Consider the following 576,716-nt stretch of genomic DNA (forward strand, 5'->3'; position numbering starts at 1 on the left):
TATGATGTTGCTTGTTTTTTTCCTATAAAATATAAAGGGTGTAATCCTAGCCTATTGAAGTCATTGGGAGATTTGTAATTTACTTTGAAGGGCCAAGATTTCACCCTTAAGAAACACGGCTAAATTTTCCAAAAGCAGTCTCTGATTTGCAGTTACTCGTATGTGCCCTGTTTGGCTGTGCTGAGCTTTAAAGCTCTAGAACTCAGAGTTGCTGATGCTCAGCACCTCTAAAATAGGCTCTCACTTGTCTTAATTTGGATGCCTCAGTCATCACTGCACCAGGAATTAAAAGCTGCCTTTCAAAATTTTTAGCCTACTTCTTTAAAAAGTGTTTAAAAAAAACCCAACACACCCACCACGTATATCAAAACCTCTGTCGTTGTGAATAAAATAAGCTGTGTGGAGTAAAGTAATAGCAGAAGTGAAAACTGGCAAGAGATCTGATCATGAAAACAGCAGATTTTCAGCATTGCCCTGTTTTCTATAACCTTACTTTATTGGACATGTTGAAAAGGGGGGAAAGAGCTAGTGGGATAGTTCCATCAGACTCTACTAAGAGATAAGAAGAGTCTGAAACTACAGAAAACAGAAGTGACACATTTACAGCACTTGCAGAGGAAACAGAGAGATAATGGATTTTTTTAAAGGGCACATTTAAATTTAGGTTGGCAGTTTCATATTAGTTAAACAATATCCTCATCACAAACTGTAGTTATTTATTCCTGAACTCATGTGCTTATCATGTTGCTATCAATCATTAACAATGAAAACCTGTAAAAATTATATGCAATTAGAAATAAAAAATCTTTAGACAATATGAGTCGAGTTCTTGTAGGCGTTACAAGAAAGGTACAAAATTATCTCTGCTTTACTTTCTCCAGCAGGTGTTATGAGTTTTTTCTCATCCTTCTTCCTTTGTTGCAACCACAGCACAGCAGGCTATAAAAGAGTAGATATTTTTAAGTGGGAACAAAAGAGAAAGGAAGTACACAGTCCAAATCTCTTCTTGAGGAATTGGTTCAAATCAAGAAATTCAGCATTTCTCTATATTAGTGGAAGCAGAAGAAGTGCGGCACTGTCCAAGTATGTTTTTCTTCCTCTAGAAGTCTGGAATATTTGGGAAAGCAAGAAGTACTCAATGTGGCTCCTCGTTATATTGCACTGTATCAAATACCTACAAAGAAATCTGAAACATCCATGAGGGCTCATTTTACCCAAAGTCCAAATCCTTCCCTTTTACTACATCAAAAAGAAGGCAAAGGCCATACTAGGATAGGTTGCCTACCAGGCCAGAATAATTATAGGGCACCAGCTCCTGCATCCACGGTAAAACAAAGATTGATGTGGTTAGCATCACCTTTGACTCCTTTCCAATAACTTTGTGCAGCTGAGGTGTAAGTGCAAGTCCAGATCAAAGCTTAAATTCAAATCTTCAATCCCTTAACAGATGGAACTGCTAACTCTGCCACCAGAGCTTTATCCTGGTGACTGTTCTACACACTAAATACAAAGAAAATGTGTTTCTGGCAAACAAAAGGAGGTGAGCTGAAAGCATGTCAGAGACTGAACACTTCTAAGAGGCAAAGCTATACTTGTTAGGAACAGCGTGACTTGATGAGTGACTATTCTTCTTATGTACTAGGTATGTAGACCAGAAGTATCGTCTGGGAAAAAGAAACCAAATACATCCAGCTGATATCCCCTTTCTTTTCTTAAATACACTGTAACAAGTAATTAATTTCAAAATTCTGTCAGTTATGATGTTTCCTGTTCAGATTGTCTTAGCTTAGCAGAACATCCTTCTCTTGGATATAATTTTCTGCCTTTTATATTATAATGTTGCTGAGCTCCAAAATGCAAGATATTATAGCCAGTAAAAGTGAGGTCTGGATTAGAATGAAAATGCATATACCTACAATTTTTTCCCCTGTATTAAAAAAGTTCCACATCTTGTGCCTTTTTTTGAAAAGGTCAGCCCAAGAAATAGCTGAGGTTTAAAAGTTTCAACATGACATGGAAATAGTTGACACTGTACTGCAATGTACAGTCTTGTTCCAGACAAAACTAGATACATGATTTGAAAATTGCCTGGTGAACACTCTTAGGACTGAGGTTCTCTTTTTTTATTGACTTGTTTAGGACTTTATTCTGTTTCTAGTGTGCTTTACACAGTCTTAGATACACTCTGTAGAATGAAATTAAGCTGGGAGATAATAAACCAGTCTGTTTTCAATAAACTTTATAAGCAAAGGAACCAAATAATAATACTGTGTCAAAATTAATTTATCACTAAGACTTATTTTTCAGTAATATATAAACTATGAATATTCTTACTATTAAAACTTTTTAGTGGGAAAGCCCATTTTTACACAATAAAATTAGAGGAAAAATAGTTTGAAATGTCCTTATCTTAAAAATATTTCATATATACTGTGTACAATTGCAGTTTCTAAAAGTAAATCCTGACCTATTTCCTCCTGAATATATATAGATTTTCTTGAAAAATAATATTATTTCAGAAAAAGAACATTCCAACAAAAACTACTAATAATGAATATTCAAAAATATTTTCCAGTGTGTAGTACAGGAAGATGTAGATCTTGTATACAATCTGAAAATCTGTAAATACCATAATCTACACAATAAAATACATGCATGTATGTGATCTTGTGCTTAAGAAAGATGTTATATAGGATCATTAATGGATCATTAAATGTATGAAATAGAAACTCAACGAAATCAGACCTGACCATATTACATAATCTGATATACTGATGTCAGAAAGACCAAAATTTCTGCAATAAGTGCTCCATATTACTGGAACCCCATGATGAAAATGAGATTAGAGTAAGAATACAAAAATAAACAAGCAACCTAATACTATGCATATATAACAGAAGCATTAAAGACAGAAATGTTCTACTACCATAGAGGAATCTTTAACAGCAAATAAAAACATAAGCTTGCAAGGCCAAAGAAATTATTTTATTCACTTACTTATCATTTATATTCCAATTGTTGTACGTGTATGTTTGTATCTCTAAATTTTATCGTGGAATTTTGAAAAGAGCAGAAGGAAAATAGGTAGTAGTAGTATTGAAATCACACTGACTTTCCCTTCTACTTGTTTGAAAATTCAAAAGAAAATGTGCAGACTGCTACCCTCACTAGCCTGCTAATTAGTCTTGTTGAAGACAGACAGGAATGCTAAGTTGTACTGGGTTTCCATAGAGGTATGGGAAGATGACATATTTGTGACTGCTTTCACATTACCAGAAAGTGTTTTTCCAACTCAGTTATCACAGTGATTTGCCAAACAAAAAAGTGTCAGCAGTTCCTGTCCCAAAAGAGAGATGTTATTAGGGGTGAATTTTTTTAACAGCTTTGTCCCAAAACCTGAACAACTGGATGGAATTCTGGCATCCTTCAAGCCATGGAATATTTAATCAAGGAAAACAGTTAATTCAGTAAGGAATTCTCAAGTAGATCATAGACCACACAAACATCTCTGCTTTACTAATTAATATATACTCACCTGTTGAATCTTAAGGACAAGTATGATGATTTTGAGGAAGAGTAACATTCCTAAATGAATAAAAATGTGGTACTAATATTTGTTTGAACATTGTGCAAGTATGGAAGAAATCACAATTAAAGTATTTTCCATAGTTGAAGTTGGACTGTGGACAGTATTTCACTGATATCTTAGTCTTTTATTTACAGAAACATAGGTAGGCAGATTTTCTCCTGAGTCAGCTACATATGCCATCAATCACATTTTTAATTGAATTATTAATAAACTAAAATAAAATACTTCACCATGTTGAGAATCATTGAATGTGAAGATACCATTTTTTTCTTTTATCTCCTTTTTCAACATCAGGGTTTCAATTCCTGTTTTCATACCACGAGATAAACAACACTAACAAAAACAACTCAGCAGAAAAATAAACAATACTTAAACCAAGATTGAAGTGGCACTAAGAAGAGATGTTCTTACTGTCGGCATGCTGTTTGCAAAACTGTTTACGTCTGTTAAAAAAAATGAAAATGCTAGGACTATATTCTCAGAGTTACGTAGAAACATTGGTGCCCCACAACTTTTAAGGACATGGTTTCACTACATTTAAGAAAACAGTTCTTTTTCTTTTTTTTTTTTTTCTGTACAATGGTGTCAAAAAGCTGTGGACAATTAAATAATATTAATTAGCAGAATTATTGGACAGATATTCTGAACAGCATAGGAGTTTATATTTGCTTTGAAAGCCAACTGTTCTAATTGGACATTGTATGCTAACTGTTCAGTAAATTTTCAGTCTAGGTAGACTTTCTTTCAGAACGTGAAATTTCTTCTTAGGGAAGACATTCGTTTAAACATATCTGTATATTCTATGGTTTGATCTAAATGTAACCACAGCAATGTCTTACAATAGCTGTGACAATGTGACAATGTGGCACATTAGCTCCTTGTGATTTTTTCATAGGTGAATACTTTTCGAGTTTGGCATCATTTTTCACTTTTCCATGAAAGATAAGGTTTTGATATTTCTGAGTGAAACTAAAGCAGTATCTTACATCTTCTGATTATTTTTCCCTTTTCAGTCATTGTGCCACTACTTTATTGTAAGAATTCAAAGACTAGGAGAAATAATAAAAACAGTGAACTAGTAAAAAGCCACCCATTTAAACAATTAAAAAAATCAATAGAGAAATAAAGTAATAGGATTCAGGATGCCCTTTTATCCTTTAGTTATCCCCATGATGTATCTCATGAGTCATCACTATAAGGGACACTGCTTATTTCAGATGAAAATGTTAAGTCACTTTTTTATTTTAAGGGGAAGAACAAAAAAAGGATCACACATTTAATTTTAAATTTGGAAAGTCCTGTAGACCAGACCCAAACAATGCAATGCAGGGGTACAACAAGCTGGCAATTCACAAACTTCATAGGGAAAAGGTATCAAAGGAAAAAGAGTGCCTCAGAGTTCTAATTTCCCTTTGCGGCATTTTTCTCTCAGTTTTCAATGCACACTATGCAAGTCCTATTCTAGTAATTGAGTTGTACAAGAACTCAATTTTATACGTTTTATACAGAACTGGTGGCTAAAAGAGAAAAAGTAAAACAGAGGCCTAAGTCAGATACTGTTAAAATATTTACCTAGTGTTTAAGCACGTGAACAGTTGCATCAAAATTTACTCAGGTACTTCTTTGAATAATGTGAATAACCAAGATTGAGAAGTCAGGCAATGAAATCTCAGGGAAAGATGGGAGGACTTCTATAACTGTCTGGTGGGAGCACTATTGTCAATGTTATAACGTCCTATACAGACTTCAGATAATGTCAGGCAGGACAGTCCTGGAGACAGTACAAATACAGCATCAATGACGGTATCTGTTTTATAAGGTTTGCACTCTGTATATTCACAAAGACAGGAGTAGAGATTGCACAGCTAGTAATATCTATAATACAACAAGAATATAAACCAGCTTTGTGAATGCCAGGTTAATGGCACGTTAACTGACTCCTAAATTTATGTTTTTCTCCCCTAGGTTCGTTCTTTGTGTGTATTTTGAAATTCTGTTTTCTGTTTCTGTTTGCTGGCATGATGCTCAGAGGGCATCAGTATTTTTAGACTGAGATGCCATTTCAAGGAATCCTTTCGAGGATTTTCAAGTCCAAAAGGAAGATGTATTTGAAATCTGTTAGGACTAGGAGAGAACTTCCACATAATTCATCATTAAATGTAGACTAATTCCGGAGATGCATCAAAACTGACAATAAAACTCAATTAGAGAGGATATAGTTTTTTTTATGAAAATAATTTTAATCCAAGATCTCCAGGTGCCCTTTACTTGTGCACAGAATTCTCTAGAGTCCTAGCATCATGGATGCAGATTACTTACCTGGTAATGAATGAGGGTCAGAGGCACAGAGCACCTAACTCTACACGTGCTAAAAATTTACTCAGATGAAGACTTCTACAGTTAAGTGAGCTCAAGCCTATGTTGTAGTCTTTGACTCTAAGACCAGCACATGAAAGAACAGAAAAAAAAAGATGACTTTTCATTCTGTTTCTTCATCCTGTTAAGGTTGACTGAACAACAGGTTTCTCTTCCGGGAAAGCTGTTAATTTCTTCCTCAGTAGCCATCTCTCCAGCCTTTCAAGTATGGTCCTTGCTTTCTCTCAAAGACTACAAAGAAAACAAGGTGTGACTTCCTGTGCATTAAACTTGCATCTTTTCATTCTCTCATTTTTCCTTTCCAAGAGTGTTGTCTTCACTTTAATGTCTTTTTAGGATCTTCACAGAATCACCGTAAGTGTGATGCTCTCTCTTTTCCATGTGCTGAAACAGCTGCCTTATTCTTCCTTCCTTCTCATTTTCTTGTTTCTTTGTCACTGTCCCTGAGTGACTATTCTTGTTTTGCCTCCTTACTGTACTCATTCTCTTTACTTTTCACTTATTTTCTAGATCATATGCATTTAGGTGACTTTGTAGAAGAAAATTATTGCATATTCAATTGGAGAGGAACATACAACTTTCTGAAAATCATCCAACAGGTAAATAGAAAATGTAAAGCCCATACGTAAACCAGTGTGGTAAATTTTCCTGAGATTTGGATTGTCTGTCTGTCTCCAAAGATGGAGAACCATAAGAAAGGACAGAGGCATTCTTATAGCTTTCGAACACTGACCTGTTGCCTTGCTGGTGGCATTCTGTAAAAAGATCCTGGTTCAGGGTCTGTTTATAAATTTGAAAATTGCTCTTCTCTAACTAATTTAGGAGTCTCAAGCTTATCATTACTTGTAAATTTACAGCTGTTCCATCCATCATCAACTTGCTAATAGGTAGTTGTACGACTCTCAGGAGCCTGCCATAAGAAATAAGAGCAGTAGGTAGCCGCTACAGCTGGAATCCCACTTCACCTCAGGAGCTTCTTAACAACATTCTCAGATGTGTAAATGATCCATTAGCAACCTAAGGGAATTGATCCAAGCATGAAAAGCTACCATCACGGAATGAGATGAACCTTTCACATTGTGATGAGAAACTGCTGGAACAGACAATCAATGTACACAAAATCAGTAGTGCACAGGTCAGGAGAAGAAAATTGTGAACAAACATAAAAGGTAGAGATGAAAAGCCACTGAAATCTAATGAGGGTCCGTTATCCTGTATGAGAAGTTTTATGGGATCTGTTTTATCTCTATCTTTTCTTCTAAATCTTAGAGTGCTTGTAACATCCCAGTTGCTGCTTTTACTGCAGAATAACTATTCAGTTCAGCACATGAGCCATGGTAGCTTCCCTATGACTTTTTTTCTGGTCTGGCTCAAAGCCTATTTGATCTTCCTGTTGTCCTTAATGCATTTAGTCATTTCCCTTCTTCTTGGCAGCCAGTTTCTCACTGGCCCCCATGGTTGTTCTTCACTGCTCATTTCTCTAGCTGCATTGTCAGCAGCTTCACTGACAGCTCTGTTTCCTCATTATCAGCCATTACATCAGGACTCCCCATTTTCTGTATTTACTTCCTTATTTATTTATATGGACTTTTGACTGCCATGCTTAGACTAATTACTTAGAGTTTACATTTCTATACTCCAGAACTTTTAATTATGATCTCACTACATACCGTGTTTCCCTAGAATATCCCATCTAACTTGTCTGTTAAGCCCAACATGACCAACGCAAGTTTATCTGCAGTGCTTCTTTTAATAATCACAGCTAACAATACTCTTGTATTGTTTGACCCCCACGTAACTGTAGCTTAAAGTCTTTTAACACCTTTTCCTAAATCCACTGTCATCCATGTCTGAGCAAATTCAGGCCTTTCTTTCTCTACAACATTTTAACCCATTCCCTTCCTATACACTATATGCTTTTTTAATACACATCTTTTAGGTTTAATAAGACCCTCAAGGTTTCTGTAATAACCATTTCCTCTCCTGGTGCATCCATCGTGTCATTCCAGCATCTCTTCATACTTCCCAGTGCATACATCACAGAGTCATTGATAACCTCTCTTCCAATGTGTATATTCCTTTTAATTTCTAACCAGAACCTATTTTTTCATTCTTATTCACTACCCCCACGCTTGTTCCTTGACTTCATAGACATGTTGTTGGCAAACCAGACTCACTGCCTGGTTTCATGCAATCACTTCTAAAATTATCACCTACAAAGTAAAAAAAATAAAATGAACAAAAAAAAACCCCAAAAATAAACCCCAAAAATAATGAAAGAAAAAAGAAGGCAAGAAATTGTGAAGAAAATAAATGAAAAAAACTAGGACTATTTTAGTAAGTTCTTCTGCTGGGTAATTCTATGATCTCATTGTCATGCTTTCCTCTCCCCTTGTGAGTTTCTGACTTATGACATATGGTGTGTAAATGATATATTATTTGACTAATTTTTTGTAGGAATTCTAGCAAATTCCTGGACACATAATATATGACAATAATAAAGGCAGATTTTTTCGTGTTTTTAAGATAAAAAGACAAACTTCTTTCTAGAGACTCAAGTGAAAATTCAGAACAAATTTGTAGAATCTTTGAGTGAGGTTGCACCACTGCTATGCAGTGGGGATCCTTTCACAGGTTCACCTTAAAGCAGTCGTACATTCTCAAATCAATTACTATAGGGAGAGGAGAAAAAAAAAGAAGAGAGGAGTAAAAAGGAGAAGGAGGAAAAAAACTCTCTTTTGAGAAGACACAGATATAGTTAGATCATATCACTTGATCTTGTCTGGTTGTTATTCTGGATGGCTGCAATACCCAAGACTGCGCTTTCACTTCCTAAACATTCTTCCAGTGGCAGAATGCTGTTGATGAGTCAACATCACCTTCAGAAACTACAGCTATAGTTCTTTGAGGAGTTTAGTTCCTGTTCTTATACTTTTGGATAAATAATTGTTATTAGTTTTTGTTTTCTATGTCTAACAGGCTCAACAGCACCATTAGCAAATATTGCTTTTGAAGCATGAGGGGTAAATACTGCTGATAAAATAAGATATTTCTACTATGCACAATGTTTAAAGTGCCATTGTTTTATGTGCATCCACTTATTTTTCTACTTGATGATATTAAAGGTCTTTTCAACCTAAATGAATTGCCACTGCACATGCTTAAATCCCTTATCTTTAAATCCCTAAAATATCTGTATGTTCTGATTTTCCTTCCATCCCTACATTCACCTTGACATCACATATACTGGTGATTTAATGTAAACTTAGTTTGAGTTGAAAATGCAGTAAATCATGGTGCTGCTCTGAATCTTGGTCAATAAAGCATGTCTGTTCCACAGACATGGGGGATTTTTAAAAGAATTTGAAAGGAACTTCTTCTTTGCCATGTTTTATTTCATTGAGCTTAGTAGAGTAGTGGGGTTAATGATGTCTCCCTGAAATGGAGAATGGATGGAGATCAACTAGCCATGACATGCCAGCTAGCCGATAAAAAAACCAAAACTGGGCTTCAGTTGTAATAATAAGCAGCCTAATCTGCTTCCTCTGGTTAAAGGAAGATACTGCGCATTATCCATCTGCAAAAAGAAGAGGTGAAAGAGGAATGTAAATCTTAAATACATAGTAGTACATTATGGCACAAGCAATCAGATGATTATGCTAAAAAGATAAAGATGACTGAACTTTGCTGAGAAACCAGTTCCTTTGAAAGGGAACTTTTGTTCAATATTTCCTAATTTATTTCCTGTAAACTTGAAGCATTTCTAACTCTATGTCTTATATATTCATGTTTTGTTTGATTGTCTCAGTTTCATTGGTATTTACTTGAATGGATCCCTCCTCCCTACATAGGTAAATTAATTGTGAATATGAATGAAAAAAAAAAATCTGGATTAGTTTAATAAAGGTTAATCAGCAATTGGGAAGAGAGAAAGGGAAACTTTTGGCCTCTTGTCTATCTGTACCAGGAACAACCAGATTCACAAATGATTCTGTCACGAAAGAAGTGTAAGAAAGACAAATAATACCATCAATGCAATGGAAAATAGAAGAGTATTTTGACTGAAAACTAATGAAGAATACCTTGGAACACAAAACTGAAGGGTTTATACTAAAACTAAGGAATTCTGCCTATGATGCTAAGCACCTTGCTATTCAGACTTCAGAGATCTAGGTACTACTGACAGCTCTTCTTTTTACCTTTTATGTACCAACTACTCCCACGTTACCAAACACCATCATTTAAAAAAAAAATGTGTGCAGTTTTTTACTGGAAAGTGACTCAAATAAGTGCCCAAATATGAATCTAGGAATCTAGTTCTAGCCATCTGGTTTTGAAAACATTGGTTCAAAAGTTTCACACTTGTTGATTGGTGTCTAACTCAGAGGGAGATTTATTTGTCAACACAACACACAATCTCTGAACTTCCTGTACAGTTTTCAAACAGCAAAAACATGTTTTCAAAATTATCTTTGTAATTGGGCATGTAATTCCCATTAAAATGAATAGGAGTGGCGTGTCCAAACCATCAGGCACAGAGCTGCAAGACCCTTACTTCCTTGATCATCAAGCCTAGAGCTTTTTTGTTACAAACAATATCATACAGTTCTTTCCATCATCGTAATAAAAATAGGCACGTTTCATGCCACCACAATGTGATTAAAGTCATTGTAAAATCTCACTGTGCCAGTAGTTGAAAACTTTCCTTTGATATTCTGGCCTAACCATTTCATATTCACCTATTTTATGTTCTGTCCAACTTTTTACAGCATATTTCTGCTCTCCTGATGTGCTTAAATAAGAACATACATTTAAATATCTTTAGACAAATTTTAGACAAATTCTAAAAAAAATGGATTTTTTTAAAAGACTGGTTTTAGGGAGCTAAATCCTTGGTTGGAATCACTGTGACTGTGGCAGCTAAAAGCTCCCCACATTTTCCAGGTGAAAAAAGAAAGTGTGAGTAACTATTTCCATTGTTTTGATCAAAAGCTGATTTGCTCTCCTCTCCAGCAGTACAGTATCATCAGGTAATAAAAAGAAAAGTCCTTCTTCAGTCGTCACTCATACTAGTAGTGATTCTGCACATTAGACAACCTCACTGTTACTGTTCACAGTCATTATCAGGTCTAGTTTTGCATTCCTAAAGACAACACAAAATCTTCATTCTTAAAAACGCCCATTTTACTCAAGTCGTGATCACTCAGTCACGCTTATGACCATCCCCAATGAAACACTTTATAGTCTGTGTGAGTATGCAAGAAGGAGAAGGGAAACTGGAGAATTTTAGAATTATGAAACATTTTGTATGGCTTTTGAAAAGCACTCGAAGTTATGGATTTATAACACCAAGCATTGTGATTGCTGTGAGATAGCTAATTTAGTAATTCTGATTACCTTAAGAAACAATGCTTTTGCAACCATGTAATCAATTAAATTGTCTATTTAGTACGTGCTGAACACCATCCAATTCCAACTACATTGCCTAATTTCAGTCTTGAATTCTTGAATTGAAGGTAAAATATTCAGAAATAGTCACACCTCTGGAAGTTTTGTGAAAATTTGGTGCACATTAGAAGACAGGCGAGACTTCTCATGAAGGAAAGGAGGAGAAGTTAGCTGTTACTCAAATCCTTTGGAAGCAGCTGCATAATCAGTCATGCAGAGTATCATCTTGTATGATTGTAGGTCAGGACTAAATGGAATCATCCTTATCTAGACACAGGAGGAAAATGCATAGGGAATTATCTTCCACCATGTAGGGAGCAACAAAAGGATCTCGCTGTCACATATAAAATACATTAATCAATCCCCCCAGAAAGCAAGACTAGATGACAAGATGGACTAGATGATCTAATGGTAGCAACAGAGTTATGATAAAGCAACTGTCCCAGACTGGGTTAGCCACTGTTGATATTATTAACTAGAGAGGACAAAACAAACGTCTCAAGGTTTCAGGACAGTCCTGACTTTGAATTACTAAGTATCATAGATGGATTCTTCAGGTTATTAGTGCAGCTGAGGAACTTAAATTACCTCCAGAATTTGTGGCATATAGACATTTAGAAATTAAGCTTAAATTTCAAGTGTTTTCACAGTGATTTTATATAGCTAAGTGAAGGATCCATTATATATAGACATTGATGGTCCTAGAATACTTGTTTCCTTATGGTCTTCTTAGAGGTTAACATCCTGTAATTAGCTAAGAAAAAGTAACCCTGATGTAAGAAAAAGTAACTTCCTGATGATTCCTTTTCAAATAAGAAATCCTGGAGGCATATTTTGCACATACAAAATCAAAGAAGAACAAATTTGCACATTAATGACAGTGGCAGTAACTGCTATGTTATTCTTTCAAGATATGTCTCGTACTATAACGAAAATCAAATAGCTACTGCTGCTGTTTTACCTTTTGAAAGACATAGGAACAATTGAAAACTTACCTCTACCTATTTACTCCCCAGCTTTTAAGTGATACCAGATTTTGAAGTTTCACCTTCTACAGTAAGGGGCAATTTCCCAGCAGTGCCTATCTCAGCTATGTGTGGTCCTAAAAAAAGATCCTCACGACATAAGAATAACTAAGCTGAGGTAGTTTGAATTTGGATCACATTATTATTATTGCACATTTGTTAAATTTATCCTTTCACACCATCGTGTAGCTTGAATAAAAAGAAAGCAAACTGCACAATATTGAGCTGAGTTATCATTTAGATAAAGACAATAAGGAATTTCACCGGAAGCATTTTTGTGTGTGGTTACAATATTGACGTCAATTCAGAAGTTCTGTGTATTTCAAGAACAGATGTCAGTTTTCAAATGTTTTGTATTATAAATAAATTGGCTTTTGACCTAAGTAATGAGATATCTGTACTTTGGCCGTAAATATAAGTACTTACGGCTAAACAACTGCAAGTTTCCAGCTCTGAGACATGCTGTATAACGGAAATGTATGACCAACACCCTCCCTCAATTAAAAAAAAGTTTTGAATAATCCATTTTAGTCACTATAGCAAGAAGTATGACTGAAGACATGCTGAGACATAATGAATGAAATCTTAGTGATTTTTTCATTTTAATGTACAGTTTTTAGTTCTTTGGAGTCTGATCAGTGGGCTAAGAAAAAAAAATAAAAAAAACCAAGTCAAAACAAAAAACCTCCAAAACTTCAAGCCTGAAATGAAGTCATTCAGTCAAGAAATATTGTTCTTTAACAAAACTCCCTCTTTGTCTTGAGAGCTGAGGCAATGCTGCTTTGTTGTCACTTTTTCAAGGGACTTTTCCTTTTTCAGAGATTTTAAGGGAATATATAGATGGCATAGAAAGTTGCAGTTACCACAATAGAAGGAGCTGTGATCATTTAAGTCAAGGACTCGGGATCAGGTCCACAAAATCTCACTAAAATGACTTGCAATGCAAAATTTGGATTAAAGTGAGGGACAAGTCCAAAATGACTCTAAAAAAAGCTACAACTTAGTGCCCAAACCTGAATGGGATCAAAACTGGCCTAGCTCCGCACCTGCCATCTCAAAGCCAAGATACTGAAAAACTGACTGTTTAGTCCATTCTTCTATTTCTGTATTGTAATCATACCCGGTAGATTATCTGCTCTTAGATTAATGAAGCTGATGACAAAACTGTCTCTTTAGTTAATTGTCTTACATAGACTGTACCAGTTATGAAGATTTCTATGGATGGAATCAAAACATGAGTGAATTTGAACCCTTCTGCTGAGTTATTGCTTCTCTACAGTAGGCTTGGCTTTAGAAAAAAGTTTAATCTGGAAGATGAGGAATCCATTGTCTTTGAGTGCTTTAATGTCTTCCCTTTTTCTTCCGTGAATTCACAAGGGTCTATCAGAGAAATTAATTAAATGTCTGTTGAGAAAAGAAGACATTCCGAAAACAGTTATCTATCTAGAGGAAATGCTTTAAATACGCTTAATAGAACTACTACAAATATTTCACTAAAAATGCTTTTCTTTGAAAATAGCTGTTTCAAGAACATATGTCCATGGACTTATTCTTCAGTATTGTTTTGTTTTGCTTTGTTTTTTTTTACTAGAAAACTGAAAACAGATAAATCACATGAAAAGTATTCCTTAAGAATAGGAAAATCATAGTGTATCTGCCTAAAATGTGGAGTTGGAGTTTTTCAGTTAAATATGAACTGGTTTTTAGGGAAAAAAAAAATGTATTTTCAGCATTGCTTCACCTCCCCCTTCCAAAACGCTTTTGAAGACTTTTTCCAAATATCTTTCTATTGTGGATTCAAGCCAAGGCTGCAGTGGTGCCCGTTCAGAAAAGTGAAAGCTGGCTCAGCAAATTTGTGTTGGCACAGGATTTGAGAGCTTTTCTGTCTCTTCCTTGTCTGGAAAACAATTAGTTTCTCTTTGCTTCCGTTCCACTTCTAGAAAAAAAAGTGGATCTGTAGAGATTCCAAAACTCAAGTAGTATTGTAAGGACTGATAGAGGATTGCAACAGGCCTACATAATACTATGATTTGCTAAGAATATCAATTCATAGTACTGGATATCTCAGTCCAAGCTCTAAAGCCAAAACTACCAACTGATTATTATTTAGTATTATTAATCCTCAAGGAGCTGAAACTCTTGAAGTGCTTGAGGACACAGTTTAATTCCAAAGTATCCTGAACATCTTGAACTACATCCTTGTTCCATTCAGTGCCCGAACCACTCAGTCACAGACTAACACTTGATGGAGGTATATGGGCTACACTATCCCATGTGTAGGCAGAAAGCAGTTAGAAATACATAGCAAATTCAGGCTCTATACATTGGAGAAGCGACCTTAGTATAAAACTGCTTGTGAAAGGTTCTAAAGAAATGTAGTGTAGGGTTTTGTTGCCTGAACAAATGTTACACAGTTTTAGCTTGCTGAGGTTTTGGTGTCTCTATATCATGATCCATCACAGTGTGAACTTCCCTCCACCCTGTATATGCTTAACCCATGACATCCCCCTCACATAGAGCAGAAAGATTTATAAACTATGAGGCATTTCTCAGCAGCTCCATTAGTGGTACCCTCCACGACTGAATTGATAGAAAATGATAAAGGGAATGTTCAGTGTTCTTTTGGGTTTTTTTGGAAGTTTTTGGATGCTTTTGGAAATTCTAAAGCCTAGTTTTCATAGTTTCTTATTAAAAGAAGTACTAGGAAAAACTTAAGGGGAAGATAGTTTTAAAGAGCTATAAACGTGGAGTGCCATCTGGACCTTACTTCGGTAGAAATGTAATCTCATTTATACAGAGAAGAAATTAATAATGACAATGCATAAAATATATTAACCCTTGGAAAATTCCTTTGCAGAGTTTATGGAACTGACATTGATTAAAACAGAAATCCCACATGTGTTTTTGTCCTGTTCTAAATTATTCAGATCCTGGCAAGACAGTGCTTCGTGCACAACCAAAAATAAATAAATCTTTGACAAACCGTTTTTTTTACAAAAGGAAAAGAAAAATTGTATGTCCATCTACAAAAATTAGGAAAATTAATTTATTGTTGGTTTGGAGAAGATTTGTACTTTTCTGGAAAACAGAAGGATTTACCTTGTTATCTTAATAAATTCCAAATCTTTGGAAATGTCGGTCAACAGAGGGGTGTGCACTTTTCTTTTTCTATTTTAGCTTTCCTGCCTACCTTTACAGAATTCAATAATTCATATTTTTAGAGACTCACTCATTTCTATTGAGGAAGGACAAAGATCCTTTGGAGACAGACATTAGGCAGACCTAAAGCTATTTACCACAAGATTGCACTTCTTTATTACAAAACTGCCCAACAAGCACTGACCTACACTTCCACAATCCTTTCTCTCACACTCTTCTGTACAATGCATGCCTTTGATTTTTCTTGTTATTTTAACTCTGAATGTTCTCAGCACTTCATTTCTTCAAAGTATTTTCAAAATTATAAATGAGCCAACAGTGTGCATTACAAATTACTGTCATCAGTGCAACTCTTCATAGCTTCAAATAGGTTTGTGATTCCACTTAATAGAAGATAATAATCTGTCCTGGCCAACCTCCAATCTAATAGAGAGATCATGCAGAGGGTAGCACTGCAAGTGTGAGATGAATAGATGGTTTATATGTGGGGAATGGATGTGAAATGATGAGGTGTTTTGCCAAAGATCACACAGGATCTATGTGGCTGAACCAGGAATACTACATGGATTTAGTCTCACCACACAGTGAAGCCCACAATGTGAAAGTGTGTACCTGTCTCTTATAATCAGTAGACAGAAATAGACATTGGTAAGGTGAATGTCATCTCATCCTGAAAGGGGACATCTAAACATAAGATAGAAAGTATCTGAACCCATCTATTTGATTCATCACGGGCAGAAAGCCAAGTATTGGGATCAGCTGCATATATCTGGAGTATAAACACAAAGTAGGCTGAGATGGGTCTCACCTCGTATTTTTGTGTCACAAGACTGCTTGGATTTTTTTGTGCTCCCTTGTAAGAAAAAGAAAATATTCCTAAATGAGAAGCTGAAGAGCCAAAGAAAAGAAAAAAAAAAAAAAAAGCCAAGAAAAAATATATGGATACTACCGTGACATCTTTGTACACTGCAAGCAATTTGAATGAGATCCAGAACCGCACCTGAGCAGTGAAAAGGCAGAATTAGACACCTTAGAAAGGATTCAAAACAGCTATATGACATTGGGACCTTTCCAGAATGTAGGCATCTCTTCTTTTTTTGTATAACCTTAGCAAGAACTATTTTGTTCTTGGAATATTTTGAAGGTTAGAAAGAGACAATTGCATTCCCAGTGCCTCAATCCTCTACACAAAATTCAGTCTCTCTCAGATGGCATTTCCTTGAACTTTCCCTGAAAAGTAAGTGTTATATCTGTAATGGTATAAGTCTTCATCAATGTTCCAAATATTTTGCAGGCATTCAGAGATCTCTTGCATAAAAGAGATTTCTTCCTCTCTTGTGAGACCTCATCCAGAATATTGCATCCAGTTCTGGAACCCTCAACATAAGAAAGATGTGGAGCTGTTGGAATGGGTCCAGAGGAGGGTATAAAGATGATCAGAGGGCTGGAGCACCTCCCATACAAGGACAGGCTGAGAGAGTCGGAGAAGGCTCCGAGAAGATCTTATAGTGACCTTCCAGTACCTGAAGGGGCTACAAGAAAGCTGGAGAGGGACTGCTTACAAAGGCTTGTAGTGATAGGACAAGGGGGAATAGGCATAAACTGGAGAGGGGCAGATTTAGACCTGGCATAAGGAAGAATTTCTTCACTATGAGAGTGATGAGACACTGGCACAGGTTGCCCAGGGAAGTTGTGGCTGCCCCATCCCTGAAGGTGTTCAAAGTCAGGTTGGATGGGGCCTTGGGCAGCCTGAACACCCCTTCATGGCTGTTTTCACAGCATAGAAGTATTATTACCTGTGGTGTCTTCATTTTCTTTTTTCAGACATGTGGGTACGATAGCAGCTGATAGCAAGAGAAAAGATGGTAAATCCCCATCACAGTTGTGTACTTCGCACACAGCTGGTGCCCTTCACTGCATAGGATTCTTCTCACATGTTGTAAGGTTGTTGTCAAGAAGGCTCTGTGAAACATCTCACAAGACTCCTAATCTGGGAGCGTGACACTGAGTGTTGGTTTTCTTTTGAGATGCTCATATTAATAGAGGATATGAATTCATTTTGAGAAAAGGGAATGGAAATTGGCCCTATGAGAGAGTGATTGAGCCTCCTGGACATGAGTTATTCTGATCCTGAGCGACCTTTTATCTTGTTCCCTGCCATGGACGCTTGTCCTTCCCAGTCTCTTGCTTTAAGAGACTGCTACAGGATTCCCATAATTTTACTGTTTCAAAGGGAGGTTATCTCCAAGAAATTGATCAGTGGGATTGGTACATACATTCTTCAAAGCTGTTATTTTTTCTGTGTGTTTAGAGGAGCAGAGAATCATAGAGCAAAAGGTAAAGGTGGCCTTTTTTTTTTCCTATTTTCTTTTGTATCTGTTTTTTTTTCTAAAACATACTCATGTTTTTATGCAATATATTATTTGAAAAGTATGAATCTCCTAATGCAGCAAAGTTCTCCATGCCTTACATTATCCTCTTTTACAGGTACGTAAGAAAAACTGCAGTTCTGTACTTAGATCAGTTTTGGACTGCGTATATCACTGGAATCTGGGCCTCTGAGTGAAAAAGCACCTGTAGGCAAGTTCCAGCCATGCAGATACACATGGAGTCCTAATGTCTGAATATTCAGGATTCTCAAAATTTTCCTTCACTTAAATTTTAATTAAGCAAATCATTTGAAGAATGCATGTGGAAAAGCACTTTTTACAATAGCTACTCAATTTTTGAAGACATTTTAGGGCAAATTTTTCATTAGAAAAACAAATGAATTAAAGTTCAATATGAACTTGCATGATTCCTGGCAGAGAAGTAAGATTCAAAGCTAGGCTTTATTCACAAATCAAATCAAATCAGCTATTCTAACATTAAGAAAACTTTGGCTAAGTTTCTGTTATGTGCCTCAATTTTGCCAAAGATGTAGATACCTGAATATATTTGAATAATGATATTTTTTCCAAGGTAACAGAAGCCAAAAGTTTGTTCACATATCACAGCTGAACATCACCCAACTCGCCTTTCTCAGCTTCATACTATTTACAGGATAAACAGTTAACATTAGTAGTGACTGTAAACTAGACTGTGTGTATTTAAGCACTGTTCTATTGAATTCACTTTTTAAAAGCCTTTAATCAATTAGAGTTCAAAATATTCAATAGAGATTTCAAATTATCCTTTCAGCTTTCTTTTTCTAGGTCAGAAATCCACATGCATATGAAAATTAAGGGCCTAACACTAGGAGTTCATAGGACATTTCAGTGTCTTTACAATCTGGTAATCTGAAATGAGAAAGCCAAAATAGTGCTTAGCTGTTGTTTCAAAATCAAATTGGTATATAAGTGTATTAAGTCCTGATGCAGCTAGCTAAGGACTTAACAAAGCTGTAAAGGTTTATACCAACAGAGGCTTTCTTCCTGGATCATTGTTTGATAAGCTGTCACTGTCACACCTTTTTTTTCTCTCCCTACCCATGCATGCTTCTTTCCTTTTATACTATCTGACCTAAACTCCCAATACTCAGAGTCGCTGGGGCACAGTTTTGCTATATGGGATATTTTCCGCTTTCAATGACTGACTGCCTCTGTTGATACAGGTACCATGCTGACACTGCTGGACAATTAAAGCAGAAACAGGGTGGATTTAATTTATTAACAGCTTTTTGGCTTTCACATCAACAGCAAAGTACTAACAACAAATGAGATCCCACTCACAAGTTTGTGACTTGCGTTCACTTCCAGGAGTACTGCCACTAGTGGCTAAGTTGCCGAGACACTGGTTTCCAAATCCTGCATAGTGGCAACCAATGTCAGTGATTTGCAACAACACAAAGCTGCTCGTGAGACTCATTGTCTCTCTAGGATGTCGCTGGTCTGCTCTTGTGGTGTCCCAACCTACAGGAGGTTCGCAGCAGCCTTGTTCTTGGTGTGGTCCTGCTTTCACCACTCACACAAATGTGTCTCCTGGACTCCTTTAACTTATTAAGCCCCTGTAGGCAGGAGAAGCCACATTTGCACACCTGCAGCCTGAAAGCAAGATAGTTGTTTCACCTCTGGACTACAGAATGAGTGTCAACACTTATCCACTTTGCCTGCTCTGGAACTTCCCAGGGCAGACAGTTTTGGTTGAAAGTGTGAAGGCTGTATAGCTTCTAATTAGGATTCTTAGCAGATGAAAACAACACAGCTCCAGACTTATTTAAGTGTGTCATTTTGTAAGTCGGGTGCATGGACTTGTCCGTTTATATTAAAGAAAATATTTAGTGTAGTCCTACATACACAGCTCTCGTAAACTCACACTAGAGTTTAAAGTCAACAACACATCAGTATGCATGTCACACCACAAGTATTTATTCCTACCATACACATCTGAAGTAACTTAGCTGAGCTTCTTGCTTAACCTTTTCCATCCAATAATACCTGAGGGAGGTGAATGGACTCAGTTTGTGCCACAACATTTAAATATCATCTCCTGGCTCTTGTTGTTAAGTCATTTAGGCAGACTTTCAGTTCAGCCTCAGGCCCAAACAGTTCTGTTACAAAGATTTCTGTGAGTGTAGTTCGCAATTGCTGTACATATTGTCAGCACATGGATAAAGGAGACACTCTGCATCCCATCAGTTAGATGAAAATAGGCAAGTGCTATAGGCAGGGACATCATTGTCTCAGCACTCAGTGTGAAACTGAAGCAAGAATAAATTCCTAAGCAAAATGTAAGAAAATAAAAAAAGGAATAATTAACCATTTGGAAGTGTCAACATATTCTCATGAAGATGCATTTTATCCCACGTGGGTTGTGAATCTGAACTGAGTGTGCCCCATACATTTTAAAGCTGAAGTGTTTTATGATCTTTTGGGCCAGTAACCTGCATTACTTGGGTTGCACTTGTGCAACGGGGTCATGTATATTCATATGGTTGGGTTTTGGCCTGTTTTTCTCAAGGTTTCTCTGTTTGCTTCCCTTAGGCTGATTGTAATTAGAGATGGAATCAAGGCTGCAAAGGACAGAGTTACATCTAACATACCCTGTATCCAAAGGTCTTTACAATTAGCATTTACAGCTGGATCCATCCAACCAGCCTCATATTTTGATTCATTCTAACTCCACAAAGTAAATAGAGAATTGTTCCACATTAGGAGTTTAGCTGGTGATACAAAACTGATGAAGTAGCTTTATGTACGCAGTCCCATTTTGGAGGTGTATCTTTACCCAAGTCCATAGCCTCGGGTGGGCCATCGCTAATGTCATGGGGAAATTTGTCACTAATCCAGGGTAGTTGGACCCTGGATAATTGAAAAAATTGTTTTTTTCAATTATTTAGTTAACTGTGTGAGCTTTTTGCCTGAGCTAGTGTCGCCGATGAATTCCTGCTTCCCATTAACCACAATTAAAAGAGAAAAATGTTTGTGGTTGTTAGCCCTCGACTAACTGCTTCTGACCTACTGCAGCCTTGCAGCGATTTGGGTCATATTAGGAGAATGCTAAAGTGACTGAGACCTCCACTGCTGCTCGACACAGATGGCATTTTGGTTACAGATGTGATGTGACCATCAGGTAGGAGAATTTTTATTATCTGCATAAAGCAGTCATCTTCTGATATACTCTACAGTAAGCATTGCAGTCAAAACTATAATTACAAAGGCTATTGTGACTGAAGAAGTTATTGATGTCATGGACATAAGCAGCATCTAACAAACATCAACTTGCTGTTGTTGGTAGCTGTCCATGAGAACTCAACTATGCACAAATCTCACAACGGTAATATTCCTACACCAGTACTTTTCCACTGCTAGGAATAGTTGGCTATACAGTTGTAGTTGGAAAAAACATAGTAGCAGTGTCATAAACCTGTCAGCATAGATATAAAGCAGGAAGGAGATAAAGACTTCAGCTAAAACTGAAAACATAATATTTCAATTTTGCATACTTCGTATCAAATAATTAGTATTATATTGAAAAAGCACTGAGCCAGTGCAAGCACTAAGCTAGTGCAACAATAGTAAGCACTTCTTGTTGCGTACATTTTTACCCTATCAACAGGAGAAACACTCAGGTCAGGACTTGAAAGGAAAGTGAAGGTCCACTCTATATAACACTTTACTAAGTAGTCTAACAGGAATAACTTCTAACAGGACTGCAGGCAGTACAGTCTGACCTGGGAAGACAAAAAAGAGAGGTGGAAATATCAACAGATCCCACAAGAGGTAGGTTGCTTCTATCAGGACCACCATCTAAAGGATTAGATGTAACTGTCCTGAAAATGTGCCCAGGAAATTTATAATCAACTCATAACTCTCTTACCACAGTCATTTCTGGCTTAAATTATGTATTATGTTGGGTTTTTCAATTTGTTCTTAGGGGGGCTTGAGTTTTCATTTTTTAATAGAGAGCAATCCTTCTCTAGTATATGGTAGAGACAGTGAGAAGCAAAGCTCATCCTGATCTTTAGTGAAGAAAGAAATAATAGTTTTGTTTATTATTATTGTTATTATTACTATTATTATTATCTCAGTGCATGAACTTTTAAGAAGGGGAAATGCTCTGACCTTAAATGCAAACTCAATTTCTTTTTTGCAAGAATATGCATTCCTCAAAGAGAAAGAAGTAAATGATGTACAGTAAAGTTACTCCCATGTCTAATGAAAGAAGTCTGTTTAGACAATTCAACAAGTCACATGGACTTTCCACTGAAGTCAGCAGGACAGCTCACATGAGATGCTCATGTGCCTTCAGTTTGCAGGATACTGATCTCATATATTCATTATTTATTTATATATTGTTATGACATTCTTGCTTCCATCTCATATTTGTATCTTCCTTGCACTTCAAACAAAGTCTCCATCCACTTTATGCCTGTGATTTTGCTTAGAAGGCAAAATGGATATTAAGTTTCAGCATGGACTAGAAAGAAGAAAAAAACTACTTTTAATCCATTTTCATAGGTCTCAGAGTACAAAAATAGTCACCAATAGAAAGTCACATATGTCTTACATTACCCCACATTCATCTTTCTAGCGCTGATTGTAAATGCTGCTCTGTGGTTATGAAATACATTAATCTATTTGCTAGAAAAGTGTTCTGAGAAACTTCATGAGTCACCGAATAGCTTACAGCTTCCTGTGATTGCTGGGGCATATGTTTTTGTGACAGGCAACACTGACACTACCAAACTCAATTGTTTGAAAAACAGTGTAAAATGTGCAGGTGCATGAAGGACAAAAAAAGAGAAAAACTAAAAGATGCTTCCTTTCCTGCCTGAAACAACTCTGCTAATTTTTGTCTTTTTCTTCTAAGAGTCTCTCAATATTCCTTGATTTCAAAAACCTGCACTTGGGGTATGAGAAGCTTAGCTTTCTGTTGTTTTCCAAAAAAAAAAAAAAAACAAACAAAAACTTCATAGAAAAAGAGAAAGAAATAAACCAAGTTACTGAACATAACACAATCTCCAACTCACCTGGTAATAATTATATAAACACTGTTTTGCTTTTATTGGCCTAAAGAACTGCAGCTATGACTCAGTGGGAGAATTAATTTAGCCTAGATAACTGGACCTACCAATTTGCGTAGACAATAAACAATAAGCGTTTTCAAGTTCAATGTGTGGGAATTTTTCAGCTCATTAACCATCATTAAAACCATCGCACTTTGTATTAGTCTACAATGTTTCTGTTACACAGTGGTTTAACACCATAAATTGTTTATTTCTGAAAGTTTATATTTCAGAAGTAGTCCTCTCTGGGATGGAGGTGGCGGTCAGAGCCACATTTTAGAGCATGACATATAATAACTCTCTGATACTATGATCAGTTACTAACTCCAAGAATATCCACCACTGAAGCTCTTAAACAATGTACTCCACACATCCTTTCAGGCTGCTCCTTCAGCTCCCAAGAAAGCTGAGAGACCAGAGCTCATTCTGGTTATTCTTTCACACCACCTGAATGTGTCCTAAGCTTTATGGACAATCGGATATAGGACATATTCTTTGCAATCGTGTTTCTGGCAGTTAAATAAAAAACTGGAGGATCTGAGAGCTCAAAGTGTTTCTTCTCCCCATGAGTACTGCTTACTGGTTTTGGGGAAGTCAACTCTTAACACTGAACAAGACGTTATCTAATGGAAATACTGACTTCTTTCTCCTCCCCCAAAATATAAATATATTAAAGATCAACTCACACAACAGGGAAATACCCGTAAGAAAAGACTTCAACCACTTTTGTAAGAACTGGAAACCAATTACGAGTTGTCCGTGTGGATGCAATATGCTGTAAAGCCCAGGCATCCCATCGGCTCCTTGTTCAGCACCCATAGCCATGGCTGAGGTGCAAAGGCCAAGAAGAGGGCTCACCAAGGGCTCCTCGTGGCAGCACAATGAGTTGGGCGAGCAGGCTCGAGTATGCACGCCGAGAAGCCATCAATGGGCTCACACACAGCAGGACGGACCTTTATCTGTGGGTTAACTTCACATGCTTAATTGTATCAAAACTATTAAGTATTGTAGTTATATGAGTCTGTTTTCTAAAACCAATCATCCAAACAAACAAACCAGAAGAGTTATTTCATAGTCTTTACCTAACAACTCAGAAACACAGCTGATCCCTTTGGAAAGAACCTGACTTCACAGTGAGTTGTAGATACATCATCAGCTTTCTTTACACTACACACTAATTTCACAAATTATTTATCGGCCTTCATTTGCGGATTATATCAAACCTCTGCCCTTCATATACACTGAAATACATTTATTTCCACAAGTTTTAAAGACAAATAATTTGTTTTGGAAAAAAACAACAGGAACATGACCCTTCACAAACACTGAAATACATATATTTCCCCAGATGTATTAAAGACAAATGATTTGTTTTGCAAAAAAAACCAGGAATATGGCTTTGCAATCTTTGTAATAGGGCCGTGGAATTTCTGCAAAGAACAAAGCCCACAACATTTCATCACACCTTTATTAGTTATTTCATTTCCTCATGAAGATTTGATGTGTCACTAAGTGTCACATAAGGCCTGAGATGGCATAGTGATTCAAATAGTTTACAGATAATTTTTTCATTTACTAAAATAACTTCAAAATTCCCATAGAGAAAACACTCTTTTTCTTGCCTTTTTTTTGTTATCAGGAAAAAATACAATAACTCATTTTAAGAGTTTAAGGTGTTATTCTTAAAAAAAGTATTTTTATGTTTGTTTTAAAAAGCCTGACTATAGGCAACCCCAAAATAGTAAAAGACTAAGTTAGCAGTATTATCATAAAGTAGCTTTGAAAAGGAGCATAATTGAACTTCCACTGTAGACATCAGTGTATTAGCTGTTAAATACTTTTATTCACTGACAGTATTTAAACACACACTTGGCTTTATACATGTGCAATGTTCCCCCCAGCAGTACAGTGAAACAAGTGCTAAATTTAAAGCAAGTGCTTCAGTTCTATGGTTTTCAGACAATTGACTGCAATGATTGTTTGGTGGAGCAACCAGATGGTACTATTAGAAAGCTCTTCCATAAATACCATTTCTAATTTCAGAACAAATGGTTCTTGAATTTCCACAGCCAGATATGAAGACAAGGCTTCTGTCCTTTCATTGTTATAACCTACTATTAGTAATACAAAAGAGGTAAAGCGAGAGCCTGTTACATATATTCTATGTCTATCAAACACAGTTGCTGATCAGTTGTTAATCCACTTGGCAGCATCCAAGTGGATTATCATCTAAGGCAGCATAATGAAAAGACAGAATTCTTCAGCTTTGCTCTATTGGTAGGAAAAAAAAAAAAAGAGAACACATAATAATTTTCTGCTAATATCCATAATTTATAACTGTACATACTTTAATTCATGTTTTGCTAATTAAAGTATATAAAAAGTATAATATTCAGTGAACATTCTTTCTTCTCAAATTCTGTAATGTTTTCTTATGGTTAGGTCAACAATAGTGGAATCCAAGACGAAAGATAAATCACCTTTAAAAATATTAATCATGAATTGTAAGAAAACATGAGACAAAATATCAATGAAGTCACTTAAAAAATATTCACATGATTTTATAGTCTGTTTCTCAGCAGCTGCATCTGTTTCTATTTCATATAAATGCAAGCTGGACATCTATAACCTCTGGGTTCTTAACAGATGCTGTCATGAAGTTGAACATTTTTACGTATGAGAAAGCTAAACAAATTAATTTCAGGCCACCCAATGTTTCCAAAAGGCAGTTGCCTGGCACTGCCAAATATTGTATTACTGCCTGCAAAATTATATCCAGACACACTAGACATATTTTTCACATTTTATTATTTGTGGCTTTAATTATGAATTTAATCTGTTAGGTTTCCCTCTGACCAGTGGTGAGTAAAGCCATCAAATAGAGAGACTGAGGCTAGTTCTGTTGTGTGTTTGTCTGTAGAAATGTTTGCAAGATGCCTGCAGTTCCTGCAAGCAGCTCTGCCACAGTTGTGCTGCTGAGCAGGAGTTGACGCCTGCTGGCATCCTGCATGGGCAAGGACAGAGGAGAAATGAGTGACTATGCGGGTGGCCTAGAACATTCATCACTATCATAAATGATGAGATGCGAACAGAGCGGATATCAGCCTCATTGCATATCAGCACAAACTTCAAAAGGTCCCTATTTGAGCATCGCACTCCGTCCATCTTCCATACAGAGCCTGGCATCTGATAGCTATATATTCTTATATGACTCACTGCCTTCAAGATTCTTGTTGCCATTAGCCTAGGGAAAGAGAAAGAACAACTATCTTTTCTGGGCTAGTTAAGTTTCCCCCAAGGAGTAGTTACTTTATGTAATAAAATACGTCTGCTTTTCAGAAGTGGCCAATGCTTCAGTCTCCTCTTCCAATTTCTGCTCTGAGAAGTAAATGCTTGGCAGTCTGGAAAATCCAGACTCTTCTTCAAGTACATTACAAAGTATAAGAGTGTCAGAAAAAAACCAGTACAGGACAATTTGAAGTCTTAAACTTTAGACAAACAGGCCTTTAAGTTTTAAGCAGAGAGTACATCTACCACTAGCAGCATTGTAGCAAAAACTAGAGTACCTATAATTTAAATACCTCATCGATATACCACTGATAGAAACATTTCAGATTTGTTCAGAATTGAAACTAGTCATTTAGTTCAGCAACTGTGCATTTAATTTTACCAATCATTAAAGTTATTAATTGGCCAATATGCTATAAAGCTATAGCTTTAAATTCCCAGATTCTGTACCTATTGGAGAAAGGCTATGTCCAGTAGAGTACTAATTCTGTGTTGAACTTAAAAATGAAAGAGCTTGGCTTTCTTTTTGATACTGGTTGACTACATGCATATTATAAACTTGGGAACCTTTGTGCAACACAGTGCAGAAAGGTATTAACATTATGAAGCAGTGAAAATCTTATATTACCTAATGGCAATCAACTAAACCACACATATTTTTTGCTACTTGTATAAGGCTTTATAATCAGGGGCTGTTGGTTGGTCAAGAGGTTGGTTAGTTGGTTGGTTGGTTAGTTGTGCTTAGTGGAAAAAAACTCCAAACCGTTCCAGTGTAAACATTGTCATCACAATCTGCACTGTTTGGAACTTAATTCTGGGATCCACTGGACTGTGTAAATCAGCTGAATTATAAATGGCAGGTAAAAACCTCAGCTATGGCTGAGGCAGTCCAGGGTCTTAGCTACAGCAGAGTGAATACAGCTGAGCTATAAAATGTAGCATTCCACACTGTTCCGTAATTTTTAAATGGCTATTTAAGCTATTAAAAAAAAACCAAAAAAACCCCAAAAAACCCACAAAGCCCTCTAGTGACAGAATATCCATTTACGTGAGACAGCTTCTTCTGGAAACAATAAAGGTGCCTATCTATGAAGTGCCCAGGATAGGTTTTCGTTCAGAACAAGACCAGTTTCTATTTAAGACATTTCACTCAACTATAGATTCTAAAAAATCAAGTATCACACTGTAGGTTCTCCTTCACACTCTGCAAAGGGGCCTCACATGCAGACTGCTATTAAGTATGGTTTTACTCATGTTCTCTGCCACAGTAACACACAGCAGGGCTGTTAGATCTTGTGAAAGCAAAACACACTACCTTAGCAGTACCTAAAGGCATAAAATATTTATGTCCACACGCATACTTCCCCTAAAAATCTTAATACCTCAAAATCTTAGTTAACACCTATATTCACCAACAAGTGTGGAAACAAGTGAAAGATATTCTCTCTGGCTTACTTAACCATTTTTCTCAGTGAAATTTTAGGCGTCTGAAAACCCACGTTAAGATGTAGTACATTGATTGCCCTGTTGTTAGCAGAGGGAGATACACCAGTTTGCTTTGTTTAGGCATATAGCTCTTTCCATCATTCCCAGAGAATCTCTAGGCAGTGCTGGCATTGCTTGGCAATTGCCTTAGCCTGACAGACGCACCTCACGGGGAGCAGCAGGCACTACTTTGGTACCAGATGAGCCCTCACTACAGGCTGTTGTAATTACATAATATTTCCCTATCTGATTCCCCTTCGGCTATGTTACCCTCACATTTCTGGCTGCACACCAACTCAGATTCAAGAAAAGAAAACTTTCTCAAGTGTATCATGAGCTGACAGTTAAAGCAGTGCCTGGGTAATCCTCAAAACAAGCAATCTGTCACCACTGTTCTTCCATGCTACTACCCCAGCTACAGGATTATGTAAAATTGGATACGATCTCAAGTGGATATAGAAGTTTTGGTTGAATCTATTAGTAACATATTTTCCAAGCAATAAAATAGTCTACTAAAACCAAATCTGGGGTTCAATCATACCTTGTGATTCTAAGTACTTAGGTTTAAGCACAACTGCTTTCCTTGCGGATAAGAAGTATTTTCATTCACTGAAAATTACAGATGTGTTTTAAGCATTGACATTCTGTGACTTGCTAGATTGGACTTGGACATAAATATGCAAAATTGATCAAAGAAAAACTGAAGTGATTAATGACATAAATAACTGACTCAGAAATGTCCCAGAAACACTGTTTATACTTCAGAATGCCAAATTGTAGCACCTAAGAACTATAGTGTGACTTGGTTAAAATTTGGGAAATTGCTGACAATACTGCATACAACTGCCATCTATACAGGCAGAAATATCTAATTTTTTCAGAACTTTCTAGATCTTCATGTTTTACCTCTTTCCATTTCTTCTCATGTCATAATGAAGTGATAACAATTTCTTAAAAGATAAAATGTTTAAAGCTTTTTGCTTTTCTACTTATCATAGAAAACTTCTTCAACACCCTGATGGCAAGACTATTCAAGTTAGTCATCTATCTTCCAGGTTAGGTTTCTTTGCTGTCTCTGCAGGTGTTCAGGTCACTTCTCCCATAGATATCTTCAGACGGAAGACAGATTAGAAACAGCTTTCACATTTTTAAGACAAGTAATTAAAGTCGAAGCACACAATGCAAAGGATGAGTAACACCTCTTTCACCATCAGCACTAACTCCCCTCCACTTTGGAAGGAATTCCCAGATTGTGCTCCAACCACAACCACCAAAACAAGCTTCTTTGAGGACCTGGGCTTTAGCATCTCTTCTGCTATGTCTACATAGCACTGGCTGTTGAAAGCAGACATAAGTCTGCATAATTCTCTGGTAGCTAAGAGCATACATCTCACATCTGTCTTTCCTTAGGTGAAATTTACTGAGCCCAGGCCTCGATCCCAGGGACTAGCTTGGTCCAGAAAAACAGAAGAATCAAGTTTTGAATTCATGTATCGCAACTGCTTGGTCTGTCTTTCTCCAGATCTAGCATCCTCATGCACCAATTTCAATAGATAGGTTGCATGTGGAATGGCAACTGAAATCAAACCTCCAGTGGCTGGTCATCTGAATAGTTCTCCCTCCTCCACTGACTATATCGAGTGGACCTCCAGTGATCAGCCTAGGAACATAGACTCAGTGGATAACCTCATGCTCAGCCAGTGAATCACATTGCATATGACTTAGACCTGGGTTGTCAAAGTTTTCATGCATGTTATAATATTTCCCATACTAGAATTCCAAAAATGTCAAAGGCAAATCCTGCTGTTATATGGAGTCTTTTATCCTTTATGCCGATTACAGGTAACCAGGAGAGGAGAATGTTCCCAAGTTCCAGGCCACTGAAATTAAGTATTACAGTACCTTTCCAGGCAGAGCTGAACTTCTGTTGACTGTAATTTTATCTTAGAGCTAATTGATTCCTGAAGATATAAGAGTTTATACTGCAAACTGACTAAACCTTACCATAGTAAGTGGTAATTTCTCTCAAAATAGCTTACAAGACATGCTAACCACACATACCAAAACATAGTACTATTAGTCAGTATTCCAAGCATGTTAATTACCTTTTCCACAGTGTATGAGTGTGTATTACAATGCTCCAAAAATTTATTTTTTAAATAACCAAGCCACAGAATGGAGCCTGCAATCACAAGAGTCTGGGTTACAAGTAAAGTCTGGGTTAAATCAACAAAAGTTAAAATGGAAATTCTGAGATAGCTCCCATCCTCGATTCCACATATTTTTTTTTTATTTATGAAGTAACTAATTCAGCATCTGAAAAAAATTTCTTGAAAAGGAAGAGTGAATACCAATGAAGTCCTATATTTCATATTTCTTTTCTCAAAACAGCTGTCAGAAACTAGCAGCACCCATAAAAAAAACCAAAAACCAAACATGAAAGTAATTAATAATGTAGCAGAGGCAGTTTTTATTTTATGTCATAATTTCTCTCTTTGGAAAGACATGCTACTAAAACAGCAGTAGAAAATTCTTTTTTTTAAGAATCCATCTTCACATCGCTAAAGGCAGATGGTCAAAGCCTGAGCAGGACCAGCAGCTTGCATAGCAAGCTCCTAGACTCTTCACTGCAGACTGATCTCATGACTAATTTTAGTCATCTATAGTCAGGAGAGACAAATCACAAACACGTTTACCATTTTCTAAAGAGAAATATATACTACCATGTTCAAATATTAGTTCTAAAAAGTGTGCGATGTACACTGGAGCTCTAGTCAAGAAAATGCTTGTGAGATCCAAAGAACAAGAAGTTCAAACCCCAAGAAAAAACAGAGATGTAGGCGTCCTATTGAAAAGGAAAATGTTTACCAAAAGGCTTCTAGGTTTCAGAACAAGGTTTCAAAAGGAACAGTCAGCTTCTAGGGATGCGACAGTCTCAATAAGGAAAAATTACAAATGCATAAATAAATCACTTAGAAATACAGTTAGAGCTGAGAGAAAATAATTATCCTGGAAAAGTCTCATTTTCCTTCCATCCTCCCCCGTATACACTCTGGGAACAATAACCTCTAACAGCCTATTGGAAAGAGAAATATTGTTTTCAATGTCTTTTGCAACAGGCGGAGAAGATGTATCATTTATGGTATGCTTTTTGTCCGGTTGTGCATAACAAGGATCATTGGGCTAACAGATGTGACAGCGAAGGGGTTTTATAACATCGGTGTTATGTAACTTTTTGATTTTCATAGCTTATTAGCAGCAATAGAATTGCATTGGACAATGTGAAGCCATCTCTCAAAATAATGTTATGTGACAGGCCAAGTGTATTCTGGCTTGATTTGCAGCAAGGACTAGTGTTGAATATCTCAGTGCAGTACAGCCATTCCCAAACTGAACTTACAAAGTCAAAGATACTTCTAAGTTGCAGAAGTGGAGAATAAACCCAGTGTTTTCTGAGAGTGCCAGCTCCTGGTACACAATGAATAGTGTATTTTAATACAGAATTTAAATTAAATGTGTACCAGGAAGATATTTTTGGGTTTTATTCATTTCTACACCTCAATGGCAGTCAGCATACCAAAAACACGATACAACGAGTTCAAGTATGTGGGGGTCATCTTGTAGCCAGGCAGTAATGTTTAATACAGTTGAGGAAAGTAATCTCTAGATGTTGATATGCAGTGTCATGTGCTGTATCTTAGTATATCCACAGGGGTGATCTGTTACTTTGCAACATTAGAATCTGCATCTGATTTCTTACTCTCTTATCTGACTCCTTAGGGATTTGGTACATCCAGCAGTAATTTACAACTCCCATTCTCTTTGGACTCTGACACATATGCAGTCAAGGATTAAAATCAGGCTTCTAAAGCAGTCACCACTCGCAGCCATCTGCCCTGCCCTTATGACAGAGACTGCTATTGCCACCACGGCAAGCCTGAAAACACAGCCAAGCAACTCCTGGGACCCCTCAAGCCTGTTTATTAAAGTATATAGATACGCTTCGAATTTAATGCTTAACTGAGAAGGGCTGATTCCTAAATCATGCAGCAAACTTTGCCAGAGCTCAGGCAACAACTTGGGCAGAGCCCATCTGATTTTGTTCTGCTTCTTCATGTGAATGAACGCTTGGACTTCAATGTTTACAAGCTAGTAAATTACAATCCTTCCAAAAGCAATTGTTCAGAACAACAGGGCTACTTCAGATGCTTTGCAGACTATTATTTTCCTGAGCGCTTGACAGACTCTTGGTTTTCGTTGTTAACAAATTTTTTCTAGACATTTTTTAAAATTTCCATAGCCACAAATGAGTCAGAAATTAGGGTTTACTGCATATCTTCTTCTGAACCCCAGTAAGAACTCTGTTGAGTCACTGTCTCCACATTGGAAGAACCTCTTCTTTTCAGATACTTGGGTGCAATTATACAGCAAACTTGGAAGTATTATATAGCAAATCATGTAGGCTCTTATTTATGGATTTTTATAATACAGAGTGAACAATCAAAGTAGTTGTTGATTTCAAATGATAAACTTTTATTCTGAATATACTGTTTTTGCACAAGAATTAACACAACAGTTCTAGGATTATAAACTTTTTATAACATTATTGTACAAATTTTTACAAAAAATTATTTTTCCAGGCTTGTCAAGTTCCACAAAAGTGTCAAGAGAACACAAGAAAAGGGAGAAAGACCTGATTGCCTTGTAAGAGCATTCAAGCCTTTTTTTGCAGAAATGCACACTGAGCATTTCAATAAAAATATCCCAGAAAGCATGATCCAGACATTCCATACAACAACAAGAGAAGACAGCTTTGTCAGATCACAATCACAATTTCATGGCATCTGAACAAGACAGTATCCCTTTAGCCTCAGTGAAATTATTTCTTCAAGATGATGTTTTTCTTTTAAACCATAAACAGGACAGATGCAAGTAGCTGGGAAGAGGGTGAGGCTAACTTTTCAAAACTCTTGAATTGTTTTCAGACACTTTGTTTTAATCTTTTTACAATCTTTGTACAATGAGTATTAACAATATTAACATTGTGGTTTGAAAAAAAAATAATAAATCTGGCCTTTGTTAAAGGCTTGGATGTCTGATGAAGCTAGAGCAAAATATTGTAAGCAAGGAGTTATTCAGATTTTACCCTCAGCTGACATTCTAAAAACACCCAAGTACATTGCAGTGCCTTGTAGGTATTGATATACCTATTAATAACTAGTGTGCTAGCATCTGAATTTTTCGGACCAGTGGGATTGAGGTTGTGTTTTGAAATTAAGACATACTAAGCATGTTCTCTGAGCTTAAGTGTTAATGGGAAAAAAACATCTTAACGACTTTTCAGTGATACTGAAAAAACTCTCAACCACAGCAAGTAACACTTGGGTCGCAAAGGTCACTTAAAAGGGATACTGCCTATTTGAACCCAGTAAGGCCAGTTTTTAAGTTAATAAAAGGAATATTATAGGAAAACTTACAAATGGCAGCAAAACTGTTTTTTGTCAAGTTAAGCAGTAAAGCCTCAAGCATTAGAAACATGAAAAAGATCATACTAAAGTCTTAAAGGTAAATGACCTAAAAATCTTGTCAATCAAACCTGCTATGTCATGTTAAAAACCTGTTATAAATATGGACCACGGTCAGTGTTTTGGCAGTAATGCTGGTTGTTTAAATGAAAAACTAGAAAGAAACCTTTCATGTTAAGTCCTCGGATCATGTTTTGCACAGTACCACGCTGTAACAGCTTTAATGGTGATTATTTTTCAGACATACAACAGACTGCATGACTTTTGAGTAAACTGAAACAGTCCCAACAGTTCCCTTAGTGCTATTTAAAGGATCTGAGCAAATATCAACACAGCTTTTTATCTGACTTGAAAAAAAATAAATTACAACATATTGTGATTTGAAAAATGTCTCAGTTTAAAGCCTAGGATCAGGTTTCTTCTCTCACAGATGAGAGATGACTGTCTTTTGTTTTGTGAGAGTAAGGGTACTCTTCTGCACGTGAATATGTATTTAGTCACAGCAGTTATTTCTAACAGACTGGTACACACATTTTGAGATACTTCAAGTTCAGGTTGTGTTTTCTATTTGTATTCTATAGTTTGCAGCTATCTAAGTAATGTCTTTTAAAAAATATTTTTGACCATGATTTGTATACAATCAAAATATACACTGCTTTCTGCAAAAATAAGCCAAAATTACACTTTTTTTCTGTTTAAATTATTGAGTTCTATGGGGACTAAGCCCTTCTGGAAGAGCTAGGTCCTGAGCTTTCTATCAGATAGGTATAATGACTGGTAGGCCAAGTGTTTACACAGAAACATATTTCTTCAGATCATACAGAGGGGCAAAGGAAAAGAACAAAGAATATTTCCATCTGGGTCACCCAAGAAGGCAAATGCATTTGCATGGCATGGGTTTCTTCCTAACTTTGTATTTGAGCACTCGAAGGGAAGTGGAATGAGAGCAAAAGCCACAGTTGTTTTCTGTGACAGCATGGCTTTGTGTCATCTTTCTTTCTGCCTACAGACTCTAAAGTGTTTATTAAGTTACTCAAAATACAGTTTTATCAGCCTAAGCAAATCATTCTGTAATGTTAAGTAATGTAACTTTTCCATGAAGGGTTTCTTCTGGGAAGCTATGTGAAAACGACAGAGAACATAATATGCTGACAATCTTCCAAGAAATTAAAAGAAGAAAATGCAAATATGTATTTTAAGCACTCTTAAGCGTAGAATCTATGAGTGGAGTAACTATTGGCCTAATCCTACACAACTTGTTCTCCCACGAAATTTCAATTGACCGTTTTAAAGAAAAATAGAGGATGCAGTCTCAACATTAGAAAGACTCCAACCAATTTTTAATAAGGTGATAACTGATGATAGGGTGAAGAGAAGTGCAGTAATATGACTGGAAGGACAAGCTCCAAGATTATCTTCACCCGTATTATCAAAATTAGCTCACCTTCCCTGAGGAGGACCTGAAGTCATCCAACACAGATAATTGTACTTTTAACCCCATGACTTTACAAGATATATTTTTTTAAAAAAGCTAAATCTGATTGCTGAGCAAAAGGTCAGGTTTTATTTTTTCACTCACTGTATTCCCAAAATAAGAAAAATACACAGCTGGAGCCAAGGTAAATGAGAAAAACAATGAACCAGCCATGGGCAGAGCTACAGCAGACATCTGATCTTTTAAGCCATGCCATGGCTTTGAGTAGCTTCTTCAGTTTTCACAGGATAGTAATGCATGCCCAATTCATTCTTTAAGCTTCTGGCATGATCCAAATTATATTAACTGATTGCCAGAATATGCATATCAATGCTTTGCATTTTCTTATTTTTTAAATAGCTAGTGTATTGTGCCATGTTCATAGTTGCATATTGCAGTTGTTAGCAGAATTATACAATAACAGCAGAGTTACACATTCATTGGTTTAGCTGTCTTGCAATACTGTTTAGTTCTCAAAACTAGAAATAAAAAGCGCAAATCATATTTTGTATCAACACTATGCTACACTGTCATATTGTAATTTACTGCACCAATCTGTATCACCAATGAGGTTGTATAAAAACAACTTCTAAAATTATTATTCACAATCAAGTATCAATGTGCATACAAGTAGATTCAAGGCTCCCCATTTGTTTAGATTTTTTCTATTCTTAGCAACCAGGACATTTTGCTGTTAAGTATGCTATTTCCAATATTAAATAGCAACAGCAGAAGTTTTAATAATATGGGTGTTTTTATATGAAGGAAACAAAGGGGAAACCTGATATGAACTTTAGAGGACATATACTTCCAAAAATAAATGTGTTAAATCTGTTTTTTATACACTTAAAATATCTGTACATAGGTTTTCATGTGAGACCACTAATCTGTAAAAAATCCAACTCAATCCTTTTGTTATAATAGCTAAATTTACTGTATTTTCTCAGCTTTTTCATTGCACAGTATATTCAGAGCTCTGTTTCGTAATATAATTTAATATGATTTGATTGCAACACATTGCAATGTTCAGTTTCTCACACAATAAAAGAATCACTCAATTACCTTTTCAATGGACTATACTCTACCATCAAAGAAAACAAACTGAAAGAGAATAACATATCAGCATCATGCAAAATACCCTTGGAAACCAACGTTCAAATATCACAAAGACATTTTTTTATTCACAAGCATTTTTGTTTGAGCCTTTGAAGGATTCAACTAGCTTAATATATAACTGCACTGTGAAAAGGAGGTGAATATTACATTGAAATTAACATTTTTCTGACAGATGACACCAAGCTTAAGATGAGAATAATTTTTTATTTAAACTCTCAAACACCTTTATGTTTTTAAAAACAGACGTATCTTTCCTAACTCCCTTCCTTCCTTCCTTTAAACTGACAATTTATCAACTTACCAAAACTTAGCTAACTACACGATTCATTTTGGAAGAATAAACTGCTCATCATAAAACATTTTGATCATGCTGACCTTCTGATAAAGACTAGACAATATTTTCATTTTAGTCAACTAGTTTGGACAAAATTGATGTTCAAAGCAGCCATTCACGGTGCCAGTAATGTATACTGGGAGGGGCATGTTTTCTTTTTTCTCTTTTTTTTTTTTTTTTTTAAATAACTGTTCATGTAAAAGAATATAAATCTTCAAGATATCCAAAGCTTAAAAGAAATGAAAATCATATACATAAGCTACTGTCAGGGGAGCCCTTTTACATGAAGTCATCAAGATTACAACAACAAAGAAATGGAAAAAAAAAATAATCTTAGATTCGCCAATGAAGCATGTACAGAATTCTGTTCGGATGGCACACACGATGCAGCATTCACACATTTTTAAGGATCCAACACTCCAACATGCAGCCACCGCGGGCGCCTTTATGAGTCTCACAGCGAGTGATAACCAGACACGAGCACTGTTGTTTTGCTGCTGTCTGAATAGCTGACCCTCTTAAAATGAAACTGAGGCTATCGTTTTGGCCAGGTCTTGATTAAGTTATGCGGGTTTTGGTTTAGCAAGGTCATAACTGGCAGTGTCTGCTGCCAGATAACAGCCAAAGCAGGACCAACTGAATTCCTACCATAGACCACAGTGATGGACTCAGACCAGAGACACCACCGCAGTCAGCCGAATCTTCCTGTTGACAAGAAAAGAAGAAATCTTTTAAAATCAATTACAATTAAGTTTCCCGAGAAGTAATCTGCATTTTAGACTTCCACATTTTTAACTATCCTTGAGGCATCCCTTTTTGTCTTATATACTTTATTTTGCCTAAAATAAAAGCAGTATAATTCTTGGAAATTTGTCTGATTTTTGTTACAAAGAGTAGCATTACTACATCAACTAGAAGCATGGGAGGATTAAAAATTTACAGTGCTTACTGCAGCTGCTTAGACAGTAGATGGGATACTCACACAATCACACCAGAAATGCTATGAGATATACCTGGGGGCCCCAGTAAACCACATCTATATTCCTTAAAATTATATCAGTTTGGGGACTTTGAGTAACATTTTATTGCATGGAAAAATGACAGAACAGGTAACTTTTCAAGATAAGAATACAAATACTAGACTATGTTCATGTTTATTTCATCTATATGATCACACCTTAAAATCAATATGATCTGCAGGTAGGTGAAGAAATTACCACAGACAATGAAAAAACATATCTCTGATGCTGTATTAAAGTATAAGAATTGAATTTTCTATTGGATTTTTGTATGTTTGATGCAGTATGTAGAGAAGACCCTCCAGTCTGGGGGGCTCAGTCTGAGCTGCACCGTTCTGTCATACATTAGTGGACCTAACCATACATTATACCACACAGCAATCACACCTCTTTTCCCCATTCGACTTTTATCATTAATCACTGTTATTTGGTCCTACTTCACCTATAACATACAAAATCTTTCACACCATGAGCTTATTTACTAGTCTGGCTACAATACATTTGATACCTATTCTGAGACCTATAACATCTTTACACCTTTTTGTTTCTCAGGACTGATACAATCTATGTTTAGCTGCCTAAAATACCAGGATAATGTTTCAGCCATCTCCTGCACTGCTCCATTCACTGAATCTGAGATCCATGAGTAGCTCTGAAGGCTGAAAATATTTTGTCTTCCTCTGTTCTGACTGTATTCTGCACCCACAGCATAAAAAGACACTTCCCATTTTCCAAGAGATCCCAAGCCTCCAAGGAGAAGACAACAGTGCAGGTGGGAAGGGACTTAGGTAAATCAGGAACAGGGGAAACTCCTTGAACAGGAGGAATACGTGCAGGGAAGGACAGACCTCACTTTAACTGCAACAAACACCAGCTGCTGGCACAGAAATTAAAAATTTTTTAGAACAGAAAGCTGAGGAAAGCCAACAAGCATGAAACATGTCCTGCTTCAGATTGACGCACCACTGAAGCAGACATAACTTGTATTCAATGTGCCTCAGAAAGGCAGGGGAAGGGAGATAAAAATGGCAATCAGGATAAAAAAGGAATTTATTGGCACATCCTTAAGCAAAACTTTCAAGTACTTTTACACTAATGTTAGGAATATAAAATTAAGTTGGGTCAATGAATATAAGTCATCAATGAACCATGTCAAGAAAACGCACATATCAGAAACACAGTGGAAGGAGAATAACCAGTAGGACAGAGCTTTGTCAGATAATCAATTTCATAAGAAAGTCAGCATAGGACATACAGCAGAAGGGTAGTATGTAAAGGATAAAACAAAGTGTAATAGCATAAAGGTATGACAGGAAAAGGAAAATGTGATGGAATCACTGTGGGTAGGAAATCTCAGAGCCTAATAATAAAATTTAATACTAGGACTGCACTGCTGATCACCTGATCAAAGTGACAATATCAGTCATAAAATGTCATGTGAGATTAGAGGCACCACATATAGACTGGACCAACGCTTCATCAAAAAGAGACGCAGAGATCATATTTTTGGATAAGATAAATAACTGTCTCTTGGAACAAAGTCTTTGAATCTTCAGTAGTGAATGGGGCCTACTTCAAAATTGTTAGTGAGAGCTGTTCTGTATAGCTCTAGTATAGCTTAGTAGCTCCATAAACTATAATGCAACAGGACTGAGCTCCACTATGTGAGAGACCAGGCCAAACAAATCCAAAACAAATGAAACCAATTTCAAGAAAGAGAACTATGTGAAAATTACCCCAAAATATTTTAACCTCCCCCCACTCTAAACCAAGAAAACCAAAAAACCCACTTAAACACATAAAAACAGAATGCAGGAAAAAAAATAGAAGCAGCAACTCAAAAAGCAAGTCCCTCACTAGAATCATAGAATGACAGAATCATTTGAGTTGGAAGAGACCTTAAAGATCATCCAATTCCAACCCCCCTGCCACGAGCAGGAACACCTCCCACTAGGTCAGGCTGCTCAAGGCCCCATCCAACCTGGCCTTGAACACTTTCAAGGATGGGGCATCCACCACTTCCCTGGGCAACACTTTCCAATTTATACCCTCTCCAATTTATAGCCATTGCCTCTCATCCTATCACTACGTGCCTACACTACATGTAAGAAATCCCTCCCCAGCTTTGTTGTAGGCTCCTTTCAGGTACTGGAAGGCTGTTACAAGGTCTTCCTGAAGCCTTCTCTTCTCAAGGCTGAACAACTCCAACTCTCTCAGCCTGTCCTCATAGCAGAGGTGCTCTAGCCTTCTGATCATCTTCACAGCCATCCCCTGGACCCATTCCAACAGTTCCATATCCATCTTATATTGGGGATTCCAGAATTGGACACAATACTCTAGGCGGGGTCTCACAAGAGTGGAGTAAAGGGTCAGGATGCCCTCCCTCGCCCTGCTGGCCACACTTTTGATGCAGCCCAGGATATGGTTGGCCTTCTGGGCTGTGAGTGCACATTGCTGGGTCATGTCGAGCTTCTCATCAGCAACTTCAAGTCCTTCTCAGCAAGGCAGCTCTCAATCACGCCATCCCCCAGTCTGTATTGAAACCAGGGATTGCCCCAACCCAGGTGTAGGACCTTGCACCTGCCCTTGTTGAACCTCATTAGGTTCGCACAAGCCCACTTCTCCAGTTTGCCTGGGTCTCTCTGGATTATATCCAGTCCTTCTAGGACGACAACTGTACCACTCAGCTTGGTGTCATCTGCAAACTTGCTAAAGGTGCACTTGGTCTCACTGTCTATATCACTGATGAAGATATTAAAAAGCACTGATCCCAGTATGGACCCCTGAGGGACACCACTTGTCATGAATCTCCATCTGGACTTTGAGCCATTGACCACTACTCTCTGAATACGACCATCCAAACAATTTCTTATCCACTGAACAGTCCACCCATCAAATCTGTATGTCTCAAATCTAGAGATATTGTGGGGATCCATGTCAAAGGCTTTACAGAAGTCCAGATAGATCACATCCCTTGCTTTTCCCATGTCCACTGCTGCAGTTACCCCATCATAGAAAGCCACTAAGTTGATCATACAGGACTTGCTCCTGGTGAAGCCATGCTGGCTGCTCTAAATCACCTGCCGGTCCGCCATGTGCTCTAGCATGGCTTCTAGGAGGATTTGTTTTCTAGGATCCAGAAAAATGATTAGAAACATTGCATTACATATCCAGGTACAATGAATGCCACAGTCAGAACAACCAAAACTATCTCCCTCAACCTTCTCCCAAAAAATCTCAACCCCAACCCAAACGACAAAACAAAGAAAATGCAAACCAAAAAAATAACCACAAAAATAAAACCCCCAAAGAAATGCTCTGCATTAATCAGCTAGGAAATTAGGCATACTGTCATAGGGCAAAGGTCAGTATGTAAGAAATCAAGTTTATCCAAATGGGCAAAACCAGGAAAGCACATAGTAAATGGCAGATTAGATATAAACAGCAAATTAGAAGAATGATAACAATATTAATGACCTTTCTGCAATATATGCAGAAAGTGATAGTAGACATTTTTTAAAAAATTAAAAACATGAAGTCAAATACGGTAACTGCTTGATGACAGAGGTGTGAAGAGGGAAGCTGGGGATTACAGGGCATAGCACTTCAGTGTGTTCTTCGCGTCAGTTTTAAGGGATAAAGACTTCAATGAGATTCCCAGTATGCACAATACATTCTTTAAAGCAGAGTACAATGAGCTAGATCAGTTTGGAATAAGTATATAGAAATCAGATAAAGCAGACAAATTAGACCCAGGAAGACACCAGGAAGAACAGCATTCACTGACAACCTCCTTTAGAAACCTGGATGCAAACCAAAAAAAAAAAAAAAAAACCAACCCCAAACCAGCATTCAAGTTCTTCAGGGAAAAAGAAAAAAAATATTTCATTCTGTCCCAAAGCAAACAAGTCACATTAGCTGCCATTCTTCTTCAATGGTAGCCATTTCCAGACATGTCTCAGCTATCTGCTAGTTTCATAATTTAGTTCTATAATTTTGACTCAGGCGGGGTTTTTTTTTAGGTGATTGCACTCTACAAGTTCAAAAATCCTAAGTTTTAGGGTCAAGAAGTAAATTATAAGCGAACTCTACTGCACCAGATCTGAAGATGCACTGAACTTTCTGGTTTATTTAGTTTGGCTCTGTCACTTTTTGCATCTGTATTGTGTCTTGTCATGTAGTTTTATTTATTTCTATTCAAAGCACCTAAAAACAACCCTTTCACTTCTTCACAGTAAGTGTCATCAGAAATAAAAATATCAGTAAAAGTCTCTTTTCTCATGAATTCAATTAACATCACTCAGTGATGGCTCTTGATTCAACATTCTTATCACTGAAATTATTTGAGTCATTTTTGAAGAAATAGTGTAAAGTAAAACATAAGGCTTAACATTTTCAGCAAAGGGAAGATGTTGGGAGAGAAAGTGAGAAGTAAACTGAAGGTCTTAAACAAATTGTGCATAATAGGATGGGGAAAATATCATTACAGTGAAAATGGCATCCTGTAGAGATACAGAGTAGATGGACCCTCACATATATGATTACACAGCTTTCATATTGCTTCTGCTTTAGACCAAATATTGATTAAATTATGTTTATGTGTTAATCCAACCACTATATGTACTTGTAAAAAACCCACATTTTTTTTCTCTTGCTTTTTGAGATTTTTTTTTTTTTTTAACTGCAACATAATTTATGGGCATTGCTTTTACATTCAGCAGTTATACTATGTAATATTCTTATTGAACTGAAAAGAAATATTTTAATATCTTTTGTCTCTCCCTGAGGCGATACAGAAAAGTTTTTAAAGGATTCACAACTTCACAATAGTGGAGAATGTCTTGGAAGCCTCACACAAGAAAGGCATCTTCTTATTTTGAATGACAGAGTTAAACCATAACAGACAAAAGCATACAATGATTTACACACATATTTCAAGGTTGGTGAGATTTTAACCTCATATTGACCACAATGAATTTCTGAAGTTTGTAGACCAATTTACAGTGGTAAACCAGCAGTTTGGCAAAAACATTTTCTAAATAGTCTCTCCTGAATCAGCTATTCCTTTGTGTCCTAAACCCAGGCAAAAATAGTACTGGCAAAGAAGGTACACTAAATCCTATCTAAATTACCTTTTCCTCCCCAGCATTGCACATTGTAATTTTCTTGTGTGCTTTAACTGTTGTGAAAATTACGAGAAATGTGAAAAAAAAAAAAAAGAGGAGAAAGTCTGATTACATGCTGATTTACATAAATTCAAAACATCAACAGTTTTATGGAAATGAGTGGGATATCATAATTAATTTGCAAGCAGATTGAGCAAAACGTCAGTTTTGAATGGTCTTCAAAATGTCTTTTTCAAAACACTTCCCCTATTCCTGAGCTTTAAGAAAACTTTTCAGCTGATTCCTCTAAATGTTAGAGATTACTTCTAATATTTCTTATAACAAATTATGTAGCATCATTTTAGCTTATATTTACCTTATATTTATCTCTGATACTGAATTATTTTTAAGCAGTTTCATGGAAATTTTCTAGCCTATTACATTAGTAAGTACTACACCAGTCACACAGAAAACCTGAGTAACCAAAAGATTAGTTGGGGATGTGCTCTCTTTGTTGTCTTCAAAACAATATTCTGTATATTGTACGTCTCTGAAGAGAGAAAAAATTGGAAAAGTCCTCTTCGGCTAGTTTCATTTCATCAGAAGTGTATCAAAAATTTCTTGCACTAGTATCAGGTCAAATTTACTTGCATGCTTGAGGCAGAGAAGCATCAGATCCAAATGTCATCTCCTTCATATCATGCCTTACTGTAACAACTCTAAAGAGGATTATTTTGCAGCATCACACACTGTGAAAATTATTCAGCACTTGCACAACGGGAATGAATGGTTTTATAAAACTCTTATTCATTGTTAAGTATCAAACCCACATACTCATTACTATATATATTCATTTCCTTGAAGGTAGCACAAGTCCAAAATTTTAAAGACAGACATGGAGATATAAATACGTACATATATACATGTCTAAGTTTATAAACACACTTGTTACTTCTTTCGAAGCACACTATAACTATCTAATGTACTAAAAATTTGTCTTGAAACCTTAATCATTTATCAGAACCCACTGTGCTACACTGACCATAAAAAGGATAAAGCAAATAACTGCCAAAGAGCTTCTGATCTGACCTTCAATATTAACTGCTTACCTCAAAGTTATACCTTTTAAAAGCCCATATTTTAAATGCTTCATATTGCATGGAGAACATCTTTGCTTTTACTCGAGTAATTTCAAGTTCCAATCCATGTTCTTTCACAAATTTTGTGTTACCCTTCTTTGTCTTGACTACCACACAAAGCTGTAAAAGCTGAACAGCTACCCATTCACAGATCAGGGGCACAGCCAATCCCATCACGACGTACAGTTGTACGGGCTGCTAATTACGCTCAAAGCTCCCACTGACATTCCTGTGATAGACATTTCTAGAAGGGGTGAAAAACTTGTAGAGTTCTTCCCTTTATTCTCAGCCATGGCAAACAAAACCAGAGTGCAGGTATGATGTAAGAGCAAAGTATTCAGGGGGTGAGAAAGAATATTTTACTATCCTTGATTATTTAAAAAAAAAAAAAAAAAAAAAACCATAATTGAAACTGATCCATTTCCAAAACCACAAAGTTATTAAAAACAACATAGATGAACAAAATTACCTTTATAAATTTCTGCTGCCAAAAGTCTATCAGCTAAATTACATTTCGGGGTTTCCCAATATTTTCCTTTGACTTCTTGATCAGAAAGATCATTTTAGATATAAAGAATTCAGCTCAAGGTGAGTCTCTGCTGCTTTACGTACATTGGACAGTAGCTTTTTAATTAAAATAAGGTTACTTGCAGAGCAAATTGCATGTGTAAGGACATGAGATGTCAGTCTTCTAGACTTTATTGTGAAATACCACTGGCTTGGGGGAAGGGACTCCTGACCTTCCTTATAATGTTCAGCCATGGCTCTGTGAGTTCCTAGTTTTTTCTAGAAACTAGACTATTTAAAGACAGTATAGGAAACTTCTCAATTACTCATATATGCCTGTTAAACAGAACCTGAAGCTTTTTTTCACTGAAGTTTGGGTGATATTAATTGAATCTTCCCCAGATACAAAGAAAAAAATAAATTATTGAGAAAAAAGAGTGTTCTAAATGGCTAGAACTTTTAATATTTTAGTACAGTAATTCTGAAAAAAATAACTGTAAGGTTCCAATTCTGTTTTTCAATTGGCTTTTCTTTGATAGATATGTTAGTATCTCCCTCTACTGGTTTTCTGAGTAATAATATTTATCAGAAACTTCTTCAGTGTACAGGGTCATGGTTTAGATCAGCAGTTCTCCTGTGTACATGTCCCTAGCACAGCAATGCACACTCTCACATCATTAAATGCAACAGTCTAAAATACCAAGGTTTTGTTATGAATCCCAGTGTCCACACTAAGTCAACATGCAGGACTTCACGGATCCATGTATTTAATTACATGAAAAGAACTACCTTCTGCTATATTAAGGCAATTACTACATTTAGGTTGCAGAAAATATAAACGTGAAAATATTATTTTACTGAATCCATAGTTTAACCATATCGATGCGCATTATTGCCTTCCATCATTAACATTTCCATTAACTTGAATGCAGTGAGAACTCCATACTCTTCTCAATAGCAATGCTCCCATTATTCTTACACAGAGCACTCATCTTCTCGCTGTCCCTAAGTACAGCATTATTTTCACAGGTTTTATAGTCTTTTCTAATTACTTTTCACTTTTGCCTCTGTTCAGAAAACTTTCTTCTTCTGTTTAATTTTAAGAGGGATAAGGGAAAAATGGTTTGAAGGGAATGACATTGACTCTGTTGATACATATGCAATCTCAAAAAGCCAACCATACAAACCCAACAGGTTCCCGTGTCTTTGAATTTGCTGTGGGAGAGACCCTTGTGTTCTGTAATTGTGATTTATAAAGCTCCAGACAGGGTTTTTTTCATATTTAATTTCCCTTTATATTGTAATAGTAATTTGGTCCAGATTGTTGCTTCTGGGACTCACTTAATTCTGTTTTCTGTTGTACGCTTAGTAAGTAAAAAAATCTGCTAATTTTTTAAGCCAAGAACAAAACAAAAAATTAGAGAAAGTAACTGACCATCCACACCACATGAAAACTTGCAGAAAAATGAAGATAGGAGCGGACGTCATGGCAGAGGCACGACTCGTTGTGCATATAGGCTGATCCTATTAATAACGGGCAAAGTAGCAAGTAGAGGAAAGGAAAGAAAACACAGAAAAAAAGACATACAAGATGAGATATCATGCAGATTGCTGGCAGTTAGCAGAGTTAATGTGAAAGCATCCACCCAAGAGCAAGAGATTCACAGCAAATTTTGCAAATAAACTTAACCAAAACAATTCACTGTTACAAAACACATGACTTACACACTGATTAGCACAACAAGCTAGTAAGCAAGAGTTGTACTTTCACACAGGATCTTATCAGGAGAATTTAAAATATTTACAATTGCCAAATAGCTTTTGGATGTTTTTTTAACTGTTTAACCTTTGTTGCCCAGTAAGAAGACTTTTTTTTCAATAAAATTTGGTTGCTAGAAAAATGCACTGAATACCAACTTTTTTAACACTACTGACTTCTCCGTAATTGTGCCTCATTAAAGAAATGCAGAGAACATACTGGGAGACAACTTGGTATACAGCAGTCACAGCCAACTAACAGTACTAGTTTTGGACAATTTTTCCTTTTTTTTTTTTCTTCTTCATTTTATATAATGACAAGTACTTTCCCGTTCAGTACTTTATGTCTTGAAATCTATTCTAAACAACTTGAATCCAACATATTGTCTTTCATGCAGTATTTTGAAAGGTAAAAAAGAGAGTATATTCAAAATAATTTATAGATGTGGCACAGTTATAGTTTTCCTACTTTAAAACTGTGATATATACAATACATGGAGAACTAAACAGCACAGTTTTGCTATTTCAGTAAAGTAGTGCACTTTTATACCTGTTAAGAATGCCACCTAGGGTCAATACACATTTGCAGAATTTCCAAGAGGAACAACATCCTAAACCAGATATAATGTTTTTTAATAATTTAACAACAACTTAAATCATATTTGCCACATTAAATTCAAACACTACTTCTAAGTCAAGATTATCATATATTTGTGAAAGTCATAGAAGAACTGAATTTCACAGCACGGTACAGACTAAACAGTTTTATGCTAACTGATGGAGGGTTTTTTTAGTGGGAACCATGTGTGAAAGTACTATGATTATAGGAAAGGTAGATAAGAAAGCAGCCATTCATTTTATGTCAATAATGGGATACTTGAAATAGAGTGGCTATGGTCTAGAGCGAACAGTATGTTTAGTGGTAGAAAGGTTGCCAGGCATCAAGGGACATTAAAACAATAGTTTTCACTGCTCTTCTGAAACAACTCTACAATTGTTTTTAAAGATAGTGCTAAAGTCTTACAAGTTCAATTTTACCTGTTTGGCTTCATCAAAACAGACATCAGGACCCTTTCTGTATCTAGGTTGTTTGACCATTTCACAAGGATTTGGCCCTTCATCTGTTTCTGTGGTTAAGGATCATGACTCATTTTAGTGCATCAAACATTAGCAGGATTAACATTCTGGTTTTACACTTGCAGAAGAGAATTTTTATACTAATTCAGATAGTACATCAATAGTCACGGTTACGTGTTTAAATTAAAAAACCACCAACCTAACCCAATCTTCCATGTAAACTGAAACCAAATACCCACCTTTTTTCTTTTTACACCACTTTAATAAAGAAAATAAATATCCTGGATCAACTTTCAGAACCAATACTTCCAGCACCACACATGAAATAAAAAATTAAAGCTGAGGTTTTGTAATATTTTCTGTATTGCTTTTGTCACCATTTCATGAATAGTACAGAAAATATTTGATAAAATAGTAAGCTTCCAGTGGTGCTGTTTCCTCATAGAATATGTTACCGTTGAGTTATTCCACCAAAATGAAGATACAAGGTAAAAGCGAGGAAGCCTGTTTGGAAAAGTAATGCAATATATAGGCTGAGAATTGCAGTGAAGGCCTATAAGAACTACTAGTTTTATTATGGTACATCTTTTTAGTCCAAACACCACAGACAAGATCAACATTTTGTAGCATTTCATTGATTAAGGAGACAGAGAAAATGCTGTCCCAACTAACAGCAGAGCAGCAGGATAAAAATGGGAGCAGTGACAAGCTATTACTTAGCTAACTGTAAGTGAAAGGCAATGCTTTAGCATATGTCCCTGAAATATGTAGTTGCTGATATTTAGGTGTAAATACTACATTTCACATTTGACACAGGCAAAAAAAGAGGCACGAGTCATTGTAGCATACTTGAAATGCACTGATACGGTAAATTGCAAAACCATCTTCTGTTGAAACCTGCATTTATAACCACTCAGTATGTTAAGATTTTTTTATTCTGCTGCATTAAGTTAAGCTAGTGTTTAAAAGAAACTAAGCAACAAAACTTTACTTATCTTAGTAGCTCAAATTTACACTTGAAGCAATCCTATTGATGCACCACTGTGGAGTACTACTGCAGCTTTGTGGCAACAGGTAGAGATGAACAGTGAAGGCAAGAGGATGGGGAATTTAGTTCTACAGGTCTACATCTTTCTTCACTCAGATATTATCAAATTTCCCCCCTCCTCTGCCATGACCCAGTTTTCAGCTGGGAAGTTGAAATGTAGAAATATTCTAAAAGACCATGAGCACATGCAAAGCTGTACCAACCAGAAAGAAGCAGTGTCTAATAATAACCATCTGAACAGCACCCAAGGGTCACTCTGCTTGTGTGATGTTATGCTACATCTGCATTTCACATTGTACCTAGTTATAGAAAAGAGAGAATAGCTTAGAACTATATAGATAGAATAAAAATAAAACAGTTCATTTAGTCAATATTAAGTCCTCCCATTTGAGGTTGTTTACTGCTTTCTAGGTTTGGGTTCCCCAGGGAAATGCAAGTCATATAACCATTTCTCATCAAACGTGCCTCATATTTGGCAGAAAGTCCTTTCTATAAATTCAGTCAGTAGCAACAATTAATCAAACTGTCATGGCCTAGAGCCAATTAGAATAATAGGCTATGTTTACATACTTCTGTGATGATATGGATATTGCTTCCACGCTGATGTAACTTCCTTTTCAACCCAAGTGTAGATGCAATTACAGTTTTATTAATGTGGCAATGAATGCATTATTTGTGCCAAAGAAGCATAGTCATCTCTACCAACATCTGCTTCTCCTGCAGGAAAGGGAGAGACTGTCTCAACTAACTTCCTGACATGGACAAAGGTATTACTAATTGTTTTCCATATTCTGTTGTAATAACGTCAATTATGATTTCATTTACTATCTCTGCCATGCTATCCTCAAGCACATAGAGCAGAGAAGATTATAGGTGAATTTCTCTTGGCCTAGAATGTATGTATGTTGGTTTTATTGTATTGCCATCACCATCACCTACATGTATCTACTGGAGCGAACAGACTAGGGGTATCAAGAGTGGCATGAAGGCGGTTGTAAATTAGAACAATCTTTCACATGCTTTTCATTTTGATGTATGTGTTCCAAGGACTCTGCTTAGTGTGTATGCAACCCATGCCTTCAGCCAGCTCTAAAAAAATTCTATGACGGCAACTGGATAAATTCTAACCTTTGATGGTTAAATTTTCCACAGAAATTAAGCAGTTCTCACTGGCACTGAGCATACAGTAAAGTACCTCCACCCCTTGGCCAAAGGATCTAAACTTTTCATATCCAAACACTTGCTTCGGCATTACTCTTTTTTTTAATCACTCTAGACAGAACTCTTGCCTATTCTAAACGCTGAAAAAAACCAGGACTCTCAGGCTTCTCTTGCACGTCCTGTGCTCCAGATGCCAATCACCCTGCTAGCCCTTCATCGAACTTCCTCCAGTATTTCATAAAATGAATCATAGAATCACAGAATAGTTTGGCTTGGAAGGAACCTTAAAGATCATCTGGTTCCAAACCCTCTGCCATGGGCAGGGACACCTTCCACCAGAGAAGGCCTCTCAAGGTCCCATCCAACCTGGCCTTAAACACTTCCAGGGATGGGGCATCCACAAATTCCCTGGGGCAAACCGTGCCAGTGTCTCACCACCCTCATCGTGAAGAATTTCTTCCTAATGTCTAGTCCAAATCTTCCCCCCTCCAATTTACAGTCATTCCTCCTTCATGCCTTTGTAAAAAGTCCCTCCCCAGCTTTCCTGTAGGCCCCCTTCAGGTACTGGAAGGCAGCTACAAGGGGTCCTCGAAGCCTTCTGTTCTTTAGGCTGAACAAGCCCAATTCTCTCAGCCCGTTCTCAGAACAGAGGTGCTCCAACCCTCTCATCATCCTTGTAGCCATCTTCTGGACCCATTCCAACAGCTCCATACCCTTCTTATGTTAAGGATTACAGAAATGGACACAATACTTCAGGTGGGGTCTCACAAGAGAGACATAGAGGGGCAGAATCACCTTCCTTGACCTGTTGGCCACACTTCTTTTGATGCAGCCCAGGATACGGTTGGGCTTCTGGGCTGCGAGCATCCACTGCCAGCTATGTCAAGCTTCTCAGCAATGAGCACGCCCAAGTCCTTCTCCTCAGGGCTGCTCTCAATCATGTCAACCCCCATTGTGTACTAAAAACGGGGATTGCCCTGACCCAGGTGTAGGACTTTGCACTTGGCCTTGTTGAACCCCATGCGGTTTGCACAGGCCCACTTCTCCAGCTTGTCCAGGTCCCTCTGGATAGCATCCCATCCTTCTGTTGTGACAACTGCTCCACTCAGCTTGGTCTCATCTGCAAACATGCTAAAGGTGCACTTGATCTCGTTGCCTGTATCATTGATGAAGATATTAAACAGCACTGGTCCCAGTACCAATCCCTGAGGGACACCTCTTGTCACATAGTTCCATCTGGACACCAAGCTGTTGACCCCTACTCTCTGAATGTGACTATCCATCCAATTCCTTATCCACTGAACAGTCTACCCATCAAATCCATATGTCTCCAATTTAGAGAGAAGGATGTTGTGGTGATCTGTGTCAAAGGCTTTACAGAAGTCCATACAGATTACATCCCTTGCATTTCCCATGTCCACTGATGTGATCACACCATCACAGAAAGTCACTAGGTTGGTCCATGATCTTCCCAGGCACAGAAGTAAGCCTGACAGGTTGGTAATTCCCAGGGTCATCTTTTCCACCCTTTTTAAAAATGGGCACAATGTTGCCCTTCTTCCAGTCACCAGGGACTTTTCTGACTGCCATGACTTTTCAAATATCAGAGAGTACCTTGACCACCTCATCAGCCAATTCTCTCAGGACCCTGAGATGCATCTTGTCAGGTCCCATAGACTTACATATGCTCAGGTTCCTTAAGTGGTCACTAACCTGATCCTCCCCTACAGTGGGAGGAACTATACCTCTCTGGTCCCCTTCCTGTCGTCCACTGCCTCAGAAGGGGCCAGGAGAGTGGTTGTTGGTGAAGACTGAGGCAAAAAAGTTGAGTACCTCAACTTTCTCCTCATTTGTTGAATACAAGGTCACCATTTTCATTCATCAGTTGGGTGATGCTTTCTTTAACCTTCCTTTTCTGCTGACGTACCTGTAGAAACCCTTCTTGCTAGTCTTCACTTCCCTTGCTAAGTTCAGTTCCAGCTGCACCTTGGCCTTCCTGGTCCCATCCATACACAACCAGGCAGTGTCCCTATACCCTTCCCAGGTTCCTTGTCCCTGCTTGCACTGCCTGTGCAGTTCCCTCTTGGTCTTCAGTTTGACCAGCAGGTCTCGACTCAGCCACACAGATCTCTTCCCTTCCCTGCCTGATTTCCTGCATCTGGGGACAGAGCGCTCTTGCACTATATGGAAAGCATCCTTAAATATTTGCCGGCTCTGTCCTACTGTTTCTGTTTCAGTGTGCTACTGAGGAACCCCAACCTCTACACAGCACTTCAGATGTGATGTCACCACAGCTGAAGAGATGAGACAAACCAATTCTCCCAACCTAGCTCTTGCTAACATAGCCCAGGACATGACTGGCTCTTTACTGCAAGGCACAGCACCAACTGATGTTCAACCTCTCCATCATGAACTTCAAGTCCTTTCACGCAAAAATCTATCTAGTCATTCAGCCCCCACCCTGTCCAGCTACATGTCATTATTCTGTCCTGGATCCAAGACTTTGCATCTGCCTTTTGGAAACTTCATTAAATTCCTGTAAGCTTCTGTTCAGGTCTTCACAAATAACAGCTTTGCTCTCTGCCTCAATGACCGATAATTCAGATGATTTGTGGTATCATCCACAAATATCTGCTACTTCAAGTACTCCAAGGCCAGCATGCTACTAATATCTATATGTATAAATAGGCCGCGTTTTTTTCCAAAGATATTCCAGCATATCATAGCCAAAAATCAATCCACACCACTAAATAATGTCATTTTAAAGGATACCCGGCTTCTCTGCTTGCATCAGTGGCTTTGGGTCACAGGAGCGGCAAAGCAGTTGGCTATCACTAATAATGAACACTAGATTGGTGTTTGAAATCTTCTCTGCATGATAAAGCCTGGAATAAAAGCCAACAAAAACCTATGTTTAAATGAAGCAAGGGAATCCGTATTTGAGAAGGACAAACAGTAATGCAATAGAAGGTAATCCAACTTCACAGATTCAGTCTGCATGTTACTGTTTATCTTGTCCATCAATGAACAGCAAGAAACATTCATAGTAAATTCTGTAATATTTTTGACATTTCCATGGTTCCCTTTTTCAACTAGACTTATTAGTGGAAAAAAACAGAAAATAGCATAGAATGACTTTAATTGAGTTAACAGCTAGCTCTGTACTGCTGCAGCAGTAGTTTTACTGAGAAATAAGATCGGTTCAGCATCAACTCTTCCCCCAGAAACACTGAGAAAACCCCCAATCACAAAACCAAACAAGTAAAAATACCCCAACACATAAACTTGTCAATAATAAGGGAAAGAAAGAGATTTAGAGTATGTATACTGTGTCTTGGATGTGTATTTATATTTTTATGTACATATTATTTCACAAAAGTCTTTTAAGTTAGTAGAATCATTTACAATTTACAAATAATTGAACAGGCAGCATTATAACTTTAAGCTATAGGTACTACGTTTCATGCCTTAGGTACTAAAGACAAAATTATTTCTGGATAATATTCACGTACAGTTTAAATTTACTGGACAGGCAGACAGATGTCGAATAAGCAGAGAAAAAAATCTTATTATTTCTCAGACATTAATAAAATATATTCTACCTGTCAAAGAGAGGCAAATTCAGGACAATCTAACAGGTTAATTGTTGTTAGTGTGTTCTAAATATAGTTTCATACACATATGAAATAAGAAGCAAGTCTTTTCATACAGGTTGTTTGCACTCTGTATAAGCTGACCTTTTATTACTTTGGTCTGAATTCATTGGATTATTTCTGAAATTTCACAGATACTGAGTTTGTACCACTGACTGGGTACAATTAGAAGACAAAACACCTGTTAATTAATTAACTGGTGTTGTGATTACATATCTGGTTGTTTAAATCAGCTTAAATTGTCTTTTCATATTCATCCCCGCACCATGGCACTACTTTTGCAGTAGGAGCATAATAATTTCTATAGTCTTTCAGCAAACTGAACTGAAGAAGTCTTATGAAAACTATCTAAGAAACCTCACAACCAATTACCAAACAAAAAGTGCTACAAAACAAACAAAAAAAAAACCCAAACCCCAGCTTTATTGAGTTCTCTGAGCGAGGTACCACACAAACACATACCATCAAGATAGAGGAGGAACTACGGAAGTGGGAAAAAAATAGCTGGGTGTTTTAGCTATATTTATTTTTCTCCAATATCTTCTGGTTTTGATTTCCTTGCTTGAAATATTGTCCCCAAGGAGTTTGAAATCTGATGGTAAATTTTAATTTCTAAGACATTTTCTGGAATTCCTAATGGATGTAAACTTCCAAATTAGCAGACTTTTTTTATGAAACATAGAAGTAAGTCCAAGTTGCTATGTTTCTGAAGTATTCAAATATTTTAACATAACACTAAACACCACCTTGAATATGGACATGGAGCCTGAAGAGTAATTCTATTGATTACAAAACAAACCAACACAGTTGGCTTACTAAGATCTGCAGCTCTTAAATCATCAGAACTATTGACCAGAAGGTAAATTTGAGGATAAGTGGTATAATATTCTTGCTCATCAACAATTCCAATACATAATGAGATTAAGAAAAATCCTCTCCTGAATATTGCAGAACATCTTTAAGGTCATGTAAGAAATTAGAAGAAAATAAATTGTGTAAAAAAAATTAAAATATGATTTCTATAGAGCACACACAGACTATAAACCAAAAATTTGACCAAAATATTTCTATAATTCATTGTAAACAAATAGAAAGAAATCAGTTTATCATTTGCTGCTTATATACTTCTGTCTGATTATGTTGGTTAGTTGTAATTAAGCTAAAATGTACTTTCTGTTCTTATAACTGTCATTATCTTTTACAAAATAAATTAATATCCAGAAGTTATTATTTATATTGAAGAAAATGTACCTGGAACAGTTTATACAGTCTACAATCCCACCAAAAGATTTGTCATCATTTTCAAAGAAATACTGAGTTTGCTCAGTGATACAGCTCGTTTTAGGCAAGGCAGCACCAAAATCATCATCTTCCATATCAGCTGACAGAAAGAAGAAAATAAATAAATAAAAAATGACATTTTAAAGTCACAGATGCAATGGGGAGATCCAAATTTGGCCCCCAGCCTAGATTCTTACCTTCTACTTCACTCAAAGTTGACTCTTTAATATTCTCTTGACTTACCTGCCTCAAGGAAACGTGGAAAAGTCAAGCTCAAAAACAGCTGCTGTAAGATAGACCTGAACGTAGAAAGACAATATATATTTGTTAAAGGTTTTTGTCTTCTTTGTATTTCACTTGATCCTTGAAACATACTTAAATAAGAGTAATTAACAGCAGAATCATCAGGGATAAAAAAGCTTTTGACAATTATTAAAGCTGTGTCTCTTTCAACATTATAGTTTGGCTCTGATTTTCTTTCCACACTTTCTCCCAGGTCTTATTACATATTAGACTTTCATTCTACTGTTGAGATTTACTATCATTTGTACCCATAACTCACATAATGGAAATGTTATCATGCACTCCCCTTTTATCCCTCTGCGGGAGGTGGAAGAGGTGTGTTGGCATTCGTCTAACACTTCAACCAGCCAGAACTCCATTGAACACACTCAGGGAAAATGCTTCTGAATTAGATACTTTACACTGATTAAGGCTCATTAAAATGCTGATAAGGAGACAAACACTGGAATATTATATTCTAAAAATTATTACTGCAGTTGTTGACTTTTAAAATAATCTCTGTTCCTGCTCTTGAGGCATGGAATTATTTTTCCTCCTAGATGCTGTCAAAACACTTAGGGTTAAGGAGCTCCATTTATTTCAGATTATTTTCTTCACTCATGATCATATTTCTCCCATTTTATTTACTTGAAACTGGTACTGGCTTGCCACATACATGCCTCCCTTCTCCTCTACCAACCTGTCAGAACAGGACTCACAATAGTTAGCTTGCTTGACTCCCTGCTTCTGATAAAACCTTCTTAAGTTATATTCTCCTAACATCATGGGGTTTTTTTGCTTCTACCTATAAGTATGACCTGATCTCTCCTCACCTCTTTCTGCTTTAATGCCTGTATAACATTATTCAACCTCCAAGACTTCTTTTTCTCCTTATCCAGCATGATCCATGTGTAAAGAAATTAAATCTTCCTGACATCTCTTCGGTGGATACATTGCCTGAGGAGCTATTTTTCTCCACAGCTTTTTGCCTTGAATCATCAGATGAACAGATCATCAACTGTCATGGATGAGAAAAGACCTAATGCCATTCAACAGCGATGCAATTTGCTGGCAGGAAACAGTAATCCTTCATGAGGATTCAACAGAATTTAGAGGGAATTAAGTGAAAAAAAGAAGCCTGGGAAAACTCTGAAATCTTCTAAGTTAAAATAGCATGAAAGAGAAACAATATGCATTCTTTTAGCTAAATGTTGATGTATCCCATACATGTTTTGAAAATTATCACTCACACCTTTAACCCACATTGTTGCCTGAAACATTATAGTTTTATTTAATAACCTAGATTCTCTTATTTCTCTGCTTTTGCATTGCCAGGTGCCTCACTGAATCCATTTTTGGTCAGCTTTTTTCACTCCACTTGCTTAATGGCCTTTTCTGCCTGCTTCTGACCTAGATTCCATTAAAAACATGTCCATAGAAAGTACTTTCATGTGGTGCTTTCAAGTTAAACATCACACAAAATAAACCTCAGGTCTAAATTGAGTCCAGACCACTGAGTCTGATTTGAACACTGATAAACTAAAGTTTCTCTGTTTCAGAAGAGCTCAAGTTTCTCTTCTGGATTATTGCCCATCTCCAGTTTTGGAGTTTTGCTGTTGTCCAAGAACACTGATATTTTTGCTGTTGATGTTAACAAAATGTAACTAACAATAAAAAATACAATCTTCATAGTGTTACCCATGAGAAAATTATTACGTTTGTTCAGCTGCTCTATAGTCTAAAGACTATAAAGCAGGTAATTCATTCCAGCTTGATAATTATTTTAAAAAATAATAATCATCATGAAACTTCAGAAAAAGGAACAGACGATCTCCAAGAGTGCAATTCACACCAATGCAATAGCATCACATCAGTCCAAATTACTTATTCCAATTTGGTGTTGGGGTAAGTAGCTAATAGGGATGCATATCTACATGGCTCTGAAATATGTGAAATTATTTCTGTAGCTACTATTAATAATGTACTAACCAAAGTCAAAAGTAAAGAAAGCTTCTAAATGGATCTTCATTTTTTAAATTTATCCAGTATTTTAACTGTGAAAGACAAACCTAATTACTAGTGCAATCCTGCCCTGTCAATGTCAATTCTAAAACCCTACAACAGCTCAAATATAGCAGCTTTTCCCCTCAGCTGTAGAAAATGCTGGGACACGTGACTATAGAATTATCCAAAATTCTTTTTATGTATTTGCTTTCTTGAAATAGTTCAATAGTGCTTTTTACACTCCATTTCTAAGAATCAAATAATAATTATCATGGCCATCTTTAACTGAACTGCGCCATCAGATAACACTGAAGCAAGACTTCATTACATTTGGTAATAGAGAAGATTCATGTGTTTTTGTAAAATGATTTACTGAAAAACTATCATTAATTTCCTTAAGAGGTTGCTAGAAAAAGGGAGAGATAATATTCTGAAATAGGGAACCAAGTGATCAATAGTTCTAAATGTAATACTCTTGTTTCAACATTAACAGCTGCATCAGATTTAGAACATCAACCCAAACTCCACTTCAGAAAGCTGATTTTGTAGAGTCGGAATATACAATCACAAAACCTGGCAAGAATAGTTTTGAATTCAACTTTTGACAGAACACTGAATTTTCCAAGGAGTTTGGAGACATAGCTAAGAATTTTCACCAAGAGAAACTGCAGAAACAAGGGTTCAGAGCAGTTTTCAGAGGGGGGGAGAGATTACTAAAGTCTGAACCTTCTGCATAATTCTATTTGGAGACAGGAATTTCTAACACACTTGTACTTACCAGGCAGCTGCTGAAGCCCACCATCCGAGATGCAGAATATCTGTTATTGTAGGCTGGGAAAAAAAATGAGAGAAGTTATGCTATTTGCATAAACACCTGCACACTTTTAAGGCAATATCAGTCACCTCACAAGGGGCTACTGACCACATAAGCAGAACGAAGTCCAGCTCCTTGCTTTGGTTCTTCTTCAGGATCGCAGACTGATTGATAGTCATACGACTTGTTAAAGGCATATAGGGACATGTTAATCAGGTTTCGCATCAGGCCAGGATCAATTTCACCAAAGAATCTTCCAATCTGATGAGGGAGAATACGCAGTGGTAAGTTAAAGAATTTTCAAGTATTTTTCTTATAAAAATGTGAACAGTCCTGATTTCCGCCCCCTCGCCTCCCACTTTTTCTTCTACACAACTCATCTGGTTGTGCCACCTATGCATTTATTTATTTATTTGAGTATTACTCTCCCAGAAGCTTGGTTAGAAAACTCCAGTTAGACAGTAATTGTTAAATGCACTATCAATGAGACCACCCTGCTTGGGAAAAAGTAAGAGAAATATAAGAAAGAAGGCATGTGCGTGCCATACTACTTGTCCTCACATTCACAGGTCTATCGGCAGCCTACTAGCCTAAGGGCAGAGCACAAGGAATGCAACTTGCTAGAAGTATGGCATCTTCAAACATAAATAGGACTGAAAAATACTAACAAAATAACTGGAATTTCTGGTAGAGCAAAACGTTGGTGATTTGGAAATGTAATTCTTAGAGTAAGTTGAGAGTGAAATGATATTTCTTTCTTTTAAAATGTCTTCCTATTGTGTTTCATTACCTCTCCTTTAAAGTACACCTACCTGTTGTGTATATTCATCCCGATTTGACATCAAAAGAAATCCACCATCATCAAGGATAACACAGTCCACATGCTACGTAAGAAAGTAAAATGTTTTGCAGAAAGGGTTTGTCAAGAGAACTCTCTGTAAAAAACTATTTTTTATTCAACACTTCAGAAATATCTTCAAATCTATGTGGCCCAAGCTCAATCCTTAGCCCACAGCCAAGGGCAAATATCAAGCTATAATAAGTAGCATTATCAGTATTATAAAAGTTTGTACAGATCAAAGGCTTATTTGTGGCTTAATTTCATAAAAGTTGTTTTGCAAATTCTTATTTGCTCAATACTTTGTTAGCTCTAAGAGTGCTATATCTTTATTAAATCTGATTATAATTGAATCTCAACTCATAATAAGGGACTACAACTTCCCGTGTGCTTCAGCCATGCTTAAAGTCCTGTTCCATTTGCAGCTTTTAATTGCAGAAGTCTTAAGGGCAGACTTCCAACTTGCTAGTCATGCTTATTTTCATTTGGCAAGGGCTGTAGTAGGTTTCTTCCAGGTGTCAGGTGCAGGAGTGGGAATCGCACTGGTTCCCTATGCTTTGCACTTTGTAAAAGATACTTGCACTCAAAGACTGGAGAGGCCAAACAGATAACCTCCCAGAGTATGCTTTTTTTTGCTGTAACTCCTGCATTTAATGATCTTCACACTCCACAAAAGAACTCAGAGAAAACCTGAGCAGAGAAAGCTTTTAAGCACATGATGGAATCTGATACTGTGACAGCCCCTGAAGCCGTGCTCTCCTGAGTACTAGCAGAGTTATGGGATCCCCAGACCCTGAATGGGCTGGGAACAAAGGAGAGGAGGATGACTAATGATTGTTGAAGGGCACATCACGTACTCTAGTAATTTTCAGTTTGCAGTTACCCTTCTCTAAGTTACTTCTACTGCTCTTTTTTTTTTTTTTTTTTTTTAAATTACTCTCTTTCCTCAGGAGTCGCCTCTTGCTTTTAATATTATCATTATGTTTTTCTCACATTGTTCTTCAAATCATTCTGTATTGCTCCTACTCTATTTTTCACCTCTAGTACTCATAACTCATTGTAATGATTCTTGCAATGACCTCTTCTCATGAATTTTATATTCTCTCTCACTTCCTTCTCTTCTGATCTTCATCCTTCTCGTGACACAAATGACTGTCCTGTTTCTTGTAAAATTCAACCTCAAATAATAATGACAGAATCCTTGTCTTACATACATCTAGAGAGAGTGAGTGAATTTTCACAACCTGCCAGATATTCATAAACAGAATATATTCTTACCATACTGTTTCTCTCACAACCACAGATTTCACTGTTGCACTAAAAAACAGAAGTACAGTTATATTCACAAAAATATTTCAAAAGAAATTGTATTTTTCAGCAATATTAATCAATGAAGAAAGAACAACTGATCAGGTTAATTTAAATTAATTTTGAATGTGTATCATCTACCCCAAATACCTCTGTGAACAACCTGTACTTGGTACCAATCATGTACAGCACAATCTCTACTGTCTTTCATAAAAATCTTTGATACATCCCCCTTTTTATGAATGCTGGATATTTTAAAGATAAATACTTTGGAGGACTTGTCAGGATGTCTGTGTTATGTGTATAACGTAAAAGAGAAAGAACGTGTACATTTTTATGTGTTTTTTGTATGGAAAGAAAGCCTAGAAAATATGCTGTCAAGTAACTTTTGATGATGAAAAGCTTCACCAGTCTCAAAGCATGAGAAATCCATATGATAAAGGAAGCTCATAATCTTCAGTTAGTTTTTATGGCCTTGGTTACTAATATGCTTTTCTCTTTTTCTTGCAATATAAGTATACATATACATGTAACTGTCCCCTTGCATTATATACTGAGCAAAACAACTTGGAAATAATGTTGCAGTCAACTCAAATTAATTCTGAAACATTCCACTTTCTTTCTTTTCTCAGTTATGCATTTTTGTCCTTAACTGTTCTGACACTTAGTCAATGCATTTGCCTACCCATGAAACTTCAACTCTGAGACAAACAATGACCAGGCACTGTTATTGATTCCCTTAATATGTAAACAACCAAGTAACACAGTCTCATCCAATTGTTCCACAAATGTCTTCATTTTGTTCCTCTCCTTTCCCAGTGTACTGTTAATTCCTCAGTTTTTCCTTCAGTTTAGCCATCTTTCTATTTACACTTGAACATTAGATGTAAGGAACAGAAGGGCTAAGCACCTATTCATTAAGTTTTGCTAAAATCGTATGACGTTGGTTTGCTTACTCATCCTCAATACTAAAAGAAAAAAATAAATTAATCTTTTTTTTGTGGTAGTTTTTAGATTTTGTTTGTTGGTGTTTTTTTTTTTTTAAATCTTCAGATTTTATTCAGCATAACCTTTGTAGGGAGCCTACTGGCTGGAATATGTCATTTTTCTTTGCCTTTATCCATGTTCTATAATTATGAAAGCAAGACACATACAAAATACAGCCTGTTTCAACATCGATTTATTTTGTACATTTGGATGATTTAAACACCACAACTAATTGGTAACTAGTCATCAGTGTGACTCTGGCACAAAAAGCTATTAGACCTATTTGCATCTAAAGCTTTGAGAAATGCAAATAAAGTTCAAAAAAGACTTAGTCAATTGCTTACCAGGCTCTTGATTGTGGTTTTTGTGAAATTTTCCATCCAGCTGGTTGCATCAATTTTTATTCCAACAACTAACAAGAAATACATGAAAGTCTTTTTTAGTAAAATGAAAAATAAAAGGTAACTGTAGAATCCTTAAAAATAGGAAAAAAATATAATTAAGATCTAAATTATGTAACTGGAAAGGGATAAAATATGAGTTTTGCTCAGTTGTCTGACCAACATCCTTCATGAGACTAACAAATTAATCAGTATTACTCAAACACAGCCAGATCTTTGGCTTGATTTCCTCAGCAAGATTAAAACAGTGTCAGAGAAAAGAATGTTATGGAAAGTGAAGTTACTTTGAAATTTCAATTAAATTTCTAATTCACTGTTGAGCAACAACAAAATAACTAATATATTTAGAGTTTCAGCACTGCTCTATCTTACCTGCTGGTTTCAGAAGCTTCCCATCAACTGTTATTTCCACAGCCCTGCTTACCATAATGCCTGTTTCATAGCTATTGGCACCACTTTCTGAGAGTGCAGAAGGGAGGGAAAGAAAAAGATTAGGGTGATAGAAAAGCCTCTTTCTCAGAAACTGAAATTAATGATTATTTAAATACCCAGAATGACTAAAAAAAAAATCCTTGTACAAAAGCACTGGCCCAGCTGTACCATGATTTTATCACCTGTAATAGCACAGATCACCAACATCTGGATGACTAAGATAAATAATTCTGTTTACTTTTCTTCATTCACTTTTTGTACATGGTTTCACAGCTTCATAAAGTTATTGTGGCCTCTTTTTTCCTGCAGACGGAGTCATGAATAGCTTTACACATGTGAGTAGCATTGTTAAAACCAGGATGAGAGCCAAAGATTTTATCCTGCTGTCGTCTGTGTATTTTTCAGTGCAGGGTATAGTGACACTACTCACTAACCAACAATTACTCCTCTGACAGACTTCAGCCTCTTTTCAACACTGCTTAATATGAAAAAACAAGTTAAAGAATATTCCCTGGAACTCTTTCAGGAACAACAAAGGCTTCAGGGGATTTAGTTAATTACCTTGTTAATATTTTATTGAGAAAAGATGCAATAAATAAGTATGAAATAACAGCAATAAAAGATCCCATATGTTTAAGAGAGGAATATGTCATTTGTGGTAGCATCTGCATTTAGATGAGCTTGGCAAGTTTAATGCTTACATCAGTAACAAGCACTTACTATTGTGCATGTATAGGTTTTAAATATCATCGCATTTCAGACAAACTATGTTTTGGTGAATAACAGAAATTTGAAATAGAATTTGAAAGCAAAGTTAATTAAGCAGGGGTGCATCAGACACGAGTTGTGGACTTCTATACCTGCTCCCTGGAGTTAAGTCCAGTGCTGAGAAAGTGTACAGAACTTGGCTCAAATAAAGCTTTTTTAGATAGTGCTGTTTTCCCTGCATACCATTTGCTTTCACTCCCTTTTAAAACAATTCCTCCTGAGCATTTCTATAAAACAGTGTTTCAGTATAATAAATGAATATCAGTACTCTGCATGTTTTCAGCTTTGATAATTCTGAGCATTAGCTACGTTTTCCTTAATAATAGGGGGCATCCCAAGATTTTTTTCCTTATGAAATGTTGCACTTTGTTGGTGACGTCAACCAGTATAGGAAACTTTCACAAGTACGCTTATATTGGACTAGCAAGCTCTGACTTTTCAAAGCCGTGATGACTGATGACTTACTGTTGTAGTACGGAGCTGTGAAAATATAGTTGTCATTATCTAAACTCCGTTTATAGAAGCTGACTTCATAAGTTTCAGCATTTTCCAACCAAACTTCTCCTGCCCTAATAAAAAAAAAAAAAAATAGTGACGAAGAAACCAGAGTTAGAGTCTCATTAAATTTGTGTTGAAGGGCTTTGTTCTTATTTTTTGATATTCTACAGTTGGAAATAACGTGAGATTTATTTATATAGTAATCAGAATTTGTCAGCTTTCATTGGTTAACTGACAGGTGTAACAATTAAAAAACAATTTCATAGTAAAAAAAAAATAGCAATCTTGGAACCCAGACCATATCTCAGAATTTTTAGATATAAGGATATAAATATGTACAACAAAATATAAACAAATTTTTATAGCATATGCTACCTCTCATTTCAAAAGCTTTTATAACATTCACAGTACCAAAACAGAAAAGCAACTGCTTTGGGGAGTAAAATTCACTGCCATTTTCCCATTTTGGGAAAACAGAATAACCTAAGAAAATAGATGAACTTGCCATTTACCCTCTACTAGTGCCCTCACCATTCACAGTCACTGACGGGAGTGTCTAGTTTGTGATATGAGCACTTCACATTCCCTTTTTGCTCTCTGGCAATCATATATTTTTCTGCTCTTATGAGAAAAACAAACACCTACTGCTTTACAGTGTTTGCAGCCTGCCAGCCAAATAAGTGCTTAGGAGTAATTAGGGATTGGTATGGCCTCAATACTACTACTACAAGAGCATTGTTTTTACTGCTACTCTAAAGTGATTAGAAACTTTTATTGCAAGGACCTGCTATGGAAATAATGTCACAGATGAGTTTCAAGCAGTGACACAGTAATAATCAAAGAAAAACAATAAATGACACTCATTTCATAGTTATCAGTGCAGATTAGACTGCAAGAGAAGTTGGTTTTCATTCAGTAAATCCATTGTTTAACATGCCACGATTTCAGGTTTCATGCTATTTTATAATAATTGTTACCTTTTGGGGAACACTCTAGTAATTCCACCATCTGTAACAACAAAATGTGCAACAACTCCATCACTGTAAACAAAAATAAGATTTAAAATGAAAACTGAGTTAAATTCTCACAGGTTCCTATATCAAAGGTTGTAATTTAAGTGCATAACTCTGAATTAAATATCTATGTAAACATTAGCGTATCTGTATATACTCACACGTATATTATCCCATTATCAAACTTAAAATGCATTAATAAAAATCATAGTCAATAAAAAGAATACTTACAGAGACAGTTTACTCCAATAGTTTTGGGCAAGTTCATTTGTAAATCCTGCATCCAGCAAAACTCTAAGGACCATATCAGTATTACCTGTCAAAAGAGTTAAGACACTCACCTGAAAATATATGACGTGGAGTTTCACTAAATGGCTAAAACAAAATTCTCAGTTGTTAAGATGCTACGGCCACAAAAATTGAGCTATTTCTACTAGACATACTGTCTAACTTCAAACTGCATTAATTAATTACTTCTATATATATTGCTCTAACGCTGTTGACTTAAACTTTTCCTTCATTATATCTTAAGAAAGAACTTTGTCTCATAGGAATAAGCATAAGGATAAGGGTACAGGCCTCAGCTTTGCAAAGCCCCTATTTTAAATTTAGAGGTTAACCTATTTTTAAAGCATATTTTCATTGGGACACTTTTTATCTTGCGTGATGCAATGAAACAATTAATTCTTAGTTATATATACTCTTACATGCTACAAAAACACAGACCATTCAGCCACAATACAAATATATTCAAATCAGTTCCAGAACCTCAAAAAAACTATTTGCCATCTGAAAATGTGTGCAGGGGAATAAACTAATTTTGAATTAGTAGCTCAGATGGATATGCCATTTTTACATATCTTTGAAAAGACGTTTTGAAGTCAGTGCTTCTCCAGCATCTTTTTCAGTACCATTTTGCAAAAGAAAGTCCCAGGAATCATCAACAGAAGTAACTACACACTTTAATACAGATTTTATCAGTATGGAAAATAAAACATGGATACACTGGAGCTGAATAATATAAGGGGAAATATCTGTCTCTTGGTCTTCAATATTTTATGGTCAATCAGTGTTAGAACCACAACTGGAACCTACAGTTCTGAATTCCGGCAAACACCTGCTTCTTGGCCTTGCAGTGGAGACACAAAACTCCTTCCATGGAAAAAATAAAAATAAAAACCCACATACTTTTTTTAAGTTTTGCTCCACAGAAAGGCATGACATGCTATGTGCTTCACCCTAAGTCATATATCCCAGAAAACTGATACTGACCTTTTATTAAAAAGAAAAAAAGCTCTAAGTTCACAAAGCAGATAATAGGGACATGTATTTCAGTGTTGAAAAGCTTTGTAAGTCTTATAAAAAAGAAGTTTTAATCAAATTCACTGAAGCCTGCATGTGTGAGCATGCTATGCAAAGAGCCTGCAGCTCTGATTTATCATTAGGAAGGTCTCATCATCTTAATACATTACTTTAATTCTCATTAGCTACATTAACATGGCTTAACTAGGCATACCTGTTAAAACTGTATTGACTGCTACAGACCCACCTTTGCTATTCACATGCACAATGTTGTATTATAGTATGCAATATAAGGGTATTGTTTGAAAAATATTCCTTTAGCTGGAAGTAATGACAAAACTCCAGTAATTAATGTAAAGTTGAAATCTGGAGAGCCATTCTGCATCCATATTTTCCCAGAAATTAAATTGAAATTCTGCCTGACTATAAATGTCAAGATATGTCTCCTAGAGTGATATTTATCCCTGCTAATACAGACTCGTAATACTTCATTGGATGCATGTTCTGTTTAGGATTCCCTTGTACTGCATGCATCTCCAACAAGTGAGACTTGCATACTTACATAAAGCAGATGTCTAAGTAGGGTGATTTGCTCTTACTGTCCCCTTAACAGCAAAGGTAGTATTCTAACTTCCTGGGTAACTTCTAACTGGTTAAAGTTGGATTGGGTTGGATCAAAATATAACAGGCATTAAATTTATAGTATTGAGATTATTTCAGTTTGGGGACTTTATTTGCTTTTGAAAAGCATTTTTTTTTATGAGATAATTTCCATAGCCACTGTCTCCTTCAGTGAACATGGTTTCTTATTCAGGAGACTATTTTTAATGTAACTTAATTGTCATAAAAAAAAAAAAAAAGAAAGAAGAAAGAAAAAAAAAATGAACTCCGTTGTGGATTCCAAAATGAAATAAAACAATAATTTGATAATATTTTGGCATAATTACCTACTAAGCCCTTGTGTATACTCCAATATCACTAAATGCGTCCTCAATATTTGCTTACATAACTGGTGAATATTAAACTAGAATTCTCATTTATTAACGGGTTTAATCATTTGAGGTGAATGCTTTCATTTCCAAGACTGAGTCAAGGGACTCAAGTAAAATCTTTGTCAGTCAGCAATGTGTCAGATGGCTTTATTAAAAACAACAAACACCCACACATGCACAAAAAAAATAGTCGTTTGTGAGACAATCTCATATCGAACTGTAAATTCCTTCAGTTACACGGTCTAGCAGAGAGATTCTTAATGAATTGATTTGTGATCCCTGGCAACAGCATGATAAAAAGACTCAAGGAATGCAAGACAAAAATGATTATTCCAACTGTTTATGAATAATTAATGATGCTAAACTTGTATGCATAAACAAATAAATACAAACATTCAATTTTTCATGAAAACGAGACTTTAGTTCTTTAGTGATGTTTTTTTCAAAAGCATAACTCCTCATTTACTCTAACTGGAGTTTGAGGCCCAACATCAAAATGCGAATACCTTCCCAAAGCCCAGTGTTTACTACTGCAGCAGTTACACGAATCTGTGGTCTTAAACAAGTCAAGCCCAAGTGAGATCTCTTAACTGTTTTGTTAACCAGCAACATAACTTCTGTTTCTTTTATTTTGACTACTGTTTATTTTAGTTCTCAGTTCCTTGTCTTTATTTATTTGGGTTCTATAAGCTGATGAGAAAGCAGAGTGAAGATTTTGTCACAAAATTTTGAAGGCAATTTGGGACTTACTTTGGCTGATATGCTCAAGAGAAAAAAAAAAAATCAAAATATTTAGAGTGTTTATTGAAATGAACTGGTAGTTATTTGCTGCTAGGACAGACTACTAAGAGGAACTGTAGAAAACACGGGATGCAAACTTTCCTAAATAAACCCAGAAAAGAGGAAACTAATTTTATAGTCTCTACCGTGGGTAGGAAATCCCCACACTAGATGTATTTCTACTAAAAAAAAAAAATAAAAAAAAAAAAAATAAAAAAAAAATCAGTGAAGATAAAAAGCAAAACCACATAATTTCGGCATGAAAGCTGTCATTCTGACATTCTCTTTTGTGGGTAAACATTTTCCTAAGGAAGAATCTCAGTGAATTAAGAATACTTACATGAAGCACTGCTCGGAGTATATCTGTCAATAAATTCATTGAAATTTAACAGAAATTCAGTGTTGTTTTCTGATTTTTTTACATCACTGCAATATTCTCTGAAAAAAAACACAAAACATCAGTCTTCTCAGATTTGTTTCCTTTGCTACTAAAGCAGACAAATATAGCTCAGCAATTTCAAAGCAGGATTGTGCAACTACAATGAGGTGACTATTACATCAATTGACTACCATGGTCAACACCAAATGTTGACCATATTGAATAGTTCATACTTCTACAGCAAATGAAGTGTTCAAGTTCCTGCCTAAATATGAATTATAAGAAAACTCCATGTATGAGATAGGGCATAAATTCCCAGAAAAGCACTCAGGACTGTGAAATAGTAGGCCATTAAATTAGGAGATCACAGAGTCTGTAAACAAAACAAGAAAATGCCCAGTGAATTTAAACGGTACTGAAAAGTACAAGGACAGCTCTTTAAAGCATAATCACTTCATGTTCAACTAAAGTGGATTTATGGAGTGAGTTCCTACCTCTGAGAAGTCTTAAAAACAATTACAATAGCATACACAGCATGTAAGCATACAACACTGTTTATTTTGACATATGCAAAACAGATAAACAGTAAACTACTGCTACTACAGTAGTTAACATTACTACATAATGCTACTACATAATGTAATAAAACAAAGCATATATCATTGCTCAATTCACTGACTATAAGCAAGCACAGTAGAATTCACTAGCTATTTTGATGGCAAATTTTAGACAGTGACTGCCACTAAATAACTTTAATTAAAATATAGAGAGTATTCATCAGTAAAGCGCAGAGCTCTCTTTTTCAAGTGAGCTTTTTTGTAAACTAATGTTTTGAACAAAATAAGCCTGTCCCAGTATTTCATATTAATAAGCTCTTTTATTACCCTTTACTTACCTTTACCATAATCCCGAAGGACTATCGGCAGAATTTGCCTTGCTGTACCAACATTCATATTTAAACAGAACTCCATATCAAACAGGCTTTGTTCATATAGATTGGTCTAACAACTAGGGACTTGTTGGAAACTGTTAATTAGTACAACTGAGTATCAACAACTTCATTCCCTCAGAAAAAGTGAAATTAAAATGTTAAGCTGAGAATACATTAGAAGACAGAAGATTATGTTTTAAGTATGACTCAATCTAAAGTAGTCTAAATTTAAAAGGATACAGAAATATATAAAATAAATATGAAAGGCGACAATTCTTAACTGACTTTGATGGTACAGCATTTCCTTTATTTATCATAACTATCTTTTAAAGGAAAGTAAGTTTTAAAAAATATTTACCGCATCATGTTTCCTTTGCAAGCATACATTTACAATGGCAACAAGGGCTACACACAATTTCTCATAAAAAAACAGAGAACTATTGAACTTGATGGATTTTCAATGACAATCATTTTTATGTTCAGTGAATCAAAAAATAATTCATCCTTAAGTGACAAAGAGCTTTGAAACACTTTAACTTGAAGTTCGAAAACGTCTCAGGGTAAGTATTGTGGTAGTATTATAGTACCTATTTTACCAATGAGAAGCTAAGGTACAATGTTGTAAAATCTTACAGGTCACAGCCACAAGAAATTAACAGATGTATATAAGATTTGCATTACAATATCAATAAATGGTAACATTTCAGATTTTTCCAGATGTCTCTGATTAATACAGAAAGGAATCATAGCCTGACAATACTACTGAATTTCTCCTTTACCTAAAAATTTTTACCAAAATGAAACATCATTATTAAAGTCTGCATCTTGTAATGTCATTAATCTGATAGAATGTCTATTTACTGCTGAAATAATACTCATTACCGGGGAATCAACTAACCTGGGTGCTATGAATGTATAGCCAGCTTCATCAAAATGATCAATCTTCAGCGTTTCTGTAACTACAAAGATGAAGAGTAAACACCAAGTAACTAAAATGGGGTTTTACCATCATTTTTCTTCTCCAAAGTTTTTGCATGCATCCATACATTTAGAAAAAAATGTTTATTTTGAGACACTTTCCTACTAATAGACTGTCAACTTCTCAGTATCTCACAGCATAGGAAGAAATTATTTGATTATTATATGCAATATATACCTGGCAAAATAATGTATCTTAACAACTTACTTAGAGAAGACATTTCATCAGCATGACAACATTTATGTTTTTGTTAGAATTACAATCTGATACAAAGAAATATTTTTGACACCAAGTTATCAGAATGTGAAGGAAAATGCTTCTAATATTTTCTGCAACAAAGTTTAAAAACCTCATCCATATAAACATCACTTTAAATGCTGCTTAAAATAGTGGCTTTAAATCTGGTGTCACTGAACACTGGTAGGATCAGACAAAGAAGGATTAGAGATTAGCAACATATTGAAATGCGCATGAAAACAGAAAAACACTTCATTTTTTTCCCCCCCTTTTTATTGCTATGGTACCCAATGATCATGGGAAAAATCCTGACATGAAGAATACAGAGGAGAATGTCCAGTAGGAATAGAAATATAAGTGAAAAATATCAACTGCAGTAAACAGAAGGAAATCGAGCAACAAGAATATACTTGCCCTTATTGATTGCCACTATCCATCAGAAAGAGAAAGCAAGGAAACAGAAAAAAAAAACAGGGTAAAGCAAAAGGGTTCACAAACCAATATTTTATTCAAACAGCCCCTTGAATAAAAATATTGTGCATAGATAGATCAAAGGTTCAATTTACATACAGCTGTAGTCTGGAAAAAGACAAAGATCTTCGAAGACTGAAGAATATGTCCCTCTAAATTATTTCTCAACTACTTTCTATGTACTGTGGCTATTTCAAGGGTCAGTTTTGCAGACTGTATTGATGTAAGTGCAAAATCAGATTATCTAATCTATCAAAAGAACCATATTCAAGCACTAAAACTTTAAACTACTTACTATTTTAATTTACAAAATAATTTATTGATTATTAAAAGCTTGCCATACTCTGCTTCATACAGAGGAGGTGATGGGAGAGGACAGTGACTTAGTATTAAGCAAGTTTTCTCAAAACTAACAGTACCTATGCCCGTCAGAGACTCATAGCGCTTTTCTAACTCTCTACTTAACTGCACATTTGTTCAACTTCATCACAACACCTAAATAAAGTTAAAAGGATGTGATGGGTTCTATTTTATCTACTACCTAGTTTACAGCTAGGCTATGCCTAATAAACAATAAGCTTTTGAATACTCACAGATATCATATCCAGCTATTTCTCCAGAATCTGTAAATGACTAGAAGTTAGTCTAATCCAAAAAATACATTACAATCACCCACTAAAACTGTTTGTAAAATTCAAAATAAAATCCTCGCTGCAAGCCACATCAAACAGAGCTTTCATGTTAATCTATTCCTGTGGGCAGCAGAAGTAATTTGCCAAATATTATACTGTAACTACTGTAATGAATAAAAAAAAGCTTTACTATTACAGTCTATTCCACAATATCTAGCTAATAGAATGAAAAAAATAGTATCCAGACCCTTAAGATGACAGCAACAGAGGATACACAAAGCAATGATTCTACAGGCACAGAGAAAGGGGGAAGGGATTGTCAGTGGAACTGGGGTACCTGTACATATTCTATCTTTATAGAATATTTCTTGTACCTTGGATGTTACAATGGGTTAGAATCATTGCTGCAGATTTTTGGGTACATCATGAAAACATCAGTGGATCCCACAAAATTTATGACTTTTAAGTGAACCTGAGACTTCGTAACTTTGACCACAGAACCCTCATAGTACTTACATCTGGCTTGAGTTATTGGTTCTTCTATTTTGGCTTTAATATAATAAAAACTGTATGATGGTAACACCAATGCCAAACTGCAATTGAAAGGAGACAAGGAATTATGTTATTGACCACAGTGTTTCAGCTTCCATGTATTTTGAAAACAAGTAACAAGTTTGGAAGTTGGATCATCATGAGAGGAGATAGTATAGTTGTAGAGTCACATACCAGACACACTTTGTAAAAAGACACAAGGAAGTTCATGTCATTCTTTAAGTTCACTGTGTTTATTTTCTTTCTTATTTATGCATTTAAGCATAAATCCACTTTTTATTAGACATAATAAATTTATTGGACATAATTGCAAACAATAATATACACGATTTTTTCTATCTTCCTCTAACACATTTAGTATCCCAATGAAACACATCAATGTGACCAGTCACTGTAGAAAAAAGCCCCATGTAGTACTGCATTGACTTGCATGCATCGTATAATGACAAACTATCCTTTTACTAATGAAGCAACTACCAGTATTCATCAGGAAATGCATCTGGCAATACTTCAATTTTGTAACTTCTTTATTTAACTAATACAATAAATTCGTAGAAGAGTTCAGTTCTAAAAACGTCCATAAAGGACAAGAGACACATATAATCATTAAAGAAGTAGCATCATGTCCCATATCTTTTCCTTAATATTTGCACTTGGATTTCACAACAGTAGAACTGCAATAGTTTCTGAAGGGTAGCCGCAGAAATTAACATTAAAAGAGTCATACAATTGAGCCATAAATGAGATGACCTTTAACGATATATTTGCCACTTAAACAGAATGTAAGTGAGATTGCTAAATATTTAGTGATAGCCCTCTACCAATTCTCCTCTGAGGAAATCAGTAACGATTTACCTGACATTAACAGTTACTGATTGGAAAAATTGCTACTTAAAATCCATAATATTATGTTTAATAAGTTTGCTGCAGTACGACTCCATGTATTAACTGCTGTATCTCATATCAGAGAGCTCAGTAAGAATTAAGTAATATAAATCAACTGTATTTCTTTACTGATTGCTAGATGGCATAGTTCAATCAAAAGCTTTATTTTCTTACACAGTATAAATACAGAGGCAGTGCATCAGAAAAATGGGGAACTGAACAGAAGTCCTTCATTTGCATTCTTTTATTAAAATTGATTTTTTTGGTTTTACAAAGAAATTAAAATTTGCGTCCTCCTTGGCAGTATACCTATGCAGAAGGTAAGAGAAAATGGGAACCAGCTTCACTGAGGGCTACTCAAATTCACCAAAATAAAAACATTGCTTTGGTAAAAATTTGACTGAATATATGTACCATCTAGTCTTGAACTAGAGTAATTTAACTATCCTGGGAGTTGGTAAACCTTGACTTGTTTTGGATAATCTAATGCAAAGTTTCTACATTCCTTCTAATGTTACAAAACTGTGCTTAAATGAGTTTGAAGCAATCTTCACACCGATGTCGCACTAAGGGGGGATGTGCTTTTTCCCATTATGTTATCTGTTTCTGCTGCCATCCAACATACGATTTTTATATACTAAACAGTATCAGTGCTAAGACATTAAAACCAGTAGATATGAATTTCAGAGATAATCAGTAGAATGGATCCTGCCCCAAAACCTGACATGAGCTACCTGGTGATATAAGTAATGACTGTGATTGAAAATGATTTGCACAAACCATGTCACAATTTTTATTTAGACCAAAATACATCATCTTCCTTTTTAACGCACATATTCAAACAAGTATATGGAGACAACACAAATAAAAGATTAAACAAGAGGAGGAATCTAAGAGAAAGTGTGCAATTAAGAATCGAACTGTGGTGTGATACAGAAAGCAGTAGGAAAAGTAAGATTCTTAACATCATCATAGCGACCTTTCTCACATAATGAAATACCCTAGTGATAAAAGTTAGACAAAAGACTGCGGTTTTGGTCCTTGGACAGAACAATAATTCTGAGCTGCAAAGCTGAAAAGTGACCCAGAAAATCCCACAGGCCTGCTCACAAGATGATCTGATTCTGACTTAGCTAGCTTAGAAAATGTAATGCTAAAAATGTTAACCAAAGTAAACAAAAAGGACATTTAACTAGACAAAAGTCAGAGAACAGAAATTAGTTACCTGTAATCGGTGCCATTCACAGCAGTCCATGTATATGTTCTGTTTCCTTTATCAATGTATCTCTACAAAGACACATTGGTGAAAAAAAATTAACTTTGAATCCTCAGTAAGTGTGGCCTTTTCTTGAGAAAATGTAGAATCAGGCACGAATCTGTTGGAATTCTATTTATTATTGTGCTAAAAGTATGAGTTGAGCTGAGAATCCTTTTCCTAAAGATTTTCCCAATGTATATTATGCAAAATAAGTATATTTTAATTGAACATTAATGAAATATAAATTTAAATAAAACCAGACAAACGTGACTTACCATTTTTGCTTTGAAATTAATTAGCCAGACCTATGCAAACCTTTTTCTGTGATTTAAATTTGATAAAATATGTTATCCCCTTTGTAGACCATTTTGCAGTTTAACTACGAAAACTAAAAAGACTCTGTAGGTAAACTCTAACATCATCCCCACCAAATGCCTGTCCTTTCAGGTTACAACCAAATCTAGGAGCACAGCCAAGTAGTCCTGATTGTATAGGCACCCCATACTGAACTTCTACGTGTTTCTAACCTCATTAGGTGACTTTTGAATTTGTTAAAGATTTAACATGGGAGTAAATGTCTATTTTTAAATAATCCCACTACATTAGGATAAGCTTTACCATTAATTTTCTTTTGCTGTGAAAAATCATGTGATAGACACAGTCTCAGAGTTCCCTATAGATTTAATCATTAATGCACCTGACTGATATTGTTTAATGCAATTTTCCACATTGAAAACTACAGCTTGTGCCAGCTGCAACATTTCACTATTTTACAATCAGATATTTGTAAATATGCCAGCAATGAGGTCTGTGCAGGTGTTGCACTGCAACATTACAAACATTGATGAAAGGTACCACAGGTATGCTGTTACTTTCCCTGCAGTAAACTAAAAGTGTCAAAATTATTGTGGTTATGCAAAAAGAAGTATCTTTTTTTTACATTTATTATTTGAAACCTTCTCATTATCTGGCTGCTTGTCAGCACTGCTTGACACTGTAAATAATTTAATAGTTATTTTGGAAAGAAAGCAAAGGGGAAAAAATAGGAGGAAGAAAGGAGAAAAAGGAAAAAGAAGCAAGAAAAAAGAACAAAACAAAAAATGAGAAAGAAAAAGGAAGAAGAAAAAATAAAGGAGAGAAAAAAGGAGAGAGAAAAAAGGAGAAAAGGAAAAAATAAAAGAAAAAAGTAAAGAAGGAAAAGGGGGGGAAACAAAAAAAAAAAGGAAAAAAATGCTTGTCTAATGCCTTGATATAGTTTACATTTAAGTTTAAAAGATGGTTGAAGAGATTCCTAGCCAGGCTTATTTGTATTACGTAATGTGCCTTAACTATCACTTCAGGTCAAGATTAAGCAGACACTTGAACCTAGCACTAGCAGCTCCTCCAAACAGTAACATGGGTTGCACACGATGTACTTCGGCAAGAGAAAAGCAGTGACCAGGGTGAGAGGAGAGGAAAGGAGGACAAGAACCGGACTCTTATTAAATCTTGTTGCACCAGCACTGTGAACATGCATGAATGCAAATTTGCTGAAACCTCCTTTCAAAGATAACCCATAAGTCCTCATACGCCTGGTCCCATTTTCCTTGCCTACTTCATTATTGCATGGTCTGAGACCATCTCACACCCAGATGGTCACTGCCAAAAAACCTACATGCTATTGCAGTTTCTGTGACCCTTTGTTTTTTCTACCGCCCACCCCGACCGCCCGAATGTGGCAATGCTTTTGTTCCTATGGCATCTTCTCCATTATTTGGAAAGCCCCTGAGGCCTTGGGAGACTCCAATGCACCCCACCCACGCTTGCTCTGAGTCCAGTCTCTATGCTGTAGTATGAGCTCATCTCCCAAGACACTGCTGGGCCAGCTGCAATACAAAAGGAAAGCAGTGCAAACTTAAACCAAAAAGGACATCAATTTTTAAGCCTCAAGACTGGAGCTGTCAGTTCAGAGCAATTGACCACATCAGCCCTTTTTGTAAGAAAATATATGATGCTATCAAGTCCTAAGCGATGCTCCGCTCATGCACGACCTGTGGTCTGAAACAGCTTTAAACTGTCTCCCAGTAGCCTGGAGCTGGAGAGTGCAATGGCTTGAGCAGTCACTGCCTCCTTCTTCTGTCAGAGAGGTCCAAGCTGAGGAAGAAATCTTGGGCCATGATGTGAGGAAAGGTGAGGGAAATTAATTTCACTGGGCACTAGAAGCATCAGGGTTCAGAAAGCTTGGGATATTCTATTCAAACACAGATTATGGTTTGGGCTGTGCATAAGTGACACATTCTCGTGCATTCAAGGGCATCACATTCCCTGCCTCCACCTGCCCAATGCAGACTCCAGCATTTGCAAGTGTAAATACTTCCCGTCCCTCCTTCTTTGGACAATCAATTGCAGGACCAACAGTTTCAGGTCTTTATTTTACCATACTGCCCAAGATATGCATCCACAGCCTGAGATCTCTTCAACAACTTTGCCATGAATGCGGTTTCTCATATAATGCCAATTGTGTTATTTTATTTTTGTGACCTTCTAACCCTTCCATTTTTTAACCATCTACACAGAGCCCTTTTCACCCATAGGTTTGGAAAGGCACTCCCTTAAACAATACAACACCACAAGTCTGAAAACAGTGCCACAAGTCTTAGTGAGTCCCTTGGTACTCCCTTCAGAAGCAGCTTACCCCCCAAAGCAGATGCCAGCAGGACTTTGGACACTCTAACAGTGGATCAGGAATTATTCCATTTCCTTTCAGAACAAGGGGACAGGCTGATGATTTCCTAGACAGGATGGTTCTCCTGCCACAGGTGAAGTAGCATGGGTCTAAACATGCCTACCTCAGGGAGGTCATATTCATTCACCATCCTCCAACACTGGAACCATTCAGGCAAAGCCATATTTTTTTCATACAGCAGGACTTTCCCACAGATTGTAAATGGCATTGTAAAGCTTTACTCAGGAGGGCTGGAGTGGAGGCTTTATTATAAGAAAGGAGAGAAGAGAGTCCTGACAGAAGTCAAGGGGACTGTTGGTATAGGTCTCTGCTTTAGAAGAACAAGGGAAGCAATGAAAGGCAGAGTGAAGTCAGATAGAGAGAAGGAGCATCGGCACGTTTAGTGAGATCGTGGAATTCCACATGTTCAAGAACCATAACTTAAGGCCACGTTTTGCACCTGGACAATGCAAGTGTATACAGCCTGACTTAAGTTGACTTGCTCCATAAAGACTAAAGTAGGAAAGTGTGACTCTGCAGTCTATATGATTACATAATCATCATTATCATCATCTTTTAACTAAGATCACCTACAGTTACGTTTTGTCTGCCTTTACTGAGGCTGAGGTTCTGTACTCAAGAAGAGGGTTCTGCATGTTGATATTCAGGATATCAGAAGGAAGACAACACCCAACATTGAGTCAAATTCCCTAGACTGTGCAATATAACAAACTACCATGACAACATTTCTGCCACAAAATCAGTCTTCTTAGCAGGGGATTGAATGAATATACAGGTTTTAATCTGTTTCCTCACTGGTGGACACGTGCAAGTAAAGCTACTGATCTCTTTAATGACATAGATCAGGAAGAAAATACACTTCTGATGGATTTGCAGTCATGAAGATCTTGAGCATAGCACTCTTTCCTTATTTGCCCTCCTTTCGTTATACTTTATACTAGCAGAAGCACCCGACTTTGCCAAATCTGGTGCAGATACTGAGAGGCTAAGGTGTGGTCACGCCTTAGATGTCCAGTTCTGGAGTTCTCAGTGTAGAAAGACATTGACTCATTGGAATGAATACAGAGGATGGCCACAAAAATGATCAGAGGGATGGAACAGCTCTCCTGTGAGAAAAGGCAGAGAGAGTTGGGACTGTTCAGCCCAGAGAAGAGAAGGTTCTGGGGAGAATTCATTGCAGCCTTTCCCTACTTTTTAACAGTGTCAGACAAGGTGTAATAGTTTTAAACCAAAAGAGGGTAGATTCAGACTAGATAGAAGAAGAAAGTTTTTACAGTAAGAGTGATGAAATCTTTTACAGTGAGGGTTGCCTAGAGAGGTGGTAGAAGCCCCATCCCTTTAAATATTCAGGGCAGGATGTAGCTGTGAACAACCTGGTCTAGTTGAAGATGACCCTACTCATTGCACAGGAGTTGGACTAGATGATCACTAAAGGTCCCTTCTGACCAGAACTATTCTATGGCTCTATGATTCTAAGTATATTCTCAAAGATCTCTTGTGAAACCAAGTGACCATGAGCTTGATATTGTGGAATCACAGCACAGATGAACAATCAAGACATATTTCAGAAAATTCAGCTCCATTTTCAGCCTGGGCTAGCAAAGACAACATATACATTGTGACTGATTTTCACCCATGAAGACAAGTAAGTTTCTACCAATGCAAAAACAGACTAGGAACATGAAATATTTTTTTCCATATCAAAATAAGAATAAATATATAAGAATCTTCCCTCAATGTAGAATTGAATAAGATGACTGGCAATAGTAACTGTGTGGTATTGGGCAATCCGTGCACTTGGTGTAATCTGGCCAAAATGTAAAGCAAGGTTTACAAGCTTTTCCCATCTATTAGATAATGAATGGAATATAAGTAAGGAATGTGCTGTTTTTAATAGAATAAAAATCCTCTAAACTCTGAGGCCTGATTTCCTCTCAATTTAACTTGATTAGATTCTCTAGCATAGATTCTTGTAGGAAGGAGGCACTTTTCACTGGGACATTCTGCATTTAAGTAGTACAGCCATTGGAGATATCAAAGTCACAGAAGATCAACAGGAGAGGGTAAATAATACTATGCATGAAAAATTAACCGCATACTCCCAAGCAATTCTGCTGAGTATTGTTATGGCGTGCTTATATATATAAGGGTTGTGTTGTGTCTGCCTGATGCTGCATTTGCTTCATATCCTTCTGTTAATTCATTAAATAGTTATCTTCAAGCTATTTTACATTCAAGTAAAACAGTCTAAAAATGCTGTTGTAGAAGTGTAATTGTGGGGTGTACCCTGGACATAACTGCTCAGAACTGTTCTGCTCAGAACTGCACAACAGTCATGACTTCTTCTCATTAAGGTCCCCAAGAAGTAGACCATACATGTGAGAATCCATATCAAATTTGAGTATTTCCCATTGCTACAAAAAAGTAGCAATCTTCATCAGGAATGACTGGACAAGAAAATGAAGAACTAAACAAGCTGCTCAGAAATCACAAGTACAATGAATTTGCTTATGCCAAATAGTCTTCATTTATGACATATTTTTTTCCCATTCAACTATAATATAAACTACCAAACCCATCATCACACATTCTCTGCAAGCAAATTAAGTACTTTGTTTTGGGATTCATACACAGAAGTAGGCTGGGTTCATTTCCTGGTGAACAGAAGTGTAAGAACTCGTCAACAACTGCTTGATTAATGATGCACCAAAGAAACCAAGAAACAAAACAATTCTTCTGTCCATAAGTACGTAATTTCTTTTACTATAAGCCAGCAAAATTAGCAGCTCTAGAGGGAAAAAATTATACAACCTGACATTACAATATTAACATCTTTTCACCATTTCACAGTATTTTTCTAGCTTTGTTTGTTCCTGTAAATGTAATTGCCTGTATTCCTATCTTACCTCATCTTGGGACTTGACCAGGGTTTCAAATGTTTTTTCTCCACTTTCTCCATCTATCATTTTTTTCCGAATCTATTGTCAAGGAAGAAAAAAATAAGAAGTACTAGGTGTTCCATGTATGACGTATATAAAATATTTCATATAATATTTCTTATTATATATATAGTATATAATATGTATCATATGTATAAAATAACATTTCATAAACCCACATAAAATGGTAGTGCACATGAAAGTCATTGCCCAATGCCCCCCAACCCTTAAGTGTACAATTTTCAGATTTTTTTTTTATTAGAAGGTGCTTTATGCAAATATATACTGAATCAGTAGAGTTACAAAGCAACGATTCTGGTATACTTTGCATAGCAAGACCAACCCATAAAACCTCTTCTTGTTTGGCACTGGAAAGAGTATGATTTTTGTGAGCATGATGCTTTGGCAAGAATTCATATACTTTCCAGCACATGTGTAATTCTTGTAGCAGTAGTGAAGCACAAAACCACTTTTTACCAGTCTAAGAGTAATTCCTCTCAAAGCAGAATTTAACAGATACCAGTAGTGTTATTACGAAAGAACAATTTCAAACTAAATGAAAAAATGTTTAAAAAAAAAGTAAAATCTTTAAATACCCTCCATTTTATGCCAGAAAAAATTGGAAACTACTTTTAAAAATTCTGATTCCTCAACGTATTACAAAATTAGAGGAATTAATTTGTTCTCAACACTTCACTTTATTTCTCTGTTTTCTTTCTCATCACAGCAATACACTTGTGTTAGCAAGAGATACAGAAATACTTTTAAAATATTTCGGCAATATATCAATATGCTATTATAAAGTATTATTTTCTGAGAAAATTACCAGTCCCATCCCCAGGAATTGCCATTTAATGAAGAATTATTTAAACAGCAATCATGTTGTCCTTCAAAATGAGAGGAACATAATGCATTGCCCTTGGTTACAAATCCCATTTCTGAGTTTCTTTCATTATAAATTCATCTGCCTATAAATTCATCACCTTGACAAATTTAAAACTGAAATTCCTAATGAAAGATTCCCATTCAAAATCTGGAAAAAGTATGTCTTTCAATTTATTATAGAGTGAAACATATGCATCAACAGGTACTAGGAAATTAAGTATTCTTACCTCAACTTTAATATCATTTTCCAATTCAGCATCTAAAAAATCCAGTGTAACAGGCTCCTGCGATTTAGGATTCTGAAGCAGAACATATTCAATAATCAAATAATAAAGACAGAGCACTCTAATGTTACAAATCATTCTAATCATTTCTAAGTAAGCTGTTAAACTGAGCTTACTTACCAATCCATTTTAATCTTTTATAGTACGATGAATCACTAGTGGCCCTTTCTCATTTATTTCATTTCATTGGGTAGAGAGGTTAATTGGACAAGTGAAAATCAAATTAACGCTAATAGCTAGTGTCTGTCCACAATATGTCATGTATAGGGCTCATGCTGGGAATCTGCTTTCCCTACTGCTAGAGTGTCACAGACTGCAAGGATGGGAGAAGATGCATTAGAGGAAGAATCAGATACGAATCTTTCATTAGATGGTCTGTCTTCAAGAAGGGAGAGGGAAAATTGGGAGAGCTTTTCAGCTGACTGGAAAGATGGGATAATTGTACTCTTTTGCAATTTTGCCAAAAGCAGACAACAGACTTGCTATTATGAGTTGTGGAAGGACTGTGGCTCAAGATTCAAAGAGGCAGCAGTTACAACAAAGGATTTATTTATTATAAGAAAATAAATACTACTGTTATTGTTAGCATTACAGGACTTCTCTGAGCACCTTGCAGTTTTGAATTATTTTCTCTTGTCACCAGTACTGTTATGTCAGCTTAAGAGATGGAAACCTGTAGCACAGAAATACTGCGACCCAGGAGATTCTACACCGAATGAACGTACATGGTGTTGACCCTTGACTATGGAACGCAAAGGAGTTTGGTGGTGTGTATCTGTAGTAACCCTAGTCCCATAGAAGTATGGGAAGACCACTGTAGCTCTGCTGAGCTAGCTTAGATCACTCTCCAGCCTCTATTCCTTTCTTAGCTATGGTCTGCATTTACTTAGACAGAACCATCTTCTGTACGAATTGTTAGGAATCTGACTTGCTTTTTTTTTTTTTCAATAATTTTGGCTAGGCCCCATTGACTTTATATTACATGTATAAATCCCCAATCTACATCACTCAATAGTTACTTAATGCACCCACATAATGTAGGATCTTTAGAAAAAGAGTATAGGGATATATTACTTATTCATTTAAATCTGCAAACTTAGAATGGAAGATGAAAAAAAAAAAGTCCAGGTATAGTAATTTATTTTGATTTGTAATAATTTACCTTGTTTAATTAGCTCATATATGAAAGGATCTTAAGGCCTAGTTTTATGAGTAACTAAGCAGTTTCTCACATGATTAGCAATACAAAAAATCCTCGGTAGCTGATACTATTAACTCAACATAATATAAATTCTGAGGATTTCAGTAACTAGGCTTTACTAATTTATTTACGGGGCATACTAAAGTCCTTTCTTTCAAAATGATTATTATATTCCTTCTATCTATCATTCTCTCACAAAGGCACATGGCAAATGTACATGCGACTATTCTGTCAAAGAATGCAAGCACGTTTCATCAAAATTTACGTAAATATTTCCAGTTTGTACTGGCAGAAAATAACATCCTGAATAGCTTGTAAAACTTGTCTTCATTAAAAGCTTAACAGTAGTCCTTGTTTTCAAAAGCATAATATAGAATAATGTTAGAAGACAAAAGATTCTTCCTCCATAATCTCGAGGAACAAATGCATGTTTCTGGGTATATGGAATCATGCCTTTTCTTTGCAAGTGTGACTTACTGTCTGCTAAAAGAAAATCCAATAAATTTGTTCTCAGAAAGAGAATATGCACCAGAAGGACTTCAGATAAAGATTCCGGATATTCCTTTTAAATATCTACTGATAACTTCAAAGAAACTTTTATGTTCCTACTTATATAGGATAGAAAAAACTAGTAGTTTCAATATAACAATATTAACATATACTCTCCACTAATTCAAAACTGCTAATTATTGTTACACAGTTGTTTTCCCCCCAACAAATCCACTTTTGAAATAAATATCAAAAGGCAAAAATGTAACAATAAAAAAAAATACATTTTCTTACATGCAATGGATAATGAATAGCATGGTCAAACCCAAACAGCATGCATGAAGGCATTGGCATGGCAGAGAAGGCATTTGTGAAGTTCACATTCCATTCCAACACACAAAGGAACAGAGAAGAAAATAAATGGTGAAAAAAAAAGAAAAATAAAGCCATCATTTCAAATCAAGGTCAATACTCATTTCAAATGCTAACCGGGGCTAGCCATAGTTAAGGAGTCCAAAAACCAAAACAGTCAACTTTAACATTAGTCTGTCAAAATTCAAGTATATATTAACTGTTCGCTCTTATATTTTTTAAGACTTACGTCATATCACCACAAATTCTTTGTAAGGTACTTATTAGTGGCTTTTAATAGATGAAGAAACTAACCATGATTAGATACATTTTTTTTGAAATGCCTGAGGCACAACAAAATCCATTATAAATCAGAATAGAAAATTCCTAGCCCCGTAAACGGAAGGCTATTTTCCCTATTACATCTTTTTCCCCCAAGAATGTTTTTACCAGTATTTGGGCTCCATAATTTTTGTATTCCAAGGTTGCTATTTAGTGAAGTTTATTCTAAGCCATGAAGAATCAAACTTACTCTTCAGTTTGCTCTTCTCTTTATCCAGTCATGCACGCAACATGACCAGAGAAAGCACACCACCACCACATTCACCAGCACAACTTAATAAAACAAAACAGAAGTAAATCACTAGCAATGAAGCATGCAAATAAAGGGAGTACAATCCATTTTCAGCATGAAAAATTAAGGCAAAGATCTATTACTTCAATGACAAATCAAGACGGAAAAAAAAGAAAGAAAGAACTGGTGCAGCAACGTAAAATCCCCCATTCATTAATATGTTGTTGTCATGTGTTTCGGGAGGTCGGTATTCTCACAAATTCAATGGAAGTAGTCTTTGGTGTGAGTTGCAGGATCCTAGCTGCAGCAGTTCTAATGATGATGTAGGCTGTTGGGCTTTTAGTGTAAGCAATGGTATGAAGGCAGCAAAATCCTGAGTCCCAGGGGGACACCAGAGCTTTTCCAGGTCTGCATATCTCTGGGCAGCCAACATAGACAGGAAAACCTAGCAACATCTAAATCATATCAGAGCACGTTGCAAAATGCTCAGAAAATTGAGATTTTTTTTTTTTTAAAATGTTCCAGTGTCGCTTTCTCAAGTGCATAAACAAAATATCTAGCCCAGAGGGGGTCTACTACATGTGGTATGAACACAGCCATTCGAGGCTCAGTGAACTCACTGCATTGAATGAGATCAGAATTTTACACCATATTTTACTGGTGATGTTATGCAAGACACTTTTTTCATTATATGTTCTCATATGTGTAAGAAATTAACATTTTATACTATATTTACTTTTGTTATTTTGCTAATTGCATAGTTATTTTATTCCTTAAGTGATTTTTAAGTTTTTACTAAATGTTTTCTACTCAGGGACCTCACTACTTAAGTCTTACTAAGTTCTTTTTCCCTGCTCACTTAATCCTATGGAGCTGTGTTTGCTAAACCAAGAGATCTGATGTAAATAGCAGATAAGACATATGCCCTGCTCTGGCTTCCCCAGAAAAGAACCCGAACAATTCATTTGAATTCTGTAAAGTTGTACAGCATACACTGTACAGCAAAACTGACAGTAAAGTCTCAAGAATGATCTCTTGACTTTGGGTTAACACAAGCAAAGTCAGCACAACCAGTCTCTTTTTTTTTTCCAGTCTTCAAATTAATTTCAAAATCTGAAGAATAAATTTTACAGCACGGCTCTAATTAGCACCTATTAGTAAAGCACCATAATTTAATGGAATGCCCTTCACTACAGCCAGTAATATATTTTCTATTATTTAAACAAGGAAGGATGCAAGCTTCATGCTTTGGAAGCTGTTTGTCAAAGTAAACAGTTCTCTAGTTAGATTTTTCCTAGTAAGCAGGGCAAAAGCTTTCTAATTGTATTTCCAGGTCTATGCACTCTAATGCACTAATCACCTCCATCCAAAGTTACCTGTACATTTGGTCTCCTTTTTCTCAACTTAACTTTTGGTATGCCCACACCAATTTGCTGAAGTAACAAAAAAGCAGTAATTTATATTTTTCCACTATAAGTAAAAAGGCTACTTAATAGAATGAAGTCTTCCCTCAACATCTATACTGTCCAGTGCACATTTACTGGAATCAGAGACTAGCCCTCATCCCAACTGAGAGTTCTGAGCTTTCTGTCATTATTACACACAGGTTTTGTCTAGGGAAACAAAAATCAGATATATGTTAAACAATGTGAATTAAGTTAACAGAGAACATTCCCACCCACACACTCTGCCAGAACTAAAACACAGAATGAGAAGAGTTTCACTTTTTGTTTACTGTTCTCTCTGCTCTAAAAATAGTCTCCTCTTACTTTCCTTTCTAAAACATAAACCATTAAATGAAATTCTGGACACTTCTGAAGGCATCTGGACTTTTAGAACTACTATTAGACAGATTTTGATCAGTAGCATGATGAAAACAAAGAAAAGGATGCTAATCTTTAGAACAGATCCAGAAATTGAATTATTTACTGTTTTCAAATCTTATCTAATTAAGGCTGATCTTTTTAACACATGCTTAAATGCATTCACTTCAGTGACTATGTTTATTGGGTAGGGTATCCACCTGCCCTCTCCCAGGCCGACTGAAGAAATACATGCTCATATGTACAGATACACAAAGAAACTTAGCAGAAAAAAACATAAAACTAAGCTTTTTTTTTTTTTTAAAATGTAATATAACTAACACCATCAACTAAAAAAATGATATTTTAAGAAGTTTAAAATTAAACTGAAAGCTCAAAAAAAGCTTCCTTTTGTTATGCTGCAATGTAGTTTTCATGTGCAAATAAGATTATGATGGGATGTTCTTAATGATTTTAATCTGCTTCTGAACCTGCCTTTTGTTAAATTTTCTCAGTTGTACAAATGACTTTACGAGCTCTGAATGTCTAGGGGCTTTTTTTGCGAGACAATACTGCAAGACAATTTCTGAAAATATCGTGTTGAACCAGTTTCGATTTTCAGTAACAGATTTTCAGAAGGAAAGCAGAAGACACTCAGAAGAAGGGACCACTGGAAGTTTAATACACCCTCACCTCTTCAAAAGTAAAGACGTAGTTATGTTTTAGTTTGCATCTATTGAAAAATTGCTGGCAAAGAGGGTTAAGATGTTGTTTGTTAATGAGTTAATGGCTATCAGGAGTTTTAACTAAAATTAATATGACATGATAAAGAGAGTCTATGAGTTCTAAATACATCTGTCTTTGTAGTGTACCTTAGTTTTAAAACGTAGTTCTTGTATCAGTCTGAATAGCATGCACCACCCCAAACAAACAGGGAGTGAAAAATTCTAGTCTGTGTAACTGTCAATAACAATAACAATAATAATAATAATTCATATGCTTACTATTACATTTAGACATTATTCTGCAACATAAAATACATCATTTATAAAATAATCTTGTTTAAACATACTCTAAATCAAACATTTGAGCAGTATGTGAAAGCATTTCTGAACTTCCATACCCTTTTAAGTAGAAAAATACATGGAGAAACCATGACAACTAGTTTCCTAATAATACACCTCAGTTTGGCTAGATTTAGTTAGGATGAGCTGAGTTTTTCACTCTCTAACAAAGGTTCTTTATTCTCCAGTGTTCTGACTTTACACTGCAGTATAACAGCACATATGACATGAACAGAATCCTTATCCAACCAGTTTCTCACAAGATCCTGTCTAAAAAGAATAGTACATTGTTTCATTTTATATTCCTTCTGTTAATAAAAGGTTAGTTTCAGTTGCATATAAAGAAAAGGTAATAGACCACTTGCTGTCATCTAAGTTTCTATTAAGAAGAGAAAAAACTGGTCAGTAACAGCACATATATTTGCCTCAGAACAATACATCAAACAAAATATATGAGAAACAAAATTCCATCTGAATTTTGAAGACTATGTAAAAACTTTCTTTCCTTTTTTTTTCCCCTTTTCTTTTTAAAACGGACTTTACAAAATAAAGCAAAAGGGCTATTTCTAGTTAAGATCAAGTTTTTCTTTCTCTTCTTCAGAAGCACTTTTCTTTCTTCTTTTGTTAACACACTTGGCAAAAGATTTCAAACATATTGCTTTGTCGGGAAATTAATTCACATATTCACATTAAGAACTAAATTAATCACTAAAATATGTAGAAAAATTTTTCATTTCTTTCTCTGCCTTTGACAGTTAATGATGGTGATGTACTGAAAAGGGGCTTTGCTATCCCTTTTAAGCTATGATAGGGCTTCCTGGCTAAGAAACAAGTGAGGACAGTTGCACAGCCAAGACGTCAAGTCCTTCTGTCATAGGAACAGGGCTGGAAAAAATAAAGTGATGGATATGCATCCAAATTAAAAAAAAAAAAAAAAAAAAACAGCATTTCCAGGCCTAAAGGCACCAAAACCCAGGCTTCCATTAGTTAAGATGTTTCTGTAAAGTATACTAAGTGTAAAAAATAACTTAGGGGTAGTTTGCTTACTGAGGTTTAATAGCCTTACTAACCTTATTGTCTATGTATTTACAGTTTGCATTCGTCTTGGCCATATATTGCTCAAATGATCTTAATGAGAAATTCTAGTATTGACAACAGAACTATGTGAATATATTGTTTGGTCTTCAATACTTATAGTGATTCATTATGATTTCCAACTTTTTTACTCCAAATAATCCATACATTTCTCTCAGTCCAGAGTGATTTTTTGATTTGCTTTTAGTCACTTAAATTTTGACTTTTTCTCTTATTTAATTTGTTAAATTTGTTAATTCTAAAAAAAAGAAAACTTTTTTGTTAATTTTCTTTTATTTAATTTTATAATGTGCATTTGTGCACAATGAACTCATGAGAAAATGTTTCTATTATAATTATAATACCAACATTTTCAAATAGTCCACTAAACAGAAATTTGTTTGACATTGAGAAACCCTTTACTAAAACAAGAATTAAAGTTCTGATTTAAAAAAAAAAAAAACCAAACCATCCTTAAGTGTTGAAATGAGTAAAAAAACACAGGGAGGCAACCTATTTAAGAAGATACATGTCATGTAGGAGTCCCCACACAGTCAGACTACAGTTGAGGGATATAAAGTCAGATTGACTTATTTGGTTTAAATTTTCCTGGAACTTGAAGAAAGTTGTGTTCTAATCAGACTTAGATACAGATTTCATCTTTAAAGATGAAAAAAAATTCCTCAGCTTGAACTACTAAAAAAATTAGGAAACAGTGCTCAGCTAGATCCATCCCAACTCTGCAGCTCAGGTTTCAGCTCTGGTAAACAGAAAATAAGCACATAAATAAATACGAAAACACAAAAGAAAGGTCTGCTTTGAGAACATCTTGTAGTGTGCTACGGGTCGTTCACAATGATATTGCATCTACTGCTAGCCACTGTAGTCTTAATAGATACACTAAAACACTTATTTAATGTAAAAAAAAGGTGTTTGTAAAATATACACCACTTTTATGTTATTGATAACCAAAGGCAATATAAAGCAACATTGGTCTTTCTGCTACCTAAAGCAAATTTGGACAAAGCCATGCATGCACCATGGATCTTCCTGACACCCTCACAACTGAGAAAACTTCACCATCACTTTCTGGCTCTCTAGCACTTTCAGCACATCTAAGATGTTTTTGTTATTTCTGACAATGTCCCTTTATCACACACAAATAAATTAAAAGGTTTTTCATACCTTTGGTTGGAGATTTGGATGAAGTAGCACATACCCATTAGGATCAATTGCAAAATAGTATCCATTTGGACAAAGCTGAAAGAAAGAAATGAAGTTTAGTAGTGTAAGGTTTTAAGTAATAAAGAAAGATAAATTAATGATTTTCAAGCAATGGTCACATTAAGAAAAATATATTGCCTCAGGTATCATGAAATATGTGAGATATTAGCATACACATAATAATTTCTTACTATTTCTTTTTTACAATAAGAATGATAAACTTGGAGAATAACTTGGGCTGATGGGACCACTGGAGGTCACCTAGTACAACCCTGCAAAGAAAATGGAGCTAACTTCAAAAATCAGATCCAACTTCAATGTTGGATTAGGTTTCAACGAAACTTTGAACACCTCCAATGGCAATTCCACAACCCTTTGGGCAACCCCCTTAAGCCTTTAACCACCATCTCTGTAATTTTTTTTTCCCCCTTATCTCCAGCTGGAATTTCAATTGCCATGACTATGTCAATTGCTTCTTGTCTTTTTGCTATAAACCCTAAAGAAAAAAAAAAAAATCTATGTCCATCTTCTTCATAACTCCCATTAGATAACCGATTAGGTTCTTTCTTCAGTCTGAACAAATTAATCTCTCTCAGCTTTTCCTTGTATGCCATGTACTCCAGCCCTGTGGCCAACTCAGTAGTTCTGCTCTGGACTTTGTCCAGCATCTCAGTGTGTTTCCTATATTAAGGAGATCAAACTTGGACACTACTCCTGATGAAGCTGTTCACTGCCCAGCTGGCCTTCTTTATTGCAAGGGCACACTACCATTTGATGTTCATCTTCAACTCCACCATGACCTCCAGGCCCTTTCCTGCCTTCTGAGACATTCTGTCAAAGCCTGTACTGTGGCACGAGATTATTCCATTTTAGATGTGGGACTCTGCATTTGCCATTGGCCAAATTCGTGATGTTCCTTTGCTTCCTCAGCTGTTGCTTTCCACAGTACTACTCATTTTCTTAGAATTTTCCCAGCTAGATGTGTAAATATACAAAGGAGTCACACTATATAGAGTACAGACAGACGTGTATTAATGAACTCTTCTATAAAGAACTGTCCTATATAAATTCTAAGTTACATTATTAGCTGAAATAATTGTGTGCCCTACACTGTGAGAAGAATCAAACACTCAACTAAAGAGCAGTGCCTTAAGCCCCAGGAAAATAATTACTTGAAATATATCCCCCAATGTAAAAGCTGGGTTTTTTGGATGCATCCTGACGGACATTTCAGAGAAGCACATGTATGGCTGCAGAGAAAACCATCGGAAAATTTACAACAATGGAAAAGAATATATGAAAAGAAGCCTGCTGGTATTTTGACTTGCATCCAGTCATTGCTTGATGACTTATGAAAGAGCATGCAAAGAAATCATACATAAATCGTACATAAAGAGAAACCATCAATGCAAGCAACTTACCGTAAATCGAGGCGTTAATTTTTTTATGTCCTCCAAAGACACATCAACACCCATTACTCCGAGAATCAGCTGATTCTAGTAAAATTGCAAAATGTTATAATATGTTTGACATTTTTACTGTGTAGGATAACTGCAACAGTCAGTCAACTTTGATTTTGCTTTCATCTCTTGTTTGACAGATACTACTTGAAAAGTTGCCTACTTATGTGTTTATTCTAAATATTTTAAACAATATCTGAGTGATTCAAAATAACATTAAAATATTCAGAATTTAGTATAAAATATTAAAACTGTTTATTAGTATGAATGAATGATAAATGTAAGAACAAAACATGTGAAAGCAAGTGATGCATTAACATTGCTGGAGAGGTCGATATTGTTTGCCAAACTGGACCAAATGACTAGCAATGATATAGAACCACTATTGTACAATTAGATCTGGCAAAACAAATCAAAACCCAGTGACTATAACAATCATCAGCATTTGAAATCAGGGACTTCGGCAATAAATTTATTTCATTTGCAACTTATTTTCCTACTAAGAAGAGGGAGGCTGTTATTTACATAGTTATCACACAAATCCCTTTGTTATTTACATAGCTATCACTTGAATCCCTTTGTTATTTACACAGTTATCACCTGAAGCCCTTCTCCATATTAAATACATTTGGAATACGTATTGGAAGATGAATCTTTCAGCTTGTAACCTAAAATTGAGGTAGAGACTTAAGTCAAGGAGATTTAAGTTTTCCTCTTGTTCCATTCAGGTCCTCTGTACCAGACCATGACTGTTTTACTTCTCAGAAAGACATACTTTGATAATCAATAGTCTCTCACTTTGCAACCAGACTAAGTAAATTCCAGGCAGTATTTTGTTGATAAGGTTCTGAAACCTTCTTTTGTTCTGTTTTGGTTTGGTTTTAAGGGGAAACTATGAGAACTATTCTGAAAGTAAATAAAAGAAATAGTAGTGATCAAATTAATTCTGAGTTTATGTAATATTTGGGAAACTGAATAAAAGCATATCTAAATTTCTGTACATTTTGACCTGAATGAACATGAGTATCATGTCAAATGTTTTGGCATGTATTGTAAAGCGTGTTCTAGGTCTGATTTTAAAATAAACAGCATTTTTATTTTGTGAAGAAGACGTAAATTGTTTCCTTATCAGACTATATTAGGGATGGGTAATTGCATTTATTTAATGCTTAGACTTTAAACTTAGTACACAGTGCTACTTCCTATTATGACTACAATTAATTGCATATCATTGCTGTTACCCTGAAATGTCATAGCTTTACAGATTTGTGATAAATAAAGATGAGCTTTCTTTCTTGGCAAGTTCTGAAAAATATCATCATATACTTCCCATCTATCGATCCCTTAATGCATTCCCACTGCCACTACGTCACAACAATAGTTCAAGGAATGTCAGATCCTGAAATTCAGAACTACAAAAAGGGTGATGTACATTTTCATGTTCCCAGGAGGTTACCAGGCAACTAGAGACGACCTCTTTCTTTCTGATAACAAGACAATTAAACCATCAAAAGTTCTACAGAAATATTTTTTTCAAGGAATTGTGCATTACATTTAATTCAAAGTACTTTTTTTTCCTTTTCCTATTTTTTTTTTTTTGTTTTTTCTTTAAATAACTAGTAGCTTACTATTTTCCCATTTTGTTCCTTTGTTAGATTGAAGACAGGTAGAGTTCCTGTAATCACAAGGCCCAGCTCCTAGGAGATAATCACATACAGAGAGGAGAAAAAGGGTTTTTAGTTAATTATTTAACTGTAATATCTTAGAACAATCCAGGGACTACTGAGGCCAAACACTAAATTAGAGTACTGATTTTTTGTTTGTAAAAAATAAAATAAAAACTGACTTAATTAATTTTATACATAGGAAATTAAAATTAGATTTTTTTGTATCAATATGTTAGTGAAAATAACAAATATATTTATAAAAATAGATAATGTGCAAAAAATAGGATATAATATGTTAATAAAAACTCAGTGTCAGCTAACATCTTCACACCTACAGTTCCCTTATACTAAATACTTCACATCGTAGGGGTAGGGGAGGGAAAGGAAAGAAAAGAGAAAAAGGATAAGGCCAAACCAAACTTATAGTGAACAGATATGCAATAATACATGGGTGCAAAATAACAGAAAAACCCAACAAGTTACTTTTCAATGGCTTGTCATAATGTCCATCATCAGTTCTGCAAAATCACAGTCTCTTCTGGTACAGAAGCAAGGGATTTGTAGTTATTTACGAAGATAAAAGAAATTTGCTTTTTTTCCTTTATGAACAGTTGTAACACCTACTGAAAATAGGATCCAGAAAACCATACATTTTGATAGCCTGAAAAGGCTTCTTTTCCATCCCAAATTGTCCATGGGCTGATTTCTACCTTTCTTTGTCCTAACATTTGGTCTTAATTTCAGTTTTTCTGCCCTCACTGATGCTTACTCCTTCCATGTATTTTATTGAGGAACCATATCACTTCTCTGCCTTTGTTTCATTGGAAAAAAATAAACCAAATACTGTATTAAACCACTTTTATGAAATCAGCTCTCCATATGTCCAGCTTTGAATTTTAAACCATCTTTCATACACTTAAGTTTGTGCATCAAATGAAAGGTGATGAGGTCAGAGTTAGTAACATTACAACAAGCAAGGTGAAGAAAGGGAGAAGTGGAATTTTTAGGAGAATAAGAAGAAAGAAATGGAGATGAATTACAAGAAAATAGAGAGGAGGAAATTTTTTTGAAGTAGCATTGAAAAGCGACATAAAGCAACAGGAGTGGTATGTATGGGAGATAACACCCCCACCCCATTCCCCAAAAAAGTAGATTTAGAGAAGATCATAATCGTGAATAAACTATTACTAACTGGTAAACCTGAAAGTATCTGAGAATTCTGGGATTATCTTGCAGAAAATGAGTCCAGAGCAACACTATAACAGAGCTTGAAGGAACAGGGCAAGAAAAGAGGTGTGAATTGCTTCATACATGAAATTATTAAAGACTGCCTTGAAAGACAGCATCAAATGAAAGTACTTCTTCAGAATTTCATAACCTGAATTTAAGTTCAATTAAAATATGGCCTCATAATAACTTGGCACTATCTTAGCCTTAGCTTGAAGGACGAAGTCCAGTGAGGCACAAGTAGGAGAATGGCAAGTCCTATAGGAGGTAATTTTCTAGGAACTTAAAATAAAGAACCAGTGTGACAAGAAATTCTCATTCCCAGGTTAAGCCAATAATCAGGAAAAGGGTCCAGAGTGGACTAGATACACCTGTGCCTTTATGCTCTCATCTGTGACGAGAAATTTCAGCTTTTATCTCAACAGTTTAGCTTGAATTGGTCTTCACTTAATAAATATATTAGTAAAAAGAACATATACTAGCTTTTATAAATATATATGTATGCACACACGTAAATATATATGTATGCACACACAAATATACATGTGCACACATAATTACACACAAACACATACACATAGCATGTGAATGCAGAAAAGTTTGAGGGATAGACTGAATGAACCCACTGAAAATACAAAGCAACACAGCAGAAGTCTGCAGGTATCACTCACTTTACTTCATTAAACAGATCTCTTTCTATCCCCAGTAATAAATTTAAGCTTTGGCTTTACAACAGGATATGTACAGAACACGAGAACTTCCGTCACAACATCCTTTATGTTTCCAGTAAGTACCTCAACATAACCAAGAAACATGGTTAATGAACTTCTGGCCATTGAAATTCTAAAGAAAAACTGGTTCTTTTGTATCACGCTTAGTTCTATGATGAGTTGATAAAAATTTTTACAGTAATGCTGACTGATGGGAAGAAGCAGATTTTGACATGCCATTAGATGACCATGTGAACTCAGATAGATACATTTCCATTTTGTAGCAATTTTTGCATAGTTAGAGTTACTCCGAAAAATGTTATCTAGAGCAACAGATTGGACTGCTACTAATAATACTTTTTATTCAGTTTCCTGAATATGTTTGTTTTACAAGACAGTAGTGATAAATTCAGCAGTAAGGAAAGTATTTAATCTATCTTTTTGTTTATTTTCCCACTGTATACACTTTCTAATTAAAGAAACAATTACCTTGGGTAAGCAAGTAATTACAATAACCATGATAGTTTAGACATTCAAGTTAAAAAACTGTGCAAGTACTGAGAAACTTTGACAAGTGTCTTTCTGTATGGCATGCTTTGAAAAAAAAAAAAAAGAACTCCACATCAGTAACATTAACAGATGACCTCTACTGCAGCACAGGTACAACACTGGACAACTATTTGTTTCTTTTTTCAATTTGAGAACAACAATGACCTACACTTCAAGATCTGTGCATAGGATAAATTACTTTTCTCTGTTAAAGTTCAGGGCACTTAGGAGGACACTATGCGCAAGTAATGACCAACATGTTAGAAACAGCTGTTCAGAAAATTGCTCTATTGAAGTATAAAGATGCTGGAAATGCAAGAATATTATGTTTGGAACCACAGAAAATTGAGTCCTCAGGACTGTGGAATAGTGACCCCTATAGTTACTGATAATATTCTTACTTTACTAGAGATAAATACAGATCATACCAGAGCATCCAGATAGACATTAGTCCATTGGACTTGTTTGGCTTTCTCTCCAGCTAAAACCATTGGTCTTCCCAAAACATCCAGATATTCCTGCCAAAAAGTGTGATACGCTCATCAGAAGGCAGTTATTAGATCAAGTCCAAAAACAGCATAAAAAATAAACAATAAGAAATAAAAACAATGAAAAGACTAGTAAAAAAAATTTCACCAGTAATACAGGAATAGCACTTAGTTATTTCATTAAAATTATCCTACCCAACAGTTTAGTCATCAGCTTGCAGTATTTACTGCCAAGGCAATTTCTTTATTTCAGTCTCAGTCACATGGACCTTACACATACATAACCACTGCTATCTTTCCATGAAGTGAGAATTACAAGTATTTCCGTTCCAAAATTAATTGCTAATGACACAATGAAATTACAAGCAGATTGCAGATCCTTTAATCCAGAAGAGAGAGTGGGTGACGGACGGTGAGTGGTGTAGCAGCTGGGCATATTAAGCTCCTACAGCAAGAACTTTCATAACGTTTATTGAAACAAAAAAATCAGAGTTTTAAAACTTAATAGTCTCTTTCTTCAGTTATGGAGTATGGCTAAAGCTGGTGATCTTATGACATATCAGACTTCCAGTTTGGTTTGGGTGTGGATGCCATCAAACTTGTTTCAGTCTTGAACCTTTTCTATTTATTTGATTATACTAGGGATAATTCCTGCCAGACACTATCTGGAAGAGTCTAACTGCATCAAAGCACTCTTATTCAGGCCAAAGATAGGAAGTACTTACTGCCAAAAAATGTCATGCCTGGCTTTGGAACGACAGAGAACTGCTATGATATTTTTCGGCTTTTCTGGAGGTGTGAATACATGGACTTTCAGGTAGCTGAAAAGAATATCTGTTCATCTTCGATCATCAGTTTTGATCACACCATATAACTCCAGGGTCCTGTGCCCTTAATTATCTACATGCATGGCTGCTAAAACTCTCCTGCATCCTTTTTGAAACAAAAATACTATGCCTCTCCCAGATTGACTGGATCAATGCAAGAACCTCTTCTATAAGCAGGATTGTACCAGGTCACTCTATCTCCCCAGCTGAGATCAGATACTCGAGCAGAGCTACGCCCTCACACATATCCACAGCCTTCTCCACATAATACAAACCCTCAGGATCACGCTGTAAGTACGGCAGGAGCCAGACTATGGATGTCTAGACGTGTTATTAAAAATTACTGAGTTTATAGAACTTTATAAAAAAAAAAAATGTTGCCGTGTCTCAGGATCAATGGGGAACCATATAAAGCCAGGAAGAAAACTGAGCCCAAACCATAATCCTTGTGTAGAGAAGGTCTGCAGGATACAGCTCACTTCAAATGCTATGTTGTGGGCACAGGGTCAGCCTGCTTTAGAGGATGCTAGCATGACTATTATGCATTCAAGCTGCTGTCAGCCAGCTGGCCAAGGAAACAGGGATCAAACTGTAAACTGACTCACTGAAACTACAATAAATAAATGAATAAGAACACTGTAACAGAATAACACCTCGCATGTAAAAGAAAGCCTTAATTTTTTTCTCTGTTGTTAATGCAATGTATCTTAAAATGTAGGTGTTTCAAACAGAGGTGAAATGCAACATATTTAAGAACAGAATACTCCACTTGTTTGTATTACAACTGTATGTGCATTTGGCAAACATACTTACTTACCTGTGTGTTTATTCTTATGGCTCCAATGGATGGAATTTCATAATAATAACCTAAAGTTAGGAAGAGAAACAAAGCCATCTTATTTTAAGATATTGCTAATCTTTTAATGTTGAGGAATTTAATGTAGTTTGTAATTTCTAATATAACTTTTGTGGCCATATGATGGGTCACCATGTCAAAAGCCAAGCTAGTTACTTGTAAGCATTGAAAGTATACGATGGCTTTCTTTCGTTTCTTGTTTTTAAAGCTGAGATAATGTACTGAATTTGTACCTCTGAATTCCCAGTTACCCTGATGTGCAAGTATATGTAATGGTCATTTGAATACACTGTGACAGCAATGTAATTATATGCTCAATGCGTATAGGAACGTGAGCACAGCTACAGCCTGTCACAACAGTGAAGATCATAGCAGAAAAATATAAGGCACTCTGTGGAAAGGATGAAAAAATCAAACTGATATTTCTTCTAACTAAACATCAGAAATGTCTTTATTGATCATTGATTATATCATGCATTTTTTTGAATTAAAAATATTGCCCATATACACCAATAAGACCGAAAAGTTAGGCACTGAGATCCAGTTTCAGACTAAGTATGTTCCAAGTCAGATTGGAAGGAAGTGGGGACAACTAGAGAGGTAAGAGTATGGAAGGTAGGCATTTACTTTGCCATAAACAATGTGTGACTTTATAATAAATAAAAACTCTCAATTAAGGACAAATTAAAAGAAAACTTTGCTTCTTTGGCTATGCAAACAAATGATCACCTCAGTTTTAGACAGAAGTTTATGATCACTTTGCCTCAATAATAAGATGACATAGGTGGTTATGCTTTAAGCCAGCTGGTCCTCATTACGTCATATGTGCAACTCAGGTATATACAATCAAGACTTTATTTATGATGACCTCTGTGTAGGGACACCTCTTCTTCAGAATGTAGTATTTTTAGATACAAAGATGTTAGAAAAGTGATGTTTAAAAAAATTAATGTTGATTTTCTGTAATCATCCAACAAAATAATCTGCTCTTCATGAAGCTGTAGTATCTTCTGCATAACTTGCCAGCACACTGGGAGAGCCATAAGTTTGTGATATATGCTGTTCATACAGGCTATGAAATCTTCTATATCATTCTTTTTTTTTTTTTTTCCTGAATCTACATCTTTCTCTGTCTCTTATCTTTGCTTTAAGTTATTCTTACGTCAGCGAATCATATTCTTCTTCTCTGGCAATCTTAATTTTCAAGACCTTTCATAACCTATCACAGCTCCCACCTTTTACTTAGTGATTTCTAAAACATTGTCACATTTTCAGTCAAACTGGAAATCCCTTTATTTAAAATATGAAACAATATTGTATAAATTCTTTGTCTTCTATTTATCTGCATTTATCTTCTCTCTTTCCCCATAATTATACTGTAAAGAAACCTCTTTTTCACACTCCTTTCTAATTTTCTGACCCTATTTTTCATGTAGGAATCTTAGGAGTATTTGATTTCCTTACATTAGCCTTTTTTAACTTTTTTCCTACATAAAGAAATCGGGATAAAAATAAAAAAAAATGTTAAGATATTCTTAGAAGCTAAAAAAATCACAGCAAGAAAAATTTTTATATTTTGATGAAAACCAGGAAAAATAATGCAAGTCATCTGTTCCCTTATGAGCTTTGGAGAAAGACAGAAAGAAATCGAATCAGCCAACCAAACAAACAAAAAATCCCTTTGTCCAGACCCCTTAATATGAAGCAGCCTTGCTCAATTTCTTATCTGTCATCAATTCCACCATTTCATACATGGCTTTTACAATAAAAATTCTCAAAACTGAGCCATATCATATAAATATAATAAAAAATACCGTGATACTTTTTCTCACAATATGAAGTTTCAAAATAAAGTAATCAGAAATAAATGAAAGCTTATTGCTTATATATATATGCGTCTACATATTATTTAATCAAAGTTTTTGGAACTTTTAGTAAAAACTGTAGTAAGCTAAAAATCTGAAAAAAAAAATCTGTAATTTTTATAAAATATATATTGCCTATCCAAATGTTTATCAAATAGTGTCGCTGCCCTCTCCCCACCCAGTACCTTTATTTTCACAGGCCATCCACTGTATGGGTCCTTTGTCATAATTGTGTTGACCAACAGAAAACGTGAACACACGTACCTACGAAAGTTAAAAAACAATGCATATAATTTACTTACATGTCATCAATTAGCTGTGACTCGCAGGTTAATCATACCTTGATTTTTCATACGTCTGAACAGAAAAAGAGAACTATGAATTTTCCATATTTTAATCCCCATACTAGAGACCCTACTTGGTTTGGTCCTTGAAGTAAAACTCAGGAAAAATGTTATTTCATGTATCTTTCATACTTTAAAGCTCTTACTTTGGCCATCGTTCATGGACCATTTTAATTTCTTTATTTTTCCTTTTTCCTAGAGTGGTAATTATAACACTTCAAGTTTTGTTAAATGAATTGACCTAACCTTCCACCAACATCAGATGCTCACCAATAAATTAACACTTACAGAGTAGAATTTAAAAAAAAGAAAAAAACTATGCAAACAAGGATTTTTGAAGATATTAAATAATTTCAGAAAAATGGGATATGAAATTTTCAGTTACTACAGAAAACAAATTCTCCTTTTTCTCAGACTTTCAGGTTTTTTTCATGTAAACCCACTAAATTAGTTCAACAAAGTTCTGTGAAAGTTTTGAGTTTCTGTTACCTCACTTTAAGCTTTTGATAGTCATTAAATCTGTATGTTTTATAAGTATTATTATATTCCGTTTAGCCAATGCAACTCAAATCTATGTCAGGAACTGAGGGGAGTTATGACTTCAGAAGAATTCACCAAGTTCTATTAGGCTTCTCAACTGACATTATTTTCCACGCACAGTATCTCATTTGAAAGAGAAAAATTAAAACCAAAGATCGGTATGCTCTGTACAAAATCAAAATACTAGAAGACACACAGAAAAAAACCCAAATATTATGTTTCAGCTTCTGGGTGAATATTTTGATCAAAAGCCTTGCTTTTGTAATGTTTTCTTTAAATAATATTCACAATATAAAATTACAGAGAGTCCTTGAAAACTACTGATTACTGCTAAGCTTTAAAATTATTTATATAAATTTTCATCACATCTGTAATTACTATCTAAACCTTTATTTGTCAAATAAGCCACAAAAATTGTGTGACATATTCAGGGCTCATATAGTAATCAAAAGCTGTAGGAATAGCTCCAAATCATCAGTTAGCAGCTAGCAGCTGATGAAACTTTATTAATGTTGACCCTTGTATGCAAGAAGGGTGAACAAAACTTTGTGCAATGTTTCATTTTTAATTAACAATATATTTTGGTTTGCCTTACACATACCAACCTTATGTTTCTGCACTTAAAAGCAGACTTACAACAATCACTCTGCTGCACTGAATGCCAATTCAGGTGCTTGTTGTTTTTTGGGATTTTTTTAATACAGACAAGACTTTTTTTTTTTTTTTCCAATAAAACTATCGCATGCAGGGTCATTTCTCAGTAATGAGTCAAGCCAATCATAGTTCTAGTTACCCAGACAGGTACAAAAATGACTGTATATGTGTGATGGCAAGATTTAGTACTGGTAGTTCATATGGACAAAGACAGATGAAAAAATTGTTTCAATTACCTTGAAAATATCAGTATTGATAGCGCAAACATGATATGTCTACATCTCAGTTATTTTTTTAATACTTATTACTCTGTAAATTCAAGTTACATTTGCTATCTCTGATTTGTTCTTTACCTCTTTTACTAAATGTCAGATACAACTTTTGTAATGGATCTTTCTGTTCCTATATAATTACCATAGTTCTTTTCCAAGTGATAGAATATCACAGTGTTATTTTCTATCTGTATCTCTCAGCTCACACGGTCCCCGAGTCCACTAAATACTTGATTAAGATGACAGTCTTCACAAAAACTATGGTGTAATAAGAAAAAAGACCACTAAAGATCACCAATTATAAAGTTGAGAGACCTGATATCTTTTTTGGATTAAAAGTGACTGCTTAAGTAAGTTAAGACAGAGTCATGTGGGTTGGTTTGTGTGTGTATAAAACACGACTCAATTAGGCTGGACTGTCTAGCATTTGATCTGAAGTGCAAAAATGAAACACTGCATTGGATCCAAGTTGTGAAATGGTACGTAATTTAGAGAAAAGAAGCAGTATGTTAAATCTGCAACTAATCTATAAAGAATTTAGAATTTTAAATTATTGACAACAAGCAGAGGACAATATATCTGATTTACTGTTCCTTGGATAATTAACAGAGATAAAGAACTGCAATGAAAATTGGAGCTTTTAATTGTTACTTGGTTTGGCAAGAGGGTGGAACATTCAAAAGAGTTTTCTTTTTCCTATTGCCTCATCTGGAATTGAGTAGAGTGACAGACGAGCTGGAAAAATGAGTCAGCAAGTCAAATTAAACAAGCCAATTTTAACAAAAAACATGCTCTGTGCTAACATTTTCTGTGACAAGACGCAAAGTCAAAGGATTGAGATGTATCTGTCTATACCTTTTTCTTATAGACGTCTCTCTAAAGAAAGCTTTCAAACAACAACAACAAAAAAAAAACAAAAAAAAACAACAAAAAAAAGAGATTTAATTACTTTTAATAGGGAATTTATGACTGAGAACCTTGGAGCAACTAGATAAGACACAATGGATATAAGCACCTCTAGCTTTGCCTGCCCTTCCTTTCAAGTTTGGTTTCAAACACCTAAGTGGATTTTTGAGTTGAAGCAAACTGCCAAGTATTTTGTGGTCCAAAGAAGTTGTTTTTCCACCCTCACCAAGGCCTGGCTATTTCTTCTCTCTCTTTCTTTGAAGGCTTTTAGATTCTGCATACACTACAGGTTTCTGGGTCCTTTTGCTACGACTGTTGCTCTCCACCATTCACATCAGTAGATGGACACTTCTGTCCCTTAAACCATTTCCCTGGGACAGTGCAACCTTGCCTTCATCCATTTATTCTCTCAAGAAAGAAAAATAACTTTCAAATCAATAAAAAATAATGAAACAATCACAAAAACCGAATATGAGCAGTCACACTTACTTATTTTCAGTGGTACTATTCAAAATGAAGCATTTCTAGAAAAGCTGAATGGAGAAGAATTGAGGCACTAGCCTGCTCTGCCAGCCTAGGCAGAGCCAGTGTCAAAACCGTTCTGAAATATAACTGCCCTAATTTCTAAAAGTTCGGGTCTAGAGCTGTGTTAGTTCTGTCAGGAATATATCATATGCTGGTAATGTGTAGCTAACTTTTATAGGTTTTAAAGACCACACTAGATAAAGACCAGAGCAGCCTGGCTTGATCTTATTCCTTATACTGGACTAAAGACATCCTGAGGTTTCTTGAAACATGATGTATCCCAGGATTCTATGAAGGATATCAGAGGAAAAAATCCAACTCCTAATCGGAGAAAGCAGCAGAGAAAAAAAGTAAGCTCAGAAAATAGAGGAAGAAGTACTGAACTGAAGAAAATACAATCACTTAATTATATACTTAAATTGCTTTTTTATTTTGCATTCTCTCTAGCAGATAAAGCTCATAAAAAGGTGAATAGAAGGGTACTGACTGTTACGTATATTAGGGGATAATGTACTCCCTGCTGCATATATGTGTAGGCAATACGTGTAGGCCTATGAGAGTCTGAGAAACTGCAACCACTCTGCAAGCAATTCAAAGTGGATGAACACGTATATTTTTCGACAGATATATTACTTGTCTTGAATTCTGTGCTGCTGCTGCAACGAGAGCTCTCAATAGCTATTTATGTGCACGTCTTCATTATTCTGTTCAGGAGATTAACTGACCCTCTGAGATATAAATGTCTCTTTATCAAATATCAAGAGAGCTACATGATTAATTTACTCAACCAGGTGTAGGAAAAATGAATCTCATAATTTTAAGTCTATCATGTAAAAATAGCAAGAGTGCATCTTTTTCCATCACTATATAAACAAGCTAACTGAGACAAAAATTGATCATGTCAAAAACATGCAACTTCAGTTTTCAAGATGGCAGTATGATTTCATAATATTTTAATCTGGCCTTTATAACTGCAGGTAAAGATTCACAAACAATCTCTTTTACTACAGACCAAGGCAGGCTGTGATACAGAGGAATAACTCAGTAATTCCATCACCATTCAAGAAGTTATTTTTCCCACTAATGTGCTCATAGTTTATTAGATCTGATGAAATTTTTTTTCCACACACTTGGAAAAAAGAAGACAATATAACAAGGCTATTTTTTCTGAATAAAATCCTAAAACTGCTTTTCTAAATTCTATTATGAACTGCATCTTCTAAATCCCTTGTTAAGTAAGCCTTGAAACCACTTAATCATATTGGTACTCCTCTTCCATAGGTCAGGGCAATGTTATGTGGTTTGCAACCTGCCACAGTTAAAACTGCGGATGCATTTTTCTTCCTTACTGCCTCTACATCTGTGAGCAGAAACCTGAAGGTGATTTTGGACTCGGTTATGAACTAACTGAGGCCAGAAGGCATTTATCATAGAATGGTATGGATTGGAAGTTACCTTAAAGATCATCTAGTTCCAAGAACAAAACTTCGGAGAATGATCAGAAAATCCTACACACAAATTAGGCAACCACCTAAGACTAGCCAATAGGAAGCACCAAAAAGAGAGTTTCACCTATATTCTCATCTGTAATCTCCTATGCTAAACTGCTCAATTCAGGACTTCCAGTGATGTAGTCCTGAATCACTTGGGTGATATCTATAAAAGTAAAGTGGCTTTGTTCTCCGAGGAAGAACAGGGAGAAGAGAAATAGAAGTTCTGTATTTAACAGCAGGGGTAAAACTCAGAGTGATGCACTATGGGGAAGTTTTAGGGTCCCTTAGTCTATGTTTATATAGCAATAAAACGAGTCATAACCTTTATTCTTTTTCAGGTGATTAGGGCAAGTGGCACAGCTTGGCTCTGTTGTTGTTTGAGTTAAAGCAGAATCAGTTTCTGACTTTAGCTCAGTCTCATCTAAATAATTTCATTTTCTGAAAGTTAACTGCATGTTTTCCAGACAGTGTTCCTCTATAGACACGATAACACAGGGCACTGGCCATTGCTTATACTTATTCCTATAGAATAAGAAAGGCAATTGCTTATACTTATTCCTATAGTAACCAAAGCCATCCTTGAATTTGTGAAAAAAAGGCCACACCTGCAGGGAGAGGAGGACAGGACAGATGACCCCAAAGTGACCGAGAGTACTCCATTCCATATAGGTCATACTTGGTATAAAAATGAGAGATCACAGGGTCTTTCTCTCTCTCTCTCTTCTTCCATGGCTGATGTCCAGTGAGGACCTTGTCTGCCTGTATGCCTCGATCCCGGATCCATGCGTTTCTGAATCCAGCTTCTGAGCTCAGCTCCCTCCTATGCACAGACCCATTCCCTCATGTCTGCTCTACAGCATTTACGGTGACGTAAAGTCATCAAGGGGTGGGGGTGCAATCTCATCTATTTGTATATATTTTACTACTTTCTTCTTCCTCTTCTTCTTCCTCCTCCTCCTTCTTCTCCTTCTTCTTCCTCTTCTTCTTCTTCGTTTTCTTCTTCGTCTTCTTATTCTTCCTCTTATTCTTCTTCTTCTTGTTATTATTTCATTACAGCTGTACTTTTAGTTTCCAACACGTGAGTTTAGTCTTTTTCCCCCTCTCACTTTCCTTTGTCCCTTCCATGGGGAAGGGAATTGGGAGCCAGCTGCTTGGTTTTAGCTGCTAAAATCGGCCAGGCCAGGGCTAAACTGTGACGGGCTCACATCTCTACAGCTGAATGATGTTGCCTTCCTCCTTCTCTGTCCCACCCCCTATATTAGGCTGTCTCATTATAAAGTCTTTTGGAAACAGGCCCCGAGTCCTACTACACCTTGAACTGAACCCAGACATTGTTCAACATAGTGGATTACCACAGACCAAGAACCATGCCATTGGGTCAGCTAACAATTACACAGCAAGGACGACTGTGAACATTTCTCCAGCCTGCACCCTGGCCTTGGACTATCCATTAGGATGGACATAACTGGAATAAGCTCATATGAATAAAACTGATTTTCTCATGTTGGACTGAACAGGGCTCACTCTTTTCAAAACGGCTTTTAAATGAGTTCAGCACTCAGACAAAAGAGGTCTGAGTTCACGTTTCTCCATTTGAGCAAATTTGTAAATTCCACTGCTCTGAGTACCAGGCTCAAGAAAGTTCAAAAGCTGCAGGTTTAGGCTTTTGTATGTGTCTCTCAGACTGCCTACACATTTTGCTCTTAACAGCAACTGGGAAAAACACAGAGGTGTCTTAAGCAGTGGGGTATGAAACCTAGTCAGCTGCAAAGACTGTGAAGTTTTAAAGGCCTAGAACTCAAAACATCGTAGCTATGATTTTAAGTCAAGTTAGGAAATATTGACAATGTCAGCATAACTTTCAGAAATGTACCAAGTTATATTTTTTATATTTCTGACTACATTAGGATCTATCTCTTGCTTTGGGTGTTCCCAGAAAATATGTGTAGACTTGAGGAAACTGGGGAGAAAAATCCACATAAGAAACAATAAGAATTTAGCTCTCAAATAATTAAATGCAAAGATAATTGCAGGCTGGACAGCTTTAAATTTATAGATATGAGAAAAGCATGAATGCACTTGATAAAAATGTCTTTTCATAATTGACTCTCTATAGCCTGATTCAGCAAGGCATTTAACCATGCAAGTAGTCCCCTTGATATCAATGGAAAAAAACACTTTAACTGAGGCACATCTTTAAAGACTAATAGAGCAGGTGCTTGGAACTACATTTTTAGGCATTTATCTACAGTGAGTTATTTCTCCCAGACTGTCCATGTATATATGCAGTTTTCTCTACCATTAATATCTTTAATTCACTACAATTCAACCTCAAACTTCAAGCTGCAATGCTAACTTATAAATTCATAGTTTAATTATAGTCTGCATAATTATAGTCTAATAAAGAAAAAAAATAACGACACTAAAAATTAGCTCACATTACAATCTAACATTAATCCTTCTTTCTTACGAAGTTAAGTTGGTTACATTTTTAGAGATTAGTGGAGAATATCATGTGCTTTGAATATTGTTCTATACTGGCAACATGGGCCCCAAACCATTTAACGGTCTTAATACATTGGGAAAATAGATCCAAAAACACTGATACGTGGTGTAGTTATATGCAAGTGCTCTACACAAGAAACTAAAGGCTGAGAATTATTCCTTGAGTCTTCATAACATATGCGTGCAATGAAAGCTGCATGTTCACTGAAGAAGTCTTCAGAGTAAATGCCATAGATATCTGAAACGTGTTTTGAGAATTGCATTTAAAAATGAAAAAAAGGGGGTCTTCCCATATTGGCATGAAAATGGGCACATTTTCTAGTGCAGAGTTTATGGTTAACGTACTGAAAAATTTCAGAATTAACACTCCTACAAAACTAAGAAAAATGCTAACCCAGCTACACTGTTCTACATCTTTTCAGTGCCACCTTGTGGAACTATAGCAATTCATTCCTTACTCACTAAAGAGCCAGCACATGGTACTTCTTCCTCTTCTGCAGCACTGCTGAAAGTATGAAGGTATAAATACCCTGCTGATACCTACTAATCTACCTCTAGTAAACTGATTATAATTAGATAAATTAATCACATGGTCAGTGGTTCATCAAGTTTTTACCTGGTTTAGACATAATCTTTTATAAGCACAGAAATATGAGTGAAATTATTCAATTCTGTATGCTCAAAATTTAATGCAGGAACACTACATAACAAGGAGGAATCTACGTCCTCTGTACTATACTGTCTCCACAAATAAGGTGAAAATTTTAATCTCAATATTTTCTAGGTACAACTATAAATGAGCCATATTTTATTAGAGTTTTGCAACATTAGTATCACAAATGGTGGCCAGAAAGAGAAAAGCTGTGCTTTCAGAAATATCAGTAGGACTTCGCAATGATGTGCTTGAATTAAATCCGAGAGTCAATCTGTCTGAGTTTACCCCACCAGAAATTGAGCCTTGACCCACTCTCCGGCCTTGAGAGCAACTGTCACAGCAAAGTCTACCTACAAGCACAGAAGCTATCATTGTCCGTTCTCTCTTCTTCACCTTTACTTGTTGCAACAGGAGTAGTCCCAGCACCTAATCAGGGAGTGTGCTAGGTGGCTGAGCCTGAAAACCTCCCAGGTTTAACTAATAATTAAAACCTATACATGACTGCTGTATGGTATCTAAGCCCACGTCCCGGCCCCAAGTAATTTAGTAATATGAATGGTTCCTTAAGACATTTAGTTTGATAAGTCTCAAACAGAGTGTAATGCAATTTTTATATGCTTAAATCATCCCACTGAAAGGCAGACATGGATTTTGTTTAGAAAACCCCCAAATAGTCCTCAAATAACCTTCTGTGATGCAGATTTTTGGCTGTAGCTCTGGCTCAAAGGATGCCAATGCACTGCTTTCTTCTCCTGTGATTTGCACTAAAAGCACTATCCTCACTAGGCCACCCTGTATCACCTCAGAAATAAATGTAAACCACATAATCTGGATCAGGGGATTTTCCATCCACTCATCCTGTCTTCCAGTCTTCATATGAAAAAATGACTCCATCATCTTTTTAACAATTCAGCTGTAGAATGGTTTACTCTGACTACCTGGGTTCTATTTACTCAGTTGATCCCTTTCCCTTCTTGGTTATATGAATAACAATGTTTCTTTGTTGAAAAAAAAAAACAAAACCAAAAACCATTTAAATTCTTCCTTTTCCCTATGTGGTTTGTCCCTGACACACAGTATTTTGTGCTGAAGAACAAGTCTTTTTTTTTTTTTCTGCAACTTCTTTGTAAATTTGGTGGCCCATATCAAGAACCAGATGAAGAGATGAAGGAGTTGACAAAGTAATTCCCTCTGTACTCTGGATTAAAAGCATTTTAGGCATTTCTTTGATAGTCAAAATAACATTTGGAAGCATCTGAGCAGCTGGAAAGAACCCGATTAGTTGGAGAGATATTTCCTGTTCATATTGTGACACTAAGCCTTCTTTTTTGTTTCTTTTTCTTTTTTTTTGGCCTTAGAAACATCAATGGAGTATTTAAAGGAATATTTAAAAATTTCTTGAATATTTCAAACACAAATTCTAGGCAGATACTCTGGCTTTTTTTTTTTAGTGAAAACAGCATTTGAAAATAGTGTACTAACTATTCCCTTTCTATAGTTACTCTATTTTTCACTCCTATTACAGCATGGAATACACTGACTGAAACTAAACCATTGCAAATGTCAAACACTTGTATTAGGAAAGCGAAAAGGATGGGAGAAAGGAAAGGACCAGCGGAAATTCTCATTTCCAGCAAGAAGCGTTTAGAGGAAATTTTCCTTTCTGGAATTATCAGTTATATAAAGTTAACATCTAATTTCATAATGGCCTGATCTGCATAGGAACATGAAAATTTCAAATGAAAATGATTTAGTGAGTTTGAAAAGGGGTATGCCAGCTAAACAGCTGAAGTGACTTTTGCCCATGTTCATGTGCCATTTTCTGGAGACTGACCTGGGAACACTGTCTTCAAATCACCTTAGAAGAGAGAGATTAAGGGATGAAACTGCTTTGAGTTTGGTTCCCTTTCCTTTTCTAAGGGGAAAAAAGTATAAATAACTACTGTATAGCAATGGAAACTCAGCATTACCATACAGAACTGTGCTCAGGGCAACCTGACCTTGTCGCTGCTTGCAGGTAAGTCATTCCATTACTGGCACAAGCAGGCACTGCCAATGCCAGCTGTCAGCAACCGGCAAATGTCTTAGCATGGCTAAAAGACTGAATTTTATGTGCAGTCATATAATAGAGAATGTCCTTCACAGTTAGCAATTAATGCAATCACTGTGCATACTCACTCATTGTACTTCTTGCCAATCTGTACCTGAAATCTCACGATTGTCTATGAGAAACATTGCATATATGCAGATTTATAGATACCATCTATCATATTGATGGTTTAATAATAATAAAGTTAATCATTAAGACACAGTTCACTTCTATACTAAATGATATGCTTTTTAATTTCTTTTGTGATCAGCTAAATAAACTAAATATTCAGGAAAAAAAAAAAGAAATAGAATTAATCCTACAAACAATCCACAGGTAAAACAACCTTGGGGATTGTCTACACTCCTAGTGTATTTGACAGCTTGTAACAGAGTGCTCTTAGTAAATACAGATGTAAATTTGGCATTCAAAAAGACTGAAAGAGCAGAGACAACGTATTGTATTTTAATCATAAGCCATTTTTCAGTCTATGATGTGAGATAAGTGAATTTTAATTGTGTCTCACAAAGTTTGTTTTTTAATTAAAAAAAGAAGAAAAGTCCTTCAGCCTCATATATAAATATGCTTTTTATATTGTAATTTCTTATAGACAAAATATCACCTTAGAGGATTTTGGTTTCATCTTTGATTTTGCTTCGAAATAACATAGCATCGATGACTAAATCTGCAACAGAAAGCACTGAGGATATTGCTGTTCTTCCTGTCTGCACGTAGGATGAAGACCACAATGTGGCCAGTCTGCATTATACAACTCATCACCTGCAAAGAGCTGGCTTCATAAAATTATTTGTAATTAAACAAAATTCTTTACTGTTAAAAAGATACCTTTAAATAAAGTCAGAATTATTAAAAAAATACATTTACATCTTGCACTCCAGGTTCTTTGGCCAGTATGGATTAAAGGTCTTCTTTTGCAGGTCATTGATAATAAGACCATGAAGCACAGAATTCCCATCTAAGCCTCAGCAAACACTGAATACATCATTTTGAACTTGATACAAGGCTAACGTGAACATGACTTCAACTAAAATTACTGACTTCAAACAGAAGCTGAAAATAGAAACAGAGGAATGGACACACGTAATAAGCTAAGAATTCCAAGACTGCATTAGAGGGCTGATTTTGTTCTGAAAAAATAACTGATTTCTGCTTTCTCTAAATCTCTTTAAAAAAAAAAAAATCTTTTTTTTTTTCTTTACCTTTTAGCAATCAAAACTGGAAAAAATATTCAGGCAAATCAGAAGAGAAAACAAACAAAAGCTCATGCCTGACTGTCATAACCATGCAAGTACAAGATTGCAAAGTCAGTTTCTCATTCTTCTATTAAAGACAACCTCTTCAGCACAGCACATTCAGTTTTGTATATTAGATTCTATCCTGTTTAGTTCAAAAGATTAAATAATGTGACTGATTTCCTGGAGATTCAACAGAGCAGGTTTCAGCCTTTTCTTTGAGACTAATCAGAATTTTAAATCCAAGGCATTTTCTAAGAAGAGACTGAGGTATTTTCTGTTCATTTCTCACCAAAACATTCATACCTTACTTGAAAGATGATTTCTTTCTTGTTGTTTTCTGGGGTTTTTTTTGGTCAAAATATCGTTTGCAAAAATGCTATACAAAAAGGCCTTCTAAATTACATATAGTAATTTTCACTCATATAAGATTTCTCAAACAGTGCCCATCCATCTCAGGTACTGATGTTCTTTCCTAAAAAGCAACTCTTCCTTACAATGTCTGAAGTAATCTCTAATACTTTACACTGAAGTTGCACAGGGTTTCTACTTGCTTAAGTGTAGTTTACAATGCCCTCAAACTTAACGCTTTCTCATTTCACATTTCATATCCCTTTCCTCTCTTATGCTTCTTGAATATATAAACACATATTTCCTGTTTTCTGAATGGACTGTAACTTTGTTTCTTGAAATTTTAATTTCCTTCTTAACCTGGCATCTGTTTAGGCTGCTGCACACATACATCTTGTGCTACCATCTGTTTGTTTCAGCTGTTCCCTTATTCTCTTGCCTACTACAGAGATTCCCATTCTGTAACTCCTCCCTTTGAGCCCCAGTATAAATTCCCCTTACATATTTCTATGTGCTTTTTTTTTTCCACCAAAGAATCAGAGAATACTTCCATTTAGAGATGTCCAATCCAAAGCAATTCCATCTACTAATGGACTAAAGCTCAGCTAATGCTCAATACCCATCTACGAGGCATTTAGAAACTAAGATTTCTATCAATTTTTAAAGTCCCTTAATAATAGTTAAATATTTTAAAAATTATATCCAGTGGTGCTACCTTAGTTACATTAGATATTCTAGTAATAAACTACGCAGTTTCTTCACAGAAAGCTGCACTTTATATCAACGATGTAACACTAACCTTTGGAAAATTCTTGATTTAGTGAATATGTAAATGTCAGAACTGTGACTATGTAATAAGTATTTTTTATAGAAAAGCATTTCTTGGTCTTCACAATAATACAATTTTTTTTTCTGGTATCCAGTTTTTCTTCTTTATCTACAGAAACCAACTCTGGCAATTCATGAAGATTACATTAACCCTACAAGCAGAAATAGCCTAGTGCAAAACAAGATTAAAAATAATTAGAAAATCAAATGCAGAGATTGAAATTGAAGGTTACCTGTAAAAAAGCAGCAGTTTGGGGAAAAAAAGAAACAGGGCAAATCAAAAAACAAATATATTTCAATAATATAATGCAGTTCAAAAATGGCAAGTTATATTCTAATGCATATTAGAGCATGTTTTAAGAAAGGTATATATAACACACCATTATGCACAATAGGGTTAATAATAAAGAATAAAATTAGAAGACATTTAAAGAAACAAGTTTTTTAGTTGGAAAGAAAAGTTGGATGAATGCAATAACATAAAAATGGTTTCCTCAAATGTAAGAGGAAATTATGATGAGAATAAGTTTTTCTCTGTAATGAACATTAAATGAAAACAAAAAGTCCTGTAAGCTTGTTTTGCCTTAAGGAAATTTAGGAAAAGCTTTCTAAACAGGGAGGTGTTGAAACAGAATAATGTAGATACCTAAAGAAAAGGTTACATAAACATCATCAGGCATGACTTAGGTATTACATTGCTTATTGCAGAGTCCCAGTCCTCCAATTCTTGAATTACAGAGGAATACAATCAGCTTACACAATATTTCACTGCAATCCCAAATTCATAATAATAGATGCACAGTTAACACATGGGGAGACCAAGACAGGACGAACCTTCTCATGTCTGACTTTAACCAGTTATACCATATGTAGCATTTTGTTTGCATAAATAAGTAAAATGCAGTCTGACTCCCCTGCTTTCATCCCAAACCAAACATAATGTCCTTTCTATATTAAGTGATATTCTATCCTTGCCGCCCCGAATAATCATTTTATATCATCTGTAGCATCAACCTTTAGGAGATATCATAAATCAGTCACACTTGATGTAGTGGTTTGGAATTGAAGATCAACAAAAATAGAAGTATCAAATAGCCTCCTCCGTTCCAAATTTGAAGGAGGAAAGCTGCCACATGGGTTTTATGTAACACATATGTATGATTCTAATATATCTGATAAGGTTACTTTTCAACAAAGCTATATTAAAACTTTCATCAGCCTTCTGCAGTTTTTCCACAGGAGATAAAAATGCCACATGGTAATCCAGATGGGCTCACGCTGATAATTAAACAGCAGCCTAAAGAGAAACTCGGGATCAACCAACATATGTGTGTGTGGACACATGCATGAAAAGGCTCTTCTGTCAGCAGATCTAGCTAAAAAAACCTCTCTACTGCCCTGCTGCACTTTCTGTTGCATCTTGCCCAGCAAACTTGTGTACATTTATAGAAAAACATGGGGGATGTGTCCAGTTGAAGGGAAAAGCAGCTGAAAAAGGAAGAAGAAATATAATGTATATTACTTCCTTATTAAAGCCTTTAAGAAAAAAAAATAAAGCTGATATCATATAGTCTAAAGGTAAAGGGGTCAATGAAAGGCAGCGTGGGAAAGGCTGTGGCACACTGCTGTAATCCAACAGCTTTGTCAAGGTAGGGACACATGATAGCAGATTGTGCAGGAAAAGATTGCTAAAAGGACAACTTATAGACATTTTTGGAAAAAAAGTATTCTTAAAACCACTATACTCTGATTCCTAGTTGGAAGCAAAGCTTCACACACCATCAAGTAACTGTGGGTCAAAATTTAGATTTATGGGGGAAAATGTGAGCCCAATATCATACTGGAAACATGAAATACCTTAGCATCATGAAAATTGACTATTATTGAAGGATATTTGGATAATGAGCCTCACAGGAAGAAGACTGCTGATGTGGAATACTTAAATACATCCATTTAGTTACATTAGTCTATATTAGAAGCTGGGACAGTGGGTAGGTTGCAAGCTTTTCATTAATAAGGGGAGCTAAGAAAGCGATAATAAACAGATAACTTCCTCTAAGAATAAGATATTTCTTCAGTGAGCACTCTAGTAACATAATTACCACTTTTACTTTGGAAGAAAAAAGGAATAGATTGTCAAACTCATGAGTACTGACCTGTGTTTCACCCAGAATATTTTGGCTTTACCAGTTGTGCCTGTCATGGTAGCTACAATTAGTTAAAATTAACAGCCAAAAGATTACACAATCTTAAAACAGAATTGATTAGGGAAGGAGCCAGGGAGCCAGTTTAACCAGCTAGCTGGGGAATTCTTCTACATGGGACTTCCTGTACCATCACTCTAAGAAAATTAACAGCACAAGGGGAGTATCAGGAGGAATGAGAAATATCTTGGCGTCTAGTTGTCTAAAGATCACAGAAAGCTAATGTAGAGAAGGCCAGAGAACAACTAAAATCCAGAAACCTTAAAAACTGGCTTAAATTTTATCTATCAAACTATGCTACATGCCATTAAGATATAAACCAGAACTCTGCTCAGTTCAACCCTTAATTTCATTACTTTATGCTGTGTCCTATGTCACAAGTCACACACTCAGAAATGCAAGAAATGTAAGGGTATACTTTGACAGCTGTTAAGCTCTGTTCAAAGCTGATATTAGTGTTCAGAAAGATGCTGATTCTATTTTTGGCTGTATTAGTAACTCTAGAAAGCTACATTTTTTTCGTTCTGACGCCTGATAAGAATGCCATGGATGCCCCAAGTGGAAATGTCATGAGCTTTTTCAATGTTTTTTTGTAGTCAGGACTAATACTTCCAGCCTTGTTTAGAATGATTCATGCACCATTGCCTAGATGAATATAGTTTTCTTTTTAGTTTTACTGACTTGCAGGTGTGAGGTAATGGATTCGAACCAATGAAGAAAAATGGTTCTTTCCATTGGTAATGACAGTAGGAGGTATCTTTGTATCAATATATATATTGACACACTGAATGTGTCCCATTTGGAAGAAGTCACTGTTAGTCATAAGCTTCCCAGTGGAGTTACAGTAAGATGAAGCCTTCTCCCACGGCATCTCAATCACTGTAACAGTTCTGTGTCTGCTACATACAGATATTTTTTTAACAGAAGTGTTGGAAAACTTCTCCATATATAATTTTCTCTCAAATGATATTGTCAGAAAAATATACACAAAAATGAGGTGACAGATAATTCTGTGGGAATGCGACATGAGATCCACCTTGTAGTTCTGCTCTATAACTTCTGAAACTCAAAGTGCATGAAGTATACTTAAGGTCTTTTCCTGCTCACGTAAATTGAGCAGTCCTTCAAAACACAGATTTCAGAGTGCACAATCCACCCCAAAAGAGCTGTAGTTAGTTTTCTATTTTCAACCTCAATTAAAATTCTCAGGATGGAGAACGCCTACTGGGTCTCCATTTCAATTATATTTATATTGCTGTCTTCAGTAAAGCCATCTGCAGTATGAGTGCAAATAAAACGAAAATTTACCACCCCCATTCCTCAAATTTATTAAGTATGTGGCATTTCACACATTTAATGGGAGTACCCCAAATGTCACCATAAAGGTAAACGTGCCAGTTTTTAAATACCAGGCACAGCCTGTGGTTGCAATCTGTGACAATAAAATTTGGCTTCATAAAGAAAAAAAAAACAGCCAAAGGTGAAACACAACTGTGATTTTACACTTCAAACGGATGAAAGGTAAGAAAGTTACTTCACAGAATTCTGTTACATAAGTTTTATAATAACCGTCATATTCATACTGCAAATGACATGTAAAGACAGAAAATTGTTTTAAATATATCTGCATGCTATTTCAAACAAATTGAACACTATTTCAACAGGACAATCTTCCAGTCTCTAGATTCCAGGCTGTTCTTTTAGTAATTTCCAGTTGTTTATTGCATTCTTTCACTTTGTAACCTCTAGGCTGCATTAAGGGCACTGCAAACAAGCGTACTAAGTCATGTCATCTGATGGGCCAAAACTTATTGAAGCTTCTTTCATGCCAAAGAATTACAAAGTAACTGATATGAAGATGAAAATACTTTTAGAGCTGAAACAATTTTACATTAGGTAGATGAAAACAAAGATTAATATGCTTGAATGAATGATGCTTTGTTTGCATGAGAAAAAAAAAGTAGGTTTACAACACAGTCTGTCTGAGATAGGAGGTGACTGACTGTGATATAAGAGAACAAAGATTCAACTTTTATATAGCGTAAGCAAAACACAAATGAAAATGTTCAAACAAATGCAGAGCAGGCATGAAGAGGCATCAGCTGATACATATTTATACTGTGGAGTCCTACTACAGTAAAACTTGGAAAACTTTTTAACACCTTACATCAACTTGTCTCTTTACAAACAATAATTACAAATTTGGCCTCACATTGAATGGGTTATTTCTGAAATAAATTACAAATTAACTGAATAAAAGACAAAGAATCTAGATACACAATATCCCCTCATTCAAGAAATGAAAGCAGACTACTATGCAATCCGTAACTATTAACACCATATTTGTGACTATCACTTTATCAAATTAAAAGTATATGTGTATTTTTCATGTTATAATGTGTCTGTCAATTATGTTGTTATGCCGTAATATTTTAAGATTAAGATTAAATTACACAGACAGGGAACAAGATTGCTCATGTCATTATTCTGGAATCAAGTGTAGCCTTACTAAGAAGAGCATGACCACAAGTTTATCTTGTATTAGTCTTATCACAGAATCATAGAATGGTTTGGAAGGGACCTTAAAGACCATCTGGTTTCAACCCCCTTGCCATGGTCAGGGACACCTCCCACTAGATCAGGCTGCTCAAGACCCCATCCAACCCGGCCTTGAAAACTTTCAGGGATGGGGCATCTACAATGTCCCTGGGCAACTTGTGCCAGTGCCTCACAACCATCATACTGAAGAATTTCCTCCTTATGTCTAGTCTAAATCTGCCCCTCTCCATTTTATAGCCATTCTCCCTCATCCTATCACTACATGCCTTTGTAAAAGTCCCTCCCCAGCTTTCCTGTAGGCCCCTTCAAGTACTGGAAGGCCACTGTAAGATCTCCTCAGAGCCTTCTCCAGGTTGAACAGCCTCAACTCTCTCATCCTGTCCTCAGAACAGAGGTGCTCCAGCCTGCTGATCACCTTCGCAGCCCTCCTCTGGACCTGTTCCAACAGTTCCATATTGAGGATTCCACAACTGGACACAATACATCAGGTGGGGTCTGACAAGAGCAGAACAGAGGGGCAGAATCACCTCCCTTGACCTGCTGGCCACGCCGCTTTTGATGCAGCCCAGGATACAGTTTGCCTTCTGAGCTGCAAGCATGCCTTGGCAGCTCATGTCAAGCTTCTCATCAATCAGCACCTCCAAGTCCTTCTCCACTGGGCTGCTCTGAAGTCTTATTTTTAAAAGTATTAGAATGTTTTGAAAGATTATCATTACTATCAGTTCAATCTCACAAGATTTTTTTTAACCATAGATTTCCCTTCAACACAATCAAAATCTGTACTGATCAGAAACCATAAAGAGAAAACATATAGTTCCTCAACTTATTCCCGCAAAAACATTTCTAGCATTTCTTTTATTTCCAGTGCCACCTTGGAGAAAACCAGTAAGGGATGGCATCAACTAATCCATTACTTTATTAGACAAGTAACAAAATGCAAGTGCTTACTAAGATTTGAACATGCAGATATGAAGAATCTAACCAAGTGTAGGAAATTTGCTTTGCATTGCATTTGCACTGCATTTAATTATATAAGAAAAAATATATAATCAATCAAAAATCCAGACAGTGGCCATTACCAGTATTATGCATTTTTTGTATATAATAAAACCCCAAACCCTCTTTCACTAGAGAGAAAAAAGTGGATGTGCAGTAGTATATATACAGTAGTATATATAAAAGCAACCTAGTCCTTGGCAGTAAATCAGCCATTTTAAATTAGCAAATTCTACATTTGCTTTGTTATAGTTCACAGGATTATCGTCAGGCATGCTGAGAGTATGACCACAAATCTCAGCAATACAAATTTATTTTGTTCTTTGGACTGGATATTTGACTATACTTTCCTCCTAACATGGCAAATTAAATGGAAAATAATAAGAGGATAATCACACATCTTACCCCTTAAGCAAATATTTCCTTTAGCTGATGACTTTTGCTGCAACACAATAAAAGGTACCAAGTTCAAATTGAAAGAGGCACCTCTGCATGTATTTTCAGAACACAGCACTATTAAAAAGCACTATTAAAAACATTAAAATGATTATTCAAGATCACTAAATGAATCACTAACCAAGATAGGCATTGTGTCTTGCATTTCTAGTTCTCCTTTTGAAAGGGTTAATTCAAATACACAAGGAATTCCAACTAAATACTTCACTGCTTCATACATAACTATCTATGGCAGCTGTCAAACTGGCCTAGTGAATTAAGATCTAACTTCTAGCCTTTTTTTTTAAGAAAAAATAGAACAAAACAAACCACAAAATCCATGTATAGGCACACATTTAAAAACTAGAAAAAGTAAATTATTAGTTGTGGTGTGAATCCAGCTTATATTTATCTTTTACATAGAAAGTGATTAATCTTCTAAATATAATCCTTTACACTGAAATGTAGTAGGACAAAATTTACAAAGCAGATTTATATCACACACACACTCACACACATTCTCATGCATTCTTACATCTACAGGTATGCAAAAGCCAGACGAGAAGTTTCATTACAATCAAATATTTAAATCGAAACCAGCACAAGTAATAATTTAATTTAATCTGAACAACACAACTCATCCAGTGATTCTCGTGTCAAGCCCACAATTCTGGCTGAAGCACAGACCACATTTCTTCAATAGAAAGTCATTCCAATCCTAGCTAAGACATTCAAACATAGAATCAGTCTCACTCAGGAAAACGTGGGTTTCTTGCACTCCGAATCTATTGAGATTCAGATTCTAAACTTGAGATGTGGTTTTGCATTTGCCAGATGAACAACAGGAGATACACATATATTTTGTATTATTTAGCCACCTCTCTGCTTGATAATGCAAGGATTACACTAATAAAAGAAAAATGCCAATAAAAGTTTGGCTTATGGTATACTTCTGCACCACACCAATGAGTCACAAGGGGTAAAACACTAAATACATTTTAAGGTCTTGTCAAAGAAATGTTATAGCTTGAGCAAACTTGAAATGTCCTAAGTTTTAACACTACTATGTTTTTATAAAAGTACTTTATACACATACCAAAACTGCTTTCACTTCCATAGAAGTTCCTCTTTATGCTGTTGCATTTTATAAAGTTTTTAATGTATCACTTACTTTTTTGTCTTCATTGTATTTATGGAAAATTTCTTGTGCTCTTTCTTCACCACCGTCCGTAAACAACATAATAATCTTATTGCAGTTAGCTCTAGAGACGCTGTGCTATAGGAGATACAAACAGAAGTTTTCTTAAAATTTCAGCCAATAAGGAATAATAACTGTTATATTTGATGGATTTCATATCAATAGCTTGCTTCTTTAACACAGTAATGGCAAAACTTCCAAAGTCTTTTAAGATTTTATTTAATACCCCTTTCTGAATGAAAAATAAAATAAAATAAAATAAAATATTTTTTTTTTTCTGTTCCATGAGAGTTAAATATGAGTCATTTCAGATCTGGCTCAGCACAGAGGAATGGTGATCTGGTGGTTCCTCTTACCTCCACCAGCACAAGGAAAGCGCTTTAGCTCATACCCACTATATCAAGCCCACAGGTTCCACTACAGATGTTTGGTATGAGACTTACACAGTGAGGGCCTCTAGATATTTTTACTCTTCTTCTTTCTCATCCTTACCTTTTTTCTGTCTTTACCATCCTTGTAGAAATTTGGAAACAATTACACTCTAATGAACTGTTAAAGATTCCTTTTATTTATTTTTTCCGCTGGATTCCTACTCACAGAAAATATCACTAACGTCTTGAATGAAAACTGATGATGCAGGCATCTTAACGGTACATTTAAAAAGCCTCTACCTTATAAACTTAGAAACATTTGCTATATTTGTCGCATTTCCTTAAAATGTGCTTCATCTTCCACTTTTTTAATTCTTCCCTGTTTTTAATTATTCTTCTAATACACTAAAATGAATAGCTATCCTTTCTAAAACTATTTTAGAATTGTGTTTAAATAATATGTTGCACCTACGATGTTGTTGAGTAGATTGTTAATATCCCTCCACCACCTAGGTTTCTAATTAGATGGCAACTCAGAGGTGAAGAACTGAGCATATTCCGTTATTTCTGGAAAGCAAGACTGTAACAGAGAGAATTGAGAAAAAGTTCTTCTGACTCCTAATTCAGCAGTCAAAGTAACTGAGCAAAATGCAGCATGTTCTGCATAGGAATGAAAATATTGTCCTGTAGCCAGAATAAAAGCAAGATTAGTATGAATTTTAGCAACTGATGAAAGGAGCCAAAGGCTCCTCCTTTGGCATTCACCTTCTTTCCTTATTGAATAAAAGTTAAGACTTTAGTCTAAGGAAATTGTTCATAAATTTTACAGCCAAAGGTCCTTTTCCTCTGTGTTGCACACAAATGATCCCAGTCAGACACAACTCGGGACTTCTGAGTAGCTGGGTGTGACAAAGTAAAACCCTTACAGATTCAGTGAAATAAATTCAACTTGCCCTTCCACAAACCTGAATTTTGCTTTATGAATTTACTATACATTCAGGAAAAGAAATAGGAAGGTCATCCTTACAATTCTTTACCTACATCTTTCTTGCTTTACTTTTTCTGACTAGATAGTGACTCACTTTCATCTGGCTGCTCAGGCGAGACGATCCCACTCCCTTTCACTACTTTTCATCCTACTCTCTGATTTGCTTTCTTGGGTTTTTTGGTGATAAAGAGACTGAAACACCAATGCCAGTCCTCAAACATCAGCCAATAATCCTCAGTATTGCAGCACAACAGTTCTACAGTGCTCCAGAAAACTGACACACAAAACCTTTATTTGCAGTCTCTGTATTAACAGATGAATAGCTATTCCTCAGAGATATGCGTCTTGGTAGTTCAATATTCAGTGAATAACTACTTATTTAATAATTTGAAAAAAACAAGTCCAAAGATTTTTTTTTTTTTTTTACATGTAACAACAAATAAAATACCTTGAAATCAATGCATTCCCTCCAATATCATCAGCTCACTGTGTTTCATTTGGATTTCAATTATTCATGATCTTTTTTTTTCTTGTGAAATATAAGCTACGAGATACTGCTTCGGGCTACAATCTTTTTGATATTAAAAAAGTAATAAAAGTGGAGTTGGATACTTCATAAATAAAGAAACTCACCTACATTTACAGTGATTTAATATATTGGCAAAAATAAATCAGAGGGAAAACAAAGTGATGACAAGGATGGGGACAATAGCCTGCTCATATTATAAAGTTTCCCTATTGATTTTAAAATGAGCGCTATTATGAGCAATGTGAACTCGAGCTAGTCTTTTTTTTAACTGACTCAATCAGGATATTTCTAGTGGCTTCCTTAGCATACCCTTATACAATATCCGAAAACCACAATGTTTTCTCTTGATCTCCTAGAACTTGCAGAAGGGCACTGACTTACACTATACTGTTTAGACACAGAAGTGATGTCATGGGAAAAAGTCCCAAGTTTTTAGCCTCTGAACAATATCGAAAATCTCAACATGAATAAGGTCAAATCATATGATATTTTCCCACCATAAAAACTTTGCATCCTGACTAATGAACTTAACAAATCAGTCTCTTACAAGGGAACAGGAGGAAGGCAGAATTGTCTTTGCAGTACGTGTTTTTTCCTCCCATGTGCACAAATATGGAGAGATACTGGCTCGGGGAGTGAATATAAGGGATTTTGCAAATCTGATGCAGTAATTTCATCATTTTTCTGCATTGTTGGTCTCAGCAGTGCAATGGGTGGCTCTACCCTCCAATCACAGACCACAGCTGAAGAGAAATGTGTTGTCTATACAGCAGCTTCCTCAGGATAAAAACTGGCTTCTTTACTTAAACCACAGAAGAATACAAATTGGAACTGGATCTATGTAATCACTTTTATTTCTCTTGCACATGATAAAGGCCTTTTTTTTTTTTCCTTGTCAAACAAGCAAGCAAGACTTGGCCCATTTTATACTGTGCCTAAAACTGGTTTTGTTTTATACAAGTCCCACATCCCTAAAATTAACTCATTAAGTGGCAGGTTGGGATTATACCTTGTAATATGATACTTTAGGAATGCATTTTTCATTATGAGTTTCAAGCCAATGAGGAAGGAAAAGATAAACCAAACCAAAAATCAATTACGCAACAAGCAATGATTTAAAGGTGGGTTTTTTTTTTGAGAAATTGTAGTTAAGTAGGGGATAAAAAAAAGCTCCTGGATTGCTGAAGCTGAAGTATTATTATTTTTCAAAGAAATAGCAAGTAAACATAATTAATAACTGAAAAATACTGTGTAAACTGATGGAATATTATTGATTATTGATAATCACTTCAATTAGTATGTTGAAAAAAACCAGAAGTGTCTACTTCCACCTAGCAACACAACAGACAGTAAGTTTTTCATGGTACAAGTGAGATATTACTTTGGTATTCAGAAAAATCATCTGAAGTAACAGTCATCCAGAAACAGTGCCCACCAAATCATAAAAATTTGAGCTGTTAAAAAAATATTCCATTCCACGGACCTTAAGGAAATTGTTGTGTTTGAATCCACAAATATACAACTGGAAACTATCCCAAAGCATATTTATTATTATGTGTTTAAGTCTGTATTATATCATCCTGTTATTTTGTCTTGTCACCAGTCCAGCACTAACTCGATCAGCAGCCCTTTACTCTTCCTGCCAAATGGATTTGCCAATTTCTGGATATTTCTATAACTCAGTGCAATCTCTTAATTTCCCTTGATACACACATCCACAATGTCCAGCCGTAATTTGTAGGCTTCCACACTTTATGTGAAGCTAATCACACCTCTGCCTCCAGTTACGAGAGAGATGGTCCCACTATGAGACTAATCTCTAATTGTTTAATTAAACAGTTTTTTTAGCCCCATAAACAAGTCCACTTTGAGGCTTACCCTGTGTTCAGGTCTTCTTAATATTGCCTATACACAAAGTACACATCTGGTGCTGCACCAAATATATTACATAATGTTAATCAAATTCAAACACTATGAGGAGCATATCTGGCAAAATTTCTCGTGTATTCCTTGTTCCCTCTGCATGAGATGGCAACAGATGCAGAAAAAAGGGAAATGCCTTGCAGCCTGGTTAAAAAAAAAAAAAAAGCCCAGAACCTTTAAAATACTGTTTACAGTTTTATATAACCATCAGCAGAGGGCAGTCAATCATTTCCCCACCAAACGTCTCTGCTAATCTAACACTGATCTACTGAGAAAATACTGTTGAAAACACTGTATTTTCTTTTCTTCCATCAAAATTTAACAAAGTTAGAAATTTTCAGCCAGCTCTGTCCCTAAGCTACAAAAATTACAGAATGTCCATCAAACAGCTGGATAAACACATAATACAATGGGCGAGCAATTGGCTGATGGATCGGGCTCAAACGGTCATAGTAAATGGGGTTCCATCAGGCTGGTGACCAGTTACTAGTGGGGTTCCGCAGGGATCCATCATAGGGCCAGTACTTTTTATATCTTCATAAATGATCGTGATGCAGGACTTGGTTTACTAACCAAGTTTGCTGATGACAGAAAATTAGGACGAGCTGTTGACATTCCTGAGGGCAAAGATCTCAACAAATTGGAGAACTGGGCAATCACCAATCACATGAAGTTTAACAAGGGCAAGTGCCAGATTTTGCACCTGAGACAACAATCCTGGATATACACACAGACTGAGGAGCCAGAGGCTGGAGACCAGTCCTGCAGAAAGTCAGCTGGGGGTTCTGGTCATTGGCAAGTTGAACATGAGCCAGCAGTGTGCCCTGGCAGCCAAGAGGGCCAACCGTGTCCTGGGATGCACCAAGCACAGCGTTGCTAACCAGTTGAGGGAGGCGACTGTCTTACTGTAGTGCACATTGGTGTGGCCCCACCTCGAGTACTGTGTGTAGTTTCGGGTGCTACAGTATAAAAAGGATCTCAAGCTACTGAAGAGTGTCCAGAGGAGGGCCACAAAGTTGATGAAGGGGAAGTCATATGAGGAACGGCTAAAGTTAGTTGTTCTGTTCAGCTTGGAGGAGACTGACAGGAGACCTCATTGCAGTTTACTGCTTCCTCACAAGAGAAAGAGGAGCAGCAGGCCTGATAATAGACCTGAAAGACTGGCAGGAAGATGTGCCACAGTATGTTTAGTTTGAATTTAGGAGGAGGTTCTTCACATGGAGGATAGTGGAGAACAGGCTCCTCAGGGAAGTAGTCATTGAGCTAAGCCTGACAATATTCAAGAAGCATTTGAACAATGCAGTCAGATACATGGTGTGAATGTTACTGTTGTCCTACACAGGGATAGGAGTTGGACTGGATAATCCTTGTGGGTTCCTTCCAACTCAGGTCATTCTATGTTTCTAAGCTGCAAATGCAATGGCAGAGAAGTGCTCTGAGGCGCAAAATCTGGAAGATTAGGGGAAAATATCAAAGATTTGTACACTGAGATATATTACCAACATATTATGAAGAAAAAGAATACTCTTCATACTTGTTAAGCTAGATCTTTAACTGCGGCAGATTGGTGTAGCTTTAGTTACACTAAGGTGAAGATGCAATACACAGTCTTTATGAAGGTGAATAGTAGAACTTTTTTTTTTAAACAACTACATGAACTATTACAAAACATTACTAATAAAACTCCACCATGGGAAACATTACTACTCAGAAAGCTAGTGCTTGGTTGCAAATTAGAAGTTACAATGTAAGTAAAATACAGAAACAATTCATTTAACTTTTCATGAAATTGTTTTATACATGAGAAAAAGAAAGGAATACTCTCAAGTGCCTAATATTCCTCTTTATGTAAGCCAATTGCTCTCCTCTGTCCTGCTCAAATTATGGTCAACTATTTATGACTTGCAATCAGTATGAAACTGTACATCAAGCAAACATTGTTGGAGATACTGTGGTAAAACTGAAATAATAACACAGTAACACAGAGCCTTTCATTTTAAAATTACGTGCAAACCAACCACTACAATAGCTGTGTGCTAACGGAGCATTACATATTAAATGAAGAACTAGCTGAATGAATGAATTGAATACAAACAGTATAGCACATTGAAAACCAAATCTATTCACAAATCTTAGCAACTTGCTGGGGGATCTGCAAAATAAAAAACATATTGCTGGGATAAATGTTCTTGTCGAATAGAGATTTGCACTTCTACCACTTAGCTACATGTAGATGTGTGCACTCGCCATTTGATCATTCAAGTTCTCCTTCTTTACAGCAGAGAGAGATGACTTTCATACTTACATTTAGTAGCTGTTCAAAAGCATAGCTAAAGCCTTTTTTGTAGTCAGTAATTCCTTTAGCAGAGATTTTATACACAGCTTCTTTCAGCTTCTTCTTGTTCCTCACATTAGCTTGGACAAGGTGATTAAAGCAACTGACGTTCTGAGCATTATTGTTAAACTGTAAAATAAGTAGAAACAGTATTAAAGACAGTTAATTCTCTTCAGTTAATTTTATTTTCTGTGTACTTAGAAGTAAAGGCTAATGCTTTCTTGATCCATGAGACAGAGCATATCACACCTGAATTTTCATTTCCACTACATTGAGAATGTCCAACACTGTCTGGAGATTTCATAATTGGGCAATAAATATATTGGAAAAAAAGGTATTTGGTGCTTCACTGTGTTGCAATGAAAACCCTTCTTATTATAGTGGAAAAAAATCACACAAATTTTGTTTCAAGCTCATATAATGAAATCAAACTGAAAAATGCACAGTTGGAGAAAGGAAAAAACCATGAAGGAATATTTCTCTTAATTTTTAAACACTGAAGAATATTGGTTGGATTATCAGGTGACCTCCATATTGCATGTATTAATCTGCTGGTTTGCAGTGAAACTTGCAGTTCATAATCAATTAGCACATATGCCTCACAGAAAACAAAATACAGTCTTGGGAGAAAGGAAGCACATGGGAATATAGCTGTAAATAGGAGGATATTGTTCACATAATACAGAATTGTTTATTGAGAACACACGTATTTCTGCTGTCTTACCCACACACCCATAAAGACTAATACCTGAAAAAATAATTTCTATGATATTCGGATATGACTTAAAACACACATAGAAAACCTTTTATGTGTAAAACGTCGGCACAACTAGAGATTAGTTTGTGATCAATTTAAGATTTGTCTCTGTATAAAAATACACACATACCTGTATAAGTACAAATATATATATATCCCAGTACAGAGAGAGGGATGCAGTCTTGCTTTTTAGCTACCTCTGTATCTATCTGAAGTGAAGATGAAAATTCTTTTAAAAAATACCACAGTGTGTACGATTCTAAATGTAGTCTTGAATGAAAGTGCATGCTACTGCAGATAATCTGTGTTTAACTCTATTTGAATGAAAATCTCCTTTTAACTAAAACACAGTGATTTTTATCGAAAATATGCTTGACTAATGTTACTAAAACTCTTGTCTTGGCCAATTTTTAAGCTGTTTTATCTATCCAGCTTTCTTGAGTGTACTCTCTTTTTCTCACTGGCAAATAACATGTCCAAAAAACTCCATAAAACCCCATCTCAGTAAAGGCACTAAAATCCAGACCTCCTAATTTACATCTCAGCTGAAAACAGATTATTATGCTTCTTCCTGATTAAGGGTCTTCAGTGAGAGTAAATATAAATGTAATTTTATGCTGTCAACCTGGAGCAAAGACTTAAAATAATTAAAAAATCAGGCCTTGTAGGGTTGTCTCAATACTACAAATTAGTTTAATAGCACTATATAGAAGAACTGCTGTTTAGGAGGTAAATAAGGTCACAGATTTCAATAAGCACTCAGACTACTTACATGTCTAAAATAAAACACCAAGTACCAAACACAAAGTACTGAGAGCGAACTGCTATTATGCTGTAATTGTAGGACACTTAGAATGAACAGAACTTGAAAGGATGAAGGGAATGATAATATCAAACCATTTTGAATAAAGCATAATGATTCAGTTCAAGTTAATAGGATACTTAGGAGGTATGCCGACTTTTCCATGTCTGGGAATCAGATGTGTACAGATGAATGCTCCTTGCTCTCAGGACCAACCAAAATCTGAACAGTAAATTTTTTCAAACATGCACTTCAGTCAATGATGCTTCTATCGAATTAGTAGGAGCAAATGTATTACAGCAAACACAATACAGCAGAGATGACTGACATCATCCTCATCAGAAGGCTTAGCCTAATTTGTTCCAGAACCTCCCTGAAAATTGCTACAGAGCTGCAACTGTGATGTTTTGGGCTGTAAGTGAGCAAATCCAGGCACCATTATGAGAGCATTTGCTATGCTGGATTTTCATTATTCCACGTGCAATTTCTTATTCCTGCAAAAAGGACGTGTCAGAGTGCCCCATGAACTAAAGGCTTTAAAGTGAGTATTTTTCTGCCTTATCTTCTCACAATCATTATTGTACCACAAGCCATTACAGCGTATAAGTAGAACCTGAACAAGAAAACTCACTATTTTGATTTTGAGCATTAAGTAGTTCACAGCTGATCTAATACCTTGTCATCCTCATATGGTATTTATTTTTCTATGAATCTTATTTTTGTTCACTCCTCATAAGTTAATATTGTCTTTTGGAGAGTCACTGATATTTTTATGGTTGCTGTTTTCCTGAGGACTGTATCAGTTAGAGAATTACAGAATAACAGTATCATTTAAGTTGGAAAAGGCCTTTATGATGATCAAGTCAAACCATAAACTTAACACTGCCAAGTCTACCACTAAACCATGTCCACATCTACTCATCATTTAAAAACCTTCAGGGGCAGTGACTCAACCACCTCCCTAGTCAGCCTGTTCCAGTGCTTGACAACCCTTTCAGTGAAGTAATATTTCCTAAAATCCAGTTTAAACCTCTCCTGGCACAACTTAATGTCACTTCCTCTCATCCTATCACTGGTTACTTGGGAGGAGAGATCAACACCCATCTCTCTAAAACCCCCTCTCAGGTAGTTGTAATGAGCAATAAGGTCTCCTCTTAGCCTCAAAAATTCCAGTTGCATCATCGGTTTCTCATAACACGTGTTCTCTAGAACCTTCACCAGCTTCGTTGCTCTTTTGTGGACATGCTCTAGCACCTCAATGTCTTTCTTGTAGTGAGTGGGGCAAAACTGAACACAAGATTCGAAGTGTGGCCTCACTAGCACCGAGTACAAGGGACTTTGGTCCTGTACTTTGTTACACTGACCACGCTGTTTCTGTTACAGGCCAGGATGCTGTTGGCCTTCCTGGCCACCTGGATACTGCTGGCAGCTATGGACCAACATTCCCAGGTCCTTTTCTGCAACTTTACAGCCATTCATCCCCAAGCCTGTAGAGCTGCATGGGGTTGTTGTCACCCAGGTGTAGGACCTCATGCTTAGCTTTGCTGAACCCCATACAGCTGAGCTCAGCCCATTGATCTGGGCCATCCAAATCCCTCCATACATCCTTCCTTCTCTCAAACACCTCAACGCTCACACACAACTTGCTGTCATCTGTAAGCTAACTGAGGGTGCACTCAATCCCTTTGTCCAGATCATTGATAAAGGCATTAAACAGAACCAGCCTCAGCACTGAGTCCTGGTGAACAACACTTGCGACCAGCTGCCAGATGGATTTAAATCCATTCACCACAACTCTCTGGGCTTGGCTATACAACCTTTTTCTTCACCCAGTGAGGAGTACACCTGTCCAAGCCATGAGCAACTAGTTTTTTCCAGGAGAATGCTGTGGGAAATGGTGTCAAAAGTCTAGGTAGAAAACAACTATAGACTTTCACTCATCTACTAAGAGGGTCGCCTTGTCATAGAATAAGATCAAGTTAGTTAAGCAGGATCTTCCTTTCTTTAAGCCATGCTAACAGGCTCTTATCACCTGGATATCCTTCCTGCATGTGCTGCGTGATGGCATTCAAGATGATCTACTCTATATCTTTCTGCAGCACTGAGGTCAGGCTGACAGGTCTGGAGTTCCCTGTATTGTCCTTCCAGCCCTTCTTGTATTAATTTTATTGATTATATCAATGCCTGCTAGGCAGAATATGCTATGGGAATACTCATATAAGAAGCTTCATTTATCTTTCTACTTAATAAGAACAGTTATTAATATTTCCCAATTTTATAGCTCTGTTTCCCAAGTGATTAAAATCTGTGAGAGAACGTTATTCTCAAATGACTTTATGCAATGTTTTCTGTCTCCGTTTTATCAATATGCAGTTTCTAATGTGTCACAGGGGATAACTGTTTCCAGAATCATGCAACAGGATGAACTAATGGATTACATATAACCAAAATTTCAGCTGGAAAATTTCTTTAATGCAAGGCATATTTCCCAGACAATAATATTTTGGTGTGACCAACCCTCTGCTGTGATTAAAATGTAAAACTTCCAGCCGAAGCCTAACATTTCCATTGTGTGATTTTAAAGTTATTTTTCATAAAAAGATCTTTCCCCAGAATCAAACAAATTATGGTCATTCATTTGCTGTACTTAAGGAACATGTTCTTCTCAGTAAGCAAAACTCCAAGATGGTCACACAACTGTAATCAATTCACTTTGCAAAACATTGACACACTCTGTCGTGTTTCTTACAGAAGTTTCTCACAGAAGTAACCAAATAAATCACCCAATGATTACCAAGTATGTTAACCACGTCAGAGTGAAAACAGGATTGCGCTATGGAATTATTTCAGCTTGCTTTGATCTGATTTTGCAGCCACAATGGGAAAATTACTGATGTAAATTAATTTTTAAAAGACAAGGTCTGAAAATTAATTCTACTTGTGAGATGCGATGAAAGTATAGATCTTGTTCTTGGGGCGTAGAAGAAAAACACTATCTGGTAGGTAGCTCTGCTCTACAAAAGCCAATTTCATCTGAAAAAGTAAACTGAAAACACTGCTGTGCTTTATCAGTTACATTATATGCAAATTATTTAATGAGCTAACATTAAAGTAACCATAAGTTCAGTCTTATGGTCAGTGTATGCCTTGTCTTGGGCTACAGCAAAAAGAAGTTTAAGGTAATTATTTCTATGGGTAGGTATTTAGCATATGGATCAGTAATTTCAGATTAAAAAAATGACATTTTAAAATTTGACAGCAATTCTGTCTCAAACTATTTAAGCAGTTAACAAGTGTACTGTAATATCCTAACACATAACATAAACTGAACAAAGGGTAAAGGTCAAAACATCTGTATCTACAGACTGACAAAAGTTGACGTAAAATAGACATTTGTAGAATGGAGAGTATATTAACCAAAGTCTGCAAGTGCTGAAATTTAATTAAGAAATTTAATTAAATTAAGAAATTTAATTAAGAAAATATGAATCAGCTGTTTTCAAATGCATCAGTCAATGTTAATGTTAACATTAGTTAACAAAACTTATGAGAAGAGTTTTTGATTAGATAAAGCACTCAGTAAATGAAACAACAATCCTCCAAAATGAACATTCACCTGTTTGCTTGGAGGCGAAGGCAAGTCTGAAGGTTGAAACTGACTGACAAAAATGTCCAAAGGGAGGAATAAAATTCGGGGCTACATTTAATTCACTTGAACTCCAGTAAAAGACTGAAGTAACCGAATTAGCAAACCGAGCCAGCTTTCAGGTACGCTAATCTGAAATTTAATAGCAATGGTGGCATTATAATTTTTCACTGGTTATGGTTGGACTTGATGATCTTAGAGGTCTTTTCCAACCTAGTGATTCTGTGACCTCTATAAAGCTTCAAGAGTTAATCTGATGGACAAGAGAAGGGCCTGCCATGCTGAAACCCTCTTACAATTCCAGAATAGTTGCTTCTGCATTGCTAAAAGTCTCCTCTTTTCCAGAGTCTCAACCTGGAATTCCTTTTTTAAAAATATTAAAACTCCTACCCTAACACCACAACATGAGAGGATTCAAGCAAAGTGAAACAGAGATGCTGATTTATCTCCTGTATCTGCTCCCACTCTGAGCACTCTGTGGGTATGATGACAGATCAAAAACTGAACAAGAATCTACAGACAGATATTTTCCTTACAAGGAGAGTATAAGAAAAAAGAAGAGGAGGAAAAAGAATCCTTATGGGAAAAGGCTGCAAAATGAAGAAAGAAAGGATCAGTATTTATATTCAAGGTATACAGGGATCGAAAAACATTTGAGACAGTTAAGCAGAAAGATTAAAGTTATCAAGTAGCATGGGGAAAAAAAACAGCAAACAAAATAGATGAGAAGGAAAAACATGTATTATATATATTATTTCGAAAAAAAAAAAACTGCATTTGGTTCAATATATTACCTGCTGAACAAACCAGTTTGTCTACTAGGAATTTTTTTCATATATCTGCCTTTTGCAGATGCCAACCGACCTCTCCCCAGTTGACAAGCTTTAGCAAGTAACGCATAGCATATAACTCCCAGGGACATCCACACTTTAGCTTCACAGATATTTTCAAACATTACTGAGCGTTTCAGACTCTTTGTGAAATAGCTCAGAACTGTTCTCATTTTATTGGTGAGAAAAGTGAAGCAACAGGGAACAAAAGTAAATTCAAGGCAAAGACATGACCAGAAACTTTAATATCAATTCCCCACTACTAGAGCACCAGAATATGGAATAATACACTTTTTCCTTTGCGCAACCAACTTCAAGTTCTCGAATCTGCCTTTTAACTTGATATTAGTTATTTTGCTATATGCCATTTAACCCACAAGGTCAAATAGGGCACAAATACTTAAAGCATGAATTCTCATAAACATGTTATTACTTAAGCTTCTTCGAAATACACACACAGCTTATGCAGTTAATTCTGAAAAATACATCACTGAGAAACAACTCTGATTTCACCAGCAATGTGTAAATTAATGAATATTTCAATTCTCTTCAGTATATCTGTGTATTCCTCTCTATATGTCTAAACATATCTCCATCTCCTAAAAAGTATAGGTGATATAAATCTCAAATACAAAGTCAACCTGTCTTTTGGCAAACGTAGGAAGTTATTTAAATACAAATAAAACATTTAAATTGATTCTGATTCTTTTATGAAAGGAAACCTAAAGCATCTCCTTCATTGCACTGTCTTAGAAGTCACATTACATGCAATGCTAGCAAAACAAGCAGGCTTTGAAAACAGCATAGGAAGAAATGTTACAAAAAAATTAATAAGTATAATCTTGAGATATTAATTTATCTTGATCAGAAAGTGCTTATTACTGTTTCTGACAATCAACATTTTTTTTTTTGCGTGGTATCCAATGTCTTCATACATATGAGTGTATAGATATATAAAAATAACTTTACATATAGGTGTATGCTTAATTTTTTTATAACATGATCAAAAAAGCAGGCTTCAGTTAACACTTATTAGAGGTGATCTACACAAAGCACTAATTCACTAAGGAAAGCCAGAATTCTCAAAAAGGGTAGCATTAATTTAGATAAATCCTCAGGAAAAGAAATTGAGGAAAGGAGTGCTAGCTCTGTGATTCAATTTGAGAAACAAATCTTTTGTAAATCATCTAATCACTGTGCAACAACATACACAGATCAAAACAAATAAATTAACTTTTAATTTTTTTTTCAAGTTTTAGTCACTAGGTGGCACTAAAACAAAAAAGTTTAACTGGTCTTACAAATTTTACCTTGAAATGGGAATTTTGCACTTCTGGTGGAGGTTGTTAGCGCTTTCTGTGCCTGGCATAAATTTGTCATTTCACCTAAAATAATAAAATATTCCTATAGCAAATCAGTGAAGAAGCAGGAATAATAAAATCCAAGCTTCCTTCTTTAAGAAAAATTTCTACATGTTGAACATCACTGCTTCCAGCTCCAGATTGATTAAAAAAAATTCTGTACAAAGATTCCATATTACTAAAATAAGCACCTCAGTTTCCAACAGCATTACAGAACATGTTTATAATAACCATGATGGCAACGCTGTAAACCAATGTGCTGTCTAAATGTCTTTCTGCATCTCTGAAATCTGTAAAAGTGATAACGTTCTTATTGAATATAACAGCAAATCTATGCAAAAGTTCAGATTTTTCCAGCCGTCCTTACCTGCTGCCTCCCTATTCTTCACTCATCCCAGTTAATTTTCTAACATCTAATCATGCAACGCAGAATGTTTAATCTCTTGAAATTACACTTCTAAGGTAAAAAAAAACACCCCCCTTAAAAAACTATCCTTCCAAAACTTCTTACACTAAATGAGACCTGCCTAGAACTTTATGTAAATTGTGTACTGTTAAACATTCAGAAATATTTACCTTTTAGAGAAAATCTTATAAACTTGAATAAAGTGGTAATTTCTATACCAACTATCTTACAGGGACAAAATTTGTATATTTAAAACACCGAGATCATGACAGCTGAATAAATCAGAAATGTGATTCTGGTAATACTGAAAATTGAGAAAAATACAGTCATCTTCCTGAAGACCTACCCAGATACTACTGCTGCTGATTTTCAATCTGCTGAGGTTTGTTGCTATGCTACTTCTACCTCATGGCTAAATCAGCTTCGTGACCCAGTTGTATCTATATGTATTAAATGAGCAATAGTGAAATAGATCTGATTTCATCAGGCTCTCATCTTGTTGCTAAATCCAGCTTTGCTGTTTTGTTTTCCTTTTTTTTTTTTTTTTTCCTTTCTTTCTGCTTTAGGCTTGGTAATGGGATTTTAGGGTTAATCCCAAGAATAACTGAGTCTTGAATAAGGCCAGTTAGAATCTGTATTTTGGGAGAACATATTATAAATATTTATCAGAACTCACTTAAAGAATGGTAAGAATGCAAGCTGCAAAGTTTCATTCCCATGTAGATCTCAGTACACAGAAAATTTTAGGCAGTTTAAAGAATAAAGGTTTGTAATTTGACATGCCAAAAAATAATATCTGGTGTTCAGGTTCAGCATTTATATCTTGCCACAGAATAACTGTTTTCTCCTACCCTATGACTTGCATACAGATTGTGGTAAGGTATACAGTACAACCCTACATTTTCAATGCAGAGAAAATACAAAATCTTTGTTCCAGTACTCAGAAGGAGCACACCTACCGTTCTTAAATTGTATGGCAAGGATGAATCAAAATCATTATTACATGTCAATTTACACTATTGGCATTTTCTGAAATTTAAAATGTATCACATTTCTTTTCATTGTGATATGTATATATGCGTATTATTGACCAGAGGTATCTGCATTAGAAAAAAAATAAAACTGATCTCCAAATTTCTGGTAATTTTGGGAAAAAGAAAATATATCATTAGCATAATATGAGCTAAATGTTTGGAAAAAAGACCAAATATTGAGCCAAAATCTGCTCTCAGCTTCGTTAACCTTTCTAAGCAATATGATTCTCTGCACAGAAATCAATGAAAAGCTCCCCTGAGAACATAAGAACTGATGCTTACACCATAAAGCGTGATGCTTCACTGCAAATATCAGAGTTAAAACAGGGAACGTCAGCATAACCTGAAAGATGGATTAGCTTAGCGAGATGAACTCATTTATGCTCATTTCATGATGCTATGCAGACGTTAGCATGTATTATTTACTTAAAATCACGTTTCTGACTTCTACTAAAAATTTCAGTACTGTAAAGTTCAGCATCTCCCAGAGAAAGTCTGCTGATGTCAACTACATCACTGTAGTGCTGCAGTCCTGTAGCCTGCACTGCATGGCACTGCTTCCCAAATACAGCCTAACACTCTGCTCTAACAAGAAGAGACTTTCTAGAAAATTATTTTGTAGATTTTTTTTTTTTTTTTTTTAATATCACTTGACCAGGGAAATCATCATTCAAGTTGTTTAGAACACCAAACACTCTTGGCCAAAAAGATGAATCATAGAATCACAGAATACCTCAAATTCAAAGGGACCCATAAAGATCATAAAGTCCAACTCCTTACTCCTTGCAGAGCTACCTAAAACTAAACTACATGACAAAAAGCATCATCCACATGAACTCTTACAGACTTGGTGCTTTGATCACTTCCTTTAGAGAGCCTGTTCCAGAGACTGACCACCTTTTCAGTGAAGAACCTCTTCCTGATGTTCAAACTGAACTTCCCCTAAAGCAGCTTCATTCCATTTCCTTGTGTCCCGTTACTGGTCACCAGAGATAAAGGTTTAAGTATTAAACTGTTAACTATAAATTCAATGGATACACGAGGTTGCTAATCAGTACATCAGAAGCAAGACGAATGTTTAATCAGTGCGAAAAATTACGAGATAGACATTAAAATTCAGAGCCAGCCTACATGACTGGGGGAGGGGAGCTATAATGTCACCTCCATATTCGCAGGGCTTGACTTAAACCTATCTGTTGCCAGACAGGTCAGAGTAATGCGCCTGGCTACGCATGTGCCTGGGTTTCATGAGCAGTTAAAAAGGCCACAGAAGACAATGCTGATGTGTAAGATGCTGCCACTAAGGCAGGAAAGCCTGAGACAGAAGGGAATAGTGTGTCTTTAAAATCATGTGAATTTAGAAATCTATGAGTTTTTCATTAATGTTTTGCCTAAGATAAGAGATCCTTTAGACTCACACCTAAAACTAACATCTTGCCACGTCTTAAAATTTTCACCTACCAAATAGATGGCTTTTACAGAAAATATATTAAAAAAAGAGGGATTATAGGACAAATATCTGCCACCCTATCCCAAACTTGACAGACAGCCCAGACATTTTCTTCTTTTTTCATTAACTTGTTAAGTCACTCTTCCCCAGTAGAATCATCAAAGCCAGCCCAGCCTCTTCAGAACTTGTTAGGAATGAATTCATTGTTTGAGAAACTGTTCACTCACCACACAGTCTTAACTATACTATCACAACTCCGTCTAATAATTATCTCTTGGTTGGACAGCTGACTCAGAAATGCACTTTTGGTCCAGCATCACAAAAACTCACAGGACCAATGATACACCTGACACATAGAAAAGCTCTCCTTAGTACGACTTGTGCTTTATTAAAAAGAAAGAAACTGGAAATTGCCAACAGATTTACTGGCCAGTGGAACCATGAGGTAGAGCTAATCCCTCATTTTACATACTACTATATTACTGACTTAAAATGCTACTAATATATAAGAAAGTTAGGATTTTTTTCTGGAAACCATGGAAGCTCGTGCCATGTGCTGTTAGAAGTCTGACTTCCTGACATTTAACAACTAGAAGAGGAGACAATTATAATCTGAGTTGATGCCGAAAGCAGTCACTCAAAATGGGAATGGAGGTGACTTTTCTAGTCATCTGGAATTGTCAGCCATAGGGTACAGTAATAAACGTACAGTTTCCAGCAACATCCCTGCTCTTGACATCCTTCTTCATTCACTCCAGTTCTCTATTCCCTAGAATAAACATTTTGTGACATATATAAAATGAAACAGACCTTGTCTTAAGACTTGCCCTATCCCTTTTCTAACTCTTTCAGTTTCTCTCACATACCTTTTGAACATTGTCCTTCCAGTTCTAAGCACAACAGCAAAAACTTAGCTGATACGTTAAAGCAGTCACACAAGAAAAAAACATGTAAAAAAAAAAAAAAAGAAGTGCTTGTCATTTTTACTCCCACTGACTTCCTTTTCCATTCTCACCTGAGTAAAGAAATTATAATATAATTGAGTTAGTCTCATTTCAGTGATCGTTTAATTGGGAATCCAGTCCAAGAGTGGGACAGCCTCCCCTTGCTTCCACTGGACATAATCACCTCCTGGCTATAATTTGTCCTCAAAATAGTTAGGATGATGTGTTTTCAGAGATGTTTTTCACAATTAGGACCTAGGCAATCATTTACAACACGATAATCTCACTTTCAGTCTCAGGGACGTTGTATGAGAAATATTATGGGATGCAGCATTTCAGGACTGCACAGGACTTACTATGCAATATTTAAGGGAGGAACAATGGAGAGGATAGAGGTGGATTTAGGTAATTTGTGGATGAACAAATGTGGGAAAATAGAGGATTATGTGGAAAAATTGGTCACATGTAAATAGTTTGCTGTCCAGTACGCTTGTCCAGCCATGTCCTGCAACTCATCAGCACAGCCTGTCCTACCTTCCTATTAAACTTTATTTAAAAAAAAATATAAAATAATATATGTATAAACAAACAAATCTCTAAATTCAGTTAGCTTGATACTGAAACTATCTGTTGGTAGAAAGATATGGCTAAACTGTTAAGTATATACAGAAATACATATTATCTGTTTACAAGGTTGAAAGCTAAAGTATTTTTATCACACAAGGATGACAAAATACTTTCCAGTCTATTAGTAACTAAGGTAGATGATGAACAAGTACTTGGGATAAACATTAAAGGCACTAGGACAAAACAAAAAGAGAAACCAACCAACAAAAACCTTTATGTGTTCTTGATTTAAGTCTGAAAAGGGCAATGAGATAATCTAATCTGACCTCTTGCATGCTGTCTCACCATCCACGTACCATTGGTCCTTAAAATTCCCTTGGTGACTTCTGTAACAGACATAAACAATTACGTTTAGTGGTAGATGTTTGCCTAAAGTGCGACTTCCATGAAAGCATTAAATATTGATATGAAGACAAGAAGACTCTTTCCTTGCAATTTGTTGAGGAATATTAACTATTTATGTGCCACTCAAATTTCTAGGGCTTCCACTAGCAATTTTTCCAGTGCTTTTATCTGACAGTTTTGAGTGTATGGATGCAAAAATTTTACCCAGTGCAACACTTTTCAGCTGTGATTAAATCAATTACCAGACTATTAATTTGTGAAATCCAAAACAGCCAAAAAAAGATCAAATTCTGTGGGTTTGAGAGTGTGTCTGAAATCTAGCTTCTCAGATCGCTCACTCAGGAACCCAAGAAGACGCTTTCAGGAACCAAGCAACCGCTTACAGTCCCAAGAGAAGAAAACTACAATCTTTTCTTGTAAAATCTAATCCAATCCCTTTTGTGTAAAATTAGTGATGTGATCCACATTTATGTAGCCGTATACAGCTGCAGCAAAGGAGAGACATACACTCAAAATCTAAATTCAAATACTCTAATCTTTCAGGAGAGAAACCGAATCATCGGTCTATACACTATTTATAATAGATGGAAAGTTGTCTTTAGCCATGTCACTGAAGCTGTACAGACACTTCTATTTTGTCATGTTAGCTGAATGCTGCAAGAAGTTTGACTCCTGGTGGTCCTTCACGTTTTCTTTTCCTTGATACAAATTGTGTGACTTGCTTTCCTAAGGATCAAGGTCCCACTGAAATCAATTAACCTCATTTCATCAGACCAAAGTAATTTAACATCCTCCTACCTTAATCTTCCTCTCAACTCCAGCCCCACCTGAAACACTTTAATATTGCATTATTCCTTGTTTCTCACCTTTCTCTTTACAGGAGATGGAAAATGAAACTGCAATTCTGCGGGCAAACAAAAAAATCGTGATGCTGACTCATGATTACTGACTGCACTTCCTGATTCTATTTCCACTCTCGTTAATACATTCATTAATAATTAAGAAAATTCTTCCTAGCTTCTTAGCAATTGTTGGATTTCCATAGATCCCCGTTCTTCTCTAGGTCCCTAAATTGCCTCCATTGTTACTTGCATAATACTTATATTCATTACATTTGCTAAACTGGTCCTCCAAACATATTCCCCATAGATATATAGCCTAGCTCTATTTGCAATTATTAGCAGTGCACAATTTGAGTACTAAATTTTAACTTGTTCAAGCTTTGTTTGAGCTCAGCACCTGAAGTGCTAAGCAAACAGACCTGTATGAAAACACATACAACAATTCACTTGGTCCCTAAATAGGGAAGGTGCAAGATAATGGCCTTCCATTAAGGAATATTAATGATTTTCCATTAAGGAACACTCCTATAAAGATGTTTTTCCCTGCAGCTATCATTGTTCCCCCTTGTCTTGAAAATGAGCCACTCAATTTAGGAAAATCTGCAAGGGCATGATACAATTAGATGGATTGTGGTTAAGAAAATTGTAAAGCTCAACATTCAGCTCTAAACTTGCCTTTATATTGCTCTGAATTGACTAAAAAAAAAAAAAGAAAAAGAACAAAGGAATAATAAGTATCTGTTTACTGCCTCACACAAATATGAGGCAGAGGAGACTGTATACTTAATAGGATGAAATCAGTAAGCGAGATACTGATGCAGACCTACAGTGGGAATTTGATTCTCTGTCTTTTTTCAGTTTGCCAAATAATAAAAAAGATAGCAGGCATCTTTATATTTTCTCCTTAATATTGTCCATTATAGAGAACAGAAAAGCAAAGACTGAAGAACACTACCAGGTCTTGCTGGTGAGCCCCTTCATACAGATGTCCTTTTCATCTCCTCCTCTAGATACACCCATCCAAGTGCTTCAGTGCTAGTGTTTCACACCGTTACCACGTTTTATTTCTTTCTTGAACAGTGATGTTGTTTAGAAAAACTAACCAGCACTAGATTCTTCTGGGTCACAATTCAAAAACACAGGAAGAAAATAGGTCTTAGATTATTTGAGTATGTAATTTAATTTAAGGTTCACTAAAAATACTTTAAATGGAAATAATAAGGGAAATCAGATTAAAGTTATTTTTAAAGAAAGTTCTGGATTTTTTTTGCCAAATGAACAGAAGTACAATGACTCCAATATAAAACTTGTAGCTAAGAAAATATAAGAACCACAAGTTACCTGGTTACAAAATCTAGCACCCTCCTCCATTCAACAGGACTTCAGGCTAAGGCTCCACCCATGGCATGTTTTTTAAGATTTTAAACAAGCTTAATAAAGTATTTCCCTGAAAGAAGGAGTATTTCCTAGTATCTAAGAGAAAAGAGGTGCAGTCTGAGGTGCAGAATACAGGAAGAGCAAGGAGGCCTTTGATAAACTGAAAATCGCTTTATAAAACTTTTTTTCCTGTATCATCATATTTATCATATTTATATGATAATATAGATTTATTTTATATAATAGTATCATATCTAAATATTTTAATTAGGAAAGCATAAATATTGTATCAACATGGGATTAAGGGGGGCAATGTAAACAGGTCTGCAACCACTGAGCCGTTGGAATTACATGATAAACTGCTATTAAAAATCAGTGGGTAAGGGAGTGTATCTTCCACAGAGTGCTTTTATCCCCAACAATAATTTCAGAGGCTGGGAGCGTAGTTTTTACTCTGAAATCAACTCATCTACGAATCTCTTTCCCTCTAATTTTAGTTGATGTGCAGAACTGCACCAGAGTAGGAAATGACATTTAAATTTTCCCAGAGCATGATTCTGGTATTCCTAGTATGTTAATAACATTTAATTTGCAGTTCCTAAACATTAAATACTAGTTTGGATTTTTACAAAGCATAAGTGATTTTAAACAGTCCTATAGCTCCTGACCGTTAACGTCTGCTGCTCTAAGGTAGGATTCTCCTTTGTGTGGTTTTACCCGCTCTACAGATTTGAAGTTGAAATACACATTTCTCCTGCAAACTGCAGCCTACCCACAATCATAAACAAATTACATTCTCCGTGTCAATGCTGGAAACCAAGTCACTAAATCATAACATGCTGGGATGGAATTGCTGCCCCTATCATCTACTACTTACTGCTATCAAAGCATATAACCGGATTAGTGGGAAAACAGCTGTATTAGTCATATATTTAAGCTCTTTCAAACAGCAGGTTTTCTTTCTGCAACAAAGAACAGCACTTCAGATAAGAAAAATACAAATTCCAGAGGAAATAATGACATATTGACCCCTGGCAATCTTTACATGACTTAGTAGTTCGTTTAATATTTATTGCTGGAAACAGACGCAAGAACTACATTACATCAGTAGAACTAATGTATTTTAACATATCTACTTTCAAGCTTTTTGTTCCCCAGGATGTCGCCATATACCAGGCATGGTTGATTAAATCATCTTGTCACTTTCTGGAAGTGATTGGCATGAGCTTAAATCCGCGTCTCTCAGCTGTGGGCATGAATCATCATACATATGGGTTTTGTGGGACAACATCTTGGCATAGGTTAGGTGTAAAATAGCTTTCTAGTTAACTCAAAACCTCATTACTAAACATTCTATGGTTAATGAAGTTAACAAGCCATAAAACCACCATTGCTTTCTTGGCCAAATGATCCCAGAGGGAAAGAAATATTGCAGATAAATTCCAGTTATTACTAGTGTTCATATATCCACCCACTAGTATAGCATTAACTGAAAATTATCACCTCGCTTTTTGGACTTTTTAATGAGCCAATGATGTCTAATACCATGATACTCCAACAGAAAATGTCCTTAAGCAATAATATTAAACAAATTGAATAAATCTACATTTCTTTCACCTAGAAAAAATGTTCAAGTTGATATTTTGGAGTTCGGATTTATGAAAAAAAGAACTGGAGTTAGGTGTGATTTAAACACACCTTCCTTGTTGTCAAGCTCTCTGTGATGTGGTCATCTAGTCCAATCCCCTGCAATAAGAAGGGACATCTTCAACTAGATCAGGTTGCTCAGAGCACCGTCTAACCTGGCCTTAAATTTTTCCAGGGATGAGGCATCTACTACCTCTCTCAGCAACCTGTTCCAGAATTTCACCACCCTCATTTTAAAAACGTCTTCCTTATGTCCAGTCTGAATCTACCCTCTTTTTGTTTAAAACCATCACCCCTTGTCCTATCACAACAGGCTCTGTTACCAAGTTTGCCCCCATCTTTCTTATAAACCCCCTCTAAGCACTGAAAGGCCACAATAACGTCTCCTCCAAGCCTTATCTTCTCCAGGCTGAACAACCCCAACTCAGCCTTTCCTCACAGAAGAGGTGTTCCATTCCTCTGACCATTTTTGAGGCCCTCCTCTGGACCTGCTTCAACAGGTCTTTCCTGTGCTGAGGACTGCAGAGATGAATGCAGTAATCCAGGCGGGGTCTTATCAGAGTGGAGCAGAGGGGGAGAATCACCTCCCTCAGCCTTCATATAAGGATCTCTATATGATCCTCAGATCATTTAAAAGAAAAGGAAAAAAAAGATTTTAGAATTAGACATTTGCCCTTTAACACTGCACATAAACCTAACAAATTATCATGATCTGGCTCTTCACCAAAGGTATATAAGGAAGAATAAGTGGGGAAAAAAACAAGAAGTGAAGAATTTGATATTTTCATAAAGATGAGGTCTCAGACCCCCTAAGAAATCCTCTTAGATGAAACTAATACATGATTCTCAGTGATCTGATTGATCAGAATAAGGAGTGTTCTAATGTACTATTTCACTTCAAGTGTCATGATATTTAAGAAAAACATACAAATAAATCAGCATACAGGAAAACAGCCGAACAACTAATACCAGCTCTGCAGTGGACATATGCTTTAAAAAAGTTAGGCCCATGTATATGCTTTTTGTGAATAATCTTAAGAACAAACAAAATTGAGTGTGTTAAAATATCGCCTTCTTAGGCAATGCCACATCTGTGTTTAATTTGGTTTGAGGCTTTGGTTGCAGTATGGAAAACCTGAACAAATTAAAAAAAGGGGAAAATCCTGAAAAAAAGTGACTAAATTTAAGTATTCAGATCTCTCAGTTGAAGAACACCTTGTAGTAGTACAGCCATTGGCTTCCTACCTATAGCATATGATTTCCTTTCAGAGAAAGCACATGATTTTCTTTCAGAGAAAGAAAATGTCAGAATACAATGCCTTCCACACATTCACAGTCACCTAAGTGCATAAAAACATAGGTTACACAAAAGTAATTGGAAATTGAAAGGACCTCACATAGAAATTTAAATCAACACTAAACAGTACTTTATAAAATATTTAGAGATGCCACATTCTATTCCATGTACTTCTGTGAGTGTTGCCTTCCCCTGAGGTTGAACACAGCATGACCAAAAAGTCCTCTTCTGTGTTGCAATCAAATATCTGATACGTGCCTCTAAAGACAATTCAAAGAAGAAAGGGTCTTACATATTGTCAGTTACAAACTACTAGGAAAAATGTAGTGTAGAAAATATTTTAGTCCTTTTTGATTCAAACCCCAACCTTGGGGCCTTGATAGAAAAACACTGAATTTTAGCTAATAAAATACCCAAAGCCTAAGGAAATATTAGCTTCAAGATACTCTATTTCTGGTTAGCTGTCATTATGACAAGGAAAGAATTTGGAAAGCCGCATAAATCAGGAGGTACTGAGGTCCAGATCTTCCAACATCAAAATCTAGCACAACTCCAATGAATATAGTAATCCATTTCCAGAAGTCTAAGATTAAGATCTTCTTTTTTAAAAGTGGTGAATCTAAGAACAAGACTTCAGCTCTCTAATGCCATTACATAAAAGGTTATTTCCTTACGTAATAATGATAATAAAGTAGTTTCTTTTTTCCCCCCACTGCAATTTAGACTAAAGAAAACAGCCTAATCCACAATTAAAATCTTTAACAAAGGAAACGTCATTGCAAATAAAAGCTTCTCTCTGCTATTGGAGAAAGGCCTAGCTAGACTGACAGCAAACGACGTAACAATAAGCAGTGTTCAAAGAGATTTCAAATAGTGATATTCCAGGTCTTTCTCCCTGCAGGGTGGCTACAATACATCTGTAGAAGTTGAAAATTGCCTCCAAAATTATTCCAGAGTTACTCACCACACAAGCTGTCTCTTGTCATTAAGGGTATGTCTACGCTGCCATCCTAAATCCTTAGAATCAAAGGTCTACAATTCAACAGCTTAATAAAATACTAAAAAAGCCTCGCCCAAGGCTAGAGCATAACAGCCAAGGTATCAGCCTGAAAACCAAAGGCTGCCCATATGATCGTTCTGCTCCCCAAATCTGTTTAATTTTGGCTGCAGCTTTCCTGAAAACCTGGAATTTGCACTTAAATTCCAGGCAAGTATCAGAAAGACCAAAATGCCATTCACAAAAGCCCCCAAAACTGTTTTAGAGAACTATTTAAAACCTCTAAGATTTTATTTTGAAGCTAGTAGTTGAGTTTGAAGTATAGTGATTACATGTAGTACTAAAGATTCAGATCATATTCTGAAAGATCTCAGCCACTGAAAAGCCAGCCCTGAAAAATCCAACATCAACTTCATTTGGCAGTCTTTACAACCCTAATGTCCTAATAACCACCTGACCTGCACATCACATGTACTGTTTCTGTATGCATAAATTATGTGCACTTTTACATTCCTTCATGGATTCTTTCCTCTATTATGTTACTTATTACAGTAAAAATTACTTTGCTGCCTATCAAACTGTTCCTTGTAGAACTTCTCAGGAGCACCTCTTTGTCAGATCAGATATATGGCTGTACACCTTATGTCATCGTGGATTAATTAACACGAGCAACTCAAATGTCTGCAGTTGGAAGAAAGAACTTCCCTCTACCTTCTCTGTATCACTTCATCTCACACCACAATATAAAATCTGGGAAGCACCAATTATTTCAGAGACTTTCCATATGCCAAACAAATAGAACATGTGTTACATAGACCAGAATAATATATTGGAAAGGAGAACTTGTTTGAATGATCTTTACTTAACCTCCTTCATTCTTTACTGTAGCTAATTAGCCCTTCACTCAGATGAAGAGATAGCAACAAATCTAGGGCTTTCATGAGACTTACAAGTAAACAGTGAGCCAGTTGTAGTATTTTGCAAGATATTTTAAGTCTCTTAGCAGCTTAACATTCAAATATTTCACATCTGACCTTAAAAATAGTTTGCTTATGGCTTTGTTGACAATGCATGTTTTGTGGAAATAACAGATACTCACTGAAACTACATTCACAAAGTCATCGTCAGACAAAGTCTCTAGCATCTCAATGACCGAGGTGCGAATCAGCTTCAATGTCAATCCACTGACACTCCCGCTCCTAGCAGAAATCCACAAGATAAAAGAAAAGTTGAATTTAACACATTTTATTTAAAATGTACAAAGAAAATACAGAGTAGCCACCAGCATTCTCACCAACTTTCACACTTGAATTGTTAATAATTCTTCTGAATTCTCAACTCACCAATGTGTTATTACATTATTATGATAAAAAATGAAGTCCAAAACTGGCATTCAAAGTCCTAGTCTGTGGCTCAGATGAAGTCATAATGATCCATCATTTGCTCATTGTCATTTCAAGAAATCCAAGAGAGTTTATCACCTTCAATCAGTGCATTATCTAAACATTTTGTATTCCTACACATAGATTTACAACTTTAGAATTTCAGATACCGAAATGACAGCTTGTTCGATTTAAGGGAAAACCTAAGCTGAAGTGCAGAAATAACAAATGCTGATAAAACTCAAAAAAAAATTAAAAAATAAAAAAAGAGAACCTTTCAAAATGAACCCTTCAAATCCTTTTGACAGCTTAAACTCAAATGAAAAAGTGAAAAGTTACATGAAAAGAAATAATGTTCTGCAATTTGCTCTCTTGCTGAAAACAGCATTGGGGAGCTATTTCCTGATGTTTATAATTTTTCTATCTAGGAAATATAGATATAGGCAGCCTTAGGATTCTTCCTGAGAAAGCATTAATCTAAGTCAAAGGGGAAGAATGATGATGTCTATGTCCATTAATATAATACTATCCATCAGCGTAGAGCAGTTGCCTATTTTTGATTTTACTAAATGAACTTTTTCCTAAGTGGCATAAACTGAGTTGGCACATCAGTCACCAGAACATTAAATAGAGCATAACCCCCAGGAGATTTATCATTATGCAGTTAGCAGGCACAGAAAACACTGCATATTGTTGCACTCCAGACAAGCCACAACCAGTATTGTCTATCATCTCAGACTTGGGGGTTGTGTTTAACAACAAATCTTGGCCTGCACCTGAAAATTTTCAATTGATCACTCCAGTAATTAAGAAGCTGAAAGCAGAACAATACTGAAGTGACTAAAATCCACTTGTGCCCAGTTTAAATAACTTTCAGATTTGCTTTGGGCTTTTTGAAACTATTTTTTTCTCTGTATTTTTTTTTGTTCATAACAAGATTTTTGATCATTACGTATAAGGACTTCCTAATCTTCTATTTTTGAGCATACACATATTTGTTCAGTTTATCTAAGTACTTTTATTCCTCTAATGTCAACATCTAGACATTACATACTTACGCATCAACTAAAATAAGCATGTCTTTGGGAGATGCAGCTCCTTGGATGTACCTGAAATAGATAATAGCTATGAATGACACAAACTTGAAAACATATTTATCATGTGTGATCACAGAAACACTAGGTTGGAAAAGGCCTCTAAGAGTCCAACTATTCCTATCAACCACTAAACTATGTCCCTGAGCACCTCATCTACCTGTCTTTTAAATACCTCCAGGGACGGTGACTCAACCACCTCCGTGGGCAGCCTCTGCCAGTGCTCAATGACCCTTTCTGTGAAAATTTTTTTCCTAATGTCCAGCCTGAACCTCCCCTGGTGGAGCTTGAGGCCACTCCCCCTCATCCTGTCCCCTGTCACTTGGGAGGTCAGCTCCCTCCTCTCCACAACCTCCTTTCAGGTAGTTGTAGAGAGCAATAAGGTCTCCCCTCAGATTCCTCTTCTCCAGGCTAAACAACCCCAGTTCCTTCAGCCGCTCCTTGTAAGACTTGTTCTCCAGCTCCTTCACCAGCGTTGTTGCTCAATGATGATGAAAGACACCGTATAATCTCTAAACTAAATCTAGCTAAAACAACAAAATTGTCCTGTTGTAGCTAGCAGAAAACCATGTGGCATCATTTTCTCTCTTGCTGTGTCTTCTAACTAAACCAAAGTCAAAATCACTTTAGAAAAACCTGGAAGTCAGATATACTGATCAAAAATCACTGTTGATAATGGAAAAACATAAATACTATTTCAGAGCTGAAGATCATGATGACAGATTAATTATTACAACAGCCTAGTTCAGTAAAAAACACTCTGTCCTTTGAAAGAGTATATATTTAGCTAGTACAAATCCAAGCATCAGCATGTATAATGCCTTGAAAGGCTTACAAAAAAGAATCATGAGAATCAATCTCATTGTTCTCCATCTTTTACACATCTAGTGATTTTTTTGTATTCTACACCAATAAGACATACTTGAAAGCACTTGTAAAAGTCTGGAAGAATGGCTCAATCTAATAATCAGAGTTATATTCTATTTTTGCACAAAATCGAAGTTTTCAATTGCCTTATACCTATTTAATAGTTATCATACTATAAAAAACATCCATGTGAGGCAACCGTACAACACATGGTAATGAGTATTGCACAACAAATGGTGTCATTTGAATATTCTTCATTCAGAAGAATTAAATGATTTTATAAAAAGAAAATAGCAATATCTAAAAGTAGGGAATATTAGATAGAAATAATCAGAAAAAAAAAAAAGTCTTTAGAGTCATATCTAGAAAGAGAGTGATGTTAAGTCCTTTAAAGACAGCTTACCATGGCCTTCTGCGAACATCATAGAGATCTATTTTGTTTGGAGTTCGACTGTTATCTACCCACGGGGAGGCTAAAAAGAAAAAAAAAATGTACAAAATAAAAACTTTTACTTACTAATTTAAATATAACGATATAATGACTTATATCACAGTATTTGTACTACATAAATATCAGCATTTTGTATAGATAAAAAGTCTCTATTTGTGTAATCTGTTTTTGAAATATCTATCTACTCCTACATATATAAGCATTTTAAATAATGCAATAAAAGTATATATAGATAAAGACCTTAAAGAGCCACATTGTGTTGAAAATTTACCGTCTGTAACTGACCACTGACTTCAGTGGAACCAAAATTTCAAACAAAGTAATTTAGAATATGAAATAATGTTGTTTTTTTTCTAAAACCAGCTACAATTTAATGTTGTATGCAATAGTACAGTGCTGATCTAAAGCTCAGTTATGCAACTAAAATATATTCACTGACTCAAAAGAGCTTTACCTAAAAATGCAAATTAGAAAAGTAACATGAAAGTATCATATTTTCTGAAAATAATATGAGATGGAAGTATTCATGTCTCTGTAAAGAAAATGCTAAGATTAGTGACCTTTTCTAAGCATTTAGTCTAAGCTTTACTATAATTTTAAGGAAGACTGGATATCTTTTCCTTACTGAAAAACAAAATGAAACTTTCAAAATGCACCCTTCAAATCCTTTTGACAGCTTAAACAAACAAAAAAGTGAAAAGTTACATGAAAAGAAATAATGTTCTGCAATTTGCTCTCTTGCTGAAAACAGCATTGGGGAGCTATTTCCTGATGTTTATAATTTTTCTATCTAGGAAATAAAGATATAGGCAGTCTCAGGATTCTTCCTGAGAAAGCATTAATCTAAGTCAAAGGGGAAGAATGATAATGTCTTTATCCATTAATATAATACTAGCCATCAGTTTAGAGCAGTTGCCTATTTTTGATTTTACTAAATGAACTTTTTCCTAAGTGACATAAACTAAGTTGGCACATCAGTCACCAGAACATTAAATAGAGGATAACCCCCAGGAGATTTATCAGTATGCAGTTAGCAGGCACAGAAAACACTACAAATTGTTGCACTCCAGACAAGCCACAACCAGTATTGTCTATCATCTCAGACTAAAACACCTGAAAGGTCCTTTGTGATCTCATGGGATAAGGCTCTTGGAGATTCCCAGAAATGAGAAAACAGAATTTTTGAGACCGATGTATGTCAAATATACAACTTAAGTATCATTGCTCAGGTATGCACAGGTTAATTTCACCAGTATTTTATGAGCCTGAAATCATGGTTAGTACATGCTCAGTTGTGGACTTTTAGTGTCCATGAAGATCAAGTCATCTATTAGAATTCCATCTGAAAATCCTTCCTTGAAATGCATTCCCTGAGACTTGTAAAATCTGTATCCAATGTACTCATTTCAGTTTGCATTATGAATGGTTTAGTAAAATAGAAAATATATATTAAAATACTGACCGACACTGCTATATCTTTGCATAACTTTCAGTCTTTACACTAACATGCAATGAAAGGCTACGCCCTATCAAATCCATCCCTCTTAATCAACACATATTTGGACAGTCTTCATAAACAGATACTTACCTGAATGTATACACCTGGATTTATTTGAAAGCAACAGATAAAATGTAATTTACACTGTTAGTGTGACAAGAACTCTTAGCAACCTCCACTGAAAAGCAAAACTTTTTTTATGTTATTTTTTTCATATAAAAGAGAAATCCAACACCCTAACTGTATTTTCCAAAGTATACGGATGGTGATTCAGAGAGAATTCAAACACGGGGGCTGAAGAATACTGTTTCTAACATCAGCACATTCTCCTCTAACAGCAGACACTGACAAAGGTATTCATTTAAAATTAAGTCAATTTTCTAGAGGCTTAGAAAATAAGATTAGCTCCTTAGATAACAAAAACAACTGACTGAAAACCACCACACAAACATTTAGCTACAATTTGTCTGGTATCATAACCTTCAAGAAGATGACAGTGTGACTTACTTCCCATATTATTTTAAGTTATAATCTGAGTTTTCTAAATTCTAAACTAAAATTTACAGAAATATAGGTGAAAATTACATTTTGTCTGTGTAACAGAAGACAACACCAGAAATAATCCAGCTATATTCTTCTGCAAAATCTGAGAGCTACAAATGTATGTTAACATTCACACCACCTGACAACAAAGCACATAATTTCCTTAAGGTCAATACCAGTTGCCCAGAAGAACACACTTCAGAATCCTGTCTCTTACATCAGATACAGTGTGACAAATCTTTCAGAAACATAAAGTGGAAAAAAAAAATACTAACTTAAACTTGTGAGGAGACACAGAATACTAATGTCTTTCCCTAATATTTCAAAAAATACCAAAAGGCTCTGTATGATAAAATCTGGAGTTTTCTAAACTGAAATATAAACTGGAACAACACTTCTAATTTTTTTTTTTTCCCTTTCTCTCTTTCTTTCTCTCTTTCTTTCTCTCTTTCCTTCTCTCTTTTTATGGAGAGACTACTCAAAACTTCTGCTTGAAACAGAGTAAAAGAAAGATCTGAAGAAAAATCTTTCCAAACCACTCTTTGGAGGATGTTTTTTTGTTAAGACTTGAGGAACTAAGCCTTGCACTCAGGTCTACCACAGCTTTTATGTAGTTTTCTGGATTGCAACAAAGTTCACACTGTCCTTTTCTGGCTAAATCTATAAGAGTAAATTAAAAAGCACAATGGAAGAGAAGACATTCACCAGAACTAGAACGTGAACTACTACAATGGCCACAGAATCACAAAACCACAGAATTGTTTAGGTTGGAAAAGACCTTTAAGGTCACAGAGTGCAACCATAAACCTAACACTGCCAAGTTCGCCATTACACAATGTCCCAAAGCACTCCATCTACGTGCCTTTTAAATCCCTCCAGGGATGGTGACTCAACTACTACCCTGGCCAGCCTATTCCAGTGCTTGACAATCCTTTCAGTAAAGCAATTTTTTGTAATATCCAGTCTAAACCTCCCAGGGAACAACTTAAGTCTGTTTCTTCTCATTACTGTGGGAGAAGAAACTGACACCTCACTACAACCTCCTTTCAGGTAGTTGTAATGAGCAAATAGTCTCTCCTAAACCTTCTTTTCCCCAGACTGAACAACCCTAGTACCTTCAGCAGCTCCTCACAAGGCTTGTGCTGCAGACCCTTCCCCACTTTGTTGCCATTCTTTGCACAATAGCTCAATATCTTTCCTGTAGTGAGGGGCCCAAAACTGAACACAGTATTCAAAGTGCAGCCTCACCAGTGCTGAGTAAGGTGCACTCAGCCCACAAAAGAAACTGTCAATAAGCCACTCAGCACACTACTTACTGCCTACCTATTCCTTTTGAAGATTACTGTGAATTATAACACCAAGAGTTTTTCATTTTGGGAGACAGAGCCCTGTAAATACTGTCAGCATCTTCAGAGATACCTAGAGAAGGTCTTTAAAAACATTATTTTTTTACCATGCCTTTAAAGCAGCATTTTCTGTGCCACATGGCAATAAGTTTCTTTTTCCTAATTGATATCTATGTCCCATTGAGACAAAGAACCAGCATTCTTAAGTTTCCTTGTGAGGAAATTTTTACAGATTTATACTGCTAGTGCAATTTTTTTTCCATCAGATATCAGTGGATGTACAATCACACAAATGTTAATTAAGAAATATAATGTTTACTGGGAAAAATGGTTCTATTGATTTCTATGATGTTTTCTATAACAGTAAACATAATCTTATACTAAGTATGTGCGTAGGTAAACAAAAATAAGGACTCAACACTATGTATCTGAGACTTCATTCACACCAAAGAACTGCTGAATTCTCTCTTCTACCTCAAGAATTAACATGACTACATTACTCATTCATTCTAAGCTCTTTCTGGATTAATACTTTTAATTTTAGATGGCTCTGAATGGTCTCAAATCTGTTCACTGGTTTTGGTAATGTTCTAAATATTTAAGGATCCTGTTGGAATTGCTATTAGTAGGAAACTGAAATTCCTTAAGACAATTGATCTCCAATGTAATTCTAATTTACCTTGATTTCATGTTTCAAAAATCTGCAGGAATAAGTAATAATGCACTTCTAATTATACAGAAAATAATCAGAAGGGCTGGAGAACACTGAAAAAGACGTGTTACTTTGGTCAAAATATGCCATAAAGTCATTTGGTGAAACTGGCTTATGCCTTACTAAAAAAAAAAAATAAAAAAATTTGAAATAGACAAAAGGATGACTATACATTTTGCTATAAAACAAAAAAAACTGAGATAAAGGATTTTGAGATTTACAGTTTTTTGTATATAAACTTTTGTTCAAAACATCCATTTTAAACAGATGCCTTGGAACATGGCTCACTGAATGTCTTAAAGACATCAGTCTCACCATGTTTCATTGTTTCATACTAATGAATTTGAACTATGTCAACATGATAGCATTCTCTGATGCATACATTAGACTTAGTCATGTTGTCCTTTGATGATTTTCTTGTTTGGCATATGGTTAAATTTGATATTTTATAAATTACAGCCTGTCCAGGTCCCTCTGGATGACACCCCGTCCTTCCGGTGTGGCAACTACACCACTCAGCTTGGTATCATCTGCAAACTTGCTGAGGGTGCACTCAATGTCGCTGTCAATACCATTGATAAAGATATTAAACAGCACTAGTCCCAGTATAGACCCCTGAGGGACACCACTTGTCACGGACCTCCATCTGGACTTTGAGCCATTGACCATTACTCTTTGAACACAACCATCCAACCAGTTTCTTATCCACCTTACCGTCCATCTATCAATCTATCTCTCTCCAATATAGAGAGAAGGATGTTGTGTGGGACCATGTAAAAGTCTTTACAGAAGTCTAGAAAGATCACATCCGTAGGTTTGCCCATGTCCACTGCTGCGGTTACCCCATCACAGAAACCATTAAGTTGGTCAGACAGGACTTGTCCCTGGTGAAGCCATGCTCGCTGCCATTAATCACCTCCCTGCCCTCCATGTGCTTTAGAGTAGCTTCTAGGAGACTCTGTTCCATGATCTTCCCAGGCACAGAGGTGAGGCTCACAGGTTGGTAGTACTCAGGGTCGTCTTTTCTACCCTTTTTAAAAATGGGCACAATGTTACCCTTCTTCCAGTCACCAGGGACTTCTCCTGATTGCCATGATTTTTCAAGTATCATGGAGAGTGGCTTGGCAACCACATCTGTCAATTCCCTCAGGACTCTGAGATGCATCTCATCAGGTCCCATGGACTTATATATGTTTAGGTTCCTCGGGTGTTTGCAAAGCTGATCCTCCTCTGCTGTGGGAGGAGGTCCACCTCCCTGGTCACCATCTTGCTGTCCCATGATGCAGGAGGGGCAAGGAGAGCAGTTATTGGTGAAGACTGAGGCAAAAAAGTTGTTGAATACCTCAGTCTTTTCCTCATCTGTTGATACATTTCCAGTCATCAGTGGGGGTACGTCCTCTTTGGTCTTCCTCTTTTGATCGACATATTTGTAAAAGCCCTTCTTGTTGGTCTTTACTTCCCTTGCCAAGTTCAGCTCCAGCTGCGCCTTGGCCTTCCTGACTTCATCCGGGCAACGTCTCTATACACATCCCAGATTCCCTGTCCCTGCTTGCACTGCCTATGCATTTCCTTCTTCTTTTTTAAGTTTGACCAGCAGGTCTCGACTCAGCCACACCGGTCTCTTCCCTTTCCTGCCTGATTTTCTACCTATGGGGACTGAGCTCTATTGTGCACTGTGGAAAAGCTTCCTTAAATATTTCCCAGCTCTGCTCCGCTCCCTTGTCTTGGAAGACCAGGCCCCATGGGGTCCTACCAAGTAATTCCTTGAAGAGCTGGAAGTCTGCTTTCCTGAAATTTAGTGCCCTGACTATACTCCTCACCTGTCCCATATCCCTCTGGATCTTGAACTCCACCAGTGATCACTGCAGCCCAGGCTGCCTCCAATCCTAATGTCACTGGGTTCGTTTGTATTGATGACCATAAGGTCCAGTACTGCTTCTCCTCGGGTTGGAGTCTCTATCAGTTGGACTAAGAAATTATCTTTGATGTACTCCAGGAGTCTCCTGGATTGCCTACAGCTTGCTGTGCTACTTCTCCAGCATAAGTCTGGATGGTTGAAGTCCCCAAATAAGATGACAGCTTGCGAGTGTGAAGCCTCCTGTAGCTGGACGAAGAAGGCTTCATCAGTTGTCTTGCCTTGATCGGGTGGCCTGTAGTACACACCAACCACAAAGTTCCTGTTGGTTCTTCAATCTTTGATTTTTACCCACAAGCTTTCATGTTTACTCACAAGCTTTCTGCACACATAGGGTGGAAATCCTCAGTTCTGTTGATTACATGCAAAATCATTTCACGCCACACAGAGCTTGTCACTGGACAAATCCTAAATGAAATGTTCCTCAGGAAAAGGAATCCTTGGCTACATCAGCTCACTTTTAGGTCATGAGATGATTTCAGAGGAATAAGTGAGTGTCGTAGGGGAAGCCTTCCTGAAAGTCCTGCTGAATGAGACCCCAGTTACACCCGCCCGGCTCTGCTGGTTAGGTATGCATTTGCAAGGAGCAGAGAGGCACAGATGAATTATTAACAGATGTACATCCTTGCAGAACATTTGGTGAAAGAGACTAAAACTGATAGTAAGACAGGTAACAAATGCCAATTATCAAATCCCAGACAGCATCATCTTATTCTGAATCAAAGTTCATTATCTTTCCATCTCAGAGGTTTATTAGGTAGCCAGCCTCAGCATAGCATATATTGGGTTAGTAAAACAAATACTTGTCAAAGTTGATTTTTACCTTGCTATCTCTCAGGAAAACATTCATATGCATATTCAAAACATCCATAGATACAGAATACTCAATTCCCTGTGCCAGATTCAATGAGGTCTGAAGCCAAGTCTGAACTGCAACATACAGCTTAAATTTGGCCCTTAGATTAATTTCATATTTTCTCTCATCTGTTAGGGAACTTGTGTAAACAAACATGCATTCAGGTATACAGTAGCCAACACTAGTTGGGAAAAGTTATATTCCTCAGCTTCCTACTCAGAAAGAAGTCGTGAATTTTGGTGCAGCAACAGCACCTTTTCAGAATTACTTTGTTATTTTTTCAGTAAAAGGTGAAAAGTAGCAAGACATGGCAGCTAAAAAGAATAAACAGCCATAACTTTAAGAGCCCCTAATATTAATTATCATGAATAATTTTTCACTACTATACTTGGGACTCAGGATATCATAATGATGCCTAATAAATACTGTCCCCAACAAGAGAAACACTGTTTCTGACCAGCTCCATGCTACCACAGAAGACGTTCAGTGAAGACAGAACACAGCCATTTCTTAACTATTTTACTAAGATAATAATTTAAAATTTACAAGAGCTTAAATTATCTTCAGGTAAAATCTAATTAACCAGACAGCTCTGAGCAATGTCCTCTGTAACTTTTATAGCACCATCACCATACAGAAAGGAGAGGATAATCATCTCTCAGAGGTCTTTTCAGAATGTATTACCTGTGTGGTTATGGGCAATACTGGGCTCTGTTTCATCTCAAATCAGCTCAGCAATGAGTATTATGTGGGAACAGCTCATACACACATAAATCCACTGCTTTATTGGTCCCAATATGCCAAAAGAAATGAAACTTATTTGAACACATAACACATATTGCAGCCTGCAACTTAAAATTAACGTCTCAAATAGCCATGTTATCTCAGTTGAAAGGCAAATATTTCTGCTTTCTCAAATATAAACTGAATTTCATCATCAGTAAATGTGTTGCTCACAATGGTTTCACCTGGACTAGATACCGTCCCACCAAAGGGGGCTTAAAGATCAGAGCTAGAGGAAAAGCAGTAAAGAAGCAACAAAAAGTTTGGTGTTTTGGTTTTGTTTTTTTTTTCCTATAAGAGCGAATTCTGGAGATTTCAATTTGTATCATAAAAACACAGAAATGGTATGAACTTCAGCATGAAAGTATGGTGGCTTTCTGGCTGCAATTCCATCAACTCACTAGAAATAGCACATTATCCCATAACTGGGTGGATTTTCTTGCACAATTACAACATTCAGCACATCATTTTTGAAAAATGAGCCACAATTAAATATATTCTAATAATTTCCATATCATGAGTATGGTTAGATCCTAATCATTTCAGCACATATCCTTCCTTCATGGATTTCAATGAAAAAAAGAAAAACAACCCTTAAAGAGGCTTACTTCAATATAAAAGATAGAACAATCCAACTTACATATTAATTGCAGCAACTGATAATTTATAAGCTGCATTACTTGCAAACTGTTTTGGGTTTTGTTTTGTTTTTTACATTGAAAGCTCCTTTAAATGCTGAGTTTTTAGCAGGAGCTGACAGTTATAATACATGAAATATTTTGGAAAAAAAAATAAAAAAAGAAGTTCTCAGGTTTTCAAGGCTTTTGATCCATTTTGTATGGATTTTTTAGGCTTTCTAGTCTCTTAGTACCTGCTCCAGTAATGACTTTCTTTGGAGAATTCAATATCACAGCCGCAACACTATTGCTTGCCATTAATGGATAACACAAGAGCAGCTGTGCACAGCAAGTCCTTCATTTGGAGAGATACCATGTTATTTTATTAAAAATTGATTTTTAAAGCTCTTCCATTATTAATTTGTCTAAGCAGAGAATGCTCCAGTAGCTGAGTGAGATCTGCTTCGCTGACATCTGGAAATAGATTTGAGGGGTTTTATTATATTTTTTTTGTCTATGAAGGTGAATAGATAGTACCAGTACTACTCTATCCATACTTTTAATGTAAGAATTTTAAGACTTTAGGGAAAAGATTTTTTTTCTGGCTAGTGAGCACTACAGCATTATCTTTTCTTTGTCTGTGAATTTATCAATTTATCACCTTGTAAGCTCTAATTACACAGAAATATCCTAGTAAAATACTGGCACGAGTAATGTAAAGACGCTTTTCTATAATCAATTAAAGTTCCCATTATATTGTATTTATTTATTATATCAATAAACAAAGTAAGGATAAATACAAGGCAAATGTACAGTTAAAAAAAAGGGAAAGAACTCAACAGTTCTTATCATTGTACTCTTCAGCAGTGGTATTACAAAGATCCTGAGAAGATTAACCCACCTGCTGATGTTTAAACAATGCTATGAATTTAAGTATGAGTTAAAGAAGATAATAGCAAACGGAATCTTGAAAAAAGCCTTGGGGTTACACATATTCCCACTCTGAATCCCTAACCTTCAGGGGATCACCAAAAAATGTAATTTTATCTCTCTGTACCTGTTTCTTTTATCTGTAAAATGAGGAAAGCAATATTTTTATTACTTTGAAACCAGAAGGTGTTTGGGGGATGAAAATTAAGCTGTGTGTTATATGCCATACAGCGTATGTACACCCTGCGGTATAGCATAAAATAATCTGTGGGTGTTTGAGAACACGAGGCCTCCTGGAATAGGACTGGAGAACCTTTTAGTAAAGAAGAAACAAAATAAAGTTCACTGCTGTCCTTTTGGAAAGGCTGCCATCATGTTTTGTCCCTTCAGACACACCTATCTAAAGGATTCTCATAAAACTCTGACTTGTTCTTTTTACTAGTACAGGCACAACAATAAAACTGAAGGAGCAGATGAGCTTAAGAAACAACTGTATGCATGATTAAAACATGCTCAGATGGTCTTAAAGTAAGGATTAATATTATGTAGGCACTCAATTCCAACACTGTAATCTTGTCCACTATCTACTCAGTAGGATAAGAAGGACTTCAACTTCACACATACTTTGTGACTTCAATTTAATTTCCTATAGGCCATCATTAAATCTCTAGATGGAAGTGGGAAGATTTGGAACATCTAGGGACAGGACAGTATTTCTTTTTCAGTTTATTTTTGCAATGAATTGTCTGAACTCTCTGGATCTTTACCAAGTGTGGCACATTCCCACCTTCGGCACAGTACAGACCAAATACCGTCAAACTGAGTCTAGGCTCACTGTTTCTTCATAAAAGATGTTGAATCAATTCATGCATCACCATGCTACTACTACTGTTAAATAAAACCCACTAACTGGAGTCAGAGACTATCTGTATCTGCTCCCCTTTCTTGTATTATCATTGGCAAATATTTAGTTTACTTGCTCAAGAAAGCCGAGTTGGTGTTGCTGATCAAACAGGTTTTTTATTAAATAGTCATCTCGATCAAGAGTGTGTTTTCATTCGAGCAATCCTTTCCAGCCAAACTTTCTTAAATATATTTATTGCCACAACAAAAAAGACTTCGACATCATATTTAACTGCAAATAAAAGTCTGCTCTCTACAGTCCAAAACAAAAAGCATCCCTTACTAAGGATCCTAGCATTACCAAGAAAAATAATGAAAAGAGAGAGGCAGTACCTGGCAAAAGGCACATAAATACAAAGTTTTTTTTTTATATTTGTTAAATTAGTAATTGCTACAGTGAAAATAATATGCTTCCCATTGCAAAATTTTAATGAAATATTGATTAACAATTATAATTATAATCCTCATTACTTCTATAATTAAGAAAGATTTCAAGTTTAAAAGAGGAACTGGCTAGTTTATACCTACACTTACAAGTAGCTTGCCAAAAATTTGATATTAAATAGGCGCTTTCTAAAACCCAGATGTAAAATTAGCTGGACAGATGCCTCACAAAATGTAAGTACCTTAATATCGTATTAAACTACTTTAATTAAATTAATTTAGTTTTGTGTAACAGATTTGTCCACTGCTCTGTGGTTAATTACAAATTAATTCTGCAGTCTGATCCGTATTAAAGTACCTTTCTACATGGAGTAACAAAGCTTTAAAAAAAAGTTTAATTTTTCAGATTCCTGCCACCAAAGAAATATCTATTTGGAAACATTTTAAAAAATAAAATAAAACAAAACAAAACCTGACTTACATTATAGATTCTAGGTGGCCCTGATAGTGCAGGAGAGTTAATTGTGCTCTCTTGCCACCTCACAGAGAATCCAGATTTTAAACTTGTGGCCCACAACTTTCCAAATGAAACTCTTCTGATTTTATATAATGTTTCAAAATAAAATGCCTTTCTGAATTCCATAATATAAAATTTCAGGACAGTTTGCTTAACACTACCCCCCCCCCCCCCCAATATATTTCCGCTTTCTTTCATGGCAGTGGTGAAAACTGAATCTCACTCTTGAGTTATACATAAGTAATGGAAAACTATACTCTTGCAGGACAAAGACTGGAAACTTCTACAAATATTTTTAAACCTGGTGGATTTTGTAAAGAAACTACAGTTGAAAACACACATTCAAGACAAGAATGCCTAGACAAAAACAAAAGGAAAGAAGTTATTCACACGCCCAGTCCTATCTTGCCTTCTGCAGACGATTCAGCTAAATTTTTTTTTGCAAACTGAACACTGAGAAACAGGAAGGACTTTCTCATACAAGTTACATGTGGGAGATGTTCAGAAAAGCTGACTGTGTTCTCCTATTGGAAGGAAGAAAACAGGTTGTAAATAATTTCCCAAAATGCCACCATGTAAATCAAGATTGTTTGTTTCCCGAGATGACTCAAGATATCCTCTGAGCATGTACTGGACAGTAGTGCAGGATAATGACCTCAAGGTTCCTCTGGCTGCAAGTCAGACAGGACCACAAACAAAACAGTATAATTTCTAACAGAATGCAATACATATTCACTATGTACCTTTATGTCTGGGTCTGGCTTTTCAGGTCAAGCCTGTCAATGAACACAAAGTAACTGAAATTCTGATTTCAGTTACATTCTGGTACATTGAAATTTAAATCTATTCACATATTTAACTATTTTCTTTTTATTGCTTTTTTTTTTTTTTTACATTCTCAGATTTCAATGCAGCTTGAATTTAATTTTTCTCAACTTAATCTCATCCATCACATTGTACCTTCTTGGTATGTAAATTTAGTTACAAAAGCCTAACCAACCGAAATCCTTCCCCTACAGCTTCATAAGAATGTTTAATTCACCAGTCACAAAGTTTTCTGTATGTACTGCTCATAAGGATAAGTCTATGAGCAAAAATGCCTCTGATATTGATACGATTGTAGTGTGAAGACTGAGAGATTTCAGCTGGCTGTGGAAAAAAACAAACACTTAAAATGTCTGAGTCATTTCATTTCAATGACTTAACAATTTCACCAGTCAGTCTGTTAACTTGTTTTAAAACTTTTAATATATTTTAGTTACTGTTAAAAATTATTAAATGTCAAAAACTTAAACTAAATGCTCAGAAAATATACAAATTTTGAGCAATCGTGTATTACATATTAAACCTGTAACATTTCATATTTTTGATATGTTAGTAGTAGCTCTGACAGGTGAAATGGCCAATTGTAACTTGAATAGAAAATATTCATCATGCAGAACCCAAAGTACTTGCAAGCTAACTTCACTACATCCAGTGTAACAATTTTCAGATCATTGGCAAACAACCACTGCATAGCCTGTGCCTAGCTTCTGCACTGATCTATGTACACAGGCAGGAAACATATGGAATCTTCTTTTCATCCTCAATCAGTAAGCCAAAAAATGCAATTTAGTTTCTGAGCAGAAGGAAGATGTCTGGAGCTACTTTGTTTCAGCAAACATTATTTCCCTTCTGAGCAAGTGGGAAATTATTAAGGAAAAAACAGAAGAAATTATGGAATAAATTGTAGTCTCACACAAATACACTTATTTCTTCAGATAAAATCAGTTTGTTCTTTAAAAATCAAAGGCCCTACATGCACCAGCACGCTTGGCAGACTCCTTGGTGTTTTCTGCCTATGTTTAAGCCCACATTTACACAGTGCAGAGGTGTAACTTGAGACTGCCCATGTGGGAAGAGGGAAGGGACAAAAAGCTGCAAGAAATCATAGAATCATAGAATAGTTTGTGTTGGAAGGGACCTTAAAGCTCACCTAGTTCCAACACCCCTGCCATGGGCAGGGACATCCCACTAGATCAGGCTGCCCAAGGCCCCATCCAACCTGGCCTTGAACACCTCCAGGGATGGGGCAGCCACAACCTCCCTGAGCAACCTGTGTCAGTGCCTCACCACTCTCATGGTGAAGAAATTCTTCCTTATGTCTACTCTAAATCCGCCCCTCACCAGTTTATACCCATTGCCCCTTGTCCTATCACTAAAAGCCTTGGTAAACAAAATCTCCTGGGAGCTTCTGCTTCTTGGCTTGGGAGCTTCATTTAAGCTCAAGCCCTTGCTCCTTTTCCAAGCTGCACTGTGTGAATGTCTGTGCACCATGCTGCATTTTGCCAGGGCTTCCTGGCCTGACCTCACAGCTGCCTTGTCAATATGGACTTGTCGGGTATGTGAAGCGGACTCCAGGACAAGCACTGCAAGCCCCAAGAGGTCTCAATCTGTCCAATCGTTCTAACCTAGTCTTTCCCACACATTAATTTCTTTGTTGAAGAAACACTAAATAAACAAATAACACTCTACTTCCTAAAACAAGAACTGAGTACCTGTTACTTTCGAACTCACGGTAATTCTACAAAATAGAGTGAGATCATAAGTAAATCTAAAAGCTTTCTCCACACGGATGAGTACCTTTGCCCCGGCTAATCCATCACTTGTACACTTTCATACCAGCCCACCAGTGCTGGTACTCCTTGATACTCTCTATATGGACAGATACTGCAAACACAACTATACATCTTAAGAAAACAACCATACGTTAGTTGTTTCTGCTTTTCTGAATGACGATATTAAGATTTCTACATGAGTTTTTCCCAAATTTTCTGTTGGAAGTGGAGGAGAACACAGAGAAAAGAAAAATTCTACTGTGATGGAGACCACCAAGCTTCCTTGTCGCATCTAGGACAACCCTCTGTGGCTAATTCTCCACTGCCACCTCTCTGCAGTCAACTCTCCAAAAGACAACCCTACACAGCCAACTCTCTGCAGGGAAAACTATGCGAGGAGCTCCAAACCTTAAACTTAACCCTAATCCTAATCCTAACCCTAACACCAGTTCTGCCCCTAAATCTCCCTGCACAGAATTGCCCTCGCAGAAAGTCAGCGGTGTAGACTTCTCCCACAGAGAGTTGACCATGGAGAGTTGTCCCTCTCCGCTATCCATCAGCTATTTACACATTTTTGCAAGATCCCTCTGAGTCTTGCCTCCTCCAGGCTGAAAGACAGGTCTCTCACTCTCTCCTCCTATGAAAGATCCTCCAAGTCATTTAGTCCCTGTCTCTCATAGACTGGGGGGAAGCAGAATTGGATCTTTCACTTCAGATGCGTCTCACCAGTGCTAAGTCAAGGGGAATGATCACCTCCTTCAACCTGCTCTGCCTAATGCATCCCAGGCTGCTATTGACAAAGTCCAACTTGTCCATCATGGCCCCCAGGTCTTTTTCCTGTAAAGCTGCTGCTGTCAGCCCCCTGCAGATACTGGTGTCTACAATTATTCCAGATGCAGAACTTTGCACCTCCCTTTGTGGAACTCCATGAGATTCTTGTCAGTACAATTTTCCAGCCTTTTGAGGTCCCTTTGAATGGCAGTGTAATCATCTTCTGAATCAGCCACCCCCAGTTTTGTACTACCTACAGGCTTGCTGAGGGTGAACCCTGTCCCATCATTCAGGTCACTAATAAAGATATGGAATTACATTGGCACAGCATTGAATCCTGGGGTACACCACTTTTCATTGGTCTCTTGCTGGACTTCATGCCACTTCTCATAACCCTCAAGATCAGCAGTTCAGATAGCTTTTAGTCCCCATTACTGTCTATTTATCTAACCTACTTCATCAGTTTTGTCTATGAGGATGTTAAGGGAAACAGTGTCAAAACACTTACTCTTAAAGTCAAGATGAATAACATCACTGCTTTTCCCTCCTCCATCAAGTCTGTCATGTCATCACAGACAATTGTCAGGTTGATTAGGCATGATTTCTTTTTTAATTGATGCTGACCACTCCCAATAACCTATCTGTCCTCACCATTCCTCCAAAGTTTCCAAGAAGACTTGCTCCACCACTTCCCTAAGGACTAATGTTAGCCTGACAGTAGTTCCCCAGATCCTCCTTCTTACCCTTCAGGAAGACAGAAGTGACACTTGTTTCCTCAGGAAAAAAAGGAAACTCAGGAAGCTCTGTGAGCTTCCATGACCTTTCAATGATAATCAAGGATAGCCATATAATGACATCCACCAGTCCCCTCAATACTCATGGGTGCATCCCATCACATGTCAAGGACTTGTACATGTCCAGCTTGCTTAAATGTTCCCTAACTTCATTCTTTGTCACCGAGGGCAGGTCAGCCTTGCTTCATAACTTCCCTCTGATAACAGAGGTCTGCAATTAAAGAGGGCTCATCTTGGGAGGGAGGACTGAGGCAAAGAAAGTAATAAAAGTCGTGGCATTTTCCATGCCTTTTGTAAACAAGTCCCCTGTATTGATTCTGATACAACTCCATAAATCTATGTAAAAAGGACAATGCATTTTTACAATGCTTATATCATGTCTTCAAAGAAAGACCAATTTGTGGTATATAACTTTAAACGTAAGAATTATTATATATTGCATCCTTCCTAAAAGTTCCACTCACTTTATTTGTTTATTCTTCTGAGCTCTTTTATTAAATTACTGTTTACTTATTCTTGAGTTGTTCAGAGCTCACAGAATCACTAATGAAAATTGCAAAGTTGTTCTTGGCATCTTCATATCAAAATGGATAGTTGCCAGCACAGTAAGAGAGCTTAACATTTCACTTCACATTGAAACTAATGAAAATATTGATAAAAGTACCCTCACTAATCTTTAAAATTATTTTAGGCAAGAGACATTTACTTAAATAATTTAAAGAAGAAAAAGTTCAATATCAGGAAACTCATATTACCTCTTTAAATCAAGCTGATTTAAATTCTAACTGAAAAAAGTGAAAAAAACAGGTTTTAGGCCCAGGAAGGTATAATGCATCTTTGGCTCTTCTCTGCTAATTCTGTCTTGATGTTTGAGAATGAGAGCTGAACACTGTATCTTTTAGGGAAAAATTGTTAATAACCAAAATGAAGCAATGACCTCAACACAATCTCTAATGTTTCTGTTGAGACAGCTCATAAACATAGGAAGTTGCTATACCGTTCCCTTTTATTTCTGGCACTGGCTTTGTCACCACTGTAAATTTCAACATGTATTTGTGTTCATCTGTATATTTCTAATACTTAGCTTTCTTGCACATCTGTATCTACCCATCTACAGAAATATCTTCCTAAATCTGGCTTCCCTGGATTAAATATTTTTTTCTTCTTCGAATCAAAATCAAAAGTAAAACCACATAGAATGTAGTTTTCTCCTCAGTAAAAATGAAAGTGAATACTTTGGTACCATTCCTTCCTGTACCTGATGCTGTTAGTTATTTTTGTAAAACAGAGTTCCCCATTCTTATTCTACTGCATTTAATTACTATTGTATCTAAGCCAAATACCTTTTATTATAGTGTATAAAGAGTAAGATCTCAGGTAAGGAACTGCCATGTATCTCAACCTAGGTCAGAGTTAGAAGGAAGCTGTCTTTTCTCTTGATAGAGACAAAGGAAAATGAATGTGCCAAAGAGGCAGACAAAGTACAGATGAAAATTAAATGAAATCACACACGGGATGCTAGAGGAGTGTACAACAGTACTAAAAAAAAAAAAGAATATATGTAGGAAAAAATGCGATATATGCAATAGAAAAATAATCTTATATTTCACACATACTTCCCATCCATAGGGTGACCCATGGAAAGATACCTTCAAGCTGCTGGTTACTACGGTGACAAGGATAGCCCAAGAGCGTACTGATAACAGAAGTGATGTACGGTCTAGCCCATTACTCAAGGCAGTGGGATACTATAAGACAAAAACATTAGACCAAGAAACCTATGATTGAAGACCCCTCTACTGCTTAGAGGTGCCAAAGATTGATTCTTTCCAAAGGAGGGAAGACTAAGTGGATATATTTCGGATACTAAGGAGCAGACTCATTTATGCATTTTAATTTTCATTTTTCATACTTCCAAATTCTTTCACAAATATAATCACTATGGAGAAATTCATAATTTCAAATCAGACTTACCTAAGGCAAATATGATGAAGTGATGTTTTACAATTTATAATATCATTTTCAAAAGACAAATATGAAAAACATCCCTTCTATATAAGTATATGAGACTTGATTTCATTTTCAGAATATTTGTGTGTGTCAGCAAACTGAGACAAAGTTTACAGAAAGAGAAAGATGGACAACCTGGCACAAAGACCTTTCTAAAACTCTGAAACCCAAAGGGCTTACTGATTTGAGCTATAAATGGAAAGAAATGGTAAGAACAATGCACATACAATTTAAGGACTGTCAGACTGCTCCACAATATTGTGTGCGTACAAAATTAAAGAACTGGGGAGTTACCCAGGAATTTGTGAAGTTATGTTCTAACAGGATTAAGCAGCTAATAAGTCCTTAGGCAGTTAGCTATGGAAAAAGCAAGAGGTGTGAGAGGACCTGAGTTTTATACCAAATCTGAATTTATGTTTAGACGGAGTATATACAAGTAACATATCTGCCTGCAAAATTGGGAAAACAAGCTTCTCTTATTTTATAGGGGTGCTCTAGGGAAGCATACAGAGAGACTCTGAGGCTCCTGTGTTGTGTTAGTAGACAACTGGATTAGACAGGTTAGGTAGAATTCATTTTTCAACATTAGAGATAAACTTAAGTCTTACAAATGGATTTCCTAGAGAATAGCACAGAGATGAATTTAAGAAGCACTTCTTTTTCAGCGCTTGGAAAACATCCCTATATAGTAAGTGGTGAGAAATGTTTACCCCAAACACAGTACTAACATATCCTAAAAACATTGAAACAGAACACTTGACAAAAACAGAAACATGAAATTAGCTTTTTCACTACTATTTTTTCTGCAACATCTCACTGTATTTATTTCATAAGCATCTAGCATGACAAAACAAACAGATTCAAGTGCAATGAAATATTCTTCCTGTAAACTAGCCTAAGGCAGTTTCTCTGCCTGTGCTAGCAATTGTACTAATAATACAGTAACAGCTTTAGAATAAACCCCTTTGCCCTCAGAAACACAATCAATCTTATATAAGCAGAACAGAAAGGATGTCAAAGTTCTTCCTCAGCCAATTGTAGGGAAGAGACAAGACACTGCACACAATTGTCTTGTGTGTAGTGGACACATTATTCTGTCATTGATAACAGCATCACTTTACAAAAACAGCAGCAGCACAGGCAGTTTACACTGCCATAAAACAAGCCTTTCAATGAGTAAGAACACATCAAAACATCAAATTAAGCTATCGATAATCTAAATTCAGTAAAATATACATCTATTTGAATTAATATGATCCAGTAATGGGATTCCTTGACAGGTGGAACAGATGTTGGTTGAAATAACCAAATTTTATTCATTGACCTTAGCTCTAATAGGAGAGACAATTGTCAGATTGTGGATTCTGCAGGACATAAACATACCATGGTACAATTGTACTTCCACTGACTTTAGCCGTAACATTATCTGTTTAGTCAGAGTGTCACTATTTTCAAAAGTAGATAGATTAAAAAAACCTCACTGCCAAACATTCAAAATATTACTTACACAACATACAGAAAACAATACAAAAATAAAATTGAACTCTTCTGCTTTTCTGCCCCTTTTACTGTAGGAAATATTAGTTACATATTTCACCCCCAGTTTCTTCCCCCTCATACTATCTTTATGCCAGAATAATTTCACAGTCCTTGAGTTACTTCTGAGATACAGAAACTGCATCTATGCCAGACAGTAATTTGTAGTTAACTTTTATTGCTAGTAAATAATTCAGAATATTTTTAAGGCAATATGCGGCGCACGATAGTTCTTTAAAGAGACTTCAATTACCTGGGTAATACCTAGCGAGGCCAGTTGCACTACCGAAAACTTGCCATAATAAAGTGGGGTCTTCTTCTCTGTTCCGCTTGAATACATCATCCAGTGCTGCAGTCCAGTTGAGCTCATTTAACACTATTGTTGCTGTCAAAGACAAAACATATTTGATATTACAAAGTTACATCCAAATACAACAATAATGGCTATAAGAAGCAAACAATTATTGCAGAAAGTAATAACATTTCTTTAATCTAATCAACAAAGTAAATTTAAAGAAACCCACTTCCTTGGCATTTTCTTTAAGTTCCTCATGCTCTCTTCTGCCTATTGCACTATTTGTATGCAATGACTATTATTTTATTTGCATAATCAGTAACTCCTACAAATACAATGTTTCTGAGACTTCACTCTAATTGCAGTTCCCAGTAATAGAAAAATAAATGCAAGCATATAAATTTGACGTTTCTACTAATTACAATACACCACAACAAGAACAACTAGAATTCTGTTAACAAAAGTACTTGAGTCTCTTATAAATGTAACAGAGATGTCCCCTTCCAAATGGACGCTATATGAGGATTATATGGGAAAAAGACGTTATTTGAATTGTAACATTAATGTGGGACTGGATGCACAGTAGTACGTATTGTTGCACACTACAGATCTTAGTGTTATGATCTTATGATATCTTAAGATCACTTACAGAAAGATCAGCAATGTGAACGTTAAGTTTATGAGTTGGATCAGTTCCACGATGCACTTAAAATACAAAGAAATTCACATTTCAACTAATCACTATGTGCCAATTATACAGAAACTTGCATTCACAAAATTGTCCTGTACCAATACTTCTTTTAATCAAATATATATAACTGATTCAATTTATAATATAATAGTATGTTGTATGCCTTTTTAGAAAAGAAGACACTCTAAAATTGATGAACACTGCTACAGTAACAGTCAACTGACTACAGCCACTAGTCAACAAAATATTATTGTGATAAAGAATACTTCATGATATTACTTGTGATAAGTAATGTTTTTCACCTCATTTGATCAGCTGCAAATATTGCATTAATTTAAAAAAAAAGAATCTTGATAATGTTAAGCAATAACAGGTATTTTAAAGCTTTTTATGGGCTTGCTTGCTAATTTTTCCTTGTACGTTGACTAATGGCATTAAAAGTAATGTTTCTAAAATTGAAACATCGAGATTAGCAAGTCCGGAGTGGAAAGGGAACTAGAGAGGGAAAAAAAAAATAAACACCAGTTAAAATGTAGGCATAAATTCTATGAAAGTTAACACTGTAATATGGATCCTGCTTACACTGTAGAAATGCACACAAGAAAAAAAAATAAAGTTCTCTTGCAAATGGACAAATCAAGATGAAATAAAAACAGTTCACGCGTAAAGTACATCAGTGGTTTCACAGTAAAAAAAAAAATGATATGGACATCTACATTCTAGATCTCTGCTACTGTGAAATAAAACATTAAAATTAAAAACAGGAATAAAGTTAAGATTTGACAGCCTATTTCCAAAGAAATGTATACAGGTACTAAAGAAATGAGATCACAACATTAAATTTTATAGGCTTGTTTTAAAAGGTTAAGGAGAAAATTGCTACAGCATGTGTTTTGCAGAAAGGTTTATCTATTTTTTTAAAGAAATTTTAAGATAACATTACTCTCTCAAGATATAGCTTATTATAGAAATATCAAATTACATTTCGATTCTCTGTGAGCAATAAGCTTCTACCACATTCCTGTCTCTTCGACATGTAGCTAATGTTAAATATGTATATGCTTACTTAGAAGAGGAATAATTCCCTGAATCACTGTGAGAAGTTAACTATCATTTTAAAATGGTTACTGTTCAACTGTCTTTTTCAGATCCAGTTTGATCTTCCAGTGCTCATCAATGTAATTAAACATTAAGTACAGACTTTTTACAGGTTTTATTTCAGATCTTAGTACCAGAAGAGGCTCCATGAAGTCATTACAAGCTCTTTTATTACTCAGACAAGAATTTCCTTTCACACTGGATTTTTTTTTTATTTTTTGTAATTATTTATATTTTTTCCATGTTACTGTTTCCTCATCTGATGTACAGAGACAGTATTTGGCCCACTGGAAGCCTACGTTAGTGGTTCCTAGTGGCATTTAGGGCCCTGGAGCTTAGGACACTTACTTAAGGCACAGGGGAGACACTAATTTTTACCCTTTTGCCAGCTGACAAACCATGTAGGTTTCATGGTCCTCAGTGAAGTCCCACGCCCCATAACAATATAAATTAAGGCATTTCTTCAGGTTTGTGACCTGACTTAAAATTGCTACAGCCTCTACCCCCAAATCTGTCAGTGAATTTACCACCTTGGGCAGACCACTGACATCCCTATTCAGCAAAATATTTAATCAAGAAAAAAATAGTTTTAAGTTAGTCACACTCATTAATGCTTTTCTAAAATGATAAAGAACTCTTCATATATGAAACATGATACAATTCTAAAGAGAGGATTTCCTTCAAACATTAAGCTTCCTAACAAATTATATTCAGTAAAGATGCATTAAATACATTACTATACATCTACAAATACAATTGCAGTGTCTAAAATAATCCAAAAAAAAGTATTATCAAACTTATATGTTTACACTCACAACTGCACATCCACATTGATATATATATAATGATTTATTAAACATACATGCACATGGAGAAAAGGAGAAAATAAGGAGACTATATACAAATCGTGAAGTAATTAAGTACTGAAGTGTTGAACCGATGTATTAGAATTAACAATTTCAAAATTTTATTACACTTGTTGAGATTAGGCTATAAAACAGGAAATATCACTTACGGGGTCTTATTTGTAACATTTGTGGAGAAATGATGCTTTAGAGTCAGAGACAAGAGTTTTATGATCTTACTTATGTCCCACTTTCCCCTTCCTCCTTCTCTGCTACAACTTTCTTCCAGAGACAAATACAACACCCTAAAAAAATCCAAGAACTTGCAGCAAGGGGGGAAATAAACCCACAGGAATTTGGGATTAAAATAAAAACAATAATAATAATAGGGAATTCAAGATGAGCAACAAAAGCAGAGCATCCAAGCACATGTAAAATGAAATAAATCTGGGAAAAGACTAACAACAATATCACAGAATCACAGAATGGTCTGAGGTGGAAGGGCCCTTAAAGATCATCTAATTCCAACCCTAGATTCCAACACTAGATCAGCCTGGCCAAGGCCCCATCCAGACTTTCCTCCTTATGTCTAGTCTAAATCTTTCCTCCTCCAGTTTACAGCCATGCCCCCTAATCCTATCACTACATACCTTTGTAAAAAGTCCCTCCCCAGCTTTCTTGTAGGTCCCCTTCAGGTACTGGAAGGTTACTATAAGGTGTCCTTGGCTCATTCCCTTCTCCAGGCTGAACAATCCCAACTCTCAGCCTGTCCTCGTACGGGATATGCTCCAGCCCTCTGACCATCTTTGTAGCCCTCCTCTGTACCCATTCCAACAGCTCCATATCCTTCTTCTGTTGAGGATTCCAGAACTGGACACAGTATTCCAGATGAGGTCTCACAGGAGAGGAATAGAGGGCAGAACCCCCTCCCTCGCCCTGCTGGCCACACTTCCTTTGATGCAGCCCAGGATACGGTTGGCCTTCTGGGCTGTGAGCGCACATTGCCGCCTCATGTTGAGCTTCTCATCAAAAAGCACCCCAAGTCCTTCTCTGCAGGGCTGCTCTCGATCATGTCATCCCCCATCCTGTATTGAAACTGCGGATATGTAAAATATCTGTTCTTAAGTACTGAAAAATGTAACTTCCTGCACTACAGAAATTCATAGTTAAATACCCAACTCTCATTTCAGAAATAAATCTGAACAGCACACATGTAGCACGTATCGTCTTCCTCTTAAGTCACTTTTTCATAATTACACCAACAATTTGTCCTTGGAACAGACACAGCGTTTGTTTGGTGGGACTGATATGTAAATAGTTGATTGTACAATCATTACAACAGTTATTTCTGGAGCCATTTCCTATTTGTAATTCAAATTTGATCCCTTCATTCAAGGTCTGTTTAATTGATACAGACTGCACCTGCATTTGGGTTAACTAATCTAGTAATTAGTAAATAAGGAAAAGAGTTCCGAGTATTTTAACTTTAAACATTTATTTCTCTAAGTGTTTTTCAACTTATATTATTCTTTTATTTCTGCTTAAAAATACACCGTGGACTTCAAAAGGCAAGCTGTAAAACAAGTCCCCTACTTTTTTCTTTTTTTTTCCTAATGCAATACCCCTAGTAAAAGGCAATTTAAAACCAACACCGCTAAATTCTGTTTTAAAGCCTACAGCAATGTATTTGAAACTCGCCAACAACATAAAACCAAACAAGAATGCTTGTAAACAGCAACAAAACTATTCTTCAAATGGTTTCCACTAAAATATCATGAATGTCAATACATAAAATACAATGCAGCACTACTTTCACTAGCTCATAACAGCACCTGTCAGAAGATGCTAATTTGAGAGACATGGATTTATATTAACTTCATGAATACTGAGAATTTCATTTATTTTTGTGTTATCAAAATGATGCACTTTACTAGAATAAAACATTTATAGATATTACAGCCAAACTACTGAGATACTGTATACCCTCGAAACACTTACTTTTCTTCTTGAGTTAGCTTCCATACAGGAAAGAGGTTTTGACTGATAATTGGCAGAATATCTAGTTGGAGACAACTTTCCTATGAGCTTATTTCCAATTCTGTTAAAAGAAGTCTTTGAAGATTACTGCTTCAAAGCATTTCAGATGCTACCTTTCACTTGATACGTGGAAGAAGAAAAAAAAAATATCATCATACAATAGGAAACATCATTCTTTCTGGCTAATTCCACTGAACTCCATCCATCTTGTCCTTTTCCCCCTCTTCTTTATGGCATAAGGTTTAGGAACCTTGACAAGGAATGGATTCAATTTTCCTCTGCAAATGCAATCAATAAAAAATAGAGAACACCTCCATGCTCTCTTTAGAAGAATTGAAATACACTTCTGATGATTTATGCAATGTATAGGCCCTGGCCTGCATACGAGGCAGAGCACAACTTTATTTGAAGAAGAGCCCGAGAGCTATTTACGACATCTGAAAATTTGTCAGCTGCTGTTCCCTGATGTGGCAGCTACACATACGCTAGGGAGAACAGAAGGGTGCTCCTCAGCAGTTCATTAATCTTCTTCTAGTGCGTGAAAGGTATTACACTTCCATATCCTCTTTAACATAGTTGACTCATTGATTTCTTTTAAGGTAACATCAACTAGTTATTGTTACAAACAAAACATAAATTAGCAATCAAATATTACGGTATTTAAAAGAGGGCATAGAGGGACACTACATTTGCAAGTGCATATTTTATAGATATGTGTGCAGACACAGAGGCTTCCATCTGCAGCCATGCTAATCAGATATTATAGAAACTCTACCAAAGGCATAAACAAGTCTTCTTTATGATTTATGGATTTACTAATTTTTTCAAGATTACATTCCTTTTAGCTTATGTTAAATTACACAGAATGTTATACATTCTCAACTGTCATCGCAAAGTTGTACTCCCATCTCATTCTACATTGGACTAAGAAGGAATGGTCTTTTTTAATTAGATTTTTGCACCAGCTTATATATACTCATATGTGCATAAACACACACACGTGTATTTTCTACATTATTCCCAAATACAGTAATGTGAAGAACTACTCTGGTAGTAACTTGACCAATTAAGACACATATTTTAAGCCACCTACTCCTCTCTTGCAAAGTTGAGCAGAGCAAAAAGCCAGAGTAAATGAAAGATTATGGTAGCTCCAAGCTGAAAATGGTCTCCAAGGTACCTGATCCTTGATACGGAATCAGAAATCTGACTTTAGATACTTAGGTTTTCCACAGAAAACCACAGGAGACCGTCCAACTCAAAACTATCATCCAAAAACCCTTCACTGCTGATTAGAAACCAGTAATACAATGTAACAGAAAAATCTTGAGAGTTAGGGGAATTGGGGAATTTTTTATCCAACATCTCCATAGAGGTAAAGCATATAAATCACAGCACGCTGTGAGACATATATGTGGATCACAGGAATGCATATCTACAAACTGCATAACCAAAATATAATTTGCATACATACTCCAGAGCGCCAAACTTATCAGACTAGTTAGAAACATCAACTGCATTTAGTTGTACCCACCAGCTTATTCAAAAGCGGTTTGTTTATTTGTTTAACTGTGAAAAATATTACAAACTGAATAGACTTTGTTCATTTCTGTCAAAACAATTATTTACAACTGCAAGGGAAATGTATTCTTTCATTTAAAACATGGGAGATAAATTAAAAATAAGTCTTATAATTTAACGTACAATAACTATTATGTGGTGGTGTTTCCAATTAGATAGGTTATTGTTTTAAGTGATGTTTTGCTGGAACTTTTATATATAAATCAGTTCCAAATCTTGCTTTAAAAGTACATTTGTATCACCTATTATAACAGAATTTTAAATTACTTTGTAATGGAAACTGTTTGGGTAATATGCATTCAATGGTGCATAAAAAGTAAAGTATTAAAATGTAATTTTTAGCATATGGAACAATAATGAAATAAAATAATTTCTCCATCTAGGATTGCTGAAAAAAATACGCAGTAGATATTTTACACTCTTAAGCAAAAGCATAAATGATAAAATGTTATGTATTTCTCTACTCCCTGTTAGATATCTGATATTATGTTCCAGACATTTCTATAAATAATTCTCTGAAGAGTCACTGAAGTCTAGCATACTCTTGTGTCCGTATCAAACCAAGTCAATTATTTGGCAAAGCCACACACTGTCCACTGACTTCCTTAGTGTCCACATGTTGGAACCTAAAGAAGTCAAGTAAAAGCTCATAAAAAAAGGGAAATGCCTGGGAGAAGGAAATTAGAATAAAAATGTCAAGAAGAAAAGATGGAATGAAGCTTCTGTTTATAGAGTTGACGTGGAGTTACAGACTCTTCACCAAACACACATGCTTTTTCAACAAGTTATTTATGTATGTGAAAACACCCATATTATATACTACAACCCATTGCCAATAGCAGTACATGTGCATCTTACAAGTTGGGAAGGATAAATGTTGTTTTTTTGCCTGCTCCCACTTATACCTAAGTCCAGCAGCAAGCATTCTACAACAGAATGACATCAGTGTAAAAAATTACACAGTCCTCTAGGTCTTCCACCTGGGAAAATGGCAAGATGATGACATATATGAAAGATAATGTTGATTAGGGTGCACAGTGTAAGAACCTAAATAAAATGAAAAAAAGAATGAACTTAATAAAGCATTGCTAGCACTCCTGAATTTTTACTAGTTCTTATTGTTTATTATACATGACTTCAAAGTAGGCCTTCTACTTGGAAATAAATCCTTCTTTAAAAAAAAGATGAAGTGTTATTTTTAAATGAGTATGCTATATTTTTATGAAAATACCAGGGGTTACGTATCGACAAAAGACTAATTTGGAAAGAAATGATGACTATATCACACTTATTAACTCGTGTTGCTTCACTTTGTTTTATTTCTTTGTTATCATTTCAAAGTGTATCACAGTGACACTCAAATTAATCTAGCTATAGAGTTATACTTGATCTTTAACGAAGACTTATCTCAATATAAACGAAAAATAATTAGGTGTTAACAACAACAAAAAAAAAAAAACATAAAAAAACTGTCTAGAAATGCTGTCCTGGAAAAAATTATTAAGCTTTGTCTTCAGTCTGCCAGAGTATCACCACTTCAATAACTTTCCAGTCATTAGAGTTACAAGATAAGCAAGTCCCAAACAGGAGCTGGATTAAATGATAAAGAAAAGAGCTAGAAACAGGCTAACTCATGCAAAAACATTGTGTCTCCTACATCATGTTTTCTGCAATGTTTTCACTATTTTGCCAGTTCCTTTTATAATACATATTAGTTGTAGTCTGAAAAACCAGTCTGGAAATGAATGCTATCACGTTAGCTTTATGTAGATCACTTGTTAAAAAGTTCTTAAAATTTTCTTACAACATGTATATTGTCTGTCAACACAAATCCTTCTATCCTCTTCCCAGCCACAGGAAATTGGGAACTACAAGTATCTCTAGCAAAAATACAGGCAGATTACTACAATGATCTAAAGACTGCTAGATGCATTGTCTAGAATACGACGGTTGTTTTGTCCATAATGCCAAAATGATAAATTGGAAGTGGAAACAGTGCTGCAAATGGCCAGTAAGAAACCTGGTAAAGAACAGAAAACCTGTCTTCTGAAAAGAGACAAAGAGTTTGAGTAATGTAGTCCAGAAAAATATGGTCAGTCAGAAAACAAGCCCAATCCTGACAAGAGTAGGCAGGCGTAAGGATGGCACTGGTTCAGTAACAAACAAGTACAAACTAATTAAGAAGCAAGGAGCCCAGGTCTTTTAGGACAGAGCTTAATCAGTTTATCAAAGGAGCTAAAGAGTTGGATTTGTGAAGCAAAAAGCTTTTTTTGCCCTATTCTGATATACCACTCTTTGTTACAAATAAAGTTCTTTTAGAAGCTAAAATTCAGCAAGCACAAACAATGCAGTTTTATACAGTTAATGGCAGTATGACTCGGAAGTAAAACTACTTTTCTTACTAATGTTTACATAATTAATATCAAATGTTTGCAAAAACAGTATGCATAAGTTTTTTACATTAGCATATCTATATACAGTACATATATATGTTCTAGATATATTATAAAATCTATACTTTATATATACATTATTCATTATACATTATAATATTATTGTCTATATATATTGTATGGATCATATATGGAGAACATACATATATAGTGCACACAACTTTTTTCCCTGAGGTTTAGGGAATTTTAATAAATATTAATATTATACGGTGGATTTGGCTAATGGATTCTAATCTAACCCCCATATAAATGAAATATTAATGAATTAATCTATCTAAATGTAACTCTGGCAACAGAAATCCAAGGCACACTGAGTGTGAAGGGAATACAACATACAAGTGGGAAACGTGAGAAAAATTATGATGAGACAAGGTCTGTTTCATCACCTGAGGTGGTACAAATGTGACAGCCCCTGCTCCTTGTCAATATTCGAGACATCTCACGGATGAATCTTGCAGACTAAAAATAATGAAATTTCCACAACATTTCTTTTCATTGTTTTTGTTGTTCATTTTGGCTAAAGATTGTGTGCAAAAGGAAGAGGACATATATTTTCTAAAAGACAGTTACCCAAGGGAAAAAAAAACCCTCTCTCCAACATATGAAACATCTTTCCCAAGTGTAACTGTATTAAGCCCTTTCAGAAGAAGGATGCAAAAAATAAAATAGAAATTGTCATTCTATAGCCTGGCACCATCACAGGTATTGTACATTGACAGATAATTAAGCTTGATTTGGTGTTGTTTTCCAGGTTGTCTAGAGGCATTATGAATAAAACTCTTCTGTCTTAAAGATGAAGGAGCTATAGGGTACTAGAGAGGTGAAAGTTCGAAGCTTGCTCCCTCTACAGAGATTCTGCTCTAAAACATATTAGTTGTATTTAATCTAGAGCATTAAGTCTATGATGAAAAAAAAACAGTCTTCCAGCCCTGTGCTTCCAAGATGACAAGCTGAATTCCAATCCTGGGGTGAATCTTTGCCTTGATTAAGTTAATGACAGAAATCCTTTATAGCACAGAGAATTGATTTCATCCTTCATCTTCAGAACACTGTAACCCTGCAGTGTTCAGCTCCTCTGTCTAGTGTTTTATCAGTCTAACACAATAAGCAGTTCACAGAAGTAGGTACCAGGACTTAACACTTTAGATTTCTTAAGCAAGGGGGGGGGGGGGGGGGGAGGGGAAACCAAAACCCATCACCCTTACAAATAATTTCATAAGACTCAAAATACTTCTGAAATAATAAAAGACTCAAAATGTTCTTCAGGAACACAGTAAAATTATGCTTCTTTGTAGGGTTTTTGTTTTTTTTTTTTTTTTCTTATCTGCTTCCACATCACGAGTAACCTCTTAGGATTCATCAGAATTTTTTGTATTCATTGCTTTATTCACTTGATATAGCAGTTCTTTGTTCTACGAACAAAGTCCAAACACAAATACATTTTTATAATTCTGTGATTTCTAAAGATCTCCTTGTTTGTAATTCAGTATGAGATTATAAACAACTACGGGAAGAAGTAGCAAAATTGCAGAAAACAACTGGAATATGATGATCAAAGAAATCTCACTGCCTTGTATATACCTACCCTATGGTTTATGAAGAAACATTATTGCCTTACATATGCCTACCTCACTAATGGTTTAAACTGTACTTATACCTATACCTAACTAAGGGTCATAAACCTTCCTGAATGAGTAAATGCTGCATAAAGACAGCTTTTAAAATCAGAGAAGCTGCTGAGCTTGAGGTTTTTGAGGGCTACTGTATAGATCATACCCAAGACAGGAAGAAACCAATATATTAAGGAATTACAGACATAGACGGGACTACTGCTATGAAGTGAAAAAACGCATAGGGAGCTAAAATGGTTAAGAATACACTACAAAGACCTCTGAAGTTATATAGTATTTTGACAGCTAGTTTCAAGTAAAGTCAGGGAATGAGGATACAATGCAACACATTTCATAGGACAAGCAGGAGGATAAAAACATGAATCTGGATTTCAAATAAGGCTTTAGGAAGGAGTCATATCGCATACTGAAATACAACAGACTTCTGCCCCAGTCTTACAGAATTTCTACAGATATTTAACTTTCATATTTGATAAACAATGGAAGCAAACTGAATGCCAGAAGCTCAGTACCAGCTAAATTGCATTGTGCTCTTACAATCTGCACCAATTCAGGATGTATTTCAGGGAAATAGTGGTCCACATCTGCTAACAAACCATTTCAGAAACTGTTTCAAAACCTGTGAAAGGTAAGACCTAGTGGTTTGGATTTTTGGTTGTTTGGGTTTTTGTTTTTGTTTTCATTTTTTTTTTGAAAAATGACTGTATGAAGCAAGAGAAGACTTATCCTAAATGAGAAGCTCATTACTTTGCTTTTCTAACAGCATAGTGGTTTCAGTGCCTTCACCTATACCAGTCAACAGTGCAGAGCAATGGAATCAGGTCTGTATATTAAAAGAGCTGATGCTGGGGATGTGACATTCACATTATACACAATTTGGAGATTTTATTTTCTACTACCTCTAATCTGCCCTGTAGCCTGAATGTTCATTAACAGTTAATATGGGCCAGGTGCATTGTAAGTGTGCACCTTCTGGTTTAGGTAGAAGGAAGGGAAGGAAGGGAATCCTGCTACCACATTACGAGATGGCTGAGGAATAGTTCAGCAGCATGGGGCAAACAGTATTTTCTTCCAAAGGGCATTTCTGATTTGAACTAAGATACTAATGTAGACAGACCTAGCTCTCATGAAACAATAATGAAGCATAAAATCAATGACACAGCTGAACCCGAAAATTTGACTGTCAGTGATAAAGAATTTCACAGCCAACAGGCAATACTACAGCATCGTTCCATCTCAAGCATAACATCACCTCACCAATTTTCATCACTCTATTCATTTTTAGCAGCAAGTGTGTTTAGATTCAACTATGGCTATATTATTTTCTGTAACTGAAAGGAAAGGACACTCAATTTCAGCTGATGAGATGGGCTTGAGCACGATTAAAACAAAAACCCACATATTTTTATACACATACCAACAAACTGTATATAAGTAAGAGTCCAGTTTCTCATCTAAAAAGGAATTGCTTTCTTGATGCAAATATTCTGCAGACTAGTGGTCAGACTCCCATCTGTTGGAAGCAGACATACTTTCACTAAAGCCACTAGTAAAGGTATTCCGATGTATAACAGCTGAAAATCTGACAGTAATCTTATAAATATTTATTTCACCATTACAGTATCTGTGTCAAAAGGGAAGTTAAGAAATTTTGGCACTTAAAGGATCCAACAACACTATCCAAGAGTTGTATTTTACTTTAGTCAGTTCCTCTAAATGCTTTATGCATGTAACAATGGTTTTGAAAATGAGAGATCACCAGTAGTAAAGAAACTGGAGCTGTGACCCTGACTTACATAAACTGATGTAACAACATTGAAGGTGTTCGTGCTAATTTGATGTACATGCTTCAACTTTTAATCTAATCTTGACTTTCTGGAAAATCTTTGGTATATCATAATCTTACTAAGCATCTTCCTCAGGTATAGAACAGGAACAATTTATTTATTCGCAATGACATCATCAGATCTCATGAACAAACCTTAAGAGTCTTTAGTGCTTTGAAGGTCTTCTGAGTGATTTCTTGATATATCTGGCACTTCAGCACAAACCCCAGTTTTGTAATGTATGTAGTTTCTGAGCCAACATCTGGCCACCATTTATCAGTTGTAGAATCATGTCAGAAGAGTCTTATGTAAACAAATTACTTCATAGTTTCTGCTTTTTTCCAAGGGATCAATCCAACAATTAGAACATCAACCGATGCTTGCAGAAGTGTCAAGCAAAAATCATTTTATCATGTCAATATGCATAGTATGCTTTTTTATTTCAGATGTCAGGCTTTTGATTACTGGCAAAATTTTTAAAAGTTATTTTTAGAGTCAAGTAAGAAAAAATACTGACTTCAAAAAAATCTTATTTCAAGTAAGATATATCTATTTGTTCAGAAAGAAGAAAAAATATTTTATTCCTTCATTTATCTGGAAGATAGACTCAAAAAACTGACAAGGCACAATCGTTCTGGATGACAGATTCCTACAAACTTTTTTCAGGGTCAACATTTAAAGAAACATTGTAGGACCAGCCAAAACCATTCTTTTTCTCACAAAACGAGATTTCAAGTGTATGACCTATTGAATAATCATCAGGTATCTCTCTCCTGCCCCTATTCTTGACAGCTTACACCACAGCAAAGTATAAAACACTGTCAAGGACACCCAGTTCACACTCCATGACAGCATACAACAAAGGAAAAAGCAGGCAAGCTATCCATCATCTGCTTAGAAGACCATAACGCCTAAGGCAAGGGAAAGGAAAACAGAAATGCTGTAGCTATGTAATTTGTCATGATTAATTAGTTATTTATTAATGTATTATGATTTCATTTTGCTAAGTACAATCTAATCACATAGGCAGGAATCTTTCATGTATTGAAAATTTTAAAATGAGAATGAAGACCTGACATATTGAGACAAACATGAGCAGGGGATTGAGGGAAGAATCATTAGCAGCAGCTGTTGCAGAGCTCTGCCACACATTTCTGTTAGCTACTGTCCTCCATGGTTTCTGAGAAATAAAAACTGTTTAATGTCCCTCTGCCTCTGACCTCTCATTCCCTTTTACCTAAGACAGATCAAATCAAGGAATAATTTGAAAATGGAAGGAAATATTATTTTCTATAAAAGGAAGAACAAAATCATTAAGTCATTTAGTTGAAAAGGACATTTAAGATCGAGTCCAACCATAAACCTAACAGTGCCAACTCCATCACATAGCCATGTCCCTAAGTGCCACGTTTATACGTCTTTCAAATACCTCCTCAACCACTTCTAGTGCTTGAAAACCCTTTCAGTGAAGTAATGTTTCCTAATACCTAGTTTAAACCTTCCATGGTGCAACTTGAGGCCATTTCCTCTTGTCCTATTACTTGTTACTTGGGAGAAGAGACTGACACCTGTCTGGCTACAACCTCATTTCGGGTAGTTGTAGAGCACAATAAGGTCTACCCTCAGCCTCTTTTCTCCAAACTGAACATGAAACAATGAATGAGACATTTCAAGACAGTAAACCAAGAACAATGCCTGTGAGATATGCAGAAAGTACTTCATAACATTAGCTCAAAAACTACTACAGATGATTCAGAAAGGAAACAACATTAACCTCATATGACTAACCACAACACAGCTACTTGCAGAGATGTGCAAAGAAAGGCTTTTGACAGATTTTATATTTTGTACCATTTTCCATCCTCAACCATCAGTAAACACATACAACATTTATACAGAAGGCATATATACATCATGTGTAGCTAAATAAACTTTAAATATTCAGTGTCTTCTGGATTATAAAGAAATAATGGTAGATTAGGGTTAAAACAAAAACAAGAAAAACAACAACAAAAAGCCAAAATGAGATGCAAATTTCACTATTTCATGTGCATATACTGCTTAGGAAAAAAGGAAAATCAGCAGTTAATGTAGAGAGATAAATCCAAGCTTGCAGCAGACTATCAGAATGAGACATTGATTGGATCGCTATACGAAACTTTTAGCAATTGCACAATGCAAAGCACCGTTCCCCAAAAACTTACTAATTTACATACAGACAAGAAGACTTTATATCAAAGTAAATAATATAAGCTCATTTTTAATATTTAATCTATATTCAGAAAGAATATCCTCTTTCTTCTCTATTTTCCACATTTTATTCTTGTTTCTGCTCACTTTCGTAATGCAACTATCTATCATCTACCTACTTTTTTTAATTTTTACTTACATCAAGTGATGCTAAAGATTAAAATACAAGTAGCACACATCACTGAAATCAATATTGCATTCTGAGCTAAAAATCAGATTAGAAGTAAAGAGCCAACCAGGACAGATAAATAAAACATGTATTACTAATACTTCGAATAAAATTTACTCATTTTTATTCAGAGTTGAACTCTCAGAAGTAGTCCTTTACTCCAATGCACCTGGGAAGCTTTAATTGCTCAAGACAAAGATTAATTTTAGAATAAAGAACTATAGTTTAGTTCTAGAAAGTGTGGTTTCAAATAGAAAAAGAAGTTTAATATAATCGTGTCATCTTGTGTGTGTAAAATATATTTCAGTAATTTAAAAAAAATGCTTGAATTTTAAAAACTATACTAAGAAAAAAAATGCTGATCTGCACAAGAAAACTGATCACTTTAGTATCAGCCAAAGATTCACACAGCAGGCAAAAAAATTGAGCCAATGCAAACCACTTAATTTCCTCACTATAATTACTTAGATTCTATATATAATGATGTAAATATGCAGTTATAAATGTGTATGCATACATACATATATATAACATAGATATGTAAAAAATGTGAGTAACAGTTCAATCTGTGATTAAGACTAAAAAAAGTACAGTTCTCACACTGGAGTAGGAAGATGCTGAAATAAACAGTTATTAAATTATCCCTCAGGTTGCCTATTGCTTCAGTCCTACTCTAGGCTACCACTAGTCATTCCAGCAATTTCTATTTTGATCATGATCTTGCTTCAGAGCTGTCAGTGTTTGTATCCAGCAAGAGGCTGTTAGGTTAAAAAATACATAAATAAAATAACATAAAACAACTAGGATATTTGTTTGTTTTCTCTGAGAAAATGAAAAAAAAAAAAAAACAAAAAAACAAAACAAAACCAAAAAAAGCCAAGCATGGCTTACCATTACATTTTTTAGAATTCCCTCAGTCTGAATACAGAACATAATTCACCATTTCATGCAGTGACTGTATTCACCGATTTAATTAGCATTAGATTCTCTTCAATATGGTAAATGATGCCTCTTCTGTTGGATTCGCAAGTAAAACCTGAATCTGTAGATGCATCAGCAACATAGACATACAAATTTAGTGACGAGAGTGGTCTCACTGATATTAATACATATTTATGTGGTAGTTCGGAATTTTTTTCCCTTCAATATGACTAGTAAAATTTAATAGCGACGTTGTCAGCCACGTATTACACTGTCAGTGTTTTAATTATTATTTTTTAGGACTGCAGGATATATTTGAGAGAAACACAGAACAAAACTGTAATGCAGGGAGTCTGACAAGCTCTTCTTTAGGCCACTACGTGATGGCCATGGTCATCTGCCTCATCATTCAGTTCTGTGACTACAAGATGACGTCAAGCACTGAAATTAAACACACAAGTAATATTTCTGTCTTTGGAAAGTTTAACTACCAGGAAGCACAAAAAATGCTAATGGATCATTGATGAAAGATCTTAAATCAAACAACTTATCAGAGTAAGGAACAAAGAAATCTTAGTATTATTACAACTCTAATCTTAAGATATAAAAAGTGAAGTTAGCTCAGTGACAATCAGCCCCTCATTGAAAATTCAACACAACTTACTGCATTACCCCTTCTTCCCCATTCCCATATCTCTATCTGCACATCTTAATGATGCAAGCATTTTTCTTTAGTCAACTATTAAGAAGTGAAGACAGCCTTCAGAGGAGTGAGTTGGAGACATCTGTAGCAAACAAATTACATATCAGTGCCATAAAGTAAAATTGATACACATTTCCCGAAAAAAAGCTGTGTTATTACCAGTACTGCTCCAGAAACCACAGCCACCCATCCCTCTCCACACAGAGTCATCCTGTATCTGCTAATAGAAAATCTCTAGAGCATTCTTACATAAAACTCTGGAGGCGGAGGTAGGGAGGCAGAAGAAAGACAAACTTTCATTTAGTCAATATTGCCCTGTAACTTTAATAATTTGGAACATCTTCATTTTCTTCCATCTTATTGTAACCAGATCCTAAAAAGCTTTCTTGTGTGTTCCTTACTCTCTTTTCAGTACAAGCAAACAGCATATTCTTGCAAAACAAAGGACTCAATTATTTATAAAAGGAAAAGAACTTAACAGCCATTTAGGAGAGATTTTAACTATAAAGCTGTGCCTCCACCCTTGGAGATACTCGGAAGCAGTTGGACATGGCTCTGAGCAACCTGCTGTAGTTGACTGCTTAGAGGGAGGGACAAGACATTCTGTCTCCACAGGTCCCCGACAGTGTCATCCATACAGCGATTCTGCAATACTATCATTACACACGTGTACAGAAGACCTCATTTTTTAATGAAGGCTCTCCCAGAGCTGGTAAATTGCAAAGGTGTACTAAACATATGCTTATCTGAAAGACATAGATATTCACCTCTCCACACAAAAATATTTGCAGAAAAATTGCTATAAAAGGAAAATGGAATCTATTACCCACAGACACTGATATCAGACTTAAGAGTTTAGAGCAGAACTTCTTGAACCTGGTCACTAAGACCTGCAGTAACCACACAAAAAGGAAGTACAAGCCACTGAAAAGAGATGATGTAGAGGATACAAATTTAGATCTCCTCTTTCCAAAGACATAGACAATATTCTTTAAAGATCTGCACCAAAATACTTCCTCCACTTCCCTAGCATCTTTCTATGATGTGCAACCATTTGCAAAGCCACTAAAGAAAGTAAAAACAAAAAAGAGCTAAACATTTTTGCCATGGGGTGACCAAATAACAACATATCTCAATGAGTAGCTTAAAAGAATTGAAAGTATAATAATAAAAGCAATAAATACAATAGAATAACATTATTCTTTATATACTTTATCACACCCCCTGAACTTTCAGATGCAATGATCTTCATTTTCCTATTGTACATATTCTCATATAAATCTTATTCTTGCAAGAACCTTCTGGGTTTTTTGTCACTTTTCATGGCATTTGTTTTTATATTGATTGCATGCAAGTGGTGATCTTTCACTTACTTGTTAGATTCTGTCCTCCCTATTTTATATTCATTTTATTCAAGTGAAGAGCTTTGACTTCTCTTGTCAGCTTCTATTGAATTTTTTTGTATTGATCTTTTCAGAGTAACAGCTTTCCACTTCCTTATTATTTTGATACGTATCATGTACATTTGATACTGAAGTCATCATTTTTGTAGCCCATTGCCTTTCTCCCCATTACAGCATTTCTACTGCTAAAAAGCATTTTAAAAGTTGATTTCAGTATTATTAAGTGCTCAGAAGGACAACCCTAAAACCCAGTGATGACTGTGATCAGTATCTTTCACAGTTATAAATCCACAGCACTCTTGGATCTCATCTTTACACCAAACATTGTCCACTCTTCAAACTATCCCACTGATTTTGATGAGAGTAAATAAATAGATAACATAAAACAAATCATCATTGTTGTGTAACCTTGTCACACACACAAAGCCATGAATCTGTCTTTCGGTACAAGTATGTCAATTGACTTTTTTTACTTATTTATGAAACCCATGAAAATCTCCAAAAATAAATAGAGAACCAATACTTCTTGTCTATGATTTCATCTCCATGTGACTTTACTTCTATTAGGGTCAGTGAAACTTTCCCTTGTGGCCTGAAAATGCTGATTACTACTAGCTCATATAACCTACCCTTAAAATGGGCTGTTTACTCTCACACATTATCTCAGCTTCGCTTCAGTCTAAAACAGACAAAAGCGTCAAAACTTTCAATCTGCAAGCAATATAGTGCAAGAAAGATGGAGCAGGTGTCATCCTCTTCAGGATATGACAAATTATTTAGATCTTTTAAGTAACAGAATAGCAGATCATAACCATAAAATTATTAGAAGTGTACTAAAGGAAAGAAAAGACTTTGCCAAAACTGGAATATTAAAGGAATAATCTGACAACTTTCAGGTCACGTGAAATCTCACAACAGCAAAACATCAGGGAGGAATCCATTTTCAAGAATAGAACACATTTTAGAGTCTGTCCTGCAAGGCAGTCATTTCTTGCTGATGGTCAAAAATGCCTTCTAGAAGTTATCTATACAAATGAAATCAATCCCACAATTAATCTTAGCAATTACTGTAATCAATATTTTCCTTAGCTAATGTATTAAAAAAACCCACAGAAAGTAATTATTCACAGTGAAACAATTTCAATAATGGCTTGCTGAGCAACATTAGAAACGTATTTACCAGAAAAAAAATACAGAGTGCAACCTTGATTTAAGAGTCACAAAAAGTATATTTTTCATGGTGAACCCACAGTAGCTGCATGGATAACCTTAAAAGGATTCTCTATAAATCCAGTCATCACTGTTCGTGGCATATTTCCAAGTATTTTTATTCCATATTTAGCCGCTATGAAATTATATTCTAAAGGAAATGTCTTCATTTCACAGCAAGGTTAACATTGCTGGCAAGATGCTGGGAGAACTGGTCCCAGCCCTGTGAAGTGTCCATCTTTTCGTAGCTCTCAGGCTACACATAGCACCTTAAATTGAAGTTATACAGTTACGTAAGAGTTAAGGGAAAGTATACAGGTTCTAAATCCTTTACCTGCACAAATATATCAGGAGCAGAACTTTTCCAAAGTAAAATAACAATGAAGTCACTTCAATCGCCATTCTTTCAGAATAAAATCAGAAATTTATCAAAAAAAGAAACAAAAGACTGAAAAAAAAAAAAAAAAAGGGACCTGACAACAACATATTCAAATTATCAAGACTTGGCCTAATAGGATCTAAACAAGACAGTGTTTTTATATATTTTTCTTTTAAAGGTGATAAATTGACTGTTGTAAGAATATTCCATCGTTTTTATTCCAGATGGAACATTGCAATATTGTTTGAAGGTGCATTTCATTGATGTGACATATTAGTAAGCACTCTGTATGGTTCATCTGATCATCCCTAGCGGAAGCTGAAAAAAAAAAATTCTATACTGAAAATAGCACCAAAAGGCTATTTGGAACAATTTTCCAGTTGCTTACAGTGAACAAAGTATGTTATTTATTATAATGTGGCTGTAATCACTGTTACATATGCATTAAAGAAAAAAAAGTCATTTCTGTTCTTTGATAAAGTTAAATTGCTGTAGCTTCCAAGTCACTGCATTTCCAGTCACTGCAAGTGGAATTTTCTTTCTTCGTAAACAACCTGTGTACATCACTGTAGAGAAAATAAAACAAGACATCACCTCTTGAAGCAACTCCATACATTCACAGTGGGCAGCATCAAGAGAGTGTAACATAAATTATAAGAATTTCAACCACTGAAACTCAAAAGCATGCAGTTTTCTTCTGAAATTTGTATCTGATAAAAGCTATATATGTGTAATCTATAAGTTCCCACGTGTGTGGAAGGAAGAAAGGGAGAGAGGAAGGGAGGATAAAACTGCATATAAAACTGCACCAAAGCAGCTAAAGCAATTAGTGGAAGAAGGCAACTGTAAAAACAAGGCACAAAAAGGCCAGCTAGTGAAAAAGCTACACTATAATTTTGCTGTCTTTGAAGATACAAGGGAAAAACAAGCAGCGCTAAATAGTGTAAACCAGAGACAAATGGGCAGCTAATTCAAAAGGAATGGATGATACCATAATTCCTCAGAGACTGCCTAAGAATGTATTTCTTTCAATATTTGAGAGAGAGATGTCAGGATGATAAATATATTTAGTTGAAAGTATGGGAGAAAGAAGACCAGAAAAATCACACTAGCTCCACTAAAAGCATTTAAGAAAAAAAGGACTAAGGATAATAGGCTTAACACAAGTAAATACGTAGAAATCAGACACATATTCTATCTCCTGGGAACTAAAATACAAAAAGTCATAGAAGATCCCAATGACAGCAAGACAGAGGTTACTGAGTGTTTTCCATGCTGGAATAAATAATTCAGCTTGAACCTCCTTCATGCAGATCAGAAGCAAGTGTGTCAGGTGACAAAAGATGTTCAAAGAAGAGGAGATTTGAGTAATCCTCAGAAAGGAATCTTCTTGTCCACAGAGGGAAAAAAAACAATGGCTCAGAAATCAGTGTTATCACAGTTTGTTGGTTTATGACCACATTAAGCATGAAAAAGTATGTGTGAGAGTAAAGTTCTGAAGAGTTTCTCAAGAATCACCAAGGAAATTAGGGTCAAAGTTGGCAAGTTGATAAAATTTTACAGTGAAGAATGCGTATCTGAGACACTTGTATGACCTCCACACTTCATGCAAAGGAACACAGAAAAGGAAATGTGATAGATGCAGCAATGCTAAAAAGAAACACCTCAGAGTACCAAACAGAACAATATAGTCAACATAGTTATGCCTTAATTACGGGAGTTTTAATTTGGCTACAAGGGAAGAAAATGTTCAAGTATGCATCCTAATTACAGTATTTTGGACAAATCAAGAAGAAGCAGAGCTTGCAGTAGAGGATATGGAGTTGAATACAGAGAGGGTGAAAGAGAGGATGACTGGAAAAGAAGAATGTAAAACTACAATGAGTTACTGTTGTGTCTTCAGTGAAAAAAAAATGAGAATGTTTTATTTTTATCATGATATTTTACTTTTGCAATACGCTGGGTAAAAAAATTGTCAAATGATATGTAAAAAAAAACTGAAAAGGAAATTACTAGAGTCTGTTAAAGGCACTTAATGTCACATTAGTATATAAAGAGAGAAAAAAGAAACAGGAAACAGTGAAAATCAAGCTGTCATGTGACATACATATTCCCTACCCCACAAAAAAAACTAATAAAAATATTCAGATATTTTCAATTATAAGAAAGTTTCCTTTGCAAAATGGTTATTAAAAAGAAGAGATGTGATTTTAGGCTTATGTAACAGATTATTTGGTCACAGTTACTAAGTACCGTATTATCGGCTAAACATGGCACAGCTGGAAAGCAGAGAACAAAGTGTCTCCTCACTGCTGCACTTGAGCTCTAGACAAATTATCTGGAAGAAAGTAAAGATTGATCTTTTCCATTTTGCAATATTGGAACAGACTAGACTAGACTGTTTCAGTTAGAAGGGGTCGACAGTGATCATCTAGTCCAACTGCCTAACTCAGGGCTGACCAAAAGTTAAAGCATGTTGATAAGGGCATTTTCCAAATGCCTATTAAACACTGACAGCCTTGGTACATCAATCACCTCTCAAGGAAGCCTGTTCCAGTGTTTCAGCACCCTCTGGGCAAAGAAACACTTCCTGATGTCAAGTCTGAACCTCCCCTGAACTGTTTCCACATGTCCTGTCACTGGATACCACATAAAAGAGATCAGCACCTCACCCTCCACGTCTCCTCCTCAGGAAGCTGTACAGAGAAGATATTGATACTTGTAAGAATGACTTTGGGGAGAATGATCACAAAATAATTAATTTTGTGCTAAAATCTCAAGATGTTTCAGTATGGATTTATGCAGCCTGGGGAGAAGAAGTGTTAAAACCCCTGGGCAGTACATTGAATAAAGCTATAAAATGGCTGGTGTTCTGTAAAATGTAGAAATGGAACAAGCATCTACTGTCTGCTGTCTCTTTTAAAACAAGACTTTGGGGAAAATAGCAAATAAGAAGTAAAAAAGGAAGTTATACTTCTTTGCATAATATTAATCTTTTGCCATACTGTGCAGAAGAGACTGAGTTAACATAGATTCTGAAACTCAGATCTCCTGAGGAATATGAAATACAAAGACATTAACCCTGTTCAGGAAGTACTTGAGCCACAAATTTCAGCAGAATGGAAGTTTATTAAGGATATATGCTTGTCCTACTTTAAACTCTTTCCTGGAAGTCCTCCAGTAGCTACTGATACTAAAGAGATTTTTAAATAAATTGGCAGAATTTTCCATTTTGAGTTAGCAAAGGTACTGCTAGTGTGGGAATAAAATGCACTCAGTCTCTCTTGCGTTTTTTCCTCTGACACACTTGAACGTTGGCATTGATATTCTACTTAGGTCTTGAGTTTACTACAGGTGGAAGGAACTGGAAAGAACTTTGTGACCCATGTCTTGCAGTGTCAAAAGAGATTCGTAGCTTGTGGACTTGGAACTGGACATCTACTCCTCTTGGTGAGATCAGCAACAGTGACAGAGCTATGGCTGCAAGAAACTGAACATAATTGTGCATGTTGTCCGTTCCACTACTGGGCACATCAATCGTTTTACAGAAGCTTTAAATATTTGGGGTTTTGTAACAAGAAAATTAAGCTGTTAAACTATTAGCTGAGAAAGAGCTGTAATAACATATCACATTTTAAATATCAAAATCCCTTAGTCTTCAGAAATTACTGTGTACTTGCTTCTATTGTCCTAGAAAATATATTGAAATAAAAGGAATACCTCTTTATTATCAATTTGTACCTTTCTTCATAGTAGAACTAAACAACTATGCTGAATGACTAAGTCAATAATTATTGATCTCATAGCAATAAAAATACTAGATTGACTGTCATGTAGAAATAGTAGGAAGCAATTTATCAGTATAAAGAAGTAGACATGCAAAGCTATTTAAACAGTAGCTTGAGATGAGGCTCTTCTGCAATGTAGTTAAGTGTTTTATGAACCATCCCAGAAACAACTATTTTAAGTAGGCAGTGAATTACACTGCCATCAGGAAATTTCAAGCAGGTTTTCTCGTTTTTAAATTGTAGGAAAATGCACCTTATCCAAATGGAATATACAAAGTATTATATACATTCTTGCTAAAGAAGTCCTCATTTTAGTTACAGTATTTATACACTGTGGCGTTTGATACTGTGATACTTTGCCTGAGCAAAACTATATCCCAGAGAAAGAATTAGATGATTTCACAGTGGCCCCAGACATACATACTAACCCAACTCTAATATTAAAGACTCCTCCTCTGTTTACTGAAAAATAGAAATGTATTCTACCACTTAAAGAGAAACACAGTTTTACGTTAATGGTCATCAATCTTTTGATTAATATCTTCCAGAATGGAATTCAAAGCTCAGCATGAGGTATTATTTTCTTCTGTGAAGCTTACTATCAAACACGTCTGCCACCAGTGCCATCTAATATACAGTTGGCTTTCTGGGTGTTTGTTTAAAAAAAACAAACAAAAACCCAGCGAGGCAAGTAAACAAACAAATGAAAGGAAATAATAAAAACAAACAAACCCCAAAAAAATCCAAAACAACCAAAAAGCAGTGTTGCCGAATATGTAGTGCCCTACTGGTTATTAAAGCATAGGGAGAAGAAACAACAGAGCCATTAGTCGGTTAAGTACACATATAGCTTTTATAAGATATTAAATAACTTGCTGTTTGAGAAATGTAGAGTGATAAATTGCCTCTCTGTGGATAAATTCAGGCTTTAAGACGATGCTTAGTTAGCACATTGACAACGACATGCTATCAGAAAGTAAGTTGCAATACAATCCTAACTAAACATTCAGTAGCATGAATGTAATAGATGCATTTGATATTCTGACCACAGCTTGCTTGCTTTCTGATGTGTTTGCATGACGTATCCTGATTTTACAAGTACAGATGTAGCCCTCTCAAAAGAGAGGGCAAACAACGCGGTTGCTTGGCACAGAGAAAAAAAGACTTGCGTATGACCATTGTATCAAAGGCTATCAAACTGAAGTAAAAATAAAAGTTGACAAACACATTACAACTTCAAAACACGATTATCAGAGTAATATATTACCTCTAAATATTTATGTCTTTGACAATTGGGGGATGTGGAGGAAGAATGATGTTCAAATAATATATGGGCATGTCAAACATTTAAAGTTATGTACATAGAACAACCATTAGTTTAACTGAAGAGCGCAGAGGTGGATATGATAAACGTAGGCTGGATAATGACAGATCAGGAAGCTGCATTGCTAAAATAAATTTGAAAGCTTGTAAAAGATCACTTTTAAGTATCATTTCAGCACTTTAAGTGGTTTATAACAATGGCATAAAATCAAAAGGCCCTGTCAGTGAAGAACATAATCTGAAAGACCTATGGAAAGAAACAGATAACCTCAAGGATGTGGGTAACAGAGATGGGATTATAACTATGAAAATTCTCTTAGAAGCTGTATCTTCCAACAGTCTAAAAAAAAAAAATCAGAAGCAGGAATTTCCATATGTACTTCTGTATTAGTGCCATAGCACATGAGACAGGAGCTAACATGGCCACTGATATTGAAAAACGATGCTTATACCAGAAGTAGAACCAGTGGGTACACCTACAGGGATAAAAAAACAACCAAAGAAAGAAGGGGTTTAAAGCACTTTCTTCTGGTATAGTAAGGTGTAGAGGAAGAGGGGAGGGGACTGCTTGTCATATATGTCAGGGTAGGAGAAGTTGCTTATTGCATGACACTAACTTACATCCTGGACTTACTGTCCTTTGAAATATTTGTAGTAAAAATTAAATGTACTTCATTCAACTCTGTATGTTAATTATAGTTTAACTAGACTATTTATTAAAGCTTTTCTGCAACAGATGCTGTCACATCATACAGTTTACCAGCTGTGTTGACACTATAGTTTCAACAGTCCAATATGCAAATCCTTCCTTCTTCCCTTCAAAGCAGAAGAGAACAGTTTTCAACACAAAACCCAATACATCCTTGTGAGTTGGAAAACCAATCGTATTTCTAAAATTATTATTACATAGTAACCACACAGTCTAGGTATGACCCAAAGGAATCATTTACACTTTAAATTATATCTTAATCTTGACAAAACTTGTTATAAATACATGAAGCTGTCACAGTTGTGATGCACACTTTATGTGCAAGAAAATATCACGCTGTTTTAAAACAGACAAGAAAATGTATAAGTAAAGTTACTAAGGGAAAGGGGACTTGTTGGCTTCTCTGGGATTAATAAACACTCAAATAGTAAAATGGTATTTTGAATTTTGATTTTTTAGTTTTTCAAAGTCTTGTTTTCATTTTTGAAAGGATTGTTGAGAAAATATTTAACACTATAATTCACAAAGGGTTTTAGGGCTCTTCTCAAGTGTGGCATAGCTTTCTCCTTATATTAGTTGCACCATGAACACGTTTCAGATTTTCCTTGTTGTTCCTGGGCTTTTGGCATCATCACCCTGAGCATCATTACCAGAGACCCAAAAAATGAAGTCATTGAGACCAATCATCCTCTCAAAGGCATTTACATTCTCATTCAGTTTCTGGCAACGGGAATGTGATATCTGCTTTGATCAAAATTAGGCTTTTTTTTTTGGTTTTTTAATCTACTGAAATGGCATAATTTAAAAGCAATCTCTTCCTTTCTTTGGAGAAACTCCCAATTCCTAAGGAGCACTTATAAACTGTCTCTTTCAAAAACATGAAAATAATGACCAGTCACTGATAATAGACCTAAATGGAATTAACACGTACCCTGTAATCTTTAGACAGGAAACACTTATTCAACAGTACTGGAAAATTGAATTTTCTCCTGAATACATAAACACAGAGATATTTTAAATGTGGTGTTGCCACTCACTCCAAAATACCACTATAATTAATTTAAGGCATTTAGGGAAAGATATACCAGCATAAGCCTGAATGTTCTCTTCATGATGAACAATATCTCTTAATTGATATAAAAAAAGTATACATAGAGTATTTCCATACTAGGAAAGATACAGGTAAAACGACAGTCTTTTTAAATCACTGCTGCATGATGTCAGATCTAAAGCTACCCTGGATCATCAGGGTGTAACTTTTACAGAAATACGAATATTGCTGGAGGGAACTTCTAACTCTATGCTGCCTTAGAAAGATTGTTCGAGTTTTATTTCAATAATTAATGAGTTCTCTATGATATTTCAAAAGAACAACTAGAAAGAGACCATTATAGAAGTACTCTCTCTTTTATGGATGACATGAAAGGGATATGGATAGCTAAATTAACAGTTAATCAGGGCTTCTGAGAGAATTTGACTAATGCATTTATCATTAACTTTACAAACATGTTCTTGCAAATCAAGGAGGTGGGTTTTCTTTTTTTTTCTTTTTCTCTTTTAAAATAGGCTTTTAGTCCATTATTTCATTCATCAAAGCAAAAAAGTTTGTGATATTTGTCGAGAACCCTTATTTGCTGAAAAGAAAAGCCAGTACTTGATCCTTTTCTCTTTCTGTAAGGCATCTTGCTATTTCAGCCTATTTATTTTTATACAATTTAAACAATATTTTATGACAACTAAGTGGGGGGGGGGGGGGGGGGGGGGAGGGAAACATCTTCCTAGATACAATATAAGACTGATCAGATTTAGACTCTTGCCCAGTCTTGGGAAGCTTTATGAGACACTAACACCTCAGACAGATAACTACCTGAGATCAAAAGAGCTTTTGTCAGACCAGGTCTCAAAAAAAACTCACTAGAACAGAAATCCTTCAGAACCTGCCACATGATGAAAACAAACAGACTTCTGATACTTCAAATCCCATTACTAATTTACAAAGCAGAGACAAATCCATAAGCTGGAGTGCATTTGAAGAACGCTTCCTGATGCATTGCTAATTGACTGGGAGATTGATTGTGTGTGTTACTTTGAAGGATGCAACTTCTCCACTAATTTTTGTGGCTGCACAAAGTTTCTGTTTGTTAGTCACAACTGCTCCTTGAAAAACATAAAAAGTCTGCTTTGTTTTAAAATAAAAATCCTGAAATTGATTAAAAAAAAGCCAAGCTTATATTTGTCTCATTCATTGAAGGGCTAGAAAAAATATACATTTTTTAGATTAATTGATATATAAAAATGCAATACAAGAGCGTTTTCTGTAAAGCTGAATAAATCTATCTAAAGTAGATTTTTAGAAAGAGCACCAAAAAGTTTGACTTGTGTATTGTGTATAATTTAAATTTGATGATTATCATTAACTTATGTATTTCCACAGAATTTTATGGTGTTTCAGCAAAATGCATTACGAAAATATATTTAAGAAATGGTACCATAGAATCATTAGAATAGGAAATTCTAAAAGTGAAATGTTACTAAGCTGAGTAGACATGAAAAAAAATCCAACAATCCAGCATAGAATGTAAATGCCTCAAAAGTTTTTGTTTAGAAAATATTCTCTCTATAGAATATATATATAAGGGCGTATATATATTTAGGTAAAAAAACATTCATTGGACAATTCCTCATAAAACATTTTGCTCCACAGACAATAACTCTGCCATTTTTATAAAGATTAAGTGAACCTTTAGCCTTTCAGAGCTAAGTTTCAAGTTAGTTTAAAGGGATCTACAAGTACTTCAAGTAGGTAAAAAGTGTGTTCCCTTTTTTTCAAGATTAGATTAACAAGTTAATGAAAACATGTTATCTTGTATATCACGAAGCTACGCTGGATTGGGATTTTTTTTAAATAAACATTTTTTTCTTTTTATTTATTTATGTAAGAAATTTGTTCTTTCTTTGAGCTGAATCTGACAATGGGTGATTACTAGCACACAAAAGTTAAGCTTTATACAATGTACAACATGCCTTTATTTATTTTCATTCTGCTTCTGTTATGATCGTAATCCCATTACCAGGTATTTTGGCCTCCTGTTTGCCTGATGGTGATATTAAATTGCAGTATTCTGATACTGAAAAAAACAGGCAAAGAATCCATCAGAGGTCACAGAAAAGAAAAACTAGATGAACTAAAGAAATTACTTGCTGGATTCTATGCAAGCAATATATTTTATATTATTATATACAAGCAATATATGCTATATTTTTTTTATATTCCTTAGATTTAATTGATCCATTTACTACGTATTTAAATATATTTATGTACTGTATATTTTATCACACTTCAATATGGTTGTTTCAGATAATCCAAGATACTCTGGGAAGTTAGCAGTCACTGAGGAAGAGTGTTTAAGCTTGACACTGCTCTCTCCCTTTTTCAGCTTCTATAGAATAGGATCACTACATAGGAAAAGAATACCAGAAAATAAATATTATAAAATGAAGAAAAATAATTTCATCGTCTCTAGAAGTAAGCAACAGAGCTTTGGTATAACATACAACAAAACTCCTGTTAAAGCCACCAATAATAACTGTGGATGGGATGAATTGTACAGGAAAATCATAGGGGAACAGATCTGTTTTCTCACGATTTCTAGAGTGTCTATGTTCCTCACTTGTCAAAGAAAAGAAGAGAGAAAATACTAAAAAGAAAAAAAAGAAAAGAGGAAAATATAAAGGAAACAAGCACACCCCTCAACAATAATAATTGTGATTTTATATTTCCTCTAAATGTGGTCCATATTTCAGATAACGAGCCTGTTGTTGGAGCCGAACGGCTTTTGGCTATGTGCAGCTGCTGGAGCATGTAATTCATTCTGAACATGTCAGGCTGTTCCAAAGAGGGGAAAACACTAACTTCTATATCAGTAATTTGCAGTAATAGAAAGTTGTTACTAAATCAATGTCTCATCTGGAAAATAAATGTTTCCATTTCACCTTGCACTTAAGCTAGTGGCAAGAGACTATTATCCTGTGACTTTCTATTAGACCAGCACAGTTTCAGCCATCCATGTACAGGAAACACTGCCTAAAAGACTAAACATTTTTTCTAGGCTCATCCTCAAAAAAAAAAAAAAAAGAACAAAATACAAACACCAAAAACAGAGCAAAGAGATGTAGAGATGTTTTGTACATGATCAAGACTTCTATTGCAGTCCACCTAGTCAGCCTCCTAAACTACTGATAACTCAATATCCAATTTGTTTGAGAAAATCTGGACACCTTCTGTATTCCCAAAATTTTTAACCAATTAATTAATTACTGTATTACAATTATTTAACCTAAGAACAGACACTACCTAATTGTCAGATAACAGCAGGCTTTCACAAAGTAGGAGACAAACACTATAATTTTAAATATATATTAGGGATGGGTAGTGACTTCTCAACTTCCTACAGCTTGTTGAGGGCAGACATGTAATTGAAATTCACATTTCTCAAGGGCTGTTAGGAAGGGGTAAATTTAAAAAACAACTTAGCGAGAAAACATTAAAGTCAGAAAACCTTTCACACTTTTAAGATCAACAATTAAGTTTTTCAAGTTTTTTCTTTTTCAAAATCAGAACACAGAAAGCAAGCTAAAGCAAATATATTAAGGAGTACAGAATTGGAGTAATTTAATTGTGCAACACAATTAATTAGACTGAAAATACTGTTCATTTTTTCAAGTATGTTAGAATTCAAGAAAAAATTAATGACATTTTCCATGGATACCCTCTTCTAAGAATGAGTCCCAAAACGGCTGGAATTTGAGTTTTCAGGTTTCCATAACAGAACTACAAGGTAGGAAGATCCATATAGCTGAACTCTGGGCTCTACAAGGGAAAAAAAAAAATCAAGATACCAAGTTGGATGTAAGTTGTCAGAGGTTTCTGAACTCCCTAATTTTAAGCTTAAGTCAAATATCAGTATGGAGCTCTCTTCCATGCTTGAGCATGGTACTTAATTGGCAGTGGATTATCCAGGCCTCGGGCTGCTGCTACATTCAAATTCACAACACCACAGAACAGTCAAGACTGGAAGTGACCTCTGCGATCACCTAGTCCAAGCCTCTGCCAGAGAAAGGTCAGCTACGGCTGCTTGTCCAGGATCGTTTCCAGTTGGGTTTTGAATATCTCCAAGAATGGAGACTTCACAACCTCTCTGGATAACTTGTGCCAGCATTTGACCACACTCACAGTGAAGATGTTTTTTTCTCGTGTGGAGATATAATTTGATGAGTTTTAATGTATTTTCATTGCCTCTTGTTATGTCACTGCACACTACTGACTTCTTCAGTCCCTCCTACCCGGTGCTTCAACATTCAGAAAAGATCCCCTTGAGTCTTCTCATCTCCAGGCTATATTATCCCAGTTCTCTCAACCTCTCCTTATCTAAATATTTTTAATAATTTTGATGGGCCTCCTGCTCTTGACTTACTCCAATAAGTTCATATCTTTCTTGCACCGAGGACAAAGTACTCAAGGTGTGGCCTCACCAGCGCTGAAGACCCCAGATCCTCCTTAGCAAAGCTGCTAATTAATCAGTCAGCCATCAGCCTATAATGGTGCTTTGGTTATCCCTCCTCAGATGCAGAATTTTGCATTTCCCCCTGTTTAACTTTAGAAGGTTCCTGTCAGGCCATTTTGCCAGTCTATTAAGTTTCCTCTGAATGGTGGCACAAAATATTGTCCTCTCTTCCCAGCAAAATCCTTAACTTTTGGAGAAAGCAACCTGTTCACAACATTGCTAATTCAGTTCTGTTTGTGTAGTAACAGTCAACAAGTAATAGCCACCTCCCACTCGATAATTATTCCTGGGGCACTCTTCCCTGATTGTCCAAGGAAGACCAGTACACTGTAACTTTTGGACATATGAAGACTTTCCCTACATTGCCTTGTACCTCACTACCTATTCACTGTTGTAATGCTCTTCATACAGACACTTTTTTAATAATTTAAAGAGATAAGAATGATGATTAGGGCAAAGAGAAATAAAATTCTGGGGCTTACACAGATGCTTGCAACATTTGCCTTTTCTATACTCTTGGCTCTTAGTCTTCTTCCACAAGAATAACAAATTGCAATAATAGCTTTTGCAGAAAAACATGCTTGAAACTTTTGAAATCAAAACGTTCCATCAATTTCAAATAACTATTCTATATATAATCAAATCTCTTTTTATTAAAGTATAATGTCCAGGCAGATTTAGACTGGACATTAGGAAGAATTTCTTCACCATAAGAGTGGTGAGTCATTGGCTCAGGTTGCCCAGGGAAGTTGTGGCTGCGCCATCCCTGGAGGTGTTCAGGGACAGGTTGGATGGGGTCTTGAGCAGCCTGACTTAGTGGGACGTCCCTGCCCAGGGGGGTTGGAACTAGACTATCTTTAAGATCCCTTCCAACTCTAACTATACTATGATTCTATGGTTCTATAATCTGTACAATGTAACATCCCTACCAGAGAGAAAAAGGCTAGACAGCATCCAAAATAGTTTCACTCTCAGAGAATAGATTAACAACATGAAGACTTGTTTCTTCTTATATCCTACACACTGGTTTATGCAATAATTACCATAACAGAGTTTAAGATCCTAACTATAGTCATTTTTTAAATAGCATTGTCCCTTTTTTCCCCTTTCTTAAAATAGGATACCTAAGATAATTGAATGCTGCAGATTCTTCACACACGTCAATCAGCACCAACTCTGAGGTACATATGGAGAGTGGGTAAGAAGGAAAAATAATGATGGTTGATGAAATAATAAACATGAGTAGGCATTTCTACGTTGAACTTTATCAAATACCTCATCTTTAAGTTAAAAGATTTTTTTTTGTAAGTTATTATCTAAACACAGAAAAAAAACCCAAACCAAAACAACAAAAAAACCCCACAACAAAACAAGAGCTCCAATTCCTCAAAATTGACATTATACAAAGTGATGTTTACCATATATGAGTAATATATGGTACCAACACCAGCCAACACTTTTGCTCAAGTATGTGGGCTAACACCAATTCAGCATCAAGTATTACACCATTTGTTCTCTGTCTGTACAAAAATAATATATTTATCATTTCAGAAAAAAAAAATATTAAAATCAAGTCAACAACCATCTACATTTGTTGTCCTACGAAGAAATATTGTATCTATCTAGTCTTTACCTCAAAACATGGTTTTCACATTGCATTAAGGTTTTCAAAGCAGAAAGATTGTCCTAGTTAGCTAATGCAAATTTCTTATGCAGCTGAGAACTGCAGGAAATGAAATTTAACGTTAATAAAGAAATAATTTCAAGTGAGACTCGGTATCTCTCACCTGATCTCTTCTAAATATAGAGCAGGTATCTTTCAATGACATCTCATTTATTCACTGTCCATGCTATTACATTCAAGCTGGAACTAATGGAATTTTCAAGACACAATTCCTTTTCATTTATAAGTTGTCAACAGGAAATAATTTTATTTCTCTATTATTTGACTATCACAAAGTATCCAACAATTTAACTACAATGTGTTATTTTAACCACCATTTTAGGATTTTTTTTTTCTTCTTAACTACAAATGTGACTATCTTAAATTTCTCACTATCTTAAATTTCTCACTATACCAAATATTCATAAGAAAAGTAGATAATACGTTGGTATGAAAATATTAGCATTTTTTATTATTATTATTTGGATGCTTCAGGCGAAATCCTAGTCCAACTAAAAGCAGTACACAGACTTCAACAACAAAGAGAGTATGAGCTAATTAATAATCTCACTGTATCTGCATCTTTAGGTTTCCTTACAAAATCAGACTGTGTTATATGCAAGTTGAGAATACATTAAGATGAACTCTTCAAGCGACCTGCAGTTACTGCAGAGCAAAAAACTGTCAAAATATAAATTTATATCAAGCCACAAATATTGTATAAGAAGGCAAAGAAGCACATCACTTGATTAGAAAGTTGAAAACTCACTAACGATAAGTTAAAAGTCTTGCAAGATACGCAAAAATCTGAGAGATTTAGTGTGACATAGCGACAAAGTAAGGTGTGAGGACGTGCATGTAAGGAAGTTGCAGGACTGAAGTTTTACGCCGCTTATTTTAACTACGGTCTTTGTGTCTGTGGATGTAGTATTCTAAAATGTATAGTTAATCTATATAGCTAAATGATAATAAAATTTATTGTTTAAATACTAAGATTAATTGCAATTATTCGATAATAAAATACATTTTCAATAATTTGTGTAGACATCTAGTAGTACTTTATAACTATCAATGACAGATATAGCCTTCTAATGTGTTGATGATGTTATTTCACAACTCAGTCATCACATAGTAATGTGAGAAACTGTCACAGACAGCACCACAGACAATATTTCTCTGCACAATTATTAAGCATAAAAAAAACTTTGTCACAAAGAAATTCTGTTGAACGTCTCATTGGTATCAAGACTGCTGATGCCAGAATATTACACTGTTTACATCTGAAGAAGTGATCGGCTCTTTTTCTGAAAAATAGCAATACAACGTAACCTTCTTTTAGACTGTATCACAGTTTCATAGTATCAGAAATAACAGAGTCATAGGACCACTGCACTGTATTTCCAGGGTTTGAATCACCATTAAATTGTTTCTAGTTTACATGTGTCTCATTCAGACGCGGTAAATCTGGAGTACATTCACGTAGAAAAGCAGAAGGTAAAAACCTAGCCCTTCTGAACTTAGAATCAAATGTAGACATGTTCTTATGTGGAGTCCTGGTAAATTAGCATCAAAACTGACAGTATTTGACATTCAATACATTTTCCAAGGAACTGAGCACTCCTATTTGCATTCAACAAAATGACGCTGAACTAATGTATCAAATACATATCTGATATGTCGAGGCTGACTGTGTAGAAACTTCAATCAGATACATAGTAAAATGCTCATTCCTGAATTCTGTATTTCACATAAAGCATAACAACAGCCCAAACAACCAAGCATCCCCTCATCTCTATAAGAAAAACAACTAGGAAATAATAAATCAACATCTTCTGGCACCCCCCAGCTCAATAGCCCCTATGCTACTTCTTTCTTACATCATTTATTTTCTGTTGTCCCAAGAAAGGGTTTTAGCTGTGAACACGGTTCATATAATCCTATTTAGTAATTTATAATAAGGAATATCAGTAGAATTCTTCCATAGAGAACCACAGGAATATAAATAACTTGCAAACATCTGTCACTGGCATAGTGTTGCTACAAAAATCTGTTTTCATCCTGCTGGGTATATGAAAAACAGAAGATACCAACTGACACTAAAATCTCTTTGGATCTTCATGTAGCCAACCAGCACAAATTCATGCATTTCTGGAAACACATTCACATGGTAAAATATCAACGTTTAATTTGCAAGGCTCTAAAAATGTACTTGCTTTTGAATTCCAAATCTTTTTTCTTCTTCTTCTTCGCCAAACTCTATTTGCATTTTTTTTTTTAGTTTGTTTTGAGCTGTTCTGTCAGCCCACTGAAAAAAAATTCTAATTTAAGTTTTCATTATCTTCTTTCCTTCAGCTCTGAATGGTCTGTCACTTGTTATACCCATCATGCTGAGCTACACAAGTGCACTTCTGATTTTCAGCTGCCAACTGAAAAGGCCAAGGTCTCAATTTAACCACAAACCCCCTCCCTTCCTCCCTCTTTTCCCTGTGGTCAGCAACTATTCTTTTTCTACATCATAAAGTAAGGTGGTGACCTGAACGAGTCTGAGTGCTTTTAGATGCTACTTGAAATAAATGGATACCAAGGACATGCAGCCTTTCACAGGGATAAGCCAAAAGGTTAAAAATTATAAATAACATGACATGAAATACTCCTATAGAACGAACAGCAATATAGATGATTGTTTTAAAGAGTGGGTTGTCTAACTGTATAAAACAAACGTTTTAATAAACACCTTGTGAGCTGAAAGTTAACTTGCAATGTGATGTGTGACCTTGCTTATTAGAGACAACTAACATTATCACATTGATTAATGGAAAAGTCCCAGTTTCATTTTAAAACAGCTGCTTGGGTTGATTGTTTTTGTATGGATTGAGAAACTGTGCGTTTACTTGAAGGCAGTCTGCTAAGTAGGGGTTGACTCCAATAGAAATGACAGGCAATGGTCTCAATGAAATGTCATGTCTGAGCTTAGAAGTCCTGCTAAGAAACAGATACTTCAGGCTACTTTAACACATACACTGCTTATTCGATTTCATTCAACTTACACAGAATTCAGTGTAAATCAATGTATACTTATCCACTGGATATGTGGAATGTTCAGGGGGCTTTGCCAGTACATTTTTTCATTGAAAATTATCCTAAGCAGACAAAAGTGATGAATATTCCTATAGGAAAGGACCAAAAGGAATATTGCCTTAAAATTGTTGATGTTTCTTTTCAAAGGTTTATATCCTGTGAAATGACCAACAATTACAGAAATACAAAAGAGAAGCCAAGAAGAGGGGATTCTAGGGGAAAAGGGCATTCTAAAGATGACAAGATGCCAAGACTATAAGATGTCCATTATCTTAAGCAAAACTGTGACTAAAGCTACTTATTTACAAAATATTACCTAAAGATGATATGAAAAATGACTAGAGATGAGCTTAGAGAAAACAGGAAAAAACCTAAAGGTAATAAAGCAAGACAGAGGACAGACAACTGAAGATATGCAGACATTTGCTGAAAGAGAGGATCAGAAAACAGATATGTAAATAAGATGCCTAAAAGTTAAAAATATACTGTGAGGGAAAAGCAGAGAGGTAAATTGAAAGACAGGAATAATTTCAGATTTATAAGAAAAATAAAATAAAAAAAAATCAACAGATTATGTGTGCAGGCTTCTTTGTATGACAGAAAGCAAGAGCTAATCCAAAGAACTCAAGTTTGTGTCGTGTTCCAGTTATAAAATACCTGTATTTGTGGTGGTGTGACCCCACCTTGTTCCACTTGCCAATTCGGGCAAGTCAGGCATGTTGGGGAAAATAATTCCTATTGTGTCCTTTTTATAAAAATGCAGTGAGTCAGAGCGTTAAGAAACTCCTTTTCTCAGCCTTCCTGGATGAGGGATGGAAGGGCTCTGCAGATGGATCTGGACAGGCTGGCTTAATGGGCCAAGGTCTGTTATATGGAGTTCAACAAGGAAAAATGTTGGGTCCTGCACTTCGGTCACAACAACCCCATACAATGCTACGGGCTTGGAGAAGAATGACTGGAAACATGCCTGGCAGAAAAAGTCCTGGGGGTGTTGGTTGTCAGCTGGCTGAATTCTTGCCCACATTGCCAAGAAGGCCAACAGCATCTTGGCTTGTATCAGAAATAGTGTAGCCATTAGGAACATGGACATCATCGTCCCCCTATACTCAGTGCTGGTAAGGTGTACCTCAAATACTGTGTTCAGTTTTGGGCCCCTCACTACAAGAAGGGCTTTGAGGTGCTGGAGTACCAGGAAGCCAGTGAAGGGGCTGGAGAACAAGTCTTACGAGGAGCAGCTGAGGGAACTGGGGTTGTTTAGCCTGGAGAAAAGGAGGTTGAGGGGAGACCTTACCGCTGCCTACAACTACCTGAAAGGAGGTTGTATAAAGGTGAATGTTAATCCTTCTCCCAGTACCAAGTAGTGGAGTCACCATCCCTGGAGGTGTTTTAAAAAATGTGTAGATGTGTAGGGACATGGATCAGTATTGGGCTTGGCAGTGGTAGGTTAACTTGGACATGATGATTTTAAAGATTTTTTTTTTCTAACCTAAATGATGCTATGATTTATGAAGGTGTTACTCCTTTAAAAATAATAACAATTACAATACTGGATAACATGCTAATACAGTTGTTAAAATTATACTGTAGAAGATCATTCGTCCACTGCTGAATTTACAAGCAGTTTCTTGGTAAACAACCCAGCTAAATTTATCAATAGGGATGTGTCACACAGTGTCTGTCTTTATTGTCTTTTTTTTTAAATAATCATCTATCATGGTTAGTCTTTTTCAGAATAAAATACTCAATTTTTATCTCCTGCACATCTATAATCTAACAACATTAGTTCGTTTTGTTCCAAAAGAATCAATTGAATGAAATATAGTTAGAGTATAGAATTATAAGGATTTATTATGTAAATCTTCTAAAGTCTTGCAGACCTAGGATATAATTTTTTAACCACTATAGGATAAAAAATTCATAACTCATACCTAAGCTGCCAACAACAGAGCAGAATTTGCAGTTGTAGTATCACATCCTGGAAACACAAGACTTCTGAAATATGAGGACAAATTATTTAGCAATGGGGTTTACAAATTTCTATGGGTTTTTTTAATACTACAAAACAGAAAACTAGATTTCTTTCCAGGGGAAAATTATCTGTTGATTATATTAAACCATTAAAAGATTAAAACCAAGACAAACCATGAAGAAGTTTCTAAAAATCTTACTAAGCAAAAAGATGATTCTATAGGAAATATTTCACATTTTCAGAGTGAAAAAAATAACAATCTGAAGATACTATTTATATTTTCTTCCTCATGCTTTGTGTGGCTTAAGTAAAGAATAAACACAAACTCCTCTTATTCTAACGTGTTATTAGAACGTGTGTACAGAAGCTATCTATGCGAGCATCCAGGCTCTTCACAATACACATTTGTTATTTTATGCAATTTACAATATACTACTAAGTTTAAAACATCTTGTCTTCATCTTTGAACACTTGTATAGCTCTGTAATATGCACATGTACTTTCACTCCATCCAATAGCACTGGATGTCGCAGAAACTCGTGGCTGGAGGTAGAATTTGCCTGTACAGTCACATTAATGCTTCTACAGCTCTGCTTAGGGTCAAAAGGGGAGTGAACTTAAAAGCTCAGAGCATAGTTGGCAGACTGTGTGAGAACAGAGAAAGAGTAAAAAAAAAAAAAAAAAAGGAGGTAGGCCATAGTTCTCCTTCCCTTCTCATCTCCTTCCTCTTTCCTTACCCTACATCTCAACATACTGAAACTGAAAAGAACAAACAAGTATGAAGTAAGAAGGGAAATTTGTTTGAGGAGAGGGGCAAAAAAAATTGACAGGCTCTCAGGGTAACAAAGGAATATTCCAAAACCTCTCACACTTCCATTTAAAGTAGGTTTTAGGTCCTTTAGACAGAATACCTTTTACTGTTTTCCCATGAACTGTTTCACACAAATTGGTATTTTTTTCTTAGATATTAATTGCCTCAAGTAATTTAGCACATTGTTCCTAATAGTCAACTTAACTCAGAATATATACTTACTTAACATACCGAAACACACCTAAACAGTTTTCTTTTTTCTTTATCATTCTGAGCTTGCAAATGTAACAAATAATTCTTCTCACACTTCCTTATAGTTATATGGTAACAGTTTTGAAGACGTAATTACATAAAAATTCCTGTGAATCCTAGAAGATTTGTATGCATTTTGAATTTACACTTACAGAAAGCCTGAGCAACCTCCCGATGGTCATCCCTTACTGTAGAGCAGGTCTGAGAACACAACTGCCATCCCTCACATTGATAGAGGCTTTTAGGTGATACAGCTGAATAAAGGATGGAGATTACGTTTTCCGTTCTTTGAGGACCAATACCAAGCCTGGACCATGTATAGATCCCATATCTATCTGTTTTGCAAAGCTAAGCCAGAATCATAACATAAAGAAACCTTCCACCAGTTTCTTCATAGGGATAATTCCAGAATCAGTCTCTCAAGATCTTTGTTAAAATTGCTGGCTTTTTAAATCTCTCTAATAAAAAAGATCACTGATATTCACTGTTCTCCTTTGCAGACTGTCTTGCAAAAATACAAATGCCACCCTTAGCTATTTCCACCATAAGAACATGGTTAACCTTGATGCAGAGCCAACTGTCCTCTCTTGGTACAAGAGGACTCAATACTAATTGTAATTTCAAGCTGTGCATAAGATAGAAAATATTGGAGAAGGAATGGAAAGAGATCAGAGGAGCAGCAGTAATCATCTGGTCTCCAAAACAGATTTTGGCAGTATGCACAGCTTAAACATTCATTACTCAGTCAAGCAGCCTAACAGACACTGGGATTTCAGGACCTGATATAATGTCCAAAATAATTCTAGCTTAATTTGATGGTTAAGAAATACGCAGCGAAAAGCAACCAAACTAAATGATAATGACAGTTAGCATCCATAGGGTCGTAGGATCTTTAAGGTTGGAAAGGACTAAAGCACTAACTAAACCATGTCCTAAGTTGCAATGTCTACACCTTTTTTTGAACACTTCCAGAGATAGTGATTCCACCACCTCCCTGGGCAGCCTGCTCCAACGCTTGACCACTCTTCAGGTCTGTGCCAAGGCACAATGGCATAAAGCAACTCAGAAAGATTTACAATTCAAGTGAATAACCCCTCGCGTGACCGTTTCAAATAAGCCAGATTTACAGGGGAAAAAACAAACAAACAAACAAACAAAAAGAAGTAATGCCTGAAATATCAGTGTCAGAGGGTATCTAGAATAGTCAGGATATTCTCCAGGAAGGAGATGATTTTTAATTTTCGTCTCCTCAGTAATCAACTGATATAATATCATCACAACAGTTTACAGGACAGAAATGAGTACCAAAGTCTCTCACACAAACCAGTAAATTGGAGATATGTGTTAAAATAAATTAAGAGTTCTCACACGGCTGAGGTGTCAGCTTCAGCAGAAAAGTGAGTAGACACATACACTATGAGAGATATTGCAATTTGTACCCCCTATCTATCCAGAGGTGTTCTAACAAATGTACTGCCATCAATTTTTTTTTTTTTTGTTTCAGAAAAATAAAACCAAAGTAGTGATACAATATCACGATTTTTAACTTGCAAGAACTCAGGAATCTTCTAAAACAACCTAGAGCAATGGAAAAATATGCTTGGTATTTTGTATTGGCTTTTGCTATTTAAAACTGGTATATAGGATTAGTTTCTCTTGACAAAACTTAGTTTTTCAAGAAGGAATAGATTAAGCTCAGTTGCCATAGCATCTTTCTTTATTGTACCTTACTATCTTAAATTTTCATACCTTAAAACAGAACTCAATATAAACTTGATGCCAGGTAAATGTACTAAGACCATCCAATAAAACTAATATAATCCAAGTAGCAAAATGCAAGTACCTCCTCATGATGGAGGATTCTGTTCAAGTTTTTTGGCCTTATGAATGCTGACAGAAATAAGCTTTTTAATGAATTTAGAAGGGCTATTTCTTTTTGCTGCTTATTTAAAAAGATTTTCATTCAGATAGCTTTAGTAAGCCACTTGGTGGTGGTGGTGGGGAAATCATAATCGTCAGAACATGAAAAGCAATACTGACCCTGGAGTTCTTTGCTTAAGCTTCTGCATCAGTATTTTAATTAACCTTCCAGGTTTAATACTGAGCCAATCAGGCAGTATCACAGAATCACCAGGTTGGAAAGGACCCACTGGATCAGTACTTAGGGCCTGAGCTGCAACTAACATTTGCTTTATACCTACCCCAAGCCATAGTGTTTGGTATTTAAAACAGGCTGACACTGAAAACTCATTTAGAGGTCCACTTCCCTCATTACATGTTTTCGCAAATAACTCAGTGATAAAAATAATTGAAAAAATATTTATAAAAATTGGAACAAGCAGTAATCTTACATGCCAACTTAAAAATACATACGTAATGATCCAATACTATTTTTATTTTCAGATTAAAAGGTGTGAACATACACAAATAAACAAATATTTTTCAATCCCAGCTGTAGTAAAACAATGCTATACACTTATCTCTTAGAGGAAACCAGCGGAAAAACAGTTCTGAATAGCCTCTCAGCCATACCAAAATATATGGCCAGCATTAATCTTAACATACTTCAAACCAGGCAATTTAATCAATAAAACTGTCTTACTTGCCTGTTGTTGCTGTCTAAATTACATACAAAAAACATAAAAAAAGTTTTATCACTCCTTTAGTCATTTAAGGAATGCTGGTGTGGCAAGCCAAAATATTTACAACATACTTCGATATCTTCATTCCTGAATCAATCTTAACTACCATCCACACATAATACCTTCCATCAATAAGTGACAATGAACTTTTTCCTAGGTTTTTGGTTTTTTTTTTCGAGTTGTTCTGTTAGGGGTTTTTTTGAGAGGGAAATGGTTTCATTTCCCATCATTTCTAAGTTTCATTGGAAAGAATACTTCTTCCCTTCAGGCTTCCTTTCAATAGCCTGAGAAACTCAAGATATGCAGAAATTGTTCAATAGTACAAAAAATCCAGTCAGACATAATATTCCAGTCAAGATAAAAATGACTGTATCACCAAAACAGAATTTTTGAAGTTTTAATCTCTCCCACTATTAAACATTATTATGTCAAAAAACTTTATCGAGATCTGAATACTCACATATAGGATGCACTAGAACAAAGGTAAAGTTGATGTCCACCACCAAATAGCCTATAAAAAAACACTATACATCCTAGAAAATTTTAAGGTACAGCAACATTTTGACTATCACTCCAATAAAAGGAGGGTATGAACTAGCAGTACATATATTTTCTAACTACTACACTGTAAGGACCATCAATGAATTGTAACTCTATTTATGACTATTTTAATAGGTTCTGAGCAGGGGAAGCCTTGTTTACTTGCTGGTAGTTGTCCATGCATATTCAATGCGATGTCATCATGTTCAAGACACATTACTGCCAACCTGACACTTTAATCAATTCTTCACTGCTAATCAAGTAATGACCTGTGAAGCAATATTTCAATTTCTGCTTTAGTGGAAGTAAAGTAGGAGTAACGACACACACACAAAAAAAAAAGCAGTCCTTGTTTGTGTGCTTTGCCTAACACCTTTACTAAAACTGTAACACGAGTACAAACCTATATCTAGTGCGACCGTAGAAGCAGATGGTGCATTATGCATCACAGACCATCCCAGACAGTGAGGGCAACGTGTGGTGGTAACAGCTTAGGCAGATTACCCTCACTTGACTTGTGCTGAGGATTTCCTCTTACATCTGGCCTGCAGTTCCCATATTCCGCTTAGGGATAAGCAGAACACAGTTTTAATGGGGATTAAGAAACAAGTTTTCTGTTATTACTTAGGAGATGCATGACTAACTCCCAGTGTACGTGGTAGAAAGACAACCAGAAGGTCTGTTCTGTTTTCAGCAGCAGATTGACTTTATTTCAAAACCTATACGGGACTCCTGAAAAATACTAAATTAAAAACCTGATTTGGGTCTATTTTATTGAGACTGCACTTCCCTGCAGTGGGACTCTAAACACCAGTAAGAGGCAAATAAATTAACTCCCTAGACTCTTCCCTGACTCTACTAAGATTTCGGCACCAAATACAGAGGAGAGAAAACAAAAGTAACTTGGCTCCAATGTAGTCATCCTTCTCTAGACACAACAACCTGCTACTGTAAGAGGCAATAGAAGTTAAGGTAAGTCTCAAGGAAGAGTAGACAAACCAAATATCTAGTCACTGAAATCCGTTCCAAGACATCCAAAGGGCAATTCTCTTGGCATCCTACAAGACGTGTAAGATAGGCGTGAAAAGATGAAATCTGCTTTCAGGGTGTAATTCAGTCCAAAAAAAATGGCCTTAAGGCAATACAAAAATGTTGTAAACTGTCCCTCACCCATTGTTTCTCAGAAGCATTTGTAGTAATATCTGTTTTGTAAATGTCCGCTAGCAGACTGTGATGTAGACAAACTACAGATTCATTGGAAATTACTTTCAAAGTGTGTAACTGTTCCCTACTATAGCGGTCACTGAAACCTCAGTTAAGAAATGACAGTTTATCTCATGCGAACAGAAAGAAAAATGACAACAATGTTCAAAATACATTATCACTCTTTTTAGGATTATAAACATTGCTTGCAAATAATACTGCTTGTGAAAAGAAAATTAAACTCTAGTTCTGGAAACCTGGTGGTGAACAACTACATTCAAATTGCTCACCGTGTTCCAGATGAAATATGAAGTTTGTTACTGTAAAATAAACCTGATGATGACTTTTGTGCTTATTGATAGGAAATCTGTGATTTCTTGTTATTCTCAAGCTGTTATGTCTGAAAACACAACCTGTAAGCAGAAGTTACCCAGCTACCCAACAAGGCAATTTTGCTAACGCAGAATTAGTCCTATCTGTAATTTTCTAGGCTTCCCTATCTCTGTTAATTAACATGATAGCCAAACCCAAAGAATAATGAATTTCTCATGAATATATGTTGCATATGCAGTTACTCCTCTCAAAAAATGTACATTTTTGTTTGTTATTATTATTTTATTACATACTAAAATTTTACCTTTTTCTATAGAAGTCCTACTCAGTCTTCATTTTTAGGTTAACAGGCCGTACAGTAACATTACTTAAGCACATATTTTTAAGTGACATGTGTCCTTAGGAATAAAATGTTAATTCAACATAACAAAAAGACATTTTCCATATTGTTATGATGACAATCCTATATCAAAGTTCACATGGTGTTTACAAATATCCTAATGACTGAAGGCAAATTTTTATAACATTTTAACAGTGAAGTATCAATACTCTTCAAATAAAAGCAAAGGAAATGGAGTGTCTCTTTCCTGTAATCCTGCAATTAAGGTGCACTTTACCACTTATTAAAGCCAGAATCCCAGAATAATCCTCTAGGTCTGTCACTCAGGAACACCATATAAGAATACGAGCTACTACGATACTTTCCCCCATCATACTGACATTTCCATTTCAGTTTCCCTGTTTCATTTATACAAGTTGCATGTGACCATGGCCATGAATTTTAAAGAGCTCAGGTCACATCAGGGTCTCTTTCCTCTTGATGAGATTTTGAAAGAGGAGAAAGACTGCGTACTTGAAATTAGGACCCCAAATAAAAAAAAAAACAAAAACAAACCACACTTAAAAATATGGACTGTATTTCATTTTTCTTCTCCGTTTTTAAAAATACATAGACATTTTGAATGCTTGTGTCCTTTTACTGTATTTATTATTATTTATTATTATAAATATATAAATTATAAATAATAAATTATAAATTTATTATTTTTGACATAGTTTAGAAAGCCTGTTACTGCAATTCTGGAAACACACTGCATGCACTATAAGTACTATCATCTCCCACAACATGGTATTTGCTCAAATTCTATATGCTTTTGAGATACTCAAAAATGTTTTCAGTACTCATCACTCCCTGAGGCCAAAACAATGTAAAAAATCTCTGTCAATAATTGCTTCTATTAAACAAGAACACAGCATAAAGGATGGATAAGAAAATTAGAATATATGAGTTTTGTTTCATGCCCAGTTCCATTTCTGAAACTCAGATCCAATCCTAATGGATCTCTTCAACTGTGGCTCCTACTAATTCGTAAGATGAATCATAATACTGCATATCAAGTCGCATTGAAAAAAAGAAAAAAGACAATATGATCAAATCTGTACTAAAAATGGAGATGAAAATTGCATTTGGAGGTTATTTGTTTTTAAGAATGGGATGCAAATAATAAGCTTAATATTAAAATAAAATCACTTTGTTCACATACTACTTACAGCCTTCATAAATATCTGTTGGTATGTGGACTGCTGCATGTTGGTAAGACGTTTGTCGTCGGAAAACAGGATCTTCTTCAAATACTGGTCTGATTCTCTGGCTGCCAGATTCAGTGTCATTCTTTTCAGGCTTTTAAAAGAAAGACATGTAAAGGGTAAAATATTACAAAGTATGCTAAAAACGTTCCCATTCACATTTTCCTCTTTTCACCCAGCAGATTTATAACCTTTCTTTCACAGGTAACATTTTGCATTTGTATATAAACACACTTATTTGATCAGAGTCCAGAAATATTAGTATATATGTCATTTTGAATTATGAGTTAGTCAGTGCAACTCAGTGAAATGAAGAGCTGCAAAAGAAAAGTGAGAGCCTAACACCTTACACATCTAAATTCCATAAATGTGTGGAATGTTTACAGCCATACCTTTTATTATATGTAATAATTTGTACCAAATTTTAACTATAAATACTGTGTATCCCACTTTTTGCTTCTGTGGATTATATAGTAAATCACAAATCTTGATATCACTAATATACAATTGCATAGGTAGATTTTTGAGAAATGGTGCCGTACATGCAGACAAGGAAAGGAAATTAGACCTTCTTAGAACTTTTGATTGACACATTTTGTTCATTGGTTTATTTTAATAATAAGTCTCAGAGAAACCTGATGTCCTTTCCTGGCTACAGCTGCATGGATAGAAAGGTGCTCATCACCACTTGCCTGGTTTGGGCTCTCTCACATGTCTGCACTCTTCTTCGCTCCTTCCAGTTCACTCCATCATCTGGATTAGTTTTTAAAAATTTTGAATTTTGACTCAGCTACAAAATCGTACAAAGGAGGAAACCAAAGAGGCAGTGAAGACCAAAGGGGAGGTTGCAATGTCTTCACTTGGTACAGCTGCAGCTGAAAGAGGAGGCCTCATGGCACGAGTAGACTGCCACTTAAATCAATAATGAATCAGCTATAACACAAAATGATTACTCAGGCCAGAAATTGTAGGCAATTATAAGGATATTTTTAATACTATGGAGTCACCAAGTTATGAAAACATGCTGTTTATGAAAAAAAGAGCTGACAAAGAAGCACCTGCCTGGTCAATCAGGCATGTGTGTGCTGAGATTAAGCACTGCCGCTGTGGCTATTATCCCCTCTCAAAGTATAGACAGATTTTTAACTTACTCACAAAGTAATTTAATTAAACTGCATATAGACCTCATCTGTTTCATCACATGGTTATGGCTAAATATTACACTAACTATAGGTTCAAATTTGCCTGAAATTAGCAGCAGCAGGCTCAGATGGTTTTCATGGAGGTGGTTTTCAGTGGAAACACAAAGGGCAACACTCATCTAACCAGTGCCATTTACTCATTTCAACAACACGGCAGTGTTGACCTCATCACCCCAACCTGCCTTCACAGTCAATGAAGAGAAATGGGCAGTTGTAGAGTAAAATACATCTCATCTTAATTAGACATCTGGTTTTCCCATTACATAGGGACAAAGGACAAGGAAAAGGCTGGGGTAATTAATGCCTTCTTTGCCTCAATCTTTAATAGTAAGATAAGATGTTCTCTGGGTACTCAGCCTCCGGAGCCAGAAGACAGGAGGGAGAACAGAACAAAGCTCCAACCATTCAAGAGGAAATGGTTAGAGACCTGCTCGGACATTCACAAGTCTACGGGGCCAGATGGGATCCACTCGAGAGTATTAAGGAAGCAGGTGGAGGTGCTCACCAAACCCCTTTCCATCATCTACCAGCAGTCCAACAAGACTAATGTTGTGCCAGGCCTTACAAATCTAATGTTTATAGTAGATCCTTCTATATAAAGTTAAAACTATTTAGTTATTTGCCAAATTTATGAATTTCAAGTAACATACATTGAAATCAGGAAAAAAAAAAGATAAGGAAAGATTTAAAAGGTAAACCTCAATGTTATTGATTATTTTAGTCTGGTATTTCTGTCAAAAGCATGACAGGTTGTGGCATTGCTTGGTACAGTTTTAATAGCCAGTTAAACTTTGTTTTCAGGAAAGTAGCAAAACACATATTTTGAATGAAAGTGATCCAGCATGTGAATATAATTAAAATCCAACTCAAACCAATTGCTCTCTCAAGTCAGGAGCTGAAATGCAATCAATATTGGCACTGGAAAATCCCATAGGAGATAGTAGCTGAAGATTAATTTTCTACCTATCCAAACCTGGCCTTCACTTACTGAATTACATTGTTATCTACCACTGACAGTCAGCAAAATAACTCACTCCTTTCTCTGCAATGAATCTCCAGACCAATTCCTCCCTCTCTTATGAGACAGATAAAATCCATTTCTCTTTTCAGTTCACATTTGTGCCATTTTAAGGTTTATAAAAAAAAAAAAAAGAATAACTAAAGTATTTTTTGGTTTTGGCTACTGTCCACCAGAAAAATAAAGGGAAATTGATATAGGAGCTAAAATTTTGGTAAAATAAACTGGAAGTTATTTTCTGTTGTGTTGCTTTGTGTTTTTGTTTTTTATTTTTCTCAGGAGCGTTTTGAGCATAAATTAATGTATGTACATGAGTTAACTGGAAGATTTATAATAAGATGTATCACTGAATGGAGTGTATAGAAAAGCAGATAACCATTAAAACAAAATGAAACGAGGGCATTTCAAGAAAGTCCAACACAGTTTAGCCATTCCTTTCACTGCAGCCAAACATATCCCAGTTTCTTTCCACATCATTCAGTTACTTTTCATCATCACATCCATAGGAAGATGAGTGGATTTTGTATTTCTACTAGCAAAAAAACCTGTTCTTTGGTCCGGTCCTTGCAGCTGTTAAAAATTTATAAACTTAAAAAAAAAAAATAAACTGCCATTAATGAAACACGTAAAAATCCAGAACCAAACAGAAGCACTTGTTTCTGAAAGCAGAATCTTTTCAGATGTTGCTCAAAGCAGATGAGCAGATTTAGCATCAGGACAAAAGAATAAAGGGTAGATTTCTTTTTTTTTTTTTTTTTTTAATTCCTGAACTGATATCCAGCAAGAAACAATAGTGCCTGCCTCCTTTCATACTTATATAAAGTAAAAAGGAGTTGTTTGCTAGTATTTCCCATTGCCTTAGTATCTAAGGACGGTATTCTGCATAAGACCTCTCTGTTCCTATCAATACCATTTAGAGAATGAATGTGGAGATGGAATTAGAATTGGACATTAAAGTTCTTGCTTGCTCTATCATTCCTTTCTGTCTTTCCTTGCAGATTTCCAAAAGTTTTTTTATTTCCATCTCTAGTTTCTTCCCTTTTTTGATTTTGGAATATTTGGTGAAATTTCTAAAAGCAAAATTTTAAATATTTGAGTCTTCCTGTCTATGCTAGTCCCCTCTCAGACCTATTCTCTGAAAATGAATGAATGACATACAGAAAAATGCTAGACATAAGGAAGAATTTCTTCACCATGAGGGTGCCGAGGCACTGGCACAGGTTGCCCAGGGAAGTTGTGGGTTCCCTATTCCTGGAGGTGTTCAAGGCCAGGTTGGATGGGGCCTTGGGCAGCCTGATCCAGTGGCATGGATTGGAACTACATGATCTTTAAGGTCCCTTCCAACCCAAACTATTCTATGATTCTATATACAAAATAAGCACAGAATTTTTGCTACATTCAGTTCCTTACTCTAAATCAGTCTTTCAATTTTGTTGGAGGGTTTTTTTTTCCCCCTCAAGGAAAGCGATCCAGCAGAACTACATATGCAGCCCCTCCAACACTGCTCGTGGCCGCATTAAAAAGTTACAGCTGGACCTGACAGGCAGAGTAAAATGAAATGTCGCTTAAAGCACTCAACTCAGCAATATGCCTGCAGCAAGCGAAGGATGGGAACTGCTTTTTTAAGGACAAGACAGTGAAGTTAATTTTGACAAGGAAGCAAGAATGCATTTCTAACAGCCATTGCACCTTCATAGCATTTTAGATGAGTCACGAGTGCATCACTTTCTAAAATCTGAAGTTACCTATGGATATTAGCAATTAACGTAATTTGTTGTAAAGACCTATGCAAATAGCTTGTCTTTTCTTAAATCAACAATACATTTTAGTTAGCTGGACATAGTATGTGTTGAAATCTTGATTTCTTACTTAATAATCAGAAAATAATTAAAAGTTATGTTTTTTCCTCATAATAACAGATTACAGCTAACCTCTACAGCACAGCTGAATAAAGTCTTCTGTAGTTTGAAAAAAATCATTTGTCTTTTCCTATTTTCTCTTTAACTACAATATCAAGTAAAAGAAGCTGTGTATTTCAAATATCTAAGCGCATAAGAAATATAAGACATGTTTATGTTCTTAAATATGTGTGACACTGCCTCCCCACCCTCTAAGTCATCAGGAGCCTCTCGCAATCCCCATAGTGTTTCAAGAATAAAGTAGAGCTGCTTCATAATGACATTATCGCCCTTGGATCCATCTCATCTCATCTCATCCCATGGACTTCTGTATGTCTGACATGCTTATGTGGTTCCTAAATCTATCATCTTCTCTCGTAACAGCCTTTTACCCATAGTTGTGCTCCAAGGCTAAGACACTTAGCAAACTGAGGCAATGAATGCACCAAATACCTCATCTTCGCTATGTCTTTAGCCACAAGGTTTTCACACCACTGAGAACTTCCTTTAGCTTTCCTTTTGATATCAATGTACTAAAAGAAGCACTTGGTGTTCTTTACATCCCTCAGCAACACAAACCCCAGCTGAAATTTGACTTTGCTATTTCTAGCCCTTCTGTCTTTGGAGGTTTAGGCAACACCTCCATATGTCTCCTGGTCAGGAGCCACGGAATCATGACGTACAATCACATCTAAACCTCTCAACTTGACTCTCTTCTATATGGGGTGGTGGCCTGGGAAAACTCCGGAGTTTAGGACCAAGATGTTCACTGAGATTTACCTGCCTGCCCTTAAATTATCATATATCAAACAGAACAGCCTACTTCAGCACTGACTTTAATAGTGGCTTCACAGAATAAGATGATGTCATTACTCAACACTAGGAATATCTGGTCATATTAGAATAAAAGCACATCTTATTATAGCTGATTAAAATGTCATGAGCAGTTCAGAAAAGCCCAGTGAATTGTTTAAAAACCCCACAAAAAAAAACTTTAAAATCCATAGCCTCCCACAATTTTCTGTAGTCACATCCCACTAGAATACCCAAACATGTAAAGTAAAGTAAAGTAAAAAGTAAAGTAAAGTAAAAAGTAAAGTAAAGTAAAAAGTAAAGTAAAGTAAAAAGTAAAGTAAAGTAAAAAGTAAAGTAAAATATATATTGTTGACTAAAGTCCTGAATACTTGGTCATCTAAAATTTCAAGACTAAAATGCACTTTAGATAATTCAGATTTTCAATACATCATCCAATTAAATTTCAAAATGGACACTGTTCTACTCTTATTAGAATACATTACACTGCCTACCTTTTACCACCTCCACATCTAATTAAAGATTACATCCCTGGAGAATAATAACTGTTAAATCATCTTAATGCTTCATTGGGAACTACTTATAATACCTGCTGAATGTGAACATTTAATTAATTTGATTTTTTTCATCTGATGCCATTGTCTTTACCATGCTTTGCTAAGTCACCAACTGATTCAGTTTGACAGCATATTCTTATCTTCAGTCGCGCTGGTTAGGTCTAGATTCTGTACATCTTGCAGCATCCTAACTGATTACTGTTCTTTCTTCTTAATTTGTACCATCTTTTGTGTCAATAACAACATTAATAACAGTAAAGTCCTGCTTTGAGAAGGAGGCTGAACTCCATGACCTCCAGAAGCCTTCCTAATCTGATTTTTTTCTGTGATTCTGTGAGTTAACACTAATGGTTACTATCAGTTAACACTATCTAATGGTTAACACTATTCAAATATCACTCATTAATTCATGCTTACATAAATATAATACAGCTTTTCCCTAATTAAATGCCAGTCATATATAGGTAGATAAAAGTGGGTTTTTTTAACTTCTTAAAATTGGAAACACAACTGAAAAGTTTTGGTGATGTAGCTATCTTGAGTCTTAATAGCAAGTCTTATTAAAATACTGTAAGCAGTCCATTCCAGTTTTTTTGATCTGACTCACAATTTTCAAAGCCTACTTCTGCCTTCAGTCATATGACAAGATCAGATCCAATCATTTGTTTTGTTCTGTACCCACTTAAAAACATCAATGTGACCTGCGTGTTTTAAAAGTTCCATGTCAAAACACTTGGACAACATCTTTATCTATACTCAGGCAACAAAGTACTAACAGAAAATCACCCCTTCAAATAAATACTCTGTAACAAGCTCAGCTTTTGGAGTTGCTTTTATTTACTGATAAATAATTAGACTGCATTCACTACAACTGTTATCACTCATGCATTGATATGAGTAGAAAATATTCTGTAGGAAGAATTTTTCCATTGAATTGATGAATCACTAGCTTTAGGGCTGAATACTGATCTTCTGTGTGGCATAAACTTTGCCTCCATTGGGAGACTGCTCTTGCACTGCTCTTTTGTGCAAACTTGCCTTCAAGGTAGGACTCTCTACATTAAGAACATCCTCATCTTTTTTAGACCACTGACAACTACAGTTATCACTCTTGTCATTATTATTTCATAAGTCTGTTTCACAGGTAGGAGATAGCTTTGGGGCAGTCATATATTTCATTATCATGTATTTTTCATTGCAGCCTTGAATGTATATTCATTTGGGAGAAGAGAAGACTAGCACAAATTTGAATAAAATAATATATACCTGACACCCAGTTTTTTAACCAGAATACTTTAAAAAACCCAAACAAACAAATAAACAAAAAATAAAACAGCAAGAACCTCTGCTTCCTGTGGTGATAGAACATAATTTCAACAGGAAGCTCAAAGGAATGACTTTTCTCCCTATGGGTTGGACACAAGCTTACTATAATGCCTGGAAATGGAAAGACCTGATGTTTCCCAGTGATACTTGGAAAAACGCATACATTTCTCAGTGAACAAAGCAAAAAGCTGTGGTACGAAAACAGCCAGTGTCAATCACGAGCTAACGTGTGCCCACAGCCCCGAAGGCCAACCATATCTCGGGCTGCATCAAAAGCAGCGTGGCCAGCAGGGCGAGGGAGGGGATTCTACCCCTCTATTCCGGTCTGGTGAGACCTCATCTGGAATACTGTGTCCAGTTCTGGAATCCTCAATGTAAGAAGGATATGGAGCTGTTGGAACGGGTCCAGAGGAGGGCTACAAAGATGATCAGAGGGCTGGAGCACCTTCCATAGAAGGACAGGCTGAGAGAGTTGGGCTTGTTCAACCTGGAGAAGAGAAGGCTCAGAGGACATCTTATAGCGACCTTCCAGTAGCTGAAGGGGCTACAAAAGAAAGCTGGAGAGGGGCTATTAGTAAAGGCTTGTGGCGATAGGACCAGGGGGAATGGGTATATTCTGGAGAGGGGCAGATTTAGATTGGACATTAGGAAGAATTTCTTCACCATGAGAGTGATGAGACACTGGCACAGGTTGTCCAGGGAAGTTGTGGCTGCCCCATCCCTGGAGGTGTTCAAGGCCAGGTTGGATGGGGCGTTGGGCAGCCTGATCCAGTGGGATATCCCTGCCCATGGCAGGGGGTGTGGAATTGGATGATCTTTAAGTTTCCTTCCAACCCTGACTACACTATGATAATATGGTACTATGATTCTATGATACTACAATCATTTTGTATTAAGAATGGCCTCCAAACCACAATATTAGAAATTATAAGACTGGATTCCAGATGTGAAAGGGGAAAGTACACTGCAATAAAAAAGGAAAATATTTAAATAGATACACACAAGATAGAAGACCAAAGAACACAAAAATCTGTTTTTACTGCTTGCTACATCTTCCCATATATCATAGGATACTTTGTAGTAACTTATAACAGGATTTTTCCACATCTTCACTACAGCAAGATATTTATGTCTTGACCTAAACGTTATTTGTGTTATATACTGTACTGTATATTTGAGAAGCACAGGACAGAGGCTTGGGGTACTCTCAGGACTCAAACTGCAACAATTGGGAAGTATTTTCTGAAAATGGAAATAATTTAAGACATCTATGGGAAACCATCCAAATTTTCCCTCTTTATTTCATAAAATTTTATATGTATTATAGACGTAATAATTTATTCCAAGTACTACATGCCAGTACTAAAAAATATAGGTTAGTATTCACTATATATTTTAATAAAAATGAAAATTTAGTTGAAAAATATGACATTTACTACAGATTAGAAATTCCTGTTCTAATGAAAATGTTCACTATATAGATGTATCAACATTCCTACTCTGAGAGTCTTCGGAATGGAAGACATAATTACAATAGCACAAATGTTCTTTCACTCTTATGGCTTAGGTCAGTCTAAGAACAAACTTCCCTGGCAAAGTATCTCCTTCGTCTATACAAAAAAAAAAAAAAAAAAAAAAAGGCTAGAATAGGGTATTTATCGGTATAGCTAATACTAGTTACAGTCATAACAAAAAAAAACCCATTTTTTTACATTTTAGAATGAAAAAAATCATCTACAAAATCATCTAAAACAAGTGCTAAATGGAATTTTCACGTGCCTAATTCTACAACATACCATCAAAAGAGAAGAGAAACAGAAAATACGAGAACTAGGTGTGGGAATACATGTAAATATTATTTAATCAGTTATCTGAAGTATTTTGTCCTACTGAAAAACACTAGTAAGCTCAGAAGGATAAGGAAATTAATCTAAAAATAGTTGCAACATAGATATAAGAACACCAACAACCAAAATGATCCCTAATAAGATCTGCTATACCTTTACATACAAGGGCTACTTACTGGTGCGTTCATGAGGGCACAGACGTACAAATTACAGTTACTGTCACGTTAGTTAACTACGCTTTCCAGTCTGTATGAAATATACTTTGCCCACTTACTCATCAGAAATGATAACAACTGGGGTAAATCCATTATGGCTAATTTTAACACTCTTTTCTGGGGATCAAAGAAAGGATGTAAAGGACAAAGTGAGTAAAGGACAAAGAGAAGATAAAAAGAAACATGATGTATCATAATTGTGACTGTATTTATTTCACATAGTTAATTGTGATGTTATAATGTCAAAAAAACATTAGATGGCATACAGTGAAAGCAGAATAAGAGTTCCACACAACTTTAGATAAGGAAGTTGGCTGGCTACCGTCGCTAGGCTGCTCCGTTGTAAAGGAGATCAGGTTTTCCACAACCTAGCACTTAAATTCACCCTAAATTATTTCAGACTAATTTCCCACCAGAAGTGCCTGTTCTCCACTGTCTATAAAATATAGGGGAAAAAAAAAAAAAAAAGAGAAGCTTCATCTCAGGAAAAAAAAGGTGCTATAAAATCCACCTGTAGCTGAAACCAGATGGTAGGATATTCATTTTGTTATTTGTATGCTGACATTCAGAAACTCAAAGCACTGAGATAGAACTTGTCTTATATATGCAGATACAAGGGAGGATTCTAAAGGTATGTATTAACAGATAAGGTTAAAAATGCCTTCCAAAACTAGAAAGGGATTTGTATCTGCTGGATGACATGTAACAGGTAACACAATCCCTGCCCTGGATTTCTCTATACTGTCAGAGCAGGTCTTTAAATTCAGTCTCACATTTCCATCCAGCAACTGACAGCTGTTGGACTTGCAGAAGCTTGGTATCACCCTTGCAGTCTGCAGAAAAGTCTCTTTATAGCTGTTACCTTTGAGACTTGAACCCTCTCAGAGGAGGCCCCATCTGCCCTGCCCCAATCCAGAACCTCCTTTCAACCACCTGTATTCAGGTGCCATGTCTATCTGACCCAACACACAGCTCCTGGGACACTGGCTTACAGAGAAAAATCTTCTTTTCTCCTGCCCAGGTACAAAATGTAAAAAAAAACCAAAACAACAAAAAAAACCCTACCTTGTTTGTTCAATATATCAAGTCATTCTGCCATTTTTCAATGTATTTTATGAGGAGAAAAGCCAGAAAATTCCTGAGTTCTGCTGGCAGGAAAAAAACACAACAGCATTTCTTTGATCCCACCTTGAGCAGGCTCAGACCTGGTTTCAAGCAAACCTGGGCTAATTCATTATCAGACTTCATCTTACTAAGTTAATCATAGCTGCAAATCACAGCCAGTTTTGCAATACTTGATACCATCAAATAGTAGAAAAGAGAAGACTTGTGTAAGGGGATTTTCACATCTCTCAGTTCTCCATTTCAAAATATATAACTTTCCCATGTTTCTCAATGAAGATTAGGGAGTTTCAAAAAACACTTACAAGAGAACAGGTGAATCAATTACCTATTCTTCACCTGATGCACCTTAAACACCTGGAATTGTAGTATGTTAAAACCCACCAATTTTTTTTAAATTATGTTTACATTCACACCTAATCATCCTTCCTTAGTTCTACAACAGTTATCAATTTGATGTAGGTATGTATTTTCTTCATCATCATTATTTTTAAAAATAGTTGATAGCTGCATTTATGCTGCAGTTTTAAAAGCAGAGAGAGCTAATGTTTCTCATATTATTCAAAACAAAGCCAAGGCATCACTGAATTAGGAATACTATCTAAACGATGTGGCAAATATAACTCACCATTTTTAAGAGTTCTCCCTTGAAGTTCTACAAAGTAATAAAAAACTGGTTTTCATACTTAAAACAGCTATCAGCATCCATTAAATTCCTTCCCTGTAGTGGAACTCACACCCCGATGCTAGTCACAGAAATAATTTACATTTTGAGCAGCTACCTACACTCCACACTTAATCCATGATTACTAACGGCACAACTGCTCTGTTTGTCATGACTGCAATCCAGCATGGGACTTCATGAAGGAAATCGCTAAGAAGTCTCTTGTGCTAACTGGGGACACAGCTCTTGCCAGGAGATGCAAGTGGCTGCTCCAAATTAAAGCCAAGTGAGTGCAAGCTACAAGAGGAGCTGCAATGTTCCAATGAGGCATGGCTGGTTTCACCTTAAGGAAACATCTGTTTGCTTATTTGTAACACTTAGTCCTTTCAGTTATGTCACTGAAAAATTTCAGATCTTCTTTTCCTTATGCTGATGTAGCTTGTGCAGGAAGGAGTTTATAAAACCATTACAAGAAATTACAGTAAAAAAAAAAAAAAGAAAAAGAAAAAGAGCAAGATGTGAAGAGGAGATGAGGGAAACATCATTAAGGAAGGAATCAAAGAATAATAAAAATTAAGCAATCGAGCAACTCAGTGCATAGCAGAGTAGCAGATTACCTGAACATATGGAAACATAAAAATTAGATTTAGAAAGGATCTATAAAGAAGATGTGGAATCAGTAGAAATAAAGTGGAGACCAGTACAAAAACAAGAAGAAAGAACTGACCACTGAAGGAAAGATGACTATTAACAGGGCAGGCTACAATGGACAAGAAGAGGAAACAGGCAACGCAATATTAAAACTTATGGGAAAGGACATCTTAATGTGGCACCAAGCAGCTGTCCAATAAAAGCACTGCAGCATTTGTCCCAAGAGTCATACAACACAAGCAGTTGACACCTGCACATTAAAGTGCACCACACAGCCTGCAATATATCAAATTGAAAGGGCTCTAGGAAATAGGACAGTGAATGAAAACCTGACAGACCTGTATTAAATCACAAGCTTGGCCATTATCTTCCTATGAGATATGAAATATTGGAATATAATACCTCCTACCTTGTTGTGAGGATAAAACTCATTAATTATCATTAACTACTGAGACTTTATAGTGTTGTGGGGGTAATAAGCAAGTAGAATCTAATTGCTGTTGTAGAATAAAGAGAACAAAAGATATAATAATGATTGATCGACTAAGAGGTTACAAATTGATTGTTTTATCTGAGAGACTGAGAAATAGGAAGGCCAAAGAACAATTGGTCTTCATGCCTTTTTTTTTTTTTTGAAGTCCAAGCAAGCAAACACAGTCATTAGATTCAAAAAGGCCCATCCAGGCTGCAGATGAAAAATGAGAGAGAAGCATCTCCTGAATATGGTATATAAACAGGAAGAAAGAAAGCAAACTGTACTACAGTATATTAAAATATATCAGAAAAAAATACACAGAATTTAAGTCAATTATTATTCTGATCAAGCTATAATTTTAAAGGGATAATTGCAGACAAATAAAGACTGGCAGGCAGGATGTGTGTGATTAATTTCTTCTAATTCTTCAACATCTAGAAGTTAAGATCTAAAAGGGTCCATTACAGGAACTTGGTCAACAGAGAGAAATATACATTTGGAAGTGCTTCAGCTGACCTTAGACACCTATTTCAGAATAAACTGAACAGCTCTCCAGAAGCATCCCCAGTGACTAACTTAAATATCTAATTTTACTAAAGAAATTACTGCTGCTATTTTTTTTTCTACTTGTACTAAAGAAAAGCCTAGTACCATGTGCTCTGATTAAATGAAGGCCCACTTTTGCTAGAAAAGCAAAGAAGGTGTGGTAAAAGCAGTTTTACTAGTCAGTGCTTCTGAGACGATTCTAATAAAAATCTCTCTCTGTAACAGAAGTCACCACCTAAACTGTCTCATCCATTTCACAAATAGTGACGAAAGACGTGGAAGCAGAACTCCACCAGTTATTCAGGTAGGAACAGGAGAGAAGGATCTGTGAAGTTTGCATGGTAGTTTTGACTTGGATATATGTTTTCTCAACAAAAATCACATAGGGATCACCGACCATCTCATCCTTATTGCTTCTTCTTTCCAGTTGCATTCCTGATCATCATGGCAGTGCCAGTACAAATACATGTATTTTCACGCTCCAAAAATATTTTACCAAAAAGTATTTAACTGATTCTTACCATCCTAATGAGTTGCAAATCATCAGTGAGCATTCCCACAACTTTCTATTTAGAAGAAAGGGCTCAAATTAGAATAGAAATTTTGCTTGGGTTCATAATAAGCAGTTCTTTAATCATCTTCATCCTTACTGATGAAGGAAAAATATTTCTACAACTAAGAGTTTTTACAAATGTTTACATAAAAATTTTTCATAGTGAAAAACTCCAGACATATGGAAGAGACTTTTTAGGAAGTGCATGTTAGTGGTTCCTGAAATACTGGGCCTTTTAGAAGGAACCAAATCTGACTGTAAATTACATCTCTAAAATAAATGTTCTATTTCTATAATATAAATAAGACTTCTTTATTATTAACAATTAATTCTGACATTGCAGCTGAAGGAGGGTAATGTTTAGCATCATTATGTAATATTAATTTTTTCTAACCTGCAAGAATCAAAGAATCATAGAGTCATTTATGTTGGAAAAGACTTCTAAGTCCAACCACAAACCTAACAGTGCCAACTCCTCCTCTAAGGCACCACAAGCACCACGTCTACACATCTTTTAATGTCCCCAGGCACCACATCTACAGATCTTTTAAACACCCCCAGGGATGTTGACTCAACCACTTCCATGGCCAGCCTGTTCCAGTGCTTGACAACCCTTTCAGTGAAGTAATATTGCCTAAAATCTAGTTTAAACCTCGCTGGCACTATCACTGTTTATCTGGGAGAAGAGACCAACACCCATCTCCTTACGATCTCCTTTCAGGTAGCTGTAAAGAGCAATAAGGTCTCCCCTCAGCCTCCTTTTCTTCAGCCTAAACAATCCCAGTTCCTTCAGCTGCTTCTTACAGGACTTGTGCTCCAGACTCTTCACCAGTTTTGTTGCTCGTCTTTGGATGCGAAGAAACAGAATTTGAGTCTATTTCTCTAGGAACAACAAATCCCGCCCTTCAGCAGATATGTTTAATCAACAAGTTACCAGTGGCTGAGATATCTGAGACTGGTCTCTCTTTCACGCTGTAATTAGAACTCACAGAGAACTTTTTTATGGTATTGCTTTCAGTCAAAACATTTGTTCATATCAGGTAGCCAAAAAAGCTTAAATGACTGACAGAAAGCACAGCTGTCAAGTGACCACAACTTGTAAATGCTGAACTTTCTTGGTATCTCTCCCTTCACATTGTTTCCTAAACTTAGAATTAAATAAAAAGATTAAAAGCAAAACAAAATAAAAAACTCCTTTTTTTTTTTCCCCTTCTCCTTCTTTTAACTTTTTGATTTGAGGTTTGTTGTGAAGGAAAGAAAACTATGTATTTCAACATATATACATATATATATTAAAGCACGCAAATTTTAAAAATCAGGACAGCAGACTTGTTTGTTGTATCTGAGTTCCAGTACTTGTAAACTCTACATAAGCATATCAAATATTTCTGCTCAACATGATCTATATGCCTTCTTTAATTGCCCTACAGCAGAAGCATCAATTACAATAGCGATGCCATCAATCTCTGAAGATTACTTGATTAAAAAGTGCAAATGAAGCATGCTGGCAAATCTGATTAATACATTTACAATTTTTTTTCTATGGTTCTATAAATTAAATCTGTAATGAAGACAAGCAGTTATATTATCTCAAGTGAAGGTAAGGATAACTTGTTTTTTCCCCAGAAGGCACTAAGATTTTTACAGATAAAGACCAATAGGAAACTTCAAACCACTTGAAGTAAGTGTTTCAGTAAAACCAGGAACTGAAATAGCGTACATTTTCTCTAAAACTTGGGACTGAATTTTCAGTTTCCCCACAGCTTTTTACAGTCATATGAATGATCACAAAGTGCACAGAAATACATACTGAGTAACATTTTACATCCACTTTCCTTTCATGTGAAAGATTTCTTACAAAGCATACAGAACAAGATAATATGAGCTTAAAAAATAGGTCCAGAAATAGTTCCTTTAGAGTAAAGTAGATTATTTACATTTATTATTTTGATTCTCCAGTCTTCTAATTACAATTCTCTTATATTTTAAAAAGTGAATGGTATTTCTGTCGGGATTATTTTTTTTCCTCCCAGCACACTCTCTACCAGATCAGAAACTCAGAAGACTGAATGAGGCAAGCCAGACCTTGAGAACTAGAACATAAAATATTATCTAGCTTTTGGAGAAAATGTCTAAAGACTTTTCTAAGCTTCCTGGTTTCTCACTTCTGCAAAATATTTAAATGCTACTCTCAGAGTCTAATTAATCTTTTCAGCCCCTTAATTTTCTGAAATCGCAATGAAACAAAAAGAAACATATTACTTACATCATTCTGATCATCTTTTGCATTGTAATAGATTATATCATTATTCTGTAAAAGAAATAAAGAAAAAGTAATTGTTAGTTTGAAAACCATAAATCAAGTTCACCAGCAATCATTTGTACTGAAACACATTTTGAAACACTGAAACCCAGACTCTTGTTTGCTCTCTGCTGCATGCAATATCTATATAATGCTTCTTCCTTGGTAAGCTATGTAAGTCACTCAAAAAGACAGCTAGAAAAGTACAGACAATACTGGACAAAATCCAGACATCATAAGAGACTTCCGTAAACTGTTTCTCTTACAAGCACAGAACAATTTCACTACTCAATTAGGATATTTATGCACTATGACTTCTAGCAGGCAATAGATACAACAACGTGTGGGCATTGCTAAGTGGGCTAAATATTTGTTGCACGTGCATTAATTGTATTCAGCTATCATAGTGAAAATAAAATCTGGGAAAATACATCACAAGTCAGTCTGGCTGTTGTAGCATAGAGTGCATCCTGGCAGCTTTGTGGAAACACCACTGTACCACGTAATTCAAGCAAAGCAAAGAGGGAGAAGATTACTAGTTTCCATCACAAAATCTGTGAGAGGCTTCAGGCAGGATAACATCTACAGCAGTTTGAAAACTCAGACTACTTCCTATGGAATACAGTTTTGTTTTCTCTTGATATATTCCTGAACCATTTAAAAGTCGCAAAGATCTAGGTTCACTGTAGTAGCTTTCCACTAAACAGAAACACTGTAATGTGCCCTATACTTTTTTTGAATGAAAGCAAGCAATTGTTATGTGCATTTCTGCACGAAACGGGCACATACATACTAGTGCATAGCACTTTTTTAAGTCCCATTAAAGATTTTAAATAAATAACAAAAGAAGTTGCATTTCTTCATGTCCAGCAGCTTGTTTAAAACAGGTGATTTCTGTTAATCTCTAAAAATAGCCTTTAGTTATATTTTCAGTTATGTTTCTGGCAATATCTTTGGATTTCTGTATCTAAATAAAAAGTTGACTGTAAAAAAAATGTTTTTTTCTTTTATAAATACCAACAGAGAAGAATTTCAGTAATCACTTTTCAAGTGGGTAAGAAAACAACAATTATTACTTGCACTAAAAAAGTACCGTAGCATGTGCTACAAGGTAATGCAGTTAATCTTTATAAACCATTGTTTTCCTCACTTCATAAATAACAATGTTGTTCGTTCTCCTTTGTGACCATTTTGAGATCCAAACATGAAATATTATCAATGAGCTAACTGCCCTTTTGAGGTAAATGCTATTAACATGAACTCATCGTTTTCCTTTAAAATGCATTTTCCCATCAACACACTGTCCTAACCACAGGTCAGTTGGTTTTCTTCTGGTACCTCGAGTAACTACTCCAGACCTCAGTGTGTTACAGATGCAGGAGGAAATTCTTTTCACCATTAAAGACCAAAGATAATTGTTTATTCAATTGTTACTTGATTATTGTAAACAGAGGAGTATGTGAAGCTTGGGGAATCCTTCAAGTAAGACAGAAGAAGCAAAATATTCTGTTTTCTTCAGTTGCTTTTTACTTTGTACACAGCTGTATTCAAATTACTGTTCTGAAAATAAATTGATCTGTTTAAAAAGCCATATGATTCTTTAGCAGAACATTTGAAACTGCAAAGGATCCAACTCTGAGTGGCACTGGCTAGAACTTTTAGCACAAGGCTTTTCATCACAAGATGATCTGTTAAACTTAAAAAAAAAAAAAAAATGTTGTTTCTTTTCAGAACATAGTAGAAAAGAATATTCCTTCCATCACACCTCCTTGCCTTAAGTTAATGTTATATCACCTTACGTTACATTATGTTACATAAAACCAGTCCCACTGCAATCTCTTCCCTTGGACCTTTTGTTCGGGAAAAATTAGACCAGAAAAAGCCATACAGACACTTCTCTGCATTTTATAATTTTTTTTTGTTTAGTGGTTTCATTTTAAAAGGGAGCATTTTCATGAAATCATCTATGTTACATTTCATAAAAATGATACATTTACAGGTTAATCAAAATCCCCCTCATGCACCTCCTCCTGTGTATTAGATATTTGTTAGGCTATTTGTATTCTGCAGTTCAGTATCCTGTCTGTAGATATTATGTATATAACGCATAAACTAACAATGACATTGGTCATATCTCACTACTCTTAGAGAAAATATGAGACACACAGTGCTACAACATACTGAACGCTGTACAGTTCACAAATTAGATAAATGGATCTGTTATATCTTTAGAGGTTAATTTTTCATAATTTAACCACTTCTAGCTGACAAGAACAGATTGCTTTGTTGCTGGTTTTCGAGCAAGTAGTTTAGTTATTTATTAAGTTCGACACAAAGAATTTGAATCTTGCCACTGTTATACACTTGTGCTGCCAGGTAATACTTTACACTTACGCAAGCGAGTCCAACATACAATGTAAATACCCTAGATATTGATTTTTGTTCTTTATCCAGTAATGGTACAAGAGAAAGGTGTAAATACTCACTTGCTGCAGTTCATGAATTAAGAGATTTAGCAAGACAGTCCTGAAGCTGAATTTACAGAAGGATGACTTTTGACCATGTGCAAAAATAAGAAACTTTAGCATAGTATCAGTATACAAGTTTACAAAATCTATGCAGCTGGAAAGGTGAAGGGCAGTCTTCACTGTCATTAATTCCCCTTTCAAGGCAAACAGTTTCAGCATTTAAAGGCATATAAAAATTACATTAAGGCCATGTTGTAAATGTTTTATTTGTGACTCTATCTTCTATTCTATCCTAATAATCTTTTTTTCTTTCGCACTTTTATATTATCACCTACTAAAGTTAGATGGTTCCATTGTCTTTATATTGCTTTTATTTCAATAGTTCTTGTTTCGCACCTATAGGTGTAAAACAGTTCCAATGTGAAAAATTACATACAGAGTAGTATTAACGGCTTCCTAAATTTCACCACACAGAATCCAAAGTTACTAGTCTCTATAACCTCTATGTCCAAGGATTTGAAGAAACACATAGATTCATCAAATAGAAGAAAATCACGGAAAAATACACCATTCAGAACACCCGCAGATGAATTTTAAATTCACACCAACACTAACTTACCCTCACTTTTTGACTCTCTACAGAGCAAGTTTACAGACATGGTCTATTGATTGACTAATTAAATTCTTAATCTCAACTCAGGATTATGTGAATATAGCTGAAGTCAGCTTGTCATCACAGGAAATAATCCTTCACTCAAATTCTTCAGGAACAACAAAAAGTGTTTACGTTGCAACAAGACATATCTGAATGCTCAGATAATAACAGTAAATAATGATATCTATGTCATTTTGTTGGTAAAATATATACATCCTCCTTAAGTCTATCAAGTGCCAAAAATGAAAGCTCCATGTCACCACTACTAAGTAATGGCTTCTGTAGGAAAATCTGCCCTGTAAATCCTATGCTAGAATTCCAAGAGTTGTTCATAAAATATGAGCCCCAGCAACTGGTCAAACACCTTTTTCAGTAAAAAAATTGTATGTGTGATTTGTGAAATCTCTGCTTTTCCACAAGAGATGTTTGCATTTCATTTATGAAAGACAAAAAATAAAACCACCTGGAAATCTGAAGATTTTCAACAACGTCTAATACTAGCAATGCAGAAATGCTGCTTTCACAGAAGCTTTGATGCACCCCCAGGACTGTACGTAAGGCTTCCTAGAGAATCTACCTAACTTAGATTCTGTGATGTAGCCCAAAATGGGGTTAGGCAAGCGGGGAAGAATGAAGGCCTATAATCAATTCTAGAACTTGGGGACACAATATAATGAACTACTCCGAAATAAATAATTATTTAAAAAAATAGGGAGGGAAATTAGTTTTATGCAGCTTTTTATATAATGAAAAATTAATGTAATGTTAATTTAGACAATCATCACAGTTACCCTTATAGCCGAAAATCAGTAGTTCCAAATCAATTGTTCATAAAATATGAAAGCAAAAAATAATACTTGGTTCCATGACTTTATTTGCTACAGAGATTCTAAAAGATGATGAACTCCCTCAGAAAAGAAAACAAAAGAGTTTTTTATTAAAGGTCTTCATATTTCAAACATTTTCTTCAGTGAACCACTGGAAGCAAAGTTAAAATTAGTATAGCAGATTGCATTGAAAATATATATTACTGCATAAGTACTGGGGCATGTTTTAAAATCTGAAATTATGCCGAAGATGATTATTTGAATTTTGAAGCAGCATACTTCTCATAACTACTATTTTATACAAATCACGCTAAAGCAACCAAAAAGAAGCAACATATAAAAGTGTTTTTTTTTTTTTTACATTGCAGTTAACCTTCTTGTATTGATACTTACGAGGATTCTTTTTTTATGAAATAATGAGGTAGAGTAAGAACACAAAAAAACAAGAAAAAATTATAATTAAACGTCTAAATTTGACTGTACAGCTTAAAACCAAGTTCTTGGAATTAGAAACATAAATTTGAAGAACAGCTTCAATTCATATTAGTCCCACACACTTTGAAAAGACACTAGTGAAAGAACAGGGAGTCCTGTTGCCCAGTGTACATCAATAAAAAATACTGATAATACTGGTTTATTTAACCCTTCAAAGACATACCAGAAGAAATTAGTGTAAATGCTTATAAATGCTAAAAAAAAAATAAATTCATTAAGTGTTGGTAAAAAAACATCTGCTTTAACTAAAAATAAAAATAAAAAAAACCCAAACATTTTCTTCTATCCCCTTGGATAAAGATGTGCATTTAAAAAGGTTCACTCTAATACCTCTAGGGTAATTAAGATTTAAACCCAACCTAATAAATCCTAAGACAAATAAGCCAGGTAGTTTTAGTTTAATCCCTTATATACTCTGATGCATAATTTAATTCATACTTAGTCTCTTCGGAAAAAAAAAAAATACAGCCTACCACAAATTAAAGATGGCATCTATTTCTAAATACAATAACTTTAGGGAATAAAAGCCTGCAAGTAGGAAAAAAAAGAAAGAAGGCGAACTACTACAATCGCCTTTGTTATACTTCTATGGATATGCATATTGTAATTTTACATAAGTGAAAAGGCAGAGATAAAATAAGGGGATAACCAGCTAATAACTTCTTTCCTCTTCAGTACCCATGAGTAGAAACACTGGTGTATTTCCTGTCTTTAAAGTGAACACAAAGTCAGACAGTATAGCAAATTAGTTGTAATTACTGTTTCTGAACATGGGATGTAAAAAAGGGGTTAGAAACTGATTTAAAAACAAGATCTTGAAACAGGACTTAGAAACAAGATCTTTTAAAAATCAAACCATTTTCAACAAAAAAAATGACAAACATCAAGCATTCAATAACCTCCCAGTCTAGATATATTTCCCTGTACTACCCATAATAAGGGTCAATGAGTCATTACGGTTACGCATTAAAAGAAGAAAAAAAACCACTTAATTTGATGAAATAACTGCTTTCTCACAACACTAAATTTCATACCCTAACCAAAAACTTCCAGGTTTGTACTATAATTTATGATAAGCCTTTTTCATCAGATTTGTGTAAAGGGCTTTTCTCAAGATTCTACTGAGACTAATAAATGTAATGGAAAGAAGGAAATAACATAAAGGAGGATTAAAGGTGCTGCAAACTCTTTGTCATAGAATACACTTTCTTTTAAAAGGTGAGATAGAAGAATTCAGCATTCATTTAATCATCAGATTATTTCTTTACTGAAATTATGAATCTGGAAACCTTCAAATTTATAGATGGTTTTCATGAGATGATCACTCATACATTCACAGATGCATTAGCGAGATAAATAAAATGAATAATTTATTAATCAACTGTGTGCTAGACAGAGGCACTAAAATATAAAACCCTCGTATAAACAGATAATCTATCAGAGAAGTAACATACAGATACATATTCCAGATTAAAAAAAAATGCACTTTCAAGCCCTTGACATGAGTTCTGAGGGATTTTGATCTGAGGCTGGATTCAAAGATTGCAGTGCTGATGGTGGCGAGAATTTAAGCATCAGAGTTAAAAACTGAGATCACGAAAAGTTCACTGAAGTCTCCACTTGGAAGAATCTAAAACTCTGGAAGTATTTGAGTTTCCAGTATTAATATTCTTCAGGTAACAATATCCTGTTTCTACAAGGACTTTTGAAGAACCTCATGCTTCACATCACTGAGAAGTCTTGACCCTAATTTGCATCTTCACAGAGTCAGGACCCACTAACTGGAGACTATCAACCCTGTAACTTTAGGTATTCTCTATCACTGAACACAGCATTCTTTTCAATATGTAGTAATCAATGTGAGCCACATTACACCAATTAAGTCACAATTAGCAAATGGAATGAACATTTCTCTGCTCTCATCTCCTCTTCCCCTCTCCTTCCTTTCTGGGCATGTGAATAGTACAGCTACATACACATTTAGAACAATTATTATTTTTATATTAAAATTTGTATTTATTATTTTATTTCAATTTTTACTGAATAGACTATCTCATCTAGAAAAATCAACATTTGTTTCTTCACATTGATGGATAACGTATTTTTTGAAATACATTTAATTTGAAAAGGTCCAGCTAAAACTCAGAAATCCAGACTCAGCCTGGATCAGGGCCAAGCTGCTGTCCAGAGCCCTGAACTGAGACATACCCCAGGCTGGGCTCACCGCGACCGGTGCAGGTCTCAGCTATCTCTGTGACTAAGGAGTGTGTGTGCAGAGATTGCACTGCCACAGCCCATCCACTGCTTGGTTCCCTTAATGACATGACCTTCAGAGCATCACATCGTCTTGTCTTCTTATTCTCACCATGATGCTATCCAATTACATGCTGATTTTAACCACACTTTATTTAATTTATCTTGTGCAAATTATAATTAGTAAAGCTGAGTAAGAAGTTGGGGGTTTTTATACACAACATTCAGAGTTCAGGAGAAAACTCTGCTATTTTACTACACAGTACAATTAGTAGACTTTTTTTTCCCTCCCCTCAGTGTCCATGTGATGCTACATCACACATTTAAGTTAAGAGGTGAAGTGTGTTAAAGCTGCATGCACAGCCTCTAAAAGAGGTATAAAATATATTACAAAGGGAGATCCTGTCTTCAAGTCTCTAGAACTGGTCATAGAAATTGTAAACCACAGAAAAAATACACAGTAAAACAGCTCTATATGACAAAAATACGAGTACAGGCGTCAACAAAGCTTCAGCTCCAAATCTTCTCATGCTGAGGGCTCAAGGAACCAGAGGTAGGGGCCCTGATGCAAACTATCTCAGTAGTAACCAATGGAGTGGGATAATAAGCTCCTGCTTCTAAATTATTCCTATTATTTTAAGGGTTGATTACTTGATTCTCTAGTCTTGCAACACTTGAAAACAGTGTTGAAATGGCTATAATCCCCTTTACTACGTATTTTAATTTGCTATTTTGTAGTTTTCAACATTGCAGATAGATGCGTTTTTGAAGATTATGACATAGACACAGTACAGCTAATACCATCAACTTTTCACAAAAAAACCCTTCAGTCCACATTATCTTCCAAAGACTTCTTCAAATCCTTTGTTTCAGTTTGAGCCATAACTCAGTGAAGTCAACCGAAGAGTCTCTGGAAGAAACCCAGTATCAAAGTGTTTTATGTCATGAATAGGAAGTCACAAATAATATTACTATTGTCCCAATGGATAAAAACACCAAAAATCAATATCCACTCTGATTCAAGTAGAAGGAAGATTTATAATATGCCTCTGCCCTACCCAAGTAGGTGGATAACGACGGTTAACAATTCAAAAAGCTATTCTCTCCCTCTCCTATCAGCCAAAACTCCCTCAACATTCTTATCTCACCACAAAAATGATGGGAAAAAAAATCTAGGATTTTATGTATTTGCATGTGTCACACAAAACCAGGAAAAATGAAAAGGAGACTCTTCTGGAGTTAGTGAACGAACCTTTTGCATATATAAACACATACAAAAAAAAATATTCTATATTCCTTCTTCTGCCTTCTAAGTCAAAACCAAGGAAAGGAGAGAAATACCAAGAGAGAAAAAACAAAAATCTTTTAAATCCTTTTTAATTTTGGTAAATACAGTCATGTAAAAGGTTCAGGAAACTGCTAATCTTCTCATCACAGTAACTACCTCAAAGCATAAGCAACTGCAAATGGCTTCTTTTCATAAGGCAAAATGCAATCAATTACATAGACAATTTCCAGGTGGGAAAATGAAATTAATTTGTTAGCAGCTAATTAACCTTTATATCAAACTGTCCTATCTGTTTAATTAAAGCAGCAAAGCATGTTCATTTTAATTTGTTCAGCATTACTTTCTTGAGTTGATGAAAGAGCATAAAAATAAATTAAATAATAGTAAGAATCATAGAATTATACAATCACAGAATCACTAGGTTGGAAAGGACTCACTGGATCATAAAGTCCAGCCATTCCTACCAATCCCTAAACCATGCTCCCTCAGCACCTCATCCACCTGTCCCTTAAACACCTCCAGAGAAGGTGACTCAACCACCTCCCTGGGCAGCCTCTGCCAGTGCCCAGTGACCCTTTACATGAAAATTTTTTTCCTGACTTCCAGTCAGAAGCTTCCCTGGAGGAGCTTGAGGACATTCCCCCTTGTCCTGTCCCCTGTCATTTGGGAGAAGAGGCCAAGAAGAAATTGTCTAAAATGGTTGAAGTTTATCTAGTTTGCAAATACTAAAATTAGTACAGTATCAGAGGCCAGTTAAATAATTTGGACATGAATTTAAATCAGATTTGTAGGGTATTGGCTTTGGCATTCTGAATTCATACCTACATAGTTGCTAGGATGTAATGAACTTGGCTACATTTATTTACATCTCTTATATTAATCATAATGGCATACAAAAATATGCCAGTTCCCAACTCCAACAAATCTGCAAATTCTTTGAAGAAATTATTTTTAACTGAGTAATGGGCAAAAATGTCATACAACTTTCCCCAAAGAAAACCAGTTTACATTTGTTAAATCACTACTGTGTTCCATTCATTATAGCCAAAAAAATAAGATCATATTTATGAATGTTGTAATCAGTAGTTACAAAATATTTAAAAGGAATCAAAGCTTTAGCATCTGGCACTACAGTGGAAGGAAAACTCAAAAGGGTAGTTTCTTGGCTATCTATACTGGTGAGACATCAGGTATTTTCCAAGGTTTATCCAAACCCAGCTGCGCACTAAGGTGGGAACCATGCCCAGCAGTCCCTAGGGTATCTCCCTGGAGTTTCATCATTTCAAGCTCCAGAACCTAGAATCTGAGGGGAAAAAAAAAAAGTGTCTATTTTTAAAATTATATTTCTATTATTTTTTGCATACATAATCATATTTCTTTAGCTCACATTTGGTGTCTATCAGAAGCCAATAAAACTAATCAGGGCTGAGCAGAAACATAGCTAATGAAAAATGCTGATAGATCACAACAGAAGACAAACACTCTCTGTGGGGAAACCTCGATTTGCTTACTCCTTGTGTTTTTATCAAATGATAGCCAGATAAGATACAAGACATAAAGGATGATCTACATAAAAGTGAACTCCACAAGCCACGGCAGCCAGTATTACACAAGTAAATTCATACTATCTTAACCTTTCTGTCTTTGTAACGTATTAAACAACTAATAGATATAAGTAAGTGAATTATAACTTTTTAATTTAAGTAATTATTACTGGCTATATAAAATGCAGACCATATCCTTGATGAGGGATTTGTTTGCTTCTGGCAGTAAAATGGACACAATTATTCTATAAGTGAGGTTATTGTCCATTTCAATTCCACACAATTACCAAGAAAATAATCTAAATACATCCAACGTAAATCTAACACTTATTCACAAGCAATGGCATAAAGCTTTCACTTCACCTACTGGAAATCCATTGACACAACAAATCAGATACAAACCCCACATTTTTTCAGACCACAATACTTTTGTTTGGACTTCAATTCAAAGGCTACACAGTGTGTTTTAAACCCATAATCTAACCTTCTACTTCCCTGGGAACTGTACAGCAGTTAAAGACATTAAAACAACTGCTACTATGAAAACAAATAAGTCATAGGCATTTGCAAAATGTTTCCAGAATTTTGAATTATCAATGCTGGTAATCATTCTTTAACTTAACTATATAACGAGTGGATGGATAGCTGGATTAATTTTCTGAAGTCTAGAAACTATCATATGATCTTAAACACTAGGAAGGCAAAAGAATTAAACACAAAGAAAAAATTGCTTATGAACTATGTCTATTTTGGCAAGAAACTGAAAAAAAAAAAGCAACCACATTATGTCAGTATATTTTTGGCTCCGAACACATGAATTCACTTGAATTTATGGTTTGGTCTATTCAGAATATATTATTATTACTGAATATAATATATAGCAAACCATTTCCCTTTCACAAAATATACCAAAACCCCCATATCAACATTATCGAAATGTTTCTTTCATCCTCTTGTCAAAGCTTTAACTTTTAACAGAAAACTAATTTTTATATTTATATACACACACTTTGATATATGCAATGGTTGAAACAGTTCCATAGAAACAGCAATTTCCTCCTCTATTTAATTTTCTTCTCTATTTCTCTCTTTATAAAGAACTCTATGGCAAGGAATATATTACAGAAAGTCACTGTAATTCAGTTCTAAGTAAAAGTACTCAGACAACATTAACATCTTTTAAGAATCTCACTGGAATATAAAAATGCCTACAAAATTTTGCATAGTTTTTTTAAGCTGCAGCAGCGGAGAGTTTTATAGCTCTCTTTCTTTCCTTTTCCCATATGTAAAAACTAAAATACAAAGAGATTATAACTTGTATTTCTGCAGGGAAATTAAATACACTATTTTTTTCCTTAGTATTTCAATACTATGTAACACAGGAAAAATGAATTTTCATATATATGCTATGAAAGTCTCATCCAAAGTATTGATCACATCTTACATAGTTCACACTGACCTATGAAGTTAATGATCTTAAGTTATTTTTTTAAGAACACTTGATTTCTTTTCCTGCATCAATCCTTCATTTGATTTATTCAATCACTTAAAGCGTGTCCAAAAAAACCTCACAGAGTTATAACACACAAAAAAGCAATTCCTGCACCTTATATTATAAAATTTGCATGAAAATTAGTAAAAAAAAAAAAAACCAAAATCCCTCAATTTTCTCTTAAAAGTGAAAACTGCTTTTTCAAAATATAATAAAGTTCAAAGCATCTCAGGCCATGACTTCTTCTGAGATGGCTTTGGTTCACGTACATAAGAAATGTGTCTGGCATATTGACTTTTAATTATTTTAATAGGCTACTTTCAAAAATAACTCTTAACCACTTCATTAACATTTTACTTTAAACAATTTTGCTAGATCTGACGTCTTAGAAGGAAAGAAGCCGTGGACAGCAGTTACCAAGCTTTAAGAAATATCTCATGTTCACCTAATTAATAAAGAACAGAAGGAATCGTAATTAAATTATTCAGCTCTGACATTCATTTTGTGCATCTCTTGCCCCCAATCACTGCAATAAAACAAGGCTCCATGCTTATTTTGGAAGCAGTTCAGTAGCATGAGTTAAGCCAGCAGCTGGAAAATGTCATTCATTTTAGTATTTAATACAGAATGACGAAGACTTTTCCAGATAATCACTGCAAGCAAAAGGATCGTATCAAAAATAATTAAAACATAATTACTTTTTTTCTTAATTATTGGATATATTGCACTTGATGCTGGAATTTATGCAGGAGAGCAATACGTTTTAAAGTCTGTATCAACATCTTGCTATTACATTTCTCATTCTCTAACTTAACAATTGCACTAAATTAAAAGTTTTGAATAAGCTGATTCATTTAAGTCAGCAGGGTAGGGTGCTTGGATGAGCATTTGCACTGTCGCAATCACAGGCTGCTTTATTTCAGGGAATCACATACATCTCCTGACAGAAAATTGTGCAATTTAAAAAGACTTCATATTCTTTCTCTAACACCGAAAGCATGTGATATCTTTTCACCATCCAGTCCTGTCTTTGTTTGGAATACAGAAGTCTTTCTTGGTTTTTTTCTGTTCCCAAGTACTATGAATCACAGGTTAAAACTACCAAAACAAATGCTTTCTGAAAATGGGGAACAAACAGAACTAAAGAAATCCAGATGCTACCTACATCCTTTAATGCTTCTTTGGAAGATGCTCCACTTGTTCTGTACTAAACAGAGCAGAACAGTCCAGGATACAAGTTTGAATAAATGCATCAACTCTTCTCAAAATTTATCCTGTGATGCTTAAGGACTATTTCGTGTCAGTTCTCAACAGCACCATTGCACAGCACTACAGAAGCACAAAACGGGATTTCAGAAAGCAAAGAGAAAGGAATTACAAGTGTTTAAGAAGGCATAATGGAAGGTGGGAAACAGGGTGAAGACAGAATGCTGCAAAAAAAAGGGTGCAGTGTCTTGTTAAGGATGATAAGATGTACACATCCAGAAAAAAAACAAGAGGTGAAAACTGTGGAGAAAGGAAGGAGGCAATTGAAGTAAAGCAGTCATTTCCAAACCTTCCCCAAACCTCTTTGGCAACAGCCAAAACAGTCTGGGCCTCTTTCCTCTTGCTTTCCTGCCCCCTTCTCCTTTTCACACAGTTCAGGGTACAAACTTTGACATCTGCCTTACTAAAGACTTTTTGCTTTAGGAGGTTTACTGAATGTGATGGGCTCATAACTTACAGCTCCAGAAAATGGTATAAACACAAATCATCCTAACTTAGCAACTTTTTGCAAAGTCTTCCAGAACTATTGCAGCAAGCCTTCCAGGAACCGAGTTCCCAAAAATCAAGCAATCAGAGCAGAGGAGAAGCTGCGCTTGACCAATCTGAGATTTCTTCGCCTAGCGTTTTGGAGGTAATCAATACAAAAGCCCCTCATGGACTTTCAGAAGGACTTGCCTGACACGCGCAAAGAGAAATTATGTCCCCACCATGCCTTCCTTCAGCTTCAGTGCTGATGAGGGCTTGGGACATTCTGCATAAAAGGTGTCTCCCCAGGCCACCGGTTGTGTGTGCCCACCACCTTAAGAACCTTGACAACTGACAGATTACTATTTTAGAATACTTTAGGTCTAAAAGTGATTTCAACTACTGTTCCCACAGCAAATTAGAACAAATTAAACTTGCCTATATGGAGAACATTCAGTCTGGTAGAAAACTTTTGCTGGAAGTCTTCTCTCACTTTTTAGGTGGAAAAAAATAACACACAAAGCATAAAGAGTTTTATCAGGAGAAAATAGCAGATTTTTTTGCAAGCACAGAAAAAAAAAAAATCAATAGAGACAACTTCCTTAGTTTTACCATTCCCATGTGTAACTCTTAAGAAATGCAAAACTAAAGTTTCTCTCTTGAGAAGTAGTAATGCCCAAAGGACTAAGAAGAGAATCCTACTTGAATTAATTATTCATCAGGGATTATTCATCCATTTTTAAAAGTAAAGATATGTTCTAGATTACTATAGTCATATTTTTATTTATTCTTTCTATTTTCAAGACAGTTACAATAGACATTGCTTCAATGCAGTATAATGTGGGACTACCAAACAGGAAAAGGAAAATAGGATGACAGTGTTTCCAATAGATACATAAATTACAGGCAGTTATAGAGTTGGCCTAGAGCTCTCAAGACTTGCTAAATCCTAACTTTGCTCCAATGAAACCTAGAGCCAGTGTATTTATTTATACAGTTCTTAGTTGCTCACAGATGATAGTAAAAATGAACTGGAGAAAAGTAAACAAGTGCTCAACAGCCCACATTTCTGGTCAAATGAGGCACAATTTTTTATTGTTTCTTTGCACAATGCAGAAGAATGCCAACATACTGCTAACATTGAAGAGTCTCTCTGCTCTGTGTTATGTACATCTCTTCCTTCGTGGCAAGCCTACAAAAATATCTACCACTACATGAATCACAAATCATCATTTTCAAGACATAAAAGAGTCACAATTTCACCTTTTCTTTAAATTCTGATGAGACCTGCACCATAATCAGGGGATGGAAGGACGAGAACTCCCAAATCCCCCGAGCAAAATGCAGCTATTAATAATTGGACTGTCTAGTACTCCCAGCAAATTTTAATGTCTAAGCAGAATGAAACTCCTGGTATTTTTTCCTAATGTATTTCAACTGTAAAACAGTACAGACATCAAACATTTTCTGTTTCCAACTACTGCATAAGCCACTGTTCTTGGAACACTATTGTTAGTAGCACACTTAAGTATGTAATATTTTGAAATTGCCATATTTTATTTTTATTTTCGTAAGCCATTATGTTTTGTCTCTTTTTTTAGCATGATATTTCATGATGTCTCTGAGCCTTACAAACTTTTAAATACATACACCTTCCAACTTGCATATTAGCTCCTTTTTCTTTTTCTAAAGAGGAGTTGTGACAAAGAGAAGATGATTTTTCACCTAGTATATTACAGGAATCCTGCGGCAAAAGTACAAGGTAAACTGCCAAGGCCTGCAGGACTCTTGTATTTTTATCATTTGAAAAAATATAAAGAAATGGAGTGAAGAAAAACACAAATGTCTCTACCTCCAAATATCCAACCTACTCATCTCAGAATTTCAAAAAGGCTCTGTTTTTGTAAGAAATATGATGCATAGTCCTAAGCCCATATGTATATATTTCCAGTATTTTCCCCTTTTCATAGAAAACATTATAAAAATATTTACATTTTAAAAATAATCTCCAAGGTTTGCTATTATGAATGGCACTCCTTCTCTGAAGGAAGAATCAAAACTTTATCATCATTTCTAAACTTCTCAATCTTTTAGAAGTCTGCCTCCATTATGAATAGCTTTACTTGAATGTTGCTGTTCTACTCCATTGATTAACATTTTGTGCATATTCAGTTTTATCAGTTGGGATTTTTTCTTTTAATTAAAAAACAAAACAAAACAAAACAAGAACTTCTCTCCTCCTATCAGTAATTCAAAAGCAGTAGAGTTAAATAGGTTAATATTCCTTTTTCCAAAATATCGGCATATTTCCTAAATTCAGTGTTAAAAAGGATCACGATAACATAAATGTGATGGGCAACAGGGAATATGAGTTTGCATAGGAGGTGATGCAAACAGGGGAAACTAGTTAGATTCTAGGTATACTGGCAAGAATGAATTAAGGAGAAAGATACTGTTATTTTTCAATTGAAAATATTTGGTAAAGAAGCCTACAGAAAAAATAAGCAGCATCCTTGAAGTCTATTCCTAAGTGATTTTACGGATTCACCAAAGGTAGTAAAGCAATGCTAAGACTTACTTGTAACGGATTTAAATTAGCAACTGAATTTGAAGGTGAAATGTAAAATCAAAAACCTATTAGCTTCATCTGTGTTAGAAATTCAATGAACTCTTAGAAAATAAGCACAACAGCAGCCTCAAAATAAGCTTTTTCTTAAGATAGCATACTTCTTTATTGTAAACTAAAGAACCTGCAGGGTGTTAATAGATTGAGTATAATACTACATCTTGCTTTTAGTAAGATGTTTGTTCAGAAAGCACATTAAAGACTCATTCAAAATGAAGGTGATAATGCATATGCATGGTGTCTTAATAATGAGAAATCACACCTTTCTTTTTTTTTTTTTTTCCCTTTCCCAGCTTATTCCCTTCACCTCTTTTTCAGAAGCTGCACATTTTTTAAATTAGTTACCTGGTCAATAAGTAAAAGGAGTATTAGATGTCATTGAATATATTTGATTTTTTCAGATAAAATGGAATGCTTGAAAGATTCAATAATGATTGAAGTTATTTCTTCACTTTACTTTAAAAGCTTTTTTGGCAAGTTCCCTACCAAGCAAGTACTTTGCTGCCCAGATGAGATTCTTGGAATGGTTTATGTTTAATGTAAACATATTAAGGGATGACAAATAAACAAAATCGAAAGACCAAAAGATAGAGCAGAAAAGCTAGCTCGATTATAATTACACCTTTAAGATCACTGCTTATGTATAATCTTGATTCCATTTGTAAAGCTACTGTTCGCCATTTTCCTGTAGTGTGGAAAAACTTATCAGTTATACAAGTTATAATCCTTAAGAAAGTGTTCAAATGAATAATGACACTAACCCTTATACAGAGCTGATATAGGGTCCCATTAGGTCTTAAATAGGCAAACAAAAGCATGGAATAACTGTCCCGTGGCAGTCCAGATTTTGGAGGAAATCTATGATTTCTAGACTCAAAAAGTTACCTGAGAGCTAGGCAGTTATAAAAGGAGAACTCTAGGCAAGGTAGAAAGAGGCATTACCCTTAAAAAGTTTTGCAATGACCTACAACTTTTTTTGCCTTCAAGACTTATTTATTATACATAAGTAGTGCCTCATTGAAATGTGTAAACCAGAAGGCATCACTGAAACTTTGTCACAATAACAATCTGATCATTAGGGACAAGGTTCTGAGTGAACAGAGGCACGCGCAAGGTGAACTTCTACACCAAGATGAAGCTCTTCTTACTAATTACAGAGATCTTAGGAAAGTGAGAGTGTTTCAAACACTCTGTTGTACATTCTGTCTTCCTGTGAGAAAGTGCTATTGAAAAGCATGCAGAAATGCCTGTTTCTGCAATAGCTGCAGTGCATTTTTACAAAGCAAAAAGGCGTAAGTGATTTGATAAGTATCAAATAAGCATCAGAACCACCCTGGAACCAGTCAATTTCAGTGAACATGATTCATTTTTTTTTGCTCTACACGTCACCTTCCTACCATTCCCAGGGCACACACAGAGCTGTCCCCCAAGCAGAAAGATGTCAAAGGACAAAAAAATCACTGACAGAAAAAAGGCCATTTCAACCCTTCCAGTGAGATATGGTTCATTTAATTTAAATTATACACAAATGAAAGCTATATGTCACAGAAGTGAAGGTGGCACACAACCCTTCAGAGAATAATATATAATCCTTCCTAAAACCTTCACCATCTGTCTGTCAATTTAAATCAATCACAGCGTTTTTCTTTTTTCAAAATCACATAGGCTTTAGAAGTGTAAGGTCTTATGCAAAAGGAATAAAAATCAATGGAAGATTTATTTCACTGGTTTTTGAATCAAAGTATGGAGTGAAGAAATAGACAGCTTTGACACTTTGCCCATGTTTTGTGTTATTAAAACTTCCACAGAATTATAGAATCATGAAATCACAGAATCACGGAATCACAGAATCATAGAATCCCTAGCCTGGGAAAGACCTTTGAGATCATTAAGTCCAACCGTACCTGTGCACCACTGCATCATATCCCTAAGCACTTAATCTACCTGTCTTTTAAATACCTACAGGGATGGTTACTCAATCAAGCCTGTTCCAGTGCTTGATAACAGTTTTGGTGAAGAAATACTTCCTAATGTCCAGTCTGAACCTCCCCTGGCCCAGCTTGAGGACATTCTCTCTCATCCTATCCTAAGTCACTTGGGCAAACAGAACAACACCCACCTCTCTACAACATTGTTTCAGGTATTTGCAGACAGTGATAAGGTTTCCTCTCAGCCTCCTCTTCTCCAGGCTAAACAACCCCAGTTCCCTCAGCCACCCCTGATAAGACTTGTGAGCCAACCCATTCATCAACTTCATTGCTCTTCTCTGGACACGCTCCAGTACCTCAATGGCTTTCTTGTAGCGAGGGGCCCAAAACTGAACACAGGATTTGTGGTGTGGCCTCACCAGTGCTGAGTACAGGGGCACAATCACTTCCCTGGTCCTGCTGTCACTGTTTCTGACACAGGCCAAGATAGTATTGTTCTTGGCCACCTGGGCACACTGCTGGCTTATGTTCAGTCTGCTGTCAACCGACACCCCCAGGTCCTTCTCTGCCAGGCAGCTTTCCCGTCACTTTTCCCCAAGCTTGTGGAGCGCCATGGGGCTGTTGCATCCCAAGTGCAGGACTCTGCACTCGGCCTTGTTAAACCTCATCCTGTTGGCCTCGGCCTATTGATCCAGCTTGTTCAGATCCTTCTGAAGAAACTCCCTGCCATCAAGCAGATCAATACTTTGTCCCAGCTTAGCGTCATCTGCAAACTTGCTGAGAGTACATTCAATCCTTTCACCCAGGTCACTGATAAAGATATCGAACAGAACTGGACCCACAGGTCCAGTGGTCAATCTCCCTCTCAAACTCCCTGATAGTCCTCAGCCTGCTCACCTCTTCCCTGAGTTCTGTCACCAAGTGGAGAAGTTCCTCCACACAAGCACAAGTCCAGAAGTCAATTCCACACTGTTGTATGACGCCAGTGCAAGAGGAGAACACATCCTGCAGTCCATTTATTTACCTGATACATGCGACTGTGTGGTCCATTGTTGGGACACAACAATATTCAATTACCCTAAACTTACGTAACATAAAATTCAAGCACACAACACTAACTTCTACGTATATTATTTGTCTATGTAACGTCACATCCAACAATGGACCATTATTTATTATCTCTGATACAACATATGATCACAGTAAAAGCTTTCTTAGAAACACCAGGACTCAGAAAATCATCATTTACATGGAAGAATATAAAATTACACTCTTGGTTAAAGAGAAAGCACATTGAAAGGCTTTTTCATATGGCATTTTAACATGATAATTAATTCCTAAAAGTCTGAGTCTCAATCTTCATATAGATAAGCGGATGCTAATAGGCCATCCATAAAGACTCCCCTTGTTAAAATACAAATGAGATATCCCTTATGTTTATACATGTGTAAGTACAATTAATATTGCAATCCAACTGAAAACGAAATTGCTTTAGTTAACCAACCATTGCAGGGCAATCAAATGTGGTATCAAATGTAATTGTAGAAGACCCATTTGGGGAATAAAAACAATTATTTCATACAGAATTATCTCCTCCTTCTTCCAATTCACGTACTATTTTTTTGTGCATCTCTATGCCAGAAAAATAATTGGACCATCACGACTGTCAAAACCATCCCTCTTTCACTCTGCAGCATACAAGAAAATTCAAACTGTCAAGGCTATCTCATTTAGAAATATTGTTTTGCACCTCTGATTTGTAACTGCATTCATCAGAAAACATTTACGTAGCGTTTATTTATCCAACTAAATATGCAGCTAGGGAACTGGGCAATACTGATGGAGTAGCAAGCACAGGACAGCATTTCTTCACTTGCCTAAATCTAGGAGCTTTATCTTTGCCTTCATAAACTTCACAAATATAGGCTAAAGACTTAATAGTTTTCTGAGACGTAAATATTATTTTAGGACTACAGGAGTAAAAACAGTTCAGATATTTAATTGATTTTAAGTTTGATCGGAAAACAATACACGTTACAATTAAACATTAATGAATTCAATTTTTCCTTTTTTGCTCAGAACACACTCAGCAGTCTTAATTCTTCTTATTAATATTCCTTTGAATAATTTTGCACTTTTTAGAAAATTAATTTGTAGTTGACAAAATTATTTTTATATTTAGTTATCAATGCAAAATACCAAAAACCATTATGATCTTTTTTCCTGTCACTTAGCTAAAAACTAATGGTAAATATGCAAAATATATCCTCTTAAGTAATAAGTCTGTGGGACCTGATGAGATGCATCCCAGAGTCCTGAGGGAATTGACAGATGTGGTCACCAAGCCACTCTCCATGATAATTGAAAAGTCATGGCAATCAGGAGAAGTCCCTAGTGACTGGAAGAAGGGTAACATTGTGCCCATTTTTAAAAAGGGGAGAAAAGACGACCCTGAGAACTACCGACCTGTCACCCTGACTTCTGTGCCTGGGAAGATCATGGAACAGATCCTCCTAGAAGCTATGCTAAAGCACATGGAGCACATGGAGGTGATTAATGGCCGCCAGCATGGCTTCACTAGGGGCAAATCCCGTATGACCAGGGGCAAATCCTGTATGACCAACTTAGTGGCTTTCTATGATGGAGTAACTCCAGCAGTGGACACGAATAAACCAGCAGATGTGATCTATCTGGACTTCTGTAAAGCCTTTGACACGGTCCCCCAAAACATCCTTCTCTCTAAACTGGAGAGATATGGATTTGATGGGTGGACTGCTCGGTGGATAAGAAATTGGTTGGATGGTCATATTCAGAGAGTAGTGGTCAATGGCTCAAAGTCCAGATGGAGATCTGTGACAAGTGGTGTCCCTCAAGGGTCCATACTTGACCACTGCTGTTTAATATTTTCATCAATGATATTGACAGCAAGATTGAGTGCGCCCTCAGCAAGTTTGCAGATGACACCAAGCTGAGTGGTGTAGTTGCCACAGTGGAAGGACGGGATGTCATCCAGAGGGACCTGGACAAGCTGGAGAGGTGGGCCTGTGACAATCTTATGAGGTTCAACAAGGCCAACTGCAAGATCCTACACCTGGGTTGGGGCAATCCCCATTTTCAGTACATGATGAGGGATGACGTGCTTGAGAGCTGCCCTGCAGGGAAGGACTCGAGGGTGCTGGTCGATGAGAAGCTTGACATGAGCCTGCAATGTGTGCTCACAGCCCAGAAGGCCAACTGTATCCTGGGTTGCATCAAAAGAAGTGTGGCCAGCAGGGCAAGGGAAGTGATTCTGCCCCTCTATTCCTCTCTTGTGAGACCCCACCTGGAGTATTCTGTCCAGTTCTGGAATCTTCAATGTAAGAAGCATATGGAACTGTTGGAACGGGTCTAGAGGAGGGCTACAAAGATGATCTCCCATACAAGGACAGGCTGAGAGAGTTGGGCTTGTTCAGCCCGGAGAAGAGAAGGATCAGAGAACATCTTATAGTGACCTTCCAGTACCTGAAGGGGGCCGCTAAGAAAGCTGGGGAAGGACTGTTTACAAACACTTGTAGTGATAGGACTAGGGGCAATGGCTATAAACCAGAGGGGCAGATTTAGACTGAACATTAGGAAGAATTTTTTCACTATGAGAGTGGTGAGGGCCTGGCACAGGTCATCCAGGGAAGTTGTGGATGCCCCATCCCTGGAGGTATTAAAGGCCAGGCTGGATGGGGCTTTGGGCAGTCCGATCTAGGGGGATGTGTCCCTGCCATGGCAGGGCAGTTGGAACTAGATGATCTTTAACACCCCTTCCAACCCAAACTATTCTATGATTCTATGACTAACTTGCAAAAAAACATTTTAAAATTTTTAATGCTCACATGTTTTTTGCTGCAAACTGTGCAATAAAATTCATATGTTGAATAAATTGCAAAAACAGCCATTCTGGCAGTCTTTGATTGACACATCCCTTGTAGCTCTGTATACACCTTGGCATTATGGCCCATCCTCTTTGCCTTTACTCTTCTGAATTTGTTCCACTAAAGTGAGCCCATATAAACTTTCCCAGAAGGAATGCCTGTGATATTTTCTCCTTAAAACTCCAGAGGTTCTTATTTGGCTGCCATCTGTCTGTCAAGGACATTGCTGAACATGAGCTCAGTAGGAGCAGAAATAGATGATCCCAAAGAGGTTCTTTCTACAGCGACTCATGTACAATGCTGCTGGAAGAGCTTTCATCACCCAAAACCAAATCCTGGACAAGAAATAAACCCAATACACCATGATGTAGACCATTCATAAAGCTAGTAGAAGTACTTTAAGAACCCTCATCTGCAGAAAATTTTATAGTATATCTCCTGTTTTTCATCACAGCCATTAGAAGAATGAATCTTCCAGTGAAAATTAAGTTTATCAGAAAGATATGCGTGCAAACTAATTTGAACAGACATTTTCTAAAAAGCAGTCCAGAAGAGAAGAAAGATTACTTCTGGCAAAAATGGAACAAATTAAATTATAAGAGGCTTAATACATTTATTTTAAATTTAATTGCATAACCTAATGTCAAGGTTATTACATGGTGCACACTGTTCTCATCCAAATTCAAAACAATAAAGCACAAGCTCAGTCTTCAGTTACTTTATTATAAATCCAACTGTGCTTTTTTTTTTTTATTTTTTTTATTTTATTCCGACTATAGTCTTTGCCTGAGCCACAATTTTAATATAAAGTCACATTTGAAAATTACTTTGAGATCTCTCCTTGGCATTGAATTCTGATAAGAGCAGAAGCCTCTCTGGTATTACTGACTTCTACTACAAGTAAAGAGCAAAAAGAAAACCAAAAGCTGATTGTTGATGTGGATGCAGTGTCAGTGTGTACAGCAAGAAGCAAAATTATTAGTAAGAGCATCTGACAGTATTCACACTGTTCTGCATTGAAACCGTTAAACCTGCAGCTTTTGTTTTCTATTCAAAACAGAGACAGATTAGCAGAAAAGGTCACTGTAGCATTCTCATTATTGCATCCCTATGGAACATGCATTCTGTGTTCTATCATGTATTTGAAGCTGTGTCTGTGCAGAGAGCACACTTAAAAGCATTCAGGCTGCTTCCAGGCCCTCTTTGCACACTTAAAAGCAAGTCATTCTTATCTGAATTATTTGGCCTGACCTTAGGGGGGTTTTGTCTGTTTGTTTTCAGATCTCCAAATGTCTGAGGGACACTGGATCAGAAAGGACATTATGGAAAACCATTGTGCATTAAACTGTGTGCCACTATGACCCTTATGGATGTGCAAACAGCATCTACGTTTGTAGCAGTATCACGTAAAGGCACCATCTGCTTTTATTTCTGAAGGAACAGGTAATGAAGGCATAATAAATGACTTTGACACGTACCAGGGAACTGTAGCCTAAAATTAATAGGCTGATAATCATGCAGCACAATATTAATTTGGTTTGATTGGTAACAAAGAATTAATGATGTACATTTCACAATCATCTCACTTGTTTTTCAGTGAAGTCTGAAATGATTGAAGAAGATAGTTTAATGCTTGAACATGTTAGGGTCTCTTTCAATAGTACTAGAATATTAAAGAGAAGAGGTGCAGTTATTACAATATGGAAAAAGATTCTAAAAAAATAGTCTATGACTTCCAATATAGACAGTCAGTTAGACATCCAAATCCTTCTGTATTAATCTTTTTCCTGTTTTTGTTGTTTGTTTTTTGGGTTTTTTTAACCCTCGCCACATAAGCAAAAAACAACTTGCAAAAATCTTTTCTTTGATTCTGTGTTTCAGTGCTTGGAGTAGCATGCTTTTAACTGACAGTAACCATCACTCAGATGTCTTTTCTCTAATCATTCTTTGTATGTCAAACCAAACAGATGTCTTGTGTACCCATCAGAACTACATCCCTGGGCCTGCAAATCTCTCTATTAGCTTCTGAAATGAAAAGTCCACTTTATTCTCTAGACACCCAGACTGAGACTGTTTACTTAAAAAAATAAACGGCCCATTCATAGTCAATGACTCCTTCTGTGGTGATTATATAAACAACATATAAGAATGTTGTTTGTAAGAATATAGTTAACATTTCAAAGTAAGAAAACTCAATAAGGTTAAAAGAAGAAAAACTGAAACTTACCCCAAACTCATCCCTCCACTGATGTGATGCTTGGTACTTCTCTGCTTCTTTCGCAAGGCGCTGAAGACCAAAGAGAGAGAAGACATACATTTTAGTCTGATTCTTCATCTAGCAAAGGTTATATTCATTTATTTACATACATGTTTTCTCTATATAATTATATATATCTATGCTTTTTTTTGCATTTACCTGAAAATTATGTACATTAAATTGTACCATCTCATTTAGAAAATGCTATTTGCTGTATTATTTGCTTCTTTGAGTACTGTAATCGTGCATTAGAGACCTTTAACTCTCATTCCAATGATATTTAAGGAGTTCCAGTTAAGTTCAAAATCCAACAATACCCTTTTGAAAATTCCTTCTCCTTACACACACCACTTTGCCTTATATGTACTAATTTAATCTAACATCCAATGACAAGCATTTATTAGAATCTTAAAACACTGTATTATGGACATTTATTTCTCCATTAAGTTATTTAACTTCAATTATAAGAAGTACTGACATCTCCTGTGATTATTAGGGAACAATAAAACAGTAATTTGGACTAGCTGTAGTCTGGTCCCTTGGACTGAATACACTTTTACAGCTGAAGAGTAATAGTGAGTAATAGTTGTGCTCCTAAAGGACATTTTTCCTGTTTAACTTAATTTGAAAGAAATCCCGTTTGCCCACTTAGACCCACGGAAAGCAAAGCACAGCACAAAGGAATCATCAGACTACACTCTTTCACATCAGCCACTTGTACAGACACATTTATTGGGTTGGTGGCATATCCTTCATCATAAAAAATTATATGCCTTCGAAAATTGTTGTTTGTACACACTTACAATAAGTTTACTACCATTTTGCTTTTAAAAGTTGCCAAGTGTAATGTATATTCTCCAGCTGAGCTGTGCACAGCATCCCAAGTGCTGGCAGCCCTGGAGGCAAGCACCCATCCTGAAAACAAGCAAGCTCACTCTGAGGAAACAGCCACCTGATGTGAATGTAGTTCATGTGGACTCAGCCATATGCTAATTGCTGTGCGACTTACTCTGAGAACTCAATTATTTTACAGCCCAATAAAAACTCTAGCAACTGTTTCTAGAGAGTCACAATCCCCTTCTAAGAGAAATAGCTCAGCTATATCCAGATAACTAGGGATGATTTTTTTTTTTCTGTGTAATGGTATATGCACAGTAAGCCTGATGATCCTTCTAATATTCAGACCAATTCATACACGAAAATGAACTGGTGGTTTAAGCCACATTTTCAGTTGAGTAAACCATCAGTTCTTGCTAACAACCAAAAGGATTATAACCAGAAAGTTCATATAAGCTATAATAGCAGAGGTGGTGCTGTGAGAACCTCACCTCAGCTCCATACCGGAGAGCAAATGCTATGGTATCTGGCTGTGTGAGTCCCTCTCCCTCCTCTATCAACTATCAGGATGATAGTTGACTCCACAAAGCACAACTGTATCTGTATTCTATAATAAAAGCAAACAAACAAACAAACACCCTACAAACCTCTGTGCTCTGCTGCCAGAAAATAAGTGTCCCCACTCATTTGGGTTATTGTTAATTCAAATGACTCTTAGCTACTAGAAAGCTACCAGCATCTTACAGGCATTGCCAACTGGAGGTACCCTCCAAAACAGCCAAGTACCACATTTACAAAAGAAAGCCATGATATAATCCAATGCATTACACTAAAAAAATGCACAGCACAACTCTCCCTCGACTGCAGAGGACAAAAAACCCTCAAACACCTAAAGTATTTTCAGTTTTCTGTGCAGGCTATCACCATGACACAGATCTTGCAAGGGCTTAATTTTCAAGAACTGAGTAATTAAAAATATGAGGGTTAGCTGATAGGAAGACTGTGCATGCAAAGTTCACTATCATTCTCTCCTGTGTAATACCCTGTATTTTTAAGAAAGATAAGGGAAGAATATTAAATTAAATACATATATATATATATATATAGAACGAAGCTAAGGCTTTCTCAGAAATTTTGCATTTCTATGCAGGAAGAACCTTGCTGCTACAGCAAAATGGAGTCTAATAACTGAGATATTCACCATTCCACAGAGAGAATTTTGCTAAGAGCCACTGTAAGAAGTCAAGACTCCTGTGTCAAAAACAGCTAGACTGTGAAGCAAACTCAAGTTACCTATGCCCTTTATTGCGACACAAGGAGAGACTAAATTTCCTGTCTCCTCTCTCAAAGAAATCATTCCTGCTTCCTTTTGAAGTATGCAAATGTCAGGTTTTGCCTTCCCTGTTTTGATGGAAGAGTCTCTGGAGAACACCAGCAGAGTAGCAGCACAACATCAGGCAGACACCTGACACTTCCCATTTTCCCTCTTATTACAGCAAGGGTTTAATAAGGTAATACTTTCTTTAACACCATGACCCACTGCAGTTCCCTACAGGTTTCTATAGAAAAGCATCAAGAATTATATTTTTTTTTTACATAAAAAAATAAGCAGAAATAGTTCTAGAATACACATGCAAAACTACCTTTCCCCATATTAGACTTTATTCATGTCTTACTTCATTTAAACGTGCTGTGAAGACAAAAGCTGTGAGAGGCTTTCAGGTCTTGAATGAAGCTCTATTTAACAACATCTTTTTAAACAGAACATGAAAAACCAGATACCACTAAAAAGGAGAGAAGGAACAGAACTAACATGTAACAGAAATATTCTAGGTTATTTCAAGGTATTAGAAAGAGCTCTACAATGTACAGTCAGCTGGACAGCAAGGACTCTCCGATAATGGCAGTGATACTCAAATTACTCTGACGTAACATCAATGGAGAAGCTATGACCAGGAAGAGTGTGTTGCAAAAGTTAACAAAATGTTGTGGCTCCTATACTTTCAGAGGATTCTAAACAGACCTGTGCAATGGTGCTAAGAGATCAAAAGGGCTGATGCTAGATTTAGCCAGTGCAATCGATGCAATAGCTGAGCTCAAATTTAAGGTGCTTGAAAACAATGTGATTAAATAAGTATTTGTTTAATAAACGTCCCTAGATGAAACAATTTGTTTATTCATCCTTAATGAATTAGAACTGCTTGCTGCCCTGCTGTTTCCCAAATATCTAATGCTCAGGGTGCATTATCTTCAGGAACTTTCAGAATACTTAAATCAACAATATCAAAAATAATTATCCCTTGAAAGACAGCCACTCTCCATAAACAAGTATTTTTTAATTAAACTTTAAAAGAAATCAAGAGTAACCTGCCACAAGCATTTCCTTATTTTTTTCAAGGAGAATTGTTACATTTAAAGCCAAACAGCTTTTTTTTTTTTTTTTGAAAAATAGATAACAAAATTATGCAAGTGTTATTTACTCTATCTGCCAATGAACTTTTAGAGGTATTATGAAAAATTACACAAACCTCTCAAACCAAAACAAAACCAAAAAAACCTTACACAAAGCCCTCTCCCAAAAGCCCTGCCTGTCAGTCTCAAAACTGTCCATTTTTTAAGGTTTTCTCCCTAGATTTCGAGTGCACATTACAGTCGCTGAAAGACAGCCTTTGATGTAGCACAGACTGCAAGAAAGAGTACTGAAGAATCTTTATCTGATCTGTAAAGATCAACTCCATAGAAGGCTTATTCATCTCCCAGCCTTCATTTATGTGCACTTATGTCATATCTTTATCTCCTCCCAGCCAGCACAGAATTCTGTCAGCTAACGGCCCAATTACAATTATATTTTGCACAATGAAATCAGTCTTTTTATTGTGCTTCTCACTCTCCTTTAAGTATTTTATATTGAATATAATATTTGACTACTCCTTGATATATTAAGCTATTATAAAATGCGTAAGCTTACGGTTAGTAGATATCAATAGCCTCACAAAGCTTTCTAAAATATCAGATCTATGGAATTTTTAGGTTATTTTCAGAAGATAAATACCCAGGGATAATGTATTAATATCAAGCTTAAATATAGCAATGTAGAAACATACAATGAACTTCAAATCCTGATTTTAAAATACTATCCAAATATTCAATCTTATTCTTACATGAACAGTGCAAAAGCCACAAGTATGTGTTACAGTAATTTCAAAAATGGCTTTCGTATACGTATCTGAAACATAAATATTGTTCTTCTGTAGATGACTATGAATTGTGTATCACTTACAAGAGAAATATGAGGGAAAATTGTGTAGGACTGGGATAAGATGTGTGAAGCATCAATGGAAGACTAATACTTCACTGGGTGTTCAACACAGAATTTTGAAGAATTGCACTTTCACCTCAGTAATCTGTTACATTCTGTATTGAACCAATTTAGAACTATTTTCTTCTGCTTTTAATTGTACTGTCTTTACTTTCATGGACAATATTCTTTTTGTAATAACTCTTAGTGACAAATCAGTCAAATACCCATGAATTATCCTATTACACTATTGTACAAAAAATTCATCCAATTTGGCCCAAGAGGTTGTGATTTCAACAAGCAATACTTGCAAACTGGAAGGTCAGTAGTCAGAAAGTGAGCTTGGGAGTGCTATGATGGAAAGGCTATAACCCCCTTACAAACACATGCAAATTTACTTTTCTTTATTTCCAAACTCCTAGTGCGGCATGAGAGGCGTTAATCAGGACTAATTGTCTTTTTATATGTAAGTTTTCTGAAGACCTTTCCTATATGACCTTTCTCACAAGTAGGCATTCATAATAATTATCAGAACAAAATCCAATGTAGTTTTGATGAAGCCATGGCACAATAGTTTTGTTAAGAAATGTCTTAGACTGATCCAAACACATACCTAATTTTTAGCTTAAACATGTCCTCTTCCAAACATTTTTTTTTTGCTTTTAAAGATATTTTGAGTGTTGACAGTGTAGCACAAATTTCCATGATAATTGATATATCCCCTCCTCAAATAAGAGCTGTTATCCTATGCATTGCTGTATTCCACTATATAAACACCAGAATTTCAATACTTACACCAATCTTTAAAGATTTTTTTAACCAACAGTAATATTTTGTTCTGTGCTGAACTGCAGCATGATTTTACTGCATGTTTTTATACTGCAGAGCCTCAGTCTCTCTCCTTTTCCAGCATCTGCGGTGCCACATGATGGCAATCTGATCTATGGTCTGTTAATGAGGATATCTGAAGTGTATAAGGTCACAGACAAAGAGGATGTTTCTAATTGGTCTCCTATATTCAACACAGACCTTGTATGTTTTATTCTCCAGTTAGTCCCTGGAATCAGTTTCACTTTTGCCATCTAAGGCAGCAGATAAATCATATTCATAAGCAAAAGGGAATGTTAGAGGTCTTTTGATATTGTGAGGTCTTACTGGCCTAATTTTATATGTAATACAATCAGCAGTTAACACATTGTTGTTTTTTTTGAAAGGCTGATGTTATTATACTCTGGACCACAGTTCAAAATAACAACTCGAACATTGTCTTCCACTATTAACCACTACCAAAAACTTAAATTGGTTGTTTTTTCTAATCAAGCAGAAAATGACAAAAACTCAACTTTTATTAAAAAAATAAATAGAAATTCACAAATTCTGTGTGCTTTTCTGATGCAGTTCACATAATTTCTGTTCTATTCACATGAAAAGTAAATTAATTTTTTTTTAGACTTTCTTAACCATTTTTTCTGACAAGATGACCTCATCCAACACAAAGCTGCCATGCTGGTTAAAAAGAAATCTAATGAAAAAAAAATTATCTCCTTCTATATTTAGAAAACAGGGCTTTAAAGGATTTAAAGGATTTCTGTATCTGTTAACAACTGTAATGAAAATCATTCTGATTCAAGACAAACTTTATTCTTATTGTTTAATTAAATGAGTAAAGGAAGAATTAAGATGATTCTCCACAGAGAATTTTTACCCTTGTTGGGGATTTCCAAAACAGAAAACTTAAAATAAATGAAATCACTGGTCTAAATAAAGTCAGAAATCGGTGAGAAGCTAAATCTGACTTCAAGAACTTGAGATTACGATGAGAAGTTTACAGGTGAAGTTAATGCTTTCTAACATGAATAATCATATGATTCTAATATGGAAAACTAAAATTGGGAAACTAAATTAATGCATCACATATGTGGCTTTTAATACCTCAAATACTCTGTGCAATCACCTATCTTTGACAAACTCATATAACAAAAGTCAAAAAAGCTCATTTGGCACAGTAACACTTCTCCACTACATAAAAGCAGCCCTTCCTTAAAACATGAACTAGAAAGAACTCTGCTCTCCTATTTTTTTTTCTTTTCTCTTACTGTGTGGATTTGAGATGGCATTAAGTTATCAAACAGAGAAGGCAAAAGTGACGTTGTACTAGAACTACTATTCCTAAAAGAGTGCTGAAACTGTCTTTTAAATATACTGTACTAAAGTAAAATTCTTAGTTAAAATTCAGTAAGAATCTAAAAGTAGTCATGAGTAGTAATGGTAAAATGATCTTTCATTCTGTCCTGAAAACAAATCTCAGAGCAGCTGGAACTATCCATCACTGAAAGATAAACAAACAAACAAATGTGATATGTTAACAAACACTCATTTAAACTTGTGGGAAAACAGTATTGCACCTAGGTGACTGGACAACCTATGGAAGTTGCAATGGGGGATGCTGTCAAGTATTATCAGTAGCTGTCTAGAAACCGAATAAGGGCCACCTCAGCTTGGCCTAGATGAAAAGAAACCGTACATGAGCAGCCAACAGAATAAATGAACTGCAGGTGGAAACGTATTGCTGGGGCACTTTTCTAATAGGACAAACCAAATGCAGCCACAATGAAGAACAAAGGAAGCACAAAATTGTCTACTATGATTGAATCCAGTCCATAAGTGATGAAATGTGGTTCATATGAAATATCTCACAAACTTAATATGCTGCAGAAAGAGTATACAAAATAATTCTGTTCAACATAAGAAGGATATGGAGCTGTTGGAATGGGTCCAGAGGAAGGCTACAAAGATTATCAGCAGGCTGGAGCACCTTCCCTATGAGGACAGGCTGAGCAAGTTGGGCTTGTTCAACCTGGAGAAGAAAAGGCTCAGAGGAGATCTTATAGCGACCTTCCAGTACCTGAAGGGGCTACAGGAAAGCTGGAGAGGGGCTATTCATAATGGCTTGTGAGGATAGGACCAGGGGAATGGGTATAAACTGGAGAGGGGCAGATTTAGACTGGACATTAGGAAGAATTTCTTCACCATGAGAGTGGTGAGACACTGGCACAGGTTGCCCAGAGAGGTTGTGGCGGCCCCATCCCTGGAGGTGTTCACGGCCAGGTTGGATGGGGCCTTGGGCAGCCTGATCCAGTGGGATGTCCCTGTCCAAGGGGGGGGGGTGGAACAAGATGATCTTTAAGGTCCCTTCCAACCCTAACTCTTCTATGATTCTATCATTCTATTAAGCAGCAACAAGGAATGCAGGAAATTTTCATCAGAAGGTGGAGAAGCAGCATTTTGTTAAATTCTACATTTTCCACATTTATGTGCAGAGAGAAAGAGAGGAAGGAGGTTCAGTTGCCAAGTCTATTTTTAGGAGGCATGTAATCAGGAGACTTTAGAAGCTGGGCAATATTATGACAGCTTGATACTGCCAAATATGTTTCAGCAGACAAGAGAGTAAGATGGAGAGAACTACAGATAAAGACATGAAGAAATTGATCACAAAAGAAGACTAAGAAATAGTCTGTCAAATGCATCTTGACATCTAGCAGTGAAATTTTGCTAGAGTGGTGCATAGTATCAGCAAAAGATCACTTCTTTTAACATATAATTGATCCTTCTCATTTACAGATGTTTCAAACCCTTACAGCTTATTATGTTTTCACCATAATAATTGATATGCCTTAAATGCAAGTCACATTACTGTTATATTTTTCAACAAGCTCAAAGTGAAGGATCTGAAACCATTAGACTGAAATTGCCAACTGCTCTGACAAATCACAGATTGCATAAAAGCACTAGCTCCAGTTCACTGCCTGCCTTGGAAAACTTTTAAGCTCCACAGCTGAGCTAGAAACTTCACAGGCATGATTAGAAGATGAAACATATATTGAATAGGCATGCCTTGTTACCCTTCTTCAACTGTAGGGTATATGTAGTTTTTAGCAATGAAATTCATTTATTAGAAGTATCAAAATTAACTCACTCTAAAACAAGTGTTCCAAAGTGTCAACAATATAATTTTCCTCTAATTTATATTATTATAACTTAATAATTCAGATGTAGTTCAGCTTGTTTCACAGCTCCTTTAATATCACTGCATTAAGTATGCAGTAAAAACAAACAAACAAAACACCATTAGCGGCTCCAAATTTATGCATGCTAGCTGTTCCATTAGATTCTGACTAGGATCCAAACAGAGACATAACTGAAATACACATATAGCTGCCTAATTTCAAAGTCAAAAGTAGGAAAAGGAACAAATCAAGTAATCACCTCCCTAGTAAGGTCAGGGAGAAGAAACCAATACAGGCTTGCATCACTTATGCAAGAAACACACTAAAGAAGTTAGTTATATTTAAACAAAGGACGCATTTTGCATCACTGTAGAATCAAACTGAACTACACATTTAACAGAATATTATAGTTTTATAAGAGTTCAATAACACATATACCAAATTATATTAATATGCATTTGATATAACATGATAACAGTATTCAAATAACTGTTTGCAATTTCTTTTTTGTTTTAAAATTACAGCATTCTGCTAGTTAAAGCAATTGACAGAAATGGACTACAACTAGGTAGTCTGGATTTACTTAGACTTTGTGTGCTACAAGAAGATATTTAGACATAATGCTGGTTATCCCAAAAGAAGATCAGAGAGCTGGCAATCTAAAATCTCTTCTGAAGAAGGAGTCAACTGTCTCTTTTGGCTAAATCATCAGAAACAGCTTTAAGCTTTCTCAGAATTTCACAGCTACTTATATAAACAACAAAATCCAGAAACTCAAGAAATAACAAGAGTGAATAGAGCTCCTTGCCACCTTTTCCTCTGTATAATAGGACTAAATTGTTTTATTTCATTAAGACACATTCATAACCTAACCAGCCTGATAAAAGTCCGAAGTACTTAATGTTTTATAATAAAACTGAGATAACACTGAATTCTTCAGTAGCATTTATAGAAATGGGCATATGAAACATGCAATTTTATTCATAATAAAATTCAGTGCTTGAATGGTAGAACCATAATGTTAACTTAAAATTAAAAATCAGCATCTTCTAGGTTCTCAGATGTGAAAACTAGAATCAATATGAATTTAACCAATTAAAAGTGTATTAAAATGAACCCATTAATTAAAAATATTTTTTAAAAAATACAAAAAAAAAGCTGAAGAACAAACATGGCTTTAACAGAGTGGGATAGCATATTAATAGCTTTGCACGTAAGTGGGAAAAAAAAAATGGAACAGGTGGTAAGCTATAGCTGCTGAATAATCAACCTGATCTCATCAACAGTTAGTGGATGAGAGCCAAGGAAAGACATTACTGTTGGCTACAGTAGAACAAATGATAGATGAATACTGCATGCTATTTTCAGGCATTTGCCTAATGGAAATAATTCTAGTCAGAAGAAATAAAAAAGTGTTTAAAAAAGCGTCCTGCAGAAAACTGAGTGCAAAAGAAAATTTTCTTCTAGCAAATTGTGAAAAATATTTTTTATCCTCAGAGATAATGTGTCAATCAAGACAGTCATGCTGGAAACACACAAAAGTCTCAGTTGGTCCCACACGGCTTTGCACTGAGGTAACATGAAATCCAAATTTCCTTCACTTCATTCTTTATTAAATAGAGCATAATAAAATGTTTCTTTCCCAAATCTCTTTTAAAAGAGGCATTACACTCCCAACCTGCTCTCTCTATTGGTGAAGTTAAAATTTTAACTTTCAAGTTTAGCCACGTGATATTATTACAAACTTTCATCTGTAATTCCTTAATTCCTCTTGTATAAAGAACTACATGGGAGTTCTTATTTTCTTACTCTCCAACAGAAAACTCAGACTGCAAGGTAAAAAAAAAAAAAAACTCTTAAAATTAAAAAGTAGATAAAAATGTAGAGGTGAATGCTGAAAATGCTATCTTCTACCTCTCCCCAGTTTATTTGACCTCTCTAGTATCCACTCGTGTCCTTCGAACACAGAAGAAACTCGGCTCTTGTATGCTTCCAGTCAGTCTATACTCAGATCACAAAATCATAGAATCACCAGGTTGGAATCACCGAGTCCAGCCATTCCTATCTGCCACTAAACCATGTCCCTGAGCACCTCATCTACCTGTCTTTTAAATACCTCCAGGGATGGGGACTCAAACACCTCCCTAAGCAGCCTCTGCCAGCGTCCAATGACCTTTTCTGTGATTTTTTTTTTTTTTTTTTTTCCCCCTGATATCCAGCCTGAACCTCCCCTGACGGAGCTTCAGGCTCCGTCCTGTCCTCAGTCACTTGGAAAAAGAGGCCAGCTCCCTCCTCTCTACAGCCTCCTTTCAGGTAGTTGTAGAGAGCAATGAGGTCTCCCCTCAGCCTCCTCAAGGCTAAACAACCTCAGTTCCCTCAGCCACTCTTCCTAAGACTTGTTCTCTAGCCCCTTCACCAGCTTTGTCGTTCTTCTAATGTACCTTAATTTGCCTGTTCTCAAATGTAAGTTTTACCCTAATACAGCTGAACAGTTGTAGAGCAATATTTGCTGAACTTGTATCATAAAACAATTGTGGTCAATGTGACCATTTCTCATCCAGGCACAGATCCACCAAAGGTATATAAGTATTAAGTACATATCCATGAGGATAGCTATTAAAAGATCCATATTAATACATTAAACATTTCAGCAAATGCTTAAATGTCTCTCAAGGTCACCATGTTCCGTAAGAACTGTTCTTCTAGTATGAAATCCCAGCCCTACTAAAGTTCACATGAGGACTTCCTCTGTTCTCATTGAGATTTCATTCCTGCTGCCCCAAGCCCTGTGTGTGGATTCCTAACCAGAGACACTTTTTCTACATTCAGTGACCAACAATAGTCATGCATTGTTTTGGCCATTATTTGTCTTCAGAATTTCATGTTATGTACATGCAATATATTGGACAATGTATCACCTTTCTTTCCTCTAGGCGGTACAGTACATTTCTGGGCATTTTTGTGATTATTAAAAAAAAATTAATCTGGTTCAGATATACCATTAACATCTTAAGTAAGGACATTTGTTCATACTTCTGCGGTATAAGAACTTAAAAATGGTCTTGTATGTCAAAAAATATTATATTCATTTTAAAACCCATAATTTAAAAACTAATGTTTCATATTGTCATGGCAACAGTAATATTCAATAGTCTTTCACAACCACTGAGAAGTCACTATTGTTAATGGTATTTAACATATAAAGGAAAGTAAAGCAGAAGGGTGAAATTATCTGACCAAAGTCACACAAAACCAGTAATGCCTAAGTCCATAAGATTTATCCTCTGGGTGAAACCATTGTATTTTCTTTTAAGTTATTTGTGTCCTTATTATGATTCAATACATGACCTACAGCCATACTTAAATGCATTTGATTTACCATCTTAGTGAGTAGTGTACATATTTGTATCATCATTCAAATTATAATTTCCTTCCAATTTTTTAAAAAAAGAAAAAATTATTTTTCCAGTGTTACCCTCAGAGGTGACACATTTGAGAACTACTACAAGCAGTTTGGGTTTATCCATGATGACTTCCACCAAAAGGTGTTTAATTAGCATGTCTCACACTTTTCTTTGTATGAAAATCTAATTGCCACCTTCTAGCTCAAAGAACACAATCGAGAAGCACTATCCCATCTCAAAATCGCCTAAGCATCTTCCTCATGTCAATTCCATATCTGCTGTTACTTAGTTTTGCCAGTCTTGTATGCTTCTTTCTACAAAGGAAATATATTGAATCACAACAACAAATTTAGCACCTTCCAAAAGTGTGTTTGCTTTTATTCCTTCTAGAGCTACTCACTGAAAATCATCATCAGAATCAAGTTATGAATAGCAAAGAGAATTACAAAAGAAGTTAAATCATAATTATAAAAAAACCAGAAACTAGACAGACATCAAGAATGTCACAAGTATATTTGAAGGAAAATACAGCAGAAACTTGCCAGTCTGGGTGTTCCATGTAGCTAAGTCAGTATGGTGCAGTTGGCTGCAGCTGACCTGAGCTGCACTCAAAACCTCAAAGATCCTGCCCATAGGGAACAAATTTCTTCCACAGTCCTGTTAAACTAGCACGTTAGATGGCAGAGGCTATGGCAGATTATTAAAGATTTAGAATGTTTTTAAACTGTGCAAAATGTTCCTGAAGGATTTAATGGAGTTCCGTTCGGGCTATATTGTTAACTAATGCTGGAAAACTATTTATTTAAGTGGAAAGGCAGATTCCTCTAGACTCCTCCCTGTCGTATTACACATTAAGTTTTGACAAGTCATAGTTTGTGCTCTCATTTAGGTCATCGGCAGCACTGAAATGTTGAACTTCTACTACCCAAGCTATAAAATTATTCTTAATACTAAGGACAAAAGCATCTTATTCTCCTGCACTAAACCAGCCTCCCGATTTATATGTGTATACTGCATTAGTGCAGATTGAAAATGCAGCTTCATCTTCATGCTGCGTCACATGGTTCATCATAGGTTAGTATTCCCATACATAACAATAAACCATATTCATTTGCATCTAGAACAGAAGCTTCTAGTAAATAAAGCTGAACCTTAAAGCCTTTTTTTATTTACAGCTAAATTCGATCATATACTGAACTCTTCATCTATGTCCACTGATCGAGTGTTTTTAACAAAATTGAACCTAGGGTATAAGGAACTATAAATTGTGAAAATAACCTAAATAATAATAATAATAAAAAGGAAAAAAGCCATGAGATACGTAACCTAGGTTATATGGGGTGGGGAACAAAATCACAAACCACAACATCAAAAAAACCCATAAAACTTCAGATTTATTAAAATCTCAAGCTTATCAAGATCATACTATAATTTTGAGGGATTCTGTTTTTTCTTTAAGAAAAAAATAACTTTGGAACTGGAAACATTATCAGGCACAGACTTAAATAAGCATAAGAAAAACTGTGAGATAATGCAATAGCCTCTCCACCTGGCTTCTGGATACACACCCATCCCTTCCTGTAACTCAGCTTGAGGTTGTACCAGCAGAGCCACCAGGACTCTGACACAAGCTTTCCACAGGACTGCTGGCAGCTAATCTCCCAATTCTCCAGAAATGTGAAGAGGTAAAAAAAAAAAAAAAAAAAAAAGAAAGAAAGTTGAAATTTCAACTATCTCAGATTTTTTTATTTTTATTTTTATGACTACAGTTCAAAGAGAAGCTACTTACATGCAAAGCTACTGTGGATCTCAATCTATCAAGTACAATGTTGCTATCGAACAAAACCCAAAGAGGCTGCTCACATAAGCATTGCCTTGCTGGAAAGATCACAACTTTAATTATTCATTTAACTGGAAACAAAGGGAAAAAAAAAAAAAAAAGTCTCCAACATTCTGCAGTATCTTCACGAAAATGTTGCAGAAGGAAGACTGACTTACATACTCTGTGCCTGACTTTTACAGCTACTGCATGCTTAGTAAACTGCTGAATGTAGCACTATGTTATACTATATATGTCTAAATGAGTTTGCAGGAAACATCCTTATACTTTATTTGCATAATAAAGTAAGAACCATATCTTAAAACATATGCTCATTTTCTGAAACTTATATCTACAGGACACATCTCTTGCACTAATTGCTTCCTCAAGTAAAAACTATACAGTAAAAAAAATCCAATGTTCATAATATAAATAGTTTTGACACAGCAAGGTTTGAGGTCAAAGGACACAATACAGACAGATGCCTTCTCTACAGTAGCATTGGGGTTTTGTGCTTAGGATTTTTTTTGCTGTTGAATTGTTCAGCTAACTAATTAGTTTATTAGTTTGAAGCATTTTTAATTTCTGTGCTGTCAGACTTAAGGAAACACGAAGGAAAGGTAAGAAAGACCAATTAACACTTCAAAAGTAAAACCAACAAATTTAAAACCAACAAAAAACCCAAAACCAAACAACTCCCCTCCACCTTACCTAAAACAAGGAAATTTGTAGATTGCTTAAATTGATCCTTCTGATTTCAGAGTCCTTCCTACCTTCAAAAGATCATGATGTTCTGAAAGTGATGTCTTTTTTTATTTCATTATTTCCTTGCACAGGTAATTTTGTGCATATTCTGTAGCCTGCTGTTACAATATATGGATCTACCTATCTATCTATCTGTCTATCGGCATATTGAGTGATGGTTGGAGTATTCTAAGGTAGCTATAATGGCTGCAGTCAGCTAAGTTTGTCAAAACTGAATACTGCTTTTTTGCAGTTGGATCAATCTTTTTGACTAGTTACATGCTAAGAGGAAAAAAAAAAAGACACCTTGTGACACCTAGGCTTAGAAATTCTTTTACACGTTGAGCAATGTCAAATTTAAAACATGTATGAGAAAGCTAAGAAAACAGGGACTTACTGTTGCATACAAATTTCTTAAGGCCCTCCTTTCTTTTTTTTGTTATTACGATTAATGCTTTCAAGATATAGTTGCGCCTAGGTCTGAATATTTTTGTTAAATATAAACAAAGCTATTTCAGATATTTTTTAAAGTAGATGGTAAAGGAAAGAAATCCTTTCCTCCCACGTTGGACAACACCTTCCAATGTTAGCAGGAGGCTTCCTATCACTTCCAGTCAATCCAGAATAGTTATTTTACTTCACAGCAACTAAGTAAAATAAAATGAAAGTCTTGTTAAATTTGTTATCTTTGGTTGATGTAAGAGTTTCACAATTGTTATGCTTATTTCAATGGATGGATATTTCTTCTGGCTAATCATCTATTTCATACGCAACCAGAAAGGAATTTACATAGACAGATATTTATGCACTTACATACAAAGAACTATTCATGTTTCTCTTAAGCGATAATATTTGTAGTGGTTTAAGAGTTGAATCTTAAATGCATACTTGAATCTTCAACACATACTCCAATCTTCAATATTTATTTTAGTATTAATGTCCTCATCTTAGCATAAACCTAGTCAAAAGTCTCAAAAAGAAAATGTGTTCCATTTTTTAATAGGAGGTTATGTTTGTTAATGGTATTTGAAATGTTTATTTTTTGAAGATGCTGTTCCTAGGTACAGCATATTTGACAATGTCAGAGAAATACTCTTCTTTATTATTTTTAAACAATCAAGTTGTCAGATTTGTTTTAAATGGAATCCACAACATTGTACAAAAATCTGCTCAGTCAGAAGCAGCTTATTAAACAGATTCAGGTCTGTTTGGGGTTTTGTTGTTTTGTTGGTGGTGGTTCATTTGCTTTTGATTACTTCTTAATATATGGAAATAGCACTGATCAAATGATACCATGAATCCTAAGCAAATTACGTACTAGTGCAAAACCTAGGCAGACGTCTGGAGAGGGATGGATGGTAAGTATGAGAAGACGCAGAAGAAGAGAGCCATGCCATATTTGCCCCCAAAGATCCAGGTAACCTCCAAATATCAGTAGGATTTACTAGAACTATATTGCATCTGTAGACAATTTAATTCTGATACAAACATATTCTCCCCCAAAAAATTATCCCTAGAGATCTATTCTTCTATCTATACAATTATGATCACAATTAATGCATTATAGACTTCGAGCAACTCGATGTAGTGGAGGGTGTCCCTACTGATGGCAAGCAGATTGGTACGACGATCTTTAAGGTCCCTTCCAATCCAAAGCATTCTATGATTCTATGGTAGGCTTGCAACACTGTCTTCTGAGACAAGTGTGCAGCCCAATTCATGGCCAGAAAAATAAAGATTAGATTCTTAAAACAAGTAATTCTACTGATCTTCAATGAAAAATACTGAACTGGTCTTTTAGGGGTAAGTCCACATCATCTAGAAACTTACTATAAAAGACGAAGTCCATGAAGATGTCAGTGAAATCTCATCTACATTCAGTTTTACTTCCTTGTGAACTGTAATTTCACATTCTACACTGAGAACTCTACCATCTCTAGCTATATAAGGATTTAATGTTTGTCACGAAGATCCAATAAACAGTATGTGTTCATGTGTACACAATGCCATTTCTAACCCAGACAATATATGCATGCGAATATACTTGGGTTTGAGAGCTTAACAGCTTTCCAAAGTACCCAGATTTAGTACTAAATAGCTTTATGAAATTTATTATTTTGCCTTACAAACAAATAAGTACTTTTATACATATTAAAAATACTCCCAACTAATCTATGTTAACCAACCTGTTCTATACTGTAATGAAACCTATTATTTGTTACTATAGCACATGTGCTCAGTGTCATCATAAGTTGGGACCCATTTCAATCCAGGCACCACAGGAATCACTGCAGAATTGGAATGTAGCAATACAAAGCTAACTTTTTTTTATGCAGCTGAAGCCACTGCATACCAGAATAGAACAAGAATCCCTAATGAATAAGTGTTCAGACACAATATGAGAGCACATCTTGAAGTGTGGCTCAGCTAATAGCACAGACTGATCTAAACTGATTTTCTTCAGCTATTTAAATCTCATTATATATGCCCTATTTAATTCCCTCTCCACTTAAATTGATACGAAATACAAACCAACTCTTAAATAATTTAGTGTGAAAAAACATACAAGCTAATTAAAAGCTAAAACTGAAACCCAAACACATTATAAACACATCTTTTTCAAGAATTTCTTTTTCTGTCTGTGTTGAAGCTTTCTTCTGTTTTGATTTGGAGAGACAATGAGTTTTTGTAGTATTTTTTCCACATTAAAAAGTGCTTACAAAGAAGCCCTTAGGTTCAGTTGCTTTGATTTTATACTACCAATAACGGCTTATGTTTTTTTTAATGCTTTCGAAGCAGTAATTAGATGAATACAACCTAAATGCTGTATTTTTGACCATGCAAAGTGATTTTCCATAATTACAAATTAAATTAAATGTCATCATGATTATTAATCACTCTCTTTAATTATAACTTTAGCACTTAAATGCCACCTTACAAGATATTACCAAGGTTGGACTTTGCTGGCAGATGTCATTGGGAATGACGGAGAGGGCAGCAGAAGGAGCGTGCATTAATGCTGTAGCACGTTCCATGAGCAGATACATGTGCCTCAGACACATAGAAGGCAATAATTACAAATAAAAACCTCACCTCCTGTAATTTATGAGTTGCACTTCTGTATACTTCAATTTTTGTGCCAAATAGATTTTAGAATAGATATGCTTACATTAAGAGCTGAAGCTCTTCTTAGTCTTCATTTTCAGTTAAAGATATACCTGAGAACGTAACAAATGTAAGTAACATTTAATTAATATTTTCCATTCAACTCTATCATCTTGTTTTAAAGTTGAAGAATTACACCCCCCAAAATTGTGTTCTTCTGTTGCTCTGGCTGAAACAATATCACCCTCTTTTTTTTTTTCTTTTTTCCCCTTATGTTTTCTTATAATTTCTGAACTAGTGTTTTTGTTGCTCAGGAGACCTGTTTTCAAATGCACACTGACACCTGTGTTCACGTTCTTGCTCAGCGCCATATACAGAGATCTGCAAATAGTCCATACACAGTTCCAAAACTTTTCAGGCCTCAAAGTCCAATCATAAAATCTATTAATGAAAATATTTTTTTTAATATGAAAAAGGAGTCATGGTTTCTGATAAAATGGGACTATCATTATGATTTCAAAAAAATAAAAAAAGTTGTATAAGAAACATTATCCCAAATATCACTATTATCTTCATCATTAGTAAGAGCATCCTGGAGACAAAACTCTTCTTGATCTATTATCATCTATTACCCAAACTGTTCTCTATCTCTCATGCACATATATACATAAATTGGTGCCTGCAATTGTCTAACCTATAAGCCAAACCATACAGAACCAGGCAGCACTCTGACTTTATATTGTCAATTTGCACCTTAGATCTCAAATGTGAGAAAAGACACCTACCATTTTTTATTTAGAGAGGAGTTGCTTTGTAGCTTAATTAAAGCACTGTCTGACAGTTCAGAAGATGAGAATTTGCTTCTCCTGCGTGATTTGACAGCATCCTGAGCTAAAATGTGATAATGCAAGTTATGCAAGAAATAGTGAAATGTGACATCAAACCTTAGCCCCGAGCTTTGCAGAATCCAGATTTTATCTTTTATTTCTATTAATTTATTTCATAGAAATATATGACTGCCAACTAAGCAAGTATATGTATGTAGGATCTTTTAACTGAAATTTTAATATATTTTAAAAGAATGCCTGTAATAAGCTTTATAATTATTAGCAAACACAAAGAGAAGCATTTTCATGTAGTAACCTACTGTACTCTAGACCTACTTTAGGGAGTCTGTACACATTTGCAACTAAATACCAACACAGTAGTAATTAAGTTATAATCCAATGGCTTAAGAATTTTTCAACAATTTTTCGTGGGGGTCTCACAGGTTTTTTGTTTGCTTGGTTCTGGGGTTCTTTTTGTTGCTTTTGTTTGTTTTAACTTAAACCCAGACATTCTTCTAAATGAAGAACTTTCACTGAAAGGCCAAAAGTGTTTTTAAAAAAATAGCTCCTCACATCCCGAGTAGAATGATTTGTCTAGATGGGCACTACAGCAAGGAAAAGGAAAAGGAGGAAAACGGAGGGAAGGGAAGGAGGGAAGCAACAAAAGAAAATAAAAGGAAAAGTTTGGGTTTTTTTTAAAAGGGGGAGACAGAAAAAACAGAAAATAAGTACATATCTAGGATTAAGTTCTCTGTGGGTCAAAATTATGCTCCAGATGAAAGAAAATAAGACCTATAGATCTTAAAACCTCAGTTAAACAGCCAGCTATGAAAAAGAAAATTTCTGCTAAATTCAGATTTGAGAAAAAGTGGCAAGTATGCACCTGAGAGAAAGATTCACCTGTATCCGAAGGTTGTTCTGTGTCTCGGTCAGGCCAAACAATATAACGTATTTTAAATGGATTCTTGGATCACACACTTCAGTGTAATGCAGTTAACAGCAGTGGTTTCTTCCCTCTGGCATGTACTACAGAAATAAATATGAACTTCCATTCACCCCAGTTTTTATGAAATGAGAAGAGACATTCTTCACCAGTTTTCCATACAAAGAACATGTGCGTCTAAAATTTTAGTCCTTTCAGGTGTGACTAAATACCTCAAGGATACACTCTGGCAGAAATAGTGTCATTTACTTCCAATTAACTAAAAGAATACATAATTAACACTATAGAACACATAATTAATTTTATTCTTTTTCTCTTCTCCTCCAGAATATCAAAATAAATTATAAAAAAACAACCGCCAAGAGTTTGTCATATCTGTTCTCAAAGTAGTTTTACTATTTCATTAATTAATATTTCTAATATTTTGTATTAATTAATATTTTTGTTTTCCAAATTCTGTGGTTTTCTAAACAAAGCTTGTGCTCACTTTGAGCTTGCCAGCTGTCGAGCAATAACTCCTGGTGCTCTGGCAAGTACAAAGCCCAGTTCTGTTTTCCAGAAACAACAAATGGAAATCATACTGTAAGTAAATCTTCTGAGATATCTACCACCCCCAAGGATCAGGGACCCAGGGGCAGGGACCTGCCCTCTCTGTCAAGTCTCAAGAGTCAGTCTCAGGGCCATAGCAAGTGCTATAACACCTGCCAAACTCTAGCGAGGTGTGAAAGGTGGAAATATCGCTAAGATCACACCACTAATACCACCTGGCATAGCACAGACATAGGGAATGAGGCCTTGACTCTGTTTATTCCAGTCCCATCCACAAGAATATAATTAGTAGCAAGTTGTCAGCTCACTATGCACTGCAATTCTGCCCAGTCCTAAACTGTCAGTACAAGAAAGTGCAGTCCATCTTCCTTATTCTTCACCCCTTCATAGCTTGATGAGCACTAGGAATTAGCTTTGCTTTAAATGCCAGACAGCACACAGACGCACATGGCTGTCACTGGAAGTACACATTTAAATGCTATTGGGTTTTCTCACAACAGAGTTCTCTTTTCTTAACATGCATGGATGGAGAAAGAGGCCAGATTTAACGTGAGATTAAATTATAATAAAATCACCATAATTATTTTTTTAATGAAATATTTTGTTTATCAGGAAAGCAAGTAAGGATAAAAGTCATAATGAATCTCCGGCCCCTGCTACATACAATTTCTTGGTTGAAAAACATCCAGTGAAAATAAAAATGAAAATGAGAGATGGAAGCTGCTCAGCAATGGTGAAGTCATGCTCTCTTGTTTCTTTTTATTCAGTAAAAGCTGTCAAAAATCTACACCCTCTGATGTACTTGCATTTAGCACAGGGGGCCTGTCAATTATTTATCACAGACTTCTGTCAGACTGGGATTAACATGTCCTGAAATTCCAAAGAGGGTAATTCATCATAACACAATACAGTGTGGGAATAACGGACACGCACAAAAGGGTTGGTTGACATGATGGAAGTGAATAATCGGTGAATTGAGGTCACAGGCTTGACGTGAAGACATTGGACAATGTATACCCAGGCTGGCAGTCAAGCCACTAAAAAGAAGAAAAGACATGAATATGAAATAGCAAACAAACAGATTGGCTTTTGTCTCCTTATTCCTAACAGTTCTAAGAAAATAGATGCTGGAGCTAATGAACACATCTACACTATGTGCCAGTGCACTTCTACAGTCGTTGTTACAGCTCTGAGTCAAAAAGAAATATCCTGTACATGTTCCAGTTATGGAATAACAAGGCAAAGCGTGGGGGCATTTCTTTTGCTGGTAATAACATGGCTCACTTTTGCCGTTTGCCACTCTCAATATACTTATAAGAACTATGTTTCACTAACACTTGGCACCTGTCAAAAAAACAGAAGTTCAATTAAAATTTTGCCTGAGTTCAATCAAGGCAACAAAATTCTTGGTGTTCCAGTGAAAAGGAAATTTCATAAAAGAAGTCACTTTACTCAGGAAGACAATGCATGTCATTCCACTCCTAACAGTAACACACAACTGCTTCCATTCAGTGCACTCCTCCTTCCTTTCAGGTGCTTCAGTAACAAAGAAGTTCATTATCTTGATCATTGCTTTTTTCTACCATCAAAGACAAGCATAAAGAAAATATTGCAAATACTATGTACAAGGGTTTGCAGGATCCATCCTTTGTTCTATGTCTGTAATCCCATTTCATCTACTTACATATTTCACTGAGTCATTCTGTCATATTTATAAAGCACCTACAGACACAGCAAGTGCACACAAAAATAACCCTGTGATAGGGTAGGGTACAGTAGGGTAGGGTATGGTATAGTAGAGTACAAGAAGTTCTCTGGGAGACCATTCTCAAAATGCCTCATTTTCCCACTCTTTTGTAGTTGAACAGACCAACAGACCAGCTAGGTGTGTCTGTGTCACTCTTCTCCTCCAAGTTAATGCAAATTAAACATAATTCACTATCAATCAAAGCTGGTAAAACAGAACTCTGCTGTGGCTTCTTCAGCTACTTTCCCTTCAAATGTTCCTATATATCAGTCTTACATCAGAGGCTGCATCCTCAATCTGCTTCGTGCTGGAAGATCCCTTTCAGTACTATCCACAGCTCCAGTGCTGAAGAACCAGCTTATTTTTCCAGAGACGGTATACATTTTTTTCAACTTCTCAATCACTCACAACTCTTAATCTAAGGCCTAAAAACTCTAACCCATCCTGACTATTCAGGAGTAATTAAGCACCATATCCAGCGCTCAGAAAATCAGTTCTATAAATCATACCTTGACAGGATTCCAAGTTTCTCCTTTGAGTGCACACTAACAAAACCGTAGCTTTCAGAGATCATAAACAATTAAATAAAGATTTGCCTTAGTGAAAGGAGAAAAGTAAATTGTTACTGGGTTTTCTCATTTTTCTTATTGAATTCTTATTGTTTATAATTACAGTGAAGTTATAAAACTGAAATATTAATGAATATAATGAATCATTGAATGCTCAGTTGTTTTTGCTACAAGGACCAAGGAATAAAATTTTTTGCTTGGTTTTTATGGTTGTTATTCTGTGGATAACATCCCTCCCCAAAAACATTTATGTTTCTCAAGATATCTACCTCTTTATTATTACATCTGTACTAGCAAACAGCATTTGGCAGTGGAGCAGGGAAAGATATTCCATCTGTAGAGCGAAGCATTTGGGGCTGAGATCCTGCATCCCCAGTACATGTCACAATGAGTTGATTCCGGATTAGCAACAGACCTATAAAACTAATGGCTATCAGAGGCTGGAAAACATTAAATGTAGTCCTAGACATCACTTTCCCTTTTCACCTCTTTCTCTACCGTTTCATAATTTAGGCAATGTTATTCTAAACACATATCACAGTTACAGGACTCTGGCTCAGAACAGTCATTACACATGATTAAGAGTGCTAAGAGTAACATTAATATTTAGGTAGACAACTCAAGTACTAAAAGATCAGGAAAAAATCTAAAAGCATATTTTTTCCCTGATGCTGAGAAAACCATATTTTTATGAAAAACATAACACTACATGGTATATAAGTAGTCACTACATGCAGTCAGGTAGAAAAAGTACCTGAAAATGAGTCACTTTGAAATTCACTCTCTAGGCTGAAAAATTATTTGATCAAACTAGTTTCTAATGTCTCTGACCATTTACATACTCTCTGCTCAGTGATCTAGTTCTCAAAAAATAAAGTAATATTTCAATTTATTTGGAAATGTTAATTAGCACATAAGCAAGTAGCTAAGCAAAACGAAGCTAACAAGCAAAGGTTTGACCATCAAACTGCGCAGCAGACTGCTTAAAAAAGGAGAGCATATTATTTTCTATACAAACAGTGGCTTTAGTATAATTTTCATTACTTATCTAGGCTATAAATAAAACCTTTCTGTCATTCTGAAGGTGACATTTCTATGTATCATTTGGTTTAAGCAATGCAAGAGTGATAAATGTTAAAAAATGTCCTGTATGAAGTATAAAAGCTAGCATAGTTTTACACTTTTTTGCAGCTAGTTCTACTAACCTGAGTTATTAATTATTTATATTTTTTAAAAATAAGTGGAACAGCCACTTCCAACTGAATTCCAGTTGATGAATAGTGGTGTTACTTTCAAGCGTATATATTTATAAGTAGTTGTAAGTAGTAACTTACATAAGTTTCCTAACGTAAGCTAGGAAATGGCAAAAGAAAGATGTATATGCCTGACATATGATGCAATGTTCCTGCAAGAAAAGGAAGAATGGAAATTTTAATGAAGATGGGCTTAAGAAGATTTTTTTTATAAAAAGGTACGTTTGTACTAGCAACAGCTGCATAAACATGAGGTAAGTGAAAAATGCTGTAGCATCATATTAACTAATAATTTTTATTTTTTATATGAAAAAGATGTCACTGCTGCAACCACACAGACCTATGAAGAACAAGACTACAACAAGCACTATGACAAAAATATGAATCCACTCAAATATTAACAAACTTTGATTTGTTCTGCCATCATACACACCATCACACATAAAATAAGTGATGTTAAAGGTCCACTCAAAATCAAGCAATTCCTGAATTAATTTTACATTTCCAGGACTCTCTTTTTCATGTGCATTCACGTTAGCAAGGGGGGCAAGATAACTAAGAAGAAACCTGGTTTAGAGTACTGGTACCTTGCATAAACTAAGCCCAAACTAGAGGAAGAAGACTTCAAATGCCATCCCTTCCTTGCAGTACTAGTTTCTTTTCCCAAAGCAGGAGAGAAAAAGGTTTCAGATATAAAAAACTGTTTCCAACATGTAGACAGAAATGGCTTGTCCGGCTTTCCAGCTTTGTTCCTAGAAATTAATAAACTATTTTTTTCTAAATGTTTAAAACAAATGGAACCTTATCCAGCTGTAGGGAAAAAGTTCAGAAAAAAATGGTGGAAATTTCTAATGGAAGTAACCAAAACCAGATTTAGATCATGAAAATAATGTGGTTAAAACCAGGCATGCCTCTCTGTAGAACGACAACCGTAGGCTTATCATGAACTGCTGCTTGAATACAGTTGATTGAGACTGAAAAGGAGGAATATGCAATAAATACATACTCTGCCTTTCACAGATTTACATTCAAAATCTTTATAGCTCTTTTTACTTTCTGAGTAGCACATTTGTGGCATTTTAATACAAACATCTCAATTCCACCACTCATAGCATTTTAAAATACCTTCTATTTGGGAAGATTCCTACTAGCAAAGAATTATACTTCTTATTCTCTTTTCATAGTTACTCTGCAACCTCCTGTCCCCAATTGGGAAAAGTGGTCTCTTCTTCTTCTGTATTTATCCAGATAAATCCTGAGATTTACTATGTTCACAGACATCTTTACATTTCTCCTATAAATATCCTTATAATAAGATGTTAACAGTGTTTTTTAAACACAAATTAGCTTCATTCCTAACTAAATAATGAAGACTTATTACTTAATGGAAATTACACAGGTCTATACTGGTTTAAAGCAAAAGCTGGGGTAGCCTAGAAGCCTGTCTCTAAGAGGAGTGAACCTTTTGATCTAGAATTTGTATCTGCACCACAGTATTTAACAGACTTTGCCAGAATAAATTTTTTAATCCAACTATACTTTGACATCCATAATAATCTACAATCTAATTGGGTTCTATAAAGAAATACCAAAGTATCTTTTGTTTGTTTTAAACAAAGTCAACACAATAATTTCATTTGGTGCTTCCTCATTCTTAGAGCTTTACAAAAAAAAAAAAAAAAAAAAATTCAAGTTCACCTTCTCCGTGTTATTTCTGAAACTATATATTTCAGTCAGCCTTCCACCACAACCTCCATAACCACCTCTGTCCTATTTTTTGCAAGCTGAAGAGTCCAAGCCTATCTCACCTCCTGGGTAAACTCTTTGCCTAAGTTTTAGAGGAAAGTGCTTGCAACAAGTCATTACAAATCCATCTTCTTAACGTATTGTTAATTACCATAAAATATAATTGGGAAACTTTGCCACTCCTAGACTGCCAACTTTATATCTGATATTCCTTACTTCATGTCCTACACTGCTTTGAAATGACAGTATTTTAAGAATATGCTATTCAACTAGAAGGGCAATATTTTACTTTCAGAAGTAAAATACACCTGGCTGGCTCTAAGTGTCCCTTCTTGAGCAGGAGAGTTGGACAAATGTCCTCCAAAGGCCCCTTCCAACCTCAACTATTCTATGATGTAGCTTCAGGTTATGATACTTTGGGTTAGGTATTTACCCTCCCCCAATCTTAGTAGAGATATAGTCAACACAGTCATTTGCGTCTAGACGGCTCTTCAAGTTAATAAAGGTATCCACGTAAATGTAAGCAGAATGACTCACTGGAGTGCATATAGATACTGTAACTGAAGCTGAATCTCTCAAGGTGTCAATAAATATTCTAGATATTAACCTAAAGACATAAGCCTATGCCACTCTTCATGAATGCACAAGGATTACTTAAATCCCGTTTATATTCCGTAAGTAGACCCCTAATCTTATTCTTGAAAAGGAAAAATGTAACATGATAAAGATTGCTGTTAAGGAGGTAGAACAAAAAAGATAAAATCTGGTGGTCAAATTTTGTCTTAGTTTGGATTTTATTCTTTGAAGTTATACCAGTAGAGCAGAACTACAATATTTTTGTCTTCTTTTGTGAAATTTAGGTATTTTGAGAGACTTGGGTCTTCTGACAGTCTAATTTTGATTCTAGATTTTCTGCTTCGTGAGTCTAGGAGGTAATATTTAACTGTGCCTTCAAAATTTACTTTCTGTAACACCGTTTGATACTTTCCATCAAGCTGAGTCCATTTATCACTTTCTTTCACTAAAACGAGTCACCATTTCCTTTGTTGTTTTTAAGGCCTAATATAACTATTGATTAATTGTCAACACATCATATATTCTCTGTTAATGGAATTTATAGACTTTATTCTTCCACATTCTTTTATTAAATGGCTTTCTATGCAGGTTAAAAACAGACACTCTGGAGTAAGTAAATATATAAATGTCATTGTCATTTAGAGCTGCACATTATCTTATGGTCAAGACAAAGGGCTGTTGTGATAACAATGACATTTATTTATTTTCTTACTCCACTCTGTGTTTAGACACCTTTTCCCTCACGATGGATAATGATTCCCTTTCAGGAATTAGAAATTTCTTCTGAAGATGCTATTTTGTTTGTTTGAATATGACCATATTTTTTACAAGCAGAGAGGCACATTATACTTAATCTATTTAAGAATGACTTTAGGACTCAAAAGTTTCTTTTGGTAGGGACCACTTGTGGGCATCTGCTCCAGCGACCACTCAAAGCAGGGTGAACTTCAAAGCTGGATCAGGTGGCCCAGGGTTATTCACAGTTGGTTCATGCATACGTAACTTCTATGGTAACTTCCATAACAGTAACTTATGAAATCACCTCCCTCTTACCCTCATTCTCAAAACACCGTATTTTATTGAATTAAGATTATTTGAGTCTGGACCCTTTAAGAAGACAAGCTACTTACATAAGATATCGAAAGAACTACTGCTGTAGAAAGAGCAAATGGAGGTTTTATGATATTTTCTAAAAAGTTTCAATAATGACAATATGTTCCTCTTAAAAATGTCAACAAAATTAAAATAAGTTTAAAACATGAAAAAATGAATAACCACAAGAAAAACAGGAAGTGTTCAAAGACAGAGGTTTTCAGAGTACATCTGTAACTCTCCACTGTAGGAACAGGAATGCGTGTGCTGCTTATCCCAATTAAAATTTTATGGGCAGGTTCCTTGAAATTTCTGTAGAATTCGCATTTGTAATTTACTTTGGGTTTTTTTGAAAATAATATATATTTTTAATAATAATACTTAAGATCCTGTTGGAACTCACTGAAATTCACCATGCAAATTCATATGAATTTGACATCAAGCATATATACAGCATAATCTAAGTAAACCCAGCAAATCATGTGTAAAACTATAGTAACTATCATCTCTATGGAAAATACTACATTCTCAGTTATTATTGAAAGCAAATTTTCTAAGGAATTATTTAATCAAAGAAATTAATCTAGTTTCATTGTTTTGTCTCCTATTCACTGCAGAGTCAAAACAGAAAATCTCACAAAAAGCAGTTAACAACAACATAAGCCCTTTCCGCAGGAACATTATGTGAATATTTATCATCAATTTCAAAATCATAGTGAAGAGTCCCCACGTAGTTTGGACACATGAGTACCTGCACAAGTACTTCGACTCCGACTATACACCACAGGCAAAGAGGCACTAACATTTAAAAATTGGCACACCTTTTAAAATCTGAATTCTTTCAAGGCGAGGACTTTTAAAAGGGAATGAAGAAACTTTCTTGACAAATTTTACTCTGTGTAAGTAACTCTTCTGATTTAAAATAACTGCTCCTTTATGCAATACAGTAAATGGTAATGTATCAATATATACTAATATAGTGATAAAATATTAAGTAATAAAAATATTTATGTTACCTTTCAGGTACATGATTGGGTTTTCTGTATGAGACTAGTCAGAACTAAGTAGCTATTATACTTGCATACTTTTTTTGCCAGCTCCATTTTTTTTATAAGAAAGTGAATGGAATTATTGTTCCTGTCTTCCATGTAGGTTTCTTGTCATGCAAGAAGAAATGCAGGTCAAGAATAGACCTGGCAGGGGGGGAAGAACTGCTCTCTTGATACACTCAAACTCGTTGATGTTTCAAAACGCAACCACTTTCCCCTGTTATTTCCTCAAAGAATCCTCTCTTCCATGTCCCATGGTTTACATCTACCCAGGATTTTGAAAATTAAGTAGTCTGCAATGCGCTTTCCAGGAGATCGGATAATATCATGGTGTCAAGAAAGAGGGATTCAATAGCTCAATTCCCCAGCCTGCATGAGAGTTGCAATCATTTTACCCTCAAGCCATAAAAGAACTGGCAGCAGGGCAGTAAAAGAAGCAAATGCATCCAATAAAGGCAACTTATTCTGTAACTAATCACGACAGGATTCACATTCTAAATGATTATATTAAAATACCTTCTTAAAAGAAAACGCCCTCTGCAAAATAAATGAAGAAATTACAAATTCCAATCCATATTTCATACTGTGAAAACAGTGAAAACAGGAACTCAACAGATGCATATTTTATGAATACAGCAATAAAAGTACAGCCAGTTTTCCATATTCATGAAATGTGTTGCTCAAAATATTCATCGTATTCATCTTCAGGAAAATGTAAATTCTCCCTATCACATTGTGTAACATTCTATAAAGGGTAGAAAAGTAAAGGCTTTTCTTTACTTGACAGTCTGTTCATCCACCCTTATCTGAACAATCCAGCCTTTTCCCTCTTCATCTGACTATATTACGCTATTTCACCCTTTCACAGTCTGTTCTCAGCTTTGTGCATGCAACTACTGACTGGCAGCAGTAGCATTTCCAAAAGACTCTGTGGAGTTATTTGAAACACTTAATGACAGTAAACCGCTCATAAGTAAGTCTTACCTAATAACTGACCTCAAGGGTATGGTTAAACATTTTTTTGAATTTGCCTTGGGACTGCTAGCTGCCCAGCACATTCAATTATTGCCTCTAATCGGTGCTTAACTATTAATATGTTAAAAGATTTGACACTTTAAAAGGAAAGTGACTGAACAAACTACTGCTTTGAATGTGGCAGCTCTCCCAGCCACACAGTGCACTTCTCCTCTGTGGTACTTCAACTAGTGAGCAGCAATTGCCTGCACGTGGAGAGGCAAGTGCATCACTCCAAGGAGCCAAATCCTTATTTCTGGATGCTACTTCCATGTTGAACTGATATAGTAGCCTCTCAAGGCCACGTCATGCCAACTGAATGCACAAGGAGAGGCATTTCAGCGAATCTACTCTCTTTGTGGATTTCCAATCCTTCTCCTTTTGAAACACCAGCCACTATAAGAAATAACTTCCAAAGAAAGATATTCCATTGGAGAAACATCAGTTTTATGGACCTTTGTCCACTTTACAGTGGATTTCAGGAACACCTTCTGAGTCTTCAGCTTTTTAAATGCTCTCCCACTCATGCTACAAGTCAGCTAGAAATTGACAGAAAAAATTCCCTTACCATCTCAATTTGCCACAGAGTGCTATGAGGTTTCCTCTGAAAAAGCTGGTACCAGTCACTGCCAGAGGCAAGATCCTACAGTGAACAACCACTGACCTCACTCAAGACTGGCAACTGCTACATTATGGTTCAGATACGTCTTAGCCTGGTGCTCAAATATCTCTACTACAGTTCCCACGTTCAGAAAAATGGCCCACTTCATCATAGCAAAGGAATATTCTTTTCCTTGATGAACAACTAAATGCTGTGCATGGTGGAAACGCCATTCTCATTTCCCTTAAGAGTTGCACAAATTGTCACCGCAATCTTATTTCTACCAGATTGTTTGCTTATCCCCAAAAGCTTTGCATTTTCTTTTGCTGCTTTATTTCCATGTGCCTCTAACAGGCCGTACTACTGCTGAAGCTGTAGTCAGAGCCTTAATTGTGTTTCTCTATCCCTTACATGATCCACAGTAATAACATGCAAAATGGAAATACCACTGTATCAGTCAGAGCTCTTGTAATGCAATCACAAGCCTGTCAGACGTAGAAGTGTGCTGCTCGTGTTCAATCTTCCAATTCCTAAATCTCCTAAATGAGCCTTGGTAGCACATCTAGCTGCCATCCACCCAACATTAATCTTTAAAGACAGAAAGATCTTGATCCAAAGTAGACCAGCAGAAGACTTTTAACACCTATGTGCTACTGCTGTATACACAAACCTTTTCATTCACAGCGCTCTCAAGTGATGCACATTAGCTGATGCTAAAACATATCTAGAATACAAATTCCCCCTTTCTAAATCTTCACAAATACTCCATAGGAGAAATATCCCAGTTCTGCACAAAGATTGCTATTTGCACTAGTAAACTTGTTGATCAATTGCACAAAATCTTCAGATAATGGAAGACGCTCCTCATTTGAACCTCTGAAAAAGGTAACAATTCAATCTGACTCTTGCCAAATACTCATTGTGTTAAAGTTCTTTCTGTTCGGAATCAAGACATTGCATAAAACTGGATTTGACCACTAAAAACATACTTCCACTCTAAATATTACTGTAGTCAAAAATGACTCAATAGCATGGATATCCAATTTAACTGTATTTCTTTGTAAGGGGGAAAAAAAAAACAAAAACAAAACAAACAAACAAAAAAAACCCCACACAAGTAAAACCAAACCCCAGAAGTATCTTCCTTAGAAAGAGGAGGAAGAAAAAAGAGAACTGAGTTACCTGTTATTTGTGAGCAACAAATTCCAGTTGAGAAAAAGTGAGTTCATCTTCATTTGGAAGCAAAGATTAGTAACTACCATAACTATATATGCTGCTATGTTTATGGGTACTATAATCATAATATTTCACACAGCATTTTTTACTCTTTGCCCCTTCCTCAAGTTTTTTCACCAGATAATTTAATTTTCAAGTCCTTCTGGTAGAGCAAAGTGTTGTGCACATAAAACAGTAGTCAAATGTAACAATAGCACCTGTATGTGCCCTTTTGGTACTAAATTTTGCTTTAACAGAGTTGGGAATTTTATCGTGGTCTATTCTTATTTTGTCATTGTTTAACCATCTGATAATGTTTATAAGGATCTGACCTGGGTACCAGAAAAGATTCTTTCAAGATTATAGCACAAGTTAGTTGTTAACTTGTTCAAAGTAGAAAATAAAATATTATACGAAAGATTAAGTACTATGTGGACGCTGAAAGCATCCTATTTTTCTGAATCTTCTTTAGAATGTTGATACATACGTTTCAGGAAGTTAATCATCACTATGGTGCCTCTAACATAGCAGTTTCTATGAGCTTCTACTTACAAAACAGAATCAATCCATATTACAGAATGGTAGTTCTCTTTATTATATACTTCTCAATTTTCACAAGAATCATGCTCAGTTTTTAACTAAATATATATCTGAGCCTAATTCTAACTTGTTTATTCTGTTGGAACACATTGATTCCAAAACTTTTGGCAGTAAACTGTGAAATAGAAAGACATACTTTTTACACTAGCAGAAATACTATTTACACTAAAAATAGCCATTAGTCTAGCTAATAAATTAATGTCTTGACAATGACATCACATACTCAGGGTGAAAAGTAGCCGTAGATGACTTTCAGAGTCTGCCAACATGACCACAAGTTACTTGAAACAGGCAATGATCCTAACTCCTACAACTGGGGGTGGGCCAACCTCTCCCAGGCCAGCTTGAGGACCTCAACTTCAGTAAGAATGCTTTTCTCAATAATAGGGAACATAACAGAACTAAGTCTCTTTCTAACTCAGGAAATAAATAAAAAAAGATGGTAAAACAGATTGGAGGAAGAAGGAAGAGAAGAGAAGTAATTTTCCTTAGCCATGTGGTGAATTCCAATACAGACCAGCATGAGCAGTACCAGCCTCTCAGAGCTCGCATGCTATGGTGATGTGGGACACTGACACAGTCCAATATACTCTGAATTTTGTTGTGCAGTCTGAAGTTGCCTTGCCAAGTTCTCCATGACTGAAAGGGTTTGGGTTTCTTTGTTTTCTTTTTAACCCCTCCTTATTCAGCAGAAGTGTATGTTTCTGATTCTTCAAATGGAGTCAACTGGATTTAAGCACACGTTAAAGCATAATCTCATGCTTCCTAGGAAATAGGTCTTGACGAGATGTAACACTCAGTCCTATGTTGTCAGTTCTCTTGAGAAGGAGCAGTGTGTTTGTGCCATATTTACAAAGCCCACAGCACATGCTGGACCTCCCATCCCATGGATATTGAACAGTGTAGCTTTATAACCACAAAGAAAAATTTCACTTGTCCATTGACCATGCAATATAGCCTATTGTCCTAGTTTTATTCCATCTGACCACAACATACAGTATTTATTAAAACCATAAATGGTTTAATTCACTTTGCAATGTTGTTAACATCTTGTTTAGCTCTGCCACATTCCTACTGGCACTGTTGTCACCTTCTCTTTCTTTGGGTAAAGGACAGGATTTTCTTTAGCTGGAGATTGATGTCAGTGTAATGCATTTCTTGTAGCAGACGTTTAATACTGTAATTCTGGTAAGTCATTTCTGTATCTTGCACATCTCAAGGGGAAAAAAAAAGGTTTAAAAAACACAACTGAAATAGATAGGGAAAAATCACATCACATTCTCCCATTACAAGACAGGAAGAAAACCAGCACAGCTTATTTGTGTCTAAAGAATGTCCCGTCAGTCCTTGGCGATTTCCTATTCACAGCAGGTACCACACATTACACATCCAGTTCCAAGCATCTGTCAATACCTCAGGCTGCAACGAAGCAGATGCAGTTTATTGGCGAGCCCTGGCTAGAAGCATTCTCTAGGGAAGTTCAGATATTACAGGCTTGTGTTAAAAATGCTACTGGAACAAATACATTTTTGCTTGGCTGCAATATTAAAAAGTGATGTCTGACCAGTAATTAAAGAAGCTGCCAGATTACACAAAATGTGTTGGGCTAGTTAATGTATGCAGATGTCACTACAGAGAGTGATCTCATAAACAAAACAGGAAACAAAGCCCTAGCTCAACGAATTAACCTTTATGGGTTAAGTAGACTGTGAACGATGAGCAGGGAAAGGATGTCTGTGTGTTGTTTTGGGTTGGTTTTTTTTTTTTGTATTTTTTTTTAAATTAAGTCATAAAATGATCTTCATACTTTCAACAAGCAGATTAAACATGAGAATTGCACTAGGGTTTCTCCATGGCCACTGTATAACAGTCACTATCCTCATTTCTATATTTGAGGTCTGTACACTCTCACTGTAAATCTGTTTATTGTGCTTGCTGCCATACAAAGACAGTGTTATTACCTTGTGTCTGTCAATATTTTAATTAGATGGCACGTTATGAAAAAAGTGCTGTAAAATACAGACTACCAGCCCCGCCTTTGCACAACACAACCACCAGGACATTCTCTGGACATGGGCAATGCTCCTAGAATGCCTTCTAGACTCAAAATAAAATAAAATCAATGTAAAAGGATACTATCACTACACGTGGACAGGCAACCACCCCTTCTATCTTGGATGAATGGCTCATAGAAAATTGGATTGATCGTTAACACTGTAACAAGAATGAGCTGGGTAACTTAGGGTAGGATATGAGAACTTTTGTTTTCCTGCAGATAAATCGATGATCTGGCATCCAAGAGATTATAGATAGATTAATAATTGTCCAAATTTTTAGCTGGATAGTTTCACAAGTGTTTCTGCGTATATGCTAATAGCAGGGTTCCTTCAAAACTTTGCTAAACTATTTGACCTCCACATCCTTAAGCCATTAATTCTTCAGGTTAATTGCAGATCTATCTATGAATACTCCGTAAACAGTCATATGAAAGAAATAATAAGTCCAGTATAAATCATTCCTAGGTGCTTTCTGAGGAAACAGACTTTTGAATCAATATATCATTACTGTCTGTCTTGTCAACTCTTCTTGGTTCATGCATTATTTACCTGCTAAGCTATGGTGTCAGTGGTGGTGCAGTGATCCTCTGTTTTGAACCTCCAGCTGCCATCTATGCAAAACAGGTTGAATGCCAAAGACAGATGAAATATTCATGCCTTCACTTTTTTTTCCTGTAACTGACAACAGCCTAATATGTAAGTGACTTTAGCAGCTCAGCAGTTTGGTCATTCATTTTACACAAAATATGAAAAAGCGTGAAAGCCAGCATTATTTTCCTGGTAGTACCTCTGGTAATAGGGATTAGACTTTAATTTATAAATTAATTTCATTTCACTTCATTTATTCTTATTATTCTTGTCATTAAGGTAAGTTAATGAGTCTTTAATTTATTGATTTCTCTGAATGAGTCAGCCTTTGGCTTTTCGACAAAAGGTCATAACTTTTGCTTGTAACCCACCTACCAGATACAACTTTAAAAAAAATCGGAGATGTACAGATTTCATCCCAATGAATAGTAGTTTCATCTGTTTAAGTATTTGCCTTACTGGTAAAGTCTTATGGCACATGGAACAATCAAAAGCTGACTTCCCTCAGACTTTGTTAGTGTTTTATCCTCAAATATGTTCATGCTTTCTCCCTGGTTAAGATGCTTCAACACGTCAAAGAGAGCTTCAGTGAAATGACAGAGCTTCAGTGAAATGACAGAACTTCACATGTCTGTGAAGTTGCTCATGCTTGTACTATGAAAGCAGCTTTATTTTTTACCACATCTCCATCTTGAAATAAATATTTTAAATAATATGCTACAAATTTTTACTCCATAGGAATGAAAAACTTAAATGTGACTTTAAAATGCAACTAAAATGTAGATTATTACATGCTTTATCTCATTGTCAGTGAAAGTAATCTAGTAGTTTCAAACAAGAGGTTTATTTGAAACAGAGGATTCCACAGTCCACATTTAGTCTTCTTTCCCAGGTTTTGAAATCAACAGTATTACGGACTTGTAATATTCTCGTGTTTACTGTTTATACTGAACTGTAAAAACTTTGAACAGGCACCATGCTCTATTCTGAATTTACTAAAGTGCTAGTAGTTCTCATCTTCTAGAAAAGTCACACATCTCCCTACTTGAACACAGACATAATAGAGTAAAATGGGAAAAACATATCTTGCATAAAGTGAGTTTCAATTTACAAATGCATTAGCTGATATTTTTATAGAAATAGTGAACGACCTTTTAGTATCCTACAAGCAAAAAACGATCATGTAACTACCAGTTACCATCAACCTCAGTGTCAAAACTGTCAGACAGATTTATTGAAACACTCCGATTTCATTTAGCCCCAAACGTCCCATTTTAAACTGTCATACAAAATCTCCCAAGTTGTTCTCACTAAGTCTTGGCACAAAATACTCTTAAAAAGGCATCAAGGTTTAAGAATGTAAAACATAAGCCTGTAAAGAAATACTCTGCATGGAGATACTATGTAAAGTATCTTCTTTTTTTTTTTCCCCTCTAAGCTAAAGACATTTTTTAAATAAATGTAATGGTTTTTGATCAGAGAAGAGTATGTTCTACTTGATGATCTTAGAAGTCTTTTCCAACCTTAACGATTCTACAATTCTGTGACTGACTTAAACTGCTTCGGTTCATTATTCTGCAAAACAGTCCCACCGAAGGACTTGACACTCAAGGTTACAGCCAACAACCACTGTTACTGCTATGCCTAACCAACTTAGAAAAACTCAGGTAGAGACTGTGACCCTGAGACTCGAGTCCTTTCTTGCTCACCAATAAACTAATTTTCTGAAACTCTTTCACAGCATTTTATTCCATTGCTGTTGCACGAGTCAAGCTCTGCAGACAGTCACATTCAGAAGGGATTACGGGGTCATGACAGTTCTTTCCTCCCTCTATTCCTGCATGGTAAGAAAATGTCATCAAAATCTTGAGAAACTCATGAGAGGATTTTTACGCTCGCTTGGACCCCAACCTGACAAAAGTTAGGGAAAAGCAAAGTGAATCATAGAATCATTTATTCTAGGAAAGACCTTTAAGGACATTGAGTCATAACACTGAGGAAACTCATTAGGACACAAGATAATAATAAAATTTCAGCAGTAAACATTGAAGTACTGAGTTAATAAGAGAAAGCTCACAAGACAAGTTGATAGATATAATTCAACACTGCAGACTAAAAAGCTGGAAGGGGTTAAAAAGCTGAGTGACCAAGGTGAAGGAGGGGAGAAAGAAGGTTTGCAACTGTCAGTACATATTTATCTGGGCAGAAGTCAGTGATTTATTTCTCTATCAATAACATGCAAAATACAGAAACTAAACAAATAGAATTTAATTATTCTAAATCTGATTTCGGCCAATAAAATGACTGCAGCTCTCTACAGAAATCTAATACTGTAGATCCAATAGTCACATACCAATTAGCATGCAATGGAAAATAAAATCCATCTCTGTAACAAACATGCTGCATCTTCATTTATATCAGTAAACATTATAGAAAAGTTTGTTATTAGGCAGAGGCCTAATAACAAATTCACACAGGAAGTTTAAACATTCAGTAGTAAAAGGCTATTGAGTACACAAACTCAGTGAAATTCCCTGTATATATCCCGCTATGCCTCCATTGATTTCACTCAGGAGTTTATATAGAGTTCGACATCCACTGTAGTCAATAGAGCTGAAACATTAGGTATCATCTGCATATCTTGCTCTGCACACGTACAAATAAAGATTAGCCTTTGCCTACTCTGGTTCTGTGCTGTTAAAACCATCAGCTTCTTTGGACTCCACTGATTTACAATGATGGACCTAAAATCACAATCAGATTAATACTGCCTTGTAGAAAATACGGTTGCTCCAAAAGCAAGTATTTTCAGGAAGGTACCAGAATGAAAATTTAAAAAAAAAAAAAAATGGAAAAAGGTTGAATCTCTTCACCTTTTGTAATCCTTAGAGCAAGTCTTGGTATCCCCAAGTGAAACACCTTACAAAATCTCCTTTCCAGCAGCCTCAAAAAACCAAACTCCAGAATCCTTTCAACATAAACCTGTTTTGGACATTTTTAGTTTTGTGCCTTAACCTCCTTTAACAAGATGCAGTGAGGTGCCGCCTCCAGACAAGAAGGAGACTCCTCCTCTGGATCAGCGGAGCAGGCTCAAGGGGAGAGATGCTCAAAGTGAGTGTTGTTAAATAGCCTAAGTAGAAAAATGATTAGGTAGGACAAAAAAAAAAAAAAAAAAAAACAGTAAACTGGCACTGTTTTTATATTTTCCAACTTTTGCCTTTAGAAAAGCTTTAGAGAAGGAACTCTGCATTAACGGAACTTTTGCAAGTACATTTGCTTCAATACTCTTTAGTCTGAAAATCCCTATCTATAACCTGTATCCTTACCAGGCAACAGACATGGCAATAAGAAAACATTCATAGTGACTAACAGGTTTTCACACTGCTTTTGCTTTTATTGCAACACATAGAGGAAGCTGTAATTCAATTTATTTTTATTTATAATTTTCAATTAATTTTCAACAGAAACAAGCCTGAGCATACCTGATCCCAGACCTCCATACAACATTACACACAGATCTGAAACTGTCTCCATATAAGACCAACTATTTAACCATCGTGTTGTTGCTAGTTACTTATCCACAAGGCCATCTGCTCTGCTACCTCAGCATGACAAAACTAACCAAGATTTACAACGATAAATGAGACTGACTTCTACATTGGAAATAGTAATACATGCAAAATTCCAATTTCCTAGTGCACACAGCAGATACTAAAAGTTTGCTGGTTCTATCAGTATTTCACTCAGTTAAAGGTGTTTACAAAACGCAGGTATCCAGTGAGCGTAACCTGGCAGACAGGAACCTCTACTGCATCAGCTTCCACAAGAATCACTCACCCAAAACTCAATTCTCTGGCTCCTGCTGGAAAAAAATAACTTTTTTGTTCTATTTCATTTTCTAAAATGACTAGTTCTACTGATATGATTAGCATTACTTGTATGCTTAAACATCATCAGTTTGCAGGATCAGTACTGAACATCCAAAAACCATAATAAGCCCTAAAGTTGTATCTCAACTAGTACAAAATACTAAGCAGAGTTGTATGCTCACATACAAATTTCTTTATCTTTCATTTATACTTTTTAACTCATATCCATTTATTTTCCTCTTATATTTTTTAATTTGAAGCAGATTCCTTAGCTAGTAGGTGTTTGCAAATTCCATCAAATTCCATGACTTTAATACTCATATTGTAAATAATCACCAACTCTACAATATTCTCTTGCCCATATAATGTCATTTAGTCAATTAAGAGGCACAAAAAGCATTATGTGACTTCAGTTATCATATACAAAGCGAGTTCTCCTAGCTGCCAGTTTCCAAACTACTCATATACCAAAATACATGTTTTTATGCATATATTTAGTAAATGCATTCTCAGTGGTGTTTGTTCTTCAGCACACTTATGAATAGAAATAGTTATTTACATATGTGAAATGAATAATTCAGTAACCATACTCAACAAATAAATTGGGTTTGCTTAACTTCTATGAATCACAACTCTCAACTAACCAAAGGCCAAAGACAGAACTCTAAACCTTGTTAAAATGTATTTCAAGAAATTATGCAAAGCTGAAGAACAACCAAAGATGGAAAATTTAATATGAGAAGCAGATTCTTCAAACATAACCAAGCACAATGATAAGTGAGGTACTAAACCACACAGATTCTGCACCTTGTGCCTAGTCACTCACAAAGGTAACCAGATGTGAATGTGTATTTGCCTATGCCTTTCTCCATATATACATTAAAAAAAAGTTGCAAAGATAAAAGTCTCTTATCAAACCAATTAGACAGAATGAGTAGAAATAACACTTCATTTCAGTTTCAGCATTTAACATATGGGTTTGTACCATACTGACAAACTATTTAGATCTTGTTTACTTGTAGAATTCTTTTGTGCTGGTTTGCAGATTTAACATATCTGATACAGAAAATCACATTTCCCTTATTCTTCAGTTATATTGGATGAATTTTTGGGGAAAAAATACAGCTATATTTTTATTTATATATCAGATATATTGCTAATACCATTCTAATATATAAAATATTATTTATATCTTTATTATAGATAGCATATTTTTTGTTTTACTGAACTTTCTTCCGCTGAAGAAGGAAAAACTGGTTGTTTATGAAGCAAACAGTACAGTTATGCTAATACATAAAAATGGTAGTAATGCAGTTATTTTTAAATGTGTATGTCGACATGGGGATTGGGACAGAATAAATAAATTATAAAAGATCATAAAATAACCTCTTTCTTACTATATTAACTTCAAAATGTGCAACTTCACAACATTGCCCTTGGACTTTATATTCTGATGTATTATTTAAGCAATGAGATTTTCCTTACTGTAAAAGTCATTAATACATTATCTCATCATTTAATCATTTTTCAGAATACAATCAGCCATAATATGTCTCATTATATCACAATCAGAAGAGTAAGTGATAATAAAAAAAGGGAAAAACAAATTTGAGTTCAAAGCTTTGCTGATGTTCTTAATTGCTAGTAATTTTAGACATCAGTGCAGCTGTTCTCCCAACAATAGGGAAGAGTGATTTTTTTTTTAAAAACAAAAAAAGTCGGCACAAATTTGAAAAAAAAAATCTTGAAATACTTTGGCTGAGCACTGCAATTATACTTGGATCAAGAATATCACGGGCCGTGTTTCCTAATTTGATACAATAACAAGGGACAGCAATAGGCAGAAATACACGCAGAAGAAGAATTTCAGCAAGTCACTGCCTCATTTATATCTCCTATCAAACTAGATCTCAACATTGATGTGGCTCATTGGGAATGAAATGAATTTATCTAAGTGCTAAAAGATTAACACTTTCTTCCTTAATCCATTATCACCTGCTGATGGACCAGGGATCTCACTGACAGAACAACGCTCAACAGGGTTATCACTTGAAAGAAAAAAACTTAAATCCTTTATTTATCCATATCTCTATTTAATATTCATAACCTCTGGGTTAAAGGAAGACTAGAACAGATATTCTCTCAAGGTACCCTCTACCTTAAATTATTGTGTTTCCAACAAAGGCGAAGATGTGTGTGACTAACATATACCTGACATACAGTAACTACTATACTAATACAATTATAAATACCTAAAGCTTTTGAGTATGCTCAAAGCTGAAAAAATATTTAATACGCAAAGTTATTGCTTTCTTTCCATGTGTCAGACACTGAATTTGTCTTAACTATGTGTCGTACAAAACCAATAAGGTCTTCTCTCTGGGATATATAAAATTGTATCATTTGTCAAATTTACATAAACACTAAAGCCTGTGTAACATCAATGCCAAGAAATCGTTCCTTCAGTCAGTTTTCAAGTAGGCCACTAATCATAATCAATATTGGTGTGTGACACCTACAATAGAAGCAAGAAAATGCAATGGAAAACACAGGGCAAGCTGTTTTCAGAATTTCATGCTTATTTCTTCTGAACATTCCTCTTTCTGCAAAGAGTGATGTTAAGGTAAAAAAAAATATAAGCAGAGGAAGAAAATGTGCAAAGAAAACTAGAATAAATTTTACAAACTACTTTCAAATCTATATCTCATTTATATAAAATCAATAAGAATTTTTACACATTTACTTGGTAGAGCAAAAATTATTTGGATTCCTACAACAACAGTTCATCTGATGGCTAAATGAAAATAATAGAGCTTTAGGGGAAAAAACGCTTAACTTCAATTTGATGGCAATTTATTCAACATCATTTATTTCAAATAAGGGCAATACCATTATCCTCCAGTACTCCAGGTTAAATCCTACAGAAAGCAGCGATATTTTTTCTTCCTCAGTTCTATGAACCTTTCTGTTACAGCAATGTTACTGCTGAAGCCATACTTCATTTTCCTAAGACGTCTCTTTAACAACAAAAATACATTATCAGAGGAATGAAAACTAACACTAAATTCTACCTTTACCACATCACATAAGCTCCTGGTGCTTCAGTTTGCCCACTAAAAGGAAAGCTTGGGGCTCAGTCACGTTTATGTAGTGATTATGAAGATATCAGGGACAAGAAGCATGTGATTACTGTGGGGCAGGAGGGAAAGACCAAATACAGGCTTGCTCAGAGACACAGAGTGAAAATAAATAAGAATTGGTTTTTTTTAAAAAAAAACCTACTTTTATTTATTCATCCCTAATTGAGTTGCATAAAGAGGAAAAATCTGTTTGTTCGGTTTTTTTCACCCTCTTTTTCTTCTTTCTTAGATTCCTGTTGACCAGAATTAAGCTTTATTTGTCATAAGGATACAGACTACGTAATATCTGACAGGTTTTCACAACATGAACTAGGATCATGGACAAGGAACTTTTTTAGAAGTCGTGCTCTTTTCATGATGATAAGCTACATTGATAATGAGGTACTTCTGTCTTAAGTTTGTTTTTTTAATTGCTTTAGTACCGTCGAGTTATCAAATTTAAAATGCAGATACTAGTTTTCTAACATTACTTGTCAAATGACATTTACCTCATGACAAAAAGAGGATAGCTATGACAACAGACTCAATTCAGAGGTAGAACTAATGCTGCAGAAGTATTAAGCTTCATAAAATAGACTTAATAAAGGCTTAATCAGACACTTATAGAATATTACATAAACAGAAACAAGCATAAATTGATATTGTGGCTTAGGAACTTAAGTATCTGTTACAAAATACCCTGTCACCACAGGATTTGTACTCAGCTGTGATAAAACCAGACATACTACTACTTCTCCATCACAATTAAAAATTAAAAGGAAAATACTTAATTTTCTGAAAAAAACCTAACGTTTCCTGTCCATGCTTTTGTCTCCAAGCTGTTTTTTTCTATTCCTCTACTATTGCATTAAAATGCTCCAGTTTAATTTGTTACTAAATATCCTCCGGAATTTCATGTTCTTCACAGCCTGTCGTAACAGGACACATTGCTCATTCACTTTCTTTATGAAATACAAGATTTTTTCTGTTGCTCCTTTCATGACCAAGCCATATGAATGTAAGAAATTTACCTAGTACTAGACATCATTTTCACTGATTAAACAAAACAACTAATGAAGTAGGCTTTTAATTAGTCTTTCCACTCTTTAGTCTTCTATAATTGTTTCTTAATAAATTTGACAAAGAAATCTGAGCTAAGTAGTTCAAACTTAAATTTAGTAACTTCTCGGTAAGATCAGGTGATACAAGGTTGATTACACACTGGAAACACAAAATCAGTAAATACTGTATGCTTATAGCAAGAAGAAACTGCCTACTAAGTTTAACTCTAAATTAAGGATTGTACCAATTAAATTAATTTTCCCATCCTCTTCGACAGTGATGCAAAACTTAAAACTGGCAAGTTAAGTGTTCCTTAGGTGCTCTGTAATGTTAACACAATGAATCTCTGCCGTCAGTAACAGCTTCTCCATTTCACAGCAAACTTCCTTTTGCTTCCAAGGAACAGATAAGCATAGTGCACGCAACGCATTGAACTCCCCCAGAGTATTACAGTCAACCTTAGATTACAACATTATCAATAGTATCATAGCAAGGAGAGAAGACTAAGCTCACAACTAGTCTTATAGCCACTCCCAGAGGCATGCTTGGGATATCACCATCCTATAACTGTTTATCTTTTGTCTAGTTACACCTAAAAATCAAAAAACAAACCTGAAATGCATGAACCTCAGCTTGTAGCATATACTGTTGTGATAAGCATGACTATTTGACCTTAACGAGGAACAGTATCCCTAAAATTCTGTTCTGTGATAAGATAGCTTGCAGTTGTTGCCTGGGACTTTCTTTTGCTTCTATTCACAACTATAGTTTACACAGTGCTGTTCACTGAAGCATCATGTGGTGTCCAGTTTTGGTTTGAAACCAGACTTGTGCGTGTATCTTTATTAAATCTGTTACTTTCAGTCTTTAAGAGATATCATAAAGGACCTCAAAATTAAATCATAATATGAGCTATGTGATCTATATTAAAATAAACATGTCTCAGTAATAAATATCCGTTATACTTAGATCTAGGAGGTTACTTGGGAGATGTTTAGGTGCTTTAATGGTAGAGTAGGTTTCTGAGGAAATAGGCAGAGATGAAAACGAGACCTATTAGAGACCTATTAAACAAGCCAAGCTCTCAGATGGCATTGTATTCAACATGACCCAAATTCATGGGCTGAGTTCTAATTGGCAGTTCAGTATTATTCATCTGTTGTGAAGTGGTGCTCCTCTGTTTGAATAGTATTTCTAGTAATGATTAACTCTGAAAATACATAGGCGACAAAAAAAACCCCAAAATCTAGTATAAAATTTGATTGGAAGTCAACTAATAGTAACAGTGATGCAGAGTTTCTAAAGCTTATCTCTAGAATAATCACAGACTTTCATTTAGTAGGGACGAAAGATACAGTTAAAGGATGTACCCATCAAGTCCCATCAGAACACTGTGAAGAGTGAAGCTTCACAAGGGCTCTGTACTATGCTTTGGGACACAGCTTGGCCTAAAGACCAAACAAACTCTTTTGATTTCTCTGCAGTTTATTCCAGCTTTATCGATAGGTGCCACACTTCAAGGAGGATGACTGAAAGAAAGTGGAGACGATGCTTCAAACACCAGGCAGGCTGCAGAAATTGTCACAGATTACTGAGACAGCTAAGTTTACATCACTGTAGAACCGATTAGACATATTCACGGGAAAAAAATCCACCAAGGGTTATTAAAGCAATTAAAACCATCTGTGACGGGGGAAATTCCTGGATTGCAAACTGCTGAAGGCAAGGAGAGCATTTTGAGGAAGTACCAACATGTCTGTCCTGATTTTATCCCCTTTCTCAGATATCTGCTTTTGACAGTGTTGGAGAGAGGCTACTGAGGAACAGGCTGTGGGGCTGCTCCAGGGTGCCTTTCTTGTACTGAGAGAAGCAAACAGGCATATTCTGGATACCCATCCTTCAGTGGAGTAGAACATAATAAACTCATTCTGACAAAAAATGACATGTGCTTTAGCACATGGTCTTCACGGCCTCAAAACCTTCCCGATGCACAAACCTCCACTCACCGAGAAAATAGATAAAACCAATTCCATTTATTTATAATGCTAATAGATTTATCAATAGAATACTGAGGCCAATCTTTTTAACATTAAATTTACACAATACCAGTGATAAATATATCTCAAATGCAAAGTAAAATCTGCATTAGAATACATTATAAATGCAACGTTTCTGACTCGTGTCATTAAAATATAAAACCTTTCACTCCTAGATTTTCACCAATTTCCCAGGAAAAGGCTTATTTTTAGACATACTGAGTCCCTGCTTTTCAACTTGACTGATAATTTAGATTTAGTTGAGAGAAGATTTACAATGAAGGCCAAACATGAATGAAAATTATTATGAAAAACTCTTATTACATGAATGAAAAAAAGAAATTATTTCCAGAGCTGAGAAACCATTCCACAGCCATAGCTTACACACACTGAAATCCACGTGGTTCATAAATGATATCCAAAATTTAGAATATCATGCCAATTTATTAAAAGGTAACAATTGGTTTGGGATACATGTTCAGCACATCACTAATACCCCTTTTCTTCAGGTGAAAGCACTTAATATGCTTAGTATTATTCTACCTTTTTTTTCAAGTTGCAAGCAAATAGAACAATAAAAATATACTTTCTGAGAGATCCTTCTTCGTAGCTTTTTCTCCATAATACACTATGGATCAAAATACTGTTTTCAGAAACTTTTTCTCCCCAGATAGGCTTGCACCCTGAAACACATCTGCACCTAAAAAATAAAATCAAAGCACAGAGGAAGAAATGACTCTCACTCTGGAGGACAAAGCTAGAGTAAGAGTCATCCCTCACCAGCAGAGAGGCATGACCTCAAACTAGAGTAACTCCCAACCTGGCCGTCTCAAAAGCGCTATCATACGTCAATCTTTTCAGGGTCAGCGGCCGGCAATAACATCCTAAGAATTCTCTAGTTTCCCAACTGTCTCTGACATTTATGAATAAATATCTCCTTGTCTAACCTTGCCAGGTTTATTAAGTATGTGGGTTGCAGGAGAATGTATTAGAGGCTCTGAAGGCTCAGGTCTAAACATAAAAAGAAAACTAACCACATGAGCCAAGTACAGTTCATTAATGAGATGACCGGCCAGCTGTAATCAGATTTGCTCTTTGCAATATGCTCACAATAAAATCATCAGTTCTTATAATAAATTATTAGCCAATCTCAAGCATCCAGCTTTAAAGTTCATTTTTCAAGAACATCACTTGCAGCACAAAGGTTCTCCTGGGAATATCTTTCTTTCCTAGTTTCTCTGATATCATCCTTTCCTAGTTCTCCCATCGCTTTGATCTCTACTACATCAAGTTTAGCAGAACCTTGTCACTTTTCTGCACAATTGTTGTAGGAGTTTTCTGGGGCTTTGAAAATGATGTGGCTTTTCTTATCCTCCCCTACATCTTGTCTCCAGGTTACATCATCCAGAGCTGCATGGCCTCACATGATGATTACAAGCCGGTAACTTGTCCAAACTGAAATCTTTCTGTGAGTGATTTACAATCCACTTAATTCCAGTGGCTAAAATCACTGAATCACAGAATAGTTCTGATTGGATAAGACCTTTAAGATCATAGAGTCCAACCGTAAACCTAATACTGCCAACTCCACCACTAACACCACGTCCCTCAGCGCCACATACACACAGCTTTTAAGTTCCTGTCTTTGCCTAAAGATCTGTGTTAAGGGCAGAAAAGGCAGGGAGTTGGGGGCTTGGCGTGCAATAAATGCATGTGGTGCAAAACCTTTTATCTGAGCATTTGCAGGTCTCCAGTAGTTGAAAGGGTTCTACCAGAAAGCTGGGGAGGGACTGTTCACAAAGCCTTGTGGTGATAAGATGAGGGGCAATAGGTATAAACTGGAAAGGGACAGATTTAGACTAGACATTAGGAAGAATTTCTTCACCATAAGAGTGGAGAGGCACTGGCACAGGATGCGGCCTTGGGCAGCCTGATCCAGTGGGACACGTCCCTGCCCACAGCAGGTGAGCTGGAACTGGATGATCTCTAAGGTCCCTTCCAACCCAAACTGTCCTATGATTCTACAAGAGCAGGAGAAAGACACTGGCTGGAGCTTTGTGTTCCTGGTGAGCGTGCTAGGAGGAAAACTTTCTTCCTCCCAGTAAAACAAAGGAAAATTGTCCAAACCCTTATAGAAGCCAGGCTCTGGCAGTATCCTGAGATAACATTCCATTGCCCTAAACACCACTGTCTTACTCATTCCCTATATAGAATCATAGGATAGTTATGGTTGCGGACCTTAAAGATCATTCAGTTCCACCCCCCCTGCCACGGGCAGGGACATCCCACTAGATATATCATCTGCTATCATTTATCTCACACAATTGGGGAAAACATCCTCGTTTCAGCTTTCTGTCTCTACGTCTCCAGCACCACCTCAGTCTCTGACGGCAGCGCAATAACACAGAGATCAATCAACAGCCAGGATTCATTTGGCTCCCAGACTCCTGGCCGAGCCCGGCTGGATACCGGGCACGCACCGCGAGGTTCTCTCCAGCTCTCTGAACGACCTTCATGGGAATAAGATGCATTCGCAGAGCTGACTCGTTTGCAGCGGGGATGGCGCTCCGGCCCCGAGGCACGCGCTGCCCCTCAGCCGGATTTCGCACAGCCCTCTCCGAGCGCCTCGGGGCCGGAGCGCCATCCCCGCGCTCCTGCAGCGCCACCTGCCGGCACGGGGCGAGGGCGGCGCCGGCGCGAGGGCCCCTGCAGAGACTAACGGCAACAAAACGAACTGAACACCCCCCACCCTAACCCCCGAACATAAAAATAATGATAACCATAGGAGTAATATTAGAATCAGACTCACTAGGTTGGAAAAAGCGTTTGAGATCATCGAGTCCAACCGTACCTGTCCACTACTAAATCATAGATTCACTAGGTTGGAAAAAGCGTTTGAGATCGAGTCCAACCGTACCTGTCCACTACTAAATCATATCCCCAAGAACCTCATTTACCCATCTTTTAAACACCCCCAGTGATGGCGACTCAACCACCTCCCTGGGCAGCCCGTTCCAGTGCCTGGTAACCCTTTTGGTGATGAAATGTTTTCTAATATTCAATCTGAACCTCTTCTGGTGCAACCTGAGGCCATTCCCTCTATATCATCTATCGCTTGGGCAAAGGGACCAACACCTCTCTCTCTACAACCTCCTTTCAGGTAGTTGTAGACAGTCATAAGGTCTCCGCTCAGCCTCCTCAAGGTTAAACAACCCCAGTTCCCTCAGCTGCTCCTCATAATGTTCTCCAGCCCCTTCGCCAGCTTGATTGTTCTTCTCTGGACATGCTCCAGGATCTTAATGCCTTTCTTGTATTATAATAATAATAACAACAACAATAATAATACACAAAAACCTCTGAACCAGATAAGAACACTCTCAACCGAATGTGCCTTGCCCACGTCCTCTGCATGCCCACAAGCAGAGCCAACACCTTTTCTCTCCCTGAGACAACCAAAGCCAATCACAAAGTCTTTTAGTGACCTCAACCCAACACTTCTACCTCCAGCAGTATTAGAAGGGAAGGCAAGGCCCCTGGTGCAGACACTCCCCTCACACAACACTGCCTGGCAGGCCATGTGGGGTGTGTTTCCCCTGCCCTCATCCTTCCTTCCATGCGCCATGGCAAGGGGCGTGGAACCAGATGATCTTTAAGGTCCCTTCCAACCCAAACCATTCTACGATTTCATGATTCCCACAGCAGAGGGGACAGACAAGCAGCCACAAGCCTTCAGCTGGAGAGGGAGAGGCAGAAAAACAAAATAGGCTGTGATCCAGTTTGTTAAGAAAATGTCTAACAACAAAAAAGCAAATGTGTGTAGTAACATCAGTGAAGTATCGTATATATAATATGCATGGTCACACTTTGAGCAGTCAAATCCAGCCCAATAGCTTCTATGTATTTGATTTTTAAAAATGCATAGTAATTAGGCTTATGACTCAGCTCTAACTGAAACAGGACCATTACAACGTGCTCAAATAAATAGTACCAGTTAGAAATTTCCACTCAATCCAAACAATTCAGCTGCAATGTCTTTATCTTGAAAAGTAAAACATAATTTTCAATTTTATACTTTAAGTTATAATTTAGAATGATAGGAAAGATTTCAGAAAAAAAAAAAAGAAAAGAAAATCTTTAAGTGTCCATTGCATTAAGTAGCAACAGCAGCAACTTAAAAATCTGAAGATAACTTTCTTTTTCATTTTATTACTCTTATATTTTGTGAATTTTTCTCTTCTGTAGGAGGCTGACAGGCTGAGAGAGTTGGGGTTGTTGAACCTGGAGAAGAGAAGGCTCCAAGGAGACCTTATAGTGACCTTCCAGTACCTGAAGGGGCTACAAGAAAGCTGGGGAGGGATTGTTCACAAAGTGATAGGACTCGGGGAGATGCATATAAACTGAAGAGGGGCAGATTTAAACTAGACATTAGGAAGAATTTCTTCACAATGAAGAAATCCAACCCAAACTATTCTATGATTCTATAAAGTTTTATTGCTGCCAGAGTTTCAGTGCAGATTTTATTTGAAATCAATTTTTAGGTAAGTACTCTGACTTTTATGCTTTATTTCTCTGCATCTAGTACGGAAAAAACAGGATCCGATTGCTGTAATATGAATGAGCAGCAGTAGCACTCTTCTGTTTCTCTCTCATACAACAAGCATATATCAGCAATAGAGTACAACACAACCACTCACCCCTTTCATCACCCAGAGGCAACTGCAGCATTTATTTTAGCAGTTAAAACTCAACAACTGCTATATCACCCAAAAGCACAAGTCCCATTGGGATTTAGGAGCATAATAAGAATTCTGAACACCATTAATGCATGATAATATGAATTATACTCTTACTGTTCTTATGTACATAGGATTATTAAAAAATCACCGCAAGCGACAGAGTATGTGCTTTTTAAGACGCAGCACTGAGACAACTATCAGTTTAACGTTGTACACTGGAATGATTTTTACCCCAATGCGTAAGCCTAGAACAGGACAACATCCTGAACACCACTGTTGGTGTACGCTACTTTATTTCTTTCCCTGGCTGGACACTTCTACTTGGCTGAAGTATTGCCCTTCAGTGCAGCCTGGCAAGGTTCTTTGCACTGTCACTCAGCATTCACCAAGACACAGGGTTATCAGATGAGGACAGCCAATTCTGCTTGCTTATGCTATGAAAGACTTGGAAGGACACTATACTCGTGCTTTAACTCACTCGGCCAGGTGCAGAACCAGTAAAAATTACCATCTCTACATTGCATGAAATTGTGTTAGCTCAATTAACATTAAGTGAAAATTTGGCCCAAAATATGTTAATGGGAATGGGGTTGGGTGGTTGCTTTCATAAGTCTCTTTGAAAGTCAAAGATTCTGTGCAGCACCACTTTGCTATGTGCATTGTTATAGTACACATGCTACATTAAGATATATTCCAGTTACATACCTATATTAATTCCTTTACTGAAGAGGTTACTGTACTTTAAAAAAAAAAAAAAAATCAGTAGTAAAAGCTACTGGACCTCATAAACTGGTGGCATGAAGGAAAACATAAGCAACATTCCTATCAGCAAACACAATTCATTTCAAATGTGAGAGTGTGTGCTAAAACAATATCAATTTGCACAAGCACTGCTATCAGAATTTGGGAAATAATACAACACATTAGGTGTCTTACAAACCAGATTACATTACTAGCAGATTACACTGGCATTTGTTTTACACCTTGTTGGTGAAAAAACACAAAAAAAAAAGATATTGTACTTGCAGCCCACTCAGCAGACAGATTTTTAATATTTTCTGAGCTTTCATTTGCAGTATGCAAAATTTATGCAAAATTGTTCATCCCAAAATCCTAAAAATACTCAGTGCTATGATCTCTGTATATATTGTAAAACATAAAAGTGCAGTAAGTTTAATAGAAAGAAAATATTTAAGAATTGAAATGAAGCAATTATATTTTATCCAGAGGACACTTTAAAACCAAACCATATGTTAATTGTATGCTAAAACTTCTCTTAATTGATAACTAGCCAACACACATAAAAATGTACTTTGCAACAGCTGATAGTACATCAGCCAAAATTAGCTGATTACGTGGCTTTTACTAGCAGTGAGGCTGCTCTACTGATCTAAATCCGAATGCTGAACTGCTGAACCCGTTTTCTAGGATAAATTTAGCTGTTCTTTCGTGTTCCACTTTTCTTTGGTACTTGGATCAGTTTTGCAGTGTATAATTATACCACTGCAGTTATATAGCACTTTCCATCTGAATGTCTCAACATGCCTTTCAGACTTAATTACTTTGGACTTGGAAATCCTTCATGACGTAGATACTGTTAGTCACATTTAATAGAGGAGGAAACGGAGTCACAGAAGAGGGGAGTACCCAGAAAAGAACTGAAATGAAGCCTCAGTCTCCTGAAATCTGCTTTTTATTGCAATCTTTCTTTGAAAACATATGCAATCAAGGTGCTCTTCAAGTTTAGTTTCCGGACATGCTAGGAAATACCTTGCTCTTAACAATGCTAAGTATCTTAACACCTACCTTACACATAAACCCAAATAAAATGCAGACACAAAATAACTCCTCCTTGTCCTCTCAAGTACTCAGACCTGTAGCCATTCCCAGAGGATGCCTAACACATACCTAAAAGCCCCTTCCAGCTCTTTCTAAATACACAGCATCTCTTGGTATTAGGAGTTAAACACACAGAACATGAAACCAAGCTCCATTTTTTTATCAGCATGAGAGAAAATTCACACCTTACAGCTCTGTAGAGATTGTCCTATCACTTCGTTTTATATGAAAAACACCTTTCCCTACCAAGCTACTTTTTAGCAGAAAATATACAAAATTACTTGGGTTTTGTTTTCTTAACTAAACCTAGAAAGCTCCCTTCAGTAGTAGTCTCTGGCTGTAGATGTCTAATTAGCTACTTAAATAGTAAAAAGGAAAAAGGGTTAGACATACCAATACTGTCAAAAATTTTGTCAGGTAAATTAATTTAATACACTTGACAGACTGTGAAACCTCACCTGTTTTGCCCAGATTCATTATCACTTAGCTATCTTTGGGGCTTGCATGGAAGGAAAAATAAAACTGCATGTTCTCATTTTACACACAATGCTTTGTCACATTTTTCACCCTGAAGGGTTCCTAAAATGCAGCATAAACTTCAGAACTGGAGGAACACTCTCTGCTCAGCCTTTGAAAACAACACCTCTCACCACTTTAGCACCTTGGCTTACCAGGAGGACTGAAAATTGCATCTCTGGCATCTGGAGCCTTGACACTGTCTTGTTAGGGTCAGGAAGTTGGGTTTGTTTTCCTACCTGTATTTCTGGGCTGAGGGACTTTCACGTTGAGAACACAGCTTGAATGTGGAATGCAGGTTGGCTGATAACAGCTATGCCCAAGCTAAGGGAAGAACTAGAAACAGGAGGAGCTCTTAATGCTATATAGTGCTTGTGTTAACAAGCCCAGCTGAAAGGCAGGGCTTATCAGGTGGATCACAACAAGGAAGGATACCTGCATAGCAATGAGCTCTATTAAAAGACAAATCAGTCATGCAGAAAGACAGCTGAGAGCTAAAATGCTTATTAGAATTTCCCAGCCATATCTTGCTTATCTAGGTCACTATAAAGTACTCTCTACTTTGTCTGCCAAAGATCTAATTCTTCTAGAATGCCTGAAAACACATGGTGAAGTAAAATAGTTATTTTTTAACACAAGAGGCATAATGTGTTTTTCAGGTTGTACCCACATACTGCTGCAGTTTTACTTACAAAGAAGTACATGCAATATAAGCTATATAAATCCAGAATACACTCTCCTCCTCGCCCTGACACCACTTGCCTCTTTACACCCTCTTGCATTTTGCAAGTAGTATGGGCTATCACCAACACAGACCTCATTCAGATCACAAGACCATAAGGGTTCAGCATCACAGAAGAAGAGAAATGCAAGGCAAAGTTCTCCATAAGAAATTCAGGAAACTCCTCCAGCATGTGTTTCCACAAAACAGGAATCCTCCTCCTGAGATACGAACATACAACAAGGGCATAAATACTTATAGGATGCTCTCAGGTATGCCCAGCCTGCTATTTCCTCTAATGCACATTTCTGCTTAAGAGTTAGGGATACCTCAGATGCCTGGGAAGAAGAGAAAGCATGGATTCCTTAGCGATGTTTTTAAGGCTGTGTGAAGAAAGTCAACTAAGAGCCCTGTAGTGAGTATACAACCATAGTTCCAGGTCTGGCTTTCTCTTTGCTATTATTGTTTATATCAAGTGCAGGCCATTTGGATCCCTGGATTAGCATTTAAATGCCTGAATACAACAGCACCAAAGGACTACATGAAGAGGTATGAGAAAACTGAGTATACTCGTAGATGCCATTAATTTAGCAGCCCACAGCTAAGCCTTTGATTTCTGTTGTGCATTTACACATTTAATGTACCTTGCCTTATAGCTATACAAGTGACCATTGATCATTACTGACAAAGATTAATCTACTTACTGGATTCCTCGGTGTCAGGATGGAGAAGCACTGGGAGATACATGGAGTGTTCAACGATGCATGTGGCATGGAAAAGAAACTACATAATTTGCTGGGAAAAACACTGGAGAAAAGAATGCTCAAGTGATTACACTGCTCCTCTTTCTAAAAAGAACAACCAATTAGGTTTTTTTTTTTTTCATTTCCTTGCCCATGCTTCTTTCCTCCGCTAAGAGTTCTGTGACCGAAAAATTTGTATTGCTCTAAAATATGTGCTTTAATAGTGAGTTGCTTGTAAAACAACATAAACTTGAGTTCTTATGGCATTCTGGCATCATGTACTTGAGACTAAGGTATAGTTTTCTACAAGCATAGCCCACAGATCAAATGTTGATAGCAACAGTCTGTGCAAACTATGCATGTTCCAGGACCCATGAATGTTATCTATATAATGGATTTGAGTTAGATACTGATATATCTCAAACTGTTCACACATTTCTTAAGATATTTGTGAGTGCAAAGAGCACATCTAATACTTAAAAATACCGCGATAGAAACAAAACCAGTCTGTTTGAAGCCTGTGTGAAGATTAGACTGGAAACAGATATGGAGACCACAGTGGAAAGCAGCTGAAAACCAAGCTGTCTGTAGGACTCTGCTGGCAAACTCTACAAAATTAGCTACTCGGCCCAGGGGAACTTACAGAGCACTGAGCATCCTTCAAGCCTGCCCAAGCAGACCAGTCTGCAAGGACTTTAACAGAGTGTCTCATCTTTAAAAGTAGTGAACATAACCTGAGGTAGTATAAATTACTCTTGTCAGTTCAATTCCACCACCTCTTTAAAGCAATTTACACCATTTGCCTTAGTGAGCAAAGGAGAAATTGACCCAGGAAAAGCTATTACACCGTATTTGCAGATTAAAACTTTCTATTCTCATGAAAGAATTGTGTTTGCAGTGCATAACCCATTTTGCCTCTGACAGAGCTTAGATAGCCTGCAACAGCTGTCATTTTCAAATATATAATAGCACTAATCATCATGAAAACCATAACTATACAACCAAACATCATAGAGTTAGGAGACAACAGATAGTTCTTATTTTAAGTAACAGTTTTGTTGAAATATATTACAGTATTACCCTGGCAAAACAATAATCTCATGGGATTCACTTTAATGTAATTAATACCTGGGGTTTACATTTAAAATTCGAGTAAAAAGAAATTTCCATGACAGCGAAGCCATGTCTTCTAATGCATGGTAGTAACTATACCCTACTTTTGATAACACTCATTACAAATCTACGGAAGCCCTATTATTCAAACATTTAGTCTTACTAGCTAGGATAGGTGTGATGAATTATCACAAGTATATCACCTACTTTCAAGAATATTATCTTCCCACATCTCAAAGTATTTGTTTTAAAAGAAATAAAGAAATTAATAAAAATTGAAAAGGCAGAGAGGTATTTCCAAATGTTCTAACTTTAGGAAAAAAATCTGCTATTTCAGTATGAAATGAATGCATTGATTCTGAAGCACAGGCTAATTATATTATGAACATATCAGAATATAATTTGTATGGAATACTTTTTTTCTTCTAATTTATTATTGATGTACAGACTTTTTTTTTCTCATAGACTGAATAAACATTTGATAGACGTATCACTTCACAACAGGCATATGGAGTAATTGACAGTCTGACTATTTTAAAGAGTTCATTGTCATGTTAGATTTCACTTCAGAGTTGACCTCGAGCAGTTTCTGTGCTGAAATGCTTTGTGTGTCTGCAGTTACAGACAGGCAGTTTTGTTTAGAAATGCTGTTAAATGGACTCCTTGTATAAACAAAAGGCAAAACATTTCATACAGACTAGTAGTATACATAATAATCCTTTCCACTACTGTGCTGCAGAGTTTGAAGCCAGAATGGACCACCTGAAGGGGAGCTAAAGGATTGAAAAGAGGTGAAGGGGAAGAGGTGAGAAGAGAAGGAATACACACCCAGACACAGAGATGAGCAGTCAACACTGTCTTAAGCTGGCATGCCCAGAAACGTAAGGCAAGAGGCTGAGGAAAGGCAGGGATAGACCTATGGAGCAGGGATTGCGCTATGGCACCGTGGCACACACCCTTTCTTAGCAGGAGAGGCAACACTGCAGTGTTGCCTCTTCACAGCCTGATACACAGATGTACCTTTTCAATGCTCGGGAACGGCAGCTTGTCAGCACACATAAAGAGAGATGAAGGAAAACCTCCCCATACATTAAGCACGGTAAGGAGGAGAAAGCATATCAGAAGCTGTAAAGCAGAAGTATGTGTAGATTTCCTTGTCAGGTAAACATCAAGAGACTGGTGTTCCTCCACAGAGATTCTTTACTCAGTGATAGTTAGAGTTCTTTTATTTCCAGAATTGTGTTGAAGTTAACTTTTTTTGAATGAGAAGAGTGAATCAATTATAACGTCTCAGAAATGATCCTTCCTTCTGCTGGTATGGCACATTTCTGAGGCTCCACCATCAAGTGCCTCTACAAATAAAGGTCTCCAGAGTTCTCATTCCTGATACAGTAATTACAGCTTAGAGAGGCTGGAAAACAATTTCATAGGCTTCAAGGATCTTATTAGCAAAAAAAAAGAGAGTAATTTAATCTTAAAAACCTGGAGGATAGTGAGTAATAACTGCTTTTTTGATCTGCCAATTTATTCCAGCTATCTGACGCAGGAATTTTATCTTTAACTTACATCAATCCTTCCTAGATATATTCACCACTGAAAACTTGACAAGAAAATTAATTAAACTGAAACAAGCAGGCAAATTAGAAAGACTCACTAAATTCACTACAACAGCTGATGAGGCCATTACCAAACAGAAGATACTAATGAAGAAATATTCCTTGCAAAAACATCCATCATCCTGAAATTGCTCTGTGAAAAAAGAAATACTGATGGTTTTCTTCTGAAGCATTTATTACTAATTGAACATTACTAAAGGGGGAAAAAAAGCATTTTCCTGCTCCTTTCCAATAAAAGTTGTTACTCAAAAGGAAGAGCAAAATGGGACACTGCAAGGGCATACTTCAGGCAAAGCAGTCTTTTAAGACATAGTAGTTTGAGATAACTGCTTCACTCAGCATAAAATGTAGTAAAGTCACAAGATCCTCAATGCTAGAAAAGATGAAGCAATACAGCACTTAAAATTTGGAGCTAATAAAATAAATATAAATAGTCTTACTTTGAGTCTTCCCATTGCAAAAAATAAATAACATCATCATTAATGACCTGTATCCTTTCCTCATATCCCTTTACAGCACACGGTACTTTTGCTGTCTTCTTTTGTAGGGAAGTGAGAGAGTATTTCCATCCCCTGCCAGAGGCAACAAGCCCATGAGAGCTCAGCAGCAGTGTCAAGCAGCATCCTCAATAGCCCACCACCTAGATGGGGATAATAGTACCTCCCTATCTCATAGTGGTTTGGGAAGGCAGATATAACAGAGAGACTAAAACAGGCAGAAATTTTAAGTCTCAGTCATTTGTGGGGAAAATGCTTCCCAGGTTTAATTTCTAAAATGCTTTGCTTACATTCAGTTGAATCTTTGCTGTTGTGATTCCACTCCCATTGCTCCCCACAGTGATACCTTGAACACATCGGCGATTTTCACACGTGTACTGCAGTATCCCTCCACACCATAACCCATCCCTGAAAATACATTTTAGTTCCAGTATTTTGCATAAGCATTTTCAAATCTCTGTTCTGAAATCAACCCTTTCTTACTAAACATTGTTGGTCTATTTTGTAACTAATCCTTTGATTTCTTTCCAATCTCTCAATATTTTAGTATGTTCAGAAGTCTACATAAAGTGTGTCCTTGTTTAAAGAAGAGTATCAGTGGAGTGATCCTACTAATAGAGGATAAACATGATTTTTAGACCTGTATTATTATTATTACTACTACTGCTACTACTACTAATATCTCTGTTAGCATTATCTGGATTTCTTTCTACACTGTAATTCAAAACATTAATCATGACATTTATCAACCAACATTTTGCTGAGCTGAATCTCTTCTTTTTCTCTTTTTTCTTTTTCTTTTTTATTTGTGTTTGTTTTGTCAAGCTTCTTTCTGCTCCTCTGTGGTTTTGTACTTTCAGTGGTATTTGAAACCAAGCTTTGTATCACATGCAAATTTAATGAACATGCTGACTGCCTCCTTCTTCCAGATAATTAATGATGATGTTAATCCAGGCCAAACTTAAAATCTCCCCTGTAATTCTTCATTAGACACCTCTCCACTGTTTAATATACCTGGCCAAATTTACTCTTGTTTTAAGCAAAGGAAAATTTCATTTAATTTTAAAAACTTGTGCCAATGTATGCAAGCAATGAATGTGGCCTGTTAACTTTCATCATTAGCCTTTGGTTGTAGTCATGTACTAACTTTACAATAGCGTGAAAATATGTAGAGCCAGTTGTAATTAATTATGCAAGTAAGACTTCATGCAATAGTATCCAACATATCACTAAAGTGCACTCTTGCTGCTGCTCTCGGTACTGTAGTCAGCTTGACTATGGCTGTGTAACTCCACAGCACTTAATGTTGATTTTAGGTGACGTGACATTCTACACTGCTACAAAAACTTAAAAGGAAAAAAAAGAATAAAAGAAACTTGGCTGACTTCCCCAGCCTTCTATGCATTTGCCATGCACCACTGAAAATGAGAAGTACTATTAATGCCAGTACCGATGACAGAGGAGCAAAGCCACTCCGAGAACAGACAGAAGCATCCAGGACATTTTATAATTCAAAGGGAGAAGTCCATATCAGACAAATAAGCTCCCCACGTGAGAGGTACTTAAGCATTTCATAATGAATTCATACACTACATGGAAAGTTGCCATGGGATGACGGGATTCATGCTTTACTTTCCAAGATCAGCTATTACTGACATCACTGCCACCAGCAGTGGATTACAGAGTACCTACTCACGCAAGTGTAAAAGTCCCAAGCCCAGGCCCACCTAAAGAGACCCAGACTCACCTCCCTGCCAGAAGAGTGCCCTAGGCAATTAGCTAAAAGCTGACCGCTGTTGAAAAGGGATGAGAATAAAGGTATACACCATCCTTTTCTTTCCATTTTTTTTCAGTTTGTAGTGAACAAATTTAATCTATACTGAGGCCAGGAAAGGAGTGAAGAGTGAACATGATCTTGAAACCTAATAAATGGGGAGCTCGTCTGAGGGGTAGGAGAACTTTCTTTGTACACATTGTTCAAGCATCCACTTACTGTACAATAAAGCCATTCCTCGTACAAAATTGAACAGACACCCTGTTGTACAAAGTGTAAGTGCTTTAATACCTTTTTTTCCAATAGCAACCAAAGAGGATATCCAGGGAAGAATATCAAATGAGACAAGCCAACAATTATATTTTTCCAGCCTTCAATAATTTGCCATTCAAGCACAACCTGAGCCCCATGTGGTGCTTTCATATTTAAGATCCATGATGAGTTTTGCTTTGTAAACTCGTTCAGCACCCTTGCCTTTAACCTCAAGGCATTTGTGAAGACCTTAAGCCATGGGTTCCACCTTAGCTTCTCATTGGGGTCCCACACCCCTTCTCCAAATCAGCCTGTTATCAGATAGTTTAACATGATGCCTACGTCTTCTTGTAGTGGAACAAACAGGCTGGTCTGGTCACATTGACACAATTTACACAGATGATAACAGGATGCAGCTCCTTGAGCAAACAGTTGCAGGAGATCTACTGCCTTTTAATTAGCCTGTATTGCAAAGACTAAGTGAGGTATAGAATGTAATGGGAGATGCCAACATATTGTAAGCATTGTAAAACAAAGAACTGTGATTTTATGCAATTGTCAGTGTGATATGAAAATTATTAACTCTCTAGAGTCACCAAATTTCTGAGGAGCTTGGAAATAGATTTAAACTGTTTGTCTTAAAAAGTATTTCTGTGCTTTATAATCTTTGTCCTCATCTCTATCTTGTCATGTACTGTGCCTCTCAAAAGATGTTCCTTGGCCAAATACCAAAGATTAGTAGTGTCCAGAGAATAAAAGACATTAAAATTATCCTGGTTTTTAGTTTTTCTTCCTTCAAGAAAAGCATTTCATCCATTGTCAACATTGTAATGCACAAATCCTGGGGCAGTAAGTGGAGCTTTCATAGAAACAGAGAATAATTTTTTCATGTTGTTGATAACAAGGGAAAACATTCACTCAATGTGAAGTGAAATACAGAATAGATTCGCAGGTAGAAGAACCAACTGCAATTCTGAGCAGCCACAGTATCTCAGTTTCAATTAAAAGAGGTGAAGTTCTAAAGTGCAGAGAGTCTCACTAACCACCAATTATATATTTCTGCCAGAGGGAAAAGGAAAATGAAGAATGAAATATAGAACATTGTCCGTGCCCTTTGTTACACAGAGACATTAATTTCTTGCACAAGGAAATGATATCTGTCTCAGTACAAAGCCACTGTCCAGCTCATTTGTAATTACTTTTGGTTTATTTTGCTAAATACAAAAAGGAATAGAAATCTTGGAGGGGTGGGGAGGGGTCGGTGTAAAAAAAAAAAAAACTAATTTCTTATTCCTTTTCACAAAGTCTCTAGGCTTCCTGCATACACCATGGGAATTATGTCTCCTTATTAACAGTTTCCAAAATGTATCACTAAAGAAAGCTTTAAGTGCCAAGTAAAGTAAATTCCTTTGTTAACCCGCTTCCCAGAGAGTTTCACACTTAGGTTCTTTCATGTCAGTGGCTGGACTGATTTGTTAGTAGCACAACAACCCTTTTTCACTCCCTCAGATCCACAACCGATTGCTTGGAGACAATACAGAGATAGGGATTCCTCAGATTCCTCTTTGCATTACTTTTCTATTCTCATTTCTAGTACTTTTAAGAATTTTTATCCTCTATGTTAATGACTGCAGGATTGTTCCCAAAATACTTACCCTTGCTTTTTCCAGTCAAATTAACTGCCAATTAGTGATAACTGGACCTGGCAACATTTCTGTTGATGGACACATACATACCGGGAGATAGAACGAAAGCACTAATTAATTTCAGAAGGCTGCTCCTGACTGTCAGTTTGTCCTTAAACTCAAGGTACATCCACATATTTCTTACTTCAAATTAAATTGGTCAGAAGCTATTCAGTCTCAAATGTAAAATTGGACAGTACAGTTAAAACTGCTGTAGTTAAATCTGAACAAATATTGACTTCTCTATGTCAGAAAATGCAGATGGGTCCAGCTGCCAGGTGGGCACCTTTTTTCGTTCATCTACTCTGCAAGTCACTGCTTAGAGATGAAACTGTCTGAGTCTGTTTGCAGTTCCTTTCATTTCTCAGGTCCTCTGCCAGCTGCTGCAACATTCAACGGCAAAGACTTTAGGGCAATGCTTAAATCAAAAGATGTAGTGAGAAAGGAAAAGACTTTAATTGTTAGATCGATAGGTTCAATATAAATATTTCTCCTAGTTTTGGGCTTTGAAAGGCTAAACACAAACCTGAAATTAAAGCCTCTTTAACAGTTACTGATTTGTGCTTAATAGAAGTGAAAGAATGAATATGCCAGACCTCAGAGTCCCCACAATATTTTTAAATAAAGTCTAGAATGTAGCCAGTCATCTTTCACGGAAAATTTCAAAAGCTGTTTCAAGAGGAGGTGCCTCTAGTTCTGTGGAGCTCTTGCTGTTAGTACATTTTTAGATGTGTTTCTCTAATGTGAAATTCTCCCTCTTTCTAGTTACATTCTAAATCAGGAGGCCTTTCAATTCTTGCTGTACTTTTTTCTTTCAGTGAACATTAAAATCTTTCTTAGGACAGCAGAGTTAAACCAGTCTTTCGGACTTTGGACTTTCTCGGTATCATAATTTAAGTTCATTTCCAGTCTTTTAATGAGGCTATCAATAAAGGCCATGGAAGAATCCTAATAAGAAGTAAACCAAAACAAAACATAAATTAAGTTAAATACTACATTTTATAAACATCTAATTCTGTAAAATGGTTTTCATTGATTGCTGTTTATTGCCCTAGTATTTTGCAATCTGGAAAATATACTTTGTGTCCAAAAAGGCTTTACAGTCTGCAATTATGAATTTAATTTCAGAAAGCAGAAGTGACACTATAAGCTGCTGCAGAAGTTAAAACAATAGTTGCAATAAAATGCAATTAAAAATGTTATTAACTGTACCTGGTAATTTATTGGCAGCCACCAACCTTTTCTTCTTCAGACACTTAAGTAAGTAAAGTCACTTCTTTATGGAAGCAAATATCCTAAATATTAGAAGTCTGACAACTAGCATCATATTTAAATACTCTCTAGAATTAAATAATAAAATTTCATCCTTGTAAGTTAAAGAGCAGGTCTGTGAAATCCCAATTTGATACAATAATTGAGAATTATTTTGAACTGTGGTAATCTATTTCAATTCTAGTTCTATTTTAGTATTTTATTTTATTTTTACTTGGTAGAGGATAAAGAAATGTCTAAGTCCTTGGTTTCCTCTCCAGGGAACAAACACCGTTTTGCCACTTCAGAGTTCTGAGTGACACCATCATGACCAGAATGGTGCAGAACCTTGACCAAGATGTTTTCCAGTGGAAATATAAATTATATAGTTGATGAAAAACTGTGTTTTATTAAGTGGTGATTTTGTTCTAGCGTAAAAAGAGAACTCTTAAGTGATTAATTTCACTCATCTCGCATTCTTTCACTGGTGTATAAAAGTTTCATTCTCTTCTATTTTTACTTTTGACATCAAATAAATAAAATACATCGAGTGTTCTGAAACTTTCTCTCATTTTCATCCCCAGAAAGCTTTAAAGGTCCAGAAAATTGGTGAATGAAACATACATAGAAAGATCTTGATTTTTTTCAACTCCAAGGAGGATATAGGCCATAGACACAACAAAACGTCTATTCCATAGAGTTAGGTGACAGTAGACTTTACAGTTTTCTTCCTCTCCTCCTCCAGAAAAAATGAATCTGCATTTTACCATTCCCTTGGTGCGTACACCAAACTGACAATGTAATGCAGTTTGTTTAAGATCATGTGTCAACAGAGATGATGGAGTCACACACCCTACAGAATTTACAACATAAACTGATGTACATTCATCACAGAGGATATGAAGTGCAACAAAACAGTTGTTGACTGCTAAAAGTGTAACCTATGTTTAGATTTAATTTATTCTAAGCTTTGTTTTAATGTCACATCACTCATCCTTCCAACTACAAATGAAAATAAAAATATAAAGAACACAGATTTTCTTTTCCTTTTTTTTTAAATAAAAAAAAGTCTTTCCTGATATATTGTTCAATTTTTATGTGTTTTAATGTGCATAGCTGAATCAGTCTCTACTCAACAATAAAGGTAAACCACTGGAAGAAAGAAGAGAGTGGCATTCTTCTGGTTTGGTTTTTGGTTTTGTTTCTTTTTTTTAATATTTACTATCTTGGAAGATTTTATTTCTATACACATATCTATACATCCATATAAAACTCCTGGATGAAATCCATCTCAACCGTGATTTATGCTCTGCTTCACTGTAAGTGTATAAATCTGGACTATTAGTATGCACCAGAAGATCTGGTTTACCTAACATTTCTGCCAGAGGTCATTCCACACCCAAACAAAAAGAGATGGGCAGTCAAAGATCTTTGAAAGGAAACCCACTAAATGTAATATAATTTCCTTGATACACCGGCTGCAGTGTTATTGTCAGAGAGCTGAACACTGTGTCTGCACGAGCTGTGCTTGCCCACACCGAGAGTTTGCCTCCTTCCTCATGTGGGATACAGCTTGCTTGCTCAGTAATCCTTATAAGGAAATAGGACACCAGGAAAGAAAACCCACATGTCCCATAACTGCTCCGACCTGCTGGCTATGGTACACCCCAAGTAAAGGGACTTTCTATTCCTCCTCTTGTGTATAAGAACAGTTGCAAGCGTACATTCGAGAGACATGGGGCCCAAGAAGAAGAAGGCAAACAAGAACCCAGTTTTAACCTAAGAGCTCTGTTAAATATCCAGGTGGAAATAGAAAGCTCTGGACCAGAAAGCATTCCATACTTTTTTTGGTTTATCATCCAGCCTAATAAGAGACATTGAAACTCCTCAGAAGTCTTTATTTTTTTTTTAATTTCCCCCCCCCCAACATTTATCTGTGCCAGCAAAGGCCGAGGGCTCTTCATTGCTGAAAATATTCAAAAGCCATTTGGACACAGTCCCAGGTAACTGGCTCTCGGTGGCCCTGTTGATTAGGAAGGTTGGACCAGATGATCTCCAAAGATCCTTTCCAATCTCAATCATTCTATGCCCCTGTCCATGTGTACTAAATGGGTGACACTGAGAGAGACAAAATTTAGTTAATAAATGCTAAAATCCTTAGCAAGTCTTGATGAGTTCCCTATATAGAAGCTCCAGATACCTTCAGGCAGTGCAGGAAAACTTTGGGAAATAAAAAGTTTACCTCCTAGGTAAAAAACCTTTACAAAAATGAAATGCTTAGTGAAAGACAATACCATGTTGCTTTACTGTTTTCATCTGGAAAAATCACAATGGCTTTAAAAGCTATTTAAGAGGAAAATCTGAAAACACAACAAAGCAGATGTCACTACAAAATTAAGACTCCACAGGCAAATACTCAAATCTCCTAAAATGCAAACCTAAGTTTAAATGTGTCACTTCACAATCACCCCCAGTGAAATAAATCTGATGCATAATACATTTTCACTCAACACATAATTAGCTGTTGGAATTCATTGCACCAAGTTAACACTGAACTAAGACCTTAGCATCATTCCAAAAGATATAAGGCATTCCTATGCAGGTATTGACAAGGCCCTGTTCAGCAGAAACACCCCAGTAACCCATCCTGGGAGAAAGGAAAACATGATTATTCTTCCAGCTCATACAAATGTGGAGCAAACCAAGTGGCTTGCCCAAAGTCAAGGAGGAAACATCTGGAAAGGTGAGGACTTCTCAAATCAACAAATAAACACAAAGTTTTCCGTCATCATGCATGGCCATCCTTTTTTTAACCACATCCTTTGAAACCACTGCCTCTGACACTGCAGGGACACTCAGGGATCATATTGAAAGGACTTTCCCTGAAGGACTGCATCATTCCAGTACTCAGCACAAACGCTGCAACGGCACAGTGTAATAGCTTGTGATGGTCTCAACTTTTTCTTTCAAAAATAAAATGTTTTTTTTGTGATGAACACAAATTAAATTGAAGATTAACAAAAGCAGCAATGTTTTGCTGAGTCTGGAGCAGAGAGCTGCCATGGCGAAGCCTACTGAAGTCTGCATCAACAAGCAACGGCACGTCCCCAAAAAGACATCTGTGCTATCACCTTGGAATTGTTTGAAAATTCAGTCTGGAGCCTAGAGCTGAGCTTAACAAGGCATAAATAATTTTGTACTAAAAAATTTTCTTATCAGAGTTTTTTATTATTTTTTAATGGAAAATTTTCAATTTCAAGCATTTGGAAGTCAAAACTAACCTTTGCATTCTGTTTAACTTTGTAACTGTTTCAGTGCTTATTTTTATTCAAAGTCCTCTCTAGGCATAGAATGATCTATTGCCATTTTGCACAAATAACTAACGCAAACCTTAATGCCATCAGACAGAAGTTGACATTCCTCAGCCTTTCATATTTCAACTATGAGCGTTATGAAACTTACTATAGACTCTACATTCCTTTTCAATTTTCTAGAATAAATGTATAACATACACCCTCAGAAATAACACCTGTATTTGTAGAGACAGAAAAAAAAGGGGTGAGGAAGGAAGCAAAAAAAGCACAATATAGTGCAAATAACAAATGAAAATCAATCATTAAAACTCACAGCAGCATGAAAACTACAGGGTGAGTTGGGGTTCTCTGAGCTAACTGGATACTAAAGCCAACTTATAATTGGTCAAGAAATTACCCATACAGTAAGCAAATTTTATCTATAACAACTTGCAATTATTATTTTTGTGTTCTGCTAGCTCTAAGCGTAGGGTCTGGTAAGTAAAAATAATTTTGCAGAGACAGAAGGAGATAAGGATGGTCTTCTGTCTATACAGTATACTAAGTCTAAACCTCTAATCTGATAAATAATATTGGATTTTTTTATTGGATTATTCCAATGAGCTCACCCCTCTTCCTGCAGTCCTATACCCATCAACGCCCAACTGCAGCAACATTCAAACAGTAACTTGCCACTAATTGCCTTTGCCCTTTTTGTGGCTTATACCAGATCATTTAGATTTTCTTTTTCTAGTATTTTCATTCTTTGATTCAAATGACTAAGCTAAAACATTAGTTTCTTTTATTTCCCTTATTGATATTCTTCTATCACCTACACTGTTATCTGCAGCACTCTCTGAATCTCTGCTTTAACTTAGATTATGATTTAATAACTTTCCTTACAAAAATATCTGCGTCAGAATAACTTTACAATTACTTTTTTTGAATCCATATTAAACTCCTAATTTTACCTTTTCTTAATCTCACCTCATTTGTTTCAGTCCCATATCTTCATCTTTACTATATGAAGTCAATCAAGATATTTCCTTAGGTGTATGACACTAGTGTTGGAAAGGTGATTTTTTTTTGTGTGTTTTTCATGTGTCAATTTACATGTTTGTTTGTCTTTTTTTTTTTGAAAAGCATTTATGTAGAACCATAAAATGAGTTAGCTTGGTAGAGACCTCATGAAGCTATCTGACCCGGTCAGCCCAAACCCAGTTAGACCAGGTTGCTTAGGGTTTTTTTTTTCCAGCTGAATTTTGAGCATCTCCAAAGATGGAAAGTCTAAAAGTTACCTGGGCAACCTGTTCCAGTGTCTGACTACCTCCATGGTAAAATACCTTTGCTTATGTCTAACAGTACTTTCACTGTTCCAACTTGTGTTCTTCGTCACTTATCCTATCACTGTGCATCACCAAAAACTTTCTCCATATGTCACCCTTACACCCATTATGCAGTTGCAGCCAGGATTAACATCCCCTATTAGCTTTCTCTTATTGAGGCTGGACAGACCAAGTTGTCTGAGCTCTACGTGTACGTCATGTGCTTCAGATTAATTCTAGAACACTTTCCTGTTTGTTTAATTTGATGGCCATAACTAAATGTGTTTATGCTTGCATACATAAAGCACATATACACTCATATATATATACACACACACGCATGCACACATATTATATATGTACTCACACACATACATATACATGCAGACAAATTTTAATAAGGAATGTTTGGATACTCCAGTATCAAAAAGCAAATGGCATTATGGAACTGCAAGTTGTCACTTCATGTGTCACTACACGTTCATGTCTGGAAACAACAGTCAAGTTTTTCTCTCCAAGTCTTCTACCTAGGTGTAAGCGATATTGATAGACTAGGAAGAGCCAGGTTGTAACCTCACCCGTATTTAATAGGCTGCTTGGAGATATCTCACAAAATGGTCAGAAAGTGGTCTGAAAGTGACTCGTCATTTAGTCTTACTTCTTAATTCCTACCACTGAGAGAACAAATGATGCCTGCAGTTTTTGTGAAATGGCCTTTCTTGGCATCTTGCTACCCATCCTCTGTAGCAAAGACAGGAAGAGTACTCAATGACCTCCATTCTCTTGCACAGCTGGCAGAACTGGATGGAGCAGTAAGGTGGTCAAGCAACACAGAAGGTGATAGAGACATTGCTATTCCACCACTTGATAGGAAATGCCTCACATAAAGAGCTACTAATCTGAGGCATAACTTTCCCCATTGCCTTGCACTCCAATAAGCATATTTCTGCTGTGATTGTGGGATGTAACTGGCAAGAAGTCACCACGGATGTTCACAATCAGCAAGGACCTGAGAAACATACTCAGGGATGATTTTACTCCCATGTACTCACTTAGAGTGGATAAGTAAGGACAAATGAGGCCCAAAGGAAGACGAAAACAAAGCAACAACTTACCTGTCCCAGCGTGAGACTCGTTTCCATGTCACGCTGGAATACAGCATTCACATGGCTCAGAAGTTATTTTGCATGACTATATTTGGTGTCTTATTTCTGCAGCTACAACTGAGAAAATATGCAGTTGAACGACAGAACATGCTTGGTTCCCAGCAAGGTTTGGCACTGCACATAAGACAGCACACTGGCACCAAGCCGACAGCAGACTGTTTAACAACTAATGATATACATTACCATAGCCTTGACACTAAAAACACATATCTAATGCCAGTCATTCTGTTGCCATGTAAATTCATATACATCTTGGGATGGTTTCCATCCATTCTGGCAGCCAAAATGTAATGAATAAGGAGGCTCCACTTTGTAGATAAATAAAAGCAAATGTGGGACGTACCTAAATGTATTTGACAGATTGTAGGAATAATTAAAAAATCTAAGAGTACAACACAGAAATGTTGGCATTATCCAAAATGAGGACATGAATTCATAAATTACATGTTGCTTTCTAGACCAGAAAAACAGCAGAAAGTACCATTGATATTCAAGTCGTTCAATTTACACAGCAATAAAATAATAAAATCCTCATGCTTAGTATTCATTTCATGCCTTTTCATTTGTAAAGCCCTAAGCTCTCTACAGAAAAACATGATTCTGTGAGGCACAGAGCAACAAAGCAGCTTGATTCTTCTCACATGGAAATCTAGCACATAAGTAGGAGGAGACATGGCAGAAGACGTTGTAGGCACTACTCCACACTGAAAGAGCAATGCAATTCACATCCCTGGGGTTCTCCCTGAGGACTCCTAGCATGGCATCCTACTAAGCAGCACTAAGCATCCTTCCTAATATCCACTAGAAGTCATCCACTTGTTATCAGCACAGCTCTGTAAATAAATATATCCAAAAAGTCAAAGTCTGGAAAAGAAAATCTTATCTTATGAACAAAAACTAAAATGCCTTTCTTTGATATCTATAATTTTATTACTTTGCTTACTAAGAAGTGTGCTATACTTAAAGGACTACTAGTTTGTAGAAGATATTTTATTTACAATGCTCAGTAACAAAACCAGAAGGGTAATAGAATAGAAGAAATAGCAAATAATCTACATAGATATGAATTTTTGTTCAAAAAAACAAAACACCTTTAATAATAGTCCCCAAGTTACCAACCAATTCTTAGAATATCCCACTGGTTTTCCTTGTACTTTTTATTTCTTCTTCACTTTTCCTTCTGCCTTTTCCTTCTGTAACAACTTATTTCTGTCTTTTATCACTATTACAGCAGAAACACTAAACCTTCTGTACTGTGTTTGTATAGAGCATTGTAAAAGTGTGGAAGCTTGATGCTATTATTTGAAAAAGGAATAATCAAATCCTCCACCAGTAAAATCCACCATTTCAAAAGTCTATCCCGACCTCGCATTATTTATTGCATTCTGCATATTGAGATTGTCTCCTTTGATGACTAAGTAAAACAGAATATCAGTAGTTAAGAAAAACTATGTAGGAAAAAAAACAGTTTAAGAGAAAAAAATACATATAATTAGGGAAAAACTTGTAAAAATCATTTTAAATATTCAAAGTCTAGAAACTTTACAGTGAATACTATTTTCAAGCAATGAGTCACCTATGGTGTGCCCGGCTAAAGCACAGAGGAATGAACATGCTTTGTGTTCCTTTACATTACCTGTATTTATTCTATGTTCAGGTAGCTTTTTCTTGAAAAAGTACTGTGCAGTATGCCATTTCAAGAGCATAAATGTAAAATCTTCAGAAAAAAATACTTGTAACATGACCCAATAACTTTACAGATAGAAATAATTCTATTACACTCATACCATAGTAAAAAAAAATACTTAGTACATCAGTATGAAAATTGTCTGCAGAAATTATAATTAAGAGAAGTCAAAATATATATAACAAAACTATATTAAGCTTTATGAAAGACACGTGGTTGGAAAAAAAAATCCAAAATGGAAGAATTGAACCCAAGAAGACAATTTATAGCAAAGTAGAAAAATGTAAGCACTAGGCTTATGCACAGTAACTATGGAGATATTAAATACTGTGGAGATGTGGAGGTATTAAAATGGAGATATTTAATACTTTGAATGGATATTAGTGACTCAAAAATGCCTGTGTTACTTAGCTGGTGTTAACACTAAATAACACAAAGAGAAGAGGCTCTAATTAGTAATTTTAGTATTGCATTTTAAAGTGGTTATTCAGAAAGACTCCGTTTTACCATAGAATCACAGAAGGGTTTGGGTTTGAAGGGACCTTAAGGATGATTCCAGCCTTAAGGCAATTCCAGCCTCCCTGCCATGGGCAGGACACCTCCCACTAGAGCAGGCAGCTCAAGGCCCCATCCAACCTGGCCTGGTTTTAGGGATATTCAAAGTGATAGACCTTCTGCAGATATGTGGTTGTCATCAAGGCTCCTCAGCTCCCTCTAAAAATCAAGTTGGTTTAATTCTGTTGTACATGGGACAAACGAAAATCATAAACACTCCAAAGCACAAGCCTTTGTCAAAAATGTTGATTAGCTAGAAACAGCAACAGCTTATGAATACTCAGAGAACACCTCACTGATGAAAATAGACTACTACATCACCTGAGCAGGAACTGACCTTTCAGGAGTTCACTGTGACAATTATTCATTAATACAGACAAAAACATTAATTACTACGGAAGCATTCACTGTAAAACATGAGCACACAAGCAAAGACCATCGGAAATTATTTTACTTGTGTATACTAAGCTTGAATTGAAACAATTTCTATTAATGTAGTGTATCTGTACTGTTGTTGTACAAAATACTACTCCCTCTCAGCTAGCATGGGCTTAAAATGTGTTGTTTATTCCTGTACTTTCATGCACTTCTGCCAGTATAGCAACAGAAGTGCATCTATGGATAATAGAGAGGCTTAGGTTGTATCTGTCATGGCTCAATGAGGAATTTAAAAACTGATTAAAATAATAACAGTGGAGTTTTGTACCTTCCCACCAGCCTGCACCTGCCTATGCATCCATACACATTTTAAAAGATGTGAAGGAAAGCTGGATTACAAGCACTGAAGCAATGCATATATTGAAACAATGTATCAAGATGATTTCCCCACACTCCCTTTTCATGCTGACTCCAAACACTGAGCTAGCAGGTGTACTGCTCCCTTCTTTCCATAGAGGATGGACTGTTCTTATTTGCCAGGATGACCAAACGGGATATGTGACATTCTAGTATGAGAAAGTATCTTGTGTAAGGGACCAGAGCTCCTCTCTACGCTCTTTTATAAGCATATTTGTGATGATTATTGTATTAATGATCCCTCCTTCAATAGACTCAGAGCCTAAAAATGCACTTCAAAAAATTTAGATGAAAAGCTATTTACTCCAGAAACTGAGAGAAAAATGTTCATACTTGTTCCTTTTCAGCAATCTGACCTAGTGAGGGATGTCCATGCCCATGGCAGGAAGCTTGGAACTGGATGATCTAAAGGTTGCTTCCAACTCAAAACATTCTATGATTCTGTGATTCTTTTCCATCTCTTCATAACACACCCAAATCCAGTAAATCTATGATCACAGAATCACAAGGTTGGAAAGGACCCATTGGATCATCGAGTCCAACCATTCCTAACACTCCCCAGACCATGTCCCCAAGCACTTCATCCACCCGTTCCTTAAACACCTCCAGGGAAGGTGACTCGACCACCTCCCTGGGCAGCCTGTTCCAGTACCCAATGACTCTTACTGTGAAGAATTTTTTTCTGATATCCAACCTGAACCTCCCCTGACAGAGCTTCAGGCCATTCCCTCTTGTCCTGTCCTCTGTCACTTGGGAGAAGAGCCCAGCTCCCTCCTCTCCACAACCTCCTTTCAGGTAGTTGTAGAGAGTAATAAGGTCTCCCCTCAGCCTCCTCTTCTCCAGGCTAAACAACCCCAGCTCTCTCAGCCGCTCCCTGTAAGACTTGTTCTCCAGCCCCCTCACCAGCTTTGTTGCTCTTCTCTGGACACGCTCCAGAGCCTCAACATCCTTCTTGTGGTGAGGGGTCCAGAACTGAACACAGTATTCAAGGTGTGGTCTCACCAGTGCTGAGTACAGAGGGAGAATAACCTCCCTGGACCTGCTGGTGACCCCATTTCTGATACAAGCCAAGACGCCATAGGCCTTCTTGGCCACCTGGGCACACTGCTGGCTCATGTTCAGTCGGCTGTCAACCAGCACCCCCAGGTCCTTTTCTTCTGTGCAGCTCTCCAGCCATTCTTCCCCCAGTCTGTAGCGCTGCATAGGGTTGTTGTGCCCCAAGTGCAGGACCCGGCATTTGGCCTTGTTAAACCTCATCCCATTGGTCTCGGCCCAGCAGTCCAGCCTGTTCAGATCCCTTTGCAGAGCCTCGCTACCCTCCAGCAGATCGACACTTCCTCCCAGCTTAGTGTCATCTGCAAACTTGCTGACGGTGCACTCAATGCCTTCATCCAGGTCATTGATAAAGACATTGAACAGAGCTGGACCCAGTACTGAGCCCTGAGGAACTCCACTTGTGACTGGCCTCCAGCTGGAGTTAACTCCATTGACCACCACTCTCTGGGCCCGGCCATCCAACCAGTTTTCAACCCAGGAGAGTGTACGCCTGTCCAGGCCAGAATTCATCATTCATTTATGATGAATATCATAAGCCCCTCTAATAATATGTAGGGACCGCTGGCTTCCCTAATTCAGATGACCTGTATTTGCCAGTGATCGTGGCCAAGAAACACACTCTAAACACCAAGCCTTGAAATGACTAACATCAGCCCACAAACTGCACTTGAAAACAAACAATAAGCCAGTGTTAAGGAGACTATTTCAATGGCATGAATGCATATTTCTCAGCATACCTTTGGATAAGTAAGTTTTATGAAGACAAAAATAGCAGGGCAGTTAAAAGGCTGAGGTTGGTTTGTCTTGAATCTCATTTATTAGCAAGACAGATCTTTTCTACTACAAGATGTGTCCTTAGTATCACAGCAGGATATAAATAAAAGCCTCCTATGTTATTTTTAGACAGAATCCTCGTAATATTAGTAGAATACTATATGTCTTACTGCTATTAAATGAGCTCCCACTGATTTTAAATTTCATTAGGCTCATAAACTCCTCCAGTTGGAAGAGAAATTACATTTTCTGTTTTCCAAAGCTGCATAATGACTCATGACCTATCTCTTCTCTTTTTCTCCTCAGAATACCCTTCTTCAGGCTAACCTCCTCTGTTTCTGATTTTTCCACAACACTCATACAGATATTTGCACACACACAGAGGTAATGTTGCAAAGCATTCAATTTTTTCTTCCAGAGCTCAGAGCGGTTTATCTAGGCTTCTCTGCTGTCACTACAAGCAAAAGCAGCAGAGGCAAAGTAAGTGTCCTATCATATGTCTCCTGACTTTGATTAATCCACAAGCCACCATTTTAACGACTCCTCATAAAAAAATTAATTTCTAATTATGCTATAAGCCTCCTAACCTGGAGAAGAATGAAGAAAGGTAGAAAGGTAGAAAGGTAGAGAAAAGTGTGAGGAAAAGTGTATATGTTGGATTAAACAATGCCTACAGCAACTGAGCTGCTCTTACTAACTTTTCTGCCCACACAAGATGCACCACCTTCCTAAACCTTGAAGTGTTTCTCTAATAAACACGACAGGATTACATAAGAAGTTGGAGTTGAAGACAATGATTCTGGTATCTACTTCTTTTCCACCCACTTTTGCCATTCCAGCAGGTACACACGTGAGCAAGATGTACTCCTGCTCTGGGTGAATTGACAATGCTGATCCCTCTTCTGCTGTTATTAGGACAAGCCCCTCGTTGCTGCACATTGCCCTGACCAAACTGGAATAGGGTAACCAGCCACAGAAGAATCCCTACTTTTGATTCTTGCTCCTCATTTCTCCTCTTTGAACTCCTTGATAATGGCTAGGAAATACAATATTGGCTACTCCATTTTCCCCTGCAACTCATTGCCTGAGGAATCAAGATAGGAACTACTTCTCTGCATTTCTCCAGGGAACATTCATGTTCCTCCTACACACAGATGAGCCAATATTTCAGGAGGAAACCATTAGCTATCATCACATGAATGAGACCTGCCTTCTACCAGCACAGAAGTCTGACCTCCTTTTGCATCCAGATCTCACTTTTCTACTGCAGAAAACATTGCTGCCAAATTAACTGCCAGCTACGACATTTTTTTGCCAACTACCAGCAAAAAAACTGCCAGTTTTTTTTTCCCTTTTTTCCTTTAATCAAAATGCATCTGACATACAAGAAGCTGGTCAAGGTACAACTGACAGCACACAGACAGCTGAATGACCTTCTCCTACCTACAACTATATATTAATTGCAAGGAGGTCTCTCAATACTCAGCAAAGCATCTGCTCATTAGAACTACAGCACTATTTCTCCTACTGACACTTCCTACCCCTCCTCCTCTCCAATCTTTAACAACTATTCCTAAAGCACTTGCAAATTGCAAACTCTCTGTGACCTGTGAGGTTGGATTTATATTGTGCATATTAATGCATTTCTTTCTAGAAGTTCCTTAAAAAAATAATGAGCAATGCAGATTCACTGTGGCTTTTGTCAAAAATCCCTGAGATTTATTTTGAATGGTAGCAATTTGGTTTGTTTTGACTCTTTCCTGAAACAGTATTATATATTGATACTGCATGCAGAGCTTGTGGACTTTCACATTCCTAATGCTAGAATTCAGGCTACAGAATTAAGTCCACAGTGTTACATAGGCCAAAGCTCATTCTGTCAAAGCTGTTGAAATGGTATTTTATGGAAGATAATGATAAATTGCTACCATTTTATTAATTAGCTAGCAATCAGAAGGGTATGGGAATTGCCTGCATTACTGAATGCAGTGCACCTAATTTAAGAAACACGGTTAATCTGAGACTACATATTTTGACTACTATATTTGTTTCACATCGAAATACTGCAGTAGTTAATAAAAACAGAAAAATATACAGGTTGGTCATCTTTAGTTTTGCTGAATCTTGTGATATAAATGGCTCATGACCGTAGTAACTGAAGCTGTATCTCAGTTGTTGAGAAGGATCAATTCCAAATGCTCTGATGTTGGCGCATGTCCCAACCTGCTTTGGGGCCAGACCTACATGCATGTTGCTGTTTCATCACCTACAAACTACCAGGTGTCTGTGGGAAGGGAATGGGAAACATAGGCTAAAAGAGAATTGCATCATATGTCTGTGCCCAGGCTGGGTGTGGGCAGCACGACTGAACTTTCAATGCACTGATCTTCACCAAATTCTTGCCAAGTAACACAGAAGAGCATTTCTTCTTCAGACATCAGCTAATGCAGAACTAAAATACTTATATGTATTTGGCAATGGCTTGTCTCAAAAACATCCTGAAGACTAGAAACTCAGCCTAAGATCAGGTCACCTTCAAATCACATCTCTCTGGGATTTTTAGGTAAGTAACATTAGCTATGCATCCCATAATATTAGCAAGAAGGCAGTACGGAACTCACATGTGAACCATACAGGTTGTACCAGCACTCCACCTATGAAAACTTTTGAAAATAAGGAAAATGACAGAGCAGATATGTTCTAAGACATCATTTGTCTACCTTTCCAGGACAGTTACAAGGAATAAGGCAGCAGATGCCATGGATGAGATATCTAACTTCAGCTATTTAAATATTAGGTGCCTTGTCTGAACTAGTTATCTGTGCTCCATCTACAGAAAGAAAGGGCGCTTCCAGATATCCCCTGGAGATACCTATCTTTCTTAACCTTCTGAAAATGAAGGAAGATGTGACTAATTTAGAGAAACATCCACTTAGACAGTTTCAAGTCAGATGAACCTCACTCTGCAAGTGATTAGATTAAAACTGCAAGGAATCTGTAGCAAAGCAAAATCTTTAACCTAAAATGCTATTACCAGTGACTGAGGCTAAAGCACTAAATATTGGACCATTGTCCCATTTGCACACACTCGTCTTCATCCAATAAAAACTCATGTATAAACACGTGCTTCATTTTTTTTTTTACATTATTTCATTTTCAAATACTATTCAATAGGACTATTAATAAGCATAAAATTAGCATAAAGCACACTTGGTTCTTTCCAAGTCCAGGACTGAAGTGGAAGCCAACAGGAAAAAAAAAAAGTTTAGAATTATAAATATGTATTTTATAATTCCTTAGACTACATTAAAGTGTATCATGATTATAAATACAGTGTGTATGAGATGTTTTTTCCTAGGCTAGGTCCTTCACAGAGACACATACTAAATACTCCAAAGCATTCAGTGGCTGCATTCTTGAAAATTAACAAAATGAATGCATTCCCACAACATTCAATTGGTGTTTTGGATGTTTTGTTCACTGGTGATGCCCCAAACCAATGAATATGTGTAAATTAGAGTCTGTACAAATCTGATGATATCTTAAGAACTGGCAAAACCCCTGACCTTACAAAAAACCAAATCTTCTTAATTCTGAATTTCAGATAGAACTAAGTAATAGTGGAAACAGTTCATTTTTCTGTTGTTGTTCTTTCACTGTATGCGATCTATGCAAACCTAATTTTATCAGAAACATAGGGATCTACTCCGAAGAGTAGGGAACTGTTATATTCCATATAAACTTCAAATATTCAATCCCTTAATTCTCTGGATTAATAATATCAATAATAGTAATATCAATAATAGTAATAACAATAACAAAATAAACAGAAACAATGAAACCCTCAAAAAAATAAACCAAAACCCATCAAAAAAACTCCACTCAAAAAAAAACCCAAAACCTTGGGCAGACGAACAGATTTATGTTACTGTGAATGTGTAGCTATGATCTGACAATAAAATTATTTTCAAGAAATGTCCATCAGATAAACTCTGGGATTTTGTGAACTGGTTCAGTGCATCAGTTCTGGAAGTTCATTACACACAACAATCCTTTATTGCTGTACAGGTAAATATAAACTTTGTACTTCAGAAGCCCTTAATACAAAGGTCAGTGGATAAAACAGAACATAAATACTGGGTGGCTAGAAGATTACCACTCCTGAACAAGTTCTTGTCATCTCATTACTTAAAGTATGAGAACGCTAAACACTGCTGTATAGATTAAAGTTACATAAAGAGAATACAGCAAACTCTATGCGTGTATTCCTTTGTGTATGTGAACTTTAAAAGCAAGCTTCAGATCTGGCATGTGAATTTGATTTTCCAAATGGGTCGAGGTTATCCAGGGCCAAAATCTCACAATCTGTTCAGAAAATAGCAGCTTGAAATGGCAAAAGCTTTACTTTTTTTTTTTAACTTTTCAAATGGTGAGGGAGAGTGCAGTACCATCTAGGCATGTATCTAAATCAAGACCTCTCTCTCCCCCACCCAAAATCTCACTGACTTTTGGAGCTAAATTTAAACCAAAATCATAAAGAGAGATCGAGAGCTTATTTACACAGACACAGTAAGGAAACCTGACTCTAGGTACATTTTAAAGTGGGTAAGTTACATTACGCTTAGCTTCCATGTAAAGAAAATCAAAGTAGGTATGTTAACATGGCTTTTATTTGATTTTGCTATTTATTTTTGGGAGTCTGTTAATGCAATAAACCCTATAAAATGTGAGCCTACCGAAAAGTATATCCCTCCTACTAGTGAGAATACATGGCTTCCTGGTGATAATCTCCTCAACCTCCCAGCAGTGAGTGTGTATCCACTACAGAGTCACACTGAGAACTACAGCAAGCCCAGAAATCACCTGCAGTAAAACAACTTGGCTACTGCGAAAGCTCAGCACTGAGGCTTCCTGGCTTCAAAAGAGCTAAATTGTAAAAATATAATTAGGATCTTATCTTGTAAGCAGTTCAATTTCTACAAACTTTTAGGAAGATGTAAATATTTACCTAGAACGTTTGCCTAAAGAAAAGAATTGAGCATTTTGCCAATAAATATATTGAAAATGAAAGAAAGATAAAATATATCAAAACAAGAGAGAGAAAGCAGAACTAAGCAGCTGAATTTAAAATTGTTTTAATGACTTTGTAATGTAAAATAAACAAACCATAAAACAAAAACATTAAAAAAGCCTCTGTAACTGGCTATTTCAGTTTCTTGGCCCTTCTTATAAGATAGCAGTCACAGAAACAACATCACAATCACAATATAAACAAAAATATCAGAAAGTTCATTCACCATTCAGAAAGGAATATTGTATCTCGTGAGACCATACCTGAAGTGTGTCCAGTTCTGGAATCCCAAACATAAGAAGGATATGGAACCAGTACCTGAAAGGGACCTACAATAAAGCTGGAGAGGGACTTTTTACAAGGGCATGGAATGATAGGATGAGGGGGAATGGCTCTAAATTGAAAGGGGGAAGATACAGATTAGACATTAGCAAGAAATTCTTCGTAAAGAGGGTGGTGAGGCACTGGAAAAGGCTGCCCAGGGAAGTCGTGGATGCCCCATCCCTGGAAGTGTTCAAGGCCAGGTTGGATGGGGGGTGTGAGCAGCCTGATCTAGCGGGAAGGTTGGAACAGGATGATTTTTAATGTCCCTTCCAACCCAAACCATTCTACGATTCTACAATTCTGTGATCTAAAGTGGCAAGATGATTGTGGTCAACACATAAAATATGTAAGAATTAGTTAGATTAATGCATAAGAAGGGAGTACTGTAATAGAAGCAGAGTTGTTTCTGAGCTACAAGCATCAGAGAGAGAATGTTCATACCCACAGCACATTCTTACAGGACTCATACTTCAAAGAATTTCATCTCTGCAAAGACTTTTCACAGGTTTCTGCTTCTGCATTCTGAAAAGTTCCAGTGCAGGTCATCAGAGCAGTCTGTGTTGACACATGGGTGTCTGAGAAATCCTTGCTAAGTCAATCCAGGTTTTAACTGAACATGCAAACTGAAAAAAAATGCTCAAAATTATGTTTACTCCCTGTGAAGATATTATAGTTTCACTGGGAAGGGAACAATTCCTATAACTTTGCACATGCCTAAGCCAAAAAAATACATTTAGAAGTGTAAACACATCTTCTAAAACAATGAAATAAATTAATGAACCCATCTGAAATCCACAACCACATGCCTCATCTGGTAAATCCTATGACATCAAATTCAGAGCCCTTCTGGCAAGTTCACCAGGCATCAGTGCTCAGAATAAAAATAAGTTACTTTTTCCTCTGTTATCTAATTGGTGTCTAAACAGCTCAGGCTACAGGCTGCAAGGCTTAAGTAGGCTGAGCGCACGGCTGCTTGCCTTTGTCTCCAGGATGGCCTTCACATTTTCTGACACTTCAGATCTCACACAGTGACCAGAAGCCTATTAAGCTGTCTCCTGCTTTCTGCTCTCACTCATTTTCACAGGGCAGCACAGTCACTTCCCTCACAACAATAACCTAGTAACATTAATATCGAGCTAACAAATCCTTTTTTTGCTGTCTCCTGTATCAGGCGCATCTCAACCACTGGCTGCAACACTGTGCCAGACAGAGTTCTGACATACAAAGCATTGCCCATGCCATGTTATTCCCTGGAAGAGAACATATTTGAAAGATCTGGTATGAACTCGTATTCCTGAGTTCATCTGCAGAATTGAGAATCTCTGCATTTTAGGGCAAAAAAAATGCATTTTTTAAGAATGTCTGTAAGAGTTACTATGATTTTCCTCTTCTCAATCTGTTCCTGCAGTAAGCAAACACTTCACAAGACTCTGTTTCCACGAGCTCACATCGTCCACATTAAGATTGGGAATGATAAATATACATATTATTGAGAAAACACAAAAGTCATTCAAAATTGTGCCAAATTTGAAAAGGATTTCACTAGATCTATTTCCTGTCAAATATCTAACGTCCTTACATTTGAATTAAATTTAACAATTAATTCAATTTCCTAATTTCTATTCACTTTAATTCAACTCTGGAAGCTCAGTTTAGATCTCATGTTTATTCTTTCCACATAATTCTGTAGCATAGCCAGCAGCTGGGACATATTCCACAGGATATTCTTGACCTCTGGCTGTGAACTTCATTTGAGAAATGTTAAGGGAGATCCTAAAGCTTCTGCTATGAGCTGAGCTGGGACAACACAATTATAAAGGTCCCATTTAGACTCGAGACCTGTGCCTTTTAACCCTTAAGGGTGAAATTAAATGTAAAATTTATTCTTATTTACTGTTTAGAAGAGATGACAAATTCAATTCTGTACACAAAGAAAACAGGACTGTCGGGGTGAGTTTACAAAGTAGAGTTTGTGAGATACAAAGCTCTTCGTTTTGAAAGCTGTCTTTGCTCCTATTGCAATGTGAGTAGCTCTCATATACCATGAACAGAAAGGCTTTTGAGTTAGGTGCAAAACGCAAGCTTCCCTGCTAACTTAATATTTAGTTATCTCATTCATTAATAATTTTTTTGTAAAGCTGAAGTAAAAACAGTTGCATTTTGTTATTAAGTTTCAAGCTACATATTCACAGTGACACCTTGGGAATGAGCACAGGGCATTCTCTTACCTTTGTGATTCAAAACCGGTTTTGCATTCTTGCATGGAACAAAATGCTTTATCAATAATTCAAATAACAAAGTCTGCTGGGCATTAACTTACAACTGATAGAGTAAACAAGCACTTAAGCTTAGCAAAATTGATTGATGCTGCATTAGTAAGATGATCCTATTCTACTGTATTACCGTGGCTTTATTGTAAGTGTGAGATACCATTATAATCTGTGATGAGGTCCTAGAAACACAGTGGTTTCAAAGCAAACAGCTCATATTCTCTGTGGAAGGCTGTCAGATTACAGCTATGTGTGATCATAAACCAGTACTGAAACAAGAATAACTGTTCCCATCCACCCCTTTGTGACAGGAACAAAAAAATCGCAGATTTTGTCCTAATGTGCTCTCCAGCATGAGCAGCCTTGCATAGCAGCAAAATCCCTTAATGCTGGAGGAACGTGGCATACTGAATGACTCAACTTTATTAAAGGAATTAAAAAGCATTACACAATCCACAACACAGATATTTCAGAAACAGAGTCAAGGACCGAAAGTTTTGTTAATTATAAGAAAAAATGGGGGGCTGTGAACAAGAATAATACATTCTTTATGAAAGAAGAGAGGTTTTGGGATCTAAAGGGTAAGTAATGGAACAACAAGCAGAGAATCATTTGGATGCAGGGATAAGGAATTCAGCACTAATCTAGACTGCTTTCCCTGAGAGAGGGAAAGAAGGCAGGGTCCTCTTCTGTCAAGGTTGCTCTTTGACATAACCAAGAGCTGAATGAAGAAGGCAAAACAATTTATATTTTTCTTCTCTATGAACTCCTACATATCTATTGAATTGCAACCTAAGGCATGCCCCTTCAAGGTATTATTTTACTTAAATATTCTGTCAAAAATTCTGTCTTAAATATTCTGTCAAATTGATTTTTGCAATGCTTTATGCTAATAACATCTTGATCAGCTGCAGAAATAAAGCAGGTGCTACCTTGAAAAATGTCTCTAGTGCCAACAAAAAAATAATAAAACTTGGGGTTACAGGCTCTTGGAAAAAAATATCAATTTCTTGCTCTTCTTTTTAGCAACTGAAAGACAAGACTTAAGACTCTGCCTCATGTCTCTCACGACTTCCCTTCAAAACTTCTTTGGACTTTACTTTCCTTCTCTATGGGAATTTGAACTTTTTGCTTCCTAAAAATCAAAACATCGTAGTGAAGAAAAGAAGTGAGACTGTATCATATTGCTGAGCAAGAAAGAGAGGGACTGTCAGGCTGAAAGGGAATAATCAATGGCTTGCCACCTAATTAGTGGCTGGTAACAAGCACAGCACATGAGAGGTCAATAGTGAGTCCAATGTTGCTCAATATCTTCATTGACAACCTGGATGACGAGACAGAGTACATCCTCAGAAAATTCAAAGGTGATAATAAATTAGGCAGAGAAGTTGACATGCTGAATGTCAGAGGTTCAATCCAAAGAGATATTGAGACACTTCAGAATCAAATCAGAAGAAACATTGCCTGGATCAAAAAGGAGAAGATCAAAGGTCTGCACCTAGAACTGTATAAACCCATTGCGGCAGCATCACGTGGTAACCGAGCAGTCACAAGTGCCCTGTAGAAAAGGACTTGGGGTAGAGGACACAGCAAAAATAAGCCAACAGTGGATGAGGGAAAGGCCATGGATGCAATGTACTTGGACGTCAGTAAAGCCTCTGACACAGTTTCTCACAGTATTCTACTTAAGAAACTGGCTAACACAGGCCTGGACAGGTGCACCCTCTGCTGGATAAAACCAGGCTGGATGGCAGGACCCAAAGAGTTATGGTAAATGGAGCTAAATCCAGTTGGAGGCCAGTTACAAGGGCTCGGTGCTGGGTCCAGTTCTGTTCAATATCTTTATCAATGATCTGGATGAAGGTATTTACCCTCAGTAAATTTGTGGATGACACTAAGCTGGGACAAAGTGTCAATCTAATTGAGGGTAGGGAGGCTCTTCAGAAGGTTCTGAAGGGGCTGGATCAATGGGCTGAGGCCAACGGGATGAGGTTTAACAAGGCCAAGTGCAGAGTCCTGTACTTGGGACGCAGCAACCCATGCAGTGCTACAAGCTTGGAGAAGAGTGGCTGGAAAGCTGCCTGGCAGAGAAGGACCCAGCGGTGTTGATTGACAGCTGGCTGAACGTGAGCCAGCAGTGTGCCCGGGTGGCCAAGAAGGCCAATAGCATCTTGGCCTGTATCAGAAACAGTGTGGCCAGCAGGACCAGGGAAGTGATTGTGCTCCTGTACTCAGCACTGGTGAGGCCATACCTCGAATACTGTGTTCAGTTTTGGGCCTCTCACTACAAGAAAGACATTGAGGTCCTGGAGTGTGTACAGGGAAGGGCAATGAAGCTGGTGAAGGGGCTGGAGCACAAGTCTTACGAGAAGTGGCTGAGGGAACTGGGGTTGTTTAGCCTGGAGAAGAGGAGGCTGAGAGGAGACATTATTACTGTCTGAAAGCTACCTGAAAGGAAGAGGAGGAGGAGGTTGTAGAGAGGTGGGTGTTAGTCTCTTCGCCCAAGTGACAGGTGATAGGACAAGAGGGAATGGCCTCAAGTTGCACCAGAGGAGGTTCAGATTGAATACTAGAAAACATTTCTTCACCGAAAGGGCTACCAAGCTCTGGAACGGGCTGCCCAGGGAGGTGGTTGAGTCACCATCCCTAGAGGTACTTAAAAACAGGTAGATGAAGTGCTTAGGGATATGATTTAATAGTGGACTGGTATGGTTGGGCTTGATCTCAAAGGTCTTTTCCAAGCTAGTGATTCTATGATTCTATGAGCAATGGTCTCTCATTGCAAGGAAGGCAGACAGACTGCCAACTGCACCAGGAGCAATGTGGCCAGTAGAATGAGCGGAAGGTTTTGTTCTTCCCTGCTCAGCAATAGTTAGACTGCATCTGAAATGCCGTGTCCACCTGCACTCTTTTCAGTTCAATAGGGAAGCTGAGAAATTAGAAAGGATTCAGAAGAGGGCTACCAGCCTGTTTACAGGCCCAGAGCATACGGTGTAGAAGGGAAGGCTGATATTTTTTCAGTCAAGCAAAGGACAGTCCAAGGAGTGATCTGGTAGAAGCCCACAACTGTTTGCAGTATTAGCAGACAAACCAACAAAGGCCAATTAACAAAAATTGTAGCTTGAGAAGTTCAAATCGCACATTAGCAGGAAGAAGCTCACCAAGAAAGTAGTGCAGCTCAGAATTAGGTCACTCAAAGAAGCTACTGCATCTACATGCTTGGAGGTTTTCAAGACTTGACTAGCTAATGCCACGGCTGACCTGGCTGTAGTGCTGGCAACAGTCCCACTTTGAGCAGGAGCCTGGATTAGATGTTCTCCAGAGGTCCCTTCCTTCTAACATTTCTGTTGATTTGATAGTCACTGTGACATAGATATGCTTGGCATAGGCAGAAATATTTAATCTATAAATTACTCAGCATCAGGGATAAAAGTCAATAAATAAGATTTATATTTCAAAGCAGGACTTAGAGAAACATACAGACTTCTCACTATTTAACTGCCACTTGGGAGTGGCATAAAGAAAAAAAATAGGAATGAAGGGGCAAGGGTGCCAAGGGAAAACAGATTCAGACTGTGTGCATAGAAAGGATGGAAATCTCTAGGCCAAGAAATAGGGGCACAGAAGCCTAGGAAAAAAAGGTAAAAGATAAGAAGAGAAGCCAGACGGAAGATTTGGAACTGCTGATGGAGGCAGATGGAGTGAAACCTCTGGAGGTTCCTCCTGATCATGTGGACTCAGGCTAGGATAAGAAGCATAAAAGAGGAGGGCAAAACTTTCTATGCTGGGAACCAGGAATATAATGAGGATGCAGGTTAAGGGGGAGAGGGAAAATAAAAAATAAGAACAAGCAGAACAGAAGGGAAAGTGCAATTTTATTTGGTGGTAACTAAGCAAAAGACTTCTACCTAAAAGAACACATTTCCCTACAGAGCCCTAAGGAGAGTTTGGGATTCCCAAGTTTCACTAATCTGCTGTGAGCAAGGGTTTGCGTGAAGTAAAGCAGCTAACTTGGAAAGTGACAACCTTCTTAGTGATTTCCAGAGGATTAACTGGTTTAAGAGATTGCCTGGCAGAAAGAGAAACTCTCTATGGCAAGACAGATGGAAGCTGATGCTTAAAAACAGGATTTGTTTGTTCACCTTAAATATTACTGTGGTCATGATCAATGATTCAATAGCTTTCAAAAAGAACAAAACAAACCAAAATAAAACCAAAAACCAACCAAACAGAAGAAACAAAAACATAATTAATGTGTCAAAACCAGATACTAAAAAAGAACTTTTACGTTTTATCAGTAACGTAAATCAACAGATTTACTGATCTGTTGCAGAATTAAGAACTACTGCTGACTACTAAATTAATTCTTCCTAAAGTCCTAACTGATCAGTCAGAATTTCTAATTAATTTAATCAAAGAGAAAGAATTTATTTTGGCTATTCAAATCATGCCTGTAGGGAAGGCCACAGGTTCTAATCTTCCCCACTGAATGCTTTCTGTATGAGACAGCCCAACTTAACTCAGCAATAAAGATTTTTCAGGTGCATATTCTACCTAAATCTATGTATGGGATTGAATTATTTTAATTCTAAAAGAAAGTTATCGTAATCAATATGGCAAAAAAAGTAGCTTTTTACTGCAATCTTACTAAATCCAGATTTTAGAGTGTACGCTTCAAGACAGAGTAAGGCTTGCAGAAACTGTGCATCCCTTCTTTGTGTTACAGAGCTTGAAGTCACATAGCAAATCGACAAACTTAAGCTTCTCAAATTGCTTTTGACAAACAAGATTTAAGTACGGTTGAGCAATGGCAGAGACACAGTGCCACGTGGTCATGTATTGTAAAGGTCTTTGACAAGATGGTGCTGGAGACCTCTCTTTCCTTTTATATATTTCATTCTCCTGCTGTGTTGAAATGAAAACTATGAATCTGAAGTTTGTTTTTCTTTTGTTTGCATTCCTCCAGCCTCACAGGAATTCCAGAAGCAGAGCATCATGTCTGCAACTTTGTCTTCATCACCTTTTTTATCTCCTGTGACCTTGAACTACAGAAGACGCAAGAGATGCAAAGGCCTGAATTAATACTAGATGATCTCTCATGTGTTCAGTAATTTTGAATTTGGTTTAATTCTTCTGATCTGAAAGGTTTTTCAATGTCCCCACAATGCCTGTCCCCACATGCAATTCAGTGCCTATTCCTCTTGTTCAACAAGAAGTTTAAGCTAGTACCAGATTTTCCATTTGAGATCTCTTCAAATAACTCCTAATTAAGAAATGTTAAACTTTTGCTAACTTAAGGAATTAATTTATCTTAAAATTTCAGCCCAAAACAACAATAACTGGATACAATCACATCTTTACACAAAAGTTTTGAAACCTCAGGCATATAACTTGCAAAACAGCTGCTTTTGTGAGCTGCAGCCTGCATCCAAATGAGACTCTGGACCACATATTCCCTGTCATTTTGGCTCCAACCCAAATGTAAATTTATAGAAACAGATTCTAATGCTAGAGGATCAGATATGAATTCAACCAAAAATATTCTAAGGTAATTAGATTCCAGGCTTGAGTATGGCATTTACTCCTTTCTGAATACAAATGTTTCATTACCAGTTGAAACCAATTAGCACTGTCTGGTTCTAAATGCTGCCCTTTCTCTCTTCTCATCGCCTTTCCCTTCATCACACGCACTTTTGTTATTTCAGGTTGATTTAACAGCTTGTCAGTTGAAAAACCTTGCTAATCCATTTAACACAAGAGTAGAGTACAGATTGTTTTTACTGACCAGTCTTCTTCTGATATGCCTTATTGTATATTTATCCATGAGCTTTTTTCTCACGATTCCTTCAAAATAATCATAAGTGAGATAGGTAATACTGCAAAATAAAAAGACTAGCAAAGGCTTCTGTAGCACAAACATAGTTTGTGCTACAGAAGCACAAAGGCATTGCATCTGTTATTATTTTTAGATCCACTTTCTCATGCCTTCCCACATCTGGTACAAAAGAATCAAATGTAGTGGCACCAGCAGCACATTATTATCTCTTTCTGGGTTTGCTCCAATGCAGGTTGGCAAGACAGGGAACTTTTATTATCTCGCTTATAGACTGTAAAGAGAACATCTGTCTTCTACACACAAAACCCATCAGTGCTCCCTGCCTGAAGAGAAAATCTGTGAAAATCGACAACTTGTCGAACTAATCAGACTGCTTGCGATTTTGCTGCCATCTGATGTATTTTCACAAAGGGAACTTCTCGTCTGTCTCTCCAGAAGCAAAAAGTCTTTCGCCAGCATTTGTACCAGAAATGTACAACTAACTCATCTTGGCAGTGATTCTTCTGATTCCATTTCTCAGCTTTTTTTTATTCTTTGTCCCTCCAGCATTTTAAGAGTCTGAAAAGGTACTAATGAGTGGCTCTCAAATCCTCTATTTGCGTACTTGCAATTTTTTGTACTGATTCACTCCTCTTTCATATTATATTCATACATGCTTTCTGAAAGCTAACAGAGCTGGAATAATTGATATATATTAATCTGTAGACAAATACTCTAAAGGGAATTTTGTAGAATGAAAGCTATGTATCTACTTGCATCTTGACAGTTTTTCTAAATTTCTGCACTTATGATATCAATAGGTTTTCAAGACTACTCTGTGTCCTCAACACACTAATTGTAAGACATGCACAAGCATAAAACAGAGTTTCCTCTTAAATTAAAAAGTCTGCAACTTTTTTGATTTGAGGATCCAATTCTCAGTGAGATAATAATAAATACAAAAAGACCGTCATGTAACTTTGGAAATAGCAATACCTCTGTATATGCCCTCTAATACTCCTGCAATTTATGAGCTAGATCAGGAAAGATTCATGAATTCAATTTGAACTTATCCTGATATTCATCAGCTGAAGACTTGGCTTAGTAGCTATATCCCTGTAGAGTGTGATCATGCGAACAACAATAAATCAAGCTTTAATCAAGGTATATACTCAGATGCAAGCACTACAGACTGATCTAGCCACCAAGCAGACATCTCTTAATGGCAATGCCAATTAAACAGCAATGTAATCCTTACTACATTAATTAAACATAAGAATTTACAAAGGACCTCCAGCAAGACACTTGAGTCTCTCAGAGTGGCTTTCTGAAATTGTGGAGAACTTAATACCTTTGGATACTTCCCAGAATGTCTCCAAGTCAACAAATCCTCTTTTCATCAGACTTCTTTGGAATGCAAAGATTCCCCCCAAAAGAAGGAGTCAGCACAGGCTGCCTGCATTTCCTTCTTAACTCCACTGCTCTTCAGGCTAGCACAGCTGGTCACATAAGGTAAAGCCACATTTCCCGCACCAGTTTATTTTCCAGATCCATCATTCCTACACAGAGCTGTATCATTATCCCAGGAAGGGGCCCTTCTGCAGAGAACCTATGGCCCATGTGTACTATTTGTGCTCCCTCCAGCAAGACAAGTACCATCTAGCAGGGTTTAACTCTGCCATTTTCACTGAGAACCTGTAATTATCTTCCAAAGGGGACACTTCAGTCTGTTTAACTGATGAAAGGCCAAAGACTCTCAACGGCACAGTGACAAATCACAGACAGCTAGGGGACTATCTCGTCAGCGTTGATTCCCATAAAGACAGTGCATTTAATGACGACTGCGCGGTACTGCAGTTTAGTGCCCTTCCGTGACTCAGGCTCTGTACAATTATTTCACTTATTTAATCAGTTCTACTCTACTCACTTTTTAATAAAAAGCTAAATGTTCAAGGCAAGTCTTATTATTTTCTCATAACACTGTACGAAATTTTACTGCTCTGGACGCACTGGTCTGCTCTTACAATCAGCAGTGGAAACTGTAGATGAGAGGTGAAATCTATAGATGGTGATTAATATTTATCATGATCATCTTTATTAATAGACAATTGCAATACTAATTCCAGGAGCATACAACAGTACATCCTCCATCTTATGATGGGAAAATAAATTATATCAAGTTTACAGGTTCTTCCCTTTGAAAACAACAAAAATAATATTTTGCAGACTACTGAAATACAGTTACTTCCTGCAGCAGAAATTTTTTTGAGCCCTACAGCCATACCATGACACACTGATGCAATTATTTAGGGCAGAATAAGAAAAGGTAAGAGATGTAATTTTTTTATTCAGAACTGCCGGAATTATTTGAATAGTAAACAGTCCAGTTTCCTAAAATGTAAATTGTCTTAGTTCACTACATTGAGTTACTGAAATTTAACTCTTATTATCATATAAATGAATCTTATAAAATGTGCCATGGGATCTCTAATGAATATAAGAAAAGGATCATTTTTTATAGTTTACTTGGAAACAAACAAAAGCACAAAAGTACAGAAGTTCTTGCAGCAGTTTCCTATTTCTTTGTTCAACTATGTTATAGCTATTTTGTAACTAAGTTGTATCTGTGTCATCTACCTGGAGTTTTGTAAGGCTTTTGACACAGTCCCCCACAACATCCTTCTCTTTAAACTGAAGAGATATGGATTTGATGGGTGGTCTGTTTGGTGCACAAGCAATAGGGTAGTGGTCAACAGCTCAGCGTCCAGACAAGCAGTGTCCCTCAGGGATCCGTACTGAGAGTAATACAGTTTAGGATCTTCACCAATGACACAAACAGTGGTATAGAGTGCACCCTCACGAGTTTGCAGATGACACCAAGCTGACTGATGTGGTTAACACATCTGAGTGTTGCCATCCAGATGGACCTCAACAGACTTGAGAGGTACGCCTGCGTGAACCTCATGAAGTTCAACAAGGCTAAGTGCAAGGTCCCTGGGCCGGGGCAACACTGTGTATCAATACCGGGCAGCAGTTTGAGGGAGGACATTCTGCCCCCCTACTCCATGCTGGTGAGATCCCACTTGGAGTACTGAATCCAGCTCTGAAGCCCGCAGCACAGGAAAGATGTGTACCTGCTGGAGCAAGTTCAGAGGAGGGCCACAGAAATGATCAAGAGGGCTGGCACACTTGTCCTATAAGGAAAGGCTGAGAGAATTAGGGTTGTTCAATCTGGAGAAGAGACGACTCCAGAAGGCCTTACTGTAGCCTTTCAATATATAAAGAGGGTTTATAAGAAAGACAGGAACAAACTTTTTAGCAGGGCCAGCTGTGATAGGACAAGGAGTAATGGTAGAGGGTAGATTTAGACTAGCTATAAGGAAGAAATCTTTTCACAATGAGGGTGATGAAACACTGGAAGGGGTTTGCCTGGATTGGTGGTAGAAGCCCTGTCCCCGGAAACATTCACTGTCAGATTTGACGGGTCTCTGAGCAAGATGAAGATGTCCCTAATCATTGCAGGGGAGGGTGGACTAGATGATCTTTAAAGGTCCATTCCAACCCAAACTGTTCTATGATTCTACGATTCTATGATAAAATGAGATTTGCCCCAAAATTGTTTCTTAGCATGGACATAATATTTTACACACTGGAATGTCTTCAAATGACATCTAACCAGACAGCTAATGAGGACCAATGCAATACAGAGGGTTTAGAAGGTAAACACGAATACTTGCTTAACATGGCACTGCTTAAACAAACCAGGCAACATTTTTTATCAGTGCTACTTGGTCAGGATCCCGACTCCAACATCTGTGGCATCAAAATCCCATATTTCACCCTCGATACAGTAGGCATAATAATTACCAATACCAAAGTACCCAGCAAGGAAGGCAAGTTTCCATAGTCCTAAACAAATCAAACATAACTTTCTGGGTCTGATAATCATCCATGGCCCCATAAACACTCATGAGGGGTCTTAATACAGAAAGACACATAGACTTGCTTGCTGGCTCTTTTGGTTCCTATAACCTCCCCTGTGTGTACAGAAAGAAAAGCAGCAAAAAAACAGTCAGTTCCTAATCTTTTTGGCTGTAGTAGTGCCTCACCAATATTTTCCCCTTTTTCTGATTTGTAGACTATTAGTTAAGGAAAGAGTGGATAAAGGGAAATGGAGGCACAGGGAAGGCGAGATTCATCTGCCCAGGGGTCTGTACCTGAGGCAGTCCAGACTTTCTCTCATCTAGAGGCAGGTCTCTAAACTGGACCAAATGAATCCTGCTCTAGAAAAGGCTGTCATTCCATTGCATTGTATCAACAAGTAGCTCACATGTAGACATCTGTATGACAAGAACCAGAGATTTTTACAAAGAATTGTGATCAAAGAGTCCTAATCCCTAAGAAATGAGCCTCTGCATTGGCATATATACTCAGAATCCTTAACCCCAGCAAGAAGAGTTATTCAGCTAATCCTAAGAAAAAGACTGAAGCACTAATACCAGTGTGTGGACACTAAACAGGCATTAAAACAGGATATACAGAACACATTCATATTCAGATTCACTAAATATCCTTACTGTTCAGTGAAACTAATTATATCCAGTTATGGAAGTTCCATGCATTTGTGAGCACAAGTATTTCAGCCTGAAGTGATGTAATATTTTCTTTCATGGAATTCCAGAAAACAAAAACTTCTGAAACCAATTTTGTAAATGCTAAGGGTAAACTGGATATAAGCCTCACTGGAGTTTTAACTGACAACTTTTGGTGGTTTGGGTCTCCAAAACATTGTGAACATATTTATGTGTATTTATATTTTAAATTTTCTGACAGATTTTTTTACTTCAGCTCTGAACCAAAACCTTTTGTTTTCCTGAACTCAGAAAAAAAAATTGCTCTAACACAATCCAGTCAGATCTGTTGTTATATCAACACTTCCAGCCCCACTTTAGGCATCCAAAAGGGCTGTTGTGGTTTATCCCTAACGGGCAACTAGGATCACGCAGCTACTCTCCCACCCCAGTGTCCGGGTGTGCCAGCCCACAATGCTTTGTTTGTGAAGCAGGTTTTAGCTAATAATAACATCACTATGCTTGAGCACCTACCCTATCTGCCAGACCTGTCTCCTTGTGATTTCTACCTCTTCCTAGAGATCAAGTTGGTGCTCAAAGGAGCCCATTGTTTGTTGGTAAAAGATGTCAAAGCAAGACCAGCAGAGATCTTCACAGCCTTCCAGAAAACTATCTGCAGAATTGCTTTGAACGTTGGCAGCAGCATCTGCAGCTGTGTGTCAACTCAAGAGGGAACTATTTTAAAGGTGATTGTAGTTGATTTTCTTAATTTGTTAAATAAAAAGAGTTACAGGCACAGTCTTGGGGGCTTTGTGTCAGACTTGGTATGCTCCCTCTTCAAAACATGTTTACTGAAAGACCGAGTTTGCTGGGTGTCTGATGTCTGTTGTTAAAGGGGTCAAAATTTAATAATGTGCTAAATGCTCCCTCGCTGTTAGAGTTAATGAGATCTACTATTATGTCAATTAAGTACTGCCATTCCACTCCTTTTGTCTCTTTTCAGATTTAGGTTTTGGTCTGTATTTGGGATATATTCAGTTAGATTTGGTGTTTAGTCTTATCAAGTTACAATGAACTAAATAAAAAATCCATAACCTACCGAGAATAAAACTGACTTTCTTCCTCAATTTCTAACCGAGAAACACCAATACAGACAATAGCTGCTCTATATCAACAGTAAGCACATAATTTTGTGATCTTTTCATACTCCACCGTGAATACTACATCAGCCAAGTCAATCAGCATATTATGCGTCCTCGTCCCCTTGCCTTTCTGATGTGCATAGATTACAATCTGTCAATACCATATTTTCAACTGTTGGCTGTTGTCACACCCCAACAAAAATTACTGTGTAGTCTGTTCTCACTCATCTCAAGCCCATCTTGCTGAGATTTGCAGACACAGCCCTAAATCTGCTTTCTTTCCAACCTTAAGATCCCAAACTTAATCATAGAAACTTCATGACTGTAATGAAAAGTTAATAAAGAAACATTTACTGATCAATTATGAAAGAAAGAACACAAGGATCAAGAGAACTAAGAACATAAACAAAAGAATCAATTTCTAACATTTATTTTTCTTTCTCTTTCATCATTTTGGATTGATCTTGCCTATTTCAAGTTTCATCCTGCTCTCCTTGCACACCTATTAACCACTGCTTCTACCCCAATCCACTTCTGCTATTTATCATTTTGTGTAGTTTCTTCTTTGTTTCAAGTTCATGTTTCTAGTTTCCTTTTTGTGAATCTTCTCTCCCTTTACGGCAGTTTGCAGACCCCTGAGACAAATTTTAATTATATTTAAAATGACATTAATATATAAAAAAACACTGCAGTGTAAGGATCAGATGTTCTGTCATTTTACCACCAGATTCTCTGTCTACTAAGCCCCAGTGTTAACAAAACCAATCTCTTCTGTGACTTTTACTTAGGTTAAATTCCTCTACAGAACAAAAGGACACAGCATGATATTTTTCTGTAATTTCTTTAATTAGCATCTTCCTGTTTTTTTCAGTTGTCTGAATGCACTTCATCTTTTTAATGATAATGCTGCTCCTCGACTCCCATGAACAGAAAGTAAACAAATTACCTGAAGGTCTCTGGTGTTGTTGTAAAGGCTTTATTTTTTCCCCCAGATTTTTGTTCTGATTAAGCAACATTCAAGTTGTTGTTTTTTTTTCCTTTTATATAAGATTCTAAAAAGTAAACACAAATTGCTGCAGTGATAACTTTGATTTTTTTAATCAATTAGCAGCTTGTGGTATTAAGAGCTTTCAGAAACCACATAAATCATTCGATGTCATTTTCACAGAAGTGAAACTATTGTTTCTCCTCCACAATATATAATTTAATAAGTTTATACTAGACACAGGAAAAAAAAATATTCCCTGTCTGTATTTAGGGGAACATGACATTTCTCCTCTGTTTTCCCTAAAATAAAAAGAAACATGAAAATTTTTTCCCCCTATATCCATTCTGTAAAGTTATTTTGAGAAATCTGAAAAATACAAAAGGTGTAGGAAAGGAATACTGTTCTCAGGCTGCAGAATATCCGTTGGTGTGTTATCAGAGTCACCAGAGGAGAAAAAAAATCCCCCTGAAAAAAAACAGAGGAGAAAAGGAAAGAAAAGGAGAGAGAAAAACAACAGAGGAAAAAAATGCCTAGAAATACTTGCTTTGTTCTTGTTCTGATCATGGAGATCAATTCTACCTCCTCTCCCTCCAAATAAGACAGATGGCATGATGTCCGTTAAGCTAATTTGTGGCAGTCTCATCACTCTACAGGTGTCAACATCCAGAACAGTGTGTCCAGCTCACAGGTAAGCACAGGGAGATAGCAAGCACAGCCTGGCTAACAGGGAACAACACAGAAACATCAAAACGTCAGCTAATTTACAACTCATTTGCTACTTATTAAGCTTGCCCTTTACACTCCGTTTTTGGTTTTGTTTTTTTTTTTTCTTTTTCACTAAAATACCACCTTCATCTAAGGGCACTCACAATCAGGATTGATAAAATTTTTTTCAGCTTCCAGAACGTGGCCTCGAGAGCAACTCCCCACGGTCTGATGTGCAAATCAATTTATATATGGCAGTGCAGACTTCCCTAATTTCCTTCCTCTCCGACATAACTAGATGGCCAATTGGCATATTTAAAGAGCTGGATTTGCTATTAGCTAAGTCCCTATCATGCAGACAGATCCAGATAGAATTTACTTTTTATTTTTTTTTAAATGTGATGCAGTTTTTGTCGTGGTTGCCCCGTGGATGTTTTCATCCCTTCCATTTCAAATAGCTGAATTCCTGCTGAACAGTCCTTGCTTATGTTTGTGTGTGCATTTTTGTTGTCTGGTTGTTTGTTGCCTTTTCAGACCAAAACATCTGTTCAATATGTTTCCCTGCGCTGGTCGCATGGTGAAACAAGCCAATGTCAGAGAGGGACTGAAAATCAAAATTCTCAGCAGGAGCCAACCCTGCCTCTCAAACAGTAGCACATGGCACTGGCAGTACCAGGGGTTTACAGTACATCCAATGGCTCCATTGATTAACATGCAATTGCAAATTTTTAATAGTTTCAATATGGGAATAAAATTCCCACACTTTGGGACCAGAACTGCTTACTGGGAGGAGGTTTGGGTCAGGTTTCCAAGATTTGTTATTATGAAGATAAACATCTGGTGATACATGCACAAGTGTAAGAAGAGCCTGGAGGTAATCCTTCAACAGAAAATGAGGGCATTAGGGATCTATTTTTCTTCTATGCTTGAAAAATCCCATTCGGTAACTCCTTGTATATTTAACTGTTCCACCTTGGTAAATGGCTTTTGGCCCTTTTTTCAGCCTTTGCAAGTAAATCTTCTTACATGAAGTTTCCCTGAAAACTATGTGTAGAGGATTTCAGAATAAAATCTAATTCTGTGAAATAAGCCTCCCTATTCCTCATCATTACTCAACACTCCGGCAGCTTACAGGGAAGATGACCAGATTTGAGATACCTTCTTCAGTCTCCTAAATTCATCTCAAATGGTTGGGTTTGTATGAATAAATGAAAAAAAAAAAAAAAAAATCTCCCAGAAAGTCCAAAGAAGTGTCTTGAGCCAGACCTGCACCTAAGTAACACAGTCAGGTTGGGTCAACAACAGATGAAAACCTGATCCACTGTAATTGGCACCATCTTTATTAGTCAACGAGGTAAGATATGAAAGAATGCTTCCTTTTGTACTGCCAGTGACAAAATTGATATCCAACGGAAAGGATTTTATAGTTTTCATTCTCACCTGATAGAGGAAAATATAATTCTGGGAAAGCAACTGAGCCCAGGGAGATTACACAGCTATAAAGAATGCCCACTATCTATCAAGATACTAATGAAAATTAATACAGTGTTTTGCAGGTCAGAGAGAAGCCTGCTAGTTCTAGGTCTGTCGTACTTTTAAATGTTTGTCAAGCTGGAAAACCTTACAAATTCATGAAAAAATTTATACTTGAATATATGGCAGCTTGAGCTTTTGAAGGATAATAAAGGCTTGTAGGTGGTACAAAAGGGTTGCAAGTCACTGCTGCATTAAAAATAATCTACACAGTAGATGAGAAAGAAGGAGCTAAAATGTAAACAAATACATTTTTTTTCTGCTACAGAAGAGGAAACAGCACTGAAGGGACTGAAAGAGTATGGAATGAATCCTCCACTCTGGCAGTGCCTATATTCCAGTGGGTACAGAGAAAGCCTACATTCCTAGCTGAGACTAGACAACTTTCTTATGTAACGCTTAATTGAAGCAAAATGGACCGTACACCGTGGGGTTTTTACATTTTGTATTCAGCATTTAATAGACGGTATAAACAAAGGGACCTCAAGGATAATGAGGAATGCTATAAAAATGAACCTGTTACTGGCATGTCAGAGATTTATACTTTCTTGCATGCAGTTCTAAAATGTATCACAGAGGCAATATATATATGATATGCAGTTCACTTGGACTCCATGACATAGCAGTGATTCAACAGGAGCACAAGTACTGCCACAGCTGGCATATCAGTCTTTATTTTGAAAACCTGTGAAAAATCGAAAAGTATTTGTAATTTTCCTGTCTTTGTCAGGTTATCTGAGTCCCCTATCCTTTAATATGCTGTGGGCTGCTCTGAAATACATACCCACAAAACTGCTCATGGGGCTGAGAAAGCCGCTACAGACAGTTTCTAAGTAATAACCAAGTTGTTGCCTATGGAATATATTTTCTGATCACAAATGTCTCCTGGTAGCTAAAAATGGTAGCTCCCCATTTTTATCATGTCTAATACACCAGGAGATTAAAAAACTGCCTGGAAAAATATCAGAGCCTAGTCCTTTATTCCATTCTTATAAAGAGTAAATATTACAGGAATTCTTGTTGTGTATTGAAAAAGTTTAACTTCAATACTTCTAAATTTTATTTTTCTATGCCTATTATTTCAATTTAGACAGTGACGTCTTCCCTTCTACTAACTGATTTACAAAGATAGATAGATCAGTGTTAAAGTTTTTAATAACACAGGAGACTTTTGCAGATGTGGAAATCACTGTAACACATATTGCTATAAACAATGCTCCATCCAAACACCAACCAAATGAAAACTGGGTTCCATCAATATTCATCACCTTCCCCACTCGCTTGGCTGTTCCTCATTCAAACATATCAAAAAGATACCAGAAACTTTTGCTGAGTTTAGATACAATCTGAAAAGATGGGATTTATCTGACATGGTAAAAGAACTTCTAATTATGGAGCTATTTACTATTGTTAACTTAATTTTACATAATGGAATTATGTAGTTTCCATGCTGACAAATGGTTGTCCGTAAAGAAGCAGTTAGCAGTATAATGTTTGTGTCAACATGTTGAGTATTAGAGAGCACAGAAACAAGTATAAAATCATCTTTTCTAGGCATTTAAGCTACAGTGAAATTGCATTCTGATGAAGCATGCAGTAGTAGCATGCAAGTAGGAACAATGTCCAAGTCACTGCACAAGAGTAATGACACACAGAGATCTCAACAGAACTGCAGGAAGAAAATGTACCCTGCTGAACTGAACATAGCTCACAGATAAATAATAAATCAGAGCATGTAGTCAAGCATCCTGCAAAAGCACATCTCTTTCTCGCATCTCTGCTGCTTCATGTCCTTCCTGTTCTAATCCACGGCCAATGGTCGGCACAGCTGTAGTTGCAGCTGCAACCATAATGATGTCTTAACAGAAACACTTCACTTAAACAGCATAACCAAGAATTTTACTAATTATTTTCATAAGACTATCTAGAGTATAACTAAGGGAAAGAAAAAGAAAGAGAAAAAGAAAGTAAAACAAGGAGAGTATTGTGTTGTGATGTGGCGAAGAGCAGAGAAGCACAAAGTCGATGAGCCTTTTACAGCAACTTAGGCAAGCCTGCAAAGCTCAAATCTCTTCTAAAGAGTGTGCTTCATTTGTATACACCCACACACACAAATGCAATTCTGAACCACTAGTTCAATTTAGGTCCAGAGAATTGCACGAGACTAGATTAACACTAGTTTCATCCCATGTCAATTCCTTCAATATTACTGCAGAAAGCCTGATTGCAGCAAGGACATGCATCATACCTCCATCCTTACCTTATTCTGAGGGTGGAATAGTAGGAAAGGCAACTTTGAATAGCACTAATATTTACATACAAAACACCCACATCTGCTTTCAAGATCACTGAGCTGAAAAATACCAAACTCTCAACATTTAGGCCAATGGGGTCTCCTACATGAAGAGCCTTTGCAACAGCTTAACCCAAATGTCATCACTGTGGCTAAACCAGATGAATATGTACAAAGTACTTCTAAGCAGGAAATAATCATATTGCAGACAGATGTACATGGTTAGAAATACTGTGTCCCTTTAACATAATATTTCAGTGAGAAAGTAGTGGAAGTTCTAAGTCTAGGTTAAAACAGATGACATCATTTCTTTGCATCACCTGGATATAATCCTATTCAATGCTTCCATGATGTTTGTTATTATATTCACTATTACAATATTTTTACATTGTTTTAATTCCAAGTTATACTATAGATATTGATTCAAGGAAAAAGTGTCAGTAATACTATTACGTGTTTAATACTAAATCTATACTCGATTCTGCAAAAACATCAGGAACATAGCCTGCAGCCATAAGCTTTGCTACAACACAGCAATGATTACCAATGCAAATACGTATCTTATGTGAATTTATTGCATATACACAGAGGGTGTTTATGAAATATTAGAACAGTTAATAACATTGCATGCTTCATTAAAAGGTTAAAACCATGAAATCAAAAAGTTAAAGCACCTTATAACAGTAACCATTCTCCTCTCTCCCAGCTACAGTGGCACATGATTACAGTTATGCTACATGATAGTTTGTAGCACAATTTTTCTCTTTTTCATCCTCTGTAGTGACCGTTTTAGCATATTCTTATTAAATGCAAAGACTGGAGCAAGCATTTGCTTTAGAAAACAACCTAAAAATCAGATACATAAAAATTAAATTGAGGAATTGAGGTTGTAATACACATGGCTCAGAGAAAAGATACAGAAAAATCAGAAGGCATTGAAAGGGATGATCGAGAGTAAAATTACACCATCTGGATTTCTACTTGTAGAGAAAAAATAGGAAATATATTCTCAATGGAAACTTTTTCAGATTATAACCTTAAATTTGAAGTAACTACACTGTACTTTTATTACGTGCACACATTTATACATAATATTTTCAATGTTTAGTTCTTATGTGTTTAGTACACATAAGAAGACAGGACCACATTTAGATGTAACCATCTTTATTACAAGGAGTTGAAGCCCATGAAATATGTAATGAGATTAAATACTCTTCCCAGAACTGCAAAAAGCCATGAATTAGTCCTTTGATTTCCATTCCTCTTCACTGTTCATGAAAGAAATGTCCTTAAGATACTTCTCAGTTATTACTTCTCCTGCTATATAACCTTTACAGTGTACATGGGCTTAGAGGGAAAAAAGAAAAAAAGAAGATAGCTGGGGGGCCAGGAGGAAAGGACTCCTCTGCTGAGCCAGTGGGAAGTCAGGCACATCATTAATGCTGTGGAAGAGAACACGGCTTGGAAATGCTGAGGAAGTGCCTGGTGGGACTGCACGGTTTACACACGTCAGTATCTTCTATGTCGCTAAAGGCTGATCCAGTGTGAAATCTACCTGAAAATATTCACCCGTAGGACTTCAACTCAATCTGCTTTTATCACCTTGGGAACAGGTAAACATGCTGCTCTGGCATTTTCTGTTCAAGCGCATTAATTTTTTTTAAAGACCTGGTTAAACATAAATACATCCTGACAGCTCCAGAATACATGTAAACCATTAAAAAGAGAAAGAGAGAGAGAGAAAGAGAGAGAGAAAGAGAAAGGAAAAAAAAAAACCACACACACAAAAAAGAAAAAAAAAAAAACCAAAAAAAAGCCAGAACAAACATCAAGGGAGATTGCTCACTGCCTGCTCAGCAACAAGAGCGTTACAGCCGCCCACTCCTGCATCATCCGCCCAAACACATCCAGCAAAACCAAATTTATTGCTCCGTGGTGCTCTGACTCAGACAAGGGACTTGGGGAATAGCCACTGAATTTAGCAGCAGAGGCTGTCTGTTTAGTACTTTACACTGGACTGAGCATTGGTGAGTCACTGCTGCTGTAATACAAACCAACTTGGAGACAATATAAAGAGCAAAGGAGAAGAAACTCAGCTACAGCCAGCGTGCAAAGGAAAACTGAAGCTGAAAGGTTAAGTAAGGGTTTTTCTGTACAAGAGGGCAAGACCTAAAGCATATTCAGGATCTTTTTGGTTTCGGCAAGTGTTCCCTGCTAGCATCTTGTGGTGGGGGGAATGGGGGCGGAATCTCCTTCATAATGAAGGTACAACCCGCTGAGATCTGTAACAGGTCACACCACAGAAATATTTGAAGAAATACTTTTGAAACATAACCACTGATGAATTTCAAGTTTGTTAACTGCACATAAAGAAATACATACTTTTCCTTAGCAATGTCAGAGCTCAATGTAATGAAGATATTAATGAAGGAATCTAGAGAGAAACACCATTGTCCCATCCTCATGTGACCCACCGAGTACTGTACAGACCACGTTACTCCAGGATGAGAATCCATCTCCCCTCAGTATTCTTCACGCTGCCCACACTAAGTGCATCACTGCACAGAAACAGTTTTCCCTGTACTAATTCAATACGTGCAAATTAACTGCCTCTTATATTTGATAGAAAATTTCAGAATTCCTGGAGTCAGGAGGGTGCATCACAGACCCAGGTTCAAGGAAAAGCATAAACGGTTGTTTTGTTTTGTTCTACGAGGGAAAAAAATCTGATTACTTCATCACATATTTTAACACCACATGAAAAGTAGCAATATATGAACAATTAGATTTTCCACAATTATACCCGTCACATTTGAACAGAACAAAATTTATTGCCTAGGGGCAGTTTTAATTATAATCAAGTGGTGGTTGATTGACGTTTTAATAAGAAGTAGTGAATTGAAAATACATGAAATCCCTAAACAATTCTATAAAAAAAAAAGCAATCTTTGTCTCAGGGTGTACCGAACCTTAACAGTGGCAGAACTTCTCCTATTATTAAAAAATGAAAAACTTGAAATAGGTTAATGATGTCACTGTTAACTAAACATAGGCAAGGTGTTAAAAGCTCACACAATACATTTTTTTAGCTTGGAAGAAATGAATTTAAAGTTGGACTGAAAAGAAAAAAAAAAAAGAAAGAAAAAACAAACTGGAAGTGTTCAAGGCCAGGGTTCTTCAGCAGCCTGATCTACTGGGAGGTGTCCCTGTCCATGGCAGGGAGATTGAAATTAGATGATCTTTAAGGTCCCTTGCAACTCAAAACATTCTGTGATTCTATGATTACCCCAAAAAAAAACCAATCAAAACATCCCAAACTCCACCAGGAATTTGTTTGTTTTTTTTTTTTTTTAATGGAAGGCACAGGCCATGAAAGAACTGTTATACAGAAATTGTATTTCCTCATAGCTAAACTAGATATCACCACACTTTGAATGTGTTAGATTCTGTGTTCACCTATAACTACGGCTTATAAACATTCTCTATTTGTGAAACTGCTTCCAAATTAATATTGATGTTTAACTATTTTGACAATTAATATTGAATGAAAGTTAATTTCTCTGGCAGTCACAACCCAATGTAAACTGTTGAATACTTGTGAACCTCCCTTGTGAACTGGTGCTCTACGTCTTCTACAGATGGTGGTTCTGTTTAACAAAGATCATGTCCATCAATTTGGAAGAACAAACTGACTGGTTTTGAGTTTGCAAAATATTAGCAAAATGTTGGTAATGCAGCGTGGAAGGTACCAACAACATAATTTATAAAGCGCAAAAATAAAATACTATTTTAAAAATGTAGAAATTAAGTGCCTAAAATAGGACAAAGGAGAATGTAGCCATAAAAAACACTAATTAGGGAAAAACCTTACTTGTTAAATTCACTGGCATCAAAGGTTCAGAGAATCTGACCAGAGGCTTCCCTAAGTAACTCTATGCCTGATTTTTGGGCATTAGTAGAAGTGCAAAAGCAGCTACTTACATTCCAAATACTTACAATCCGTCTACAGTGCTGAACTCTGAGATGACATGCCTTGTAGACATTTTAAACAAACATCATACTTTTTTTTGAGATGTGTGGCAATGTAAAGAAGGTTGTGATGATGTTTAAATTTATACAAAGACCAAGGGAAAAAGATTTTACTTTCCTCTAGCTGAGTGCTATAAAAACTAAGATGCAAGACCTACTGTGTTATCCTCCCTCCTGATTCCATGAATCCTCCATCCCTCACGCAGTGGCGGGATGGAGGAATAACAAAGGAAGGATGGTGTAATTCTGTTCAGTCTAGCTTGTAACTAGGTAATCACAGTACTCTTTTGGAGGGTGGGAGGAAAACATAAACCTTCTTAGATTGAAGATAAATTTGGTCTCAGATCTCTAATTTCCTACACAGCAATTTGAGTTATGGGATCTTCTTCCAAACATATTAAAAGAGGAGAACTTAGGAAAAACCTAAACCAAACAATGACTACAAACAGATCCACAACATATTTGTAACTACCAATCCCAAATAGAAGATTTCAGTTTCTAATCCCAAGGAAATTAAGGTGTCATCTTGCAACACTGACAGAAGCGGCAATGCCCCAGACAGAGCATTTCAGCTATATCCATGTAAGACGTCTTGTGCTTAGCACGTACGTATCTGTCCTTCAGCTGTGCTCACCTCATGTCCATGTGCCAAAGGTGGGATTTGGACCTAGGTGATGGACTCAATGTTTCTGGTTCAACAAGAACAGTCAGTTGTGTTAAAATCAGGCATACTGTGGACAGTTAGTTTCAAGAGCTAGCGTAGCGAGAGTCTCCTTCCTTCTGAACACTAGGAACAGATATATAAAGATGCCTGTAGCGATGCTACTGGAGACCACTTCCATCTCCCCATGAGTTCATAAATCAAATTCAAATATATAGTAAAGCTGAGCTCTTCAGGCAATCTGGTTGAAGACCATCACTTTGTATCTGCTAAGCAGCTGCATAAAAAAAAAGAGTTAAAAACATTCTTGGACAGCCCTAGTAATTTGAAGAAACCATATCTTCATCACATTGACGCATCACAAAATGTGTCATCACCTTGTTTCTTGAAGCTTCCCCATCAAAGGGAATCTTTTAATCCAACAAAAGGATTAACATAAAAACCATGCTAAGTACCTCAGCCTTTACTGACTAATAAAGCTTTTTATGGGTGAAGCATGCATTTGTTTATCAGCAAGTTTACAGTTGGATCACAGAAACTGCAATTTAGACCTTCAGGAAACAAGTATCACAAAACAGTTTATTATATTGCTTTCCTTCAGCATATCCTGCTTTCTGAGCTTTTCCACAGAGACTTATGGTGCAAAGAAATTGCCAGGTTACTGGGAATTTTTGCCTCCTGTACTAAGAAGTACATCAAAAGTCGATGTTACAAAGAAAGCTCTCAGGAGCTCTCTTTTAAGTTTTAACGTGAAAATCCCACTACAAAGCTTGAAAGGTGTGATAAAGGTGATGGGTGGACACCTTAAACTGGTGAACGTTACCTGAATCTACCTCAAACTTTCACGATGACAGAAACTCAGTATTTCTTCTTAACTAGCTCAGCAGCAAGCTGTTTCCAAGGATTCAAGCTTTGCTGATCTGATTCCTTCCAAGCTTACTTGGAAGAGCCCCAGATTTACCTGCATTGTTTCCCGAGGGTCCCAATTAGCTGCACGCCTGAAATACTGGCACAAAGTATGCTACCAAAATGCTTGAGGCAAAACTCAAATACTCCAGGAAACAATCTGTTACACCGCTGAACCCATACTGTTATCCACTCCTACAGTGCATATAAGGACACTGCAGCTATATAATAAGCACTATGGTCATGCTGTAGGTGACTACTATAACAATCAGAAAAAAAAAAATCTTTAAAGAAAGAGAAAAAATAAGTTAAGAAGACTGTTTGAAAGAAGAGTATTTCACTACTCATTACTGCACCTTAAATTTATCAAAATACATGACTAGAAACCAAGGCAAATGTAGGAATTTATGTATTATTTTTGCAAAGAACAAGACTTTGAGATGGGTTTAAAGTGAGATTCTGATGCCTATTTTACAATTCAATGGGTCCTTATTGCAGCAAGTGTTCTACCGAAGTTGAAAATTGGTCTGTTGTGTGTACATATTTAATCAGTCAAAACCCACATTTTTAAATTTAATCTTACTTTGGCTCCACAGTAACAATTATTGCATTCAGCTCAGTCTTACTAAAAATTTGACCAAGAAAAAGGTGGAAAAAAACATTAAAGGAAACAAAACAGTTTCACTGTGGCAAAGTATTTCAGTATCTTATTAGGGGGGAAAAAAAATTAACTGCACTTATCTTCCAAAGCAAAGAAACCCACTAAAAATAATTAAAATATTTTGGATTTGGATAAGACTTATATGTGATCTATTTTTATTTTTTTTTATTTAAAATGTTTTGTCTGGCTGGTAGTGATTTACTGTTGACACCCAAAGGAACAGACAGAGATGGTCCCTCTGAAATTTCTAATCTAAAAACTGTGACCATTGAGGGTTTACATGCTAATGGACCATGGATACCGGCAAGGCTCATATGTTTTCCTCACCCAGCACTGCCCTATGCCACCATCAGGACAAAAAAACTGACTACAAAGGCTACCTCAAGCCAAAAGGACATTTTGCATGCACTTATCCCATAGACTAGCCCCTGGCTTCAGATATCATTCCCTAAAAAAACTTGGGTGTTAGTGTTTTGCTGGAGTGAAAAAAAATCTTTATGGACCTTGAAACTGGTGACAAATGTAACTTGCAGCTTCATCTAACAGGAAACCACAATGGTTCTACTTTAATTTTGTTAGTTCTCTCATATACCTAAACAGTACCAAGCATCATCAACTCCATTCAATGCAGAGCCTTGATAAATCTGTAATTTCTCCCTTCCATCTACCTATTATAGCAGGGAAGGAAGGAAGGAAAAGGAGCAACAATGAACGAGAACATATGAAAAAGGTACAAAAGAACAGAGGGCACGTCAGATGCTTCTTTCTGCTGCTCCCTGATGAAATCTCTGCTTTACCACAAAAAAAAAAAAAATCTGTTTCCAACGTTACACATGGATTATCAATGTGAACATTGTCATAAGCACAGTGCAGTGGAATGGTAAGCCTGAAGACACAAAAGTCTTTGACAATTCTGTACATAACCATTGGAATGGGTTCCATTTTAAATAATTTGGTTCTCACCTGCATTTGTGCTTTAATTATTAAACTGAATTACATTTCAAATATTTTGAGAACTTATAAAAACTCTTTAAAATTCTTACAGAAAATGCTAAAAAGGAAAAGTTGCCATATACCACTTTTTAATTCAGATGGAAATAAAAAAAAAATCTCCTTGTCGTTTTTAAAAATTGTTTCTATCACTGATGAATTCTGTCTACTAAAAAAAAAATAGTTGTTTTTTTTTTTTTTACAACATTGACTTTTAAGGCTGTTAGATGTATGGCAAGCAGTGTTTCCTAGAAGCCAACATCGGCTAAGGAAACTTGTCCAGAAAAGGGCAACGAAGCTGGTGAAGGGGCTGGAGAACAAGTCTTACGAGGAGCAGCTTAGGGAACTGGCGTTGTTTAGGCTGGAGAAAAGGAGGCTGACAGGACACCTTATCACTGTCTACAACTACCTGAAAGGAAACTGTAGTGAGGTGTGTGTCAGTCTCTTCTCCTAAGTGACAGGTGATAGGATGAGAGGGAATGGCCTCAAATTGCACCAGGAGAGGTTCAGATTGGACACCAGGAAAAATTTCTTCACCTAAAGCATTATCTGACACTGGAACAGGCTGCCCAGGGAGGTGGCTGAGTCACCATCCCTGAAGGTATTTAAAAGATGGGTAGATGAAGGGATACGGTTTAGGAGTGGACGGCTACAGTTGGACTTGATGATCTCAAAAGTCTTTTCTAACCTAGCAATCCTATGACCACGTCAGCTGGACCATGCTATGCAAACATACTTTGTAGAAACTCTCATTATTAACTATATAACTATTATACAAGCTATATTAGAACACACAGGCAAAATGATCTAAGACAATGGTTTTTTTAATGCAGCTGAATGCAGCATAGAATCAGGAATTTTCAGATTTCATAACATATTTAGAAAACATTGACCGCACCTTGGACACAAGTACTCTGAAAAGTATTTATAAGGTGAAGAGGGTGAACAATTCAAGATGAATTAGCGTGACACTGTAACACAGATAATTTTAACTTTTAATATAGGGAATGCATAAAAAAAGAGGCAAAGCATACAAAGCATTCTACTGAGACAAATACTGGAATGATGCATACAGCCAGGTATCAGTGCTATGAAAAAAAAAAGATATTGAAAGACAAGAGAATATGTCTGAAAGAATCCCAAAATTATCCAAGACCTGGGGGAAAAAGCCCTCACAAAGGCAGAATCTACACTCAGAGAGTCGTGTAGAGTGCACAACTACTGTACAACAGTTATACATAAACTTGTGTGAAGAATTTTGGACCGCTGATAACATCACTTACATTTGGTTCTTCTCAGTAAGGTTTAATAGAGCTTTCAGCAAATAAATGGAGTTCTTAATGCACAGATTTTAAAATTCAGTTTTGTTGTGGTTGAAAAAGTAAGCTCAGTGACTGCGGGAAACGAAGGTAAGGAGGGATGGCTAAACAGCATTACAGTTGCAATGCTCAAGAACTAACATTCTTATTCAGTCTGTTTAGATAGGTAACCTTCCATTAAGCCAGACAAATTTTAGCAAACTAAATTACTAACATCAAATACTGTGATTTTGAAAAATGAATGTTTTACCATGCAAAATCATTATTCCTTAAAATTTCCAATTAGACTTAGTGCAAAATGGTCTTACATCAATAAATGCATCGCTGTGTTTCTTGGGCAGACGATCTGAATAAAAGCCATCAGACCAAGAAATAAGCACCAAAATAGTTCTCTTCACTTGTCAGGCAGAAGCACATACAAGAAAAACAAAAATATCTGGAGGAGAAGAAGCTGCCTGAGGGTAAGCCTCAGCTAAGAAGGGTAGCAAAGCCCTGGAGACAAAAACTGAGACAAATCCAAGAAAAGCAACAACAGAGGTTTGGATTGCATTGTTTTGTTTTCAATCTCAGCTTCTGAAGCTGGAAAAGTAACTTTATAAACAAAGGAAAGCAAAAGAGCAAGATTTCACCCTTCACAGCTGCTACATCAACCCCCCAGCTAAGGGCAATGCTCACTTTAATGAGCTTACGCACCTGCAGAACATCTTCTCTAAATAAATTTCAGTATCCATAAACCTACACAAAGGAACTTGCTTGTAACAAAAACACACAGAGAATCCCGCACAGGGAGTTTAAAACAAAACAACAACAATACAACCTCTGGAAAATTAGCTAAGGTCATTTATTTTGTACGAGAATTTGCTCAAGTGAATAAGTAAAGGCGAGCGAATGGGAAAGAAGCGCTACAGCTATCAATGCTCTTTATTTTTTTTCCATACCAAATGTCGAAGCAACAAAGAAGCCATGCTATCAGTTACAACCTACTGTGTAAGCAGAAAGAAAAGTTGAATTGGGAAGCTGAACATTCAAAAATATTATTTGCCACAAGCTCTTTTTCGCTTTCATCATCTCAGTCATATTTCTAAGTTTTAACTGCAATACACTGTGCTAGCAGGACAGAGATTCAGCAGGTGTCTCCCTAAGCCAGCGTACTAGATGCCATTTCAGCACTATATACAGTTCAGGTCCACAAAAATCAAAATGATGATTCATAGCTATCTATAAGGATATGAGAAGTGGGAGGGATGACCCCCTCTTTATCCGTCAACAAGAATACAAGATTTACAGAAATAAACTGTGGAAAGAAAAAACACAGAAACAGGCAGTATTTGTAAGCCCTTTCATTGCAAGCCCTTCTGATTTATTTTTCAGACTTTTAGGATGCCTTGCAAAGCATGTGATTTATGTGAATCTATCCTCCGAGGCGTAACATTGTATCTATACAACCTGAATTTCAGTTAATAAAATAAGACTAAAGGCAAGACAAGTAAAAACAAATTTAAACATCTGACATGTGGACAAGTTGACAAATGTTTGACTTCAAAAGTGTCAGGTCTCGCTAGCTGTCATTCCAAAACACTTTTGCTTCAGCAACTATGACTTTTTAAGATTAGGCTACATGTACATCTGGAGATTTAAGCAAAGTTCATACAGGCTAGTGGACTTATCATTATAGTCTTAAAAAAAGCATATGCAAAACCTATTTCCTAGTGCGCAATTTTTCGAGTGAAGGCGGTTTTAAAAGTGCAGTATGAGTCTTAAACTTACCTGCAAAGTTCCTGCAATACCTAAAATAGCAGGTCTATTTGGACCAGCTTTAGGCATAGACTGAAATCTAAATCTAATGCTGCAAAAAGGAGATGACAATGTCTATTCTGAATGCTAGCTGGAAGCATCAAGAAATAAAATTTATAAATTTTCCACCTTAGTGAATTGCTCAGAACGTAGAAAATTGATGGAGACATAAAAAGTAAACATATAAATAGACTAAGTCCTAAATCTGTAAAATTCTACCAAATATATAATGGAAAAGACATAAAGAACCAAGATATATTGTCATGTAAAAACATATGGCATTCATGACCTTACAGTCCTTCTAAAGAGAAATGTTTATTTTATTTGTATTTTTCTGAAATATCAGTATTTTTCTGATGGGATATTGGCACAATTAAAGGCTTCTCGTTTGCCTTACTACTACCTACTTTTCACTAAATATCTTTTCAAAAAGCCCAAGAGCCACCTCCAGCTTGAAAAGTTAAAAAAATAAAATATTTTGGAACAGAAGTAACAGACATAGCCTAGCCATTTCCAGGGGAAAATGGACATGTTGGAGTAAAAAAAAAAATCACACAAAACCTGCATTCAGTGCACAAAAACATGCACAGGCAAACTTCATTCATCTGTTCAACCATGTGAGCTTCCTCTTCTTAGAAGTCAGACTTGAAATTACTTTCGTCAACAGCCCAGCCTGCAAAGTCCACTGCCAGCTTCCGTATGATGGCCAGCTTCTCATACAACAATTAACAAAATAAAAATAATAAAATGCGGGAAAGTGTTGCTTGCTGCGATACTAAACCACAATTCAAGCTATTTTCCTTCTCTGAATTTCTAGAACTTGAGCCCTTTTCCAATACAATTGTCTAACACTACCTGTAACTGGCAAGTGAGACAAAAGGGTAGAAGTACCTGAAAACAAAAAGTAGAAGAGAAAATAGCAGCAAATTTATCAAGACATGAATGATGCTTCTTTTTGTACCGAAAGCTGTTTTGAAATCAGTACTCAATGAGGCTTGCATTCTTAAAATCAGCTATTGAAAACTAAGGAAGGGAAATGCATTTATTTCATGAACCTCCTGACACTGGCATAACTCACCGGTAAAACTGAGACCCCTCCTTTTCTCTGTTTGTTTCATGGGTTATCTCACCAACTGATAGAAAACACCCGTTGCCTCTATCAACTCAAGACCTAGCTGGGGAGCCTTCTAATGCAAAATCACAATGTTTACTGTACCATCATTTGCAAAATAATAAGGGAAATCAGAACCCCAGATTGCTCTCCAATTTAGGAGGATCTAAACTACACCTCTGGAGAATGACCTAGTTTTCAGATTAAAAGGCAAGGACTCTGGCCCCCCAAACTCAGAGACTAAGAATAAAGAGAGTTAACATATTTGAAGGGATTACAATGAAGGCAGAGGGTAATTGTTAGCATCAAAAAATTATTTTTGCACAGATTATACTATAGATTGAAGGACTTTAGCTTTGTGATCAGAAAGATGGTAAGGGACATTTTTCATGGGCAAGCAGTGAGAGGAAAAGGGGGAATGGCTTTAAATTGCAAGAGACAAGGTTTAGATTAGACATTAAGAAGAAATTCTTCACAATGAGAGTGGTGAGGCACTGACATGGGTTGCCCAGGGAAGTTGTGGATGCCCCATCCCTGGAAGTGTTCATGGCCTGGGTGGATGGGGCTGTGAGCAGCCTGATATAGTGTGACACATTCCTGCCCACGGCAGCAGGCATGGAACTAGATGATCTATAAGGTCCCTTCCAAATCAAACCATTCCATGATTTTATGATTCTGTGACTTAAATGAGTAATCTTTAGATTACCATGCAGAAGTGGTGAACACTACTATTAGGTGACTATTTAGGAGCTTAGGAGACCAGTGGCTCAGTTGCAACAGAGCCCAAAGGGAGGGATGCTGCCCAGTGCAGGTGTTGCTAAATGAGTGGACAACTTCAATTTATCTGCAGGGCATTATAAAGCCTGAAAAGATATCTTAGTACTGGCAATTTAAGATTTGCAGACCAAAATTAGGTGTCTCGGACTGTTTTCAACCATTTTCGTCAAAACTCAGGCTATAGAGTTTTGGATCCCTTCCCAAACCCAGAAGTATTAAGCACAACTACAAAATTTATTTTATTTTTATAGGTCTTTCAGGCTACAAGAAAAAATTACTAACCCTATTTAAAGTGCACAGCATCTCTGCCTAAAAGTGTCAAAATATGTTATAACACATGTTTATTTAATCTTCCCAGTTGTATTGTGAGACACGGAAGTCTTATTTCAGGCGAGCAGGGAAGTACTAAGGGATCTGGACACACTTACACAGCTGTGTTGAAATTGCATCTAAACTAGCAGATAAACATTCTGAGCTCCTCATTCACAGACACAGTTGTGCACCTTGGACATTTCCCAACAGCACGTAGAGGGAACCTGTCTCCTAGCACACAATCTGTGCCTCGGTTTCCATGGAAACTCAGTTTCCTCGGTTTTCATAAGAAACCAAGGCATAAAGGCTAGAATGAATATATGATGTCTCTGGTTGAGATGTCTGAAGAAATCTAGACAATAAGGAGCAAATCTGCATGTCTACACAGAGCCCAAGAAGCCAAGGGTATTGGCTAGTACCTTCCCCTGAATGACCTTAATGTAAGAGTTTGATAGTTAAATGTAAGAACAAATAACCCCAGAGCAAAAGAAAGAAACATTAAACAGTAATTTGGCAGTGAAAATAAAACTGTCTCTCATTTTCCAGTGACAAGTATTCCAGTGGAACTTGAGTGTTTGCTTTATACCAACGATTGTGTTGTTGCCTTAAAATATGGGCAGTCACAAAAACCAGGTTTATTAATAAATGCACTTTGAGTGTGCATAATAAGTGTTGGTAAGGTACAGACACTGAGGATTTCCAGAAAGAGAGATTTCCCTGAGGAAAAGAGCATTTGCAAGGGCATATGCATACATCTTCATTTTGGATAAGAAGACAAGTAGGATTCATCTCAAAACTATTACACAAACACATAGCCAACAGTTAAACAATTTTGGAAGGCAGAAAGGGATCTTATCTAAGCAAGAAATAGGAGGACATTTTGATCCCATTTCCAAAATTTTGTGTAGGCTGTTTGCAAAGTCTGTTAGGAGGTGTTCTTTATTCATCATTTGCTCTCTTAACTGTTACCTAAGAGATTCAAACTTGCTTACTCTCTTCAACTTGCTTACTCTCTTCTTACTGTTATATTGAAATATAACAGTATCAATTAAAATATAACAGTAAAAATAAGCAAGAGGGTACAAGTTCATATTTTCCTGCCACAGAAGATTAAGTATTTTTCATGATTTCTAATGGGTAATGAGCTGCTCAGATGGGCAGAGGAAGGCCAAGGGCTGCATAACTGAAAAAAATCACACTATATAAGAGTGAAGCTGCACCTTAGATCCTAGTGTGTAGCACTGGATTAAATATTACTTTAAGGTAAATCATACTTCATTTCCCTCATGACACAATGCATAAACAGGAAATAAACCCCCAGAACAGCTTTTTGCAAAGCACTGAGTTTTTAAAATAGACTTTTCTAAAAAACAGAATTTATTATTTTAAGTTTTAAAGTGTGCCAACATAAAGCAGGATCTTTGCAAATCTTATGCTTGCTACAGTATTTCACACAAGCAATAAAACATATATAATGACTTCAGCCCATATATTAATGATTTTTAAAGGGTTTATATTTTTATAGTCATTGAGAAAATGTGTAACTTCTCAAGCCATATTTTATAAATATGTTACATCAGGTAGTCTATCCAGTATCTATTTCTAATGATACTTATGACACAAATACTAGTGTCTTCCAAATATGAGTATGCTTGCTGTCTTGTATGTAGAAAAGTTTTTGTTTAAATTATTTGGTTTCCATCTGAACTGAAAGATTATGATCTGTGACCATGATCTACAAAGCTCCAGAAAGCATAACTGGGGTAGGAACTTTGTTTAAAACAAAGGGTAACTCCAGTGAAAATGAACAATTTAGGTGCTAGACTGCCCAATGGGCTAGGAACACTAATTGTTGGTATCCTTGAAAAAAGTTGTGTACCTGAATAATGTCTGAGAACGTTTCTGAGTTTTGCCCACAGTTACTGCAGGTTACATTTTCAATGAAACTTCCACCCATCTTCCATTACACACGTGGAAATGCAAGTTGCAATGGTAGGAAAGCCATTCTGTACACCACCTTTAAGCAACATACAGACAGACAGAATACTAATGTGCCCATAATATCATAGAATCATGGAATATCTCAAGTTGGAAGGGACTCATAAGGATAGAGTTCAACTTCCTGCTCCTCACAGGACTATATCAATACCATATGCATATGGAAATTCCATAATACTAAAATAGCGTCTGTTCAAGAGGGTTAAGGCCAGACCAACATGCAATAGTAAACAACACTCAAGGAAGAAAAAAAGAAAAGTTCACTATTTGAACAACAGGCTCTATCACAGACAGTCTTTGACATCCTTAACTATAAGGCTGTTGCCTATCTCTCTTCTTTCTACTCATATCACTCTATTCCTCCAGTACACCTTGCTAGAAAATTCTCCATTTTATTTTCATGCTATCTGTTTCTTCTGTGGTTGACATTTTCTAGTAATAATTATCTAGGAAAGCCCAATGAGTTCAGATCAGGAGTTTCCCTGCTCTCCTTCCCCAGCTAAGTACCTATTTCCAACATCGGTTTTAAGCTTCTCCCTAGCATAAATTCACACATGTGAAAAAATAAGACTTTTTTTCCTCAGTGGGACAAGTCACCTTTATCCAGATTTTCATTATAATCTTTTCTCCTGTCATTCAGAAATTAAATCAGAAAGCTAACTCAAACTTTTTTGTGTGTAATGCACAGAATCACTAAGTATTTTTACCTTTAAGTCATCGCTAGGGATTTTTCTACCACAAAGTTGCATCAAAACACAAATAATTTGGAACATACAAGGTTTTTTCTCATTTAAAGGTGCTCTTGCAGCTCAAGGGAATTCAGCTTATTAGAAAAGTCATTCGTAATATTGGCTTATTACAACCTTGCCCAAAGATTGTTTGTGTAGCATGCCTGGAGAAAAGCACAGCATCCCTGGGGTATGTTAGTCTCTGAACAATAACCCTGTTGATGTCATTCATTGGCACCTTCCTCGTGGCATCACTCTAGGATGTAAGATCCTCTTGCATCATACACTTTTTGGGACTCAGGTCTTAATTAACGCTGTGAGTCATATTAGCCCCAACGGTAAAACCCTCTGTGCAGTCATTAGTAACAGTACCATTGAACTCCACTCCTGATCTCACAGAAAATGCGACCCAGCAGATTTAAGACTACTTAAATTTCGGATAAATAATTCTGCTTCACTACGTAACAGTTTACAAAATGCCAGCATAACAATAATACTTGAAAAAAGAAGAAATATAAGTACATATGGAAAGTGAAGAAATTCTATTCTTCACTTCAGTAATAGTTCAGATGCAGAAGACAATAAGCAAGTGTGTCCTGCGTATAAAAATAAGAAAGGCTTAAAATCAGAAGTCACTGAAAGCTCTGGCATATACATAGGATAACTACAAATAGCAAAGCCAGCATAAATATCTGAGCCCTTAGGAGCTCCTAAGGTCAGGTGATAACACAACATGAAGTGATCCCAAATTAATAAGCATGTAGAATATGAGTCAGCAAAGAGATCTGACCAGGATCGAGTTTAACAAAAGGGTATTTTTCCCCTGAAGTAATGCTTTTTAGGTCTTTTCCTCTTTTCCTTTTTTTCTAGTCAGATTAAGCCCCTAGGTACATGAATACACATCAGAAATATATTTTTTTTTACAGAAACAACAGAACTCCCCAGAACAGTTAACCTTGATAATGGTTGAGAAAAGTATCTGAATCAGAAATTAGAATCTAAATCAAACAATGAAAATAATATTTTAAAACCTTAATCAACATTGAGTCATTTGTACTAATTTGAGAAGTCATACTGATTTTTTTAATGCATTGGCTTTGACTGCGTCTTGCATTTGCTACAAAAGGAAAATTAAGTTTTCTCAGGAACCACCTATGAACAACCACCCCCAGAAAGCTGTTCTGAAGAAAGCAGTTTTAAAAAAATGTTTATAAATATCTCTTGCTTAAAAAAGCATAGTAAATTACCCTATGCCTAACTAGGATTTATGCATATATAAAATTAGAACATTAAAAGCACACAAAATTCACTGACTGTTTCAGTAAGGCAAATGTCTGAAACCTGAAAACCTCTGTAAGTCAGCTATGTCCTTCTTGAACTGGAGTAGAGCAATGTTTCAATAGGTCATTTCAATCACTTTGCCACAAAAGGGATCTTACCTACATCTCATAATGATGGAATTAATGTTTGTAAATTCTGTTGTTTCCCAAGCAATGAAAAAAATCAATGTAAAAAAAAATTAGAGATGTTATAACACTAAAGAGAAGTACCGTTGACCAGTACTTAAGTGATAGCAAATCAAATTTAGTTGTGTGACATGTGTAGGGGATGCTAAGTTACTTCCACCTCTTTGGGAATGAATTTCACTCCAAATGAAGAGTCAAGACAGATAAAAATGTCCATCATCACATCCTCCAAAATAATAAAATTGGTTTTAAAGTTATAAGTCACTAATACTCCTGGAAGACTTTTTATTTGCTTTCAAGATGCATTGACTTGACCATTTAAAATTATCTGAGAAGTTCTGAAGACCACAAAAATTCTTGAAAAAAAATAAGAACGAGAGAAACCAGACTGAAAATTCATCCTTTCCCTAATTTAATCTTCTTTTATGTCAGGGAACTGAATCATATTACCCTTTTCAAAAAGTGCCCATGGATTTGCGTAAAATGAGGTAGGAATCCTTCCTTCACATTCACAAAGCAATTGGTTTGGAATCTTTTCTAAAGTAAGCATGAGAGACTTACTTAATTTTCTTAAGGTTTTAAGATCAAATCACCACAACACACACAACACACACAAACACCTACATTAACCTGCAGTCTCAAAACAAGATTTGGCTGTGATAACTTAGAAATATCAGACTTATATGGCTTGACAGGAAAATAGTAGAGGAAATAGTGTGTTCATAAAAGTCTATAAATGACTTATTTTGCAATAATAACGCAAATTCCACAGAGTGCTATATAAGCACATACTCCTTAAGTTAAAACAAGAAAGCAAACAAAAAATCGTTATCTATTTTACATTCATTTGACTGAAGCAGAAAAACCTTGGCCCAGATAACACTGATAATCCGATGCATGTTAGGCAAGCTATGGGAACTGGAAGAGTGAATTCCTGCTAAGAACAAAAGGCAGAAAAATGGGTACCTCCTGTGGTACCTACACATAAGACAACTGACTAAGCAAAACCTCATCACCTACAAGAAGGATAACCTTCAGAATAGCACGCAGCAGAAGCTTCACTCTCAGACTGATTCTTCAGCTATATGAAACTACTGATAAAAGGACTGCTAGGATGGGACTCATCTCCCCCAGTTTAACACACCTACAGTACAGACATTTACATCAAGGCTCCTCTGACAGAGAAAGTGAGAAGTCAGTACTTCTGGGTTGTAGTTCATTCCATTTTAAAGTCTTACTCAGAACACGTCAGGTCAATCCTGACTGTGATAAGTCTGTTTTGTACCACGGAACAAAAAGGAAGCTTAATATAACCAGCTGAGTAGATGTCTACAGTTAGATGAATTAATCTCTCTTTCTTCTCTCACTTTAAATGACACCTCCAAACTCATCTGCAAGTCTATGTGAATATGCAGTTGCTCAGGGAATCCTGTTCTCTTGTTCCATCTTTTAAGCCTATTTCTAATAGTTCTGCTCTGTTAAAACCTCTATTTATGAATTCATCCAGATACCCCATGCATGTTTGGTCAGTATCATCTGAAAAGCACTCTAAACTCTCACGCGAGTCAAAGTGATGCGAGTAGGAATCACAAGAAGCAATTATCCAGGTTTGGCGTCTTACATGATAGAAGACAAAGAGACTGCTGGTAAAAGCACTTTAAAGAAATAGCTACTTCTAAAGCGTAAAGAATCATGATACAATGCAGAATGGTCTTCACACTAATAGTTCAGGATTAACTTTGCTGATACAAAACATGATTGAAATACAGAATGAATTAGCAAGTCAGAAATAGAAAAGGTATGGAAATTAATCTGATTCACACATTGCTACAGTTGTTGAAGCAGAAGAATTAGATGATACCCTAAAGAAAGGCTGAGTAACTAAAAAGACAAACAGATCAAATAATAGCAGATGTAGTTAGCAATAACACCAAAACAAACTTCATGACTTCAAAAATGTGATTATTTTTAAATCACATTTAAAAAAAACCTCTACTTCTTTCCCCAAAATCACTAGACTGCAGAATACAGTGATATTCAAGTCATAAACATTCATATGCGTCACTTAGAGTAATATTTTCCAATCTATTTATAGCTTGATTTTTCATTTGGCCATGGTTTCTAATCTGTCCATCAATATTATAAGCATCTGCCCTATGCCAACGAACTAATGAGTTCATTTTCTATCATGAAGTCATAAGCCATCTTTCTACATGTCATGTCCTGTACACATCAGGCTGACATTGCCTGTAAGCATATAGGCAGCAAAAATATTAATAAAAGCATGTGTCAATGATAAATAAAGATTTTTATTATTCTTATTCTATATAGAAAACTTAACCCATTAGTACTCACCACCAAGGCTTTAGACCTGTTACTCAGAAGTTTTTCAATGTCTCTGGCTGCAATCTCCACTAGCTGACGAGGGTTGTTAGCTTCTACAGTATACAAATTTCTGTTTTGCAAATAAATCTGCAAGAGGAAAAAAAAAGAAATAAATCAAAACGGCTACAAACATTCAAATTAAGCAAAGTGACTTGACAGAACAGGCATCAAGATGTCCTCTGTTCTTACTACAGACCTTCAGAAAGACTATCGCTAGGAAAATCCAGACTTGCCTTTGTGAAAGAAATACTTCTTTTTGCTTGAGAAATAGAAGGTGCCACTAAAAATCATTTCATAAATCCTCAAACCCAGCTGTTTCTAGGACAGACAATCTGACTAACAAATGCTAAAGAAATCTGATTCCCATAGAGTGCTGGGAGAAAAGTAAAATGGAGATCCTTTAAAATCACCAAAGTTGAAATTATATAGTGACTGTTGATTTTAATTCTTCCTTGAATACTGAACAACAAGCATATCATTTGAAGTAAATCATTTAAGTTACGCTAATGCAATCAATTTAGTCCCTTATCTGTTTAGTCATATTATAGTTTTAGTATTCATGAGGAAAGAAGAGGAAGAAGACAAAAATAAGAGGAAAAGGGGTAAAGATAATAACAGAAGAAATGAGAAAAAATGAAAGGAGGAAGGAAGCTGGGGGGAAGAGGGGAAAGTAAGTATAATTCTGCTCTATCATGATAAAGATTATCTCTGGTGAGGAGACATTAACTGTTTCCAAAGCAGAACATGCATATAAAGAAGATAATTTGGTTTGTTAAACAAAACCACTACAATAAAACATATGCAACCACAAGAAATAAAGAAGTAAAAAGTAGCAAGAAATCCATTTGCCCATCTCTGTCCTGTCCGAAGTGAATAAACGAAAAGGGGGTGGGGGAGTGGACACCTTATGGCTAGACAGGCAAATGAGAAAAACTAATTTATGCAACCAACAGATGGCCTGAGTTTACTCAAGTACTCTGCCTCTCCGCAATGCTGCCTGGTGGGGGCCGTGCTGTCTCCCAGGGAGTAATTCCAGGCACAGGCAGGAACAGGTCCAGTGCTAATGCACTGGCTGCCGTCCAGCGTAAGAACCGAGAAGCTGCAGACCAGGCTGAGTCTATCAGCCCCACTAGGTTTCTCGGCTTAAAGCTATGGAGACCTTAAAGAAACTCACCAAAATATGTGTCTGATGCTTGCTGCTGATGGTTATCACAAATAAATTTCTGATATCTACACTCAGGGCTGCAATTTTTAATTGGACATGTCTCATAAGCGGTCACAGGTTTCCATCACTTTTTAATTTCACATCATTTAGGTTAGGTTTTGGTATTTTCTTTCAGAATACAGTCTTTCCACCAACAGCTGAGTAATTGGAATAAGCTTTAATTCGTCATAAAGGAGGAATTATTTTAAAAATTAACTGCAAAGATTGTTTCCAATCAACTTCCAATGACAGCTTGGGTGTTTCTAAGGTGCTTGATTTTCAAAATTGCCACACAGAAAGTTTTTGTCGGGTGTAATCCAAAAATCTCTCTTTTTCTTTTTTTTTTTTTTTTTTTAGGACAGGTCGTAATAGTAGAAATGGTCTATAGACCAATTATTAATTAAAAAATATCCTACAACAAAATTTCTCACATTTTTCTCCGAAACACATAAAATTGGCACAGTCATTAGCAGGATTCAGAGTTAACTTGACTGCAGTGATCAGAAGAGCCCTACAGTTCTACAAAGCAAAGCAAAAATGAAATCCGTTTTATAGATTCAAATGGTTTGAATCAGGAATGGAAATTTCAGAGAAGTATCTAAATTGTAATGACCATCAAATCTGGGTAAACTATCAGATTTCCCATCATCAGCAAATATTCATCCTGATGACTTAAGGAACAGCCACTAGAATGAGTGTTACGAGGCATTCATGTCTTATTCTGTGAAAAGCAGTGCCAAGCTCTTTAAACATCACTCATGGCTATGTACAGTATATCTGTGTCAAATGGTACTGGACTTATGAAGAATGGTCACAAGATTTTGCAAATAGGCTAGAAAACTGTAAAATAACTTTCACCGAAGTTTTTAAATAATAAAGTCAAATAATTTTAAAGCATTTGGGTTTTTTTTAGTGAAAATGTTTTGGTTTAACCAGATTTTTTCAGATTTCTGGTTTTTTTCGAATTTGTTTATGCACTTTTCATTTGCTACTCAATGGTGAAAGGAATAAGAAAATTTAAATATAATCTTTTTTCATTTTGGATTTTCCGTAGGGCAAAGACATCCTAAAATTTGGAGGAAACAGTAGTTCATTGCAAAAATGCCATTTCACTGTAATTATTTTTTTCAGTCAATATTATAAACAAACATTAAGAAGGCCACAAAGAAAATGCACAGTATGGGTGGAGGCAACTATGTGCTTCAGTAATGCAGATTTGGGGCATATGGATGATAGGGATGACTCTGAGACCGCACTGATCAGCTGTATAAAAATGAGCACTAATTCAACAAGTGTAAATTCTTTGACATAGTTAAGCACTTAGTGAAATATGGTTTTTAACAGGCTTTGATCTGACAGCCTCAGCAGAAGTTAAGGTGATGGCACACTGCATCCACACCATCAAGGTTTTGCAACCCACTGACCAGAAAAGCAATGCCAATAATTCAGTGGACTTAATTTTTCAATATAGAGCAAACTTACAATAAGCTATAGTGTATCATAGTGTTTCATCTGTATCTAATCCATTCTCACAGCAAATGTATGATCCTATAAACCCCAATTTGAAAGCACTCCAATTTTCCATATGCCTTATTTCATGGGGAAGTTGTTCCCATAGCTCCAAGCTTGAATGGTTTGAAAGCCGCAGACTATCAAACCATGATCTAGTAGGTACATTTGTGAAAAGAAAACCCACATTTTCATTTTCTTCTTCAGCACCAGCTATCAGAATATTTCAAAAGCCTGTATCATTTAACAAGATCATCACTATATTTGGCAGGAGTCCTACTCATTCTTCAATATAGCAGGCGTTGTGGGTCCTTTATAGCAGGCATTGTGTGTCCTACCACCGAGAAAGCCCAACTCCAAGGCCGATCTCACAAGCTGTTATCTGTCAGTGGTTAAAAAAAATATTTAAAAAAAAAAAAAATTCAAACCAACTCCCCTTTGAGTTTAGCACAACATTCCACATAGAGCCGTCAGTGACTCTTTTCTTTCCTCTTCACTTTACCCCATGCCAGGGCTTGAGGCACCTATCTCCTCTGCTTCAACTACCAGAAGATATATCCCACAAGTTCCTAGACAAAAGGCATCAGAATTAACTCACACACTTCTTTATTTTCCTGAAGTGTGAGACCTGTCTCAAGGAACAGTGTCAAGGAGTATTCACTAATTATTTAAGAAGTGTGTACATAATGTATTTGTTGCCTGCTCCCTTTTCTTGAATTCACCCATAGCACTGCAGCAGTTCAGCACACTACCAAACAGGGAAACGATACACACTTCAGCATTTCGCACTCCGTGACAAACTCTTCCTTATCCAACCCTCCCACCTAGCAGTCAAACACAGTTAGCGAAAGCTCATCTCAAATAGCCATCGAGGATCTTACCAGTAAAGGCGTGCTCATTCGTCTTTCAAAATGCAATTTGGCAGGCTCCGTGCCTTGTTAAGAAGAGCTAATTTGGATACATTTTATTAAATTGATTTGACCCAGTGAATGCAAGTTTCTGTTAGCTTTTACATCTAAAATCAGTTTTAGTACTTTAACCGCTAATGTTTTGCTAAAAGCTCTCCAAACCGCCAGTAAAACCCTACCACTTCTCACAGAATAAAGCCACATTGCATAATTAAGTAAAATTTGTAAGGTCATAGCACAAAAACTACTTTTACTTTTCTCTGAAATCAAGAGCTATGCACTTCTTTATTCAGGCGAGAATGTATTAAAATTGTTTCTTAAATGCTATTTTTTTATTCTAGTATAATGTACTGCAAGGTTTTAGAAGAGAAAATATGATAGGGAGGGTCACGTTAGAATGAAACAACGCATGAAAGACAACAGCTAAATGTGGTCAAGACTAGAAAAAAATGCCAACTCCTCAGCAGAACATACCCCTCTCCATTCAGCCTTCAAGAACATGTTTATAAATTTCTCACAGAGTGACATTCTCCTTGCTTTCTATAAGATTTGTGAGACAAAGTCAAATATTTCAGTATAAATTGAGAATGAAAGATGCAGTTTCATTGCATGGCTCTTGCTAAATTGTGGCAGGCATTGGGGCCCACTGTAATGTTGAAATTTTATTTAAATGGCCTTCATGCTTTATTACTCTCAAAAAAAGTTCCTGAAACTAATAAACTATCTGTGCTTTGGATCTGTGGTCTTGGCATTGTTTGCACATACTATCCAAATAACATGGAACATTAATTCATGTCAAATTATTCTAAACTACAATACAATTCCTTTGCCACTTTACCTTTTTTTACTTTGTTTGTTTGCTTGTTTGGAAACCATCAGTCTCCCATTTTAAGAAACAACACAGCCTCTTCTTCAAGCAGCAGTAACCTGGCTGAGGGCTCAAACACAGGACATGAACGTGGCCTTCTCAATTCCAGCACTGAATACTTCCATGAACATTGAAGTCATAGAAGACAAGATTTTCAGTTCAAACACAAAATTTCAAAAGGTAACCAAAAATGCTCTACATTTTCATGCTTTCAAATACTTTGGAACAGAGAAACAAAAATAAATTGCAGTAATAGCTATCTATACTAGGTAAATATAGCAATGTTTTTATTATTTCAATATTACTTTCAAGATCCCTTGGCTCAACTAGACTAGGGGGACACCTCTGTCAACAACAAAAGCTTTATAATCATTCTAAACAGACAGCTGGAGAGCATCAGAGATGCTGCTCAAAGATACTACCAAGCTTGAGACCCCAAATCAATCAGAACTTTGTGGTAGATCTTCCTCAATCCTTCCTGCAAACAACTACACCAAAACACTGAGAGCGCACGCGAGACACCGAGTTAGGTTTTACAAGCTTATATACTGCTGCAGAAAGCTGGACCTCTTCCCAGTCTCTGTTCCCCATTGCCTCCTGGGTCCGTGCCAAAGACTCAGCCTCTGTTTGGGTGCTGCTCTAACTCCGAGCTCCTCCCTCAAGAGCTCTACAAGCTCCTCCTTGGGGTGTCCTAACCTTCTGCCTTCTCTGGCTGCTCTCTCTTGGAGCACTCTCTTTCACTCAAGCTCCTCCTTTGAGTAGTCTTCCTCTGAGTGCTCTGACATGCCTGACTTTATAAACCCTTATCACCTGTTAGCAGCTACCCTGGTGATTGGCTGCTTCTCAGGATCTCACAGATGCAGCAATTAAGTTCAACTCAGCTGGCCTACGATTATCTCTTGTTTACATCATTTTACAACATTTACATTTCCCTACAATATACCAACTAACTTATTAAATAAATAAATAGAATCCTTAAACCACAGCAAAACTTAGATAAAGGTTTGGTAAATCATTCTCTTCCTACCCACTCTCTGCTTTTGGAGAGCGTATCCCATGGCCTGTTCACCCTGGTTTGTCCAAAAAGTCTCCTGTTTTCTACCACCATGGGCACTAGTGGGCCTCAATGACCATGATCTGCCTAACTGGGAACCTCCACCTGAACCCCTGTCCACCAGCTCTGTTTCAGTCCAATCCTGGCATATAGAGTATGTATGCCCATCTCCAGCCCTGGGTCTTGGCCCTATGTCACAGCCCATCTATTAGATGGACCTCTTAGATACATGTTAAAAGATTTCTCTAGTTCTGCCTCTTGAACGGATGTTTGACCCACACTGTAGCCTTGTCTCCAATCTCTTCCTGGCCCTACCTCCTTTTACTCCTGGCTGGAGACCCCAGTTGAATCCTGGACTTGGTCCATTGCTTGTCATGTCTGAGACTGCTAACAGACCCCATTACCAGCACTCAGCTCCCTTAAAATTGTGCAGAGCTAAAAACTCCCCTTCCTACCTGACTTAGGTTGAAGCCACACAAAGGAAACTACATTATCTCAGCATAAGAAGATGGAACTAGAAGAACTCTACAATGTTTTTTACAGGCGCTTGCATGTTTCTTCATGAAGCCACGCCAGATTTACTGCTTGTGGTTGTGAAAGAGCTAATCCAACACCATGTTCATGTTCAGAGCCAGGATTTCTAGGACAGACACTTCACACACCAGCAACCCTAGATTACTTATTAACTGCAGCACAGTTAGTCACCAATGCAGAGAAGTAGCTTAGGCACAGAGCTTCCCTCAACAAAGAAGAGATTTGAGAGGTCTGATTACTGGTGAGCAAGGTGCAGAAATAGTCCAACACGTTCAACCTAACTTCTTGCTTGGGACTTCTTGAACATCCCATCGAGGGCATACTGCTATGGGTGCTACTCAACACCAAAGCTGGTTCTGTGCATGTGTACTTGCTTGCTAGTAAGAATTGAAGAATGATGTTTGTTCTTTGTGAAGAGTTAAAGATTTATGTAGCTTTGAGATTTCTAAACCTAAGGCTGAACAAGCATCCAAGTCACTTTTATAGTTACTGAACAGAATAGGCACTTCCAGAGGTTTATTCATTCTGATAGAGCATTTTATCAGCTCCTTTTCTAGACAAAAGTGAATTACCTTACAATTCTTTATTGAAGTAAAATATTTGTCTAATAAACCATATCAGATTAGTAAATTAAGAAAAAATAAATAATGGAATAACTCAAAGGAGATTTTCTACTTTACACATCTACTTCAATTTGGCTCACAATGTTGGTCACCTCTGAGTTCATTCATTGTTCTCTGCTCTCCGTCTCCCTTTCCAGAAAGAATCACACAGATTGACCCACAAAAAAAGAAAAAAATGTATTTCATCCTGGGAAGAAAAGAATCATCTGCTTGGGAAAAAAATTACTATTCTTACAAAAATTTTGAGTAAAGTTAAACTTTTCAAAACAAATATTTTGACACAAGTATATTGTTTTATTAACAATATTCCATGTGTTTTACAGAATCACAAACGGTGTCAGTTTTCATAACTTTGTTTAGCTAACAAAATATCAACTAATAACACCCGTATATTGGCTAATTTTTTGTTTTGGCTTTATGAGTGCCACAAAGTTACATATCACTTTCTTATTTACGTGAGAAAAGTAGAGAAGAGGAGAAACCTGATGGACATCTAAACATACAAAGAGATCTTTACAGCAATAAAAGTCAGAAAACAAATAACCACTCCAATCCATGTGAGTGATTATTATTGCTAACTTTTGATTACTGTAATATTTTCCTTTAACTCAAGTTTTTAGAAGTCACAAACAGGTATATAATCTGCCCGGAGGCAGCAAAATCTTCTTACTATCATATCCTTTTTTCCAAAGCTGTACTAATACTTTCTATTTCTAATACAGGCCAAAGAGATCTTTTTCCTCAACAGAGATTTCTTTTCCTTGAATCACAAGCGATCCATTGTGGAACACATTGAAAAATGTTTCCTCCTAAGGAGCGTTCTGTATGTTCAAAGAAATCGGTCTGAATAATTCAAAGATGTCTTACTCCCTGCTCCATACAATGTATAAATAAGATTACAGCTGCTCCCTAGCAACTCACAGATGCCTTCATTCTTGAAATTGATGGCAACAACACAAAGGAAAAAAAACACCCCAATAGTTTACTGTAGCTGTTGCATTTCAGGATCACTTGCCTGATCACTGACTGCTGTGAAGTCCTGGGACGACAAGTGACAGGGCAGCTGGTGCACTGAAAACTATGGCATATCATGGTAGTGATGGGCACATTAGGAAAAAAATATCAGAGCAAGTTCACTCTTAAGTAATGCATTCAAGCTGAATTCTGCAGGACGCTGGGAACACTTACGCCTCAGTTAACATCAGAGAGAGTATAAGTAGTGCCAAAGTCAATTGGCTCACTCGGGTGCCTACTCAAAAGGAAGCAGATAATCAGGGATACTTTGTAGGATGGAATAATCAGACACTTTTAATTGTTGACAATTAACGATGGAATAATCAGACACTTTTAATTGTTGATATTTAACGAAGTAGTCTAGAGGACTTCAAAATTAAGAAGTAATTTTTGTAATTGTCACTTTGTATTCAAACCTTCATAAAACATGAGTTCAGCTTTGCACCTCTGCTATTGTACAGACATCAAAAATGGGTCTAAAAATCCTCCTTCCTTAAGGAAAATGTATTTTAACGCATTCAATTTTGTTTCATAGTGATAGCAACATTGTATTAAATAACAAGTCTACATCATTTATTGGTTTTAGCTCAGGCTTTTATCTGAGACTGGATGAGAAGCTAAAAACCCCAACTGATGATAAGTACATGTACAACAAGTGAATCTTTCTCATAACAGAAGAACAATAAGAAGAAAGTGTTCCATGTTTCTTCTGTATTTATGGCATATTTTGAGATGTGCACTTATGTAATTTTTCAAACTTATTTATTCGTACGAAATTGTGTCCTGCCTGAGCTGCTTTTAAGGCAATTTGACACCTACTGACTCTCTCCCCAAAAGTGATATTTATTTGCAGGGAACTAGCAGAGTCTTTTTGGTGTTTTACTAACCACAGGACTTGAAAATTGATTAGTGATAATGTTCAGGTTTTTGTTTGGTTTGGTGTTTGTTTTTTTTAAGGAAAATCTTTAATTTGCTCTCGGCTTCTATAGAAAACATCTGAATACAAGCATCAATAGAGCTGATTTTAGGAGTATTAAAGCCAATGAAAAGTTATAAATGAGCCAAGAACAGTGCTTTGCTCAAAGATTATCCAAATCATTAAATAGTAATTAAAACTATGGTAATATTAGGCCACTCCTTCCCTTGAGCCTGAGCAAGCTTTGTTAATACAGCCACCTATTCTTAGCGACTTACAGCTGATTATGCTTGCTGGATGAGGGAATTCTTCAAAATGCCAGTTTATTGCTAAGGGAGCAGAGGGAGAGTAGCATCTGCAAATAATAGAGGCTCCCTGTCTTTTGACAATCTCTTAATTTCTACTCGGATTACAAAGAGGACTTGCAGATGTGTCTTCAAATTTCCCAGCCTGCATTTTTACAAGTGATTTAATTCTCCTGACATCTCAACATTGGATAGCAATGTGTAAACTCTAAAGAATTTAGTTCGGAGGATTCTATTTTTAATGTCTACAGCTTTAGCATTTAGTTGCACACAGAACCATAGCAGTGGCAGGGGTATACCCCAAATGGGAAATACCTTTATAAATACTGCATTATAAAAAAAAAGTTACTGTATCTTGGTAATTTGTAATCCCTCTAACCCACCTCATGCATTATTTTAATCTTGGTGGATTAAATGGACTCCAACTTCTCAATTAATACCTGATATGCCCATGTTTCAATGTATCATTACATCATCCCTTCATAATTCCATTCTAAAAGTAATCCTGACCTCACTTCATATCGCCACCCCCAGCTGCGTGTCCTCACCTTAGGGATGAGACAAAAGAAATAAACATAACGAGTGTACAGTAGCAAATTTGTGCTTAGAAAGAATTCAGGCTTTTTAGAGAACTGGCCTCATACACAGCCCAGATGACAAATCTCACTTACTGATAAACGATCTATTTTATTACACATTACTGAAGGTATTAAAAAAAATAAAATGTTTCCTTACTTTCAGAATTTTCTCCTTCTCCTCCTTATAAAAACAATGCAACAAAGTGTACTTTCAGAGAAAACTGCAGTATAGACTTAGCAGCAGCACTCATAAAAATGCCTTGAACTGAGGGAAGTTTCAACACATATAAACCCAGCAATCCAATGGGGCTACAAGAAGTACTTCAACAACTCCAAAACACTTGTGTTTCTTTTTTTTTATTATTATTTGCATTTCAAAATGACTCTTCAAAATTTAGATGAATTTATTTTATATTGTTAACAATTCCTCTCCTATTTAATGTTAAAAAATAGTAATTTAGTATTTAGTAATTTAGTATTAGAGAGCTGCACAGAGGAGTAGGACCTGGGGGTAATGGTTGACAGCCGACTGAACATGAGCCAGCAGTGTGCCCAGGTGGCCAAGAAGACCAATGGCATCTTGGCTTGTATCGGAAACGGTGTGACCAGCAGGTCCAGGGAGGTTATTCTGCCCCTGTACTCGGCACTGGTGAGACCGCACCTTGAGTACTGTGTTCAGTTCTGGGCCCCTCACCACAAGAAGGATGTTGAGGCTCTGGAGCGTGTCCAGAGAAGAGCAACAAAGCTGGTGAGGGGGCTGGAGAACAAGTCTCACAAGGAGCAGCGGAGGGAACTGGGGTTGTTCAGCCTGGGGAAGAGAAGGCTCAGGGAAGACCTTATTGCTCTCTACAACTACCTGAAAGGAGGTTGTGGAGAGGAGGGAGCTGGCCTCTTCTCCCAAGTGACTGAGGACAGGACAAGGGGGAATGGCCTCAAGCTCCACCAGGGGAGGTTCAGGCTGGATATCAGAAAAAAATTCTTCACAGAAAGAGTCATCAGGCACTGGAACAGGCTGCCCAGGGAGGTGGGTCAAGTCACCTTCCCTGGAGGTGTTTAAGGAATGGGTTGATGAAGTGCTTAGGGACATGGTTTAGGGAGTGTTAGGAATGGTTGGACTCAATAATCCAGTGGGTCCTTTCCAACCTAGTGATTCTATGATTCTATGATTCTGTTTTGTTCCATTGAGGGCAACAAAAAGAGAAAAAAGGAGAAAAGAAAGGATTCAATTTTTTTCTGACTTATGAGGTCAATCACAGTGAACCTCCCTGGGTGGCAAAATTTATTCACTGAATACGAAAGTTTCCTTAATTCACATATTCAACTCATTTAAGCACTTACTTTCCTTTCTTAAAGCACTGGAGAGTAGTACACCAAGGGCACACAGTGAACAGCTTTACAGTTACTCAAGTTATGCCTAGAAGTGTCATGGTGTTGGTTACATTTTCCACTTTCAGGTGTGAAAAAGAATGGAGACTGCACATATTCTCATCAATAAAATTATGTTTTATATGTCATAAATGGCTCCAAATTCAGGGTCAAAATAGTGAGAAAAACCAAAAACATCAGAATCTATAGCAATCAGAACATTTACATTAAATTCAGACTTACAAAGTCCATGGCAAAAACCTCCAAAGAAACAGAAACCAGTTGCATTTGGGTTGTTACTCTTAAAATCAAACCATCTTTAAAAAAAAAACCAAAACAAGATCTTGCATTTCTTCTTCATATTTTTCTCAATCATAAAACCTTCCATTATTTCACCAATCTCAACAAGGGTGAACAAAGTATATTCTGGAACATAGCCACATATCCCCTCAGTCCATCTAGTAGTTCATCAGATAGTAGCATGAGGTACAAAACTCTCTGCCTTTGGCTAAAGCATATTCAAGATGAATACAACCTGATGAATATAGTATTAAAAGGGGGGAGGGGGGGAAGAGGGGGAATAAAGCTGGCAAAATTAAATTGAAATTTCAATCCTATGGATCTGCTTAATTTTTTTAATATAGAGAGCTTTTGCTAATTCATCGCCTTAACTTTATGATTTTTAAGGAAGAGCCACCTAAATATCATGCTGATTACAGAGAAAAATGTCAGGAATGCAAACATTTATTGTTAAGTCATCTGTCAAGCCTCCATTTGAAGCAGCAATTTCAAACAACGTATGACAGTAGGAAAGACTTATTCAGATACAATTTTTACATTAAGTGCAAGCAAGCTTTTAAATCCTACCATTGCACAGACCTCTATTTAAGTTAAAAAGAGAATAAGGTGAGTTATATGACAGCTTCTATAGGTAATATGTTAGTGGCATGCCTGTACCTGAAGAGCCTCTAGAACTTAACACTATCTTTTCTAAATTCTGTAATGAGCCCAACAGAAAACTACCCCTATGTTATAATTCCTTCTGGCAGAAGGAAGCTTTTCTGAACATCCCTGTTCTAGGGTGGTACAAATCAGAGACCTGTCTCTCTTACAAGTCGCTCATCTCAGTTAAACTCTAGAGGCGTATCCAAGACCTGAAAAGCTAAACGCGGGGACTGGGAATCTGCTGCCAATCTGAGTGCTTCAGCAGACTCACACCATCTGTACATTAGGCACATAGACCTCACACTGAGCAATGGATGAAATGTGCTCACGCAGAACCATGGCTGAGTGTTCAGCAAGGAAGAGCTAATTATAATAAAACAGAATTCAATAGATAAAATAAATAAAAAACACTTCTAACAGTTGCTGGTGGACTCATTCTGTAAATGGAACTCCTCACTACATATCAAATATCCATTTGTAGCTCTCTTTCATTTTGGCGGAAGAAACAGTATTTGTATCTCAGTATGAATCTCATTTAAAGGCCAAGCCAGTCTGTATGGGTTCACTGTACAGCTCCTGGGACTGTAATAACAGCATGCCCTATGAACATCATGCATGGATTGTTTTTGCAGTGATGTATCAAAAAAGAAACAGAGTCAGAGACTAGTTTTCCTTGGAACTGCCTCTCATTCTGCTGTTTCATTCAATTATGCCATTGCTTGAAAAGGTTACACAGTGCAAGATGGCATTTTTTTGCCGTAGCAGTCATAGTGAAGCTCCAGAGTGTTTGTCACGTCAAAGCTCTTAACACAGACCCACATTTTTAATATAGTGTTTATGTAAAAGAGGATTCTCTTCAATCAGTTTGGAACAGACAAGCTCATGCATTGCTATAAGGCATGTTCTCTGCTCTGAGGTCTTCCTTACTGGGTACTGCAGGGATCCCTCCCTCCCCTCTCCTGTCCCTAGAGGTATTTAGGAGCTGGAAATCAGAACCATACTTGTTATAGTTTATTAGATTAAAAGAGCTGTCAATTAGCTTAGTCATGGGCCTTTGCTGTGAAAGGTCTATGTAAAAACATAAATTGAGCATACTTCCATCAATACGGGACTACGGATTTACTTCTGTAGTTCAGTAGGCTCTTCACCCACTTTTTTCTGCATGCTGAGGTAACTATTCACAGGTATAGAACAGGACTTTGAGTGCAGTTTTTGGTTTTCACTAAGACAAGATGCCCACTGATGAAAGAAGCTAGTGGGATCATATACATCCTCAATATTTATTTTGCTACATGCATTTAAATTTCTATTAGGCTGCTGTCTATCCCTTCTTATTTTGTTCTAAAATCTATTTGCTGTGTAGAAAATGTGTATCATTCACACCAGAGCATCTTCATAATGCCTGACATCACAGACAGTTCACAAGTAACACAAAATTACATGAACTTTTTTGATGTGAAAGGACAATTACATTATAGGGTTTTTGTTTTTTTAATTTAAAATCATAATACTAATATTGTTAAAGGGCATATACTAAGCTTCTTTGATGAGAGACATTTAAGAAGCACTTTGGACATCTTGCACCTCCTTAGCAAAGATTTTCCTGTTTATCCTGTCTTTCTGCTTACAGGTCTCAAATTGCTGTATATACAACACCTTCTTATAAACATTCCCTTTGCTCTTCTAGGGAAAAAAAATCTGTTAAATCATAGAAATGACCCAACAATACCCTTTTCAGCTGGGCAACTACAGTAGTAGTAAGATCAAGCTACAGCCACTGTTTCTTGTGTAAACGTTTGGTTTTTTCAAAGTACTTTTTACCTGCTTAAATTGTAAATTAAATGCTGTTCCTAGCAATTGTAAATCAGTGTAATCCACCAAAGTCAGCGGAGCGCTGCCAGTTTTCACCCAGCTGAGTATTTTGGCATCTTAAATCCTGCCTTCTGGCGTTGTTAAAGCAATCTTTACATTACTGTATTGAAGATGTTATATTAGTATTAAAGCCAAATTGGAGTTCTCCCAGATCTTGCCTAAACTCATAATAAATGTCCAGAAAAGCAATATTTAAAAATGTACTTGAAAACTAGTTTTCGAAGACCATTTTGAGGCCATTCCTTGATAGTGTAATTAAGACATGAAGGACATAAGAAGGAACAATATTTCAAACACAATCAATTTACAATAACAGAACTTTCACTTAGATTTTACCAGTATTTGTGTTGATTCATACCATAAAAGTTGTAATTTACAACTAATTCACAGGAAGAGTTACGTGGAGTTAAAGCTGTTTATGAAGAAAATAAAATCTAAGCTCAATTCTTGTCTGGATCAGAATTCTCTCTATATGGTAAATATCGATTAGTGAGTTAAGGCAACTCTCTAAATTAAAGATCATGTTTCCTTTGTGAACCATAATAAACCCAATCTTTTGCCCACTCTCCATCTCCTACATATATACTCATTTTTCTGTTCTTTCTACTCCAGTTATACTGGTTTGCTTGGTTAAGGCTACGAATAACTGTAGCCTCAATGTAGAACTCCTGATTTAATGACATCCAAGCCTTCTTTAGCAATTCTTCTTCCTACAGGCATTACATTGCTGTTATCATTGCTAATAAGAGCAAGGGTGTGTGAAATGTCCACTGGCATAAACATATACATATTTTCAGCAATAAAGTCACTACTGAAGTAATGCACTAAATCAATTCCTAAATATTTTCTCTTTTTTAACACTGTGTGGAATATTCATGATCACATTATCATGTGTCTGCACAATATAGATATTTTCAAAAACCGTGATTAAAGAAAGTTGCGACGATTTACAGTGACTCTATCAAATGTGCAAAAGCAAAAGGAACAATGGTTAGTTGCTAGAACAAGAATGTGATTCCAAGTCACTGTAAGAAATCTGTCCATGAGCAAAGAAAAGGGAATTCTTCTCTGAGGACATTTCTCTCCTTAAACATGATTCCATTAAATTGAGTACATGTTGAATGTAAACAACTTAAATACAAAAAAATGCTCTCCCTGGACAGCTATATCTACACTGCAGGATAAATAGGGCTTTTACATAGGTACTGATCTCAGTAGGTCTGCTATTCAACTGATGAGTCCTTTACTTGAGTTTAATGGCAGTTTAGATTTGAATATTCTTATTCCTTTGAAAGTATATATTATGCTTCAAGTTTTACATTCCCTCTGGTCAAAACCTCTCCCAGTCTAAAAGAAAATTAATTGAGAGTTCAAGCAGTGATCCTATGCCTCTCCATGATGGCCAGAAGAAAACGTTTCACAGTTCTCCAGAAGAGACCATTGTATAATATAATTTCCTGCAGCACAAAGACCCACAGACATCCAATGCACATTCAAGCACGTATAGCACTAATGAACCCTCAGAAATCTTCAGGAGGTTATGGAAACACCATAAACTTGCATGGCTCAGTAGCTAATTGAAAAATCCTGGGGTTTGGAAGAACTAACTCAGTCCAGCTTGAGAACATAATAATTGTGCTGCTTTGAGAGCTTTCTTGGTCACTTCAGAGATCTTCATAGAAAACACAATTGTATGAAGCAGACATAGTTTATGACTCCAGCTGAATCAGTGGAACTTCTTTCCCTGAGTCCACGGAGATGTTGATCAGGCTGCAGAATGGTTATGATCTGTTACATGTCTTTGCTACGAGCTTAAATCTCATCACCTGGCCAAATTAAAATTGATTTTCCCTAGAACAAGGAAAGACATTTCTTTTACCAAAAGTTTGTCTGACGAAAGTACAACTTACCAACCCTTCACACTCTGGTAGTACAGCTGTTCACAGAAAGTCATGTCTACTGTTGTATAATGGGAGTGCTCTGCTGCTTCTTTGTGTATTAATCACACTGCTTTTGGAGGGATGATGGGCACAGCAAACAAACAAATGTATTGTTTTTTTCTAAGTTCTCCAAAAACATGAAGAATACAGACTTGGTCTAAACACTTCTGGAGCTAGAAGTCAGAAACAAAGCTGAAAATTCAGTCTGAACGTTAAGCATTTTTAAAGCTTGAGCAATTGAAGGCAAATTCTGTGAATACAAATGACAGGCATGCAAGCATGTTGCTTTTAATGTCTTGTAGTCTCCATTTCCCTACGACAGTGGTCCATTTCAGAAGAGATCTAACTAAACATTAATAGGCAGCGAGCAGAATAAAATCATATCATTCAAAAAAAGGCAAGTGACAATAGCCTGTAAACAAAGAGAGACTGCACAGCTCACACCTCACAATGCTTTGCATTCTGCCTTGCAGGCAAGAGAGGTAATTAAAACCTTGTGGCTCGAGAAAGACATCATGTAATTTAGGTTGAACAAATGACTTTGATACAGGCAGATATTTTAGATGGAAACAACCCCCTTTCATGCTTTTAATCCTAGGATTACAAGCACATATTGACGACCTTGTGGATACCCTCTGAGATATCTGATTTGCTTAAGTGTGCTACAAATTTTAGTCTTAAAAAAAAAGTTAACTACAGTATTCACAGACATTTTTTTTTTCCAGCTTGAATGTCACTGGGCTGTATTTAAGTATAGGTGGTAGCACTACATATTGATATGTTTGCCCAGCAGTTCTCATTATATAAGAATGTTTTAAGCAGCTTGTAAGTTTGCTGAATATTAACTACATAAAGCAACATTTTTCTCAGGGAAAAAGGAGTGGCAGTGTCAATCTCTCGCCTTTCATTATCTGTTTTACTCTGTGGTCTTTGTAGGGAAATGCCAGGCAAAACGGTTGAGACATTAACTCATTATTTTACTCAAGTTACAAATCCTCTGCAACTTATTTCCCTTTCAAACACCCTATTGCCCTGCACTGTAGATTAAAAACTCAACACTCAAAGTGTATTCAAAGATACACTTTTTACTCCTGGGTGTTTAATGAATTTTAGCCTGAAAAGCACTTGCAGTTCACTGCTGAGATTTTATTAGCTAAATCACTGAGAATCTACACAGAGGTGTATTCCAACCCAAAGAACATCACTCCTGGAGAACATCATATTTCCTCTGCAGCTAAAGCTCAGGCTCGCTGTGTTCCCTCAGGTGATCTCTACACCCTTGTGGTCTAAAGTGGGAGAAGGAGGAGATGAAAACTGAATGAAGAACAAAGGGCAAGAGAATGGGATATGGAAGTAGGAGATAATAGACATGAAAGTGACACGCAAAGAATTAAGAGAGAAGAGATGCGAAGGGAAGGAGAAATAGGAAAAGCGTACAGGAGAAAACAACAGGTCTGAGGCTGAGAACAAGTGGTGGAGGGAAAGGTCAGAAGGGGGAAGAAAAACACCTGTGGAAGATAAGAGATGCAATAGGAGTACTGGGACAAGCTGGCCACACCCACCTGGACAGAGTGCTTTGGAAACGCTAAGGTAAAATAAAGAGTCCAATGAGAAGTGCTGAACTGGAAAAAGCTGAGGAGAGACATCCTAAAATACAGCTAAGAAGCCAATGTATGGGGGAAATGCAGACTGGTCAAGCAACAAATGCAGAAACCGAGACAGAAAATTAGAATATGTTGGGGAGAGGTGAAGGGTAGTCCACCACCCAGCACAGCAGGAAGGGAATGGAAAGTTCAGTTATGGATCAAAGGTACGATGACGATGAATGAGGAGACGGAGGACAAAAAGGCATACAACATGTGAAAGTAAACAGCTCACACCTAGAACAGACTAGCAGAAAGGACCCTGCCTCCTCTTAGTGGAATTTCTTCACCAAAATCTGGAGAGAGACATAACTTGCAAGCCTCTTTGTTCTCTGTCAGCAGATAGGCGCGAAATCCACCTACAAAAACCCCCATTGGCACTCCATCCTGGCAAATCCTTATGGCTCCTCAGAAAGCTCAAGTGACAGACATTTCTGTGTTGTGGAGATCCTATGCTGGAAACCCATGTGAGTATCAACTTGATGGTTCATGTTAGGATTTCAAGATATCATTTTCATCTTGTTTGGAGTTTTCAAGGATTAAAAGTGAATCTTAAATTGTGTTACAATATGAAGCACTCAAATATTAGGAAAGACCAGAACTAAAATAATCTCTGCAACCTTTATTTATTTTCCTCGTGCGCCTGCAGTGCCTTCTACAAGACAGTGATGATGTCACCTAAACTGAAGTTTCCACAATATAAACAGAGACATCTGTGCTTGTTATCTAGCCTCCTCTCATAGTAATTAAAAAAAAATGTCTGTCCGAGACAGGATTCGCATGAGCCATGTGGATGTCAGTGTAGAAAATCATTAAGGTCAAAGGAATATATTAACATCTAGTGTTAAATTTGAGAAACTTCAAATGTGATTTTTCTGTGTTTTTCTTAAGTTACCCTTAATGGCTTAGACACACAGCAACTGTTCATTTCATTGACCATTTGGAGAGATCATGACTTCTGAAAACCTAATCTCATAGTTTCATATTCAGTTCCTCAGCACTAAGGGCTTTTATTGGCTGACAGAATAACTTCTTTTCCTGATGTAACAGCAATATTTCCCTTCGTTATGCAGTCTTACAACAACCCAGAGATCCACCAGTTCACAGAAGGATTCATAGGACTTGTGCAGATATAGGGAGAGGGAAATACATGGTCATGTGGTTACATAATACATCATAATGAATACACACAAAGTTGTATAGGCAGCATAAGCCTGACATTTTGTCAATTGTGAATTCTTCTGCAATCTCAGATGTGTTTTTACATTCTATGCATGGAATATGGCACAAAAGTTTCTTCTCAATGATATAAGAACTGCAAGTTCTTACCTAAAACACAATTTGGGTTAAATTGGAACAGCTGAATACAAACAGTTTTCTCATCTATTTTTTTTGTAATCAAAAGCTGCCCCGTTTCAGGAAATAATGCCTCAGAGAAATAGTCTCTCTTATTAAGCAAAGAGCAGAATATTCCACAGAATATTTAACTGAATGGTTGCTTCCTGGATACCGTACTTGACAAACATAACATAAAAGCGTGTGCTTCAGGTGGAAGTGTTGCAACAATGGTAAGCCTTGTGTCTGATACTGCAAAGCTGATTAAATATTAGCAATGAGCAGGTGCTGCCACATTAAAAGGGTGAATTGATGGATGTCTGCGTTATTCATTTCTCTCTCAGTAAGTACTGCAGAGTTTAACTCCCCAACATCTTTTTACTATATTCAGATGAAATTATTGTAATGTTTACATAATGCACACCATTTAATTTACTTTCTAGTTATTGCAGTCTAAGTCTTCTTACTCACCGCAGCAAGCTGGTCCACTCCGCTTGCAGTTCTTGCTAACGTTACAAGATCTTCTTGCATCTTATCTACCCATGATTTTATCCTACAGAAACCAACGAGAAAAGAGGGACATCCAATCAGATTATTGGCAAATTGAACTTGCATACAATTATATAGCACAAGAAAAGGGTGAAAAGACAGAATATGTTGATAAAATCGAATAGAGAGTGTACAAGACTTGCCTTTGATTGCTAAAAAAATAATAAGTTTGGAATGGGCCAAAATATTCAAGCCACACCCGGATGCTACAAAATATTCAAGATACACTCATTTGCTGACTCAAATATAAGCCATTAGATTTTTTCTTTCTTTTACTTTTCACCAGCCAGAGTTTGCCTGGTGCCCTCCAGGGTATACAGTGTCTTTACCTTCAAACGTAACACAGTAGCTGCCTCTTGTTGGCTGCCTCTTCTTCTCGTACAGTTTTCTGTGGTGACCACCACACTAAGCCAGCTGTAAACCAAGCATGCCATCTTATCTAGTACTAGGTGCAGCAAAGATCAACACAACAGTAGGTACGCTGCCTGCCAGGACAACCTGCCTGTACTGTACTCCCAGTAATGCCTTTCCTGAGGACTTTGAAGTCTCTCTCCCAACAGACAGTACAAGCACAGAAAAACAGCAACTGGGAGCAGGCTGCCAAACCAGAATGAATCTTCTGGCCTGCAGCCCTTGTCCAGACATGCCAAGGAAAAAGAGAGAGTGATTTGCCTCTCTGTGCCCAGTAAACGTGAATCCTTGGAAATGCCTAGGATCCAATGCAGGTTTTATGTTTCTGTGCCATGTCACATTTTGTAGCAAGGAGGGAGCCATGATCCAACTTTATTCTATTGAGGTCCAAGTTCAGAAGAAGCTTGTGTCGCTCGCCTAGCCAGAAAACTTGATCTCCAACTTATCTATAGTGTCATTCCTGTCACTACCACAGCTCTCTGTTCTGAAAACTGGAACAGATACATATATTTATCCTAGCCAATTCTGAGCTTTAATCTGATACCCAAGGAATGACTGCTTAGATTATTCATGAAAGTAGAAAAGACAAGAAAAAAAAAAAAAAGACTCCATTTTTACTATGATATGGAAAATTTGAAAGACAAAAGAGCATAGGACTGATTTTACTTCCTCTTTCCATGGCCATTAACATATTTTTTTAAAACCACAATCAATATCTTAAAAGGGCACAATCTCTATTATGGAGTTATAACCTGGCTATTTTCATTAAAGAACCCTTCCTCATGGATTAGAAGAAAGTGATTAGTCATCCAAACACAAAAGATTTAGGGCATGTGACATCTAACGTGAAGGACCTTCTGCCAGCACAAAATAACACATACATAGATAGCAATGGTAACTATTTAGACAGGCATGTACTGAGTTTTACAGAAGTGCCAGATTTAAGAAAAATCCTTCTTCTCAATCAATAATGGTTGCTCCTCAATCAGTACAACATCTCTCGTGAATTCTATTTGAATCCTATTTTCCACAAGCAGAATACTCTGACACGGTAAACAAGAACTTCTTGAAGGTTTAGCTCAAAGCGTCTTTGAAGACTTGACAAATGTTCTGTAACAGAAATTGAACTAGCAAGTTGCAACTATGGTTTCTTATTAATCATAGCTTCTGCCGATAATACTACTGTTTCCATCCTCCCTCCAGGCCTTGGCCTGGCTTGTTTGACACTCCTCTATTGTGTCATGTCCTTTATTTTGTATTGTGTCATATCTTTCTTTTTTCCCTTTCAAATCTTAAGATAAAGATCAGTGATTTCACGGTCTGTACAGCACTTCCATTATTTCCTCATTGGATTCCAAGTGTTTCAGACCTATAAGAACGACATCTGAAAACACTCAGAATTAAAAAATATAGTAATGCAAAAGTTTTAGACTGAAATTATTCCAGTACTATCATTCATCACTGAGCAATTTTAATTGATCTGCTTCCAAGGGACTACATTTCAGAAGACTGTCCACCCTTTAAAATCTTCTTGGTGCACTGAACAAAGACTGACCTCGAAATGGCAGAATGCCGAGTTACAATTACAACATGTTGGGAAGAAGTCTGTATTGACTGAACGACTATGTATGCCAAATCAATAATGTAAGAGGAGGCCTTATCACACAGGTTGTGATTATCTAGATTTCCAAGAACAATACCTCTAGCTTACAGGTATTTTTTTTTTAAGTCAGACCAAGTTTTAAGAAACTTTTAAAAGGTTGTAAACAATCAATACATCTACGTAAAATAATTCTAAAGTCTTGACAGGAGGAGTTCCAGATTCTCCAGGAGGAAAAAAGATGCACAGGAAATCATGAAACTTGTAAAAAAATGTGTTAACATGGAATGTAAAAAATGCTTGCAGAGACAAAGCCATTGACACTTAGAAAGGTCTGATAGATACTAGAACAGTTGTTAAGAATTCAGTCATCTCATAGCTGATTAGTAATAAATTGCTGATAAATTAGTTAGAGTAAACCTCTTCTGCAGCAAGAGAGAAGGGAAACTATAGGAGTGCATATTGGAAGAAGGGCTTGAGGAAGGGTCTTCAATGGAAATCTTACTGATCTATAATTTCCAGAGGTATCCACTCCATACTGTGGCATGAAAAGAGGATTTACCTCAAAACAGGCCTACCTCTTAAGTTGATGTATCCCTCACTCTCTTCACAAGTCCAGGGAAAGGTCGGGGAGGGATAGCAGAATGAGTAAAACGACTGGAGACTCCATGAGTCTGCCAAGGCCCTGACAGAACACTCTGCTGCAGGGCTTAACATCTCATTAAATGCTTACAAAAAAAGCATGCTAATGAAGAGACCTCCAGAAGGACATGACATTTTAGCAGGTGTCCAAAGGTTCCTTTTATCCGCTGTAACTGAGCAGCCTTTTCCCTAGGTTTTTCTTGATGATTCTTACCCTTAGTGTAATCTGACCAATGTTCAGGCAGTTTTTGCCATTCTTTCATCAATGTTTGCTGCACCATTTGAGTCACTTTGTTACCTATCTCCAAACCAAATAACAATTAGAACTCCTCAGGTTAGCGTTGACGCTTTTCCATGGAGGCTGAACAGAAGCTAATAGGTCAACAGAGCCATGGCCTGTATTTGCTTTCTCCTTTTGCAGTGTATCACCAAGAGTACTCTTACTGCCTTATTTCTTTGCTCACTCACATCCTACATCTCTAACACAGCCACATGAAAGTGATTTATGTTGGGATTTAGGGACCAGCTAGATTTTCATTGACCATTACAACTGATTCCAGTGCTGCTTTAATGTTCCCAAACCTTCCCTTCTACACTTTGCTTTCTAAAATCTAATGTAAAATAAATTATCTTCCTGGTTTAAATCTCCACAAAGCTCTTATATTATATAAATATTTAATTCTCTGTAGAAATCAGTGTCAACTCATAAGTACAAGTAAGAACAAAACCAAAAAAAAATTATCCTTCCATGTTTTAATGGTTTCTATTTTTCTGTGTGAAAGAATGAAGTATATGAAAGGTGAAAAAGTAAAACCCTTTATCCAGAAGTGTTTTAAAAAGCATAAAATAAATAATTGAACACACTAAGATTTTTTTAATGATCTATTTCAGTTATAAAAGTTCTGGGTGTTATTTCTCAGTGAAGTCGATATAAAAAATCAGGGAGGATTGATTTTTAAATTGACTTTGTTCATTTTCCACTTCTTTGTATTTTTACTGGTTATATGCCTCTCTATCCTAGAAGGCATGGTAAGAATATCTATTAGGTAGTTAAACTTGAAATTTTGGAAAAAGTTACCCTTAAAAATATTAATTACTACTACTACTTGCAAATGAAAGATGGATCATTTTCCTCTTTAACTTGCAAAACACTCTTGATTTTTCAATAAATACTTCTTACACATTGTCTAGAATCTCTGCCTTTAGACAGTGAGCCTACAACTTGCCTTTTGAAGTCAGTCATCCAGACTAGCTTTTGTTTTGATTTTTTTTTATTTTAATTTGCAATAGAACTAGGCTTCCGCTTCAGTCAATGGAAAAAAGGCAGACCCGTCCTATCCTCAGCCAGGCCGGCTGAACTACCTGTGTCTCACATTCCCGTTAGTAGAGCCCTAAACAACTTTGACTCCTAATCCAGTTTCTCCAGTGTAGCTAGGCTACATGCTTGACTTTCAGCCATGTTAGGGTAGATAATATCAGATTCTAAACTAGAATAGGAAGAACTCCACCTTTATTCTAATTTAAAGCGATTTCCCCCTTCAGCTGTAACTTAAATGCTTCTTCCAATACTGACTGTATATCTACCTTAAAAGATGATTTTATTGCATATGCATCTTAGCCTGTTAGACCTTCTGTAGTGGCAACTGCCCCTTTCTCACCTGGCTATACAACAAACAGCTAGTACAGCAGGGTTCAACGTGATAAAAAGTAAGAACTTTGGAAGTGTTTTTCCAGATTACTATCAAAAGTACAAATGATAAAATGGCATTCTACAACTCTAAGGAAGCTCAGTGTACTTAATCTTGCCTTCCCACAAGAATTCAAATAACATCATTAGCATTATTTATAAGGTCTAACTCCATTATTTCTGAACCTCAATTCTCGCACCTTGCCACCAGACAGAAGTGTGCATTTCAGAGATTTCACACTCCTTGCAGACAGTTTTTCAGAAATGGACAGAATCACATTTTATAACTTTCATAGGAAAAATTGGAAGAATGTTTAAAATACAACTTTTTTTTCAGCTAAAGAATCATATTATCTTGTGGTTTTCTTCTTTAAATGTGTCTTTAAAAAATGACACAGGAGACTTTAGGCACTGAAATGCTTGTCTGGTGCTCCTTTTAACTGAAGCCTGTAGTGCTGTATCTCTCTGACACCTGCTCATGGTTAGAGTTTATTTAACAATTGGATAGCTGTCACAGCAAACGTGAGCTCCCATGACTTAAAGAAGCAGCAGTCATTTTTTTTTTCTGCAAAGGGCACCCAAAGAAAGCCTGTACAAAAGGTTAGTTTGTTCCTATCATTATAGTTTGGCATGAACATTGCAACGGATGTTCCACTGAAAGGTGATTACGTTTTGCAGTACAATTGATTTTAAATCCCTTGTTGCGCACACAGGTTTCCCCATACCAAGCAATGACTAGACAAAAGGACTGTGCACATGCCCTTCCATAGCAACTTCTAAGTGATTTGAATGATGAAGGGGACTGTCTGATTGAAGACAGACAGACAGACATGGGCCATTTACTGGGGAATTAGAAGGTACAACGCTGCTGCTGTCACCTGGGATGAGATCAGATTGATGAAGAAACAGCCAGAACACTACAAACCATCCATCCATCCATCCATCCATCCATCCATCCATCCACCCACATTACATTATTAGCCAACATGTTATGCTATAAAAGCTATTTTGTCAGCACAGAAAGCTTTTTAATCCTTTCCCCTTTCTTTTTCTTTTACTGTTTTTTTCCTTGGTATTATTTTTAAAGTAAGACAACTGTATTTCCTTTAATCAGAGGATTTTCACAGCTACACCTCTAGTCGCACTGCAAGTAGAAGTCATTATAGCAGGTGCCAGCCTAAGAAATCTTTCTAATTTCATTAAATCCTATTTCTATGTTAAACCTGTATACCAAACTATCCTTGCATACCAGAGCACAGCTCAATTACAAGGGTAGAAGAACTCAAAAGATCTAGATGTAGGGCACGCTGGCTATAACCTTTTTCCAGCAGAAACTGACACATTTTTTTTCCAATTTTTAAGGAAAACAGATTAATTTAATCATATGCCATAGCGTTGTAGACTTCTCACACTAATTTAAGGACCATTAGCTAACTTCTACCTGGATAACGTCTTATAATCTAAAGGGGCAAGTGTTGAACTTCACTCTGCCAACTGAAGTCACTTGGTATGCTGGAGACCCACATCCAGCTCTCTTCAGTTAAGATTACATTTTACTGAAGTTTTGAATAGTTCTTGCATACAAATTAACACCAACTTAAGTAATGAACATTGTAAGGAGCAAGAGGAAGAAGTGTTTTCAAAGTCAATATTTCTTAGATTATAAAGAAGAAAAAAATACATAACACATTACTTCTAATTCAATAGAAAAGGGGTGTTTGAAAAAATAAGATAAATGAAATTAGACTCAGAAACAGTGAGAAAGCCGTGCTATATTTTTTCAAGCTAACTGCACTCTATTTCCATGCTCAGAATAAACTTCACTTTCAGGATCAGATGCCTTTTAGAAGATTTGCTGAGAGTGAAGGAGGGGTGAAAGTGTACAAAATTATCACAAAAGCAACCATTCTTTCTCCCTCTTAGGCAACACTAAAGTACAAACAGAAACTGTTATTCTAATTTAGAGAAGGCATGTGAAAGAACATATGCTACAATAGAACTACTAACCTTGTACACAGAAATTACCCGTGTTGCTACATTTATACCTCCTACTGCAAAACTACTGAGTGTCAATATCACTATATATTCTGATGACCTACCAAGCTGACAGTACTTGTATTTCTTGTATGTGGGTAGGTGGATACATTTAAAGAGAAACAGACTTTGGAAGGAGTAATAAAGGCAGTTTTTTTTAAATACTGAACAAATTGTCTTAGTATGCTAAAATCTCACTGAATCTAAACCAGGGAAAGAGAAGGGTTAGATATTAAGAGATTGATGCAAAGATCACTAACATTGCATGGTTATCAGATAAAGCTCTTGAATTTCTGTTGCATAACCAGAAAAGGAACAAAAGAGGATTGTATAATTTAGATGTGATGGAAAAACAAATTAAGGCAAAATAATCTGCATTAGCATTTGTGAATTCTCCGTATCTTACTATAGGATATGTAACCATACAATTAACTGCCACAGAGTGGATAAGTTTTAAACTCATCATGTAGACACATATTCATCTCATTCTGTAACTTCTATGAATGACCTGGATGAAGGCATTGAGTGCACCCTCAGCAAGTTTGCAGATGACACTAAGCTGGGAGGAAGTGTGGATCTGCTGGAGGGTAGGGAGGCTCTGCAAAGGGATCTGAACAGGCTGGACCGCTTGGCCGAGACCAATGGCATGAGGTTTAACAAGACCAAATGCTGGGTCCTGCACTTGGGGCACAACAACCCTATGCAGTGCTACAGACTGGGGGAAGAGTGGCTGGAGAGCTGCACGGAAGAGAAGGACCTGGGAGTGCTGGTTGGCAGCCGACTGAACATGAGCCAACAGTGTGTCCAGGTGACCAAGAAGGCCAACGGCATCTTGGCTTGTATCAGAAATGGGGTCACCAGCAGGCCCAGGGAGGTTATTTTCCCTCTGTACTCGGTACTGGTGAGATGGCACCTCGAATACTGTGTTCAGTTCTGGACCCCTCACCACAAGAAGGATGTTGAGGCTCTGGAGCGTGTCCAGAGAAGAGCAATGAAGCTGGTGAGGGGGCTGGAGAACAAGTCTTATGAGGAGCGGCTGAGAGAGCTGGGGTTGTTTAGCCTGGAGAAGAGGAGGCTGAGGGGAGACCTTATTACTCTCTACAACTACCTGAAAGGAGGTTGTGGAGAGGAGGGAGCTGGCCTCTTCTCCCAAGTGACTGAGGACAGGGCAGGGGAGAATGGCCTGAAGCTCCGCCAGGGGAGGTTCAGGCTGGATATCAGAAAAAAATTCTTCACAGAAAGAGTCATTGGGCACTGGCAGAGGCTGCCCAGGGAGGTGGTCGAGTCGCCTTCCCTGGAGGTGTTTAAGGAACGGGTGGATGAAGTGCTTAGGGACATGGTTTAGGGAGTGTTAGGAATAGTTGGACTTGATGATCCAGTGGGTCCTTTCCAACCTTGTGATTCTGTGATTCTACAGTTACAAACGCCTCAGGGTGATGTATGGCCCAGCAGTGCTCTCCCTTCTGGTTTTTGGAAATTTGCTAATGGACTACATGAAGGTATGACAGCTTACAAGTATAGTATAAAACTACATATAGGAAAAAGCAATTTGCAAGGAAGCTAAGGATTCAGAAATTTAATTGAAAAGAGGGCTGTGCTGCAAGTGTTGGGAGATCCCAAATTATTCCAATGCGATAATGATATAGGTGTGTATAACCACTGCCAGCTATCTGTTGAAAATATATCACAGAATTCCATATAAATGTTTGGAAGATCTTTTGTGTAATAAAAGCAAAGCACAGATTAACTCATTTAGCTACCGCACTGAGTGAGGAAAATAGGGAAGCTATGCTATCTGTGCACATGCAAATGGATGCACAAAATGCATCACCTACTCCACAGGCAAAGATATTTCCTCTTGGAAGACGCAAGAAGAAAAAATAGTACTTTAGCTCTTTCAATGTCTTATGTGCCCAAATGGGGCAAGGTGCTGGCCATGCAATCTGCAATGACTTTTCATACAGACTCAATACCCAACGCCAGAGGGACTCTGCTCTTTCCTGTTTTCAAAATGTCAAATCCTTGCTTGGAATAATTATTTTACACTCATTAAACTGAAACATATGGGGAGTAAGACATAATTTCTGTGTCATATCTGTCATTCAGTAGAAACTGTCAATGTAGACAGAAAACTCTTCAGGATACTCTGATTTTCAGTAGCAGGTATTTTAATTTTTATTTTTAAGTTCTTATTTCACGTTTAAGCCATGCAGTGACAGAAGGTATTATGATTTTCAAATTTATGTTTCAAAACGCTCCTTTCCTCTATAAAAAATAGTTTCTCTCTGGCATAGCCTTCACAGAACAAGCATGCAGGGTCATTCATCAATGACTGCTCTACCAACTGCTCCTTCAAGGAATCCCTCTGTACCACAGATAAATGGGGCATAGTTAAGTCAATGATGCCACATGGATACAGACAGAAGGATAAATAACAGCCTCCTTAGCTGGCCAGTTCCACCACTGACTTCCAGGATGAAGTCAGGTCAAGTCAATGGCACACAGCATGTGAAGGGCATATCTGTCACAGTTCAGTGACTGTTTATTTCCTAATACATGGCTTTCTTCTTTCTTTCTTGAGTTCCTCTGACATTTCTGGGATGGAAATAGTCAACCACAAGCTGTTCAATGTTTGTCCCAGTGCGAAGAAGAGCAAAAACCCTCTTCACCCAGAACTGCTAGGTCCAACTAACTCCTTCACCCTGATACCCCTTTTTTAGCTTTAGAGCACAAGATTATTTGAATGACTGTCTTGCTTTCACCTTCCAACAAACCCTTGCCTAAATATCTCCATCAGAAGGCTTCAAGGACAAAAGTGCACCCTCTGACCCAAAACTGGACCCACTCCCTACTGTCACTCTCACTGAAATATCCTCTTCTCATACTTCAGTTCTCCATCTGTAACTGCACTTCTCAGCTCAATAAGCATATGGTAGAGATTCAAAAACATCCAGAGGTTAACCAGGAATGGCCAAGTAATTCCTTAACTATGGTGTTCAATTTAAAGACTCAGGATCAGAGCATGGTCATATTATTTTATAAGCTTATTCCATATAAACCAAGTGGCTGACAGGTGTTTAGCCACGCATGTTCATAATTAAAGCTTCTGCTCCACAAATATTTCCCTTCACTTTGCCAGAAGTGTTCTTTTGGAGTCTAAAGCTTCCTAGAAAATAACATGACAAATATCCTCTAATGGAAATTACTGTTGCACAAAATATCATTTAATAATTTAAGCTCAATCTTTAATGTAAGCCTGATTAATAAATTCAGCTGCAAAATCACTATAAGCTGTAAAATGAACTCCTGGAAAATTATGTTTTAATTATCAAAGATTATAGAGCTAAAACAGTTTAACAGAGAAGACATAACAAATTTTTAGCTTAAACAACTGTCAGTAGTCCTCAGATGTGTTTTATTAAAGGCTTTTACAAACAGATATACGTCTAGTACCATTTATTGCTTAGCGTTGAAAAACAATCAAACATTCAAAATCTACTTATCAATTCTGTACCTAAGGAACATAAATTTGAAATGAAGAATCCCTAATTTGCTTCTAATCACAATAAAACACAATATTTTGTTTTATATTGCAATGGTTTAACATATGGCCTAGTATACAGATCTCATGGAGAAGCAGTTATTGGAGAGACCAGGTTGTATTTGCCCTCAAGGGAGTTCCCCCAGATAATGAGGTACCTCTCATCCTCTCTGTGCTTCAGCTCTAATAACTGGGATATAAAATGTGTTCAATGCAGTCTGGGCTAAGTCCATTACTCTAGTACACACATAGCTACACTACAATGATACATAAATTTGGTAAAAAGGAGATCAAAACTGAATTTCACATACATGACTACAGTTATTCCAGTACTGTGGCAACAGAACCTGGAACCTGGTCCCTATGCAAAGTAACATGTACATGCTGCTAATTTTTGATGGGTTTATATTATACAGTAAGTCTGTTAATGGTATAATGCCTTTAGAGAACAAAAAAGCATGTCTTAAAAAATGATTGAAAAGTAAATCTCAGTGTAATGGAACTTCACAAAGTGCTTAACTGCACAATTTTGCTGAGGCGTTTCAGGCAAAAAATTATTTTATCAGTTTTATTTAACAGATCACACTTCTACTTTAACCATAATTTATATCAAAATTATTTTTTCCTCAAACTAACAAGCATTACATTTTAGCCTTAGAAAAAAAAATACAAGGAAATTAAAATATGGCATATTGGATACCAGTAAAGAAGAGATTAAAGAATAGAAGGAAGTGTTTTGTACAAACCAAGAACATATTCAGAAGCATGTGCATCCACATGTATGTGCACCAATTCAACTCAGTGAGAATATCATCCAGGCCACCTGATTTGTGCCATCACCATTGCATTATTATGTTTTCTTGCATCTAGAATGCAGAAGCTACACATATGGACTTGATATGTGTGCTTTCCATACTGAATAAACTATACAGGACACAACCGTAGCACACATACATTTATCTCCTATTTGTGGTAAGACATTTGCCTGTTTTCATAACATGCCCGAAGAAACCATCATATCTAAGTATACTTGTGTGAAAATAGAGACTACATAATGTCTACTAACGCGGTAGCATAATATTACTGTACCATGAGATCGTAAAATCACACTGAATTCAAAGCCTGCCTCAGCCTGGCAAAAAAATACAGGGTCAGACCTTAGACTAAAAAAAAACCCCATATTTAAGTAATATAACTTACATAGTGCTTCAGATAAAAATTAAACCTTTAGTTTTTCTTTCTTTAGCTTTTTCTCCTTTAGATAATCTGTCATTGACTGTATACAGAGCAACCTGTTTTGGTTATGCAGCACCGAATCAATATATTTAACAGGAACGTCAACATAAGCTTTCAGAGAACTATCAGTTGTCTGTCTTATTTTGTCCCCACCTACACTTCTGAGAAAATGAACAGCAAAACTCCCCTTCAGTTTAGCAACACATGGGTGTGTTCTTAAATCAATGTACCTCACTGTCTTTCAGGGAACTGATATATAAATCAGCAACAGTATAAAAATATCAGAGGGGTCGGTGTGGTTTGGGTTTTTCTCATGTGAAAAATGGGTATTAAATACTTTAAGAATGTGTTAGGTAAGACAAACTAAGGCAATGACATTGCATCAGCTCAGTCACTCACTTCTCTGTATTTATCTGAGTGTGTGATGTGGGTTTTGGTTGTAGCAGCACGAAGTCCAACACACAGGGCTGACACAAGCACCAACACATCATTGTCCTGTGCCAGAGGCTTTACTACAGCAAAACACAGAAGCAGGTGAATAATCCCACCAATGCAAGTGGCACCAGTCATATAATTTATGTACACAGCTGAACTGGGTGTCTGCATGCAGATCCTGTATAGCAAGTCTGTATTTTCTGGGTTCGCCACTTGCCTAAACATAAAAGTTAAGTGTAAAAATAGAGGGATGCTAAAAATAAGTAAGTGTTTATGTGCCCTGGAAGATAGAGCTTGATTGTAGGAGGTGAGTCTTCCTTATAATGCCACATGAAACTGTTATTATTATTAAAAATATATGTTATTTACAATGGTCATTTAATATTAAACTATTTTTTTAAATATTCTGTAGTTATTTAAGCACTGAAAAAAATAACAGTTTGGCGAAAAAAGCGTACCTTTTTTTTAAAGAACTACGAGCTGTTCAGTACCAAGCTTTAAATTTTGTAACCTCCATTAAAATGCAGTTTTATGTGATGTTGATCCCTCTTGTTTAATAGTGACAAGGATTCATAAATAAAACATCTATTTTATCAGATAGCAGAATGCCACATTCTGATAAACCCACATATGCTAAGACAGAAAAATCCCTGACTACAACTGTATTCCATCAATGTAATGTTATTCTTCTAATTTATGATTTTTTCAAATTATTATATACTTAAAAAATTTTTGTTGTACAATGTACTCCAAAAAGAACATTAACTGAAAGCTGCACATCCAAATTAATCAGCTGTTTCATTTGCAAATATATTCTTCCTTTCTTTTCAAAGCCTGACTTCCAAAGCACAAAGCTGTCACCTCCCTAACATGCCACTGCTGTGGCATTTATAGTAATGAAGAGACAATTTTTTTGAAAGACCTAAATAGACTTCATCTTCTGAAAAATAGGCACTATCTGCATTCGGTGCTGTCATTTAAAACTAAAAGTAAAATACCACAACAAAAGATGTAAAAGATGCAAAGCAAAGATTATGGTACAGGCAAACGACTGACACAGAATATTAAGTTTCTACAGAAATTAGCATCAAAATTAGCACAGCCATGCTGTCTTTAAATTCTTTCCATTTCATAAAGTCACGCTGAATTACACTGAGTTTTTGCTAAAGGCGCAGCTGGCATGTTGTGATTCCTGGGATGCAAATGCATATTAATGACTATTTGAAAAGGATAACAGTATATGAGAAAATAATCAGTGCATTCTTTTCCTCCTGTTCGGGAGGTTATCGGTCTGTTCCCATATACAGTGTAGTTTTCTGTCTTGAAAACAGTTTTGAAAAGTGTCCAATACAATATGAGGTTGAACTCTTTCCTTGTACGTTAGCAAGCGTAGGGGAGGTGACAACTCCAGATCACAGGATTAGGACAGCGTCTGCACAAGCTCATTCTGATGGACCTTAGCTATATTAAAATCACAGCTAAGTTTCTCAAGGGTGTCAGACAGACCAGCTGTACATCAGAAGTGCAGGCATACTGTAAACTACCAGGAAAAAAAAAAAAAAAAATCAATGCAATTACCATGTAAAAAGCCAGCAGCAAGCAAAATCATATTTCAATCTTCCACTTAACAAAATTAACCTTTTGAAATGGCTGGTGTCAGGCCTCACAGGCCAGGTCAGTCATGATCAGCTGTGCAGGTCTTGTATTTCTCTAATTCTCCAGTAGTGATATATAGTATTTTTCTTAAATCTGCAGAAACTGGAGATTGAAGGATAATGCTAAATGTCATTATTGGAGTGATATAAAAGTCTCAGCCTCATTCTTTGAAACAAAAAGAACTCTTACCGATAGCTCACAAATTACTCTCATAAACCTTAGAAAAATAAAGAGTACGTGCTCATGACGTTTGGGCTTCACTTTTGAAAGGATGTTTGATGAGACTACAAGTGTTTGATTCAGAAAGCTTTGGCACAAAAATGATTTCCAACTGTGCACGCAGGGCCAAAAGGCTGCAAGGGTCATTTCACAGTAAAGCTGAACAAGGATGGCATTAAATGTAACTCAGCTTTAAAACAATACCTTCTCAAAGAGGCTTCACTCTCCTTTCTCAGGCTGGCATAAATGCTCTAAGGTCAGGAGGACACAATGCTTGTCAGTGCATTCAATGCACATTAAAAAGACAGGCTATTAAGGAAGAGTCTCTGACATTTACTTGAGAGCCAAACTTCCCCTCTTCCACTTGTCCCCTTCCCGATTTCAATACATTCTCTAATTAAGCATCAATATAGTGGAATATAATTGAACAGATGTAGTAGTCATTACCAGGAATTACCCATTCTCCTATCAAATCAGAGTGTACAGAAAGGGCTGTGTTTGAAATGGGTGAACTTAATTGTCCAATGGTCCCCAAGAGGGATGTACAAATAGATCAAGACATCACACACTCACAACTGATCTCAGCTGTGACACAAGCTTTTTGTCACCCCCTCATCCATCTTTGCTTACTAGGGTTAATGGTGGCTGGAGTCGACGCCGGACAATTTAATAAGTAAGAACATTGGATGTGTTTCAAATGAAGCATATCAGAATGCAGGCTTTAGTGACATTTTGATTAAAGTTCCATACATAGTGAAGGCTTTTTATGACGCAGCTGCTTAAAAGACAATCTATTTGAGTAAAAACAGTGCAGGGTGGCTGGTATCCCTCGGCAATTTACTGTGAAACAGTTGTTTGCTTCACAACGATCTGATTCACAATCATTGCACTTGCATGGTTGGTTGATTAAATCAGTATCTCTAGCAGTCATTACAGTAAGCAAAGAAAAAAAGTCAATTGCTAAAGTAATGCCCCTCTGTGTTATGCAAAACAGATAAATCACAAGAGTGCATTCCATTTCCTTTTCCAGCACCTCCTTCTCTGTTTCCATTTCCCAGTATAAAGAACTAGATTTTTAAGCTACAGACGCATAAATAGTATTTAATTAAGAAAAGTGTTAATCCAGAGCAGTGGTGACAGCTGTTCTGAAGGGAGTGCACTACCAGCAGTTTAATAAACAATTGCACATTCACTGATATTGATCTGGGAAAGGGTTGATTAAAAAAAAAAAAAAGAGAGTGTAGAAAAGAAAGAATATTCAAATGCAAACAACAACAGCAATTTAAATCTGATCATGCAAAGAGCACAACCCACTCTTGACCTCAGGCTTTCTCTCCCCGTACTGTGATCTGCACTGTGACATGTAAAGAGATGCCTTTGTTCCAAGCTGGGCTATCAGAAGTAACTAAAGTGTATTTAAAAGGCACAGATATGAAGTATTCAGGAAACAGGAAAGAGAAAAATAAGAAAAGAGTCAAGCAAGTAGGGAAAATGTTAACTCTGGAGGGTCACATTGCTTTTATTTAGGCCTGGATGTGTGTCAGTGAGTAGAAGAGAAATACCTGGCAGGGACATAAAGTGGGAATAAAGGGACAGCTCTAACACTGCGAAAACACAACCTAAAGATTGAATTGTGTAATTTAGATAAATCTCTGTGAACAAGAGCATTTCAACTTTTTAAAATTTTATTTTATGTATAAAATGCTACCTTAGGCGGCTTCAAAATTGCTCAGTGAAAAGGTTGTCGATATCATTAGAGAAAGATGGAAGGTGCCTTTTAAACTAGGTGCAGTTTCTGCATTTCTCTTCATTGTCATGACTGTAATAAAATTTTGCTGTGACAACATACAAAATTCCAAGAATACACTGAATGCTTCAACAGCTCTGAATATGTAACATTCCCGAGATGGAAGGGAAGGCAAAAACTTTAGTACATTTGTGTTCTCATGTTCACAATAAAGACAGTTCTGAAATAGTTATGTCATACCTTTGCCAGGCACTTATTCAGTAAGTGACAAAATCTGTACAACTTTCTTCTTCATAAACATATTTTTCATATTTTTCTTCTTATTTTTGTCCACATCGGGAATATTAAAACACTACAGAAAAAGGTCTGTGCTAGCTGGCAAATCTGTCTGTATGCTACTTGCACGTTAGACTCAGCAGTCATCAGACACCACCCCACTCCCTCATGCCCTGCAGGAGAAACATCTAGTGTTTATTTACAGTCTAAGTCTTTCAAAATATAAACCAACCAAAAACAAAATAAGCTTCCCTCCTCAAAAAAAAAAAAAAGCCAAACCCTAATCATATAGAAAAAAAAGGGGATGAAGTAGGAAAAGGAAGAGGCTAGTAGATTCTATACCAAAGTTCTTTCTTACATGTCCCTTTGCATGCCTGTCAAAAAAAAACTCCACAGCATGGTAAGGCACATGCCATTTCATCATTTCAAAGTACTCTTTCACACAGTAGCTCTAATAAATTGGTAGCACCTGAAATACTTTACACAACATGTGTAAATCAAATAAAATTGCCTGCAACAAGCACTAATCCATCATACAAATTTTGTCAAAGATTCTGGTAAGATCACACAAAATAAAGGTCAGAGTCTTCTTCGGACAAAAAACGATTCATTATACGTGACTATGAAGCCCTCTTTAAATGTAATGCCTGTCTCATTGTCCACCCTTTACATCCTAGTTATTGATTAATGCTTCAGAGGTGCATTGCAAGGTCCTAGATTTTCTTTCTCTGTGGATTACAGGCATTGTATTAGATGACCGTAACAGATGGGATCCAAACAGGACCAGATTCTTAAGTGTAATTTGAATGGTCACAATCTGATCAGCATCCTTTGAGCCATCTTCATGTGCCAAGGAGTTTCATTGAGTTGAGTCTTTTATGGACACAAATAGTTGTATTTCCCTCCCTCAATCATCTTCACTAATTTCTTGTTTATGTTAAGAGGCTGTTGGAGGACTGCATTCAGAAATCACAAATCAGGCTTCAAATTCAAGAATGTGTTTTGAAATGTGCTTAAATGTAACATTCTGAATCATTTTAATCTACCTAGACTTTACCTGGTTTATTTGAGAGAGCTTACAATGGTCCTTTAAGTATGTTTGTCTGGCAATAATTAAGAGTGGCTTGTTTGACTCATATACCTTTACTGTTCTGTTAGAGGATTACCTCCATGGACAGAGCCTATATCCTTTCTCTAACATTACGCAGTGCTTTGTGCCTGGGAGTACAAACAAAATCTCTGAATGTTCTCCTTGTACAAGGCTGGGACACATTTTTGGTGCCTAAAGGATCTGTGTACTCAGCTTCTGTTACATTAATGACAGTCTGAGGGTTATTCATGAACTGCTTTAGGTTTTCTAAATGGCCTCGCTGGACATTTCTGCCTCTTACCATTGACTACATGGGGAAGTTGAGTGCCTGACCTGGACTTGCTGAGCTGCATGTAAGAACTGCATCAGGGGTAAACAGTACAGGCGCATTCGCAGGTGTCTAAATCCCCATGGTTGGTTTTTTGGAGAAAAAAAAAAAAAAAAACCAACAATCCTCTGCTGAAATGTCAAACCAAATCTCAACGAAATCCCCTTCCCATACTCGAGGCAGTTTGAGAATGGGCCAGTCTAGCACATCTACAACCACCTGATCAGTTTGCTTACAGAAGAAGGTAAATAAAGACAGAGACATCTGACCACCCCCCACTAGAAGAATTAGCATGTCCTTTCTTCTGCAAGCACTCATGATTGCTGAAGGCTATCTGTAAAGCATCCTGAGATGAACTGATGTTTAAAAGGCGCTCAGTGCACAGCAAAGTAGCACAATCACTATTTGATCCATTCATAGCCCTTCTAAGCATGTCACTGAAACATAATCTCTGCATTTAAAATATAAGAATGCAGTGCTATGTGAGATCTGCTGCCCGAAGTACAACTGATGATACTTTAGATAAGAGGGATGAGATAGCTTTCTGTCTTACAAAGGTAACAGACCACTTTAATGAAAGTTTAGAATCTGTGTTTAATATTTAATCAACTTAATACTTTGATTTATGTAGGCTACTGTATATCCTCCAAGGGAAAGAGGAAAGTACTTTCACCAAAGAATATTCGGGGAGAAAAATGTTGACATTTCTACTCAAGTTAAACTTTTAATTTTGCATAAATGTTTTATAGTTTTTCTGTTTCTCTGAATAAGTTACTTTTTAACATTTTAAACGTAAAATCAGACATTTCTAAACTGTGGTTTATGATAAGCACTCATCATAAAACACCAGCTACTCCTCACATCCAGTACAGAAACAGCACTAGTATCAGACAGTGGGAGAAGCATTAATGCACACACAATACAGGTCTCTTGCCATGTTCTTCAACTCTGTAGAAATCCTTTACTGAGACAGCTAAAAGCAGTTCTTGGTCAAATAAAACAAAATGGAGGCAAAATAATGATGTGCCATGAAAAGGTCAAAGAAGACAGTAATATATTTATGCACCAAAGCAATGAAACTCTTAATGATGAACATCAGATTTGGATACCTACATCCTAAGTACATAGCGTTAGTTGAGATGAAAGGTCTACATACGTAAACTTTAACAGCAAAACATAGGGATTGCATCCATATACACTCTCTTTTTACAGTACCAAACATAATGAGATACTGAGAATGTATCTGATTGCTGTCAGTTTTCCTATACAAGCAAGGTATTGGCAGCTCAGTTACCATATTCTTGACAACCGCTAAATACACAATCAAGTAGCATGTTCTGTACTAGCAAGCTGTAAAACCTGTTACTATTTTCTGTTATAGTAAGACTGCTGAATTCTTTCTTCTGCATTTCTGATGGGATACTTTGAAATTATCTCTTTCTTGCTCTACCTAAAATCTTATATCCCTTAGCAAGTGCACATTTACCGCACTGACTTTTGACTTTTACCATTTCCTTTCAAATGCCAATCCAAAAAATATGTCAACACAAGAGGAGTCATCATTCACACAGTCCATTGGTAGTGGTCTTGGGGAGGGAAAGTGGGCAGATTGATTTTGTTTCCTCAAGAAAAAAGGAAGTGACCTATGAAATGTGAAGCTGACCTTTTATTTGTTATCAGTCATCTGGACAAGTAAAAGGGACCACCCTCTTTGTTATGTTTATTGGGCTTTTATCAACACAACAAGCTCCAAATCAGCATTTCCTGAAAGGCTAAATGAATTACAAGTGACCTGCCAAATCATAAAGGAAGTCATGGCAGAACCATGAAAAGAATCATCATCCTTGTCACTGGTTTACTAGACTTTTAAGCCAGAAAGTGTGAGCAGAAACAGCTTTGTCCTGCAAACCTCTGACCTCTCTGACACCCTAATATTCAGAGAAAAGTAGAAAGCAAAACCATCCAGACCAGTAGTACCTCCCCACATCCACTCAAGCCGTCAGTACTCACTTGATGCAATAAAACAGGTATCTCGTTCTACATTATTTGCACTACAATTGTGCAGATATAGGTTGATTGGTTTTAGTGGCTTCCAGAGTAAGAGTGAAACGGCAATATTGAAACCAAGTCCTGCTAGTTTTCCATTGTGAAAAACTGATATTAAGCAACAAGGCATTTAAATTTCCACTTAGTCGCTCCTTTCCAAGCCTGCGACTCCCGCAAGCACCAGCATTCACTCGGGGACAATCAGCTCTGTAACTTCCCCGGGTGCCATGTCATCTTTAGGCACCCCAGGCCAGAGGGTCTCACAACAGATTCCTCCAGAGCTCCTCCACCTCCTCCTAGGGACATAATTACTCACCTTGCACAGTCATAAGATTTAATACTGGATTACACACAGACCTGTTTTTATTCATGGTGCGATGCTAGCAAGCCTGATGATTGGCAAGGTGCTTAGGTCAGCTGTCTTGTAGCTTGACTCCAAAGAATCCCAACTATGGCTGTAGTTCATATCCATTTATCAAGTTCCTGGTCCATTAGCTCATGCATTCTCCCGGTAGTTCTTATCTTCTATCATATACGTATCATTTACTTCATTGTTTTAGTCATGTGATAAACATACTCTCAAGCTCCAGGTACTAGCAAACAGCACCTTTTTTTCATGCTACAGATATTCAACTGCCTATTTAGATGTCTCTTGGTCCACACAGCTTCTGCTACAGGTAGTTCGTGCAGACTTCTATTAGTCCTTTGATAGTAACTTCTGTGACTGTGCACAGCCTACTCGAACACTGAGGTGTTTAACTGCTTAACCATCCATACAGTGAAGCTCCTATTACTTAAGAGACATGCATATAGTAGATTTAGTATTTTTCAGACTAATGCAACACTGCTTTAGCCTTAAGCAAAGAAAAAATGGATGTGATGACATGTTCTTTTCAGCCAAATTCTGTTAATCCAGTAAAACTCTTACTGCAAATAATTTCACAGTTTAAGGACTTAAATAATATTTTTCTTTTCACTGAACTCAGTGAAGCCTACCTAAACAGAAAAAAATAAAAGGAGTTACCAGTAGGTATTACAAAATGTTATTTTTAAAAAAATAATTTTGAAAAGGTTAAAGCAAATTTACACGTGCTCCAGGCAAAACCTGACCATTTTCATCCTCCCTAAAAAAACTATTTTAAACAAAGTGAAAGGAGGAAGAATAACAAAAAAAAAAACCAAAAAAAACCCCAGTAATAGAGAAACACAACACAGTTGTTGAAAGAAAGCATATCATTTCTGTGTTGTCTGTAGTGTATTTTTTTTCACATACTCTGTTTCTAAAAGACGCTGAACAGCTATAAAGTATTTTCACTGACTGTCCACTTCTATTGGTTATCTAGCACCTTCACGACCATGATTACTTCCATGACTCTACATAATCAACTACTTTAAACAAAAAGCCACTTTAACCCATGACACAAACACATTAAAATTTTACCACTTAATAGGAAGCAGCACAGGAAGATCACAGCATATTCATCGTGGTCTTTGGATGTTAGCACTAAACAGTCAGAATTCCTTGCACCAGAATGAATACTTTACAGCACAGAGTAATGATGTCCATAAATATGAAGCATGACATGCTGGAAGGATCTGAACAACAGTAATTGCAGCTCGTACTGGAAATTCTTTGGGGGAATTTGATGAGCTCCAGTTTCAGCACCACAATGAGAAATTGATACTTTAAGAATGGACAGGGGAATGGAATAATGAAATAATGAAAGAAAAGACTTCACAGGACCTGCTTTTTTTCCTCCTTATTGTGGACTTGCTCCTCTACAAACACAACGTGTCTGCTATGAAATGATAAATCTCCTCAAATCATAAAAATTTCAAAGAAATACAATGTAAAGGGGTGCTGGGAGGAAGGGATATAAAACCTTACTGTGCTTTTTCTCCACTTTCAAAACCTTTACTGATGTCTGTAATCTTAGAATTTTCCCAAGGGAAACAATGGAGTTAAAAAATGTCCTGGATAACATCACTGAAACAGAAGCTACATTCATATTAGCAAGTATCGAGGCACTTCAGGAGCAAATCTGGGGAGTAAAGTAGTTTTGCTGTGAACAAAATGCCCAAACCAGGAGCACTTGGGGCATTTTACTTTGGAGCTTGGTTCGGTGGACTGAATACCTGTGTGCAGTTAGAGAATATTAGTTGTGCTCTTGAAACATAACTTCCACTTAATTTTCACCTGGAATGAAATGTGTGTGCACCGAGACCACTCTGCAACATGAATCTAATGTGTACACTCCTAATATGAACTAAAAAACTAAACACACCAGAATCTACAGCTAAACTTAGTAGATTTCACAGTATTTGTATTCCCTTTCTCATTATCACAAGACCAACACTATCCCTTCTTCATTTATAAAGGCCTTTTTTTTTTTTAAAAATGAGACCACTGGAAAATACTTTTGCAATATAAAGATTTGATTGTTACACTTATTGTATCACTCATTTTCATAATGACAGCTTTCACTGCAATCATTCCATCAAATCATAAGTAAATCAAAATGCATTCAACTACTGGTAAGAATGTGACAGATCAGAAAAGTTTGTCTCTAGGGCCAGAATTGCCATGTAGATCTGAGTACTCGCACAATAATTGGGGATGAGGGTGCATTGCCTACTTTGTCAAGGCATCAACCACTATGAAAATAATTTTACAACTCAGATTTATTATACTTATTTATCTAAAAGGGAAAGTTCATATATGTAGGTATTTATATACATGGCAGATTTGTCCTTTTAATCAGCCCATACGCGTGGAAAATAAGTTATCTTTTGACTCCTTTGGGTTGCTGTACTCCTGCTGCAGCTTCACCACTACCGACAGCATGTGCAAGAGGGATGGTGCTGACAGTGTGAGCAGCATACAGAATAAGTTCCAAATCAGTTCCCACAGTGTCATCGGTGGTGTAACTGGGCATCAGGGGTATGCCTGTGGTCACATCTACTGTATTTGGGCCATTAATACCATGAGTGGACCAGACCAGACCGTGGACTGATCTGAGTCAAAGATCTTACTTCGGCCAGGGGGAATGACTGAATCCCAGCCGCCTCCACACCAAAGTCACTAACTGCTGCAGGAGCTTTCCAACTGGGAACTTTGGCCAATCCCAAAGATTCCCTTAGGAAGCTTCTGTACCTGGACTGATTTGGACCTTTCACTGCACTAATCAACATCCTTAGAGGTAAAATCTGGCTAGATATTCTCCTAGGTGGTTTCTGCTGCAGAATTAGCTGAGTTGTACATTGATAAGTTATTTTAAAATATTCAGCAGAAATTGGTCCTTTAGATGAAAGTGTGGTCATGTAGGACAGTCTCTTGTACTTAAGTAAGACAGGTAGGGGATGGTTTGTACGCACTTTATGATAATTTATAGTGATGGATCACATCTGTACTGAAGTGTTCATGTAGGACACTGGCCAGTGGATACAGGAATTCAGCAGAACACTGGCTCATTACAAGATTATAAAATACTTCTTACAGTTGTTTTCTTGAAGGTGTTTTAAACGTAATACAATTATAACTAGAAAAAAATAGTGGAAAATTTTAACTTTCAGTAACAAAAAAACCCACACAAGAAACGTTATTATTTTCACATCAGTTTTAAACAGATCACCTAGTTCTTTAAACATGTGCATATGTGTGTATATGTAAATATCTGAATATACACACAAACATAACTTTACACAGAAGTCTTTTCCAATGATTCATCTACATCAAATGATTAATACCAAATATGTTTTAGCACTAACAGAAAAATGTAACATTTACACAGCTCAAATTCATAGTTATCTTGGAAATAGTTTAGAAATATTTGTATTTAATGGATATAGGTCCACTATTTCTCACTCTCTAACTACTTTCTCACTCTCTAAATACTTTTAATGTAAGAGTTTTTCTCTACTACCATATTAAAAAGTATTAGTGAATTAACATCTTTATTTGTTTTTAATGTGTGTAGAACCACAGTTGTAAATAAACCCACATGAGCATGTGTGGAGGGGGATTTACACAGACGTACCTTTTAAGGTATCACTCTGTCAGAGGATATGAATCTGGATTATTTTGTACTACAATATTAAAAATCCATTTTAATATTTCCCTGTCCTTAAATTAGTCCTTAATCCTGCAGACTCTTCTGTGTAATAAGCCTCATGTGAAAGCCTGCAAGAAAACCACAAAAGGTAACAAGAAAAATTAACCAGCACCTTCCCATGCGGAACTGATTGCAGAACTGCTGATTTTATCTACAATTAATAGAGCAAAGAAGAACAAATATGGCAGCATCAGCTCTCCTGCACAAGCTAATAAAAATAGCCAAATTTCTACTCCTCTTCTCTGCAGTGCCCATATCTACCCATCACCTTACCACTGCGTATCTCTCACTCATCCCATGCACAATTTCCATTCAAGGCATTAGGAATCCAATGCAATGATGAACTACATAGCAGGCATTGGAGCACTGCAATGCAAACTGGAGAACAGATTTTTGCTACTCTTTCAGCCTGCATTTCCTTATGTAGATACAGATTATTGTGATTAACAACAGTGTCACCTTGGAGCATATTTTGAGTGGTGATACACCAGCTTAATGGAGAAAAAGGAGGATCACCAATACACTTAATAGGACTACCTGTACAAAGGTGTTGAAGCACACAAAATTGTTTGTGCCATAAAAATAAATTCACTAAGGCAATCTCTAATACGCTATTACAAAATTGGTATCTATAGAAGAAATTAGAGTGGTGCTTCAAAGAGCAAGAATAAGTTGTATTTCTTTACAGCTAATAAACCTTATCAGACAGGAAAAAAATCAAAACTATAATTTATTATTATTTTCCTTAATTGCCTCCTGAAAACAAAAAGGACATTCCATGGCCAGGAAGGTCCTTTAAATCAGCACAGGGATTTCAAGCATTATCAGCATCTCCCACAACTAGTAGTGAGGAGAAGCCATACCCAATTATGTGAAGAACTTAAGAACTTCCTCAATCTCTGTGTCAGGAAAGTAATAAGAAAAAGACTGACACCTTGTATAATTATCAAATTCAGATAATGAAGCAGATAAGGTGTGGTACAGGAAGGTTGGCTGCTTACATGCACAGAGGCTCTGGAGTTGTACAATGTACTACAGCACAAAGTTACTGAATTTTATTGTAATTAATTGTTTCCTTCGCAGTAATATGTGGGAACAAGTGGACCATACTCTCTGGCTATAAAAACAAGGGAGTGCAAAGTTCGTCTCTTCAGCAACAAATCACCAGTAAAAGTATGTACCTTTTGTTTTCTGTGTCTACTTCCACCTGGCTGGAGAAGATCCATTTCCACCCAAAAACCTCTGTTAGCACTGTATTATGGCCAGGCTCCTACAGCCTGTCCTTCCCCTCCATGGCTTATTAGCCTGCAGAACACTGTTGCATACGTAGCTATCTAGGCTCTTGTTGCCAGATAGCTAAATGTTCCAGCAAAGTGAGCTCGTATTTGCCCACATACATAGTCATAGCCTAAGGAAAACCTCAGTGAAATGCAAAACTCTCATGTTTCCACCAGCTTTTTACACTTTGGGTTCAAAACAACATTGCTGTGTGTCAAGCACGGACGTGCAATCCATACTGACAGACTGTAATCTTACAGGTAATACCGGAGTGGCTCTTGCAATGCAACTGTCTTGCATCATTTCACCCCCTCGGCAGAGGAATTTGGACATCTAACAAGACAAAAAGAATCAAGCTAACAGATACTAGCAGTGAGGTAGATGTGAAGCAGCTAGGGGAAAAAAAACAAAACTAAACCCCAAAACTGAAGTGCTGATGCTTGTAAAAGGTTAGCTTAGAGCAGAGTTTGGCTTTCAGGCTTATAGGTTTTTTAATTCTTACAAGCGTTATCAATCTTGAGAAGTGATGCCTTTTTTTAGTAAGGATATTTTTCCACTCCTGATGTTATGTAGAAACTCAGCAGTTTTTTTGGTTAGTACACTTGAGTACAAAGGGAGAAGGAAAAAAAAAAAAAAGGGAAAAAAAGAAAAAATACAGTATCCTGCCAGAAACCTGCACCTCAAAGCAAGATAACCACTCTGCTAACAAATTACTCCACTGGAATTTCACCATATGTCACTTGCACTGTACTTGTTGATATTTAGGCTTCAGGCAGCAGCAGCAGAGATTTAAAGATTTTCAGTGCTGCAAAAGAGGTGTAAACCTTTTTTTTAAAGATCATATTTAAGAATCTGACCTTCAAGCAAATTGCCTGGCACAGACGCTCACTGTCAAGTAGAGTGGTATTCAACACTCTTAATAAGCCAATGCCCTGAGACTGAAATATTACTGACAGAGGCATGATAAAACTTTAATATTATGATTTTCTTCCTTCTTTCTAGAAATTCTGTCAATGTTTTATCTATCATGGGAGAATAAGTGTGAACATCAATTTCTACACATTTAGTTTTGTCTTTCAATTGCAAAGGGCTTGTTGTTCAACCAGCTCAGAAACCAGCAGCCTCTTTATGGGCAAAGAATGACACCACGACTCTAACAACGTGCCCTGCCAACAGCCCACATCCTGTAGCCTGAGAAATCATTTCTAAAGGCAAAGGGACATTTGAATTGCAATGCTGCTCACTCCTTAGTCCATCTGCTGACAGAATCGTGCTCTACCCCATCTCTAATGGTATCCACTCTGGTGCAGGACTGATAGGGTTAATCCAGACCTCCCACTTATCACTACTGCTGGGTGGAATCAAGGAGAAATTTAGCACTAGGACTAATGGAGTTGTGTTTCCCAGGGATAATATACCTCCATGTCATATGATTCAGTCAAATGTTCCATCCTGATCACATTCAGAAGAACAACGTGCTTCTCCAGTACATATAGGGAACGGCTCTGAACTTTTCTTCTTTCAACCAGTATCACACAGGAATTTTTTCTGCAAGTGACAAATCAGCTTGCTTGGGAAAATGCCATAAAAATTCATTAGCACGTTGGAAAAAGCATGCAATATTCAGACACTATTTTCTTGAAAGCCTTTGCACAAAGAAATTTCTAACAGCAAGTTTGGTTTAAAAACTTACTCCAAGGTCTTCATATCCAAATAATACTTATTCATTAAAGACCATGATGAAGTATGAAAAATGGAATGCCATAGCTTTGAATAACATTGGGGGAAAAAAAACCTTATGTTTTAAAATCTTATAAATTCTTTTAGAAGTTTCTATTAATTCCTTTTCAGTCTCATTGTTTTTTTATTTGTCCTCTCCAGTTATGACCTACTATATGCAATGTAAAGTAACATGCATCTCTTTTAAGAGTAGTTTAATATTTTTGAGAAGTTTAACAAAAATGGCCTTTTCCCATTGTTAAATAGGTATCTGTTCACCTTCAAATATTGTCTTGGGCTGACAGTCCTTGTTATTTTTCCTTTTTCCTTTTTTTTAGCTATGGAAAGAAACCCAAAAACTAATTTGGGAGCGATCCGGACAAAGAAAGTATCTAAATTCTTTGAATAACAACTTATTTTTTTGCAATTTATTGTTAAGAATTTAACTACTGTGCAATTGCTACAAAAGATACAGATTTCATTACATTATCAGAAAATAAAAAATATCTTACTTCTTCTTATTTATACTCTGTAATTCCACCTTATGACATGGAAATTATTCACCTTTCTGGTTGGAAAAATTTCAGTTGTTACCGTGATTCCTAATTCCCAGAATTAACTGTTCTTTTCTTGGGGAGTCTAATACATAAAGCATTGTGTCTTATACATTCAGTGCATCTCTGCTATAGACTCTGTGGTCAAAATTGGAACACATTCACAAGCTAGGTGCTTCTGAATCCTAAAACACTGCAAACCAGCATCATCTTTCTGAAAAGGACATATGCAAGAACCTTCTGTAAGTCTAAGCAATAGATGAAAGGAAACCTGCTAATAAAATACTGACAGAAATTAAAGTGGAGATAAATAGGGGCATTACAGTGTTCAGGCTCCAACAGTCTGAAGAATAATCAGGCAAGATTATTGGCATCTTATCTTTACGTCTCTTCAACACAAGACTGGCTTGAAAAACTGTTCTTCTTTAAAAGAGGGTGAATGGAAATAAAATGCCTACTCCATGTGGCTAATCACTGCTCTCTTCATCCTTTGAGTTTTGAGTCCTTCACTGAATTCTGTCCTTCAATGGGTCAGGAAATTCTCTAATGATATGTAGTCCCAGAGCAAGAGGAGAGGTCATGTGCTGAGTGTAGAAATTACTATGTGAGGTGTCACATTAACAAGAAGGTCAAAATAGGTGATCACGCTAATCATGGTTTAGGTCACTATGCTACCTCCTGCAAGTCTTAATAGCCTGCTGGTACTCGTATTTTAAGTTCTGTATCATTTTTCCAGGAAAGGAGAAAAGAAAGGTCATTGGATTACTGTAGGATATGTATCTCCTGCATTTTGTCTACTTTGCCACATTTCATCATCCCATCATAAACATGATAAACTAATTTCATATCATTCTCCAAGAAAGATATTATAGGGTCATTGCGACAATAGTATAATCTCTGTTATGAAATATATGCACAAATCTTCACCTACAATCGGCTCTTACGCTACTGAACTCACACAGAAGACATGGCACAAGCACAAAATTGTTACCTGCATACCAAGTACCTACTATTGTTATCACTGTTGTCTTGTGACAAAGTTACATTTGTGGACCATGAGCCTTATTGCTGTTCTCTGCACGCAGTTATGACAGCTTTGTGTTGTGGCCAGTGTCCCATTTCACAAACAGCTGACAAGATACAAACCCAAAGACCGTACAGTTGGATAAGGGAGTTCAAGAAAACCTCAAGGCAATATTTCCCCAAGTACCAAGCAAACCTCTCAGCGTATCACCAGGCTAACAGCTGTCAAGTTTCCTGTTGAATCAGAGCAAATGAGAAGGTTAGAGATAAACAGGAAGAGGAATAAGAAACACTGGCCATTAAGATGTTTACAGAGAGAGCCTCTCTCAGGAATATGGACAACAGATGAGAAAACACTTGGAAATTTTAAAAGGTGCTGCCGATAACTGTCATCAGGGACTAAACAGAAATAGGAAGATCTCTCCGGTAGAACAAGCTGGCAAAAGTGGAAGGGCCGTGGAGTGGACGTTTTAACAAGGCACCTGTTCAGAGTTCTCCAGATGCATTATGAGAGATAACCAGAAACTATTTCGTATTTGGCAGATCTGCGATAAGTAAAATACTGATGCAATAATAAAGGTGATGATGGTTGCTGGATTTATTTTACATAATATGCAAGTCTTTACAAATTAGTCTTGCCAGTGGTTGTCTATTCCCTTCTCTATTCACTCTTGTGATCTAAAGGCTCTTTGTAAATACTTACTTACATTTTTCCTCCCTCCTCACTGCTCCTCAGTTTACAGCATTCATTTTTACCAGTTCTTCTGGAACTCCATAAACCTCTTCCCCCATTTTCCCCCTTCATTACCTTCAAGGTGCATATATAGACCATGACCATACGATCACAGTCTTCTTCCTTCTTAACTGTGTATACCTAACCTTTGTAACCTCTTCCAAAGACTTACACTCCCATTTTTAGATATTTAAAAATAAATCCTCGTATTTTCTCTGGTTCTTTCATAGTCATGACCTTCCTAAGAAGCTGCAGACAGAAATCATGCGCACTAGAAGGGAAAATGTCTACAAGTCTACATTTGATTCCTTAAATTTGTAGGTTAGATGAACAAGACTTTTATAAAGTGTCTAACTATTCTGCACAGATACGCAAGGTGTGGCAAAGCAGACCGATTTTCCCAACTCATTGAATACTTACTTTTACAAAATCTAACCAGAAATAAAGAAGCACAGAATTGCTTTGCGAAAATGCATGGATGCTCATATAAACATTTCTTTTCACTTGAGAGATTTTTTCTTTTCTTTTTTTTCTCAGAGAGAGTGGTGGTCCCTATATTGTGGCTACTCTTCTGCCTCATATCAGCTGCTCTTTTTTGGCTCTCAATAGTTTCTGAATAGCTCTTCTCCCAAAACATTTTTATACATTCTTTTATCTTCTCCCCTCCAAGGGATGTCTTCTTAATCAATTAACAATACGAACATTGTACAGACCTTTTTCCAACTTTGTTCTCTTGCTACTGTCTGAATGCTCACGGTACCCTGATGCTGCTTAAACAGATAATTTTCAACCTTTATTATGCATCTTCATATCAATTCCCTCTCCAACTTTCTTTTGCTAAAAATTAGTAGATTTAATGAAAAATATATTGTTTTAACACTATTTCTAATTAATTCTATATTGTGATCTGAAATGTTCTTTAATAACTCCTGACACTGTTTACATATTTTGTCCAGAACAAAGCAACCAGTTGGCATCTCCCTGGGTCTGTCTCTGTTCTACTTTTTTGGTTGGTTGGTTGGTTGGTTGTTTTTTTTCTGTTCCAAGTATCAAATATTTCTTCTGACACAGGATTTACAGTAGATAATTTCACAGATTCAGAGGCAGTCCCTTTAGAGCTCTAAAATATATGCTGTCTGGACCTGCACATTTACAGACTGTGGAAGTCTAACGAACTAATGCTTGGTTATGCTTCCTCAGGGATATGCAAAGGTGACAGTTTGACAACTGCTTGGGGATAATGAAGTTCAAATGTTCTGAGGTTGGGGACATGGATCTTGGCTGATAAAAAATGAGTAGTCATCTTTTCCATTAACCCACAGTCTTAAAGATATGTCTCACAACATTAAAATCAATAGAGCTGGAATTTGCATTTAGTTTTGTAGGATGTTGTTTGTTTTAAGTTCGGCTACTGCGGGCCCTGTACTCTCCTATTTGCTTTTTTTTAATCCTGTCTTACCATTACTTTTCCAAGTACACAATCAGAATCCTTTTGTGTGCATCCACAACTGTGATCCCCTTTCCTTACTTCCTCTATTTTTCCGATTTCTTAGAATTTGTTTCTGAACAGCCTTTTAGGACAGTCATCTTTCAGACATGTGCAACTGTAATCTCTACAATTTTCCAAGTCTTATTGACTATTGAACTCTGTGTAATAAAGGTGCCCTTTAGGACAACTTTATAAATCCAGAGAAAGAAAATGCGTATACAACAAAAAAAAGTTGAGTTATATTTATGGTTTAGTCATTCAAGAAACATGATTTTTATAAGACTCGCCACCATAACAGCATATTAATATTAAAAAAAATTCTTGAATTACAAAAAATCTGAATGCTACTGTGTAACCATTACATCTTCAAATCGTCTACTGAGCTGCTCAGGCTGAGGCAGGATTTTAGTCTGATAAAGCTCCTGCCAGATTTTTGGCATGGGATTTTACTTTCAAGATAAATGTTTTCATATGTAAATCAATTACTAGATGCAGGCTCAAATTGCAAGCAGATCAGATGAGTTGCCATCTTAATAATTTGCCACTAATTTCATTTTATTTACAACCCTTTTTTTTTAAATCAGCCTCCATATTCTATCAACTAAATTTCATAGCCGTGCAGTCTTGATCCACGAGACTGTCATGACTTCAGCAGCAGCAGCACAATCCAAGAAGAATGGCCAAGACCACTGCAAACCTGAGGAAGATGACAAGCTGTGAGTGAATAAATCCAGAACTAGGTACCAGAACAGTAGTTTTATGATGAACTGTCTTCCAGTGTAAATGGAGCAGAGTGCTTCCTCTCACTTTTATTTATCTGTGGAGAAAAGGTGCTTAATCTTTCCAGTTGCTGGAAGACAAAGAGAGGTTTCATAGTAAACGTGGCAGCTTGTATGGGAATGCCTATGTTTAGTAACATCTGAATCACACTGTTCCTACAAGGGCAACTAATTTTCTTCGATACAAAGGAAAGCTTGCATCATATAAATATACTTTGTCATGAACTTTTTTTAATGTTAATTATTATGGAGTTGGAGAGGATAAATATTTTTATATATACAGATACTAGTCTACAAAATGTATTTACATAGTGCCTACTACTTTAAAATCTCAGTGCATTATGATGTAAAATTAATTCATCATCCCTGTGTCATAAAAGGTGACAACTGCTTGCAGTTCAGAAGAGAGACTCAAGGAAATTAAGTGCCTTTCTAAGGCTCCAGAGGAAGCACTTGGCTCTTGCATCTCTGCAGATTTAGGCTGCTGCCATTACCCCTTCCTCACAGACAGAGAGGAGAAATATGTCCTGACAGTGCAAAGAAGTGCACTGGCTTTTTGATATGATCCCTAATGTCAGAGCTGGGTGAGAGCAGCAACTCAGAAATTCAACTTTACGTTACATGCTAGTTCAGGAATGAATCATATCTGCTGGCCTCCTTTACTGGTTAAGTTGTACTGCAAATGCACTGAGGACACAGTCAGGGTTCCTCCATTTCACACCTTCATTGGTTTACATCCCTTGTGCAGGAGAAGGGAGTAGCATGGGGAGGAACAGAGAGACTACTGCAGCAGCAGAATCCCAGTCTGGCCAGACGGAGTTAGATTGCATCTACTAGAGGCGACAGAGCACATTAAAAAGAAGAAAAAAGAAAATGAGAGACAGCTATTGACATTCTCCAGTGAGGACTGTGCAGTGCCTCTAGCCCTCCTTCAAAGGTGGCCAAGTATGTCAGACACTCTGCAGTTGCTTCTCAAAGCTGGACTGGGATTGCTCTCCAGCAACAGTAACACCAGTTTCACCTCATCCAAGACTGACGCTCTGCTCTTGAAAAATTCAAGAATTACAGTGGGGCTGAGGCCCCCTAAAATTAATACTTTTATCAGCACTAGAAAGTATGGATGGTAATGGCTGCCAGAGGAAGGCAGCCCAAGCCCTGCCCGTACTGCTGGCTCCGGTGCCTATTTCAGTCCTTCTAGTCGTCAAGATGACACTCTGACAAGCGGAAAAAGTTTCCTGATGAAAACCATTGAAAATGTGGAGACTGTTTATAAAGTGCTATGTTTTGGCATATCACCTTAAACCACACTGTATCCACACAAGAAGAGATCCTCTTTGGGGCTTTTCCTGGAACTAGGAATAGAAAAATCTCTGACACCTCTTTAAAAAGTTGAATATGCAGCACCGAAAGCTAGCACATAAAGTGCAGTGAACACAAAGCTGTGCTGTCTTTCACCCTTTTTCAGATGTCCTTTGGGAACTACACAGTTTTGGATTGTAAGGGCTGCAGTCCTTATACTAGCTGTAAAACCGGCAGAAACACCTTCACTGTTGCCTGCTGCAATGTGATCATGTAGGGGGAACAGATCTACCAAAAAAGACATACCCAAGAAGCAGTATTTATGTTGCTGTGTGATTAGTGTTAAAAAAATGAGAAAAGCATATACATAGTGAAAATACAGATTTTTTTATCTGTACTTTTATTGAATAAATTCCAGATTTTTTTTATCAAATAAATTCCTAGCAATTCCAGAAATCTAGACTGCATTCCTTAATTAAACAACACAAGATTAGTTTGAGCACATGAGTCATAAGATCATAGAAATCTCTGTTTAAAAAGCCCACTAGCAAAACTGGGACCATCAAGCTGTTAGGCTGCCAAGTGGCAAGTGTCCTTTTTATTCTCTCCATCCCATTTCTGTGGTTACTTAGTCCTTACTACAAGGTATGTAAACGTGTGTTTGGAGAAGCCAAGGTGGGAATCTCTCAGTAAGCACCCCACTAGATACTTTGCAGAGCTCAACTCTGGCATAGATACTTTTCCCGTAAGATGATCATGCTGCTTGAGGATTTGCTGCTTCTGTTCTTCAGCCGCCAAGGGATTAATTCTTGAACTAGAAATAGGATGACTGTGGTCAGGGAAGTTTGCAAGCAGGGCAATCAATATAAAGGCTATAAATGGTTTAAGGCATATGACTACTCAGGACAAAAAGCACTTTCCTCTGCGGTTCTTAGCTGCCTTTCACTCAGGGGTTCTTAGCTGCCTTCCACTCATGGAAGCAGAACCCATAAAGTTACTACACATATATTTCAGTTTGTCCTGCATTTCTGTCTATAGCTGATGGGTTTACAGCCGCCTTGGTGTTGACACTTCAGTTTAACATCGTATGTTACACACACCAGTTTCCCCAGGACAGGACCAAGCAGGTGTCATTTACAACTGATGCCTTTATTTCTAGTAAAGTCTTTCTGAAAAACAGTCAAGGTAGTCTTTCCTGGAAGGTTTTGCCTGGGATGGCTTGAATTTATGCTGCATTTGAGATTACATGGCCTACATGAATGAAGACTGATGGGAGAAAGTTATGAACCTATACCAGACCTGCTACGCCTTTTGCAATCGTGTCTTCCCTAACACTGACATCTTCTATCTTGCCAGTACTGGTTCTCCAAAGCCTGGGAGCAGGGTGGCATAGCTGTAGCCACTCTTTGCCACAATAAGGGATAGTTGGGTTGACCCTGCCCTCTGACCACTGTTAGGTGAAAAGTACAAAAAAGTGCAAATCTACAACTCTGTCATAGGATTAGGCTACATGTTCTAAATAAAATTGGGGATAAGTACTCAAAGCTCAGGCTGTTTGCAAAAAGCATACGTAAGACTACATCCATATAGTTGTCATTTTCTCTTGATTGGGATGAGAGTTTTAATTAGCAGGACGAGTTTTCCTGACGTAGTGGCTCTTTGATTTTGTTATAGAGTTATTTGAGTTTTAGTCTGGAACAGATAGAGTTGCATGCAAACTGCTATCAGGTAATAGCAATAGCTTTAGAAAAAAACTAAAAGAGATATCAGATGAGAAATGGGGTAGTTTTTTTTAATTAAGTAATAACTTCCATAACATCTAAAGTAGTCTCAATCTTCAACAGAAAGAGAAATATTTAGAAATATGCATCTTTAAAATTAACTTCTTTTCCTGAAGGAAAGGAAAACGGGAGGCATATGTCTGACCTAAAGGTTCTGAGATCCAGTAAATCCTAAGCCAGAAATTACAGAGAAGATGATACTATGTAATTGCCACAGCGTAGGTTTGCACTTAGACATAAGGATCACAGTTCTTCCTTGCTTCTCAAAACCGCCATCCTGCCCATCTGTTTTCTGAACCTTTTACTGGCAGCACTGAATTTGATCTCTTCCATGTAACTCTTACCACGAAGAATCCTATGTCAGAGAGTACAAATCCAAAACATTGCTGCACTAAGAGTATGGGAATAACACCTCGTAAGAAGATTTTGTTCACTATTACCTTTAAAAACAGTGACTAGAATTCAAAAATGAGGGCATATATTACTTTCATTCTAACAAATAAAACACTTGATGTCCCCCACAAGGTCTGAAACTGCTTAAAGCCAAATTCTAGTAATATAAGTACTATTGAGTGAGAGTAAAGAAAAGCTTTTAAAATCTAGACCTTTGAAAAGTAAATACTTTGTTTGCTTAAGGGACTACTATACACCTTGAGAGGATAATTCTTATGTATCATATAAGATACATGATCTCCACTATTTATACAGCTAGCTCTTAGTCACAACTCTGTTTTGAAAACAGTGAAGGGCTCCTTCTCTCTGTGGAAAAATCATAACTAACAGTGCTTTTTTAAGATTTACACTTCCTATCTGTACTGTGCTCGCTAAAAAAACACCTGAGGTTTGTGCATCATCCAACCTGACCACTCTTGCAGGCTCTAATGACTAGCATGGAGAGAGGAGGCAAAACCTACCTTGAACCTAAGATGTGAGCATAAAAAATGAGTATCATTTCAGAAACTACTTCAACATAAGTGATTATGAACTCTACTTCTGGAGCTCCTTCTCTCTTTAGTTGGATAAACGTATATTTATATATCTATCAGCACTGCAAACCACGCCTACTCAGTGCTACAGATTCTCAGAGATTCTTTTGGTTCCATGTATTTCCACTTCAAGCACAAAATCACCAAGCATATAACATGACTAGTGATTCTATTTTTATTAACTATCTTAGTAACTCTTCTCACAAAGTACTCTTACAGCCTCTTGGTAACCTTCTTACATCCTTAATCCACTTATAGGCACTATTTATTATCCCAAACTACACAGACAGATCAGATGCGTAGAGAGACCAAAAGATCAATAGACAGGTAGGTAGATAAACATAGCTTTTTATTAGGAAAGTAGTTTCCAAACTCTCACAATCTAAACGCATTTTTTCCTTATCTTTTGCTAGGACTTTAGTATGAATTGTCCTGAATAAATTCTATTTTTTGCTTCATATAGCTTTATGATGTAAGATACAAAAAAGAAATATTTTCACATACTCCTAATATGGACCTGATATGATGCCTGTGGATGTTAATCTTAGTCAATTTTTTGTTCTATTTAGAAATGTATCTAGGCTACGAAAACACAGAGGTGAAAGCAGAATACATGGATTCTGTCATGGATACGAGGCAAAGAAGAACTGTAATCACACAGCCACAATATCGCTCCTGTATGCTGTGACTACAGGACAATGCTTGTGAGAGGAGATTACCACCTCTTCTATCTAATAAACACCAGGTTGGTAAAATAAATTAAACAGAAAAGTTCTTCCCACATTATTCAGCAAACAATACGTCAAAGGCAGGCAGAACTTAGCCAGGTCTCTAGTGAACTAGAAAAAAACCATAGTGCTGCAGTCAAAAATAAATTTGGAGAACTAAAAAGAGAATAAATTTCTAATTATTAGATGCACAAGCATTTTTAAACAAGTGATTCTTCCTTTCAACCTTGAGGCTCATACCTCAGCAGAGATATGTCTGCCTGCCACAGTAGCTGCTAATGCTGTGCTCAGGTAGCTGCAATATCAGCTTATGGCAATTCTGGTTTGCTCCTTTCGTGAGTTGCACTCAGATCACATGAGTGCAACTGATCACTCACATACTGAAGAGTATTCAGTTTCCCTTGAACCCCAAAAATCAAGCTCATAACCAAAATTACTAGGGTTCAGCAGGTTCAAGTTTTGATCTGTGCTTAAGTATAAAAGAGCTTCTACCCAGAAGGTGCATTAGATGCAGTTTGGATTTTCAGGTATAAAGCTTGAGACTATTTGTCTTACGAAAGTTAGACCTTTCCCCGTACCTCTTATTCCACACCTGAGAAAGCTACCTTTTCTTGGAAACTTCTGCCTTAAACTGTTTTTTCCTTTTCTCAGGGCCAGTCCTGTTATTTTTACCTAGCATCCCTCTTACGTCTTTCTGCAGGTTTGAATCACTCCATCAACCACCTAAGCTGACATTCCAGACCCGGCAGAAGCTTGCAATAAATCATAACAATTTTAAAAAAGAGTAAAAAAAAATAAATGGAGGAACAGTTTTTTTTTTTTCTCTTGGCTGGGTAGAAGGAGAACACATTACCAAAAATAAAGCCTTACATAAGGATAACAAACCCATGCTATATTTTGCTATAGAATTTTCCACAACCAGACAGGCCACATGTAACCACTACAACTATCATGAAAAAAGTACTACTGCATTTCTGAGCCACATAAGGGCACTGACTTTGCTTGCATTTATCTGTTTAAGACAAAGTTTAATGTTTTAGAAATGTATTGCAATCATAAAACACAAAAAGCAAATTAATATCAAAAAGATCCTTCATCACGTGCAACTCACTTTTGACAAATACTGAAGTTTAAGGATCTCATCTGCAGACTGTGAGAAAATTTCTGTGAATAGTAATGGCAACTGGTGACAAAGAAGAGAAAGAATTTCAGACATCTCCCTGCGGACTAACACAAAAAGTGTGTGTTTTGTCTTTAATGTAGTGATGCAGCTCTTTTTTTTTTTTTTTTTTCTTTTTTCAAATATCCTAATTAGAAATGTTTGCAATGGCAATATACTAAATTTGGCCAAATAATTTCTAAGAATCAGTATTGTGCTGACCTCAATAGAAGCATAAATGAGTTTACATAATGAAAAATATTACCCAGTCTTAAAAATACTTTTATTGATCACTATAAACATTCAGTACTAGGACAACTGCATTTCTTACTCCACACCAGATTTCTTAGTACAGCAAAGTAACTCTCAGATAATCTGTACACTTGCAGTTGTCTTTTCTCCTGAAGGAAAATTCATAGGAAAGTGTACAGACATTCATGTCAGAAAGTGTTTTCCTTCATCTAAAAACTGGAGATGGCACTTACACGTGGTGTCAGTGTTTTCCCCAACAAGATATTGCACCATTAACTAAACTGCTAAAATATAAGAGTTCTTTAAAAAGCATTTTTCTTTTCTTTCCAACAGAATAACCATTCCTGACAACAGTCTTTTCTGAGACACTTGCCTATGGTATTCTTCACACTATATTGCTTGCTAATAATCTTAAAGAAAACCCACAACTGAATAAATTTATATACGTTTAAAAGAAACAACCTTCTGAAGCTCAGTTGCTAAATCAGTGCTTGCTGATTGCTGAAGCCAACTGACGGGTGGCTTCTATATTTAGGATCCTCCTTACACCTGTCAAGAGACAGAGAGAGACAGCCAGCGAGAAAGAAAGTGTGTGCGCCAGAGCAAGCAAATCCAGAGACGCATCTCTTGTAGCAAGCAGCTAAAAATAAAAGCAATAAAGAGCAATAAAGAAAACAGAGGAAAATCTTATTATTTATATTACCCTGCTGCTCTGTGACATGTTGTCAGTGAGCGTTCCCAAAAGGGTACAGACCTCATTAGTTATCAGCAACTCTGGCTTCCCGCAGGAAGCCACAGCAATACTCAAAGCTGGATGCAGTCCAACTGTGTCAAACCTGTGCTCCCCAGGTGAATCCCTTTCCCTGCCGAGCTCCTTCGTTGAAAGCACAAGGCCTTTGCCTCAACATTTCCATTCCAAAGTGAAATCCAGCAAATATTCATCCCTACGCTCAGTAATGTCACTGGAAATGGGCTTTCTGGCTTTGACTGGCACCTGCCTGCAGCCAGGCTGCCCTCTCTTTGCTAATCTGACAGCACTTCTTTCTATAGTGATGATTTGTAGAGAGTAACAAAAGTAAAATCACAAAGGTTTCTTTAAATAACACTACACAACCAATTAATAAAACAATACTATTGTAATGGCTGCAGAGCCCTTTCTTTGTTTTAAATAGAATAACAGACAGAGTACTGCGTTTCAAATGGAGGGGTGTTCAGCTGTGACAGAAGTTTGCTTTCAACACATGGATGCTGCCTTGCTCCCATTTAAGGCAACCACTCCTTTCAAATTTTTAATCTCCAAGTAAGCAGAAACATCCATGTAGTTACAGACTAGGGATAAAGAAACAGCACTGCCAAGGGAAAATCATGCTATTTAAATTTACACACATACCACTTTCTAAATGCTACATGGCAATTCCTATATAAAGAAACTGAATTTTACCTTCCCTAACTCGTATCATAACCATTAAAGTAGTCTTTTAAACAGTATCTAATTCACCATCTGATTCCTTGCATTCTTTTTCAGAAAAGGAAACCAAATGGCCTTTGACAATTCCCCAGTGTTCAACAAACTATATCTATTATTGGCCGAACTTAATTTAACTTTCAGAAACTATTACTTCCGCCAAAAACAAAAATGCCTTTTTTCTCCCATCAATAGCAGATGAAATGCTTATTTACTTGTTTAAAAAAATAATTATGTGCATGTTTGGGTGAGAGAAAACGCTCATGAAAGACGTTAAATACTCATGACTGTGGATGTTTCAATTTGGACAGCACAGACAGCAACTGTACAAATACCTCTGAATTTTATCAAAAGTAACCCTAATTATTTGCCTACCTGCTATTTTTAACTAGTCACTATTTACACTTAGATCATCTGCTGAATGTACGTAAGTAATGTTTATGTAGGAATTAATTTTAATTATGCCAAGGCAAGAGGCAAATTAATATAAAAACACATCGAAGACAATGAACTTACATGCAACTCAATAAGGAGCTAAAGGCACATGGAGGAAATTTGTAAATGATCAAAAAGTGCCTGTAGTAGTTCCACGCATCTTAATGTCACAGAAATAACATCAGACTATATAGGGCAAAACTATGGCTGCACTGACATCAACATGAATTTTGCAATCTATGTCCATCTACTTCTTCCATAGTTTAAAAGACAGAGGGTTAGATGAAATACTTGCTGGAAGGTTTGAAGTCTAGTTTAGATTTTTGAAAAGTTTACAATGTTTTTTCTTTGGATGTCATGTGGATTAATATTCAATAATTTTTAATTGTGCAGCTTCAGAATACCTTACTAGCTATTACCAGACATTGTTAATGGGAAAGTGTATTACTGCCATACAGTACCAATAATAATGTTAGCACATAGAAATAGGGCAAAAGGTGTAACAACAGTTAAAACGTATCACACACTACTGTCATCAAAACCAGTGCAACCCCAGTGTTGCCAGACTGAACAGCAGTCGAAGATTCACTGAAGCTGAGATACAACAATTTAACTCTCTTCAACTCACCATAGTCTGAAGACAAAACAGGACCATTCTAGATGTACTGTAATAAATTAATTCATCTAATTCCTATAACAAAATAGCTATGCCCAACCCTATAAATATTTTTTACTATTTGTAGCACAACTGGACAGTCCAGAAATATTCACATGTAAAAACATCTGCAGGATAAGAATGGTAAGGAAGTCATATGAAATCCTAGAAGGTGACAACACACATTTACAAAAGACTAAGAGCCTTGTCCTAACTATTGGGCAAATTACTGTTCTGCTCTATCTATAGTGTCACCTATGGCAGAGGTTATACCACTTTCTTGGAGACTAAATGGTATAACCATTTAACATCTGCCTGCATTGTAAGTATGTCTGTCCTACATTGGTAACAACAATGAACATACAGGAGAAAAAAATCATAGAAAGTGATTTGGCTGTCTTATATCACATTACAGGTGAACACACATTAGTATACATAATATTACCCCTGCCATTATTTGTTCCTCAACAGGTATTATCAGAGAAAACCCTCAGGAGGCATAAACTATATTGGTTTATCATTACTGTTGTTTCCATGCCAAAATTTCTGTCTAAGGATCTCTATCTCAAAGGAATCTGTCATATAGAATCTATAATAATATGAATTTGTTTCTTGATAGGAGCTTCCAAGTACTATGCTAATAAGAACAGAGACACACATATATGATGGATGCACTGCTGCTGTTTGAGGTCTGTATACAGGAACACTCAGTAACCTCATCTGAGAAGCTGTATCATTCACATATGTTAAACTGAATTCTAGAAGATATATTCAGACCTATTAGAAACTATATTCACAAAAGTCAGAGATGACAGACCATTTCCATGCAGCTTTAGCATTATTTTGTCCCACAGCACGGTAACAGAAAAGGTAAAGCTTAATTTCATTAAAAGATGCTACCTAAGACAAAAGTTGGCATTAGTCATCATCACAGTACTTCTCTGGAGTGAGTGAGCAACAAAGATTTCATACACAGACGCCTTTAAAACCATCCACAAATCTTGTAATGAAAGAAGTCTTTGAAAATCCAGTAACAAATCACAGAACCATAGAATAGTTTAGGGTGGAACGGACTTTTAAAGTTCATCTAGTCCAACCCCCCTGCAGTGAGCAGGGACATCCTCAACTAGATCAGGTTACTCAGAGCCTCATCCAACCTGACTGTGAATGTTTCCAGGGAATATGTTGTATGAGAGTCATTTTGTGATAATTCCTTCAGATTAATTAGCTAACGCAATACTTGATCCAAAAATCCAGAAGTCAAAGTCTACAGCAGAAATGCTTTATGGAGAAACATATTACAGCACCATTTCCTATTTCTACCTTCTAAGTGGACTTAAAAATTACAAGTTTGTTTGTTTTTTTAATAATATAACAATTGGAAAGAAAACAGTGGTAAAAAGGAAAAAAGTACTGTCAAGCTCCCAAGTAATACAGGAGAGAACTTCTGCTCTTTCGGGTTTCTCTTTGAGAGTAATTTGGAATCTTAACAGTTCAGAAGCATCATGAAAACTTATAAAGAATCCACAAGCTACCTAGTTGTACTATCAAGGCATTGTGTATATTTAAAATTTTCCTTACCTTAGTGTGTAGGTTAAAGTCTGCAAAGCAGCTGATAGCCTGAGCAGGCATTCATCCATACCATAACTTGAATAGCCATTTGTATTCAGACTTTTAATTTGGTCTAATATGTAACAGCAAAAAGAATACTTACACAGCATATTACATTTTAAAAGCTTTGTCCAAACAATTCTCTATGCCTTTTTGAAGAAGTCACAGATGAAAGAAAAAAATATGGATAAGAACAGGAAAAAAACAGCCCCTGAAACTCCTGTTTTAATTTTGTAAATAAATAGCTTGGAGGTGTTAATCCAGCCCAAATTTACAACTTTGAGACCATGTGAATTCTAACCATGTCTAGTTTTGAGATGCACAGAATGAGCTTTTCTTTTAAAAAAACCCTAAGCATAGCAATGATAAGGAGTTACTTTGTACAGAGGCAGACAAGTAGTGGTGAATTACTTCAGTTGAGAGAAAAATCGTGTGGCCATTAAACTGCTGGTTTTAAAGCTCCTGAGAGGTTTTTTTTACTGTATCATTTCAGCATCATTTCATCCTCAGAGCTCTTATTTTTTGCATTGATTTTGTTTAGATAGACATTGAGTGCTAAAAAATTGTGTAATTGCTCCATTCTGAAAATAGACAGCATTATCAGCCAAGAAAGCCTTCATTAGTTCATTATCCAATTTTCCTAGGTGAAAGTAATGTCACATGGAGGGTATGTGTCCATGTAAAATCACATAGGATAAAAGCCACTAACCGTAATCTATCTAAATTACTGTTGAATTAGAAGCTCCATTCCATAATAACAAACAAAACTGTGTACATAATACAGTCTATATTTGTATAGCATAAATTTGTTTAAGGACACTGGACTAAAACACATTTAGAGCATTGCAAGTTTGGAAAAAAAAAAGCAACAGGTTTGTTTTATTACTTTGCAGATCTTGTAGGGATGTTTCATTGTAAGCAATAAAGAATTAATTTATTTTAAGCAGTCTTTGAATGAGTCATTTTGTAGATGTTCCCTGGTTTGCAGGTTATCGATTTGACCATTAAGAAAGGCTTGAGTTAAGTTCTATCCAAATACACATCATCAAGCGTCACTATATGAAATAAGGATCTGGTACACCAGAAACCTAAAATTTAGGTATTGGTGAAAACTCCTAAATTTGGATATGGCTACTCCTAAAATCCCCACAAGATTAAATACAGAGTCAGACACACAAGAAGTGTAAGTTTCTTACCTACGAAGGTAACTAGAACAGTCAGTATTTCTGTGGCATACTGCTGACATTTCCTGTTGGTTAATTTTCAGGAAAAATCCCAGCTAGGAAATTCCCATCCAGTGAAGTGCTGTACCAATTAATGAAGTTGCACAGCATTAAAACCACAGGATCAGCCAGCGATTCCTCTTTCTGCAGTGAAACAATGTCCTAGCAATAGGAAACATCCAAACATACCTCAAGAACACTTCTTTCAATAGACTATCACCGTACAGCTTTTGGGTTCAAAGAATACCTTTCGGCTCAGACCCTATTTTCAGTTGTCTCAGGTAGATGCTTCTGCAATTTCTCCGTGTAGCTGAAGTCAGGTTTTCATTGCCTGAGACAAGCTATGTCCTTTGCTGCTTTACTGAAGTTATCTACAGAATCGACCTGTCAGGTTGATCTTGTATTGGAATTGCATTTTGAATAATTAGCTATAGAAAAACCTCTTATTAAGTCAAAATCATAAAAGCCGTAAAGTCAAATAACCAAAATAAGAACTTATCTGCATTTTAATATATGATTAAACATGTAAACATAATTCTACCCTCGTATATCTATTTTGTACCCTCAGTGTGTTCCTAGCAGAAAAAATAATGGTAGATTTTGTAACTGAAGATGGGATTACAATGAAGGTGTATAAGGAAATATTTTAAGGTCATATGGCAATTTCAATATCTTGCATTTCCTAGTTTTCAAGTGTTTAGCTTTATAAATGGATAACTTACCTCTAACTTAGACTTTTTAAAGACTGATCAGCACTTTATTCTATAAACAGATTATTCTTACAAAGAGTAATGGGACAATAGTAGAGTAGAATACTAGTCACTAAAAAGAAATAGAACCCTGGGTAATTAGACATGTGGAACAAAATACTTAATCACTGATGTGTAACTTGTGCTTGCAAAGCTGAAAGTATCACTAGTGAATACATAAAGTGTTTGTAGAAACACTGATATCAACTAGAATAACTGAGAATGTTTGCGAAAAATTACCTTGTAGGCCATAAAGGTATTTTATTCTATAAATAACAGAGTTACGAAAGGAAAAACAACTATCAGCAAACCCTCTGGAAGCAAAGTGTTGTTCCGTACATCCACTACAATATTCTTTATGGCCATTTCTTAATTTTCTCTCTCACTATCCATGCAAGCAAGTGATGGCTACTTTTAATCCTAATTTTGAATGTATCTATGCTGGGAACATTTATGTAGCATATGAGTAAAGATACTGGCCAAGTGCTTGTAATAGCAAAGCAGCAATTACATCGGAATGGCACTTCATTTACCCATAAAGTACCAACATCATCTTTCAGAGGAAATCCAGATTTACTGAAAAAAATATGAAGTTTGTCTGTAAATTTCATGCCGATTTTAAACCTAACTACTTCAAAAATCAAGATTTCATCCCAGAAGGTGAACGAATTATATTATTATTCCCACCATTCCAAACTGCAATGCTGAGCTTTAGAATTGCTTAAGGACAAAAAACTAAATTTGTGAAAGCCACTTACAGTTATCCTGCATGCTACCACACTGCAGTATTTTAGAAAGAAAAATATTTCTTCCTTATAATTCTATACTTAGATAAAATTATGTTTTTCCCTAATCTGGGGAACATTTTTCAATGCCTCCTGGCACATTAAGGAGTTCTTTTTTTTTAATGGACACTTGCTCAGTGGGGCACGGACAATGAAGTGGTGTCAGAGCTTATCATTTAAAAGGAAGACAAATGACCACATCTGATATCATGCATGGTTTCTTTGTGATATCTTACTATTCCCCTCTGCACAGCCTAATATGATCATGTATTACATTTTATTTTATGTAATTTTTACAATCAGGCCTTGACAGTGATGACTCATTCCATTGTGATGAAACCTGTATGTGTTTAATCAGAAATCATTTTATGTGGATTCATCCTTGCACTCAGAATTTAAACGATACGGGACTGATAATCATTTTGCTGAAATTGCACTGATGTAAAGAAGGATGAAATTGGGTACCTAATCATTTCCAAAGACATTTAGAGTATATCCTGAGACATACTCTTAGTCATGCAACAAACTAATTCATGTGTTTCTAATCAGTTAAAAGTGACTCTAAGGACCAGATTCTGCTTTCAGTTACCACAAAGCTTTTCCCCATGTATATAGTATAGTGAAATCTCCTTAAGACATGTTCCTGCACGTATTAGTGATCATCTCCTACCTTATGTACCTACCCATATAATCTAAAATATATTAACAGAAGATAAAAGTCTAATCCAGGAACATGCTAAGGCAAGAAAAGTGGCGTGGTAAATAATAATTAAAAAAAAAAAAATAGGTAAGGGCTACAATTCTACTTTTATTGTTTGTGGCCAGTCAAAGCAATTGCAGTGTAAATTATGTTACTATGCTGTTGCTTGAAATCTAATAGTCTTGGTGATTATCAGGTAATTAGTGATTGCTAATGATCATTTTAGGCATGTTACTAGTCCATAGATAAAAATACCTTGATTCCTGACCACCTAAGTAACACTAATTATGTACTTTCATGACCATCTTTCTTACAGAAGGACACCTTGCAATATGCGACAGATTCATTCAAGCAGGACGACAGTTGGGGTGTCGTTCCTATTTCTGAAATGGAACAAAATGAAGACAACCAGCAGTAGCCAGTGCTGCAAAAGAAGCAGGTAGCAGATCAGGTTAATGAACTCAAGTGCCATGAGCCCTTGGCTGGTATTATACCCACCTATTACCTCTGGTTTTAGAAAGTACCAGATATTCACAGTACAAATTCCAGATACGCTGGGCTCCAAGTGATTTCAGCAGTGAGAACAACGACTTGCAATGTGGCAAAGGAGTGCAACTAGCATGCAGCACTGGCATGAGTCAGATATGCTGGCTTCTTTTCATGATACTGTCTGCAGAATTTGCTGACTCCTGTTAGTTTCTAAAAATGCTGTTAAGCTTATGTTTTACAATCTGTGTACATCCAAAAAGTACAGATCATGAGGACTGACTTCTTCTAACTCCCCAGAGCTCAAGTTAGCAAAAGAAGTAGATCTGATGGTACTTTTTCTATAAAGATGCTATTAAAAAAAAAAAACAAAAAACAAAACAAAAACCAAAAACCTTTGAGAACCAGGTAAACCAGAGTTATTATCCATCCAGGAAAGGTTTGGTCGTGAAAGTTTCTGAGGTAAGGTGGGAATATAGCAAATAGACATCTTAATAAACAAGGTTTAACAACCTAGCAACGCTTTCCAACTACAGAGGGCTTCAGAGACATCAGCTAACAAATTAATCTTAACAATAAGCCTCTGCCTGGCTAAATGGTAAGATAGTTCAGTTTCCTACTCTACTGAGAGAAATCAGAGTGGAAAACTAGGGTACAAAACTTAAATAATGCGAGGCAGATAATACAGACATGCAATGATACAGTCAGCCGAGATACACACAATTCAGGACACACATCATAGAAAACAAAATCAGAATATTTCTGATTAAATAAAAGTAAATTTAAAAAAGCCTATTACCTCTTCTATTTCTACCCTTTTTTCTTTTCTTCCAAAATCAGTGATACTGAATTCATTTATGGGAGAAACTTCAGATCAAGAAATACTGGTTGCATTGGAAAATACAAACACATAGATGCATGCATCCGAATGAAGAATAACTTCCCACAGAAGATGATGGTGCAAGAAAGCAAGCTTCTTGCTTACTTACTCGAGTTCCATCTTCTCTTGCCACGCGTTCCTACATGTATCTCTCTTCACTTTAACCTATCTTTGAAAAAAAATCTAACGGACTTGTTAAATCCCTATGTAAAAAGAATAAAATTACATGTTGTGCTAACAGAAAATATAGACACTAGATAATTTCTGCAGGAAGTATTCTAAACATTTACTGAAGAATTGTATACTGTGTATTATATTTTATTCTAATATGATAAATCAAAACTTGTCTTCTAATGGACTTTTGAATTTACCCCTCACCATTTTGACTAGTCTGATAAGATGCTGTATCTGCTTGGGCTGGAGTAAGTTACCCACTGATAAGAGTGGAGGAAGGAACAGAAAAACCATGACATTTTAATTCATACTTCTTGTCATCTCTCTTTCATTACTCTTCTCTTTCCTGAGGTATCGACAAACACAATTCTTCCAGCTCAGAGTGCAAAACATTTCACTTCATAACCTTCAAAAGAACAGCTCCTGTGACTCAGTTTTCTCCTACGGAAAAGGTTTGAATTCTAACCAAGAGTCAATACAAGCCAGGCATAGGAAATATCTACTCATTCCAGCAACGAAGAAAACTTCCCTTTTAGTGGTTTCTTCACTAAGACTACCTTAGTGAAGAAAGAAAAATGCAGCACAATACTAAAAGTGACAACTCAGAAAAATGGCATGCCTTGATTTAGACGTTAGTCCTGCCACCCTCACCCAGGGAAATTTTAAAACTTTACTTTTATGCCTACTTGAAAGAAGATTTAGTCCATGCTTAGCAAAATATAATAAAAATCCAGCAAAGGTAAGAAAGGAGAGATTATATTGCAGAGGAACATTTTAAGCTTTCAGACGAGTCTAGTGGGAAACTGCACACAGGAAACAGGAGCACCCGAGTTAGAAAGTTGTTTAGATGCACGAAGTTTAACTTTTGTCTTTTAAAAGAAAATCGACATCATTTACCATCTGATTACGACAAAATAACAGAGTGTGGACTCAGCAACTCCTTTGTATTCTTATTTACTTCACACATCAGGTCAAAAGTGAATCAGAATTTACTATAATGGATACATTTGAGAGTCTTTGCTCATCAGCTTCAACTGAAGCTTTAGAAGCATGAGGGCTGAAAAAAGAACTACTGATCCAATATACACCTCCATATTAATGATTGCTATGCAAAAACTTTTTCCTATATGATCATGAGACATATTCTTAGAAAAAAAGTCTTTTCTTTCTGCATCCCTGGCTCCACATTCATGGCTCTGGAGAAATAGGAGAAATCTCAAAAATGAAAAACACTTTAATTACTACACAGAAAATCTGTTACAAAGTTAGAATACAGTTCTTGTCCTGACCAACTCTCAAATGAGAAGGACCGAGAATGTAATCTAAAAATAGTGTGAAAAATCCAATGAAACATTTTTTATAATAGTCAGCAATATTATAAGTTCACATGCATATTCTATGGTATTTTAGGCTTGCCTCAAATTAAAAAAAAATCTGATTTTGAATCACTGTAATTAACTGCAAAAGCTTGCTGATTTGTTGATGCAAAATAATGTCAATCTTTCATAAACTGTTTGAATCTTTGAAAATAAATAGCAAAAATTATACAAGGAACAGAAATCCAGCACTTTGTCACTGGTTTGCTGTTGGTGTGTAGACAAAGGTGACACAAGGAAAGACATTAGCAAAAAAACAGGTACTTTCCCTAACATCATTAGTGTAACATTGCTAAAGGGTGAGCCATATTCTTGTCACAGTGTTCTTGTGAAAGGGGGACAATATTTTACATTTCATTCTGGAAATTTATTAAGTCTGGGAAACAAGGAAGGCATGAAACACTGAGAGTAGGTAAAAATATAGTTTCAAAAACATCAGTATAGAAAAAGACAAATCCCTCCTGAGCTGGGAGGCTGCAGGCATACACCATTATTTTTTAGCTATTAAACAGTGCTAAGGCACAGTTTGAAAATTTTCACTCTTACGCTCATTTTTTTTCTGAGAGTAACGAGACTTTTTACTTCCAGCAGCATAATCCAGCCCTAAATTGAGAATACTCAACCCATGAACATCACTGAAGTATAAACTCATCTGAGAGTGACATCGCTATGAGTGTCAGATATTTGCACCTTAGACATAAGCCACTCCTGCATCACTTGCTTGACATAAAAACCGTATTCTACAAACAATATCAATTCCGGTTCTCCTTTACAACTGAAAATGAGAGAAACATGAATCACAACACTCTGAATTGGAAATGACCAATTTGCTATAGTTAGCAATGGAACAACTGATGCAAAATTCTGTTCTTGGTCTGATACTCTGAACAGATTGTTAACCAAAATACGTTTGAAAAAAGTTGAGTGGGATCATGCTATTTAATAGGTCCAACAAGAGAAATAATTCAGAGCTGCAACCTCCAATGCAAATCATTTAAGTATTCATTGATACCTATCTTTCAGCAGCTGCAGATGGAATTAAAAAGCTGATGCAAGAAAGAGCTAAGAGTGATCTAAGACATAGTGCACAGGCACTGCCCAGGGGTGGGAGCAGAAATGCAGTTATTTTATACTTAGATTCTACGTATTTTCAAAGTGCTAGATCTGTTTTACCTGGTCACCAAGGACACCAAGCTGTTTTCTTTCAAGAAGTCTGATTCAGCATTCATAAAAGACATAAATAAAGGATGGCACCTGGCCTTCCCAAATAATAGCTGTGGTCCAACAACTTTATTCCAGTGTTATGATGTGGTAAATCTTTTCTTCTGTTAAAGCAGATATTTTATCAAGGCATCAGATAACAACATTTTCTGTAGTCGATAATATCAGCTTTTCTCACTAAGGTCTTCATAAGCACAACATACATCCAAAGTATACAGTAATCAAAAGCTCCCATATCGTTACAAAGAACTACAAAACAGTCTGTGGCCCAAATCTGCTTGCTTGTACTATGTTCAACAACAGAGAGAAAGAGTCATTTTTCTCTTAAACTACTAAAATGCTTCTAAACTGCTACCCCTTTCTGGCAGAGGTTTAAGTCAAGCATTGGTCTAGAAGATAATAGTGTCTGTAAAGGATTCTCACAGAAGGGAAGAATAAAGGCACAAGTATGTCAGATCACAGTTATCAGTGGGCAACTGTAGTGTATTTCGTTTCTTTGTTACAGAAGATTAAAGTAATAATAATTTGACCGTGCTTCCATTAATTTAAAATGCTCTGCTAGATAAATATTTTTAAGATCTGAACAACAGGCCTTCTATTTAACAATGAATACATCTCAGACTAATGTGCTGCCAAGCTCCAGCTCTCTTTCTAGCAGCTGAATTCTTGGATAATATCATTTTGCAGGGTATGAGCAATGCAGTTCTGAAAATAGCATCACTGCAAAAAAGAAAGATGGCAAGAACCTCTACAATGCTGATTTATTTCAATGAAATTTGGTCTCTTATTATCAGTATCTATTTTTACTTTTTCAGCTACATTTTTATACTTAATAAAATGTAAATCTATAGCATTTCTTAATTTTGAGGTCTCAGCGTAAGTGTCTAATAGGGAAACAAAAGACAGAAAACAGAATTAAAAAAATACCCATTCACAATTTACATCATAAAATACATAAAAAGGAAAACGCTTTGTGGGTCCAGATAATTTGCATTTATGACCGCGACGTGTACTGAGACACTCTGAAAAAGAAACCAACACCAATCAACAAGCTGTTTCACACTTAACTTTAAGTATGCTTCTACTAGAAGAATAGATTGGAGCAATATTTTTTAAAACACTGGTGGATTTGCACTCCTTGCATAATGCTCAGTATTCAGACGAGTTCCTAAGAAAACACTAAGAGGTGATATTGCACTTCCCTGATTCTAAGTAGATTACATCTTTTGGCTTTCTTTCCAGTTCACTGGCATGAAGATACACTTCAGCAGATTATTTTTTTTCCTAATAATGAAGATTTTAAAGTAGATTTTAAAATATCATTTTCAAAAGAGGAGCCTGATGTTTCACAATCCGTGAACACAGCTGTCTTTTCTAATTAACATCAGCAATATAATTGGCATTCTTCTAGCACAGATTTTATGCTAAAAATGAGATTATATGTATATGAGAGGTGACAAAATCCCTAAATCTGACAGTGGAAACATGAAAAGAACACATTACAAACATCTTCTGTTTACACTTGGTCACAGATTTTATATAGAAAGCAACACTATGTACCAAGCCCAGCTATATTCTCAGCAAGACCTACACTTGTTAGGTCTATGTGCAGAAACCAAAATACAAATGTCCCAGTTGTGTAAGCCCTAATTCATATGACTCACATAGACTTCCCTGACTTGTCCTAATGACACGGAAACAATAAGGGTGATTCATGCAAATAAAAAATAAGAATACACAACGTCTTTTCTAAAAATTCCCTGCTCACATACATTTTTATATATATATATGTTCATATGTATATTGTTTTTATCTCCTGTATATTATTTCTGTCCTTAGATGTTTTACACCAGTTTATCTAGCAGCTGATGCGTCTTGAATGTAATGTATAATTTAATCTCTGCACACATAGCAGGTGACTAAGGTGGAAAAAAGGATAAAAGATAAAGGAAAAAACATAGTGGAGGTGGAAAATTAGAGAAAATGAAATAAAAGCAGACATTATGCTATATCCAGAGTGATGTAATTACAGAAACAGTCCCAATGATACTGAAAGGCTTCATCTGCAGATTTATTAATATTAAAATATATTTTTTATTTTGTTGGTTGTTTTTTCTTTTATTATTAATGCACACAGCTTTATTATCAGAAAGCAGTAGATACCTCTTTATATTGTACACTACTCACTATCAGTAAAAATATCAACACTTCTGTGTCAAAAGTATACGTAAGAATTAAAACATATTTAAACTCGAGACTATCCTTTTTGATGGAACATAGATAAAAGAAGAGAAATAAAGGGAGTCTTATGCTACCTTTATCAGGAAACAAACAAATCACATTTACTTAAAACGGGATTTTTCTCAAGTCTGTATAGACGTAGATGATAAACATATATGGCTACAAAGAAAGAAGTGCTTTGCGTACTGTGTTAGCAGTAGTGTGGTTATAGTGGCAGGAGTACTACAGATAACAATATAATCACATAAGCCAAAGTATGTGCTGTGCTGAATGTATAATAGTAACTTCTAATGTAACAACCTCAAACATAAGAGCATGATATCCTATACCAACATATAATGGATCGCTAATACATGATTCAATGAAAATGATACGTTTTAATGACAACTAATACGTTTTCATCAGTAGCTAAGCCTTAGAGCTTAAGATCAAGACATAATTATCACCATACTTAAATAGTTCATTAAAGAGAAGTCTTCCAATATTTGCGGTGAAATATTCCAACACAGGAAGCAACGAATGCTGTTATACCACCTGCTCAGTTTTTCAATGAAAATTTAAGGCTCCCTTTTCATACAGTACAATCTTTCACTTGAAATTCTCCATACACTGCTGGGTAAATATATCAGAGCCTTTCTGCCTTGTCAGAGAAGCAAAACTAATCAAATGTCTGAGGTTCTATGAAAAAGGCATTGCTTAAACCTTCAGCATTTTTTTGCTAAAAATATTTCATACTTGTATACTGCTGTACTGGTGATGAGAATTTCTGAATGTTTTAATAAAAGCAGACGTTAAAATATTTACTGATCCAGAAGGAACAGATGACTGAAGGAAAAGAGATTTTACAATAATGAGTTGTTGATGAAATCATGAACTATATAACCCTGACTATGCACATTTTTCATACAACAGCTGGGAAATACTGCTTCCTCAGACCAACTTTTGAACTAAGCTAAAGAGAGAGTGAAAATAATGGAGACAGAGCAGGTAGCTAATGATATAATATGAGCAAACCTTCAGTTCTTCAATTATTAATATCCTTTCTTCCTTTTAGCCTCTTCCCTCTGTTTTTTTTCCTATTTTTTATATTCTTAAAATATAAAACCTTTCACATTAAGGGCATTTGCGTCACTTCTCTTTGTTCTTCCCCGTTTGTAATCTATTGTAGGAAATAAAACACAGCTGTCAAGTCTTAAAAAAGAATCCAAATATTTTCTTTTTCACCTGTTACATTGTTACTTTGCAAAGCAACTCTCCCTGCATCAACCTATTGTGCTGTCTTCTAAATGAACTAAGCCTATGTTTAAGCCTAAACAATACTATGAAGGCTGGACAAGTGCTATACATTGTTTCTATACTATTACAATGGAATAATAAAGAGAAAAAGAAAAGCCAACCATAAGTAGATTGTGTAGAACCTGGCAATGCTATTAACTAACATCATATTCTAAATTACTTAAATGTAACCATAATTATAATAAGAGTTATAATATATAATATGTTTCCCTGTTGACAATTGCTAATATCATGACTGGCAGAAAGGGTAAATTCTGAAGGGAATTAGTTAAAATGGACAGAGGGCCAAAAACAGTTTTAAGGAAATATCACACAATGCTATGGTAAAAAGCAACCTAGACTTCTATTTGAAATTATACAACATTCTTTTTATGCAATATTCTTTTAATTTCACTAGGTTCCACATCTGTCCTTTAAAACTAGAAAAATCTATGTAGGTGGACTGTAAATAGTTGTGTACGAGAAACTTATCAGCTCAATTAGAAACAGTAAACACGGGAGCTCATACACAAGAAAAGCAGTGATTTAAAAGTCCTGTCTTTGTATTTTGTCACTCTTGCTTCTACATGGCACATCTTTATAAATGTTTTAAAAGATAATCTTCCCTTCAAGGAAAGGCTGTATTTATTCAAGTTCGAAGAAATTAAGTTATTTTACACTTATCTTTGTATTCCTTTCTTTCATTTAACAGCGCGAGCATCCCTTTGAGTCTTTCATAATGGAACCGATACTCAGTACTGAATCCAATTATAACAACTTACCAGCAGTACTAATTGGTGAAAATGCATTGCTGGTAATTGCTGTACTCATCCTTCTGCACAGGATGGAGGGCAATAAATTCTATCCAGCTTTAAACAATAGGGAAGACTACCGTTTAGCACCGTTTTTCTTATGTAAAATGCATTAAAGTGAGTCATCCACTCAAAAGTTACCTCCTGGTAGCTTTAACCCAGATTCAGGGACTAAAATAAGTGCATCCAAAAAAAAAAAAACCCCACAACCCAAAGAATAAAAAAAATTAATAAGGTGAGAAAGAAGGAAGAAAAAGAAAGAAAACACGGTCATGATCATAGTGTTTTGTTGTGGGTTTTTTGTTGTGTTTTTTTTTTTTTTTTTTTTCCCCAGTCTGTGGGCGAATCTCAAATACGACGTATCGGTTTATTTTCACCTTTTATTGCACGTTTTCATGACGGGATCTTTGCACGGCACCGGGCAACACTTTTATTCTCCTAAGTAGGCAGCGCTTTAAAGCTTACTCTCTGCCGGCCGCACAGAACATGAAGCCGCTCGCACCGAGAGCATCCAGCGGCTCAGGGAAGGTGGTTTTGGAGGAGCCCCGGCCATCCAGCGGCTCAGGGAAGGTGGTTTTGGAGGAGTCCCGGCCAGCCAGCGGCTCTGGGAAGGTGGTTTTGGAGGAGCCCCGGCCATCCAGCGGCTCTGCCTGGGATGCTCAGCACGCCGGATCCCTCGGGGCGGCTCACGGCTGCGCACACCCCGCAGCAACCCGGGCACCAAACAACCCCTGCGGCTGTCAAAACATTGACGGGGTGCGCTGCAACACGTCCAGGTAGGAGTGAGCTCCAGCACAGGCTCAAAACTCAAAGCCTCCTTCACGTAGAAAGGCAAGAAAATCTGCCTTTTTGCGGTAATTCGAATGGAATCGCGAGTTTTATATATATATAAAAAATACTGTGTTAAAACTCCAGCCAGGCTGGAATAACCTTCGTGGGAGGAGGGGACGGGCTCTGTGTAACTCGAAACTTTGCTCTCAGCACGGCTGCTCCGCCGGGGGTGGATTTAGAGCTGGATCCGCTCCGGAGCGCGGCTCTAAGGGAAAGCCTTCGCCTCCCGGCTGCCCCCTGCCCTCCTCCTGCCAGCCGCCCCGCGGGGACCCTCCGCTACCCTCTTTCCCAAGCCAAAGCAGCCGAAATCCTGCCGTTCCTTACTTTATTTCCCTTTGTACGATAATTTTGGCCCCGACCGCGCCCCCCGTCCCGGCCCCCGCGGGGACTCACGTCGTGGCAGAAGGGAAAGGTCCCTCCGAGGAGTGGTTCATCACCAAGGAGTGGAAAAGTGTCAGGCTAAAGACTAGCAGCCAGCCAGCAGCCATCTTCCTGATCGAAGATCGATTCCTCCTTTTCCCGAAGTCGGCGAGACGGCAATAATAATAAATTCAGCGATCGTGTGCGCGAAGGGGGGGGGGGCGGATTTTAAAGCCTCCTCCGCTCCCCCTCGCCCGCCCCCTCGCAGGAGGCGCTGCCCGGGCAGAAGGAGGAGGAGGAGAAACGATGGAGATCTGTGGGTGGAGTGGGGGAAGAGGAGAAATAGCGAAGAGAGAGAGAGACTCGACTCTTGCTACTCGAGCAGCAGCTCCGGCTTCATCTGATCCGCCGCCATCAGGACTACTTTGTAACAGATCTCCGCGTGTGTCCTTCCCTGATTTATCCCCCTGATTGCAGAGCAGAAAGAGGAGGAGGCAGGCAGGCAGGCGGGGTGGGGACTCTGGAAGGGAGAGAAGGGAAGAAGGAGAGAGTTGGAGACGGGCGGATCGCTCCTGCTTTCCCTGCGGGGACGCTCAGGGGCTGCCGCGCTCCTTACAAGGCAGCGAGGAACTCCCCGGGCTGCGTGCCGCACCGCCCCGCCGCCGCACGCTATTTTTAAACAGGCTTCGTGCCTTAATTTAATTCCTCCCCCCCCCCCCCCCCCCCCGCTCTCCACCCTCCCTTTGAAGCAGAAGCCGTGTGCCACCAGTCTGGGCTGCATTCATAGCGGTATATTTATATACGTGGGTATAAAGGACGCTCTTTCTGCTGCCGAGCTCGGAGGGATGCTCCGCGCAGCCGAGCCGCACCCGCGCAGCATCCCCGCCCTCGCAGGGTACCGCCCCGGCCGGTCCCTGGAGCGCTTCTCTAAGGGCACGGCTGGGAGTCCTCAGGCTTCCTTCCCAGCCCTAACCTAGATATCAGATTCCTTTGAAAATTCAGAAGGCGAATTTCCTCTCCCATCCTTTATTTTATCCGTGTTCGCATAGACCAGCCTCTGTGACAACTACATTCGCTGCAGGAATGGATAAAACAATCCAGGGAAATGTTTCTTAGCTTATTTACCAAAGCTGTTAAAAGTTCAGTGACAATTTTGATTTTCTTTATAATGTCTGAGCTGTTATTTGTCTCTGTTTCCTTTTTTCTTTGTATATATGTTTAATTTTATTCAACTAAATATGATCAGATAATTATATTTTTAAATGTTTAGCTAGTCCAACAGGTGAAAATGAAAGACAAGACACAATATTTATGCTGTTTCCACGTCCTTTGTATTTCAGGGTCACATCATCTTGAATGTATTAACTCACAGTGACTTCTACTAAGCAGAAAAGCGCTCATCTCTACTTTAAAGATGGCAAAAGGACGAAAGCTGAGACCTACCAATGAAGAATTGAGTGTTCACATTGTCTGGGCTCCAAGCCAGCGCAATATTTCAGTTACAATCTGTAAAGCATGCAGTCACTCATCTACATTGTTTCTGGATTGGAGCTGGCACTTTGGAGCGAGTGGGAAGAACTCCCAGTTGTCTTCACCTATCCACCTACCTGTGGGTACGTAGGATTCAGGGCTCAGATGCAAGTCCGAAATAGCAGTTTCTGAAATGATATTGCAATCTCTAGATTCAAGCAATCTGAAGAGTATCTATAGCCCAGCATTTTTAGGTCTCCATAGGCTTTATGGTTTTGTGGTCACCGGTCGGATACCCAGCTACAGCTGCTAATCTGAGCACCTTTGCTTTTCTGCAGAGATGTGGAGGCACTGCTGGCTTCTGCTGCAAGGTGTGAAGAGTAACTGCACAGTGACAGAGTTCCTGCTTCACACAGGATGCACTGAGATGAGATCCAAGGTGCAGAGAAGATGTCAGGGAGTGTAGTAAAAGTTTGGAGAAATGCAGAGGGGAAAGAGGCTGGTCATGTGAAGTAGCTTAGGTTGCACAAGGCCATGACACAGGTTCTTTTCGGAGTGTAGTTTAAGACATATTCTCACTCTTAAAGTCCTGCACTGTTTAATAGTAGTATTAGCCAGTTAAAAGGACGTCAGTTAAATTATGAACGTGAATATTTCTAAAACACACTGGTTCTGCTCCTTGAACAGACTCTGAAGATCAGCAAAAGTTCATGCCTAAACTCTGCTGACATCCACAAATTGGTTGTTCTGTTAGTTGTGCCCCAGAACACCTACAGCCTTGCAATGGGCTACACAGTCATTGAATAACACTCGAGAAACGCCCTTGATTTATTCCCCCGATTGCAGAGCAGAAAGAGGAGGAGGAGGCAGGCAGTGTGGGGGCTCTTGAAGGGAGAGAAGGAAGAGTTGGAGATGGGCAGATCACTCCCAGCTCCTGCCTTCCCTGCTGGAAAGAGTAGAAGATGGAAATGACCCACCTGGCTCCTTCCCTACCTGAAGGATACAGCATTCAACCACATCATCTCTGCTTGACAGGAAAGGGCTTGTGTTCGATTCTCAGTTGTGCTTCCTCCGAGCCTCACACAGCTGCTTACTAAGGCATGGGCACTGGGCAAGCAAGGAGGTGCTCTACTCCCACTGAAGTGGAAAAGCGGAGAAGGACACGCGCATTGGTCAGGGCAGGAGATGATGCAAATCACTGTGCAAACCCACATGAGAAGTGGCTTCAGTAGGTGAAAATAAGCAATACCCCCCCTCCCTCAGACATACTGTTTCAATATAATATACAGGAGAAAAAGAAGGATCAAAGGGTGATAGCATAAAATAATAAATAAAAAGTGTAGGGTTACACGGGAATGTTTTTTTCATGATTAGTACAATTTTTTTGTAAGGCTGCATTTCTGACGCTGTACCCATTATTTATAGACCCCCTTAGGGCAATAAATATTGCGACTGATAATTGTAACAACAATGACACATGGCTAGCAATGCAGCAGTACTGTGCGTGTGTGGGTTGGCACCCCACCTAGTACAGTAAGATCTGGATTGTGACTGTTTCAGCAATAGTAATACACTGTAACAATAGCTGAAATATGAAAAAAATGCTAGAGAAAATACCACTATTTTTTAATACAGCAATATTTGAAGCATCAAATCTATGGTGCCATTTACAAATGTACTCTCTGCAAATTAATCCAGCAATGAATGCCGCTTAGGTGCAAGTGAGTGCCTGTGCAGTCCATTGAAACTCAGGGATGAAGAAGAAGAGAAAAATTGTCTACTTGCATCTGCAGCATGGAGAAGAAATACACGGGTTAGCTCCAAGCAAGCTGCTTAAGGTGTTGAGGAGCAGCCAAGGCTGGAAAATGGAGCTTAGCAAAAGCTGCCTGTGTGGCATTCATGGAAGACTCAGATCTGTCATATAGAAGTCAAGTTCAGCCTGCAAGCTTTACAGGATTTACAAGCAAGCTTGGAGCAGAGCCCAGTTTTGAGAAAAGCTGGACTCAAATCACAGTTTTCCTTCAAAATTAAGTGAGCCTTGAAGGTGGGTTTTGAATTTTTGCCTTTTTTTTTTGAATCTGAAACTTGGGAAGCCGATGCCACCCTGAAGCACAGGGAAGAAAAGATGCAGGAGTTACTCTAGGAGTAAGGTGCTATTTACTAATTATTCACCTTTTTGTTTCACCTAATTATTTATGGCTTAAAAATGCATTTATATGCCAGATACTTAATAAAGATGAAGAATGTTTAGAAATGTTGACCTCATCCTACAAAAATGTATGTGTATGAGTACTCTTACTCAATTGAGTTCCCATTAGATTTGACGGAAAAGTGTGATTGACTTAAAACATGATACTAGCAGGATTAAGTTTCCTGATATTTCTTCATGATTCCGTAATATAGAAAAAAGAAGCACAAATATGGTTTCATAATGAAGTTTTAAAAGGTCATTAAAATCTCCTGAGCAATCAAGTTCTTTACTTCTTATGCTTATACTATTTCCCTATGCAGTCACATTTAAAACAGTATTTTAAATATGTGGTTTTTACTTCACAGCAATGTTGTGCTGCAGGTATTCTTCTAATTTATCTGTGTTAAGGTTCCTAAAGATCTATTACAGGTGACAAATCTTCTTTTTTAAGACCTCTCTGGAATAATAAACCACAAAAGTAAATCTTTCTTCATTCTTATTTCACTTCATTCTGAATTTATTGCCTGTCATATCTGACCAAGACCTTTCCGTGAAGGAACACAGGAATAACAGGGATTGATATAATGAGAGGGATTGTTACAAAAAGTTTGCTTTGCACCTCTTGATGGACTTGGCAGTGTTGGTTTTGCAGTTGGACTTGATGATCCTAAAGGTCTTTTCCAACTTGAATTATTTTATGATTCTATTCCATTCTATGATTTTTCTGAAACTGTTGGGAATCTTTCAATTGACTGTGGTGCTTGTACAGAATAAATAAACTGTTGCAAAAATACTCGGTTTATTTTGCATCAAAGATTTCTTCTCAGTTCAGTATATCAGTGACAATTCATGATCAAGCCTTTCTTTTTAATTTCAGTTTCTAGATATATTATTTACATTTTCTTAAACATTTCACACTGTTGCAAATCCAGCAGAAGAGACAAACAGCTGGGCCTTCTGTCTCTAAACCTTTTTTCTTAAAAACACGGATATTAAATTTAGAACAAGATTCAAAATTTTATTAATCTGGTTTTATGCTTTTATATAAATTCATTCTTCAGTAATCAGCATTGTCATAAAACTTCTGGAAAATAGTAGCAGTTTAAGACTTAATGTATACAATGATTGGAGCATTTGTGTGAATAGATAACATGCAGTGACCCAGTGTCTTAAGTGTCTTTTTTTTGTTGTTATATTCAATAAAACAGTAGTGTCTGTTATTCTTGCCAACCCTAATCTGCCTTGTGCTGAGTACACTTCACTCCTGTGTCTGGGATGACAAGTACTTTGCTGTATAGAATCCCAGATGTCATTCAGTTCAGCCAAAATATGCTTGCTGAGATACTGTAAAAAGTATGACAAGGTCTTAATCAATGCCACGGCGATACCAAAATATAATTTTGTTTCTGGTGCGTAGTATCTTCTTTATCTCTGTGTGTTGTGCAGGGAAAGAGGGAGTAATCTTACTGAATAATTCTCATTCTGTTTTCTTGCGGGGGACTGACTAGAGAATACAGGCAGCCTGATCTCAATTTCTAACTTCAGGGGCAAAAAGCCCTCTTATTGAAGTCTGCACCAGATGGAAATGCAATATCCAGCCCATTGCAAGTGAGCTGAATTGTTTTACATATTTGAATTTGATATCATTTTATACTGTAAAACCTCTGAGAGCTACACCCAGCAGCAAGGTAGTCAACAGTGTTTTGTTCTCAGACTTGCTTTTTTTCACATTTGAGTAATTGTGCTGAATCTAGTAGCAAAAATTTCCCTATATGATTAAATTCGGGTGTTTTCTTTTTCTTATTATTGTCATATTTTGTCACATAATGAGGAAAACATTAATCCTATTTCTAGTGATAAGACCAGGGATGGATGCATTTTCACACTGAAAGGGTTTTTTTAGCTGTTTTTTTTTGACCCTGATCAATAATTTTAGGATTGTTTAATATGGAAACTTGGAGACAAGCATAATAAATAGTCTCTCTGTGAATACCAAAGAAAATTGTCTTAAAACAAAGTACCGGGCACATAAAACTTCACCCATTTAAGGAGGATGCACAATGCAATTTATTGAATTGTCATTGATCCTGGTACATCTGTGCAAGGCACTATAGCACTATGTGCCACGTCTGCATGTGTTTTGAACACCTCCAGGGACGGTGGCTCCACCGCTTCCCTGGGCAGCCTGTTCCAATTCTTCACCACTCTTTCAGTAAAGAAATTTTTCCTAATATCCAATCTAAGCCTCCCCTGGCACAACGTCAGGCCGTTACTTATCACTTGTTACTTGGTTGGAGAGACCAGCATCCACCTCACTAAAACCTCCTTTTCAGTAGTTGTCGAGAGCAATAAGGTTGCCCCTAAGACTCCTCTTCTCCGGGCTAATGAACCTCAACTCCCTCAGCTGCTCCTCGTAAAACTTGTGCTCCAGACCCTTTTTTGCCCTCCTCTGGACGTCCTCCAGCAGCTCAATGTCTTTCTTGTATTGAGAGGCCCAAATCTGATCTCAGTATTCAAAGTGTGGCCTCACCAGTGCCGGATACAGGGGCATGATCGCTTCCCTGCTCCTACTGGCCACAGTTTCTCCTGCAGGCTGGTATGATATTGGCCACCTGGGCACACTGCTGGCTCATGTTAAGCAGCCTGTCAACCGGCACCCTCAGGTCCTTTTCCTCTGGGCAGAGCCTTTCTGCCCTCAAGTAGATCAACATTTCCACCCAGCTTGGTGTCGCCTGCAAATTTACTAAGAGAGTGCTCAATCCCCTCATCCAGATCACTGATTAGCAAACTTCCTGCAAAAGAATGGATGCTTTCATATTTTCGTGTTGGTTTTGGAAGTTCAACAGGGTGGGCTAGAGCTTAGTAGGAAAGTTGCATCTGATTCCCTTCTTTTGGGAACATAGTTATTACTGTTCCCATTCTGCACTTGTTGAGATACACATGAACTACCTACAATGAGAAAAAGCTTTCTTTTCTTTTAACCAATAAGTTACAACAGCAAGGAAACCTCACGATCTCAGCTCCGTTTGTAGTCAATAGGCATAGACTAGCAACTCAACAGAATGATGCATCCTGTCCTAAAACAGGTGGCTGGGATTATACCAGTCTCCTGTTTCATCTGCCTTACAAGCAGTGAATACCAAAATAACTCAGAAGGAACAAGAGGCAGAGAAGAGCTGAAAAAAAAAAAGTCAGAATGAAAGATAAAAGAGGAAAAGTAAGAGTTAAGAACCAGAAAGTACAAATAAAGAATGAAGGGTATGCATGTGGAAATGGAGGCAAACGAGTAAATTTATGTACTATAAAAGGAAAGTAAAAATTTTACAAAGGAAAGGAAAGAGTGAGGTGGGGAAAAGTAAAGTGAAAGAAGAAAACAGGAAAATGATGAGGAAAAAATTGGTATAAGAAAGTGAGACAATAAGGAGAAGGATAACAGTGCTGAAAATGAAATGCAGGTAAGTGGGAAAGACCACGGAAGAAGAGAAGGATGAAGCAGAACACAGAAAGAGGTTTGGTCTACACATACTGATGTGCGCATGTTCGCTTATTTTAGTTTCAAAATATGGCAAATCAGGAATCCTAACTGTAAAAAAAGATGCATATTCAGCAAGTCTTTGAGTGTGTCAGGGAATGACACTATAAACTGACATAACTTTGCCAAGACTGTACTGGATCAGAACCCAATTTTCTGCGATCAGACCCCCATCCAGTGTACTTTACCCCTAAGGAGAGATTATTAGAATAGCTCACATAATGGAGGCCACATATCTTCTGGTATAGGAGCACAAGGTCCACTACTTGTACCCAGGTTAAAGGCAGAACTCTCTCCCATATAATTCAATATACATCAGCCTGATAATACAGTGTCTGCTACACATTTTACAGCAATTGCAAAAATGGTTTAAGATAAATTTGAATCTTTTTTATACCCGTAGTTTATAATGCAAGAAGCATTAGATCTTATGCCAAGTACCCTTAAGAAATAATAAAATAATAAATAAATATTTATAATAGTTCTTCTCTGATAGAGCCTAAGGGGCAGATAGGTTCTCTCATCTCTTTCATGATTTATTAAAAATCTTTAATTGGCAGTTGTTAAAAAATTTCTATTCAGTTTTAAAGTGAAAAGTCAAAAGATCAAAGCAGCTCTAGGTAAGTTGCGCATTAGATCAACCTGAGTCTCTAATTAAAGTGAAGAGTGGGTTTAAAAGTTCCGTTCCAAGCTTGTGCTGTAATTTTAGCAAATGGTTGTGTGTTGTCTGAAAGTATAAAGTAAGTTTTTTACATATGCCCATAATTTCTGTAGGGTCTGTCACATGTTGAGGGACAACATGATGAACATCACGAGCAGGTAAATTTGAAAATACACAAAAGACTTCAGAGCAGAGCTCACTAATCTGTTTAACTCTCTGCCTAACGGTATCACAAGACCGAAAATATATATCACCCAGCCCGCTACACAGAGTTCTCAGTTACAACCTGAAAATGTCGTAAGTGTAAGATGCCCAGCCTGTCAGAATAATTAATATAACAATCACACAAAGATAATTAATTTAATATCATCTTGCTTGCTACATATGCAATAATTAATAAGAGCAATAAAGCAAGGAGAAATAATAATAATATCTGGCTTGCTCTGTTCCGAATCAGGCTCCCCTTTACATCCCTCTAAACAGTTATGAGAGACTGCAGAGACTTGTACAAACAAGTCAATTTTATTAGGAATAACAGGTCATGACTTAAGAAGGTTCAGCAGTAGCTGCAGAGAAGGTACCATCTGGAAAAATACATTGAACAACCCTGTTTATGACCCAACACCCAAACGCATACAGACGTACGATAAGCAATGATACGCGCATAGCAATAACAATCAGACGCAAGTAAAGCTAACACACAGATAGGGTTAAAAGTCCAGAAAGAGTTACTAATAATTAGCTTGATGTTAATTAGCTTGGTGTTACGATGTAAAGTGCTTACCCAATGGAATCCAGTGAGGGGAGGAGGGAAGGGAAGAGATAGGATTCAGCCTCTTGGCTGATCCCTACATTTTTGGTGACAATTTTATTTTCTTCGTGCCCACCCGCCCCAAAACTTTTCCTTTATTTAAACTATTTGTAGTAGCCTGAACCTAGGGGCAGAGTCTAGAATGAAGCTTGAGTGAATGTGTTCACTTTATTAATTGCTGATTGGTGGAGAAGGAGCTCTTGCTTCGTGTGCCAAACTCAACTGTGCAAGCCCAGCAGGTGTGGCCATGGGAACGGTTTGCCTCAGAGGCAGGGAGCAAGCTGGTAGCCTTAGCTGTGGAGGTGTGTTTTAGTATTATAATGATATTACAATAATGAGACTAGGTCATCTGTAGGCTGAGTAGTAAGAGCAGCAGCTGCAATCCATTTTCTTAGGAAATGATTAGGCTCTTGTCGTTGGTCGGGCCTTGCTGGTAGCAGTAGTTTGCTCTCCCTGTTCCCAGACACCTCATCCCCCACTTCAGATGCTGATGTGCCCTTGATGCTTTCCTTTTGGTTGAAGGCCTTGTACTCAGCTCATGGCAAGGGGGGGGAGACAGGAAAGCACCCAAACCCTTTTTTTCCCACATTCAGCCCCATTCCCGTACCTAGCTTTTATTCCCGCATACCGCCTTATTTCCCACAGGGTCTAATTCTTTCCAGAATTATACCCCATTAACTATGTAATAATGATGTCATTTATTCGTACAGGTTAATACCCCCTCTATTGTCCAAACTATTTCACAAACCAGTACGGCAGTGTTAAGGCCCCTCGTTGTAGTCCCTTCTACACAGTCTGCGGTTCCCTGCAAAGCAAAAAAGGCAGCTCTGTACAATCCACTCCAAATGTTGGGATTAATTAAGCTGTAGACTTTAGACTGCACTTGCAGATGTTATTAATTACTGCCACTCCCAGTTTAATAGCTGTTTCCATAGTAACTATAAGAATTTGAAGAAGGTGTGACGAGAAGTAAGCTGAGCAGTTGTTTGGTTTTGTTTTGCTTTTTAAAGAACTACAAAGGCAACCTAACCAAAAGTAAAATGACAACAACAACAACAACATTAATAATAATAATAATAATCATCATCATCATCATCATCATCATCCCCAAACCCTAGGCAATGCAATATAAACAGAAGTAATGACACAGATGACGTGGATGTTTTCAGAAGACAGCAAGGAACTTAACTAAACAGTTATTTAAGTTAATAATCTGCTCTCATTTGATCTCTTTAAATTCAAGCCAAGTTTGCACTTTTTGGTACAATCTAGAAAGCCCAGTGAAGTCAGAGTGCATGCAATACATGTAAATGTGGAACTATGTCTGTTTCCAGCATCACAGATTTACTAGACATATATATGCTTTCAGCAGCACTGGTTTAGAACTGCAGGGTTTAAAACCACAGGTCTCTGTTACTTGAAAAAAATAAAACTTATAATAGATTTGATATCTTATGTGAATTTAAAATTAACTATGTGACTGTGTCTCCGCAAATTTAAATGCAACTTTTTTTATCCATTACTCAGCACATTTACAAGAGCGAAGTGTTATCAGCTAACACATGAAGTACCTGTTATTATCTTTGAGTCATCTCTAAATTCTGTCTTCAGACAACATTTGCTGCTGGTTAAGAAGTATTCTGAAATCGTCTAGGTAGATATGAATCATTTAATATTTACTCTCGTATTTGAAAATAAAATGAAAAAAGGTGATGACTGATATAATAAATTACAAATTATTTGCAGCTTGGAACTATTATGAGAAAAAAGGTAAGAATTATTTTGATATTCCAAAATGATATACTGAAATAACAAATATTTCCTTTTCAAAGGCCTTCTCAGTTATTTGTTTACATTTTGAAACACTGATGCTTGAAAAGAATTAAACCTAAAAATGGAAACAGAAAAAATAAGGTTATTGGCAATATCCATATTATCTTAAAAAATAAATCCCTTTCACTTTAGGAAACTACTGACACTCTTTCCCTGTAAGAAGATGTGGGGATCATTTCTCATATGATAACTCTTAGAATGTCATATGAAAATTATAACAGTCTAAGCTGTATTTCCATCAATAGCTGTGACAGAAAATCTGCCTTTAAATGTCCAGTCCTCCCTCCCCTGAGTACAGAAAGTCTTTCACCCCTTTGAAATGCAGATGACTGACTCCAGTAGTACCACAAGAACTTTCTGTTTCTATTACAGAGCGACGCCCATTGTCAAGCCCCACACATGCCTATCTGTGTTCTGGGAGTGGAATATAACCATTTGAAGCCAATAAGCATTTGTCCTGTGCGCTGCTGAAATTCTGGGTTTAGAGTTCAAGTAGGTCAGAAGTGGTACCCAGTTTGTGTACCCAGTGGTACCCAGAAGGGTAGATGGTACCTCAGCTGCCTGTATGTATTCATAGTCCGGTATTTTAAATGGTTGTCAAAACATGTACCTAAAGCACATGGTACATCGTAGTAATCTGGGACATAAGAAAATAATTAAACATACAAAAATAGGACCTGTAAAAAAAAGGGGCCCAATGTTTAAGAGGATAAATCTGGACTGAGAGTTTTCCTTTTATAACACAGATCAGTGTTTTCCCAGTGAGCCGGGAAATTCCTGTAGGACCTAAGCAGGTTCCGCCTCCCACGCAACACTGCAACAGAAATCCTCTTTGAGGAGAGAAAGCTCATCTCTATGAGACGCTACTGCTATTTTCTCATCTGGCACCTTGGACTGGATGCCCATGAGCACTACCCTTAAGAGTGGCTGAACCACATCTTGCATAATGTCCTACAAGGAAATCACCTTGCCACCTCCCCTGTGATTGCCTGAGACCAGACTGATATATCTACGAAGAAAAAGCAGCAATCGCAGTAGATGGTACCGCTGTTCTTTATACCCTGAAATAGAATTGATTTGTTTCTTTTTGACCTTGGAAACACCTTCTGCCCTTGTTTAGTCTTTTCTTCTGGCCAGTCTCCTGAGATCTGCTTTCTAGGCATAAAATCATGAGAAGGAGATCGGTTTTGAAAAGACATAAAGTCTCGGGGAAACATTGAAAGGAGGACATAACCTTGAGATGAGAGTACATGGGTAAAGGAGGCAGAAAATCTAATACAGGGTCAAAAAAAAAATGAAAGGGAGAAGATTAATTAAAACGTGCTAAAAGAGTTTTGAGGATGAAAAAGGAATATAAGTGTTAAGCGTTTTTCTTTGTAACAGAAGCTCTGCTGAAATTCAATGAGGAAAGCATGGCTTTTATTTGAGTGGTAATTTGCATATTAATATTGTGATAGCATTATGCAATAGTATATAAGACAGATTGGGTAAATAAAGGCTGTGACCAAACATTTCAGCTTTTCCCCCACGTCTTTTCAAAATAAAACTGGCAGAATGTCACACTGTAGGCTTGTCCTTGATTTGTTTCCACCAGAACATTAATTGATGTGTTCCCGTGTTTTGATATGTGATTTACAAGCTCTATAACTCAAAGGATGATTACAGTCAGGATAGCAATCTGGTTGCCAAGCCTCATTTCAGTGAACTGTCCTGGATATTTCACTCTAGAAATCATGGCTTTCTAAATGTGTGGGGCAATATTAAACAGTGGCAATCAACGGTACAGTTTTCTGTTGGTGTAGCGGGAGGGAGTATTTTGAAATAGCTAGTGCATCTGCTTGTAGCTATTTTTTTCTCAAACTGGAAAAATCTCCAATGTTTCAAACAAAATACTGAGAAATGTAGAAGTCTTCACAAAGAACATTCTGTATTTAAAAAAAAAATCTATTTTTTCCAAAGCAACCAAAAGGAATGGAAGAAGAATATATACAGCCGGGGGGGGAGGGGAAAATTTCAATTTTCTTCCCCTAGTAATTCAAAAATTGCTTTGCAAAACTCGTGGTAACCCAGAAATTTTTGAATTATAGTTTCATTCCAATACAATCTACAGTGGCTCAACTGTGACCCCTAAATACCAAGGCTGTAATGGAAACTGTGAAAAATTCAAGCCCATTATTGTTCTAGTCTGTGTTACTGTAATATCATCTATCCATTTCATGTTTCATCTAGTTTTCTAATATTATTTCATTTGGTGAAAGATATTTAACAAGAAAAATTTTTAGAAACACTTTTTTAATAACAACTCCATAGTGTTAAAGGAGTTACAGAGTGTTTGCGTGTTAATGTCATTGTAATTTTATTCTGTTAAAGGCTCCCTCCAGTACAGCACCTTTACAGATTGATACCCCTTAGTTATAGATCATTTCAGCTCACGTATCAAAAACAGCTAGGAGGTGATATTAGTACTGAGAAGAGTACTAGAAGTTGAATAAGGCACTAACTTTGCAGTGTGAAAATTGGCACATACTGGCCAGAAAACTGAGGAAGCAACCAGCAGCAGTAAATTGTTGATAGCAAAATATTTACTATATTTAAAACACAAATGCTGGTTTATTATTTCTTACATTTAATCTACTGTCTGAAAACTGGGTATAAACATTTTGCTTTATTGAACTTTTGAGGGAGCACCATGGCCCTGTTTTTACTGATGGGATATGTTGTCGTTTCAAAGGGATCCTGTGCTGGTACAATTCTCTGTTCAGCTTCATCTCAGGATTTGTTGCAAAGTCACTGTCTATGGAAACACTGTTTTATGAATGCCTTTTGCTGCAAGTGTAACTGCCTGTGTGTAGGAGAGAGGTCAAGTCTATTACATTTTACCAAACTCATGTATTTTATTCCTCATCGTGGCACTTGACTGATTTTTCTTGACTGATGTCAAGACTTGACTGATGTTGTTCTTATTACATATACTTTCTTTTCTTTTTTATCTGTTGTTTTATCCATTTAATTTTACCAATATATAATAAAGCCAAGCGTACTTTACTCTGTGGTGTGAAGATACGGGCCCAGCCTCAGGGTTTTCAGTCATACAGGCAACATGAAATTTTGGTGTGGAAGTAAAGTGGCTTCTTAGCAGGTGAATGAGCATATGAATTTTTAAATAAGGAGAAATAAACAGAAAGTAGCAGTGCAGTTTTAATGTGGGAAGAAGAGTGGGATAATTCAAGAGAGGTGAAGTTTGGGAGATAAAGCTGATAAAAATAAAGTGAATTTCTGATGAGATTTGGGCAGGAGAAATGAAAATGAGCTGAAGGATTTGCTAGGAGGAGATAGGAGGTTGGAACTTTCCCTGATGCTTCTAGTAAGACTATTTCGTACATGTTTAAGAAAAGAAATTGTTGCCCTTCAATGTCATTCCAGATATTGAAGTGGTATTTAGATATCCTTGAACTATACCATGCATAGAATGTTCTGAGTGTCAGGAATGAAGCCTTTAAATTTACTAAACATTCTGTGGAAATTACAATGTAGGGACAAAAGCAGATCTAGAAAGTCAGTTGCAGCCTTATGTACACTAAGTGCTCAATAGTCCACATTCACAAGCAATAAAGTTCTCTTCTGTTTGTATTTAGCTAAGAGAATGAAGATGCAAATAATCGAGACCAAATCACCCTGTGACTTGGAACTTCCTGCCAACCACAGATAATAGAATGAATTTCTGGCAGATTCTGCTGTATGAAAGGAGGATGCTAGGAGTTATAAAAAAGCTCAGAAAAGGCTGTGTTCCTGAGGTCAAAAAGTTTTAAAATAAAATAAAAAAATGGCCAAAAATCAATCTGAAATAAAAAAAAGAACCAGGAGTTTCACTAATTTCTTTAAGAAAGGAGCAGAGGCATTACACAAGATTTAAGGAAAAAGATGACATAGCTATGACGTAGCCTTTAAAACAAACAACCCCCACACACACTTTTGTCCATGTTTCTGACTTCAGTTTTATAAATTGCTTCAGAAGAGATTTTGAAGATAAAGACATAGAAAAAAATGTGATAAAATACAACATGGGTTTACCAAAGACTGGATTAGGCTGACATTTTCCTTTGATTTTCTGGACAAGGGAAGTGAAATGTATCTAATCTATTTGTACTTTTACAAAGCATCTGATACAATTCCACAAGGAAAATTATTAGCTAAATAGAGAAGTCAGGGATTAGTACAAGAATTTTAAATTGAGTGAAGAACAGACTTAAAAGAAAAGAAGTGAAATGTTGATTAGAGAAGTATCTTAAATACTAGAGAGTTATTCCATCTAATATTTTCATTAGAAATCTTGGCCTAAGATATGTGATTGTTCTGTTAAAATTTAATGATGCACAAAGGTATTACCAATATAGGGGAGGATTAAACATCATACAGGATGAAATAGAGCAAGAATAAAATTATGACTTTAGGGACTAATATGAAAAAAATATTTGCTGGAAATTTTAGTTAATCAAAGGATGACTGTGATCCGTTAGTGTTATGTAGATGAGAAGTAATGAAAAATAATTAATTAATCTGTTTCTGTTCATCTATATTGTTTTATAAAGCACTTGCATTTGGGCTGAATGTAAGAAAACTGGGAATTTGAACCTTGTTGCTTCCATTCCTATGCAGATATAGCCAGTGGGACTCCATCCTAACTGTGGAAAACACTTTTGGTCAACCATATTAAACAAGTAAATTCAAACTGGAGTAAGGGCTAAGAAAGGTTCCTAGGACTAAATGTACTTTGCTCTTATGAGCGAGGGGCAGATAAGGAGTATGATCACCCTCTGAAAAAGTAAGAGGAAACAGAAAAGGCAGAAGACATGTTAGCTAATGAGTAGTGCTGGCACAAGGACAAATGGGCACAAATTAGTCTTAAATAGATTGATAGTTTTGAAGACAGAGATCAAGACCATCTGAACAGTGAGGGGCAAAAAGAGAAGCTGTGTTTCCAGCTCATGAAACAGAAACAGTACTGCTATTGCCCCTTTGCCCAAACCAGTTTCTCACTTCATTTTCATTTCCACAGTGAGTCCTTTAACATGAATAAAACCATTCTTCTCTAATAGATTACTTTGCTAGGCACCTCCAGACAGTAGAAATTAAATATAATTTCTCTTCTATCAGAGAGCTCACATTTGCTGTTAACCGACTACCCTCCATTTTTTGTGTTTATGTTCTTTTCCATTGTGCTACTTCACCCTCCTGGTGTTTTCTTCTGCTTCTTCACATGCCTTTCTCCTTCTTCTGTATTATATTGTTTGGATTCTTGATCTCATTAATTTTCTTTTTTTTCCCCTTTTTTTAGCAAAGCCTTGCACCAAAGCAGATGAAATACAATTTCTTTCTCAATGCTGTAAAAAGCAACTCTGTTGAGGGATTCTCTGTCATCAATATATAACAGACTAAAAAAATTTACAAGCACAGGACTGGAGTAGGCAGACAGAATGCATATTAATATTAGTTCTTGGATTGCTACAAGAATAATTTTTTTCTCTATTATCCTTATACAATTATATCAGTGGTTCACCATTCAATTTAATCGCCCACTAAAAATTCTGAGTTCTTTGTATTTAAATATTCCAGGCCATGTGAAGCCAACAGAACCCAGAAGTCCTCTGCCCTCTTAGATCAAACATAGGGCTACCAAACCCTCATTTTTTCTGAATATTTTCTGATTCTTTATTAAAAATAGATAGATAAAGCTTTTGTTCATCACCTTCTCAAACAGATACATTTTTCAGGAGTTCAATAAAGCTGAGGAAATATGGATGCTTACTTCTTTTTTCTTTTACTGACTCAATAGGACAAAGTGTTCTCTAACATTAGTTGGTTAGCCCTTCTATCCTGTTTTCTTCTAGTAAATAATTTAAACAATTTGACTTTCAAATACAGAAATTGCCTGTGATACTATTTTTTGGCAAGCTAGTTGCGTGGTGCACTCACATGCTAAGTCATCGCTTGGGCTATGTAAGCAAAGGTTGCTAAGATTCAGTTATAAACTGACATTCTTTCAATTGCAAGTCAGAATGTTAAATTCAGTAATATCAGACACAATTGCTATCTTGTTTTAAAAATAATATGTGAATTTATAAAGACCAGATAAGGACAATCTTTGCTTTGGTGGGATCGGATGATCAGAGAAGGATTGCACACTTACTCTCAGGACTCCATGAGTTATGAACTATTAATAACTCAGCCACAGTCACAGCAAAGTCTCCTCTCAGGAGAGCAATGAGGACTTGGACATTTGTCTTCAGAAAGAATTTTCAGGTTTGGTTTTGTTCCAGGTAAGAATGGAGTTCCAGTCCTTCAAAATGTTTCACATAAATAAAGTGGTGAGTTAGAGCCAGCTAAACAGTGGTTCAATTTTACTTCTCAAATTCTAACACTGCTGAGAAATGCAAATGAAATACTGAAGCAATTATCACAATTGGATTGAATTTGTTCAGCATTCTGGATTTTTTGCTGGAAAGAAAGGGAGCAGTAAATTTTAGAACATGTGCAACATTTGATTTCAATACTCCACTCTGTGCTCTATTTTTACAAGAGCTGAAATATAATTCAGATGATTTAACAGAAGACTTACATAACTACCAAATTAACAACAATATTTTTATTTAAGCGGAACAATTAAAAAGGAGGGAAAGAAAAAAGAAAACCAACAAACAAACAAACCCCAAATAAAATACGCAAGAATTTTGAACTATTTTCATACTGTTAAAAACCCATTACTACAGGTTTTTACTCCAATAAGAAGTATGTTATTGTTCAGGCTGTATAATTTTTTATGACAGAAAGTCTTCAAGGGTCAGTATCTATAAAAAAATGGATGGTATTTGTGCATTGGCCTGGCTGTAGCTTGTGGTGTGGCTGGAGATGGTAGGTGAGCCCATCTCTGTGTGGATGGAAGACAACTCCCAGTGCTGCACTATTCATCAGCTCACTGCTGCTCCTGCCTTGCATGTTGCATCATGAGCACATGGCTTTATTAGTCATTTGCTCATTTTGCAGGAACCAAGGACAAAATTAGAAGAAAGAAGTGTGTCTCTTTCCAAACTCAAAGCCAAAGGAAGAAAGTAGACCAGGAAGGACTGAAATATAATCTGTAATTTACACAGCTGCAGAGCCACAAAGGCAGGTGGGTGGCTAATAATTTGCTTTTCCTCAATGTTTTATCTTTTTTCTACTTTATTTCTCTTATTTGCTTCTACATTGGGATTATTTTGGGGTTTTTTTTCTGTTTTTGACTGCTTGACTCACTTGCCCAAGGGAAAAAGAATAATACAAGGTAAAATTTGGAAAGAAATAATCATGGGTGTGTATTTTCCCACAAGCAAAAGACATTTTATTTTGTGGAAATTTCATGCAACATTCATCAGTTTCAGAGCTTATTTTATATGCTCTTATATGTAAAATTTGCAAAAGAAAAAATGCTATTATAGTTGAAATTTTATTTTTTTATTTTATTTGAAGCTTTATCATGATGCCTAGCAAACATAGGACAATGCAATGCTATGATAGCAAATATTCTATCATATTATTTCACAGGGCCATTGAAAAAAAAAGTTATAAAATGCTATTTGTTTCATTAAAAATGTTTTTAAACTGTTATCTGTTCCTTCCATTTAGATATAATACTTTTTTCTTTTTTGTAAACCAGGATGTTTTACATTCGTTTGTGTTTGTACAACGTCCACCCTAATGGTCACCAAGTAAAGCTGATAGATGCTAGTCCATGAATAATGAGTACTGATAAAACCTGGAATAAATAACAGATGTTTCTAAGTATGGTAGAATACACAAAGGTTGATAGCTTTAAGGGAAAACTCATTAAGAACACCACAGAGAGCTGTATTTACGGAGGTAACATTTGTATATGTTGAACAATTTATTTGTTTTTAATAATACTTTGGATTGGAAGGGGAATTTATAGGTCATCTAGTCCAACCGCTCTGCCATGGGCCGGGACGTCTTTCACTAGATGAGGCTGCTCAAAGCCCCATCCAACCTGACCTTGAACTCTTCCAGGGATGAGACATCCACAAGTTCTTTGGGCAACATGTTCCAGTGCTTCACCACCCTCATAGTATTGACTTTCTTCCCTATGTCCAATCTAAATCGGCCCTCTTTCAGTTTAAATCCTCACTACAGGTCCTGGTGAAAAGCCTTTCTCTGTCTTTCTTACAAGCTCCCTGTATGTTTTGGAAGGCTGCAAGAAGTCTCCCTGAAGCCTTCTCTTCTCCAGGCTGTGCAACTCCAATTCTCTCAGCCTGTGAGAATGTGAGAATCATTTCTGTGAAATGATCCTTCTCTGAACCGGCTCCAACACGTCCATGTTTTTCCTGTGCTGAGATATCCAGAGCAGGATGCAATACTCCAGGTGGAGTCTAACCAGAGCATAGTAGTGGGGCAGAATCACCTCCCTTGACCTGCTGGCTATGCTTCTTTTGATGCAGCCCAGGATATGGTTGGACTTCTGGGCTCCAAGCGCCCATTGTCCATTCATATTTTTGCATCCATCAGTACCTCCGAGGTCCTTCTCAGCAGGGCTGCTCTAAATCTTTTCATCCCCCAGCCTGTATTGCTATTGAGGACTTCCTTGATCTGGTACAGGACCTTACATTTGGCATTGCTGAACTTCTTAAAGTTAGGTGCCTAACTCCTAGAGCATTTGGTTACGGTGGAGGAAGTCAAAATCTCCTCTAAATAGAGGATAAGGTCCTGAGGTTTATAAGCTATACTCTGCCAGCCTGATGATTACATACTGGAAAAAAAATAGAAGAAAAGTTGGTTTAATTAGATACTCAGTAAAATCTGTTGACAAAGAAACTTTGATATATAACCATTAACATGTCCCCTCTCTTGGCTTTTGGGGTTTGCTGTGGCTTTGGGTTGTGTTTTGTTACATAATTATTGTAATGAAATATTCCTGCCTGTAGATTATTCTCAGCCAACATTTATGGAGATTCGGGGGCTAAACATAATTAAAGGTTGTTTCAGTTACCAGAGGGACTAGACTTATTCCCACACACAAAATGTGGCCTGATGTAAGAGTTCAGCAGTGTACAGATGGCCACAGTTCGACCTTGGGAAAATTTTACATATAACACATTTGGCCTAAGAATGTCAGAGAAATGCAACTGGTATAAAACCCCAGACATAATGCCCAGAGAAATGCAACACCCAGTCAGGAACCTAGTAAAATGTTGAAACAGTTCTGATTTAGTGAAATTTTATTGCTACTTTCATCAGTGCCTCTAGTTTTTGCTAACAGGTTTCCGGTTTAGACGTTGATTATGCTAGGAGAGGCTTAGCAATAGGAATTTGTTAGCACTACAATTTGAGAAAACCTGATCTGACAATGATGCCCTTCCCAAAGAATGCAATTAAGTTATCACTAGGGTTATTTCTAGGTTGTTTATTGTCTTTTAGTTGAGTTTCCTGATAGCAGCGAATATCTGTCAACTTTTATATTGGTGCTAGTCGTGGCAAAACTAAAGTCTGACAGGGAGGAGAAGATACCGTGCTCATTTTAGTTGGGTCTTTCTGTTAAAGAGACTTAACTTCTCAGTGGATTTCAGATCATTTTAATTGGCGTTTAGGCATATTTTTTCCTGTTTGTTTATCTCTTTAAAGAAGGGATTCCCTGACTTCAGAGGCAAATGGCAAGTCACTACTTAGATCTCCATGTAGCAAGAGTCAATTTCTCCTTTACCAGAAATAGCATATACTCCTAATGTGAGTGCCTCATCAAGACATCTAAAGTTATATTGCATCAATCTGAGTCGAAGAGACAGGGATTAAGTCTAAGAAGTTCATGTTTTCCAGTAAATATACTCTATGACCATGTATTAAACCATGATGATAAAATAAATGGTGGACATAGTATCTATATGAGAAATTCCATAATCTATACATAGCACCGTCTACAAGCGCTCATCTCACTGTTGTAATGATGTGAACAAAATTTACCATAAGGCGTAAAAGGACGAGGGAGGGTCATAGGAGGATGGAAAAAACACACGATGGGGACTGAATTAAGGCTGCAGAGGTAGCTTTTTGAATGCTTGACTCTGTGACCTTCATAACATTAATAATGTCATTTTAATGCATACTATATTTTATTTGTTTAATGCCTCAGAGTAGCTACATTTGGAATGAACTCCATCACCTGCACTGAGGAAGTAACTCAATAGGTCTTGACCCAGCATGGCCTGTTGTGATCAGCCTGTGTAAGGTCATATGCATCACCCTTAGCCCTGATTGCTGATGACAGGGTGAAGAAAAATTCTGTCTTGTGTTTCATGAAAACGTAATTACTCACTTTGTCATGTTGATCTTGTAACATGTCTCCTGCTCATACTGCTTCTCAGTAATTTTCTGCATAGAAATACCCTTTGTGCACTGTCGCCAATCACTTTGTCACATGGTGCAAGCTATATCTGTTAGATTTCACTAGAGAATGTTATTTTTCCCTGGAGATGCTTCCATCAGTTTTTATCTCCAAGGAAGCAGTTCTAAGAAACACCCTTTCTACTGATATCGGTCCTTTCCTTTACTCCCTCTCAGAGCTGGCAGTCGTAGTTGACCATGTGCCAAATTAAAATTGCTATCAAAATTGCTTGATGTATTCTAATGCTTCAGGATCCTTTCACTGTAACGTCATCCTATACTTGAGCAATGCATTGCCCAGCTCCTGAATTCGCCAAATTCCATGTATCCAGAATCCTGAAGCAATGCACTTGTGTAAGGGCAGCTCTGTCAATTATAATACCAGTCTGCTGCATGCTATTATGACTTTATGGTCTTAGGTGTCCTGAGTGACTACAGCAGTGTTTTAACAAGCTGCCTCTTTCTCTGCAGTCCTGTGGCCCTTTTGCTTGGATGCAGAGGGAAAGGATGATATAAGAGGGATGGGGAGGACAACACATTAACCTTCTCCATGACTTGGATAGTCCTAAACTCCATGAGTAAAGCGACAGCTCTAGTTTGAACCTAAGGAGCAGCATTTAACTTTTATGATCTCTCACAGTTACTTAGAAGGTCATTTTACTTAATTAGAAAAAATGCAGCCAAGTTATATCCACATCACTGGCATCATATGTTACCCTCAGTTACCCCATAGAAACATCTTTAAATATAAACTCTCTTCACAAATGCTATCCTGTCACCAATTATTTCATGCAATGTTATCTTCCCTTCCTCCTTATTTACCTAATGACTTGGTGTTGTTATTTATACTATTTCTGTGTTGATTTATCCTACAACCATATGTTCACTCGCTTTAGATTTTTGTGGCATATGCGTTTCAATGATTAATTATTGCTGAGATTCAGGTTTTTGGTTTTCAGAAATAAAAAGGTGATGTCTTTGTAATTTTTAAAAATTCAATGTAATCATTTTGCAAAAGGAGGAAAAAAAGAAGTTTTTGTTTTAAAGGATTAATCTTTAAAATAGCATAGAACTGCAGAAGAAATAAGGAAGGTGAAAAAACCCTAACCCTGTCAAATATTCTCCATTTCTAAAACTTTGCTTTTGTAGTTCTGATTGCTAACTGTAACTGTTGTATAATTTCAGGGGATATTCAAATAGATGGATTGCAGAACCTATGACAAGAAGAAAGCATCCAGGCAGATCTGTGTGTACCTAACGCCGAAAAGTAACTTCACTTCTCACTGATACTTGCTGTTATAGTTCTTGTATATGATGTACTACATTATGCTAATATTTTAGGAATGGTAAGCCAGCTGTCTGATACAATGGCCAAGGTGTTTTTTCTCTAGGATGGAAATTCATAACTTATGATCTTCTAGGCAATATTTGTATTCTGCTTTCACTTCATTTTTAGGGTGGAGTGCCAAAAAATGAAGATTTTTGGCTCTAGAGAAAAGAATGCTCTTAATTTATTAGTTCACTTTGGGGGGACATAGCAAAGCTTTTGGTCAATGTTTGTTTTTATAATCCCATAAATCCTATGCTTTAGCACAACAACGTATCAGAGATGAAAACAGTAGAAAACCACTTCTTTCCTGACTTGGCTGTGGAAAGAGTGAGGGCATGTTGTTTTGGCTGGTCACATATTTCTGAAGAATTTGATTTGTATTGATAGGTTTGTCTCCTTATGGTGTTACGTGGGAATTTTGAATTGCTCTGCAGCAGTTATCAGAACTGCAGTATCCTTGATGATTCTCACCTTCACTGACCTAGCATAAACAAGCTGTCTTTTGTGTGCCGGACTGTTGGATGCATTAGAATATATATAATAATATCTTGATGTTGAAAACTCTACCCTCAGAAGAGAAAGGAATCAAAGCTGCAAGGTTCGACTGAGCAAATGAAACATCTGCCTGAATTTCATTTACAGAGGAAGTTTAGAGAACAAAGAGTCTACCAGTCAAATCCCATATTTAATAAGGAAGTGGTTTAGGTAATTTATTTTTGATTCACAATCTACAGTCAAAAATATTGGTAAATATTTCACCCAACTGAAATAAAAATATTCTCTTTACAAAAAAGTCTTGTCAGAGTTTAATCCGAGCCAACAACTAAGCACCATACAGCAACTCTCTTACTACTCCCCAGTCAGATGGGGGAGATAATAACAAGGATAGAAGTAAGAAAACTTGTGGGTTGAGGTAAAAATAGTTGAATAGGTAGAGTTAAAGTCATGCATGAAATGGAAGCAAACCAGGGAATTAATTCATTGCTTTCCTATCAGCAGGAAGATGTTCAGCCACCTCCAGGAAAGCAGGGCACTACCACATGTAATGGTTACTTGGGAAGACAAACAACATACTCCAGACATCTTCCCCCTTTTTTCTTCTTCCCCTGGTTTATATGCTGAGCCAGACGTCATATGGTGTAGAATATAGAATCATAGAACCATCAGGTTGGAAAAAACCTCCATCATTGAGTCCAACCATTCCTATCTGCCACTAAAACATAACCCCGAGCACCTCATCTACCTATCTTTTAAATGCCTCCAGGGATGGTGACTCAACCACCTCCCTGGGCAGCCTCTGCCAGTGCCTGATGACACTTTCTGTGAAAAATTTTTTTCCTGATATCCAGTATGAACCTCCCCTGGTGGAACTTGAGGCCATTCCCCCTTGTCCTGTCCTCAGTCACTTGGGAGAAGAGGCCAGCTCCCTCCTCTCCACAACCTCCTTTCAGGTAGTTGTAGAGAGCAACAAGGTCCCCCCTCAGCCTCCTCTTCTCCAGGCTAAACAACCCCAGCTCTCTCAGCCGCTCCTCGTAAGACTTGTTCTCCAGCCCCCTCACCAGCTTCGTTGCTCTTCTCTGGACACGCTCCAGAGCCTCAACATCCTTCTTGTGGTGAGGGGTCCAGAACTGAATACAGTATCCCTTGAACACATATCTCTTGACTCGGTTGGGATCAGTTGTCCCAGCCATGTTCCTCCCCAGCTTCCTGTGCACTCCTAGCCTACTTGCTGGTGAGGTGGTGCGAGAAGCAGAAGAGGCCTTGAATCTGTTTAAGCACTGCTCACCAATAAAGAAAACATCTCTATATTTTCAAGGCTGTTTCCAGCACAAATTCAAAACATTACCCCATACTATCTACTGTGAAGAAAATTAACTCTATCTCAACCAAAACCAGCATGGGATTGCAGATGAAAAATTTCAAATACCAACAATGAAGTATTAAAAACTTCAGCTTTAGTTTTATTTCAAAGTATAAAATTAAGCTTGGAAAGAGAACTTTATTTCAAATAGTTTAATTTTTCACAAGCTTTTAATTTATCAGAAAAATATTTTAAAAATTAGTAATTTAAATTTGCATATCAGGACTGAAAATGTTTGTAAGTTCAATGCAAGTATCTATCTATATCTGACCTGTCTGAAGCTGTGATTTTTTGCAAATTGTTTATTCATTGAATCTGTAGGATAAATTTTATATGGACCTGAAGCTTCAGTGCCCCTATAATGTGACGATAACCAGCATCATTTTTTTTTTTTTAAGTTCCCCATTCTTTCAGCCATGGCCTGTGATCCTGTGGTTTGTGCACTTACGTTATCATTATAGCTGACTATAGTCATGACTCTAAACTTCTAAGTATAATATGACTACACCTATGTAAGTGGTTATCCAAATGTTCAACTTTTCTGACTTTATCATTTTTAGTTCATCTGCTTGCATGAGTAGGAAAAGTTGCGTTTTCAGTAAGATGATAGAATGCAACTACGGAGGCCAGAAGAGCATTTCTCGATGGCATCTGAGACAATGCTATATGTGTGTGCTGCATGTTTTACAACACAGAAACAAAAGCGTGACAGTGTGCAAGATGGTAGTGCTCCAACATGGAGCTGGACTTCAGGTCTTCCATCTTCATCAATAGAAGAAAACTTCTGCAGAGTTGGAGGGTTTTACAGACCTGTGTTTTGTCCCTCTAAAGCAACTGACATGTGGTATAGCCAGAGGGCTAAATAAGCGTGGACTGGAAAGACAGACACGCACTAAATTGGCCTTGAGAGAATGACTTTATCATTGAAAAATACATATATTCAAAACTTTTGCAAGATCCAAAGGAAAGCAACTTTCATAAATACCTAGGGGCTTGGAGGCTGGAAATACTAGTATTTGTGGAGTTGTCTACAATAATGCTTTTGGAACAATTTTCTGGATAAATCTCCCATAAAACCTACAGGAGAGTTCCCCTGTTTTCCCTGTTCTCCCAGACAGGAAGTTGGTAGGAGAAGACCCTTTGCTCAGGTATGATAACAAGGAAACTCATAAACATGAAAGTTCCTAAAACAAGTATTGATGTGAATAATATTTTACAGCTACTTTAAATCAAGGATGATATATTTCTACCTTTGCGCTGTTGCTAACATTTGTCAGATATTCTTTTCTCTCTTCATTAAATAATTTAAAGAGGTGTTGAAAGCTTTCAATAAAAGAAGTATGTGTCATACCACTTAGATAGTAATGCTGATTTTTTTCCAGAATCTAATATAATTGCAGTTACAGCTCCGTTCATTACCTGAATAGATGACAAACCTGCCCTTTAGCCATCATGGACCGTGCGTATTTGAAACACACAAGTCGACAGTTGGAATATATCTCAGAATATCCATAATGAGCAAAAAACTTGATCAAAGAACTGAGTGGTATCCTATTCACTGAGGTGTTACGGGCACATAATCAATAAGGCATGGAGGAGGGAGGTCATTTTGATTTCCTAAATTATCTTGTTCATTTATATGTGAATCAGACATTCATTAGCATTTAAACACTTTCTGACGTTTAAGATACTCCCCTATTTCTATCTGATTTTGACACAGTTTCATTGAATATCTTTTTATAACCTGAATTTAGAAAATTATTTTAACCATTTCTACACATCCTATCTGCTGTGGGTGAACTGTCAAGGATTTAGAGGTTTACTTTTATTTAAACATTTATGAGGAGCTTAAGCCCTGGTTTTGGTCTGATCAAGGCATTTATTGTTGCATTTCTTAGAGGCAGTTGAGGAACTCACTGGAGCTGATGGTGCGAAACTTTCTGTAATAGTGGCTGCTGCAAGCAACTTCCAAACCCAAGTAGGCAAGGCAGAAAAAGAATGGGAAAAAAGTACAATACCATGTCTACCTTAAAGGCTGGAAGCTGAAGGGAGCGTTTCAGCTCCCCAGAGGTCAGGGGAGAAGCCTGCAGTAGAATGACTGAATGTTAAAACTTTTGTTTCTAGATGTCTCATCCCAAGTGTGATTTGAATTTTACTGAGAGAACTGACGCCAATAATAGAAAGCAAGTTAAAGTCATGGAAAGGAAAATAAAAAATTAAATCTTTGCATCTGGATTAAGTCTTTTATTTTGGACCTGATCTGTAATGATTTTTTTTAATGATGATTTGGTATTCCTTAATTTTATTTCAGCCTGTAAATTATCTTCCTACAAGCATGAGCATCTACATAAAGCTGTATGTACATACATCTTAGGGCTTCTGTCAGGGTTGGCCCAAGACTGCTTGGTTTATACAGCTCTGTTATAACTTCCCCGTGTTTGGGATCAGCTGGGTTGTGTGCAGGGGGAGCAAAAAGAAGTGAAACTAGGACAATCCTTTGTTTTATAAAGGAGGACAAAGGAAACAGCTATAGCACAATAGACCTTGAAGTTCATCAGCTGCATCATCTCTTGAGAATGGCTTCAGCACGTTTCATCAGCTACCCACTTCTCTCCCTCTGCCTTGCTACAGCTGTGTGAACAAGAGACTCTTTTCTTTCTTGGAAGTTCTGAAAATGAGAAAAACAAAGCACCTTTTGAGTTCAAGCCAAGATTTATTTTAGCTTCTTGGTGAATCAAAAGATTTTTTTTTTAAAAAACACTCTGGCTTAAACAAAGCATTACATTTGACAAGAAGTAAAACATTCTGTTTTCAAGCCTTCTCTTCTTAAAAAGTGTCATAATGAAAAGCAATTTGTATTGGAAAAAAAAGTCAAAGCTTGCTTTTGTTTATTTCCAGTCTCAGACCTACAAGGTTGGGTTTTTTTTGAGTTATGTTTAATGCAGTTAAGAATTTTGTGAAACCAATGCACATTTTTGTAATATTGTCAGTGTTCCAATAATAGTGTTTTTCTTTGAAAATAATCCAACATATTGGCCATAGGTTGGATTTACTCCTGGTCCACTCATCTGTCTTCCATAGATGCTGTTTCTGACTGATCCAGTAACTGAAATTATCTGCCAAAGAAAGCATAGTTTCCCTTACTGCTTTATCTTGGTGGATTTCTATTCTATGACCCCTTTCCCAACAGAGTGGGATTTTCAAAGCAGATAACTGAATTCCCACATCATACTTTGAAACCCCAGTATATGAACACAAGTATAATGTAGACAGTGTAAAACAACATTTTTTAATAATATTTAATTTATAAACAGGTTTAAAAAAAAAGGAAAAGGGAACTGAGAAACTGGATCTTTCTTGCTTCTCCTTAAATGAGAAACAACCAGTACTTGCGTCCAAACTCACCACTAGGACTTACTTGTTTCCTGATGTTCAAATACAGACTACCTTGTCTATTTTCTTCAGGTACAGAGCTGTGCATCCAGCATAGGCTTTTCTATCATTCTTATTAGTCTTGCATGAAGCAGCTGTTACCTCTTTCTGAGCAGCAAGCAGGTTGCCAGACAGCCTGAGGGGCTAACCATCTGACATCCATATTTTGTTCTCAATCAGTCTGTGAGTCTTGCTTTCAGGGGGATACAGTGGTAGGTAGGCTTTGCCTCCTTTTGTGAAAATGATAGATGCAGTTTCTTTTCCTATGGCAGCTGGACAACCAGTATGGTTTCATTTAATTTTTAAACAACCACCCCAAAAAAGTATTTAGCTGCACTGTTTCATTTATTGATAATACATGCTCATGAAATGTTACACAAATAACATTTCTCTTTAGTAGCTTAAAATGAAATAGATTCCTAATAATCCGTTTAATTCAGGAATAAGAAAAAATAAATGTGAAGGAGGCTTTCAGTGGTTTTTAACATAGCACCTCATGATAAAACCCTTCTGGCTGGGAAGAAAGGTATATTATTATTTGTATTCTATTTGTATCCATGTGCTCCAACATGAAAGACACTGTCTGGATGCTGCGAGTTCATTGTTCTCTGGGACAGCTTACAGCCTCAGCAAGAAAAGCATGGTGGGAAGCAGGCTAGAAGGGTGAAGGAGTGTGATCAGCGGCAGTCAGCAAAGCCAAGTATAAGCCTCAACTTTTAAATCTCCTGCCTCATATTGACTGCCTGGAAAAATCCTTCAAGAAAAAAGGATGGAAAACAGTCCTAAGGAAAAAGTAATTGAAATCTATAGACAAACGACCAGACACAAATTTTTTGCTCTTAGAATTGTAAAGGATTCTTTTCCCAGCTCCGTGCAAGGTCCTCAATTCTTGTCAATAATTTGAATCCATCTCTTTAATTTATTCTTCTCAGAAATAATTTTTACATTTAAGTAAATAAAAATCATCCCTTTCTTTACGGGATTTTTCTCAATCTTTTCTTGTGTTTTCACTCGCTCTCCAATACACTACATATGTTCCTTGGCTTGGAATCCTTTGGTTTTTGAATTATAGCATCTATACCTTATAATAAATCAGCACACTAGCAGTGTGTATAAGGTAAACACCACTGCTTAATTGATTCTGAACAGTCCTCTTTGGCTAATGAGATGAGTACATTAAGAAAAGACCAAGAACCAGTTGTGACTTTCGGCGTACCCAACTCTGACTGAACTTCTCAGAATTGCACCCAGCTGCGAGATTGCTTTTGACTTTTTAAAAAATTGTTTTTATTAGGAAACATAAGGAAAACTTAATGATGACTGCTATTTTAATACAAGTTCACATTTACATGACCACCCTACTTTTGACTGTCTCCCCCTCTCCCACTGCTTCAGAGGAATCAGTGGGCTTATTCAGTGTTAGTGTAGAAAAATACCCATTTGTCTTCTTTTCTCAACATGCCAGCTGTACATTTGCACTTTGAGTAGTTCTTCTAAACTTTAGCTAAGCAGATATTTAGAAAACAGACACTATACTCCCTGCCTCATCATCTTTCTTGAGCAGACATCCATTCTCAGGCTGTTTTTTGACATGATTAATACAGACATTTAAAACTATTGAGTGCCTCTTTCTTCACATTCTCAGCTGTAATTTCCAACACTCTTCTTCACTTCAGACAGTGATTCTTAAGATGAAGCGGATATAGCATTGTGTAAAGCAACAGAGTTTTAAAAGATGAATGCATAGCCTTCTGTACCAAAAATTTGGAGTTCTTGGGATGTTCTGATCAAAGCCCTCATTTCTTTTCCAGTTCAGCCAAAACATGATCTAGCAGCAATACTGGATAACTCTGTTTGGGATTCCCTGGAGAATGTTTTTATGGTCAGTGTTCAATGAACTCAGTCCAGTGGTTGCCTAAACAGTTTGTTGGTATGAACCAAGACATGCATATAGGGTAGGAAATGCAATGAGGCGGCTGATAGTTTCTGCTTTGGAAAGAGGATTAAAGGTCCTCTACTGGGTCTATATGCTAAGAGGAACAAGTTTCTTTAATGACAATCTTAAAGAGCTGATAAGTGCCAAACATACCTATGGGCTATTAGGTAATGCTTATGTTCACTGTCCACAAGTTCAGTATAAAAGATTCCAATTCAGAGATAGTGGAGCGGTCCATTGATTTTAGTGCAATTTACATGCAGCTCAGGTTAACTAGATCTTCAGAAGAACTCCAGTAAACAGCACTGAAACAAGCTCTTTAAAATCATGTTTTCAAGACTGAAATATAAAAGCAAGTGTAAACAGAAGTGGAAGTGATCCGGGAATCAAAGGTTTGAGTCCAGATTCCTCAATACTTCAATGCTATTTGCCATGACCTATTGACGTGCCCTAGCGTAAGAAGTCTGCATACAGTACTGCAGCTAGAAAGGGAGAAATAACTCAAGATTCTCATTTTGATCTTTGCCACTAGTGGATTCCATAACAATAAATCAAAGCTTTGGAGTTCACTGTTCAGGTTTTCTTTCCTAATTTTTATTTCTATCCCTATTTATTTCAGGCTATAGTTGATGTTAATTTGCTGCAGCAAAATCACACACATACACACACAAAAGAAAACCAAAACCAAACAACCTCCACCCCCAAAACACCTCAGGATACGACCTCATGTGAGATTTTTTTTTATTTATTTATTGCTATTTAATGTCAGAGGATAATCTATTGTTTTGTTATAGTGCAGCATATACAGGAAGATCTAATGAGTCCAACTTTGGTCATTCAGAACATTTGATCTATGATGTACATGATAACACTGTCAGTCTGTAATATACGATACTTGGTTGGTGGTTTTTGAGAGAATGCTTTGTGTTTTCCTAGCAGACTCTGTTATTAAACTCTTCATAACATTTACAGTCGTTCAGCTGCCGAAAGAAAATGCATGAGTCTTGCAATGCCCTAGAAATGAATAAAAATGAAAACTGAAAAAGAAAGAAACCAGCAGCTGTGGTCTCTGGGTTGCTGGGAACTCCCCAAAGCATGACATGCCGACATGCCAGAAAAGGCTCTTGTTCTTCTGGAGAGTTGAAGTGTAGTCTGCATTGGAAAACAGTGATGCGGGGAACTGAGCTGAGATGCAAATTGTTATTCTGTTGTGTGTCCAACTAAAAGGGTGTATGAACAGCTTCTGATTCTACAGCAAGGTTTTGCTTGGGAACATTCTGTGGTTGTGAAGAAGTATTTTATGCACATCTTAGTAGCTGCTTAATTGTATTTACCTATAATTTGTGTAAGCTCTCTCCCTCAACTCCCCACAGTAATCAGAAGAATGAAATTCCAGGATCCGGACAAAGACTTTTAATAATTTTCATCTATGGTAGCTATACATAAACATGGCTTTATTAAACTAATAGAGGAGGCTAAAAACATATCAACTGGCCTGACTGTATCACTTTCACTGCTCAGCACAATGCTCAGCACTATAAAATGAGTGATTAGCATATTAGTGAGGAAAGAAGGTAACAGTTAATGCAAATATCCTTACAGCTGAAGTGGCAGCAACTGCGGGTTAGTGTTTTTTTTCCCGTAGGATAGGCACCATCTGAACATATACATTGGCATGTAAATGCATTCATGACATTATTATAATGACGTTCCGTGACAGTTTGTTTGTCTGGAAGCACTGAACGCAGTATTTTAGATACTCATTAAAGAGGAGATATGACAGCTCTGACTCCTGCCTGATAGTTAGAACACTGTTCCTGCACTGGGAAGCTTTGGTTTGAGCAAAGTGGATAGGTAATCATTATGAAATTCTGAGACAAGTTCCCTATCCTCCCTTCATCAGGCTGTGCAGCAGAGCAAAACAGGTCTCTCTGAAGTACTCCTGAGTGTAAAATACAAAAATATTCACTGACAAAGAGCAAGAGAGAGAATGACCCCATGATTTTATCTTTGACTGAAAACATGAAAAAAGGATTTCGGGAGTTCCATTCTCTTTGCCAATTGATGTTGCTACAGCTGGGCCTGCCCACTCTGCTCTGAATGCTTGCACAATTACACAGAGGTTGTGAATTTCAATCTCCTCATTCACACAAAGGAACTGATCTGAAGTTCTGCAATGAATATCTTAACTGCTTTCCTTTCCGGTAAAATAGGCTACTTCCTCACTGTCTCTTTTATTTCTGTTAAAAGTACTCATAACAAAACTTTTTACATTCAATGAAAGGAAATGTGTAACTTGACAAAACTGTGATTTTCAATTCATTTGTTTCTATTGAGAAAATTTTTCTTTTTTCTTCTCCATCTTCTTCCAAATTTCAGGTCCAACTGAACTCAAGTTCTGATTTCTTTCAGTCAAATAAGGTTTGGAGCAAAGTGAAGTGTCCATTTATCTGTTTCCCAAGACTGGTCTTGGATCTTGTACTTTGTGAGAATGTAGGGGAGACTGCTGCAAATTGGCAATGACAATAAGAATCAATAAAATTAAGTAAATGACTGCAGCAATCTCCATTAGTCTGAGCAATTTCAGTTTGACAGGAGCAGATCTGAAGTGATTGTTGTTGTGACTTCAATACAGGGATCCTGAAGCTACTGGCTACTGCAGGTAGAAATCACTGACTCCTATTAATGAGACTTTTTTCAGCCAGTTATAAAGTCAACAGAAGACTTAATTGGGATATAAAAGACATTTTCTTGTTCCCCACTACCTGAGAAGATGTAGCTAAATCACATCTTTCTGGAGATGATTCAAATTTCAATGGGGTAGTCTAGAGTGGAGTTTTAATCTGTTATCTTACATTGTCTCAAATTGTAAAAGACATACAGAACTTTGTAGAAGTCTGATTTAGACTCTAAATTCCACTCTAGATCAGGCTGTCTCTGGAAGAAGGATGCTTGCTAGGAAGCGTGTGGAAAGAAGGATGGAGAAGCAAGAACATAGGCATCTAACTCTCATGATAATTTTACTGTGTGGTCATTTTCAGCAGGAGGAAGGAAATAAGTATTTCATGTAAAAGAGAACAAAAGGAGGAGTTAGACAGAAGTACGCTCAATGGGGTGATGGTGAAATATTTTTAGGGAAGATGTTTCAGTCTTCTACATGAAGGAATATTAAATCAGGGTCATTTGTGTATTAGGTAAGCATATATGGGGTATTGTTCTTGTACTTTTCCAATTATTACACCACACTAGAGTTCCCCTGTGCAGGCAGAAAGGTCTACTTTTACACATACAAAGCTTTTACAGTAGTACTATTTCTGTGCTGAAGTGCAGGCTTCTTTAGACATTATCATACTGAGATAACACCTATTCTTGACAGAATGATGTGCTCTCAGGCTATCATTAATTGACTATGATGAAAAGTAACTCATTAGCATTGTGATATGACCATGGATACAAGAAAACAAGCCTCTTTGAGGTCAAGAAGAATGTTTTGTGCTGGGATAGTTTCAACATGTGGAAGGAGTAACACTGTGTGTTATAACTGTGTGTTATTTTTAAATAGAGAATAAATAAATAATTTCATTAAATTATTTACTTGGTTGCGATTCTGACCAAGCTTGCATTTAGGCAATATCTGTGGAGGTATCTGCTCATAGATATTAACGTGATACCCATATCACCTCAATCTGTGTGCACTTGCAAACATTAATGAGCACTAAAATTATTCTCCCTAAATTACGAGATGTCTGAACTGTCTGCAGCCTTTTTGTCAGCACCTTCTTTCTAATGACATTTGCTTGTTGAAACTTTTTGAACAGATATTTTCTTTTTTTCCTCTAACCCAATAACTGACCTTGAGTCCTTGTGTAAGACTTCTTTAATTAATCTGGGACTCAAAATACAATGTCTGCTCTAGTCTCCTCACAAATTGACCTCACAAAATGCTAAATCAGAAGTGAACTCATCAGCATTCAGAACCACCACAGATGAACAAGGGAGGAACATTACATAAAATAAAAAGATATTAGAAGAAGAGCATTGTGGGGAGGAAAAGAGGGAAAATAATTTCTTAAGTGAACCACAGAGAAGAAGTAGGTGAAGGAGGCCGCTCTGTATCAGAATATCTTTGCAATGATCTGTTATTTGTCAGGTGGAATGATATTGCCTGTAATTTTTTTTCATTTTAGCCTGAATGCAAGGACTAATAGAGAAAGATATATAAACAGAATGAAAAGCATACACAAAAAATGCATGTAGCTGATGCCATTATCTTCATGGACACACAATGAACAGGGAAGATTTCCTTCAGTAAAACATTGCTAATGTTCTTAACATTTTTTTTTTAATTTTTCTCCTAATGATATTCTTCTTCTTCCTTAACAAAACAGTCTAGCAACCTTTCACTTCAGTAACTTGTTATAGTAGTCCCCATCATTAAAGCAGTTTGCTAGTTCTACTTACTATAGTGTGTGTGATGTTCTAAGAAATGTTGGTGGATGAGAATCTCAACGTGAACCAGTAATGTGCACTTGCAGCCCAGAAAGCCAACTGTATCCTGACCTGCATCAAAAGCAGTATGACCAGCAGGTTGAGAAAGGTGATTCTTCCCCTCTTCTGCTCTCATGAGCCTCACTGGAAGTACTGCATTCAATTCTGCAGTCCTCAGGACAGGAAGGACCTAGATCTGTTAGGGTGGATCCAAAGGAGGGCCACAAAGATGATCAGTGGGCTGGAGCACCTTCTTTATGAGGACAGGCTGAGAAAGTTGGGCTTGTTTAATCTAAAGAAAAGAAGGCTCTGGGGAGACCTTATAGCAGCCTTCTAGTACTTACAGGGGACCTACAGGATTGCTGGGAAGGGGATGTTTTTCAGGGAATGCAGTGACAGGATGAGGGGTAATGGTTTTAAACTAAAAGAGGGTAGATTTAGATTAGATATTAGGAAGATTTTTTTTCCTGTGAGAGTGGTGAGGCACCAAAACAGTTTGCCCAGAGAAGCTGTCAATGTCCCATCCCTGGAGGAGTTCAAGGCCAAGTTGGATGAGGCTTTGAGCAACCTGATCCAGTGGAAGGTATCCCTGCCCATGGCGGGGGGTTGGACCTAGATGATCTTGAAGGTCACTTCCAACCCAAACTATTCTATGTTACCACAATTCTATGATTCTGTGTTTATTGAGGACCACACAAGGAGCTTCAATTATAGTTACTTGGCTGAGAGAGAAAAAATGTAAGAAGTGAGTTGACAAAATGAATAGCTCATGTTGTTTGACCAGGAGAACATTGTAGAAGTACATTGTATACAAAGTATTCTACTCCAGTAAAGTTAGGGATTGGAGTAATTCTAAAAATAAATCAGCTTGGTTGCTAAGATATTCATCAAGGAGGTGATGGGAAGCCCGAATTCCAGATTCCTGCTCTCAGAATTATTTTTACTTTTACCCAAAGACTGCCTAATATAAAATGTACAAACAGTGATGGAAGCAGTTACTAGAGTTCAGCACTGTCCTGCTGACAGGAGTTGTTTCCTTTTTGTTTCTATGAATCTTATTTACTTTGTTAGTCCATAGGTCAAATTTCAGCAGAAGGCGTGGAAGGTAACACAGTGAAGCCATATGGTGCTTAAGAATTTTTGGGGGTTGTAAATTATAAACATTTGAATCTCTTCAGCTGAAGACAGACAGGAGTCTGGGACACTAATGTCCAATAAATATGGATTGTTGACATGACTGATTCATCTTGCTCTAGTTTGAATGAAGGTGGCTTTGGTTGCTATAACTTGTATTTCCTTTAATATTGTCATTACAACAACTGCAACAAACCAAACAGGTCAGATACAGTCCTGTCAACCTATTGGAAAGTGATGCAAAGTGACTTGTGTCCGTAAGGCAAACTTCTCTTCCTCTCCTAGATCGTGGCAGTTTGGTCCATGCTGCTTGGTAGGGACACTTTAAAGGTTATGCCATTGACTGCGCTGTTCCTCAAAATTGTGCATTTTTAGCAATTAAATGCTACGGCTCATTGTGTACCCATGGCCAGTTACTATTACTTTAATAGTAAAGATGTCTCATTTAGTGTGTGGGATGGTCATCCAAACGTGTTTACTAGGTCTGATTCTTTAGCGAAACTGAAAGTTTGTTTCACTTAAATTTTAGTTAGGTTGATTTGGAAAGGACCTGCTTCCCTGGCTGTTCACAGGACAGCTCTGGTCATGTACTGAAGATACTAATGAAATCATTGAGACAAACTAAAGCACCCAGTTTAATTTCAATGCATACTATGAAGACAATAAACACTGCCTATTTTGGTTTTCTGGATGAGAATTTTGGATTTAGATGGTTAATGAGATGCAAATTCTATTTAAGTACCTAAGGTCTTTTTCATGGCTGGCCTGTGGATATACACATTCCGAGAATTGTTTTTTCATGGTAACTATGGTTTAGCAGTAGATGAATTTTCTGCCCTTGTTAGAATATGATTAATACATTGTTTGCTAAGGGTTAGAGGGAAAACAAAGGACCAGATTGTTCAAAATTCTAACTGAAATAAGGCAAAATATCCCTGAAATTCAGTAGTGTGGCTATTTTCTTCTTTACACTGTTTATTTCCAAAATTATCTAACCTTTTATAAAATTGAATTAAGAAAGATTTAGACTGGACTTGGATATACATATATATATATATTTTTTTTTTTTTTCCTGAGAGTGAACCTCTCAGTGTAGATATTTCTTTTATTCCCAGAGGTAAACCCTCAAGCTACGTTTTGCAGTTTCTCTCCTGGGGCCAATTATGTAAAGGGCATCTACCCTCTGTTTCAGAGGCTACAATTATTAGTCACCAAGCTTGCTCGCATGTTCAAAGGAGGCTCTGCACATGCGTTTGCGTTAATTTTCAGCTCTTACAAGCGCACTAATTCAAAGAAGAGCTAACTGAGTCACTTGTAAAAGTCATATTCCGTCACCCTTCATATACAGCATATTGGCTTTGCAGTTCTGTAACAGGCATTTTAAGCCTCCTCAGTGAACACAGCACATGATATGCAGTAATAATTGTCTGTGGTAGTCTGATGAACTCAAAAAAGATATAAGGAAAAGGACCAGCATGAAAAAGGAGTGCAAGAGAAAAAGACCCAACAGAGTTCTCTACTGATTCGGTCTCCTTGGAGCGAATATAGCTGTCATCATCTCTCCTGTAGAAAATAGGCATTAAAAAAGCCAGCTGGCAATTATTTCTCAGGATGTTATTTATAACACAAGGGGATTTTATTTCTAGAGCACTGTCATCCTTTTTAAAAAACATTTTGTTACATCTGTGTATTAGCTTTTGAAAAATCATAGGAAAGTGCCATAATTGCTAATTAGAAAGTAGTTAAAGAGACATTAATGAAACTCCTACTTTAGTCTTTTATTCAGAGAACAGAGGAGATTTTTTTCCTAAGCAGAGACAGACAGATTCATTACCTGGTCTCTAACATGCGCAATACAGTTAATGAGGAAAACATACATGACTTTTATTCAGCTGTATCAAGTGATATTTACTCATTCGGGAAGAAGGCTACACGTTAAACATAGTTATATAAACTGAAAATATTATATATTTTTAATGGAGCTGAAAGTCAAACTTTGGAAGAAATTGACAGGTTTTTTTTCATAAATTTACCATAAATTCATAAATTCTTCATCACTTGACTTTCTTTTCAAAATACATCTTTAAATTATGCACTTAAGGTCAAGTTCAATAAACCACATTTTGGGGAAAAAAATCATACTGCTTCCTTTTGTCGTGCAGAGCAGCAAACTGCATGAACATATTTCTTCCAGCACTTTACTTTTTCAAATAAGTGATAAATAGCCTGGTAAGTGATACTGTACAGCTAACAGATCTTAAGTATTACTGTGAGAAATACAATTGTAAGTCCAAAGCTGGCTTGGTGGGTCAAACCTTAGATACTGTATATTACCACACCTGTATAAATAGAAATAACTTTCATGAGCTAAAATGTTGTCTGGAGTTTGGTTTTTTTTCCTCATTTATGGTTTTGTTGTGATTATTTTTCATCATAGATGCAAATGAATCAGGTATATTATACAGATTTATGATTAGCATTTAATACTTGCATCATTTTTTGTGCTCTCTGTGACAAACCTTTAAATATACTTTGGTAAGGATATGGTATCTAGTTTTGTGTCTTTAAAGTAGCTTATTTACAGTTGCGTCACTTCCAAAAAGAGCTTCTAAGGGACTCAGCGGAACAATGATCCCAACAGTACTACAGCACCAGAGTCTGTGGTGTATCTATGAAGAGGATCCTTTTGTTCCTCACTTGTAGAGACACATCTGTTTTGCAAAGCAAAAGAGAAGAGACTAGAGGGAGTGTAAAGCTTTATAGAGCCATGCCCTGGAAAGAGAGGAGGAGGGGTTAGAGGAAACTGTTAAGTTTTTCAAGGCAAAATGAATAGCAAACAGGAAATTAGTTTGTCAGAGGCATGTGAATCTGGTACTACGATGGACAGGAGTTTGCTGTGGCTCCATGTCTCTTGGTCCAAACAGCAGAGAGACTAAGCTTTCATTTCCAAGGGACACGCTCACATGTTGCACATGAAGCATGAAGTCTGCATATACGATGATGATACGGATCCTTCAGTAACTGGCCTAGAAACTCAAGCTCTAACCCAATAGCTTCCCCAGATACCTGGACGCCAATGTCTGCAGCCCCACTCCAGCCGCTGGGACACAAACCTCTTCTCAATACGCACACACAAAAATAGGTCTATCTGGCAGCTGATCCAGAGCTATGGTTACTCTGGCTTGAAGTTTGACAGCAAATTGCACTCACGCATTCGGTCCTGCAATTCCTTAGGCGAACATATACTCGGGTCACTCCAGTTGCTAACATCCAGACCTACTGGCTACTGTGATTGGCAGTCTCTTCTTCACTTGCTGGCAAACACATACATACAGAACTGCATGTGAGATCACACTGAAAACTGGAATAAGATTTAATAATCCTATGTGGTGATCATGCCCAGGGATAGGCCACAGAAGCCTACAGACCAGCAACCTATTTACACTCAGCCTGTTCCTTCATCTCATTTCTGCTCTACTTCCTCATTCTTGTTCCCCCTCAGTGTACCCTGACCTTTACTATTCTTTACCTTTGAGTTTTCCCCTAAATATCCCATAAAAATTCTTGTGTATTCCTACAATCCCCTTAAAATACCTTATAATAGAAATTTCACACATTTTCCAAATGGTCTTCTCCTGCTTCCCATGAGGAGCTTTATATCCCAACAGACAACAACCTTCATTCTGAAAGCTATTTTTGTAAGGGAGATTCTTTTGTTTGAACCACTTTGTTGGGTTCCACACCAAGGATAATGGTTTATGTTTCCTCCTTGAATAGTCCTCAGAGTAGCCTATTTGGTGTGCCTCGTTTACCCTCCATTGTTCCTCTGAGCTTTGTCAGGCCCCTGTTCTTCTCAGACTTAAGTGAGGACTTGAAAGACGGTACCTACGTACCTGGAAAATTAAACTGTTGAAAATGAGAATTGCATATCTCCAGGATTTTTTTTTCTTTTACCTTTTTTATGTTTTGCACTTTTGACCAAATGGAGATCTAATTCTTCAATTTAGATAAGCTCTTCCAATTTTCATAATCTAATTATTATTAGGAAAACAATTATCTATTGGCACAGAGAATGAGAATGTTAGGGCAATTACCTTTAAGGCCCAGATTGCAATCCTTCTTCCACAGAGTACATAATTCTGACTAAAAACCAGGACTTAATGTAACACACCTCAGGACCACTGCTTCTGTCAGTCTTCGAGAAAGCAGGAATTCAATAATCCAAGAATTTTCTCCTGTTCTCCTTGGTAGACCTTGTTTGCTCAAACTGCTGGTCTTCTGAGTACAAATGGTGTGTTGCTATCATTTTAGCGTCTATTGTACAAGATGAGCTATGAGTCACTGATATTTCTTTCTTGCTGTGTGCTGACTGTGATAGACTTTACTTGGAATTCTACTAAGGGTTTCAAAATACCTTGTGGGTCTGTCAGTACTTTAATGAATTAGTGTATGGTCAAGGGAAGAAATGTAGATACCAACAAAACCTTTAGTTTTCTTAAATGTACCACCTGAATGTTTTGAGTTTACGCAACGAGTAGGACTTAAATCTCTGCTATCTCATACAATCCTAGAATCAGCTTATCATATGCCTGTTGAGCTAGCCCCAACATTTTAATGACCTGGTGGGACTGCGGACACCTGAAGCTGTTAGAACTGTAGTAAATCACATTACCAAATCAACAAAAACCTGAAAACATTGATTAAGTAAAATTCTGCCAATAACCCCAGCTACTTTTGTAAGTGTCACAGTGACACCCAGCCATAGCCATACAGAAGTTAATGCAATATAGAATAAAGACAGTTGAGATATAGATAGCTTTAAACATCTTACTTCGATTCCAGTAGGTGTCTAAATGCTTTAGGCAGCTACTCATAAAATCTTGTCCTACAGGCCATTAAATCTGAAATGTTGTGCAGGGAGTCTCTATCTTCCACACAAGCTGAATTACCTGTATTTCTGCTTGAAGTCACTGTGGCACACATATACAGTCCTTTTTTTTTTTACCCTTTTTTTTTTTTAACTTGATCAAAAGATGTCTGGACAATTCAAAACTCAGCACAGATCAAGGGAAACAGCATGGCTAAAAATATTAATAGTCCTGAAAACACACATTTAACTCTGGAAATCATGACTTCAAAGTCAACACTCTTCTTAAGGTGGTTGCTTTGTTACCTCTATTTATTAATATTAACTGAAAGAAAAAAGTGCACAAAGTTAAGTTTTAAGAATTGTGGTTTAATGGACAGAAATCTTCACTCATAGATTCCTGTTGCTGACAGAAATGGGTAAGATTTTCAGCATCAATGACTGATTTTAAATGCTGCAGATTTCCATGTGACTCTTTAATGGTGCTTAATCTTTACAGAAAGTACTAATGGTCTGCCTTCTAATTATGTGACATCTTTAAAAGATGTGCAATAGCAACATTTTTTCTGCCGTTATTTTCTTTTCTGTTAGTAGTGTTTCCGTGCAGAGGTAAAGGTGCCATCACTTTTGTGGTTTAAGCTGCACAGCTGTAATGAGATGTGTGTACTATTAGCTATGTCTATCAGATGTTCAGATCTCTCTTCTAATAACAGCTAATGGCCAGATAGTACCATTGATTACTGAGCGGAGTTGCCCATTGATTTCACTAGCCTGTCTGCTGGAAAATCAATAAAAAACTGTGACCCAAATTTAACTGAAAAAACCCTACAGCCCATTTTATTTGGAATATAACTGACTTTGTAGGGCAAAACATGTCAGGTTTTTTTGTGAGCCTGCTCATTGTGAACTTACTAAATGTGAAAGCCATTAGCATACAAGTATGAAAAATAATATAACACATACAGGGGGGCTAATTTGCTTTTGCCTTCTGACTTACGTCTTCAGTTACACTAACGTAAAGTGGGTATAATAGGCTATTATTCTGGTCCAGGTTATTTTCCATTCTCACTGGTATAAATTACTTGTGGATGCATAGAGCAAGGGTTAACCGAGAAATTCTATATAAAGTTTTACAGTATTTCTATGCTGGTCTTATAAAAAAACCATCATTTCTGTTACTTACTCCTGCTGTTTCATTTCTGTTACTCTTTAGTAGAGGTGAGACCAAAGATCAGCTCCAAAGCATCTGCTTTTTGTTAAATGATCAATTACCCATGAACTATGCCATGCTTGAATGTCAACACACAACCAAACATAATCTCAGCACTGTAAGCTTCACTTTCCCATCTGTGAAATGGAATTAATAGTACCTTGCTGTTTCACAGTATCGCTGGAAAGACAGTACATTTAAGACTGTGAGATACTCATATACCAAGCTAATAAGGGTGTTGAAAACCCTTGGACTATTTAGTTATATTAATTGATTATATTAATTTGATATATCACTTTAATTCAGCATACTAATATTGAAAGTTTGAAACTTTTTCCCAAGCAGAGTTTAGTCTGCCTGTATGAAGACACTTAATTGCATTCTTCTCTTGAAATTTGCTAATGAATAAATGAGTCTTAGTGGTGTTGTTTTCAGGGCTTAAATTTAAAGCATCTGCCAAAAATTTAGTTTTTCATCAGGCTACTCTAGCTTTTACGATCCAGATTTGGGCTCTATTATCCCAACTACTGCATTCTGACACAAGGGTTGGTGTTTGGGTTTGTTTTTTTTTTTAATCTTACCAAAATAACGCTATTTTCTTGCAACTAGAAAATTCTATGCCAATGTGAGACAGGAGTCAACAGAGTAACAGTCTTTTCATTGCATCCCAATGATGAAAGGCAGAATTTAGTTGACTGGAGGCCAAAAGGCAAAATCTAGCAGACAGACTTTTGAATTGCCAGAAGGGAGAAAAAAAAAGAAGGCAGAGTGTGGTCTGCCTCCTCTGGACTGAGCTTTCCACTCCCCAGGTAGAAAGGGTAAAAAGAGTTGAGAGACTGAGAACAGGAAGGGAAATTCCCTGTTACATTGTCTGCATAGCACAGAAACACTAGAGATCTAACAGCCTGCTAGGAATTAAAGCTGTGGAGTCATTCGTATTTTTCAGACATGCTGAAGCACTGACTATGGATTATTTGTTTTGTCTTGTTTGAGCCTAACTTCTTATTGGTTTATTTTTGCTTTACTAGAAACAGTTGGCAGAGCAGAGAAGCCAAACACAGCTTTCCAAGAGAAAAGAGCTTAAGACAAAAATAAACAGAGGCAGGGAGAATTAAAAAAAAAAAAAATAGAAAGGAAGTGAGCTGAGGTGATGACAGAAGAAAAGAGGTGTTTGGTGTAGAGAGAATGATGGTAAAAAATTGTATATACACCTCTCTTTTCTATAGGATAATTTGCACGTGTTGAAAAGGGCTTAGGCTGGAGTGGAACAACTCTTGCTGCGTTCAGCAGAGTGAAAGAACACAACCGTTTAAGCAATGAGACCTAAGCAGTCTGCAGATTACATCTGTTACGGTCCTTTTACACAGAATTTTGATCAGTTTTGAAAACTGTCCTCTGCATTCACCCAAAAAAAGTCAAGAGCACCTCAAGCACAAGCACTGAGGGTTCTGCCACAACATATGGTGAGTTTTATTCATGGCACTAGGTAAATACCAAAGGTGATGTACAGTTCCACACTTTGATGATACTAATTAGTCAATCAGTTTTTTAAAAATTAGCCTCTAGCAAAGTATTTTAAATGTCTGTATCAATGTTGGAGACTTCTTCAGATTGTGCCTCAGACAATGAATAAGTAAACTTAGCCTGAGGCTCAAAAAATATTTTCTTAATTTTATAGTCATCAGTGAATGCTAATTGCTTTGTAACCTCCTGAGTGAGTAGTAGTTGTGATGCTTCCTTCTGGGCAACTGTATTTTAATCATCTTGTCAGACTTCTACTTAAGGGCAGGTGTCCATAAAAGCATGCTAATGGCATAACTCTTCTACCTGTTCTAATAATGCTTCTGTTATTACTGGAACCACTTCCTTACTTCCCTGGGGCAAAGGCAGGTGAGCTCAGGGGTACGTGATATCATTCTAAGCTGGACATTCTGTCTAAAGAAATTTCCAGTCTACAGAAAGTACCTACATAATCTCTTTCAAATTAAAAGCACTGCAAATTTTTTTCCGATCTTTAAGTATTTTAATGTTTCTTATGACATGTTGTACCATTTTCCCAATGGCAAAACCAACAACAGACATCACTGAATTTCCCTCAGAAATCTCAATGATTTTTGGTATAGCCTGGAAGAGAAAAGTCAAAGTGAAAATAAGAAAATTTCCATTCAAATCAAGCATGTCAGGGAGGGGCCCATATGAATGAAATTATGATCCATGTCAATAATATGTAACATTTCTTAATCATAGAGACAACTAACAATGGAGAATACTAATTTTAATTTTTTGAGTAAAGAAAATGAATGATTATATTTCCCTTTACTAGTTTTAATCTCGTATTTACTGTTGGGTTTGAAGATCTTTATATCTCTCCGTGCTCTTTCTAACTTGATGATATATTAGGCATAAAGCATATATCTGTTTCTTGCTTGATTTTAAGTTGGCCCCTTCAAGGCAGATCTATGTTTTTGAAGTTTGTAAATAATAACAAAAACAAGCTTCTAATCTAAGAACTTTCTTTTAACACGGTGTCTCAGTTAAGTGGGATCATAAGTGATCACTTATGATACTCATCTAGTAAAAAAGTTGAAAGTCATTATAAAAGATGTCCTCTTTTCTCTCCATATAGATCATCAAACTTACAACATTGCTATCAACCTGCAAACTATATGGAAATATTCTCTATGCCTCCTTTTCACCTTTCAGCAAGTCAGCACGGAAGAAAGCTGCAAGCTCAAAGATATTTTTTTTCTGCTGCTGTCATGGTTATTTTCAAATGCATTCTTAGATCATGCATTCCTCAGGGAAGGTCCTTTCCTCATCTAAAACAAAGCCGATTGCTTTGCTGCCATCCTTTTGATTTAGAGAGAAAAATCCCACATCTGATGTACAACTTTGATTTCCTACTAATTAAAATTGCAGTGTGGAAACTCATCACTCTTCCTCCAATCCACCCCACTGAGGTTCAAGGCTACATTTGGAACATTTCCACCCCCTGAAGTGTTAAGATTGAAAAGAAGTCCTTACTGCTGTTTGCTTAGTTCCCCCAAATTTGCTAAATGCTGCCTGAACCTACATGCAAGTGAGCTGCTTTAAAGCATCAAACATAGAACACATATTTGCACTGTCTGGGTAATGGGTTAGACTATCACCTATATATGGAAAGTGAGTGGTCTGACTTTTCTGCCTTTCAAGTCTCTTTTTTCCCTTTATCAAAAGGACAGTGTCACAGGAACTTCTAGTGTTACAAAGATCAAATGTTGACTTATGTGTTAGTTTTGGAGAAGTGAATCATAACAGTTAGGATATCTACAGCAGTATTGTCACTGAACTGAAGTCACTCTGCATCCAGGTCATAGAAAATTTTCCACTGACAAAGACATCCACCTGTACTGCACAGATACATGAATAGAGACCAGTAAAATGCTTCAAAATGATTTGGGGGGCTTGAAAGCTTGAAACAAGTTGGTTGGTGAGTTTAGGGGGACAGGTGGGGTTATTAGGTTATTTTCTTATGTGTTTGGAGTTTTTTTGTAAAAGGGAAGAACCTAGAAATGTATCATTTTACAAAATCTAAAATAAATGTTTTCTTCCTGAAATCTGTCCTTATTTCCCCTCAGAAGCTTGTGACAGTTTCACCTCTGCTCTTCAGATCAAAACTAAAATTGACATTAGCTTAGCAATGGGCTACTAAATAGTATTTGCCTCCCCATGTTTGCTTTTCTGCTTCCTTAGGGTGACTGTTGGTGAGTCAGGAAGGCTGGAGGTCAAACATAAAGCCAAAGTATTTGATTCACAAAAATCTCTCTCCAGGACTTGGTACTAGAGAAGCAGGGATTTGTGATACTTAGCTAGAAATATACTACTTGGCTACTTATTCTCAAATGTCTATAATTTTCTACAGACAAAGCCATACATCCAGTTGCAATCTATACCTTCAAAATATTACTCTGATAGAAAATGAGGAAAACCCCTCTGGCACTCTTTTTAGCATGATATATGAACCAATATTAATTGTTAAGCAGAGGACTGGAGGTTTACCTTAAAATAAAATAGTGATTTGGAATATTTATGTAAGCTTGCCTGTGTTGTACCCATACTTCTTTGCTTCACAGTGCCACATCATCATGCCACAAGGAGGCAAATAAAAGCACTGAAGTGTATTAATCACTTATTTTCTACAGTGTATCTGCACTGAGTTATTTAGCAGTCATTTTTCTTATTTTGACAATTTGGGAAAATTCACAGTGTGTAATTCGCCTTCAAACTCCCACTTCTACCTATGTGGCCTGTTACTCTATCATTAGCACGCATGAGATGCAAAAGAAAACAGGTAGCATGGGAATATTGACTGGCTCAAGAGTTGCTAAAAGGTTCCATGTTGCACTCTAAATGCCTTTTCATCTTGCTGGTTTGTTGGTTGGTTTTTTTTTTTTGTATTTACAAAATAGAATATAGTTTTTGAGTCTTTAGCTTGGCTGCCATAGTGACCATATTACTGAAGTAATATGGTTGGACAACATTTTCTCATTTTTCATCGGGGAAAAAAAAATCCCTTTTTCCTGGCTGCAACAACGCTATCCCTGTCTTTAGTTGTATGTGGTTGAGTGGCATATAAAGAATAAGTTTGGATAAAAATCTGACTGCAGATCCTGAACATGTCTATGATGCACCCAGGTTGCTGCATGCTTGTAGGGGTTCTGAAAGGCACGAAGTGTTGTGTTCTGATTAGAGTGCAGAATCAGACTCTGGAAATTTTATTTGTATTTTTAAATGTTCCTAATTTGTGTGCAGGCTGCAAAAGCAGAAAATGCAACATTATGACTAGGGTTAACTTGGACATCATTAATTTCTAACAAAACATCACACTCTTCCTAGTTTTATAGTTAGTAACTAGACACTGTGGCTGCTTTAATAATATCTTCTTGAGATACTCTAACAAAAAGAAGCAAATTATTACCTGAAACACTAAGCTTTAAAATGTTGTTTTGGGTATAGGACCAATTCACCTTTACAGGTTATTAAACCTTCTTTGGTCCACATAGCTTACTTGAAATTTACTGACATACATAAAATTGAACAATAACAGTATTAAATCAATTGTAACTATTACCAATGAGAAGACCTTGTTATTATATAAGTAAAAATAAACAATACACCAATGTAATCAATTAATTAGGCATCTTACCCAAATATTTTTAATTCTGTTATGGAAACCATACTATTACTTAATGACTGAATCACAGCTTAGAGTGCATTATGATCCTTCTTTTTCAGACATCTTTTTAACCCAACAGCTATTTGCCTGCTTCCGTGAACTGAGGTATAGGGTTTATAGGAGACAATTCTCAAGAAATACCCAAGTTTACTTGTTTTCTATCAAAAGTTATAGGTGACAGTTTTAAATATCTTCTACAGAATGTGTTTTGATTTATACCTTAATGAAACTGTTGAAATTAGTGAACATTTCTGTCATAATTTTCCCTGCAGTGGCTCTTAAAGATGCAGTTGCAGGTATGTATACAGCCATATTTTAACTCCTTAAAATATAAAGGCTGATGTGTTTCTCACTTAGCAAGAAAAATGAGGAAAAAATGGAAAATAATATTTATTTATGATGTTTTAAAATGTTTTCAGTTCTTGCAGTTTCTCTGGACTTCAACTAGAAGTTGCAGTGCAAACAGAGAACACCATTTCTTCTTTACAGGTCCCCTTCAGGGTCTGGAAAAGACTGATGAAATTCCAGAATAAAGTAATGAGTGTGGTTATTTTTTTCCTTTTCCTTTGTGGAGACTTGAGATCCTAGGATACAGATTCTTGGCCTACCTAACGAGGGGATTTTTCTTAGTCTTCTTTGGTTTTAGACTTAACATACGTTTATTTAATCACTTTCTAGAATCATAGAATCATAGAATTTTTTTGGTTGGAAGGGACCTTAAAAGTCATCTAGTTTCAACCTCCCTGCTGCCTCCCACTAGATCAGGCTTCCCAAGGCCCCATCCGACCTAGCCTTGAACACTCCCAGGGAGGGCCAATATGTTATCTTTCTTATGGTGTCTTTCTGCAAAGCGTAAGGCCCTCCGAATGAAAATTAGTGTTATGTCTATTGATTGAGTTAGCATTAGTGAGCATGAAAAGTTCTATTTAAGACTACAAGATGCAAACAATATTTTGAAATATCAGGTTGCATGAGGTAATTTTTTGAGGATACTCAATATGTTCCAAAGCATGTACAAGCTCTTAAGGTTAAATTGTCTCACTAGTCTACGGAAAAGCAGAATAAACTAAACATAGCTAGTTGTGGGGTGGAGGAGTGGTGGAACTTCGTGACAACCAGCTATTCTGCATATATTCATTAAAAAATTAAAAATAGGTTTAGCTTACTGACAAACTTCTCCAGATTCTTTTCTATTTAAAAATAAAACAAGTACAATCTGAAAAGCAAGCCAGTTTGCTTTTTTGTGAAGTCTTTTTTATATAAACAGGAGTAACATTCCAGTTCCATTGTTATCCTTATTGATATCAATAGAAATATGATTTTTCTTAGTCTTGCCTTGTCAGTGAAGAATCAGATGGCCAATGTACAGTAAAAGGGTTCCCAGTTTGGAATCATAGCCTTACTTTTTCCTCTTTATGAATAACATGTTGCAGGGATAGCCTACATAAAGTCATATATGTGCCTGTAAATTGTGTAAAAACTATGATGAGACAAATAAATTCTTTGAAATTATCTTATGAGGAAAAAACCCACATAACTTCTTTTAAAATCTAGTTACTATAATAGAGAGGTAAGACTACATTAACTTATGAGAACAAATCTACAGTTTTCAATTCAGCTTTGTGATGTTTATGAAACCATAAAGAACAAGAGGTTATGAGTCTGAATGTGATATTCAAAATCAGGCAGAATTTTTATTACATGTTGTTTAACTGAAAATTTGTAATATCAGTGCATAGAAAAAAAAGATATATTGGTTCAGCCAGATGATCAAAATGCAGACTGTCACATGTTGCCAATGGCCAAATCACTGTGACATGCAAGATGGCTGAAGTCATGTATTACTCATATTGACTTATGGATGTGAAGTAAGAATAGATGAGTATTAGCAAATAGCTGAGAGATGCAAAATGTACAGCTTGTCATAGTGATGGAGCCTAATCAGTTTATGGTTGGATAGTATAAAGATTATAACGAGAGGTGAACTCAGAGTGTGTAAAGCTACGTAGTAACAAGGAAGATAGACTGCTATAACACTTGGGCTTGCACAATGTGTCGTCCATCTTCCACTTTGCAGAACGTCAGATAACAAAGCAGTCTGGCCTTAAGAGAAAAGCCTTTCTTGTTTTATAATATATGAGAGCTTGGAGAAGAAATTATGAACTGTATTCTAATAATAGATATGAACTATATTGCAACCGAGTGAATTAAGATATCTCAGCTGAGCTTTAACACTAACCAGCCAAGCACTTAGCCCACTACAAGTGCAACTTCGCACACTGCCTTAAGCCATTTTCATGACAGGAGAGTGTACAACTGATTACTGCAGGAAGGTTAAAAAAGTACTTCTGTAGGCTGCATGTGCATGCAATTATCTTACCATATTTTTAATGTTGCCATATATCATAAAGTTTTCAAGTCTTTATTATTTTCCTAGTAAGTTTTCATTTTCTAGATTTATTTATTGTGTAAAAATGTGACGTTCTGTTGCATAAGGGGCACAAGTGGAATTTAGCAGCAGTATTTCATAATAAATTAATCTGTTTTAAAGGGTGAGGGAATCTTAAAAGCAAGCTCTAGATATTGTATGGCACACAAAAAATGTTTTTTAACTAGATATGTCTGCTTATATACCTGGTTAATACAGAAGAGGAAGACAAGCAAAAAGATCATCTCTTAAGCTTGAAATGCTAAAAAATCCTTAATGAAAAACACGTTGGCTTACATCATGCTACATCAGATACAGATATCTTAATTGGATAGAATTATTGTGTTTATATGACCAGTAAGTATCTGAGCTGAAAAAAAAAGAGAAAGCTAAACTTCTTAAAGCTAAATAGAGAAATTAATCTCTTTTGAGCTTTCTGCCTTTTAGAAGACCACTGAATTATAATACCTCCCTTTTCTTATCTGTAATCAGCTTTCCTGACTCTTGTATCTACATGTAAAGTTCATTGTTCTTTCTCTTCTTTGCACGGGACCTGTCAGAGGACCTATTTAAGACACAAGTGACTGTAGCAGACGTTATGGAATTAACTGTCAAAATCAAGAGCATCAGCCTGCTAGGAGCAGGGAATATTTATTTAGTTTCCGAAGAAACCCAGAGGTGAAGTAGCTGAATTACAAACACTGATACCTAACCTTTAATTTAAAACTGTTTTAGGGAAGGCAATGTTTTAGGGGTGTGGCAATGTAACACTAGTTAAAAAGAATAAAACTGGAGTGTATTTTCAGAGTTACTGGTCTGTTAACCTGCTTTCTATAGTGGGCAAATTAGGAGAAACTCTTACTGAGAATAGAATTAGTTATGTGAATAGCTGTACTTCACCTTGGAAAAGTCAGCAAGGCTTTTGCAAAGGGAATTACTATCTTGAAAATTTATTGGTGGTCTTTGAAAGGGCCAGCAGGCATATGGATAAAGCTGACCTGGTTGATATAATCTATTTTGATTTACGTATAAAGCAGCCATTCATAAGAGATAAAAAGGTCGTAACATGGATAAATAATTGGTTATGAGGTAAGCAACAGAAAGTAGGAGTAAGAGTAAATAGTCAGTTCTCCCAGTGAGGGGAGGTCAGCAGTTGAATTCCAGAGGGATATGTGCAGCGGATTGTTCTCTTAATACGGTTATTAGTGACCTGCACAGTGGGGTGAGGAGTGATGTCAGAAAGCTGGATGATGATATTAAATTATTCAGGGCAGTGTGAGGTCTGACGACGAAAAATTGCAGAAGGATTGCATGAGATAAGTGAAAGAGCAAAAAATAAAAGAAAGGCAGATGAAATTCAGCATAGTTAAATGTAATATGATGATAAGAAAAAAAGACAGTCCTACTTTCATATACAAACAAAGTGCACTGAGATAACTGTTGCCACTCAGGAATAAGTTTTTGTTGCTGAGAAAGAGATTTCCACTGAAATGTCAGATGGTGCTCAGTAGCCATCATAAAACAAATGCTAGGAATTATTAAGAAAGTAATAGAGAGCAAAAAAGAGATCACTGTTCCACTATATAAAGTCATAGGTTTACCCATATCCTAGAATATTCTATGTAGTTCTGAGCGTCTCATCTCAAATGCATGAAGCAGAAATGGTAAAAGTGCAAGGAAAGGTGGCAAGAATGATTAAAGCCCTGTAACAGCTTTCATACAGGGATCCCTTGTGTATGCTAAGAGTCTTCTGTCTGGAAAAGAGGTGACATGGGGGAAGGATGTGCTAGAAATTTAAAAGATTTTGAGTGACATCAAGGCAGTGGGTGGAGATCAAATTGTTCACAGTCTCTTCCAGTTGAAAAACAAGAAAGAGTGAAATGAAACTCACAGAACCCACCTCTTTTTACTTCAAGACAAGAGAGAGGTGCTAGTTGCTTATGCAAGGCAGGAGTCATGAGCAAGTTCTTGTTGAAGTCTATTTGGCTTATTAAAAATGTCCATGGACTCAAGGAACACTAGGTAAGTTTATGTAGAAAAAATCTGTTGAGGTTTACCAAACACATAAGCCCCTCATCTGGCTCAACAAATCTCTGAAAAAGAAATATCTGGAGAACAGGACAATGGTAAGGAGAAATATAGATTGTTACCCCTCTAGTTCATATTGTGTCCTCCAGACTTGTGCTTGTGATTAGAGTCAGGTTACTAGAGTACACCCCAGTTGGTCTGACCTGATATGGGTATTCTTACATTCATGTATTCCCTTTCAACCAAGTTTCCTTATCAGGATACCAATTGTCACATTCCAAAGCTGAATTTCAATATATGCCAAAATGCAGTCATTGGGGTGGATGTTTGAGCTTGGACTTAAACATAAATTAAAGACTAAACTAATATGATAATATGTTTATATATCCAGTGTCATGCCCATTAAAGCTGGGTGAAGTGCATCCATCTTTGTATTTCATCCCACACTGTTATTCTCCTGTTTATGAAAGTGGGCTATTATTGCTGTGGGCTTAAAAAAGGACAAACATACAGCTGAAGAGACAGTCTGCAGATGGAGGAAGAATGATCAGTGGTATGCAGGAAGAGTAAAACTATGTAGACACATATACAAAGAATTATCCATCTGCCTATTTGGCTCCTGGTAAACCCTGAGCACTTGTGATTGTACGTAGGCAGTTATTATGAGTTGTGATGATGACAACTACATAAGTGCTTTGGAGATCATAAATCTGAAACTCCATTGCAACTACATTTTCCTGGAGTTTTGTGTATTTAGGCTCCTTCTGTCACCATTACAACCCACCAAATAAAAATAGAAGGCCCTGAATATGCATGGCTTAAAACATCTTAATAAATGTATAAATATATTAAAGCATGAGATTAATGTGGTGTTCTCATTCTTTTTCTTGTTTTGTCTTTGTTAGCTGGTATGACTAGCATATGTGGTACCTTCTATCCATCACCAGCTTAAACTAAGTTACATTATTTAACCCAAATGCTATTCTGGAAAACATGCCTGATTCATACTATTACTAATATTTTATATTTATTTATCAATCAGAGATAATATTAATTGATGATATAAAAGCTGTAACACACCAGGACAATTTAAGTGTTTTCTGTTCTAATTTATTTTTCCAAATAGGTGGTGAATCAAACACTAATGTAAAGAAAGACGATTCCACTTAAATTGTCTGTATATAGAATTTGGATCGTGAGGGCGTCTAAGTGTCTGTGATATTTTATGAACTTCAAATTGAAAAGTAGGGTTCCTGTGGTTTGATTAATTATTTTTTGTGCATATGTTATTTTTGCGTTTGGGTTTTTTTCTGTTCTGGGATTTTCTTGTGTTTTGCTTGTGGTTCCTCAGCCCAACAAGAGGAAAGTATTGCCCAGAGAAGGATTAAGTATGCAGACACAGAAAAAAAGTGAGAAATCTCATCTTCTTTAAGATCTGTAGTATTTTCTACTTGGTGGTCAAACAGTTATTTGTAGCAACTAGAAATAAGATGGTTCACTGGCTCCTGATTTAAAATTTCTTGACAACATCCCACTGGAAATCAAGAATTAGAAATCGGTGCTCTGTGCTTTGTTCATCTCCTCATCAATGTGCTGAGCATGAAAATAGGATCTAATATAATGAAACAAACTGCTCACCCTATGAGCTGATTACAAGATGCGCACACAGTGCTTATATTAACATGAAGGACTGAATCTGAAAACAATAAAACCACATCTGTTACTGAACCTCATTTTTTTAGTATGATTTTTTTCCTCCTTGTAGATTTCTGTCTTGTATTTGCTATTTCATAGTTGAAGCATTTCCACTCAGTCCACAGCAGTAGATAACAGTTCACTGCAATTTTGTCTACTTCTGTAACTTCAGTCCCAATGAGATAAGTTCACTAAATGATGAGATATTTTGTGGGTTAGTTTTCAAAGGAAGAGGCAGAAGGATTAACTTTCTGTTATGACAGAAGCAATATATGGCAGAACATATTCTGGGTTCGTATTCTTTAGACAATGGCATTTGCCAGGAGAATAATAAAGACTAAGATCATTTAATAAGATAGATTTCTTAGTGGTAAAGAAAGAGAGAAACAAGAAGCCTTGTGAATGGAAATGTTTTAAATTGTGTTTGGTAATTGCTAATTCTTGATTATTAAAAAAATTATTTGAAAAGATAGTCCACAGATAGGTGGAAACTCTGAATAGAATGTCAGCTGCGTGATAATATATGTTTTGTGTACCTGCCCAATGCTGAGGTCAAGATTATGTGATATGCCCTTGTCAGTGATTCTCTTCCATACATTCAACTCACATGAAAAGAGCAGATAAATAAAAAACCTCAGTACCTTTTTATATAATTCTGGTAGTTTTTTAGTGTTAGGGCCTTACGTTATTGTTTAAACTTCTGTAGGCATCCTTTGAATGGCAATGACAAAGAAAAATGAGTAATAAGATCTCTATAATCAGACTTCTGACATGCTCTCATCATTACTTGTTTCTGCTAACTTTTCATTTCAGGTTAGCGCAGAATAGATTAAATCCAATCTGTTCCTCTGGTGGGCAATCCCTTCCCCCTATACTAACTGAAGTACATTTTAGACATCTTCCAAAGTTCAGCAATGTCACCTGGAAGACTGTGATGAATTCACCCTGCTAAGAATCTGACCTATGGATCATACGGAAGACATATCTATCTATCTACAGAAATTGCAAACTACCTGTAATGCAATATTGAGCCCCAAGTGTTTAAGATGAAGACTTTCTGTGATGGCTCTTAAGCATGTGTGTGTATGTCTTCAATTAAATTCTGGCTATTTATAGTCGGAGAAAATCTGTGTTTAATGCAACTCTGTGCATACATTATACACAGAGTCAAACAATAAGAAGACAACATAGTTGCAGGTTGTAATTGTGGAGAAAAGCTAGTTCAGCTGGTTTAAAAATAAGCAGGAAAAAAAAATCAGAAAAAGAGAAAGACTATTATAGCATGCGTGGGTAGATTGCTAACACCATAGAAAAATCACTCCCTGCTTTGATATGTTTATTGTCATGCCCTTTAGATGACAAGTTTTTGTATGGTCTTGATTCTGTTCTGGAAAACACTGCACTAATTAGCAAAAAAGGCAAAACCAAACCCTAAACCCACAACGAAACAAACTCTCCACAGAATCCCTATAAGAAAAAGTATGGGGGAAAGGAGGTGACATATTTTTCTTAGAATAAACCTAATCTTCATTAGTGAGCCAAGAAATGCATGTACACTTTCTTCTGTTCTGTACTCTTTCTTCTGTTGCTTAGAAATAAAGAGCAGTGTTATAAAGCTGTAGTGCAATTATAGTCAATTTACAATAGCCTATTTACACCAGCTCAGGAAAGGGGTTATATTTAAGTATGATGACAGTCCAAAAATATTTCTGATGAATGAGTCACATAGTTGTGGAACCAGAATCTGTTCCTGACCCACTATGGCTACTACATTTGTGTTATAAAGAAGATCATGGATGTTGTTAAGTTGAATATAGTACCCTGAGGATTTAATTAAGGGGGATTTAAAATTATGAATACCAAAGCCAGACAGGTCATATTGGATAATCCAGTTTTATTTTACAGTAATTGGTTACGCAAGTTATTATGATATTATTTAGAACCTCCTGATTCTCAGTGGAAGTCGTTGTGCATTTAATTAACCATGAGTGCAAAATGACTTTAACAAACAAGCCATTAAGCAATCCTTATATATTCTTTTCAAATGGAAATTGACAACATTTTCATTGAAATACTTAGAATTTCATAGTTTTTAAATGAAGAAGCAAGATAAATAATGTTGGTTTAATTACTGCTTTAGTTAGTTTTACCTACTGGTTTTAGGTGCGTATTCCATGTTTGGATTTCCATCTGAGTTCTTCGTAACTTGGTTTTCTCATGTCCTGGCTTTATCAGTAGATTGACTTCCACTTTGCTAAAGTTTGCAGAACTTTAAGTTTCTAATCACATGAAATGCTGGCTACTGGTTTATTTGTCTTTGCTGAAGTCTACAGATTTTGATGCTATTATAAGAAAGGTGAAAGAATGTGGTGATGGTAAATTTTAAAGGACAAGAGGAGATTTAATCTTTACTTAACTCAAAGACCAGAAGACCAGCTTATTAGGGTGTACCTCAGTGTGGTAGTCAAGCATGATGAAGCACTCCGTAACTTCTGGACCAGGCCGACCTTTTTTTGTGGTTTGTTTTCATTGTGTGTTTTGGGTTTATTTTCTGAGATGCTGCTGACTGCAGTTTTCAGTAGCACTCTGGGGAAAGCAGGATATTCAGGCTGTAACATCAAGGCAGTGACTTGACTGAGAGCACAGGATAGGTGAGTGACAAACACACAGCAAGAGCCCACTACCCTGCCAGTCCATTGTCCTTATAGATATAGACAGATGATAGGAATATCAGTAAGGAGCTCTTTTCAGCAATCTTTTCACTAACTACAGCTTTTACCTCAGCTTCTTTTCACAAATTACATTCTACTTCAACCTGTTTGGCTATGAAAAGTGTTTTATCTGTGTCACCATCAAGAACATGGTACAATGGAAGTGTTCTCTGGCACATCATAATGTGCAATATTAAACAGTTTACTCACCTGTTCGTTCATACTGCAGGTCTGGGCAATTGTGAAATATAAGTGCAGTCAAACCTAAATTCATTAGGGACCATAAAAGGCAGGTTGCTATTTGCACTCTTTGCTTAATTGTTCTACACAACTGAGAAATAGATGAGAATTTACTGGAGTCTTTTGATATTCAGTGTTGTTGTGTCACAGTACATTGAGAATAATGAATAGGACATTCACTTTGGAGCAAAGAACATTAGTTTTCTTACCTAGGAAACAGGGAAGCCAGCTGGAGAGGAGAAAATTGCCAGGTAGATAGTCGACATGAAGGCAAAGGTAACATGCTGGTAATAACCAGGGGAAATATGAAGATAATAACTAAGGATGATAACAGCCCAGCTGAGTAGGAGAGGGGGGTCTGGAAGATCAAGTGATCCCAAGCTGTGCACAGCTGTTATGCAGATGGAGGGACACCTCTGCTTGTGTAGAAAGGAGCTGGTCTATTTCTCATATAGCAGAATATGTTAACTCCAGTCTTGTACAAAATAAGATCAGGCCTTGCTTTCTTCCTATTATCAAGAGCATGTATTTCTAGACAGATTTCCACATCACTGCCTTGTTATTGTGGATGTACCATTATTTATCCCACTTTGTCCTCCCTCCCTCTTCTCCTCAGCCGTGGGTCTCTGCAAGTTGCAGGCAACTGTCGTGTCAGGTATATACGAATCTGTCAGATGCACAATGAGGAAAGATGGAGTGATCACTTCTTGCTGCTGTATTTATTCTGTTTTCTCTCTTCAGCAGGCCTGTTTGCAGTAAGACACTTTCCAGAGCACTTCCCATCAAGGATCCTGGGAGGACTGAGGGTAACAGTGGTAGCCGTAGTGCTGCCCTGTGATGACAGAAACCTTGGATAATTTCCCTGCCTCCAGCAGCTTATCCTGGAGTACCTTCCCTCCATAATACACCTACTCCTCACAGCCTGTCCCAGCTGTTCATAACCATCTGCCATCACTGGCAGGTGAGGAGTGAGGAAGAGGAGCTGATGAGGGGAGAAGAGGAAGTTCAGGGGGAGGGAGGCAGTAGTGAAGAGCTCCCAGCAGTCACAAGGTGGAGATGGGGGAAGGTTTTTTCCTGCCCTGGAAATCAGAAAAAGTATTGTTTTCTACTTTTTTCTAATTCTTCAGCAGCGGCAATTACATAAAGATTTATTTTTATTTTTTCTTTTTCCAAGCCATAGTAATTTAATTAAGAACAGTTTTGAAATGGGAAATTGCCCAGACTGTATTTGTTCCTCATCTCTTTTTTTTCCTGCATCTACTTCTTCTTTTCTTCCCCTCCTTGTCTTTGTATATGTGTGCATGTGTTTCTTCTTTTTTGAGTTACCTTAGTGGGTCTAGGATTTGGACTCAAGGTATTTTCTGGGCTAGGCTTAGATCAATGTCCTAACTCAAACCTGAGTGACTCATAACCTCTTGTGACTTATTGAAGATTGCCTTTGGAAAATAAAAAAAAAGATAGCCTTTGAAATGTGATGAAAGTCATTAGGCATTATACTGTGTATTTATGAAGGTGACTCATACAATATTTTGAATCTCAGAAATAGCAAGTGTCTCATAGGATGCAAAAGCTGAAATAATACAGCAAGTTCTTTTATTAATTACTGTGCTAAAAAGATAGAGCAGAAGTCAGGCCAGTCTCTTGCTTGCAGATGCACTATAAAGCTCTGCTTTTCCATCAACTATTCTTTTATTTCCTTTTTTTTTTTTCTTTTCTTTCCCCCCTAACTGTGAAAGATCTCCTTTTCCCAGGCAAAATTTGCATTGGAGAAAGGATACAAGTGTTCTCCCAGATCAATTGCTGGTTACTCATTAGTGGAGTTAAAGAAAAAATGGTGAACGACTAACTAGCCAATGATTTTCATTACTATGTTTTGTTTTTACTAGAAGTCTTGGGAAAATTCAGGTCATTGACTTTGCAATGATAAGTCTATCTCTTCTCACACAACTCCTGCCTGTCAGAAAGGATGATTCAGGAGTTGTAGGCTCTGCTCAGAGTCCCTGATGTACTGAGAAGGATAATCAGAACAGCAGCAGCACCAGAGTGGTCACAGAGCATATTTTTTAACAAACTCTTGTTTATTGTTGTTTCTTTCCCTTTCTGATAGCTTAACCACAGAAATTAAGGGTATGCAACACTTTGATGATAACTATGATGGATTTTTCAGCTCAGGTAATGCAAGAACTTTATATAGTATTTAATACGGAGGTCTGGCCATGGCTCTCTCTACCAACCCATGTAATTTATATAATCTGGTTAAAAAAATTCTGTCAACACCATGCCTTTCTGTCATGTTAAGCTCTCTAATAGTGAGAGCTTATTAGCTTGTGTTTTATTAGATTCTGTGCCTTTACAACCAAGTCATTAAACACAACCATTATCCTAGTCTCCTTTTGTTTCTGTCTTACGATCCATCTTCACCATGATACCCACGCTTAATGAGAGCGCTTAAGCAGACAGGCTGTAAGCGATTCATTTGTATCCCTTGTCCACTTGTTTTAGGGAATAAAACCAAAACTTTAAAGCTTCCAGCTGAATGTTCAGCTGGTAGTTTTTGCAATCTTGCATTCCAATTAGTTGCCCTCAGGTTCAACATCCTTCTTCCACATCGTTTTCTGCAAGCCCTAATGTGTGTTGATTGTAGTTGTTTCAAGACAAGGAATGTTTCCTGTTTATATTCATACAGTAATCAGCACAGTGAGGGAGCCTGAACTAATTGAGGCCTTTGGCAGCTACTTGCTTACTACTAATATATATTATATGTACATCCAAACATTTTGGAGAGTTTAGTGAGGAGATTTTGGTTTTGCATTGTTGCTCATTTTTGCCACTACTGCATGGTTGTTTTATTATATATTACTTTAATGAACAGGCAAACACAATGCTCAGTACAGGTTAAAGATGTGGCCAGTACCTGCTTTGGAGGAGAACTGCATATCCAGACACAGCTAGTTCAGTTTTTCTTTATTGAAGATGATATAAGAGGAAACTTGTGTATGCATTCAAATTTTCTAAGCAAAATCAATAAATGACTTTCTGGAAAATGGATATGCTATTCCCATCCCTTCTTTATTTTTACCTTTAAAAGCATAAATTTATACAGATTTTTGCTCATTAGTCTGATCTCACTCCTGTATCACACAAAAATGTGGGGCTGTATTTTGATGCAAGTAAAAAGAGGTGACTTCTCACTTAAATGTAGTTCTTGAACTGTTCTTACTCTGTTTCTATTCCATCTAACAGTCTTCACTGAGACTCTTTAAATTGGTCTAGCAGGTTAGACTACACCAATAACATCCCCTCAGAGGGGAGAAAGGTCTAATGTATGTGTAAAGGTATGCTTTTTTACTGATGAATTGTGCACTCGGTCCTGGTTAAGTAATCATTCACAACCATAGCTGTGCTCCTGGAAATTAGTAAAATCTCTCGGTACATGAAATCCTACTTTAGAAGTTGTACCTTACAGATATTAAAAATGAATGTGTCATAGAACCATGAGTAGAGATTTTTGTAAAGCATTTGTTTGATGTATAGTTGCTCTGAAGAGAGAGAAGTATCCAAGAATAAGCTCTGAGTAAATCAGTGCACTTGGCACATCCTAGAATGATGTCAAAGCTTTGCTGGCTCCAAGGGGCAGTTTTGCTTTGACAAACCTAGTTCCAGTGCCTTTTGCTTACAATGGATTCAGGGAATTTGGAAATATATGAAAAGAATATGTCAGTGTAGTGATACCTACAATGAGCAGAAGCCATTCATTAGCAGGCAATGAAAAAAAGAACAAACACTTGTTGCAGTTTTCTTAGAAATTTTCTTTGTCTTTTTCAACTAGATGTGTCTATACGTCGATCTCTCCAGCAAAGAAAGAAAAATACTCCAGTTGAACTCTGTCAATGCAGAATAATCCTGAAGTGCATTTTCAGAGGAAAGTGTATTATTATTTGTATCTGTTGTGTGGATACTGAATGCTTTGCCCAAGGTGCATTCATGATGGGGAGAGAGAGCTTTGAAAGTTGTCTTTCTAGTCCCGCAACCTGAAAGTGGAAATAGTCCATATTTTGCTCTTCCAGTGAGTGAAGCAAAGTAAATACTGTTCTGGAGCTGCATGTTTCCAGCTCATTGATATACTAAATGGAAGCACCTGGTGGGTGGATTGTTTAATGCAGACATAATTGATCACTGGGAGTGACACATGGCTGAGTTTCCTTGTGCTGGAGCTGGTTGTTAATTAAGCAGTCAGACTGGGGCTGGGGGGCAGGCATACCTGTGTGCTTGACCTGTCTGGGGATTTATTTCTCCAGAGTTACCTAATGATGTGATGCAGATTCTTGTACTCCCATGGCACTCCCAACCTCTTCATTCCTCACAAGAGGGCACCGTGAAGGCTTTAGGATGCTCTCAGAGTGCAACAGAGATCCATGGAGAGAGAAAACAACGAACAGCCCAGGACGATTGAGAATCACTGTTCTCAGACGTAGGGAATTTCTGTTTATATGGACATAAGGAACCAGTCCCAATGGTTTCTGCTGCATAAACAAATGTAGATTAAAAACCTTAACTCAAAGTCCTGAATAACTTCACACTCCATTGAGTGAGTTTTCTTCCGTGGTAAATGGCACACTTGCATGGTGACCCACGGAGTCTTGCAGGATGTGACCAAAAGTGAGCATCCATCTAGGACCCATTACCAGAACTCCTCCAGTCTGGGAAGATTAGCAGAATCCAAACACTGGAGAAGTGATGGCAGTGTTCCCTGAGTCAGTCTGATAAGTAAGGGTGCTGGTGTGTTCCTGGGAACTACTTTTTTTTTTAAACAAACAAACAAGCAAACAAACAAACCTTCAAAGCCTAGCCCTTCATATAAAAATATGTAAACTACCCTGGAAAAAAAGACCTCAGTTTTCTTCACCTGAATGTGTTCTAGCTCTTCTACTGTGTTACAGGACATGGGAACCACTACAGATTCCTGCAATTCTGACTTGTAAGATCACTAATTCTTCCACAAGGTTCTTCGAAGTACTTGTTCTGATCTGGAGAGAGCTTTGAAATTTGAGTGGCTGGAAAAAAATCCTGCTGTTGCAGCCTTAGTTCCTACCCCTGAGGCCCAGAAAGGTGCAGAAGTTAACATGCACACCCCTGCAGTTAGCTACCTACCTTCAACTAGATTTCTTTGTGAGCAGAATCTCTGAAGTACATTTTTCAGATGCTTGAATTGGTAAAAAGTTACTTATTGAGGTGAGTAACCACCCACAATTTGCAGTCCTGAAGTTTTCACAGCCTTTTAATATAAAAGCTAGTTGAAATGGCAGCATTACTTCAATCCTGGGGGAACTGTTGGTGAATTCAAAGTCCAACAGAGCAGTTGAGTGTTGCAACACATCTCACATTGAGGGAATTTGGGTTTGTGGAAAGATGACACAGAAACAGAACTAGCACATGGGATTTGCTGATTCTGTATCTAAGACTACAGTGAAGAGATCCCAAACCTAGTTGTGACTGAGGCACTCATATAGTCTTCCACTGTTTGATCATTGCAAACATATCCATGACTTTTTCTGAGCTATAAAATACATTTGCAATTAATTTTCTCAGTTATGGTGCTTGGAGAGTGTAGCATGTGGTTTTTTACTTTCTTGCGCTTAAATTGTCTCAAGAAAATTAAAAACATCGGAACAAGTAGTTGATTTCTGTCACATAAAGATTTTCAAGTTGACTATCCAGAAGCAGATTATATGTAAATTTTTAATACACATAGCCTAACTTCCTGCAGTATATCCTGATGTAAATATTTTATTTATAATATATATATAAACACTATTAATGCTAACATTTTGTAAAACATACAGAAGTAAGTTTTTATTTGCAAATTAACCACTACTGCTAGTATTAGTCTGTAAAATATTTGTCTAGTATTCACAATTGACTAAAGAATAAAAACTTATGAAGAAATAACCTGCTTACTTTAGGGGAAGAAAAAAGACCTTGTAAAACATCTTTTAAGAGAAAGTTGTTTTTCTTAGATGCAAAAATGAAGATAGGAAACTGCTATTGACCGTAAACTGCAGATTATAAAGGCAGCAGCTTGGCTGAGATACCAAACTAAAATATGTTCCTGGGAGCCCTGCTCAGTAGCTATTTAATTTTAGACTCTTTGGACCTCTTACATTTTCATATTCTGAAATTTTTATAGGCTCATAATTAAACTTTTGCATGAAAATGAGAGTTACACTTTACCTGGGAGGTGTTCTGCTAGAAAAGAAATCAGAAGAATTACATTTACTAAAAATAACTTAGCTGTAATAGACATTTTCCCTTCTGTGCTATACCTACTCCTAAACTAATTTTCAGAAGTATTGGTTATTACAATGTCTGTCTTTGCATAAACACTTTTCCATTCTAAAGTATGTGCAAACATGAGTTTGCAAATGCAAATTTTGAAAGACTTTTTTAAAGCCATGCACTGACAATGTTGTGTGATGATAATTTATTCTTAAGATATTTCCAGTCAAAGAAAATATGCAGATTTTTTTATCCTAACTCACCCTTAGTAAGTTAAATAATTTGTTCATTACAGTTGGGAGACGAAAAGTAGATTGTAACATGATACTGAAGTAAGGTTTCCTGAATATATGAAAGAGAGCATTAATTTCTGCATGAAGTGCCTGCCCATATCGCTTATAGACTTGAATGGTGCTGAAGTATTTTATGCATTTTTACTTCCTTGATTCACGTGTCCAAAGATGGGTAATAAACCTGGTGAAGGGTCTGGAGCATAAGCCTTATGAGGAGCAGTTGAGGGAACTGGATTTGTTTAGTTTGGAGAAAAGGAGGCTGAAGGGAGATCTTATTGCCCTCTACAGCTACCTGAAAGGAGGCTGTGGAGTGGTGGGTGTTGGTCCTTTCTCCTAAGTAGCAAGCAATAAGAGAAGAAGAAATGCCTTAAGTTTTACAGAGGAGGTTTAAGCTGGATATTAGGAAAAACTGCTTCACTGAAAGGGTTGTCAAGAATTAGAACAGGCTGCCCATGGAAGTGGTGGAGTCACCATCCCTGGAGGTATTTAAAAGATGGGTGGATGTGGTGCTTGGGAACATGGTTTATTGGTGAACTTAGCAGTGTTATGTTAAGGGTTGGACTTGATGACCTTAAACAGATGAAACTCGATGAACCCAACCATTTCTATGGTTCTAGTCTGTGTTTCACTCTCCTTGAGCCTAATGTAAAGACTGATGAATTCAAGCCTCCCTGTGACTTCAGGTTAGGTTCTTTTCCTTTTTTGTCATCTTTGTCTCCTCCTTAAATTTTAAGAAGCAATTCTCACTGGTTTCCCCCAGCTGAGCAGGTGCTGAAATGTTCAATTTCTGTAAGTGCTGCTGTTGTTTCTGTTAATTAGGCCACAGCAAAATCTATGGCTTTTTTTTTTTTTTTTTATTAACAAGAATGGGGCAGAATGATGCATTTGTTCTCAAGGGACACATCCATTTTCTATGTATGAATCCGATATCCGAAGCTCTGCCTAGCATGTGTCAAACACGTTTGTTTCATTTAGTACAATAATTAAGTCACAGAAACTTGTACTGTAGAAAAAACAAATGTTTTTTTCTAGTTTATCTAACTTCCTTTCTTGAAGGAAAATGTTACAAAAAAATTATACATATAAATTCTAACACACTGAAGAAATTAAGCATATTTTTTAATTTAAATTTTATTTAGAGGAAAAAACTTGTTGGCATCAAAGACTTTGCATTTCTACTGGTCACTGAAGTTGAGATTACCTTGAAAATACTTCTACGTGTGTAATTTCAAATATTAATTAAATATCTATTTCAACTTCAGCATCCAAAGCTGCTTAACTGTATTCGTGAAAGTACTGCAAGGAATCACATGTACAGAAATATTTGCACAGTCAAGCTGTTAGGTTATAGAGTATTTAGGCCAATGACAATTTGACAATATAGTAGCTAGTTTCTGAAAGCATTGAAAATATCATTATGCATTTATCACGTTTTTTTTTCATATTCTTCAGTAGCGAGTTTCATTATCATGCTGTTATCTGCTGCATTTCCACTATAAAATGCAGTCTTTGCTGAAAAATAAGCACTCACAATTTTGACACTTTTTACTAACCATGGAGAAGCCTAAGAGCAGAGTCTGCTTCTTCTAATATTTAAACTCCTTGATGGGAGTGATTGTTGCAGTATTCTGCTGTGTCGCTTTGGATTTGAGTCTGACATTTGGGAGAAAATAAGTAAGTGTCTCCAGAAAAGTGAGATGCAAATAATAATGCCTTCACAACAAATTCTTATTTCTGTACAATTCTGAGATATTAACATAAAGAAGTGTGAGGTTCTCCACTGATTTATTCCTGCTAGTTCTAAAAATATAGATGTAAATAATATAGATGTTGTAGGTAACAGGGAGATTTTCACTTTATTGCAGCTTTAGGGAATAGTTATACATAAACACCGCATGATACATTCATATTTCCTCCTGAAACTCAGGTTGCTGACATCAGTAGTTGTTGGAATTGAAACTGATACAGTAAAAGCTGCACTTCAACAGTGCAAAAGCACTGCAGCAGTAAGAAGGAGGGATGAGGTCAGGAAAACACGAAGCAATCAATCTGATGCTCCTAAAAGTAGTGAAAAGATCCACTGATCAGAAGGGAGTGTTGGATGAGGGACTGACAAAAAGATTTTGGGATAAGGAAAGGAGGATAAGAAGAGAGACAGCAAATGTAAAGCCATCGGGATAAGGGTGTCAGCTCAGAACCTCTCTTGTCTCCAGTGGCTTATCTGTGCATTTAAAAGAATATTTTTTTATTCAGATTTATAAATATTGGTTGATTTTTACATGTTTGAATACAGACACTGGATTTTTTCATCTTGGATATAATCTTAAACACATTCACTGCAGATATAGACTCCTACATTTTGATTTCATTTTTTAAATTTTTGCTTTAGAATAAAATTGGAAAGGTCTAATTTTTCAGCTTATATTTATTTAAGTGACAAGTAGCTGCTTGTCCATCAGTGAACATCAGAAAACGTGAAAGCTCAAGATTGTAAGTCCAGGCTGAGGATGGCTGCTGAGCAGGATGGATTCTTTTCTCTGTAAAGGAAACAGTCTAGTAAAGAATCTAATTCTGGGAGCTGTGCGAATTATTTATGTCCTCCAGCATATTTTATGTAGTTCCTGAAGTAGGTGACTCACTTTTAAGTCTGCTTGGAGACAGGGGTTTATTGTAGAAGACTCTTTACTTTGCTAAGCAGCCTATGACCCTACCCACTCTTGCACAGGGGAGAGCTGTGAGAGGGTCTTTGGTGTGTTTGAATCTGAGAAGCTGGGGGACACCGGCATAATGCACACACGAGGCAGCTGGAGAGCTAGTTCCACATGTTAGTATTTCTACATTAACTGAGCCCAAGAAAGCTTTGATATTGTAGTAACTAGGGAACAGGATTAAATCCTAAAGATTTAAGAACACCTAAGTTCCTTAGTTGATGCACTGGAGAGTTAATAAATTGTTTGGACATTGGTAGCGTAGCCTTAATTTTTGCAATGTGTTATGCAGTGTGTGTAGTAATCCAGGTGAAATTGAATGAACAGCCACTACAGGATAGCCTCGAGCCCATAAGCAAAAATTTGAGAAATGTAACTGTAATTGTCCCACGGTAATTTAAAAACTGAACAGAAAAGGAGCCTCTGAAAAATCTTAGTTTTCTCAAAAAGAAGCTGAAGTACTGGAAAATGTGCTTCTGGAAATGGTAATATTTTGATGCAATATGTCAGGTATTCATTCTCAAAAGAAAAATCACAATCATTTGTGAAAGATGTTTTCCAGATCTATGGCAGCAAAATGGAAATATCTGAGATCTTCATTAAAAAGTGGGCTGATCAAAACGTTTTACATATTCTATGCCTTCGTTAAGAAACAGAACAAAAGAAAACAAAACACAACAAGCAAAAACCTAAACCTGATTGTATTTCCTTTTGTAATGAATTTTTATCTTTCTCTGCAACTGCCTGGCATCCTGTTGTCAAGTTGATTCTTTTGTTTGTCTTCCTAGAACACACATCTGATGAAACATAAAAGCAGTGAGTTTGATTTGAAAATGATACTGAGTTTACTTTTCACTGGAATTATTACACTTACCTCACATCTGAGAAAACTTTTCCTTGTCTCTTTGGTTTACTGGATACTACCACATATTTCGGTGTTGATTGCAATAAGAAAGCCCTTAACTTTGTTTTGAGATCAGAGAGACCTCCAAGATATTTTTAAGAGTTTGTAATCAGCTGAGAGATGGGAAAGGGCCTTGCAACCAATGCTTTCAAAATACAACTGTGCTTTGCATTTTTTTCTAAAATAAAAGGATTGTTATAGACACTATATCAAGGATACTTACTGAGCATGATCATTTGAGGATAAGTTGAGCCTTCATCTTTATTAATGCTGTTACTAATACAGGATGGTTGCAATTACTGTGTCTGAAAAGGTTTTATTTGGTTAATGAAATACAGGAATAAGACTTCCTAACAATGCTCTAGGGCTGCTTTCAAATTATAGTTGTGCCTCAAATGTATTATTCCTAAACAAAAACTATCTCCATGTATTTGTTTTATATTCGGTGATAAATGAAACACCTACTGGATAAATTACAGCTGCTATTTTTCTAAAATTATCAGGATTCTTTTCATTGAAATAGCTGATTTCTAATAAATGGAGACTGAAAAAATGGTAAAGGACACATTTTCAACATGTGAGATATTCTACTTTTCAATAACTCTGTGCCAAAACCAGAACTTCAATTAAATAACAATTTTTTAAAACATTATCCAAAGGGAAACAGAAAGGGTCATCAGAAACTCCAGTGCGGTGTTAACCAAAATTGATATTTGAACCAGTGGACTATTAGACGAAGGATTCCTTTGGTGACCACACCACTGTCATCCTGTAGCAGATTAAATTCCTCTAGGAGCAGGAATTATTACATATTACATACAGCTTATTCTGTATGTAATAGGAATGAGTTTAGTATTGAGCTACTCAAGATACACAGCTCAGACACTGCCAAATCTAGTCATCTTGGCTGATAAAAATATGTGGATCTAGAGCATTCAAGTAACTATCACACTATGGATCACCTAAATAAAAGGTTCATATAGAATATACTTGTTTGCAATCAGGCAGTGTCCAAAGGGGATGAGAGTAAAACAGAATATAAACTTTTCTGATTAGTAGTGTGCTTACGGAAAGATGAAGTCTTAAAATCTGAGTCCTACAGTCTGAGGCTCTTTTGGTATCATCTCTTGTGAAAGATGAGGCAGGAGAGCTGAGAAATAATAATAAAACTCCCAGGCAGGAGTTGTGGAGCAAACCCTGTAATTTCTGTTCAAGTTGGCATGGCAAAAATGGGCAGAATAATAGCATTTTTGTCTCACAGAAGATAATGTGAGAACTGAGCGAGTATAAATATTAAAGATTAAAAAGAGCTGAGATACTAAGTTAATAATAGGATTTTAAAGCTATCCCCAAATTACAGTTGCCTCATTTGGCAAATATGAATAGGTGAGGTAACATGTAACACAGGGAGTGGCAGTACCAGATCATACTCCCAGTGACCAGTCCATTTAGATAAAAATAAAGGCTAGAATTGGGCATTTTATATCTTAAAGTGTAAAAACCCACAGTTAGCCTGAAATAATCTGAATGGTTCCTTTCAAACTTCTTTCTGTTAAGCTATATCATCCTGCCTTCACTGACCGTACTGTATGGCTCCATTTGAGTTTAGATTAATTTTCTGTTACAGAGGTTACATTTCGTTTGGAAGAGAACCTGTGGTCCTTAAAGGGAAAATGAAGAGTTGATCCAGAAAGAAGAATTGAAATTCCAGGACAAAGAAATTGTCTGAGAAATGATCCTGCTGTGAGATGATTACTATTTCTTGTTTCTATAGAAATTGTGCTAATGAACTCCATACAGGTCCCAGTGTACTTATACACAGATGTCCATTTGATGACATAAATATGAACCCATTCAGGATTCACCTTGCTAGTGGTGAAACAAGCACCACTCCAATATGAGCGTACGGCATCCAGAGAGGGGCTGCCCAACCAACCATGTGCCTACCTGTGTGGCTAACAGTCCTGTTGCCTACCTTTATAGCATGTGTCTATGTTTGACCTGGTCACCTGAGGCTGTCTTTGTAATCCAAAAGGAAAAACAGAAATTTTGAGTGTGCTCATGGCTACAGGCATACATTTTGGAGTATCAATGTTTCTGTAAAGACAGTCTAGGGTTCACTAAATCAGTTTGGTCAGATGTGATCAATCACCCATAAGTGTGTAGTTAGCTTCGACTTTTACGTGCAGGTAACAAAGAGTTGATCTCTGAGAAAATTGTCTGGCTAATTAGATAAAGAAGGAAAGAAATAATTTGGTTGCTTCCAACTTATTAAAACCTTTTGCTCAGTAAATAAGACTTAGAAATATTGTGATATTTATTTAAATCCTATTCTTCATAGCCATTTTGTTAATCCAGCATCTTCTGTTGGTATTGTCATGGAGACCAAGGCTGTTAATGTCATGCAATTCTATAATATATACAGAATGGGTATTGCATCTCATAACTCATAAAGCCAAGTTTATACAATGTCACAATCGTCACCTCATGAAGCAGAATTATAGCTGTACCTTTGTTGTCAGCTTCAAACTTTGGACATTTACCGGATATGTCACTGACAAAACTGAACAAAAAGATTCACTGTTTAAGATTACTTATGCATGTTCAATATTCATTTGTTTAGCAGAGGGGAAAAACAATCCACTGCAGTGGATTTATTTTGGCTGCAATAAAGAATACAGTTCAAGTAATCTCAGTGCACAGAACAGCGATGTAATTGACAGCTACATAATCAGTCTGAAGTGTACTTGCTAGGATGGGTCAGATCCCTTTGGGAATCCAAATGAGATCTGTACGGCTTCTGCACTCAGTGTTTTGCTACTTTGCATCACAGAGCCTGACATCAATATTTTACATGAAGAGGAAAATGACAGAAACTCATGTTGCCAGTGTCCATCTGTGAAGCATAACACAAATTTATATTTCTAATTAAAGCTAGAAAACAGTTTTGAACATTCAAAATTCAACACTCACAAATACTGAAGTATATAGAAGAGGTTGCTTTTGTAGTAGCCCTTACAATTTCAACCAGAATGAACACAGTCTGATTCTAATAGGGGTGAGCAATGTATGGTTGCATTATGGGAACTTGAGGTCTGAGCATGAATAATGTGTTCTTGCATATGTAGTTGTGGTGATTTAAGACTGTACTGTCCCAGCTGTTCACCTGAATTCGCAAAGCAAAGCCACATTTACCATCTACGGTGAATGTTACTAATTTTCAATGACAAGTCCACTCACATATCTTTAAAAAATCCTCTGGTGGTGACTCAGACTAAGCCAGATGACTTTGAACTGAAAGTGCACCAGCTCAAAGCATTGGCATGTCTCAGACACAGAACTGATATTCTCAGCAAAGAGACAATAAGAATGAACCTTGAACAAAAACTTAATTCACTGTAACTGCAGAAGTATGACCTCATTTAGACATTTGAAGTCACACTCTGTGTATGTCAGAACTATTTCCTCTTGAACGATGCAGATCTAACAGTAATCCACTGCATTTCCTCTTTTACCTAAGACAAAGATATCAGAGAAAAAATCCAGCAGCTCCTTTGCTACTCTACCATAAAAAGAGAAGATTCAAATTTGCTAGGACAAATTTGCTAGACTGCAGTGTACACTATACATTTTGGACCACTGTCCAGCTACTGCACTATTTTTATGCCTGTGAGTATCAACTGGACGAAGACGTGCTTTAGAAAGGAATGAAAACAAGCTCTTCTTTCCCTGGAGAATCCAAGTATATTTCTTAGGAAGTGCCAGATATTCTCAGATGAGCTAGAAAAAACTGTTCGCTAGCTTTAATCCTGCTTTTAATTCACTTAGCTGAAATACACGTATATTAAATATGTAAGTTAAAGGGCATGAGATGTAAAGAGAAGGAACAATGAGAATGCACATTTACAGACATATCTATCATTAAAAAAACATAGATAGGTTTTTCTTATATTCAAACAACTTGGTCAGCCTTGTAAAAGGCTCCATGCCAAACTACATAGGTTCTATGGACTGAAAAACTGAAAATCTGAGAAGATAATTAATAGAACTATAAATAAAACAAAATTTTAAAAAATCACTGCTAATTCATTTCTGAAAAACAATCAAGGGATGAATTGACGCAATTATATTAACACTTCCCATTTTTAAATTCCCAGGCTCTTTTAAAACGTTACCACTACTCACTATATCAGAATGCTATTGTTATATTTCTAGCTTGGCAGCCTTGCAAACGTGTGCAAGAGTTTCACCTAATAATTTTCTTTCCCTAGTGATTCAACTTGTTTCAACCTCAGCTAAATATTTTTCTTGCCATTCTTTTACTTACATGCTGGACTGTGCATTTTCACTCTGCAAACAGATTAGGAATACGAATTCTCTTATTTTATAATTAAATTGCATAAGATCCTCAAACTATTGTAGACTGAAGTTCCAAACCCCATTTTGGATTCTGTTATAGAAAGCATTAAGAAGCAGTATGTCACCATTGCCAGGATCTTGGCTGGTACTGATGTGTGAACTGTCATGGTTTTAGCAGATCTCTGTCCCCCAAAGCCAGCTGAGGCCTTGTTGCTTCCTTTCACAAGTGGATGACTATCAATTAGAGTTATGAGCGCTCAGTCCATTTACATAGGCTTTAAAACCTAGCTATTTAATTTAGTTGCCTAAAGGTAGGGATATTTATTTTGGCGGAGTGATCTAGGGTTATAAAAAAGGAGATTAAGTAAGATAATATTGCCCATACAGCGCTACATCGACACTGTGAAAAACAGACCCCACTCAGCAACACCAGAAAGAACGTAAATTCCTATGTGAACTGCTGTGTTTTATAGTGTGCAATCCAAGTAACTTACTGCCATGTCAGAAAGATGGCTTTGGTGACAAGCAGGTCCAATGAAGTTAATTCTGTAATCAAATAAGTGAAAACTACTATCAGAAATACATAAAGTGCTTTTTCCCTCTACTTCTCCTGGAAAGCCTGTCCTTTGGCAGGCAGCTATGCACGCTGTGAAATTCATCTGTCTGAAAGGACAGCTGATGTCACCTCCTGGCCAGCTGGCAAGGTGTTACTATGCACACAGGCGCCAGTACATTCCTCTGAGGGGGGATAAATCAGACAACTGGCACAAGTGACACTGATGTTCGTTCAAACATTTCTCCCTTCACGTAATTTAAACTGTAGTGGAAGGGCATATTTAGGATCTCTCTCCCCTGTTGCAGCCCCTTGTCCAGAGAACTTTCTCTTAAAGGTTGTGAAAATCACACGTTGAGGAAACCTGGTGTGGAAAGTAGATTCTTACCATATGTAATCAGCTGGGATTAGAACCTCTTTATTGGAAAAAGGACATAAATGATGAATTCCTAGGGATTTACTTGATTGCATATGTGAGCAATATTGAGCAATAGGGTTCATGTATATCATGTAGGCTGTAATACTTTTTTTCTTTATTAGATTGTGCTTGAAACACTATCTAGTTGAGGAGAGGCCTTCCTATCTTAACATACAATTAATAGCACAATGGGAAATAGGGTTGTTAATATCAGCGGTCTGGTATAAAATCACTCCATAGTTTTTGACCTCTTCCAACTACAGTGCCCTCTGCAAAGATGCATTAGACTCAAGTGAAATAAATCCAAGTACACCTGTATCCCAGAGCCCTTCATCTATTTCTAATATATAATGGCTAGAAGCTGGCAAATGAAAGACAGTGCCCGAGGCTTCCAAAACTTGAACTAAGCCCAGTTTTTATTCAACTTATGTGAGAAATCCTAATGGTTATCACGTACAGGTCAAAAAGATTTGTGCCAGGAAAAAAGCCCATGAGAGGGCCTGACAACTTCAATCAAAGACTGTAGCTTGAAACAGAACTACCTACCACCTTTTTATACCAATGATTAAGTATTTTAGATTACATAAATTTTAATATGGATAAAATATATGAGTAATTACTTTAAGTTTTTAAAGGATCATTATATTTCTTTAGAGACATACGGAACTCATGACAACTGAAATCTTATTTAGTCGTATTTTTGACAAAAGCACTATGAGCTCCAGAGAATTTTCTCCACACTTTTCTGTTAACAAGGGTAAGTTACTGTCATAATACAAGTGACTTATGCTGCAAACACTTGAACAAATGGCATCATCTCTTCTGACCCATGATATACATCTCCCCTGATGCTATGCTTCGCCTTCTCTTGTACTCGTACTCTGATGTAGAAATGAGGTATTTTCAGTTATGAGTTAGTGGGAAATGTAAGCCTTCTTTAATTAATTCCAATAACCACACATTTTTTCTAGGCTAAGAACATGCACATGGATGGTTAGAAAAGATGTGCTGATGTGTGCGTGCCACTGTATTTTCTTCTAAGGACATAAGAAGAAGAATGGTTGTGGGAATTTCTATTTATTGACAATTATGGTCTTAGGCTGTAGCACTGGTTTGAAAATAAATATTCCCTTGACATAGTGGTTGTACACAGTCTGTCTGGCCAGAGAGTATTGGTCAACTGCTCAATGTCCAGATGGAGATCCTTGACAAGTGGTGTCCCTCAGGGGTCTGCACTGGAACCAGCACTGTTTAATATTTTCGTCAATGACATAGACAGTGAGACTGAATGCACCCTCAGCAACTTTGCAAATGACACCAAGCTGAGCGATGCAGCTGTCACACCAGAAGGATGGGATGTCATCCAGAGGGACCTGGACAAGCTGGACAAGAAGTGGGCCTGTGTGAACCTCATGGGGTTCAACAAGGCCAAGTGCAAGGTCCTACACTTGGGTCAGGGCACTCCGTGATTTCAATACAGGATGGGGGATGACTTGATTGAGAGCAGTCCTGTGGAGAAGGACTTGAGGGTGCTGGTTGATGAGAAGCTCAGCATGAACTAGCAATGCGAGCTCACAGCCCAGAAGGCCAACTGTATCCTGGGCTGCATCAAAAGAAACGTGGCCGGCAGGTCACGGGAGGTGATTTTACCTCTCAGCTCTGCTCTCATGAGACCTCACCTGGAGTAGTGTGTTCAGTTCTGGAATCCCCAACACAAGAAGGATATAGAACTGTTGGAATGGGTCCAGAGGAGGGCTACAGAGATGATCAGAAGGCTGAAGCCATTATTAGACATTTCTGGAACACTTGGAAGTGAACAGATGACTCACAACAAATCTTCCAACATGCTTTGATCTTCTGGATTCATCAGGTAGCCTACAGTTTTGCCTTTTGTTTGAAAATGTCTTCTATGACATACTGAAAATGAGTTCCCAGGAACTCTGGCTCTTGCTTCATTAACTGTGATGTTCCAGTGTACTAAAGAAGAAAATATCACAATGCTTAAATCGACTTTTTAACCTTATTCCTTGCTTTTTTGGCAATTCAGGGTGTTCCAGGTATGCCTACAAACACAGCTTTTGTTTCCTGAGGAACTGTTCTGGTGAAAATTTAGGATAAATGTGTGATAAGATTTGACTTAAGTTCCATTCAAGTTTTACTGTGACCTACAATGACAAGCTACTTTGTATGTCTAAATTCCCCACATGCCCCCTTCCACCCCAAAGCTCTACGGTTCATACCCAGAAGGACTAAAGGAACATTCATTTCTGTCAGTCAGGCCATCCACATTGCTGTCTTATTATTGCTGAAGATTTTTTTACGTTATTCTGTGGTTTCAGGACTTTACCATTATAATTTTAAGAAATGTCACCCTGAATTTATTCTTTGACAGTGTATCTGTTTATCCCTGCATTGGAACTGGTTAGAATGTAAAACTCTTCTCCCTTGATGATATTTATTCTCCTTTTCTCACCTCCCTCACCATGCCTGTGTATATTTAGGAAACAATCAAAACTACTCTCAGCTTTTTCTTTACTATGTTAAATAAGCCAAGATCTTACTGTCCTCTCATATGGCAGTCTTCCCATCATTGTACTGCTACTTGTAGCTCTTTTCTACTCTTGTTTGATCAGGCTTTCTCTATCCCAATCTCATTTTTTACTCACCACTACCTGGATTATTAAGGCAGTAGCAATGACCCCCCACACTCTGCCTCCTACAAGGTGGGTCTGCAAAGGCAGGCTAAGGTTAGTAGTTAGCAACAATAATCCAACTTGCTGTAACATTTGCATTTGCTTTGAAAGTCTATATTGACCAGAAAGGAACAGGGTATAGACACGCTATAGACAAGAATGTTCTCAGTTCAATAGCCTCTACATGAGGATCAGTCAGCAGGATTAGATTTACTAAGCACAGATAAAAGGAAGAAATAGAAAGTACTGATAAGGTTTTCTCTCCTTCTCCTTCCCATACCACTCTCCCTGCCTCCCATGTAAATAAAAATTTAGATTCTCAGCTTCTGGGAAGAAAGCTCCTTGATATAGTTAATATACACACACACACACACACACACACACACACACACACACGTGTGTATATATATATGCATGCATATATATATGTACACTTATTTTTAGACATGTATATATAGAAAATTCACTGCCCATCTGTTTTACATGCTGGGCGATAGAAAGATTTATGCCTTTTTTCTCTTACTGAGGCCCTTGAGTAAAGTAAAAGGAATGATCTCCAACAGTCTATTTTCCCCTCAGCCTCCAGGTAGCGTATTCTTCTGCACTGTCCTAAAGACAGCCTGTAGGCTCGAGACTGAAACCACGTATCATGCAGACAATGATCTTGCAGACAGAGCCTTGTAAGAAACAAGGATATGTCCTCTGGTGTGTACAGAACATGTCACTCTGAACACGCTGACATATTCCTTTACATAAAGTAGGCAGTCTATAGAAGTGCTACTGTATGGATAGGCAAGGAGCAAGAAGCAAGTAAAGAAAAGTCCAGAGGCTTCTTTTTCGAGGACACGAGAGTGCAGCAACTGTGTTTTGATTACGTTTATTTTGTGAATTTCTTCTTTGTCTGCCTCTGTTTCTGCTCAACATTTCCTGAGAAATAGCAGTAGCATATTAGTCATATAATTCTTGACTGTTTCTCTTCTGCCTACATGATCTGCAACTGTAGCTGTGAAGTTGAATAATCTTGCTAAATTCCTTCCTGGAATTTCTCAGCAAAACTATGTGCAGGACCAGAAGCTCTGGGATTTCTGTCTACCACCTTAAAACTACATTATATTTGGGTTATAATTAGCTAATAAATTGAATCATATAAGTTAAAAGCAGTATTTTTGCAAATAAACACTGGAATTCTAATGTCTGAAAAAATATGGATGCTATCAGTCCTGTTTTTGCCAAGGGAAATTTCTGAATAGCCAATGGAAGGGAATGCCAGGGATTTTTAAGCTCTGAATTTGTTGTAGGAATGCAGATTAATTAATGCATACAGGGCCTTCATGTAAACACCCACTGATCTGTTAAAAAAAAAAAAGAAATACAAGTGGTCCTGCTCACTAATAGGAATTTCCTCAGGGACTTCAATGAGAGTTTCATTAGGCAATGAATGTTGAGAGGTTCTTCTTTTAAACAGCACCACTGACTCTTTTTTGTGCTAGGTGGTGTTCTTCTACCAGTAATATAGAAATTGAGTCAATGCAATAGGCTTGATAAAGTTTTTATTTTCCCAATAAATATCAAAAGATAATGAAATGGAAGGTGGTTCTGCTGGCTTTTTTTTTTTTTTTTTTTTTGGCCAGATTTCCAAATTACTATTTCTAGCCTCCTACTATGTGAAGTGCTGGCAGTTTTCACAAGGTTTTTGCATGATCCTTCATCACTAAAATCACTCCCCAGGTCTTCAGACATTTATTTCTATATGCTTGTGCAGAAATTATGAGTTTTACAAGACCTCTGCTTTAACCATCTAATGATGAATTTTGACATTCCGAACAGGACCAAAACAGATCTCAAAAAGCTTGACTTAAAGCCCTCTTAATTAGACGAATTTCTGCTTTAACATTTCTAGTTAAGACATTGGAGTGTCATGGAATAAAAGACCAGGACTGTGGTTCTGATGCCTGCTGTTTAATTTGGTTTTTTGGTTAAATAATGTCTAGAATATGTGTGAAATAAGCGACAAGAGCTTCATTTCTTCCAGAAAGCTTTCAACAGGGAGCTACAGTCTTTAACTCAATAGATTATATCAGCTACAAGGTTTGAGGGTTGAGACAACTTGTGTGGTGTTCATTTGTGTTTTGTGTGGTGTACAAACATCTACCCTGAGATTAAGCCTGTTTAATAAAGAATCATGGAATAGTTTGGAATGGAAGAGGCCTTAAAGATCATCTAGTTCCAACCCCCATGCCATGGGAAGGGGCATCCCACTAGACCAGGCTGCCCAGGCCCTATCAGTGACTTGGAGAAGGTGGTGGAGTTTCTCTCAGCAAGTCTGCAGAGGATGTCTAATTTCAGGGTCTGGGGGGACACTAGTAAGCATGCCTGAAAACAGGGCTGACGTTCAGAGGAACCTGGACAGGCACCCCCAGCAATGCAGGCTGGAGGCTGCTTGACGATGTGCAGCTTTGTGGAGAAGAGCCTGGGGGTCTTGGTAGACAGTAATCTACATATAAGACATTAGTACATCCTGGCAGCCGAGACGGCCAAGAGTGCCTTGGACTGTGTGAACAAGAACATGACAGTAGATCAAGGAAAGATTTTATTCTCCATTTGTCAGACCTCATCTATATACTGTACCCAGTTTGGGACCCCCAAATCAGGACAGATGTTAACAAACTGGAGCTAGTTTAGCAAGGGGACACTGAAATGGTTGGAATATCTGCCCTGTGAGGAAATACTCTGGGTTGAAGTATGTTCATTCTGGAGAACAGACTGCTTCAACCCTCCCATACCTACAAGGAGCTTAGCATGAAGACGGAGCTACTTTTCACAAGAGGCATACATTGAAAGAAGAGGTGTTCAGAAACTTTTTTGATGCGAAGACAGTGGTTCAGGCTGTTCAGAGAGGTTGTGCAGTCTCCACCCTTGGGAGTTTATGAGACCTCAGTGGATGAAACCCTGAGAAACCTGGTCTGATCTCATAGCTGGCCCAGCTTGGAGGGGCTGAGGCTGGCTAGAGCTTGCTACAGGGCACAAGCAGGACCCAGAAGCCAGGGTCATCCCTGGCAGGCAGGAACAGGGCAGGCAAAGAGGCAGGCAGGGCAGCACCAGCCCTGGGCATTGAGCATCTCCTTAGGGATGGAATGAGCTGAGCTGAGACGTCAGCTCACTGGCAGAGGCACAGATACGTGGCCCGTATTCAATAATAGACACTGCAGCAACATAGCAGGGACTGTAACCCGGGCAGGGGCCAAAAGTAAGAACCTCAGCTCCCAGCAGCTCCCTGGTCTGGGACAGGCCCTGGCTGCAACATTCTCGCTGACTACCATGGCTTCTCCACATGGCTCAGGGGGGGAGCTGCCTGCAGAAAGGCAGTTCAGCCCTGCCCTGCCCCCCTTCTCCAGGACTGATCTCCTTGAAAGCTAAGGTAACCTCTGGAGGTCCCCTCCAATCTAAATTATCCAGTGATTCTAGCATGCACACACTCTCAGATCCAAGAAATGGTAGAATCATTCCTGTCTACCAATAAGCTCTTCAATGTCTGTGCATGATGTGTATTCACAGTGGGAAGGGTAAAGAACAAGGAGAGGAGACTGAGGAAGTTAGGAAGACACCTTTTTTTTCTGACAAATAAAATGATTTTAGAGAATAATAATGTTTTGAAAGAGAATATTTGTTCTGTGGCTTTAAAGGTACTTTCATAATATTAGTTAGTCATATCTTACAGTGTTCCTGAAAAGTATTGTCATATGTGTTTTAGAGATGGGAGAATGCAGATGCAGCAAATATGTGTGACACAGATATATGAAGATAATATGGCAAGATGGGGCTAGTGCACAAAGTCTCAGACCTGCTCTCTAGACAGCAAAAGGGCCCAAATGAACAGCAAAATCTTAGTCATGTATTCTTTCTGCAATCGTGCCCTGTTGATACTTCCAGAGTTTGAAGTATTTGCAGAATGTCTTTGTGCCATGAAAAAAATTAAAATAAATAGTGAAGTGCTTCCTGACAGTTTTACTCTTTGTATGATATAAGAATTCAAATGCCATCGTGTGAGATTAGAAGCAGTGGATAATTCAGAGAACTTAATTCTGTCAACTACACTTCATCAAAACAAGTCTAAGTGACTTGTAAAATCACTGCACTGACCACAAATTAAATAAGTGGCAAGTGTATGGACAAAGAAATAGTTGGTACTGGGCCTGTTGTCCCTGCTTACTGTGAGAACAAGTTTAGGAAAAATATGTGCCCTTTCATTTAGTCCATTTATCAGGGCATATCTGCACAACACTTTCACTACCTGGACAGCTGTAACATTTTTTTTTCCATGTCCAGTCTTTATGGTGGCCTGGCTGGTAGGATATATTTAGCACAGAACAGAGACTCTGAAAGGTAAATAATGATGCTATCTGACTTTGAGAGAACAGGTTGTCTAGGATCAGTGGTGAACAAAGCATTAATCTGAGGGTCATGTCAGCTCAGATGTACTTATAAAGTCCATGGACACAAGCACCACTCAAATAAAAATATTTAGTGTTGGAAGGAGCAGGTGTAATTCTCTACTATGCATGAAATGAAAACAGAATAAAAAGAAGAGATAATTTTTCTCCAGGTCTGGATTCTATGGAAATAGGATTGATTCCTTCCAGAATTCAGGGTGAGCATCTCTACTTTACATCCCATAATCTCACCTCCCAGAACGGAACCCTGCCATAAGTGATATTGAAAGTGATAGGTATAAGTTTATAGCTGTAATGAATTATTTTGAAAGATCAGATTCGGAAGGTTAATGTTTGGAAATTGCGCCATGCTGAGAAATCCTCTATGGGACAGCTTTGTTACCACTAACTTTCCTTAACAGCAGTTTTCAAAAAACAAAGTATCTAGAATATTTTACTTTCCAAGAATATAAATAAACCTTTTCCTTCCAGCATTTTGAGGCCATGAGTCTGCATTCTCACCCAGAGTTCAAAGTTAAATTTAGCAAGTGTTTCCATTTTCGGTATAAAACATTGCAGGGTGAACTGAGCCTTTGACATGTGCAGATTCTAGGTCTAAAGTGCACTTTATTCCCAGCTTCTCCTGCTTATATGACAGAAAATAAATAACTAGTCGGAGGTGTGTATATGAAAGTATGGTGTTGTTTTGAGGAATGGTGTCTTTGGGTAGGAGTCTGTGGCTGTTCAGCACTGAGAGTAAAAGAGAAAGTAAGTAAAGTGGATGTTGAAGGTGCTTGGGAAGAAATCTGTAGGGGTGGTGAGGAGGAGAAAGAAAAAAGCAGCTAATGGTTTAAAGATAGACTAAAGAAAAAATGCTTGAAAACTAATGGAGAAAGCCAGACTGTCAGCAGATACTGTAGCACGTGAACAGAGCAGTCTTGGAGTCAAGCCAGAGTAATGTCAGTAGTTATGGTAAGATGACTGAAGTACAGTACAGGAAGGACTTGATTTCCTCAAGTTAACAGTGGGAACACTTTCACCAGAAAGGAAAAGATTTAACCACAAAAGATATGGCTGAAAAATCTGGTTTTATATCTTTTTCATATTTCTTTTATTTAAAGAATTTTAACCATCTAAATTCTGAGGGTGACCTGGAAAAAGCGCTCAGTCTGCAAATACCATGGGACTGTAGAAAAATCCTTATCCTTCTACTGGTCCTTTTCTAGCTTTCTGTGGTCTTTCTCTTCTGTAAACAGTGTAAAGTTGGTTTAAATTACACAGCAGCACCTCAAGATTTGAGTTGTTGAGTCAGGTCCCTTTCTCCATTTGCATTTAACCTGATCCCTACTGACTAGCTAGCTTCCATCACTGGTAGAATACATAAACCCAATATTAGATGGCTTTAAATTCATGGATGATTTTATCCATGTGTAATATCTAGTGCACACTTCTGATTCAGTTTTGTCAATGTCGTCTCCTCAGTTCATCTATCTGGGCAAAGAACCTATTATGCTAGAGTTGGAGATGTCCCATCAGCATCTGCTGCTGCTCTGTGTCCTCTCCATGACTGCTGCAAGCTGGACTACTGATTATGAGAGTAGCTGCTTATTAGCGTTTTGTGGGCACAAAGGCATCCTGTTGTGATTAGCCTGTGATCCCCTGAACACTGTGGTCACTCGTGTAAATAAACAATTACCTACTTACAAGCAGTCACCCAGATACATCATGGCTCTTCTTTTGATAATGAAATTGACCTCTATCTAACTCTTAGTTCAATCATAATTAGATCACATTCGACTCAGACAGATTTCCCATATTTTTTTAAACCTGCTCATGTAAGACTTTAGATGCAAGCTTTTACCTTGGTAGCGTAGATTGCCCTTAGCCTCGTATCACCATTTTTGCCTACAGCCAATTGCTGAGTTGTGCGATGCTGACATGTGTCGTTCTATATGTCCTTCACATATAAGCTTTGGCAGTTGCCTTCAATAGTAAGAGCTGTACTTTCATGGAAACTTATCTTCTTTAAATTTTTCATTGTCTTTGCCAGCTAAGCAAAGTCTGTTCTTTCTGGTTTGAACAGTCATCTAGCTTGCAAGCGGATATTTTCCATTGAAAACAAAAGTACTAACTGAAATAAAGACATTAAAATAGCAATAGAGATTTGTGTTGAAATTTTCCAAGGAAAATGAAGATAATATTTTTCACGAGAGTTATTGCCTGTTATTCAATCTTTAGGTCCTACTTGGAGACATTGTTTTTTATTAAAGCTTATTAGAAACTTTGTATTGCTGAACAAACTCGCAGTTTCTAAATTTTCTTTGTATCAACATTTTTGATCCTTTCCATCTCTCTTAAATTACTACGTGATGAAAAATCCTGTGCATAATCTCAATGCTTTCATTGTCTGGCTCTTCTCCTACAGACACTGGATGTTAAATCTCTTTCTTAGCATTGTCCCAGTATTTGGCATTTAGCATTACAGCATTTATCTTTCAGAAGATACATCTTCGTTGACTTTCCTTCATGACCAAAGATTTATTGTATAGCCCTCACTGTACTTATATCTAATCCTACCAACTTTTCTAACTACAGCAGCCAGATATTATTTTTCAAAAATCTATTAACTTAACACTAATAAATAACGACATAGTGAGTTCAGCCTTTACTTCCCTTTGGTGCTATCTCTGAGAGTCCATATTGCTTTGATTAAAGTCGCTTTATAAGTCATAAATGAGTAGCAGCTGTTCCTGACATGTCTAGGAAACCTGGCAAATTAGACCACCTCACATTTGACAAAGCTGCAGGTGGGAGATGACAGGTTTTGTTTGTGGTCTTCAAATTGGTTCCCTCAAATTAATGTTGCACATCAAAGCCAATCCTATTTTTAACTTATTGATGAAGAGAGAAAAGGAAAGGAAAGAGATGAATGCCTCTTAGATAACAGAGTTACCTGGATAAGCAATATACCTGCAGCACTAAATATGATACAGAACCACTATAAAGAATGCATGGGTATATACCAAAGCTTCTATTGCCTGGAACATTTTGAATGATGGGCTCCATCAAAAGCTTGATGAAATAGCAATATTTCAGAGACACAGTAAGAGACAATAAATCATGTTATGGCATGATGAATGAATCAAAATGAGCCAATGTGAAGTTATGGGAGAGGAACCATCCATACATTCTACCTCAGCACTGGTACAGACATGGACAGTAACTACAGCGTTTGATTTGAAATTTTCAACATAAATTTGAGATTTTGATATAAAAGAAAATACTCCTATTTTTGGTCCAGACCTACTCTTGCTTTATTTTCTAATGTATGCAAACTCTGGACATTTGGAATTTTTCTTTTTTGGTAATTTTACATTCTACTTTAAGTACTGAAATTTGGATAAATCATTTCAGTCATTTATGTACCTTGTATAATTCTGCTCAGGATCTATCCTTCTAAATCTGGCTTTCAAGAATAATCTTCACTTAAGTTCCTTGCTGCTTAGAAAATGAGATTCAGAATATATTAGATGAAATTTATTTATTAAAATTTGAGAAGCTGTATTAAAATTTGAGAAGCTGTATTAAAATTTTGAGCTCAGAAAATTTTGTTCAAAATCAATACTTCTGAAAATCACAACAGTTTAGTCAATGACTATTCAGCAACATCTACATTAATTTAGTGGGCAAGCTAAGAAATAATTCCTTCTGTACTTGGTAACAGTTTTAGTCTCCCCAGCAGCTCAAAATAAAATCTAAGAGTTGAATGTGAAAAATAACTCTCTTTTTAACACTTGAAAGCAAAATTTAAATATTCTATGGAATTCTAGTCTATTCTATGGGATTACAGATATTTTTTTATAATTTGTACCAGTCATTTTTTGACAGAAAGACTGGCAACTGAACTCTCTTTGTACACAAGTAAATTCACAGAGTAACAATTTATCCCAATCTTACTTATTACTTGACCAAATACCTAATAATTTATGGAATGTCATCATATTTCAATGCTAATGGGCATTTCTAGCCCTACAAATTAAAGGAGATAATTAAAAATAGTCAAACATTCATTCCTATTTTAAATGTCATCTCAGTCACTAAAAAACATCCCATTGACTGGAGTGGTTTAGTTCATGGCCTAACAAAGGAGACCTGCACAGGCTTAAAAATCTAATCATGCAATTAAAAGCATATGAGTTGTCCTTGCCCCCATTGAAGTTCTGTAAGAGGCAGTGTCACATACTCTGAATTGCATAAGCCATTTGTCCCTTGGAACATTCTTCAGAGTATCATATTGTGGTCCTTTAGAATTTGCTATTCATTTCTTTTAAAACAATCTGCCTTAACATTTGTCTGTTTTGTTGTGTACACTCCAACAGTCCCTTGTGAAATGGTAGAACAATAATGCTTGGTAAACACATTAAAAGAAACGTATGATTTTGCCTTGACTTTGACTGCTCTGCTTTTTTTCCTCTAATTCTCCCTCTGGGTGGCTTTTGCCCTCCAATACACAGTAGCCTTGCTACTTTACCCCAACAGCAGAATGACTTTGAAAGTTTACTTTCTATGAGAGGAATTAAAATGGGAGTTGTGAGAAACCTCCTAGCCAGGGGCATTTTTCTGAAAGTGTCAATGTCCGAAGATAAGTAGCTTTAAATGCAGCTTCTTCTTAGTGCTATACAAGGTTCAGTGTCTCCATTCACCCACAGCCCTGCGAACCTTTCTTACATTTAAACTTTCTCTGGAAGAGCAAAACCCAGAAAGAATAAGCAATCTCAGATTCTTTTAAAGCCTGCAGCATCACAGCAGCCAGCATCCTGATGAAGAGTGGTCAAGAAAAGCATTAGGCTCATGCAAAGCTTTTAAAACCAACCAGAACCTCAAGGTTTATTCTAGAATTCCTCTAAAATTTGCAATTGTTAGGCCATTAAAATATTGATTTTTCTGAATAATCTGTACATTCACTTACCTTTTGGGACAACAAGAGGGACATCTGTCTCTCCCTTTACTAAGATGTTCTATGCACCGCTTCAGGCTATTGCATCAAATACTTGCTTTTAGTGGCAGCGTGTAGAAAGAAAGGCTGAGAAAAATAGCTCAGATGTATGTTAGGCAGGCATCTTGTCTACATCATGTTACCACTGACATGAAAACTTGTGGCGACAGGAACCTGGAAGTCAGTGTTCATGAAAAATACTAACATGTTGTCATTGCCCTTGCAAACATGACAACAGGTTATGTGTGTAGCACAAGCTATGCTGCAGAAAAAAAAACATTTATATTATCTTTTTATTTTGCATTGATGCCACCATCTATTAATATGTTACACAGCACTGAGTTCTTTTAACGTATCAAATGGGTTAGGCCACTTCCAAAGTATCCATGTCTTGCAAGCTTCACAAGAGGGTAATAGGAAAGTGCTCTTTTCTCCATTTCAGGAAGGAGAAATTTCAACTCTGTGACTCTGAGGGACCTGGGAGCACTTCTATGATGTCCTCAATTGTATGCTTTTCTCCCCATGTCAAGGAAATCTGGGTAGTGGAGCCACAAGGGAGCTGTTGAACATTGCCTGGAAGATGGGATGCCAGAACACATCATGGTGTGCCATTGCCAGCCATAGGAAGAGGATTCTGAGAGACTAGTTGTCTTGTCGCAAATAAAATGAGAAACTGTCATCATGAAAAAGAATTTTGGGCTTTCATACTTCGGTCCTGATTATAGTTTTAATCACTAGTGTCAACAAACTAAACAAACAGAGCTCCTGTAACAGCAAGGAAGTGGCTGTAGTTATAACCTGAAATCATCATGAGATGCTTTAACTAGAGGAGGTAGGAATGGGCTGCAAATTCCACTCTCTTATATATTTGATTCAATTTCTGTTTGTTTTTCTGCATTCAAAAAATACGGCAGTAAACAGAACTGCAGAATCTTACTTCTCTACTTACCAGAGGATTAGGACGATGTTATCAGCCCTGTGGTTATTGAGTTTAATGCTATATTGCTCCACCAGCGTGCCTCAGCCATCAGCTTCTAGGAGTTTCCATGTTTCCAGCAAAGGTGCCAGTCCTGTTGGTAGTTCTGTCCTGCACATCACTGTCCATGGAAAAAATAAACTAGGAAATCTGTTGAAAAAGCTACTCAGTAATGTTATTGATATATGACTGATACCAACCTGAGGACAATCCAAATCACTGACATAAAGTTTTAGCCGTGGAAGAATCTTTATAGTACTTTCTGTGTCATCTTGTCTTTTAGGAAAAAAAGACAAAAGCTACTAAGAATATGATCTAAAACTATTCACAGGTCTGACTTCAGAAAAACAAACAAGCAAAAGACCTTATGCACAATTATGTAATTAGGATTCTGTCTGAAACTGGCATTATTCTTTTCCACAAGAGACTTAGGCATTCATTACTTCCATTATGCACCACTCTGCTAATATGATTCCATCATATATATATATAAAAATGAAGTCATGTAACTACTGCTGGCCATAAACCATACTTCTAATTACTCATTTCACTAATGTTCATTTGTCATCTACTCTTTGATTTTTCTGCATTAGTCTATAATAAAAATAAAATAAGAGACCTTACCCCAATGCCAAAGGATATTTAGCTTTGATCACTGCAATCCATCAAATGTCCTTGTGAAGTCAAAATGGAATCTGCAATCCTCTTAACAATTGTTATTGATTTGAAAACAGTGATATTTTGGGTAAGCTTCCGAGAGCTATCATTCTTCTCTTGTGTAAATAGGGAGAGTGATCAAATACATGGCATCTATATTCTCTCACAGCAAATGATGTAAAGGCAGGAATAGATTAGACTGCAGCGCACAATTAACCTAGGGCAGGCTATAACACGGGAAGAAATAATGCTGTATGGAACACTTATACCCTATTAGCTAAAACCAAGCTGATAGAATTGTTGCCTTAAATCAAATCTTAACCATCCTGGCCAATTACAACTCTGGTTGTGATGTGCAATAAATGGATATGACAGCATAAATCTTTCTATTGTATCGGACATATCTAAATACAAATGTGCTTGAGTGCATACTAATATCTTACAGCTGAGCCTCAAGACACTTCATATCTCATTCTGCGGTAAGATTTTAAACAAGCGTATGCCGAACGGTTTAATACAAGTTCAGGTGGTGAGAAATAGCCTCTTTTTGTCAAAGACATTTCCAGCAAGCTGCTCGTCACATACAGTGTTACCATATTTGTTCCTTCACTCTGCAGCAGCACAGGAGAAGAGTGGACTTGTCATCTAGAGCTGGAAGCCACATCACAGATTGCTCACTTTACCGTGCAATTTTATTTTCAAAATGAACAGGTAAAATTGACCAGTTTTATCTTATGTTTTTCGGATAACAGCTAAGTGTTGTTTGTTTGGCCTTCCAGCAGTAGATAAAACCACAGAAATCCAAACAAAATCTCATAAATCTCAGTAATTAACAAGTGATTACCATTTTCCAATGTCTATCCAGACAGTTTGAGCCAAAGCTATTGCCATTTGCTGTAATGAGTGATTTGTATTGGAAGTGTGACATGTTTTCTAGTTTTGTCAAGTGATGTAAACCTGTTTAAATGCGTATTATCAGATGCTGTCATTGCAGACATAGTATAAGACACTGTTCTGAAAAGCATGACAGAGTTAAAATTAACAGGCTGAATTTGTTGCCATAGAAGTTGATGCTCAGTTTCCAATCATTATAGATGTATTCTCTTTAGTTAACAAGGCAAAACAATGAAAGGTTAGTAACAGACAAGAGAGTCATTTTAACGTCTCTCAGAACTGCAGAATGTCCTCATTCAGTTGGAATATACGGTCATGTATAGTTACCAGTCAGTTGTTTCTCAGTGAGTTGGTTACCTTTGTTAGTCTGATTTCTTGTGGTTTTGCTTTTCAGCAATATAGCAAGCATAACTCTGCTTTCTCTGTGACTATTAGCCAAAAAAGGTGGCAATTGGGCAAATGTACTGGGCAGAAATCATAGCCACATATCAATTTTGCAGATTTTTTTGATGTTGCATAGTTGCTATAAACTTCTTTTCATTTCAGTTTTCTTATCAGCTAGGTGTGATGTCAGCATTATGTTTGCCTCAACACTGATCCCATCCTTTCTCTGTTTCTCCACTAGGTCACAGGTCTTAAATAGATTTTACTGGAAAAATGACTGTCACACAGACATTTAGAGCACTACTACAGGCAAAGTAAGAATGCAGGAGAGCTGTCAGGAAAGCTGGATCATAACTGAACTGCCAGCAATGGAAAGGGGCAAAATGACAATCTCTGGGTAGGTATCCTTTGATAGAAAAGGTAAGGACATAGCCAAATGCAACTGGAGCAAATTCAAGCATATGACTGATAAGAATTTGAGCATGTGTAATGCTATTTTTATGATAAACTTTCTGGCCAAGCAAGCACTTGGCAGTTTTCCTTGGAGGCTGTGTTTTAATGTTGTTGTTGGCCTCAGTTTTATTAGCCTAAAACGTATCGGTGGTTTTGTAAAAAAGCAATACTTGTAAATTACTCTCGTATCATAGTTGTCACGCTGATAAATGAAGACAGATTAATTAAAGGTATATTCAAATGAACTCCATTGACTTTTTCTAGGCTGGGATTTCGCTGAGGCTTGGGAGTGGTGTCATGGTGAGAGGAAACTTTTGTCTGGAAACTTCTGAAGTTTCAGCGTCTGGAAATACACATGGGAAGGCGCTGGAGGATTATGGTTTAAAACACAGCATCCGGGTGCCCCTTTGTGGACTGTGGCATTATTGCACCGGTGAGAACTTGCAAGATCTCTGCAGGATTTCGCTACCTGTGGTTATTGGTATCTGTCTGATGTTTATACGCTTTGCAAAAACATGTCATTTTGAAATTACACTTTTGCTGCTTCAGTATCATTGCTGTCTCATTACATGGTATAAACTATCCACCCGATAATCCAGCACAGCATAGTACTGTATTAAATTACAAGGCAGATTAATGTTATGAGTCATTTATTATCCACATTTCAGGCAAAACACAGCTGCAAAAAGTAGAAATATTACCGTGAATATGAGGAAATGCAGAGACTAGAGAAGCAAGAAAAAATATCAGCACATATAAAAGGAGTAATCTTCCATCCAGAAAAAAAGAAGAAAACCCACAAAGTATCAGATTCTTGGTGCTACTTATAGCAGCATGAGAGAAATAATAGATGACAAAAAAAATCTAGCTAATGAATCTTTGTTTCTAAATACTTCTGAATTGTAATGGCTATAACATTTGTATTTATCACAGAATCAGAGAGTGGTTAAGGTTGGAAGGGACCTCTGGAGGTCATCTGGTCCAAGCTCCCTGCTCAAGCAGGGCCAGCTAGTTTCCGAGAACCGTGACTGGTTAGGTTTTGACTGTCTCCAAGGAAGGGTATTCCACAGCCTCTCTAGGCAACCTGTGCCAGTGCTCGTTCACCCTCATAGCAAATAAATAATTCCTGGTGTTCAGATGAGGCCTCTTGTGTTCATATTTGTACCCATTGTCTCTTGTCCTGTCACTGTGCATCACTTAAAATAGTCTGGTTTCATCTTCTTTACACCCTCCCCTCATGTATTTGTATGCATTGAAAAGATCCCTCCTAAGCCTTCTCTTCTCCAAGCTGAGAAACCTCAGATCACTCAGCACCTCCTCATTTGTCAGGTCCTGCGAGCCCTTATTCATCTTTATAGCCCTTCACTGGGCTTGTTTCTGTACTAGAGAGCTCTGAATCAGACCCAGCATTCCAAATATGCCTCACCAGCGCTAAGCCTAGGGGAAAGAACATCTCTTTTGACCTGCTAATACAACCCAGAAAGCTGTTGGACCTCTTTGCTGAGACGGTGCATTGCTGGCTCGTGATCAGCTCGGTGTCAACCAGGACCCCTGAGAACCTTTTCTACAAATCTGCTTTCCAGCTGGTAGATTGCCTGAGATGGCACTTGGGGCTATTCCTCCCCAAGTGCAGGACTTGATATTTCCCATCGTTGAACTTCACAAAGTTCCTGTTGGTTCATTTCTTCAGCTTGTCGAGGTTTCTGTGAGCACAAAGGTTTAGTGTAGCAGCCACTCCTCTTAATTTTGTATTGTCTTTAGACTTGCTGAGGCTGCACTGTAGGTCATTAATGAAGATATTGAACAGTATTGACTTTGGTATCAAACCCTGGGTATTCCCCTAGAGACTGACCTCCAGCTGGACTTTGTGCTGCTAATCACAATCCTCTTCTTCTAGCAGTTCAGTCAGGTTTTCAATCCATCTCTTGTCCATTTATCTGGACCATAATCTATTGGTTTGTTTATGAGGTTATTATGGGAGACAGTGTTGAAAGTCTTACTAAAACCAGAATAAACAACATCCCAGGTACACCCTTCCTCCACTGCTTCAGTTATTTCCTTGTAGAAGGCTAACAGGTTGATCAGGCATGATTTCCCCTTTGTATAATAACTTCATACTAACTGCTCTCTCTTGTGCTTCCTGTATTTGGACTTGTTTGTTCCAGAATGACTTGCACCAGCACATTCCTGGAAACAAGATGAGGTTGACTAGCCTTTTGTTTTCTGGATCTTTCTTTCCTGTTTTAAAGATAGCAAAATGTTTTGGGTTTTTTTTCAGTTCCCAATTAAAATGACATTCAGTGATTACTGAGAGTAGCCTCTCAATGTTACCAGCCAGCAGCTTGTAAGTGCATCCTGTTGGGTCCATGTGTCTGTCCACTTTCTTTAAATGTTCCTTAGTTTGCTCTTCTGCTACAGACAGTGAGGACTATTTATTCTCCAGTTAAGACTAATAATTCATTGTGCATGCATGAAGGTCAGTTTCCTCCCTAATTTTATTAAATGATTTGTCAGTGTGGAATATGCAGAAGTAGCTGCAGAAATGAACACCAGAGTCTAAGACTGACTGTCTCAGATGAGTGCTGACAGTGCATAGAACCATACAGTCATTTAGGTTAGAAAATACCTTTAGGTTCATTGAGTCCAGCTGTCAACACAGCATTGCCATGTCCACCACTAAACCACATCTACACGTCTTTTAAATATCTCCAGGGATGGGGTCTCCAACACTTCCATGGTCAGCCTGTTCCATTGCTTGACAACCTTTTCAGCTCTGTCTTCCTTACCCTGTTATGCAGTGCCTGTTAAAACCCCTTTTCTCCTAAGTCAGTATTATTAAGCTACAGAATCATGTTCCCCCTCTGTGCCTCTCTTTTTTGACTGCATTCTTATTTTTTTCTGCTAAATGACATATCTTCAATTGGAGAAGTGCAGATACTCACAGTACAATTTCTAGAGCCAAGAGAAAAAATTCAACATTGTCAGTTCCACTAGATAGAAAGGTATTTTTTTGTGGAGCTTGCCTGAAATAAACAAGGATGAGTGTAGAAGATATCTAGGGGTTGGAGCCAGTGAAACTGTATCACAACTTTATCATAGTGTTCTCTGGATATTGAAAGAAACCTGTAAACAAACTCCTGTTCTTGCATGACCAGTTCCAATTTCCTCGTTGTTTTGTGAGCTACTTTTCTTTATAGCAGCCACTGGCTTCATGCAGGTGCACTGTACTGTGTCTTTCAGCTGGTTAGTCCTTGGCCTTGCTCTGACCCTATCTCCACTTGCCCCGCTAGCTAGCTCTACTCCCTGCTTCGTTTCTTCCACATAATTTTCTCAAGCAGCAACAGAAATTCTTGCCAGCTCCCCACAGGTCTTTAACAGCAGTGTTAACTTTTGACTTAGTTCCCATTTTAAATGTTGCTGGAACAACAGCAGCATTAATAGCTTATTTTTAATGGAAACTATATTCACACAGACAATGCTGGTTTTCCTGTAGTTCATGGCTGAGAGCGTAAATGAAATGTTCATGTTTTCTATGTATTGCGTAAAATGAATCAGAGCCTTGTTTATCCCTTTTTCCACTGAAACAGATATAACTGAAAGAACAAGGGTTCAAAGTCAATGAGTTCCTCTTGCGCTTAGCTTTGTAGAGAGCACTGTCAATGAAACTAGATAAAGAGGCCCATCATAAACTAGATTCTCAAGAAGTCCTGAACACAATGTCCAGAAGATGCACCAACTCAAGAGAGAGCAGCATGATTGCCTTCAGTACAAAATAAACCTTTGATCAAAATCATCACTGTAGTATATCTGAAAAATCTTTGAAAAATAAGGAGGAATTATGATCTGGAATTTAACTCACCCATGGCAGACTTGGAAGTGTTAGAACACAGGTATGGAAATTATTCTTAGAGAAATTACTGAATCTATGCTCATCTTTAGTAGTCCTTTTATAAAATGGGGATAACATTTTCTGATCTAGCAGGGGTGCTGGTAGTCTACAGGGATAAAATGATGAGGGATAAAAATTCAAAGTAAAATTTAGTTATACAACCTTTATCCTGCCTTTATACAGTGAGACATGGTATCTTAAGCCTGAGAAGAAGGGCCCATGTGAATCTCATGATGTTCAACAAGGCCAAGTGCAAGGTCCTACACTTGGGTCAAGCATAGGAAAGACATGGACCTGTTGGAGTGGGTCCAGAGGAGGACCACAAAAATGATCAGAGGGATGAAATTCTTCTCCTGTGAAGAAAGGCTATGAGTTGGTATTGTTCAGCCTGGAGAGGAGAAGGCTTAGAGGAGACTTTATTATGGCCCTTCAATACTTTAAGGGGGCTTGTAATAAAGACAGAGACAAACTCTTTAGTGGTGCCTGTTGCAATAGGACAAAGGGTGGTGGTTTTAAAATGAAAGAGGGTAAATTTAGACTAGAAATAAGCAAGAATTTTTTTACAAGGAGGGTGATGAAACACTGAAACAGGTTGTCTGGGGTGGTGGTAGATGCTCCATTCCTGCAAGCATTCAAGGTCAGGTTTGACTGGGCTTTGAGAAACCTGGTGTAGCTGAAGATGTCCCTGCTCATTGCAGGAGGGTTGGAGTAGATGATCTTTGGAGGTCTGTTCCAACCCAAACCATTTTATGATGCTATGATTTTAGCAATTGTTCACAGCCTTTTTTAAAAAGCAAATGTTATATAGCATACATTTTCTTTTCATTGCATCTAGATTATCATGAACCTCAACTGAAGCCATGCTGGCATTTTATGCCTAACATAGATGTTGCCTCGCAGAAATGTTAGATACAGACTCTCTGGCAGGAAACCCCATTAAGTCTAATGTTAGACAAACATTTAAGTGCCTTAGTCATCTATCTTTTCAGGAGATCCAGACCTCTTAATTTACTGCCTCACTCCCTTTCACAAGAAGATTCAGTTTAACCATCTTCTGGAAGTTCAGGAAACTGTGCAGAAATGTCTGGCATCTCCACCCTCTTACGGGAAAATGTAGCTAACGCTTACTGGGACCATGTTTAATAGAACGATGCATACCAAAGTTGCATTGTTTTTACTTAGTTTGCCTGAAGCCAAATCACTCACACAGGAAGTGGTGACTGTTATGCACAAGTACAGGAACCAAGCTCAGACTGTAAAAGGAGGACCTAGCCATGGATTATCCTGGTGAAAACACTCTTTCCACATGTTGAGGCAAATGCAGGGTTTCAAACCCATCTTCCAGCAATGTGTATTTTTCATTAGAGACTTCCTGGGTTTCTTAAAATCATCCCCCAGGGCAGGGACCAGAAGCCTGTCCTTCCCAGTTGTTGTCAGGCCTTTTACTCTCTCCCTGACTGTTGCACACTTGACTGCACAATGGCTGAACTTCAGCAGGAGGGAGGAAGATATTTTTACTCTGGGTCCCTCACGTTGCTTAGGTCACTCCTCTGGGATGGTGACAGAAAGGGTCACTTCCTCGGGCTAGTAAGAGTTGAAGACCATCTACATGACTCAGTCCATATACACGAGCTGAGCAAAGCTGCCACTTCATCAGAAGAATCTAATTGTAGCTTTGACTCTTTCTGTCTCTTTGGCCTTCTCCAGGGAACTTAAGTGGAACAGAAACAGCTGTCTATCTAACCAGGATTGCATTAAAACTCTGCTCTTGGCAGAGCTAGCAATTCAGAACAGTCATGGGTGACTGAGGTTACATGAACTGAGGCTGCTGATGTTGCAAGGTGCTTTAAGCAAGGTAGGAAGTACCTAAAGAGTAAAGACCTATATGGTTAGGCAAAGCAAAATTGCTTTCTTACGTTACTCTGGATCTTGTCCTAATTTGAGATACTTCTGCATTGTTTTGTGAAGTCATGATGCATTTCACATGTTATTTATTATGCCTTTTTCAAAGACAACACAGTCTGTTCACCAGCATGACAACTAATTCAACTCTTTGCCTTTGTACCTTATACAAGTGAAATAATAATTGTGACAATAATAATAAAGAATACAACTTTTAAGAGTATATTGTTAGCTAAAATTTTTTCTCATATATACTGACACTATTGAATCAGTTGAAAGTGCAGTGCAGAATCAGACCCACCTCATAGAAAAATTGGATTCAAACTGGTTTGAGAATCTGCAAAAAGAATGTTTTTGTGTTTTGGTTTTCCCCTCTTCAGCTTTTTTTTTTTTTAATGTGCTCATGCTCACAAATTCCCAAATGCTTAAAGCTTAATCATCAGTAACTGAGTAGAACACTGAAGGACAATTGCAGCAGAGCTGTTTATCTGCTTGGATAGGATTCATTTCCTCAGCTTTTATTTGACACAAAAACAGATGTACCTCTGTCATTTCTCTGACCTCTGTGGCAAGATGAACAGCTAAGCTGATACATTTATTGATCAGAGAAAGAAACACTCCATGGGAAATAAGCTATAGATGCCTTGCTGTGAAACTGAAGACTTAACATCTGTCCCATGCAGATGGTAATTAATCTTGAATCTGTAATGCCCACAATTGGTTGGTTGACAACATTACTTTCTTAATCTAGGAGCATGGATAAACAAATGTATTGGATTGCTCTGTGGGTAACATTTTATGAATGTGTTATAATTGCATATGCAGCCCATAAATCAGATAGATTTCTCATCTACATTGCTAATTGTGTTTATTATTGGAAATGCTTCTCATGTTGCTTGGTATTCACTAACTGGTTGATTTCCCACTGTTGCAATTCCACACCTATGTAGGAATTGAAATCTTTACTGCTGCAAATATTTTAGGAAATATTAAATATTCTGCCAGTTCTAATTACCTAGGAGATAGGTGCATACCTATAAGGGTAGCTTGAGCATTAATTTTGATTTTATTTTATAGAATCTGAAATTATGAAATAAGTTTTATTTTCCAGATAATATATTTGTTATGAGATGCTAATGGTTGTTTTCATATCTCTTTCTGCCTTGATACAGCTTTACTCTTAGCACCTCTATAGTGCTACTTTGCATTCTGAAAATGAATTCCTTCACCATATCTTTCTCTAAGGATTTATTCAGTGGACTTCTGTAGATATATCTACCTTCTTGGCAGCATCCTAGCACTTCCAAATCTTAATTTGTCTGTTATTCTCATACATGCTGTTTACTGTAACTAGACCAGCTGCTAGGATACATAATATTGAAGTTGCTGAAATCAAGCTGGTAGGCTGCAGCAAAAGAGATTTCCAGAATCAGGGAAGTTTGCAGTAATTGAATCTGTGTCTCAAAAAATTACCTGTAAGAAGCCAGTTTTGAAAATGATGCCTGGACCTGGTTAGTCTCAGATGTTTCAAGTCTTAACTATCTAATATGAATTACATGCTAGTTTAGGCATGTAGCAATTAATGTGTGTATTTGGAATTCAAGCAATGGTAAATTGACAGTTTCATTGCTGATGTATGTCAGTAGCCTGGGGAAACTGGAGGGATTGTGCAGAGGAAATGCTTCAAGACATGCTAGTGCATCATGATGTTAGAATTAAATCACAGCCCTCATACTCTAGGGTAGGCTGCTTGACATTGGGCTGTAATGGGAAACAGAAAAGAAGGAGCTTTCCCTTCTTGAGTTGTGGAGGCCGTTGTTTTCCCATTCTTTTCTCCTCTGTGCTGGCATTGGGAGGGCTTTACCTCTTATTTCTTCCTGCACAAGCAGCATCAAAAATCAGTCCAACAACAATAATTAATTTCATCTTGGCTTCTGAACAGACACCAGCAGATGTCTGAGGCTTTTGATTTTCAGTCCTAAGTTAAACTCTTTGAAGTCAACGGAAAGACTGCCATTTAATGGGCTCTGAATCAAGCTTGTAGTCGCTTACCAATATGGGGTTGATTTAAACTGGCTGCTTGTTAATGGAAGAGCTTGTATTTGTAATAGTACTTTGAATGAAGCTGTTCCCTGAAATATTTGCTCCATGTTTTCTCAAGGGATAGTGCAGATTCTGGAAGCTGGTATAAAATCTGGTCTGACACAGAATTGGCTGTGTCTCTACATTTGTATTTTCTGAATTTAAAGGGTAAGCAATTGATAGAAATTAGGAGCTGATGGCTTTTGTTGTGAACATTTCCAAGTATAAAGACTGTACTTACATGGTTTTGAAACATTCTGAATTGAGTCATTAATCTTTTGAGTGCATCTTGAAGTAACATTTGCCCTGGATTCTAATTAGGATTCTAATTCTAACTTTTAAAATTTATGTTGCAGCTGTAGCAATCATCATTAAGCTCATCTGTACATTTTCTAGACTACACTATCTTTTTTGTAGAATAAACAAAACATCAGCATGAGCTCTGAAATGAAATCAGCTCTATTATGCAATATGCTCTAGTCTCCTGTGTTTCAACTGAGGAAGAGCTTCTACAGAGTTTGTGGATATGGGTTTCATCGCTATGTAATTTTGATAACACAAAATCAGGGAATCAAAATTCTAATAATCGTAAAAAGAGAGAAGAGATAAAATAGTACTACAGCTAGTAAATCACTATATCAGCAAAAATATCACTAGATTTGTTGAATTATTCTTCAGCAAAGAAGCTGAAATTCTCTAACAGAAATTCTAGTTCCCCTGTTTTCATAACAAAACTACTCCTGTCTTTTGTTTTTAACTACTTTTTATGATATTTTTTATTAAAATTTATTGTATGAAAACTGAAGTGTTTTTCTTTCCCCAAATTGCCTGAATATTACTGTTAAAATAGCTGCACACATAAATTTAAGAAGAAGCAAGAAAACAAAATCCAGAATATTAGTCATTATTTCATTATTTCAATCCCAAATAACCCTACGTCCCTCTCCATTTTATTTATTGGTTTCTGTTGCTTATTGTAGCTAATTTAGAAGCAAGATCCTTAGGGTAGGATCCTGTCTTTTTTTGTTTGTCTGTAAAGTACTATAAAGCCATGGGAATAATGCGTTGTCTTTCACAGTAGCTGACTGATGATATGTCAGATGAAGGTTAAAATCCTCTGTAATATACCAATGTCTGGGATCCTAGACCTGGAAAATTACTCTCTTAAGGTTATTCATCTCCAGCAGCACAATGAATTAGCACCAAATAATCAGAGAAGTTGGAAAAAATCCAGCATTCTCATCTGTCCCCATATACAAACTATGATGGCAGCTCTGCAGACTGATGTAATTTTTCACTATCATCTGCAGAACAACACAGAGCCTTCCCCAAAATATACCTCAAAAATCCCATAATTTTTACTAAGTTTATTTGTATGATATAATTTGGATATTCTGAACCCAGAGAGAGTTGGCCTGGCAGTAGGTAGATAGATAGATACAGGTATATGTATTTAGATGAACAGATACATAGCAGAGCCATACAATGCAAATATTGCAGAAGCAGTTTGCATGAGTTCCAGATACCAGAGGGAAGGGTCAGTGGGACTGAGGGGAGAATACTTTAGAGTATTAATTAAAGGATGGAGGTAGTCACACTGCTTTGCCTTTTGGCTCTTTGATGCATGTTTTCCAATTTGAGAAAGCTAAAAAGTGCTGAGCTCCACCTAGCCTGACATATTAGCCTGGATGCAGGTGCTGAATTCAAATCCAGACTTCCCTACTCGGAACACAGTTCACCCTGTAGAATGTCCTACAACACTGTCCTCTCCTGAGCTCAGGAGCACCCTTGAAGAGTCATTTAGCATTAGCTCTAGTGGTCCTTCCAGCATCTACTGAAACTATAATCTGTTTTGATTCCATGATTCTGTGAGCACACATCATTTTAGTAAAAAATAAACTCAATCTGAAGGACAGTAGTGTGGCTATCCATGGCAAAATAATATGAGGACAATGGTGCTCTACTTTGTTCCCGGAGCCTAAATATTTCATCTAGCAGCATCAGACATGCTTATTAGCTACCATGCGAAGGTGGTATCTGTGGAAATGTCAAAACCTGGATTTTAATTCTGAAGTTTTGAATATTAGGTGAGGCATGAGGAATATTCCTGTCTATCTTTCCAAAGACAAGGAGATAGAGCGTTTCACTCCTCTGGAAATTTCTGGGTTACAAAGAAAGCAGCAATACTCAAAGCATCAGAATATGTATTTCTCCCTGGAGACAGAGTGAAAACAGGCATAATATCTAAATATCTACAGTGTAAACGCCATGGGCAAGACTTTTTGTGAGGTTAAATGGGCATTGTGTCAATGACTTGAATAGAGTTTTTTCAGTTTACAACAGTATGACTTAGAACTGACGAGTTACTGTAAATAGTTTTAATTTCACCTGTTAAAGGAATAAACAGTTACATATTGCTTAGTAATTGTTGATTTTTCTTTCTAAATGTGCACCGTGCACATGTCATGGCAATTCCATCTCGGTCAACAAAAAAGTATCAAAATGAAATCTGAAGTATATAGGGTAATATGATCCATTCTAGAGAGTATAAAATTTCCTATTTCCTTTAAGCTTGGTCTCATTCTCTTGTTGAGACTAGATTCTTCCTAGCATTTACTTGAATCAAGGAGAATCTATTAGCAGAGTTCTTGCCACCAGAATAATCTTAGCAATTATTTTATCGCTTTATGTAAAACCCTCCATATCTGTGATCTTGTACGTAAACAATTTCTTCCGTGGCAAGATCAGTCCTTCCACGTAGGAAAACTGAGGCATAAGCCAGTGGCAGCAATCTAGAAGAGGAGTTTGTACTTCACTAAACATGGAAACATGGAATGTAGTGACATTATCTTAGGCATTTACTTGCCATGTATGTTTTATTTCAGATACCAAAAACATCCCGAATTTTCTTTTTTCATCAATGTAGATGAGTAGGTGCCTGTAAAAGTAAGAGTTCCTGTTTGTCTATGTCTAGGTTCCTAAAAATGATCGAATTTGATTCTAAGTAGCCTTCACTGATCTTTGTCTTTCTTGTACTTTTTATTCTTCTGTCCAAGAAACCTGCATCCAATGTATTGGCTACTTCAATATATTAAAACGGTATGTGTTAGAGTTTACATTTATTATTAGTACTCTATATTTTCCTTGTTTGCTTGGTTATTTGCTTGCATATATGTGTTTTGTTTTACAACCCTTAAAGAAAAAATTGCTTGTGCATTATAAAGCTGTGGTCTTGTAATACACTATTGTTACTGGAACATATTGTTTCATATTATTCTTTCAAGATGAGTCATGCATGTTGATTAATGAAAACAAGGCTTTGTTGATGTTATTTAATCTTCAAGTGGGTGTTGACGAGAACTGACAAGAAACATTTTGAAAAGTCTTGTAAAGAGCAGCATTTATGCAGTTTTCCATTGTGTATCTCTCATACTGTGTTCAAGCAATGATGCTTCACACAGCAACCCTCATTAAATATTGTTGTAGAAAGGGGGAGCCAGGTTATGATGAGTAATGGAACGGTACCACTAACGCCATGCAGAATTAACCTCACTTTCATAACACAATTGCTCTTTCTTGCCAAGAAGTCATAAACCAGGGAAACCAATTTTCTAGTTACACTCCCTCTTTATCCTGCACCAAACCTTCACTTTTCTCCTGCTCCCAGAATTGAAAGAATGTCACCGACCTCAATGTGCTGAACCGTGTGTTTCATATTTCTGAAGTGCCCAGAAACTGAAGACTTTTCTGTAAACAAATACAAAGCAACTTGCATGAGGCTGCTTCCCTTCTCAGAAGGAAAGCAGATATGCTTTAATGAGCACTCTTTGAGTGCATGTTTCTGCACATTCTTAATATTTCAGATGCTGATTTTCAAATGAGGCACCCAAGGCAATATGCTCAAAAATAAATCAGTATTACAATGTTTTGCATATTGAAATTGTTCTGGAAGATCTGATGGGCTTAAGTAGTATACTGCAAATCATTTAAATTAAAATCTGTGTCAATAAATATAATAATAGTAAATCATAGGTCTTCAACATATTTGTAAGGGCTATATAATGATGCTCATAGTCATGACTATTCCACCTTGGTCAACAAGAAACTTATCAAAATGAAATCTGAAGCTGACCAGTGCATGGCCTATAATTCAGGAAACAAATGTGCAGGATGCATGAAGCTATTCATGGCAGAGTGCTGCACGGGTTTTGACCAGAAGCAATAAAAATGCTTGCTGGAAGCCATTCCACATGAGAATAGGTTCTATGACATGACAGCCTGACATTACCAATATATCAGGAGCTCGGTGGAAGTAAAGGATTTTGCCCTGCAAGTAGTGCTAGGCTGTCCATTCGTGAAGTGTTTTGGTGTTTCAGGCAGTGTGAATAAAACAAAAAAGCCGTGTTTTATTTCATTAATGAGCAATTCATTGCCAATGTCAGAATTCCATGTTGTTCTTGGAATATGCACTAAGAAGGAAAAAAGGCCCAAACAAGAAATCTATCAAAAAGTGTCTATACTCATTGATCCGACTATAGCCATTTTAAATGTTCAGTCAGATACAGAAAATTTCCAGATGTGCACAGGTCATTGCTCTGTCTGCTCTTCTAAGACAAATAAATTTTTCATGAAGGAATGTCTAATGAATAGAACTGTCTTTATAAGCAAGGCAAAATTCTCTTTTGCTCAGATTTGAATTCATCCCAACACAGTGATTGGGAATGATTATTACTTGGTAGCTGTTCAGGAGTTTGTAAGCAGAAAAATATTCAGAGGTTCTTTGGGTGCATTCATGATATGTGATATGTCATGTCAATAATCATACAAATTAAAATTCAGTAATCTAAGTGTGATCAGATCTGAGACATAGTTGTGGGCTAGCGAAGGGTGCCCAAAGGATTGACAACATATTTTATAGCATCACTTTCATGATATTCCAAGCTAGTAAAACTGAGACACTTTTAGAAAAAACAATGTTAACAGAATGTGGGAAAAACACTTTATCCATCAGGTTGAGAATGTTGCAGAATTTATGGTTGAAGCTACCACTGCAGCAGAAATACTTGGCCACCGCCAGGGTAATTAAATTTTACAATTCCTGTACATTCCTAATAACATCAATTTAAAGCAGTTCAACAGAGAAAAAAATTGCTTTCAGTACTCTATAAAGCTGGTTAGGAAGCATGAAATATGTCCCCTTCTTTTAGATATTCTATCACAATTTAGACAATCATCTTAGCTCAGTATTTTCTAATAGAATGTAAAATGTCTAAAACTTAAACATAAGGGTCTACTTTATAGCCCCTGTCAGCCAAAAGATTCTCATACATTGTGAATGCTTTGGATCAGGAAAACAGATTTTATATGGGATCAAGAACTTGAATATTTTTTCTTTCTTCATGTCCATATCTTCATGTCCCTGTCTTCATGTCTTCATGTCTAACATGAATGAGACAATTTTTGTGAGTATGGCATATACACAATGAAATACTAGACTTGTCACTTAGAATAAGACTCTTGACCATCATATTTTCAGTGTAGAGGCTGATGACATAATTGTTTTTTACCTAAGTGGATATCTTCTTAAAGCTGGAAGTGATAGAAGAGAAAGATCTGACATGATTTTGGTATTCTTAAAAGGCAAAAAGACATCCTCAAGAAAGAGTTCAAGAAAGAGGTTTAAATGTAAAAATTCAAATTATTCTATTTCAGACATGCACTAGTGAAGGACAATGCACAGACGGTCCTGACATCCAGAGGTTATTGTCAAAATGAAATGTCCCCTGGATGGAGCTGAAATAGCAAAATGACTCTACAAAATCCAAACTCAATTATGAGCATGTGGAAATATCAGGGAAAAAAGAAGGTTTGACAGAGTAGGCTGACAATTTAGAGACTGCTGGTCACTAGAATACTCTGAGCTTATTTGAATGCAATTTGGCACGAAGCTAAAGATGACCTATCTTCCTTTAGTGACTGCAGTGACTTCCTGCTAAGCATAACAGTATGAAGTAGCAAAGATGAAATAAGGCACTTCTTTGGATGCTAATCAGAGCACAGCGTGATGATAAGAGAACTGGCATCTGAGTTCTTCCCCTGAATAATCTCATTCCTTCCTTTTTCTAGGTTTTCCTGTCTAATTCAAAATAAAACTCTGCCATAAGTTTTCATGTTTGTTTTAACCAATAGTGCAGATCACTATAATGCATTCTCACTACTGCAGTACACTTTAGCATGAAATAATTTAATTTAATTTTCTTTTGACAGCAGTTAAAATGAGTGCTTTGTGGTTCCTTGCTAGTATGGTGAATGATATGAATTAATAAATTAACATTTTCAAACAAAGAACAAGTTGCATTCCTTTTTTTTCGGTGTATCTGACCAAATAAAATAGGATTATTTTAAAGTTATGTAATTACCTAGTGACAAAAAAACTGAAAAGATTTAAGGATAAATATTTTCTCAGATTCAGCTTTTCTCTTTATACACACACACACACACACACACATTTCTTTAACTGTAGGATATTACATAGTCTTCAATGCTGGCCTGACCCTTTGTCAGAGTAAGACAATTGTGAGAAACCCACTATACTGTGTACTTTCTATCAGCCCATAAATTTTACCTTTTAGCTTTAAAGGAGGCATACTGGCTGACTTTGGACAGCCCACTTTGTGTTCATTCAGCCGAAAGTAATTTTACAACATGCAGTGATGAGAAGATTAAGTCATTTGCCCTAGTTAGTGTGTGTTGCACCAGATTCTAGAGGAGAAAAATCCTTGACAAGAAAGGCAACGTGATTTGTTCAGCCAGCTTCTTTTCTGCATGTATCTGAGAATCTAAACATGTCAGACCAGAAACATTCCTGCTCCTACAGGCTTTTAGATCCACACTGGATTTGTATATAGATGAATTGCTTAGTGAAACTGCTGGATATATATCTATGTGTCAATCTGATACTTTTCTTAAATACCTTTTTCACCACTGATTAATATAAATTATATATTCTCCACTACCTCTCATTCATTAAGGACATACTAGCCACAAAGATGCAAACCTGTCTGCTTAAGCCAAGTTGTATGGATCATATCTCTAGTTAAAATCCATGTCAGCCAAGACGGGAGCTATTTTCTTCACAGAGGACTATAGGGAGGAAGTGGGGTCTTGAGGAAAAGGCTGCAGAGCAGCTGGAGATTTTCCCACCCTGTGCCTCAGGAAGCATTTGGTATATCACCCTTTAAACAGTGGAAATACTAAAGTTGCAATTTGGGAACTAAAGTCAACCAAAAAAAAAAAAAAAAGAAGAATTAAGAGACTGAATTTGTTTAGGCATGGAAGCAGTAAGACCCTCTCTTATGTATTTTCAGAGTTACAAAGCTGTTGTCATGGAGCACTTCAGTTGTTAAAATAGAACTTTAATAGCTGTTTGGATTTGTGCTGTCCCGGATCACAAGTAGAAGAGTGTTAATGGGTAATATAATTATAACACTTTAAAAATCCAAGAGTTACCATAGATTCCAGAAATATTTTTAAGTAGATTCAACTGAACATACTTCTCAGCCATCTTTGTTTTGTTTTTGCCAGCTTTTTTAGATTTTCTTTGGGGGGCTGGGTGTTTTCCTTGTGGTAATTCTGATGATGATTATTTGTTATTAGGACTTTTAAAATTACTATTATCCCCATGACCCTGAATCTGAACAGTAAGAGATTTTCCCTGTTGTCGTGACACTGTTCTTGTGCACTAGTCAGACTCCTTGGTTTGCTGAGAAGCAGTGATCTAAAAATTACTGAACTGGCAAGCCTGTAGCTGTTGAAGTAGCTCACATAGAGATTCAACGGCAGGGCTAAACTGGTGAAAGATTTCTGTGGAAGTTCACGGGGGAGTCTATGAGGTGCCCAGCACGAGTCAATCAGGGATGCAGTGTATGCTTATGCCATCTTCATCATACAAGGGAGAAAGCTTTTCAACTCCACTTTGCAGATCACTTTCCATGTCTATCCATGCGGTTCTCAATTGCATGAAGCCTTTGACAACTAAATCTTGCAGTTAGAGAGGCTGATCAGCCACACTGTACTTGAATAGTGTACACAACTCTTTCAGCTATGCTTTTTCTTCTTTGTAAATGCTAATAAATGAAAGATATATGGAATTTAAATGACTATGAATGTCTCTCTCTGTTCCTTTGAAAATCAGCTTTTAAAAACTGTTAGCCTATAAAATATTGTCAGGATGCTGAAGGTGTTTAGTTTCATAACCCTCGGTAAAATATTGTTTTTAATAAACTCTGTATTTACTGCTAGAAGTCCCGTAAAAATTATCTGCAGATTTGTCTGCCTTCTACAGAGTACATTAATGTCTATCACTTTCTGTGTACTCATTAAAATTTTATAGAATAGCTAGTGAAAAAAGCTCTTTAAATCTTTGCAAGATGTTGTCTGGTTATTTTATGTTGATACGGTAAATATAATCGTAGTGAAGAAAGACTGCAACTCAGTTGAATATTTAAGTCAAAGAAGCAGATTTATAAAGCACACTTCTTTGATTGAGACAGCAAGAAGTATCATTCTAATCACAATTTCCTTTAAATATGTGTAATTGTTTGGTATGTGTAGAAAATGCTGTTAGTGCATTGGAGGTCTGAACCTGATAACTGCCTGGGTTATGGCTGATGACAATGAACAAGCTCTAAAATAATGGAAAATAGCCAAAAACTATGAAAAAGACCCAGAAAAATTTTAGTAGGATTCAGCAAAGTCAAGATGAGCTCTTGATTGTAAGCATTTATCTTTCATATTGACAATTAAATGTCATACAATAACTTAGAGGTAAATGAAATAATTTCTTGCTAGAAGAGGCCCAGTCCAACACTACTGGACTTTGAATAAGGTCACAGTTCAGGCTTTATTTAGTTTGGATTTTGTTTCTCTATTTTGTTCAGGTCTTGATTTTGCTCGGGGTTGTGTTATTTCAAGAGAATCGCTTCATCACAGAAAAAGGATTTGGTGACAGAGGAAAATAAGGAAAGTCTATTTCCTTTTTTTTTCAAATTAGCTACAGTATTTTCAATTCTTTCAGTTCTTCCTTAAAATCCACTTATTCCTGTCCTACACTCTCCTCTCATCTGCCCTGTCTCCTGGCTACACAACATAGATTGTTCTGTATGTTGTTCTTTGCACACCTGCAATGCTGCTACATGGAGGAAGAAACTTGAACTAAATCCTCAAAAGAGATTAGACTTAAGTGTTCCAGTACAGAAATTTTCTGTGCACTTTTTTTTTATGGGAATTGGATGCTGAAGTGTTAGGTACATCTTGCACAGGAATTTGGTGCTTAAATAGAGGTTCACTGAAAGTGGCCTGTGAGTGAGGAGACAGGACCACCACAGAGTCAGCTGAGGAAAATGGTAATGCTGAGGAACTCTCCCTCAAAATGCCCAATTGAACTGGAGCGAGTTCTTCCTTCCGTTTAGGATTTGAAGATAAAGATCCTTTCTGAACTGATGCAATGATATGAGATCAGTTCTGGATGACAAAATAAAATAAAAAAATGAACAAAAAGGAAGGAATGGAACTGCTGGTAATAGCTGTATCTCAGTCAAATGATCAGATTTGGAGATGTAAGACGGTGAATTTAATGTACTTTTTCCTCTGCAGTAGACAGAGAAAATGAGGGGTTTTACACTCGGTACAACCATTTTTCACACAGCAAAACAGAACAGAGGGAATTCTATGAATAGGAAGAATATCACAATTCATGTATATGTGGTGCTATTAGGAAGCCTGCTTTCCTTTCTTAGGTTAAAATGGCACTTCAAGCTGTGATCTGTTACCAAGGGACAGAAAATACAAATTGATAGCTCCCAAAAGCAGAGGAATCATATGCAATGCGTATCCATCAATAGCAGGAAATCTTCCCATTACTGAGTCATTGACACTGGTTCTTGCTTTTGTTAGAAACATCTGTTTTTCAAAAGATTTATTAATGCAGGAAATAGCATATTTGCACACTATAAATCTCTATCTTTACTTATGCTTTGTATACTACTTTAGTCTTGACACATAAGTTCAAATATCTCATCTGAAAGTCTAATATTTAGTTGCTTCAAAAGGGACCAACAATTTGCATCCCTTTTTCAGCAGTGGTAGAAAAGCATTGGAAAGCAATCTAACAGAGAACTGTTTGGAAATCCTAGCATTGCTTAATCACCTCCTCCCAAGCTTCCCAAAAATTCACATTTTTTTTTTTCTCTAGCAAGAGTACATATCACACTTTTAGCCTAGTATGATGGGGCTGGCTCGAGGATATTTTTTTTCCTATAAAGTTTTCCTTTCGCCCTGCTTTGAATTACTTTCATGTCAGTTCAGAGATAATGCTATTTCCTTTCCCATTTTCTGTGTACATCTTCTCTGTACTGTACCTGAGACTGAGAAGTGCAAGCCTTAACACTGTGCTGTGCCAGGAATAAACCCTCTCCTAGCATCTCTCCTTGCCACAGTAGAAGTAGTGTTAAAAAAAATGAGAAGTTTTGAAATCCTGACCTTGGCTGTGCTAATAGAAAAATATATTTAATTGTGATAAAACTCTTAAATAGGTTACTACCCATAAACTGATGAGTCCAGTCAATATTCTTCGGCAAAGGAACAAGAAAAATCCCATAGCCACCTGCTACAGATTTTCTCATCCTTACCTCAGAATCAGATCTGCAGACCATTTTCAGGCAGGTGTAAGAAGCAGAGATATGCAGAGGTTCCTGCAAAGAACAACTCAATTCTAGATATAAACCTTCTCAATTGTTAGTGGATATTTCAATATTTAACCCAGTTTTACATAGGTGAATGTTAATTAGAAAATAATTAGCAGGATCTAAACTTCTCCAGTTGTCAGGTAGGTCACATCTGAACTTTTGATTTGGTATCTTTCCCAAGGCAAAATAAAATAGCATCTTCTCTGAGGACAGCAGAACACATGTGAGGAACATCTTGTTTATTTGCATGATAATGGGAAATACTATTCATTATAATTAAGTTTCAAAATAAGAATATGTTAAGAAATCTGTATGCAATGCATTTCCTCTGTGAATTCTATAGGGTGATGAATAATTACTCCCACAAATTTTCTTCTTATCTCCTGAGATTTCTAATTCCTTTCTCTGAAATTAGAGGAGGGTTAGAGAAAATGTGCAGCTCATTTTTCATTGCATTTTCCAGTGGGATTATGATATTCATGAGCTTTTCCTCTTTGACTTGGTATATGTTCCTCATATTTTAACTGCCAATGTTCAAATAAACGTATAAAAAAGAAATATTATTTTAGTGTAAGCTCAAAAGAAATGTCAAATGATGCTACCATGGGATGTTAACAAGTATCATAGAATAGACAGAACAGTCAAGATCTTCATTTTACTGTAGAGGATGACATACCATATATACAAGGAAATAGCCAAAGCCAAAAAACAACCCACAAAAGAAAGATCTGTCTTGATCATGTAGTTCATTATCTGTTCTAGATACTGTCAATGTATATGTATTGACCTAAGAAAGTCACTTAGGTAAGAACACAGCAATATCAGCAGCTCAGAAATCTTAACACCTCAGCAAATTCTAGCCTTCAGAATGAAGGAGAAGATATGTCTGCTCCCCCTTATGAACAGAATTATTATTATTAATTATTTGCTTTATGCAAATAGATTATAACATCCTGAACTGTAGCATAACCAGACAAATGTCATGCAATGGAGCTTTATCTGACTATGGAATACATAAGTACTCTCAAATTAAACCTCATGATAAACCTTAAAAATAAACAAGATAACTGATACTGATCCAAATCCATGTGTTTGAATTGTGACTGTAAAAGTATTAAATACAATTCTAACAGAAAAATTTTGTCTTCTTCTTAGATATTAAAGCCATTCGCACAAACATGAAAAGAAGGAAATATTAATACTACAAGCTCTGTGTCCTAACTGTCATAATTAAAATTTGAGAATACGGCAGACTTCAGGAAAAAAGTTAGCCAATCTGTTTAAACCTTTGTCCAACAACCTTGCAAGAACAGAAATAAACTGCTCAGCTTGTCAGGTCACAGTAAACACTGAGCATTACTCAAGGACAATTAATATTATCCAACTTGCTCTCCACTGCTTACTGGGCTGCTATCAGCAATCTTGCAAAGGCAACCAATCTTGTCTAGCTTGCTGAGTTTAAATCAAAAACTCCCTTTAAATCCCCCTTAACAGTTAGTAGGTTTCCTTAGACTTGTATATGTACAAGCAAGTTGATTTTATTAAGAATAATTGATTATAATGGCTATAAACTGGAGAGGGGCACTTTTAGACTAAATGTAAGGAGGAAATTCTTCATGATGAGAGTGGAGAGGCACTGGAACAGGTTATCCAGGGAAGTCGTGGATGCCTCATCCCTGGATGTGTTCAAGGTCAGGTTGGACAAAGCCTTGGGCAGCCTGATCTAGTGGGATGTTTCCCTGCCCATGGCAGGGGGGTTGGAACTATATGATCTTTAAGGCCTTTTCCAACCCAAACTATTCTGATTCTATGATTTGATGATTCTGTGATTCTGTAACAATTTGTGACTAAATAAGAGTTCAGTGGTGTCTGGGGGTAAGGTACTCTTTGCAAAAATGCACTGAAAGTTAAGCACTCAAACACAGAAAGGAGCGGTATGCAGGTAAGAAATATGTAGTTAGGGTCAAAGTATAGAAAGATACTAAAAATTAACTTGATGTTAAGATAAATATTTATCATGCATAAGACAAAGGTCTTACCCAGATGGCATCCTAGTGGGTATGAGGCTCCTTGCTGACAGTGGGGGCTGGCTATGTCTGTCTCCAAACATCCTTGGTTTTGTCCCAAAGGCAGATATTAATGGCCAAGTAAAGAATTGTGATTAGGAGTCCCTCGTGGTCTTCAGAGATACTTGGACCTCAGGAACATGGACATACATGGAAGTCAAGCCATGCAAATCTGTACCCACTGTCTCCTAGGTACGCAAGCATCCACAGGTTTGAAATCTCATTAGAGCATACACTCTTTTAAGCCCGTGTCTGATTGATGCCCGACTGTCTTTTGATGGAGCGATCATTAAACTGAGTCCCAGTTATTTCTGAGGAAATAATTTTATCTTGAAATAAATTATTCTAACAATGTTGCAGTTTGGTATTTGAAGTACTGTAACTAGAAAAATTACATTTGGGTGAGCTGCTCCTAAGTTTTGTAACTTTTGGATTAAAAAAAAAAATTGAAATGGACTGTCATGTTTTCCAGCTGCTTTCTGTAAAGAAGTAGCACCATAATATTATCCCAGCTAGTATAAGAGTATGAGTGATGAGTTTTTCAGGCTTTTACCTGTCAAAAAGAGGAGACTAAGTTTGACCTGAAGAACTTCTTCACCCTGCTGTCAAATGTTGAGTTACTTCTTGCTTTTTTTTTTCTTTTACTGTTTCTAAAGTTAGCTTTGCTAGGTTGAGGAGCTGCCTTGTGTTATGGAGGTGAGATGAAGATCTCAACATTTTAAAAAAGATGACTTCTCATCCCTGTCAGTGTGAAATCCACCTGAGAAATACACAAAAGAGTAACCCTAGCACTCAATGTGACAGCCCTGATAAGTCTTACAAGTGTAGCTTGATAACTTATTTTAATTTTTACATCTGAAAAAAATAAAACAAAGGACACAATAATGTATGAAAATTTCAACAATGCCATTGGTTCAGCTTCCCTTGAGTAAAATATATCATCTGGATGACAGAAAGAATTTTCACTGCTAAGTGTAGCAGTTTATGTCAGATACGTAAACATTTTTTTCAGTGGACTTGGAAGATTAAGGTACTAATCATGCTAACGTAGGAAACAGCAATATGGAATCTTAGAATAAATATGCTAAATAATAAAAAAGTTTTTGTTTTCAAAAGGTCTAATGCATTGCTTTCTATCTATTGTAATTGATAAACTAATGCTAAAAGATACTATTAATAATTAATTTTAATAGTGGTTTCCATTTCTTCTTACAACATAAAAAAATGCATAAATAATATTTTGTTTTGTTCATGTCCATTCTATATTGACAAGTGCCATCCCATTTCTTTATTTTCTGATCCCCAGCAGGAAAGCTCTTCTGGCACAAGGGCAAAGCACAGACATGAGATAAAACCTCTAATTTTGATCTAAGGCTCCCCTATCTCAAATGGCTGTCTGACCCAGCTCCTATAACAATTTCCAGGTATTTGCTGCCACTTCCAGACTTGTGCTTAGTTTTCCAGCGCTCACACTTCTTCCTGATAATTCATCCAAGCAGACACACCAGTGTTGGTTGTTTTAGCATCAGGATACTCAGCAGGTTGATCAGCTGCCCAAATCCAGATATTATACTACAAGGTTCCACTATCTCCATGCAGTTCACTGTTCAGTTGAACAACTGCCGGCACAGGGTCTGGGCATTTCTTTCATTCAGCTATAACAGCACTGGCTGCTCCTTTGTCTGCTCTTCCTATCAAGACATCATGATAAACACCCAGAACTTTAAAGTTCTGGCAATCCCCTACAGATGCAACTGAAAGTCAATTACTTAACCACCCAGCAAAAGTAGTATTTGCCTCTGACAATAAGTTGAACTGTTGTCTTTTTATCATCCCTGTCTTTCCAAAATATGTAATTTCAGTGCATCTTCCTAGTTTTCCTGGTTGACTATTTCTGGGCTGGACATTTGGAAGTTGTTCATGGTAAATAAGTTACATTTTGAGTATAAAGGAAAAAAAATAAGAGTGATTATACACATTTGTCCTGTGTATTATCCTCCAATGCAAACTCTAAGTAGACTGTAAAATCACTGGCCTTAAGATCTGCTCCTCCTGGCTTGTGCTTCTTGTATGTCAGATTCTCATTTCAATGCGAATTTGGCACCGGTGTAAGTTTAGGATTGGAGCTAAGAGGTTAATAATTTCTTCAAGAGAGTGGAAATTTCAGCTACCTCTGGATCATGTATAGACGGTGGGGATTAGGGAGTGGACTGATAGACACTCTTGTCTGACCCTACATCACGTGTCATTGTTGAGACCTGTGGGCTATTTGGAGGTTATTGTCCACACATCACAAGGGCAACTTCAGCTTTCTGCAGGGCCTTTCACCTTTCTGGCAGTAGATGTTAAGTTTCTTGTAAAAAAAAAAAATATGTTGTTTATACCCATAAATTTTGGCTACTGGAAGCGGCAGAACTTCTTTGAAATATATCACCTTTGAATCAGTCTAGCATTTCCCACTGACACTGAAGAGGGCAGAGGACAGTACACTGATAACCTCTCTCCAACATCACTATTAACTGCAATTTCAGCACAATAGGTCTGGATTTATGCTGTGTGCTATAACTCCCTAATTGAGATTTCTAAATCAAATACCATTTTTTTTTCAGTAGTAAATAGACAAACTTGGACATGTTGACTATAGATAATACAGTGTGGGATTTCTATGTCAAGCAACTATGGCCCATGTAAATTCTTCATGTTAGCTAGGATTAATCTAGCCTGATTTTTTTTTTTTTTTGCTTTTGCCATCAATAGGAATAAAGAATACCTAATTCTTTCCAGTAGAATTGGCAGTGGTCAGTGTAATAGGGGAGTCTTGGAAAAAACTTACATCAGTAACGATCTTGTGTCAATTTATAGATGGTCTACTATTGATTTCAATAACTTGGTCCATTATAGCATGTTTGTTTAACACTTTATTTTTGCCAATAATTGCATTATTTAATATTTCATGTAATTGTCTACGAATAACAGAGCAGAAAGCCACATGAGGCATGGTTTTGCTTCTCCTTCTCCTTTTTCTTTTCTGCCTTGACTTTCCTTGTGATTTCTTTTTCCATGTCACACAACTAATTTATGAGTAGACTCTGAGTCATGTCTGGCCTGTTGATTTATTATTGAGAAATGCTGAAATGAGACTGTCTATTTTGCATTCTCATCTTTGTGAATGACAAGCAACTACTGATTTTATTTTACAATGTCTGACTTTCTGCAAGTCTACAGTTCAAAACTATTTTAAAACCCCTAGCATAATTTACATACCTGTACATCACATCGGCCCTTAAATCACTATACTCTTAAATAATTTTCTTGAGATCAGAGGTAAAAGCAAAGAGCAAAATAGTTATAATCATTAAAGGTACTGTTACATGAAGTCAGGTTTGACTAGTGGTCTCTTGCTTAAGAGAAATATAAATATATCTGCGTAAAGACTGTCAAGCAGAATAGACTTGAATAAAGGAAGCTTTGCTTCCTACTTCACATTACTTCAGATTTTTATTTGTTAAACTGTGTTGCAGTAGTGCAAGGTTTAGATGAAGCGTGCCACCTTTTATGCTTTTCATATGTGCACACGTATGTATAGAACTAGTTTTAATTTAAGCTAATGTTCTGTGAATGTCAAAACAGCAACAGGCAGTTGAAAACAATTAATGTAAAGCAGTGATGAGTGACAGGCCTTCTCCTAGACTCAGAAACACGCAGTTGCTACAATTTCTATGCTCAGATTAGTAAAACACTTTCAGACAGAAAAAAGTTATGTAAGAAAGGGCTGTGATGTATAAGTGTTCTTTGCATCAGTTATGCTTCCGATGTGGGTATGGAACTATTCTCTGGAACCACTACATGTATGAGAAGATGTAACATAGTCTTCTTCCTCACAATAATTTAGCAAAGCACTTAAGTACTTAGTGTTTGACATCTAACTGAAACCAAAATGTCTACACTGTGAATTTAAACATGGATTTGAGAGGGGGTAAGGCAGGTAAATTCTTTGTCTCCCTCTTTTCCATCTACTATTGATTTTAATAAATTCCCCAAGTGAATTTATGGGGCATAAATTTATGAGGCATGATGTATTCTCACTGAAGAGGCAGGCTCTGTACAGCCTGATGTACTATTGTAGTTAACCAGCCCTGTTTCTTCAGACTACATAATAAAGATTCACAAGAAGACATCAAACAAGACAGCTTTCCCTTCACTAGTGCATTAGACTCTGTTTCAGTTTTACCCATGTTTTTGCATTAATAATACAATAAAAAATATGATTAATCACAGCAAAACTAATCATCTCATTCAGCATTTTTAATTTTAATAATCACTAGAGAAATTTTAAGTTCCACTGTCATAAGCTTAGATTGAATATAAGGGTGGACAAAAACTAAAACTGGTTTCCTAGGGAAGTGTGAGATCTCCATGTTTGGATACATTAAAAACTCAGCTGGATAAAAACTCTGAGGAATCTCACCTGCCTTTGTGTTATGCCATGCTTTTAGCAAGCACTTGGAGTAGATGATCTTCATACTTTTCTCCCAATCCACATTACTCTTGGACTTTACTAGTCTCTTCAGTTCACTTTATGTCCTGCCCTCTGTCCTCTGTTTCTTCCACCCCAATAAAAGAGAAATGCCCTACAGTTTGTATAACATATAGAGTTGTCTTTCCTGCTGGTCCGTGGAATTTGGATGCTACTGACTTCACAACTTTGTTGATCCTTTCACTTGTTCCGCAAAACTTCCCAGGGAAGAAAGGATATTCTGGAGGAGGAAGGAACATCCTTTCATCTAAACCTGTAGCTTTCAAGTTTACTGCATATTAATGTCTGGCAGTCTGACATACCATCTGCCCCCAACCCCACCATCTGGGATTATTGTCTCCTTTATGATTTTCCCATTTTTTTAAGCTCTCAGGAAAAAAACCAACCCAAAATATTGAAATTTCCACTCTATTTTCTATTCCTTTTTCTCCTAAATTTATAGAATTTCCAGGAGTTTCTTAATGGTAATGTTACTTCCACAACATTTCTCGTGGTACTATACTACCTTTGAAGTACAGTTAGCAGAGAAAAATTTCCTTTTATGATGTTGTTTTAGGAATAAGGTCAAATATTGATCACTAGACTGAATACAGTTTAATATGCTACTCAATGTAAGTGTGACTACGATTTACTGTTAAATCTAGACTGTAAATGCTATATTTTTCATATCAAATTACAAGTTTTACTACTATTTTAGCAGTTGGTTACTAAATAAACAAGTGGATATGATTTATGATATTCTGTTAATGCATATTCTTTTCCCAATGGGTCTTACAAATTTGCATATATGCATAAGAAAGAGACTAACAGCCAGGCCAATTATTTTTTATCTAACAGAAAGGTCTCTCGATTATTATCCCTCAAACCATACGGATTACTGTGCTGTTGAAAGAGTAGGTAGAGAATTCTCAGTCTTCATCTGAAGACAGCTGTTTTTTCAATTTTAATTGAATTCAGATGAAAATTTCAATGCAACTTCTATTTTAAGTAAAGCTACTTCTGTTTAACACCACTCAACACTAATATTAAAGCAATACTGAACATTTATCAGCTAAGAATATATGTGCATGATGCTTTCACTCGACCCTACACTAGAGCATATTAATAAATTCAGAAAAGAAAGTCACCATGTAAAGTCATAAACTAAAATATACAGAAGGTGTGGGGAAGATATTCAGTACATCATTGTGTGGAAGATGGTGATTCTTTTTTTTTCTGAGAAAAAAGGTAAGGACAAAGACTAGAGAGGAACAGAAAACCATACTTCTTTTGTCAAGGTGATGAGCTTCAAAAATAATTGAGATGAGGGGGAAAAATAACTTGAAGTTTTTAATTTATATAATTTATACATATATTGTCAAGTAATAGTAACTGTGAGAAAGGAAAAAGAAGAAATTAGATGGCAGAAAATTCGGAGGATAGAGACAGGACAGTTGTACTTGTCAGCTTCAGAGAGAAGAGAAAAACATATTTTGAGCCACTACAATCCTCTGTGGGGTTCAGCCTTTCTTTAATATGAGACTGAATGACTGAAAGGAATTCCCTGCACACAAGAGATAAAAAGAAGAGATTAAACACATGTATAGTAGATTAATGGATTGAATAGAAACTACAGGAATAGTGGAAACACTTACTGTGATATCCCATATAACAATTTTTACCTATTAGAAATGATATAAAAAACTTATGCACAAGGTATGTCTATCTCTATTCTATGGAATAAGACTTGAGCATGGGACTCCAAATAGTTTTAATAGACTATAACTACAGTTCTTAAGATGTCTGCCTTTCAAAATTATACCTATTAGCACAGAATTCAGTAGCATTATTTTGAATTTGTATTACAGTAAGAGAGGGAAAGTTTTGAATTAATTTAATAAGGATAAACATAATGTCGTTTTGTCAAATCAAACATTTTGTATGAAACTTTCTTGATAAAGAAGTGATTGCTGCTTTAGTTCTTATTTACATTTTTTTGATTGTTATCTTATAGTTTTTACCGTTGTAGGAAGACAGTCCATGCTGAATTTAGGAAAGAATAGACAAGACTTTTGCAAAGCCTTCAGATTTACTGACAGACCAAAAAAAAAAAGTCAAAAGTATAATTGCTGCTTAGTTGGCTCATAGATGTATTACCTGATCTGGCGCAATTGTACACAGTTTAGAAATATAATAAAGAATAAAAAGAATGAGTAAAACCAGCTGATCATGATTATTTCAAGCATATCTTCTGACTGGGGTCAGCAGGACAGATCAAGACAGGTGGTTCAAAATGCACCTGCCACTTGAGCTTTATATGGATCAGTAATATATTTGGATAGTGCTCTGGCAATTTTATCCATATAAATTTTCACTACAAACATGTACTCTTTAAACTAATTAGGGGTTTACGAAAGATGCAGTCATTTTCTACAGGAAGTCAGTAACCGTAAATCACTGGAGCTGCATATTAAGCATCATTTCTTCCTACTTGCTCAGTCACCATATGGCACCACACACTGTGCTGAAAGATAATCACTTTATTGTTGGCTGGGTTTTTAATCACATACATCTCATACTGTTTTGTTAAACATTGCCTTGCAAATAAACCAGCCCTACAATATATTTTTGCCTTGGAAGAAAACATAAAAAAGACCTAGCAAAATCCAGAAGGCTCTGGTCAAACTTGAAACTCAGAACTGAATAAAATGATGAGGCATAAAAGAATCTAAAGCATTATTTGGAGCACCATAAAGCTGCATCAAGAGGAACTGAGTTGGGAGATGAGGAATACACTGTGCAAGGTGTCTGTTTTCTATCACTAGTTTTCTGGCTGCTTTAGACTTGACAGCTGTTGTGCTTGCTGGCTATCAGACTGTAATCTACACTCATCTGGCAGCTATTGGGACGCTGTGGTCCACTCATACTGGAAATGTGCACAAACAGTGGTTTTCTACAATGATCAGTCCAGCACTGTTGTCCCGACAACAGAAACTCCTGTGGAATGTTGTACCTGTGTGTTCCTCACATAGATGTAATTTCTTTTGATTTAACATTGTGCCCATCCCAACAGAAGCTCTCTGACCACTCTGTCTCGAGTGCTCTGCATGGGAAAGGAACAGAAAAATTTACTAGATTTGCATTCAAAGGGACGAAAATAATAAGAGAAAAATACGTATAGTAAGGGGGGAAAACCCCACTCTACTTAAAACAAGGTTTCTTGGTTTATGAAAAAGGTTTCTAGGACAAGCAGCTGAAGATTCACGCTCTAGAATGACTGCAGCACAAATATAAAATAGGAACAGTCTGAGCTGAAAAAGAAATAAGAGGTTCTTATTACTGATTTACACAAAATTACATACAATTAACAGAATTTTATGGTTATATAGTCAAATCTTGACATTAACATTAGCTGTGCAACCTTCTATAGACCATTTTTCATATGAAAGGTGATGCATAATCCCTTTGGGACTCCTGTAATCTCTAGATAATCTCCTTTCTCTCATTTCCCGCACTCAGTACCAGATTGTTCCTTGGGAAGTCCTGGAGGGGCCAGTGGTGGGGAGGAACAGTCCCTGACTGTAGAGTTTCTGGCTGCTGGGATGAACCACGTTCATTGCGGATATGGTGTTCTGCACAACTTCATGGACAAAGATCCTCAGATACTCACATTTAGGGAAAATCTCACGGGATGCTATAACATTCTGTGAATTATCTGAGGAGAAATTCTCTGTTGAGTGCTTTGTTTCTTTCCCACACAGTGGAGGTATGTGAACTCTCAAAGATTTACACATTTCTTGGTCTGAACAAAACCAATCTTTCCTCCTCTGCAGAAAGGCTGGGCTGCTTTTGCAGAAATATTAATTCCAAAATTTATTGTTAGGCTCAAAGGATGAAACATCTTAGAATAAATACTTCATGGTTAGCTAAGTTACAAGCATCTATTACCAGTGTTTGCAAATATCTTACAACTTGTCCTCTATTTCTAGATCTATGTCACATTATGACTAAATAGGAGTTTTGAAGAAACTACTATCATAGACAGTTCTGTGAAGTCTCTGGATATAAAAAAAAACGCCACTGATCTCATCTCTTGAGTTCTTCTGACATGATCGCAGACAGAGGACAAAATAGACTCAGGGGCCTACCTCATCTTACCTCTCTTCCAAGGATACGATGATACCTTAGATGCATGTCTTAACCTTGCATTACAAACCTCAAATTTATGTAAAAACCTCAAATTAATGTTCCAGGTAGAGCTTGAAGTCTTAAAAAGCTCCTATTGATATAATTTGACTTCACTTCTGGTCTGTTGCTTACAGTGATATGAGGAGTTGGTTATGAATCCATTCTATGAGGGCTATGTATCTTAACACAAATGTGGGGCTCCTTATTTTTCTAGTTTATGGATAGTGCTCGGTTTTAAGGTTGTTATTAGTAACCTATAAGTTCACTTAGACTGCATTTTTGTTTGCATGCTCTCTTAGTACTGTACATTTCATGTGAATGTACTGATGTTCAACAGAAAATTATAAAAGGAGCAAATATCTCACCTGTATCTAGTAATCAAGGCAGCAAGACTACTGTTAAATAAGTTTTCTTATTTTGATATTTGCTCTTAAGCCACATGTATAACTGTGAGCCATAATCAAGCAGGCTTTTTCACTTCAGTATTCCCAGAAATTACATCTACCAAAGATTTGCTGCAAAGTTTATATATATGCAAATACCAGTTCTAATCCATTAAACATCTATGTTTTGACCTTTGTGAAAAGTTTCTTCTTCCATACCTTCTATTTGTTTACTTCACTATTGAACCAATTTGTTTTACTCTAAAATTTGTAGAAATATTTTTTTTTGATGGCTAGTCTGTATAAGGAAAAGGATAGCAGAGCAAAGTAGAAATTCACACATTAATTTTTATGTAAATTCATAGTTTCAACTCCTGTGTAAATTGTTCTGGAATCCCTGGGTTTTATAACAATTGTGATTTCAGAGAGAAAACGGTTTATTACATTGGCAGGAATAGCTCTAGTTGTTTTCAGAAAGAATAGAATATCATTTCTTTCATTTTTGTGTCTACAAACTTCTTCAACATTTGCTTGGTATTTTTATGTGGTCTTACCAGTTCTTTCAGGATTGAGATGATCAGCGAGGAGCAATTGCTGTTCTCGTTTTCTTTTATACTAACAAAAATTTTCCTATAAATAAGTTTCCAGTTCATGTGCCCAGCCTGCAGAAAACCAACTAGATCATCTACTGAATAAATCCTGATGTGAAAGAGAGGATATTGCAAGTGCGGGTGCACATTAAATAGGCACTACAAATACAAGTACTGGAGCCGACTTTTCTATGCTCATACATAGAACCTGGAGTAGTCCACAGTACACCAAGGACTGCAACACACATAGGGAATAGATGGTGTTTTTGTTTTGGCAAATGGAGAGACTGACATTAGGGAACAGATATTGTGCCTTAGGTTTTAAGGGACCAGAGGAAGATGTGGAGTTAAGGAGGAACATAGGAAAAATAATTCCTGAGCATGTGTGTGTTCTCTCTCATAAATCCTGAGGTTCTGCCACTGCTTGTGACATCAGCCAAAACTGCTTGTGATTATGGTAACATTTTCTATGACATCTAAATATGTCTGGTCTTTATAAAATGTTTTGACAAACAGGAGTCTATGTGTACAAATTTGATTAGTCATTTATTCAAGGAAATTCTGTGTCAGTTGCCAGGAGATAGGAATAAAGAGCTTGGCTCTGGGGAAGTTCTCTTGCCATCATTTTTATTTGAAAAGACTTCTTGGCAAATTAAATTTAACCCTTTCTGCTGCCAGTAGCACCTGATAGAGGGGCTTCTGATATGCTCTGACCCATAAAAAATGCTGAAATCGGCCTGTAGCTGATGGAGGTTTATGGTTAGGTCTTAAGTTCTCTCCATTCCATATGTCATGTATGCTTGAGAGAAAAGAGCAGTGGGAGAACAGCTGATGATAGTGAAGTTTGTTTTTAGGTATCCACTGACGCATTACAAGCTTTAATTAAAATGATCAGACCAATGTGTCTGCCTGGTGCCAATTTTTACTTTACAGGGAATCTAGTAAACAAAAGCAGCACAAACTGCTTCTTACTTTTTGAGTTTAATAGTGCATCTCAAAAGTCTACCCATCTCTGTGCAACAATGCTGCCATGTTTCCAGCTGATCCTACTAAATACTATCCCAACTAAAATACCTGGAAGTCATGGTTTTCTTCTATAGACCATAACATGAGCCTAACAACCTCAGTTGAACAGATATACCTCAGATGGGATAAACATTTGGGTTTTATTTGTGTTCTTTTCATTGAAAGCTGGAGCCGAGAACTATTCTGGGTCTATAACAAACTGATATTTCTGTTCCCTCCTTGAATTTATCTCAGCAATCCTTTGACTCCTTGACATTACGAATAGTCCCTGGCTGGGGATTGAGTGTTGGCAGTTAAACCAGACACTGTAAGCGTAAACATATCCCTTTGTAGCAGCAAAGATCTCAGGAAGGCTGACGGAAAAAGTAGGGAGAGGGTAGTAGGATGTCATGAGAAATGTGCCAAAATGAGTGGGGCTTCCCAGTATCTTAATATGTTTGTGCATTTTAAAGTTTTGATGCACACTAGAGTATAGGTTTGTTCTGATAAGGGCCAGATTTCCCGAGAAAAAAAGGTTGACTTTTAACCCTAAAGTGTGAAGCATAAGTAAAGTTATGCCATTGTTTCACATTGTCCAAGGTAGATTTGCATAGTGTTAGTCATATTGAGGTGAGTAATTATGTGACTAATGCTGTTGACTTTGAGTGTAGTCAGTGAGTAGGAGAATTACACTGTTCTCTGAATGTGATTTTATGAACAGCTGCTCACAGTTCTCCCTACCTTTCCTTCTCTACTTCAGCATACAGAATTTTAAAAACTGTTTTTCTGGAGTCATCCCTCCTTCTTTTGTTTATTGTTTATGAGATCTTAAAGTTGAAGTCTGCAATTTCCGTTAGAGGTCTTACTGAAGTGCAACCACCTTGGGCATGTTTTCCAGTATTTTTAGTCGTGTGAAATATTATATGTTTTGTTAGAAACACGTCTCAGAGGGAGCTTCCACTGACTTGCCATAAAGTGTCAAGGTTGGAGAATATCCAGCAAAAGTGATTCTTACCATTCCTTATAATGTTCTTTTGTTGCCTTACCTAAGTACATCCAAAATATTGCATTTGCTACCCTTCCCTTTAGGATTGTAGTTCATCTTGGAACCACGGATGATGTTTTTGGCTTACCAAGAGAGAACATCCTACTAAACAGTTCAGGAGTATTTAGTGTAACAGGATCATTGTCTCATTGGTCAACATCATAGAACAAAGTACATGTAGACAAAATCTACATCTGGCATCTTAGTTGTAACCAGTTTCCTTTTAACCCAGATGTTTAGCTAAATCCAATTTAAAACAACTTTGGACTGCCTAATGAGAGTTTCTTTCCCAAGCAACACATCTGAGATTGCATGTTGTTGGCTGCAGAATCTTTCCTGTGTTTAATTTCTGGATATTTAGTGTAGTGCTTTCTTGGCTTTGCTTGATGTTGTTTGGTTTGGCAATAAATTGTAGGAAAGACTTTTCAAATATTATTCCTTAATCTGGCTTCTGGGTTTTGCTTAGACCCTTAGTGTATCATAGCACTAGACTACTTTCCTTTTTTGACCTGGTCTTATCCCTTCTGAATCCTTCTTCTGGTCCACTCTTGTATCAATGGCCATAAGTATCTGTCTACTGGTTAATATACATTTGCTAGATGCTGACAGACAGTAGCCTATTCTGACAGATACAGGCATTGCTATATATGTTTTTCCTGTTCCCAAGTGCCCTTCTTCCTAGCTATGGAGATATGTTCCACTTTTTTTGAAGTGCTGGCCATTTCTTGTTCTGCAGTTAAATTCTCCTATAGAGGGAGATGCACATTTCTGTGCCGAGTTAAAACTAAAGCTTTAAACAGATTTATTTTCAACAGACAATGTGAGCTAAAGTAAGAGGGATTGTTTTGGTCAAGGGCAACTGTGACTCATAAGTACAGCTGAAGTAGAAATTAAATCTTAGATCTCCAGTCTCCCCTTCTTTTATAAACACTATTTTATTTTCATACAACTTGAACGGACACCTTTCATTTCAGGCATCTAAAAATTGTGTGTTTAAAGCTCGTTTTGTTACTCAAAACCTTTTTTAACAATCACAGAAGAGTGTAGCCTCTGGAGTGGATGACTTGTCTCAAACAAAGAAAGCTTTTTAGGGCAGGCCAGTGGCCTATCTTTAGCAAGGAACATATTGCCTGTGGAGGGAGCCAATGGTAAGAGACAACTAACCTGGTGCTGATCAGAAGAGTTTAGTCTTAGGAGTGCAAAGCAGACGTCAGATACAAATATCATTTTGTGAGTAGGAATTACTATATTAAAGAAAAGTGAGAGCGTTAGATTCTTGGTGCCTGAATTTAATGTGAGACGTCACTATATGCAATTGTCTCACAGTAAAGAAAGACACAAGTAGTGTGTATGCAATCTGTGATGCTGAAGTAAAGAGGACTACACAGAACCGAGAAAAAATATTGGGAAAATAAGGACTGAAGAATAATTGCACTGAGAATCAAAAAGGTAATCTAGTCTTTATGTGATGAAGAAATGGATACAATGAGGGGAGAGCGGTTAAACAGTTGGAACCTTATCTCTCAGGAGACAGAGTGCATTTAGTAGTTCAGTGATGGTAACACATGACCCTTTTACCTTCATTATAAATGTAAAAATCATTTTACCTTTACTTTTTTTAGCACATTTAGGTGTGACATATGACCATGCAAAACAGGAAGAGTTTTAAGTGATCACTTAGAAAAATGAATAAAACATACAATTATATTAACATTTGTAGCTGATAACACAAAGAAGACCTATAACAGCTAATTAATGCTTAGTGGTACGGAAAGGTCTGTATGTTATCCTCTTTGGTCAGCAATCAATGAAGCTGGATTCTAAGATGACTAACATTTCTCAACTGCCAAGTTGTTTACTACTGTCATGCTGTCTTACTACCTGCATGCAATATGTACTCTTGCTGTACTGGTCTTCAGCAGGTCTGATGTTTTCCTAGACAACAGCTGTCCTGATAGGCAGCTGTGGTGTTTTGAGACAGATGTGCTGGAGCTAATCAAGCCATGCAAATATAAACTCTTGAGCGCACTTTCTCAGTCAATGTTTTGTTACTTGTTTTAAAGAATTATGGTTGTCCTTTATGCACTTTTTGAAGAACTCTGACAGAGTCTATGAAAACCTGTATTTCATTTTAACTTGGAATAATTCTGAAAATACAAGTATTCAATGAAGACAAGCACTCATCTTAAAATTTATATTAACAATGGAAATATTTGATTGTTCCTTGCAAATTTGAGGTAATAAAGAACTTGCAAGATATAGGTAGCAAGATTAATGATGTATTTAAATAAATTTATTTAATCTATCCAGTTGTGAAATTGAGGATCAGTAAACAGTTTTGGTTGACTCTGTAATTGTCATTTAAAGAGGTATAGTCACCAGAAAAGATAAAAAAGATAACATAAATTATAACTAGTAGGCTCTTTTCATTCCAATAAAACCTGGTTGTCTACAGTGTAAGGAAAAAAACTGGGACCACTATATATACTTAAGAAGCTATAAGAATGTATAAGTTAACTAACATCCTCTTTTTTATTATTAAATCTGTCCTTTGTCATTTTTTTTTTCCCTGTTCCTTGGCATATAAGCTACCATCACTCAACCTCCCACATTCGTCATACGGCAGATTTGAGTAGGCTTAAGAGAAAAATTTAAACTATGTCTCTAAAGATTCTTGAAAGTATTTTTATGGCCGTTATGGAATAAAGCAGTAAGGATTAAATTTGCCACAGTAATCGGGATCTGAATGCATCTCTGTTTATATTTTATACTTCATTTCATTAAACCCGCATTTGAAATGCAGGTAATATATTAGGACATCTATATGGGTAGGAAAAAATGAGCTGCCATGTATTTTATGTTCAATTTTTGTTTTTATATGCTGATGTGCTCATCAAAGTGTGAGGTGTGGAGCATTGTGCTGAAGTGCCAGAAAGTTCTGCCTCTGGAAGCTTTGATTCCCCCTGTTATGTTATGTTTACTCTTCTGAAGAAGACGTGATGTGTTTCAGTGAAGAGCTAATGGAGTGGAAATCAGGAATGTGGAGTTCTTTCAGAAGTTTGCCATTAGCCAACCCTGTCATCTTGATCATATTACCCTGACATAAAGCTTCACATAAGAATTTAGTAGAATTGAGATGTTTGCATTACATGTAGTCCTGAAAATGTTTTGGATTTTATACTTGGCTTTCTACCATATCTGCCCTATCTTTAGGTAGAAAAGGAGCTCTGCTTGTTCACATGCTTAAGTCTTAGTAGTGTGCACATCTAAGTACATCTAGAGTCTTCAGCTTAGGGAACCACCTCCAGAACAGACAATATCCTGGTGATTAAATTACGTTTAAGGCAGGCAGAGTTGTTTTTCCCCACCCTGAATTGAGAGGAAACTGAAATTTAGTTAGTCCTGAATATTTCCGTAAAACATAGATATGAAAGGGTCAGAGAAGGTTTTTGAGGACTGTTTCAACACAAGAACCCTTTCTAATTGAGCCCTTAATTTTCTGTAGCATTAATATTTCATTTTATGTATATATTACCTGTACCCAAATGTACTGAAATTCAGATTAGGCTTTCGAGTCCCCGTATAATGTTGGAAAAACTGATTTTTTTGAGTGGTATTTTCTTTATTTTAATTAAATTACATGGTTTTACATAGATTTCCATCTTGTTTTTCTCTATATGTTTTTCCCTACTTGTGTTTTTATAACCAAATTTTATTCTTCTCATTTTTTTTGTAAATTCAAAATGAATTATTGTGGGAAGCTGGTTAAACTGACAAGAAAGTATATTTTTCATATATATGAATTATACCTTCTGTCTCCCAAAATACTGCCTTCAGAAATTAAATAGCATGTTCTGAAATATCACTTCCCCACTAGCATCATGCCCAGAAGTGTCATCCTACACAAGTGCTACAGTTGGGTGCAATATTAAGTACAGAAGGCACAAAGGGAAAAGCAGGCATTTCACTATAACTGTGATCAGAAAGAGGTCCTTTCATGCCCACTTGTTTTTGTAGGTAAAAAGTGGAAGAAGTAGGAAAGGCATTCAAGAACAATGCATCTCATAGAGTTCAAACTATACTTGATGAGAGTTCCATCATTTTCAGAAGGAAGAATACATTGTGCACCTGCCCCTCATCTCTTTCTTAGGTGGATGTCCCAAAAGGCAGAAATATTTTCTTGAGTAAAGGCACTTGAACCTATGGATCACATAGTAGTGTGTTACAGTGATGTTACTTTCTTACTGCTGCCACAGGCCATGAAGTTGCACAAGGCACGTGTATTCTATTTTTTTTCTTGCCCCCTATTGTAAAATATGCTTCAGCTAACTTTCACATATCTTTGCTGTTACATTTTAAAGTTTAGCTGATTGTAAAAACCAGACTCTGTGAACATATGAATTGCCATATTCTGTCAGAAAACAGGTCCATCAAGCCCACTGTCCTGTCTCAAGATACTACCAGCAGACGACGTTTAGGGAAAGAGCATAAGAAATGGTGAGGAAAATGCTTTGGTCTCCCTCACTCATTTAATTCCATTATGACATTTATATTCAAATCTTACTTACAACATTTTATCATATGTACACATGCGACAATTCATAGACATTCAATGCCAAAAGAAATCCAGTGTGATAATGAAGAATTATATTAAGAATTTGTAGTGACAGAAAATTAAGGAGAGAAAATTCTTTCCCTATTTTAAATTTGAAGGTTTTGCACTGCATTTTGAGGCTTCAAATGATCAAGCTTTAATATTTTCTATGGACTATTGTATCACAGATCTAATGAGTTCTCTTAGACATAAAAACAAATACGGATTTTTTATTTGATTTGTTTTTTTATTACAGAAGCTGTGGAGTCTACCTTACACTTTCACGTGTGCTGTGAAGAATTCTTTTATGGAGCATGATATACCAAGGGTACTTCTAACATTCAAAGCAGGAAAAACAAACACACATAGGCAGATTTAAAATTACACAATTAAAATTGTGGAAATAGTTCCAGAATTTTAAAAATTCTTCTTTTGGTTTTAATGAAAAGAAAAAATCATTTATTTTGTGTATTAATGGATATTAAGAATTAACTTTTCTAGCACATGCGTTATTAAGAAAGATTAACTCAATGATTTATTGATTGTTTTCATTCATTGTTTTTTCTATGTGTTTCATTAGAATTCGTATTCTTCCTAGAGAGGTCTGATAATTATTTGGGTGGCAAAGAGGCGAAACTTTAAGTTTCAGGAACTGACTTAATAGGTAAATGTGCATATTCATGGTATAATGGTTTTGTAATTATTGCACTACATTTTTTAGTATACAACTGAGGGACATTTCTTTTACATTTATTTCTTCTATACAATAGAAATATCTTAGTCAGCACAGTGATACCCATATTGAATCTCCAGGATGAGCACCAAAACGAGTGTCTTGTCTTCTCTTTTCTCTCCTGCCACTCATCTTTTTATCCTGTTGTCTGTTAGAATACCCTACATACTGCATGTGCTTAGGTTTCTGTGGCATAAAGATTTCCTATTAAATTCCCTGATGTTCATCGTATATTAAAAATTTGGCATGGTAGCAGCCAGTATTGTTCTCTGAGGTTATATCAGCCTTAAGAATGTTTTAAAATGTTTGTACCAAAATTTGAGGAGTGTAAGTGTTGAGGCAAAACCATGACTGGTCAATAAAATTAAATGAAAGAAAAGGTGGAGTGAAAATAACTGAACAAGACTGTATAAGTGATTTAAAACTTGACAAAAACATAAGAAGTACACAATTAATTTTTACTTTGCAACTGTTTTCAGATTTTCTTTCCTGCAAGAACTTTGTCTATTCATCACTATTGAAATCCACTATTTCAAGCCCTTATTCATGTTATGCAGAATGCCTTACTTTTCTAAACATTGCTTGAGACACAGAACGAATACTTGCCAAGATTAATTTTAACTATATTCCTTAGTTAAATAAACTGATATCGTTGATTGGAATATTAATCAGGAGTAAGGAACATTACAAATGTTTCAGCCTTTGAAGACTGTGAAATAATTACACCAATAGAGACCTTCCATTTAGAAGTGTTGCAGGAGGGGTGAAACTAGATGATCTTTAAGGTTTCTTGCAACCCAAACCATTCCATGATTTTATGAAATATAATATAGGTTTCAATTCCTGTTAGTTTTTAATATATTCCTGTATTTGTTTTGTTGGCTTGTGTGAAGCAGGCTGAGTTTCAGCTCAGGAGTAAATTTCTTGTCTGTCAGGAAAGCAAATTAAATTATGATTTTATGACCTAATCCTTATTTTTTTTCTCCCTAATCCTATATATGGCTAATGTCCTTGGATAATAACATTAGTTTGTTATTTTCATAAGCTTTATGAAGAAGTTTTGCTGAGCTATATGCTCTTTTGATATCATGATTCTGTTCTTACTATTGATATCAGGTTTCAAACCCTCAGTTTTTATGTCTCGCTTTTGTTAAAAATCTTAAATAATTTTTATTTGTTCACCTAAAAAATATAAATTCTACAATTTCCATTTTAAACTACAAATGTATTGAAACTGTTTAGCTAATAATGAAAAATCCTACGTCTTTTGTATTCTTAACCACAAAACTGATGATTTATTAATCAGAATTATTTTGTTCACTATAATTCTTAAGTTATTAGTCTAAAGCTTTCCTAAGCTTTTCCTCATGTACTGAGACTCATGTATTGAGACTGGTACTCTACCGACCAAGGTTCAGACATGTAATGTCTATTATTTATTATAAGATTGAGTGGAAAGGCACCTTCAAGGAAGGAGCTCTCTCACCTCACACTAGGATGAACTATAGACAAATAAAGACATGTCATGTGAGCTCTTGTTCCTATGATAAGTGAAAAAGAGAGGTGATTTCAGAGAGTGATTCAGTTTCCTATATCTTGTGTGCACCACAACTTTCTCTTATACTAATCTACAGAAAATGAAAAAAGCCCTAAGGGTTTCTAATACAACAGTAATTTGATTTCAGAAGAGACTTCTGGGTTACTAACTCTCTACCACGTATCTTAAAACCGCTAGAACAGGTGCCAAAGCAAGCACGCAATACATCAGTGAAGACTGAATTTCTATACCTGTGCTACAATATATTTTAAGGCCTTTTATACTCTATCACATATGAGAACTGATTTTAATAATTCTCATGCAAAATCAAAATTCCATTCTATCTAATGGTAAAACATTATTAAGATATATTGTTAATATCACTTGGCTAGGAGTATTTCTTTCCTTACACTTCCTAAAAAAAACTCGTTCTCTTCTTTAAGAAGCTAGTTATCTGAACTGAAAATTTCCAGGTTGGATATCTGCCTCGGTTTTGTTGTTGGGCTTCTTTATTTATAGAATTTTTACTCAAAAGAGCTCAGCTTTTGCTGAGAAAAGGCAAAGCAATAGTGTCTTGGTAGAAAATATGCTGGATTTTTCTTTTAAAATTTCTAAGGCCTTTAAGCAATAAGGACTTGATAAATGACAGACCAGTGTTTTTTTTAAAATTCAGAAATATGAATTGTGGCTTTAAATCTGATTATATTTGAATCAAATAACTTGAACTTTAAAACGTAATCTTCATAACTTTTTAGTCTCAATTATAAGGTGCCCTCTGCCCAATTGCCAGGATAGATCTCAAAGTCTTAGCTGGGGTACTGCAAGCTGTGTTATAGTTATATAGAATCACAGAATAGTTAGGGTTGGAAGGGACCTTAAAGATCATCTAGTTCCAACCCCCTGCCATGGGCAGGGACATCCCACTAGATCATGCTGCCCAAGGCCCCATCCAACCTGACCTTGAACACCTCCAGGGATGGGGCACCCACAACTTCCCTGGGCAACCTGTGCCAGTGCCTCACCACCCTCATGGTGAAGAAATTCTATATATCATATATATGCTGCTCATAACAAGAGAATGGAGAGCACATACGTTAATTCAGTCAGCCTTTTCCTGTGCTTAGGTAGAAAAATTGAAAAGGAAGGTCTCTACCTCAGTCTCCTGTCTCACACAAGTACTGTAGGGAGTAGACGGGGACACAGAGCTGGAAACACTGGCAAATACACTGGCAAAAAAAATTGAAGAGCGATTTTGTGCTAGGATGGAGGAAGAGAAACAGTACGTAGCTGGGACTGAACTATCAAGAAAAAGACTTTTGTGAACCAGGTGATGCGGATGATGTGAAAACAGATGTGGAAGGAGTGGTACACGCTCAGAACATGCTGGGAGAGAGAGAAATAATGTGGACACAAATAAAGGTACATTCAAGAGTCTATAGTGGTGATCAGATAATAAGTAATACGTTGTTCTGAATGCAACATTGAGCCCACAATAAAATGACTAGGATCTTAGTATCCTTGTTCATGATTTTGTTTGAAGTTGGGTTGCAACTATTTTATCTATATTGTTGCAGCATCTACTGATCACAGCTAAAATCTGTCCCCATTCTCTGAAGTAATTTCAACATGGAGAGAATACTTCCCAAAGGCCACCAAAGTAGTAATGTGTGTTTGGTTGAATACCTTATTGAACCAATGCCTTGCAAGAACTCTTTTAATTGAACGATCACTCTACTTAGACAGAGTTGTTAATTAGATAGGGTTTTTGCAAGGTAGTGGGAAAAGCTTAGGTATGGTGTATAATGTTATACAGGATAACATTTAGTGCCAGGAGCATTCTCAGTACTGGATGTTGATGGCACTCTGTTTTAAGGATACGTATTTAACAGTTCACATTTTTAAATCCACTCAACAAGCCAGATTTTTGAGTCAGATATTTGCTTTCTTTGCTGTTTCCTTTCCATGCGTATGTATTGAAGTGTCTGTACAGGACAACTGAACACTAGAATAGAAAAACAAAATTTAAAACAGTTCTTTGTAATGGACTTTTATGAAAGGAACACAGCGTGGTGGTTTTCTCTGTTGTATTTTGTGTGATATTATTGTATCTGGTGTATCTAGTATGGCTGACCCAAATTTGAGATTGATTAGTTGGTCATGTCAACTGTCAGGACCCAACATTTTGGCTGCCACAAGTAGGGCTTGTTGACTGGTTGTTGGTTTCTAATAACATCCCTCAAGAATACAAGCCTGAGAGGAAAGACGTGAGATATGTGTGGATGTAGCAGAACAACTTACAGCTGAGGCACTCATAATCACTGAAGCCTGAACAATTTCAAATTCAATGTGTAGAGAGAACTGCTACTTAACCTTTTTATATACTTGGCAGAGATTTCTTTCTCAACTACAGATTAATATATATGATAATTTTATAATCCTTCATAGTATAGCTCTTTCTTTCAAAAAAGAAAAAAGAACCTTGAACAACTTTTTCTAACAAAAAATTATGCATCCATAATAAACACTGGAGGAAACAATCCAATAAAAGAATACATATGCATCAAGTATTCATTGAATATTCTTGATTTCCCTTGTTTCCCTTAGATTTTCCTTTAAGATTTAAACTCCTAGGACCAAACTCATCCCAAATATATGCTGAGTTCCCTGCAGTCAATGGAGTTAAGTTGCAGGTGTGTTTGAAGCAGTGAACATTTTCAGAAGCATTCTGTAATTAGTCATAATAATCATATAGTTTATAGTCAACTGCTAATTGAAACTTCCTCTTTAAGTGTCTAAAGAAGATTATTGTATTTCACTTTAAAGGAAAGTAGAAAATGATGAATGTACCTGATTGGATAGTCATTACCATGGGCAAATGATTATTTTTCATTGAGGATGGGCTTGTTTATTAATAATCAATTATTCTTTTTGCCCCTCATCCCAAATACCCGAAAATAATTAGTATTGCTTTGGAAAACTGGAAATAGGGCTACAGTTCAGTTACAGACATACCTAGCTTTAAAGCAGGTGATGGTGTTAGGAGCCGTCTAGTACAGCAACACCAAACTCAGGATGTGCTGCAAATCTCTGGATGTATTCTGAGCGGTAGATCTTAAATATGAGAAAAAATTGTTGCTGGGTTTCAGAAGTATAAAACTTACCATTTTTCATGGTGCTAGAGTCACAATGAGTACCATGTATTTTAGCGGCTTCAGTTCACAAGTGCTTGTGGAAAGCTTGTTTGCTTTTCTGTTTTAGTGGGTTTCAATTTGTAAGGCAGATGAATCTTTAACTATGAGCAACACGCAACTCCAAATAATTCCCTCAGTGAAAGAACAGAGAAAAAAACATTACTAAAAATCAAATCTAATGAGAAAAGAAGGAAAATTCAGCACAGAGAGTCCCGTTGGTCTGACACTTAGAAATCATAAGGGGTATTGCAGTGTAAAGGGAACAAAAGTTTTCTCCCAAGAGTTGCAAATTCCCCTTTAGAAGCTTCTCCACTTCTGCATACTTTTTTCTTTAGAGAAGCTTTTTTGATTTTTTGTTTGTATTTATGGCAGGTTGATCACCTATGATGAGGAGTTAGTTATTTTTAGACTAATTTTAATACAAGCTACAACTACTATAAAGGCCACACAGAAGAGAATCAAATATTAACCATTAAATCTTTTTGATTCCTTTAAAAATAATCTCTCTACCTATGCAGTTAGATGATCATAGGGCATCTTCTTTTCAGTCAGAAATGGATACCGGTCTTGAGATAGATATATGTACACACATTATGTATTATGTATTATGTATTATGTATTATGTATTATGTATTATGTATTATGAATTATCATATATGATTTTATTTATTTATTATACCCTATATATGATTAACATCATTTTATATTATACATACACTATCTTTTTATTGATGTATAGATAGATGCCAAATAAGGGGATAATACACCATTTTATAATGAAAACTCTATGGTGCAACAGAAGTATGTGATTATAATCAACTTTTTTAAAAAAAAATAAAGTGGTAGGAGCATGAATATGCCAAATCCAGGGCACTGACGTCTGTGTTAGGCTTTTAAAATACTTCCAGCTCCCCAAATAAAAACAAAAGCTACCAAACGGCAGGCTGAAAAACTGAAATTTCACTGGGTACTTCTCTGACACATAAGCCAGATGGCACAGTATCAGTCATTTCCATAACCTGGCTCTCCAAAAGCCTTGTCACGCTGAAGCTGCCTCAACTCTACATGTTCTTTGTCCAGACTAACTCCTGAAGGGTGCCACTAGATCAGGTTGCTGAAAGCCTCATCCAACCTCGCCTTGAACTCCTCCATATGTGGAACATCCACAACTTCCCTGGGCAACTGTTCCAGTGCCTCATCACTCTCACTGTAAAAAGCATCTCCCTAATATCTAATCTCAATCTCCCCACTTTCAGCCTAAAATCAACACCTCTCATCCTGCCACTACACTCACTGATAAAAAGCCCTCCCCCCCCTTCTTTCCTGGAGGCTCCCTTTAAATACCAGAAGGCTGTAAGGTCTCTCTGGAGCCTTCTCTTCTCTAAGATGAATATACTCAACTTCCTCGGTCTATCACAAATAGCACTAATCTCCCACAAATATAACAGCTTTTTTTTTTTTCCAAGGTTTTACAACCTGATAAATATGAACTTACATAGAAGACAACACATTTTAGTAATCAGTCAATTAAGTACTTAAAAGGTTTTCATAGAAAGAGTATGGATTCTTTATTTTTTGGAGATATCTATGAGTCTACCACACATGCAGACCTCATATAATAACCTGATATATTTTTTCCATTACTTGGGTAAGGATGATTTGCCTCAAATGGACCAAGTGATTCTGTTTTTCTAAAAATACCAGATATTACTTAAATAAGGCCATCGTCAGCTGCATAGCAATAACAGCCCTGATTATACTGTCTGACTGGTTAGTGTAGGAGCCAGTTTACCTCAGCTAAATGCTTAAACTTAAGCAAACCAGATCTCTCTCTACAGGCTTCAGAAATACCTCCCTCTCTTTCTCTACACAACTTATTTCAAAGGATTAATTCTAATATTAAGAATCAGGCATTTAGGATGCCCAAATTAGGCCCACAATTCCTTGCTTATGTTCTAGCAGTATTTTTATGCAAATTTCAAATTAAGATATTATGAATCATAAAAATTAAAAATTGCAAAACTACACAGAACTTAGGCCTGCCGTGCTTTTAGTCTCAAAATAACTTACATTTACTATATATTTTATTACAACTGTGAAATTTGTGTAGAGCAGTAATGAAAATGTCTTGCTAAGCATATAATGAGCCAGTTTGCTTTGTTGCTAACTGCTTCTTTGTTTGTATTATATTTCATAAGTGTACCGTGTCTTCATAAATATGATTGAATGCAATAATAACACTATGGGAACTGCAGCAACTGCTTTGTTTTGAGAAAGGTTATATATTAGTGTCTTGCTATTTGTATTGGATTCGTGCTGAATATGATATTTGTAAAATTATAACATTTTAAAAAGTGAGGAATTGTTTAAAGTAAAATATGGCATTAATTAAACATGAAGATTAGAAATCTGCTGAATGATATAAACCTTTGTTACACATATATGTAACCTGACTAAGAAATAAAATTAAGCACTCCCAACAAAAACTGTAACTTTATTTTCTAAAGGTGGTGAATAGCTGATATCTTACAGATTTCATTAGAAACTATCAGGCATTCAATGCTTGCAATGACAAGGAAATGAGTACAGACCTCTTCAGCTGCAAAAAATCCATCGAGTAAGCATGTTGATATGAAGTACTTCAGACCTTGAGAATTGTTTTCCTAGGACAAATAAGCTTATAAGACCTTGTTTGTTTTTTGGTGTTTGGGTCTTTTGCACCAATATGGTAATGAGTGGCACGGACATAGAGGTGCATGTTAGGTGAAAATCACACTCTAACTCAGATAAATCAATTTTAGTAAAATCATCACATCTGTGCATTGATGAGGCCCAACAAGGAGTTCAAGGATTTGAATTGATATAAGGATTTTTTTAGAGGTTTATTTGTGTTGTAAGCCCCTCCCAACACACAAGTCATTCCTTTTAGGAAATTCTTATTATAGCACTTTAAGAGCATCATTTCCCATTTTTTTTCAATTTCCAATTTCCTAAAAAATTTCTAATATGAGAAGAGCTGCCTCCAAAATAAATTAAGACCTACTGATAATGGATATGTTTTTTTTTTTTTTTTTAATTGACTTCAGCAGTCTTGCCAGAAAGAAGCATTTTGATATATGGGCAGGGAAGAGCCAAGTACTATATACTTCAAGAAGGCAAAAGTATGCTAAATGTGGCAGTGTGAAATGCTGCTTCACTGGAAAAACTGAAATACTGGTAAAAAGAAAAATAAATTCTGAGGGGAGACCTTATTACTCTCTACAACTACCTAAAAGGAGGTTGTGGAGAGGAGGGAGCTGGCCTCTTCTCCCAAGTGACAGGAGACAGGACAAGAGGGAATGGCCTGAAGCTCCGCCAGGGGAGGTTCAGGTTGGATATCAGAAAAAAATTCTTCACAGTAAGAGTCATTGGGTACTGGAACAGGCTGCCCAGGGAGGTGGTCGAGTCGCCTTCCCTGGAGGTGTTTAAGGAACGGGTGGATGAAGTACTTAGGGACATGGTTTAGGGAGTGTTAGGAACGGTTGGACTCGATGATCCAGAGGGTCCTTTCCAACCTGGTGATTCTGTGATTCTGTGATTGACTCAAAGGGCAATAGAAAAATCAAAGGAAAGATTTAATCCACATTCTTCTTCTCAAAGGTCCCAGAGATTTAGTGTCAGCATGTCCTGTGACAGGTATTGGTGCTTGCCTTTGTTCGATTCAAGATTTAGAGAAATTTGAATGAGATGCTATTTCTTTTTCCTTGTTCTTATGGAGTCCTAGGAAGTGGTTTTGCTACCTTCTGACAGACTGAATCATCTCCAGCTATGTATCTACACAGGCTTTGGTGGATGTACTCACTCATCTAGTGTTTATGACTGCTGTGGATATTTGTTAGGCTATTTCAGGGTCTGCTGCTTCAGGGAGCCCCCACAGCTCCTGCCTCACCCAGGAAGTTGCTGGCCCCCATTGGTACTTGACATCTACTTTTTCATATCTTAATTTCTCCCTTCTTTTAAATTGCTGAATTTATAAATGCAGTGTTTCCAGCTGTGCTAGATAAATAAAGGTTTAGTCTTCTTAGTTGCCATCTAAGTTGTGGCGTAGGTCCAAGAATGCTATATGCTGAGGTATCCAACCTAGACAACAACCCAGGAGATCCACTCTGCAGGGTTTCTTAACCTCAGGCATTCTCATATTAGCTAGGGATCTCCAGAAGGTTTAGGGTGCTGAATTTTAGTTGCCCGCATTGGTTCAGATGTGTCTGAATTCAAGACACAGGAGATTTCATTTCTGAGTATGAAACAGGTTTCAGTGAATAGTCAGTTAAGATCCACCTTGGTCCACTTGCCTGTGGGATGAATAGTCTTCAGACTTGTGAGACAGAGCGACTCTACATGCAGGAATGAGGGATACATAAGTCCAGTTAGAGAACTGGTGACTGAGAGAAGCTCTTGTGATGGTAGCAGTCTCCTAGAGAAGGCAAAATGCTTTGGACATAGCTCATTGAAATGGGTTTGAGTATCCTCAGCAGGTTAAAAAAGCCAATGCAGAACCTAGGAGCAGGGACAAAACACCTCACCCATCCAGCCAAACACACCAGTGTCAGTGTTAACCTCTGCTGCTCTTGCAGCTCCATAACCCTTGTTTGCTAAAAGCCACCACAAGAATGCTGTGTTCCTTCAGCAAGAAAGTTAAGGAAACCATGCTCCTGGTCAATCAAAGTGTGTGGCTTGTGCTGTTGATTCTTCATATTTAGGAAAAGGGGTAGACATTTAACTAGTACTCTAATACATCGATTCAGTTAAACATCTGAATCCCGCCCATAGATATTTCATAGGGACCTGTGTCTCTCCACTGCCTGCACGTGCATTTTATGGAATACTAAATAAAGAGATTTTCATGAAGCAATATATAATGTATGTAATTAAGAAAGATGACCCGATAGTTTTCATTTCAGATTTGCAGATGATGGAATAATAGAATTTCAGAGGCAAGATGATGGAATAATAGAAATTCAGATTAAAAATGATATTGAACATAATTAAGCACAGGAACAACTTAATGAAACGATTGTCATCTATGACTAGATATCTTCCTGATGTACATTAGTATAAGGAGAAGCTGTGGTCTTACTGCAGAAAAGAATAAGAAATTATTCTCATATTAATGGCTTCTAATTTATTGTTGCTCTAACATTTTGCTTCATGCATCACACTTTTGCTCTGAGGGGGCTGTATTTGAAGGGTCTGAAATTTGTGGTCAACTTAATGGCCTATTAATTAACTCTGCATCTACACTCAGATACTCTTGAAAAGAAATTAATGGCATTTCTTTAGTACACAACTATCCATAACTGGAAGTTAGCACTAAAAGCCTGAAGATAATCTAAATTAACTAAGTGCAGTGACTATTATATGACTGCAATATAACAGAAGGTATTAAATGATAGGTTTTTATTTACTTTCAAAGTTTTTGAGAATCTGCTTTTTCGAGTAGTTGTAACAAGCTAAACAAGATTTACAGTCTCCTGATTTAATTTTTACTTTTTGTGGAAGGAAAACTAGAGAGATTGTGTATTATTCAGTGCAAATTATTCACTCATTGCAACATAATTAGTGTGTGTTGACAAGTTAGAAAAAGAATATAAATGTTATCTTTCCACTGTTTCCGGTATGATGTGTTATTGTTGTCTGCACAAACAATACACTGAGAGATCGCATCATATATAGCACAAGATGACACAATGCAAAAATGAGAATGAAACTGTTCTATTGCCTACAGAAAGAGTATCACAAAAATAATAGTGGATAGAGAGCTTTCAGTCCACAAGACAGAATAAATGAAATTGCTTTAGAAGGCCAGAAGTAATAAAACATAGTCAGGTTAAAACTGATATTGATAACTGTCCAGAAAAGTTCTACACGCAGAGACAGAGCTCTGCATTTAAACTCATTGCTTAATAATGAAATCTGGAAACTTCCTTGTAAAAGACAATTTAATTTACTTTGGGATGTTCGGCTTAGATAAAGGACACTCAGCCTATTGGGAAATGCTGTCCTTTCATAATAAAAAAGCCAAAAGTTTTCTTTACCATCTGAGTAGACTATTACCTAAAGAAAAAAATGTTAACTAAAGCAAAAGCTGTGACACTGAACTTGTGATTGCTACATGATAAAAATGTCACATGAAGATTTCCAATAGAATCCCCACTAGCTGATGTAGTAAAAATCCTAGGCTCAGAAAATCTTAGGCTCAAAAAGGCACCAAATCATACTTTCAAAAACATTTCATGAAAGGCTGGTAAGAAGCATTCTTTAATCCAGCAAGTACTCAAAACCCAAATAAACCAAGTTAAAGTTATGCATTGAATTTATTCTTCAGTAGAATTAAATTCTAAATTTATTTGAAAATAAACAGGTGTTTGCTACATTTCACATAATTAACTTTTAAGATTCTATACTGCAAGTTGTAGGGACAAGGTGATCATTTTTCTGTCATGCTTTCATCAGATCACTATGACCCTTACCAAATTTAGCGCTACTGTTAAGGTGGGGGCAGGTAGTACTAAGGACCTACAGCAGCAACCTTTGTGTACTGGGTCACCTTACTGAAGTTGTCTCCTCTAAAAATAAGCCTTCAATGGGATAGATTCAGTACCTAAATGCAGTTACTTCAGCTGAAACCTACTAGAAACCTCCATAACTTCCTCTCTTCATTGTCTGAAATGCAAAAAAATAGCAATATATACTCAATCTACATGTTCGTGACTGTTCTGCAAAAGCATTTCAGCCATACTGAGAAGGTACACCCCAAATAAAAATCAGTAATCTGCATGTTTGGTGCTGTAATTTCTAATGAAACTTGTGCGGGCAGTGGTTTCCTCAACATAAAAACAGTGTTTCATCAGCAACTTCAGACTGTAATTCTGTTCTGTGTGGGTCAATAGCAAAGTAAGAAAGAGAAAAATATCTGTACTTCTCCTTACGGCTGACATAATGAAAATAACTCATGGACATGTTGTTCTGCAATTCACTTTATTAGCTCCAGTGAATAGTCATGTCTCACTTCTCGTCTGAAACTGGCACTTTCTTTCACTGTCTACTCCTCTCCCAGTGAAAGAGTAGCAATGATCTAGATCACCTACAGCAGATGAAGTCTATTATGATTTATTTGTGTGGCAAGGGATTATAGTCTTCCTGTCCCTGAAATGTCTTTTCAGTGCTAGATCAGGGAGTAACATTCCCATATGAATCAGGATTAAATGAACAATAAGTTTCTGCACATCTGTTGTTTATTTCTATGAGCTCTTTCTTAGCCAATCTTTCCTCGGGGTTTTTCATCCAGTTTTTATGTAGAAACTTCCAAGCTGTTAGCCTCGAGGAAGCCTGTGCTCTTTTTTGCCTCTAAAATGTTGGCCTGAACTTTTGATTTCTACTGTGGCAATTATAACACCTTCCCTCTAGATTCACTGGGATTAATACCACTGAAGCAAGACTGATCAGCATGCCTATGTATGAGGTATCAACGAATGACTTTAGGTTCACTGCACATTCTTTCTATGTTACAAATCTTGGGAGTTCTCAACTTCCATAGTTTTTAAGTCAGTAATCACAGTATCATAGTATAGTCAGGGTTGGAAGGGACCTTAAAGATCATCTAGTTCCAACCCCCTGCCATGGGCAGGGACATTCCACTGGATCAGGCTGCCCAACGCCCCATCCAACCTGGCCTTGAACACCTCCAGGGATGGGGCATTCACAGTTTCCCTGGGCAACCAGTGCCAGTGTCTCACCACTCTCATGGTGGAGAAATTGTTCCTAATGTCCAGTCTAAATCTGCCCCTCTCCAGTTTATACCCATTCCTCTTGGTCCTATCCCCACAAGCCTTTATGAATAGCCCCTCTCCATCTTTCCTGTAGGTCCCCTTCAGGTACTGGAAGGTCGCTGTAAGATCTCCTCTGAGCCTTCTCTTCTCCAGGCTGAACAAGCCCAACTCTGTCCTCGTAGGGAAGCTGCTCCAGCCCTCTGATCATCTTTGTAGCCCTACTCTGGACCTGTTCCAAAAGCTCCATATCATCCTTACATTGAGGATTCCAGGGCTGGACACAGTATTCCAGATGAGGTCTTACAAGAGAGGAATAGAGGGGCAGAATCCCCTCCCTCACCCTGCTGGATGCGCTTCTTTTGATGCAACCCAGGATACGGTTGGCCTTCTGGGCTGTGAAAGCACACTGCCGGCTCATGTCGAGCTTCTCCTCGACCAGCACCCTCAAGTCCTTCTCTGCAGGGCTGCTCTCAAGCACATCATCCCCCATCCTGTACTGAAAATGGCGATTGCCCCGACCCAGGTGCAGGACCTTACACTTGGCCTTGAGGTTGTCACAGGCCCACTTCTCCAGCCTGTCCAGGTCCCTCTGGATGACATCCTGTGCTTCCAGTGTGGCAACTACACCACTCACCTTGGTGTCATCAAGTGTATGATATCATCAGGAGTAACGATATCATATCATAGTATCGGAAACCTTAGTGCAATAGAAGACACATTTAAAAAGGAATTGTTAACCTGATTTGTGATTTCATAATTCGCTTTTAAAGCATTTCATAGTATTATCACAACTGTGCAGCACAGACTAGATGGTGTCTTCCATACCATCCTACCATGAAAAAGCTCAAAATTAATTTTATCGGTTACTTAGTTATCAAAGTTATCTCTGACTTGACTAGTTGGAGTCTTAACGGGCACATAGGATGTAGTGGCTTGTGAAACTGATGGCGATTAAAGAGAGCTCTCAAACCCAACTTAGATAGGTGCCAGAGATGCAGTAGTTATCTGAAGGACAGGCAGAGGAGCCAAGAACAGTGGTCTGATGTGATACCAGCTTCAAAAACCCTGTCACTGCTACAGCTGCTTGGTATTTTAGGATAATTTTGCTGCTCTTATGTGACTTTTCATTGTTCTTGAAAAATATTGTAGACATTTGTTCCTTATGTGACTTCATTGCATTTTGGGAGATAATAGAAACTGGACTTGGCTGCATCCCCAGTCTTACTGCGCTTGGAAAAGAACAGGATTTTATGTGAAAGGAGAAACACATAATCCAAAAGGAAATGGCAGAAAGGAGCACAAGAAATGTTTCAATTAACTCTGTGTATTCCTGCTTTATCATTAATTCTGTCTTGATCAGCCTGATTGCAAGAAAAAAAAATAGAATTTTGTATTGAATTGAATATTAAAGCTTATGTATTTGTTTTAGAGATCTCAAAGCTCTAAAGACAAGAAAAACAAGCACCTCCTTTTTTCCCTATACTTGCAAAAACTATACTCTAGAAAGTTAACATTACTTTCCCTCAACATAAATAATATTGTTATCAAAGAACATCACATTCTGGGAACTTCTGCACTGAAGTCTGCTTTGGAATTCACCCCTTCATTCTGTAATTAAACCCTTAAGAATGAAACGTTGCATGAATATATTTTCATTGCAATTCCTTTGGTTTTTCATTTTTCCGTTGTTCTCTGAATTTCAGTGAGTTTGGGGCTCTATATATTTGAATATAAGTTTAGGAGATATTTTATTTTTTCTTTGTTATTTCTTCTTTGTTATTTCTTCTTATAATTTAATTTGTCATTCCTACTATTCATTAGAGTGGCTAAAACCTAACATCTTCTAAACACTTCTGAAAAAGTGTTCTCCAAAGCAATGAAAGTCAAAGAATTGATAGGCACACTTGTATGCATCAAGAATAGCATCACCATCTTCTCCTGAACACGATATTTAAAGGGCACTCGGAACATCTGAGAAGGATGATCAGTCTTCTCTAATTAGCTGCAACGAGTACATTTTATGTCAGATAGATGTACACCAGGCATTCTCAACAATTTGTTCTGCTACATGCATAATCAGAAAGTTATCAATTTCTACTTCTGTCTTTAGAAACTTCAAAACTTCAAGAGCAAGGTAACTGGAAGCTTAGTAACTGTTTCACTGGTGGCTGCAATTTCTTTTCTGGACAGGGCATAGACTTGTTGAGTAATAAGCATTGAGTGCCATCTAGTGTACACATTGTAGTGCCTAAAGCAGCCTAGGAAAGTCTAAAGAATGCCATGACTAGAATTCCTAGCAAAAAAGTGTACAGAAAGTGTTGCAACATCTGAATAGGAACCATTAAATTGTATTGTCCCATTAAATAAAACATAGCATATATAAGAATGTACTTAAGAATGTATAGACACAAAACTACAGGAAGGTCATGTATATTATTACTCATTAAATGGACCAGGAGTTCCTTGTATTCTTTTATTTCTCACATGATTTCCTAGTATACTACCTTCTCATCCCACTTTATGTCTTAGAACGATTAAGCCGTTTACAACTTGTAATTTGCTAAAATAGTTCTGTTCTTTCCTTGTAGGAAAAAAGTAAATCTTAACTGAGTTATTTGGCAGACTTAAAAGTTATTATATTGCTCCATTTCTTTGATCTATAGGCAATTATAATCCCATCAGATGACAAATTAACTTATCAATGGCCATAGATTTGTTGCTCCTACATATCCATCCCAAAAGTTTTCACCAAAACTGACATGACCTTTCCTACTGATATTTGACATTATTTTCTGAAAGAATGATTGCACTATGGCCAGGCAAACAGGGCTCTTGCAGAAAAATCCACTAGTGTGAATGTTAAGTCTTTGTTCCACTTTCACATTCACAATAAAGCCTGAAGGCTTCAATCATGTAAAGCCTAGGTTTAACCCTCTATTGAAACTTCTCAGTTGATAAATATTTGTGTAAAGTGATGGCTAACATGGTTTAAAATGGCAAAATTGTAACTTAACTTTCTGGTCTTACATATATAACATCTCTTAAGTTGTTTTTCCACTGAAAGTTGGATATTTATAATACTCACATTTGCATGTATTAGTTCTGGGTTTGTTTACCTGATTCAATAGATATAATTTCTCATTTCATATTACAGATGTAAAAATCTTATCTATGGAACTGGCTAATCATCAACTGGAAATATTAATAGGTGCATTTCCAAACTTAATATCACTTCATTTAGCATTTATTTTGGCTTTCGTCGAAAAATTGCTTAGGTCTCTATCTCTAGATGCTCCAAAAACTCTGGAGGAGATAAAATCTTATTAGAAATTCTATATTATATTTTTAATGAAAAAAAATGAGTGTCATTGTGTTAAGAGAAGAAAGTAATAGCTCAAAGGAAATCTTCTGTGAAGTCACTGAGAAGGTCTCCAAGTGGGTCAGCAAAATATGAAAATTGTTCACCTGAAAAATAATCACCTGAAAAATAATCACCTGTAAGGGTAAACGGCTCATGAAGTGCTTAAGTGCCATGTACAGCTATGTAGCTATGAGCTATATATATGGAGTAGGGGAGAGTGAAAAAATCTACCCAGTGCTGTCAGTAGAAAAATTATCTGTGAAGACATTACTGTCTGTACAACTGAAGTGAACACATAGAAAGAACTATTGCATTCAAGTTTACTGACTCTGGGTGCAGTACCAATCACCTAGAGAGGTAAGGGTGTCACATCACACAGGGAGGCTGGAGCAGAAAACAAACACCTATCCCTACACACTCAAAAGCTGATTAAAAGATAACACATGAGAGATGGATGCTGAATTGCAACTGCAAATTGTAGTGAATGACAAATAAAAGACAAGTGCTCTTTCTCTGCCAGAGATGGAGGACCTGCATGCTGTGGGATACCCAATAGCACTGTCCGGGTGCAGCATCTTTACCCAGTGAAACAGGGCTGCAGCAGTCCTACTCTCCCTCTCCTGCTTCTTCCCTCCTTCCCTCAGGGGCTGTGATTGCCCTTTATACCTTCTTGTTATTTTCTTTTTCCTTTCATGCTGTGTAGGTTGTTTTACATACAATGCCTACACATTCTTTGTTGTCTCTACAGTGTCCAAGTCAGGTTCTGCTCAGCTCTCAGGACTGCATTGCTTAAGTAAGTAATAACATAGCAGTTGTGATGCCTGCTATTCCACAAGAACAAAAGGTATTACACTAT

General features: G+C 36.7%; 1 protein-coding gene and 2 long non-coding RNA genes across 12 annotated transcripts; 2 read left to right on the forward strand and 1 right to left on the reverse strand.

Moving 5' to 3' along the window:
• Positions 1 to 36,455: 36,455 nt before the first annotated feature.
• On the reverse strand, positions 36,456 to 436,369 carry CACNA2D1 (calcium voltage-gated channel auxiliary subunit alpha2delta 1). 10 transcript variants are annotated; one of them, XM_054068845.1, is made up of 42 exons: positions 435,770 to 436,369; positions 381,540 to 381,621; positions 362,426 to 362,542; positions 247,457 to 247,516; positions 223,985 to 224,029; positions 208,796 to 208,925; positions 164,132 to 164,263; positions 145,119 to 145,188; positions 143,813 to 143,863; positions 142,472 to 142,571; positions 122,981 to 123,139; positions 116,838 to 116,942; positions 97,243 to 97,321; positions 95,154 to 95,203; positions 93,450 to 93,539; positions 90,497 to 90,565; positions 88,830 to 88,904; positions 87,370 to 87,444; positions 83,621 to 83,677; positions 79,573 to 79,644; positions 78,428 to 78,499; positions 72,764 to 72,825; positions 70,618 to 70,694; positions 70,063 to 70,092; positions 69,413 to 69,427; positions 68,681 to 68,741; positions 66,813 to 66,910; positions 63,630 to 63,714; positions 63,363 to 63,425; positions 62,353 to 62,456; positions 61,060 to 61,146; positions 60,631 to 60,698; positions 59,270 to 59,308; positions 57,966 to 58,037; positions 57,262 to 57,414; positions 57,118 to 57,170; positions 54,297 to 54,352; positions 54,024 to 54,153; positions 51,892 to 52,004; positions 46,872 to 46,954; positions 45,511 to 45,599; positions 36,456 to 37,010 (listed from the first exon to the last, which is right to left on the reverse strand). In XM_054068845.1, the coding sequence occupies exons 1-42, from the start codon at positions 435,862 to 435,864 to the stop codon at positions 36,974 to 36,976; spliced, it is 3,360 nt and encodes a 1,119-aa protein (XP_053924820.1). In that variant the 5' UTR covers positions 435,865 to 436,369; the 3' UTR covers positions 36,456 to 36,973. The 10 variants fall into 10 exon arrangements, with proteins under 10 accessions (XP_053924820.1, XP_053924827.1, XP_053924857.1 ...); XM_054068852.1 differs by lacking the exon at positions 45,511 to 45,599 and having other exon boundaries at positions 435,770 to 436,366; XM_054068833.1 differs by lacking the exon at positions 36,456 to 37,010 and having other exon boundaries at positions 45,441 to 45,599; positions 79,573 to 79,629.
• Positions 435,166 to 439,159, forward strand: LOC128852382 (uncharacterized). The gene is made up of 3 exons (XR_008450200.1): positions 435,166 to 435,321; positions 437,077 to 437,349; positions 437,545 to 439,159. It is a non-coding gene; the product is annotated as an uncharacterized LOC128852382 (long non-coding RNA).
• A 1,772-nt stretch (positions 439,160 to 440,931) lies between these two features.
• LOC128851002 (uncharacterized) lies at positions 440,932 to 459,209 on the forward strand. The gene is made up of 3 exons (XR_008448281.1): positions 440,932 to 441,005; positions 453,276 to 453,402; positions 457,842 to 459,209. It is a non-coding gene; the product is annotated as an uncharacterized LOC128851002 (long non-coding RNA).
• Positions 459,210 to 576,716: the final 117,507 nt, after the last annotated feature.

The sequence above is a fragment of the Cuculus canorus genome, chromosome 1, assembly GCF_017976375.1.
Source record: "Cuculus canorus isolate bCucCan1 chromosome 1, bCucCan1.pri, whole genome shotgun sequence".
NCBI lineage: Eukaryota > Metazoa > Chordata > Aves > Cuculiformes > Cuculidae > Cuculus > Cuculus canorus.

What these genes read in the sequence shown, in the direction of transcription:
- CACNA2D1 (XM_054068825.1), bottom strand. Translation starts at nt 435,864, where the DNA reads ATGGCTGCTGGCTGGCTGCTAGTCTTTAGCCTGACACTTTTCCACTCC. An exon ending in CAAAAGATGATCAGAATGAT is followed by an intron (nt 208,926 to 223,984) that starts GTAAGTAATATG and finishes TTCTTTTAAAAG; the next exon opens with CCTGAAAAGAATGACACTGA. An exon ending in TACTCCGAGCAGTGCTTCAT is followed by an intron (nt 63,715 to 66,812) that starts GTAAGTATTCTT and finishes CTCTTTTGACAG; the next exon opens with GTAATACTGATATGGTCCTT.